Here is a 576,716-nt window from a genome sequence, read left to right on the forward strand (position 1 = left end):
ATGAAATGTCCATGGCCTGTAAATGACCTCTTCCATGTTGGAAGGTGAGGGTTGTAGCTGTGGCTGTCGGTTCTGCACTGCCATGTTGGAAGGTGAGGGTTGTAGCTGTGGCTGTCGGTTCTGCACTGCCATGTTGGAAGGTGAGGGTTGTAGCGCCGGCCGTGGGTTCTGCACCGCCGTGTTGGACAGTGAGGGTTGCAGCACTGGTGACCTTTGTGGCTCATCTCCTTGCTGCTGTCTTTTTGGCGTGGCCGAGTCCATATCAGGATCTAGTTTGACGTGCTGAGATTCAGGTTTTAGCAAGGCTCTCCCTTTCTGTTGTTTTCTGTCCCTGATCTGTGCTTCTTGTAACCAGCATGAGTAAGCACTCCAGTCTGCCTCAAACACTTCTCTGTTTTTGTTTTTTTGCCTCTCTCTGCTTTGTTTCTCCTTTTCTTCTAATGCAGTTTGTAAGGCTTGTAGCTTTCTTATGCTAAAGCTGCCAGTGCTTGGAAAACCACACTCATTAATCCATATGTCAAGTTGGCTAGTACTCTGCTTCCCATATTTGGTGATCATAATTTGGATTTTGTGAGAAACTGGTACAGGCGGATTATCGCGGTCTTTTAGGTCTCGTGTCTTACTTTGCTTTGCACCCATTTTCTCTTCAAAATGTCACAAGCGTTATTCTGTATTCTCAAAAACACTTGTATCGCTTTTAGATTTTTTCTTTAGAAACAATCAGCTAGTATTCAAAAATACAGCCAAAGTTCCCGCAACTGTTTTAATAACGGGCCCATAGAAACTGCAATTACAATCAAAACCCTGCCCTGTGGAAAATATCTTTTGCTCTCTTTCACACTTACCAGAAAGACAGAATTTGCAAGGTTTTTTTGATCACTGTGCTGAGTGGTCGCTGGTTCCCAGGCTTTTAGGCCCCCACTTCTCTACCCTCTTTAACGAGGAGGTTGAGATCTGTCTTTACCTTCAGCGCTGAGTTCCAGACGTCCCTCTCACACAAGTGATCCAGCCAACAACGGCAAGTTTGTGGAGACAATTTTTGTTAAATGAAGCTTGAAATCCAAAAACTTGTCTTTCTGGAAGTTTAGTTCCGCATCTGCAGACTCACACACAGTCGAATGAACTGTGAACTGAGCAAAAAAAGAAAGATAAAGCAAAGTCGGTTGAAAAACAAATATCCACCAAGGCCAGTACAAGCGAGAGTCTGTTAGGTTCAAACCTGACAGCAAAGGAAGGAAGAGACAGTACTCGAGCTCTGCATGGAAAGACAGACAGACAACGCCCTGCTGCAACAGCCGTCCAACTCCAGAGAGCCTGCGTCTCCCCTGCTTCTATTTGTTTGCTTCAAACAGTCATGTAACACAGAGGGTGGTGCCATGCGTCAGCACAAGATAACAACAGAAAGACCTTCTGCATGAGCAGTCATGTGATATCTGTGTCTGCTTTCTTATTATCTCATCACCTAGAAGGTCTAGTTCTGTTCGCCTCTCGATATGTGCCTTTTCTTCATGTTTCTGCCATAAAGTACACGTAGAATCATGGTTTAAATACATACGGTCATCAGTCACTCAATGATAATCTAATGAAAATCTAAAAATAAGTATTCTATTCTAAGTTTCCTAAATATATTTCTTCTAACATAAGCACTCTAAGTATTCTAAGCATAATTCTTCTAGCAGAGTTACACAGTATGCTCAGCTGATAACAAAAGCAGCATCTCTGCAGACAACACAGCTCCTCGGTGTCTCTGCTCAGACCCCCTCATCTCTCTCCTGTCCTTGTACAAAGTCACACAGAAGTAAAAACAAAAAAAAACCAAAAAACTTTCCGTTATACATTTTGTCTACTTCCTCAAGACCATACATGGAGTGGATGATCCAGCAGCATTATAGGTAACTTTCCTCTACTCTGAAACTAGACCAGCTTTGTTTGTCATGTTCCTGCAGCTGCATCTCACCCTGAAACCACAGTGTAGGCTGACTAACTGCTACTGAACTGTTTCTTTTCAGTTACTGACAGACTCTGCTCTGCATGATTGAACCCTTTTGCAAAAGATTAATAAAGAACTCATGAAGAAACATCAGTTTTAAAAATTTGCATTTCATATATCTACCACAGCAGTTAAAAACAAAGTAGTTTTTTTTTTTAAACATCGCCTGTGACAAGGTGACAGAGGTCATAAAGGTTACACATAGTCCATGCATGATCAGCTGGGTTTATCAGCATTAACCCTTTGATGCACAACATAGGTCAAGAGATACCCATTTTCCACTGAATATGGGTCACTTTTTACCCATGTTGCATCAAATGCTTAACCTAAAGTCCTGAAGTCTAACACCAGTTACAAAGTTAAGTGAACTGCAGACTCGAGCCCAAAGAAGCGACAGACTCTTCACCTCCAGTGGCGGAGTATCCTATGAAGCGTTGTTTAGATGCTGGACTTTGGACAAGCACAGGGAGGTGGACAAAGGACGACAACACAGAGAAAGATGACATGCACATGATGGAAACATCTTAAGGAATGCTGGATCGGCACCTGCTTTTCTTCCGTCTCCATCGTCTCACCGTTTTAGGAATAACATTAATTTTAAATTTCATCTGTTGGAAATGGGCTGCTCAGTGGTGTAGTGGTTAGCACTTTCGCCTTGCAGCAAGAAGATCCCTGGTTTGAATCCCGGGGTGAGCCTGGGAGTTTGCATGTTCTCCCTGAGCATGCGTGGGTTTTCTCCGGGTACTCCGGCTTCCTCCCACAGTCCAAAAATATGCTGAGGTTAATTGGTTACTCTAAATTGTCCGTAGGTGTGAATGTGAGTGTGATTGTTTGTCTGTATATGTAGCCCTGTGACAGACTGGCGACCTGTCCAGGGTGTCCCCTGCCTTCGCCCGAGTCAGCTGGGATAGGCTCCAGCACCCCCGCGACCCTGGTGAGGATAAAGCGGTATATAGAGGATGGATGGATGGATCTGTTGGAAATTTAATATGCCTTTGTCCAGTGGAGTGCTAACCTCTGAAATAGTAAAGGATTGTCAAAGGCAAGTGACAAAAATGAAAACAGAACCTTTCAAAAAATAAGGGAGGATAAAAGGAAAGGGGAAGAGTGGGTTGAAGACAAGAGTACGTATTTCTGTGAGCTGGGGTTCTTTGTCATCGTCCCTATCTCCTCAAAACTATTCATTCCCCGAAACTACTCCCCAAGACTACACAGTAGTAACTATAGTTACATCCTTGAGCAGTGTAGATAAAAGATTAAAGGCATTTTGGTTACGTCTGCAAAACCCTGTTATTATGCAGGGCGAACTGTACTGTTCAGTAATTTTTCATTACACATTTTTTTGGGAAATTTCTATCACACCAGGAGAGAAAGAACAGGCCTCAGCGAGCCTCCAGAATAGAGAACAGTGTCGCTGCCGAGCTGAAAAGGAGCTCCAGCCCCAAGTCGTCCACCTCTGTCAGCTAACAGGCAGTGTTTTTATGCAGAAACTCAAATTTATGGAAAACTGGCCACCCTCTGTGGTTGACAAAGTGATGGAAGTTGACAGGTAGGAAGCCTGGGCCCAGTAGGTGTAATACATTTACATTTCTTAATCTTTTCCTTCAATTCTTTCCTTTCCCTTTTCCCTCTGAATATATTTAGAATAGCGGAAACGAGCAAGTTGAGTCATTTCTACCCAATACTGCTTTCACTGAAGATGCATGCTATAAGATTTACTGTTTAAAGTTACAACAAATTTAGACCAGAAACTCAACCCAAACCTGCATACTAGGCCTTCAAAATTGCGCTCCAAAGAGGCACAACTTACTCTGCTAATGGGGCAGGTTGAACCACTATCCTGCAGACCGAAAATTTTCTCTCCTGAGATGAATATTCAACTTATATCTTGCTGTATGCAAAACATACACCTGATACTGGGTGTATGTCCAAAAAAAAGACTAAAATTGCTACTTCATGAAGCTCTGTGAACTTGGTGTCTGTAGTCTTACAATGGGTAGCAACAAAGAAAACATTATGCAAAAAACAGTTTATTAAAGGCGACATTAAATGTGGTAATGCATGAAAAAATTGAATTAGTTTAACTGTTAATTGTTCAGTTTGCTCAAAGAAGACGTGAGAAAAAACAAATGTAATGACAATGACCTGAAATTAAGTATCAAAGGTTGTTTCTTACAGTTTTAGTTAAAATAAAACATAAGCCTACATCGCAAAAAATAACTTGCTACCCAAACTTGGTCCAGTCTTGCAAACAGTGGTTCTATTTTCACAATAAAATGTCAGGCTGCCTATTATGCTTGGTTTATACGTTTCCCCCCTCCAAGGATTATGCTTGTAAATCATTAGAGGACGGCTGTTGTAGAGATTATACTTACTGAGAATCTGAAATAAACTAATAGAGACCAGAATGTCTGTATCTTAGTCTTTACAAAAACGTCAGACAATCCTACAGAGTGCAGAGCAATCCGCAGAGTGTGACAAAAACAGGAAGAAACGCTTCCATTTATAGTACAGAGTGAGCGAGTCTATTAAAAACATCGGTTGAGCCACGGTGGGTCAGCGCAGTTCTGTGCAGACAGAAGTGCAAAAGGTTACAGATATACTAAAAGATACAGAGAGGCCAAATGTGATCACAGGTACAAAAGGTTACTGAAAGGCTAGAATGAAATAATAAGACTAGAGTACCTAGCTACACTTTTTTTCCCCCATTATAATGACCAATCTGAATAATGGGTGAGTTAAAACATGGTTGAACATAATCCACCTACACTTGCACATCATGTTCAGTGGTTCAATGTTTTGAGAACAATCCTTCATAACCTAATTTTCAGCAGCACGCTTTAAATACTGTCTGGATACAGACTTACAGTGCCTTGTGAAAGTATTCGGCCCCCTTGAACTTTTCAACCTTTCGCCACATTTCAGGCTTCAAACACAAAGACATAAAATTTTAATTTTTTGTCAAGAATCAACAACAATTGGGACACAATCGTGAAGTGGAATGAAATTTATTGGATATTTTATGCTTTTTTAACAAATAAACTGAAAAGTGAGGTGTGCAATATTATTCGGCCCCTTTACTTTCAGTGCAGCAAACTCACTCCAGAAGTTCAGTGAGGATCTCTGAATGATCCAATGTTGTCCTAAATGACTGATGATGATAAATAGAATCCACCTGTGTGTAATCAAGTCTCCGTATAAATGCACCTGCTCTGTGATAGTCTCAGGGTTCTGTTTAAAGTGCAGAGAGCATCATGAAGACCAAGGAACACACCAGGCAGGTCCCAGATACTGTTGAGAAGTTTGAATATTGGATACCAAAATCAATATCTGGATACCGCCGTAGCGAACGAATATTTGGATACCAGCCCTACTCCTAAATGATGATTTTTGCAATTGTCCAATCCAAGTGCTTCAGAAAAGAAATCACACACGAAGTAGGTCAAGGGCCAAAGTTAGGAGGCCCCAGTGTCCCACTTTCTCTTAGAAGGATGAAGCCAGCAGGCATTGCTCATCTGCTCGATGGTTCAACTTCCCTCGGTCTCCCCTATATAGTTTAAAGTTTAGGTCAAAAAAATCAAATATCCAGTCACCAGATCCATCCTTTACAATATTAAACGGTGTCAGAGAAAGAAGGGACTTTCCAGGTTCTTTTTGGTCTGTCAAAAATCAGCTGGAACTTACTCGAAACTAGATGCCATAGCAACTGAGAGCTTATTCAACTCAACAGTATAAACCACATTTTTGTTTTGCTTCTGAAAGTTTGTTTTTGAAAGTTTAGTTTGAACACGTAGAACCAACAATGCTAGTCGACTCAGTTGTTTTAGAGTCCACTGGTTTAGCAGCTCAGCCCACAAGTTAGATGCTTTAGTGTTTTCAGCAGCACCCCGCCAATCACAGCAACACACACTTTGCTTTTTCTCCTCATTTTCATCTTTCTTAACTGCCTCAACACAATGAAAGTTATTGCCCAAGAAAGGTATCATTTTACAAATTGCCCAAATAAATATAAATTTAGGACATCTTCAGTACAGTAAAAAATTTAAAGAGGGTCTACTGTCAGTATGTTATCCAAACTATTTTTTCCTATATTTCATGTCTCTGATCATATAATTTTCTGATGTGACTGTCCAATGACTACTTTAGCCACAAGATGTCAGGAGTGTACTGGTCTAAATTGTTTGCATTATCTGACAGTTTCTTCAAATTGCTGAAACATAAACATCAGTCTCTGGACCAAACTGACCTGAACCCATTTACTTAATCCATCACTCTTCAGTAAAACAGTTTTGACCTTGTTAGACACAATTTGGAGATTTCATTTACTCCTTCAGGTTATGTTTTGCAGTGTGATGCACAAAGGTCTGGGCAGCTGGAACGTCCTGGGTTTGGATCTCAGATCTCTGAGAGTTTGCATGTTCTCCCTGTCCATGCATGGGTTTTCACTGGGTTCTCCGGCTTCTTCCCACAGTCCAAAAATACGTCGTAGTTAATTGGCGTTTCTAGATTGTCTGTAGGTGTGCTTGGTTGTTTGTTTCTCTATGTGGCCCTATGATAGACTGGTGACCTTTCCAGGGTGTCCCCTGCTTTCAAAGTCAGCTGGGATAGACTCCAGCCCCCCCCCCAACCCTACAGAGGATTAGGTGGTGTGTAGATGATAGATGGATGCACCATGGTTACAACAGATCTCAGAAGTTTTAACACATGATCACTCAAAACACATATAGAACAAAGAACATTTTCTTACATTCTGGTCTTAGGGATTTCTGTTTGGAACATGAGCAGCAGGATCATGAGCAGACAGAACATCCTGTTTAGTTCAGGACATTGTCAGTTTTCTCTGCAGTGGTTTAGCATTAATCAGTGATTCATAAATGTTTACCTTCTACCAAACCCTCTTCTTCTCAACCCAACAGAAGAGTTTTACTCTGCATAGCAGCCACTTGGCCTGGTCACAGATGTGGAGTTTTTCCAGCACTGGATCCAAAACCCCAGATCACAGAATGTTGCCTGTAATGTAGATGAAGTCCTCCGCCCTGTCTGACTCAGCACAAACACTTCTTGACTTTATTTTAACAGTGTACATAATAATCACATTTTTCCTTTGGCAGCGCTGTATTTTTATTCTCTTTTATTCTCTACATTTAAAACTGTTTTTCATTACTCTTTCATCACTCACAGTTTTCTGATGGTCATTCTTCCCATTAGTGAGAGAAGATTTTAGAAGAATCTGTCTAATGATGAGGAAATACAAGCTGCCACACTACAACTACTGTAGAACTCTAAAAATACAAACATATGAAATCAATGAAAACTTTCCATACTGGAACATTGGCTTAAACTGGAAACTTAGTCAAAGAAAACTCAGGGTCAGGGCAGGAACTAGTGCAGCTCACAAAAAAAACAGCTTGTCGGACAGCTCAATGGCCGGCTCAGAGTGCAGGTACTGGCCAGACAGGAAGGCCAGTTTGTGGGCGTACTTGCATGGCGCTGGAACACGGATGGTGCCTGGCCAGTTCCAGTACAAATGGCACATCTTGAACGTCAGCCTAGCATGGGATCAAATCAGCAGTGTCACTGGTGCTTTGGAACTGACTATGCATTTACATTTTTCATGGCCTGAAGGCATGCAGAGAAAACTAAATGAAATAAGAGCAACACTGAGCAAAACATGAGCCCTGAAGTAAAAACCCGCAGCAGGAACGTTAGAGAGGTTTAACTTTTTACTACCAACATGCATTTTGTACAAAATTCTGATCAAATATTCTAGGTCTACTTACAAAAATGCTTAATTCACCCAGTCCTCACTAGTGCAACGGATAAGCTTAGCAATTCTGCAATTTATGACTAGAGCATGAACATTTCAGCATGTTAACTACATACTGCAAAGTATTATTTCATACATGGATGTGATTTGTATCTGACCTCTGGTAAGAGCTTGTCATGAACCAACCATTGACCAATCATCCACCAAGTCAATCATGTCCCTGCCATGAACATATGCCAGCGCGCCTCCAGTTGCAGCCGTTAAACTGCTGGGCTCCAGAATGACTTTTACACTGCTCCACTTAAAGCTGGTATTCATTTATCTTGCAAGTAGACTAATAGTTGTCTGTGTATACCCAGTTTCACACTGTAAATTTCCAATTGTTTGCAAAATATTTTAACCCGAATACACAGGGTGTCCCAAAAAGTTTGACATAATTTCGCAGGCCAATAATTTTGGCAATTCTTGTTGAAATAACCTAAAATTTTCACAGACTGTATAGAAACAGATCAAGATTTTATATTTAATGGTTTATTTTTGTTCTGTGTTCAGGTTAAGCCATGCCTTTCACTCCCAAAGAGAAGTCATATTGAAACATGCTCGCACACAGTCACCCAAGACTGCACAGCGTGGCGTGTGCCGTGTAACAGGCGGTGCACATATTAAACATTTATGAAATGATGTTTAACACCTAAACTGCTCAATTTCATTTAGACAGACTTAGTTTTCAAGATGATTACTTTTAAAATTATGTCAATTTTTTGGGACACCTTGTATATTCATTTTGTCACCAGTCTTTTCTCGGAGGCAGGGTGATGTCACTGCTATAAATCTGGCACAAGCTGAACTCCTCACGCTCAACATCTGCATATTGACAGACACCCCGATTTACAGATGTCAATGCTGGCCAACTGGTTGGTTGTTTACAAAAAAGCTTCTTGTTGTCACTCACACACAACACAGACAGGTGTATGGCCAAAACCACTTTGAAAAGAGTGAAATATGCCTTAAGTCAGACTTACCCAAGTTGATACAAAGTGATTTGAGCTACATGGGCCGAGTGTGGACCGTTTAATGAGCGAAGCATTGTAAACAATTTTGGAGTTGATCACGTTCATTGATAAGTAGGAGGTCAAACTCTGATTATGATTAACCATAGTTAATTTTGCAGCTTTAGTACTGTTGTGATTGGTTCAGTCGGTATCTCCCTGCCTGCACCGTGACCTAAGGTGTGTGTGAGCTAGGATCTCTCCTCCGTCAGCATCCTCTTCTTGGGCTCGATTTTTCTGTTTTTTTAGGACAATGTCCTATGAACCAGTTAATCTGTGGAACACAAGATTATCTGTATAAATAGTTTCACATATCGGTGAGCTCCATAAAAAATGGCTGTTTTAACTGAAAGAATCAATAGTTAAGTATAAAGGTATCAAACTGTCAGACAAATGTCAGTATGTGCATTTGAGCTTAAAATGGTGACTAAAGACTACAATAAATATGATCAGTAAGTGTACAGAAGAGCCAAGGAGTCTATGTCACTTTGACAGAAATCTGTTGGTGTATCACAAATTTTGATGCTTACAGCTCATGAAACTCACCCCAAAAATCAATCTCAAGATATCAGAATATTTCACAGAGGTCCACAGAAATGTCAGCCAAGGACCTGTAGACACTCCCACACAGTCTTGAGAATAGCTCTAATTGGCTAATCAACTCAAAGCACCTGCAAAGAGACTTTCATTTCTCAGTCTGGTTCAGTGTGCACAACCACAGTCATGGACAAGACTGCTGACTTGACAGCTGTCCAGAAGACAATCACTGACACCTTCCACAAGGAGGATAAGACTCAGAAGTACATTGCTGAAAGGGATGGTTGTTCAGGGTGCGATATCAAAGCATATTAATGGAAAACTAATTGTAAGGAAGAAGCCTGGTAGGAACAGGTGCAGAAACAAAAGAGATGACTGACGACTTCAGAGAATGGTCAAGAAAAGCAGATTCAAGGATGTGGGGGAGATTCACAGGCAGTGGACTGAGGCTGGAGTCAGTGCTTCCACCATGCACAGCTGTTTCAGGGAAATATGCTACAAGTATCAAACTCCTACTGCAATGCCACGCTTAAACACCCAACAAAGTCAGAAGTTGAGCATCAGAAGTGGTCCAAAGTGCTCTTCTCAGATGATTTCTTTTGGAAATCAAGGTGCCAGAGTCTGAAGGAAGAGCAGACAGCCACAAAACCAAAGTAGCTTCGAATCCAGCGTGAAGTTTCTGCAGTCAGTGGTGATTTGGGATGTCATGATAGCTGCTGGAGTTGGTTCACTATGTATAATTAAGACCAAAATCAACGCAGCCAGCTACCAGCAGATTTTTTGGCATTGTATGGTTCTGTCTGCTGAACAGCTTTTTGGAGATCCAGGATTTGTCTTCCAGTTGGACAAGGATTCTCCCCACACTGCCACAACCACTCAGAAATGGTTCACAGATCACAGGATTACAGACTGGCCAGCCAACTCACCTGATCACAACTCCACAGAAAATCTGTGGCATGCTGTAATGAATAGAAAGGGAAAAACCAGACCCAACAACTAGAAAAGCACTCAGAGCGCAGTACTCTGTCAAGGCTGCTCAGTTGACGTATTATTTCCAACGGATGAAATGTTTAATAAAAAATGACCTTGTGCTGAGTACAGGCATGTGCATGTTCTATATGAATACCAAACTGCATGTAAATTGCACTTATGAAGGTGTGTTGATCAGTTCATCACTTTTGGCAAGCCTTTGTATTGCTAGTGTCAAAAGAACAGTTCCCTCCATGTTTTTATTTTGAATGCGGATTTTTAATGTTTCGGGCTTTTTTGTAACCTTTCTGGCTGCACAGGAAGTGTTGTCTAAGAAGCGGTTACTTGACATGACGAAGACGCTGCCAAGAAGTCCGAAAATTCACATAAAAATGACAGAAAACGGTTGCATGCTGTTGCTGTCTTGTAAAGGATGTGTTTAAACTTATAAGCAGCTAGCCGTGACAAGATGTTACGGTGAAGAATTGAGGGAAGGACAGAAAGGTGACTTTGTCAGACCTGCCAACCTTGGCAAAATATTTTGCATACCACTTAATCTCACGCACACACACAGCTCGCACTCATGTCGATAGGAAAAAAAAACTCTCGGTGCTTATTTCCCCGATATGACATTGTATTTTCAACATGAAAGTAACGTTATTAACAGTATACATTTGCCAAAAGACACACACGTACACTCACGCATGCATGCACACACACACACAGAGAGAGAGAGACAGAGAGAGAGACAGAGAGAGAGACAGAGAGAGAGACAGAGAGAGAGACAGAGAGAGAGAGAGACACACACACACACACACACACACACACACACACACACACACACACACACACACACACACACACACACACACACACACACACACACACACACACACACACACACACACACACACACACACACACACACACACACACACACACACACACACACACACACACACACACACACACACACACACACACACACACACACACACACACACACACACACACACGACAGGAGAGAGCGGGCCAACAAGGGTTCGGCAGACTCGTTATTCTCCGCTACTCTATGATGATTGGTTGAAATTGCACCACTACACTGTTGTATCATGTTGTCAGGCATGAGTATTGCACGTCCACATTTCTAACAGCACTCACAGATATCTGCAGCTTTTTGCGTAGTTTAATGAGGCGGAGCGTACCAGCGTATTTTGATGTCAAATTGCGTACCTGCTACGCAAAATGAGTACAGGTTGGCAGGTCTGCTTTGTGTTCACATAAGGCTGATGGCTGAACTTAACGTGTCTGGCTGCGGTTTGCTAAATACGTGAGCTAAATATGTAGCAGTCGGCCGGAATTGATGAGAAACACCCGACAGTTTAATCGTTTGTTCCTTGTATGATTTCCAACTGATAAATCATGGTCAATTTGTAGGAGGATCGCAGTCGTGACGGTCAGCGGGTAGCAGACAGTGTTCACATCATGGTTACAGTGGCGCTGTGCAGGCTGCTGTATCTGGCAATGGGAAATCTTTAACAAAGCCGTGAATCCACATTATAAGCCGCATCAATGCCAAAATTTAATCACTTGGTCCTTGTGTCCTTTCTGACCTTCCCTGAAAATTTCATCCAAATCCGTTGGTCTGTTTTTCCGTAATGTTTCACACAGACAGATTCACGTACGCCGGCCGTCACATTACTCCACCATTTCCTTGGCGGAGTCATAAAGACGAGCTGAAAGCAGCTATCAAGGCAACCTGGGCATCCTCAATAGTTAGACCGTCCAGAAAAACGTGATTATGCGATCGCATGAATTCCCGCATTAATCACCAAAATGCCGCTGATTATGCGGGGGTCAATTATTTCCCAAAAAGGCCGCATAATCCCCGCAAAAAAGCGCATAATTCCCGCAAGAATCTCACATTTCCACGAAAAAGAGAGAAATATGCGGGTCCCCCTTGATTTCACAATTTCCGCATAAAATGAGAAAACTATAGCCAATAAAAATGGAGTTGTGAGTGAGTTTTTATGTGACGCCCGGCCTGACGTCATCAGTTCGCACATTCACACACACACACTAGAAGCACGAGCTGATGTGGAGTGTGGCGCCAGTGTTGCCAACTTAGTGACTTTCTCGCTAAATCTAGCGACTTTCCAAAGCATCCTAGCGACTTCTTTTTGTCAAAAGCGACTAGCGACAAATCTAGCGACTTCTTGTGCCGTTTTGGAGACCGACAGGAAAACTCGGATCATTCTGCAGTTACTGTCCTCAACAAGCAGCAGGTGCTGCTGTGAGCTTCTCCCCCTCCCAGAGCACAGGCTGTCAGTCCAGTAACCCCGCAGCAGTCCCAGTGTCTGATTAGAGGACACATCACTCCGTGGCCAGGCATATTTTTACATATTTCACAACTATTCACATACTTTGGAACTTTCCGCAATTTCCCCGCATAAAATGGCAGAAAAACCTCGCATATTTATTCGCATAATCAAGGATTTTAGCCCACATATTTAAGAATTTTAGCGCGCATAATCAAGGATTTTTGCCCGCGTTTTTCTGGAGGGTCTAAATAGTGCTACAGGCTGGTTGCCTTCATGCCAACCCACCTTTCTGCAGTAATTCGAGCAAAAGGAGCCGAGTAGTGACAGAGCACATGTGAACATACAGAGTTTGGATAGTTCCGCATTATAAATCATATCTTTAAATTGATCTTTTGAGATATTTGAATATTTTGAGACCGATTTTTGGGGATGATTTCTTGAGTTACAAGCATTATCAAAGTCAAAACAAATAAAGGCCTGACGCTTTAGTTTATGTGCAATGCGCCTAAAATATATATAACTTTCATTTTAAGTGATGTCTGATGAAGAATATTGAACTCTTTCCACAATATTCTACTTACATGAGATGCATCTATAAACTTTTTCTAGTTTTTTTCTGATAATTTGACAAACACAAATGAGTAGTGTGCTTAAGTAAATGAAACTCCAACTAACAAAACTAGCTACAAAAATTACTCTCAATTCTTTAATTTTGGTGAAGCGCGACTTTCCTTTAGCGCTGGTTAAAATCTCTGAAGGGGCATGGAAAATTTTGCTATGCAGAAAAAACCCTGCCAAGGGATCTGATGCAGCAGTTGGCCCAACCGGTTAGGTGCACTATTGTTTTTGTTTGTGTGATTCAGGATTTTCCCCAAAATTTGTACATTCTTTACTTCATTAAACTGAATTTACAGGAGTTTTCTGGAATTGAAGAGCACTAAAATTAAACATAATTGATGTGCACTGGCTTTAGTCCTGTGAGGAAGCGAGAAGAAAAAGAGGAGATATTTGACAGCCTGAAATTTGTTCGCCCTCTGCCTCGTCCCAGAGGTCAAATCTGAAATGCCTCCATGTCTGAAAATAAACTTCACAGTCTTTAGAAAACCTGGAAAATGCTTCATGCTCTGGTCACAAAATGTGGTTCTCTCCATATACAAGCTGACCTGCATCATAATACTGATTCAGGCAGCATTTACCACATCAATGTGCTGTAAAAATGTGTCGCAGCAGTAGTAGGTTTTTGAGATGATACATTGCAATTATGACTTTATAATTATGAAAAAACACAATTATGTGAGTCAGAGTGACTCTTAGTGCAAAAGTAAGCTGGTTTTCAATACCTTTGCAAATGGTCTGGTGTGAGGTTTGCTGTGTTGTACAAAGAGATGTAGTGAGTAGGGAGTCCACAGCCCTGGCGTATGTGATGTGCCATCAGATAGAAGTCTACCCTGAATAAAAGGACAAACAAGAAATCACGTTAGTTTGAAAAATTTAAAACAGCCAGCAGTAGATAAGAGTGTCTCTGATGGCTTTCTAATCAAAGTACACATATTTACCACTCTTGCGAGGACATGGTGCTGCAGCCATTTTGGTGAACACAGGTAAAATAAAAAGCTAAAGACAAGCTACCCTTGAACACTATCCTGTGATTTTGTCATCAACAAATTAAGTATTTCTTTGTGTAAGAAATATTTTCATGAAATGCTGTGTACTGTGTGTGGTTTCTTCGACAGCACCAGGGTTCGAAAACAACCTTCATATTTACATAATTTCAACTCAACTGCCAGTGAAAAGCCAATTAACGCAGAGAACGGGTCATCTGTGGCCTAAGGCTGGATTCAGACTGAAAAGAAATGCAGCCTTCTCCCTGACTTTAACAGGGCACATTTTGCATTTCCATATCGTTACTATTCAAAAAACCCGGTTACCTTTACCATTAGCAGTTTATTGACAGTTATTTGTTTGGACATACATGAAACGTGCTTTCCAGTGACAAACTATGCAAATTTATACTTTTTAACTCTGATCGAAAAGAAAAACATAGCAGTCATATTTTTTCGTTTTAAAATTGCGTAACAAAATAAACTGCCATCTCATAATGTCCTAAATGTATGCCGAGTGAGTAGATTATGCTAGCAACCCTTCTATCCACACATTTTCCTACACTGAATATCAAGTCTGTGTGAAAACCGACCTGTTGGCATTGTTAACAGTCACTTCACAGCTTGATTTCCAGGTGCAGTGAGGTGACAGACCAGCTGGTCATTGTACATCTCACCTATTTGCAACACTTTCCAAGTGAACAACCAATGTAGCACTGTCAATGTCTCTCAAGACTGTCTAGAAAATGTGTGCAGCTTTCTGTTTGCTCTTTTGTCTTTTCCAGTATGGCTGCTCAGAACAACTTTTGTCCTGATGAGTAAATCTGAGAGACCATAACTTGACAATAACACTTACCAGTCTTTCTGAGTAAGGGTGTGATCGAGGACAGTTCCAGGAGGAGGAGTGCCAAAGCTGTTTGCAGCCCAGGAGTAGAGAGTGGTGCTGATGCGCTTTTGGACCACGATGAAGGCCATCTTGGGCTCGTACTTTGGGAAAGTCTCAAAGCATTTGATCAACTGTGGAATCTCGTACTGCTCCACCATCTTCAGCTGGCCATCTGACACTCCATCACGATACACCACAATCTTCTCGGGCAAGTTGTGGTTCACCTGTGCGTGCGCAGATAAACTAACGTTACGTACTTTTCATGTACAATACAATGTGCTGTATGTGCATTCACACCTGGGATAACATGCATTTTTTTTCTTATCCTGACAATATCCAGACACAGATGGCATTCCTATTTTTAAGACCATCAACTTGTTGGGTTGGAAGGTCCCGGTCATCTGTGACTGTTAGGTGTGGTATACAGAACAGATTACGAAATCAGACGACATTTTTGTAACAAGTGAAAGTAGACATTTGCCTCGTAGTACTTCTGGAGTGCAGCCAGAAAGCAAACTCTGAAGCCATTGATCAGTTCCTCATTGGGTGCCTGGAAAGTTACTCTGGAGTACCAGCGGGTCAGTGAGCTGGAGAAAAACATCAAATACATATTTATGAAGCCATCATCCCTCAGAACACATATTTAGCCAATGCAAGAGAAATATTTTTTTGCAAGAAAATCATGATTAAATATACTCTCGCAAAAGAAATGCAAGTTTCTTTTACCCGATGAAAAATTAAATTTGGTTTCCCAAAACAAAAATGCATTTGGTACTTTGTGGTGCATGATGTGTTCTTAACATTTTCTGTTGCGTTTTGTAAGGCTGGTGTGAAAACGGAAAACGAATCGTCACAATACACCAATGCATTGATGATGTGGACATGATTCACACTTTGCACGTGCAATTGAATATGCACGCTTTATCGACACCTTCAGTGGGTATAAATTTCATTCAAGATCATAGGCATTCCACTTGCTCTTTAACTATGCCACGCTTAAACCAAATTGAGAGGAACCAAGCCGTCGGACGTCTGCAAGCTGGAGAGTCTGTCCGAGACGTCGCCCGTCACTTTAATGTCAACATCACCTCCATTTACCGTCTCCAGCGTCGATACAACGCCACACAGAGCACAGATGACCTTCCCCGAAGCGGACAGACTCTCCAGCTTGCAGACGTCCGACGGCTTGGTTCCTCTCAATTTGGTTTAAGCGTGGCATAGTTAAACAGCAAGTGGAATGCCTATGATCTTGAATGAAATTTATACCCACTGAAGGTGTCGATAAAGCGTGCATATTCAATTGCACGTGCAAAGTGTGAATCATGTCCACATCATCAATGCATTGGTGTATTGTGACGATTCGTTTTCCGTTTTCACACCAACCTTACAAAACGCAACAGAAAATGTTAAGAACACACCATGCACCACAAAGTACCAAATGCATTTTTGTTTTGGGAAACCAAATTTAATTTTTCATCGGGTAAAAGAAACTTGCGTTTCTTTTGCGTGTGAGTATAAATATACTGAGAGGAAGTTCTAAAGGAAAATGTGCAGACCTTATTAAAACCAACCAAGTTAAACACGTATGAAGTGAATCAAAGGATCAAATACTGTAATGTTGTGCTTTACGCTTTATCAATTCAGGAATTATTACAGCAACTACTCAGAAAATGTGAAATTCAAACAAGGACGGTAAGGAAACGGTTAATGACGGGTTTACCTGTTCACACTCGCAACAAACCCCATGACGGACTGATGCCTCTTGCTGGTGTCGTGGTGCACATCAACTCCAACAACCATCAAGTTTTTCTATTCAAGCAGAACATGTTCAACATTTCCCTATTTAGCCCATTTGATGTTTTGAACCACATTTAAAGTAACACTGTTTCAATAATATGGTCTTAAATACATTTTTCTCTCCTATAGAAACATAAAATCTAGTTTTTCGTCAGTGTTGACACTGTCGGCAACAATTTTCATTGCTGATTATTTGTACTCACCAGAGGAACATTGACAGTCCACAGCTCTCCGCCCAACTTGCTGTTCATCTGTAGGAGTATCTTCTGGGCAACACTCCTCAACTTCTGTGGCTGGGAAATTGTCCGGACATTGATGGCCTAATGACAAATAAGCATCAAGTTTTTTTCTTTGGAGAGAAAATTACTAAAATACATAATTTAGGCAGCAGTTCTTCATCCAAACCACACACTTATGCCCTTGAACTCTGAAACAGCAGCACAAACACATGAACAAACCTGGGATGGGATGGGACTTTTGACACAGCACAGCTTCTTGATGGCGCTGTAGAGGTCGTCTCTGTTGCCGACTATGATGCACACTACAAGCTGCATATTTGGCTGCACACAAATGTAAAACAAGAACTTACACAGAACTGACTAAATTAGCTTACTAGCTTTAGCTCAGTGGTACCAGACAGCGAACATTTGTTTATGGTCAGAAAAAACTGACACAGCTTTTGTATTCACCAGTAATGACAAGATAGGAATTGCAATAGGACACTGCATTTAGTTTTATTTTTCATTTTGCGTGGTTTTCTAGTAGCTGTCTGAGATACCACTCTGAATTTTAAAACATCTGGAGTATTGTCAGTACAGTGTGTACTAAATGGACTGAAACATGCAAAACCATTCATAGCTTGACAGTTTGCAGTTAGTCAGGTTGCCATAGGCAACCAGACAGGAAACACTGTCAGTCATTCTGAGGTCTCATTTCTGCAGCAACCACTGTTGTTGAGTGAAATGAGAGAAATTACAGTTTTTCAATGCCAGAATCTACCGTTCAACCACAGTAAATGCTGTCACAAAAGCCTCCCGTCTGCAATCTGCAATGCATTAAAGTGGATTTACGGAAACAAGTAGACCCAATAAGCTTTAGTTTTGGAGACGCTGTGTGTGGTACTCTCATTGTGTGTGACAAGCTTAGTGAACACAATTACAATTTACATTTCTTTTTGAAGTTATACCTCACTGGTGAGCTGAGAGTGGATGCTCTTCACGTAAGTCTCAGTCCGATCATCCCTCAGCTCCACACGAATGGGTCGGCCCAGTCTTAACCCAATAGGCCCAGTCACCTTGTTAAAGGTGGAAATCAGCTCTTGAGCCTGTTCTGCACAGCGGCGAGGGTAGAAGACGGCCCAGATGTTCAAAGGGATCTAAGAGTGACAGATTAGTTAATAACAACAAAAAGTAATGCACCAGACTTTCTTGCAGTCAAAGCAAAACCACACTGGTGGTTACACACATGCTGCTTGCTACACAGATCACTAGTACATCACCTGTGGACAACATTGCTGCCTGGCCTCCACAACTTTGCAGTTACAAACTTTGATGTGCTGCTTTACAACCACATTAAAGTCGTGAACATATCCCTAACACGTACAGAGCTGATTGAAGCATCCCTCACAACCTCTCTGGACCAGGACAAATCAGCACCAGTAGCAAAAGACGAAGACTGCAGACAAATGGTTTCAACGGGAAGAGTTCTACCCTGCATCTGTAAAAGCAGAACAAATACTCAACATGCTACCAAAATAAAGTGTACAAACAAGAATAAAATGACATCAGGAAGGAGGAAGGGAAAAGTTAGAGCAGAACAAAGAAAAACACACATTAGCACTATATTCTCTCATCTAATCTACCTGCCTGACCACTGTGAACCTACTAGACAGTCAAGCAGCGTATGCATTTTCTACAGATAAACTTGAACTTCATGTTTTCTAACTCTGTTCCTCAGGGCCAGAGTGATCAGACTGGGTTCTGGCTCTGACAAAGATTGTTTACCACTTTGAAATAACATGATTTATAGTCATTTCAAAAGAAATTACTGTGTGTCACATATACTGATATACAAAACTGTAACATGGACTGAAGTCACGGAGTGCGATATTGGAAAAATACTGCAGTTTTCACAGCATTTGAGAAGCACGGAAATCCATCCACCTAGTCTACTCTAGTACTAGAGTAGAAGAAGTTTGCCATTGCTTACAACACTTACAATATGGCATTTTACCGAATAATTGCACTTCAGCAGTTAGTTTTAATTTCACACTATGAACTGTTCATAACCCGGTTGTCACGGTGATCTGTGTGACGAATCGCATAAATGCCTGTATTTCTGGACTTCAGCAACAAGTAGGTCCTGGTCCTCTGCGTGTCTCTATTTGCGTAGTTAGAAGATTGTGGAGGTGCCCAATGCGGAAATTTTCCGTGTGAGAAGGGCTGCTCTAGGGGACGTGGCTGCTAAAATGACAATTTGCCCGCACGGACCACGCGGACATGGCAAGCATGAAACAGGCTTTATCCTGTAAGAAAACTGAAACGTTTCTGTAAAATGAGGCATCTCCTTACCACCAGTACTTCTTTGTCAACCTCCAGTCCCCATCGGCTGATCTCCTTCAGACTCTCAGGGTTAGCACTGATGTTCTTCAGCAGCTGCATTATGGACTGGCTGTGCTGCTCACCGCTCACATTGATGTGCATGGTCAAGTCCTATGATATATAAAAAGACATCCTTTGAGTGTGCAGTCACACTTTCCACAAGTTTTATTAAGTATTTTCCTACAAATATTTTCATGACTTATGTGAATCTGCTCTTGACAAATGTAATTTAAGATCACCATCTCTGTCAGTCTTCCTGACCAGCTGAACATAGAAGTAAATTTTGCAGCTTATTTAGCTTTGTCAGCCACTGGATAAAATAGTTGAGAATCTCTCTCTGGTGTGCAGCTTTTACACTATTGCACTGAATATTAAAATGAGTGACGATCACTAGAAACCTATTCTACAGATATCCAGTCTTTATATGGCTTAATGTAGGTCTTTTCCTCAGTTTCAAGTTCTGAGAGGTAGAACACTGTGATGCCAAATCAAACTTACCTTCACACACCAGGAAGAGCTGAAGCTACATTTAAAATCTGTGTTTCTAAAGGTTTTGAAGAGAGCAAAGATCTGAATCCAAGTTCAGATATTAAGAGGCCTTCTGAACAGGCAACTGACATTTCATGTGAACAGAAAACACTTTTTTAAAATTCCTTTGCTTTGTAAAAGCAAATCAAAATTAAAGCTGCAAGCAGCGATGGACGGGTCCTCGCATCCACGCTGGTCGGCGAATCCATGCACGTTCACCAGGTGGCACTGTGACTGAGTGTGTGTGTCGGCCTCTGAATCACATCTGGACCAGAGTTTAATCACACGTAAAATTTCAGCCAGATTGGAGCATGTTCAGACTAGTTATACAGCATTTCCTGCCCATCCACCACCAGGTGGCGCTGTAACTCAGAGTGTATTTCAAACAGTGGATGTGATGAGGGCTGGACTCTGATCACTCATGAAAAGTTTCAGGCTGATTTGATCATGTAGAGGCCAGTTATACAGCATTTATTGTCCCTCCAACAGGTGGCGCTGCAACTGAGAGTGTCTGTTGGCCTGTAGATGTGATCAGGATTGGATTGTGATCACACATGGAAAGTTTGAGGCAGATTGGAGCATGCAGAGGAGAGTTATACAGCAGTTGTTGTTTCATGGCGAAGCATCAAAACTCTAATGGTCGCCATGGCCACGCCATTTGGCTTCTGGTTAAACTTTTGATAACTTTTCCAAACCAAGTCCTGCTGTGTGGACTGACAAAATTTCAGGTCTCCTGGAATTATCCCCTAGGAGGTATTAACTCTCAAAAATGAGAAAAATCATCAAAAATCTCACAATTAATCCAAGATGGCCGACTTCCTGTTGGGTTTAGGACATGGCTCCAAGAGGCTTTTTTGTGCGTCCTGATGTGCTCTATAAGCCTCCCAAATTTCATGGATGTAGGTGAAACGTGCTGGGGGGGCTGTTTGTTAAAAATACTGTAGGGGGCGCTATAGCATGTGCAGTGCCGAGATGCATACAGTGTTGTTCCTTGGGTCAATGGTGATGTGTGTGGTAATTTTTGTGAGCATTGGAGTATTCCTAACCTGTCAGAAAGGGCTTTGTTTTTCATGGCGATATTTGGTTGCCACGGCAACAGCGTTGCATGAAATGTCACACCCTTCACAGTGTGTGATTGTCAAGAGGTGAAGACTCGACTGACCAATTTCCAGCATGATATCACCAAGTTTGGGGCCATTGTACCTGAAAATATAAGGCCTTAAACTTACTATTACCAACAGGTGGCGCTATGACTTTTTCAAAATTTATGAGTGTGGATGTGTTCAGACTGGACCTGGTATCCAGCATGTGAAGTCTGAGGCAGATAGGATGTTGTTCAGCTGAGATATGAATCGTTAAATTTTCATGGCGAAACATCGAAATTGGTTTGGCCGTCACAGACACGCCCTTTGATGACAAGTCACCATTTTCACTGGGATGCATCATCAATGTGTTTAGGCTGTTGTCACTGCATTTGAAGTGAATATGATCAACCGGGTAACAATAGGGCATGAAAGTGTAAAAGATGTCTATTTCCTGAAACCACAAGGTGGCGCTATGACTGTCAATGAATATCCCTATGTGGATGACATCAGGACAGGACTGTCATCATACATGTAAAGTTTCAGGCAGATTGGAGCATGTTGAGAAGAATTAGACACCAATTCCTGTTTCATGGCGAAGGATCAGTTGTTTGAGGCTCCGCCATGGCCACACCTTTTGGCTTCTGGTTGAGTTTTTGATAACTTTTCATCAGAAAGGTCTGGTGCATGTACTGGCCAAATTTCAGTTCTCTCAGACTTATCCACTAAGAGCTATAAATTTTGACAAATGTACAGCAAATTCAAGATGGCCGACTTCCTGTTGGGTTTAGGGTGTGGCTGTGATTGACTTTTTGGTGTGTCCTGATGTGGTGCATATGCCCACCAAATATTGTAGCTGTAAATAAAACATTGTGGAAGTTGGCCTAATGACCACTTTTTCAATTTTGCAGGTGGAGCTATAGAGCCATTTTTCCACACATATGCGCAACTCCCATAAAATATCAAATTTTTCGCCAGTCCTGATGTGCACGCCAAATTTCACGCGTTTTGGTTCATGATAAGGCCGCCAAAAAGGCAAGTCATTTCCCGAGGAGCGATTAAGTTTGAAAAATTTACAGCAAATTGAAGATGGCCGACTTCCTGTTGGGTTTAGGGCGTGGCTGTAATTGACTTTTTGGTGTGTCCAGATGTTCTGCATATGCCCACCAAATATTGTAGCTGTACATGAAACACTGTGGCAGTTGGCCTAATGACTACTTTTTCAAGTTTGCAGGTGGCGCTATAGAGCCATTTTGCCACGCACATGCGCAACTCCCATAAAATATCAAATTTTTCGCCAGTCCTGATGTGCATGCCAAATTTCACGCGTTTTGGAGTATGATAAGGCCGTCAAAAAGCCAATTTACTTTACGGGAGAAAAAAAAAAATATATATATATAATAATAATAATAATAATAATAATAATAATAAACCCTAGGGTTTCAATAGGGTCCTTGGCACCGCTGGTGCCTTGGACAGTCGGTGCCCTGGCACCGCCTGTCCTTCGCACCCTCGGTGCTCGGACCCTAATAATATAGACACTAAACCCCCAAATTCACTTGTTAAAACACTGATAACAAAGGACAGTTTAAAAAGGGGCATCATATCTGAATTCTATAATGTGCTTACACCTCACTTATCTGAGAGAAGTGCTCGGAAGAAAGATCTGGAAACTAAAATTTCAGCAGAGGAGTGAAAATCCAACTCAGTCACCCAATAAACACATCTCTCAGACTAATTCATTATAACTGGCAAATGTGAACATACATAACTCCTGCAAAGCTATACAAGTCCAATAAAAACATATAAGACGTGCATTAAATACACAGAAGTTAGAGGAACACAGTTTCACTGTCTCTGGCAATGCAGAAAGATCATGATATTTTGGGAAGAGGTCAGAGCTACATGTGAGAGGATCATTTCAAAAAGAATTTCATTGGATCCTAAATTGTTTCTTTGTTGAAATGTTTTATTTTCCATTGCAATTATTTTTTGTGAAAAAATGTGATTGTTAAAATAAAATCACTGTGGGGAAAAAACAACTTACCTTCATAGCTCTGAAATCCTTCCTCATTTTCTCAGGGATTCCTGTCATGAAGGAAAGCTCTGGCACTAAAAGGATCTCTCCAGTAATGATTTGCTAAAACAAATCAGATGAATTGTTATAAGATCATCTCAATGATTAAGCATTGACATATTATTTTGGGTATCATTTTCTCTGTGCATCATTATGCTTCTAATATACCAATAAAACACAACTGCGTGAGTAGGTCGTTCAAGCAAAAGCAGCATATCCTGACGTCTTTCAAACAATCTAGACTATAAGACTTTTGTAGCCACTAGGGGGTATTCTGAGGCAAGAATTAATATGTTGCACTGTGTGTTGTTTGAGTAGAGTCCTCTACTATATTCTCAACAACCCTGCTATAAATCTTATGCACCAATCAATAAAGTGACTAATGCTCATAAAAGATTTTACCTTGCCTCCTGGCTTGGACCTCTCTTTTGGCCGATGCATAAGTAAAGGTTGGCTCAGCTCTTTGATTGTAATTCCATAGTTCTTGCTGTTAAAATGTCAAAATCCATGTGAGGCAATTACAACAAACAAACATTAAAAAAACATAATGCTCACAGTCAGATATAACTGAGCCATTCGTTGCTAATCTAAACTGAATATTAACTTGCCAATACTTCAACAAACACACTCACAAAAACGCCTGTAATAACTTCCTGTGCAGTTTTGATGGTCTCACCTGTAGTACTCCATAAAAGTGGTCTGTGTGCCGTTCATCAAAGTGAAGGTGTCTTTAGGGGACTTGTCCCACTCAATGGCATCGATGCGGTAGGTGCGGTTGTTGTAGCGAGTGATAACAATGCTGCCGACAAGTTCTTTGGTGCACTCATCTTGGAAGTTTTCTTTGCTCTGTTGGTACAAGATGTTCCTGGTAGACAGGAGGACAAGTTCAGTGTTACCCTTTTCCATTTAAAACCCAACGACCCTGCGCCACAGTTCGGCATTTTCTGTTTATATAGAAGGGGAAAGCTAGAATCTGATCATAAATAATCTCGAGGCATCGCATCAGACAGGTTGTTCCCCTTTGACTCAACTTGTAATTCAACCACATTCCCAGTGGAAAAATGTGAGGGTATTTACAGTTCTGTCTCAGGGGACAGATACAAGAACATGGCATCTTGAAATATGGTGTTTAAATATGTATGACTATATAATCAAATAAGTAGTTTTTATAGCTCTATGTGACGAGGTCATGTAACAGTCAATGTTTAACTTGTATGAGAATGTCTGAGTACCCATATGATGGCATGTATGGGGATGCAGGCTTCAAAAAATTGGAATCTAACAAATACAGTAATGGAAAAACTATGCAGTTTTGATGTAAGATATATGCTTACAAAAGATCTGCTTAAAAGAAATAACCAAAAAAAAAAAACCTTGATCCAGAAATGTAAATGCATTTCATTTTCCAGTTTGTATACTTCTTTAATTTGCTGTGTAAACTCACATGACATCCAGCACAGAGTCATTCCGCAAGACTTTGTGAGACACATCCACAGACAGGTACAGACCTCCATCTGTGCGCTTGATACAGGTTGAATAGCCCGGCCACACCTGAAGCCTGCAAACACAAACAGCAAAATGATTGCATTAGGGTTGCCATGCCGTTAGCTTGGGTCTGTCCTCTTATTTTTAAATACAACTCACTACTAACCGATGCTTTCCAAGAATGACTGCGCTCTCTGGATCATAATGATTTCGGCCCACTGGCTTCAGGCCAATGATCCTCATGACTCTTGAACAACAAGAACACTGGGTCATATCCTGTTCGACTCTCTTTAGTAATATATGACGACATGTTAAACCTATTTCACTAAAGGGCTTGAATGAACACAAACAAAGTAGAAGCAGCAGGGTTTCATTTTCTTAAATAGAGACTGTCAGTGAAAGAAATACAAAATTTAAGACAATTTAAGAAATTAAACTTTCAAGGTTACGCAGTGGTCTTGCATTACACAAAAGAAAAATAGGACACTTGTAATTAAAAACTAACAGCTTAGAAGCTTAACAGAAAGCAATTAACAAAATTTGTAATATTTTTTAAGAAATGAAAAACAGGGTCTGAAGGTAATAGTACCCAAAATGTACTTAAAATGCTTACATTGTGACTGGATGAAATGCATTTTTTTCATTTTAAATTCTTAACCTCTCAAAGTAAACAGATGATTACAATCATCTTTTGCATCTATGATTTATATCTATCAGCATGGTAACTCAGATGAGTTTACAGTTTTTTAATCATGTACAATCTAAAACAAAAGTGCAGAAATATTACTTTAAAGAAATACCTTCTTAACACCACGTTGTAGAACGGGATGCAAAGATCTGAGTTCGGTGGCAAAATCTTTGTCATCTGGATTTTGATCTGTATCTCCTCGTCATCGGTCCGTCTCAAACTCTTGAGAATAACCACCTGCATGTCATCAACACATTCGAAACAGATATTCAATAGTGATACGTTTTGTATTGTGACCAATTCAGCATTGTGCAGTTCTGTACAACAAAATTAGAATGCACTAAAACTGTAGTTGGCTGAGTTCAAAATTGTGATAAACAATTAAAATTGACTAAAAATTGTAAATCCTGTTTCACTGTAAGACAATTTGCAAATGTCTGGGCAATTATTAGAAAATTACATATGTTTCTGATTTTTTTTTTTTTTAGATGAAGTACAGGAAGATATTGCAGGCTATGGTCAGAACGGGGAAAAAAGGAAATATGATCTGCGGAAGCACATGGGAAGAGCAGAAAATGGTCTAACAACATAAAAAGTAAAACGTAATAAAGTCAAGAAAATGCAGACACATTCCAGGCATTTACAGGGAGGACAACAGACCAGTGTCACTAAAAGTGGTGTGTCAACCAATGAGAACTTATTTCCTTTTAATGACTGAATAGCATTCATCTACAAAGGAGTGAATATCAAGTACAGAGAGACCAAATCAAGTATATGATGACAGTAAGGTGTACATATGTCATTTTTCAGTTGTTTAATGTGCTCACATTATTACAATGTGAAAACAAAACCAACTGGATGAAATGCAAACATTGTAACTAAAGCAGGAACCTTGGTTCCAACTTTAAGGTGTGAAAAGACCCTCAGTCAATCAGCAACTCAAATAAATACTGTGATACGTACGTCGCTCAGTTTAATAGGCAGGTACAGTATGGAGCCATCAAAAGCCATTACTTCCCCTGTGGTTGAGCGGTGATCCTTCATCATGCCAAAACGCATCGCCATTGATTCAACATTTGGGCTGAAAAATAATATTGGAAATACACAAACACTGAGGAAACATACAATACTTTCATAGCTACTGCAAATGACTGGAGAGTGGCGTTTCAGTGTGATTTTAGCTGGTTCAACAGAGCCGCCTTTGGTTAAAAAGGTAAAATCACTCCGTAGGAGCTCAGCTGACGGGGACTTGAGAAGTGGCTTAAACTTTACACTAAAATCCACAACTACTTTTTGTGGAAATGCTGTTCAGGAGAGAAAACAAAGCGAATGATAGAAGACACTTACGTGAACACGACATGGTACTGATACACAGCTTCATTCTTGCACCTGACTGGGATATGGTTTGACCCAATGGTAATCGGAGCTCCTTTTGTTCCAGTTTTATTCAGTGGTCCACTGACAAGAGGACAGCACACATTAGAAAGTTGGATTTCTCAGCCAACTCATACACAGAAGAATCTTTACAGGCATCCTCTTGCACCAACTGAATAAGGTGCTGTAGATGTGGGAAAGACTGTGTTGAGCGTGGGGAAAATGCAACTGTCCATAATCCATCCTATCAGCAATCATTTCAGATTAGAGAGACTTTCAAAAGGAATTTATTAAACTCTGTACAACAGTAGAGAAGTCTGGCATTGAACCTAGATTTTCAGCTCATATATTAATAAAAAGGAATCAGAAACTTCTGCAAATACAGTATTAGCTTTTCCACAAAATGTCACTTAATGCATTTTATGATAGTGAAATTGCTCATACATTGAGATTGTTTATTAACTCATTAAGATCACACATCAGGAAATTGGTCAGAGTAGACAGACTCAGACTTCAAAACTGATTTATTTACAACATAAATCTTGTCGAAATCCATTAGTTTTCACTATTTAATGTCGGTTCTTTTGGGTCCTACTAGTTATTTCTTGAATTACACTGCACCTAAACTACTCTGTCACATGTGCGTAACAATCTGGGTTTTATCATTTGCTTGGATAATTATGCTGTGAGCGCTTTAGCATTTTCTTTGTTATGCTGTTTTCTGCACGGGTGTGTCTAGTTCGACAATTCAACTCCTTGTATATGTGTATGCAAAAATACATTTTTAAAATATTAGATAATAAAAGAAACCAGGTTTGATCAGGTACCTTAAATCTGTAGGTTACAACTGACTACAGGGTTAGGGTTAAATTCCTTGGTCAAAGGCCTGCTAATATCCAACGTGTTCTGAGCAACAGTGAAGATCCCTAAGCAATCTATACGTATAAAATCGATAAAACGGCACATTACACAACATTATTAGTCCATGTGTGCAGCAGGAAGAAGTGAATCAGTAATTTGCATACTAAGCTACTGATTTGTCCGATACAACTCACTAACTGCTATTATGTTTAATGGCCAAACAAAAAGGTGAACATGAGCCAGAAGAGCCAGAATACTGGAAAAGTAAAGAGGATAGATGCCTAATAGACTCTCATACGGAATGTCACCACTATAAGAGGTGAAAGAAAAAAACATCCTCACCAGACTGCCTCCATCTTCAGCTCCGTCTTTGCTGGTGCAACAGTAGAGAGCTCAGTGACATCCTGAGTGGCAGGCACCAGGGGCACGGTCCCTTTACAGTATGTGCATTTCATTAGCCATAATGTAGATTGAATTTCATACAAGTACTTTTATTAAGATTGAAATTTACTGTATTGAACAAGTGGAGAGGCTGCACACTATCAAAGGCTCACTCATTAGTTTCAATAAATTTCTAAAGGCAAACTATTTCAAAAATGTTTCAAGGTAAACTGTCATTAATAAAGCCAAAATTTATACTTTAACAAAGCTGAGGCTAATATTTAATCTTTTCCAGTGTTTCACAAATTGACAATTTTTTTACATTTCACTACCTGTAAAGGAAGGCAAAGACTGTGGAGCGGTTTGTGGCTCAGGTGTTGGAGCAACGGACTTGATGCCACCTGGAGGAAAAGAAGGAAGCAAAGGACGTCCTCTTCCTATGCCAAGCTGTGGCACTGCTGTTCTGCCAATTCCAGCCATCATTGGCGGGGATAAACCTTGGCCATGGAAACTGCAGCAGGTCAAATGCCACAGTAACCAGGGTTGCATATCAGATCTTGGATATTGATAATGGTAGTAATAATCCTATAAAAACTATTGTTCGATCTATGACTATCGTCATTTTAACAATGAAGAATGTCTTTGCACACTCTTTGTACCAGCTGTAGGCCTCTAAAGACTGAACACATCAATTTTATCGTATCAACAAGAAACCTGCAATCCAAACTAAAGTAAAAAAAAAAAAAAAAAATCACCTTTCCTATGGGAATCTCCACAATGCACACCTATACATTAATAAAGTTAAATCTCTCATACATTACTGAAAATAAGGAAATTACTTCAGTTAGAATCACAACTTGCTGCTAAAGCTACAAGCTAAGTGACATCAGTTCTTCACAATTCAGTCTACAATGCATGCACTGTGTGTAAACCTGAAGATAACACATGTAGAACATCGCACACTTCCAGTCCCACTAGCTGACAACTGTAGGATTAAAATTGATGCAGAAAGCATGAATTGGCCTCAATGTAACAGTCCTGTAATAAATTATAATTTCAAAGAGGCTATAACGGTAAGTTTTTTTCCAAGTGTTTTCAGACTTGGTCCAAGTGATTCAACTTTATGGCAACTTAAGGTGATGTACTTAGTGTGGTGTCATACTTTAGTCGACAAAACTCGGAACAAGAACATCTGAGATACACTGTTAGTCCAAACACTGATCTCCTCTGCAGCCTACCTGCTGCCTCGGCCCACCATGTCTCCAGACTCTCTGATACTCTCCAGGCTGCTGATGACACCTTGTGGGGCACCGAGCAGTTTCATCTCTCCCATATCTCCAGCTGCTCCTTTACCTGCAACACAATTTAAATATGTAATTCTCATAGTTCTAAATCTTTAAGTAGAAGGGGTCAACATATGTCCACCCGCTGAAGTTTTCAGAAGGAAAGTCTGACATCTTTCTTCTTACAATTCACTTCTCAGTGCCAGTCACTCAGCAACTCACTGGTTAGCTATAGCAAACAGAGGACGTTTCTTAACCCTTTAAGCTTCAGTCAATTCCAGCCGTTTTCAGTACAAAAAAATCGCTAATATTCTATTTTTAAATAAAAAAATTACGAAAAATACGGGGAATATTGGACGCGCATCGGGAGGTGCATTTCCTTGAAAACGACCGATTCGGGGATTTTATACCGACTTCAGGACATGTTTTGGACAAAATAGTTTCCTGGCTTGTGTCATCTGATGTAAAAGGTTGGATTATGGCCGTTTTTTGTGGAATCTTTTTTTTTGTGTGTAATAATAAACCCGGAAATGTGAGTCGCGCTGTGTGCTTTGAAGCCGTGTATAGAGAACGGATGGATGAATATTTGTTTTTGTCGGACAAATGTGTTTTTCTCACCCGCTGTGGTAATCGCATCTGAAAGTGGTTTATACCGGCGGATTCATGAGAATCTAAGCTTTCCATCGGTGTATAGTGTTTGTATAATCGCGTTTGCACCCGTCGGACATTCCTGAAATTCCTATGCAAATTAGTAGGTGTACCGCCGGCGGTACACTGAAGCTTAAAGGGTTAAATCTAAAGTTGTCGCTGTTAAGTGACTCAAAGCCCAAATCAGCCAAAATAATGAAGTTTGATGATAGCTATCCTGAATGATGGGTCTTTTTGTTTTTAAATGTTGTACAGCACTGTGCATTACATTCTTTGCCTGGAAAATCCAGACTGACTTTATTTATGTATTAATATAAATACAAATAAAGGCAGTCTGGCATTGTGATGATAGGAGACGATTTCAAAAAGGAGGGGCTAACGAATGCAGCTTGAACGAGAAAGAACCAATCAGCGGAACACGGACGTGACGCACAAACAAATCGACCTTGAAGTCCATGTAGTCCAAACAACAATGGCATGCAGCCGAGAAAGCGTCGCGGTGAATGATTACTGCCGTTTTTGTCACAAAATCTGCGAATACATGGGGTACTCTCAAGTACAACATTTATTTTGGAAAAGGCTACGCAACAAAAGACTCCTTCCGAACGATTAGCGGTGTTAGGAATAACTTTGTTAACGTTTGTGTTTGGTTACGGGAGGTGCGCAGGTGTTTTATGGGTAATCCAGGCACTGAAGATGACGCAGCATTAACTCCCACCTCCTGTGCTATGATTGGTCGTACCAAACTTTCCCGGGAGGGAAACGCGATTCAATTCGCCCAATGCCAAACTGATTCTCCTGTATCTCCTAACATGGAGATAGGAGATTACATGGAGATTCAGTTTGGATTTTCCAAGCTATTACATTCTTTGTATGAAAAGTGCTCTATAAATAAAGTTTGATTTGATATGACTTCATTAAGCACTCAAATGGGAAACGATAACATGTTATCTCTCTTCAGCAGTAAGCAAACAAAGCCAGGAAGAAAGTCGGGCTAAAGCACCATCTGACTCAACATCCTGAGTGTTTGAATGAATCCAAAGATCATTTTTGACAGAAGGGCAAAGTACTGACATGCCAAAAAAGCAAAAGACCAACATTTCAATGTTATATAAAAAGAGGAGGGTTGAACAGCTGCAGTTATTTCTTTAATAGTATTTCTGATACATGTGTGATGTGTTGAGGTTTGAAGTTGGCCCTTTAAAACAAAAATTTCCCCTTTTTGAACTACAGGAATTGTTAATTCGCAGTACTTAGAAGTCAAAGAACATATAAAGTTTGCTTTACTTTTATTAATATACCAGATAATGTTTCAAATACAGACCTACTGACAAAGTTCCTCTTCCCCATGAAGTCACTGATGTCTCAATGCCCATTCCTCTAAACAATGAAACCAGGGATGATCCTTGGCCATGGGTGGGCATGTCACCCTGTAAGAATACAAAAACCTTAGCAGCGCTCAATGCAAATTAATATTTAGAAACATGGAAATGGTACATATATATAGGCACATTTTTGGTTCACACCTTTTCTGTTGTCAGAGTACTGGTGTTTCTTATTGGGTCTGGTACCGCTGGTTGACATGGAGGTGCATCTCTTTGCTGTGGGTCCATCATTGGTATAACTGCACCTCTTGCCACCCCAACCTTCGGTTCAGCTGCTGAAAACAGCAGCCCCCTGGCTCGGCCAACTCCTAAATCATCAGGTTGTATCAGTAGCCCTCTAGCTCGTCCAACTGCAGGTTCACCAACTGATCGAGGAACTCCTTGTCCTTGGGGGTCATCGCCAGGAGCGGGGAAAAATCTGGCTCGTCCTACACCAGGCCCCTCTGTAGAGAGCAGCAACCCTCTACTGCGTCCTACAGCCACATCCTCGGGCTGTAGTCCTCTTCCGCGTCCCAGGTAATGGACGCCGGTCGTGTCGCCGAGGTCAGGAGGCTTGCGTGGATCCATTGAAGCAACTATTGATATTACCAAATGACACAGCAATAACTGTAAGCAAAAAGTCAAATAATACAGACAGCAGTACAGCTCAATCATCAAATACTAATAAAGAAAATATACTATTAATATAAAGCAGCTATACACCAACCACCCACTCTTGCTACATGGATCCTAAAACAAAAGTGCCCTTCCTAGAATAGAGCACAACTCAGAATTCAGAGGGTAGACTTGTAGCATCTATATCAAATTTTTCAGTACAATGTAGAAAGTAAGTAGTTAGTTATGAGCGATTAAGGGACTGTTTGCTGCAAACAAAAGCCACTGAGGTGCTGCTGTAGAGGAACTGAAGCTGCCCTGATGAATATTATTAATCTCATCATCTTTAAACTTGTGCACCATGCCGCATGTGTTAATCTAGGACTCATATAATTCAAGGACAACAACTGAAGGGCTGAACTTAAAACCCTTTTTGTTTTGACTCACACCACTGTGACTCAACTGATTATTCTCTTGTGGTAACAAGTATAAATAGCCTGATGTCTCAAAATCCAAATAGCACAGACCAATGTGGCATTGACGTTAGCTTTTGCTGTGCAGCTTTCACTTCGGCGGCACAGGGGAAAGTTATGAAAAACTTAAATGGCAATACAAACAACAATAGGGCCTTCGATTCTCCATCTTTTTGGCCACTAATTGAGATTGACAGGCACTGTAACTTAAACCTTCATGTTTAAAACCCTCTTTACAGAAAAATTATTCTGACAACAATGAGACCAGTTTCATCTTAAAATCCTCACATGTGCACTAGTCAAGTGAGGATCTGGTTAGGAAGTAGAAACTACTACTATAGTACGAATACAGTTTCAGATTTTTGAAATTGTTATTCTATTTATTACAACACAAAAACAGACAGTTTTAATTCACCTTTCCCTGCCCAAACCATGGTAAGCCAGATGTACAAAAAAGAACTCCTCAAATCTGTGAACCTCTTAGAAACCAGCAGCTTAATCAAAACCTGATATGTTGCTGTCTGAATATTTTTTTTTAAATCATAAGTGAATAAAACTATGGATTTTAACTGGGGCTAAACCTTTAACTAGGGTGTCTAGCAAATGGAATAAAAAATTAGTTTAGAAAAATGAAATTGGGGGCTCACTTAATGTGTTCTATTTCAACCCCTTATCTATAATAGAAACGGATAGATATATGTTTTCAGTAGCTGAGGTAACATAGATTTCACCCTTTATTTTACTACTACTACTAGTAGTCCTGGCTACTTCAGTCACACTTAATAAGGGGCAGAAATTTTGCTGTAACTTCAGATTCAAAACTACCATCAGTGTAGCTTCATTAAACACACTACACAGCAGAGGTTGAAAAAGTATTCAGATACTGTACTTTATTAAAATATCATTTTCACTTTGGAGCTAAGAACAAATTAATTTCCTGATGGTTCTGTACAAGCAAAATATCATCAGTTCAGAGAATAAATTATATCTGAAAACCCGTTGAGCTGTATGTTAATCCCACTGAACAGAGCGGTGCAGTTGTAGTATCACACACTGTAACCCTAAACTGCCACGGGAACCTATACAGATTTAGTCAGTGATGCAGAGAATGCATAAATATTTTTTTAATGTTTGGTCCTGATTTGTTATCAAGTCCTTTGTACACTGCTGGTACTGCGGCTAATAAGATAAGATAAATTTTACTGATCCCTCACTGGGGAAATTTATAAGGAACTCAGATTAGAAACTGATAGGTGTATCTGTACTACAAAGAATTATTGTTCAGTATCGTTCACTTCACTTTAATTTGACTAAAACCAAAATTTCACATGTTCTTCATTATGGGACAAAGTGGTAAGTGAATGATTTTTTTTTAAACCATAATTCCTCTCTTGCCAAATTTGCAGCAACAGTGGTCTCTACTGTAATTTTTTGTGTGATCTTCATAGCTTTCCTTCATAGAAACCTGATTAAAATAAGGCACCCATCAGTCCATTTTGGCAAATAAAGAGTCAAATGATGCATTAAGCCCTCTTTTTATGGAAGCACGAACAATGTCTGATTACAAAAAGTTGATTGACGAAGACAATTTGCTACCACTATAGTGAAACCCATTACACCTGACTGGAGTTTAGGTTTTGTTGAGCCAAGTAACACACAAAAAAAGCCTGGATATGTCAAACGTGTTTCACAGTGCAGCTCTGTGATTTAAGAACAATTGTTTGGTACTTGTTGATCATTTTTTGTGGTTAATTTCGGTGGAAAAGAAATGTAAAAATGACCATGTCCACCAAAATTGTGAAACATATCTTAATATCAGTCAGAAAAACAATCACATAATTTAGCTCTATAGTGAACGGTACTATATTTGACACCAACCGTTAACCATTAGTTTGCAATTCACCCACTCACTTTTTAGCTACATGAAGGTTGATTTTCACCTGAAAACAGTTTGACTATAATTTTTAAATAGGCTTATCGATACCTAGGACCTTATTCTAATCTCTGTAATGGAGGAAACGGAGAAAAAAACCGCAAAAAAATTGACGCAAAAAAACGTGGATATGAGCGCATAGCATGTAAGCTAGCTGCATTAGCAGCTACTGCTATTAGCTTTAATTAGCCTGACATAACGGCGCCTTACTTAACGAACAAGTTGTGGTTGAAAAAAAATACACAAATCTAATTCGCTTTATTAAACCGTTGCTAGCTTTCCGACACTGGAAATAAACAATTAACTAATACTTTATTTAATCAAATATTATATTCCCGGCTTTTATGTCAGCGCAGTGCTACCGTTAGCCCAAATGTGCAGCTACTAGCTAGCTAAGTAAAACGTGCTAAAAGAAATTAAACAGCGGAGCCGCCGACCTCTAAAAATGAGACACACCACAAAAACTATCAGAAAATTCAACGATGTGTTTCAAGCTTTTACAAAAGAACAATGTCAACTCTTAAAATTACAGCATGAGGACTCACATTTAACCGACAGACACGGTCCAGGTGTCGCTCCAAGTGTCGTCAGGACTAAATTAGCCTCACAGACCTATTCGGTCAAATCGGCCTCCGATATTCTTATTGGACAATCAATATGTTCTACAGCAAGGCATTGGTTTACTGAACCTGTCAATCTTTCATCTTTACTCTGAATGATGATTATTGTTGGGTTGCCCTCTGGTGGTCACCATGTGTGATCCTCAGATGTACCTGCTGACCACGAGCTGGAAATTTGGCTTTAATGGAATAAAATAACACAGAAGCAATGCAGTCAGGATGATGTGATGAACAGAAAATACAATTGCAAAGGACTTGAAGGAAGGAGGGAAACTCACACCTTACAGGCTGTGTTTTGTATTTTTTGTATTTAACTACCTCTCCTCCTCTCACACACTTCAACCCTTTGTTTTCTGGAATAGCTTTATTCTTCTTCTTTAATTAATCTTGATGTGTATATTTAGTGTGCATTGTTGTTCTATATCTAAAGCTCATCTATTAATTACCACCATTTGTTTACTACGTTGACTCTGAGAGTGCACCTCTGCAAATTAATTTAATCTAAAAGAATCACAGAGATTCATTAATTTAATGTCAGCTGTTAAATTAATCAACAACTTTTTTTAAAAGAAAAATAAAGGCATGATTCTCTTATGCCAATCTCTTAAATTTCCTAATTTTCTTAAGTCTTTGCTCCTTTGTTACAGTGAAATGAAAATTAGATTGTGAACAAAGCAAAAAATTTGAGTACATTATGTTGGGCTTTAGGAAAGGCTGATTAGAATTTTTTCCCCCACCATTTTCTGACATTTTCTGGGGCGAACAACTATTGAATAATCTGAAAATAGTTAACAGATTAATGAAGATAATTGTTAATTACAGCCTCCAAATCGAATCTAATCTTATCCAATTTAATCTAATCTAATCTAATCAAAAAATATACTGAAAGGCTTAAAATAAATTAAATTTTTATTGCAAAAGCATACTCTCACACTGAAAATTGTAGAAAAATGTATTGTAGGAGAATATTAGGTGCTGTTTTGTTGGCAAAAGGGGGTTGTACAAAGTATTAACATCATGGGTGCTAATAATTGTAGCACACATGATTTGATGTAAAAGAATTATTTCTTAATGTGTGATTTTTTCCCCCCACTGAATAAATGCACTTGAATTAAAGGTTGGGTTTTCCTCTGTTTTTCATTGTAGTCCTATACTATTTTGAAAAAAAAATTGAAATTATTAGAAGCTAAAGAACACATCTTAACCAGGGGTGCCAATAATTATGGAGGGCACTGTATTCCTGGAAGTGCCACAACTGATAAGAATCACAGATTTCCTTCCACTAATGAAAGCTTGGGTAAGTAATACAAATAGTGTAATTTCTTAAAAAAATATAAATGGTAACTTAAAATTTAAAATGGAATGTTATCAAAAGTGTGTTTTTTTGTGGAATGCCTGTAATATGAAATGATAAAAACTGTTCATTACGAAGACATTGCAAGACAACGACCTCAGCGGGCCATTTTTGACCCACTTATGCATGTAAAGGTAAGAAAACTTAACATCATGGAACCATTAAATCCAACCTGATGATGTTCTATAGGCATTGAAAATCATTTATATATATATAATATATTTAGTGGGCTGATAACAGGTGATTATATGTTATTCTGTAGAGAACTACTTATGGATGACGACTTTTTCCAACTTTCAAACTTCACAACTGTAGACATTTATCATAGACTTGAAGAGGCACAGCTAAAAAGAAAAGACGCCTCGCCACCTACACAAGGTCAGCTGCTGACATGCTCGCAGTTTTGTGTCTCCTTGTTATGTGAAAAACCAACAAAGTCTAATGAGGAATGCCAGTGGAGGCAGTCTAACAATCTTAAATGTAGAAAAGCCAACAGAGCTTTGGTTTTCAGGTCACCAGTCAGGCATATTGGCAATTACTCTTAGACTCATTTGAAACGCTCCCAGAGGTTTTGAGGTGATGACTTTTTGCTCGCACCTGGTTTTGCACGAATAAATTAGACTCATAAAATAAATGTTGATCTGCTTCTTCTATTTGCAAAAGTTTTCCCATCTTGGAGGAGGACATCACAAAAACAATAGAAACTCAGTGAACCTGATGAGTCTTCTAAGTTTTAAGGGATGTAATGCCATCTACTGACACTTATAGGTAACTACAGCAGAGAAGAGCCTCAAATTGACTTTAAATAATAAACACCATCACTTTATTCTTCACTCCAAACCGGTAGTATATTCTGGCAAATTTGACAGCAGCAATGATCAAATTAGGTGTGATGTTGCAGATATTGTATATTTGGAACATTTATTTATGTCGTACAATGACTCACCACTAGCTGGATGCAACTTTAAGAAGGTACCTCAGCAAATTAGCAGTATGGACATTTGTAGGAACAGTAGGAAGCTTTTATTCTATTCTAATTAGAGCAGATTCATGTGAGGCAATAGTAGTTGTTTACCTGTTGAGACTTTACATCTGTGAATTGAGTTTTAATAGGCTTGTACTTCCCTGACTCCCTGTAGCTGGAATTATCTGAAAAAAGTATCAGTTATGTGCCTTTGAGAAACACTTTCACCTTGATTGTATCAGAAGTAGAAACATGTGGTGGGCTGTGGTGAGAGAATTCAGCACAGACAGAGAACAGGAGGAACAAAGCTTAAGAACAATTTGAAAATCCCCGTCGCCTGCAGTGATTGATAAGGGAGACTTCCCCACATCTCAGGAATGGACAAACTGGCATGTTTGCCTTTTTGCTTAAGTACATTTTTCTACTTTTTTGTTGCACTTTTTTGACTCATTTTTCACAGAGCTTCTCAGTTCATTTTACAAAATCAAAACTACCAAATACTGTTTGAAATGAACATAGATGGCAAAGAAGTATAGTTTTTTTGTTTTTTGAAGTAGAAATTTATTTGAAATGAAGACTTTTTGAAATGCAACGACAGTAAACATGGGGTTCAGTCCTCCAATACTGAATGGGGGTCAAACTACTATAATCCATCCATTCTCTATCCACCGCTTTATCCTCACTAGGGTCGCAGAGGGTGCTGGAGCCTATCTCAGCTGACTCAGGCGAAGGCAGGGGACACCCTGGACAGGTCGCCAGTCTGTCACAGGGCTACATATACAGACAAACAATCACACTCGCATTCACACCTACGGGCAATTCAGAATAGTCAATTAACCTCAGCATATTTTTGGACTGGAGGAGGAAGCCGGAGTACCCGGAGAACTCCCATGCATGCTCAGGGAGAACATGCAAACTCCATGCAGAAAGATCCCAGGCTCACCCCGGGATTCGAACCGGGATCTTCTTGCTGCAAGGCGAAAGTGCTAAAACAAACAATATCTTGATTTAAAGACCACATAAATGAAATTTCCAAAAAAATCACCCACAAACTAGAAGGTTGCACATTTACTATTCATTTGCATTCAGGGGATGGCACAGTGGAGCTGTATTTTGTATATAAATAGTGCTTTTTGTCATATAAATTTTAATTATTTTATTTTGTTCTATATTGTTAATGCACAATTTATTGTTTTTAAAAGCTAATTTTCACCCTTGGCAACTGGACAGTGGACAAAACGATCAACAAAAGAAAAGACTGTGACGCGGTACATGACATTCTGTAGTTTTTAAAAAAAAATGTCACATACTATAAGGTGTTTGGGAAGCTTTTTCAGTTTTCTATTTTGTTCATGAACAACTCCATCTACTCTGGCAGTACAGTTATGGCGGAATTAATCAGGTATTTAACTTTCCTTTGTTGACATGAGTGTATATCAAGCAATGATTTGGCTTATTTGGATGTCAGCATTTGTTGTACTGCAATATGTCTTTTAAATACCTTTTCTTACACTCTAGGACTTTGTTTTTCTGCGCTGATGAAAAAGACACAAAGACCACAAGGACATTTGGCTACACTGACGCAGAGTTTGATTTTAAAGTGTGGCCTTGTTACAAAAATAGTATATCTTATCCAGTTGTGATCGTTTTTTATGGTTTGATGTTGAACTCATTCAGATGTAACTCTGAGTCAACAGTGGTCGATAAAAACATGTATGGAGAGAAGTCGTCATGGAGATAAATGGGGTTTAAGATAACGCTATTAACTATACAACATTTTCAGTAAAAATCAGAACACTCCTTGTTGTTCAGTGCTAATTTCTGTGGCTATGTTCTTCTATAACAAATGTGTTTTCACTCTCTGCCCCTCATTTACATTTTGTTGTCATAATGAAATTACTCGTTTGTTACCCGGTGTCTGCTCAGTGCTTCATTGTGTCACTTAATTTAGGCCAAATCCTCAATTTGATGCTGAGAAAACAAGATAAACGTTGTCCATCTCCCTCCTGACCTCTGAAGAGGGTCCTTCTCCACCTGTCTGCCTTCAGCCGTCATGCTCATCTTAAGAACGAACATTTGACTTCAACTGACTATAATTGGCTGATGACATTATGCTAGCATGCTGGTGCATGTCCACGAGGATTCGTGAAACTGTCACGTAAATTTTTGTTTTGGTTTCGTGCGCACCAACACGATTTCGTCATGTTTTTCGTGCCGCTCACAACGAAATGTTTTTCGTGTTGCTCACAACGAAACCCGCTGTGGTAATCACATCTGAAAGTGGTTTATACCAGCGGATTCATGACAATCTAAGCTGTCCATCGGCGTATACTGTTTGTGTAATTGCGTTTGCAGCCGTCGGACATTCTTAGAATCGCGTTTGCAGCCTTTGGACATTCTTTAAATTCCTATGCAAATTGGTAAGTGTGCCACCGGGTTATGGTTAGGTTATGGTTAGGGTTATGGTTAGGGATGATGTAATGCAAAATATAGCGTTGGATTCGCAACGCTTTTACATTAAAAATATAATATACCCATTCGTTTGAAATACGTTCTGAGTGGCACGAAAAGTCCGCCGTTTAAAATACATTGGTGTGCATTTCGTTGTGAGTGGCACGAAAAACATGATGAAATCGTGTTGGTGCGCACGAAACCGAAACAAAAATTTACGTGACAGTTTCACGAATCCTCGTGAGATCGGGCTGGCATGTCAGAGTCACAGACAGGCCCCAAATCAATCGATAACATGTCTAATGCAGCATGCCTGCATGAGACCAGATGGGCTGCTTTGGGCAGTGGGATTTGAACGTCCAAACACAACTGATATGTTGGTGAAATTGCAGGTGAAAATGCAAAACTTGATGGCAGCTTGCATAAATAATGGGAGAGCTCATGCTTTCCTAATGTTTTGGTTTCATTAAGGTTCTTACCGTCCAATTAGCAAAAGTCAAATGCACTCACATGGGGTTTGTTTATTGGACGGCGTCTTAGTAGCCTGACAAACACGCCACAGGGGGATTTACCAACACCATGGCTCAAAACAAGTTTTCCATTTTGAGGCCATTTCCTGTGACAGGTTTAAGTGAGACTTTCATGTCTGACAACCAATTCAATGAAGGATCTGCATTTTCAGCAGTTTTAATGTAGTAACCCGGACGCACTAAAGTTAGACTGTGAAATGACAAATTAAAAATAATACAAGTTACAGCGGACTCCTCAGTACATGCTGGATGCCTGGATTCTAAAACAAAAATTATGAAAATCTGGCAGCAAGGGTGCCACACAAGCAGCATAATAAAGTAATGAAACGGTAAAATTAATGCCAAACATCTGTAAAATAGTCATGCTTTTAGCTGATTTAGATGCAGTGAAACAAGTGCCACAAACTGTAAAGGAACTAATTACTATTTGGAAAAAACACAGATTTTTGATGTGGACATTATGTACATTTTTGGCCTGTGTAAATTTATATGTTCTCTAAATATTTTAACCAGATATTATCTGAACAAAAAAGGGGAAAATCTGCAGAATAACAGTTTAAAAAATTTTGTTATTATTTTTCAGTCATCAACACACACAATCAATGTTCTTTCAAATAATGGCCAATATCTGTAAAACAAGGATTTAATTATTTTTTTTATTACATAGAGTTTGGAGACATTGTAATTTTATGGTCAAATGTTGTAAAAAAAAAAAGCAACAAGAAAAGCATTCAGAGAGCGCAGTACTTAACCAAGGCTGTTCATTCCTCCATATGGCATTGCCAGAAATGCAGCATTTATTTATTAGTTATTGATGATCAGAAATCATGGCAACATAGAATGTGGCCATTTAATATAGAATGACCTTGATCTGAGCACAGGACTGTGTTATGCATGTGTAAATTCCATGACCTAAATATGTAGCGGATGGCGGGAATTGATGGAACTTGGAAAGTCCGCAGCGGTCGATTTGTAGTAGGATCGCAATATGATCGACAACAGGCAGCTGACGTAGCATTTACTTGTTGTCGTAGTTACGGTGACGCCGTGGCCCGTGACGCTATCTCGCAATGATAGAGAAATCTTTAACAAACTTGTGGATTGAGACTATAAGCTGTATCGCTGCCAAAATCTAATCAGGTGGTCATTGTGCTATTTCTGACCTTCCCTGAAAATTTCATCCAAATCTGTTTGTTTGTTTTTCTGTATTGTTGTACACAGACGGAATAACAGACAGACAGACAAACATGTTCCTTGGTGGAGTAATTATCATTTGTGAGAATGCAGATTTTTGATGTGGTTATTATTAACAGTTTTGCCCAGTTTTCTTTATGGTTATGTGTAAATTCCTGTTTTTTTAAAATGTGATTTTATTACTTTTTTGTAATATATGTATTTAGCAAAATAGGGATAAACTGTAATATAACTGATGCAAAAAAATTGAGGGTAAAAACTGTTTCAAACAATGCAGAAGCAGCACAGGCTCATCCACACAGCTGAGTGTATGGATGGATGACTGCACTTGTCCTCCAAACTATCTTTAGTGACTGTTGATGTTTCCACAAAAGTGACCCCAACGTTACGAAACAAGTAACTACACAGAGATGACTACAACAACAACCACAAACAGGTATTTCAGTTTTATTATAATCCACTGTATGTTGAAAGTGGTGCGCTCTGATATCTCTCATTATCAGGTGTAATCCACACCAGTTTACCCCTCTCATTACGAGACCCTCAGAGGGGCTGAGGGAGACACTGACATGCTGGCAGGTTGCTTTGCATAAGCCCCGAGTGCTCGCCTCAGAGGCTTTCCATCCTGGAAACCTGACCCATCTCTTCTGACATCTACACATCGGTAATATCCTCAGTGTAAATGGGCCAACTTTCCATGACAGTAAGAGGTCTAACTGCCACTGGTCGCTGACATTAATCTGATGTGACAATCATTACTGACCCATCAGTCAGACAGGCTACTAGGTAATGGTGAGTAAAAGGCCAAGGCTGTGGTGGTGTGAATCAGATGACTGGCTGCTGGTGGTGGGGCGGCTGTGACAGGCTGTAGGGGAATTGTGGGAAACAGCACCGGCCTGCCGGAGGGGACAAACACACCACAGCTGTTACTGCCTGGACATGGATGTAAGCAGCCAAAGTCCTGGGAAGCTTTCCCCTATGTCTCCCAGCATCGTCAGTGGTGGTGGACTTTCTCTTTTGATTTGTCTTCAGTGCTTAAATTTGAGGAACCATGGCAACCAAGTAAAGCCTCGGCACATAGCAGTAAGAAAGCTTACTGTCCACACAAGATTGAATTGTACTTCTTGTCAAGGGGTTTTGCCTCTCAATGTTTGAGATCTTCTATTTATAAACAGGTGATTTCTGCTTGTTGGAGGCACTGCCAAATGCCATGAGGTCCATTTCCTGTCTCTTTTTCAAATTCAAGAGGCATGTGGGAAAAGCAGGGATCTTTTAAAACAAACTTTGCTGCATGTCTGTTTTTTCTCCTTAAAAGGCTGGTCTGTGTTTGAGGGCTTTATAAAGGGCCACAGGGGGCTCCAGACAGCTCATTCTGAATATAATAGAACTGACAAGAAAGTGTGACATTATTTTTGTAATATTAACATTAGACTATATTGTGCTTTCCCATTTGGAGAGAGAGTCATGTGCCACAGATATTAACTCGTGTATTCGTGTTTTGTGCACTTGGAGTTCCCAGAATCCACTCTGAAGCTACATCCCTCATGTTGTGAATATTTTCAGTTATTAGACTGTCTCTGCGTCCTGAGTGATGCGTCACATTGATAGGTGCGGTTTGCGCAGCGCAACTCCTCAAACAGTCCATATTTGTCGGGCTGATGCGCCGAGAAACAAGCACTTCTGGAGCAGCTATATTTAGATTCTCTTACTTTTTTTTTGTTGTATTCATAGTTTAGGAGCACAAGTTACATTTCTCTCTCGGGATGGGCCACGCATCCAGCACTCCTTCAGACGGATCATTCACCAACAGAAAGCAGTCAAGAACCCCACTGAGTTGTTGGCAGAGCTGATGCTGTGCAGCTGCAACGCGCTCATTCTGAAACCGCTGGACAGGACCCGAGAGCAGGTTACACATATCCAAATATGCGCGTAATTGGAGCGCACTGGCGAGGCGTCCCTTGCACCTCTATCGGGATAAGATTGTCGTGATGTTCAATACTTCGGGGATTGAGCTCGCTTTTAACAAAAAAGAGGATATTTCCGAAGGTATCAATGGCACTCTGCAGCTTCTCTATGTCCTCGTCACCACCAGCCCCACAACCATGTGGAACAAGTCGTGGAACGAGTCGTGCGGGGAGCAGCTGCAGGACTTCGAGCGCCCGGAGAAGATCATCATCGGGGTGATGTTGGCGATTATCACGGCGGTCACGGTGATGGGAAACACGCTGGTGGTGATCGCGGTGTGCGTGGTGAAGAAACTCAGACAGCCTTCAAACTACCTTCTGGTATCTTTAGCGGTGGCGGACCTGTCAGTGGCCATAGTTGTGATGCCGTTTGTGATAGTGACAGACCTCACCGGGGGCAAGTGGCTTTTTGGAGAGGTGTTCTGCAACATTTTCATCGGCATGGATGTAATGTGCTGCACTGCCTCCATCATGACCCTGTGTGTGATCAGCGTGGACAGGTGAGTTTCCAAAGTTAGCAGCTGCACCGGAGCTGCTTTGACAGCGAAGGCATTCGTTTTTGCGATGGCACCGAAATTACGCATACAGTGCGCCATGCGTTAAAAACGACGGGCACGACAAGTATATGGCCTTTACGCAGCTCCGAACCACTGAAACCCACTGAAGGCACAGAGAGAGAGAGGGAGAGAGAGCGAGAGAGAGATTGAGAGAGAGAGAGAGAGAGAGAGAGAGAGAGAGAGAGAGAGAGAGAGAGAGAGAGAGAGAGAGATCAAGTTATAAATTAAGCAATGAACTATAAGTTAAGCCCACGAAACAATGGGCTAGAAAAATGTAATTTAAGTTCCTAATTCCAGATCAACCTTCCCCTTGATTATCTGCGCAGTGGAAGGCACTGAACCAAGAAATTAATACACAGACTGTGAATAATTCATAGCAGGCTTAATTAATTTGCTTGACCGGACCATGGGACATAGATTCCTGTAATTAGGCATTTAGGATGAGCGCCCGCTGACTTTTATAGATGATTTACCATTGTACATGTTTGTTTGGGTCACACAGGTCACACCTAAACCATAAAACAAAGCAGAAGCTGGTGGAATCCACTTTACACTACAATGAGTAAAGTTAAATTAGGAAAACTGACTTGTTTTCTGGTCTCATTAGGTGCATAAATATGAGATTTATCACACTGGTACTTTGCATCAACACATTGTTCCAAAAATTATTCATGAAATGAGTTCCCAAATGCCTTACAGCCAACTGCTTTAAATTCCACTTTCAAAATGGGAAGAGTAAAACCTGAGCAATCATCCCCACCCATCCAGATCCCAATCTGCATCTCAGCACAGTTCCTTGGAGCCACTGCTCATAAAGGCAGAGCAGAGTCTGATAGCTTGAGACAAATTAAATACTCCCAGTGCTCCCCCTACAACTCACAATGAAATAAATGTCAAACGATTGGTGTAACTGTTCTGCTTTAGTAACCGTAATGAAGACAAAAGCTCAATCTAGTATTGATGATCTGATTATTTCCTCCTGCTTGCCAATCAGATATTATTACCTCAGAGTATTACACCCAGAATTGTGCATGTTTTCTGCTCATGGATGAGCCAAGCTATCTGGATCACAGATAACATGCTGTGATAGTGAAATTGTTCCAGTGGGCTGAGATAAAGCTAACGTAAGTATACGTGTGTTTTGGAGAGATCGGACAGAATGGTGAATCAAACAGAGGTCTCAGCGGTTAGATGAGTGAACAGTGTGTGTCATCAGGTCACATACCGGCCCTGTCAGTCAGAATAGACCCAGACACATATCAACCTGAGTAGAAATTTAAAAAAAAAACACATGAAAACAGGTTTAGCCTTGCTATCCAGTGAAGGATGAGAAGGAGTGTAACAAACCAGCTTGACTGAATCTTAGTGACTGTATCTGATTGGAGGTGTGAACAGCTGACAGTATACACTCAGAAAGTAGAGGTGGACCTGTGACTGAATATGTCTGCAAAGACAGAGTAGCTGATTGAATCTGTTGCTATGAAATCATAGTGTGGACACCCTCCAAACCATTTTGTCTGTGTCTATCTGCCTTTTGCTTGGCACAAGACAAACCTAGAATTTAAACTAATGCTGTGTTAGTTTGGGTTTGTTTTCATCCCCACACAGGCTTACAGACAGCTCTGTAAACAGTTTGTGCTCATCTCCATGAATACAAACTCATTTTAATTAAACAATGCAGACTGTGCTTGGTATATGATTCACAATGGGAATCACAGGGATAATTCATTAGGATGAGAATTGCCAATTAGTCGCATGATTAGCTGTAATTAAGGGTCTGTCACTGCCATTCACGCTTCCCAAGGACGTGCGCTGTAAAATTAAGCTGAAGACAAGGGAGCGCAACGAAACAGGACTGACCAGTGGTGTTTGTGATATCGCCCATGAAGCCTGGGTGCTCGGCTGCCGAGAGGGGTATCGATTTACTCTCAGAGCTGCTTTAGGTTAACAGGGGAGAAGGTGCACTGTACTGTATATGCCAACACAGAGAATGTGGTGCTGGAGCGGTGGTCCCCAGTGTGTGTGGGTATTCATTTATGATCCTGCAGGAGGCTGACAGGGTTCGACGGGTGCAGAAAGACTGCTGTCATTCAAGTGGAATACAGTATCTGTGACAAGTTTATTCATTAGCCCACTTGGGGCAAAAATAAGGGGCAAAAATAAGTTGCAAACCACGGCGTAAACTTAGACAATAAAGATTTCAAATTACAGGATTCTTCTTCTGTTTTACAATTAAAGGTCTCACGTTGACATTGGAGGGCTGCACAGTGGTTCGGTGGTCAGCATTTTCGCCTTGCAGCTGGAAGTTATTGTTTCGGTTTTGGAACAGATGCACAATGCATTTCACTGCGCATTATACTATGTGCGATTGTGTTTGTGGTAAATAAACGTCTTGAATCTTGAATCTTGAATCTTGAAGATCCCTGGTTCGTGTCCCAGCCTTCCCGGGAACTCGCCACATGGAGTTTGCATGTTCTCCCTGTGCATGCGTGGGTTTTCTTCAGGTACTGTGGCTTCCTCCCACATGCTGAGGTTAATTGGTAACTCTAAATTGCCTATAAGTGTGAGTGCGAGTGTGATTGTCTGTCTCTGTATGTGGACCTACGACAGACTGGTGACCTGTCCAGGTTGTCCCCTACCTTTGCCCTAAGTCAGCTAGGATAGACTCCAGCCTCCCTGTAACCCTAATGAGGACTAAGTGGGATATAGATCATGGATGGATGGAAGTTGACATAGGACTGCTCCTATAAAAAGACAAAAGCAGGATTTGGCCTTAAAACACAGAATCCTACATTTCCCATATTGCAGCTCAGTAGCATCCTTAATTGCCCTCCTAGACTGATAAATGTCAGCATCTCTAAAGCCTCCAAAAAGTGCTCTAAGAGCTAAAGAAGACTTTTCCCTCCACAGACTAAGTAAGTACTCACTGTAGAGTAAACTAAACATGATGTGTAAAAACAGTGGAGCGCCCCTTCAGTAATTCAGAGCCTCATTAAAGGCTGATTTCATTATATTTTTAGTTGATAGAGCAATTCAGTAGTGCATACTTATAAAGGAATGTGTAATTAACCCAATGACTAGAGGCCACACACTCAGGTCTGTGGCCCTGATGCAGCTACTTGCTTTGTGCAGTTGCTAATTCAGTGTTTTTCAGTGTGTTGTGGCTAAATTTGCACATGCAGTTGTTTTGTGGTTAGACTGTGCTTTTTAAATATGGAAGTGTTTAAACACAGTTCAAAACACTCTTGACACCTGCACAGTGTTTCTAAACAGGTGACAGTGGTTTAGCAAGACAAGGCGTATTTCCTGTCTCAGCAAACAATGTGGGAAAATGACACTCTCACTGTGGCTTAAAGCATTTTTAATCTTCTCACATTAGCATAGCAATTGAGAAATTGTTGGTGTTAATAACCAGATAGGAACATTTTGTGTGGGTGCTTTTGATCTAATCCAGCAGGTTAAATACATGGCAAATTAAAGTACTACTGAAAAAAAAACAGATGAAAATTAAATATTACCATGAAATGGGCCCACTTGTGGATTTTGCAGTATCTAAAATACTAAAAATATATCAAAGCAAAGGATAAAGTGGCATTTATTTTGTCCAAACCTACTTAATGTGAGTGTGATGGAGGTCCTCATTCATTTTTAAAATAACATTTCTCAAAGCCTCCTCCTGCGAAAACAAGGTTTTATTTTGTTTGATTCTCCATAGGGTGTTTTTTAGTTACTAGAACCATGGCTGAGCATTTATATCTTGAATGCAGTCTACCAGTAATAGTATCAATAATAGCTGCTTCCTGTTTCACTCTTCTTCTTCAGAATTGGCTTCTGGCTTAGATATGTATGGCTGAAGTACTAAAATATGACAAGTTGCCATTCTGTAGAGCAGAGCAGTTTCACAGTGAAGTCGCGGCGAGCTGATGAGCTTGACTGGCAGTGAGTGTGGGAGAACAAAGTGGAGCGAGAGGCACAGACTTCCATAGACTGAATATGGAAGATGGACGTGGGAAATCTGTTGCACCTGCATTCTGTCTAACAGCCAGCAGGGGGCGACTCCTCTGGTTGTAAAAGGATGTCAGATTGTATAGACGTCTAACAGAAATGAACCTACTTCTCACTTGGTTTGTTGTCTCAGGAAGCATTTTTGTAATAAAGTTATGGTTTCAATTGTGAGTTTCAGCACTTTTGTGTTAATTTAGTAAATGGTACCCTCAGTGATGGTAAAGCAGGGTGTATCCTTGTAATTATCAGCGTGCTGCCATAGCAAAATGTCTGGAGTCCTCTAGCTGACACTCAACAACCAAGATGATGATGATGATGATGATGATGATGACTACATTTCAAACTCAAATCTTCAAAACCGTGGTCCACCAACCACAGAGTGATTTCAAGGTCGCTAGCCAACTTTTAAATGTAGTTTTATTCATTCTTGGTAAAATAGCAGATAGAAGTTACCGGTACATCTAAGCCATTTTAGGGTTGGAAGGGATTCATTTCACTGAAAAAACACCAAACATATGGCTTTGATACACAGAACAGAGTTTTTTTTTAAAGGATTTAATCAAAGAACAGAGAGGGACTTTAAATAATATACAGAAACATCCTATTAATTTAAAATCAAAAAGCCCAACCTGCCACTTCTTTTATCTCTGTAGTATGCTTGAAAAATCCTTTAATATAGTGATAACTTACTCTATAAAACTCAGCTTAAATGTGTTTCTCACTCAATAGTGGTAGGCAACTGGCAGACATAAGTTACCCTTCCTGTAGCCCAGGTTCCGTCAAAATAATCACAGAATACTCTTCAGTGCTATTGATTTTGTACTGTATGTGCAAATGCTGTCTTATGGCTGTGAAAGCCAAGCTTATGGATGAGTTCATTGTTCGTCACCTTCACCCTCTTTAAGTGGAGTTTCAATACTGAAATTGAAGTTAACACACCAAAGCGCTGACCCAGTCATGGCACAAGAGGCCAATGTGAGTGTTGTGAAGTAAACAGAAGAAAGGTTATATATCCAAGGCTTCCTATCTGATCTAATATAGGTCTGCTCTTTCACAGGATATCCCTGCATGAACTTTGAGCCACAGCTTAGCAGCTTTGTGCTCACTTCCCTAAAAAGTTAGGATCTCTTTTGGCTACATTCAGTTTTTACCTTCGCTGAGAGTAATATGTTGTATGTTCAATAATTTAGAAGTCAAATATGAATGATTTATTCACAACAGTGGGAAGTGAGGATAGACCTTTTCTGCAGCTCGTCAGACGTCTAAGAAAAGACGATGCCAAAGGAATGGGGGAGCTCCATATGGCAGGAGAGCGACGCTGGCTCAATTTGCAAATCCAGTGCAGCCTGGCTTTACTGTCGGTGAACTTGTGCAAGAAGGATGGGATGTAGGTCAAGAAAAAAAAAATCACATAACTGCAGTAAAGTAAACTTTCCCACCAAGGCTCAGCCTAAAGAAAGTACAGTGTGGGTGTGATCACACCTGTAAGCTCCTGCAGGGGATTTGAAGGAGGAAATCACTCTTGCTGGGGCCCTTAGATGGCAGCTAGGATTATCCGCTGCCTTTGCATCCGTTCTGCCAACTGGTGTGTCACCGATGAGCCGAGTTCACACGCGGCTCCCACATCGACCTGCCCTCCGCTGTGATAATATTTTGTGGGGTCGGTGTGTACATTTGTCCCAGGAGAGACGGCCCTTTGCTTAATGCAGCCGGGAAACATCCAGCCGCAGCAGCAGACACAGATGACTTGACCTAGGTGACGCATCCTCTGGTAATGTGATGTGACGCCTCAGCTCCACTCTCTCAGGCACTATTCACTTCCCACTTGTCGGCCATCTCCGCCAAAATGTGGAGGATTGGACATCTCCTGTGAGGCCAGTGAGATCAGATCAAAGGCAGTTCATGCTTATAAAGGAATGCTTAATCGGGACAGAAAGTGTGTTTCGGTTGTAAATGGGATGTTACGCTGAATTCTTAAATCCTGTGATCACAACCAGTTTACAGAGACTGCAGCATTTTAGAGGCTTTAGAAACCACGAGAGACGCATTTCATGTTACAAGCCGCTACAGCTATTTTGCACTGAGAGGACAAACCACTTTTGTCTTTTAAGACGAAACAATATTTAAATGTAAAATCCTTCCCAGCTCATATCTTGTAAACAAGCTCTACTTCTAGAGCAAAACTGCTGTCAATGGGAATATTTCAGAGCACCATGAAATAAAAATGCTGGGAGCAGGCATTTCACAAGTTAATCATTGATAAGTGCTGCTTGTACTATCAACCGCAGTTCTGTTTCCATCCTGTCTGACTGTCTGTTTGACTTTTATTACAGAAGCACCTGAAGTGAGAGACAAATTACCCACTGATCACGTGATAATATAGGCCAGTGTGTGTGGGAATGGACCTGAAGGGGTTTGAGCTGATTGGGAGCAGAAAATCAAAGGAAAGAGAGCACAATGATAGCCATGGTGTGTTGTTTGTTTCATGACTTTGCCGTTGTCCTTAAGCGATTGCTATTTTTAGGTGATTGAGATTTAGAGCAATCTGTCTGTTGGCTTCACATTGGTTTTTTCCAAAAACAAAAACACTGAGCTCTGGCTTGTTTCAAAATCTGTGGTAGCTACAGAAGGTCCAGCGTACAGCAAAGAACAACTTTGTGTGATGTGTGACTATGCTCAGACAATAAGTAGAATATGTTAATATGCTGTTTTAGCTCTATTTTTTCACACTTTTTACACGAGAATGGACACAGTTACTTTTTAATGCTGTTTTCTCCTGATATCAGGTTAATTTATCTCATTATCTCAAGACAATGAAGCTTGTTTTCTTGTAATAGCACGTTAATTATTTTAGTACAGAAAAGGTTACTTCCTCTTTGTGTATCAGACATCATGAGTGCCACGCCAGCAGGATGCAATCTACAGCGGAGCCAGGGGCTGCTTGGCTCCTCTTAATAAGACATGAGCTCCCCTGAAAACATTCATCCATTTTCCTCTCATCCAGAGCTGCCTGCTGGTGGCAGCAAGCTAAGCAGGGCATTTCAGACGTCCATCCAACCAGCAATGTTTTCCTGTTCCTCATGGGGGGTCCCAAGGCATTCCTGGGCCACATGAGCTATATAATTCTTCCAGTGAGTTCTGGGTCGGCCCCCCAAAGTCTCTTCACATTTAGATGTGCCCGGAAATCCTCCAAAGGAAGGCAGCATCCTAGTCAGATGCATGAACCACTTCCACTCCAAGCTCCCCCTGAATGTGGGAGCGCCTTTGCTGATTTCTAAGGCTGAGTTCGGCCTCTCTATTAAGGAGACCACTTGCATCAAAAATCTCATTCCTTCTGTCACTAGAGCTCATAGCCACAGGTGAGGGTTAGCAGCCCAGACCCAACAGAAAACCATGGCCTTAGGGGGCTGAAATTGCATCTCAAACTAGAAAAGCACTCAGAGAGTGCAGACCTCCGCCAAGGATAGAGAGGAAAACAGGAAACCCATGCAGTAAAGGATCATGAGCTGGAATCAAACCTGCGTCTCTGACACAGTTCTGTTTATGAATCACCTTCTTAACCAGTTGAGCTATCTGGACACCTTGCTCCAATTTGTTGGACGACATACTGACCTATGATGTTTTTGTCATATTTTGGACCACATACTACAACATACTAAATAAAAAAAATCAAAGTGATCCAGAATCCAGGATCCTTTCCGGATTGCCACCAAAATTAAATCAGCTCTTCTTCTTACCATAGTCTACATCCCCTCAAAATTTCATGTGAATCTGCCCAGGCGTTTTTGAGTTATCTTGCTAACAGACAGACAGACAGACAGACAGACAGACAGACAGACGCCGGGTGTCACATAACCTCCTTGGTGGAGGTAAATATATTCAAATATCACAATAATTTAAATAGGAATTTTTCCATGCACAGAAGCCACATTTTTTACTGCCTTTTACATCTTTGTGGTGCTAAAAGATAGACAGTAATGGTTACTTTCATGTGTTTTCTTTCTTATTATTATTTATATTTTTATATTTATATTTTAATTCTACATAACTCGAGAGAGAAAAAGTAAATTTCTCATGAACAAATGTCTTAATTTCTTGAGAAATCAGACTTGTTTTCTCAAGACAAAATAATTTCATCAAGAGAAAACTAGCTTTGTTTCCTAGAGATAACAAATTACTTAACTTGTGATCTTGAGATATCAGTGTGTCCATTCTTGGCTTATTTCTTCTCAAGATAATTATTGTCAGATTTGTGTTGATAGTAAAAGCATTACACCTGTGTGGGCAGCTTTGGGGAGGAACGCTCCACTCTAATATAAAAGCACTCTTTATATACTCTTAAAAACAGCACAGAGACTTATGCTTCACTGACAGATCACATGGTCAGATAGATTTTTTTTGTTATTGTTGATTTAGTGGTTGTCTTTGTTGGAAATCACTTAAATCAGATTTTCCTATGTAGCTAATTAGTAAGCTGTTGAACCAACTAAGTAAATGAAAATATCCAGCCGAAGTGCTGTCACAAATAAAAGTATGAAGGAGGCTTTTTTGGGCTGATGTTCTGCTGATGTTTTGAATAATTTATGCGGCCCTCCTGTTGGACAAATACCATCTGACCCCAATTTGATATCTCACTTCCACTTTAACTGAAGCCATACAGAGTTGTTGATGTTTAAGGAAGTTTTATGAACCACAGAGTTAACAACCATTTTTCTGTGGAGGCAGCAGTTTTGGTATGTTGCAACTTCGTATGCAATTTGACATAAAGGATGATGGATTAGTAATCAGTCTGCACATATAGATCAGAGTTTTATTTTGCTATTCCTGGCTTGTCACCCTATTTACCCTGCAATCTCAGGGGACAGGAGGAAGAAAAGGGCAAAGTGCTGAGTGATTTTAGTGTGGCATAAATCATGCTTTGTGTTTGGCATAACAAAGGTGGGGTCCATTATTCATCAAGATTGAACAAAGCACCAACAAGCATTACAAAGTAGAAAGATAATAGGTTTCCTGTTGATGGAGCTGAGAGACCACACACACACACACACACACACACACACACACACACACACACACACACACACACACACACACACACACACACACACACACACACACACACACACACACTTGCTCTTATCATGCTGTGGATTGCTGATAATATGTTCCGAACATTTAGCATATTGCTGCTGTTGCAGAATAACTATGCAACTCAAGCTTTGGCATTCGGATCATCTTCGCTGAATATTTATACGGCCCATTAAAAGTAGCTGTATGAACGATCCTTTAAACTATTGCTGCAAAGTTAACTTTTTAAACCAGTGATCTTGCGCATTCATGTGATGTTGGATGCATAAACATTTATATAAAGTAAAACCTTGTGCAGTGGCACATAAAATGTAATGCCGCCAAAATCAACAGCTTTTAGCAGCAATCCCTTTAGACATGCAAACTTTAATTGCTTCATTTTGCTCTTAACGACACACCACTCTTCATATATGTTCTCTGCTGTGCAGCCGTCTTGTAGTTGTCAGTTAATTCTTAAACTATTCTCTGTGAGTATTATATAATGGACACTTTGACTGGATGTACTGTAGTTCAGTGTTACTTTACAGCAGATTTTTTCTGTGTTACTCAGGTCAGGTAGATCCTGAGAAGTTAGCGCTTTAACTCTCGGCACTGAACTGAGTTTGTATTCAAGCTGTGAAACAGCAAATTGAGTTATGGCACAGCCACCACTGCCAAACTGCTCCAGAGCAAGCCTCTGAACCCCAGAACTGACTACTAACTGGGTCAACGCACTGTGTGCAGCCCTGCACTCTTTGATGTGTTTGTGCATATGATATAGAAAGAGGAAAATTCCATTCACATGCAGCATCAAATTCTGTTCAGTGAAATAACATTTGAGATTAAAAGATAAAAACAAAACAGTAGCTTACAAAGACGACCGCACCGAAAAGGATTATCAGCAGGTGCTCAGTTATTTCACATTTTATCTCAGAAAAATACAAACCTCAACATGTATGAACAGATTATGAAGAACCAATATGCTGACAATAAAAAACCCCACAGATTTAGTGATACTGGCATGCTGGTCAGTTTGCAGGTCAAGTTACAAGAACACAGACAACCTTATCCCATCTGTCTCTAGATTTGAACTTCAGAGCTTTTACAAGAAGTCCTGTATGAGGAGACAACCTCTAATACTTGATTTATAAATGCTCAAATCACATTACCTGTGAGGAGCATACTATGAATTAGTCCCACTGAGACATAACATCTGATTTTTACAGTCGTATTCACTGCTTCTTTAGGCTATCCAACTCACAATTTTGCATACATTTCCTGTAATATCTTACAAAGTACCACTATACCAAGTATTGAACTTCATCCTTATGAGTTAAATGGTAAAGTTAAGGGTCACTGTCCTTTAGGGTTGCCAACTTACTCACAACTAAATAAGGGACAGGTGCACAGTGCCACTATGGTGTGAGCATGATGTGTGAGCACAGTGTATATTCATTTAGTGATTTAACAGGAAATAAAAAATGTGTATATTCCCTTTAATTTTTAACCAAAAATACACCGCAATTTGGCCCTTTACATAAAAACAGGCAAAAAAAATAAATGCAAAAATACTCACCAAGTTTACTTTTTCCATGGATACTTTTTGCTGCCCTTGACTGACTCAAGCAGTTTTTTGTCCTTTTGCACAGCCAGAGAGAAGTCCTTACATGGCATGTCACTGTTCACAGATATTTGAAGTTCATTTTTGATCAGCTCTGTGCTGCACCTGTTTCTTGAGTCTAACCATTTAATGGCCATCAGAGAGAAAATTCTCTCCACAAATGCATTTGAGCCTGGCACACTAAGGACAAATGAGATGATCCTGAACATGTTGATCAGGTTTGTTTTTCCAACATTCTGGAAAACTGCAGTCCACTTCTCATCTGTAGATTTTGTGTTATCCTGCCAGGCTTTCATGGCTTGCACAGAACTCTTCATAGAGTTGGTCTATATTGATTGTCTCTGTCAGTTTGAGGGCAGCCACCACGTACTCCAGGTCAGTGAAAGAGAGCTCCTCATAAAGGCCTATTGGCTTCAGTTTCACCATTACATTGTCTTGTGAGAAGTCAAATCACTTGTCATTGTATGCAATGACAGAGTCATAGAACTTCACAAAGTCCTATTGCTACTTGGACTTTTGTGCTGGCAACTGTTTGTCCATCAGTTGCTTGGTCTGATATTCAAAAAAGATGTCCTGTTTCTGCTGGAGCATCTTCCCTTTAACCTTCGGACTTCTTCATACACATATGTGATGCAGAGCTTTGTTTCTTCCAGTTTATTTACAAGTAGGTCAAAAACACACCCCACATTGTGAAAAAAGCACAGGTAAATCTCAACAGCTGCAGTGTTTTCCTCATCCTCAAAAATCCTCCTCAGTGCAACAGGACAGGTCTCCCCAAGCGACCTGAAGTATGACATCAGAGCAGGCCAGCTCTGGAGGAGACGATCAACAGCTGGATGAAGGGAGAGCCATCGTGTGCAAACATGTCGCAGAATTTCACGCCATTCAACATGAACAAAAGCAAAAAATGCACGCAGTTCCTCTCTTCGGGAAGCGGATACTGAGGAGTGACTGTAGATTTTAATAACAATATACTCAGTATCCACTGACAGCTGATCGCAGGCATGCTTGTGGGCGTTATGCGCTATGTGCGCTGGACAGTTAGCTTTGAGAATGCGATTGTTGGCGCTGCTCAGTAACTGGTAAACAGAGTGATGTTTTCCGAAGTTGACATTGGCGTTATCTGCTGCATAGGCTGTGATGTTTCTAATATCCAGCTCATGCTTTTCCAGACAGTTCAGCAGAGCTTGATGTATCGATGGATTATGCCTGGTAGTTCTTATTGACTGAATTCTGGAGTTTGGTCAGCTGCCAGAGTGTAGCGTGAGCTCTCGACCTATATATTTGGCAGTACTCTTGTGGTTCTGTAATGTTTTGATTACTAGCATATCTGCCGCTGTCTCAGCAGGCAACATTTGGGAGTAGACGCGCTGTTCCACCACAGTAATGGCGGCGCCCACAAATATGGGACAGTTGAGATCCTGTATGAGACAAATCAATTTAGCCCAATTTACGGGATGTCCCGGCTAATACGGGACAGTTGGCAACCCTTTGTGAATATGGAGCTCACAATCAAGCTGGCACAGTGAGGCTGGACTCTGAGCTACAGGCTAACACTGACATACAGAGAATCTCGATGCTAACATGCTGGTTTAGCAAGTCTAATTTATTTAATCACATCTTAGCATTTGCTAACAAACACTAAACTACTGCTGGAACTGAGGTTTGCTGCCATGGTTTGGGTCCACTTGTCGCAGACAGCTGAGGACAACCACAAACATGTATTTGTTGTTTTTGTACTATGGTAGTTTACTGGGAAGACTCCATTATAGACATGTGGAATAAGATAAGATAATCCTTTATTGATCCCCAGAGGGGAAATTCAGGTATTGCAGCAGCACAGGGCAAGTACAAGGAATACAAGGGTAATTACACATAGTTTTTAGGACAAACCAAGGGTGACATATAATAAACAAAACAAATGGGGAAACAATAAACTAACCAGTAGCAGCAAACAGTATGAGACTGACCAGTAGCAGCACACAGTATGAGTAGACAGCTGAGCTATGCAGTGGAGTGAGGTAAAGTGACAGTGATATTAAAGTGACAGTGTGAGAGTAACAAGAGTTAAATACAGTTAAATACAGAAAATCAAGTCATGGATGGATATCAATAAGCTTTCGATTAATCTAAATAAAACTAAAGTAATGATGTTTGGTAATTTTAGATATCGAGAGTGTTCAATTAAGATAAATGGTATTGAAATAGAAAAGGTGTCGGAAAACAAATTCTTGGGGATAATTATTGATGATAAGCTAAACTGGAAACCGCACATCAGACATATTCAAAATAAAATCTCCAAAAACATTGCAGTGATAAATCGAACCAAGTATGTGCTGGAAAACAAAGCTCTTCGCTTGTTGTACTGTTGTTTGGTCCTGTCATATCTGACATATGGGATTGAAATCTGGGGTAACAATTACAAAAGTTCTTTACATTCTCTGTTCATGCTCCAAAAACGAGCAATTAGAGTAATCAACAAGGCTGGATATTACGATCACTCGAATAAATTATTTATGCAATCGAATCTATTAAAACTTTTTGATTTAGTTGATTTGTATTCGGTACAACTATTATACAAAGCAAGTAGATCATTGTTACCAGCTAAATTACAAGAATTATTTACATTAAGGGAAACGGTATATAATTTGCGAGGATATCTTGGATTTAAAGTTCCGTTGGTGTGTTCAACCAGAAAATGTATGTGTGTGTCGGTGAAAGGGGTCTGGCTCTGGAATGGTATGAAGAAAGATTATAAGCAATGCCCTACTCTGCATAGTTTTAAAAAAAGTATAAAGAGAGAATTTTTCTGCAATATTGTGTTGAGGAGGGGCATTAAAAGTTGTTTAGTTATATAATAACGGGTCTGGTTGTTGCTAATTGTCACTGTTGTCATTGTTAATTTTAGTTATAAACTGCATTGTATTGCATTTCTTTTTTTTTCTTGTTTTTTCTGTTTTTTATATATGACTGCACTTTATAAAGCATCCTACACTGTATATGGGAAAAAGTGGATTAATGTATGTACACTAATCAAGGTCAAGTTATTGACTGATGTTACAAGTCATTTTCGTCATTTGTAGGTGTTGTTATTGATATTGATTGATGACTTCACCTCTGGACTTCTTTCTTTTTCAAAACTGGACTGGGAGGTGTTACGGGCAGCGGTTGGTTGTATGGGGGGTAGGCGTAAATAAGCTTTAGCTTCAGCCTACTCCTTTTTTTTTTGAGCTAGATATGTATTGAAATGTTGTAAATCTTTAAACTGGCTAATGTAAATTGCTCAAATGAAAATAAATCGCATAATAATAATAAACAGTAATCAGCAGGAGTTATGTACAGTAATTACAGGGGGGTCAGTCAGTGCAGTAATGTACTGTAGCCTCCGCTGTTGTTTAAGAGTCTGATGATGGTGGGCACAAAGGAGCGCCTGAAGCACTCAGTTCTGCTTCTGGGTGGGATGATGCACTGGCTGAATCAGCTGCCCATGTCCCACAGCAGGAGAGGGTGAGAGGAGTTGTCAGGATTGCCCTGATTTTGTCCATGATCCTCCTCTCTGCCACGGTCTCCAGGTTGTCCAATTGAAGGCCCACAACAGAACCTAGGCCTTCTTCACCAGTTTGTTAAGCTTGTTGACCTCACCAGTCTTGATGCCACCCCACCAGCACACCACGGCAAAGAAGAGTGCGCTGGCCACTACAGACTGGTAGAAGGTCTTCAGGAGCCTGCTGCAGACGCCAAACGACCTGAGTCTCCTCAGGAAGAACAACCTGCACTGTCCCTTCCTGAAGAGGGCATCCGTGTTGTGGGACCAGTCCAGGTTATTATTGATGTGGACCCCAAGGTACCGATATGAGTCCACCCTCTCCACTTCCTCCCCCTGGATGATGATGGGGGTAGGGGACCTCCTGCTCCTCCGGTAGTCCACAACCACCTCCTTGGTTTTGCTGATGTTGAGCTTCAGGTGGTTGCTGTCACACCATGTGACGAAGCTCTCAATCAGTCCTCTGTACTCCCCCTCGTCATCATCAGTAATGCATCCAACAATGGAGGAGTCATCAGAAAACTTCTGGAGGTAACAGAAACCCGAGTTGAACTGGAAATCAGAGGTGAAGAGGGTGAAGAGGAAGGGTGCCAGGACGGTTCCTTGGGGTACTCCTGTGCTGCTTGTAACCACCTCAGAGATGCAGCCGTCCACCCTGACATACTGCGGCTGGCTTGTGAGGTAGTCCAGGATCCAAGCTGTGGTGTCGGGATGCAGTTGCATCTCCAGCAGCTTGTCCCCCAGGAGGCAGGGCCTGATGGTGTTGAAGGCACTGGAGAAGTCAAAGAACATGACTCTCACAGTGCCCCCAGGCCTCTCCAGATGTGTCAGGGCCCTGTGGGTGAGGAAGATGATAGCATCCTCCACGCCGATGTGCTACTAGTATGCAAACTGCAGGGGGTCCAAGAAAGCAGAGAGCAGAGTCCTCAGGTGTTGAAGAACCAGCCTCTCAAAGGTCTTCATGACATGCGACGTCAGTGCCACAGGTCTGTAGTCAGTGAGAGCGCTGGGACGTCTTTTCTTAGATACCGGGATGATGCAGGAGGTCTTCCACAGGTTGGGCACCTTCTTCAACCTCAGGGAGAGGTTAAAGAGGTGCTGAAAGACTCCAGCAAGCTGCCCGGCACATGCTCTGAAGACCCTGGGGCTGATGTTGTCCGGCCCACTGGCTTTGTTGATGCGGAGTTTGGAGAGCTCCCTCTGTACCTGGCTGGACGTGAGTGTGAGGCATGGAGAGAGGGAGGGGGAAGGGTGCTGGGTGATGTCAGTATAGGTTATATTTATGTATTTTGTACATATTTAGTCGTTGCATGGACACAGATTTCAGGCTGCATGTAGAGACAAAATTTGCTTCTAGTCAACCCTTGCATACAACCTTTCTTATGCTTCCTTGGGGATGCTGCAGGCACCTATGGATATACATCCATAGGTGCCTGCACATCATGCTACATCTCCAGACCACTGGAGTCCATTTTGAGGACTCTGTTGCATACATGCACAGCAGGTTGTATCTACGTATTTTGCACATACGCACTACTGCTAAGCATGTACACTATTGCCCCTGTGTCACGCTAATTTTGGCTGAACACAGACATCATACGGACTCTTGCGGACTTGGAAGGAACATCATGGATTGTTGCATACTCAGAATGCATAAAACTCAACTTTGAAAGGATAACTCACTGCAAATCAATACAAAGTTAACACTAAGTGAACACTTTTATCATTTTTATTATGTAACGATCGCCGTTGGTTTGTCTGTCTGTCTGTCTATCTCTCTGTCAGCAACATTACTCAAAAACACATTAACGGATTTGGATGAAATTTTCAGGGAAGGTCAGAAATGACACAAGGACCAATTGATTAGATTTTGGCAGTGATGTGGCTTATAGTCTGGATCCAAGGATTTGTTAAGGATTTCTGGATCACTGGAAGATTGTGGCATGGCATCACTGTAACTATGACAACAAGTGAACACTTTATCAGCTGCCTGCTGACGATCACATGATTGTGATCCTACAACATATCGCCAACTTATCGGGTCTTATCCATCAGAAATCATACAGAAGGAACAATTGATTAAATTGTGGAGGTGTTTCCAAGTCCCATCTGTTCCTGCCGCCTGCAACAGTGCCCTCATCCATTTGGCACAAGATGTCACTGAATGGCTTGATTTTAGTATGAAAATGATGTGAATCATAAGGTCTGACTGTCAGAGTCACCAGATCTCAACACAACTGAACATCTGTAGGAGATTTTAGACCAACATGTCCCACAGCACTTGCTACTACTACCATCAAACCAACACATAAGGGACTGTCTTTATGGTGTTCATCCCTTCATTACAGTACCAGAGACTTTGAGAATCAATGAAAAAGTACACCAAAGCTGTTATAGTGGCACCTGTTGCCCAACACCTTACTGAGCCACTATTTTTTTCCCCATGAATTTGTTGCCCATCTATATGCTGTCATTGATCAATCCATAAAGTAAAAGCTGAGATATTTCCTTGGATAAGTGACTATTGCTGATGGTGCTATGGGCAAAGTCAGGGGTCCACCAAAGATTAATTCTCTGGGGACCACAAGTACCTGTACAAAATTTCATGGCAAACCTTCCAATAGTTTCGGAGATATTTTAGTCTGCACCAGGGATGTGGAAAGATCGTCCGCCCGATGCTGCCATCCCCAGAGCCATGAAGCTAGCATGGCTGAAAAATATGAGCTTGTAGCTACTCTGAACAGTTTGCCAATGTTGCTGGATTGTGTGGGTGTGCCTGTGAGGAGTACACAAAGGTGTAGCACCTGTGAGACAAGAGAGTGTCTACTATATTTACTGTTGCTCTCCATGCCACTGCATAGTGGAGAACTGCGTGCAGTTCTGTGTAAATTTGAGATACCACCTAAAAAGAAACATAAGTTGGCAGAGCTGATAAAATAGTATGCTTGACATACAGTAGGTGAATGATTTTAGCATCACATAATCTCCCTAAATGTGAGATGAACGATTTTGGGTTTTAAATGAACATTAAATTACTGACTAAAAATACTGTGGCAGAATTAAACACCCTTATTTGTCATTTACACATGATACTCAATGTACTGTTTAACATTATCCCTCGAGTGACTGTTTCTTACCCATCATTATGTGCACTGCTTTGGCAACACAACAGTGACCCTCATTTCACCAGATCACTATTATCAGTGTTATTACCTTGTCGTCACAGCCGTATTTGCTCACCTGTAATGACATTTCATGTGTTTGTCTTTCAATTAGGCTGCGCTGAGTTGTTACCTGGAAATGCACAGCTGCAATACTGTACATTTAAACATGCCCTTCTAGCAGAAAGCAGCTGAATGAGTGAGAATTATTTCCTCTTCCTCTCCACTCAGTGACAGCCAAACAGAAGTCAGATTGCTGCTGTAATGAATATTCCTGTTATCAGTCATAGTTTTGTCTCGTTTGTGTGCACCTCGCTCAGACAGGAACATAGATTCCACCTCCGTATCTGATGTTGTCATGTATGTCATCTGCTGTAAAATCATATTACAATTCATTTGCAATCCTGTCCTGAAAATATATTAACATAAGTCTGCTACTGTCCCCTTTTTGCTTGAATTATTCCTTCTGTCATATCTGAACATACTACTCTCATTTGTTTTATCGAAATGTCTCCTTTTAGAATACTGCTTAATCGATTTGTTTTTAGTTCAGTGCCCATTTTCCATGAAAGTGACATACCCAGCAAGACAGTAGGCATACAGTAGGTCCAATTAATCATTCAGAAGATCACAATTGTCCTCAGATCTCCCATGCTGTGCTGGTTGGGATGGGGAGGATGACAGAAATGATTGAGCAACACTGTCTTTGTCAGTGATGCAACTCCTGAACTGCAGTTAAAGCATGCACACCGGGCCACTGTTGCTCTGCATCGTGGGGATAAATCTGAAGGTTTTTTTGTATAGCATACAACAGTGAGGTAGTTCTTTTTTTGCACAAGACCAGATACAAGTGCAAGAAGATACAAATTAACATGCTTTGGTACAGATATCTCAAAATAAACTTTCCTTTTTGGGGCCCCTAGAATGAGGTTTTAGGAATTTTCATTTGGAAAAACACTCAGGAAGAATTAAAAGCATGCTGACAGATGGAAAAGATTTGCTTTAGGCTTCATTTGAAAATTTTGAGGGGGCACATCGAGGGTCTTTGGACATCGAACACCACGTTTTCTGCTCTCTTGTAAATTGTTATGTAACAGTTTGAGTCAATTGTCTTGAAATGTCTTTAAATATGTAAATCAAAACACAAAAATCAGGCACCAGATGAAAAGATGTATAATGGATCATCCATCCATTCTCTATACACCGCTTTATCCTCACTAGGGTCGCAGGGGGGCTGGAGCCTATCCCAGCTGACTCGGGCGAAGGCAGAGGACACCCTGGACAGGTCACCAGTCTGTCGCAGGACTACATATACAGACAAACAGTCACACACATTCACACCTACATGCAATTTAGAGTAATCAAATTGGACTGTAGGAGGAAGCCAGAGTGCCGGGAGAAAACCCACGCATGCACAGGGAGAACATGCAAACTCCATGCAGAAAGATCCCAGGCCCAGGCCGGGATTTGAACCGGGGATCTTCTTGCTGCAAGGAAAAAGTGCTAATCACTACACCACTGTGCAGCCCATAATGGATCATATATGGATTTAATTACATTTTTCCACAACAGATTCAGTTCTGGTATGAGTTTCTCATTTATATTTTAGTTTTCCACAGTTAAAAAAAGACCCAGTGCTTTAAAAATGAGGGGAAAATCCTCTGCCTGAGGCAAATACATCCCAACAGATATTTAACAATGCAGTGCAACTATGTGCACCACACAAGAATTTAGTGTGTTTTCATAATGCAATTTATTCATACAGCACTGTATAAAAACAAAGTTTACAAAATGCTATGAGTTCTGGATATCTAGAAGGCAGTATACCATGCTTTTATTTTTTGGTCACTTCTCAATGCACATTTTTGTTATCAAGTTTTCTCTGGACATGGGAGATATCTTTTAAATAATAGCAGTATCACAAAAATCATTTTGCTCTTAGCTGGACTTTTCAGTATCTCTTACATTTTCACATCCCCAAAATCAAAGGTCAGTGAGAGAATAGGAGGTAGAGAACAGCACAGCGCTCAGTGTGTGCCTTTATGTTACATGGTTGTGTCTAGTGACTCAGGAACAAGTCGGCTACAACTCCTCCTCACTGTCCCTTCCCATTTGCCGAGCCATGAAATGATGACATATAATGGGCTGCACAGCTACTTCAGCTATACTAACTGCTGGCTAGATGCCAAATTGGAAGAAAGTGAGTTGGCTCAAAAGAGGAGCTGTCTGTGGTATCCTTGGTAACTAAAACTGTTCAACATTTTTTCTAAAAGGTCAGGAGTAAAACGGGAAGAAGTGAAGAATTAGATTCCTCCCCCACATCTGAGACTTCCTCTGAGCTTATTTAGTTTTTCGAGGTGTCCTTTGAGAGGGGGAGTGCACTTGGTGACAGAACCAAAGGGAAGGTGACAAAGATGGAGGGGCTCTTCACCCTCGCTCTCTCTCATCGTCATGACAGGAAAAAGAAAGGAAGATGGACTTGCTGGCACATACTTACTCACCTTCCACTAACAGACTTTGGTCATTGTATAATAATGAAGACAGAGTGAGCGCTCTCATTAATATTTAAGGGACCGTTTTAGGATGTCACTAAATGAGTTTGCAGATTTGGAGCTATTAGTGAGATGCAACAGAAAATGGACATTTTGGTGGCTTGTAATAACACTCGAGATGCCATTTTACACACAAATACAAAATTATTTCTAAGCACAGACTGAGGAAAACATGCACATGTACAAATTTAATTTTCTTCAAAGAGAGAAAGCTTGTAGAGGCTTTGTTGCTGAATCACAGATCTGGTCACCATGGTTGCCACCATAAAGGAAGTCCATTAAATAATTGACAGGGAGCAGAAAATGGCTCAATGCATAACAAGCAGGCAAAAATCCATTCAGAAAGTACAAGAAAATGATGTGACGAGGTAGACTGTTATCCTAATGTGGACTCTGGGGACACTGAAAACTGTCTTCTCTCTAACTGAAAAAAGATTCTGACCCAAATTCAGCAGAAAGTGCACTCCTTGAGCCACAGAACTAAAGACGCAAGGTGACTGACAGAACCCTTTGGTTGACTGAGGAGTTCATAACGACGCTGGTCAAAAAAAATGAAGCCTCTTTGTTGTGGTGCGTATGTAAATCAGGTCTCAACCTCATTATTTTTGCTTGCATGATAGTTATTTATAGGTGAGGCTGGAAGAATTAAGGTTGTGACCAATTTGCTGTTGCTCCAGAATATTAACTACAAGACACAGGAAGACATATGACCAGATGGAAAAGCAAATAACAACTAATGGCTAAACAGCGACTAACTGGAGAATGAGCATCAGCAACCATTTAAATCTGAAGACCGGATATATCAGGTACCAGCTGGGACATTTTAAGTGAACCATCTGCAAACCATGACCCACCGACAGGTTTTTAAGGCATTTTATCTTTAAAAAATATCTTATTTATCAGAGCCAGAACCAGACAGTAAAAATGGAAAGCGATATGTGCTTCTGTACGGGAAATACTCCAAATCTAAGCTTAAAACTGTGTTATATTTAATCAGAATCATGTTATTCTACATGCCTTTTAAAACCATTTGACAAAACTAAACCCTACTTAATGTAACTGAGAAGCATTTCTTAAGGTAAAATATCTATGTAGAGTCACCATTTTTTAAAATATTGATAGGGCACTTGAAAGAATATTTTTGAAGGGTTTTTTTTAAATTAAAAAATAATGTATGATTCATGGCATTGTAACTGTGTCGTACTGCACAAAAGATATGTTTCAGTTCCCTCTACTTTTAGCCATGGTTGGGCTGTTTTCCATAGTCGAGGGCTATGAGTCATTGAGTGATCTGTCCCTCAGTGTGTGTGCATTTAGCCAACTAAAAATCATATAACACAAAATTTAAAAAAAGGAAATTTAACAATCTTCAAAAAACAGAAACAACAAATATAATATATATCCTAAAACTATTCCAGTTGTAGTCAGTTAATCCAAAATCATCTCTTCCAAAATGTCAAAAAGAAAAGGGCTCAGAGAGTGCAGTACACTGCCAAGGCTGCTCAGTCGTTGTCTGATTTATGACAGATAAGTCCCGGTAAGACCGATGGATTTGTAGTAGGATCACAATCATGTGGTTGTCAGCAGGCAACCGACATAGTGTTCAATTGTTGTCATAGTTACAGTGGTTCTGTGCCGCCATCTCTCAATGATACAGAAATCTTTAACAAATCAGTGGATCCAGAATATAAGCCACATCACTGCCGAAATCTAAGGAGGTGGTCCTTGTGTCATTCCCGACCTTCCCTGAAAATCTCATCCATATCCATCAGTCCATTTTTGAGTAATGTTGCGCACGGACAGACAGATGGACAAGTAAACCAACGACGATTGTCACGTAACTCTGCCGTGTTCCTTGGCGGAGTAATAGTACTATTAGACTTGTGGCAGATCTCAGGTTTTTATTGAGGTGGCTTCTTTGTGGTATCCTTCCAATTAGAAAATGTTAAAATATTTTATAGATTTTAATTTAAAAAATCTCAAAGCTGTACTGCACAAACCATGTGCCAGAATCATCCATTAAGGCTTCGGTACTTAAAAGTCACCATAATAATAATAATAATAATAATAAAATACATACAATGAGCTTCCCTCATTCAGTCATACAGCAATAGAAACGGGAAATAAGTCTTCACAAAATAGAGAATAAAGTTACATAAAGAATAAATATTCAGTCTTATTACCAAAATACCTACAGAAGAAGAAAATTATGTGCAAAGATGGTCCAAATATGGCTTCAAAACTTGACCAATAAAAGTCTATTTTTGTCATTAAACTAGTGTAACCAGCACAAAAGAATATATAGCGCCCAAGGCAATGACCGTTGATGTTTTAACCACAGTGACACCAAAGTCAGTTATTTGACCTTCAGCAAGCATTTACAGGCAGCCCCAACCTTCCCTCTGAAACCTTCTTGTCATGGTGTATTGTGTATTATGGAACATATAGCTGGGGGATTCTGTTTGACGCAAAGTAGTTTTCCTTCCCACCAACACAAAAACTGGTGATGGAATGAAGGGAGCCACGCGTACGGCTGTTGTCCACTGCATGACAGATTGACCAATAAGCCGAGGATCACAGAGAGATGTAAGCGCATGAGTGCCTTCGAAGTAGGACCAGAAGGGCCGAGGAAAGCTCTCTAAGGCTGCCATTATACGAAAGAATAGGTCAAGACACCGGTGAGAGATCAGGGCCAGATGATGTCAGCATCTGAGGGGACAGGGAGTCGGAGGAGCGGACCAAAAACAGAAGAGAACAGTGTTAAATAATATGTGTGATGGGAATTGCATGTGCTTCTTTTCCTTAAACTTGAAATGAACGGCACAGACAGCACTTACCTTTGCAGTGCAGTAGTGTATAGACAAAGTGGTGTGTTACAGCTTGTTCTACAGCAGTGACTGCTGACCAGAAACAGCAGCAGGCAGCGAAAAAAGAAATAGCAGCAGCAGTAGTTAAATCAGGTAACATGACATGACAGCTACAGGTCAGTGGAAAGCAGCAAGCAGCAGCTATGAGGAAGTTGTCAGGCTAAAGGGCATTTTAATGTGGAGAAACAAACTTCATTTTTGACCATGAAAATAAACTGAGAAATAACTAAAGGTAAAAACTGAAAAGTGGAGGCAGTTTGGAGTTTTGGTAAAGAGCACTTTGAGATATGGAGCTGGAGGTTGAAACAGACAATTCCATTTGAGTATATTTCTATGACCTGGCCAAGTCTGCAGTGGCAGTACTGAATTACAAAATTGTCTCTAAAGAAACAATTCAAGAAATAACTTGTTACATTTATCAAATGAATATGTTCTACTAAGCCATGGTGTTGAATGGGTCGTCTAGTACAACTGGATCATCCTGCAGCATTGATCTGGCTGCAGCTGTAATTTTGCAATTCTACAATTTCCTTTTGCAGATGCTTTTGTCCAAAATGATGTACATCTGAGAGCAGATACAACACAAATGAGGATCTAGTCAGGATAAAAAAAACCTGGATAAGTGCCATAAAACAAATTCAAGTTTGTTGTCATTCTGCTATAGAGGGAAAAAATGCTCTGACTTGTTTGTATTACGTTATGAAAGCAAAGTCATCGTGAGTGGAGTTAAGCCCAGAATGCAGCAGCAGTGTCCCTCATTGATGCCTCATCCTGGTGGCAAATTGTCCCATAGTGAAGGTGGTTATAAAAACAGTAACACATAGATAGTGGAAGGGAGCAGAAAGCTGGATGATTTGCTCAGCCAGTGGCAGGTTTGTGTTTCCATTCATCCATCCATCCATCCATCCATCCATCCATCCATCCATCCATCCATCCATCTATCCATCCATTTTCTTCCACTTATCCGGGGCTGGGTCGCGGAGGCAGCAGGCGAAGAAGGTTGTTCCAGACGTCCCTCCCCCCAGCAACGGTTTCCAGCTCTTCCTGGGAGATCCCGAGGCGTTCCCAGGCCAGACGAGATATATAATCCCTCCAGCGAGTTCTGGGTCTACCCCGGGTTCTCCTCCCAGACGGACGTGCTCGGAAAACCTCCAAAGGAAGTCTCCCTGCAGGCCTCCGAATCAGATGGCCAAACCACCTCAACTGGCTCCTTTCGATGCGAAGGGGCAGCGGCTCTACTCCGAGTTCCCTCCGGATGTCTGAGCTCCTCACCCTATCTCTAAGGCTGAGTCCAGCCACCCTACGGAGGAAACTCATTTCGGCCGCTTGTATCCGCGATCTTGTTCTTTCGGTCACTACCCAAAGCTCATGACCATAGGTGAGGGTTGGAACGTAGATGGACTGGTAAATCGAGAGTTTCGCTTTACGGCTCAGCTCCCTCTTCACCACGACGGTTTGGTACAACGCCCGCATTACTGCTGACGCCGCACCAATCCGCCTGTCCATCTCTCGCTCCATTTTCCCATCACTAGTCAACAAGATCCCGATATCGGGGAGGTTTATACTTGTAGTCTTCATTCAAGGAACCAGACTATTGGATAGGCAACAACAATATTACGTTACATTTGGGTGCAGTACAACACTGAATGCATCCTACGACACATTATCCAAAAGAGTGTTCCATCCTTTGACTATGAATGATTTTCACATCTTACCTTTCATAATTGAACCTTACGTCACAGTGAGAAGAATCACCGTGTCTGTGGCAGTAATATGTTGTCATCATCTGCAGTTCAGCTACATGACCTTCTTTTATGGTTATGCATGAGTTGTTAATTCCCCTCTATTCTACAACCATGTATGTGACCATGTACAGTATCTCGACCCTCTGTTCTGTGGAGCCTGTCGGTTATTTGCTGTTTGTTCAAAGACACTCAGCTCTCTGACACCGCTGGAGACAATGACTGTTGGAAGGGGAAGCCATGTATTACACTAATAGCTGCCCATCATCTCTATTGCTGTGAGAGCTAGTAAAAGTCCAATAGTGACAGGTGGTGAGTTGTGCTTCAACGGCCATAAAATATCCACTCTTCTGCTTTGCAACAATTAGGAGGAAGTAAAACAGACATCATAAAGGCGTCAGGACTTAAAGTCAAAGGAGGGGAAGCACCGTGTGAAGCTAGGTGTCTTTCAAGCGCACACAGTGATTCGGTAAATAGCCCACCATTTTGAAAAGCTTGTGATTGCAACATAATTAGCAAAGCATAATAGTTTCTTTTAAAAAAGCATAGTCAACAATGCCATCTGGGGGGGGATTAAACACCAGAATTATTTAGGGATCCCACAGCCAGCCAGAGGTCTTGAACCATGCTGAGGATTATAAATCATTTTGTGTCAGATGTGTTCTGGAGGTGGACTCAGTGGACTCACATTTTCTCAGTGTACCTCCAGGTGGTTAGAAGTCGCTACAGGACAATACAGCAAACATTAATCTTTGTAAAAACAAATCCTCCATGTTTTGAAGATTATTCCAAAATAGTATCTTGCAGTGCAACGGAGCGTGTGGAATAGGAACCGTTATGTCGTGCTGGCACTTCTGAGACATGCTGCCTTGACTCTTTGGAATAAACAAGCTTCTTCAGAAGGTGGGGTCTGCTAAACGGGAAGGTTACTGAGCTGCACTTACCTGCCTTGACACTGCTGACACACCCCTATATGTAGAATGATGTATATCTTTGTCTTTGCATTGCTGTTATTTCTGAGTTTGTACTGTAAAGTTGTGGAAATTTTTCTCTTTATTTCATCACTCTCTGCTTTTTGTGTTTCAAATTCAGGCCTAACACAGTTCTGTCAGGTTGTAGACAAAAGCATTGATTTTAAGGCAGGTCAGTTGTCAAGCTTTCATGTTGGCAACTCAAATAGCAACTTCAGGCACCAGATCAAAGTTAGGTGATCGCCAAAGTGTCATAATTCCGGATAATCAGTGTCTACGCAATCATCAGGTAGTTGCTTAAATGTTTCAGTTTGGACCAAGGCTTTGAACAAATATTGCAATCCTAAAAGCATGAGCAAAATACATAGAGCAAAACTGCAGTCACCTCCTCACCATCAGACATTTGGACAAATGATGGCCTCATTTGATCAGAAAGCTTTACTGAGTGTTGCATTTGTGCTCTAAAGTTTGCACAATTTGGACCTTTAAACTTCCTAGCAGACACTTCTTTTGTTTTATGTGACAATTCCCAAACACTTTCCTCGACATGTTGGCTAAAATAAGTACCAGCAGTTATTCACAGACTATCTGGCTGGAGGTTACATAGATTTCTGAGGGAAGGAGTATGTCTGTCCAGCGATGACTCAGTTTGGCTTATGTAAGAGTCTAAATGAGATTAAAAAAAACTCCTGCTGCTATTTTACTCACTCATTCTAACCTTAACCTTAGCAGAAGTCAGGGAACAAAACAGAACCTGACCCTAACAGGTAGAAGCATGTTTGAACTAAAAAGAGTGAGTCTGAGTTCTGCGTGAGGAATCAAACAGATGGGGAATTCTTCCTTGCTTCCTCGTTGAGAAGGAAATTACAGCTCCAGTGCACTCTGTGAGAGAAGCAGTTCAATTTCTGTTTTACGTCAGGCCCTTAAATAGTATAGGAAGAACTGAAGCAGTGCTGGAGGACTGAAGCTGTTGTCTGATGTCAAAGGATTCCCAGAACTCTCAATGGACAGATTTGGTGCTATTCATCGGGAGCAGGTCAGAATAAAAAAAAATGCAGTTGCTGAAATAAACACAGTTGCATGTTTGTAATGTCGTTGTTGGTTTTCATTCAAAGAATAGTTCCATGAGGGGTTAGTGATTTCAAAACCAGTTATAAAACTCTATACCTTAAAATCTATAAGAAAACAAGCTTTTCTGTCAAATGGTTTGGAAAAATACAACTATAGAGTGAACAATGAGTTATGTGTTTTCAGATGTTCCCTATTTTCAGCACTCTCGATCACTTCATATAAACAAACCGAGCATGAAAGCAGCAAATACCCACTACTGACTGCTGGATAAAAAAAAAAAAAATAAATAAAAAACGAGCTGCACTTCCTTCAACAGAAACCGTTTGATGTTAGCTGACGTTTGCATGTCTGCTGTGGCCACTTCCCTCCCTCACTGATAGACTGTAACAACAAAGATCTCCCTAAAATGTACAGCACTTGACTTTTCCACTGACTCCTTTTGGAGATCCCTCCAGTGCTAGGACATGGGAGTTATAAATGCCTCTGTGACATAGACGAGTGAGGATTCTCCAGTGGAAAGTTTCTCTGATAATCTGACAGGCTGCTTCACCACTGTGTTACTTTTTTTCTTTTAGGAGAACCAGATCTAAATTTACCACTCTGGCACCCAAACCAACTGCTGCTTGGTAAATATTTCACTATGTATCCCCTCTCAGATGTAAAAGGTTTGTGAGGTGCTCCGGAGATGACTGACGACTGTTGCACACCAGGGCCAGTTACAGTCTTTCAGTGCAGAAAATAGTTCACTTTGCTGTGCTCCAGTTGGAAGCCTGGCGGAAGTAATGGAATTCTCTATTAGCTTGGGCACACTGTTTTGTCTGTGGCTGGGTAATCCCAGAGGGCTGCTGTGGCTGTGGATATGCCCCAAATCCTCCAGAGATATGAAAAAACCCCTCTGAACTCCCATATGTGTGTCACTGTTTCTGCTTGGCTCATGCTGTTTATGTCAGCTGATTATAATCCGCTGTCACTGGTTTTTAGCTTGATTATGTGCTTCCGCTGCTGTGTCAGGTGTCCCATATGGTCTTAAATATGCTATGCATTTTACATAATGTCTGTAAATTTCCTATATTTTTTGTGCATCTGCATTAGCTACAGTTGTGGCCAGAGGCATCATGTTGTCAGGTTGGTCAGTGGAACTCAAGAATGAATTGATTTATTGGTCAAATGTCTCTGGGACCTCACAAGTCATGTTTTTGGCCAGAACTTGTGAAATTTCCTTGTAATTATGAGAATATTTTACACAAATGTCGTTTCTGGTCAATGTTAAACTTCATAACTCAGGAACAGAAGGGGAGATTGTGACCATTCTTCACATTTGCTGGAATACACAAATTCTGGTTGCCCTTCTTGAAACTGGTAGTTGCTTGGATCTATGCTGCCAAGTTGAAGGCGTGTGAAGCGCTTCAGCTTTTTTTGTGACAAAATCTATATTTGAAGCTTTGTCAGCCAGTGTCAGCACTAAAACTTTGTGTTCTATCAGAATCAGCTTTATTGTCCAAGCATGTGAGCTTATAAAAGGAATTTGTTGTTTATTGTTTCCCGTTGTGAACTTACACACTTCAAAGTCGTCACTATTTGTGTAAGTCTTGACAGACATGGATGTAAAGTGGAACTTGATTGGCCGGTGGAGGTGCTCTGTCGTAGGCTGAAATTCTGGTTGCAACATATTGTATTTACTTGCATACTGCAGATGCTATACTGAAGAATAAAGTTATTTAAAGCTGCTTTTCTCAATATTTCAATATTAACAGTGGATCGAATTACCTTACGTATTTGCAAGGTACCTTGTTGTGCTGCATTAGCAAGAATTATCACTTTATTTTGCGGGTCCTCCTTTTATTATCTTGAATTATCATTGGTGTGGCTTTATTACCCACAACTTTAGTGTTGTTCTTCACTCTTACAGCTCTCATTAGCATAGTTTTTAGAGTAAACAGCAGATAGAAAAAGCTAACTCAAAGCTAGCAACTATAAATATGTGATAAACTAAAGGTAGATCAACATCAAGTGTCTTAGTAAAATGGTGGGTCGCAGCGATCCTTGGCATTGAGTCTCCAAGTCTCTGGAACATTACTGGAGGAATGCAAACCATCCAAAAGATATTCTTTCATTTGCCGTTTTTATGACGCTGGTGGAGAGCGCTGTCCAACACGTCATCTAGAGTCTCTCATAGGCATTCGCTTGGGTTGAGATCTGGTCACTGTGAAAGCCATAACACATGATTCACTTTGTTTCCACATCCATCAAACCATCTAGTGACCCTTTGTGCCCTATGGATGGAGACACTGTCATCCTAGAAGAAAGTAGTAACATCAGGATAGAATTGTTTAATCACAGGATAAAGATGACCACTCAGAAAAAGTTTGGATTGATTTGCAGTGACTCTTTCCTCCAAAAGGACAAGTGGACCCAAACCATGGCAGCAAAAAGGCCTCTACTGTTGGGGTTTGCGCTTTTCCTTTAATTTGTCACCTGTCAGAAGATGGGAGCACAGTGGAGCATTTTGAAGCTAAAAGTCAGATATTACACTCAAGAGGTGGTGGAGGGAATAGCAGAGCTAGAAGACAATGAATATTGATTATATTCATGAGCTGGAAAGAAGCACAACTGTAAATGAATAATGATGCTGCTGTCTGTGTTCACAACTTTCTGTCATATTAGCTTTAAAGGGGATATTTAATTGCTGTGTTGTCAGGTGAAATATTCCTTATGACTGTATACACTTTACATCAAACCATCTATTTTGCCGAGCCAAAATGAAGAATATTAAACCAACCGGAGGTCTCACAGATGTGTGCATCAGCTCATCCTGCTGCAACACATGCAGGAAGCTGTGTAATGAAGTGTTAAAATGACTGCTATCTTATCCAAAATGTCATTTGTCTCTGTAAGGATGGTGAGAGGATTTTGTATACAATGAGAGTGAGTCTGAAAACAGCTCTGTCTTCTAAGGGGCTGAAGATGAGTCATAGTTGTGTAGGACTGCCCTCCACCCGCCTCCGACACACAAATATCCCCCCAAATAAACACCTTTTTCATTACTGAATAATTCAGGAGTGTTGCATTACTGGGTATCTATTACGTATTCCTGAGAATTCCCACTGCATGGTGTGTACCCATCTCAGGATCTGTCTTGCATCTATTTGACACTGCTCGCCTGGATGTGTTTAGTCCCCCCCCCCCCCGCTAGGCTTAAGTATGTTTTCAAGTGAGGGCTGTAAGCTAGTCAGAGCAGTAGTTGGAGGGATTGGAGGACTGAATAAACAGTAGTTGTTATATAAGATCCATTGAGCACAGCTAACCTGAGCCAAGGGAACTTCAGGATGGCACAGTGGTGGTGCATAATGGTCCATTGACATGGGAACCAAAAAGTCGTCTGTAGCTTAAGGCATGACGTTGTTGTGTTGTTCTTGATTAAAATGTGGCATGTGTATCTGAAATCGTGACTCTGCGCACCCTTTTAAGGCTGATTAAAAATCAGATCTGTGTCAGATGTGTGTGTGTGTTTCGAGGTGGGACAAGGGGGAGAGGGGATAATCAAGTGCTTTCTGTTGCAGTGCAGCCTCATAGCCCTATTGTCCTTTCTGAGTGATTGTGATCTAGATCAATACTTCTTGTGTTGTTGAGAAGCTACAGTGCCTTAACTAGTAATTTATAATAGCAAAGCCATAGTAACATTGGAATTAAGCATGTTGTTAGACAACCAAGTTGCTTAGTTTATGCATATAGAATAAAATGCAGATTCCACATGGTGACATGACATTTGTAATAAACTGTACTGTCGATGCATTAAAGCCAAAAGATAAAGTAACTTTTTAAGACTTGACCTGACTTCTTCAAGCTGAACATTTACAACCCAGCTGATAAAGTGAAGAATCCTGTCCAAGCTGACTGAGCTGAATTTGATTTGATGATAGCATCACTGGTGGAGGATGAGGCGAATTGGCCAGTGCTCCCTAAAGCTTTTTATCTTATGATTAACAATAGAGTGGAATAAAGAAAAACAGCCTGGCGACTCAAATATACAGCTTTCATCAATGACGCATTTTGTGCTGATGACAGCTGTGGGCATAAAGCCAAAACATGCTGAGATGTACACACAGATTTATCATTTTGTGAGAATAGTGGCTATTTTCCCAGTCTTGTACAAATCCAAGCCTTTCACACCTCTTTTTATCTTTATTTTTCTGACACCTCCAGCTGCTATTTGAAACCACTGAGCCGCCTATTTGATTGATAGCTCCTTCTCCACCTGCTAAGCTCAAAGAGCCAAAGAAAAGCAGCAAATAACCCTGCAGGCAATGATAGATCTTACGACCTCTCATTGAAATGTCTGTCTTTGAAATGAGTGGACATTCATTTGGTCGTGCTGCATTACAAGATTTCAAGTGTTTGTGTGCCTTGTGACTGATGAATGAATAAACATTCTTGTTTCTGAGATGATGAAGCAGCTATATTAGAAGAGATGTTAAACAGCTTTAAAGGAAATGTCAAGGTAACTTCAACTGCTTTCAGACCTTTTCAGAAAAACTGCCTGGAAGTTAACACTGATGTTTCTTCTGTCTCCTTTTTCTGCAGGTATCTGGGGATTACACGACCTCTCACCTACCCAGCCCGGCAGAATGGTGAGCTGATGGCAAAGATGATCCTGGGAGTGTGGCTGGTGTCAGCATCCATCACCCTGCCACCTTTCTGTGGCTGGGCCAAAAACGTCCACAAAGACGGTGTGTGCCTCATTAGCCAAGATTTTGGCTACACCATCTATTCCACAGCTGTAGCCTTTTACATCCCTATGCTGGTCATGCTGGTCATGTACTACAAGATCTTCAGGGCAGCTCGCAAGAGTGGCGCCAAGCACCGCTTCACCGACCTTTCGCGCCGTGAGCGTCTCGAAACGGTGGCTAATGAGGCGCTGAGAATGCAGGGCCTGAAGCCGCCTGGTGTGGCGGAGGAGTGCGCTGCTCTGTCCCGCCTGCTGAACCGTGAGCGCAGAAACATCTCCATCTTCAAGCGAGAGCAGAAAGCAGCCACGACACTCGGGGTGATTGTGGGGGTCTTCGCTGTGTGCTGGCTGCCGTTCTTCATCCTGTCCACTGCCCGGCCCTTTATCTGCGGAGTGGAGTGTAGTTGCGTGCCCATCTGGCTGGAGCGCACACTGCTCTGGTTGGGCTACGCCAACTCCCTAATGAACCCCTTCATATACGCCTTCTTCAATCGAGATCTGCGCTCCACTTATCGCGATCTTCTCCGCTGCCGTTATCGCAACATCAACCGTCGGCTCTCTGCTGTGGGCGTCCATGAGGCTCTCAAGGTGTAAAGCGGGGCTGTTCAGCAGCATATATTGTGGGGTTTGGTGGCCCTGTGCTTGTACGCTTGGTGCTCAAAGGGCGACACGCTCACAGGAGGCCTGTAGATAAGACACAGACTGACAGAAAGGGAGTCACTGTTGGTGGCTCTGTGGCCCCTCCGCAAAGGCAAAGAGACTGCACCATCACTTCAGTGTGTATGTGACTCAGTCATTCTATTTTTGGAAAGAAAATCATAGAGCGTACTTGATGGACTATTCAAGTCGACACTGCTTTTGTGCATATGCCACAATTTCATCCTGGCTGCGGATTTATGGTGGGATAATGCAAAGACAAAGGAAATGACATGTAAACACGATCAATCATCCGAGGGCTTTCAAAGAGAACAGAAAGCAAACAGATTTCTGTATATTACCAAAATTGATGTGTGATAAGGAAATACATTTGTTTTGTGGCACAGTGTCTTTTGAGCATCTTCATCTCGACACGTATTTGAGCAGATCCCAGATTCTTGCTTCAAACAGGAGGAGAACAGTATGAGGTATTTTGTGCTTTGTGCCAGCATTTCATATTATTTCTGTCACTTTATCACGAGTTATTAGTGCTTTCAATTTGGTCCTCTCACTAAATTTAACAGGAGCACCTTCGATGTTTAACAAATGTTTAAAATTTAAAGATGCCAAATGTAACAGAGATGAGTGGGAATAGGTGTTAAAAAGCAACATGACGGGAACCTTTTTCCATTCATGATATCTCAGTGTTTGTTCTTATAAAAGAAAGTAGTTTGTTTAGTGTCTGCATGAAACATATTTGTGTAACATGCCACTGTATACATGAATCAAAAGAGAACTTGGCAAGTGACAGTTTAGCAGAAGTGTTTTCATGGTTTACGCAAGCACCATATCGCACAACTCGAATCCAACATGAACTCGTCACTGTACGTGTCAGAAACCATGATACTGTGGACTTTTTCCACACTCAGTATTTTGCCTTGATCGTTTTCATTCCACATTTGACTTCTGACCATCTTGGCAAACTAAACCTTTTCACTTTAAGAAGTTACATGTTCTTGAGAGTATTTCTCTCCACTTGTCAACGCTGTTTCTATCTCCCTTTTCAAACAGGATGTGGTCGCTTCCCTCCCGACTACACTCGCATTTGAACTCTTCGTTGACCTCTAAGAATCTGTGTCAAATATCATCAGTCGAGCAGTGTGTGCTTTTTCTACCTCGATTTTTTGAAAAAACTGTACATTTTCTCCAAACAGATGTACCGCTGTATCTTTTTGTAATTAACTGCTATTTTTTATTGTGTAAAATCGATCTGTGTACAACTGCGTGTGGGTGCTCTGTGTGGCCGCTTTGTCATTACCTTGATAAACAAGCTGGGGAAGTGGCAAAGCATTTCATCACTTTGTAAATAAAGAAACACTCAAAATGTCACTGTGGTCTGAATTGGTCACGTAGGCTGATATGCATTCATGACAGCTCAGTAGAGGCAAGGTAAGGCAAGGCAATTTTATTCGTATTGCACATTTCATGTAACAGTGACAGCCCAATGTGCATTACAGTAAAGGCATATATACATTCAAAAACAAAATAAAAACAAGTCGATAAAAGTTGCATTAAAACAGATTAAAATACATAAATAATTCAATTTCCATAAGCACAAGAGAATAAAAAAGTTTTCAGTTTAGACTTAAAAATTGCCAAAGTTGAGGCTTGTTTAATTTCAATGGGAAGACTATTCCACATATAGACCACGTGATCCTGAAATGGACCCTTACCACACTCAGAATTTGTTTTGGGAACCTCCAAAAGACCCTTTCCTGAGGATCTCAGGGTGCGGGATGGTTCATAGGGTACTAACATATCAGAAATGTACTTTGGGGCAAGACCATGGAGAGATTTATAGGCTAATAAAGCTGCCTTGAAGTCTATTCTCTGGGTAACAGGAAGCCAGTGCAGTGATCTAAGCACTGGACTAATGTGGTCATATTTCCTGGTTCCAGTCAGAACCCTTGTAGCTGCATTTTGGATGCTTTGCAATTGTTGTATGGCTTCTTTTGTAAGGCCAGTGAACAAGCCATTGCAATAATCCAATCGACTTGAAACAAATCAATATCTCCAAATCATGTTTTGAAACTATTGATTTAATCTTTAAGTTTTTTAAGTGGTAGAAAGCTGAAGATATCATGGATTTAATTTGACAGCTAAATTTTAAATCCGAGTCCAGGATCACGCCTAGATTTCTAACCTGATCTTTAGGTTGTAATGAGCGAGCTTCTAAGTGACTAATAATCCTTTCTCTTTGAATTCGTGGGCCAAAAACTATAACCTCAGTTTTGTCAGCATTTAGCTGGGGAAAGTTATTCTGCATCCACGTGGTAATTTGCTCAATACAGTGATAAAGGGAGTTCACTGGACTGAGTTCATCTGCTGTTAGTGACACATAAATCTGTGTGTCATCTGCATAATTATGATAAGTAACATTGTTTTCCCGTATTAGTTGCCATAATGGCAACATGTACAAGTGAAACAAGAGCGGTCCCAGAATTGACCCTTGGGGGACCCCACAGGCCATAGTCATGTGATCTGAGACAAAGTTTCCAATCTCAACAAAGTATTTTCTGTTCTCAAAATACGATGCAAACCAATCAAAGACCTTACCATGGATTCCCATAGAATATTTCAATCTCTGTAATAAGATCTGTGGTCCACCGTATCAAATGCGGCACTCAAATCCAGCAACACCAATATAGAGACCTTGCCTGCATCCCAATTTGCCCTGATGTCATTTGTTACCTTAATTAAAGCTGTTTCGGTGCTGTGGCAGGGTCTCAAGCCTGATTGGAAAACATCAAAGCTTTTATTAAGTAAGATGAAGTCAGTAAGTTGTTTGTAGACAACTTTTTCCAGGACCTTGGCTATAAAAGGTATGTTCGATTTGGGCCGACAATTATTTAATACTGAAGGGTCGAGCCCGTTTTTTTTTCAAAAGAGGCTTTATCACAGCGGTTTTTAAAACGTCTGGAAATACTCCTGTCTGCAATGACATGTTGACTAGATGAGTGAGCTGTGGTAACAAACTGCCCAACACAGACTTTAAAAAGCTTGTGGGCAGCTCATCAAGAGAACAACTGCTTGAGCTCAAACTAAAAACATCTTCAATTCTTTTTTCATTTACCATTGAAAAATGTGTAAGTTGTAAGAGTCCAACTGGTTGGAAAGCTATCGTTTGGGACATAGGGGTTATTGAATTTTTTTATAGATTGGACTTTATTTTTAAAAAATAATGCAGAATCATTACATTTTTCTGTGGTCATTAGGTCATGGGTTGATGTGGTTTGGGGGTTTGTTAATTTGGCCACAGTTGCAAATAAAACTCGAGAATTGTTGTTACAATTTGAAATTAATTTAGAAAAATAGCTCTCTCTTGCTTGTCGCACAGCTTGATTGAACATAACTAGCTTTGATTTGTATATCTCGTAGTCACCCTGAAGCCTTGACTTGTGCCATTTACGTTCAACACACCGGCACTCTCTCCTTTGCATTCTGACTGAATCCTCATTATGCCATGGAGCCTTTTGTTTCTTTTTGACAACTTTGGTCTTCACAGGAGCAATAAAGTTCAAAGTATTGAGAACACTACTTGAATAGGAAGTCAGCAGCAAATTGACATCTAAACACTGAGCATCCTCAAAATGAACCTTCTCCACAAATTGTGCCCTCGTATTATCATTTATAAATCTTAGTAGAGTTCTTCACACTCGAGAGTCTTTTCATTTAAGAGACAATCGACGCAGATCCTCTCGCGTTCCTTTCCTTCATCAAATGTCCGATGCGCACAGATTTCTGTACAAAATTCATCATCCTCTCTGACTTGACTGATAGGTCTGCCATGAGAAATAAAGACACACCTTAAGACCTGCTAGCAGCCTTTGAAACATTCATTTCTTAAAGAATTAGCACCAAGGCTGTTGTGCTACTTCAAGGACTCTGGAGACATGTTTGATGATGCTGACCCAAAAAAGACGCCTTTATTCTTTGTCTGCTTGAAGCGAAATATTTTATTCAGAGTCAGGGTGACAGCTGTCTGCTTGCTTTCATAACCGAAACTGTCCTGTGAAACAAGGATGAGGTAGAGTTTGACGTGATGTGTTGTGTTTCGTGGTCAGACCCTTAAAACAGTGGAGAATCAGTTCCACTTGCTTGTAACAATTGGATGAATCATGAGTAACAGGATGCTAATTTGAGTGCTCAGAAGTATGAGGATAATATGAGGGTAAATAAACAACAAATCACAATATGGCAGTGTTGTTGCAAACCAAACAAGTACTAAAGTCCCCTGAGGGCCAACTCATGGTTTCCACATCTGCATGAGTGGGTAATGAGATCTATTCATACTATAATATACGTAACCTACTATATAAAAAAGTACCCATCTGATGGTCACATTGCCCCTCACATTGAAAAATGGCTGAAAGACTGGCTTTGATTTTCTGCGTTTTACAGGATATAGCAGTGATTTACAGACTGGGCTGTAGCAGCATGCCAGTGATTATTCCTGAAGTGTGCCAAACGGTATAAACTGCCTGAAGCCCGAGTTTGCTGCCTTTCTGTCCCAAGCACAGTGGGCGGATAAAGCACAGGATTTCTGGAGAATCTGGAACTTTCCACAGTGTTTGGGAACTGTCAGTGAAATTGTGCACAAATCACAGCACCTCCAAAGTCTGACAGTGACTGATTCAGTTACAACTCTTTCACTGATGAATTTAAAAGTTGTGGACAGCAGCGAATGTCCTTACACAATCAGCACATCTACAGTACATACAATTTGGAATGGGCTCCAGTCAGATGTTTGCAAAAGAGTCCACACAGACCTTCGGTGACTTGGGCACATGAGGGCCCGAGCGAGTCCTTGTGGATGCAAGAAATCATGATTTGGCATTAAGTGATTAGTTTTTGTCTTGGCCAACATACGAGTGAACATAACAACGACATTTTTAAGTCAGCAGGTGACTGCTAACTTTGACTGTCATTTGGTGCTGGACAGCTAGCATGTAGTGGGTTTATCAGTATCAGCTACCTGCTATGGCTGGAAACTACACTAACCAGTGCTTAAGAGTCAACCACAGATGTTATAATGGAGAGACTCGTCACAAAAAGAATCCTGAATTGAAATTTATGAAATAATTCTGTTGTGTTCTGTGGTACTACACATGTCCCAGCCTTTTCCCCAAAGAGCTAAACGTTGCTTTAAAGCAATTGAAACATGGAACTGATTGTGTTGGTGTCGTAAACATGCACTCTTTTTAAACCTTCTTTAAACCTGATTTTGAGGCAAACTCACTAAACATTTAAGGCAACTTTTATGAGATTTGACTGGTAATTCTGTGCATGTAGTTTTATGTCCCAGTTTAGTTTAGTTTAGTTTATTGATAGGATCCCCATTAGCACAGCTTAAGCTGTCGCTATTCTTCCTGGGGTCCAACAGTAAATACAAATTAAAACAATAACATATATAAAAACCAATACAAATCAAACAAAACACATAAAATACATAACAAGCCACTTCAATTCGTTTTACAGCTAAGTCAACATCCGATTTCTTTGGTCCCATTTTCAATCCTAGTTCGATATTTAATCCACATCTAGTGTTTCCTCCCGATTCACCTTCACTGACACCCAATTACACCAACTGACTGCATTCTACACAATTTTCTCTTATCCTATGAACTTCCCTTCTGTTCTTTCAATAGGAATGTCTTTAGTTGTTGTTTGAATTTATTTGTTTTCTCTTCTAACGTTATCCTTTCTGGCAATTTATTCCATTCTGACATTACCCTGCAAAGGAAAGTTCTTTCCATAGTATGTGATTTTACTTTAGGAAGACAAAATTTTTTTGCACACGCATGTCTAGTATTGTAACTGTGTTTGTCACAACTGAATGAAAGATTGTTGTAAAGTATTTTAGGATTTTTATGAGTTATAATATTTATTAAAAGTGATAACGATGAATATAGTATCCTCCCCTGCACTGCTAACCAGTTTAATTTATTTAGCATTGATTTAGAGCTACTTTCCAATTTGTAGCCCAAAACCATACGAGCTGCTCTATTTTGTAAGATCTGTAACCTTTTTAACACTGTTTTTGTTGCATTTGACAAAAACACTGAAATTTCCCTAATAGCTCACTCTTCATTCATTTGGATAGGTGTCTGGCCTTGAGATTTGCTTATAAAGACTTTAAGTGAATTGAGAGAATTGAGATACTTCAATCTGGACCACAGCGATGGACAGTGACACCCCTACAGTGGCTTGCAAGGCTCAAAACAACAAAGGTTGTTGATGTTCCTGGTTTTCCCAAACAAACATTAGCAAATTTTATTGTACTTCAGTAGAAACCTGCCATTTTGGCATATCTCTCTGAAATCAGTTCAAATTTAAAAGCTCTTTTATTATTATTTGCTGTCACATTCCAAAACTCATTTTCCTGTTTGGGTTGGCGGTACACTTGGCCATTTCATGCATATTACCGTCTGTCAAATGATTTAATGGGACAGCTCCCAAATGAAGCATACGGACTTTTCTAATTATACTTTTCATTCTCACAAGGAGCAGCTCTCCAGATCAAGTGATCACTGTTATGCAATTCAGTACTGATTCTACAATAATAAAAACTCTTCTGAGAGTCCTGGGGACATTATTGAGTTAAAGAGGGGCTTTGTGGACTAATGCACATCTATTTCGGGCACAGAGACATAAAAATATTTGAAACTCTCTGAAGTAAAGTCAAGCTCAGCCAGCATGTTGACATTTTGCTTTAGCACATGAAATAGCATGCAGCCCTAGCGGACCTTGTGCATCGCCTCTAAGATGTCCAGTCTCGTAGCAGCCATGTCAGCAGACGTTACTCTCGGGGAATGAGCACCACTGTGCCTGGGAGGAGTGCCTGCTCTCTCAGTCAGCGTGGCTCGCCTCCTGCCCTGGTGCCTGATGTGTGTCATCGCTTTCAGTGAACGGGAGAAGCGAGTCAAATGTTTACGTGTGAAGTAGTATATTCATCAAATGGATAAGGGTAGTAGCAGATGAGTCTTTCACATATGCTGCCCACAGGCTCAGTTGCCAATTCTGACAGGCTGTGGGAGCTGATGGGGAAATATACACTCTCGCTCTGCTATTTTTAATCTGCCCCAGTAATTAAGTGGGGAAGCTTTGATTAAGCATGGGAAAAGAGATCTAAGGCTCTATGATTGCACTCATCTCTCAATGTGTCCCTTACACCCCCGCATATAAACACTGTGATTGGGACACAGCCTATGTGTGATGCTGCATACAGCGATAAGTGACCAGTAAGTGATAAAGGTAAAAATTGTCTACATTTCCATACCAAGGACTACTATCCATTTTACCTGACTCTACTGCTGACTCCATACATAGCGACAAATCACATCTATCACAGAATATTTGTGTTTGTTTTTGATGTATGACACAGATTCATTCAGTTTTCTAATTATACATAGACAATATGTTTTATATCTGATGACAAAAAATTGAAAACATAACATATTCAGTCACCTTAACAAATTGTTTTGCATAGAGTAAGTCTGATCTTCTGTGAAATTTTAAACAAAGAGTGCATTTGAGGTTCAGTATGTGATATTTAGAACCACTGGATGCTGGTAGAACATCTGCATCTCAGACCAAAACAAACGAGCTGTCGGCCACATCTGTCCCCTCCTTGCATATTCAAGGAGAGGATGGTTGGTTGCATATTCATCTGCATCCAGAATGGTTTCATATACGATAGCCAACAAAAAGAAACAAACTTTTTGCATTTTTGATTTTCCAGTTCAGTGTACGAACTCACTCGTGATATCTTTATACGTGCAGGGAGAGAAAAGAGTTTCAACGGGAGGGATTCACATGCAATAACAGAAGAAGTTTGATTTTAATCTTTGCTACGACCACCATTACTCCACTCTATCTTTGCATAGCAGATAGTTGTCTGCTGCTATATTAATGCTACATTTTTCTTCAAAATATTGCACATTACCCCTTCACCTTTAACATTAACAGCGTGGTCAAAATGCGCAAACTATGGTATAAGATGAAGCGGGTCAACTGAAACGTTAGATACTGGCCAGGGAAGAGGATGGAACAAGGAGGAAACAAATTCTAGTAAAGAATCTCTAAAAATGATTTAAATTAAAATGTCTGAGAGGAGAACAACATTTGTAACACACAGACTGGGACAAGGAGTTGCAGTAAAATGTTAATTCCCGTTAACAAGAAGTCAGGAGCATGCACTTTGTACATACCTTGTTAGTCCTTATCTGGTCATTGATTAGACCTCTAAAAACTCACCTCCATGGATCATTAAAGTTTTCCATGAAAACAATCCCTTCCTGCCTTGAAATGGCTTAGATATGACAAGACAGTGTTGCTGTAGAAAGTGCAGCTTTATGGAGTTTATTTCCCGCCACCCTTCTGTTCGTCTCTGTGACTCCACTGATAACTCTGTTCAAACACTGTAAAACCACTAGACGCAACACAATGACAAATTGTAATACCGGGGTGATTGAGGCATACATGTTTAAACCAGAAATCTATTCTAAAGAAGAATAATGACATGGAGAAACTCTTTGACGGGACTGGCTCCTTAGATTTGTAACACATGAAACCCTGGAAGTCTGAATCCAGGATTTTGTCGCAGTTTCAAGATGGAATTGTTCAGCAATTACATAAGCAGCTTATTTCACTCAGGATGTGTCTCTTAGATTTTCACTGAAGGAGGTCTGTCAGGTGCCATGTAATATTTTCTATCCAGTGAACAAAAGCAAACTGTAAAGATGCAACCAAACATTGATGCTCTGATTCTGTAAAATGCATTATTTTCTTGAATTTCCTGCATTATCATGATTGCATTTAACTGAATCAATAATCAGTTGAAAAGTATGAAACCAGTGACCAGTATTGCTTCACCATGTGTATTGCTTCTTGCATGGCAGAGTGTGTACATAAAAACTAAATCAGTACATGCTCATAAAACACAAACTCATCAAGGAAACTTGAAGATATTTTGCAATAATGTAAAGCTTTTGCATTCAGTTGTGCAACACAAAGTGAGCTCTGATTGTTACAGTAGAACCTCCAGCAGCACAGTCAAATATAGACAATCTACAAACTCAGTCAGAGTTCAGTCTTTGACTTATACCTCCTGTGGGCACAACAATTTAAATTCAGGAGCACCAACAGTGTCTCATTTGCAATAAATGCTCTTCTCTTGTGCCCCCATTCTGTGACTAAAAGACTACAAGGTTTTATAGTTTCATAATCTTGAATATATTATTTAACTATTTTTACATTTAACATAGACAAGATCATTCATTTTACCACAGCTGCCAGAGATGCTTCAATTGCCCAGTTGCACGTCTTATCAAGATCACCCTCAATTAATTTCAAGCACACAGCGATGTAAATCTGATTTGTAAGGTAGTGCGGGCACATGTGTACCCAGCACTTCTATCCCCAAATGCAATTGGACCGCAAATGTAGCCTTGTTCCCCACTTTCCAATCAAATGGAGGCTATAAATACACCAGTAAACATGTCAATTATGTGCTAATCCGATTTATGTGGTGTGTCCTGAAATATCAGCTCCCTCCTACGGTCATCACCGGCGGCCAATCACAGCACAAGACGCTGCTATTAGTCTGTGCCACTTCCTGCGGGGTTGGGCCTGTAGCAAATGAACACGCAGAGAAGTTATCTGCAAAGTGTCAAAGTGACAGCCAAAATAGTTTTCCTTCCCCTCATTTTATTCTCTGGAGGCAGCGTTCTGTAATTAGGTTCTGTCATACTGCTGGGAGGTAAACGCATGCTTTTTAAGGTTGCCAGCATCAAAGGAACTGTACAGGAGGGCACCCGCCCCCGTGCACTTCAAAGTGAACACAGTACATATCTCTCTGCTTAAGTTGTATAGATTTTGCTGCCATGTATGTTGCGTTTTTACTCGAGCGGTGGCTTCTCTGAGTGTTGACTCACCGCCTTGTATTTGCACACATGTTCACAGTGCTGACTGCCAAGAAGCCCTCCTACACAGCGTGCATCCGACGAGTCTGTCCATTGTTGTACACTGCATCTGTGATACCAATCTATGTGTGTGAGTCTAAGGGCCCCCATATGTTCTAATACCCCATGTTCAATTAGTATATCAAAGTAAATGCACTTGCTAAATCCTCTGTTGTTTTCAGGGATCTCTTCCACTGTAATTAATACACAACTTCATGAACACACATAGAATAATAGGGTGCTGTCACAGCTCTGTTTTTGCATGTTTTCCATTTAAAGTTGAAATGTTCTTTAAGTGGAGAATTTAAAGAAGCACATCTCTTTTTAAAAAAACGTGCTGCTGTCAGGAAACGTGGTGTTTAAAGCATCTTGTGAACCGCATTTGTCAGACAGACCTATAATAAGCTCCTGCTGTTAGATTTTCCAGAAATTAAAACTCCCACTTGATGGAACCGCCTGGCTAAAATAATAAAAAGGAATAATGCTTTAAATATGATCTGCCACATATTATGACAAAAATATCGTCAGTTGTGTAATCCACTGAAATACTCCTGATGAAAACTGAAAATTATTTTAGGATGCACATGATGCAAAATGACTAATTAACTGATGAGATTTGCTGTTTTTTTTTGTGTTTTTTTTTTTAAATCAAACTGATTTAACCCTCCTGTCGTCCTTCGGGTCAAATTGACCCGTTTTAAAGTTTTAAAAATGTGGAAAAAATATATATTTTCACAGTGAAAACTTCCACATTTTCAAAAAAAAATTTCAGGAAATTTTTTAAACATTTTTTAGTGGAAAAAATTTTTAAAAAAAATGTTTAAGAACATTCAGAAATTTTTTTACCAAAATCCAGTGGATTTCGCTGTCAAATTTGGGGATTTTTTATTTAAAAAAATAAAACTTTTGAAGGAAACTTTTCAGGAATTTTCTTCCTGAAGATTTTGCAATTTTTTTAAATAAATTTGGGGAAATTTTTTCTGAATTTTTGGACTTTTTTCAAACAAGGCAACAACATTTTTTGGTAAGGACAACACGAGGGTTAAACCTACTTAGCAGACATCGGTTGTCCATCATGTTGTTTGCACACCTTGCACACAGCAGCCATGACGAGTCAGCTACTTGTTAGCTGCTTAACTACCTTGATAGCATTCTGTCTGCCTTCTGAGAACAGTGAGAAAAGAACAGTAGTTTGGTGAGATTGAGGATAATGGGTTGCCTTTTGCACCCAGCAGCCGCTGTGCGCTGCTTATGAAACAACAGTAAATGCCTCAACCTGTACAGAACATCATTTGCTGTCACTTAATTCTTTGTCAGTAATTGTCTGCTCGACAAGATTTAAAATGCAGAGCCATTGTCATGCTGAGGCACATTAAGTTGCAGGCTTTTATGTAATGCACATAACAGATTAGAGCCACTATATGTGGGTTATTATGTGTTTAATCTTTCAAACTAATTTGAAATTCAAACTTTCATATGCTGCGGCTTTGACATTTAGTTAACTTGATTGCTTAGTGTACTAAACTTCTAATGTAGTCTGGTGTTTCTTTGCAGTAGACAGCTTCACAACAGAGGACAAAGGAAATCATTTGGATAATAACCTCCAAAAGGCTCACAGCACTTGAGAGGACAGCAGGCTTTTCTCAAGTTTTGATCAAATTTTGGTGTGATCAGTGCCTTTAACCCCAAGTACTTTCAGGTTGTTCTTTTTTTGTGTGTGTGTCACATTGTTACTTACAGTGGGTGCATTTTTCGCTGTAGTATAAAGTCCTGCGCCTTTGTGGAAACAACACAACAATGACTAGAAGTCGACTGCGCAGCGTGACACGGTTGAATGCCATGTAAAAATTTAAACACTTAGAATCAACACATACAACATTTCTCCAAATACCCCCAAGTATTGCCAACACTGGAAAAGTAGTGTTTATATTTTTTTAGATATTAAAGTATTTACATATTTACAACCTCTACAGACCAGTTTTTTTGTACTCCTCTGCACATCAACTCTAAAAAGATATTTGACCACGTTCAGTGTAACTTCAAACGAGACGCCGACAACTTGCTCTTCTGTACACAGTTTTTGAGTCTGTTCCATTTATTTTTCTATTGATCCAGCATCTTTTCATTTTCCTCTCAGGCTCTCCGGTTTGTTTCCGTACTTGTGTCCTCTCTGCTCTGTGTGGGCACAGCTTGCAGTTCAGTCTAATAGTCTCACATCAGCCATGGTTTCTCAGTTGTGCTGAATAGTGAAAATTTTACTTTACAGTCTGTTTCTTGGCAAATCTTTAAAAAGTGATTGTAACGATTTAAAAGTAATTTAAACCTTTGCTTCATTTTCCTGCTGGAATTGCTTGTGACACATGATTAGTTCCAGGACTGTTAAAAAAGTTTGAAATCTGCTGATTGTCTTTTTTTTTTTTTTTTTTTACAGTTTCTGGCCTGGATAATTAATAATGTCATTGTGGCAGATTTCAACCAGTCTTTCAAACCCGCCACTGGGTTTTGAGGTTCAGAGAGCTAACCTAATTTGTATTCGCTTTTTGGTAGCCAAACAAACATTCACCTGCTTTTGCATAAAATGAGAGAAATTCTTTGAAGGTTCATTAATGTGAACATAATTTGTTGAACACTGATTCAAATTACAACATAAAACATTTTTTATCATATAAAGGTGAATAAATGAATTAAGTCGAATTCCACTCCAGTTTTGTGAAATGTGACTACTGCCATCCATTAAAAATCATTAGTTTGTAATGAAATAATTGCATCTTCGATTCAGGAACGAAGTCTACACCTAAAGCCATTCAATTTCCCGTGCCTATACATGTGTCTAACCCCTCACTCTTCATTAGCCTGCCAAGGAACGGCCAAGTTATGTGATGATCGACATTCATTTGTCTGTCTGTCCGTCTGTCTGTTAACAACATTACTCAAAAACAGACTTGGATAAAATTTTCAGGGAAGGTCAGAAATGACACAAGAACCAACTCATTTGAATTTGGCAGTGATGCGATTTATAGTCTGGATTAATGGATATCTTAAAGGTTTCTGTCTCATTGTGAGATAGCAGCATAGTGTCACTGTAACTATGACAACAAGTGAACTTTATATCAGCTGCCTGTTGACGATCACATGACTACGAACCTACCGCTAATCCATCGCTGCTGATTTACCAGGACTGATCCATTGGAAATTCTACAACGAACAACTGGTTAAATTGTGGGGATGTTTCTGAGTCCCATCAATTACCGCCGTCCGCTGCATATTTAGGTCACACGATTCAGTATCCATACATAATGTACACATGTATAACACACGCCCATGCTTAGGCAAGGTCATTTTGTTGATGGGTACATCCATTTTAAATAGCCACATTCTATAGAGCCATGATTTCTACCACAATTTTTTTCAAGATTTTAGCCGTTGGAAATGATACAACGACTGATCAGACTTTGCAGAACACTGTGCTCTCTGAATGCTTATCTAGTTTGTTCTCAAATTCACCCCAACCATCTTTTTTTTTTTCCGATTTCTCTTCTATCTTTTATTACAGAGACTGTGAAATAGAGAGCCAGAGCTTCAAGAGATGAAACTTGATGAGACGTGACTCTGAGTCTCACTCCTTGGGTTTCTCCATGCCTGTAGATCTTCACCTGTCTCCATATTTGACCGCCTCTCATCCCATCTCTTTAACCTGCCTCATCTCATTCCCTCAACCCGCTCATCTCTCTGCTTCCCTTGCAACTTGCCAATTAATAAACCACTTTATGTCTTTTTGGAAAATTTAACTGCAGGGCAAGTTTAATCTGGATCCTGCCAGTAACTCCTCCAAAGTTGCTCTGTTTGAGTGAATGTGAAAGCAGCCTGAGACTTGAGTGATATCCCATAGTGTGGGTGAGGTGGGAACTAAATTGCACAGCTTGCCTATGTCAGTTTGTTAGGGCTCTGGCAGTGCAGCAGGGTGCCAAGTGAGGACTGACAGCAGTTGGTCTGTGAGTGTAGACTCAAGCACACTCAGGTGTTCCTGTGCTGTCAAAGCCGGTTACAGCAGCAGTCAGTCTGCACCTGCCTCTTGTCGCTGCACATTGTTGCTGATCTGTGGGGTCGAGCCGATGCAAGGATTTCTCAGCCTGACACGTTGTCTGACGGCTCTCAAATCTCAGCTCTGTTTGCTCTTGTCGACTCCCACAGTGGCCTGCCCCACAGTCGCTCAGATTTGCTGTCAGGGATGAGTAGCACGAACAAGGCGAGATGAAGGCCTTTCTCAAGGGACTTTCACTCCATCATATCACTGGTCGTGTTCTGGACAGTAAAATCAAAACCTGAGGAGATAATCTCATAATTGCCATGCTTTCTTTTCTCTTGATTGATTTTATCAAGCAGTTCACAGCTATTAATCTAGTATTGTGTTTTTGCTTGTGATTGCTTCTGTATATTTCCAGGACACACTTAGCGCTTCCTTTGATAAAATGTTCTGTTGCATAGAAAAATGCATTACATTTTTCTAGGTTGCTTTAGAAAATACGTCTGCAGTCACACTACTGACCCTGCGAGGCCGTATATACACACTACCGTTCAAAAGTTTGGGGTCACCCAGGCAATTTTATGTTTTCCATGAAAACTCACACTTTTGTTCATGTGCTAACATAATTGAACAAGGGTTTTCTAATCATCAATAAGCCTTTCAACACAATTAGCTAACAAAATGTAGCATTAGAGCACAGGAGTGATGGTTGCTGGAAATGTTCCTCTGTACCCCTATGGAGATATTCTGTTAAACATCAGCTAGAACAGTCATTTACCACATTAGCATTGTCTGGACTGTATTTCACATTAATTTAATGTTATCTTCATTGGAAAAAATGGTTTTCTTTCAAAAATAGGGGCATTTCTAAGTGACCCCAAACTTTTGAATGGTAGTCTATGTCTAAACAGACACTGTACAGTGAAAGCAGGAAGTTAGCAGAGCATCAGCAACTTCATTCCTTCAACCCTGCAAGATGCATTTAGGCCATAGACTGTACATAAAAGATGGATGGAGTCTCCAGGTATGAAAAGTGAAGAATGCAGTAGTGCCTTAAATCTGCGTTATTTACGGCCACCAGAGGGCGACTCTTCTGGTTGCACAAAAAAAGTCAGAGTATGTAGATGTCTATGAGAAAATGACTCTCCTACTCACTTGACTTACTATCTCAGCACACATTTTCCTAATGAGTTTATGGTCTCAGTCATTGGTCTCGAGTCTTGTTCAGTAAAGCATGGTGTTGTTTTGTGAATCATGTTCCCATTTAGAGTGAAATAGATGATAAAGGAGGGTATATTTGGGGAATGGCTATCTTTTGAGTGACACAGCATGCCTAGTATCCTTGGATTTTCAGACAGATGCACCCCTCACTTGTCACCTCTGGCTCAAAAACAAAATGGTGACTTGAAGCTACAAAACATGACTCGATAAACCACGGGTGGCTACATCCATGTTTTATATACAGTCTATAATTCAAGCACAGTCCAGTGTTTAGGCAGCGTTCAGAACTAGGCCGGAAAATTGTATGATAGAGTGATTGCTATAATTTCAGTTAAATGCATTAAATGCAGCTCGTCAGGAAAGCACATATGAGGAAGATGCAAAGTTTGATTGGAGACAGGTGAGCCTGCCCCCTGCATAGGTGTCTTCAGGCAGCGAACCAAACACACCAATGCTCACACCTGATCACAAGCATGAGAAACTACCCGCTAAGCAGAGGTAGAGACAGGGGCCCTGACAAGAAGTACTGACATGAGAGATAACTGAGAGATAACAGGAAATGCCAGTGGATTTGTCCTCTGGATGCCATGAATGTTTCTCCAAAAATTCACGGAAATCCACAGTAATCGTTGTTTGAAATATAACTGCCAGACTCACTCAACCTGAGCACTGACAGACAACGACTATCCAACACTGAATCAAAATAATGCAGAGTATTTGGTGCTTTAAAATTGTCTCTCCGTCATCAGATGTTTAATTTAATGCACACATTTGCCTCTTTTCATCTGTGTGGTCCTACTCCATGCTTAGATACCACTGATGACACACTGGCTTTGTGGTATTTGTATAGCATTCATGACCTTTACGTGGGAAGCAGAGCTTTGCAGAGGCTGAATGCAACTCATGCAGCCCAAATGACCTTCAAGACACAAGCTTCAAAGGACAGCATTGGTTTCTGCTTCCATCTGGAGATTTCAATGCTCACTGACACAAGACGCTGGTCCTCCTGGCTTCAGCCTTCATGTGGCATCTCACACAGTCGACTGGTCTGTGCTTATTGATTTGGAAGCATGGAGGAGCAGATCCAATCAGGATAATGAGCAGGACTGATGGTTCCAGAAGCGACTGCTTTGTCTGAAAGGTAATTAACAGCTCCTATAACTCGATACACACAGCTCAAATTGAGAGCCATTTAAAAAAAATAATAATAATTTTCAGGTAAAATAACTCGGACGCTTATTGATTCCCAGCCATAACTGAAAATAACCGCCCACCTCTTCATTTGAGCACAGCATACAACCTGTGAGGTGACAGCGGTTTTTGCAGGTCTGGTCTTTCTCAAAGTCAATACAACTGTAGCCAATTATAGTAATAGAGGCTGAATCATTTTCACTGTGAAGCATTTCTTCTCTGCAGTTTCCTCAAACCAGATTCCTTTACAAGAAGTCAGACATACATAAAATATCTTCATGGTACCACACTATTGGTCCCAATTAGTTTTTTGGAAATATGCACCCAAATAATTTTTCTTAAAGCATGTCTTTTTTGTGGACGAGTCTGTTACATTGTAGTTTGAATCAGAGCTTTAGCTGGAGATCTAAATTTATTGATATACCTCTACCAAGCTGTGTATTTGACTTTGCCGTTTGGGAGTCAAGATTTAAAGATACACATGTATAGAGTGGTGGAAAAAAGTTTTCAGACACCCCCATACATTTGTATGTATATTGCATTAAGAATCAATCTTCAAGTGCAGTTTCTTTTAGCACAATCACAGCCATAATACTAAACAAATCCTTAAAAAGCCATTAAGAACCTAAAATTGATTGGTTCCATAAAAATAAGAACATTTGAGTACTGAGTCATTTTGGTAGAATTTAGTTTAGTTTTTCTTGTAAACAGTAAACAAAAAAATACCATTTGTGTCTGTCTGATGCAGCCACACCTTTAGAAATGCATAAAAAATTTCCCACAAGTATTTCAAGATAATACTTGAGAGTGTGTAAAACTTTAAGGGTGTCCGAAAACGTCTTTCCACCGCTGTCACCATGAAGCATACACCTGTCCAGCTGTTGGTTTGGTACACCCTCAAACAAAGAATGAGCAGCTGTCTCACAGTCTGACAATTGGTCCTCACTAGAATCACCTTGTCTCTGTTTACATCTCCTGCTGTCTTTCTAATCAGAGAATAAGTACATTTCCAATCACATATTGTTTTTCTTTCAGTACATATTACAGCCGTAGTATGGTACGTAACCATCACTGCCTCGCGTTGAGCTGACCAATCAGAGAAGACTGAACTTTTACGAATGGGTCTTCAAGAGATTTTTTTATTTTTTGTTTCCGAAACAGGGTGTGACATGATGATCTATCAATGCAGTATGAAGGAAATGGTGTGTGTGTATTTTTACATCAATTCCTGTAAACATATTCTAGTTGTACCTGAAACTACAATTCTAAACATGCACATGTGAAAAAAATGGGTCCTTAAAAAACATGAGGTACTAATGCTATAAAAGCAAATATTTGTTGGATTGAGTATTTTTTTTTTTCTGTCTTGTTCTGTTTTTATCTTCTGGAAGATGCTGAAAAAATTAAAACCCCCTTAGAGATGGACATTTTTGCTCTGAGTATTTGGATAGTGTATGTCCCTTAAAAATCATGTAATCGTGTTTCTTTTCTGTTTGCTTCTGGGAAACCATTTTTTACCATTGGTCTTTACTTACATATGATGTTCAACACAGAAATGCGAAAAACACATCCTTTTTGGGTATAAACAGCTTTGCTAATGTTCATAGTGCATGACAGTATGTTCAACCCTACTGCAGAAGTGCACTGGCTACTATTGTTGCATTTCCATTCATTCACACAAAAACATCTTAAAACCCAAAACACGCATCATTCCCTTCTTTCAAAAGCCGTGAACAAAACAAACTCTCTTTGCTAATGAATCATGGACTCCATCTGGGCCGAGGACTTGCAGTCTATTCATTCAAAGATGTTCCGCATCTTTTCCATTTTCCCAAACCTGGTAATTGCAAGCGGGAATTGTCTCCATCCATTATCCTTGATATCATCAGAAGTGAGGGCTCCCTGCCTCGGTCAGCAGTGGCGACTCCCACTTTGGTCAAGGTTAAGAAGTCAAAAAGCCTCGCTGAGCCGTGCACAGTGGTGTGATTTGCAATCCGGATTTATTTAGGTCGGAGACGCTTCCGTTTGTGACCCTGCATGCTGAAGGCGAGGGTGGAGAGCAGATTAAGTTGTTGAGATGTTTTCTGCTGATAGCTCAGCTTGTATTACTCATCCTCCAAAGGACAGCATAGCAGCCCTCGTATGGGTCAACCGACTTGTGCATAATGCATATTTGATAGACATCAGTGCTCTAAAATCAGCTAATGTGCATGTTGCTGTGTGGGAGGAACTCAGCATAAGATACCACAGACACCACCATCCATCACTTTTATTTCATGTCATGTATTCATCTGTTTTTCCTCTTACAAAACATGTTAATTTTATTATATTATTGTGATTAGCTTCCAAACTAAAGATGAACCAGCATGCGATGAAATCCTGTCTTTCTACTTCATTTACTGCATTTTTAGTATGGAATCTAAAAATTTAGTCATCCTGTTACCACGAGTAATATTTTACTCCCAAACACTTCAGGATTTTGAATTATGACATTTATGAAGAAAAATAACAAATAAAACCGCTACTGAATTTTGATGGAGACTTGACTCAGCCAGATACCACACATGCCCTAATTATTTCAGTAATTATTTCACCATTTAAAGATTTCGACAGTGCTCCTGCCGCTACACACCTACTGACAAATTTATATTTAAAAACGTCTATGCTCATAACTTGATTAAATAACATAGCTTACATGTTGGGTGCCCCTATAGATCAGTGGTTAGGGTGCATAGCCAACCACTTGGATGCAAATACTCTGAACAGTAAACCCCCGATTTGAATCTGGCGGACCACTAATGTTTGACCTTGCTCTGCGGTCTTTCATCACGTTTCCTCGATCTCCACTGTAAATGCCCCCAAAACATCTTAAAATGACTAAAGTATCCTATCTCTCTAAGAATATTAGCCTAGCCGCGCTAGACAACCCACGGCAACGAATTTAATTCTCTGCCAGGGTGGGTCTAGTTACCCTCCAAAAGGCTTGAGGCTGGATTCTCCTAAAACTGGCCGGACCAATCACCATAAGTGTAGAGTCAGAAGGCGGGCGTAACGAAGTGACGACAGAGGTGCGACGATTCTGACAGAAACAACCAGCGCACAATAAACAGTTATCTTTCGACTCGGCTTTGGCCACAGCCCTTAAAGATTTGAAGCTAAAATTCAACTTGAAAGATAAACAAAGGACGGCCCTGAAGTGTTTCATTGAGAAGAAAGACGTATTTGGACTTATGCCGACGGGATATGGCAAATCCTTAATATACCAGTTGGCTCCGCTGGTTGGGAAGCTAATGGGATTTAGCCCCAATCCGCCGGCTCTCTAGGAACTACGTCAGCCTATTCGTTGCGCTGATTGGTTGTATACTTACCCAATTGCTGCAGAGTGATTTGAAAGACAACCTTTTAGCCCGCCTCCCTCCCTGTCCAGCGGTCCTAGATCCTTGTCCCTTCAGAACATGGGTCTAGCGCGGCTAGGCTATAAGAATATGGCTCTGCTCAAACACTAACACAAACTACTCCATGCCACACAGTGACAACTTGTGATAGTGGAGTGATTCTGTCGCCTTTGGGCTTGCTCTGGGGGTCAGACATATGGGTTCTGTAAAGCAATTGAGACAATTTCACTGTAATTGGCGCTATATAAATATAACTGAATTGAAATGAATTGAATTGATTCGGCCGCTGATTTTTAAAAGAATGATACTGAACATCTCACCCTTCTTATGTTTGTTATGCATGACTCAGTGTTTCTGAAATTGTCACTGATTTCAAAATGGCAGAGCTCAGACATGGTGTTGATCAATACAGTGGGGAAAATAAGTATTGAACACGTCAACTTTTTTCTCATCACATTTATTTCCAAAGATGCAATTCAAACCAAATTTCTACCAGACATTGGTATTAACTCAAATAATCCACACATGAAAAGAAATCACAACGTTCAGGTCCATAAATAATGATTATGTGGAATTAAGTGAGATAACACAGGAAAAAAGTATTGAACACGCTAACTGAGACTCATCTAATACTTGGTGGAGAAGCCTTTGTTTGCAATGACAGCTTCCAGACGCTTCTTGTGTGTTTTAACTAATCGCCCAAACTGCTCAGGTGTGATTTTAGCCCATTCCTTTGCACAGATTGTCTTTAAATCTTGAATATTCTTTGGTGCCCTCTGGTGAACCCTTTGCTTTAGTTCTTTCCACAAATGTTCAATTGGATTCAAGTCAGGTGATTGACTAGGCCATTCTAACAGATTGATTTTCTTTTTTGAAACCATTTGAGAGTCAACTTTGCCGTGTGCTTTGGATCGTTGTTCTGCTGGAAGGTCCAGCCACATCTCATCCTGGTGGATGGCAGCAGATTCATATCAAGAATTTCCCGATACATGGCTCCATTAATTGCTCTGTCAATTATATGAAGTTTGCCAGTACCATGAGATGAGAAACAACCCCATGCCATGATGCTTCCACCTCCAAACTTCACTGTTGGTATAGTGTTTTTTGGGTGATGTGCAGTGCCATTTCTCCTCCAAACATGGTATGTAGTATGACAGCCGAAAAGTTCAATTTTGGTCTCATCTGACCAGACACATTCTCCCAGTATTCTACAGGCTTGTCAAGATCCTGTTTAGCAAACTTTAAACGAGCTTCAACATGTCTTTTCTTGAGGAATGGAGTCTTGCGGGCTGAGCGTCCATAGAGGCCATGGCGGTGGAGTGCATTGTCTATCATTTTCTCTGTAACAATTGTACCTGCTGCCTCCAAGTCTTTCTGGAGCACTTTCAGGGTGGTCTTTGGCTCGTTGAGTACTAGTCTGACTATCTTTCTGACTCACTGGTCAGAAATCTTGCAAGGAGCTCCTGTGCGTAGCCTGTTGATGGTAAGGTGGTGCTTCTTCCACTTGCGAATAATGGCCCCAACGGTGCTGACTGGAATATTCAGGTGCTTTCATATAAGTCTGTAACCAGTTCCATTCTGATGCTGAGCAACAATCAGGTTGTGAATGTCTTCAGAGAACTCTTTGCCTTTACCCATCATGAGGTGTGTCGTATTTAACTGCTTGGTGAAAAAACGACCTTTGTTATAGGACCATCAATTTGCTCTAGCCCAGTTGATGTTGGTTTGCACTAACTGGAAGTTCAAGTAATAATTATTGACAGATTTCAGGTGGTATGGTGCATTTCCTTGCCAAAGTATACAGCCTTTCCATGGTGTGTTCAATACTTTTTTCCTGTGTTATTGTACTTAATTCCACATAATCATTATTCATGGACTTGAATGTCATGATTTCTTTTCATGTGTGGAGTATTTGAGTTAATATCAATGTCTGGTAGAAATTTTGTTTGAACTGCATCTTTGGAAATAAATGTGATGAGAAAAAAGTTGACGCGTTCAATACTTATTTTCCCCACTGTATATCCCAGTGTCCAGTGAACAGAGATATATGTTTATGGGTGTGTGAAGTGGTTTTATTTTTTGTCTTGTGACTACAACTGTGTACATCATAGTCTGTATCACCAGTGTTTTTCCAAAGTTTTCTTCCCTACAGAATACAGTTAGAAATGTTGTTGTTGCACGAAAGCACAAAAGTCAATATAGCTCTTTAAGTTTGGTCTCCGTTGTGTTTTAGTTCTGGAGGATCGTTGATGATAGTAAAATAATAATCTTAGTAAATTAGATTTTTTCCTTTAATGGGTTGAATATTATCTGTTTCTTACTGTATTCCACTGCTAGGGTTTTTCTGTAGCAACAACCAGACCTACCAGCTTGTTTCTGCATCCAGAGGTGTTGGACAGAGTTCATGCTCTGTTACCTCGCGCTTGTCCGCAATGTTACTATGACAACCAGTCTCTAATGTCCACAATGTCTAAAAGAACAAATTTGATTTGGTCACTTATAAATTATAATGAGGGTGGCAGTTGGGTGTCCTCGTTATAATCCTTTCCTGAACATGCACTGACGCCAGCTGTCTGCACAGACTGACCAGCGATTAGCTTCACAAGGCTGAAGAACCGCTCCATGTTCTATGTTAAGTAGCAGCGGCACCGAGAAAGGGTGGGATGGGCTCATTCAGCTCAGAGGACATTTCATCTCTTAGTGATGATAGAAAAGGTGCTCCTGGCCCTCCTTTGCCTCTCTGTATCTGAATTCCTGTGAAGGTCTCCTCCTGATGCTAACACAGAACAACTTGTTAAATATCACAACAGAGAAAGCAATGCCTCACATTCCCAGGCCACAAGGGACACTGAAAGCCTCTGTGGGGTTTGAAAATGACTTTGCAGCATCTTTCCAACAGCTGTAAGCATGCTATATTTGGCACCTAAGTGAAATCAAGAATTAAGAAAGCACTCCAGGTCCTAAAATAAAGAGTCCCAGTTCCAGCAATTGTTATTGTTCCAGGACTAAATTAACTTCAGTCACATCAACAGCTGATGCTGCACATCCAGCTGTGTTTCATGGGGTTATACAACATCTGTACTTGTCTGTTTCTCAACAGTAAAGAGGTGCCATGAGAGAACTCTGCATATTTTATACTTATATGTCTTCAAGAACAAGTAAAACAGAAAAAAACACTGTCTAAAACCTCTTGCTTCTGCAGCCAACACACTCTGTTTGGCTGGTTTTAGAATCATTAAGCAAATATTTCATTGTGTAAACTAGAGTTAAGAGACTGAGAAGTTTCTGGCCAGTTTAGAAGCTTGTTGTTCTATCAGATGTCATTCACCTCAGATCCTGGATGCTCAAGATTTGAAATGCTATACTATAACGCTTTACTAACATTGTTTGCTCACAGTTGATAAGTTTTGCAATAACACTGAGGGTATCTGTTGTAGTTTTGTATTGCAAATATAGCCTGCATCATTCTTAATTTAGTTACACCCCTAGTCAACAGTGTTGGACATTTTATACACAGTCCATCAATGCCATGACATTCAAATAAATCTCTAGCCAAAGTCTACAAAGTATTTCTTTCAGAAACTAAACCATAGCGTGTTTGTGACTGGCCAAGTCAGTCACATCACCTCAGTCCCACTGTTACGCACACTCAAAGGCAAGAGCGAATGCACAAGGCTCTATATGAGTGAAAATGGGTTCCGGTACATTCACAGCATTGTTTTGGATTCAACTCTCCACTGAGACACTTGACTACAGCTCAGCAGCAAAACACCAATAGCAGCTCAGTGAAGAGATCATCATCTCTTAATGGAACGACACAACTGAGCTCAAATGTTTGGGTTACATCATGAAGAGATGGTTCAAGTTCAAGTGTGTTTTGCAAGACGGGTGGATTTTAATATGTGTGTGTGATCAAATAAATCAAATCACAATATAAATAACCTTGTCATTGCATTGTGATAACCAGATATCAGAGCTAATTCAACTATTTAAAAAGGCTTTAAACCTCAGTGTTTTATTGTAATTCACTTGTGTATCCTGTGCTTGTCAGCATGAGCCACACATCCAATCGCTTTAAGTGAATTTCAAGTGAGGTAAACCTACAGTGCTTGTACTAGTTGCAGGGTACTTGTGTTGGATGGAGTGTCACTAAAAACGAAGTTTTATGCTTTTTGAATTGTCATTGCTGACAATGCCCACAACATGTTGACATCAAATAGCAGTGGGTGATTTCAAGTGTGTTTGTTGGAAACAGACATCCGCTGAATCAACTCAGTAGTGATATAAGTGACTTCCTCTGTTCTAACTCCTGCAGTAACTCTGTCTGGAGGTTAACCAACACTTTGTCCTACTGTGGATAGCTTTTCGTCTCTGTTTATAAACTTCATAGACTACAAAAGAGCATTTCCTAATCTGGACAGAGAAGCACTGCGGAAACTAATGAGTCACTATGGCATTCCAGCTAAACTAATAAATCTTGTGCAATGACTGTATGAAGGTACAACATGCAAAGTGGTGCAAAACACGAAAACAGGAGTACATTAAGGATACTTGCTATCTCCTTTCCTCTTCCTGCTGGCCATTGACTGGATACTTAGAAAGACAATGGGCAGCAAAAGAAACAGAATCCAGTGGACACTTTCCCTATAACTGGATGATCTAGATTTTGTGGATGATATTGCTCTCTGGACACAGAATGGCTCCCAGATATAGCACAAAATTCTATATTTAGTATCCAGACAAGTTGGGCTAAACATCCACAGCGGCAAAACAAAAATTTTGACAATAAATGCACTAAGTGAGCAGCCAATTACAGTAAACAACACAACACTTGAAGAAGCATCATCATTTACCTATTCAAGAAGCAACCTTAAAAAAAAAAAAATGGATGCACTGAGAATCCAAAAATAAACCCAAAAATAATATGCTTAAAAATACTTGGAAGTCAAAGGCTGTCACAACTAAAACTTAGAAATTCAAAGCTTTAATTCAAATGTCAAGACAGTGCTGCTATATGGGTCAGAAAGCTGGATGTTAACATTTTAAATAGTGCAAAAAAATCCAGGTATTCATCAACAAGTGCTTACAACAAACCCTTGACATGAATTGGTTTGACCACATCACAAACCTTGAAGCCTGTGAAAGAACAAATCAAAAACCTGTGGCTGAAGAAAAAGAAAGTGGAGGCATATAGGCCACATTTTAAGAGAAGACCAAGAAAATATAGCTAGAACAGCTTTAAAATGGAACCCACAACAGAAAACATCCAGAAGAAAACCAAAAACATCATGGCGCAGATACAGTCCAATACAATACAACATACTTTATTGTCCTACTTGGGGAAATTTGTCTTGGACTCAGCAACTGTGCCATAAATGCCATCTCAATAACAATACCACCTACACCCCTCAGCTGTTCTTGAAAAGTGTCCTGATATGTGTGCAGGGCTGCAGGTCTTACAGACACAAATGAGTTTACGGCTACATATTAGCACAACAAAACAACGTGTAGTAACACGATGAGGATAAAAAGTTTGTATATCGGGTGACACATTAGCAGATAGGCTACCCGTTGCTACAAAGTATCAAACACAGGCATAAATAAATAACTTTCTAAATGCAGGATAACAAGATATGGACTAGAACAGCTAAGAAAAGACACTCATTTTAGGAACATCACGTAGCTACAGCCCGTACACATATTATTGCAGGTTGTAGAGAGGGTGCGCTCGATTTGTTTACCCAGCTGTCCAGGAATGATATTAATAGTATTAGTTAGTATTTCGTGGGCACGTTATACCTATTTCGTGACCACAAATTAATATTTCGAGCGCACGTTGGACCTACTTCGTGGGAACGAAGTAGCATTTCGTGCGAACAAATTAGTATTTCATGGAAACGAAGTAGTATTTCGTGAGCATGTTATAGCTATGTTGTGGCCACAATTTATTTATTTTTTACCATGTCATCAGAGGGGCTCCGTAAGTTTTCACTGTGATTTTTTTTTTCCCCACATTTTTAAAACTTTAAAACGGTTCAATCTGACCCAAAGGACGACAGGAATAGTTAAATTCTAAGTGCTTCAGTAGAAGTCAACTGGAATTTTCTCTTTGTATCTTGAAAATGTTCCACTTATCATCCAAGAGGCTTCTTCAGCTCTTCCTGGTTGATGGGGAGTCCCAGGTATTTATTCTCAAACACAAAACACATAGCTAATGGGCCGTTAACAACATAAGACTCTCATGCCATGAGGTGTGGTGGTTGTAAAACTGCCAGGTGAGGTCAAGGCGTGGTGAAATTGTTTATGTTGTCTGCATCTCATGTTGGAATGTAGCCTTTGGACAAGAGGCGAAACAACTTGAAGAACCAAATGAGAAGTCCAGCTACCTCCTCCTCGTAGAAGTGATAATCTTCAAGAATTTTGCTAACCTAGACATTTTGACACAATTTGTTATCAGTATTTCTCAGCAAAATAGCTATTTAATGTCTTTCATTTCCGTAATTGCCTTTGTGAATGTGTTCGTTATTAGTGGCACAGATCACTACTTTCTGTGGTGGATTCAGAATGTCCTCTCACACATGGGGAACTCACAGGAAGCAAAGCAGCATGTAGGGCAGCATGACTATTTTTAATTTTGTCTTAACCTTGTTGATGGACCACCAGTAGTGCTGGAGTGTGTTAATTGGTGGCATCAATGGTAAAACTGTGAATACAAGAGAGCTTTTGTATTGTGCAGCAACCAAACTAAACCCCAAAAGCAAAACATAGAGATGGAGAGACACTGCAGAGAGGGCTGGGCCTTTCATACCCTCATGCTCCGGACAGACAGGTCCACCGACCCTGGCTGTAGCACCTCAGTAAGCTAAAAAACCGACCAATGTACCACCAATATACTCAAACCAACCTACTGGACAAGGCTGTCACAGTTTTATTTCATTTAAACTGCTGCAGCTTTGTCTGTTAAATTAAGATATACAGACTGTTAAAATATCAGGAGGCTTTCGTTGTGAAGCAGTCATGCACCTTATTTATCAGCATGGTTAGCAGACAGGCTCTGGAACAAAGAGCAGCCACAGTGAGCTTCCTCAGCTTCCAGCTTTACTGCGTCCAGCTAAGGGAAACTAACTTCTAACTACTTGCACCATTATTTTGACTGCCTTCTTCATTAAAACAACACAAACAGATACACTTGTTTCTCATCTGCTGTGTTGCCAGATCCTTGCCAAATGAACTGAACCTTAAGAATCTGGTCCAAATCGACTGAAACCAGGATAGTAACTTTAAAGAAGTTCTTTCTCCATTCAAAACAACTAGCAGAAGTCATGAGTGGTTTGATCCCTCCCAGCTTCCCACAGCTGCATTGTGGCCACATTAAACCTACTGCTTTACACCCCACAATGATTAGCAAATATGAATTAAATGAACTCTAATAGCTCAGAAGCTGGTATTGCCCTTTAGGATAAATAACTTCTTGCCAGTGTTTTGCATAATTCTTACATCAACTCGCTGAATTTTCTGACCACTTTCTATGCAAAATTCGTTTGAGTTGCAAGACATCCCTGACCCTCCATTCCCTCTTCCTGAGACATTCCTTGCTGGTCATGATCAAGTTCAAAGATAAATCTCCCTTTCAACATTAATTTTTAGACAGATGGCCCCACATCATTAAAAGCGCTCCTTAATGTGATGCAGAATTCATAGTTATTAATGGCTGCAAACCGCCAAGTCCCCGAGGCACCGAAGAAGCCCCAAAGCAGATAATCTCCCCCACCATGCTCCACAGTTGGTAGTTTTGCTCTCATGTTCTTTTTAGTGAGTCAAGGCTTTTATCTGGCATGAGTCCCACGCAGGTCAGCTTTGTGCAACCTCTCTCTGATTGTAGACACATGCACTTTGACACCAACAGCTGCAGCATTTGGCTGCAGATGCTGCCATGAAGTTCTGGGATTCTTGGAGATTTGTTTTTGCATCAGATGGTCTGCTCATGTATTGAATTTTCTGGAGTAGCCCGTCCTTGACAAACTGACAGTCGGCTGAATGCTAAGGCACTTGTAGATGATTTTCCTCACAGTGGAGTGATTTATTTCAAATAATTTGGAGATCTTTTTAAAATCCCTCTCCAGACTTGTTGGCATGCACAGCCTTTTTCTGAAGCACTCTTTAAATGTTGGCATGATGACACCACACACTTCAACTGCAAAGACAACAGCAGACACATAAAAAGTGAACATTTTCTACAAGATGTACTGATGTTATCATTTAACTGTGCCCTACCAAAACCAGACTGTGTCTTAGTCTACAGATTGCAAACACGTGCAGCTTTTGACTTTATAAATAAAACATGCGTCATTTCTTGTGCATATACTCTGATAAACTGGGCCGCTGACGCAGATAAAGCTGTTAAAGAACGATGCAGCTTGAATTACTACTTCTTAATATCAAGAGGTGAAACACAGGAGCAAAATTAACTTTTATTAATAAAAGAAAAAAAGGCATATTATCACTTTCAAGAAAGGTGCTACAAACCTTGATCTTTCATTACTAACTGACTGATCCTGGTTCCACTGATATGGAGCAGTGTTGAAATGCTAAACAGGATGAATCACACAATTGCATGAAAAAAAAACAACACCTCTCTGTTTGACACCCTCAGCTTTCACACTTTGTTGTTGCAAGATTTGAGAGTAGCACAAAATCCTCACAGTTTGCTTTCTGGTACATGTGCATGAAAATGCTGCTCCCTCTCAGGTCCAACAGCTCCGGTAAGTGAAATTCGACAAAGAATTTCGAGGCAGATGGAAGCCATCAGCAAGGAAAGAGAGAGTGGAGGACCAAACTAAATGTTTTTTTCTCTCAAGACTGGAAAATGGACAAGTAACTGAAGAGGAAAAGACAATGGAAAACAAGAATGACACAACTTATGTCCCTCCATGGTAAAAGAAAAGAAGAAACTTAGCATAAATGCAAACTGACAGACTGACTACATACTAATGAAAATGTAGCAATGTAAATATATTGCTCTGGATTTTAAAATAGAATGCATTGATTTGTTTCTTTCAAAACCTCCTTTACAATTCCTTCCTCCAAATAATGGAAGATTGGCTCAGCGATGGTGAATAAACACTTTTTTTTTCATTCAGTCCTTCACTATTACAGAAAGCCTCTCCGGCATTACAAAGAAACATAATAGACATTGGTTTTAAAGCCTCTGCACAACCACTGCTTCACCAAGCAAATCAACGATTACAGTTGTAGTTCTCGCTACTTTCCACACAATTTCAATGCTGTGCTATCACATCCTCAGTGCTCCAAAACTCAGCTGGACTTTGAATATTTGGCAGTTCAATGGTAGAGGAGTGCATAATGTGGCCAAAGTGGTCTGAAAATGAAATAAAATAATACTTTGTGCGCAATTACTCTAATTATTCAACCATGCAGGACATTCTAGTGATGCAAATCAAATGTGTAAAGGCCCTGTCACACTCTAGCGTATAGAGCCAGTGTATGAGGAACGTATGAACTTTTTGGGAATACGCTGACAAACGCTGAAACACGCTAGGGGTACGCTGGAATACGTTTCGACTATGCCGGGGTACGTCGCTGTACGCTGAAACATTTTTTGAACACGCACAAAAAATTTTCAGCGTATGCCGACGTATGAATTGCACGCTCCTCATACGCTGAACACGCTAGAGGTACGCTGAAGGTACGTTACTCATACGTCGAGAACGATTCTCATACGTTGAAATTGAGTGGGTCACGAAACCTAGCGTCAAGGCCCTGTCACACTCGACATCACCAAGATTTGTTACAGTTGACAGTTGAGTATGCTAGACACAGAAGAAGAAGGCGTAGAATGAGACGTTAGGCTGACGTTCCGCATACGTTTCTCATACGTCGGAGGTACGCTGATATACGTTACTCATACGTCGGTGTACGTCCAACTCAAAAACACATCACATCACATACGCTCACATACGCTGACATACGCTATGCGTACGCTACTCATACGCTACTCATACGCTGATGGTACGCTAGGCTCACGTTACTCTAACAGTCATTAACCGAAAATCGCCCTCATACACTGAAAAGTTGTGCGTATAAACAATTTTTTGAAATATTCGATATGTTCCTCAGACGCTGGCTCTATACGCTAGAGTGTGACAGGGCCTTAAGATGTAGTTGATCAAAGCCTCTGGTATTTCCAAGAATCCATGATGCCAGTCACAACAGGACAGACCTGCTTCCATCGCTGACTGTTGGGACAGTGTTCCTCTGTTTGTCTTATTGACCTTGTCCTCCTTACCCAAGCACACCGCTGATCTATGAGTACAAATGGGTCCAGTTTAGTCTCGTTACTCTATAAACCAGATTCCTTGGACTCTACAGGTTTTCTTCTTTATTGTAAATTGACTTTTAAGTGCTGTCTGGGCAAGAGCGGAGTGCTGTGATGTTTCCAGTCCTGAAGATATTTCTTGTCTAGTGTTTTTCTTCGGCCAAATCTCTCAACTGACAACTCAGCTGTTTCAAGGGTCTTAAACTTGTGTTTGTGGCAGAAACAGAGACAGAGATATATATGAGTGCCCTTTCCTGATTTGTCACATCTTTATCAGTTTTCCAGAAAAAAGTAAATACATCAACCTGTCTTGCTTCGTTTCAGTAACAGTTCCACCTCGTCACTGATTTCAGCAAAGACATCTGTGGTCTTACTTTTTGTCAATGACACCATTGATGGAATATTTTCTACGTCTAAACAACCAACCCCTCATGTCTTCTTTGCAGTGACATGCACATAACTAGTGTATGTAAATAGTCATGTGATGTGCATTTTCAGGTTTGTTTGTATGGACGAAGATTATTTGTGAAACAGTGCTGAAATGACTGTCTGGATGGAAATGGGGGTGAGGCAGGGTGAGGGGTTGGGGTGATGGATGGTGATGCACTCTTTACCCTCCACAGGATAAAGACTGTCTCCACATCCTCAACATCTTTGAGAAAGTCCGACCAGCTGCCACATTTGCTGATGCACTCTTCAGGCTCAGAAAGTATACAGTGTTTCACATACAGACACCAGGCAATCCTAAACATACAGCAGCCTTCACAAAGTCGAAAATCTCTCTCATGGAGATGCTTCTCTCATGCATCATGGGGGGCGATGATCCTCACAATGTGCCGACAGATTGCTCGAGGATTACAATAAACGGTGTTTGACTGAGGTCAACATTTCTGTGGGTGGAAGAGCAAACCCCAAACTTCATGTCTATGAATAGAACTAGACACTGACCCCACTTACTTCAACATCATATTTTCATTGGCCAGCACAGCAAAACATTTTTATGTACACTGTGGAGATGAACCTCTTGACAAGATAAACAAAGCATACCATAATACCAGTTAACCTCTGAACCCTCTTCTTCACTGAGAAAAGCTAAAAGCCTGAACTCATTTTGTTTGTCAGACTCTCAGCACAAAGTGATTTAACATTTTCCTCTAGAAAAGACAAGAAACTGCTGTTTTTCAGTGTCAGCACTCTCAAACTATTTTTGCCATTATGTTGGGATCTTAAAACGGTTATGCTCCCCTGTCAAACTCAATATATGGTTGGTCAAATTTAATTCAGAATGGATTGATGCCATTGAAAATACACTGGCAGAACTTTCAGTCGGCCCATATTTTGGCCAGTGAGAGATATGGAGTTAAGAAGACAAATAAAATCGTGGTGGTTGGGATAACTCTGACTATAGTTAGCTGCTGGTGCCACTGCTCTAAGTCACCAGTTTTCTAGTGATTTTGCTTAAACTCCTTCTGGGACCGTCTAAGGAGCAGTGTGAGGAAGGAGACTGATGCAGTTGTCAATCTGAAGGGAAATAAACCAAAGAGTTTCATAAAGAAAAGACTGTTTCAGTTCATACAAATAGTGCATCGTCATCAGGACATTTTGTGGTGTTTTTCCTGCTATTTCAAAATATGAGGATGTTTCTGCACCATTTTGTAAGGACTGGGGTTTATGTTTCTCAGTTTTGAATTATTTTTTGACTACTTTGTCCGTGTAGGTGAAAAAAAAAGGGTTTGGGTTAAAATACATTAAACATGGTTTACCAGATTAATGTCCCAAGACATCTAAAGAAGGTAACAACACTAGTGCAGAGTTTATATACTTTTCTTAACACAACCACGAGAGACACTATGTTCACAATTTTTGCCTAATCTCGATCACCTGTAATTAGTGGAGAAATAAAACTATGACAAAGCTAGTTGCTACAAGTGGATATTGCATTGCAAGCCATTTTGTCTATACTTTGGAATTTAATGCAGATCAAGCCAGTAAGTATACTTTAATTTGATCAATTTGCAAGGTGAAATTGGCACATGTCTTGTCTACACCAAAAGGTCTCAGTCCCAACTCGTCACTCATATGGCTGCTCTGCTAGAACTGCTTGGTAATAATTAGTAATTTGAACAGAGTAGGGTTCCTTTAGCATCATTTTTGAACTTGCAGTGGTTCAGCCGTCCTATTAAAATTCCCGATTGTCAAAAAGAGACGCCATGAGTCTGTAGCTAAATGTTCTCTGCTGGCGTCGTCTTTGCTTCTCCTTTTGAGGCACTGAGACATTTACTTTCTAACATTGCACAGTGGTGTAATTTTGGTGAAGAAGAAGTGAATGAAATGCAAACTTAATAGGACATAAACCTGAGCCTCGGCGATGACAGTCCTGTAACTTACACCACCACCATCCCAACAACGTCCTAATGAAGCTCTGCTGAACTCACAAAACGTCTAGACTTTAATCACTATCAAATACTGAAGTCTATGACACTGAGACAAAAGGACAGCTTGTAAGCATCTCTGAAATGCAAATGACTTTGCGAAAACAGCAGTATTTGCTGCCCTGGGAATGAAAACTGGTGGGTTTTTCACTTGACTTTGGTGCTCGGAGAAAAGTCAAAGGATTGCTAAAAACTTCATAATCTGGGGACCAATAATGTCCAGAGCAATTAGTGAGAGATCAACAAACTAATCGAACAACCAACAGTGCTATCCCTGGGCCCTGACACTGAAGAAGAGTTTGCCAGCTGAACCTCTGCATGCATTTAACACTTACGAAGCTTGCACTGTTGACACTGTGTTGACAAAAAATGTGGGATTTAGACACTTGTTGTGGGTTGATTCTGTGAGGGAGCAGCCAACTCAGTCCACTTTACACATTATGACACATTTAATACACAGCAGTGAGCAGGTGAAGAGTTCTGATCTATAATGGGGCGTCCTTTGTACGGGAAAAAGTGACACCTATACTTAAAATACTTCTACTAGATAGAAAACACTGAACATTGAACTTCAAATGCCAAAATAGATATGCAGGAAAATATATTGGACAGAAAATGTCAGTTAAATTTGTGGGGAGCGGCTTTCTCAGTGGCTTTGGTCCCTCTCGTCTGCATCCTTAGCGCTGAGCGAACGCTAATTCACATTTACATCTTAGTCATTTTGCAAGGCTCTTATGCAAAGCGACTTATAATCAGTGCTACTCAACGAGGAGAGCAGCTGTAATCGCAATCACTGTAAGCCTTCATTAAAAGATGGGGCCAGGAAAATAATAAAATAACAACATGGTTGCCAGTTATGACACTCAATTTGCAGTACCAGCTGATAGGACACACATGTCACAATGCAAAGCAGGAGCACGTATTAAACAGATACTTTTCCTTTGGGTCCATGTGGCTTTTGTTGAAATAATTCATGTTATTTTCTGACTTGATAAGGGTTAACATCTGAGAGGCAAGATATGCAAATCCTTCTCCCAATTGTCCTATTTATTTCCCAGGCACGATTATATTCAACTTACACATGAATATTCCGCTGAAGTCCCAAAGCCTAATAGGAAAACATGATTGAGGTGCCCATGCAAGGTGGCATAAGTGACTGGAGGAATAGATTTCCTGTCACCACTTCCATCCTCTAATCACCGCTGGATGCTGCATTTCAATACTGCAGGTATGAGCTGGTGTAGACAGAGAATGTCAAAAGGTGTGTGCCCAATCCAGTCACGGATTAGGTTTCATTTTGTGAAGCACAAATATTAATGCAGTAGATCTCTGTATGTTTTAGAAAGTCAGCCAATTTGTATTCAGTCAGTGAACTCCGATCAAGATAGCAGCTGAAGGATTTTCATATCAGATTTAGCTATTTTCTCAAAATGGAGGAAATTTTAATTACTCCACCAAGGAACGGCGAAGTTATATGACGATCACCGTATGTTTGTCTGTCTGTCTGTCTGTCTGTTAGGAACATTACTCAAAAACGGACAAATTAATTTGGATGTAATTTTTCGGGGAAGGTCAGAAATGACACAAGGAACAACTGATTAGATTTTGGCAGCGATGCAGCTTATAGTCTCGATCCAGGGAGTTGCTAAAGATTTGTATATCATTGCGAGATATCAAGTGAACACTACGTCAGCTGCCTTTTACTACAAATCAACCGTTCTGGACTTATTAGGACTTCTCCATCGGAAATTATACAAGGAACAGTTTATTAAATTGTGGGGGTGTTTCCCAGCCCCATCAATTCCTGCTACATATTTAGGTCACGCAGTTCGGTATCTGTAAAAAATGTACACATGCATAACACACGCTTGTGCTCAGTGCAAGGTAATTTTGTTTCTCTGTACATCTATATTTAATGGTCTCATGCTGTAAAGCCATGATTTCTGCCATAAATTTTTTTTTCAAGATTTCAGTCGCTGGAAATGATACAGTGAGTGCTTTTCTTGTTATATGTGTGATTTTTGAAAAGGGAGAGTGGATGTAACCAGGTGACATCAGTCATACATGCTACAAAATAGTTTTGCCTAATGCATACACCACTGCAGCAAGAACATTAAAACCATTGCAAGATCCGATCACCAAAGGCCCCGCTCTGCAACCGAGAGAGCCCAAAGGATCCACTGTCAATGTCTCCGGGCCAGACAGCCCAGGACATCCCCAGAAGTTGGACTGTCCATGACCAAAAGGTATTACTACACAGATATTAATGTTATTGCCGGTTGGTGTACATTACAATGCATTTTGCTGCATGGAATATGCTATTGTACCAAATACATCTCAGGGAGGTTGTTGGGGTGGATGGTGGGTGGACAAAAATCAGGGTTCATGTTCTGTAAGTTCTGCATGTAGTCAGATTTAAGCTGAGAGTGATGTGAAAAAAGTAAAGGTGTTTATAGCTGTTGCAATTGGCCAGGTGGGGTGAAAAATTGTCTGTCATTAGTTGCATTTCCATCCAGTTGCTTTAATTAATTCACCAGAGTGGAAAAGATGAAAATTATGAAAATGTTTTTTTTTTAATTAACTTACTGTGGTGGTTAAAGGTATAATAATGAGTGAAAAGACTCCATTCACCAATAATCTTCTCAGAGCACACAGTTGTAGCATTAGTTGTTCAAAATTCAACATTTCTATTGTTCAGCATGCTCCATGTCACCAAGCTTTCCAGCTTGTTCATACATTGTTTTTTGCTCTTTCAAAGTGAGTGGTGCTCTTTTATTTTCATTTTTACTTTTTACCATCTTTGTCTGCAGTGGTATGATGGAACCTGATTGGAAAATAAGTTCAACCTAGAGCCAAGGTGCAAATAACTGCGCATACTTTTGAACAGTTTATCCTTGAAGGCCTTCATGGTCGTGCCCTTTCTGGTTTTATATGATGCTCGACAAAGTACTTCTATGTCAGAGCTATGTTATTATTGCGGAACACTGCAATAATAACATAGCTCAAGGTGTCCTTGTACTTAGATATGTGCAAAACACCTACACAACGAAGAATCTAGCTGACTGCCTTGCATTTTATAGAGCTATTTCAAGTAGTGCATCCATTTCCATTTGAGCTCATTTCAGGGTGTGGTATTCCTGACCTGTTATTTTGGTCAGCACCCAAAGTTCAAGACCTCTGGTGACAACTGAAACAGATATTAATATGGGTCCCATACATTACCTGCACTGCTGTCAATGCCTCACCACTGTCCTTGTAAATCCTCCTGCATGGAATTGGGTTCTTTCATGCAAGAACCCAAGAAACCAGAAACACTTCACTTGAAACCAAAACTTGCTCTTCATCTAAACCATTTCCTGTGCAGTACTATGGCCTCAGACATCGATATACTGATTCCAATTTTTTAAATTGCTCCGTTTAGAAATGGGCTCTTCCAGCACATTTCAGACACTGTTAACCTCAATCTCTGACTAGATACTGCAGGGTGGAGAGCTCATAAGAATCAGTGGCAAGTGTTGAAACATTAGGGGCATAATGTAGGTTTAAAATGAAAAGAAATCTTCCTTTGGCTTGTAAAGACGACATCACAACATTTACTGCAACATTCTCAGTGACTGTGTGGCACAAACACAGTGTATAAAATGTAAAACTTTGGGATTTACACTTCATATCTGCATATAATATACAGTGCCTTGTGAAAGTATTCGGCCCCCTTGAACTTTTCAACCTTTCGCCACATTTCAGGCTTTAAACATAAAGATATAAAATTTTAATTTTTTGTCAAGAATCAACAACAAGTGGGACACAATCGTGAAGTGGAATGAAATTTATTGGATATTTTATACTTTTTTAACAAATAAAAACCTGAAAAGTGAGGTGTGCAATATTATTCGGCCCCTTTACTTTCAGTGCAGCAAATTCACTCCAGAAGTTCAGTGAGGATCTCTGAATGATCCAATGTTGTCCTAAATGACTGATGATGATAAATAGAATCCACCTGTGTGTAATCAAGTCTCCGTATAAATGCACCTGCTCTGTGATAGTCTCAGGGTTCTGTTTAAAGTGCAGACAGCATCATGAAGACCAAGGAACACACCAGGCAGGTCTGAGATACTGTTGTGGAGAAGTTTAAAGCCAGATTTGGATACAAAAAGATTTTCCAAGCTTTAAACATCTCAAGGAGCACTGTGCAAGCAATCATATTGAAATGGAAGGAGTATCAGACCACTGCAAATCTACCAAGACCCGGCCGTCCCTCTAAACTTTCACCTGGAACAAGGAGAAGACTGATCAGATATGCAGCCAAGAGGCCCATGATCACTCTGGATGAACTGCAGAGATCTACAGCTGAGGTGGGAGAGTCTGTCCATAGGACAACAATCAGTCGTACACTGCACAAATCTGGCCTTTATGGAAGAGTGGCAAGAAGAAAGCCATTTCTCAAAGATATCCATAAAAAGTCTCGTTTGAAGTTTGCCACAAGCCACTTGGGAGACACACCAAACATGTGGAAGAAGGTGCTCTGGTCAGATGAAACCAAAATCCAACTTTTTGGCCACAATGCAAAACGATATGTTTGGCATAAAAGCAACACAGCTCATCACCCTGAATACACCATCCCCACTGTCAAACATGGTGGTGGCAGCCTCATGGTTTGGGCCTGCTTTTCTTCAGCAGGGACAGGGAAGAGGGTTAAAATTGATGGGAAGATGAATGGAGCCAAATACAGGAGCATTCTGGAAGAAAACCTGTTGGAGTCTGCAAAAGACCTGAGACTGGGATGGAGATTTATCTTCCAACAGGACAATGATCCAAAACATAAAGCCAAATCTACAACGGAATGGTTCACAAATAAACGTATCCAGGTGTTAGAATGGCCAAGTCAAAGTCCAGACCTGAATCCAATGGAGAATCTGTGGGCAGAGCTGAAGACTGCTGTTCACAAACGCTCTCCATCCAACCTCACTGAGCTGGAGCTGTTTTGCAAGGAACAATGGGCAAGAATTTCAGTCTCTCGATGTACAAAACTGATAGAGACATACCCCAAGCGACTTGCAGCTGTAATTGCAGCAAAAGGTGGCGCTACAAAGTATTAATGCAAGGGGGCCGAATAATATTGCACGCCCCACTTTTCAGGTTTTTATTTGTTAAAAAAGTTAAAAATATCCAGTAAATTTCGTTCCACTTCACGATTGTGTCCCACTTGTTGTTTATTCTTGACAAAAAATTAAAATTTTATATCTTTATGTTTGAAGCCTGAAACGTGGCGAAAGGTTGAAAAGTTCAAGGGGGCCGAATACTTTCACAAGGCACTGTATATTAGTAGTGGGACGCAATTAAAAAATAATGTAATTAATTAGAGTCTTTGTCATTAATTACACAATTAGTCACATTATTTTCAAATAACAATATTTTACACAATAAGCAAAGTTTTTCTCAAGTTTTGGTTGAAAATCAACATTATTGTGAGCAACTGACCAATACATCAAATGTGATACAAAAAATACATATGAAGCAAAATTATATGGCAATTTATTTATTTATTGAGTGGATTTTGTTAAAGAAGTATATCTATATCTATATACTGTATATACTGTATACACAACAATGACATTTTTTGTAAAGTCATTTGTTAAAATTAGCAAATAAATTAAAAAAATTTTGATCTTTAATTAAACAGCTTCAGCTTTGCTTCCTGTACACTATATCATCTGGGTAATCCCCGGAGGCGAAGTTTAAATACACCTCGCAGCAACTAAATTCACACACACATTAGCTTTCAAATGTGCACGAGTAAACACGTTCACAGACAGTGTGGAGGATCCACCGAGCTGTGAGAACTGATTAAAAGCACAGTCCCATTCTGGAGACGCTACATGTAACGAATGTCTCAGAGGCATGTGAGTGTTTGATTTGTAACCTCCTCGCCGTCCTCAAGGAGAAACAAGTGGAGGCGTGTTGGAGGAGAACAGAGGGAGTCGGGATCCAGGGACATAAAGGATTTATTGCAGTGTGCAGATCACTAGCTCCATCTGACCATGAGAAAAAAATAAATCACATGCAGAAAGAGGCTAGCAACGGGAGGATAAATTCAAAGCTCTTGTGTTACAGTAGTTCAGATTTATGTATTGATATCTTTCCTGGATATAAATTCTGTAATGGTATCTTACATTAAACACCAATCCCACTTGACAGTATAGCTTTACTGCTACGTACTGCGTTAATCACACATTGTGTTCTCTGCCAGCTGCTGTTTTTCTCCGTCTACACTCAGAGTTTCCCATCGGTTGTATCTACTGCTTCTTGTGGCGACTGAACAGTGGCATTGGAGAGGTTGGCGGTGAACTGTGCTGTGTCAGGAGTTGCTGAGGGAGTGGAGAGTCTTACTCACACAATTTTCCCACGCAGATTTTCTCAGCTGGTCTTACAATTAAATGGTGCACTTTGTTGGAGTTGGAATTGTTTTAAGTGCTTCGTATGAACAGCAAGTCATGCATAACGGTGGGCTAATACAGTAGATGTGTCAGGGTTTGGATGAAAAATGGTTGAAATTACACAAACAACGCTTAGTTTATTGAAGCTGAAAGCCACAAAGAAAAAAATGTTTTTTTGCACCTGTGTGAATGCTTAGGTTCATCTATGCAGTCTCAGCATGTGTTGTCATGTTTAATATATAGTAGTTTGTCATTTGTGTGTCCCCTGCGCCTTCCACTGACTGTGTGTATTCTGGAAATAACACTGTGAACCAAGAGGTTGGCTGAACTTCCATTGAACCTGCATAAATTCACACAATTAGACAAGGCAGTGCCACCACTGAAAAAACCAACTGGATAAGCACTTATCATAGCTTGCATACAAGCACATGATTGGACAAGCATTAACTGTGCACCCAGCAGGTATGAGCGAATAGGAGACGGCAATTTATAACCGAAAGCCCAGGGTTGCAGAATGCTGAACTGTGGGAAAACGATGATAAAAAGTGTCTTCAAATAGTTTTCTGAATTAGTTTGAATTCTTAGGTACATAAACGGAGCAGGTAAGCATAATATAGACAACACTTGTTAGTACAGAGTTCACCGATGCTATGACATCAGCACCAACATATTAATTCTTGTGTGTATGGTGAAATTTTCCGCCTATTGGATGCAAGAAAGCTTTTAATACAGGGGTGAATAAAATCAGTAAATGCATAATAAATCTTTAAAGCGCCTCTCTGTGGAGTCAGTCTACAGTAAAGTGAGGAAAGAAAACAATTTCTATAGTGGGAATGAGAAGAATGCATTTGCATTTTAAGTTTCTTTTTAGGAAAACGTAATTGTGTGCTCACCTGGACTCCTCACAGGGAAGTGGCTTTTATTCAAAAGGTCGTCTCAGCAGTGGCACGACACTCCACCCACACCTCTCTCCAAGGGGCTTCGCCTCAGGCTTTATCTGGGCTGCCAGCCCCACTCTCTACACACTTACTGTACAAACAAGCACATACACACTCAGTCAGAGCTGTAATTACCATCAGGGCAGGCTGTGCAGAGAATCCGGGCAGCAGCCAAGTTGCTCTAAAGTCCCTCCAGCTGGCCCGGCATCCATGTAGATTCACTTTATTCTCAGTATTCTGAGAACAACAGGAGTCTGACTGATCAGGGAGAGGCTCAGGGACTGGATGGTAATTGCAGGACAACCTGTTATGACGTTAATGCCCCCATTTATGTGCGCCATTTCCTTTTCTATTATTAACAGCTGTTGTTTTGTGATATCCATATTATTATCACATTCCCAACCTCTGCAGTGACCACACTTCAGTTCATTTTCACTGCATGCCGAATAGGTGTGCACAGGGGAAAAGTCCCACAACACTGAACCTCAATGAATTTTTTAAACTCCACATGATCTGCTGACATGAAAGCAAATAATAGAATAGAATCACTTTATTCATCCCCGAAAGGAAATTCAGTATAGTATATATACAGTATGTATATATACAGTAAATAACATTAGTGTAAAAGAATTAAGAGAGATTTCACTTTGTGTGTGTTTGTTTTAAGTTGACATTTCATCGCATAGTAACAGATTAATACACTCTGCATGATCTAAAATGTTTTCTTCCCTTACAGTAATTCCTGGTCAGACCTTGTCAATACACTATTTTCTTTTAAGAATTGGAGAGATGAATGTGGGCGGTACATTTGTGTGACAGCATTACCGGCAGCACACAGACAATGTGGCTGTCGTAACTCTGTTTATCTTCAAATGTCAGCCGGTGGTCATTTAGCCTCTATGAGCCACAAAAACGCCGTCTCTCTGTCATTCTGTCTATTTCAGTATGTGTGAGTGATTATTTAATTCAGTATGCAACTTAATCAGGTAGTCCCCAAAAGCCTGAATATTTAGGTCGGTCACAAGCTATTTTCCAGGAAAGGTTTGCATATTGCTTAGAAAGCTGTCATTCAGCTTGCCAAGTCAGGCCTAACAGCTGTGCCATTATGGCACTCCCACATATAGTTTGATTTACATCCATCAATCCATTTTCTTCCGCTTATGAGGGATGAAGTCACTTATCAGTAGGTGTGGCAGGCCTTTCCAGATGTCCCTCTCTCCAGCCATGCTTTCCAGTTCCTCCTGAGGGAAACCAAGGTGGTCCCTGGCCAGGTGAGGAATATAATCCTGAGAGCAAATTCTGGGTCTATCTTGAGGTCTCTCCCACCTGATTTGGGTGCCCATGAAGCACCCAAATCAGGAGCCCGATTCACCTCAACTTGCTCCTTTTGATGCAAAGGTGGCGTGAAGGAGCAGCAACTCTACTCTGAGCTCACTCTGTATGTCCAAGCTTCTCACCCTATCTGTAAAGTGGAGTCAAGCCACTCTACAGATGAAACTAATTTGACCGCTTGTAGCTGTGATCTCATTTTTTTCTGCCACTACCCAGAGCTCATGACCATAGATGAAGATTGGAGCGTAAATCAGTGTTAAACTGAGAGCTTTGCCTTCAGACTTAGCTCCCTCTTCCCAATACTCACATGTGCTGATGCTGCATCAAGCCACCTGTCCATCTCATGCTCTATTTCCGTCACTCATGAGCAGGCCCGGACTGGCAATCGGGAGAGGCGGGACATTTCCCGGTGGCCTGCCTCCTTATTGGCCTGCCTGGACAGACCAGCCTGGCAGGCCAATGAAAAAAAGTTGATCGGCTTTTTGGCAGACAGGCCAGAGACAGCAGCGCTAGAAGCCTTACAGAGTACACGCCCACCCTCCTGTCACTCACACAAAGCAAGTGCTCTGAGCTCTAAATCAGAAGGATAGGGATTGGTCAAAGTGACATTTTTTTAGAAGAAACGTGCCATGATTGGTTTGTTGCTTTATGGCCCGCCCCTTCATAGCGAGAACGGGGAAGCATGCACTGCAGAGATATGAGAGTGAGACCAGAGAGTGGAAGGAGCGAAGATTATGGAGCACCCTCAAGTAAGTTTACAAACGGTCGGTTCTTCTCACAAATGCATCATCAGACTTCAAAGGCCAAAATATAATAAAAAATGTCTGGCCCAAATAAGCTCCACAGGTGTCAGGTGGGGTGCAGGAAGCCTGAAAACGTTTCAGACCCCCTCTTCAGGTAGAATAGGCAGTTGACTTACAATTTTCAGTTATAAAATGAACATTGGTGTTTGCATATAGTATCAACTATGACCAGCTGACATCTAAATGATTTGCTGACAAAATAATATATTTTTAATTCCACATGTTATATAAATAATAGGAAAAGGAAAACATTGGAAAAATTGGTGAGGGCAGTGAAGAGATTACAGAAGAGAAAAGTACTGGACTGTATGGAGCTGTCGTTATGGTTGTGTTTAATAGATGTACTGTCTGTTTAGTAGTGTTGTAATTGCTATAACATAACTGTAAAAGGCATATTTTTGGAAGGAAAAAAAAAAAATTTTGGTGCATTATCCCACGTGACACAACCCTTGCAGTGGCGGAAGTGGCCTGACTGATTGGAAATCTCCCGGCCTGAATTTCTTTCCCAGTCCGGCCCTGCTCATGAGCAAGACCCTGAGATTCTTAAGTTCTTTTACTTGGGCAGCAACTCCCCCCACACAATAGGAGCAATACACCAATTTCCAGCAGAGAAAAATAAACTCGGACTTGGAGATGCTGACTTGCATCCCTGCCACTCCACACTCGACTGCAAACTGCCCCAGTGCGCACTGAAGGTCACATTCGGATGAAGCCAAGAGAATAAATGTTGTCTGCGAAAAGGAAAGATGTGATCCTGAGGTCTCTACAACAGACCCCCATCACCCCGGCTGCACCTTGTCAGGAACGTGTAAATTTCAAAAACATAATTTCAGACAAGGGACAACCCTCGTAGAGTCCAATACCCAACCGGAAACATGTTTGAGTTTCTCGTAAGAGTTCAAATGCAGCTCTCACTTTGATTGTACAAAGACCTAAAGGCTATTTCGAATGACGCTGGTCATGTAAGCAGGCTGATTAAACTCCCATTCAGTAGCACTGCACGGGTAAAGAGCTGGTCCACTGTTCCACGACCAGGACAGAAGCCACATTGCTCCTCATGAATTCGAAGTTCGATCATCAGTTGGAGCCTCCCTTCAAGCACCTTGGAGCAAATTTTCCCGGGAAGGCTGAGCAGTGTGAAAACCTCATAGTTGTACCACACATTACAGTTTCCTTTTATAAAAATCGGAGCTACCACTCTTGTCTGACTCCACAGATACGTAACCGATGCCCACGTGACACTGCAGAGTTGTGCCAGCCAAGACAGTCTGACAATGTTTTGATTCTTCAACATCTCAAAACAAATCCCATGCACACCTGGCGACTTTGCCACCAAGGAGTTTCTTGGCTACTTTGGCAACCCTTGGGCGAGGCTTCCCCTGTGTCTTCAGGTTTAACCTCCTCAGCAGAGGAAGTTAATTCTTCTGCAACTTGATGGCAACACCTTTGACCAATCGCACTTTTTGCACTTTTTGCACTTTTTGCACTTACTACAGGTTTGTCCTTATGTCTGAATTCTTGCTTGTGTTGTACGTCGCTTTGGACAAAAGCGTCTGCTAAATGAAATTGTAGAATTGTAGAATTGTAGGAAGTGTTAAACAGGTTGAAGAGTCCTTCAAAGCGACATCACTGCTCCTCTCTTTACCTGAGAGTCCAAGACTCGGGTACTCCAACTTCTGCAGGCCTCATGACATGACTACAAAGTCTGTCATCGACATTTGGCCTCAGCTAGTATGGTATCACGAACACTTATGAGCCACCTTATAGTTAAGCATAATTTTCATCATGGCCAATCTATGATTAGCACAGAAGTCCAATGACAGAGCACCACTTGGGCTCAGATCAGACAGACTGTTCCTTCCAGTCACTCCCTCCAGGTTTTCTCGATCATCGCCGAGATGAGCGTCAAAGTCACCCAGGAGAATTGTGGAGTATCCAGGTGGCACCCCATCCAAGACACAACCCAGAGACTCCAGGAAGGCTGGGGACTCTGAGCAGCTGTTTGGTGCATAAGCACAGACAGAGGTGTCCTCTCCACAACACGTGGTCGCAGAGAGGTGACTCGTTCTCCAGGAAAAAACTCAGCACTCGGCTAGAGCTTTGTAAGTATCCCTATACTTGCCCAGTGCCTCTCATCCCGGGCAACTCTGGAAAAGGAGAGAGTCTAAACCCATGCAGGAGACCGGCTCCAGAACGTTTAGTCTGGTCCCTCCTCAAGGACCAATTTGCCTTGGAAGACTCTATCAGGGAGTATTGCCCCTAAGAATATAGCTCCCAGTGTCACAGGGATAAACAAATCCCTCCCCCACAATAAGGTTACAGTTCAAGGGCAGTTTGACTTTTGCACTGTACATTTATTGTTTATATGTTACAATATTTTTCATTATCAAAAATAATGTAAGATGTTCAAACAAACACATTTATATTACATTCAAAAATGAAATAAATCAGAAATAAACTGAAGCTCAAACGCTTGAAGTTGTCGGTTGTCATGGAAACATCATGCAAGTTTCATAGTAATTTTAACTAGCGACTGACAACATTTACATGCAAACCTATATTTCACTTATATTTCAGATATGACATCCTTCTGAATTGTATTCTAGTAAATTCGATTTTAATTTTCAAATGTGTCATTTGGAAGGAGCGTGTTCCAACTAGGATATGTAGGACATGCCAATGTTGTTCAGGTTTTAAAAAGCATTGTACTGTATATATGGTGTATCTGGAATATGTGTCTCAGCTCAGGTTTTCACTATAGTTATTTTCTTTATACACACAAATACAACTAGCCAACACTTTGCAAGTCTGAAGTCATAAATTAGATAAACTAAGGTAACCAAATCAAGATAGCTGGAGAATACAGTGAAAGTTTAAAAATGCCGAAAGTAATCCAAAGAAACAAAAACCCCAAAACCCAAAAAGGCACAAAAACACAAAGAGCACAAAGAAGTAGTCAGCCAAGGAATGCAGGCAGGTGAATAAGAGGTATACAAACTGAGCTGACAAGGAGACGGTAAACAGGCAGGTATTCCAAGAGGCAAAACACACAAACTGGCCAAGAAAGAAGGAAAGACATGAGGATTTACACACACAGAACCAACTGGTGACACAAAACACAGTTGAAAAAAGGGAAGCCAAAGAAAAGGAGGGCAAACTGACGAAGGGAAGAAGCACAACAGCTCGAGACACACAAGGACAGTGATTGTTTCAAATCAAAACAGGAACTAAACTTACAACAGAATGAAAACCATGACTTCTATAATTTCATTTTTGGTGTTTACAAGATTATCCTTTGCATTGCTGCATCACACTTCCTCACTCGCTGTCTCTTGTTTCTTTAAAGCCACCCTCCTGAAAAGCCCAGTCTGCTCTGACTGTTCATCAAACGAAGACAATGATGGTTATGATGATGCTACAACTACAGATCTACGGGTTTATCTGTACTCCTAGCAGAAGCAACCCTTACAAGGAAATAATGCTGGATTGCAACAAAGCTGCAAAAAAAACAACCAAAAACAGTCACCAGGCAGGTGCAAATGTGTTACAATGTGACACAAGCGATTTCAGACAAAGTGTTTCAGGCAGGCATGGAGCAGTGTTTTCTGTGGGAGAAAATAACTCCTTTTGTGGAGGACTTTGGACTCTGTAAGCTTACAGACCTTTTACATGCACAGAAAAGCGGCTATACAGCACACTTAAAGAAAGGGAAAACCCAAGAAGAACAATGTGGGCTCTTCAAACATTCTGAAAGACTTGGATATAAACATGTTTTTGGATGTGGGCAAATGTCACAACCCTGACATCTTTAAGTAGAGGGTAGAAGGAGTGACAACAGGAAACTGTGTTTACCCAGTTGGACAAGTCCAAAACTGGTGTAAAACCCTGTAGAGAGTGCACACAGCTGCATATAAACAGGACTAGAACCCTGAAGAGAGTCAACCGAAAGAAATTTCAGGACTTTTCATGGAGAGGGAAGGCTAGTCATTCCACACCAAAATGCTGAGTCTGCAGGAAAATCTAGGGCTTCGTCTGAAGCCATGCCTTTAGTCCATGTGCTCATTCACATTTCTCTTTAGATTAGACATGGAATATGGAAAAGGAGCAGTGAATCAATATGTCTGACACATCATTGTCATTTTGAGTCATCACTGACAGATGTAGTGGTGCATAAATGCTTATTTTTGCATCTATAAGATGTGGCATATTGCACTGTGGGATTGGTAGCAGAAGGTAGTTTATGTGAACGCTATACTCTTTATGATGCAGTGTGGGAATTTATGAAGGCATTACATAGATCATGGGTTACACTTCGAAAATTAGGACTAACATAAGTTGTGTAACAGTAAGTGTAGCGCTTTGTAGAGAACAGAAAATATTAGCAAATGTCACATAAGTTTGGTGAAATGAATGCATGAAGTCATCTGTTGTCACACAGCAACAATCTTAAAATACACATAAATCATGTGACTATGACAGTTGAAGGAGGGATATATGAATCAGCTGTTTTAGCGTGCACCCCAAACTTATATCTATTTATGTTATAGTGATAAAGCTCTCTTGTGGATGTAGTAAAATGATTGTAGTAAATTAGGGAGTGATTACGTGGAGCTATTATGGAGCAAGTTCCATGTAAAAAGGATTCTGAGGTGATGGATGAGTCACCAAAACACTGGATTAACATGGGAGGCTGCTATTGAAAGCATAGCTAATCAAAGGCTTCTTAGAGCTTAAACAGTAATTTATTTTTTAATCTGCCCATAATGCACCCATAGAGTTGTTGCCTGATAAAATGGACAGTGTATGATCTGAAATCCTAAATTCATTTTACTAAAGTCCTCTTTAACTGGTGCTCAGAAGAGCTGCTTCCCCTTGTGTGAAAGAAAAAGGAGCTGTGGTTTCATATGAAAACACAAGCGCAGGTAGATTTTTTTTTAATGTTGCCATTAAACTGACAGTGATAAGACACTTCTCCGCAAGTTATTTGAAATTATTTCAATCATATTTTCCCTTTTTGCCACTATGAAGAAACAGGAATTGACAACTTCATTAGTTTACGATACGAGATAAGTGCATTTAAAATATTATTGTTTAATTTACCACATTGGTTAAAGACCGCATGTTATCTAAGGCCTGACCTGATTCAGCAAACGCAGTTCATTGGTGATTTTATGGCTACATGCTTCATGTATCTAATATCCGACTGTGCACTGTAGCATAAGTTATATCAGCACTAAGCTAAATAACCTTGCCTTGGCAGCTGTGTAGAACTGCAGAGCAGCAGACCAAACCAATATAAGTAATAACAAGGAAAAAAGCGAGGCTGCATGAGGGAGGCAAGAAAAGAGATAGATACAAACAGCTTTTGCTGATGAGGGTGAACCAGTGGGCTGCTGGCTGTTTCTTCTACATCAAAATGTCAAACAGGCCAGCAGCAGCCTGCGCTGAGTAACAGAGGTGAAAGTAATGTCAGGCAGTGGAGAAGTTGGAGTCACCAGACTCCCAGGACTTAAAAGTCATCCACAACTCAAAGCGTTGTAGACAATCTGAAGACTGCCCACACTCCACAGTCACAGGCTTGAATTTCCTCCTCCAGCAGACATGTGTGAGCATACTTGAAATATACCTCAAGAAAACGTGACTTCTTTTTCTTTGATACATGCAGTTGCTGCTTTGTTGTAAGCGCAGCACATTTTGCTGTGAACAAGGGGCTGTGGTAAGGCTTCGATGTCTTCACACCACAAACCACAAGAGGAACCAGCTGCCAAAGGTCATTTCAGCGAGCAGAGACACAGCCACTGATGTGAGATGTTCACCTGGGTTCTGTAGTTAGCAGTGTGGGAAAGTTGTAAAAGTGAAGTTGTGAGTGAGCTGAGCAGCCGAGAGCAGTGTTTACAGCATGTCCTGGCCATCGCTTCTCCACCACTGGCAGTACAGCTGGCTCATATCAGCCATCCAACAGCATGCAGCGTTGTGGCTGTGGGTGGTGTGAATGTTGTCACTCCTCAAAGAGCCTAGAGACCTGAGGCTTCCTTTTATTTCTCTATTTTGTTCCTCCTCCTCTCCTCTCTCTTCTGTCCTCCTGCATGTGACACAGAAACTGATCTCAGACCAACATCTAGAAAGACGTCTTAATTCCTAAAATCCACTTCCTTGAGGCAAGAGGAGGCTTGCTGGAGGAGCTATGAGCAAGGATGGTTTATAAAGCGATTTTTTTGGGCCTTAGTTATATAGTAGCTGTTATAATATAAAATATTATATACAGTAGGACAGTGTGAGGGAATAACATGCAGTAAACAGCAACAGGTTGGATTTGAACCCATGACCTGCTGTGTCTGGAATCATAGCCTCAGTGTATGAGTTGCCCGCTCAGCCAGCTGACCTAGCTAGGTGCCCCATGCTGTTCTTTAATGTTGCTTACGAAACTTGATGTAAAGGTAAAGGTATGGGTCCTTCTAAAATGTTGTTTTGAGAGGATAGACCAAGGCTTCACAAGCTCCAGAAGACAGCAAAAATCCATGTTCTGGACATTGATGTCAGAGAATGTATTGTAGAGTAGCTGTTGTACCTAGTTGCACCACCAGGTTGAGACTAATGCTGTTTGACACTAAAACTCACTCAAACTACTGGCACATCTGTGGCAAATAGAGTATTGTGGGGGTTTAGCAAACAACAGGCACTATGATAAAGACTTCTGTGATGCTTAATAGCTTCCAACCAGGGCTCATATGTTTAAGACAAGTTACTTATTAGCTATGCTTAAATTAAGTGTCGGCTGACAAAAACAGCAATTGCAACACAGGACAAATAACCGCTGTGCTTGATTTGTCTTACCAAGGAGTGTGGCAGAGTTATGTGGCAATCAGCATATGTGAATCTGTCTGTCTGTCCTTGTACAACATAACTCAAAAACAGAATAACGGATTTGGAGGATCACCTCATTAGATTTTGGCAGTGATGTGGTCTGTAGTCTAGATCTACGGATTTGTTAAGGATTCCCCTATCACTGCGAGATAGCGGCACAGCTTCACTGTAACTATGACAACAAGTGAAGGCCAAGTCAGCTGCCTGCTGCGATCACATGATTGCGATCCTACTACAATTCCACTGCTGTGGATTTATCAGAAATGATACAAGGGACAAGTGATTAATTGGGGGGGTATTTCCAAGTCCCATCAATTCCTGCCATCTGCAGCATATTTAGGTCACATGATTCGGTAACCGTACATAACGTACACACACCTGTGCTCAGCGCAAGGTCATTTTGTTAGTGGGTACATCTATATTAAATGGCCACATTCTTTAGGCCGGAGATTTCTGATCATCAATAACAAAGAAAAAAATGCTGCATTTCTACGAAAATATGCTGCATTTCTGACAATGCCATGTGTTGGAATGGACAGCCTTGGTGGAGTACTGTTCTCTCCAAGTGCTTTACTTGTTTTTTTTTAATGCTATCAATTACTGATTTAGAAAATGAATCAATATGTGCATCTCTAGCACGTCGACATAATTTCTGCTCTCCCTTTTGACATTTGTGTGACGCAGAAAAAAAGGACCAGCCTAAAAAAAATGCCTTGTGATAGGATTGGGATACCTCTGACCCATAACCTGGAAATCAATCACAAAGGTTTCAGTTTCTTAAGCACATCTGGAGGAGAGAGAATGCAGCTGGAGCTATGAGGGAGGATGGATAGGTGCATCCTTGCTGTATCGCTGATGAAATCTTTTCTGCACTTATGACTTAAAAGAGGCAACACAGCAAACCATGTTGCGAGGAGGACTGACAATGTCTGTATGTTACATACTGTATATCGCTCCATCATAATATGTATCACTCTTTTTTTGTATAGTGCTATTTTGCTTCCTTTTTGATACATTACTGCACATGTGCAACATATCCACTCTCTTCATATTCTGCCTCATTGTGAATTGAATTGTAAGTTAATATCTATTGTGAGTTATCATGAACACTGCTCTGTTCATCTGACAGAGGTGACGATGTCTCATTTTGTTAATTGCCTGTGGCCTCAACTCTTCTCTCCTTATGTCTATCCCTAGAACCTCAGATGAAGGACTAAGATGTGAGGCGAGGATGCAAGGAAAGGAATCAAGGATGCACAAACTGCAAAATGAGAAAAGGGTCTGTACTGGATAATATTTTTTTGTGCAACTTCTTCCCCAGTGTGACCGCAGAGAGTCTTTCTTCTATTGATGGCGAGAGAGCTTCATCAACCAGTCTCAGTTTGTATTGATCGCGCTTTTGTAATGTAGCTCACAAAAACAATGAGTGGAATGGTGGGCGACAAGGTGCAGCAGTCTAAATTTGTTGACACCGCTGCTGAGATGTGAGTGCAGTGTCAAGGTCCTGCTGGTGGCTCCCACAGGGCCAGATCAATGACAAGCTAAATCAGTATCTGTCTCTTGACACGAGGCCAGAGGAGAAATCAGATCTCCGATGGTCTGCCCTCTAGGAAATAACAGGCTTTACATGCCAAGTTTCTGTATAAATAGCTGTCATTTATGCTGTAACAGGGATTAATAATATGTTTCAGAAATATATATACACTACTGTTGAAAAGTTTGGGGTCACTAAAATGTTTTGAAAGAAAAGCATCTAAAAAAAATTGAAGATAGCATTAATCAGAAATACGGTCTAGACATTGTTCATGTGGCAAATGATTATTCTCGCTGGAAACGGCTGATTTTTAATGAATATTTATATTTATTTAACCTTTATTTAAACAGATAAAACCAATTGATCTCTTACAAAGGGGGTACAGAGGAACATTTCCAGCAACCATCACTCCTGTGTTCCAATGCTACATTGTGTTAGCTAATGGTGTTGAAAGGCTAATTGATGATTAGAAAACCCTTGTGCAATTATGTTAGCACATGAATAGAAGTATGTGTTTTCATGGAAAACATCAAATTGTCTGACCCCAAACCTTTGAATGGCTATATATATATGTGTGTGTGTGTGTGTGTGTGTGTGTGTGTGTGTGTGTGTGTACATACACCATACCAGAAACAGAACTGTACTAAAAATGAGTAGCAAATAAGATTCAAATAGTTGCACACAATTCTGGAAATCATAGGGAGACAGTTATTTTTGTGGTTGATCAGGCATAACTATGCATTTACTTTACCCCAAAATGTATTACTGCTTAGCTTCTTTAATCCTCAGATAGGGGTTTGAAAGGATGAGTGTGATTATTTTACTGACAGGAAATTAATTGTGAGGGTGTTATGCTCGCTGCTCGTCACGTACATGGCATCTAAAGTGCGAGTGCTTGGCCCAAATCTTCTCAAGGATAGCTTTTGGTTTTCATTTGCTTTTCCAGCCTTGAGCTTAGTATTTGACAAAATGCCACCTCAGCATGATTAATTCTAATATGACTTGAAGAATCCCTCTCCCTGCACTGTGATTAAGTTACTTCAAAGGACAGGTTTCCATTTGGAAGGCAACGTGTGGCCCTTTTTCAAAGTAAAACGTAGACAACTGTGCATGCTTCACCTTTAAGGATATCCCTGCTACTTATATTGTATGTGCCCATGCAACCTTAAACATTAAATACAAATCTGTAAATGCACACTCAGGTTCTTGCAATAAGTTACTAAGTCCGCTTCATGTTTTCATGCATTAAAATAGTGGAACAGCATCAGGATCACATTATCATGATGTGATGAAGAATTGAATCAGACTGCATAACCTGGTTTACATTTGGGAATATTTGGATCACTGAACTGACAGGGGGGCTGCTCAGTGGAGTGGTGGTTAGCACTTTTGCCTTGCTGCAAGAAGATCCCTGGTTCGAATCCCGGGGTGGGCCTGGGATCTTTCTACATGGAGTTTGCATGTTCTCCCTGTGCATGCGTGGGTTTTCTCCAGGTACTCCGGCTTCCTCCCACAGTCCAAAAACATGCTGAGGTTACTTGATCACTCTAAATTGGCCGTAGGTGTGAATGTGAGAGTGATTGTTTGTCTGTATATGTAGCCCTGTGACAGACTGGCGACCTCTCCAGGGTGTCCCCTGCCTTCGCCTGAGTCAGCTGGGATAGACTCCAGCACCCCCTGTGACCCTAGTGAGGATAAAGCGGTGTATAGAGAATGGATAGATGGATGGATCACTGAACTGACAGGACTAAGGAATCAGTGCCAAAGCAGGTCCCACACTAATTTAAGACTTGTTGAGGCTGGGAGAAAGCAAAGAAAGTTTGGACCCAAGATTGTACAGCGCTACTGTTATTATTATTATTATTATTACTCCTAAAAAGAAATATCAATAATTGATGTAGCACAGTAGTTATTTAGTTTAACTCAGTTCATGAAAGCTTTGTCTGTTGCTATTTTTAGCCTTTCTTTGGGAAACCCTCTCTTGGATGTATTTTATGTTTCTTTTATATCCAGAATAAATAATAGAAGAAAATCATGTGTTAGTGGGGCAATGGGGAACATGCAGAATCAAGCAGAACATAACAGAACATAGCAGAACATAGCAGAAGGTCAGGTGTGCAGTTGGTGAAAATCTTACTTTCCTCATGTAGAAAAAAGGTTCTTTTGAACCTTCACACACCTTTTAATTTAGTGGAGATGAGGATACTCTGTGGTTGACAATGATGGTGTGTAGAAGCACCACTTTGGTCCTTGAAACATCTTAAGAACTATGAAACGCCATGCTGTTAGCTGGGGTGAATGATGTTCGTCATTTCTTGATTTATTTTTCTTTGCACAGCAGATCAAATTTAGACTTAGTCTCAGTAACTCTCAACATCTACAAGACATTTTTCTACAAAAGTGTGTGCAGACTTGTTGGTGCAGACAAATTCATTTTTCCCAGTTGAGGAATCCTGATAACTTAATGATCCCCTTACTTGTGTACAGTGCAAGCGGCAACCTTTGGTGCCAAAAATGAAGCCATTGCAGAAGTACAAAAACTACAGTTTCTTGAATGGCCAGTTGAGGCTGGCATCAAAAGTGAGCAAACCCCGTAGACCCTAATGTTAAAAGACATGACCTTGTGGTAGGAATTAACAGGTTTACAAGCTGGTAGAAAAAGTATTTTTGTCTCTATAGGTCAGGGCTGTCAACCATAAGGCTCGTGGGCCAAAAGCAGCCCGCCAGAGTGTCCAAACCGGCCCTTGGGATGACTTTACAAAGTCTAAAATTTACAGAAAAGACATTGTAAATTTGTAAAACTACAAATTTTAAATAATTTCTGGATCTTGACCAGTTGTTTTGATCATAATGTAAAATACTACAGTGTTCAGTTCCAGATGCCTGTGACTAAATGTGTGCTTTTGTAGATACGCTCTGATCTGTAAGTTTTGTGTGAATGAAAAACTGAGGCACTTATTTTACTGAAAAAAATTCAAGATTGTTTATGATGTTTTGCAAAAAGACAGTTCTTTAAATGTGATCATTTGGGGAAACACTTGGAGTTGTTATTTCTAGGTCATCATGCTGTGATGTAACTGGTCTGGCCCACTTGACATCAAACTGGGTTGAATGTGGCCCCTAAACTGAGTTTGACACCCCTACTATAGATAATTTCTCCTCTCCCTGCAATGTACAAAGTGGGGAATTTGATATAACTCAATTGTTACAAATATACAAAGGCTTAAAGTTATGCATATTTAAGGGTGTGGCTGCTTTGAATGACAGGTGTTTACTATCACTGGACCGACAATGTCCCACTTCAGCTTCACACATGTTCCACCTCCGCTCAGTTTCGAATTTTTGGAGTTAGGAGGCGTTAGGAACTGATAGATGATTACAGATGAAGTCACTGAAATGAACTTCTAAACTGCTGCTTAGGAAACATGTGGGTGAGTTCATGGAGGGTCGTCCACCTTTACAGCATTTACAATCAGTATGTGCAGCCTCACAGAGCTGTGGCTGTACATTCTTAGCCTTGTTTTATCTTTCAACAAAGCTTATTTCTCTCCATATTCACAATTATTACTAGCCTACTGTTTTGGGCTACTGTGATGTTGCAGACAAGATAGAAAAAGGATGTGGATGTTAAGAATTTTAATTCATAAATCACTGTTATTACCTCTGAGGGGCAGCAGTCTGTTGCATTTATAATCATCAAGGAAAGTTAATGAAGCATAGTACCAGATGTTGTGGTTGCATCTACAAAAAAACATTTTTTTACCTTAATAACCCACAAATGTACATTTTGTAAAAGTCTATTTCAAATAATCTACAAGTACAAATATATGTAAATCAGACTGCCTCTCTCTGCATCCACACATACCCAACGACCGATTACAAAACTTCCTTCAATCCATTAGCATGATTTCATATTTGCAGCTGTATAATAGCAAACATTACCTAATGATTGAGAATGCATATTCACCAACCAGGGCCATAAACAACTGGAGTTCCCTTTTCAGCTCCTTCCTCTAAAATCCCTTTCAAGTGCCTACTTGAATATTCATTAGTGAACCTTCCTACTTGAAGTTGCTCTAGAAATCTCCTTCTTATGCAGCACAGTCGTACTCATCTGATTAAATAACTGCGTAGAAGAGTAATCAACCACATGCTTGAATGTTAACACTGAAGATGGGAGACATTACAAAGCAGCTTTGATATGTATGATGGGATCCAGCGCATCTTCTTACATCTCATTCATATGTTCTGGACACCAGGTCTTGTTTACTAGACGCTGCTGAGGATCCCAACTCAGCTTGTTGTCATTACATAAAGCTTTTGCTATAATTTATCTTTCAGCACAGCGCCATGAAGTCAAAACGTTGTGATATTCCAAGCCAACCAGTCCTGTCAAGTCTATTTCTATCCCACTATTGTCTGTTGCAGTCTTGCTGTTTCACTGGTGAAGGTGTAGACCAGTCAGCCAACCACAGAGCCTGTCAAACTGTCAGTAGTTATGAAAGCAACTCACAGCAATCAAGTGTCAGGCTACTAGCCGGGTAGCAGAGAGGGAGTGGAAAACAAAAAGGCAAAGAGAAGGTAATTACAGTGCTGAGCCATACAAAATAAGTTTTATACATATGTCAAGAGAAAAACTTTTTTAGCTTGGTTGTTATTTTGAGCAGCAAAAAAAGGCAGAAGTCCTTTCAAGATGTTCAGTTTTGTTCAGGTTAACAAAAAATGGAAGCGCGAATAAACATCCCAGCGTTACTCACCAAACAGAATCACTCATGCAGAACTTTTTTTAAAAACAAAAGTTATAAATTCAAGAGGACACTCAAAGTGAGGCGAATAATATTTTAGTATTAAAGGGCACTGGAAGCCAGTTTAGACTCTTTGTAGGTGTTGTAGATCTACCTATCTGAAATGAAGTTAATTTAAACATAAGGCACTTGTGCTCCAAACACGAAAGATGCACACTACAACGAAGGACCTAATATCCCTGACCTATCACTATACACACCAGTGAGCAGTGATTCCTAACACATCTCTGGAGATCATCAGGAGGAAACCTCCCTTCAATGGTATTTCACCTATTTAGTCCCACAACAGCCTCCAGGAGGCTGGTGGTGAACTCTGGTGCCCCAGATTCACCCTCACTAGAGCCAGTTCACACTGCTCCTACACAATCCAAACAGCTCTGCCACGTTCAACTGACCCAGGCCCGTTTAGGAGAAGCTCCAGGTAACAACCAGTGCTGATGCTACCAGTAAGTTAGTGCAAGATGCCGAATGCCTAGTGCCAACTGCTAAAAAAATGACAAAAAAAACCCCCTTTAAATATAGACCCTCTAAACCTGCAGTGATTTCAAAACACTCTCTATCCCCAAGGGCCACACTGCCTTTGGCCGGTATTCCTTTCGCTTTGCTGCAGTGACCGATTGAAATTCCCTCCAAAAATCTCTGAAACTGTCATCGCTTCCATCACTTTGCATTTTTAAGCAGAAGCTGCAGCAGACGCTTGTTGACCACTGCACATGCTGAATTTTTTCATTGAATTTCTAGCATTAATTTAGAAGTTTTGTTTTTTTTTTAATCTCTGTTTAAACAATTGTGTGTAATTTGTATATGTACTTGTTTATTTGTTATATTTCTTCCTGCTGGGGCCTCTTGCCAGGTCATCATTGTAAATGAGAAATTGTTCTCAACTGATCTTACCTGGTAAAATAAAAAAAAATAAATAATAAAAAACTCTAAATGCAAATGGTACCTGCAAAACCACCACATGTCCAAAGCAAACTTACTACTGACAAAGAAACTAGACCAGCCAGCTCACCAAATTTGCTAGTGCTATATGCTAATGCTAACTGCTAATTGCTAAAATACTGCACTGCTTCAGCCAAGCTCACCACAGAGACTATACAAGCAGACTTCATCTAAGATGCAAGTACCAATTGCTAATTGCTAATTGCTAAAATACTGCACTGCTTCAACCAAGCTCACCACAGAGACTATACAAGCAGACTTCATCTAAGATGCAAGTACCAATTGCTAACTGCTAATTGCTAATGCTATCTAAAAAGAAAAAAACAAAGCAAAGACACAGCCACTACCTTACAGCACAAACTTACCTGAGATGGCCGCATGGCCCCAAGAGACTCTAACAGACCACTCCCCCACCGTATCTACACTTCCTCTTCCTGGATCTCTGCTTAAGGTCAATCACTAGTTATATCGATCATTTTAAAGCACTGTGTAAGATGTACTATTTGTAGGTAGGCAGTAGAACCATACTGTCTTCAGAAATGTAAGAGGCTTTTTAACTTTTACAATGTAGATGATTATCTTCATTACACCCAGGGGACAAATTGTACAACCAACAATAATTTTAAACATCAGACACACTAATGAAATAATAAATAGGAAGTAAATCTTAAATAGCAATCACATGCAGTTATTCAACAGCCCATAGCAGCAGAGACCAAACAGTTTTTAGATCTACTGTCCTGAGTTTTGGCAGATTCTGAGTGGCCATATGGGAGCAACTTGAACAAAGATCATTCAGGACTGATGGACTCCTGACTCCTCAATGAGTGTTATTCAAGGTTTGCCTGCATTTTTGTTGCACACTTAGACTGTACCCTGCAATCTGTTTCTATTATTGAGCTTGAGTGACTCATAGCAGCTGACAAAGAAGACTGTGAGAGCAGATTCAATAAAACAGGAATAAAACATTATTTCTATGGGGGAAGCTTCATGAAAACTAATACGTGATATGAGGTCATGTGCTGATGGGCTTTTCAATACACAGCATCTACATTAGTCAAAGACGTGTACATCTGCAGAAACTAAACAGCATCATCATCAATAGCCAAAGCAACAATAACTGTTGGCCTTCTTAAAAATACATTTTTACCTTTTCAGTTTTGGATACATTATCTTTAAGAAGGGCAAATTTAAACTGCTATTTTACACAGTTTTGGATACATTATCTTTAAGAAGGGCAAATTTAAACTGTTATTTTACACTTTCAGATCACTTCAGAAACAAACAAACAAAAAAACACGAGTTCTCGGTTTCTAATTTGATCCATTTTGTTTAAAAATTAGGAGTTGAATGATGGAGTGGATGAAAGTTCACTGAACTGATGAATAACATTATTAGGAAACAAAACTATCAGATAAGCAAAGAGTTAAAACTCTCCAGAGATTTGTCTTTTCATGAGTGTCTTAAATATCTGTTAGTCATGAATATTTCTTTTCATAATAATTAAACTATTACAACCATGATGAAGGTTATGTGTAGACTTATGATGTATCTGACCTTCACTAAGAGCAGCTCCACAGGTTGTCTTTGTTCTTACTCCACTACCAAACAAATGCAACAGCTTCACCTCTAAATTCTCAATATTAAATCAAAAACATACTCTTTCATCTAAAAACATCAGAGGGTCATTCCAGAAATGGAGGACATTTTATGTCCCACCCATCAAGTTTCAAATAATCCATGAATAAAATACTAAAACATGCAGTTACTGTGTTAATTTTACTTATCCTGAGATATTATAAGTCTGGAGCTCCCCCTAAAATGCCATTTTTCTCTTGTCCCACCCGCCTGATGACCAAATTGAGTCTAAAATAAAATTGCCAAAATGAAAATTAAATCTGCTTTTTTGGTGTTATTTTTTCATTGATGTCTCTTGTAATTGTGGGAATATTTTTTGATCAACATAATATTTTAAATAATAATAATCATGCTTCGAACGTGTACACCCACAACAACCCTGTTAGCATACCCTTTTTAGCTGGTAGAAGAAGAAGAAAACAGTGAATCACATGAAACGACAGAATTAACATCATCAAACAGTTTTCTAAAAGAATGGGTATCGCAAAGTTATGTCCTCTCACTCCCTGGTATGCATATTATCAGGAGCAGGCGTAAACTAACCGTGACGTCACCTGTTGGTTTCAATGCCGAGAAAATGAAGCCTGATTTTGCTACTTCCTGGTCGCCGTTTTGGATTTTTTGGAGCCAGTGACGTAAAAAGCGTCATCAAACAGGCTGGACTGGAGAGCAACTAGGGGCAGGATTGGCTGAAGACTCTGTTATCCCGCCCACGTTTTACCGCAGAGGCTTCTGTTGCTGTCTATCAAGTATAGCCACGCCCCCTGGCTCCGCCAACTTTAACGATTTATTTAAAATTCAGTATTGATTTATTTTAAGATCGGCCACCTGATCTCTCATTTTGACCATGAAAACTAACGGGGAAAAAATCCTGAGCCGTAGAAAATCAGTCTATCACATTTTATTTTTTCCAAAAATGAATTGGGGTCTATGGAGAAAAAGCTTTTTGGAGCCAACCCTAGCGGACGGCGTGATATTGCAAGTTTTTGACACTTCCGGGTTGGCTTCAATTCTGGAGCCAGATGCTACGTCCACTATATATACAGTCTATGATCAGGAGAAGACAAGTTCTTTTTACTTTTTTCCATCAGTAAGTTTGTTCTCTTGGTCAGCAGTAACAGCTAAATATATAGCTTCTACTCTAGCTGAATATAAAAATGGTACCACTGATGTGTAAGCTGAGCCAATCAAGCCTTCTTAAATTCATCTTAAATTCAGTAAACTTAACTCAGCTACTTTTTCAATTTTAAAAGAATGTCTTTGAACTAATAATTTATCATAAGCGCAGTGTGCAACTCACATTTTAAGGCAGCAGATGAATTTAGACCTCTAGGTTGAATCAGCTGAGCATAATTTACAATTCAAAGTCAGTAAATTTTAAGATCATCCTTAGATGTTGTAACTGGTTGACGTGGAATTAAATGCAAACAATTTTATGCCATGCTGGGCAGCTTAATGTATATTAATGCACTGATAGTATGCTTTATAGGTAACATCTTTATCCGACAACCAGTAATATTTAGGGAACATTCCCTTAGAGCTTCTTGAAGGTTGCAGAAACAGTACAAAAAAAACAACAACAAAAAACTGTGGTTATTTTTGTAGAACCTTTAGGGAACATTCCCTGAACCTTTAGAGAACATTCGCTGAATACTGCCTGAAGGTTATTTCGCAAAACCTTCAGATGATCTTCAGGGAATGTTCCCTGGAGCTTCTTTGGAGGTTATTTAGGGAAACATTCGGAGGAGAGGACCTTTTGAAACATTTAGGGAAAGTTCCTTAAAGGTTCCCTGAAGGTTATTTTGACAAAATGACAGCCGCTGTGGCTCCTTGGTGAACATTCCCCTGACCCCCAGCAGATGTTGGCTGATTGTTCCCTGAACATTACATTGTTTGCTTGAAATAAATTTGGCTGGCAGATCAAAGTATAATAATTTCCAATGAAAAGTCCTCAAGTTGAATAGAAGTACAATTTAAGGAAGAATAAATTGGACACATTACTGGAGTTAATGTGGTTACACTCCACCGCTAATTATCAAATTGTAACGTTAAAAAGTCAAATTATGTGCAATTAAGCAAATATACTATTGTTGAAATTGTTCTTGTATTAATATTATTTGCATGACTGCTGCATAAGCCAATTAGCCCTTTGGGGGACAATAAAGCTTGTCTAGAATTACAAATATAGTCAAAAGCCTTAAACTACCAAGAGTAAAAACAATAGTTTGTTGCTTCTGCTGTTTAGAGGTCAGAGTCTGTTTTTCTGCTTCATGTGTTCAACATTCTGTTTTATGTAAACTCCTGCAACAGCAAGAACAGACATTGATCAGATGCACATGTGGATTACTTAATTCAAGAGTGGACTTGTATAAATATCCTCCTTTCTTCCCAAATCGGCTTCCACATTTGCATCTCTGGCTGAGACTAATAAAAGGCATCTAGCTGAGATACCTCCCTTCACTCAGCTGCCTGCTCTGTGGAGCCTTCAGCAGGAAGTCAGCCGTTCCCTCCCTCTCGTGTGTCGTCGGTGAAGAGATGAGCTGCGTGACCCCGGTGCGTGATTAATTAGTGATCATTATCCCATCTCCGCTCCTCTCAGTGGGAGCTGTGCTTTTGTCCTTGCCTTTATTACCCCAGCTAGCTGCACTACCAGCCGCCTTTTGACTCCGGAACACGGGGATGCGAGAGTCGTAGAGGTCTGGCAGAAGCTGTCCGATATGCTCCGCTATTATTCTAGCATTTCTTTCTTCGCTGCGTGATGAGGGTGAAGAGAAGGAGGGAAGGAGGGAAGGAAGGAAACTTTCAATGGGTAACAGCAAGGGTGTCATTAGGCCTCTTTCACGAGGCAGGAGCTCTAGTTTCATTGTGCCCTGGTTAAAAATGAGCCCATTCATGGAAAAACGCAGCTAGAAAAATTCACAGTCATTCATTAAAAACACACAACTCTTGCTAATCTGTGGCTTGGTTGGATATTTGGAGGAAACAGTAGAGCGCCATGATGCCACTGCAGAATGTTTTCAGCTGCAGATTTCTGATGAGTCAGTGAAGCTACAGGATACATGTGTGTGCTGAATATAACAACAGTGTAATCCAGGCTGCCGATGTCATGTGAGGATTGTAATGATATTTCACCCATTTTGCTTCTTGGAGCACAGGATTAATCCTGGATGGTGTGCTGCTTTTTTGAAAAAATGTAATCAGGATATAAATGATTGGCTGTCCCGGGTACTGTGACCTAAAAACACAAAAGCTTGTAATTAGCTGAGCAGGGCCTCATTTAAAACTATTAGGAGCGTCATCTGAAAATAAAAGCCTGAACTGAAATGAGAGATTAAAGTGAAGCAGACCAGTCTCGATTGGATCTGCAGCACATGATGATTAAAAATAGATTTTTTTTTGTTTGTATAAGGGTTACAGTGTTTCAGTTTTGTTCCTAAATGACTCATCAGATTTGCTGCTGTTCGGTGTATCTCCTCCGCTGCAAACTGTGAGTTCATTGATGGAGTAAGTTCTCAGTGAAGGGAGGGCTGGTCATGATTCAGCAAACTTTGAGCAAGCTTCTGCAGGTTTGATTCAGAAGATTCTCTTAGCTCTTAGACTCAGGACGGCATAAGAGGAAATGATGAATGAGTGGAGAATGATCAATAGCAGCAGTTAAAAAAATGAAATCAGTTGGAGGAGTGACATAACTGGGGCAGGTGGTTGGCAGAGTGGAGTCTTACCTTCACACATCCATACAGCATGCACACAGATTATAGTATACAGAATCTTGCACTGAATATGCAAATGTTTCAGAGATTGTGATATAAATGTCCTTTACTGCCAACTGTGGAAATAGACTTGTATTCAAAACAGGTATTTGGTAAGAGATTTTCAGAAATCTAATAGAAAATGGATAAACGTATTAGAGTTGTCGTGATATATCAGGGGCAAATTTGCTGTCAAGTGGCTCCAGTTTGATAGATCCAATTCTGACACCACATGACTGTACAAATGTACAAAACAACATTTAACAAAAAAAGCTCAATCTGTTCATTTTCATTGTTTCTGTGAGGCGTCTCTGAGTGTGCGCAAATTGAAAGTGAAATTATTAACATTTAGAAATGAACTTTTAGCTGGATCTGTGCTGATTTCTGCTCTCCCTCATCCTTTCCCTTTTAGGTTGAACAGTGACGTAGCTGGGATGTATTCCTCATGGGTTTTCATATGTGTCGAAGGGGCCCGCATGTTTGGCATGCCGCATTGCACACAAGAGTAGAGGACAGAAAAAAGCCAAAAAGTGCATCACCATGACCATGACAGAATTGTAATAACCACCTTGTTTTATTGCCAACAACAAAATAAAGATAATAAGAATTTGTCACAAAATCTGAAAAGTTATCTTTTAACCCAGGTTGGCATGGACCATGTTGAACAAGGGCTCTGACTTTTGCTGTGCTCAGAGTCTCATCTTTAAAAAGAAATGGATCTGAGGGATATTCTTGGCTGTAGTCCAGTAGTGGCTTGTCTGTGGCTGCCTCATCCTCAGTTGCCATATCCTGCACAAAAATATGCAGAGATATATTATTTAATTGTTTGCTTTCTTTTTTGCGGGTACTGTTTCAACATGTTTTTGACCCAGCTACAAAGTTTTTTTAAAAAAAGAATGACCTCTTCCATGTGCTTGTGTTGGCCATCATCCTCATCGCAAAGTCATCCCAATGAAATCCCTCTTCATCCTTGCCGACCGCCACCTCCTCTTTATCCAGCACTGCCTCACTTTCTTGCTCTTCCTCAATATTTCCTTAATAATAAATGTAAAAATAAAGCCTATGGATTTTATTTTATTGACAAAGAAAATTAATGATTTATAATGTATGGCTTTTCTGTCTGTACCCTGAACAATTATTTGGACTACACATATATGGATTATTTTATGGATGTATTTTTTGTGTGGTTCAATTGGACAGAAAATGTGCATTTTGGAATATGTCGTATTTGTGTAGTCCAGACTGAGATGATGTAGCACCATGTCGCTGCAGTAGACAGTGCATGTTTATCTGCATGTCTACCTGCTGTAGCCGTGGTCGCCGTCCTCGGACCCGCACCGTCACTGTCCTGGCCTGTTTCCGGAAGTTTGGAGCATTTGGCTGCATCTTCTCTTAGTATTTTTTTCTTTTTAGCCATGTGTTTTTCCGCTCCACTAGCGGCTTTTTCTCATTTTTTCATCTCTCGTCTTTGGTCTGGCTCACTACGCGGCTGAGCCAATCACGTTTCAATGGACCAATGGATCAGCTGAAATTGGCAAGGGTATCCCCCCCTTAATATGCAACATAATACAGTGACCCAGTCTGACGTCACGTTACGCTCTGCGCTAACCTGCTGCTGGAGAGAAGGCAGCTGCTGCGCTCATTCCGCCTCGGATTTAAACAAACAAACAAACAAAAATCCTTGGCAGTGTGGTAGTTTTCAGGATTTCACCACAAGAGGGCCCGTGGGTTTTCATAACCCACCAACCCTACCTAAATTACGCCACTGAGGTTGAAAGACATGTCTAACTGTTTTGCACAGTGTTTGTCCAAAAAAAAAAAAAAAAAATCACCACAATGATTTAGCTAAGTATATAAGTAAGAGCCTTCCATTGAATAATTACTGCAGTGGTGAATATGTTCCAGCTGCAACAACTTATTTCTTAAACAACCGTGTTGGAAGACATATCCTGTGATCATGGAAAGGATGTCAATCTGTTTCAGAAGGGTGAAATTATCGGCCTGCATCAAGCAAAGAAAACAACAAAGCAGATTTCTGAAACTACTAAAATAAGGTTATACTTGTCCAACGAATTATTAAAACATGGAAGGATAGTGGTGGACCGTCATCTTTGAGGGACAAATGTAGTTGGAACAAACTCTTAGATGATTGCAAGAAATCAACAGGTAAATTTACGGTGATGTTTAACAGTGAAAGTAGGAGCATTTTCACATGCACAGTGCAAAGAGAACTCAAAGGATTGGGAATAAACAGTTGTGTTGCTCTAAGAAACCCACTGATCAGGGAGGCTAATCAGAAAAAAAGGCTTCAATGTGCCATTGAGCATAAAGATTGGACTCTGGAGCAATGGAAGAAGGTCATGAGGTCTGATGAGTCCAGATTTACCCTGTTCCAAAGTGATGGGGGCATCAGGGCAAGAAGAGAGGCAGATGAAGTGATGAACTCATCATGTCTGGCGCCAGCCACAAGGCTGTCGGGGTTAGGGTTTAATCTTGGGTTGGTCAGGTTCACCAGCATTATGTTCCCAAAGAATGAGGTCAGCTGACTACCTGAATATACTGAATGAGCAGGGCTTTATATCAATGGAGTTTTTCTTCCCTGATGGCATGAGCATGTTCCAAAATGAAGATGCCATGATTGTGGATTCACATTGTGAATGAGTGGATCAGGGATCATGAGACATCATTTTCACACCTGGATTGGCCTCCAGAGAGTCCAGACCTCAGCTCCACTGAGAATCTTTGGGATGTTCTGGAGAAGACTTTGAACAGCGGTCTGACTCTCCCATCACCAATGTAAGATCTTGGCAGAAAATGCAACTCTAGGCAGAAATAAATGCTGTGACATTGCAGAAGCTTATCAAAACGATGCCACAGTGAATGTGTGCAGTTTTGAAAGCTAAAGGTAGTCCAACAAAATATTAGTGTGTGACTCTTTTTGGACGGGCAGTGTATCGTACACCTTATAGGCTATGATGCAAAAAAAAGTGATGAGCAGTCCAGAAGAGAATTGTGATATATGACCCATTTACAGCCCCAGTTGACCACCATTTTACAACCAAATGAAAGAAATTTAGTGTAAATGCCTATCAACGTTTCTGCATTGAGTCTGACAGTCTGCAGAGGGATTCTAGCACCGAAACCCGAAGCTTAACAAAAACATTTTGTTCTTTAGTCAGTTCATTTAGCCAATTCCCAGCCCAGTAAGCACGACAAAGCACCTGCTCCCTGCTTTCTCCTCTTTCATGCTTCCATCTCCTCACTTTACCATCACCTGTAGACAGCTAAAATAAATCCATTACATCGTAGCAAAGTTGTGCCATCAGTCAGCAAAGCCTTTTTGTCTTTTTACCACTGACTGTAGGTTTTGTTTCTCTATCCAGTTTTCGGTAATGAGTGCTGACCTTTTTAATATGTGGTAGATAATAACTCTGATTGCTGGTTACTGTCAGTTGTGATGGCAACTGCTACCTGCTACTGTGGATTTCATCAACTATGTCACTGCCGCTAAGATGACGCACTGAGTATCTTCATATCAGCTATAAAACCCCTCACGAGACTGATCCACCTGGAAAATTCCCAAACTCTCTACATGTTGTCGATAACTGTGACATGTTAATATTAAAATATCATGTTAATAATATGCATAACATAATATCATGAATAATCCAACTTCAGTAATTATCTGGTATGCCTGTTTGTGTTTTGAGTGTAATTCATTTGCCAGAGATGAATTTAACTGCCGTGTTTATCGTTATCTTATTTTTTTTTCATAATTTCTACAAATATTGTGACAATATGATTACCATGATATTTTTTCGTCGCTATAATTTTAATCATCACAGCCCCACCACATATAAAAAATGAAGACATCTAGGGCTTTTAGTGAAGCTTTAAAATTCATACCTGAGTGACACTTGCATATGTGATACTCCCATCAATTTCACACATAGGAAAGATGACCCGCTTCTCTGATTTTGGAGTGTTCTTGGTCTCGGGAGGGATTCTCAGCAGCAGCAGCGTCACGAAGCCGTAACAGCTGACCTCTTCTCTTAACACCTACCCCAACAGACCACACACCTTCTGATTACCTTTCATTCGGTGTGCTGCGGCCATCAGACACTCCAATTACATCTGCTAATGGAGCAACCTCCTCTCCAACCTGGCCTTCCATCTAGTTAGGTGTGAGGCAGCACATTTGAAAGAAAAAGCTGGATGGCCAGAGCTTAGGAGATCAGTACTTGCTGCGTTGTGACTCTCGTACGGCAACAATAAGGAGGAAAAAGGAATATATATTGTTTTTAAAAATCTCATGCAAAGACTCAGTTTAGGCCCACAAAGCCAGAGGTTTCACTACAGGCTAAGTTATGAAATCTGCTGCTGTACTCAGCTGACCTCTTAGACCTGTTGCAGATTTGGCCACACCCCAATCAGGGATGCCACAGCTGGTGTTTATCAGCTAGAAACACCTGCGGTCATTACAAACTTAAAACGCTTCAAAGTTACAGCACACAGAGAGCTGTCCAACAAAAGGTTGCAGCTGCCATGACATGCAACACACAGCTCATAGAGCTACTGAGCTGCACATTTACCAAGCTAAACTTCACTTCCAGTCCAATCAAATGCTTTTTTCACATGGGTTTTAATACCGCCCCTGAGATAGATGTTCGTTTTCACCAATTTTCATTTATGAACAGAAATTAATTTTGCTCTCTGATAGTTTCAATGATTAGAGAAACGTTCATGAATAATGTAAGCTACATTAAGTTAGAGTCCCCTTCATAAACTGAGACATCCAGTGTTGCAGATGGTTGTGCACGAACATGACAAATGCGAAACAAGAAAAGCACTCAAACAGCGCAGTACTCTGCCAAGGCTGTTCATTCCTCCATATGGCACTGTCAGACATGCAGCATTTGTTTATTAGAAATTGATGATCAGAAATCACAGCAACATAGAATGTGACCATTTAATATGGATGTACAGACCAACAAAATGACCTTGTGCTGAGCACAGGCGTGTTACACATGTGTACATTATGTACGGATACACAATCACATGACCTAAATATGTAGCGGGCAGCGGGAATTGATGGGACTCGGAAACACCCCCACAATTTAGTCAGTTGTTCCTTGTATCATTTCTGATAACTCCACAGCACTGGATTTGTAGTAAGATCGCAATCATGTGATCGTCAGCAGGCAGCTCACGTAAGATTCACTTTTTGTCATGGTTACAGTGCCACTATCTCGCAATGATAAGGAAATCTGTAACAAATCCGTGGATCCAGACTACAAGCCACATCTAATGAGGTGGTCCTTGTGTCATTTCTAAGCTTCTCTGAAAATTTCATCCGAATTAGTCATTCAGTTTTTGAGTAATGTTGTGCACAGACGGAATAACAGATGGACAGACAAACATACACCAATTGTCCCTTGTCTTGAATGCTAGTTTTTGGCATACTGCGTGAGTAAACTTCTAGCTATAAACCTATTTGATTAGATTTATTTCAATCTCAATATTTGGTTCTCTCTTTGCCTTTATTGCATTTAAGGACATTTACATTAACAGCCCTACCCTAAATAATATTTCCAGGCCAAGACAACCAAAAGTAAAGCATGCAACAACATCGTCACAACATGAGGAAAGCAAGTGAATTACTTTCACCAAACAGCTCTTTCATGAAAGCTACAACTCTTGCACCAAAAAAAAAACATAACCTTTGCATTATGGTCACTCCATCCAAGCTGCAGTGGCTAAATTTTGCCACAGATGGCCGAGAAATGAATTGAGCATGTCTGCAGGTGAGCCAGTGACAGAAAACTAACTCTGGGCCTCTGGGTCTTATCAAGCATCATTATGCCTGGGAGCTTGTTACACTGCCTGCAGCCTGAGCAAACATCAAGTTAGAGTCATTGTAATAGTATCAATATAAATTCAAGAGCTGTAACAACATGAAGCATGGTGGAGCATGAAGAACATTCTGATGAAATTTTCGTTCACCCAAGCTGGACAGCTGCGTCATCCAAGTGTCCCTTATCTGATGATGCCAGTAGTACATGTATGTCCAAATACAGCGAGGAGAGGAAGACACATTTGGCACTAAGACCAATGGAAACACTGATATAGGCTGTGAGGAAGATGACTCCTTTGTATTGTATTCTTTTGTTGCTTTCAGGACGACATAAATATCCTGTTTTGCTTTTCTTGCTGTTACGGCACTTAAAGTATATGTATGGGATCGCTCGGTAAGGAGAAACATATGTTTAAATTTCAATCTAAATACAACATGGAAGCAACTCCCGACTTTGCACGTACAATTGCAATACACAGAACCCTATGAACAACATTATTTTATTCTTATGAAAGCACAAATGAGTCCACATCACCAATTTGACATGTCAAAATAATAAAACACTAGAACGTATGATTGTCCAAATATATTTACACTACCATTCAAAAGTTTGGGGTCGTCCAGGCAATTTCATGCTTTCTATGAAAACATAACTGCACAAGGGTTTCTAATCATTAATTAGCCTTTCAACACCATTAGCTAACACAATGTAGCATCAGAACACAGGAGTGATGGTTGCTGGAAACGTTCCTCTGTACCCCTATGGAGATGTTTCTTTAAAAATCAGCCGTTTCCAGCAAGAATAGTCATTTACCACGTTAGCAATGTCTACACCGTATTTCTGATTAATTTGATGTTATCTTCACAAAAAATCTTTGTCTTTCAAAAACAAGAACATTTCTGTGATATATGTATACACACACATTTGCAAGAACTTTCTGGGGCTGCAATATTGGCATCATTTAACCCCTTGATGCCTGCTTTTGTTTACAATTATATAAAATTATTAGTTTTTTTGTTTTCCAGCTGATGCTAAATTAAGTAGATATTGTAAATTTGTCTAATACACAGAGAACAGATATATAATAATAACAGATACACAATAATTTAAGTCTCACTCTGACCGAGAAACCAGTGCTTGCTAAAGGTTCTGAGCTATGTACTGAATATGCACAAACCGGCGTTGGGGGAATGGATACGCTATCTCGCGGCTTGAATGAAAGCAGTATGATGTGAATTTGCCGTGATCTGCATCAAGGGGTTAAAATATTGCTCTTTTTATCCATTTTAAAGTGCCAATAATTAAAGGTCTGCTCCCTGCCGCCATTCAATTCATTTGATGTGCTGGAAATGATTTTGTCTGTGTCCTCACCAAACTTCATTTCATTTCTGCAGATACTGGAACCTTAAAATGGCCTGAAAGTCTGAGAACATACAGAATTTTCAAAATCTAGAAAAATACTTTTATGTCCCAATTAACAAAAAAAGTAAAATCTGAAACAGTGGAGCAATGCCAGTATCTAAAATAACACACACTGACACATTTGCCACCTAACCATATAGAGTTTTCACAGTCAGATATGTGTGTTTTCATTGCTGTGACTTCTTTTTTATCTTCACTAAAACCATACTGCTGTTGAGTCTGCAATGATAACAAAACCTCACATTATTTATAAAGACACGCTAACACACAAGCTACAACATTTGCTACCAATGCTTGAGTAAGGTTCTTCCAGATAATGTTAGGGCTTTTACCACGATACTGTAGTAGCACTCGCACAAATTATGAACCACAAGCTTCTTCAGCATGTTCCTTCAAGACCCAGCTCCTGCAGAGATCACTCTGGGAGGTTACAGTAGGGTCAGACCTCTCAACCAAGCACAAAGTCGACATGCAGTGTAAGAGTTTGAGACCTACACAGCATCTTCTGAAGACCCCGTGGATGCATGATCTCTACATGGGGATGGGAAACAGTGTCCAGATGGTTTACCAGTGTAAATGTTACAAGCTGCATTATTCAACCGCATTATTATAATTACACGTGACAACGAAAACTACATGTGACAGTTTGCATTTTCCCATGAATTGTGCGGTTTCTAAAAAATGCATAACATATTTTTGAACTTGAAAACATCCAATCGATGTTTTTGTAAAATTATATATAAAACAAGATGCCTGACATATCCAGCCAAGTCATTCACTACCTCAAACTAAAGGACAAAAATACGATACAAGTTTTAGAATATTGTCCTTCAAAAACATCAATTTCAACAAAGTAGTTTCCTTTTTGTAATCTTGTGTTAACAAATGTGTCAGGCAGAAAACATCTGCAATCCAGTGGGGCTTCACAATATTCTTTGCATTATTCTTTACAATACCATCACTATAAAAGCACTACTGTCAGTTCTGGGTCTCTTATTTGGTCAACTATAGTTTCCGAAACCCCAGACGACCAGAAACCCTACTGGCCTTGCAAAAAAGTCAGTGGGAACATTTTTGGATATCTGCCAAAACACAGGAAGCCAAGTGAAACGGAAACCACTTAGCTCCTGAATAGCTGACATTTTCTGGATATGGAAAACTTTCCATATCTTTATGATTTATTTCTACAGCTGCAACTATGGTAAAGGAGAGCATGCTACCATAAAACAATGACATCCTGAGTGAATAGTTTGATAAATGGGTGTAGATTTCAGAGGGATGCAGGGGACTGTACATTGAACATGTGCAATTTGTCTCCCTTAATAAGAACACCAAGAAAGACCACTATATCATTAATGTTACATAACCAGACCCGCATCTCCACTGCACTATTAGCGATGGAGAATTGTTTTGCTGCACCTCATTATCATTGTATAATCGGGGGAAAATGCTTGTTTGTACATACTGTATCACTTTAAACACAGTAGTTTTGGGCGGTGCTAAGCCCAGGATGCAGCAACAGTGCCCCTGCAACATGGTGACTGGGGAATTATTTTGGTGGAACGTTTACATGCAGGGAGGACAGGACTCACCAAAGAATAATGCAGGCCTGATGTGCTGTGCCATCAAAATTCAGGAGGACTGCAAACAGGATCATGTACCTCTATTCATCGACGGGACTACTATGAAGAAGGTCAGCAGTGGGAAGTAGTTGGAGGTTCACATTGATGATGACCTCACTTCAACCACCAACACCTCAACGGTCCTCAAAAAAGCTCAGCAGCGGCTCTACTCCCTCCGTTGACTCAGGAAGACAGACTTCCCCACCACACATCTCCCCACCTTCTACAGGGACACCACTGAAAGCATCCTGACCTATGGCTTCACCACCTGGTTCGGGCGCTGCAAGACAAAAAGCACCTTAACAGACTGGTCAAGACAGCCAGCAAAATCCTTGGTGCCCCACTCCCCTGCCTGATGGAGCTATACCAGCAGCATCAGTAGAACCCCCTCCAGCATCATGGACCTGCTCCACCCCTCCCACCACATCTTCTCCCTTTTGCCATCAGGGAGGAGACACACCAGCATAAGCTGCAGAACCAGCAGGAAGCTGAATAGCTTCTTTCCCCAGGCTGTAAGACTTATTAATGAACTCTCCCCCATTCCCACAAACACACCCACACTCACCCTTGACAACTAGTCACCTGTCAAGTCAAGAGACTTAATGCACTTTAGAGAGATTGGATTGTTTGAGATTGGATTGTTTTTTTGTACGATTTTATTGCTATCTATTAGTTTATTATGACGCTTTTATTTTAATATGATGTATACTATTTATCAGTGTTTCTATTGCACTGCAGTCACTGATCGAGAAACGAAATTCCGTTCTCTTGTGTATGAAAATGCACAGTGAAAATGACAATGAAAATCTCTGACCTTTGATTCTCAGCATTTCAGTGTGTCGGTTGCTTTTGTTTCCTGTAACAAAGGGGATTTTGAGCAGCAACACACAGATAGCAGAAGGGGAGGAGAAAGCCATGTGAAAGGTGAGGTGTAAATGGCAGACTCATACCTGAGGTTTCATCCTATGAGTCAGATTACTATGATGTTTACTGATAAACACAACAAAACGCCTGACAGGTGGTTATTTTCTTCACAGAGATATGTCCTGAATGTTCTGAAAGATTTGAACATGAATAGAAATCTTGTTGAATCCCACAGGAGCATTTAAAGTCCAGGATTCCATAAACTGATGAAGAAAGGGCACAATTTAGTGCAAAAACAGACCCCTGCTGAATGTTCAGCCCAGTGTTCAAACATAATCTACACCCATGGTTTGAGATGTTGGGAAACACACAGAATTTCTTTCTGGCACAGAGTTACTTGATACAATTCATACCTGCTATCTGTAAAACCTCAGCGAGCAGAGGGCAAATTTAACTTTGCATAAAATCTGAACAGGTGGCCTGATTTTCATTTCGAACCAGCGAATCAGTAAAAGACCATTTTGTTAATTTTGGACAAATCCACGTGCGTTATTTCCAATTTTTATGCTTGCAGGCATATTTACCGAACAAACATTAGAACAGTGTTAATCTTCTCATCTAAGCCTTAAAAAAGTAAATAAGCTTGACATGTCACAGAAATGCCAAACTATTTCTTCAAAAACCACACAGCGTACAACAAATTGCACTCACAGCGACCTGGCACTCTCTGCTTTTTGTTTTGTTTTGTTTTTTGACCAATGCACTGTAAATATCAGATACTGTACAAAACCAATTTTAAAAAATATCGTTCTAAGTCTGTTTACAGATGCATGAATAGGCATGTATGTAATGTGACATCTAAATGAGTGAGAGGCAGAATTAAACGTTTTGATTAGCTGTTGAAGCCTCAGCTTGAAGCACTTTAAAGTCTTTGACACAGAAGGTCTGGTGTAAATTACGCCCCTGTTTTGATGTAACTACCCAATTACATTAAAAAATAAAGTAAAATCTGCACTGGCCTTTCACTCGGCTTCTCTCTAGGATCCCTTGAACCCTATTTGCTAGTGTGGAGCTGCTCTGCTCTTCACATGCTTTTGCAATATGGCTTTGTGAGTTATCTACTCCAGCTATAAAACCCTGAGCATCAGCAGGAAACAGGATATCATGCTGAGAAATGTGGCGGGGATAACAGCTACCGCTGATTTCTCTGGGCTTGCTTGATTATGTTCGACGGTAGTGAAGCTTTCAGAGGACTGTCACAGAGCAGAGTGGGGCCATTATACACTCTCTCCACCACTGCTATCTGATGGAAAAAAGGTTGAGACCATCAGACCAGCGCTGAGAGCTGCTGCACCGACAGACCGTGGCCAGACAAAAGTGAATCTATCTGCTCCTGAGCTCTCCTCTCCATGGGAAGTCTTTGACGTCTCCAGCCAGCTGTGCTGTGGGGGAGAGCTTCTTCCATCATGTTTATCAACTGGGAGCTGTCCTCTAATTGAAAAGAGCCAGAATGGAGACTTTCACTTTAACTCCCGCTTCATGAATAACTCATCGATAGCTTTATGAATAACTAATCAATGATTCCGAGTCAAAGATCAGACACACATCCTTGCAGAAGTTGGAGGAAAACACTCCTGCCTCATTAAAGACTGTAAACATCCTCACCATCTGTCCGTGCTACACACAGCAACAATTACATACACTTAAACAACATTTATTTACACTTCTGAGCATTTCTTTCTTTAAATACATCAACTGACTTGCCTGTGTGGGGAATTCCCAAACCACAGTCAGGCTTTAAGTCTTAGACGAGGTGCACGGGCTGAGAGTGCCTGAAACGCTTCGTCATCATACAAGCTGGTGAGTGATCCTGCTGTTAGTATGAGCCGAGCAGAAAACGGTCAGCACAGCGTTCAGACAGGCTTCATGGCAAGGAGAGTGGACTGCTTCTTGGAGAGTAAGTGGTTGCTTCACCCACCACATATACTATACATACACACAAAGAGAATGACTAGTTCAGCTTCACTGTACTTTTTATACAGAGTGCTGCTCCGGTGGGAATGTCATGTCATGAATGTTAGCAGGAATGGAGCTGCAGAAACATGAGCCTATACCATAAACCCCATCAAACTCTTCATCCATAAATAAACAATATTTGCTATTTGCTCTTCCCAGGCTCCATTCTAAAGGTTGCCCACCTGCATTACAAAACTAACAAAATATTCTACAGCCTTTGATTTATTTAGCAGATGATGTCTGTATTTGTATTCACATTTATATAACTTAGATTTCTGTGGAAGCTGTGAAATAGAGGTTCTAGTGGGGGGACAGCAGGAAAAGGACACCACAATCCATCCATCCATCGATCCATCTTCATTTATTTTATTTATTCATTTATTTGATCAGGGACCAATTGTCATAGAACACATAGAACTGATGCATTACATATAGAGTGTATAGCATTCAGCTAATTTTCAACTCCTGTCCCTGGTTGGGCTTTTAAGTAAAAGTAGTCAAAGGACCAACAACACAAATGAAAACAGCACAGACAACATTAAAAACCTATAACCCCCGTCCACCCACACACACAAACACGCACAATGACATGATCCACAGTCAGTCAGACCTTATAGATGTCATAGTTGGGTACATTCTTGTTTTTCTTTCAGCCAATACTTCACTTTTTGCTGTAAAAGTTTTGAAATCAGCTATCTGATTAATTTCGTTTGGTAATGTGTTCCAGATGTGACAGCCTTTGATTGAAAAGGCTGCCTCTGTCTAAATGTAGTTCTGCGGTACGGTATTTAGCGGTTGTTGTTGGTGGAGCTTCTGGTGACTCTTCTGCTGTCATGTCTTTGGATGAATCCACAGAGTGGCTGTGGCGCTGATTTACTGAGGCATTTAAAGATGAATTTGATGAAACAAAGATCTATGAAGCTTTCAACACTCAAAAAATTGTATTTAAAAAAAATGAGACGATGATGCCATCGAATTGTTTTTTTATCCATAATTTTCAGAGCTTGATTGTATGATGATCTTATGTGTTTTATTGTAGATGGGGCTGCTTGAGCCCAAACTGTCAGACAGGATGAGATATGGGAGAAGATCAGAGCATGCATATACAGTAGGGTATACAGTAGTACACAACAGGGAGAACATGCAAACTATATGTGGAAGGGACCTGACCTGGGGATCTTGTAGCTACGAGGCCATTGTACTAACCACCAACCCAGTGTACAGCCATCCATCCATCCATCCATCCATCCATTCTCTGTACACCACTTTATCCTCACTAGGGTCGCGGGGGGTGCTGGAGCCTATCCCAGGTGAATCGGGCGAAGGCAGGGGACACCCTGGACAGGTCACCAGTCTGTCACAGGGCTACATATACAGACGAACAATCACACTCACATTCACACCTACGGACAATTTAGAGTAACCAATTAACCTCAGCATGTTTTTGGACTGTGGGAGGAAGCTGGAGTGCCCGGAGAAAACCCATGCATGTACAGGGAGAACATGCAAACTCCATGCAGAAAGATCCCAGGCCGGGATTTGAACCGGGGGTCTTCTTGCTGCAAGGCAAAGTGCTAACCACCACTCCACTGTGCAGCCCAGTGTACAGCCAATGACACCAAAATCCACAATTTAAAACGTGCATAAGTAAGACAAAACATTAAGAAATGATTCATTTACATGACTATGAGTCCACTTTTGACACTTGCTCTGTGGCTTCAAGGCTTTGAACATCCACATGCTCACAATGCCAATGCTAAAGTTCCACTACAGTCACTAATTTAACCCGTGAACCTTCAAATTGCCCATAGGTGTGAATGTGATGCGATTGTTTCTGTATGTAGCCCTATGATAGACCTGTCCAGGGCGTCCTCTGCCTTCACCCTAAGTCAGCTGGCATAGACTCCTTATGAGGATTAAGTGGTGTACAGATAACACTGGGCAACAATTTTTTACTTTTTGAATGTTGTCTAGATTTCTACAATTGATTTAGGGTATTTTTGCACTGCTGAATCAGGAAATGGCATCCGTTTCTCTCCATCAGGTCAGATGGAGATCCCTTTTCGACATAATCCCCAGACATAATCACCCATAACTATCGGACTTGAATATTTCTTGTCCTTAAAATAATAATTTCCAATTAAACAATTATTCGACATGGCATTTTACCCCCACCAAATTCTACTAAAATGCTCCACACATGCATACATGTGAACAAAAACGTAAAAAACGACATGTGGCCATAGCTCAAAAACTTGACCTGCTTGAGCAAAACCAATGTAATTTTTGGATTCAGCGCATCAGATTCGTCCTAAATCAGCTGAAAAAACGCAGACAACAAATTTGTTGTTGACCAGTGTAATGGATGGACAGATGGATATTTCACTCAAGATAAAAAATGTCAGCCTCATGGAGGCACTGCAGAGAAGGCAAGGCTTAGAGCAAGAGTTATGACCAGGATTCATCCCCTGTAAACATGAATGCCTGCACAAATGCTCATAGTAGTTATTTAACTACTTCACTGTGGGCTACCATCCGTATCATTACGCTGCTAACATGGCTGAAAAACGATGGAGTACTTAGTCTTTGTTTAAATTATAAATTCTTTCTGAGACATGTGTTGAATGAGGCTACTGCAGTCAGACCTGGATGTGGTCTAGTCTAAAAATAACCAATCCAACTGAGATTAGCAGTGTAGTCTGAGCTAGGACGGCAGCCAGGAGCAGCTTAAACAAGAGGATGAGCCACTATCATTATCAAATAGTTTCTTTCGTATGAAAACCGTGTAACCGTTGTGTTATTTTTTTAGTCATTTAACATGACGTTTCATAGTACTTCTGAATGGGTAATTCAGATTTAATGATCTTTAGGAACTCGGCTACACATCCATTAAAAACTCAGACCGCAAATTTAACTGTTTTAACTGTCAGCAAGCTGAGAAAAGTGGATGTATTGGAGATGCAAAGCTTTTGTTAGACAGCAGCAATAGGGCTGGAGCAAACGGCAACACAGTGGAGAGAGTAAAAGCCTGATTACAGCCAACAATGGCTTATTAATGCATGCCTAAAGGGTACAGGATCTGACTGCAACAGCTGCAGAATTTACAAACAGTTCATGATTCAGACTTCCAGTGAAGTAGCTCACTGTCACCGCTTTGCTTTATGGGGTTCAAAACAATGTAAGAGAAACTGTCAACAGCCTCACTTGGCCTCACTTGTCACTGATATAATAAAACTGGGGGCACAAACGCCAATACACTAGACTATGGTGAGGAATCTGTAAACTCATTTGTTCATTTAGTTCATCTTTTGGATACTTTGAGGTTTATTACATTTAACACAGTCAAGAAAAGCTACAAACAGGTTGAACTTCATGCTGATGATGTTCTGCCTAGTAAAAAAAAAAAAAGATAAATAGTTTGCTCAGTGTAACTTAATAAATACACTTTACAGTACACGTTTAATATTTGACATTCAGCACACACATACAGTTGACAGTATAATTATAGTAACATGGTGGCACTGTGTATTGCTTAAATGAGTGTCTGACCCATAACTGATGAAGGATTTAGATGGATCTTAGGTGGGATTGCAAGGAGAAGCATTTAAACTGGTCTTATGCAAGACCTGCAAGCAACAGTGACACAATTATTGGTTTACATGGCAACATTTTGACCTTTAACTGTCACCTGAGGTACTCCAATGAAGAGCAACAGATGTCTAAATATCACCGGATAAACCAATAAGGGAGAAACAACCCAGTATGCAGGTTTCTCTATTTCATTGTCTCACCATAATGCTATAAAAGTGCTCTAAAGAAAAGCAGTCGGTAACAACTGCGTCAGTAACAGGACAGTGAGGCTACAGTGCCACCATGTGGTCATGTCTGGAATACAAACAGGCTTTGTCTTGTTCAGGTTGCGTGGGAGAAAGGTCTGCATGAGACCTACCAGCAGATCTATGAACACATGCTGCGACCATACGGCAAATAAAGTGGCTTTTAATACAAGGGAGAGGCGGAGATATATGCCTGACTGAGAACTGATCGAAAGCGTCAGGGTCTGAAAGTCATTCTCTTCTTAAAATGACAATTACGAGACAGAGAAAACCCTGATATGTTTTGCAGCATCTGATGTCAGTCTTTAGATGACATGAAAAGTCCATTACAAAAACAAAACAAAACAATGTGGTGTCCCTGATAATGAGAAAGACCTGATAAATGACATTAAAAAAATAATTGGTGACAAACACAGGCGAGATTTTAAGACGAGGAAGGATCAGCTATTGTCTTCGTGAATAAAACAAAAAACAAAAACAGGTCTTGCTTTTTTCTTGTGCGTCAAAATACACTGAAGACAATTAATCATCTTTAGCTGCATTCAAAGTCTTGGCCTTAAATCTAACCCAAGATTTTGCTTCAGTGCTATACACTGCACACAGCAGCACAGTCGTACTAACAATAACGCTAACAACAAACGCTGATTAGTGAGGCAATAGTATATTTTTACAGCCACTTAGTAGTAGAATAACGATTATTGAGATAACAGAATGTTACCGTCTGTTTATTGCTGCCACAGGCTCGTATCACTACAGCTATAGTTTCCATTCAAGTGTTTAAGTAGTGACCCTCTTTCTGTACTTGGACATATGAACAACTGTGGGAAATAAATGCTTACAGGGTGCATCGCTATTGAAGCTTTAATATTCAATGTGAACTCATATTGTGACTTATTTTAACTAAAACAATCCTGTCACAATGACTCCAGTCTCACAAATTTCCATCAGAATGACAGGCGCCGATACGACCTTAGCTAATGTTACCTCCCTCTCTTGCTCTTATCTGTCATATATGTATTGTGATTTTATGGCATCTATATCAGTGTTGATTTCATGACAAAAAACACACATTTAACTGTTACGTGTTACTGTAATTTCAGAAGAAATATTCTGAACTAATGCTCCTTGGGAGCTGAAGCTCTACATGAGTATCACATATCCTCAACATATCCTGTACGTAATTTAAAAAGCAAAAATGCAACCAAACAAATTAAAAAAAAAAAAAAGTAGCTCAAACATGGAACACAAATAGTGATGAAATTAAACAGTTTCTAAAAGTCCAAGCAGTATCAATACGTCTGACAGATGGGAGCAACCGTCACTTCAGGTTCAATTCAAGCAGATTCAGGGGAAGAAGACAAGGGCTGAAAATGGAAGAGGTGTTCACTTTCAATATTTAAGCTTAAAACTGACATTTGAAGAGAGTAAAACATACACAATGTCTGTTTTTTCATTAGATTATGACATTCCTGAAACTAAAAATTATGAGCCATTTCTTTTTATTCTACCACGTTGCTTGCAAAGTGTGTAGCGTGACCTAAAAGCACCAGGATGAGCTGAACCACTTCTTCCATAGTGCCTGAATAACATTATGTTATTTATTTATCAAGTTATTTAGGTGTTTTTAATCCATAAAACACACCTGAACTGGAGTGAAAGCTGATTTGGAAATCAATCAGCAAAGAAAATGACTACACTGGTGAGTCTGGAGTCCCAATAGGTTATAATCATGTGTAAGTCAGTGATGGACTGGCTTTATGCAGAGTGAGAAGGTTTAGGATAACTGCTTTGTACTTCTCTAGACAAACCGTCACAGTGCCTTTGAGCAAGACACTGACTGTTTTCCAGTGGAGCAGGTCAGCGGACAGTATGCAGGAAGGGTAGATTTCGAAATGTAACTGTACACATGTGGTGGGTCTGTGCTGGAATGAGCATGCTCTGAAGAACCCCCTGCCTGGGTAAACAAAGTTTAAAAAAGTATGGCTGTCTGCTGGCATTTCCAACTGCACCTCTGACATTTTGGCGGCGTCTCTGCTAGGTGAGCTGAAACACTCTGTGGACAAAGGCGAGGAGAAAACACTTCCCCTCGGTGGTGCTTGGATGGCATTCAGTCCAGAGGAACCTCTGACACGCCGGGTAACATGAAGGCTGTGGCCCGCTTAGATTCCTTCATCTTGTCCAGGCCAAAGAGGAGGTCAAGCTGGGTGACTGGCCGCAAGCGCTCCTCATCGACAGGTCTGTAACCAAGGACACAAGAGGTCAGAGTTCAGGCACAGAGGTCTAATAACAAGCCCCAGATTTCCACTGCACAGCATGTCCTCAACACTAACTCGCATGTTGTTTTTGCTGTCGTATGTAAAACATCAATATCTGTTCTTCACAAACACTAATCAATGCAACTTTTAAGTTTTCTGATGGTCCTTGAACTATGACAGTCACACAAGATTAGTTTCTTCAGAACAAAAAAAACCACCAAATTCAAGCTAAAAATCATATACTTCATTAAAATCACTTTATTCTACGTCTCATTTATCTGCGCTGCTCAACACAACTCTGAAGCTGTTAGAGAGTCTGTTGTAGCCAGCTGTAACATGACAAATATTCAACAACTATTCAACTGAACTGGGCTGAACTGCAGGCTGTGTTTACACAGAGCACATAGGAGACAAGTAGGGACACAAATTAAAGATCTGAGTTGTAAAGATCGATAGTATATAGAGTCACCATTTCCTCTAATATTAATTTAATAACACTTGCAGGCACTTTAGTCTCCCTACTGAGTTCTCTCTACCTCTAGCCATGGTTGTGCCGTTTCCATAGAGGCGCAAGAATTTTTCTTGCAGCGAAATATTGGGCTGCAGTGAGCTTGGGGTGTCAGAGGGTTGAACAAATGCTTTTGCAAAAACTAAGTACATTTTTAGTTTTCTGAGTTGGAGCCGTTTCACCACAATCTACAGTTTTTACAGCTGTGAGCATCTCATTCTTTTCCTGCGTATTAAAGTAATTGTATCACCTTTGTAGTGTAAAGACACTATATATTTTACCTGCTCAAAATCAGAAGAGACGCACCTAAGATCTGAAAATATACAATACCGCTCAAAGGTTTGGGGTCACTCAGAAATGTCCTTCATTTTTGAAAGAAAAGCAGTTTTTGTTCAATGAAGATAACATTAAATGAATCAGAAATCCAGTCTAGACATTATTTAAGCGGTAAATATCTATCCTAACTGGAAACGGCTGAGTTCTAATGGAATATCTCCATAGGGGTACAGAGGAACATTTCCAGCAACCATCACTCCTGTGTTCTAATGCTACATTGTGTTAGCTAATGGTGTTGAAAGGGTAATTGATGATTAGAAAACCCTTGTACAGTTATGTTCGTGCATAAATAAAAGTGTGAGTTTGTCTGGGTGACCCCATATTTTTGAACGGCAGTGCATTTCTATAAACTTACTTACATTAAAACATATGACTTCATGATCCTCATGCAAGTTAGCTACAATCTGTCTGATACACTTTCCTGTTGGCTCTGTGTACTACATCTTCTTGTGCTTATTTGAATTCTTCTGTTGGAGCACACTCTTTCCTCAAGGGGCATTTATAAAAAGACCACATAATCAACTCACCGCATTGATTACCGAGAATTACAGTAAATCTTTCGAGAGCCTTCAGCAGTCGTTTCACCTCCTCGTGCTCATTTGACACCTCAAGCTGCTGCATGGCATCATAATTGAGTTTTTCTTTTTCTTTTTTGCTTTGGAGTTCAGAAAAGTAAAAGTTAAAAATATTTCGCCTTTCAGCAATAATGCCTTGCTCCGACAGGGGTTTCAACAGTCGCTTAGCAACAGCTGAAGGATGGGTTACACAGATCAGATATTTTTATAAACCTTTTCTATAAGGTTTTTATATGCTATCAGGTGTGTTTAAAATCAACTACATCTACCTCTGATGGTGTCTAGTTTAGTGACATACAGCAATGTTTGATGTTGAAAGCTGTGTATTGGCCTAAAATGATTTTAATTAGTACCACTATTGCCTTTGGTTGTATTCTGATCACTAATACTTTTAACATTCTGTGGTCTAAACATTGTTTCAAAAACTTGAGTATTTGTAAAGAAATGAAAGAATGGTTGTTTTGTGGGAATATTAAATGTAAAGTACTGTAATTATCCACTTTAAAAACCCCACACTGGTGTAATCAGAGACTGTTTAGGACAGGTAAGAATAAGAGGTTCAGCGGACTCAAGGGCAATGGAATCTAGTGGGTGTTTGAATGACTCATACTTTTCTTCCTCCTCCTCCTGGCAGTCCTGAAGCTGCTGAGCGATCAGCCTCATCTGCTCCTTGCGGACGTAGTCCCGGACTCGGTACATGGCAGCATCGCGACACAGCTCCCGGAGGTCGCTGCCGGAGTAGCCGTCCGTCTTCTCTGCGATCTCCTTCAGGTTAATGGCGTTGCTCAGCTGACCAGAAAAGTCGCACAAGCAAAGTGAGACGATTACACAGAATTGGGTCATCACTGGTCTTAGTGCTGTTGTTGTTGCTGCCGGTCAAATGGCAGCTGCTCACGGGTGATGCGATTAATTTGAATGTGGTTTGACAGTGAAAATACAGGTGTCAAACGGGTCTCTGAGAATGACACAAGAGAGCAGTAAGTTGACAAGAATGAAAAAAATAAAGGGCATCTTACGTTTTCTCCTGCTAGAATCAGCCTCAGGATGTCTTGTCTCTGCTTTATGTTCTGGAAAAAAAGAAGGACACAAGCATCTTACTGCACAGCCTGGGAGTTAAAGTTAACCACTAATTACCAGTGTACAGAATTTCTCATCATCAGATCTTGTCTTGTTGCCATTTCAAATGCTTGGACACATTATACATCACTAATTAGGGAGGACTTGTGGAACAGCAAAGCCCAGAATTAATGATCTGTAAATAAAGCTCATTTCCAATTTCTCATTCATGTTTACTCATATTTTACATGCAGAAAGCTGTCTTGTATAATTGAAAAATAAAAATGATCAAGAAGATATAAAACACAGTGACAACTGATATAGTTATTCCAAAATATTATTCACTGTATGTATTCTGTGTAACTATTTAGAATATACAGAAGGAATTCATGCTGCTGGTGTAAGTGCACACATCTTACAGGCAGGCTAACGTGAAAAGTAGTGGGCATCCGGCGCAGAATGGCTGGATCCACATCATGTGGCCTGTTTGTGGCTCCCATCACCATCACCTGCAATTACAAGAACGAGCATGCATTATTCTAAAATAACCACCTGATATACTGACAGTGTTACATCACGTAGGTACATCACAGTAGGGCTGTAGCTATCGATTAATAATATCGATTAATTCTATCGATTTATTCTGGTGATTAATTGAGTAATTGGATTCCGTGCTCGGCATGCACGTTACAGTATCAAAAGCGGAAGGGAGCGCGCTGTGCAACAGAAATAACCGTCCTGGTAGAACATGGACAGACATTTGCATGTATTGTACACATACAGTATAGTACAGGGGTATTCAATTATAACTCAAAGCCAACATGTGCTTACTTATATTTATTGATTGATTTATTAGTAATAATTACGGAGAATATTCAATCAGTAGTATTAGTTTCACTTTGATTTGGCCACAAATTGAAGTGATTTCCTTCATTATGTGTCAGTGTCAGAGCTAAATGCACTTAAACACAATATCATGTTTAAATATATGAAGTTTAAAAGCTTTATTGTGCAGCTGTCTGTTAATCAGCGGCATGGACTGCTAAAACAAATACGTTACACACTTTCAACAGCTTTCTACCAGCATTCCTGTCTTACATAATTGAAATAATAATTACATAATTTCCAGGCGCAGCTTTTTTGCGTCATAGATTTTTATGTTCCTCGTTGGTCTCCATTAGAACAACCTGCCCACGATCGGTTCATTTTGTGCAGAAAACGAGTCAAACGATGCGTTAAACGGTTCTGTTTGTGTGGACGAGTTTGAAGCAGAAAGTCTGAGTTAACAAAGAAAGCTGAAAACCACCTTCAGGTTTAGTTTTTGTTGAGCTGACTTACACAAAGAAAGGCTGACTGTCAAACTGTCATGGTAGTTCAGCACAAGAAAAGCTGCGCCGGTTAAAATAGAAGCATCCCATCAAATTTAAAATCCCCTCATAACTCTTTGATCACAGGTCCGGGTCCGTATAGAATAAAGTCTGGGTCCGAACTCAGACCGTGGTCCACCAGTTAGGGACCTGGGGTCTACTATATAGTGGATTAAACAAAGCCTCAATTCAGAGAATTTTGCCTTAAAGAATTTTAGTAATCAAATTACTTGAACAACTCCAGGAATCGTCTCAGCCCTACATCACAGTATGACAAAGCGCTTCAGCTGTGTTACCTGAGTGGTTGAGGAGGTGTCCAGGCCGTCCCACAGGCTCATGAACTGGGCCTTCATCATGGCCGTGGCCTCGTGGTCCAGGCTGGAGCGATTCCTCAGAAATGACTCTAACACACGAGAGACAAGGAACCCAATCAAAGCATGAAGACAGTGTTTGCGTGACACTCATCCTGGCTGATTTGGCCAGCTTACCAACCCGGTCAGCAGTTGGAGCTGCAGCAGTTTCACAGCTTGTGGAGCCAATGAGTGGCCCTCTGAGCGCAATTACAGCAAATTGCATCGAAATAGCAGGAGTTACAACTCAGGCAAATCTAAACACACACATACATACACATCCTTTCAGATTCAGTGTTTTTAGAGGATATTCACCTGCAGTGGCCAGAAGAAACAAAAGTCAATAAATCCACTTAGAAATCAAAGGAAGAATATTACACAGCGCCCTCCATAATTATTAGCACCCCTGGTTAAAATGAGTGGAAATCTTAAAATAAATTCAATTTTTATTGCAGAAGCATACTCTCACACTGAAAATTGTAGAAAATGTATTATAGGAGAAGATTAGGTGCTGTTTTGTTGGCAAAAGGGGGTTGTACAAAGTATTAACATCAGGGGTGTTAGTAATTGTGGCACACATGATTTGATGTAAAAGAATTATTTCTTAATGTGTGATTTCCCCCCCCCCCACTGAATAAATGCACTTTAATTAAAGGTTGGATTTTCCTCTTTTTTTCATTGTGGTCCTATATTATTAAAAAAAAATGAATTTATTAGAAGCTAAAGAACACATCTTAACCAGGGGTGCCAATAATTATGGAGGGCGTTGTATATTGAAGAATTTTCAGAGAATCATTCCATTTAGAAATATTCTGGCTTGAATATTTTTAAAAATACAAATTTGCCAAGGCAGACAGCTATGATGTTCACCACGTCCAACTTTGAACCCTCCTGTCCTCCACTGATATAACACAAGGCACAGCATGATTGAACTTAACAGATTCAATGATGTCAGTCTGTAAAAAAGGTGCTAAGAAGTGCACTGCCTACTGTAAGGGTTATTACTCTGGTTTTGAAGCCGTTTTAAATGCATTTCTGCAATTAAATTCATTCAGAAGATCAGTAGATTTTTTTTCCATGAAACTAAACCAAAACGTGTCAGATTTTTTTTAAAACAATCCCTTCTTGAAACAAGAGCAGAACATGTCTAATACAGCAACAGATTAACATTTCATAAGAAATCATTCTTGGCATGTGTCCTGTTATTAAAACTCACCAATCTCATCAATGAAGATGATGCAGGGCTGAATTTTGACAGCTAATGAGAAGACTGCAGCAGTCAGCTTCTGTGATTCGCCGTACCACATGTCTGTCAGCGTGGAGGCCTGGAGGTTGATAAACTTGCATCCTGAGGCTTTGGCTGTTGCCTTGGCAATCATGGTTTTCCCACATCCCGGAGGACCGAACAATAATACACCTGAAAGCACAAAAGACGACCTGGAATCACTTTCTTTCAACCCCATCGTCTTTGAACAAAACATCAAAACACATCTTTTCTAGACGTTCTAATTTGAGTACATCTAATATTAACCTTTACTGGCAACGGCTGTAAGATTTTTTTCCTTCTCTAACACACAAACCAGTGGAAAATTTGGCCAACACAACTGATCTGTTCCCAGAGGGATGACGTTACATTATACAGATAAAGCCTGAAGTCTAGGAATGGAACTGTAATCCCAAAGCAGCTAATTTTGGAGGTTGACTCATCCTGATGCTCCGTGTAAAGCTTTGTGCCAAGCGGTAAAAACTCCCTACAGGAAGTAAAGTGTTCCTCTAACTGATCCACTGCTGTCACGCCGCCAAGTGGATAAATCTTGTCAGATGTTTCCTGGCACGTTGTTCTAGATGGATGTATAATGTATCAGGTGGCTTTGGAAGAGTAAAGAGGAAGAAGGTGGCTAAAAGACAAACTAAGAATTACAATAAGTTCTGATATATTTCGCTGGTCAGTCACAAACCTTAAAACTCTAATTCATGCTGGATAGCTTTTGACTCAATCCAATGATTGGTCTTTGTGAAAAACTTAAAAAAAAAAACCTGTCAAATTGCAACTTAGCACGTCCTTCTCATTCTTTTGATTTAGAAACATTTTGACCATGAGGTTAAATGGTACCCCTGAAAGTACACATTAACAGTGACCTTCACAGGTCAGTCCACTGATCTCAAACCAACCTAATATTTGTTTCTCTAAAAACCAAGATGAATTCAAAAATACCCGTGAAATAAACAAGAAACAAAGCTGGCCATCAGGTAAGACACAGGCTATCTGCTGATAGCATTAGCACACCAACTATTTAAGACCAATTTTGTTACATTTATTATGAGAAAAGGCTCATATAAGATTTTTTCATTACGCATGCTCTATGTCCTTCATTAAAAGTGTATAATTCTGTGCCCATCCATCAGCCACAACATTAACCTTTTCCAGAGCAACCTGTACAGTTTCAGAACGGTTTCCGTACGTTCCATAGCACAGAAACAGCACTCCTCAAAATCACTGACGACCTCCTTATGGCAGCTGTTTCTGGACTCTTCACCATCCTCATCCTCCTCGACCTGAGTGCGGCCTTTGACACCACCTGTCACACCACCCTCCTCAACAGATTGTTTTACATTGGCATCATCCACACTCTGTTAGACTGGTTCTCATCCTACCTCTCTGGCTGCACTCGGTTCACTCAACTCAAATCCTTTAAATCCATCCCTTCCTCCATCACCATTGGTGTGCCCCAGGGCTCTGTCCTGGGGCCCCTCCTCAGGGCATTATCTACCGTAAATTTAACATTCATTTCCACAGCTGCATGGATGACACCAAGCTCTGCCTCACCAGTAAACCCTCGTCCACTTTCCCGCTCACCTTTACTGACTGCATTGCTGAAATAAAAATTTGGTTCACCCTAGACTTCCTTAAATTAAACAGGAATAAAACTGAGGTTCTCCTCATCAGCACCAAGTACACTTTATCCAAAACCAACAGCTTTTCCATCAACAACAACTCCTCTGTTTCACTCTCTCCCGAGGTTAAATCACAAAGTAAGGGATAGCCTTCTTAAACAGTATTCCTTTTTGACAGTTTAATATTTTTGCAATACTTCTGTCACTGAAATAAGAAATGCTCTTTAAAGATACATACTTGATAGATTTTTGTTTGCACAAAGTTACACTTTTATATTGTTGAATACAATCTTATTTTTTCTTTATGGTTATTGTCTCTTGTGTATCATTTATGTTACTATGATCATGCATGTATCCCAGTGTGTGTTAAATGTTTCCTTATCCCCCACACCCCTCTTCTCCCACCCCTTGTTGTCTAGCGATAGGACACTGGCATCAAACCACTTTGCTGCTGTGGGTTCCAGGGTGCAGCCTCTGTAGATTGGACTTGTTACAGAGCACCCCACAGATGCTAACGGTGTCTTGGGGGTTGCCATGAGCGGTATGCTTGGTCTACGACAATATTTTAGTGAAAGTATGTGTCAAAGTAGCACCCACATGAATGTCAGGACCCAAAGTTTTTCCAGAACAACACCCGATTGCAACAACATAATCATTGGTCAGTGGTTTGAATGTTATGGCTGATTGGGGTGTGTATCTTATAATTTGTGAAAAATATTGTGTTGGCAGTAAGCACTGAAGTGAAATTATAAATAACAGTTCTCTTGGCTAAAATTGAGGGGAAAATGGGCTACAGTTCCTACACAGTTTACCTAATATGCATAAAAACACTCTAAAACTGAGTCTGAAAGTGAGTGCATTAGCCTTGTTTTATTTAATGATCTAATGTGTGTGTCAGAGAACAAAGTCACCAAAAATGTTGTCCTAATTCTTGCCACAAACTCTGACCTTTAGATAGTGCACAATGATGATCAAAAAGCTGATCAGATTACAAGCTGTGCTACCTTTAGGAGGCTGAAAGAGTCTGGATCCAGCTAACAGGTGTCTTTTCTGAAAGGGCAGGATGACTGTGTCTTGCAGCTCATTGATAACCTCATCCAGACCTGCTATATCTCTCCAGGACACCTGCAGGAAGGTAGAGCAAGTTAAAAATCTCTCAATGTCTGTTCTTGTCTAAAAAAGTACAATCATACAAAGGGGTAAAAATATACTGTAGCACTTAAGGATTACAACTGTTACCCTCATAGATTGCGGATCAACTAGTTGCGATGCAATGTTCATCTCATACTCTGTTAGCTTGACCCCCTCGACACCAATCCTCTTCATCAGCTGTTCTGCCTGGAGAGTTAAGACACACAACTCAGCTAAAGGCACAAGACGATAACAGACAGTGAGCAAAATGCTGCTCCAGGCATTTCTTACACCTCTTAATCGTGTCTGTCTCGCTGACAGCAGAGAACGTTTATCAGTAGCAGCATCCACCTTCACCTCACAGCATTCAGCAATTATGTGGTGGTTATGTTTTGGGCTTAAGCTGTACATACCCTCTTCTTGGCTTGGCTTTTCTGTTTGGAGGTAGGATCCATCGCTTCCACCACCCATTTGATGCTGTAATACGTGGCTGCACCAAAGATGGTCAACCTCACCAGCATGCCAACCACCTCATTCCTGGACAGCGGCCGCATCAGGGCCTCTCTGGGAAGATCTTTCAGCAGCATGTCTGCTGGCTGGTGTCAGTCCATTGGCTGCATTAAGGAAAGGGAAGCAAATGAATGAGACATACAAACACATGAAGACACTGATGTAGTTACAGTTGTGGTATCTCTGGCTCAAAATAGCCATTTAGGGGGTTACTCTTCATGACAGTACTCATTAGCAGTGCATGTGCAGTAGAGGCATTGAGTTTGTGTTTCTTTATTGGTCAGAAATCTCTGCATTTTTCCATTGTTTCATTTTCATTTGATAAGCAAAAATGTCAATTAAGCAAGAGTAACAGAAAGTGGTCAGCACTGGCTAAAATCTCTTTGAGGGGCTCCTTTAATTCCTCTGTGCCATAACAATACATGAAATTCAGAAATGGCAATTAAAGTTGTAGATAAATAAGCATCAGTCTGTCATGTGCTTAATTAAAAAAAAAAATCACATATTGATATTGCTCTCCAGTACTCATAAATGTGTATAGAACATTTTGCCCACACTAATTGCTCTGACTTTACCACTAAATGACAACACGAATAGCAGATATTTAGGTGAACCAATTTTTGACCTTTAATTTTATCAACATAACATATTGTTAGTTGCATAAGGTGTATGCCGAATAGTAAAGTGTTTTGGGGTGATTAGATATACATCGAAAATAAATGTATTTGACAAATGAACCTCGTGATATGAACAGTAGAGGTTTATTTTTTAGTTAAGTGGAAATAACAGTCCTGCTACTAAGAAGCTAAACAGCCTGTCAGTGGTTTTTAGTGTTTATTTCGCTATTTGAGCAGGAACTACGAACCATTTATATAAAAACACAACGTCGCTAAATCCCGATAGCAATTCCATCCGTGTTTTATGAACGTTTCCGAGTTAGAAATTATAACACTTCTGAAGTTAGCATCCGTTAGCAGGCTAAAGCTAACACAGAGAAGCCAGACATCCCCAAACTGTTTCTATAACACCTTTATCACAAAAAACTACAACGTCTTAACATCTACTCTGTGTTCTGGAAGAAACACGTGTCAAATTCTTTGTAAAATAAATTAAAAACATAGTCATACTTACTAAAACGGCAACCGGGGCAAAGAAACGAACATACATTGCAGGTGCCACACGTTTTGTGACTCGGGTAGGAACAAACGCCTTAGTTCCCCAAGGCATGTTTCACACAGTCAGCCACTGGATGGCAGAGCTTTCACATGGAATACACACACATCAGCACCATGGACAGCATCTACATCACTACAGCAGTTAACCAGTCTGTAAAGGAAAGAAAGAAAGGTTAAAAAAACGGGCTGAACAGATTAGGCTACAAACAATTTATTGTTTTCAAGCTGTTGAACGAATGGATTTGAAGGTTTAGGAGAATAATCTGTACAGTTTTTTTATTAATGAAATGGAAAAGGAATTTTAGAGGTATATATTTTTCTAATGCATACCAACACTACATGTGTATGCCACATTTTGAAATACGGCAGCTGCATAGCATAGAATCACATACATTCTTCATTAACTCATGATTTTAAAATCCTCCTAGAAGCTTCTTATAAAGCCTTATAATGGCTGAGATGTAACTCCAAACCATTGCTTCATTTTGAATTTGCAAATCTATGAATTTCCTGCCAATCTTTCCCCACTTACTGCATCTGAAGCACACCAGCTCACCCTGAAATGCATTTCATAGACTGTGAAACTGTTCTACTTTACATAGAGTTGTAATATTGGAGCAAATCAGCTGTGCATCTTCAAATCAGAGACTCATTCTGAAGAAAAACGGTGATACAGAAAGCCTCAGCCTGCACGTTGACAGAACTGGTTTCTCAGATTTGTTACATATGAAACCACAGATTTCTGCATCTGTAATATTTAATGGTGTGATTGGAACACTACAGGGTCAAGAAGGAAATTCTCAGACATGGTGCTGATAGCTTATTTTGTTCATGATAAGTCCTCCAGTATATATCTAAAAAAAATCCCACTACATACACATGTTAACAACAAAAATAAAAAGATTTTCACCTGAGCAGGTCTTTAAAATGTTCAAGCATGTATCAAAATCATGGCAAAAATACATTTAAATTTATGTTAATTTTGCCAATGATTCTATAAAGTGTAAGATACTACAGCATCTTTTGGAGCAGACTGTTTTTCTGGGGATGTCTGTGGATCTGTCAAAAAGACTGTGACTGGACACCAAACACCCAAGTGTATCCTGGGGTAGGCTACATGCAAATGTACCTCAGTCTAAGATAGCTCAAATCTGCAGCCATAATCTGTGTTTGGTTTCCACTCATTTTCAGCACTGTCCGATAATGGCTAATTCAGTCTTCTTAACAGCGGCCTCAGAGATAAGGCTGTAACAAATGGGTTCTCCCACAAGCAATTTATCACACATGGGCCAAAGGGATTGTTAATTGTCACAGATTGCAAGCTAAATCTGAAGATGCTGTTACAGCTTGTATCGACTCTGGTCTCTGCTTCAGGTTTTCACTCGTGCAACACTGCTGAGTAGAAAACTGTGCTGAGACTCAATAATTTGCAACATTTTACATCAGATGATTTAATGAATACACACATCTTCCCCTTGATATTTTTCCCCAAGACTCACAGCTCCTGCATCAAACTGAAGCCAGAATAAACAATAATTGTTTTCATTTTAATATTCACCTCGCAGTCCATTAGATGGAGCAAAATGTGGCCCGCTTTAGCACACTTCTATGACAGCATAATTAACTGGATTTTGAACAATGCACCAGAGAAAAGGGGGTTGTCTATTCTTTTTTCCCCCTGTTTTTTACTGTGTTGGGTAAAAATCTCCCCCCTTTGTCATCCAATTAGTTGTCCAAATTGGATGCAGAATTCCGTCCAGCACAGTTCCAGCTTTACCATCCAGTGAAGTTAAGTCCATCCTTGTTGCAGAAAATGGCACACAGGCTGCTACTGCGCACACCTTTGGCAGTGAAAATGCTTCATAAAAAGCTTTAATCCCTCTGTACTGCAGCAGCGAGTCCCAGGAGATAGCAGCCTGACGGGGCCATTTTGATGGGTCTGGGCATGAAAGCGCGGCTCGTGTATCTGCAAAGTGCAGCCGGGGTTCCACATTCCCATAACGCCTTGCACCTTGGCCAAACAACCACTCTCAAGCGGGTGGGAGGAAAATAAAACACGAACAAAAAAAAAAAAAACAGCACGTTTACGTCCCTGTCAGCCTCCACTAAGCTGAAATACAACTTAAAGCTCTCTGAAAACAGGTTGGCAACTGCTTGTTTAGGAGAAAGAGATATAAATCCCTGCTGACTGGTAATGGTGGTGCCATTATGCTGTATTGTGCTGCTTGATTTTTTTCCGACAGGGCACAGTTTTGCATTTTATCCTCTGTGTGACTACTGGACAGTGGGTGCAGTATATCAACCTTTTAATTGCACAAGCTAGGCTGTTTAAGTAAATGTTGGTCACACACAACAGTTAATTACCCGTTCAGTCTCCTAGGAAGAGATATTACCTCGAACAGGACAGGATAAGGAATCATTGGGGAGTGGATTATTCACTTGCCTGTTTTTCAGAGGAAGTGAATGGATTTAATTTTGAAAACACCAGCTGCCGAAACTGCCGACGACTCACCTGAGACTCCTCTTCTGACTTTTTTGGCATTCTGTGGTGGATGGCTTATCTAAGGCTTTAAAAAACAAAATCCAGCTTCTAATAAATCAGCAGTTATAAAAAGTTCTATTGATGTTGGCCTCAACAAAAAGCATAGAGTACATCCCCTTTTTGATAACATAAAAAAACATGTGGAATATCGTCTCACACTTCCTGAAGGAGTTGGTGAAGTTGGCAGACATCACGCCGTCTGACATAATCATCCAGAACATCACGTGGCAGACAGTCTGTCATGCTACGCTGTCTGAAACGATTTAGACAACAAATGGTGGAGCTGTGGACACTCAAGTGTCTAACTGACACACCAGCATCCAGCATGCCAGCAGCCACTTCTTGTCTTCCTCTTGTCATCTGTGGCAACGTGTCATTTGAATAAAGCTGCATTTTAAAGCAGCCTCTCATCGTCGCTGGTCACAGGAGTGTCTGTGATGTCGTCACGTTATCTGATCCATGCTTTGAAAACACCTGATGAAGGTGTGGATTAACTCCATGTTTGAGAACCAGTTAAACAGCACAAAAAACATTTTGTGCTAAATTGGCTAAACTGAGCCGTTTTCTAACCACAACAATATATACATACATACACACATGCGCAAACACGCACACTTCTTTCTTTTTTGGCACATACATCCGTGCCATAACCTGGGTGTCTGGATTGATGACTCCCTCACTTTCAAACCACATGTGGAGAATCTTGTGAAGAAGCTGAGGCTAAAACTGGGCTTTTATTTTCGAAACAAGCTATGTTATGTCGCTGCGACTTTTGTTTTTATGCTGGATTATAGCGACCTTTTGTACATGGATGCTTCTCTTCAATGTTTTTGAATGGTTGTCACTGTTTACTATGCTTCTTTGAGGATTATTACAAAATATAAAGTGTCCACACACCACTGCAAGTTATACTCTCTGCTTGGATGACCTGCTTTAGCCATCAGAAGGATCTGTCATTGGTATACTTTTATATATAAGGAAATACTTGGACTATTGTACACCTGCATTTGCTCCTTAACTGCATAGAAAAGTTCTGATCTTTACTCTTTCCGTTCACAAGATCATTTGTTGCTTTCATTTCCGTATGCCTGTAATAAATTGGGAAAAAAGGCTTTTGTTTACTGTTCACCTTTTGCATGGAATACATTGCAGAAAGATTGAAAATTAACCAAGTTAATCTCCTTGAGCCCTTTGAAATCCAAACTGCGAGTTCTTAAGGCCGACTCCACAGCATGCACGTGTTTTTCATAACTTGCTTGTAAATGTAATCTTTTTGTTTGTTATTTGCTAGTGTCTTCATTGTGTTTTAACTGCGTAACTTTGTAACTGCGTTTTCTATTTGCTGCTGCCTATCTTGGCCAGGACTCCCTTGATAATGAGGTTGTTAATCTCCGTGGGATTTCTCCTGGTTAAAAAAAGGTTAAAAAAAAAACAAAAAAAAAAAACAATGCATAATGGTGCATTATCATCAGTTAAAATAGATTTTATTCATTGTTTTCATTCGTGATGTATAACCCAAAAGCCATATAGTAGTAAAGGGTTTGTATCAGTAAAATGGGGACAAAACTATAAGTTGTGCAGTTATATTCACAAAGTAACACCATTAGCAGCAGGAATAGCGAGCACAGTGTACTGCGTTTCAGCCACTGCACCCTCTTTAACTCGAGTGCTACTCTGGCTTCTGTTTGCCCCTTTCGGCACCTGTCAGCCGCCAACTGTTCAGGGATGTAAAATAAATGATTCATGTCTGTTATATGACAAATAAGCCCATCATTGTCGTTTGGCAAAGATGAAAAGACAGAGGGATGAGCAGACGAGAGACGCATGAAAGAGCTAATGTCTGAGTGAGACTCAATTCAATACTGCTCAACAAAGGGATTTCACATGATGCTGAAGCTTCCTCGGGCATCCCGCACTCTTTGTTCATTCTGCCAAAGTAACTCACGCAAATCGACAACCCACTGACATTGCCAGAGAAAGATGATTACAGCTGCAGCTCCCGACTGACGACTTTCTTCAGTTTCCTCAACTATGCAGGCTTCGTCGTGGTTTCCGAAGCACCGGCAACACAGGCATGAATGCTAGGGAGAAAAAGAGTGATAATTTGTTTTCTCCTTCTCCTCCATCACCTAAGACAGGTGAGAAGACTATGCATTCCCAATGGAACATCAATCCCTGCATATAGATGAGGCTGATTTCCGACTTCTCGAAGAGGAAATTACTTTGCTTGGTGAACCAGTGGGGTGGAAATTCATGGTAAATATTCTGCAGATTTGATCTCTTCTTAAATATTTTAGACACGTGAGTTTTTTTCTTTTATACTGTTTGATTTTTTTTTGCTGTCAAGCAGAGTTTGACAGCTGGCTGATAATGATGGCAGCTGTAGATAGTCAGTATTTTGAGTCAGTAGTCAACATCTGTGAGGTCAACAGTGGGAACCCAATTATCCAGTGAAACAAAGGATTACGTTGCTCACAATGAAAAGAATGACAGGAGGAAGAGGACAAATTATAATACAGCAGTGTAGTATCATGAAACACATAACTGCATGTGTGAAAGCAAAACATAACGTCATGTTAGAAGCAGCTCAGGTTTCAAAGAGACGGCCAGCTGTCATTTACCCTCAAGCTTTATGACGATAAACAGAATCCAAGAATGAAAGTGCTAACTTCTTTAGCATGTAGGCACTGATAGCAGATATGTTAAATTTACATCGGATGGATTATGAACATTTTTCTTCTTTCTTTGCCTACATGCAGACTGGAAACATGTTATCACCTGTCATCTGTGACAGGCTGTTGGCTCTCCTTCTCATACACTTCTAAAATGAAATGCTCAGCCATAGTGTTTGTACAGACTAGTAGAATGTAGCTGTCACTCGCGAATTAAATGGATTACGTGTATTAGGCTTTCTTTTCTTTGTTGGTCATTTAATTGGCTCAGCTTGCATTGAACAGCTTCAGTGACTCTCATTACTAAAATGACTAACTTCATAGATTACTAAAGGTCAGTTATTCAATACATGGCCCCTTTCCGTGCATTAATTGTACACGTAACCATGGTAGAAAAAGCCTTTATTGTCCATGCCATCACTATTGTTACTTGACAGGCTGAGATAGATCAAAGTCCATGAAATAAAACCTGATATTGAGAAAATTCATTCCACTTCAGTTCAGTCTTCACACTCTGATCTCCACTCCTCGTTTCACCTTAAGAATTGTGATTTTCTAGTGTGGATGGCTTTTTTTATATTTGACTTTAGATGCAGTTAAAGAGATTGAAAGCCTCTTTGTAGTAAGAAGTGTCTCACATTGGTCCAATCTAAAAAACAATGTGAGACCGTTACAGCTTAAGGAATGCTATGCTGTGGAAATTTCTATAATGCTACATCCAGTGTATATATTTGATGATATGTTGTTGTTTTATAGTCAGTATAAATTCATTGTGATTGTTAAAGGCATTAGAGGAGATTTAATTTCCTACGACTTTGAACGTAGCATGCGCATGCGCACATAGAACCCCCACCCGCCTCTAACCTCCCCCCTCTTAACATTTACGAAGAAACGCCCCCCTCCAGAAACTTGCGTAGCACTCGTGAAGTTGTCTTTTACAGCTGGGTCCCCCTGGATCTTTATCTGCCATTATGTAAGAAGATGGGCAAAACAAGTCGCCAGCTAACTACGAAGCTATACCAAAGCAACACATACAGAAAACACGTAAGTCCAAGGTGGACGTAATCTACGTAACTAGGCCTGAGCCGGAAGATTTTTGATTGACAGGAAAGGGAGCAAACCAAACGCCTCGGTCCAAGCGCATTGATTGGCTGATGTTTTTCAGGTCCTGCCATGTCCACAGTTATTTTTTTTTATTCTTTTAGAGACCATACATACAAATCCACTAAAGGTCAGTATATTCATTTTATGTGAATCAGACAAATTAAACAAAAAAAAAAACATCCTCCATAATGCCTTTAATGCAGTTTAGTTTTGCAGTTTAAAGTATCAGGAGAATAAAATTACATGAAAAGATCAGCGAACACTCGAAGCTTGTGGAAAGTATTCAAATTTATTTAACCGTGAACAGTAGTAATTTCCACTCAGTACTCTGCTTGAAAAGCACTTAAGATGAAAAATGTTCTTTGCTTTGACCATATGCCCTTCACATACTCAAACCAGCTTCAGTTGGCTAACTAGCTCTCTCTGTCAAAAGGCCAACAGAGTCAGCAGCACTTAAACCTCACAGCAGCACCTCTGCATGTCCTCCGTGGTTACGTCTTCACCGCTCACGTGTAGAGCTGGACCTGACTCCACAACCTCCACCTGACAGGAAGCATTCTGAGCCGTGGGGACGAAATTGAGGTGAACAGCGGCGATTCTTCAGGTAGATTCTAATAAGAAAAGCCCTGGGGAAGTGAGGGATGGGGGCTGGTGTCTGTGCATGCGTGAGAACGACAGCAGGCGTTATGTGGGCTCCTAAAAAGCAGGGGAATGGCAGAGCTTCTCTGACAAGGAGGACGTTTAAGTTCAGAGCGTGTGAGACTTGTCCCGTCGAGTGAAAACAATTGGCCGGTTCTAGCTCCAATTCATCAAAGTGACAGTACTTGGCCACGTGGAAATGAATGAATAAATAAAGGAGAACGCATTCAGTGTGCAGATAAAGAGAAGCCTGCTGGGTAGACGCTGTCAGAGACGACTGTCACTATGTATATTATTCAGCCCTTGTTGGCAAAATGACATCCCCCAGAACTGATACACTTGCATATAGTTCTCCCCACTTCACCGTATAATACATCACATAGAAAAGATGTGTGACAGTGGAAATTTCATCTTTGCAATCCCCCCTTTCACCTCCTATCTGCTGGTGCTGTAGCCCCTACTGGGCTGCTGTCATGGCTGCACTCTGTTGTCTGCCCATGAAAAAATGTGACCGTTTGACTCTGGGAAACATATACATTGTTTCTTTGACTTTGACTGTGAAAAGAAAAGAATTTGTATGCACCCCATGTGGATACAGAAGAAGTATGCTTCACCCCTCACTACCCTGCTTTTGAGCTATGACCTGCCACATATCCATTATTGATCATCACTTTCTGTGCAGCTGAGTTTCCTCGGTTACCTTGAAGTATCCATGCTGACTTACAAGGCTGCTTCCATGTGCAATTCACAAGAAATAAGAAGGTATTTGATGAGGAGGCAGTGTGTGGTGCTGAGTTTGGACTGTGGACACATTGGGGTCATCTCATTCAATTCTTTGCCTCTTTTATCTTCAGACTGAGGGAAGTTGAGGAAATCACAGGGAATGTTTTCTGCCATCCATCAGGTCAAGTAAAGTCACTGTTTTTTGTATAACCCATTTACAACAACAGGTGTGAATCGAAGAGTTTTTCAATGAAGAAACTAGATTAACAAATTGACCCAGCTGGTTTAAATATTAAGATTAAGACACTATAAAACCATTAATTATACAAATGTACCTGGCTAATTAAAAAAAATAAGGTTTAGACCCTATAAAATGGAAAACTCTACAAATCTAATGACTCCCTATAAGCAATTGGTGACAGTGAAGAGGAAGAACTATTTTGACAGAAGGAGACCTTCGGCAGAACCAGCATCAGGAAGGGCAGTCTTCTGCCTTGACCAGTTGGGGTGGACGTTAATGGCAGAGAGAAAAAGATAGCAGCAATAAATAAAAAACAAACGCTCGATAGGATGGTGGAACCAGTGACTCCAGATCAGACACGTGCAGCTCCAGAGACAGTATTACCTAAGAGACGTACAGGGAGCGACAGGATAAAACAGAAACAACTAGAGAGAAAAAACTTCAAGTCAACAACATGAAACAAGCCATATAAATCCATAGAGGAAAGGAAGAGAGCAACACACAAAAAACAACCTGAGCACAAGCACATGTTTTGATTGACCATATGGTCTGGATCACTAAGGATAGAGAATACTGATTACAGCATAAAGTGGTAGAACCATGAAAGCAATGTAAAAAGAAATGAAAAAGACTAACTTGACAGAAATCAGGCAACTGAACAATTCAAAAAAGTGGGACCCAAAAAATAGAAATTCAGAGCTGCAGGTGTGGTATAGACATTGTGCTGATATTTTGATTTCAGCCTATTCAAGATGAAAGCTAAATAAATGGAGCAACATTTCAGGACATAAATGTATTGACTTTGATGAGAACACTAATGAACTAAATATGAGACTAAGGCTAAAAAATTAGCTTAGCCCAGAGAGAGAAGACATCCAGAGGGAAATAGCATGACTGGATCCAAAGATAAAGAATCTACTTACTAGCACCCAGTTAACAAGTTATATTTCATTTGGTTTAGTTAAAGAATATAATGTGTTAAAAATGTTACTCATTTATTTCTTTGTACAGGAGGCTGTGTGCCAGCTTATGTTAGGCTGTTGTAGTCTTTAAGTTAAATGAAGCTAACTACCCACTAGATGTAACTTTAAACTTGGTTTACAGGTGACAAACGACATTAATATCAATCTTCTCATCAACTTCATATCTCTTTAAAGGTCCAGTTTGTATGACTTAGAGGGATGTTTTAGAAAAAATACAATGAATTATTCACAGTTCAGTTTTCGTTAGTGTACAATCACCGTTACTGTGAGTTGTTGCGTATTCATTTGCTTAGAATTAGCTCTTTATATCATAGGAGCCGGACCTCTTACACGAAGCCCACTATGCTGAGTCCAGAACAAACAAACCAAAGGGAGACAGGGTCTTTCATGTTTTTACACTGAAATTACAGCCATGATGCTTGGAAAGGGTGGGGTAAGTGTGGTGCTGCAGTCTGTAACCTCACCACTAGATGGCACTAAGTCCCACACACTGGTCCTTTAAGTAAATGCTGTAAGTTTGCATGAAAACTCTGCAACAGAGGCCTGAAAACATTTCATCCGTATCATTTGTCATTCAAAACCACTTTAAATGCATCTCTCAGTTCTAACTTTTGATGGGATACCTCGGATCAATCCATCATCACATGAATGAAACAGAATTGAACAGCACAAGCAACTTCTTTTTTTCCTCTGTGTGGACAAAAGGCTCTTATTTTCTTTATGAGCTGGGCTCCCTCAGCTGTGGCATATCACTCTGAGAGTGACACCTTCATCATAAATTACATACAGGCAGCATGATGGCACCCAACTTTAGCCTGGGGTAGGCAGTGGGTGGTGCAGGGAGTCTTACGTTGCTTGGCTGCACAGGGAACCATATTGATTACCACTCATGTTTCTCTTGAATCAATCTCCATCACCCATTGGCCATTTTTTCCATTATATTTCATTTGGGAAGACGGATGATGGAGATGCTTGGCTGCGTACAGATAGCCTATCTGGCTATCACTGCAGAGATTCCATCAGGAGATATGGCATTGTCTCCATCACCACCAGGATTGGCTAATGGAAGGAGGCACATCCCTGTCATAACCTGCAGTCCCTCCTCCATCCCATCCTCCCCCCAGTACACCCCCCTGGGGCTGCAGAGACAACATTTACTTTGGCTGATTAAAACCCCTGTCAAATCACACCAAGGGTCCAGACTTGACAGGATATGTGCAGTTTGTGTACACATATCTATAACCATACATACTGGAGATGTTACATTATATATGTAGTGAAAGAACAATTTCTGGCTTGATGTTCCTGTCTCAGTGAAGCATAAATGAAATGCCTGCTGTTGACGCTTGGCTGTGCATTTTTCAGTCGATGCATCAAGTCTTTCCCGAGGCAGATCTGAAATAATAGTGCATTTTTTCGTGTCAATCAAAGTCTAAAGATAATGAATATCTTTCCATAGTTCTTTATTTATGCTATGACAGGATATTAACTCAGAAGCCATATTTTACACCCCCCCCACAACACTCCTCCTCAGCCCATCCCCACGTGGCATATTTATCCTCAAACACAATCTAACTTTTGATTGTTCCTCGATAAGCCCAGAGTTGCTGGATGGAGGCTCTGTGTGGAGCGGATCTCGCTCAGCTGGTGTCAGCCAGATTTATTTTTCCTCCCAGCACTGGAGCTCGGTCAGCGCTCAGCTCAGCCCAAACCCCCTGGCACCCTCACCAATCTATCAAGTCCATCAGTGTTTCATGTAGCCTGGGGGACACTGGCTGGCAGCCTGAATGAGCTCAGTCTTCCTCCTCCTCTTCCTCCTCCTGCCATCGCCTCCTCTCCCTGTTCAACATGTCTGAGATGTAGAGGCCGGCCGATGCATGCTGCCTGTCTGGATTTCTCTCTTCAGCCAGACTGCAGAATGTTGTTTAAGCTCAAACGCTCGATATCATTGCATCTTTTTGGTAAAGTAAACCACAACACTTCTTGGATTTGCAATCAAAACATGCACAGTATCAAATAACTACAATGTTCCCGATGCTCCGTTGCAGTTCCAGCTGTTGAATATGTGGCATGTTACCGGTTTAACTGATTGTTTACATACTGGAAGTGAATTCATAGGCCAAAATATCACCACCCTAACTTTTGCAACTGAGCCTTAAACAAAAATCCCAGAAGTACAAACACATTTTCTGTTTTTCACTTTGTTTTCAACTCGCTTCCTCACTTCTTACAAAACACTACACGCTGTTTCTTACAGTTTCTTCAAGAAAAAAACATTTCCTGCGATCACTGGGAAAACACATTTCTTCAAAATGCAAAACATACCTGAAATTGGCAACGCTCACCTACACACACACACATGAAAAGACTTCTGTGCTAATTGAACACCAGTCAGTGTGAGCATTAGCACTACAAATGGACCCCAGGCAAGCTTACTGCTGTTGTGAGAACGTTGCAAACATAGAGGCAGTGAGAGAAAGAAGAAGAGGAGTAGAGAGATGTAGAAGGAGAATGAGGACAAGAGCATAAAGGGGAATCACGCAATAGATTAAGACATATTTCCAATGACATTAGGGCCACCAGGGTGAACCATTTCATAAATCAAGGCTTTGCAATGAGGAAGAGGAAAGGAGGCAGAGAATCCACACCAACCTGACTCTCTGTACAACAGCATCCACAAAATGGAATTTTAGACTGGAGGACACGTGTTTCTTTAATGTTCTCCATCAGGCTGTCATGCATTACAGTATCCTTCACAGTAAACTAAAACATTAGGTATCTTTCGGTTCATGTAATACCGTGATGTGCAGTTTTACAGTATATTACATAAAAAAGAACCTAACCAATGATGTTTCTTATACAACTGCTAAATGACCTTCTGAGGGTGGAAGGTAAAGTTTGTTCACCCCTGACCTGGAGCAGGCTGTTGTTAATGTAGTGTTGTTACAATTCACACATTTCATGAATTCAGTCTTATCAGTTTACCAACACCCAGGTTACAATGAATCATCTGTTCAGGAGTCCATTTGAGAGGAACATGTGGTATGATTGTGTCTAAATATTACATACATTTACCCAAAGCCTTTAGCTTTGATTTCTAATTACTCTGACTAACCGGATGTGCTCACTCAAACCAACATTCTCCTCTTCCGCTATCTGTGTTACCACTTTCTTTGCAATGGAAAATAACAATAACAACCGCCGGGCAGCAGCCTACCACACTGACAATTTAAAATTTTGTAAAAGAATTTGGGTCGTGCTGTAGGCAGTCCTGCTGGGTTTTACCCTTTTAATGACTGCGCTCTGTGCACGCAAATGTTCCACCAAAACAACTCCACTGGTCACTATTTTGAGTGAACACTGAAGCTGCAGTCTTTGCTTTGCTCTATCCACGATGACTTGACTGATTGATTTAAAGACCTACAAGCAAGACAGACAGTTTTTTTTCCTCGTATAGCAAAATGATAGTGAGGTGGAGCCATAGTGTTACGTTCTACAGAATGGGCTGACAAAAACAGACAACTTTCGGCATCTTGAAGTGTTTGACCTAGCATACACTCCGGCCCATCCTTGTGTAAAAATACAGACATTGTAGTCATTGTGTTACACCATGTTCACCATACAGTGTGTGTGTTTTCTACTACAGAGAGCTGTACAACCTCGTGAGTTCATTTTCAGTGATGACCCTGGATTCAATCGAGCTAAAACCGGGTGCTAGGTCCGAAATGTCATAGGACAAGGAGTCAGATGTCCCTGGAAAATGTGGGGAAAACTTCACCTTGTGTGCCACCATTAGTTTGGAGTTCTAAATCACCACACTGCCCTTAGTTCACACGATAGCGCACACATAATCACATTTCTGGACACACTACATAATGCAATTGTACAGGGTGGATGAGAGCAAACAAAATTTGTTGTCATCTCGGATAACGTTAGCTTCCACCAGGCTGCTGCTGGTGAGACTGGATCACCAACTACAATACCTTCACAGTTGCATGCTTTCCCCTTTATTCTTGGTGTTGTAAAATGTATGACTGTCAACCAAATGCCTATCTTTTCCTTCTGCAAGCAATGGAAGAGGCATGCAGAGAGAGTGAGGTGGCATCAGTCCAGCCTTGAATACTGCATGCAGTTTTCATTGTTGCCCAGCCAACTGTGATATTGGTCATGATGTGGATGAGGCGAAGAGGCCAGATCCCTATAGAGGGCAGATTCCAAAAATCATCCCCCCTTTCCTCACAATCCCTTACCGTACTGTTTTATTTGATTAAAATTGCACTTTCATTTTTTCTGTGCTTAATTTTCTTCTCATGAATTTATAGTAACATATTGTACTCCAGTTTTTGTTATTTTCTTTTGTTTGTTTTCTTCTAAATTTACCTCCCTTACTCAAAACTCTAACCAGAAAATGACAAGCACAAAATGCAAATATCTACAAATCTCTAGCAGATGCCAATACTGCACTGTTTTTATCTGAATAACATGCTGGTGTGTCAGACTGTACATCTATGACATACTAGATAGGAGGTAACTCAGTGGCTATCATTTCTGCATATATGGACCTTGCATCACCTCCTTTGTGTCCCATCCATGGTTGAGCACCTGGACAGCCAATGCGACCCTGATCTCATCTGAGACAACAGTCCTTCCTCATCCTCCTCTAATCTCTATTTGACTTCTATCTTTTTCTTGCTTTTGACCGTCTTGTTTTGACTCCAAAACAGGGGAGCTCATTTGCTGCCTTGTCTACAGTGCAAAAGCACTATTTCCTAAATGAGTAAATAAGCAGCTTATGTTTACGACCGAGTAGTGGATGTTAGTGTATCAAGACAGCCATTGTATTCAGTCTTGCTTTACTAAATATATTGGTTGTCTACATTTCATTCTATGAACAAAGCAGGGACAACAGTTTTGATTTTTCATTGGGCACATCCCTGGCAATGGTTCGTTGTTTCTTTTGTGTACTACTATCTGCAGTGTCCTTGGGCATGTTTAAACTCTGTTTCAAAGGAGGAGAGAGGAGATCAAAACTGTAGACTGATTTTTAACAAAGGACATTCCAATGTTGTCATTCTTGAGGTGTTTTCAAAAGCTGATGACGCAAAAATGTTCCTTCAAAACCCGAAAGCATATTTGAAAGAATTAGGACTGAGGAGACGTGGAGGCAGCTTTACAGATGAAGGCCATCTTATCAGAGCTGCATGGATCTGAGCAACTGTGTGGATACAGAAGTATGTGGTTTACTTTGTTAAAGGAAAGACGGTAAAGCAAATCTTGATGAACTGAAGTTATGTGGAACTCCGTCTCAGACATGTTGTAGTTTTATTTGATGGCATTGTGATATCTGGCACGGACGACTTCCCCTGCAGATTCATGTGACTCGAATGTGGACCAACAACCCTGAAGTAATAAATAACACCTTTATTGACTGTGTTAGAAGCATTAGTGTTATTCCCCTGAGACTGCATGCAGAGTGTGAGACAGAGAACGCAACAGTAGCTGCTGTCCAGTACATTCCTTACTATTAACCAATCAGTGCCAGAAGCCATACATTTGGGTCTAACAGTGTATATTTCATCTTGTGTCAGAATGTTTTATAAAAGGCTGGATTTTGTCTCATGATGTTGTGTTTTGCTCCCTCAAGCCACTGGACATTTACCGTGTTTTAGAACTGTGTAGCTGAAAACAGCAGCCTCCTGCAGAACAACCCTGTGACAATCACCAAAACAGCCCTTATTATTTACAGTATATACACATCTAATACAGAGAAACAACAACAACAGTAAAAGTAGGGCAAGACGACTCCCTGATAATATGCTGGAGTAACAGAAGTTGAATGTTTGGTGAGAGTTTATTCTAAGGTGGATTCTGCAATTCTGGGGAAAGAAAGATGATTTTTAATCTGCCAGTTATCTCTGTGCATGTCATGTCATTCTCCTTCCCTGAAACTGTTTTTAAAATCTGTTTTGCTACAGAATGAAAATGCCAGCCTCTGAGCTTGCAGCAGTTAGTTGAAGATTTGGATTCAGCAAGAACAGACAGATAGATAGATAGATGGATAGGTGGATGGATGGATGGATGGATAGATAGATAACAATGCAGCCTACTGTGTTTTTCTTTTCTTTGGTGAATTAATCATTTTAATAACTGTTTGTGCATCCACTTGCATACAAAAGTTCTGTTTGAAATATTCACTCTGACACCATTTCGCCAGACCACGATTGCTGCATCCTGAGCTTGGCACACCAAACATGATTGTGATTGGTTTAAAGACATAAACAAGCCAGAGCATTATCTCCCTGTACAGGATGATAATAAGGTGCAGACAGATCATTCTTCAGTGCTGACAGTGCTGTGGACATAGCATGGGCCTGATTTATTGTCCTTAGTGCTCCCATCTCCCCCTGTCCTCCATCTTCCCTCCCCCACATTTTGCACAAGTATGAACACGTAAGAGCATGTTTGGACTGAACTGAGCCACTGAGGACACTAACACAGATATTTTTTGAGGCAGATATCTTCTTGTCAAATCAACTGTAAACCTGGTAAGAAGCACGGTGAGTCTACATCAACAATATGTCTTTTTCTTTACCTGCAGAAGCCTTTGCCTGATGGTGAACGAGTGCTAAACAAATGTAAAGAATCCAATATATATGTATATATATCTGCTAGGGTTGTTGTTTAAGGTGCATGCTCATTCCTGAAAGCAGCAATGGCTTTGGTAAATTGAGGTGTGGTATTATTGTTTCCAAACATTTTCATTGTGAATGTCCACATGGATACAATTAATTTTAAAAATAGAAAATCTGTCATTTTAAACATGTACTAAAGAAGCTCCTGTTTGAGTGGTTAAAAACACTGTTTTCATGCAGATGAGATGCCAAAACATAGAAAAAAATGCAAATTTTGCTAAACATTACAATTAGTGTGGACACCAACCCAGGAAACAAACAAGCTTTGTATCAGTTTGTTACAGAGTCAGGGTTGTGAACAAGCACAAGACTTTTTTTTTCATCACACACATAGAATGGGCAGTTTAGAGATTGTAAGGGCATACTGGAAAATTGTATTGCATTAAAATCGCATATTCCATCTTTAAAACAGAAACATCCATAACAAATGAGCAGGGAACATATAAAGTGGTTCACTTTCAGTGTGATTAAGAGGCAGATAAATCAAGCTGGTTTTCTGTTGAGTTATAATAAAAGCTGAGAGCAGTCCAATAAAGTTAAGGATTAAATTTGAGCCATATTATGACCTCTTCAGAGTCTCAACTAATCATCGGGTGTTAGTTGGAAATTTACAGTGACAACAATTTATATCATCCCTTGAAGTAGTCTATAACTAACAGTAGCTATGCTGCAGTTTATGAGGCTGTAAAGGGCACTTCTTAGAGCTGTGATATACTACAACTGTAGCACATCAGCTTGTGAACATTGTTAGTGTTAAAACATGTAGAAGCTGCTACATTGTTAACATGCAACATGTTTGTTTTAATTATAGAGACCAGTGTGGGGTATAATGACAGCAGACCACACGTTAATGGCTTTTCTGGCCTCAAAAGATAGAAATGTTTAATGCTAGTGCAGTTGGTGCTGTATTGTACCTCTGCAGGGAAGGAAAAGAAGAGAGCTTTTACTCCAAATTCTCTGTACTATGAACCTCCACATGCAGTATGATCTGTCAGGTCAAAATGAAAATACATATGTAGTAAAAGACATCTCATTTTATAGCATTTGGACCAGGTTTTGGTTTTGCATGATTCAGGATGGAGAGAGGCCCCCTTTTTTAATCTTCCAAGGGTTGTGATCTTTGGCCAACTACTGAGCTCCAAAGAAACACATTTACACAGACTGTGATTACACTCTCAAAGGTCACCACAGTGAGAAGTGCTTATAATCATGTATCTAGTTTAAAATCAGTGAGAAGTGGATTAGGGCTTCTTTTTTTTATGAGGTGCTAGCTCTCTCTTTCATTTTCTTGTTGCCTAGTGACAGGGTTGTTGTGGAGTTTTGCAAGGAAGGCTGACCTCTCACACTGTCATCCCAGAAATACATTTATGATTCCCAGATGGGACGTAAAATCTCCTCACAGCCACTGGCGACCTATTTATGCTAGTTTTAATCGCACGCTAAACAAGCATATTTTCAGAAACTACAAGATATTACTTTTAAAATGAAGTCTCATGCGTGCATTTTTGCTTCATAGTTCTTCTCCTTGAAGCTTTTCAGTTTGCCAGTTACAAAAACGCCATATAGAGGGGTGAATATTAAGAAGTTTATAAATGATTTGCTCAGAATAAAGGGCTGCAAATCAAACCACTTTGTGCTGTATGCCCTCAGTTTACTTCAAGATTAATTATTTTGTTGCTACATTGAAGACTAGACTAATGCAGCTTGTTCATTTCCACAAACCCACGGAGCTCTCAGTCCCTGAGGGTGCATAAACTTTAGATACATGACTAACGAGTTTGAAGTACTTCAGTAGAATTCAGCTGAAGAAAAAACAAAAAAACCAAATGAATGAATTGAACCAGGAGGGCAGCTGAATAAATTCACACACAAACTGATGCTGTTTGGGCTCAGCATTAGAATTACAAGGATGCCCAAGGCTACTTCACTACCTTCAGATGCCTGCAGCACATCTTCAAACGGAAACCATCAAGGGACTTATTTAACAGTATTTCATTTTCAGTAAAACGCTTGAGAGATCCTGAGAAATTTTGACAGACCTTCTATTGATATTGTTAGTAAATGCCGAGTTAGGAACAATATTTATTCTGATAAACTACTGGATGAAGCGCTGTGCTGTAGACTGCTATTCTGGTTTTTTTTATTCAGTTATTTAAAAACAGGGCACATTTTCTCAAAGCACTGCATTCAAAGCATCTATCAAAGTCAGACTTTTGCAGCAAATGATGTACACTTCACTCACATTACCAGATCTCAGTCCAAACAACATTGTTGTGCTCAGTCAAAAAACATTTTCATCTTTAGTGGGCTCTGTCATAATACCACTTCTGTATTTCCAGAATCCCGCAGAGAGAGATTGTTCAAGTCTACAGAAATATGTGCAGGAACACACATCTACGGCTGAAACAAACTTTTTTATTTTCCTCCACAACAAATCCGTGGATCAAATGCACAGCACATACTGCATGCATTACAGCTGTGTGCATAAAAATGTATTCTGAATCAAATACAGAAAATGAAACTTTAAGGATGGAACACAGAAAGAAAAAACAGAGGGAAGGAAAATACCAAGGCTGCCTCTCGCTGCCTAACTGGGTCTGGCCACAGCACGTTATCAACATAACAGGCAATATCTTCCCTGGCTAGACATCAAATTAAGAAGCACCTTGAGCACCGTATCCAGCCTTGGACAGCACCCACGTCAATATGCCTCTTCCATTTCCTGCAGAAGAGGAATGTGCACATAGGGATGACATTAATTCCTGCACTTTTTTTTTTTTTTTTTTTTTTTTTAGCTTTGCTTAATGTTGTTTTTGTGTGATATGGCCATGTATTCTTTTGTGGATTCTAAATGCATTCATTGTATGAACTTTGGATACATTGAAAAGGAAGTTTGAGGGACAAACTTCCTTTTGTCCCTCATTCCTTCATTGTATGAATGAATGAATGATCATAGGCCTTCAACCACCATGCTGAAAAGAACTCTTCAGATCGACTGAGAGATGCAGCGTGGGCGGCTGTGGCTCAGCTGGTAGAGTGGGTTGTCCACTAATCACAAGATCCAACTAGTGTGGTCCCTCTGCATGCCAAGCGTCCTTGGCGAGACACTGAACCCTAAGTTGGTTACTGTGGCAGGCACATATTGTAAAGCACTTTGAGTACCAGTAAGGATAGAGAGTGCAGACCATTTAGCATTTACCATACAAGATATCAAACAAAAAATGAATAAACTAGTTACACAATGAAAGCTAACAGTGTCCTATAACACTACCTATCTGCACAGCTTTGTGTCCTCCATAGGTTCATCAGGTTGGGTTGTGTGGTATGAAACAAGGTTGGCATGGTGGCAGGGGACACACTGTAACGGTACTGCCATGTTGGCCAGGAATATCTGCGATGGCTCTGTGACCAATGATGTTCCTTTCCCTTCTCTGGGTCTCTGGTTCAAGTTCTCAGCGAAAACAACAACACTTAAAAAAGACAAACAATTGTATGGTGTATCTGTACCCAGTGTTGCTCCCCTCTCATCACTCTTCTTCTTCATTTCCTTTCGGCTTTTCCCTTCAGGGGTCGCCACAGCCAATCAATTGCCTCCATCTAACCCTGTCTTCTGCATCCTCTTCTCTCACACCAACTACCTTCATGTCCTCTTTAACCACATACTCATCACATACTGCTGTATTGTCGGTACCAATTGGTAGGCTCCGGGGTTAAAATATGAAGCCAACACTGAGGTGCCAAAATCTTGGCGGATTTCACAATCAATTCCCAAAGCACCCCATGTTCAAATGTCCAATTTAACAGCAGCAGTAACATGTTTTCAGCGAGGTACAAAAATTAATTTTGTTCTATATACATCCCCTTTCATTACAACTATATATCTACTAAACATATTTAATTATTAATTGAGAATACTTGATAAAAATTAAGCATTCACTTTGACATGAAATAGTCTTTTTTCAATCTTGCCAAAAACAACAACAAACAAACAAACAAACAAAACCCCAAAGAAACTAAAGAAATAAACAAAAACCAAAAGCCACATTGAGTAGGCCATGTACAAGTGTTGAAAAGCAAAGCAAAACTAGAAAAGGGCAAAACTTCCAAAGAGGATGAATAATCTTCTAGACACTATCTTAAGATGCCAGTTGGTTTGACAGACAGCAGTTTTTGATTCCCTGGGAATGAGAAAAGGTTGGGGATCCAGAACAGTGGGAAAAAACATTGTATGATGTGAAGTGTACTGTAATCAATGTTGTACTTACATCCACATATTGGGGTATTGGATTGTTTCAGAATCTGTCTCAGACAGACCTTCTAAAGCTCCTTCGTGTGCACTTAGCTTCGGTGGAGACTACAAGCTCTCGTGGACGAATTCTCTTCCAGGATGTTGTAAAAAATGGATTTATCTGTGCTTTACTCACCAGAACCAAGTTGATTTTTGCTGACTGTTTCTCTATAGAGATTCACATCCTTTGACAATTATGTATTTGTGTGTCAAAAAACAGAAATAGAAACAGAAAAACTGGTCAGTGTAACCGAAAGATTTTCTTTTGAAGAATTCATGTTCAGTTATAGCACGAAGGACATGGCAACCATGACTGATTTGAACAGCAATCAGTGATGGTCACACACAAATTTATGTATACAGTATGATTTGTGGAGCTCTGAATTAAGTAGAATGAATAAAACTGTTATTTTGAATGACAGAAGCAGCAGGAAATCAGCTCAACTTGGGCTGTACTTTCTGTCTCGCCTTTCTAATCGTCAAACAGTGTTTGATACCATGGTTAACAATTAAATCTGAAACAATTCAGTGGATAGACTATAAGCTGCATCACTGCCAACATCTAATCACTTGGTCCCTGTGTCATTTCTGACCTTCCCTGAAAATTTCATCTGAATCCGTTTGTCTGTTTTTGAGTAATGCTGCAAACAGACAGACAAACCAACGCAGATTGTCACATAACTCTGCCATGATCCTTGGCGGAGTAACTGAAATTTCACAGATTTCAAGTTGTATTCTTCTTTATCTTCTTGTTCATCCTCCTCCTCAGCTCTACCCCTACCTTTCACTCTCACCCTCCTTCTATGTCTACCTCTCACTGCTATGTTGCCATCCATTGTTGTTGTCAAAAGGTGCTCACCTGTGGTCTTTTAATGCGCTTACATCTCGATTGATGGGTTGACAGGTAAGCCATTAGGTTTTTGGCCAAGTGGCACCTGTAGTGACCAATTCCTCCAAAGCTGCGACATTTTAAATGGCAGCATTTTAAAATGACAAACAAGTGACTTTATGTCAGATTATTGTGTCTTATTTGCAGCGTGTTGTGAAAAGCGTCACATTGAATTGCAAATTGAGAGCAAAGCAGAAAGGGTGAGGATTTGGAGAGTGAGGTTTAACACTGTCAGTTTGAACAATTGTGCTTCTTGTGTTCTTGTTGTAAAAAAAATGCTACCATAATTGTTTGTGCTTACTGAATATATTTAGTATTTTTAAAAATCATCCTTTAATGTTTTATACTCAACCTACCTCATGTTCAACATCCAAATGTGAATTTAGCTCTCGTTTACTGACATGCTTTTACTGCAAAAGCTTCCCTTAACCCTTAACTTCTTTGTGTACTTTTTTTAATGTGCTTTTATTGTGACCTATTGTCCTGTGTTTCACTGTTATGTTTTTGTTTTTTTCCTGCCTAGGGACTGTGGATGTAAATTAGCATTGTTGCTCTACTTCGGCATATTTATGTCTATTGTTGTCTAAATAGATGTTCATTAATGTGCACTGTCCCTATCGAATAAATCAATCAGTGAATAAATGTTGTGAATATAAAGTTCTGATATGTGCTGTAAAAACAGTGGCCTGAGATCACTGACTAGTTGCACCTATAAACTAACCCACATATAGGGTGACTCACCACACACGCCTTATTCTGCACCGAGAAAAGGAAAACATGGACTGAAACATTCGCAGTCTTGCACTCTATTCACTTTTTGTACATTTCTTCTCTCTCCATACACCCCCATAATGTATCAAATATAAGAAAGATCCAGACTTTAGTCTGAACTTTTCTTCCCTCTGTGTGCCTTCTGTGCTGCACTGCGAAAACAGTGAACATGGATTTTTAAAGAGACAGTTGGACATGTTGGGTTACATGAAGTCGATGAAGAAAAGACATCAGGACTGAACCCAGCCAAAAAATAGTCTCTTATATAACTCCAAACAATCACATGGGTATTCATTATCACACTTTGTTTAATGCTTAGGTAAAACTAACTAAATAGAGTGTATTAGTGTTTTAGAGGCCGATTTTTAATCACTGTACTGTGGCCTTGGTGATGAAACAATAGGTATATGCCACGACTCTAGGGGGTTGGACCCGAGCATAGAACCACACTACCAAGGCAGGGTGAAAGGAAAATGAGTTTTATTGCTGGTGAATGAGTAGTGGAGGGGGTGAGAGGAGCCGGAGTACGTGAGGGAGGAGTGAGTCCAGGTTGGGGGTTCCGGAGCCGGGGATCGGCGGTCGCCGTCGGTTCTGGGGGGACCAGAGTGCGGCGGGTGCTGGTGGACGGATTCCTGGGGGCCGGAGGCAAGCGGGGAACGGAGAACCGGTGGGGAGGCAGACGCAGGAGGAGTGGGGGACGTCAGATGCTGACGATCCGGGGGAGGCCGAGGTGGAGGATGGCCCAGGAGGCGACTGACGACTCCACAACCTCGAGAGGGATGCCGAGGAGGGAAGCCGGAGGTGGGAGAGGAACCGGTGGGGAGCTAGGGGAGGGACGGAGCCGGGGAGTGGCAGGTAGATCCGGTGAATGCAGGTGGGGAGCCGGGTGGGGATCAGGAGTGGGAACTTGGTACCGGAGGGATCCAGGAGGGGAAGACTTGGTGCCGAAGAGGTCCAGGAGGGGAGTCGGGGAGACACGGAGGGAGGGAACCCAGACAACTGGATCTGGATGAGGCAGAAGAGACAAAACATTAAACAGTGTTCACAAGCAGGGAGATTCAGAGAGGCTAGAGCGTGACTGACTGGTGAGTCGAGTACACCAATCTGGCAGGGTGTGGAGGGATGAGCCGGTTCTTATTGCTGAAGAGTAATCATGATGACGAGGTGCAGCTGTCCGGATCCCGTGGGGATGGCTAATTACCTGAGTGGAGGCAGCTGTGAGACTGCACTCCACTCAGGTGCAGCGCTGGGAAGGGAAAACAGAGGCAGAGGGAAAAAAGAGAAGCAGAGGGAGAATAAAATGGGGCAGACAGATAGGAAAAGGGTATTTGGGATGCCAGGTGGGGAGGACGGGGGTGAGGAGGGAGGCCTGACAGTATATGTACCTACGGTGGACAACTAGTGAGCAATACAAATAAGGAAACTGTCTGATAAAATGCTGTGTAGCTTCACTTACATGCATCAGATGGGAACTGACTTGAAATAACACTACTAAAATGCAAAGTTTGTTTTCACTGACAAACCCAAAGTGTCCTCATTTCTTGGCTCCAATAATATGCCTTAATAATGAAACCCTACACCCTCTGTCGTTCTTCCAGTGGCTGCAGTACAGTTCCTCTTATTATATAAAATGTCAATATTACTTATATATATTTGTATGCTTTTTATTGTTGTGTCAACACTAAAATTATTGAAATGAATGATTACCTGTCTGCCTTGATGAAAAGGTTTAGGTATCTAAATTACAAATATGCCTTTCCATCCTGGTCCATATTAAAAGCCTTGGCACAGTACTCTGCCAAGGCTGCTCAGTCATTCTATCAGTTCTGACAGCTGAAATCTTGAAAAAAATTGTGGCAGAAATCACGGCACTATAGAACGCGGCCATTTATTATAGATGCACCGACTGACAAAATGACCTTGTGCTGAGCACAGGTTATGCATATGTACGTCATGTACGGATACTGAATCACGTGACCTAAATATGTAGCGGGCAGCGGGAATTGGTGGAACTCAGAAACACCCCCACAATTTAATCAATTGTTTCTTGGATGATTTCCAATGGATAAGTCCAGATAAGTCCGCAGTGGTTGATTTTTAGTAGGATCGCAATCATGTGACTTGTCATAGTTACAGTGACACCATGCCGCTATCTGGCAATGATACAGGAATATTTCACAAATCCGTGGATCCAGACTATAAGCCGCATCACTGGCAAAATGCAATCACTTGGTCCATGTGTCATTTCTGACCTTCCCTGAAAATTTCATCCAAATCCATTAGTCCGTTTTTGAGTAATGCTGCGAACCGACAAACAGACGGAAGGACAAACGTACGCCGATTGTCACATAACTCCACTGCATTCCTTGGCAGAGTAATTATTCATGCTTATTTGAAGCAACCCTCTGCTGCTTTAGGTTTGATATCTCACAGACACACACGTCACATCAAGAAAGACTTTATTTCTCAGTTCTGTTGAACTTCTCCTTTAAATCTTCCTGTATTGCATCACACAACAAGGTGCCGACTTTGTTCCAAACTCACTATGTTGTCATTATAAACACTAACGGGCTTCCGCGTCATTAAATTCGTAGCATCGTGAAAGATATTAAAACTCCATAAGTAGGAACTAAATGGTTCTCCCTCTGGGTTACTTTGACAATACCCAACCCTCCCTGGAATTAAACAAAAGCATTAATCTCTCATAAATAGAAACACAAGCTGCATGCTGGGGCTTGATAGTTATGGGAACGTTGTGTGCAACAGTGGTATGGGGTATGCTGGCATGAAAACCTAAAGGAGTAATTTGAAGGGAGGCTCAGGAGGAAAGGTACGAGGAAAAAGTTGATAACACAGTTCATTTACAACGTAGTTTATTCAAAGATGTGCCAGTGGACTGAGAAACCAAGATACCATGTGTTGTAGTCTATGTTTCTAAAACACAGAATATTTATGGGTAAAGAGTGAAATGAGACATTTTGTTCTCCAAAATAAATACAATTTTAATCACTTTTAACTGTTTTCATTTGTAGAAAGAAGCTGTAAACACGATGATACAATAATATGACAAATGTGAAACTTTGAGCTCAGTTTTTGGTCTCCACCAACTGTTGAGTGAAGCATCTGGCTTTTTAGCTGCTATCTTCTTCTGTCGCCTGTGAGATTACCCTCCCCTTTTTCACTGCAGTCACAACCTGCAAATATCTGATGGCGTGATGCACGTCAGAGAAGCACCGTTGTGTATCCGAAGCAACACATTCCTGCACCTATCTTCCAGAAGATGATCTCGGTTTAATGGATCAGAGAGCAGAGACGGGGTGCGAGCTTAAAATGGCACAGACATTCCTCTCCTCAGGCAGCTATTTTCCAAACAGCAGCATGTTGCTCTCTCTCCTTTTAAGCGGTAAATGTTCACTCCATCCATCAAGAGCTTCTTTTTAGAGCCAAACATTTATCAGCCCAGACAGTTACACAGCCAGGCAGGAGTGGACTTAACATCCCCAAAGCTTAGTGTCCATCACCAGGTATTGTTTACTGTACAAACATGAGTACGTTTAGCACAGGAGGAAAAGCTGCAATGTCACAGTGACAGTGGCCACAGTACTGACTGATAAATAGTATTGACGAGTGCAAAGTTTAAAAAAAAATCCCCATCATGGTAATTTTAGGAGGACAAACAATTACTGCATACTGCATCAGTAAGAAAAAGCAATCATGGAGCTTTATTTTTAATAAATTACCGTGCTGCTGCCTCCTCTGAAAAACACAACTGTGTAGGTTCGCCTGTCTTTAATAAATAGCCGCTTTTCTCTCTGCCTCATCTTTTTCAATGATATGATTTATATAATTCTTATTATAGCAAGAAATATATCAAGCAAAGCTGCAAGAAAATAACTAAATGTGCAATGAGTTCCCCTCTAATTTAACCTCCTATTCATTTATTTCGTGTGTTCTGAACAACTGTAAGAATTACAGACGATTGCCTGCTCTGAGGCCTTTGAGATGTGTTTCTGTAGAGTATAGAGATGGGTCATTCCAGAATTGGAAGACATTTGGGCTTCAAAATTTTTGACAAAAATAAACCTTCTCTTTTACAATTTTCTTCTACAAATTCATCAATAATTGGTAACATACCATCAAAGACTTTCTTGGTTCAGTTTACACATCAATGGTACCATTTTTATTCCATGTTTTATTTGTTGTTTGCTAACCCTACTCTAATCACAGTAACAGAGTTGCTAATCCATGCTAATGTTAGCTTTTTGTCAGGAATAGAAGATATTTATCTAGCGGTTACTGCTGATCAAGAGGACAAAGTTACCATTGTATAAGAAAAGAGAGAAAAAAGCAAAAAAAATTTGTCTTCTTCTGGTAACAGGGTTGCATAAGGTAGAGTCTGACAATGGCTCAAGGCAACAATGTTATGAAAGTATGAAAAATAGAAGAGAGGACATGCTTTTGCTCTACCCATTCTTTAGGAATACTGATGATGTTAATTCCAGCGTATCATGTGATTCACTGTTTTCTTCTTCTTCTACCAGCTAAAAAGGGTATGCTAACAGGATTGTTGTGGGACACACGTTACACGCATGATAATTATTATTTAAAATACTATGCTGATTAAAAAATGTTTCCACAATTACCAGAGACATCAATAGAAATAAATCATGCCAAAAAGCTAGATTTAAATTGCATTTTAACTGTTTTATTTGAGAATGAATTTGGTCATTAGGGAGGTGAGACAAGAGAAAAATGTCACTTTAGGGGGAACTCCAGACTTATTTGGTATTTTAAAAATATTTTCAAACATTCTTTTCTCCTAGTTGTTTTTAATTCGGTGTCAGGACAAGTACGTTTGAAGGGTTCATTTGCAAAAACAGGCAACTCCGTTTTCGGAAAACTAATTTTTTTTGTTGTTTACTTGAGCTAATAATAATAATAATAATAATAATAACACTAATAATTTATTTTTTCTCTATTTTGTCATGTATTCTTCTACTGAGTCAAATCCACTCAACTTCAGTTTGATTGATATTATCTCAAGTAAACAGTAAAGAAAAGGTTTTCAGAAAATTTATCAAAACAGAGTTATATGTTTTTGCAAATGAACTCTTCATTTACACAACAGCTGCATGTTTTAGTATTTTTTACATGGATTATTTGAAATTTGATTGGTGGGATGCAAAATGTTATTCAATTCTGGAATGACCCAGATATCAGCATATTTACTGGAATAATCAGTGAAATCGAACAACCCAAGCCTTAAAATTTCTATGTTTTTAGATGTTATGCGCACTATGTGCTTAAAAAGTGTGCTTTCTTCAGGCTGCAACCAGCAGATAAGCCGCTGCACTGCTACAGCAGGAACAATATCTTCTCCTCATGTGAATGTTACTCACCTGCCGAAGTAAGAATGAAAACTGTGCTTTCTTCATGAATTGATTCAAACAAGGAGAAGATTTTCACTAAGTCACACGGAGTAAGGCATCAGTGAAAACATTTTCTGCTATGAGTTTGCATTGCAGCTGCAGTGAAATGCCAATATTACTTCCATTTACATTTCTAGGGTTTGATTGGACACGAAAAGAAGAAACTGAAGTTCGTGACCAATTCAAACACATTCAGAAACATCAAGTGCAGCATTTTGTTCTCGCATTTTAGAGCAGATTTTACCACTCAGCTATGTGCCCGTGTCTGATCCAAACCAGTTATGTTTATTTTAATTAGTTCCAATCAACACAATTGTCCAGTCAACACTTGTCATGTCTGAATAATTATCACTGAACAATCAATGCTGATAAACACTGAGAAATTAGCACATTGAGAGAGGAAAATGGAATCACTTATTACAGAGTCTGACTATTGGAGCCTGATTACTTTTTTTAAAAGAAACAAGTGAAAATGATATTCAGCTAAAACACACATCTGCAGAACTGGCTGTACTGTATCTCCTTGAGTAAAGTGCAATCAAGTTTTTGTGCTTCACAAAACAAACCTGATGAACTCCGCCTGTCTCTCCACTAATTAAACAGTAAGTGGACTCTTCTCATCCTCTGGCACTGAAGACAGCTTTTCCATTCCAACTGTATTTGACCTGTGACTCCCAGTCGGAGAAGGAGGACAGACTGAGCGGCGCACTTTAAGGACTGCTCTCCTTGCAGCACTGACGAACCACTCGTTCTTTTTCTCTTTTATTACCCCTTTCATCATCCTTCAGAAGGCAGCTTTGCCTTCACCATTTAAACTGCTGCAGACTGATTACTGACTGATTGCTGACTGGCTTTCACCAGCAGAATTTCCTCTCCAGTGGCCATACTTCACATCGTTGGATATTTTGTGTCTTATATCTACAGTACAGTGTTAGAAATGCAAGAAACATCAACACAGACATCTTATACAGTTTAAAGAATGCAATTTAAAACTCCATCGTCATCATCATTGCCATCATTGCAGTATGTGAGGAAAAATGCTTTAAAACGTCTCTGCTGCTTACAGTAACTATGAACAGCACAAAGGAACCATTTCAACGGAGTCATGTGTATGGATGTATGACATACCATTATTACTTTATTATAAGACTTGTGTGTCTGCTCTCACCTGGAATCTTTGAAAAACATATACACATTTTCTCTTCACGTTCAAACACTACAGTGTATGTTGATGATGCTGACCCATTGCAGACTTGGTTATATAATCAGAGCACCTCTTGCTGAGGAATCCTCCTGTCCTCACATACAGCAAAGCAGCAGTATAGTGTGACTGCATGCGGGTATCACTCACGTCTCACTGTGACGCTTCCCTCAGCGTTAAGCTGACCCAGGCAGACTCAATAACAGCTCCAGTCCACTTGTTTATGGACGAAGTACTAGTGGGACAACAGTAGTTTCATTCTGGCATTCAAACACATTCTTATTGGCATAATTTACATCCATCCATCCATTATCTCTACACCGCTTAATCCTCATGAAGGTCATGGCTTGGGCTGGAGTCTATTTCAGCTGACTAGTGGTAAAGGAAGGGGACACTTCGGACAGGTCACCAGTCTATCATAGAGCTACATATACAAACAAACAGTCACTCTCACATTCACACCTCGGGACAAGTTATCAGTTAACCTCAGCATGCTTTTCGACTGTAGGAGGAAGCCGGAGAAAACCCAGCATGCACAGGGAGAGGATGCAAACTCCATGCAGAAAGATCCCAGGCCCAAGGTAGGGACACAAACTGGAGATCTTCTATCTGCAAGGCGACAGTGCTAACCACCGAACCAATGTGCAGCACAGCATTACTTACAGCTGAAAGAAATAAAACAGAAAGAAAAAAACCGATTCATAACTATCTGATTACAGCCTGCTGAATGTGACTGAGTTTAATGTTAAAAGTTTAAACTGACTGAGATTTGATTGGCTAATTGTTGAATTTGGACATAGTTAAGTGTAGATGGATGCTAGTTGTGAGCTTTGAGTCATGGACTTAATATAAGAGATGATTGAGTGTCACATCAGTAGCTGTGACTACTGCAATACAGAGAACTTGACATATGAGATTGAACTCAAGATGGCGGGTATTTAAAACCTCTGTTTAGTAAATAAAATGCCACATTTTGAATATAAACATATCGACCTACAGTTGTTTCCTCTCTTAGCCACTCAAAGCTAAAAGTTGGCATTTATTTGTTAAGATAAGTCAGGAGAAGGTTTCTTTTAGACCACTTGTTTGTAACAAATTGATATTCACACTCTGCCAGCCCATTCTGTAATACATTATGGTACACTATCACTCTGCTAGAGGGGAGAAAACATTCTAAATTGTTTGTATTTTTTCTTTACAGTTGTCGTGGGTGGGGCAAGGCGAAGGAAGTTCCCCTTTAAAACGTGATGGGTGGAATAGTTCTTCCATGCAGGGAGATGGAAAGTGGGATTAAAGTGGATAATCCATTGAAAAGAAAAAACTAACACAGATGCCTGACTGCACAATCCAAATTCTCGGCAAAACTTTCAGTTTCAGTCTCATCATCTGTACTGTAGGTTCCAGCCCGGAGCGTCTTGTTGTTTCCTCAGGCGCAGAAACTCTAACATGCAGATGGTAGAAGGGGTAGAAAATGTTGACTGAGATTATCTGCAGGCTTATACCTGCAACCTATATCCGGTGAGCCAGACTGAGCTGCCAAAGAAAAACTTCCTACCACCACAGCTTAAATCTACATCTTGGTTCATCATATTCTATGAGATCACCAATGTTGACTGCAGCATTTATACTCAGCTAAGAAAAGAGTCCTGATTCAGTTTTGTGATATTACATTCTCCGGAAAACCATTTTTTTTCTCAATAGTTGATTTTCTTTAAGGATTAGGAGAATTTTCTTACCCCATAACCACGACATAGTCTTGTAACAAGGGTTTATGTTGCAGCCATGCTTCTTTTTGTGAAAATCTAGCAGTAAAAACAAGAAAAGCACTCAGAGAACGCAGTACTCGGCCAAGGCTGTTCATTCCCCTATATGGTATTGTCAGAAATGCAGCATTTTTTTATTAGTTATTGACGATCAGGTGGCCATTTGATATAGATGTACCCACAAACAAAATGACCTTGCACTTTGCACAGGTGTGTGTTATGCACATGTACCTTAATTATGTAGCAACAACCCCACAATTTAATCAATTGTTCCTTGTATCATTTCCAATGGATAAGTCCTGAAAAGTCTGCAATGGTGGATTTGTAGTAGGATCGCAATCATGTGATTGTCACTGTTCACTTGTTGTCATAGTTACAGTGACCACGTGCAGCTATCTCGCAACGATACAGAAAGCTTTACCTCATCCATGGATCCAGACTTAAAGGTCACATCACAGCCAAAATCTAATGAGGTGGCCCTTCTGTCATTTCCAACTGTCCCTGAAAGTTTTACCCAAATCTGTGATTCCGTTTTTGAGTGATGTTGCGCACAGATGGGATAACAGATGGACAGACAAATGTATGCCAATCATCACATAATGACTGGAGGCCAATTGAAGGTGAATAGCAACATTGCTAGCCGAGTAATTTAACCTTAAAGGTCTTTTCACTTTTAAACCTATGTTGTTTAATCCCAACCAGTTCCAAGTACAAAACTAATCAAATTCAGCTTTAGCTTCACCAGATTTGACGTTTAAACCAATCAAAACATGGGTTTTGACACAGGCATTACTTGTTATAACCTGGAATTCAGCACTAAAATGTAATAGTATTTTTTCTGTGTTTGCTTACACATTTGGGAAGGAATTATGGCCATTCTGTTAAAACTTCACAGACAAGCCAGATCAGACACACACTTGGAGACAGGCATCTCACTTCTATGCCAAAATGAAACCCTGCGATCAAAACCTGCCAATCCTTTATCAAAATGGCATTTCTCCAACAGATTGATGTTCACATAAACTGTTTGAATTTCCTGTTCAGAGCAGCAAAAACATGCTGTTGTGCTCTACAGAACAGTGCTGTCTCCGGTACTTTGTATACCTTTTTAATTTTCTCATACACACCTTTGTGAAAGATTGTTCCAGTACAGTACACCTACTCACATTTCAAAGAGCACAGAAATAGAAAAGCTTCAGAAAGCAGGATAACAGTAATCAATGCAATATGTACCCATGAACTCACAGAAGCAAAAGAAATGACAGTAAAATTAAAGGGCAATGGTTAACAAAAATTGTATAGTAAGAAAGTGTAAGAAAATGCATGCCTTCTGATAGGGTCTGACCACATCCTGTTACACACATTACAAGCATTGTCATCCCTGGAAAGGTAGCATGAAAAACATCACCTTGTGTGCCGTGTCGAACCCCAGACTGACCCCACCTCAGTGCTTCCGCTGCTTGCAGAAGAAGCAGGCGGACACGTGGCCGGCGGTCATCCACTTTCCAACGCCAAGCTGATAAGAATTCCTCAGTCTACCTTTTCCTCTCACTCTCTCTGCTCCATGTTTGCAAAGTTTTTCACACAAGAGGTGAGTTTGCCTCAGGTCTATTTGTAGTGCTAATGTTCAGACTGACTGCTGTTCAATCAGTGAATGAGTCGTCTCGTGTGTGTGTGTGTGTGTGTATGTATGTGTGTGTGTGTGTGGCAGTTGCCAGTTTCAGGTTTGTTATGCATTTTGAATAGAAGTGTTTTCCCAATGATTGCAAGAGATTTGATTCTTGAATGAAGTGTATAATGTAAGAAGCAGCGTGTGGTGCTGAAGAATTGCAAAGTGCAAAGCAGAAAATGTTTCTACTTTTGATGCTTTTGTTTAAGGCATGGTTACAAAAGTTCATATTTTGATGCTTTGCCTGAGAATTGACTTTCAGGGTGAAAGCAATCCAGAAAAACTGTAAGCCGATGGAAATATTTCAGTCTGGATTTAACGATTTACTGACCACTGCACAGAATGACATTGGTACCTTGGTCCGAAATGTGCTTGCAAGGTAAAAGACAAAAGTCCTTTCAAGTGCTCTTTCTTTGGCCAAAGGAACATTTTATTCTTTCAAACTGGAGCTAATTTTTTAGCATCAGTTCTGCCGTCAGCAGGTATTTGAAGGTGCAATGATCCTTTAAATTAACCTTGATGAAACTGCTGTGCTGACACTTGTAGCTGTCAAAAACCAGCATCAATAAAACATTTCATTACAGGATGTGGTCTAATGGAAATTATTATTCCTAACCGGCCCTGACAAAGGAGATACACAGTAATGAAATCAAATCTCCTTTTCCACTGAAACAATTGCATAAGAAGCAACACAACAGAGCCTTGGTGCCTTGGCCTTGTCTGGAATGGTTAGAGTGAATCGGGGCCACACGGGAGGCACAGTGAAATGCTCTTGTTCCTCCCTGACACTGCATACAGCCCTGCGCATTGTGTTTGTCGACGTGTAGAGGTCTGGGGAATGTTGGACTGATGTTTGGAAGGAGAACATTTCGACTCACGCCTCAGAGCGGTGGCTGATGCTCGGTCCCTGGGGCTCTGCAGCGCTGTCGCTGTCAAACCCCGGGGCCTTGCCTCTTCTTCTTGGAGCCCATGGATCAAACGCTAGGCAGAGGACTGTCAAAACCCATCTCATCATGGAAAGGAGAGCAGACTGAGTGGCTGTGATACAGTTTACTGGCGAGAACGGGGGAGACGAAAAAGCACTTTGCTCTCTCTCACTTTCAGGACCAATGTGTTCAGTCAGCAGATTCCTGTGTCTTACTTGCATCTCAGCACGTTTAGAAACGTGTCCTACTTACTGACCATACATGTGCCGCAATAGGGAGGCTTGTTACAGAACAATGAATTTCATGCCCCTACATGCTTCTCCAGGCCTGAGAGGGTGTCCTATATGTGTTTCTTTTTAAATCAAAGACGAAAAACATGAAAATGTGGAATAAAAGATGACAACAATGCACTGTGATACAGGGACAAATAAACAGGAAACAACATGGCCTCAGGCATCCAGCACTATCTTGGAAAGATTAATGAGTGTTCCCGAGGACCCTAAATTAAAATAGCATCGCTTTACGTATCATCTTGACAAGGGATAATTAATTACCAGCAAACTTACAATTGTTTTCAGAAACATTGTGATTACTGTACATGCACAAAAAGTCACAGCTTCCATTAATGAAATTCACTACTTCTCTAATAAATGTCTTCATTGGTGGGGCGCCAGCAGGTCAAGAGAGCATAATTTGGCATCCACAGAACTGCTGGCTCACTTAGTCACTCCTCAAACTGGAACATGGAAAATAGGACTTGTGATCCCATTTTTAAAAGGCAGAGCAGCACCTAGAGGGAGAAAATACACTCAAGAGTGCAACAAGGACATGACTGCAGCTATTTAAGTCATGGGGACTTATGGAACAGCACAGTTTCTGTAGAGCAACCTAAATAAATTATGGGCAGTCTCACGCAAGAGATAGAGCTCACTAAGAGAGTGGACAGAACGCACTTGTTCCACCTCGTCATCAATCACCCATGGAAAACAATCTAAAGGCTGTCGATACAGGACGATGAATAACATTGAGAGGTCTTTGGTAAAAGGGAATAGAAGGTGAATGTAGGCACATAGCCAAAATGTAGGCAGGCGTCAAGACAGAGCTACACATCAGCTGCCCGACGGCATCCTAAATCTTGCTTCACCAACTGGCAAGACTTCTTGTAGAAATATGGCTGATGTACCATCCAAGATAAGAAAGAAGTAGGGCTGCCAGAGGAAAAGACTGCCCCATTCCCATTATTTTAGAAGCTTGATTTTGCTCTCGATGCAACAAAGAAGTTGGCTTAATCCTTCATCGGGCAAGTGATCATATTACTTTCGCACACATTAAATATGGCGTTGCTCCTGCCACTCAGTGAGGTCGAGAAGCATATGGTTTTTACCCGACCAATCAGCGAAGATCACAGCACCCTACATCATGGCATTTGACCAAACAGCAGAGGCATGGAACACATCAGACTTTCTCTTTTCTCAGAAGTTGGAAAAAGACGTACTGGCTCGGTCTTCTTTCATGTTTCAAAACGTCAAAACTAATCATGGTTAGTTGATGAAACGCACACATTTCATGGTTGAGTTGTGCTAAGTGGTGATATATACATTTGTTGCAATGTTTTTTTTTGCACCACCATCTTATGTCCTCCAATCACACTCTCGGGTTGAATTTTTGAATTTCAAAGTGTTTCAATGAGTGCCCTTTAAAAACTTAAAATCTAAAAATACAACTCGTGGTCTATACGGCAAAACTGTCAGCTTGAGACCTTTAACCTGTTTCCATGCAATATCTTATTAGCACTAAACACAGTTCAGCATACCTGACTGCAAAGAAGTGTCTTTGCCACCACATTAAAGGCCCTGTCACACTCTAGCGTATAGAGCCAGCGTATGAGGAACGTATGGACTTTTTGGGCATACGCTGACATACGCTGAAACACGTTAGGGGTACGCTAGAATACGTTTCTAGTACGCCGAGGTACGTCGGTGTACGTTGATGTACGCTGACGGCCAAAATTTTTTTGAACATGCACAAAAATTTTCAGCGTATGCCGACGTATGAATTTTATGCTCCTCATACGTTCCTCATACGCTGAACACGCTAGAGGTACGTTACTCATACGTCGAGTACGCTTCTCATGCGTTGAAATTGAGTGGGTCAGGAAACCTAGCGTTAGAGGAGCGTATAATGAACGTGTGTCTGACGTGTGTCTAACGAATGGCTAACATTATGATGGTAGTTCTAACGACAGTCTATCGCACTCAACTTATGCCTAACGTGTTCTGAGCGTACAGCCAGCTTATCCCATGCGTATTACATGCGTATTTCCAGCGTATGGGGGGTATATAAAGTCTGACATTTCCAAATCTGTATCAGTTTGTACCAGCAGTTCAGAGATGGAGGTTGCTGTGCTGCAACGTCACCAAGATTTGTTACAGTTGGCAGTTGAGTATGCTAGACACAGAAGAAGAAGGCGTAGAATGAGACGTGCAATCTGGGTGAAACCTTGGATTGGAAGGCGGCGTCAATTTGGCCTTTATGACCAGCTTATGGTTGAATTGAGAAATGAAGATCAGAGAGCCTTCAGGAACTTCCTACGCATGCCTCCAGAAATGTATGATGAACTGCTGGACAGGGTTGGTCCCAACATCACCAGCTGTGTACGCTGTGAACGTTAGGCTGACATTCCGAATACGTTTCTCATACGTCGGAGGTACGCTGATATACGTTACTCATACGTCGGTGTACGTCCAACTCAAATCCACATCACATCACATACGCTCACATACGCTGACATACGCTATACGGACGCTACTCATACGGTACATACGCTGACGGTATGCTAGGCTCACGTTACTCTAACGGTCATTAACCGAAAATTGACCTCATATGCTGAAAAGTTGTGTGTATAAACAATTTTTCGAAATATTCGATACGTTCCTCAGACGCTGGCTCTATACGCTAGAGTGTGACAGGGTCTTTAGCAACACAATCAAGCAGTAGAACATATCATTGTCAGTGATTTCAACGAAAAGCCCCAAATGTTGTGTTGAATACCACAATCCAAGAGGCTTGTGTGAAGATTCTTAAACCTGTGATTGGTCTTCTGTACCAGCTGTGTTCTCTCCCTTATATATTTCCAGTGGTTTCACTTGTTCATTAAAATAACTAATAACCTCATAAACACAATTCTTGTCTTATATTGTCTCGAATCAAAGCAAACTAAAGTCAAAGTCCTCTGAAAAAGGAGGTCATAAAATAATTTAATAATCATTACCCAGTTTTGCATTTTGTGACAGAGCAGAGCTGTTCCCAAGGCAAACCTTCTTCTTACATTTTTAAACTGTCTATAAAAGCAAAGTTCCTTTTGTATCAGGAGCAGCAGAAACTTTTCTTCAACCCCTCCCAGGTTTTTACACCATAGTTGCTGTGACCTTCTCTATCTCTCTCATGACGATTGCCTCTCTGCAGCTCTGGCAAACTAATCATTGCTGGTTAAAATGCACCAATGGTGAACCAGTGTGGGATTGCCACCACAGACACCAGATGTAAAACTCTAGTCCACTGTGACATCCATGAGATTTACTTGCTGCTACGACACTGAAGAGTCTCAAAATGTGCCTAAAGTATCACAATGGACACATATGCTGATACAGTGGGTCCTGTCTGTGCTCCACTGTCATGTTACTGCAAAAAATCACTGTTGATTAAACATGTAAACAGTCATTAGATTAGCTGCTCAGTGATGTGGACTTAAGTGGAACAGTTTCCGGTACCTATGAGTAATCTCATCAGGAAACAAGGGATCTTTTTGGAAGAAATGAGCAAATGTGTTTCATGAAACACTTCATTTAAAACGTCTCCATATTCCTCACACGAATATGATGGAATAGAAAGTGTAATATTTCCTTCTACATTGTAGTGGAGGAGGATAAAGTAGCTGGACATTGCTGAGGAATACACTTCAAAGTTGTACTGGAGTACATTAGTACAGAGTACATAACAGAAGACAGTTATTTAGGTTTCTGTTTTAGATTTCTTTTCAAGGCACATGTCCATTGATAGTTTGTAAAACTGATGAAGAATTTTCCCCAAAATATCTATTGAATTTGATAATGTAAAGTTTCACATAATAGCTTTTTCTGTCAGTCAAAATAAGCACACCAGTGTTGTTATGTGATTGCTTATTGTGCTTGTGTGAAATTATATGAAGTTCCACATATTTGTGGTCATTGCTGAGTTTGTAAACTTGAAGTTAGAATTAGGATTAGAAGTTACTGAGGGTTTCCTGGAATCACTTGTTTCAAATAAAATCTGACAAGTGGAACTGTGTCTTATAAAAAGAGTTCATTTGTTATTTTTTTTCATTAAAGTTTATAAAGTTGAATACATTTTGCTATATCTCTAATTAATTTTCAGATATCCATACCCTGACAACAAATGAATGAATCAAACTTCTTTAAGAAAATGCTACATATAATCTGTTTTATTAAAGTACTACTGAAACTACAACTCAACTGCCACTTCTACAGTTCATAGGACCGCTGTTCCTTCTACGGCTGTGATCACTGCTGATACTCTGACTGCTTTCCAACTGACAGTCAGACCCGAGGACATTTCATTCAGTTGATATTTTTGTTTATTTTGCAAGAAAATAAAAAAATAAATGAAATGAAAAAGAAATTGTAAAGAAAAAAGAAAGAAATAATATCCAAACAAAGGAAAAAGTAAATAATATATGAAATGGAAAATAACAAACTGGACAGAACACAAGAAATGAACTGTGAAACAATAAATGAAATAACAAACAAACAATGGAATATAAACAATAAATGAAATAATAAACAAGAAAAGGCAAAAATAAACACTAAATGAAACAGTAAACAATAAGCAAAATGGTAAACAATAAACAAAAGAAACAATAAATTAAAATAAATGAAATAATAAACAGTAACAATGAATTACTCCATAACTTGTACAGAGCAGCAACAGCACAGAGTTCTGAACGCTCTGCCAAAAAATCTCCTGATTCTGCTCCGAGGCCTCCTCAGAGCCTTTCTGGTGTCAGGAGCTTCGGTCATCACTTCAGCAGGAAGTTCAGCAGCAGTGGGAGATTCTGCTGGACCTTGATCAGATGAAGCAGTGTCATACAGGTCAGTCTGAACCGTTATGGGTGAAGCAGAGGTGAGCGGAGCCTCACTAACATCTGCTTTTGGAGACTGTTGGATTTTCTTCTGCAGAAGTTGTCTCAGTGTCCAGTATGGCTGAGCTCTCTGAGGCCTCATCAGCAGGTGGAACGGTGTCTTCTGAAGAGGTGGTGTCAAAATCAGCTGAAACAGCAGCTTCATCTGAGGCTTCATCTTCACAGAAAACAGCAGGTGCATTTTCAGCACCTGAGCAGCTGTCAGCTGACTCTGTGTTTGTGGAGGCGTCGCCTTCCTCTGATGGTGTTTCCACCGGAGGGACAAAACTTGTACAACTTAACTGCTTTCTCAATTGCATTTTAAAAGAAATATTATCTCTGTCGGTATGGAATCGTCTCAGGAAGAGTCACAATAGGAGAGATGGAGGTGTTAGTCTGACTGGCCTATCACCCAGGAAATTGGGGTTGTGTCTCATCTGGGACTATTATTACTTTAGGCACCAAAACTGTTTGGTTAGGTTTAAGAAAACAGCGCTCCATCCAATATATTATTGGTTGGTTGAAAACAAGCAACAGCAAAGCAAGAAAATAGATGGCAGGGATATTTCTATAATAAACACATTTGTCATATGTCTCAAAAAAAAGGTTTCTACATATAACTGACAGGGCTTTTTAGTTGTATAGGAACGTATTTCAGGGAGAGTGGCAAGAGTAATGTTGTCAGGATGCCTGCTGTGGTAAGAGGGCAACAGTTCAGCTACAAATGGCTGTGAATGCATCTCTTCTACTGAAGTTACTTTTTACTTTTCCCTTTCTTTGTCAACGTTTGTTCAAGTGATGTTTGTATCTGGGCACTGATAAGTCTGAGCAACAACTCTGATTCTTTGCACACTCAAAATATTGTACATATACACTGCCTGTCCAAAGAAAAGCACACTAACATTTTATTGGAATGCCTTTAGCCTTGAGTGTGGCATGCATTCACTGTGGCATTATTTCAATAAGTTTTTGCAATATCACAGCATTTATTTCTGCCTAGAGTTGGATTCAGTTTCTGCCAAGATCTTGTACTGACAATGGGAGTCGGACCACTGCACAAAGTCTCCTCCAGCACATCATGCTCCCTGAACCACTTATTCACAATGTGAGCCCCATGAATCCTGGCATTGTCATCTTGGAACATGCCCATGCCATCAGGGAAGAAAAACTCCATTAATATAAAGACCTGCTCAGTCAGTATATTCAGGTAGTCAGCTGACCTCATTCTTTGGGAACATAGTGCTGCTGAACCTGACCAACCCCAGATCATAACCCTAACCCCCACAGGCTTGTAGACACAAGCCATGATGAGTGCATCACTTCATCCATCTCTCTTCTAACCCTGATGCCCCCATCACTCTGGAACAGAGTAAATCTGGATTCAACAGATCACATGACCTTTGTTCATTGCTCTAGAGTCTAGTCTTTATGCTACCTAGCAAATTGAAGCCTTTTTTTCTAATTAGTCTCACTGATCAGTGGTTTTGTTGAGGCTACACAGCAGTTTAGTCCCAATCCTTGAGTTCCCTTGGCATTGTGGAAATGCTCTTATTTTTACTACTAAACATAGCCGTGAGTTCTACTGTTGATTTCCTACGATAGTCAAAGAGTTTGTTCCGATCAGATTTGTTCCTCTGAGATGATGGTTCACCACTATCCTTTAGGTTTTTATAATGCTTTGAATGGCTCTTACCCTGGTTTTAGTAGTTTCAGAAATCTCCTTAGTTCTTTTCTTTGCTTGATGCAGGCTAATAATTTGACCCTTCTGAGACAGAAAAACATCCTTTCCATGACCACAGGATATGTCTTCCAATATGGTTATTTAAGAAATGAAAAGCTCCTCACTGCATCAGCTAGGGTTAAATCAGTTGTTGCAGGTGACTGCAGTAATTATCAGTGAAGGGCTCTTACCTATTTGCTTAGTTAATTCCAGGTGGTGACTTATTTTTGGACAGGCAGTGTATAATATGTAATGCCAGGAAAACAGGCAAGAGTGTAAGTGATCAGTGTGTGCACAGTAGCACGCTCTTCATGACTGCATTCCGTTTTATATGAGTTGTCCAAAACTCTTGTGTGTAGTTAGAATTATTTAGTTGTTTCCAAGCTTACCTTAAAAGCTCTGAACAATCAGACTGTGTTACCTGTTTTCTTCTACATCATTTTCTGTACCTTTCTGTGTGTATTCCTCTGTGGAGTTAAGCCATTTCTAAATGCCAGTGCTGCTGTACGGATGCAGTGTTTTTTGTGGATGGTTTCACAAAAGACTCAATTCAAATCTGAGATAATGTTTTAAACCAGGGCGATTCTTGTTCAGTGTGCATCTCTAATTGCCTTCTGACAAATGCTTCACCTTTGCTGAGACAAATGTTTGTGCGTTTGGTGAATGCTGAGACGAGCCTTCTAAATGTTCCCTCCTTCTGTATTCGATAGCTCTGCAGTTTCTGGGATCAATGCGTCCGTGCGTCAGGCCCTGCTGCCATCAGTGTGTCACTGTGCATGCATGGGTGAATGGGAGCTATTGTGAAGCACTTTGCTCTGCTCTCAGGTTAAGGGCTCTGTCTACAGAAAGAGTTGTACATTTCTGAACGGATTTCAGAGAATTTTTGACGGAAATCAACCTCATTTTCTTTCCTGTGTAGCACACAGACCACCACTGTAGCTCCTGAAGTATGAAAAATACAATTATCATCTCCTTTGGTATCTCCTGGTATTCAGTGTATAGTTTGCCATTTTGCATTACTATTTTGAATGTTGTGTTTGTATATGAAATAAATGAACAAATAGGATTTTTTTTTATGTTTCTGGGTGTGTGCTGTCAGATGCAAATGATCATGTCTAGTTGGCCTGTTTTCATCCTTCGGGTAGCTCCTGTTTTATATAAGGTTGCACACATAAGAACAAGGCTGCTGCTAGAAATATGATTCAGTATGTACTGTTGTGGCTGTAATTGTTTTTTGTTTTTTTTACCCACACATTCTTTTCATTCCATTTTTGTCTGAAGACCATAAGGCGGAAAAGCAATTGATCTTTGAGGTCGAGCAAGTGCATTTTCCAAAGCAGATACAGAAGAGAATCAATTTGAGGCAAGAGCACCCGGCGCCACAATTGTTTGTGGGTATCAAAGGCTACCCTTTTCTGTCTCATGAAGCAAACAAACCATAAATCACCACTGATTGGACAGCGTGGCTGACGCTGGCTTCACCACAGCTGGAACGAGAAAACCGAGATTCCCATTAGTGAGGTAAATATGAAAGTAAATAAAGCTTTGGAATGTAAATGCCTGAGTGAAGCAGATTCATTATTTCAAGCCATTAAGTGATCATCTGGAAGATCAGAATCTGATTTAATTATCGAAAGGGACCGCATTTAATGAGTGAATGCTCTTTATTGAGTTGTGCATGCATGAATTACAACTCAGACCTCAGCTCCTGTAGACTCGAGTGTTTAAAACCTTCTCAAGCAACAATTCTCCAAATGTAGTTTAGCAACCGTAACTGGGTATGACAAGCTTCAGGTATCTCCACAAACTGAAGTGATCAGCGTGGAGCTGGAAGAAGTCAGATACTGAGGATGTGAAATGTTTTGAGGATGGTGCTTTAAGTCAAGCGTCTTCAAAACTAAATACTAGGGCTGGAAGATGAATGCGTTAATTTCAAGTAAATAATTACAGAAAAATTGTGTTAAAAAAATAAATAAATTTAATGGCACCTTTCTCAGTTCCCTAATTTCTGGCACACCAGTAACGCTGATGAACACTCCAGCCCAGTAGGTGGCGGTAATGCACCTAAAGTCTGTTTGCCAGCTTCAAATCAGATGCAGAAACGTCGGACCAACATGGCGGGTTCGTCACAAACTTTCTCTTTTATTTTGAAAACTGTTCAGCAAAAAGTATTTCTGAAAGCATTGGAAGCGAAAAATAAGCTTCTGAATCTGTCCTTCTTTTAGTTCAACGACGGCCAGTTTAAATGTTTTATGAAAGTTTTGTGATGCGTCGGACCTCCGCTCCCTGCTCTGCATTTGCATAAATAAAACTACTTCATGCAAATGAGCTCCTGTATGAAGCACCATATGTTAGCTACGACAGTCCTGGTAGCAGCAAACAGTGTAGCCATCCCATAGCAGACTACTTTTCAAGACATTGAAAATGCTTGAGTTTACAAAAAAATCTTAAAATGTTGAGTATTTGCACTTTATGTTTCCAGTCATCTGTGAATGTAATAGACAGATGAAAAATGCAGATAAATATAAATGAAACATGAACATTTTTGTTGATTAGGTTCACATATATTTCTGTTCATTGATTCAACCAAAATTTATTTAAATTGAAAAACTTTGCTTGTTGTGTCAAATCTCGCAATTTGACAAAAATGCAGTTAATCACAATTAATTACAAAGCCTGTAATTAATCAGATACATTTTGAATTGCTTTCCACCACTAGTGAATACACAATTGAAGAATAAAAGCACTGAATAAACTTTTTTTATTATTATAATATACATAAGATGCAGTTGGTAGGATGTCTGGCTCATGAAAGTAGTGACCAAAAAACAAAGAGCATGTTATCAACAGTTTGTGGATGCACAAAATTGAACTTTTGGGACTTTCAGTTTGACTGAAGATCTTTTTGTGGTTTTAAAATGTTTTTCTTTTTGTGGTTTTAAAAGGTTTATCTTCTTTTACTTGACTGTATTGTTCCGAAACCTATTCATATTTGTAAGAGTAAGTCTAAATGGCAGCACATGAAAATGTCTTTTCCATGTTGTCGAAGTTGATTATTAACTGTGAGGATTTCTGACATTTTGTCTGGGACAGGCAGCTTCAGTCTCAGTTATTTTTTAAACAATATCATACATCATTCATAGCCATCAACTGCATATATAATACCTCCTTTTAAAAGATTGTTCTTTCAAATGCAGATAGCTGGACACTTGAAAGTCAAATGAAGATGGTTTTTTCAACTCGCCAACGTTAGCTGAATAAGCTATAGCTGCAGATAATAAAATTTTTATCATTACTTTCGTACCTTTACATTAGGTTTAGATAGCCTTGTAAGAACATCTGAAAAAGTTTTGCAAGTCATACTTTATGTCAAACCATAAGTCATATTCCATATAAAGACTTGATGAACTGAATAAAGTTAAATAAAAACAGTTGCATATTATGCTCAAAAAAGCAATGAGAGAAGCCAAGCCCTCCACACCATCACAGCTCCTCCTCCATGCCTCACAGTGACCCAGCAGTTGGAACCTAAAACCTCAAATTTGGGCTCATCAGACCGAAATACAGATTTCCACTGCACTAATGTCCAATCCTTGTGGTTCATGGCTGTTCATGCATTTATCTTCTTCTCCTTGGTCTCCCTCACTAGTGGTTTCTTGGCAGCACTTCGACCATGAAGGCCCTGATTCTAATCTGAGGTGCTGTTAAATGATGATTTCTGGGGCTGGTAGCTCTAAAGAACTTTTTTGCACTTCAACTTTCCTGAGCATGGCCCACATAAAGGAAAGTTTTATCACAGGGCATGATTCTTTCTGCAACTGAACTTTAAGGAACTTTGACAGTTCTTGAATGTTTTTGAATTGATTGACCTCCTTGTCTGAAAGTAATGTGGCCGACCATTTGTTGTGTATGAACACCAACTTAGCACAACAAACTGATGGTCTCATTGAAATAATAAATATGAAACAATAATTTTTAAAACTATTTTATTTCACAATTTTAATACTTATAGTGTTCTTTTACAGCATAGAAGCTAGCAGAAATACAGAAAAACCCTTTAGTAAGTGGATGCGTTCAAAACTCTGCCTGGTACTCATTATTACTCCGAGGAAAGCGGCAGAATTATGTGACGATTGCCGTATGTTTGTCTGTCTGTCTGTTTTTCCAACTGTGTGCAACACAATTCAAAAATGGAATCATGGATCTGGATGAAATTTTCAGGGAAGGTCAGAAATGACCCAAGAACTACCTCATTAGAATTTGGCAGTGATGCAGCTTATAGTCTGGATCCATGGATTTGTTAAAGATTTCTGTATCATTGTCAGATAGCATCACGGCGTAACTGTAACTATGACAAGAAGTGAACACTACATCAGCTGCATGCTGATGATCACATGATTGCGATCCTACTACAAGTCCATCGCTGCAGACTTATCCGTCAGAAGTGATACAAGGAGCAATTGACTAAATTGTGCGGGTGTTTCTGAGTCCCATCCATTCCTGCTGCCTGCTGCATATTTATGTCATTCAAGTTGATATCCGTACTTAAGGTACACATGCATAACACATGCCTGTGCTCAGCGCAAGGACATTTTCTTTGTGGGTACATCTGTAATAAACAGCCACATTCTATGGTGCCATGATTTCTGATCATCAACAACTAATAAAAAAAATGCTGCATTTCTGACAATATGGGGAGTGAACAGCCTTGGTGGAGTACTCTGAGTGCTTTTCTTGTTAACCATTGGGCACAAGCAGGGCAGCCCAGAATCTTAGAACCAGATGTAGAGAATTTCTGAATCAAGAATAAAAACACTCTTTGCAGTGCCCAAACCACACACCAAAACTGTTTCCTTTAGTCTACTTATAAGTCTATGAAATAAAAAACGATTAGCAGTGAATTAACCATTGAAAAAAAAGCTTATTCTTAACCTCTGCTTGTTGCAGGGGTTACACTTTATTTCACTTCAGTGTAGAAATCAACAACTTCTTTAATTTGCCCAACCTTTGGCCACTGGAAGGACATGTTTAGTTGTTTTTTAATTATGACTTATGTTAGTTAGTCATAATTAGTGTGGGCGGTTAACAAATGACTGACAACCTTGCTCTGGGCCTAAATTAATTACACACATGAATCAAGGATTTAAAATGATAAAGATTAGAAGATTAATTAAAAAGATCCACCTAAAAATGATTTCTCTCAGAGCTTCAAGACATTTCTGCCACATCGTTTGACCTTGATAATGAAATTGAAGAAAACATATTAACAAGCAAATTGTAAATGGTGTTCACTTACAGTATACAGTGCTTTTCTACCTCAGTGGTACTCAAAGTGCTTCACAATGTTTCCTTTTCAACCATTCACATATTAGTGGCAACAGGGCTGCTATTCAAGGTGCCCACCTGCAACTCCTGCCATTGGGAGCAACTTCAGGTTCAATGTCTTCTTAGTGAGATTTTGTTGTGCTGAGGAGGCTGGGATCAGACCATCTACCTTGGGATTAGTGGACAATAGACTCCACTAATTAAGCCACAGCGACTCAAATATATAATAAACTGAAAAACAAAACAATAATAAAATTGTGTGTGAAAAGTGTCATATGTCATTAACATGTCAGTAAACATCTTTGCTATTTTCAGAATCAGAACTTTTCTGAAGTGTTAAGGTCTGACATACTCAAATTACTGTCTTTGATCATCATACATTTTTCATAAGCTAGCAGGCTAACAATTGTGGAACTGTCTGATTTTCCTGGGTGTCCTTGGCATATTTTCTCAAGAGAGCAGAGGTAATAAATTGGTACGTTTTTTGTCCTGGGCTCTGCTTAGATGGCGATACGCGTCCCATTGATGATAATCATCTGGAGCAGAGCATAGAAAAGGTGATTAATTGTTGATTTTCCATCAGAGAAGTGGCAAGTGATGTATTTTACCCCACTGTTCCCGATTACAACGATTCACCGGCTGATTGCAAAGGTTATCAAGGAGTAAGATAAAAGCTCTCCTTTCTTCTGAGAATAACCTTGGACGGATTGCTGCTCAATTTGCAAGACTCCTCTTTGAAATGTTCCATGCAAGTCTGAAACTGAGCTGGTTTTCAGAAGGACTCCAGATATAACGTCCTTCTCGGCACAGGTAAGGACTAGTGTTGTCACGTATGTTTGTTGTGCAAATGTCCCCTTTAAGAACTACATCAAGGGCATCAGCGGTTGCCTACATTTAAACAGACACAGCTGATTATTTAGATAGATAAAAGGAGAAGGCTCATTTGTATTCAGAGATGAGTAAAGAGGGAGAAGTGAGTACATGGCGCCCGGGCAGGACTGATACTTGCAAATGAAAGCAACCCACAGGTCAAATCAATACTCCGTCTGCGATAATACTGTAAAGTGACATACCAAGGCCATTTATATCTTTAATAACACCTACTACCACTTCAGCAATCTGGTGAATGACCACAGCAGAGAAGTTGTACGACTCACAAATGCACAAACGTGTGCACCACTCATCTGTTCCCCGCTGTTCTACGAGCTAAAAATAAAAATCGATGCAAAAGGGAACCTGTAAGAATGAAGATTTGAATAAACATTCTAAATTCGCTTCTGAGATGAGTCAAATCTGCTGAGAATTGTTCTCTAAGCTTTCATTTCCATTTTCTGCTCAGCCAATCTCTGATTGGCATTTAAACAAAGCTTCTAGTATCCTGGAGAGGATTGACATTTGCGGTGCTATTCTTTTTCCTCGCTCCTCTGCATATTTGGAATGATAAACTATTCCTAGATGAACTCCACACCTTTGTTCCTTGCATTTTTTTTTTTTTTGTGTGTGTATAATAAGAGCGGACATGTAATGAAAGTAAACAAGTTTCAATTTCCTGCATAGACTTTACTGGACTGTGTGTCATGTTGTAAGTCTGTGATATTTGGTTTGTGCGACTGATATTTTCAAAACCTGGGCTTGAAACATGCTCATACTGACCTGTGCATGGCCTCAGGTAGAATTATTACTGCACAGTCATGTAACAAAGTAAACACGCATGGAAATGGACGACCTTTTTGGACTGAATTGGACAAACAAACATTGAATCGTCTTTGACAGTGCAGCAAGAAAACAATATGCTTTCAATCATTTATTCACTACAATGACTGTAATGTTCTTCTGTGGAAAAAGTAAGTACACCCAAAGCCCCAGATGGTAGTATTGCTTCCTTTAGCAGAAATATCTTCTTGTAGGCGTTTTGCTTTATTGTTCTGCCGTCTGTGACATCAGCTGTCTGAAATGCTGGACCGCTCTTCCAAGCAAAATTCCTTCAGTTGCAGGATATTGGAGGTTGCTCTTGTGAGTACTGCCTGCTTCAAATCCCCCCACATTTCACTGGGATTCAAATCTTGGCTTTAGGCTGTTCCATAACCCTCAGAGTCTTCTTTCTGAGTCATTCTTTAGTGGCTCAAGCGTTTGCAAGTGTTCTTAGGATTCTGATCCTGCTGAAAGGTTCGCTTCTGGTTCATCTTTAACTTTGGGACAGATGGAATCGTTATCTTCAAGCATACTGTCCACATGAAACTTCACATTTGAAGTTCTTTCCCTGAAAAGCTGGTTTGGTCTGCACCAAACATGTCTACTGTTACTGTGGCCAGACAACTGTATGTGCTTCATCTGTCCACATCACATTATTCCAGAGGTCCTGGTGTTTGCTTACATGTTCATTAGCTATTGTTGTTTGGCTTTTTGAACAGCAAAGGCTTTGTCTTAACACGCCTCCCACGCAGGTCAAATTTGTACCGTTTCTTTCTGCTTGTAGATGCAGCACTTTGACACTAACAGCCGTACGAGTTACTTTCACTTCCTGTGACGCATTTTTTAAACGGTTCTTAAAGACTGTTTCTTTCCATCAAACAGTCTGCTCTTGGGCAAACTTTGCTGGGTTCACCAGTGTTTGACAAAGGACCAATTCTTAGAAGTAGACAACATTTGTGAATAATTTTCCTTAAGGTGGAATGCTTTTTTTCAAATATTGTGGTTTAAAAAAATCCATCTTTTCAGATGATTGCCAACATTTTTTTTTATTTATTTCTGAAGGCCTAAGAGAGCTCTGTTGATTTTGGCATGATTTCCACTGCAACATGAAGATGCTCTGACAATTGGCCCCTGATCTGGAACTTTTCAATCTAATTTTCTGAATTTGAAAATTTCATAAATGCACTTACTTTTGCACTGTGAAGTTATTTAAATTATGAAAGAGGCTACATGCATGTTTTAATATGCCAGTTGCTTGAGTGTAACCCCTATATTGTTATTATAGACATTATTTTAAAGAAAGTCAAATGTGCTTATCCAAATATGTCAAAAACCCAATGGTTTTTAATCAGATGTAGTTTTTTTTATTTTAATTGTTTGTGCTGCTGTGTATTAGTATTATTATTATAATAAATGGTTCGTCCTTATATCTTTGCAGCAGAAACTGTCCGGATAAAGTGGTTGTACAGCTCACTTATATAAGCATACTGAAAATATAACACAACTATTCATAAGAATGACAATAATGTCTCTTTACACAGCACAACTCAAACAACAGTGAGAAAGTTAAAAGTGCTCACAAAAAGCAGGTTAAAAGCAGCAAAACAGCTTAAATAAGAGAAGGTGAATGAATTTTTTATTTTTTATAAAGCAAATCCATTGGCACTTGCAATCCAGTCAAAATATATGAAATTAAGGATGTTGATAAGCTCTAAATCACTAACTTAATCCAAAAGTAAGTAAGAGCCAGTGATCAAATGCTAAATGAAATAAATGTATTTGTTCAATGATGAAACTGCAAATGAAAAATAGTTTGCATTAAAATGAATAATTAAGTAATTTGCAGAAAGGCAAGCTTGCATGTTAGACCATCACTAAAAACTTCATTAATCTGCAATACACTCATGTTCAAAAGTTTGCAGTCACCCAGACAATTTCATGTTTTCCATGAAAACAACAGTTTGGACTTACAACACAAGCAATGCCAAAATATTAACAGATACAAACTGTATTATAAACATCAGATCTGGTCTAATTATAGGCACAGCATGTTGTAATTCACCTTGTCATTTACAGTTACTGATCAATGTGTCCCTATTGTCCCTATTGTGGTGTTTGTCCATTACCATCGCTGGTATTTTGTCAATTTCCGGTATTTTGTCCATTTCTAGTATCTGTCCATTTCTGCTATTAGTCCATTACCATTGCTGGTATTTGTCCATTCCAGTATTTTGTCCATTACCATTGCTGGTATTTGTCCATTCCGGTATTTTGTCCATTACAATTGCTGGTATTTGTCCATTCCGGTATTTTGTCCATTACCATTGCTAGTATTTGTCCAATTGTTTATTGTCTTTTGTGTATTATATTGTATTTGTCATTGTAACATAACCTTGTTATGATGAGTCACAGCTCATAGTGTTTCCGTAGATGAGCTTGGGGGTAGGATTAAATAAGTTTTCTTCCTCCTACTCCCTTTTCAAGCATTCTATGCATGTGTTACCATATTGGAATGTTTATTTTTGAGAAAAAAAAAACTCACATTTTTATTCATGTGCTAACATAACTGCACAAGCGTTTTCTAATCATCAATTCACCTTTCAACACCATTAGCTAACACAATGTAGCATTAGAACACAGGAGTGATGGTTGCTGGAAATATTCCTCTGTACCTCTATGTAGATATTCCATTAAAAATCAGCTGTTTCCAGCTAGAATAGTCATTTATCACATGACCTAATGTGCAAAGGCTTATTGCACTCTTCCCCCAGTCGCCAAAAAATCAACTGATGCGGGTGAAGCTGTCAAGATTTCCTTGTGGATTCACCAGCAACTCTTTTCACTCAACACATTTTAGATATTTTCCTCATTAATACAAAGCATACTGACGTGTGAAGATTTTTATAGTAAGACCAAAAGGTACTTCAAAAGTTTTGGCAGGTTCCATGACATTCTTGGCTAACTAATTCACACAAACAGCAGCCTAAATAATCTACTTTAGGCTTGTCTTCAGTCAGATGAAGACAGACTGCAGACAGCCACTTTCTTATGTGAACCAGGCAATTCTGAAAACAGCAGCAACCACAACAGAGCAGCGCCTCAAATGTTCTTATGTATCAAGTGTATCTGAGGAAATACTCCGCTGAAGGGGGAATGTGTGAGCTCAGCAAAAGCCTTCCTTTGGAAAAGAAACATTTCAAGTCTCAAATGTCAGAACTACACAAGCAAAGTTCAACATCAAACTCCTGCACTACTCCTCTTTGTACTCAGTGGTGCATTGCACAATAGGAGAGTCATCAGAGAGCATCTGGAGGTGGTATGACCCCGAGGTGAATCAGGTAGAGAACGTTGCTTTGAGCCTTCCAGATAAATAGGGGCTTTGCAATGTCGAACAGCGCTGGAAAAGTCAGGAAACATGATTTTCACCATGTTTCCACGCCTCTCCAGATGGATGGAAACCCTGCGGACAGATACGGTCGAGAACAACATGTGATCACACCAGCTTTCCTGTGTGGGCTGATATGTTGACTTGAGACGCACCGTGGAGGCTTCAACCAAGAGTCTGCAGTCAAACAAGTTCAAGCAGAAAATGCAGAAGGATGAAGAAAAGAAAAATAACTACAGTTGCTTCATTCAGGAAATAACACATGACCAGACAGATCTCCTGGTCAGTTGCATCTACACCGCTGGGTGACCTTTTAACTACTCTCAACCCGCCGCACACCCACATGCAAGAATGTCTGAATGTCCCATTACAACTTCTCTGTATGGTGAGATTGATTCCATTCATCCATGTTATTAGAGGCCTGGAGGGCAGCCAATGAAGAGGCAGTACAGTATGGCACAGCAGAGCGCTAGTGACAATTCAATTAGCTCCCTCCATTTTTTGCACCACCTCCACATGACCTGCATCAGTAAGTTTTGCTGACGATCAACCTATGTAAAGTGATGGCATCCTTGGGTTGTGCCGCGAATGCAAGCGGCGTGCTGATTGGCTGAAAGGGCTTCAGGTTAATGGGGTGGGTGGGGGAGGGGGGGGGTTCCTGCTATTTCCAGCTCAGAGATTGGTTTCCGTGTAATAGCTGTAGAAAATCAGCGATGGTTCCATTTCAGAAAACACAAAAGCACATGGAAATTGCAGCTCTCGCCTCTTTTCTCTCGGTAAAACGTCTGGTGTGCCATCAATGAATATATTAATTTATCTTGCAGCTGCAGAACTTCACTTATAACCTGCAATTTTGTTTATGGATTTGCGTGTTATGCGATTAGTTACAAGCTTATATCTGCTGAATACTGTAGAGCAGCTTACATTGTGCTGCTTTCAGGTACGCTGACTGACCTTGGCTCTGCTGTGCACATTTAGTAGCTGTGATTGAAATCTTGTGAGCAGGTTAACTCGGGCAGGAGACCCAGATGTCTCAAGAAAGAGCATTTATTGAAACTTGATATCCAGAAGAACAGAGAAAAGCAATACAAGTTCAGACAGTGTAATGCCATTCAATTCTTATCTCCCCCAGCAGAGCGTTTTTCATCACCTTCAAGGTTGATGGTATATGTTCAAAGAAGGAAATTCTATACCTCTCCATGCATGTGTGGATGTTTTATTGGATACTAAACAGTAGTCCATGTTTACTTTGCAGTATTCTTTCAAGGCTACCTTCCCTAAAGACATCCTATAACACACGTACACGCTCCAGTTTTACAACTGTTAACTCTCTCGCCCAGTGGTTCTGCACATCTTATCTGCACAACGCCCTTGGCTGAGATAAATGAAAGGTTGTTTGCTTGTAGGTGACCTGTGGAGGAAAATTTCCCTCACAGAAACCTACATATAGTCTGTCACTTAACATATTCATGGGAAATTAATCTGTAAAATATTGAAATGTATTTAAATCGCTGTGACTGCTGAGCACGGAACACTCATTATTTGTCGTCTGTTTTCATTTCCAGGAAGACCCATTTCTGTCTAATCCATGCTGTGACACATATACCTCTGCTAATAGAAAAGCAAACAAACACAGGTGAATATTCAAGGTAATAAATGTAATGTTGATTTTGTGTTATTTATCTTATTTATCTTCTCCTTGTGCATGCATGGGGCCTATCACAGTCCAACAATATCTATCCATTCATTCTCTATACACCGCTTTATCCTCACTAGGGTCGCGAGGGGTGCTGGAGCCTATCCCAGCTGACTTGGGCGAAGGAAGGGGACACCCTGGACAGGTCGCCAGTCTGTCACAGGGCTACATATACAGACAAACAATCACTAATCTCCTAATAAAAACACAGTTGTTGTTCCATGTGCATAAATGGGTGCAGCTCTCTCCTAGACCCTGTTGCAGGCGATTAATAGACTCAGAGGAATAACTCCTACAAATAACTGGAAACAACAAACTAAATGTGAGTTCCTGGTTACATTTTGTGTAAACCTGACTTACTGAGTTTCATTAATCTGAGCTGTTCCGTTTAACTTTATTTTAATTTATTGGATGACCTTCGTAATTTTGGCAGCGAGGTGTGTCTTTTGCGCTCTCTGTGAAAATTCTGAACCAGTATTGGTGCTGAAAGGCGGAAAAACCTTCTCCAAATCACTTGACACAACTCAAGCCTGTCTTGAGTGCCAATCCTTCATCGTAATGACATGCAGTTCAGGCCGCTTTGAAAGTGATGCAGAAATGTTGCCAGGTCTGACCTATTAAGACTGCAGTTGTGACTTTTGTGGAAAGGTGAGCAGAGCAACATGAAGGTGACATTTAGGGGTGGCATTAAATAAGTTGTACCTTCTTCCCACTCCCTTTCCAAAATGTTGAAGTTTTTTGTTTTCCTCTCATTCTCCATGTTGTGTGGGTGTGTGAGTCTGTGTGTGTGTGTGTGTGTGTGTGTGTTTGCGTGGGTGTATGGCTGTTTATATGTAGGGAGGGTGGAGAGTTGGGTTTTTTATTTTTATTTCTATTTTTAATTGTATTTATTTATTGTCTTCTTTGTTTTTAATTCTTGTGAAGCACTTTGTGTTGTTCTGCATGAAAAGTGCGATACAAATAAATAAAGTTTGAAGTTTGAAATATGAGAAGCATGATGGACTATTTTAGTCATCATTTGTTGAATGTTATTAAGTTACATGTTCGAAATAAATAAATGAACAGAAATGAAAAACATATTCTGTGGTCGACAGGTAGCAGTGTAGTCTGAAAGGAGCTTACCTCTAGCAAAGGTTAATGAGTCCTGATGCCTTCAGTCTTGATAAGCAAAAATGAATTATGATCAACAGAAATTATGTAGTGATATATATGATGTTGGCCAAATATATCCAGCTGATAATTACACTGTACAGGAGTTAAAATTCTCCATGAGGCCTCCTCTTTGCAAATTTGAGGAAAGTTGCAATTCAGACTATGATAAAGTGGTTCTAATTCAACAGTCTTTTTCATCACATTTCATCCTCAGAGTCATCAGTAAGGGAAGTATCCTAACTAGTAAATGTAACTCTATCGTGCTCTACAACTCTGTAAAGTCAAAAGGACTTTGCAGATGGCTGCTTTATTTCTTTGAGTTTTCTCCATTTCTCTATTTCTGGAGTGTACACGCTCACAGGGCATTTTGACAGATTTTTGTCAAATTAAATGACCACATTCACAGCTGTAAACAGAGTCGTGTGAGAGGAATAAATTTGAATCAAATATCAGATCATCTCTGTCCTTCCAGCTCTGTAGATCTCTGAAAATCCTGTCATGGAGAGAAAATAAGTCCAGTGCATTTGACACAAAATCTTACCCAAAACAATGTGTATGCCCTTGAGGTGTAGAAAAAAAATTACACCAGTAAATATGGCAGCACATAATTAGCTTGGAAGGAGATGCACTGGACTAGCGAGGAGCTAGTTTAGTGATGTTTGGCAAAGAGCCACAAAAAGCAGCAGGGATTCATCCACCAGCAGGTCTCTACTATCTATAGAGGACATGGCTGCCTGTATAATGACAACCAAGGTTCTATTTTGGGTGACAAACACCCACACATGGAGTCACATGTGCATGTACTGTACTTAGAAGGACATGATGCATTCACTCTTTTCTGCTTGAGGGAATTATATCAAAGTCAGATTGGCCAGTATCCACAGGAAGCTGTACTAAGCCTCTGAACTGGATCTGTTCATGTATACATTACTTGGTAAAAGCAGAGAAGCAGCACTGAGCAGCCCTCTGCCTCGCACCATGAGCCTTTGATGGAGTTTTTAGGCAAGTGACATAAGCACCAATCCCAGTAATCCCCCCACACCAAAATTGGACTGCGTGTCTTGATCATTACTGACTCTTACTGTGCTTCTCCTCCCACCTCGGTGTGCAATTCCCAGCAAAAATCCAACACGCGACAGGAATTTATCACCCAGTACGCGACTTGAAACTGTCCTAAGCTTTCCTTAATCACAAATAGTATTTCAACTTTCATCACTGTACAGCTGAGAGAACCCGTGGCTGGTAATGGCTTTAACTCACTTTCTCATTTTTAGGACAGACTCAACGTGGCTTTACTTCATGAGCTGCTTCTTTAAGACAGATTGATCATAATGCATTGAGCCATTTTTTGCGAGGCCGGCATGTAACTAGAAGGTGTGCTGAGCAGAGCAGGAAACACACTATGAGAGATCTCTGGTGGAAGGAAGCTGCAGAAAGAGTTGAGGGGCTGAGGGAACCTTGCTGTGGCAAATAACCTCAAATGCTGCTGTGGGTAATGCATTTCCCCCTCAAGTCATTGTGCTGTTTTTGGGAAATAGCGCCATTAAAGTCATCACTGTCTACGATGTGGAAAGAACACAGGGATAAGGGAGCAGCGAAAAAGACTGGCTGACCTTGATGGAGCGTATTAGCATAAAACAGCCCTTTGGGCCCCACATACTGGGTGGTGAAGGTGGGCGTGTGTCGGTAAATGCAGTCAGCTCTGCAAGCTGTTTCACATAACCTTGTATTATACGAACCCAAAGAATGAAAAGAGGATTATATCGCAGTTGTGGTTACTGTTTACTGTATCTGCAATCTTGAAACAGAATAATGGGCATCATATAATGGAAATTCTGTAATCTAGCAGTTAAAACAAAAGACTGTAACTGTAAACAACTTGCAGTGAGCTCTTTCCATGGTACTTGGATTTGTACTTTTGTCAGAAGCTAGAAATTATTCTTATCATTTTACTCTTTGAAAGTCTGTTGGGTTTACTCACTGCATATTCTGTGGATATTTGGAGGCAAAGTAATCCCGCAATAATGAGATTGCAGTATTGATTTTAGCATTTAAAGCTGCAGCAATTGATTTTCAAACCACCTCCTATCAACAGAAACAGCCCAAAAACACATTAACTTTTCATTATTGTTGATGCATTATGGAGTAAAAACTGACATGACCATTAATTCCGAGTTGTGTTTTTGTCCAAAAGATAAGTTTAAGAATACTATTTGCCTTATTTTAAGCTCTTTTTTTGGTCTCCACCAGCTTCAGTAAAAGAAACATTCTGCTTCTTAGAGCAGTTGATACAAAGTTCTATAGTGTTTACTGGCTTATTGTTCAGTGTGTTTGTCTGTCTTTTGGTTTGAAGGTAACGTACAGGGGTTTTATTTGACATTTGCTGAAAAAAAGGGAAGCAGCAAGGCAGAAAACGAAAACAATGAGCTGGAAGACACCAAGGCTGCATCCACACTAACATGCGGAAGTAACATTTTAAAAGGAAAATGATCTCCATCCGGTCGTGTTTTAGAACAGTTTCAGGAATAATGTCTGACAAGACTAATATGCACATCAAATGGTCATTGATGTACACTGAACTTGCATGTGTTAGTGTAAACCGGACATTTTTTGTCATTGGTTTTACACTGCCTGGCCAAATAAAAGAGTCGCCATCTGGATTTAGCTCAGCAAATAGGTAAGAGCCTTCCATTGGATAATTGCTGCAGTGATGAATATGCTTCAGATGCAACAACTTATTTAACCCTAGCTGATGCAGTGAGGAGCTTCTTATTTCATAAACAACCATGTTGGAAGACATATCCTGTGGTCATGGAAAAGATGCTAATCTGTTTCAGAAGGGTCAAATTGTTGACCTGCATCAAGCAAAGAAAACAACTAAGGAGATTTCTGAAACTACTAAAATCAGGTTTAGAACCATCCCATGCATCATTAAAACCTGTAAGGACAGTGAAGAACCATCATCTTAGAGGAGCCAATGTGGTCGGTCGTGGTCTGATGAGTCCACATTTATCCTGTTCCAAAGTAATGGGGGCGTCAGGGTAAGAAGAGAGGCAGAAGAAGTGATGCACTCATCATGGCTAGTGCCTACAAGCCTGTGGGGGTTAGGGTTATGATCTGGGGTTGGTCAGGTTCAGCAACATTATGTTGCCAAAGAATGAGGTCAACTACCTGAATATACTGAATGACCAGGTCTTTATATCAAGGGAGTTTTTCTTCCCTGATGGCACGAGCATATTCCAAGATGATGATGTCAGGATTCATGGGGCTCACATTGAGAATGATTGGATCAGGGCGCATGAGACGTCATTTTCACACATGGATTGGCTCCACAGAGTCCAGATCTCAGCCCCATTGAGAATCTTTGGGATGTGCTGGTGAAGACTTTGTGCAGTGGTCTGACTCTCCCATCATCAATATAAGATCTTGGTGAAAAAAATAATGCATCTCTGGACATGAATAAATGCTGTGACATTGCAGAAGCTTAATAAAACGATGAATGAGTGCCATACTCAAAGCTAAAGGCAGTCCAACAAAATATTAGAGTATGTAACTTTTTTTGGCCAGGCAGTGCATATTGAAATGAGCAAAGGACATGCAGCCATTGAGAAGATCCAATCAGAAAGTGAACTCGGGTCATCATTTTAAAAAGTTAACACTTCAACCTTGCAAGTTGAGTTCCTGAAAATCTTCCCACTCGTAGGAGTTTTCCAAAAGTCCAGCTTACAGTGACCTTACTCTGTGCTTGTATGTGGATGAAAGGCCAAAACACACTGAAAAAGCAACGTTTTAAAAAATACATGTGTACAAACGCAAACACGCTGTGGAGCTGAAAAGACTGCTGAATGAGGTGATAATCCTCCGTGGGTTTGGCTCTAAAAGCAACCATATACCCTCAGTCATTTCATCTATTGATACCTTGTTTTATTATGAATGTAATCCTCCAAAACAGATTTTATTTCGCTTTCAGAAGCATATTTTATTACTCACTTCATTTATATTAACAAGTTTACAATTTACAAGAGCTGTTGAACATTTATTCTTCGTTGTGAGTCTCCTCGTGATTTATGTTGCTGCTTTATCCCCAGTATAAATACAGACCAGGATTATGTTGGGCCTGCCTGGGTTGTAAATGTGTGAAACTGTGAGTATGTTTGCTGTTAGAATCAGGAGAGAGTTGCTGATCAATACCATATTATTTATTTGACCAGATGCTTCTGACTTTCCAACTCGAACTTGCGGTGGAATATAACTCCCCACGGATCAAACTTATATACCGAGGACCTGTGTAGGAGAAGAACAATTTTTATTTATGTTGATGTAACTTTTTGTGGTCTTGTAAGGATGATTGAGTGTGGGCTGTTGCCACTGAATGTAACTTATTCTCTTTTTATGATCCAGTTAATGGCTGGAACATGATTATAAAAGTGGTTCTTCTACTACTAGACAGTTTTTGAAATCCTCTATCGTATTTAGTGCAATCCCACCAAACAGATCAGACCTGTGTCTCACTCCGATTCCCAAATCAAGGCCGAAAGGCATCTTCACATGTTATTGGTTTACCGCAGTGATGCTGAACCCTGGAGCGATTTCTTCCTCAGTTGGGTTTGTTTGATCATTAGGGATTGCTGCAGTCCAAACTAATGGACCAGAGACCCTGTTGAGGGACTGGTTCCTCTCTACGTGTACAAACCAGCCTGGAGCTTTGTCTGCTGAAATAATGTGAAGTGACTAGCTACAGAGAGTCCAATCATCGGCATACAAATTCACAGCTTATAGATACAACTACATACAACTGGCTTGTGAAACGTAACCAAATGAACACGAAGCACTAAAAGCAAGTCTGAAATTATGTAACAGGTCACTGTGTGTGGATGTTAGCCCTCAATGAGTGATCTGCTATTTATTACTTTGCTGAAATATCAAACATGCTAGAAAGTGATTCTACGCCACACATACATGCACCTACACCCACATTCACACACACCACCTCAGCGCTTCCTATATGCTTCTATCTTGGAGGGAGAGCAATGCTGGGCCTAATTGTGTCTTGGAGCTACTGTGCTGCTCATCTCTGGAGATCTCATTATAAGATCCACAAGCTGTTCAAGCACGTAGCCGCTCTCCTCGCTCTCTCATCCAATCAGCTTGTACAGCATAACTGTCTGAAATCTCCATCGCCCCTTCACAGTATTGACTGGATAAAGCAATTATTGTTGATTAGGAAATTGCACCTTGCACCTGAAGAGAGACGCATAGAGACAAAGAGATAAACTGCTCGGTAAGCTGTTTGATCCTGCTTTTGGCTGTCAATAGTCAGTGTCTGGTTATTTTGTCTGATCCATGAGAGCAGCTGGTTTCAAAGTTTTCTGAAAGTTTTGTCCATTTGACAGCCGATACAACCGTTGAAGCGCCCAAAGCATCACTTGTTCTCATGTTATTCTTCAGATGCAGGGTCCTCAGACGCTTTTTTTTTACCTCTTGGCTAGTTTTAGTCCACAAATATATCTGAATGATTTATTACATGCATAGTGGATATAGAATAGTGTAAATGCACACTATAAAAAGCACATTTTTTCCTGTGTCTTTGTCCCTTTTATTTTGTCTATATTCTGAAATTTTTGTTTTATTTGAACACTTTTCTATTATTAGGATAATTTGTATACATATGATCGCAACCAGCTGTTTTGTGTGTACTCAAGTAACATCAGCCCCAGCATGTACAACTTTTCACATTATAGTTCTGCATTCAAATAACCGCTGAGATCTTTCTCTTAACCGAAGGTGCTCAGGTCCTGATTTCCCAAAACATGCAGGTATACCTATAGAAATGTTTATGCATGCCAATCTGTTCAAGGAATAGTTTAGGGAAATCAAGATATTTGCTTTCTTTCTGGGAGCGAGATGAAAAGACAGTGTTTCGCTCTTGGACCTGGAGCTGCAAGGCAATTAGCTTAACTTGGCGTAAATAGTGGAAGCAGGGGAAACAGATACTTCAACAGTCTCCAAGGTCCAAAAATGTATCCACCTTAAAGGGTCACATGGTTTTCTCATGAGAAATTTAGTTTAGAAAGTTTGGATTATGAGGATTTATCATCAGAAATGGAGCATGAGTTGTTGTGTTCTTGTCAGCTTAGAATGAGGCTTTAAAATAAAATCTACATAAGGAGGTGGATTATTCAAAGTATATTTTACACTTTAGAGTGCATTTTGTCTCTTAGTATATTTACTCCACCAAGCAATGCGTTGGTTTGTCTGCCTGTCTGTCAGTTTGCAACATTACTCAAAAACAGACTAATTTCGGTGACATTTTCAGGGAAGGTCAGAAATGACACAAGGAACAAATGATTACATTTTGGCAGTGATGCTGCTTGTAGTCTGAATACATGGATTTGTTAAAAAGTGTTTATCATTGTGAGATAGTGACACGGTGTCACTGTAACTGTGACACAAAGGGAACACTACATTAGCTGCCTAATGATGATCACATGATTGCGATCCTACTACAAACCAGCCGCTGCAGACCACTAATTGTTTCAAGATTTCACCCGCTGGAAATCATACGACTAAGCAGCCTTGGTGAAGTACTGCACATTCTGAGTGCTTTTCTTGTTTTCTATTAAATTTATATCTACACTACTGTTCACAAGTTTGGGGTGACTTCGAAATGTTTTTATTTTTGGAAGAAAAGCAGTTTTTTTCAATGTAGATAACATTAAATGAATCAGAAATACAGTCTAGACATTGTTAATGTCCTAAATGACTATTCTAGCTGGAAACGGCTGATTTTTAATGGAATATCTCCATAGGAGTACAGAGGAACATTTCCAGCAACCATCACTTCTGTGTTCTAATGCTACATTGTGTTAGCTAATGGTGTTGAAAGGCTACTTGATGATCAGAAAACCCTTGTGTAATTATGTTAGAACATGAATAAAGGTGTGAGTTTTAATGGAAAACATGAAATTGTCTGGGTGACCCCAAACTTTCCAACGGTAGTGTATAGTATATTTTAGAGTCAACTTTGCTCTTTCTTCTTGCTACTGTAATGACACAATTTCCTCTTGGGGACCAATAAAGTATTTGTATTGTATTGCATTGTATATATCATGGAGCCCGTTTAGTTGTGCTACACTGCCATGCAGTCCAGAATGAACAAACCGTGTTGCAGAGCCTTTCGCATTTTAACCCTCTGGTGCACAACATGGGTCAACAGTGACCTATATTCAATGGACCGTGGGTATCTGTTGAGCCATGTTGTGCATCAAAGAGTTAAGGTTGATATAGCAGCCTCTTACAGGTTCTCTTACATGCTTGCGAGGGGGATGTGTATTCAGTTGGTTGCAGTGTGCAACAGCACTACGAGAAGCTGCTATATCTCACTGGCCCTTAAAATTTTTCCGATTCACTAAGCATTAAATGACAATGTTGAAGAAAAGCAGGTCATCTTGGTAGCTCAACTGGTTGAGCGGGTCACCCACAAACAGGCTGTAGTCCCAGAAGCAGTGGTCATTGGTTTGAATCCTGTCCATGGCCCTTTGCTGCAGGTCTTCCCCCTAATCTTCTCCACTCTTTCCTGTCTCTTTCCACTGTCCTATAACGTATAGTAAAGGCTAAAAGGCCAAAAATATTATTAAAAAAGCAAATAAATATTGAACAAAAGCATGTTTTTGAAAAGGTGTTCTTCGGGCAGGGTAGGCAGATTGGTTAGTCAACATGGTAGTAACTAATTCATTAAAAAAAAGGTCATAAAATCAGAAACTTCAACTAAAATGTTGACTATTCGTGCATACACATAGCTTAGCAAATAGCACCAAAAGACATCAAACTGTCACTAATGTTCATTATTTGTGGGTTAACCACAAGGCTAAAGTGAGCGCGACCCCTTCCAGCCTGGAGGTCCCTACATCTTGACCAGGCTGTATCTGGTATTAAACCTTTTTGAAGCGTGGTTCTTTCATTGACTGCATCCTGCATCCTTTCCAGTCACTGGTATGACTGAAATGGAAGTAGCATTGTTTTATTTCATCTGTTGTATCACATTTGGGAGAGCTGTATTTGAAGGTTTTGAAAACAGGTTCGATAACATAAGAATTTACTGAGTCATTGTTGTAAAGCTGTTATTGACTCTCCAGTTTCCAGTTTTGATTAGATGGAAATATAAATGCCAGTTTTTCAAATCTCACTCTTGCCTGGTGATAAGGATAATGAGACTTACTGTATTTCAAAACCTCCCATGTGTCTCTTAAACACAGAGCCCAGGTTGTTCATTTTGGCCTTTCAGTTTTGCAGCTGTTCCTGATTAAATCTGAGGACGCTTTCAGGTGGAAGTGTCAAAACATCGTCTGGGGGTGATGGTAACCTAATTAGGGAATTCTGACTGTCTGGGTCGCTTACACAAAGTTAGCGATCTGCAACTTTTTTTTAATACATATATTCTGTTTGCTGAGTTTGGTTTTAATGATTCACTAAGATGTTTTTTTAACAAAATTTAACTTAATGATAATGTAAACATACAGAAAAGTTTTTAAAAAATCAGATTACATTAAGTAGTATTAAATCCAGCACTGGATTCTTCAGAATATGTGCTCCCTTAAGTTTTCATTTGCACCAAATTATAATGGCACGGCAACATGTTGAAATTATTTCTTGACTTGTGACTTTTTCATCTTATTGTCACTGTGTGGTTGTTAGAAAGCTATGCTGTGAGATGCAGTGTGTTAATTCTGTCACGTACGATGTGTGAATTCCATCTTCCGTAGCTTCTGGGGTGTTGGTAGGTGTATTTTTGAACCTTGGAAGGAACCAAACTGCTTCTACAAATTGTTATGTGAGGATCAACTAATTGTTTCCCAGCTTTAGCTTGAGTTCTTAAAGCACAGACATGAGAGTATAATGAATTTAACTTTCTAACTCTTCTTCAGGAAGAATTCAAATATCCCCCGAAGGTGCTAGAATTATGCATTCTTTGAACATCTTATGAGCATCAAATGTTTTCCTGCTACAGGACATATATTTACAGAATAGATTGTTCTTTTATAATCCAACTTCCTTTAAATGATTCAATATCAAGCAGGCTATAATATGAGAAGGGGTTTAATATGACAAGTGTTTCCTGTTATGTGAGCCCAGAGCAGGGTGAACATCGGCTCGCTGAGATGAGGACTAATAAAGAGGTGAAATACTGTACAGAAAAATTATCATTTTATCTTAAGAAGGGCTCATAAACTGTGTGACATTAATCTGTGCAGAAATGACCCACTGACAGTAACCATAAAGTCTGGCTGTTATCCAGACCACAGGGAAAAAAATGAGTTGTTTTTTTTTAAATAATGGATTCAAGTAGACGGAGCCTAAAGGTCATTTAGATTCTAGGTTTTTAAGCAGGCGTACACAGGGGAAGTTGACACAGTGGTGCCAGGACACAAACCTGATCCTGAACATCAGCAAAACCAAGGAGCTGATTGTGGACTTTGGGAGGAGACAGCAGAGGAATTACAACCCACTGAGGATCAACGGGACACTTGCTGAGAGGGTGTGCAGTTTTAAATACCTGGGAGTGAATATCTCTGAGGATCTATCATGGACACCACACATTGACACTTTGGTGAAAAAGGTGAGGCAGTGTCTCTATCACCTCAGACAGCTGAGGAAGTTCAGAGTCTCTCTGAACATCATGAGGACTTCATACTCTGGAGTGGCAGAGAGTGTAGTGACTGGAAACATCACCCAGTGGTACAGGAACAGCACTGCTCGTGACTGACAAGCCCTGCAGAGAGTACCATGGGTACAACTGTTACAGTGCCGAGGCGGAGGCTCACGCACAGACAACGAAGACACGACAGACAGAATAATATTCACAAGTGAATAAAGATAAAAGAACACTGAGCAGAGAACAGAACTGTTCAAGACTAGGTGGACCTCTAGGGGTGAGGCGGAGTGACAATGGTCTACCAGACTACAATGAAAACGGGTGAATTTATAAACTAATCCGAACCAAGTAACGCCAGGGTTCAGGAAAGCTAAACAAGAACTACACTAAAGCTACTAAACAAGCTCGAAGCCAAAATGGCTTTACTGGAATAAGCAAGAGCATACAAGAACTGATAACACAATATGGAAAGCCTAAGGGTAAGATGCCGATAACGACTGATGCTACATGAAGCCAAACGCCAGACAAAAAAAACTAGAAAAATGCTAAACTAACAACTGAACTGGGTGTGGAGATTCAGCTGGGAACTTAACTGGAGAGTGACTGGGAAAGCGTAGTTGGGGAGGCAGGCGGAGGTAGTGTGCAGCAGGAATGTAGATGAAAGGTGGACTTAGGGTGTGTGGGGATCCGGGTGACACAGACGATGGAATGGCAGATGGATGATCCAGAAGAATGGTGGCAGACAGGTTAAGGTCCAGGACTAAAGGGTAGAAGAACAACTGTTAGTAAAGCAGAGTTTCTATGGAGCTGGATGGAACAGTGATCAGAGTACTGACTGAGGTAGTTCGACATTCTAGCAAAGTGTAGTGAACATCATTGGGCTGATATGGTATGGGAGAGTAGTGACAGTTGATCATCTCCACCTGGTCGTAATGGACTGGCCGCGCCTGTTCAGCATCCCATACAACCCGCTCACGCCCACCTGAGAGAGGGAGAGAGATAGAGGGAGGAACATACTGCCGCTAACTGACGTTAGATGCAGAGAACTTTACAACAACACTCCCCACTCTTAAGGATATCCACACCAGGAGGAGTGTGGCCAGGGCGAACAGGATCATGAAGGATCCTCAACACCCTCACAACGAACTGTTCCAGTTGACGCCTTCGCCTCATCAAGGCAAAAACAAAGAGACTCAGGAGGAGCTTTTTCCCTGCAGCTGTCAGGACTGTTGCACATCACACAGACTGCACATTCCCTCTGTGAATGCACATCTTCACTTTTGCACATCCGCTACCTTTTGCAGTGTGTACATTCCATAAATAATGTCATTTTACCTATTTGTATTTTTTTGTACTACTCATATTTTCTTTTTGCATTTTATATTTTCACCAATTTTAACATTTTGTATTTATAAAGTCCGGTGGACAGTCACTGCATTTCACTGCCATACTGTATGTGCATGTGACGAACAAAGAATTCTAATCTAATCTAAAAAAAGATGCTCATTTTCTTCTTTATCTGAAGTGAATGATTGTGATGAATATAGCTGCATCTCCACCTTCAGTGATAACATCTGCTCAGCACTGATGCACACAGTCTTTCATAAGATAAATCCACATGGTGATTATATACAGGTTTGTGTACTTGCCCCTCAAACTTTGCTCATTAAAACTTCTGCCCTTTTTCACTTATTGAGCGGGCTATCTGTCCAGATCTCTGTGCTTTCCAAACACAGCAGTAATTGCCGTCAGTTTCTCTGCAGATAAATAAACTGATTGCTCTCCTGGCTCACTCACCGTTATGAATATATGTGCATACACTATCCATTCCTGGCGGTCCGGGGAATTAGCATCGGTTTGGTCTCACAATGGAATTGCTTCTATCAGACGCTGTTGAAAGAAAGCCCCAGCACCCCGCAGCTGTTTGAATAATGAAGTCACCTATCCCTCTTGGCTGCAGCCCAGGCATAAAAAAAGTATTGTCAGCATCGCAATGAGAACGAATAGGGGTCCTCGGCTCGGGAGACGGATGTGGTGTCCTTGTCCATCTAACACCCTCTGAGCCCCGCCTGCAGCCCCCTGTCACCCACACCCCCCTATCCTCCCCCAACACATCACTCACTGTCACTCTGCCTTCCACTCTGAGGGAAAATGAAACCTTTAATCCAGGCTAACCTTCCTTTTCACCTGCTGCAAAATGCTCAGGAGCTGTTGTCTAACGCTCAAGCACGCAGCATCAATACACACACGCACACAAACTGTCACACTACAGATGCTGCAAGACCTTTGGTTGGCCACGCACACGAACGTTAATCACGAACTTAAATTCACAACCCTAATTTGAAATGATAATCCATTTAAAATGTATTCTGTTAATATGAAACTCTCACCCATGCTTGGCTTTTTCACACATAGTTGAGGTTCGGATTCAAAGAACGACTTTGACTGTGAATCCAAGATGATCACAGTCTGTATGCTCTGTAAACATGCAAACTACTAAACCAGAAAAAAGTGATTTTTTTATACCTAAAATGTAGACTTTTAGATGCAGTTCCACTAATCCAATTTCAATTTCAGAAATCCAAAAAGTTATATGTATTCATTTTACATTAGGACATTCGTTCCTTTGGCAAATCACTTAACCACATAAATACAGCTCAGTCACATACAGTACTGTAGCTCTGAATTTCTGCTCTGTTCACCTTTGTTCCTTGGAGTCTTGTAAGAATCGACTTGGCAGAGAAGCCTCTGTGGCACAGAGCTGTAACCCACTGCATCCATTCATTCTATCAGGTGTGGTAGCATTATTTTGCAGGTGTTAAGTCCAAGGAAGCCCATATTGCCAGAATAATAATTTCCCGGTTCAGGCTATTTCCTGACATAGGGGGCTATGAGACATTGCACCGGCAGTGTGTTTGTAAACCTTGTCGGAGACCAGAATAAGATATTACCTTGGGAGGGCTGGAGCGGTCTTCGTTTAGAGGACACACAGATGATGCATTGCTTATATGAAATGATTAGAGGCAAAGAAGCATGACATGGTGGCAAGTGCAGGCAATCTCTCAGGGTAAACCAGCTGGAAACCAAATTAAAATAGGCCTTTGGAACATGCGGGTTGGATAGCATGGCTAACCTCAGTAAAAAGGACTTTTCACTTCCCATTGCGTCCTAAAATGCACACTATATCTGGGCTGGAGGATAGTGAAGGAATAGATTGGACACACAAGGAAGCCTCTTGTGAATGCTGCAAATGTATTCAGCTTTTGGGATAGACAGCACTTTCTTTTAGCTCACATCCTGCTGTCCAGTGTATGATATCTATGTTAAAAAGAAGGAAAGTCAGGTTTTTCATTCTCATTATAGTCATTTTACCACTACCAATGAGGAAATTGATGTCATTATTGCTACTTTAGCTCACTGGAAAAAGGATATTTTATTCAGTAGTCAGGAGACCTTTTTCCCCCATTGGCATTTTGGCTTTTCATTGCAGACAAAGTGCTGATGTGATTCATACATTTTAAAAATGATTGCATTCCACGTAGGTGAGTCAGTTCCAGGGTCCAAGTCCTGTACATGCCGGGTCACTATTGTAGTTAAAGGTGCAGTAGGCAGAAATCAGGACAAAGAGGAAACAAAAACCTACTACGATTTTAAAACATACAATCCACCTCATGTTGCACCTTCCACTCTGCTCTAAGCTCGTCCCATCAGGTGAGCACACATCGATCACACAAAAATATTCAGGCCACAAGTCAGTCGTCATTTATGGCATCACCCAGGAGTCAAACATCCCAAGTGAAAGTTCTTTGTGCAACCCAACACACCACTACTGATTTTACTTTATACTGTCTCACCTGATCTGGGTGAAAAGTCTTGTGATTGGCTAAAAGAGCTAAATTTAGTAAATCCTGAAAACTGAGCCAGGAAGAGACCTATTTCAAGTCTGCTGTCCTCTCAGACCTATTGAATTACAAAATGCTGAGATGCTAGGGTGGAATCTTTGCTAAATGATGCAAAAACAACACTGCCTACTCCAGCTTAGCTCACATCCTGAGTCTTCAGTCTTCAGTCCGACTTCTTGTTGCCTGACTTTTTGCGTCGCTGTGACGACGTTGCGATCAGCGCCACGTCATCATCGTCATCATCATCATCATCCGCACAGTTCCGGGCCTTACAGCAGAGATGGCACAGACCGACTCCAATGGACAGAGGGAGGCCGAACAGGAAGCAGCCAAACAGAGGAGCCTTGGTAAAGATCGATGTCAGCGTAACTTTGGTGTCATAGACGAAGCGTCTGATCCGCTGAGTGACGGCGTCACATTTGATGACTCTGACCCAGCACTGATAATATTTGGAACACTTGAGGTTTTCTTTCTCTGAGAAATCAAAATACACTCAAGAATATAAACACAACACTTTTGTTTTTGCTCCCATTTTTTTATGAGATGAACTCAAAGATCTAAAACTTTTTCCACATACACAATATCACCATTTCTCTCAAATATTGTTCACAAATCTGTCTAAATCTGTGACAGTGAGCACTTCTCCTTTGCTGAGATAATCCATCCCACCTCACAGGTGTGCCATATCAAGATGCTGATTAGACACCATGATTAGTGCACAGGTGTGCCTTAGACTGCCCACAATAAAAGGACACTCTGAAAGGTGCAGTTTTATCACACAGCACAATGCCACAGATGTGGCAAGATTTGAGGGAGCGTGCAATTGTCATGCTGACAGCAGGAATGTCAACCAGAGCTGTTTCTCGTGTATTGAATGTTCATTTCTCTACCATAAGCCGTCTCCAAAGGCGTTTCAGAGAATTTAGCAGTGCATCCAACCGGCCTCACAACTACAGACCACATGTAACCACACCAACCCAGGACCTTCACATCCAGTATGTTCACCTCCAAGATGGTCTGAGACCAGCCACTCTCACAGCTGCTGAAACAATGGGTTTGCATAACCAAAGAATTTCTGCACAAACTGTCAGAAACTGTCTCAGGGAAGCTCGTCTGCATGCTAGTCGTCCTCATCGGGGCCTCGACCTGACTTCAGTTCGTCGTCGTAACCGACTTGAGTGGGCAAATGCTCACATTCGATGGTGTCTGGCACGTTGGGGCGGCATAGCACAGTGGGTAGAGTGGCCATCTTGCAACCGGAAGGTTGCTGGTTCGATCCTTGGCCCGTCGTGAGCAAGACACCTAATCCCTAATTGCTCCTGATGGGTCATGGTTAGCGCCTTGCATGGCAGCTTCTGCCATCAGTGTGTGAATGAATGAATGTGATGTTTCTTGTAAAGTGTTTTGGGTACCTTGCAGGTATAAAGCGCTATATAAATACAGACCATTTACGTTGGAGAGGTGTTCTCTTCACGGATGAATCCTGTGAAGAGATTCTAACTAACTACTAAAGTGTTTGTAAAGATCTGTTCTGTAATTTATCTGAATTTATCTTCAAATTGGGGTTACTTTTAACGAGAAGATCATTGTATTACCAAGAAATCTGCACTCCAAAACACACTTTGCTTTGGATGTTGGTGTTTTTTTGAGCACCCAGAAGAAATGTGGGATGTGGGTGAGCAGTTTTCTGATGCCAATGTTGTGGATGGGGTGGCCCATAGGGCGAGGTTATGGTATGGGCAGGCGTCTGTTATGGACCAAGAACACAGGTGCATTGTATTGATGGCATTTTGAATGCACAGAGAAACCGTGACGAGATCCTGAGGCCCATTGTTGTGCCATACATCCAAGAACATCACCTCATGTTGCAGCAGGATAATGCACGGCCTCATGTTGCAAGGATCTGTACACAATTCTTGGAAGCTGAAAACGTCCCAGTTCTTGCATGGCCAGCATACTCACCGGACATGTCACCCATTGAGCAGCATGTTTGGGATGCTCTGGATCGGCGTATATGACAGCGTGTACCAGTACCCGCCAATATACAGCAACTTCGCACAGCCATTGAAGAGGAGTGGACAATAATATAATGAGCTTATTCAAAAATTGTTTTGATTGTGTTCTTTTTGTTAAGTTGAGATAATCGTGACAGATATTTATTTTTGGCTATATATCAAATTTTATATGAAATAAACGAATTGTATCTGTGTCTGAGAAATCACTTTCAACTAAGTTACCCATTACAAAAACACCTCTCAAGGAAGTGTGTTAATTCCAGATCACATGACCTGCTCCACATGATGTCATTTCCTCCTGAAGAAAAGACTGGCAAGACTCCAAGGCTTTCTTAGTAATTAAATATAAAGTAGTGTGTGAGTCAAGTGTGGATTTATCACATGTCAACAGGTTTAATACAATATCTTTATAAATAACTTTCAATTTCAACTTTACTCAGTTGTACATATAATATTTCGAAAAATCTTTCTGTGAAAAGGCCATGTGGTGTTTGGTTACAGGCAGCCGTGTTGATTTTAAGCCTGGAAACAGCAAAAATGTCAACTATGATACCTGTCAACTTTCTGACAAAAAGTCCCGCACTCATATTGACCCAAATGATAAGTGTCGTGAGATTTTAGCTGATCAAACAGCAGTTACATGAACTAAGTGAAAACTCTGCATGTAGTTTAAGTTTGTGATGATTCCACTTTGATCATTTGAGGATGGGAATCCAGAAAACAAGACCAAAATATGTATTTGATGGCTACATACATGATATTGCCCTGAGACTGAGGTGAAGGCTGTCACATACACACGTGGACAAAATTGTTGGTACCCCTCAGTTAAAGAAGGAAAAACCCATAATTCTCACTGAAATCACTTGAAACTCACAAAAGTAACAATAAATAAAATTTATTGAAATTAAATAATCAAAACAGCCATTACTTTTGAATTGTTGATTAACATAATTATTTAAAAAAACAAACTAATGAAATAGGGCTGGACAAAAATGATGGTACCTCTATAAAAGATTGAAAACTATTTGACCAGAGTGACATGATTAACTCAGGTGTGTCATTTAATTGACATCACAGGTGTTTCCAAACTCATAATCAGTCAGTCTGCCTATTTAAAGGGAGACAAGTAGTCACCCTGCTGTTTGGTGAAAAGGTGTGTACCACACTGAACATGGACAACAGAAAGCGAAGGAGAGAATTGTCCCAGGACATCCGAAAAAAAATTATAGACAAACATCTTAAAGGTAAAGGCTATAAGACCATCTCTAAACAGCTTGAAGTTCCTGTGACAACAGTGGCTCATATTATTCAGAAGTTCAAGACCCACGGGACAGTAGCCAACCTCCCTGGACGTGGCCGCAAGAGGAAAATTGATGACAAATTGAAGAGACGGATCGTTGGAATTGTATCCAAAGAGCCCAGAGCAACCTCCAAAGAAATTAAAGGTGAACTCCAAGGCCAAGGTACATCAGTGTCAGATCGCACCATTCGTCGTTGTTTGAGCCAAAGTGGACTTCATGGGAGACGACCAAGGAGGACACCACTGCTGAAAAAAACTCATAAAAAGCCAGACTGGAATTTGCAAAAATGCATGTTGACAAGCCACAAAGCTTCTGGGAGAATGTCCTTTGGACAGATGAGACCAAACTGGAGCTTTTTGGTAAGGCACATCAACTCTATGTTCATAGACTCAAAAACCAAGCATACGAAGAAAAGAACACTGTCCCTACGGTGAAACATGGAGGAGGCTCAGTAATGTTTGGGGCTGCTTTGCTGCATCTGGCACAGGGGTGTCTTGAAAGTGTGCAAGGTACGATGAAATCTGAAGACTATCAAGCATTCTGGAGAGAAATGTGCTGCCTAGTGTCAGAAAGCTTGGTCTCAGTCGCAGTCATGGGTCTTCAACAGGACAACGATCCAACACAGCCAACACCCAAGAATGGCTGAGAGAAAAGCGTTGGGACTATTCTAAAGTGGCCTTCTATGAGCCCAGATTGAATCCATTGAACATATGTGGAAGGAGCTGAAACATGCCATTTGGGAAGACACCATCAAACCTGAAACAACTGGAGGCCTGTTTGCTCATGAGGAGTGTGGCCAAAATACCTGTTTGACAGATGCAGAACGCTCATTGACCAAATACAGAAATCGTTTTAATTGCAAGTGCATTGCCTCAAAAGGTTGTGCAACAAATATTAGTTATGGGTACCATCATTTTTGTCCAGCCCTATTTCATTAGTTTTGTTTTTTAAATAATTATGTTAATCAACAATTCAAAGTGATGGCTGATTTTGATTATTGAATTTTCAATAAATTTTTATTTATTGTTACTTTTGTGAGTTTCAGTGATTTCAGTGGAGAATTGTGGGTTTTTCCTTCTTTAACTGAGAGGGTACCAACAATCTTTGTCCACGTGTGTAGATCCTCCCATAACTGAGGATGTAGAGACCAGTACAGAATGCCAGTTCTGATAAAATCAGTATGTTATATCCTTCATCCAACCATTAGCCAGGCCACAGGGGGATGGAGCCTATCCCAGCTGATACAGAGAGAGGGGCAGGCTACACCCTGGAGAGGTCGTCAGCCCATTGCATATTGCCTGCACTCAGACAGCCATGCACACACACACCTATGACCAATTTAGAATTGCCAATTAATTCTTCGGACTCTGGGAGAAACCCGGACATCTGATGCAAACTCTGCACAGGAAGGCCCCAGCTGACCAGCAGGATCAATCCCACAACATTATTTAGGCGATCCGTCATATCATTAAAAACATATGCTGCAAAAAACCCTATAAAAAATAAATCACTGATGCTGTCTTTGGAAGTATTTTGACGTTCAGAGTTAAAGATAAATTATACATAAATTGATACCGTATGCCAACAGCACATCAAGACACACATACTGAAATCGTCTTTCCAAATGTGTCACATTCCTGGCATCAAATCATAAAAAAAGATGAAAAAAGTATTGTTGTTTTTTTTTTTTTTCTGAGCACAATCACTGGAAAGCTTTCGGTGTTTTCTGAAGACCTGCTATCCAGTGGGTGGGTTGGAACAATCACAGTGCACATGGCCAAGAAACCTGATGGAGGCTTGAGGTGGTTGTAAGAGCAGGCACAATGAAAGGCAGGCAATTGTGCTGCTGTTGTTAGCACCTGGCTTTACAATACTACAGAAGAAAAGGTGCATTTCTGTGTAACACACGGGCAAGTACAACAGAGGAGCAAATGTTGACATCAAATTCACTGAACTGATAGAGGAAAGAGACACAGAGAGGCGGCTCATCATAAAAATGATTTTATTATCCTAATTGTTATCAGAGGACAGATATCAATTTTCCATTTTTTTTTAACAATATATTACTATCAGTAGACTGTTTTATACATTGTTTTATATATTAATAACTTTCAAATAATTTTGTACATGCTTGTGGGACTGACATTCCCTGGTCAGATGAAGCAGAAAAATGAGGAAAAAAGGCACATGATTGCTCCTGTCCACAGTGAGCAATACAGTCCAAAGAAACAAAGAACTGTAGTGGTTTGTGTGAGTGCAGGTGAAGTGTTTCCTGACCTGATGATGGGCAGCCTGGTTGAAGCCTATTACACGTCTTTCCACGGCGGCGCGATATGTCCAAAGCAATTTTCCAAATCACAGCCCAAAATAATCACTTGAATGTTGCTGTTGACGGCAATTATATCTTCTGAGTTGCTCAGATGCAGTCAGAAAGAAAAAAAAAAATCAAAAAACCACATTCACCCACGCTCTTGATCACCTCCAAACATCTGACAGTTTTACAGTCGAAACAACATAATTACTGGGATGTCAAACCTCCTTCGGGGCTGCACCCAGGTGACTTGTTCTATACATGTAGCTGAACGCCAGAAATGTGGGCCATTTCAAACAGTGCAGCTTCCCGTAAGGTCGGGTGTGAACGCGCAGCTCAGTGGGACGCATGAATTGATCATATTCTTCTTGAAGACTCAGTGTTGGAAAGCTCTGAGGCCTGAGGGAGGCTCGGTGTGCTGTGCAGTCTGTAGTGTGAAATACCACACACTAGCACCACCATCCCTGCTCCTATTTGAACTGTCCACAGTTTGAGATCCAACTGCGTCTTGAAACATTGCCCAAAATGTCTCAGATTGTTCGCTGGCTTCAGTGCCTGGGATGCTTAATCCAGTTTCGTATCATCCACTTCTGACCAGAGCATCTCTGGACCACCAGGCGAAGGCCAAAGTTGGCATCTTTGGACATTTCTACCTCCAAGCATCGACCAGTGTCCCTGCTAATGATTGGACCGTTCTGCAAAAAACAAAACACAGGAACATGAGTGTAAATTTGCCCAGTAAGTGTTAAGAAAAACATATGGTTGGTTGTAATGCACATCATGGTGTCATTCCTGTATGTAATGCATTACTGTCTTATTTGAAGTGGTGAAGATCAATGTCAAAACATCTGATCAAGCCTTGAATTTTACCTGTGTGAAGTCCCAAAGCCTCTGGGAAATCCTTGAGACAACGTCACATTTTTTCAGGCTGGGAGTCCGTCCTCTGCCATCATCAATGAGGCATTTTGTGTCAGGCAGGAAGGTGGTCGACCCCAGGGGTCCGAGCTGGAGAAGCCCCTCCGTAGAGTAGCGGGCGAGCTGCAACACAGAGTTAAATGATGCGTTACGCCGCCAGACTCAAGCGCTGTAATAGCTTCAAAAAGCAAACACTCCACTTTTCAGAGGGCATCTGTGGAAAGCATGAGCCCTGAAATGTGCTTCAGTGAGAAAATGTGATTGAATGTTGCTTGCTGTGATGCTGTTTAGCAGTTCTGTGCAACAAAGACAGACTGTAGAAAATACAAAGGAGGTGAAGCTGGGGGAAAAAAAGGAGTTTGAAGTTTCCATTCTGGTTGGCAGAATGTGTACCAGATATGAATGATGGTTATGCTTCCATTGTTGTTTGAACTATCTGCATTTAAACCCCCAAAATAACTGACATGAAAGCAACCTGACAGCTGAGTGGTTTGGACACATACTATAGCATATGAGCTAAAATGCTTGAAATAGCTGCATCCCGGCGGGCTGCGCGTCTCTCTTTGCTCCATAGCTGTCTACTCTTCTTTTGTATAGGAATAAGGCAAATTCCAAATGGGGAATGATGAACGTGTCATAGAAGCAACACAATACCTAAAAAAACTCCAGATGCTGCCTCTGCTTTTGGAGCCGTAAAACATATTTCTTCTGGCAGTCTTTGTTACTTATTCACAACACATTGTAAAGGATTCAATGAATCTTCAATGTAAAATTATTATTAGGCAAACTCACTGTATCATTAGCACTAAATTATATAGAAGATTTAAAGACATCAAAACTGCCAACATGTAACAAAAATTTGGCTACCATAAAGACTAAATGACAAATATATATGTGCTAAGTAGAGTTAACGGCAGTTTTCCTCTCCACTGAAACTGTATTTAAGTGTGTCATGGTTGCTTTGGTAAATAAAAACTATTACAGAATATTAAGATGGGAACTATGATCAAAATGTTTACAATTTTAGTTAAAAAAGAAAAAGAAAAAAGAAAAAAACATCAACAACAAAAAGTAAGGATAATTTTCCAAGATGGATGAATGGAAAATCAACAGATCCCTGTTTTTAGCTTTTGTGGAATGTGGAAGTTTCTATAATTGTCCAGCATTTCTCTTGGTCAGTAGATCAATCTGTTGATCTGTTGTCCTGCTGTTAAATAAGAAGCTCCTTACAATCAGAAGCTGTAATGTGTCAAGCTGTAAATGTCAACTTGAATTTATGCATGAAAGCTGCAACAAAACTGGAGCAGCGACATTCATGAAAAGGGAAGCTAAATTTAATGCAACACTGTTAATGTAGCAGGTGATTTCGATTTCGATTGGTTCAGAGTGTGGAAATGAAAACGTCGACTGGATTTACTGAGGAGAACCTGTCTGTTGTGTCACCGTAGAGCGGAGACGCAGATGAGAATCAACACTGGTAACCATGGTAACAGTACACAAACATGGCAACAAATGCACACCCAAAGTGATTGTATGATATATATTAAAAACAAAAACAAATGAGACTAAAATGTTATGGGTTTTTTGGATTTTGGTTGCAGAATAATTTTATATTAAAAAAGCCAGAGTGAGGTCCAATTTTTAACAGAATACTTTGCTTGACCTTTCTTAGAGATCTCCAAGATTAAAAAAAAATACAATACTGTGTGTCCTTGTTTCACTGTATTTTGTAGAAAGGATGAGTGTACAGCACTGCACAGAGCACACAGCTCATTAATGCGCACAATATTTCCCCAAACCAAAACTTGATCCCTCACTGTTTAATCCCTCACATGAAAGGCTCTGTAACGATACGTATCCGTTACGTAAGGATACAGTAGAGAGAGCATTTATTATTTATGGGAGTGATCCTCCCTGAAAAATGAGATGCCAAAGATAGGGAGGTCTTCGGTATGACAACGGCCCTGCTTGACTGTCCTGAACCGCACGCACATGCTGTCTCCTGTTAAGTACAGAGCAGGCAGCTTTAGGCTGCTCAGATCATGCAAGCCAGTGAATTCAGCCTGCTGGAAATAAAAGTGATGCAAACACGCCACATATTTTTATGTAATGTATTTTTTTTGTTTGTTTAAGGAAATCTATAAGAACAACTGATCTGACGGTGTGATTAACCCTTAGATGCACAAGTGATTGAACCCAACACGCTCCAATAAGTGGCGTCAAAGTGACCCATATAAAAATCAGTGTGTTTTATGCAATTTTTTGCTGTTTGGGTTAAGAACAACAATTTGTATTGTTGTTTGTCCTATATTTTTGTCCACATAAGAATGATTTCATGTTTGAAATGTTTATTTTTCACTTCATAATAGATTTTGAACATTTTGATGATTGAAAAAGGAGAATTTTACACAGAACAGCAATAGAAGAATGTCATCACCTTTTTCAACTCTTTTCCCTCAGCTGTTGTTAATTTCCGTCTTTCCAGGTTTAATAAAGAGCTTGTGGTAGCCGATACAAATATTACAATTTCTTTAAAAGTATGAAAGATAACTTATGCATCTAAGGGTTAAGAAATTTACATTGAAGAAGGCACAGTTCTGACCCTATACTGCAAAAGTATCTCTACAAACATGCAAATGAATCCCATAAGACTCACATTTAATGGTATACAAACCTATTATTCTGGTCATATGCTGATTGTCCACAAAGTACTTTCATCAAACAATTCTAGCATGTAAAAATCTCTCTGTCTCACATAACTTGGTGTGAGTGGAGAAGCTGCAGTAAGTGGTCTGTGTGGGTGTTTCACCTTGTGAGAAGAGAGAAGGCACGCGGGGGTTTTAATCCAATGTTCTGCCCTAAAGAGCCACTCAGAACAAATAGGAAAACAATGAAGAGCCACTTCACGTGTCACTCAAGGTTCACCGGAGCTCGGTGGGCAGCTCACAAGGATGCTGATAAATATAATTCTTTGGATGAAGGAATGACAGAAATTTACATAAACATATTTCAAACTCAGTCTAAAAGCGACACACATAACAGGGCTATTTTTCACAAGGTGCCAGCCTAAAGGTCATTATTCACTGTGAATTCGTCATGGAATTTTGCCGGGCTGCTTTGGGTCTTTCGAGGTTATAACTCTCTGAGCTGGTTTAACCAAGGTGCAAACTGTGACTGGGCACAAGGAAAAACTCATATAATCCACCACTAATACCTGTTTAAAGCGCACTGTGGCAGCCTTCAATACGCTAATACATTTAAAATGAGACCATAACAAATAATTAGCACAAGGAAATGATTCTGCCAAGCCAATTAACCTGCGCCTCGTGCAGCAGCGTTAGACGCTCCATTGCTTCCAGCAGTCATAAAAAGGGGTTTTCTAGAGGTCAAGCTAATTTCAGGTTTCCTAATTAACTCTAAATTATCTTCATGATGGTGTAAATATATGAATGAGTGTTTGTGCATTAGGTTGTTAATCTCTGCATTTCTACCTTTCCTGTACCATGCTCTGACAGGAAGCTACGCCACAGATTAAGGCAAACGTCTTATAGCTTGACTTGGGTCTGAGCTCTGCAGCTACAACATGCGACTACAGTGTGGTGTCGAATGGAGTCTGAGTGAGCTTCTTTTACAAACTTTATGAGAGACTTAAGAAGCTCTTTAGCATAAGTGGTGCAGCAGACATTCATCAGCACCATGCACACCCGAGTGTGCCACACATTGCTGGGATTGTTTGTGAGAAAGGAAAATACTGGACATTTTCTTTATAGTTCAGTGAGCAGGTCGTCTCAGGAATACATGGTTTGAACTATTCACTTGAAGCAAATGCACAGAAATAATGCAACAGTGCTTAATATTTAACCCCTCGTGTTGCATTAACCCTTTGATGCACACGTGGGTTAAAAGTGACCCCATATTCAATGGGCTATGGCTATCTTTGATCCATGTTGCGCATCAAAGGGCTAAAATCCTGTACATTCCCCTTGTTCTAAGGGTCAAAATTACCTGTCTTCACTGAGCCTCTAAAACAGAGCAGCTTAATTGAATTTTCAACCCAAAATCTGTTTTACATGAAGAACCAACCTGTCATGCATTACACACTTTGTGAATGTCTGGGTTTTCTGCTCTTCAGAGGGAAAGACTGTATTTAATCCATGGACACCACTCGTTTTTATTACATCACACATGTTTCAATGGTTTTCTTTTCTAAAGTAGAGGTTTATTATCACTACTATTGCTGCAAAGGTGTAATTATTATTTGTTTAGCAAGAGATAGTACTTCTATATCCAAAGAAAGTACTGAAAATGTACAAAAAGCAGCTTGAAATACATTTTTTGAAGGAAAGTGCACAGCGTACTGTACAATGGAATGGAAAACTACAAAACTGTGTGTGTGTGTGTGTGCGCATGTGTGTGATGTGGGTGTGTGTGTTAGTCCACTGCACTGTGATTTTTAACTGCTGGGCCAAAATGATCCAAAGACAATCTTTGTACACTGTTGGTGTACAGCTTTGATGAAAATGTGAACAAAGACAATGTTTCACCTTTCCTAATGTTGGGGTCACTTTAGGAAAAGTCATTGAATTTCACGTTGAAAAAGGTAATTTAGGGGTTTTTCTATGCTATTAAATTAGTAATTTTTTATCCTAAAACAAGACAAGGGTTAAAAAAACAATTTATATCAAACATTCTTTAAAATGGTCAATGCAGAAACAGGGTAAATGGTTCTTTGTTCATCTTTAAATGAATATGGGTCATTCTCACACTTGTACACAGCTGCTTTATACAGGATGAAAAGCTTCTCCCTCAGTTCATGAACTCCCTGCAGTCATTTGAAGGCAGCAGGACAGATGTGTTGATAAATCTGCAGCCTCCTCTATGAGAAATGCTACTCCAAAGTGCATCGTTATTACGCAGAGCTGTCCAGTGTCTTTACTTTGATTAAAATCTCATGTAAATGACGTCAGGCTGCTACAAAATAACCACACACACCTCTGCACACATCCAGCCGGTTACAGCTCCATATTCTTACTGTTTTTGTGGGAGATGTCAGATTACCAGGGCTCATTAATCCTGCCTCCTCCTTTGAAACTTGCATCACAGTTTGCCGCTGTGCATTCTCATCATCCAGACAAAAAATATGAGCTCCCAGAGAAACGTCTTGTTATTTCTTGAGCTGCTGTTCTCATGTGCGTATTAGTGGTTACCATGAAGATTAATGGCCAGTGTGGCAGAACAGACAAAGAATAAAGCTGCATTCACATGGTATCAAAAGAAAAATCCAAAGGAAAAAAATGCATCATTTGCTTTAATAGACTACATCTAGGTGTGTTTGTATGAGAGTAGAGCAAGGTGCAGGCTTTGTAGCTCCTCCACTGGGCTTTCACTGCATTGTACTGCTGGACAAAGGTGAGACATTAGCCATGATTTAGATTTCCGCAGGGAGAGCTGGCAGAGAGAGAGACTCATTGCTCAGAAGCAAAAGGTTTATTCTGTCCAATTACATTTTTTTCATAAGTAAAAGCAGCGATGGTAAAAAGGAATGCAAAATCACAGTGTCCCATGAAATTGAATTCGGGCCGCCCACAGTAATGTCAGTCATCACTGTAATCTAATGACACAAAGACACAAAATTCATCTCCATTTGTTTATTTCCCCCGGGCTTCAGGATTAAAGAGTCAGTGGAGCCTTACTCTACTGGACCCCAAGGAGCTCTCTGGAGTGGAGGCCGGTGAGCTGCTTTCCTCCCTCTAATGCTCCCTCCAATGACAGATAATGAACATGTCAGTCACAAGCAAGAGCAGTGGTTAGGAAGGTTGGGGGAGAAAAAAATGATGCATGAACAGCATTTGCATGATTTGCCTTTAGGATTAGTTTTGGTTTCACTGCGCAAAGGAAAAGAAAAAAAAAGCACAAAAACAGGACAGCGTCCTCCCACCCACCCACAGTGCCATTTGTTCTGGTATCTTCAAATAAAGGTTGCGCTAAGCACACGTGTTCTCATTTCAGCTGCAACACACTGCATATTCATATAATTACATACACTCTCACCTGGGAGTGCCCTAGTTTTCCAGTGTTGCCTTCATATCCTAACCATATTTAAAATGATCATGACGCAGTGTGATTTGGTTTAGTTTAGTACCAAACCCCCAAGAGCCTTACACTGTGCACTCCTTTACTGTTAATGGAAAACAAATGCATTGTTTTCTCTGGCTTTACTTTCCTTTTAAAAATAACATAAACAAACCAAACAGTCCTCTACGTCTACGCTCTTCTTATTAATTGCTATAGAACCCTGAACTCTTTTATCGATTTGGAAGACTATTGTTCTGTTGTTTGCTCTTCAAATTAAGTTGTTTAAGTTGTTAGCTTGAATTTTGTTCATTTTCATTGACTACAATCAACAAACGACATGACAAAGAATGCGCAACAAGATGGAAAAAGCCTATAAATGCCTATTGATTACTTTTATTGAAATAATGTGAAACAAATTCACATAGTGCAAAATCAAAATAAGCATTAACAATAGAGTGGTCTTTTTTTAAATGTACTTTATGAGACTTTGACGACAATGTAATTTTAACAGAACGAAACAACCATCAAACTTAATACTCGTCGTACTTCGGAAAATAAAAGCAGAGTTTAAACTTGTGGGTCCCACATTTATACCCGTCTATTTGATCCTCTGAGCTGAACGCCGTATATTTGAATGTATTCCATAATTTGTCATTTTATGCATTTAACTCTGAATGCAGATAGGCCGTGTTTGACAGCGCTGTAAATGAGCCTGTTGACTGATGTTCTGACTTTTTAAATCAGTCTTCACTTGTCATCTGTGTGCATTTCCATCTCATTTAATACTCTCCAACTGTAATACCCAGAATCTGTTTAGAATTTTTTATCAACTCTGCAGGAGATTCAAATGGTAATTAAATAAGACGGGAGGCAAAGACAAGCCTTGTCATTCATTTAGTGTGACTGCTACACATGGATGCATATCACACTGTCTATAGTGGGAAGAAGTCTCAAGCCCTGTAGAATCTCATTCTTATCGTGCAGTGAAATCAGGGAAGGCATCTGTTCGGTCGCAAATTGATTCTAGAGCAGGACAAAGCACCTAAACACACCGCAGAGTCATAAAGAAGTGTGTTCAGCAACAACAAGAACAAGGAGTTGTGCAGCAGATGGCGTGGCCCCCGCAGAGCCCTGATCTCAACATCATGCAGTCTGTGTGGGATGAAGAAGACCCGAGCAATCGAGACAGTCTCAATCCACAGATGAACCGTGGAAAGTTCTCTAAGATGCTCCGAACACCCAAACTGCCAAGCAGCTTGCACGCAAGTGTGCCTGGGAGAATTGGTGCTGAGAAGGGAGGTCACGCTAAATATCGATTTGATTTAGGATACAAATATTCATGGCAGAAACCTGAAAAAATCTGCAAAATCCAGTAGTAGAAATATTTCATACAGCAGGATTTTTTATTTACATATCTTTTTACATGTATTTTTTTCCCCCCCGAGACCTTACATGCAGGTCAAACCCACACAAGCTTAGAGGACATATCATATAGATGCGAGTAAAAGCCATGCTGGGCAATATTACGTGTGGCTCTGGGTTTTAGGATTGTTGCAAGATTTTCTTTTAACTTTAGGAGGCATGCTGGTTACACTGAGTAAAGCACTCAGAGAGCGCAGTACTCTGCCAAGCGTGCTATCAATACTGACGGATGAAAAACTTGAAAAAAAATCATTGCAGAAATCACGGCAACATAGAATATTGCCATCTAATATAGATGTAACCACAAACAAAATACTCTTGCGCTGAGCACAGGCGTGTATTATGCATGTCTACGTTTTGTATGGATACCGAATCGCGTGACCTAAATATGTGGTGGGAATTGATGGGACTCGGAAACACCCCCACAATTTCCTTGTGTCATTTCCGACAGATAAGTCCTATCAGTCCCAATCAACAGTCGATTTGTAGCAGGATGGCAATCATGTGCAACAAAATGTTCACTTGTTGTCATAGTTACAGTGATGCCGTGCCGCTATATCGCAATGGGAAATCCTTAATAAATCCTTGGATTCAGACTACAAGTCACATCACTGCCAAAATCTAAACACTTGGCCCTTGTGTCATTTCTGACCTTCCCGAAAGATTTGATCAAAATCCGTTAGTCCGTTTTTGAGTAATGTTGCTAACAGACAGACAGACGGACAAACTCAAATATCATTACTCCACTGCATTCCTTGGTGATGATAATGGACTTAACATGGTAGCTGAAGACGACTGTTTAGTTGTTGCTTGGTGGGTTGATCAGGCTGCTGGTTGTTATTAGGGAGCATACTGATAGCTGCAGGCAAAAATGAGTAAAGGTTGCTTCAGAGGTCAGTGTTGAGCACTCAAGAGGGTGAACGATGACCCTGTAGAGTTGCTTGCAGTCTTTTACACAAATTTATATTGACCCATTTTATCATGGCAGCGGCTTTGCTAACGCTTCTTCTTTGCTGGAACAAGAAAAACAGTGATGGTGTCTGACAAACGGAGCAGGTCATGGCATTAAGATGACGTTGCCAAGTCAGCAGGAGCAGTCGAGGTAGTTTAACCTAAGCAGATACACTGTAGCAATAGTTTCAGTCCAGGTTGCCTATAAGTACACGCAGCCAACGTGAATATAAGATTCAAGGTATGTGCTCTAAGCAGATTCCAGAACTTAATGATTTGCAAAAACATCATGAACACTGGACTTACACAGCATGCTTTCCCAACCAATGGCCATTTCAGCCTGTACTGGTAGCAACCTACACTTCACACCATCTTTTGTATGTGGAGTTTGAATATCTTTATGAATTCTGTGCCCTGTTTAACCCAAGCTCAGCTATTGAAAGTGAGAACACCAAGTGGGTGTGTGTGGGCCTATTAAAGTGTCATCCACATCTTGTTAGTTCTTCGGCCATGAGTATTCTCATGTACACCTTAATGTACAACTACTGACCAAAAATAGGACTTGTTAAAGAACGATCACTTAAAAGCTTCAGCCGAGGCGTGTGTGGGCGTCTATAGTCCTGTTAAATGGGAAGTAGGCAGACATATCTCTCTTGAACATGTCTGCTAAACGAGGAGATTAATTGCACCACATCATCTTGAGGCAAGTCTTCCAGAGTTAAAATGCAGAATATGTCGATTGAACAACCCGGGAGTAGTTATGAGTATTTAGTTTTTTCAGTGAGCAACACAAGGAAGTCAAATATAAAACAGAACACTTGTAATAACGGTTGTCTCTGGAACAATCAATACAATACGCTGACTGACAGCTTCACTAATTGCAGTATTGACTGATGAACATGGCTGCTTAATGAACACAGCAGTCAACGTAGGCGCGCAAACGGCTGATAAGTGAGGTCTGACCTGGGAGGACATGCCGTGGCAGGGGTAGAGGATGGCTTTGTCATCGTCCTCCGAGCCCTGGTCCAGACAGTAGCCACTGGCCTTGCTGTTTCTTACCTGAAAGAAAAGCGCAGGAGAGTTTGTTCAGAGATCATTGTGAGACACTGTAGGAGCCCAGAGAACACAGCTTCACTGTTTTGGTTCATCCTTGTCACCTCTTTATCAGTTTTATTTCCACACACAGCAGGCAGATTTTCTACAACAAAAAGCTTTAATAACCCCTCGTACGTGCTACCTCCCTTGCACCAAACAGCAGATAGACAAAGTTAGCAGCTAACTTGTCAACATAGTGGCACATTTAGCAGCTTTAGTGTCACACAGTTCCGTTAGGAGTTGGTGCAGCCAGAATTAACATGAAAGTGAAGAATGGACAACTGCCATTTGTTGAATGAACAGAAACACCAGTCCTAATAAATGCTAATGTTGCTCTGCATCTGCTGGATGCATATTAGTTTGCAGTTTACAGCTTGTTTCTGCTCTAAGTGGCAAAAATCTATTAGTACAGGTCTGATTTTGAATTGTTCTTACAGCAAAAACCGTGAAATGAAGAAAAGACTGCAGGTTCTGTCAGAATAGTATACGGCCATGAGAACATCACTAATGGCTGGTTTTTAGGAAGCATTTTAAATTCCCTGTTGGAGAGTTATTGTTGCACAAGTTATTTCAGTCTTCACATTCAGCTGTGGTACATTGAAAAGAGAGCGGCTAACCCGGGGAAAACAATTCTTTAGCACTGAGAAAAGCAGCAGAGAAAACAGGCTGAAACTGATAATGGTATGATAATGGCCAAGGTTTGCTTGAACTCAAAAAATAGAAGTATCAATACACAGTTTGTATCATTTGTGCATATTAACATGCTGTTGGAAATGTTTTCTGACGCCAAATGAACTGTTGGTTATTTATCAAGGATTCATCAAGTGAATCTGACCCATCAAGTCTTTCTTGGTAGCTTGTTACGCTGCCTCCTGTCTGCTCACACAGCAGTCCTCACACAGTTTTATACTATCTCAAAGTGATGCCTGGGCCATGACACGATATCATCTTGCAGCGACCAATCCCAGTTCGTTCTCTCTCTCTCTCTCTCTCTCTCTCTCTCTCTCTCTCTCTCTCTCTCTCTCTCTCTCTCTCTCTCTCTCTCTCTCTCTCTCTCTCTCTCTCTCTCTCTCTCTCTCTCTCTCTCTCTCTCTCTCTCCTCCAGGCCTCCAGATGATGGTGCATTGAGCATGAGCTTTGCTTCTGTTTGATCTGAATGCATACAGCTTCATTTCCAGGTTGTGACATATCTATCATGTGCTGTTGTCAGGGAACGTTCCACTCAGCTGGTCTGGTCAGCATGGCCGAGCGCGGTGCTGATGCTCAGTGACAGATGAGACTCACTTCTGCTGCAGTGGCTGTGTGGCAACACAAGGTAACTGTTTCCCAGCTTGTCGACAGATCTGAAATAGTGCCACTTAAGTGGATGTCGCTCTGAGGAATCCATTAGCTGGGAGCCAGAGCCAAAGCAGACGGCAGCGGAAACAAAGGAGGGAGTGAATTCACACAGCTTTGATGAGTCTAGAGGTTAATTCTGATGTATTCTGACATGCAGAGCATATTGATTTTCCATTGTTGAAACTGATATAAGGAAAAAGGGTGAGTTGCGAAGCTCCAAGTGGCATCTGACTCAGGAGAGTGTTCAATTCTTCAACCTGTCATAATCCTGTTTTCTTCCCCCTGCTGTGCTGAGTGTGCAGCCAAGCCCAAAACAATCAAGTTGGAATGGAAAACTAATAAGTGCTTAATTAAAACTCATTATGAGGAAAATTGCATCTAATCCTGTTCTTTGATGCTGCATCGCTATAGCAACGAGATACGTTTACCTTCAAATGGCTGTTTTGTACAAACTAAAGCAGATATCCACTCACTGCTGACACCTTTTCAAAAAGGGTTTTATCAGGGTTATCTTACTCAGAAAGACGGTCGCAATAAAAGATCCTGATAATGGCCAGCTCACTCTGATAAGTTCTCACCAAATCATTTTTTGTATTTATCTTTGTGGAATCACATTAGCTGCCTCAGTGTTTGCATCCTCTTTGAATCACAGCTCTATTCTATAGCATCGTCTGTAATTCTATTACAGATGATGATATGGCAAAATTAACATGCAGTTTATTTCCAGTAATCCTGTTAAGACGTATTGTTCTCACCTCGCCGTATGTGATGGTGTTGTTGTAGATCCGCATCTCCGGGTAGACGTGTTCAAGGTACCAGCGGAAGCTCCGACACTGCAGCCTTTTCCTTAAGGCCAGGCGCTCCGAGACATCCCCGAAATCAACCCCAGGGTTCTATCAACAAATGGTGCAAAACAAAGAAAACTACTAGTCAGCAGGCACTTTACTTACTAGAGTGCGAGCTCCTGGAGAGATGGGAGATGCTAGAGTGTTGAGGTGCTGAGAGGAGGCAATGAGCGTTTAGTTAAGAGATGGATAGATGCACCTGTCTTGTGGGACCTTCATTGTTCTTTCATTAGACATGATCTGTGCTGAGCAAATTCTAATCAGCTGCTTAATTATGAGCCCTCACGGCCATGTCTGCATTATGGAGGTGGCTTCCCAGATTGATTGGGGGAATGCCTAATAGCTGCACCGCCTGGCACTCCGGCCTGATTCTGATGCAAACACACACAAAGCCCAGATCAGTATGTGCATATACAGTGCACTGCTTAAACGTACATGAATATGTAAATGAACACACATTCTCTATAGTCACAGCAAATATACAGTGCATGCATAGAAAGGACGATGGTTTCCCATAGAAATTAGACACACAAAGACAGACACACACACAGCTGTGCTATTACCAGACAATGCTTCCAGGCAAATACTTTTCATCAGCCTCCATCTCTGCTGGAGTCTATAGTCAGCTGCTGAACTTGCCTCCAACATCTGTTGATAATGAATTCGATTTGGAAGAATCCACCTTTTTTTGGCCACCATAAAGTGACACTAACAAATGTATTAAATTTCAGAGAGATGTTGTTGGACTCGGTGCCGGCCACTGTGGTGAATCATAAAGCTTTCGCCAACCAATGTAATTGTGCTCTCAGCAGGTACCGTCGACAATAACAAGAATCTGTTATTGTGCGTACGAGCAGGTTGGGAGATGGGGGAGGGAGGTGGGTGGGGTTGGTGGGGATAATCGTAGCATTAGGTCTTTGTACTGTACACAAAATAACTCTGCGCCACAGGACAGCGGAGGTAATAACATGCCTTACCACTGTGTGTGTAATTACACTCAAGAAGGGATGCGGACTGATTGGCTAGTTTGTCAAAGTTTCTGCATCCCTGTATCCCATCTAATTCAAACCTCACGACTTCTTTATGGTTCACACACATAACCTTTCCCCAGTTGGCACTTCTCACTTGCACCTACTGAGTTCTCTCATAATGATTTTTGGGCCTCGTTGCTAGACGACATGCAGGCATCAGCAGCCGACGACCACGCAGCCGGTTATTATTTAGTTAGGAGCGTCGGTGTATTGTTTTGGCCAGCGTTTGGAGGCCTTCGTTGATGTCCTTCACTGACACTCATCTCATTCTGCATGCCTGAAGAGGCAATTAGGATTCAATATTAAACTCTTTATTAATGAAAGTAGCTGTTTATTATTTTGCAGCCCATCTCAAAAGACCCTTGAAAGCAATTAAGCTAAACTGATGTGTATGAAAATAGACTGATTAGACATGAGGCACTTCACTTGGTACACCTCTCTCATCTGTTTGGAGTAAGACTCCACTGCTTTCTTGCTTTGCCTTTGCTCTGCTGCCAATGTGAAGGTCAAGTGGGATGAAATCTGAATTTTGAATTTCTATTGACTGGTGTCTCCGGAGACCTGGGCTGCATGTCTGAATGAGCAAGTGAGATGGTAGGAGGACGAGCAAAAGGGAGCTCTGGGATTAAAGGAGGGAGTGATCTAAGATTGAGCAAAACTTACGTTCATGGGAATGTTCCAGGCCATGTAGACGTGGGATTTGTATTCATCCATCCACACCTCAGCGGCCCGCAGGGCATTGCGCTTAGCATAGTAATCTATGTCATTGTTGTAGGGTTTCTTGGTTCGCTCAATGTGGGCCACTCTGGCACATGGCAGGACTTCCATGCTCCCTCCACACTGCCACACCTAGACAGCACAAAGACAGAGTTAGTGTTTCAATCAAAGGTGGCTTTACACAGAAACATCTTTATAGAGCATTTTAAATATAGATAACCATAATATAAACTCAGGAGGATGTTCAGTGTCTGGCTGGAAATTAAACTCAGCCATTTCTTTGTAGAAGCTTGGAGTTGAATCAGACTAAAGGTGCAGGGTTTGAAGGAAAATTTCACTTTATTATAATTTGATTATTATGTTAATAGTTTGACTGTTATTGTTTTTGCTCATGATATCTTTGAACACAGTAAAATTGCCTGTAATGAGAAATATCACAACTACAGTGAGCAATGAAGGTTAATGTTTTGTTTATTATTTTACTTTCCATCGTCATGTGTGCTTTCATACAACTATGTCTCACAAAAATTACATTCCTATATGTACAACTAAGCTGCATTAACCGTTTGATGCACAACATGGGTCAAAAGTGACCCGTATTCAATGGAAAATGGGTATCTCTTGACTCATATTGTGCATCAAAGGGTTAAAAAACAAAACAGGATGCAGTTTGGCTGCATAGGAACATCATTTTCAAGAGAGAGGCTGTCCATACGTTGCTCAATCTGACTGTTTTTATAGCAGTGTAACCACACTTCCAGATCTTAGCAATTTACTCATTGACTAGAATCTATTGCCAATTTGATGGATGACCAGAACTAACAAAATGACAATAATTTACTGCTGCTGCTAATGAAAGCCGCATTTTGCAGAGGCATTCATTCCGCTTCGTAGCATACATCCATTTAAATATCAACTTCTGTGAGAGGAAGCCGTATGCAAGTACATTCTGTGGGTTATTTCGCATTTTTAACTTCATAAAGACTTGCACAAAATAGTAGTTGAGCAAATATATCTGACATTTTAATGACTGCAGCTCTGATGTCCAGGACTTTGAGGATGAAAAGACACATATTTATATCTTGCTACAACTAAGAGCACATTTAACTGCTGCCAGAGTAAAAAGGTCTAGCAGGTGTCTTCATTAATGCATTGGTTGCATCATCTTGATAAGTTGATTTGCTGTAGCAAGTTATCTGATCTTGAGTATTTATCTGCTTCAAACAGAAGCTACTGTATATTCATGGACCCACTGAAATCTGCTACTACATACAGTATTCTAGCTCACGAAAAACTTTAACTAAATATACAGACGTGAGAGATGAGCGTAGCATGCATAATGACTAACAGACTAAGTGGAATAGCTAATATCATTTACTTTTAGTCTGCCTTGTGTCACTAAACTCTTCTTTTCAAGATGACTCGTGCTAGATGGTGCATTTAGGCGTTACTGTTCATTATTTTCTGCTCAAGCAAGTGAGAAAGTGTATGATAAATGGATTGGTAAGCCTCTAGGTCATTAATACAGTCCTTAGAGTGTTACCTATGACAACCAAGAAAACCCTGGAACCATGGGCGCTGCGCTTATAGCATGGGGAGTGATATATAAAGTCAGCCAGTAAATAAATGTCATCTTTAAAAGCATCAATCACAGCAGAAAGTACTGATTGATTGTACACTGAGGGATGTTGTGACCCCTACTCAAGGTAAGGAAATAGTGGCAGGCAGTCGCATGGCCATAAAACAGTCATTTCTCAGAGTGCAGCAAAAGATTTAAATTTTTAAACTCTCTGCAAAATAACCTTCTCCCTGTACCGTCTGCATATCTGCAAATCCGGGCCATGCTGTGGGAATGTGGCCCAGCAGTTCCATCCGAATGCCACAGCATATGGTAATGTCCTTTCAACCATACAAACTGCCACCTCCCTCCACCCCCCGCTGTCTCCTAATGGCGATCGCCACAATGCATAACAGATGTTCCCATCCATTAACTTCTCTCTGACCCTAAAACGATACCCCCCACATGGTGTTTACGGAGAATACTGCTGCAAAACTATTTTCTCAATTAGGCGCAGACCAGGGGTGAAGTCTGTGTTTAGCTGACCATGTTTATTTAATGGCATGGAAGGAAATGCAGTTGCAGGTTTAGGGCGTATTCAAAATGATCACATTTAGATTCCAAGTCTGGAGCTCTCTAGCCTCCTATGGAAAGATTAAAACACTGATGCTGAACTTTGAGAGTGCCTAATATTACATTCAATCCCTTACCAAATTAGTTCCAGGATGCTGACTAAAGCTATCAGAGCCAAATCTCTTAGAATTGTAAAGTACACTGGAGCTTTAGATCTGTGTAGTAGTCTGGTAGCAACACATTTTCTGTCAACCAGCAATGATTGTTTTGCCAGAGGTGAAGATGGGAGCAACTATAGCAATGGACTAAACTACTGCTGATGATGTAGATACTCTGAGTATGTTAGGTAGAGTGATTGAAAGGAATTTCAGAATTTCCATCACTGAGAAGCTTAGACGTGATAACTTTAACAGGTATTTACACTACGGTTCAAAAGTTTGGGGTCACCCAGACAACTTCATGTTTCCCATGAAAACTCACACTTTTATTCATGTGCTAACATAATTGCACAAGGGTTTTATAATCACCAATTAGCCTTTCAAAACCATTAGCTAACACAATGTAGCATTAGAACACAGGCGTGACGGTTGCTGGAAATGTTCCTCTGTACTCCTATGGAGATATTCCATTTAAAATCTGGCATTTCCAACTAGAATAGCCATTTTCCCCACTAACAATGTCTAGACTGTATCTCTGATTAGTTTAATGTAATCTTTCTTTCAAAACCAAGGACATTTCTAAGTGACCCCACCCTTTTGAACGGTAGTGTATGTGATCAAAAATTGTAAATAATGGTGAGGTAGTGACTTATGTACTGTTAATAGAAATAGATGATTAGTTAATATTATTGTGTCTGTCACTGTGCAGGTTTAAAGTTAACTAGGATGTGCCGCAGACTGTGTATAAAACATAGATATAGTGTCCGAGTCTGTAAAGTGAAGCAACTGTTGAAGTGACTTAACCTGCATTCTTTCTAATGGCCACTGAAGGGGACTTTTCTTGATGCAGAATTAAGTCTGACCTAAGAATGACCGCACTTCTCAACTGATTTGTTACTTCACTAAACATTTTCCTAATGAATTTATGATCTCAATTGCTAGTTTCAAGTCTCCTTCAATACGGCATGATGTTCTTTCATCATTTGTGACTACAAGTAGCTACAATGCAGTAGCAGTAACTTCCAACCTCAAGGCTGTAAAAGGATAGTCCACAAACCAATGGCTGACATCACTGTGGATAGCTCCATCCTTTACAGAAATGGAATCTGCTTATTAACAAGTTGGTTAAATAATCTATGCAATACTGTAGGTTTTGTCAACAAAAGCTATGGAGTTTGTCCTTAAAAAACAACTGAGTTCCTAAAACAGCAAACAGCAGGGCACTGTAGTTTTTCCAGCAAATATTAGCAAAGCAGAAGTAAATAGTGCATCATTTTGGGACTATTTTTAGCTGTGGTTTAATACACATTTGGTGCTCTAAAATACACACTTGGTGAGTATTCCTGGCAGCAAGACAATGTACGTGGGACTGACTAGTAATAAAGTACAGTTCCCATGCTCATTGTAATGAAGGAACATGTCACCCAGGGAAACAGTATGACTCACTGATGTGTTCATAATAGTACACAGCTAACAGCTTAATGGAAACAAGCTCCATCTGATGTTGGATACAAAAATATTTGCTCATTTTATTGGCGGTTTTAGTGTTCTTTAAGGGGTTTGATGACAATAGAAAAATGTGTTTTATGAAAGAGGCGACATGTCAGTTCACAATTATCTAGGAACAAATCATTACATGTTGTTTCATATCTATTTGCAAGTAAATTTTCATTATCTACTCTGGAATCTTTCATTCAGAGACATTATTCATATTCTTGGTCGCTATTCTGTACACCTTGTAGTAAAGTGTTATCTAATACCTAGGCCAAGATTACTGCACAATAACATTTGAAGCATAATTTGGCTTTATTCAGTTTTGTTTCCTGCAGTGTTGAGATAAGCCAGGCACTTAGAATTATAAAAAAATCAAATCAGCAGAGTAAGTTGTATTAACGTATGCTCCTGTGGGCAGGTGAGATGTCTGAGTCAGTGAGCCGGGAGCCACATGGCCAAGTGAGCAGCATTCATGGAAATGAGACACTATCAAACATTTACATAGTCCCACTTAATTTGCATGTTTCTGTAATGCTCAAGGGGATATGAGAGCTCGTGTTTAATTGTACATTAATAAAGCCATTTCAGGCATCTGTCCTCTGTTGCTGTCACCCTGGAACCTTTTGTTGGTTCGGGTGTATCACCGGTGAAGTAGTTCGCCGTTGCTGATCTGAGCTTAAACACCTCCATTGACTGGTTGACCCTTCATCTTCACTGCTGATGATCCACAATGACCTTGGCCTAAAAAATCCATAAGTACTTTGGAGTAGGCTTTACCTGCTTTGCTGCTGCTCATGACAAGTGCAGTTTTTTTTCCCCCCGAAACAGCCTTCATGGTTGCCGCGTTTGTGTGGGTGTAAGTGCAATACCAATTTAACGGTAAGTCTTAAGTCCCTGCAGATCCAACCCATCACCTCTGGAAACGTAGTAAGCTCTGTATAATGCTGTCTTTCCTTGGTTCCTTCATCCAGGTTTCCTGTTTAAAATCGATATTGTGTGTGTGAGTGGAAGTATCTGTGTGCGCTAACTGCTTTTGGATATGTGCGTAGAGCACTCATGGATAATTGAAAATGTGTATATGTGTAATTGCAGTTAGCAGCTAACTTGGCACTAAAAGCAAATTGCAAATCAATATTTTCTCAACCATTTTCAAAGGGTCAGAAACCTAACAGCTAACTAGGCTTGTGAAACAGGCTATAGCTCCTTTGCATTGCATTGAAGTTCTTGTAGTATCGCTGGACAGAAACAACATAGGCTTTTTTTGGCAGTAAGGATGGGGAGATTTTCTTATATATAGCCATGTATTGTTAAAAAACACACCATAAGGCTGTCTGGATTGCCAAATGTTTCTTTTTTATTTTCCCTCTTTCACATGGCATCAGTGCTACATTCACAGCTCGTTATTGTCATTGTACCAGCAAGACTTCTCATACCATCTCATCTCAATAAGCATAATTTCATTTTAATTATATATTACAACATGGTGTGTTGCAAATCACAGGGAAACTAAACTACTAGAAACTATTAAATACATGAAGCAAAGTGAAATGCTTTATTGTCTTCCAGTTTTAGCTCTTGTAGGCGTTTCTGATACTTTTCGGGCAGAAAAAGAAGAATTACAAGAGTCCTCCAGCAGTAAAAAAAAGAAAGAAAAAAAGCACGGCTCATTAAATAAACCTGCAGCACGTTGTTACAGTAGATGCTGAGCTCCATTTACCTCTCTGAGCAGGACAGAATCTGACAGACTGTCTGTGTTATCTGGATGTGTTTCATCCTTTGTGGTTTACCTTGATCGTCAGTATCCCCTATGTAATTAGTGTGACTGATTGCGTATGTTGGTACAATGTGCAAGCACATTTGAAGGTGACAGAAAGATTACATCAGAAGAAATGGATGAAAAGGGAAGATTCTTGCTGCCCCAGTTTAGGAGTTCACATGCATAGGAACATCTTATCATCCATGATGGCAATCGCAAGGCCACTTATAATGCTGCATCTGCTTGCTTACAGTGTTTTTCATTCAGTGGAGACTATAACCTGAAAGATATTTGGAAGCAGCAACAATCAAATCACTATTATGTTTTTTTGTTGTTGTTTGTTTTTACCCCTGATGACATCTCTTTATCGACAGCATGGTCAAAGTGCCTTTCCTCTTCATTTCAACCGCTACTTCTTACTTTTCTCGTTAGATAACACTTAACACATTCCAATGAAATGACAAAGTACAATTTTGAAGGCAGCAACTAAAATAATATTTCTAATAGTTATACCACTATGTCCAGGATTTTACAACCCTGAAAAGTTATTCAGGCAACAATTCTTTTATCATCTGCCTCCACAATTGAGCGGCGGGCAGTAATTTTGCCTTTCACAATGTCTAGGACGAGTTTGACTCACCAATGCAGCTCCTTTCCAGATGATGTACCATTAGGCGTTGACAAAGGCTGAGGTAAGTTCCACTTTTTTGGTGATGACATTGTATTTCTTTTTCAACTGGCACTCCTTTTTTAAGACTATTCCGAACAAGTCTGTCTGCCTGGATGGGGATTTCATGTATAAGCCCTTCTGCCTTCTGCCTTTCCTGCATTTACGAGGCTTTTTTCCCCCCATTCTACTGATTTCAAATGACCTCTGAGCAGCAACCTACATGCTGAAAATGGCAACTTGAAGATTGGAGTAAGACAGGCGTTCTAGGTTCTTTGGGTGAATCATACATTTTAATGACAGTGCTTGGCCTCCTGTGTAGAAATGCTCAACCAAAACAATCCCTGTTACTATTTTATCAGGGCCTCATTGTCCTGGAACAATTGTGAAATCTGTGAAATAAATACGAACAAATTAGACAGTTTTTGTTCCCTCATAGAAAAATGGTGAATCCATTTTCCAGTGAAGATCTTGGCACTGCAAGACAAACCTTGAACCAACGTAATGTCCTCATTGTAATAAACAAAGAAGATAGTTTAAAGCAGCAGTAATAACAATGGTACTACAACTAAATCCTTCATCCCTAACAATCAATCCATTAGGTTTTGGTTGTGTATCAGCCACGCTTTATCACAGGGTGTAGGTCTCACATCTTTGCAGGCGTATGGGCTGCTGGCTATACAAACTATGTGCATCTGTGCATAGTTTGCTGCTTTGGGCTTGGCTTCTACTCTGCACACACTTCACTTGATTGCAACATCCTCTACAATTGGTTTCACCATTTCCCTGTACATGAAAAATGTGTAACGAGGTGGAAATACAATTTCAATGCAGTGGAGAAACATCTGGTTACAGTGTAACCTTTATTCTCTAATTCTCTAAGTTAAGAGAGTGTCTGGTGATGTGAAAAGCTAATCACCAACCACTAACTATACAACAGGGGAAGAAGATATAGGAGGCTTGGGTACATTTCTTCCGTGATTTAACAGCGAACAACCTGGTACAAGACATCTGCAGGGAGTCAACTCTGCCTTTGAGGATCATCAATGCTGATGTGACCTTTTTCAACGCATGAGAGAATCACCAATCGGATGATTTGGAGGAAAAACAGGTGGTGCCCAGCAGATTGCTGGCTCAGACAGTGTGTGTTACATTCCAGGAGTGCTCATGACTCCATCCTGCGGTCTGTATGTTCATAAAAAGGGTTTTAGTCAAAGCATTAGCAAAACAAATCAAACCAAATGGTAGTTTTTTCTTCCCTTCAACATTAAAGACGTAATAAGGATGCTTGCGGTCTTGTGTTCACGCTAGAAAAACATGAACACCATGCTGAGAGAATGTCTGCTAATGACAGGCTCTCACACTTTATCTTGCTGTATTCATTCATTATTGTAATTATTTATGCAAACTACACAGAGTTTTTCTATATTAAACTCTGATTATCTGCTGCTGTACTTAATTAATAAAATTGTAGTAAGTAACAAAAAAGAATGCATGCAGTAATTTCCTCCAAGCGCATAGAAAATAGATGTTTGGCTTCATAAAAGACCAGACAATTAATCTTTGAAAAACTCAAAGGGACACTTCTGCACAGAGGAAACAGCTTCAAAGAGAGGCAACATGCTGATGTTAAAGATTGTCCTTTGAAAGATTTTAATATTATGGAAATATTATAAAATCTAAATACCAAAGAAGGTTATTTTAATCTAGCAGCTCTTACGACCTCCCACACGCAGGTTCTCAGGACTGCATTTCTGTGAAGTCCGTTTGGAGGTGACCCTTAATTGCAGCCTGCATCATTAAGTGGAAGCACTTAACATAGAGTACTTTGATGTAGTGGTAATGTAATTGCTAATTTAATTTAATTGTCTCTGAACATGCAGTTAGTTAATTGCAGCTGGACCATTTGCGTGATAAGCTCCACGAGGCTACAGAAAACATCGGCCATAAAAAGCACAGAAGCTATTAACAGCCGTATACGGGCCTTCATCAGCACCATTACACAATGCAGCCAATAAACTGGGAAAATGCAGCATGTCGAGGCTTATGACGGACAAACTGGCCGGTTTTGGATTTAATTGTTTACGTTAATTACATTTTTATGGCCAAGTGTTCTAATGTAGGGGGAAAAAACAGCAACATTGGGCTCAAACTATAAAAACAGTCATCATCAGTGATTGAAAGACTGAAAAGGCTTGTTTAAAAGATTTGAAGTAACCAACCGTTAATGACAAACTGAACATTGCTATTAAAATTCAAAGTAGAGTCCAGTGCTGGTTATGGACATGCCCAAACCATTTCCTGCCTCAGTGATGTGGCTTTACACTAGCTCAATCATATTCTGCGAGACTAGACAGAAAAGAAAATACAAATGTGACTAAACATGCTGAGATAATAATAAACAACCATTTAAAATGAAACCGGAGATATCTGTTGAAAATATGGATGATGAATACTGCTCCTAAAACCAAACATTTAATTTGCCTCCCAGTGCTCCCTGATGGCCTGGGCATTCTCCACAAGAACGAGGTTGTACAAAATGTTGTTTGACCTCTAAAGTGTTATTCAGAATGGAAGTCTGTTTCCCCTGTGACTCAAGCTTCTCTCATTTATGATGATGCATCACAGAAATACCGAGACACATGCATATGTTCAAAATGTTCTCACCCCAAAGGTGTCAAATACTACCATTTCATCAAAATTGCTGGTATATGAGAGATATGCACAAGATGTCCTTTGGTTCTGGTGTCAGTTACCTCAGTTTTCAGTGCTGAAAGACATCCATCCATCCATCCATCCATTCTCTATACACCGCTTTATCCTCACTAGGGTCGTGGGAGGTGCTGGAGTCTATCCCAGCTGACTCGGGTGAAGGCAGGGGACACCCTGGACAGGTCACCAATCTGTCGCAGGGCCACATATACAGACAAACAATCACACTCACATTCACACCTACGGGCAATTTAGAATAGCCAATTCTCGGCATATTTTTGGACTGTGGGAGGAAGCTGGAGTGCCCGGAGAAAACCCACGCATGCACAGGGAGAACATGCAAACTCCATGCAGAAAGATCCCAGGCCCACCCTGGGATTTGAACCAGCGATCTTCTTGCTGCAAGGCAAAAGTGCTAACCACTACTTCACTGTGCAGCCCTGCACTGACAGACATATAAGAATTTTTTTCTAGTGTAAAAGAGCCTCATGAGGAGCTTGGAGGTAAAAAAAAAAAAAAAAAAACCCTGAGGATTGTGTACTATTCTTGTCTCGTTTTCACTCATGGATTGGTTGACTTTAAGTACCAAACTCTTAATTTGCATTGAAGATAATGGTTTGAATTAAAGTACATCCTTTCACAATGTTGACTGTATTTTACAAGGCAAATGTTTAATTACTAAGAAAAAAGTGACAGTGACAACACACCTATTTCAGATGCCATGAGCTCATTAAATTCATCACATTTCATTTCCATACATATTGGTCAGTAGGGACCTCCTCCATCAGAAGAATGCTATCACTCTATTTATTGGTTGTCACCTCATATAATGGTGGTGGAGCCATGATTTTGCACAGACAAGAGAAGCAAAGTTCATATATGGACAGTGGAAGGGCTGGTGGATGCCACCCAGAAGAACTGACTATGTGTCCTCTCTATGACCATTTTTATGGTAATGTTGTTCTGACTTTTGTTTTCTCTCAGTGTTTATTAGCATATTTGGTTAAGTTTAGGCACCAAAACTATTGGTTCGGTTTAGGAAGGATCATGTTTTGAGTTAAAATATATCTTTGAAAAGCTACGTTTGATTTTTTACATATACTTTCTCAGGGGATAGTTAATTTTTTTTTAAAGATCAAAATTGATGATAACCTACCAGAGTCTACTAGATGGAGGAGGAGGTTCCACTGGTCCATATGTATGGCACTGATATGCAATGAAATATTCATTTAATGGGCTGACAACGTCTGAATTGGGTGGACAACACCAGAACATTTAGATTTAAACACATGGTGTTATTTCCAAAGTTAATGGATTTTCATAAATTTTTTGGACTGACTTGCTGGTTAAAATGTTATTCAGCGAGGTACACTGTTCATTAAAATGCAACACTATGGGGCCCTTTGAAATCAGTCCTATGAGAACAGCTGGAAGTGAGACTGGACTCATATTTGTGCTCATGGAGAGCAACAAGATGTTTGTGTTGACAGAGGTTTAAACATGAAGATAACTACGCACACTTTAGACAATCTCTCTTGGAAGATTGTCATGGTTGCTTGCAGAGAGAGAAGAATATGCCACTGTATAAAGAATGAATGAAGGTGGAGAGAGAGGGTCAAACTCTGCTTTATTACTCAACTCCCCATATCTGCACAATCAGCCCGATCTCACGAGGATTCGTGAAACTGTTACGTAAATTTTTGTTTCGGTTTCGTGCGCACCAACACGATTTCGTCATGTTTTTCGTGCCGCTCACCACGAAATGCGCACCAATGTATTTTAAACGGCGGACTTTTCGTGCCACCCAGAACGTATTTCAAACGAATGTGTGTATTATATTTTTAATGTAAAACCATGGCGAATCCAACGCTATATTTTGCATGACATCGTCCCTAACCATAACCCTAACCATAACCATAACCATAACCTAACCATAACCTAACCATAACCCGGTGGTACACTTACCAATTTGCATAGGAATTTAAAGAATGTCCGGCGGCCGGCGGCCGCAAACGCGATCACACAAGCAGTATACGCCGATGGACAGCTTAGATCGTCATGAATCCGCTGGTATAAACCACTTTCAGCTGTGATTACCACAGCGGGTTTCGTTGTGAGCAACACGATAAACATTTCGTGGTGAGCGGCACGAAAAACATGACGAAATCGTGTTGGTGCGCACGAAAAAGAAACAAAAAATTTACGTAACAGTTTCACGAATCCCCGTGAGACCGTGTTGGCACAATCGCAGTGTGAAATGAATGTGAATGGTGATGGTGGTGGGATTTCAGACACAGTTGGACACTGATCAAACACACACACATCTGTTGGAACATAGTTTTGCCTCTAAATCTCTTGAAAATACCCCCCTGATTTTCCGTCCCACCAGTGCAACCTTTACATTACCCATTACCCCATCAATGGTCCAAACGGGCAGCAAACCAGAGGTGAGGGAGCCATTGAGCAGCCAAAACCCAGACTGAGATGATGAAAGGGTTTGCTGAGGTCACGCCGACTTCATATTCTGCCTCATCTAGCTGGACAGCTGACACATTTGACAGACGGGGAGCGAAATTATTCTGCACTTACGAACAGAAGCCTAAGGTTTGCCCGGATGAGTGTAGCTATAGCCTGAGGTCAACAAGAGTTCATCCCCTCTTTCCTCAGCTATTCTCTGTGCTTGACTGAAACAGTTCAGCCTCAAACAGACTCACACTGTGTGTGAAGAAATGTGGGAATATCATGTGATTTTGAACATAATTGGGAAAAAGATTACCTCTGGAGCTACCAATTGATCCACTGGGTGTATTGATGCTTTTCAAAAGAAGATGACACAGCGTTACACCGCTTTCAGCAACACAAACCTACAAAACTGCGTCCTGACGTTTCCGTTTCTTCTTCCATTGCAACACTTTTCATCTGTTTTGATATTAACCTCTTGATATTACTGACATTACTTTTAATGCTCTATATTTGCACATATTTTTGTTTAGAAATATATTGCAAGTTCAAAAATGTTAGCTATTGTTGTCTTGCCATTACACACCTGTTCTACAATTCTACAGTTTCATTTAGCAGACTCTTTTTTTCCAAAGCGACGTACATCTGAGAGTAGATACAACCCAAGCAAGAATCTCGTCAGAAGAAAACAGCCTGGATAAATGCCATGAAACAAGTTGAAGTGTGACAATAGGACTATGGCGTCGACAGGCAGTGCAGACGTAATCCGTTTTTTTGTTTGTTTGTTTTGCTTTGTTTCGTTTTGTTTCGCAGTCTGTCAAGTGCAAAGATGTTCAGTGAAGAGCTGCGTTTTTACTCTTTTCTTAAAGACTGACAGGGACTCTGCAGATTGAACAGAGTTTGGTGACTCGTTCCACCACCGGGAACCACAGAGGAAAAGACTTTAGCTCTCAACCGACCCTGTTCTGGCTGCTGGATCAAATGTCTTTTCACACTTGCATCACTTTTAGCAGGAGGTCCTGTACACTCAACATGTACACAGTCACATCCACGACATTCGACATGCTGCTCTTAAAAGCAGTGCTTTAACTAATGGCCTCTTCTTATGGACGATCACACATATCAGATTATTGACATTTTTGAGCCATGTTGCTGGAGGCACTATCGAAATGAACTTTGACAGCTATTCATAAATTCAGAAAAGAACGAGACTCCGAGGCTAAGTGAAATATCGTGGCCTCTGTGGTTCACTCGCTGGCATTAAATGACTAATCTACCTGCTTGCCTTGAAGTTTCCTCACAGAACATCATGAAAATGCATTAATTTCTACTGTCATTTGTTCCTCTCCATATGGAGTCGAAGATAATTACTACTGTGTCATTACTGCACTGTTGGCGCAGCATTGGGAATTAACTCTATATAACTCATCCCTTTACTTTCAGACAGCGACATATATTTAGTATTCCTCTCAGCTAGTGTGGCGACTTATGATTACTGAAACTTAATGGAACTTTATGCAGTCTCTGTTTCTGTTAGAAAGACTTTATATAATAACGTCGGTATAACTACATAAAACCTGAAAATCTATTACTTTGTACTTTGTGATTTTCAATAATAGGCTAATTTTGCAGCCAAATAACATTGGAAAACCTGAACAGATTGTCATCCTGCAGTGTGGCTGCTGCATTCACAATGGATTGTGCACTGGCGTTATTCCAGCAGCTCCACTTGAATACACATCCAAGCTGAGTTAGCTGTCCTATCAGCTGCTCAACAGCATTCATCTAAAATCCCAGGTGTCAGTCCATCGGCAAGAAAACCAGAAGGGCCGTGTCACTTTAGGATTAAGAATCACTGCACAAAACAATTTAAAAAAATAAATAAATCTACATGTATATTTGCTCTAGTGTTGAAAGAAAACTACAACTGTAGTGTTTATTTTTTCATTTTTCACTGGTTAAATTGAAATCTTACACCGTGACTGTGTGTTTTTCGGGTAGCTGTGGCTCAGATGTTCGAGTGGGCTGTCCACTAATAGAAGGGGTTGGCGGCTCGGTGCTCTGCTCTTCTTATCCACATATGTTTAAGAGCCATGCAGTAGCTCTATCAGCTGCTTGGTCCTGAGCAGACATGAAACAGTGGCTCACGCTTATGAGCCACAACATTAATACCAATGGCTACCAAAGTTGTAGAAGTCTCCCTCGTGTTGCCAAAAAACCTGTAGGACCTCCAGGATGCTCTTTGGTGTCTGGCACCAGGATGCTAGCAGCCAATCCAGTGAGCCCCGTGACTGGGGAGTCAGGAGGTTTGATCAACGCCTTGAGCTCACTGTCATGTTCTTGAGCAGCTTTTGTGGTTTGACAATGTGCATTGTCCAACTGAGGGAGGCTGCTGGTATTAGAGGGTCCCACTGACATGCAGGGGCATGTGGTTGGTCTAACATTGTTTAAATCAGTGGTATGTATAAAAGTAACATCCATGTGAATGTTAGAACCAAATGTTTTTCAGCAGAACACAGCAGTGTCACGACATCATCAGTGTCATTCACTGCACCTGTCAGTGGTTTTAATGTTGTGGCTGATTGGTGTATTTAGTGTTGAAATGACCAACATATGGGTCATTCCAGAACTGGAGAACATTTTACATCCCACCATCAATTTTCAAATAATCCATGAACAAAATACTAAAACATACAGTTGTTGTGTAAATGTACTTGTCCTGAGACCAAATCTAAAAAAACTAGGAGAAAAGAATGTTTGAAGTTTTTTTTGAAACACCAAGTAAGTCTGCAGCTCCTCCTAAAATGACATTTTTCTTTTCTACCACCCCCCTGATGACCAAATTGAATCTCAAGTAAAACAGTTGAAATTATATTTAAATCTATTTTTTTTGCTATTATTTTTCATTGATGTCTCTTGTAATTGAAAGAACATTTTTGAATCAACATCATATTTAAATAATAATTATCATGCATGGAACATGTGTCCCACAACGATCCGGTTAGCTTAACCTTTTTAACTGATAGAAGAAGAAGAAAACAGTGAATTACGTGAAACGCCAGAATTAACATCATGAAACAGTTTTCTAAAAGAATGAGCAGAGCAAAGCTATGTCCTCTCTTTTATTTTTCATATTTTCATACCATTGTCAGCCTTGACTGAATGTCTCACTCTACCTCATATTATCAGGAATAGACAAATTCTTTTTACTTTTTTCTTTACTTTTTTAAAGTTTGTCCTCTTGGTCAGCTGTAACAGCTCGCTGAATATCTAGCTTCTAATCCTGAGAAAAAGCAAACAGTAGCAACCCTGCTACTGTGATTAGAGTAGGGTTACAAAACAACAAATAAAACATGGAATAAAAATTTTACCATTGATGTGTAAGCTGAACCAATCAAGTCTTTGATTGTTAATTACCTATTATTGATGAATATGGAGCAAAAAATAGTTTTTAAAAAAGTGTGTTTTTCTAATATTTTGAAGCCCAAATGTCCTCTAATTTTGAGTGACCCATATATCAAGTATTTCCTATTTAAGTTCAGTATAAAAGCAAAGCACAGGGGCTAAATAAGTCCACTTGTGACTCTAATTTGGCTGTAGAATGCCAATCATCTGCCTGTTTGTGTTAACTCTGTGATTGAGTGGCGACCTGTCCAGGGTATATCTCTGCGTTTCACCTAGAATCCTCTGGGATAGGCTCCAGCACCTTCCGAAAGATAAGTGTGTCTAGCTAATGGTGTGGTTAAAAAAAAAAAAAGAAAAAAGATTAACAGGCTCTTAATTCCCACAGTGTTCACAAGTCTCCAGTGCCAGTGGACTCCAACTGGAAAGCATTTATGCATGCTGCGTTAAGTCAGTCGAGTTCCTACGCAGACCTGTGTCATAGGGCTTCTTTCAAGTTCACATGGAAATTTTCACAATTAACTTGGAAGGAAGCCATCCACAGACTTGCCGTAGCCACTTGAGATAATAAGTTGTGTGCGTTCAGTTGCATCTGGGGAATTTTACACGTTCCTGTTTTTAATTGAAAAGCTCTCCACTCTGCAATCTCTTTACCCAAGGGACGTCTTTTTGCAGGATAATATCACAAAAAAGTCTCACCCGTTCTGCGAAATGCCAGGAAATGCAGATTGAGGGTGCAAGCTAACCAGACTGTGGGTTTACAACTTCTCTCATCATGGTTAAGGGAAGAAGGACATTAAGACATAATGACAAATATCAAGGGATTTTCTGGGGTACAGTGGACGCTGTCTGTGATGTGCACAACCACTCTATGCTGGCAAAACAGTTATGAAACACAGAGAAGGCAGCATTTATTGAAACAGACATGGAGATAACCTTTTCCTTATTTAGAATTAGCTGTGGTGTCACTATCTATGCGATGTTTATTCACACTAATATGAATTTCGAGATCTGAAAGCTGTTAATATCACATGGTAGCAAGTCATTTTTCAAAGCTGTCGTGTGAGTGAGAAGAATATCAACAGGAAACACAGTGGCAGCACTGTAAGTATAACACCCTGTGTTCATTTAGTAACCGAAATCTGTCAGTCATCATAGAACACACTGCAGTACATACTTTTACTGTCATGACAACAATCCATTTCGAACAGAAACTTCGGTGGCATTTTTTTAATCTCACAAATTATAATTCATGAGGATCTCACATGAGATAATGCAAGATGTTTCAGTTTCACATTAGCATTTGAAAAGTTTAATTAACTAATTTATGACTGATCAAACTCCAACAGCAAAGCAGGAAATGCAACATTGACAGGTCTCTGCCACAGTTGGTACAAGTGAAGTCAATTAGCATAAATAATAAATTCACATCTGTCACAAAAGATAATTAGGAAAGCTAGTTAAGAGGTTAACAACTATTCAGCATAAATATGAGTATTAATAAGAGTTTTTCTCTTGCAACACAGGATAGAAAACAACTTTTGAGAGGCTGAAATCTGAGCTCTAAGCTAAATATAACCTGAGTCTCTGAGTCACTTTGTGTTTCCTGGCAATGGAGTCTCATCTAGAACTTTTATTTAATGTGCTTTAAAGTTAACTGAAGTGTTATGATTTGAAAAGGCCTTCGCCTACATTAGTTTACACTGTTAAAATATAGTTTGACATTTCTGGAAATGTCCTTATTTGCTTTCTGGCATAGAGCTACACAAGAAGATTGATTCCTGTCTCTGGTGTGAAACTCTCACCTACAGCTGTTAGCTTAGCTGTTAGCTTAGCACAAAGGCTGGAAAACAGTGGAAACAACTGATTTGGTTCCATCTAAAGATCACACAATCTATTTACCAGCATTTCAGTTGCTCACTAAGGAGCACATTAGATTTTGGATGTCCAAGAGGTCAGTGCACCCTGCCAAAGAAAGAGTCCAGCACATACGTCATCCATAAACTTTAGTTGTAGATTATAGTGTAAGTGCAAAACAAAGCTAATGCACCTGCTCTCTTTACTTACATATTTAACATATAAACTTAAAACTGTAATCAATCTTCTCATCTAACACAAATAAACCTATATATATTAAACCTATAATATTTCCCTAAATGTCAGCCAGCTCTTTCACAGTTTTGCTGCCCATGCCAGATCACACTGAGCGCTCGAGGCTTCCATCCACTTTTGGCTGTTGATGAACTGTTGATGACTTGCAACCAAAAACACAAGAAATGTGGTAGATATGTCACATTGGACAGAAATACTGCCATGTTCACCTCATCCACTCCTTTCAAAGTCTGGTGTGAAGATGAGTGATGCTTCAAAGCACTGAGAACTGAGGGCTCCTTCCTCCATCAAGAGCTTGGCTAAGAGCCACTCCCCATGGACCCTCACTTCATTTCACACCTTCTTTTCCTGCCTCTCCTGCTCATACATCCATAAAATGAAGGATGTTGATGGAAAGATTGATAGATGCAGAGAGATCCTTTTAACCGTGCCTGTCAAAAACTAATTCCACCCAGTCGCTGCCTTTCGTCTTTGATATGCCTACCGATTTGCTGGTACAGCCGAATCAGTGTGTGCTAGTATTCTTCAAATACTTTGGCCTTGTCAGATCATTTCAAGTTTCCAGCCAGAGCCTAAGACATCCAACAGAGGCAATTACGTGAATAGATTAACTAATGCTCAGATAATGAGTGGGATAAGCCAATCAGCTTGAGGAGTGTTGCTGTATTTCCTAGTGATGATGCTGTCCACAGAGAGAACGTGTTGATGCCTCTCAATATAATTCAATTGCTTTCAACAGAAGGATGGACGTGAAAAGGACAATTCAGGTACAACGATCTTAATTACCTTCTCAAAATGTGTTCAGATTAAGGTGGGAGTATCTGCAGTCACTCTTGAAAGAGATTTTTAATGAAGTTTATGATTCACATGGATAATAAGTAAGCTGACAGGGTCTGTCTAATTACTTATCCCTCTGGCCCTGAACGCCAAAGTGGCAACTCTCTGAAGTGTGCTCATGCTCAGGAAGTCATGTCATCTTTCCAAAGCCATTTCAGGCACAATATGCTACATGTCAATGTTAAATGGTAAACATAAAGCAGGCTTCCCAAATGCACAGTCTGTTGTGGTGTAAATTATGTATATACTCTGGATCAGCAGGATTTGAGGAGGCAACGAGACAACAGGAGTCTTGAATTATCTATGCATGGATCACATGGATGCATAAATGCAAATCATGCACATGTTTTATAGTGTCAACTGATTCAATGCAAACCCAAACATAAATTTAACATCATCACAAAGTATATGCAGAGCTGCTCCAATTTGTCATATGCTGGCAGTAATTCTTTCAAGAGCTGCAGTAATTCCTACGAAACAATACCTGATCTGAGTCTCACATCTTTTACAGCTGCATCTATTCTCACTTGTCCTTTCTCCTGAAAGACGGATTCAGGCTGGGAAATACAGTAATGAAGCATGGAGTAAGTAAACCTGAGTCCATTAAGCCCTAACGGATTGATTCAGCCACTAAATAATGCAGCCGTTGAAAAAGACGAATGCTCAATCAATATCCAACGCTACTGTTACCTTTACATAGGCTGTATTGATGGAGAGCAGATGGTCCTTCACATGTTGCAGCTTAACAGTGTGGTGAGAGAATGAGTTTGTCCTTTCCCAAGGGTTGGTTAAGCAAACAGAGCTACCCAAACCACGTCCAAAGCAAGTGTGACTAACCACAAGTTTTCAACCAAGTCAAGACCAAGACTGATAAGTCTCTAAAACATCAAACTGGAACTTTCATTTTCACAGCAAAGCTTACATTGTGCTACTTTTTATGAAATGGAAGAAGCGCCACCATATGGAACTATCAGATTTGCTGTGAAATGGTGCTCCGGCCAATATCGCTTCCACGATTGTGGCATTTATCCAGTAATTCTCCACATTTATCTACTTACATTTGCTAAAGTGTAACATGAGAGTTCCTCGGAGGCTGAAGATTTGTTCTAATCTTTGGAATGACTCAGTTTGTTGGAAAGGGCTCACATATGGCGAGCGCCCGCTGTCATTTGCTGTTTGATGGACATGGGCACGCTGTTGATTTTGAAGCTGCCAGAATGGCTGGTGTCCACAGATGGCTGCAGCTCATAACGACATTTCTGTCCTTTTCAAGGTGACTGCTTTCGCTGTGGAGGACTGCCGCCCGGGAGGAGGAGTCCAAGTCAAGCACCGCTGAGATTCAGTCGACTGTGGTACGACAGACATTTTCAAGGTAAAATCCGTGTGATCTGAATGTCTCAGTGTGATGAATACACCAGACAACCTTCTAAAACACAGAAAAACTCTCTTCATAAGACAATTCTTGGTGTGATGTGTGAGAAATGGCCAGAGAGAGTGCTGCTGTTCCCCTAAATTTTCAGAAGGTAACCTGCTTTGTGTTTGTCAGTCTTGTAACACAGATAACATTTGTATAAACTGTATTAATCCTGGTACAGGATAGGCGTGAAGATCTTTGCTACCCTCACACAACTAGATTCATTCAGAAGGTTGGCAGCAAACAACATCATCAATACAGACATCCAGCAGAGCAACCTGAGGAATCTAACAGCCTTGTACTCATCACCAGCAAAATAAAACAAATTGAACATTTTTTTTGTTGTTCTAGTATAGATCTTGTTTTTGAAAAGAAGCACAACTTTTCATTCTGGGATGTGTGTGACTTTGTATTACCATACCATCTATTATGAGTCTGCCAGTCACTGTTATAACCAGCAAATTGGATCCAAACACAAAACATGACATTGAATGAAAGCTACTGTTTTCCAAGATTACAGACTACATTTTTACCCACTGTACTTTCATCAGAACTGAAGACACATCGTATTTTCTTCAAAACAGTCATGTTTCCAATCTCAGAATGTTATGTTTAGTTCTGGTATAATATTGTCCACATATTTCAGTGTCAAAAGCGAAATATTACATCTTCATGTAACCGAATATTGAGATATTTTCTTATCAGTGAACCCTACTGAGCAGTAACAGGAACATAGGGGTTTGTGTGATGATAATACTTCCATACAGTAATCCTACCTTTGACAAATTAACACATCTGGAGAGTTTCAGCTCCCTTTGAATCCATTTGTATCTACAATTCCAGATGGCTTGTGAGGTTAATCAGCTGTATTAAAGTGTCCACGTTTCCTATTTGTATCAGTGGGCAGATGTTAGAAAGAACTAAAAGCAACATCTGACAGCACCCACCAACTGCTCTGAAGCAGCACCTGTTATTGTAGCACCTGAAATAATGCTCAGTGGCTCATCTCTTTTTGTTTTCATTGAGCAAAGTCACCATCTGGAAAAATAGATTGACTGTGATGTGAAAGTAGTGGGTGGCATAAGATGCATACTGTTAGATGAGCTGCTGTTTTTTTTTCCTTTCCCTGGTAATTGATGCATCACAGTTGGTGGAAAATCAAGCTTTTAGGTAAATGTTCAGTTTAAACAATAGGCTTAAATATAATAAATGTTCTTCACTACAAAGGAACATATTGTTTCACAAAGTGATTAGTGTGATTCGCACAAAGTGATTTGAATGTATCTGGAACAAATCAGAAGTGTGTAAGCAGTAACAGCCACAATGGCTCACTGGAAGGAAGTCAGAAAGTTTAACACGCTGATTAAACCAACTTAAACTTCAGCAACAACTGATGTTGCAAAGTGAGGTACTATGAGCCTGCAGCAGTGGCTGTATAATATACCCATTTAAAGTCCTGCCTTGGACTGTTTCCTTAATCACACTCTCACCCATTCATGCATTGTGTGTGACCACTCTGGTCCACACCCGTACACATTCTGACCATCCACACCTGCACAACTGACTGATTTTGTGCAAGGAAAGAACACTGTTTTACTGTGTAAGATTCTATTAATAAAGACACTCATATCTGTTGGTAATGATATATTGAAGCAAGAAAAGCACTCAGAGAGCTTAGCCAAGGCTGTTCATTGCCCCATATGCAGAATCTATTTGTAGAAATGCAGCATTTTTTTATTAGTTATTGATGATCAGAAATCACAGCAACATAAAATGTGGCCATTTAATATAGATGTATCCACAAACAAAATGACCTTGCGCTGAGTACAGGTGTGTGTTATGTATGTATATGTTATGTACAGATACCGAATTGAGTGACCTAAATATGTAACGGGCGGCAGGAATTGGTGGGACTCAGAAACACCCCCACAATTTAATTAATTGTTTGTTGCATCATTTCTGAAAAGTCCGCAGCAGTCGATTTGTAGTTGGATCGCAATCATGTGATCACCAGCAGGCAGTTGACATAGTGTTCATTTGTAGCCACAGTAACAGTGATGTCGTGCTGCTATCTGGCTACGGTACAGAAATCCTTAACAAATCTGTGGATCCAGACTATAAGCCGCATCTCTAATGGGCTGGTCTTTGCGTCATTTTTGACCATCCCTGAAAATTTCATCCAAATCCGTTTGTCTGTTTTTGAGTGATGTTGTGCATGGACAGACAGATTCATGTATGCCAATCATCACATAACTCCGCTGAACAGTTTGATTACAGCTTTTCTGGTGCAGTAATTGCACATTTTGTGTATTTTTGAAAAGTATCTTGTCTGATATATGCAAAAACAAGAGCTCTGGCTTTACAGGAGAGCTTACTTTAACTGGGCTGAGTAGAGCAGGTTTGTTGCTTCAATGTAGAGGTGCTAGAATTGTACTCACGCTAGCTTATTTCAGTTCTTGTATCAGATAACAAAGCTTAATTGTTTTCCATTTGTGCAAATTTCAGATTTTTCTCGCCTTACCTTTGTATTTTAAAAGCCCACTTTAATCTTCTCAACTTCATTTGTTGAACTCCGTCCTTCTAGTTTTGTGCCAGAAGGTTGGAGTCCACAGTATAATATTTGACCGCCCACTCTGGCCTGCAGCAAAGCTAAGGCGCTGCTGGGAGATTTGCATTGAGTCCCACAGGACTGGTAAGATCCCAAGCTCAGTGCAGTCCACTTCATCCACTGCCTCACCGTATGAATTACAAAATCGGCAAGTGTAAATACATGCTTCTGTAGTTATTATTAGTGTTGTCAGTGATGAAGTGCTTTAAATGCAGTCAAGAAAGTCTGCACAATCTGAAATCTCAGCGTATTTCAGTCTCTTTTCTCAACAAATGCAAGCTAAGCCTGCAAAGTGGAAGCACAGTCAAACTTAAGAGGCCTAAAGGCACCATGCATAGATATACAAAACAGTCAGGCCAAGTATTCAAGCTGACAACTCCAGATTGGACTCTGCTGTCACTCTCAAACAGACATGTCTGTCAGCAGTGGCAGGTCTTAATACAGGGAGTCATGTTAAGTAATAATTCATTCTATAAATAAGCAGGTTATAAAACATATTGGATGCTGCTAAAGGCAGTAAAAGACTCCAGTAAATCTAGTTATTACGTGACAACTTTCTAACATACAATGAGACAGATGTAAAGTTCTTGAAATGACTTTTAGTAACACCTTTCAGCTCATGCAACATCCTTTGTGGAGGATGGACCTGCAGCTGTGACTGTTTCTCAAACCAAAGCCAGTGCTGCATCATTTATCAGGATGCTAACTATCACAATATTCACTTTTTAGCAATGTTACATTACAATATGAAACCATTCTGAAACAAAGCACGACTGCAGATTTCACCATCAGCGTTTTCACAATTAAAATTTTCATGATTGTTTAGCCGTCTGTACGACAGAACTAAACCATCTGTCATTTTTGGATAGCAGGGTTTTTCTAAGTCTGACGCTGTGGGGTCTCCTCAGCAAAAACTGGGAGAACTGGAGGGTTTGAGAGAAATTTGAAGAGAAAGCATTTGCCAATTAGTTTACTGTGGGCTTAAATATGAGTCTGATTTTCTCTGATGTGTAAGTGATTTTCTGGACTTTTCTTCATGATGGATATCTGAGATGAGGACACGTGTGGGTACTGTGCGGGTATGTGCATCCAAATTTGACAGAGTTATGACTCCGAGCAAGACTATGATATTGCAAACTGTGGCAATTGTGCAAGAGGTGTTACTCTAAAAATGAATTTGTGAATAATGCATAGCGGTACATTTTCTGTTAAATGTTTAATACACAACAGTGATGAAAAATCCAGTCCAAACACAAAATCATAAATATCTACGGACACTGTTACACTGTAAACTGTCATCACACTGTAATAAGTCCACTTGGGATGCAGAGGGGACCAAGTGAGGTGTAATTACGTCCCACTCCTGTCTAGCCGCTGGTACGGCTAGACTTTAATTAGCTCCGTTCTCCTCACTACAGAGAGATTATGACCACATGCTGCAGGGCCCAGCCCAGGTGGTTATGGAGACAGGGCTTCAAAGAAGGAAAAAAAAAGAATTATTTTTTGCTTCATTACTCCTGAAAGGAGTTCCTGGTGAGTTTAATAAATGTCATCAAGACAAGCAGGCCACCCCACACTTGAGTTTCTTGGACTGATTGATTGGACGGTTATGAAAATGGGACAGATTTCATAAAGCAGCTTGGATGGTTTCCTGATGGCAAAGTGAGCTCATGGGCATATTGTGCGGGTAAACCCATCTACACTCAGATTAGTCTTCTCTGGCAGGAAAGTGGTTACCATCATGTTTTGGCCAGCAAAAATGTGCAAGTCATAAAAAGTTATGCCAGACTGAATTACCTTAAATTGGGATTTAAGGAAAAGGGCAAGATTGAATGTAGTAATTTCAGTTTTTATCAGTGGGTAATGAGGCTTTTTGTAGCTACATTTGCACCATGTCAGACAGTAAATATACAGTATATATTCAGGCCTTTATTAAAAATCCATTGCTATAGTGCTGGCAACAATGTATGCAAACTATATGCAGCTACATTAGATTCCAGTCTGTAGTTTGGATTTTACATGCATTAATCCAATTAACTTCCTATTTATGCTGCTATCATGACAGAAAATAATCAGCAGAATTTTGTTTACTTACTGGAAAAAGCATGTGCACGACTTAACAGAGCAATATGCATCATTTTGAACATAAACATATCATTAGCATAGCAGCACACAATTATTTGCTTTGTAAACATGAAGTGGAGAAATGGCATTCATAGCAGAGAATGAAGTCACGTTTTCTGTGTGTGTGTTGTAAACTGAATTTCTCTTCTCTGCATATATTGGCAGTCAGTCCAGCCGTTAATACATGTTAGTGCATGTTAACACATGTGGCTTGACTCTATCTGCACTTAACCAACCAAGAGTGATTTCCTACACTGCAGTGACAAAAGGGAAAGTGCGATCCAGTGTAAAGATGACGTCAAAGCCAAAGAATTACAAAACAAAATGGGTCATTTCTGAAATGTAGTTAATTTATGTGCATTTGTTTAATTTCAGTTCAGTGTGAGAGTTGTGCGACTCTCTTCTGCAGCTCCTTCTCTGGTCATGTGTCTATGTGCTCCAGTTTTTGTGTGTCTGTTTCCACATGCCCAGTCTACTCCGGTCCAACAGACCGCGGATGTAAACATATTGCAAACTAATGGAGAGGAGAGACAGCTGAAGTGAAGATAACAACTTGCTACAGTTGGTGCAGTTTTGCAATGATTTACTGCATGTGACCAAATTACACTGCCCAGCAAAAAGAAAAGTTGCACCCTAATATTTTGTTGGACTGCCTTTAGCTTTGAGTATAGCACTCATTGGATGTGGCATGGTTTTTATAAGCTTCTGCAATGTCATGTTATTTCTGTCCGGAGATGCATTCATTTTTCACCAAGATCTTATATTGATGATGGGAGAGTCAGACCGCTGCGCAAAGTCTTCTCCAGAACATCCCAAAGATTCTCAATGGGGCTGAGATCTGGACTCTGTGGACGACAATCCATGTGTGAAAATGATGTCTCATGGTCCTTGAATCACTCAGTCACAATGTGAGCCCCAGGAATCCTGGCATCGTCATCGTGGAACATGCCATCAGGGAAGAAAAACTCAATTGATGGTAAAACTTGATCATTCAGTATATTCAGGTAGTCAGCTGACCTCATTCTTTGGGAACATAACATTGCTGAACCTGACCAACCTCAGATCATAACTCTAATTCACAAAGGCTTGTAGGCACTAGCCGTGATGAGTGCATCACTTCATCTGCCTCTCTTCTTACTGTGAATCGTCCATCACTTTGGAACAGAGTAAATCTGGACTCATCACACCACACGACCGACCATATTTGTTCCTTGTTTTGTTTTAATTCAATGTTTTTAATGTTGTAAAGCACTTTGTGATGCATTTTCATTGTATGAAAATTGCTATACAAATAAAGTTTGTTTGATTGATTGATTGATTGATTGAAGATGATAGTTCTCCAGAAATCTCTTCGTTGTTTTGTTTGCATGATACAGGCCAGTAATTTCACCCTTCTGAAACAGATTAACATCCTTTCCATGACCACACGATATGTCCTCGGACTCTGAATTCAGGTCTACTTTTTAATTTTCTATTTTTTTCTTTGGCCAGGCAGTGTATTTTTGCTGGCTTTGTAGTTAGTGAAACTGAAAAGGGGTGGTGAAAATGCTTTGGTCTGAGATGCTGACGCTCCAGAACCTTTGTGTTGACTACAATTTCATATTTTAAAACAATAATTAGGCTGAAATTGCTTTTCTTCCAGCAAAAACAAGCACATGCAGTTAGCATTCCCTGCATCTTTATGACACAAAGGCAATGTAACACTCAAACTTCCCGACTCTTAGATGCTGGTCAGTCATGTCATGCTCCACTGATTTCTTAAACATGTCATAAACCAGGTTCAATTCTTTACACATTGTCCATCTTTTTTCCTCAATATTTCTAAAGATTACTTTGCTAAACATGATATGTATCTCTATTTTACCTGAGAATGTCTTTATAATAGTCTAGATGTCTTTTGAAGCCGGGGGAATTTGTTTAATTTAGACATAAAATGAAAATGAAAGTATATTCAACTCATTGACAACCTTCATCTGATTATAGCAATAGTGTCTATTTAAAAACACAATCAGTAAAACCCCAGTGGACAATGTCTCACACTCAGCTGATTCTCGTAGCTTCATTTATATGTGTGTTAAATTTGCAAAAGAATTGAGAAACAATGATCACATACAGAGATGTTTTCCTTCACTTCAGCAGCAGCAGGAGTGACCCCTGCTAGATTTGATGTGGTATTATATTTGCAGGCAGAGTTACCACAGAATTACACCCACACCCAAAGGAACTTTGAAATGAAAGGCAATGTCCAGGTCTCCCGAGATGCTATATCAGCAAAGACTCAGCAAAGCAGAAGGGTTGGGAGACACATTACAAGATAAACTCATATTGACACTTCTGGCAGAATTCATCATTTCTGTCCCAAACCATTTTTGCTCTGTTTGCAGAAGGAGCCACGTGGTGAGCAGACAAGCCATTTATAATCGCTTACAAAGGTGAAGATATCAAGTTCCTGCTGTAAGTTGCTAGTAGATGGTGCAAAAGGAGACGCTTTAAAATGTTAAGCAGCATCAGTTACAGATTCAAAAACAATCCATCCACCTGATTCCACTCTTTTTTTTTCTCACTTAAACTTGCAACATAGCTACACGGAGGAAGTGTCTGCGGATGTGCCTGTCCTTTCGTTTCCTGATGCTGGGAGCATTTTTTAAACATTTCCTTTGTGTCTGCACTTTCATCCCCAATTCTTTTCATTTCCAGGTCCTACCCCATAAATTATTTCACATCTGAACAAACAGAAAACTTTATTGAGATCTTTGATTTCCTTCCCTTGGTTTCATTCTATTCTCTTCCTCACGGAAACAACACCACACGCAGTGCAATGTGCTGCATAATCATCCAGCCCTCGCACATCTCAGTCTGCTTTCTGCTTACAAAAGAGGCCGGTTCTTTGCATCCACGGAGCCTTTTTACCCAGAGAAAGTCAGCAGAAGCCGCACCTCACAGTAAATGATAAATACGGCATAACCTTTCAATGCGAGCCCTGGCTTTCATCAGTCCCCTGCAGTCAGATGATACCGGGCAGGCTCGGCTATTGTGAGCTGCCCTGGCTAATTGTTAAACATGTTCTTGTCAATCAAACATATCCCAAATGGCAACTCCTCAGCTGGCACTACAATGAGCTGCCTGAGCCGCAGTAGCCTTAGAGGAGTAATTGCAGTCCACTCGCCAGAAGCCTGACTCCATTCCATTAGCGGCCGTACATTATGAATGGTTGAAGCCGCTTGTTGACTGTAGACCCATTCAGGCTTGTGTATATGTGCTGAATGGCCCCTTTTTTCCTTGCCGTGTGTTTCATTTCCACGCAGACAGGCCAAACAGGAGGAGAGGTAATTGCATTTGTGATGGCATTGTGTTTGCAGACAGAGAGGGATATTCTCTTCACTTCATGACTCAAAAAGCCACCGTAAATATTCATGGTGACAAAAGACAGAGTCAATGAGGAGCTCGTGTGCGCGAGAGCCAGAAGAAGTTCACTGTTACACTATATCACGCGGTTCAATAGAGTCGTTCTAACTTTATTTAGCTGCTGTAGCTGAATTGATCTCCCCCATGAACCTCGTCTAACACAGTTGCACGGTTTGTTAGGTACATATAAGCGGCTTTGCTGAATGAGAAAACACTGTGCAACCTTGGGGGAGGCCACTGGCACATAATAGGAAACGCTGAGGTATCGCTCTATGATAATGGAAAAACAACTATCTGCTAAAGACACAAGAGGCCAGATGATTGTGTTGTTATTGTAGATGGCAGCCAAAACATGCTATTTATATAGGGGATAACCCGGTCTGTGTGGAATAATGCGAGGCTCTGAAATGGTCATCAACAACTATAAATGTCACTGGCATCAATAATGCACTGCAGCAATCAGTAAACCAAGATCCATTCTCCAGCCTCCGTTCAAGTGCTTTTTCAAAGGCGGCCGACACTTCAGAGGTGTCATTGAAGCCATCTCGAGATTTTGAAATGGATGTGGGAACGACGTTAAATGAAGAGTGGGATCTTTCAAGCATTTCTCATTCCAATAAGCCCAAGGAGTGCGTCTAGATTCAGAAAGGTTCCACTCGACTGGAGAGAAACATTTTCTGAATTTAAACGCTAACCAATTCTTCAGCAAGCCCCTCGCTCACATCAAGCGTTAAATTCAACTCAAAGCAGCAGCAAAAGAGATTTACATTTTCCGTATACAGGCTTTAGAGCCTTTGGGTTGGCTGAAGATTTGCATTAAGGGGATTTTTTTTTTTCTCCTCCACTCCCATCTAAGAAACTTTGCAAAGTTTAATCATGGCTTCTGTTGACGCCCCTGGGTTTTGTATCTTAAGCTGTATCCCCTCCGGCTGGGAAAACATAAGAAAACTTCATCATAAGCTGTTCCAGAGTCTGAATATAGATTTCACAAATCATTCCAACGAGGACTGTTCATCTAAGTATTACCCCCTCAAATATTGGATTTGTAATTATGGCTTTTTGTGTGGCCTTCCTGGTACGACTTCACACGCAAAACCTTCCAGCTTTGAAGGAATGCCTCATTAAAACAAAACTTTACTTGCAGCAATTCTCACAGCAATTTCATTTTCCTCTTAACACAGTGACTTTTAATTTAATTTTTTCAAAAAAGAGAGAGAGAAAAGTCAATGTCACAAGTTATTCACCAAATTCTCCCTCTAATTTGAATACATTTTAGCAGCAGCTTGGGTAATAATCAGTGGTTCTTACCCGCATGCCCAGCTCGATGTTTTCGCCTCCATAGACCTCCATGCCAGGATCCAGCAGGCCGATATCACCAAAGTATTCCCGGTCTACCACAAAGGAGCAGCCAATCATAGCTGGAGTTCTAAATGAGCAGAGGGAGACAGCATTTTTAAAATGTTAAATAGAAATAAGTGAAATACTAAACTTTTATACACCCACAAAACCTCCAAAACCCATAAGTGTTTTTTATTTCCTCAATCAACGTAAAAATCTGCCTTCTTTTCATTTATTTTAATTCATCCACAGGGTTGATGATAGGACGCGGTTGTGGTTTAGCTTCCTGATTTATATCTATGCGCTGAGAAATTAGGCTTTAATATGGAGAATCTTCAAACAATTCATCAAGACTAAAAAGCTCATTAACTGCTGCTATGTGCATGTGTGTAAAATAGAAACTCTCGTCTGTTTATGTTGCTCTAGAATGGACTGCACAGTTTTATATCTCAACCTTACAGTAATGAACATTTCATAATTCTGACTGAGGGACAGTGTGGAAATAACAGAAGGATGAATGAATGAAAAAAAGTCTTATTAGCTCAATCTAGTTCACAGCACATAGAGAGCAAAATGTTATGTAATCACTTCATTGGTCTGATTAATGTATTTTTTTTTTTTTTACTCCACTTGTAATCTTGTTTCAAGTAGCTGCAGTTAATCCAGGGTCCTAACCACCATGAAGAAACTGGACCGGTCCTCAGATCACCACACTGGCTTCCTGCTAATCAAAGGAAGGAGTTCAGAATCCTACTCTTGGTCTATAAAGTACTGAATGGACCAAAGTACATCCTGGACTTCTTATCTCCATGTGAAGCATCCAGAGCCTTCAGGTCATCAGGGACAGGTTTACTGTGTGTTCCCAGAACCAGAACCAAGACTAGTGAAGCAGCATTCAGCTATGATGCTCCTCACCTGTGGAACAAACTTCCTGAACACCTGAGGTCTGCTCAAACTGTCAGCTGTTTAAAATCAGGCCTGAAAACCATACTGCTTACAGCAGCTTTTTCTTAGAGGCTCGATCTATTTTCTTGTCTTTTAATGCACTTTTATGATCTTAATGAGAATCCGTTCTCAACTAACTTACCTGTTTAAATCAAGGTGAAATGCGTTTGTTTAATTTCTTTGATTTTAATATATGTCTACTTTTCAATAATTTTTATGAATGTATTTCTTTGTCACTGTAAAGCCACTTAAATTGCCTTATGTATGAATTGTGCTATACAAATAAACTTGCCTGGCCTACCAAAACAGCTACGTTTCAAGCTACACAATTGAAACGCAAAGCTTAAAGACACTAAACTGCTCATTATCAATAAGGAGAACTTCAGATTTGGAAATGTATTTTCTGTGGGTTTGTCTCCTGGGCAAACTGCTAATATTACAACAGTAATTTGGTACATAGTTATGAGAAGAATATTGATTGGGGCACCTGTAATATTCAGATAAAATGAAAAGCATAGAATAAAATGAAACAAAACACTGAGGAGGAAAATGAAACATGACACCATCTGACAACTCAGAATGGTACTTTAGCTGAAGAAAAAGCAAACAAAACCTAGCACAACTTAAAAGCTACCTAAATTTAGCTGGTGGAACATGAGTTACAAGAGTAGACGAGTGGTTTTTTTTTCCTTCAAAAGCCCCCAGGCTGCTTTTCAGTACTATTATCCGTCAGGTCTTAAGTGCTCAGGACAAAACCCCACAAAAAGCATCGCATTCACGCGGGGTCATGAGCTGCGTTATTTTTCCTGTGAAGTAACCAATGAGCAGCTTGATTCTTCTTTCTGGAATGATGCCCGGGGTAAGTTCACCGTATACTGTTACACACTCAAAGACACACACAGACAGAGGGAAAATGTGTGTGTGCTGCTTCAGTTTGAGAGACATAGCAGTAGGAAGTTCTGTAAAGTGCTTCAGGAGCTGCACCGTGATTCATTGACTTTGTATTAAAAGAGTGCACTGAGCCGTAGAGCGTGTGAGCCAAAAGGAAAGGTGCTTTTAGGTCCGAAACCCATATAAAACTCTGTCTGCACCACCGCCACTGAGTGTTACTTCGGAAATCTTAGATTGGTAGATAAATAAAGCTCTCATGTAGGGCTGCAAATCCCCTTAAACTATTATATTTCTAAGGAAAGCTTTTTTCATTTTTGCTCTTATAAATGACTCTAAAGCTTGACATTCATTGTGTGTGTTATACGAGCTGTGTCAAATTGATTAAGGTCGCTAAAAAGAGAACATTTTAAAGAAACCACAGTGTAAAAGGATAACTAATTTCTCTGCACTTTTAATAATACTAGCATTCTGACTTCATGATTATTACTGATAGTGGTGGACAGTGTGTAGTTAAACTCTCCTAATGGTAACAATTTAATGGTGCTCTCTATTATTATTCATGCTCGCTATCTTATATAGTTCCTGACGTAGCTTCACACAGTCTTGTTTAAATTATAAGGCGGTGACAGGGAAGCTTTCAAGTGCCATTATTTGCTCTGGCTGTGTAGATAAAAAAGACAGACACAGCGCACACTCAGCCCCGTTCACCTCATCCTTTCTCTTCTCCTGACAAGTGACCTACCCTGCCTGTCTGTACTGCACAAACTTTGTGCAGGTCTCTTTGAGTGTTCGCTGTAGAATAAGCCTCCTGGCAATGTAAACACTGTTTCTGTGTTTAGGTACAAACTCAGCAGCCTTAAGTCGGACGCATGTGACAGTGAAGCTAAGACCTCAGCCTGAACGGCTCTGGTTTGTTTGTGATGTCTTTCCACACCACAAAAGGTGTAATGTTGCATATCCTCACGTTGATACCAGTGTCCCAGCCCAGATCAAGGCTGGGCACAGGAGAGGAGACCACACAGCTGCAGTACAAATAAGTGTATTTTACCAAACTAAAAGGGAAATTAACCAAAGTACAAATAGAACTAAAGCAAACAAGGCAGAAGCCCAAGGAGAGAAAGGTCCTGGCTGACTGCCAATACTCTGTATAGAGGAGTCTGACCAGGTGAGCTGAATCACCATGACGGCACAAGTCAGTCCCCCGTCAGACCCATGCAGGGAAAACCTGCCCACGGTTGTCACACGTCCTCTAAGAGGCCAAAAACATATTCTAGAAAATATTGACTAAATATCACAGTTTTAGGTCCACTCCACAGGGTTTTTCCTCCCCAAAAAAATCTCCATTTGTATGACCAAGCAAAAACACAATGTCAAGAGGATGCTTCATCCACCAGGCCATCGGGTTTCCCAACTCCCTCCCTGGGTCAATGTATTATTACTACTTTTGTATCATAGTTGACATTTTTGCTGTTTTCAGGCATAAAATCAATATGGCAGCCTATAGCCGAACACCACATGGCATCTTTACAGAATGATTCTTTGAAATATTATATATACAATTGAGTGAAAGTGAAATTGAAAGTTAATTACAAAGATTTTGAAGTAAACTTGTCGACATGCAATTAATCCACACTTGATTCACACACTACTTTATATTAAATAACTCAGAAAGATTTGGAGTCTGGCCAGTCTTTTCTTCATGAGGAAATGACATCATGTGGAGCAGGTCATGTGATCTGGAATTAACGCACTTCTTTGAGAGGGGTTTTTGTCATGGATAACTTAGTTGAAAGTGATTTCTCAGACACAGACACAATTTGTTATTTTCCATATAAATTTTGATATATCGCCAAAAATGAAATATCTGTCAAGATTATCTCAACTTAATAAAAAGAACACAATGAAAACTATTTTTGAACCAGCTTATTTTATTATTGTTTAGCAAATTAAAGGTTGGTTGTTATTGAATTTGGAAGGTTATTTAGTTGACATTTTAGTGATATCCAATCATTTTTTATAAATAAGTGATTGTTTCCATAATAAATACTTCTGGAATTCGTACAGACAAGATCATAAAGAACAAAAAAACATTTGTTTTTGCTTTTAATGAAAATATATGCAAGATATATCCCACAGACTTCAAAAGTCAAGCATGTTAAGCATATTTGGACTGTTGTTCCTCATTTGCACTGTTTAGAATATTCTGCACTATTTCTATCACTTTATCTCATGGTCATGTTTACATTTCACTCAGTTCAACTTTTCTTAGTTATTAGTTGTTGCTTAGTTTTGCTCTCTTTGCTCTTAGTTTACCTGATTTTTGTTTTCGAGTTCTTAATTCATTTAGTTTTTCCCTCTTTAAATCTTTTTTTTTGCTTTTTATACCTTTTATATTATATTTCTAAATTAATTTTATATGTTTATCTCAGAACCTGTTTTGTGCAGTGTTTATGTCTACTGCTACACGAAGAGAGAGTAAGGTCATTTCGATCCTTAGTGTGTCATGTACATATTGAGGAATTGACAATAAATCAGTCTTTGACTTTGACACCATCAGCAATTTAATCCCAGATTTAAAACAAAGCTGACCGGTCAGATGCCTGGAAACATGGTTACCACTGATCCTACAGGTTGCCAACAATGATGGATTGAGAAAGAGACGAATCATAGTACATACGGACTGATTCAGACATCTCTGTTCCACGGCAAAGTAACCAGACGTTTCTGCGTAAACATGCTGAAAAAATCCTTTTAGCAAGATTAGCACAAACACTATTTTGCCTCATGCCAATAATGGAGATAAAGGCACACATTCTGACGTCACAAGTCAAAACTGCGAATACAGCAAATGTAGTTTTTAAAAACTCCTTCTAGGGTGAGGATATTAAAAAGATTCATGATCAGTGAGCTAAAGCTGCACATGGATGAAAAGCCAAAACGCATAGAAAAGTAAAATGTTTTAAATAACACCCATGTACAGGGGTTTAAATCTTGCAAAATTCTTCCATTAATCTCTACAAAAAGGCACAACTCAAGCACTTAGTACATTTTACTGTCTTGGGAGACTGACAAACTGACATTAATCATCTGCTTTTGGACTATTCAAAAATCTGAATACCTTACACCCGGCCCTCTAAGTGCTCTGCCTCACCCAGTCAGAACATTAGTGTGTTCTGTTCTAGTAATATTAAGTGGGAAAAGAAAAGAGTAGATTGCAGCAAAGTTTGGTCCCGGTCTCATTTGTGTGCTGTGTGAGGCGATCAGAGAAGAAATATTAAGGCATGAACTAAAGCCTTAAATCACACCTTGATTACTGCATACTGGAGCCAATGAACGGAATCCAATGAAATAAAAAATGAGAGGCAGACATTTCTCTTAGAATGCCAACTATAGAATCTGAATGCTACACGTCTAATTTTAGTTTCAAGTATCAACTAATAACTGCTTTTTTTTTTACTCCCAATTAGCAATTTTAGAGCAACATTCAATATAATCATAAACAGAGAAACCAAGAGAGAAACACAGCAGTTGTCTCCATCAAGAAAAACTTTCTATTTAGATGAAATCCAGCCACAGTTTCTACTGTCTGACCTAAAGGTCACAAAATAACTTCTGGACTCCATCAGACATCACAGATTGATGGTGGAATCTTCCAGGAGATTTCTCATTTAATGCCATGAGGTTTGGTTATTTTTAGTGTGCAGATGGTCAGCCTGCAGGGCTCATTCGCCCCTAACACCCCTTATCTTTGGCAGCCTGCTTGCAGTGTGAACATCAGACGCATGTATGCACGATATGGCAAGATAAACACTTTCATTTAAGACTGCTTACTTCTCTCCCAGATGAAGACAGTGCTGTTAAAACAGTTTTTTTTAACCAGACATCTGGCTTGTTTTGACCTACTGTTTAAAAATCTGACAGCTCCGTTGCTCCAGAAGTATTAAATGTATGAGAGAAAACAAAAAAGTTGGTAAAGGAAAGTAATTTTGGTCTTTTATAAAGTAATCTCATCCAGACTTATGCTCCCTAATAAGGAAGGTATTGTCTTTAAGGGGATCTGCACGTAATCCTCCAGTTCGGCCTTGCGTAGCGTTAGCGTTAGCTGCTTGTCCCACTGCAGCGACTTGGAAGTTTGCAGGTCTGAAAAGTTGTCTCATCTCACTTTCCACAGTGCTGTGAGTAAAGTTTGGTGCAGATAAACCTGTCGCCTGCTGCTCAAGCGATGACGATAATATGTGACCGTTTCTGGGGATGACAAAATGTTTCTTAAAACCCCAATGGCTTGCTGAAGCGCTCGGGACTCCTCTCCACCTGCCATGGTAACCGTTACCTGAACATCACCGCCCACTTGAGCTTTTCAGCCAATCACAGCGCAAGAAACGATGGACTTCCTTTTCCACTATACTTACTTCCTTTTCCACTATTCTCTCTCGCACATACATACATTCTCCTCTTACATACATACATTCTTCTCTTTCATGCATATATTTTCTTTGTACATATACATATATGTCTATTTATTTCGGAGAATGTATGAATGTGAAAGGAGAATGTATGTACGTGCAAGTGTGACAATATATGCATGTGAGAGGAGAATGTATGTGTGTGCATGAGTGAAAATGTATGTATGTGAAAGCAGAATGTGTGTGTGCGTGAATATTAAAATATATGTATGTGAAAGAAGAATGTATGCGTGTGCAAGGAAAATATATGTGTGTGAAAGGAGAATGTACGTGTGTGAGAGGAGAATGTATGCGTGTAAGAGAGTGAAAATATATGTGTGTGAAAGGAGAATGTACGTGTGTGAGAGGAGAATGTATGCGTGTAAGAGAGTGAAAATATATGTGTGTGAAAGGAGAATGTATGTATGTGAAAGGAGAATGTATGTGTGTCACAGGAGAATGTATGTGAGTATGAGAGAAAATATATGTGTGTGAGAGGACGAGAATGAATTAAGTCTTGTACGGCCCCTCATACTTTTACCTATCTTTTACTATTTATGTCTGAGCCTTACATTTTCTTTGCCTAAAAGTGATTTAATGTGTCATTTATGCCCCACTATATGATAAAAACAGATTTGGTCCATCATTTAAAACATTATTCTTCAGCTGAAGGTTTCAGGTTTCCATCCACACATCAAAACCATTTAGGGACCATTTCCATTTGCTTATTCCGTCCAGTCAATAATTTCAACAGCTGTCAAAGAACACCCTTTGTTTTTTTTGCTATATCTGCAACATGACTGCCATACTGTACTCTCAGATTGGGACAATTCTTTGCTATCATGTACCCTTTTATTCTCTTTGTTGGTGAATATATCCAAACAACCAGAGTAAGCTCTGAGACTGAGCTCTGAGGGGTCACAGAGCTTCTGTTGTTGATGGGCAGAAACCTTGAGGAAACAAGCGGGAGAATGATTTCCAATAGAAATCCACACAGCCGACACACTTTAGCTGACCCTTGAGACGATCTGTCCATTTGCAGCAAAACCCTCAATAAGGGAAACGAAGCAGCTCTGCCCATGTCTGAAACTCTTCTTGTCTTTCTCCCATCTCCAGTCTTGAGCAATGTTGTTGAGCAATGCATGATTTTCATGGACGTTTGACGAGACGTTAAATATTTAGAATTGCAGTACACACTGTCAACACACTGTTTGTTTGTAGGAGACACTCTGTATCAAATTAAAATATTACTGCTTTGCCTGCACTGGATGAAGTGAAGTAATGAAGCTCTGGTTTGGAAATCAATGTTTCTTGCTCTTGGTCTTGTGAATGCGGAAGTGTTTCTGGTTAGTGTTTGTAGATTGCTTAAAAAAGGTGACATTCAGTGACACAAATCAACCCAACTCAGGTTATTTAACTGACAAGAATCACTGATCAAGGTTAAAGCATCACAAGGTCAGCCTTGACATTCTGCCGGACTTTGAACTCCCCATAACCCAGCATGCCGCCTCAAATCCTCAGGCAGGCTCCTTAAATCCTTGCTGATCAGGCTTTCAGCTTAGTCAAATTTAGCTACTGTATGTGATGAGTTCTATTTTGATTTTGCTCAGTGTTGAAGCTGTGTGCTTGTCCTTGATCTAGCAGTACTACAAGTAGTTTTGTGGTTCTAATTTAAGGGAGTTTAAAAATGTGATTGAGAGGGTTGCACAAATAAAGTTTCTATGAGATGTAACCTTGTTGGCATATTCCACATTTCATTTGTCTCAAATTCATAAAAACAGTGTCTCTTACCTCAATTACCTGCTTCTCCACATCAACAGAGACTCTACTGTGACTCATGCATACAGTAGTAGGGTGGATACTCTTTCCTTTAACTATTTGACCTGTGTTCAGAATGCATCGCTGCTGTTTCCACCTCACTGAAGTGTCCTTGAACCCAGCTATTCAGGCAGATCAAAGCTGCTGTTGTACTGCTGACCCCGACCCTTCATCTCCCTGTAAAGGATGCCCGACTTTATTTTCGTTCCTTTCATATGCCAGAATGTGTTATCTCTGGTTTGAAAGTCATAGTTTTTCATTTGATGCTGTAGCAGTAAAGTTGTAGTGGCAACGCACCAAGTACAAAGCAACATGTGCATTCCAGAAGCCCCATGAATATTGAAAAGATGAAAACCAAAAGCTAAGCTGCCTCATGCTGGCTCCGGGCTGACCTCATATGCTTGGCTCCAGCACTGCTTCTGACTTCAATACATTAAAAAAAACTGCTACATAGTTGCAATTCCTCCATGTGAAGCAGTATATGAAATGTTAAAGGTGCCTGTAAAGAGTTTATAAACTTGTCCATGCACAAAGAATATTGACAAGTTCACTAAAGTGATAAAGGTGTCCAAAAGGCTTTGAAAAACTATATAAATGGACTTCAAGTCATTATTAAAGGTGGAATTTGCTATGCTGGAGAACTACTTACTTACCTTTCACTCTTGTTCTACCCCCCTGCACCTGGACAGGATACACTGGAATTGTGATCTACTTTGTTTCTTTCCCATTTAAAGAGCCAGAGCTGTGTAAGAACACCGGATGTTATTTTTAAAGTACACGCAAAATGGGCAGCTAGTGGACTGCGAGAAGATTTTCACTGAAATTGACAAAAAGTGTATTGTATTAGAATCAATGACTCTACCTTCAAGACTACAAACAACCCACAATCTAAGATCCTCTGTAGACAGAGAAGAACTGTGAGAGGTGAAGTAAACTCCTCCAACAGTCTCAGCTTATAAAACATTCAGTTCAACTTTGGACTTTGTAGTTAGTGATGCTGTAGCTTAAGTTGTCCAAACAGGTGAGAGCACTTCATAATAAACTCTGCTCTTTCTCAGTGTATTGCATTCCAGTATAATTCTACTAAGGACGCACATAACCATTTCTGGAATTGTACAGAATGAAACAAGAATGTGTTGCCATCCAATCAGTGGTGGATTAATAGAATACCAAGTTCATATTCAAAACACAATTACGTTAATGACACCACATCACCACGGCCTCGTGATCCTGCATCAAAATGATGACATTCATCATGCTAATTAGACTGCTCTCTACAAGCAGGCTTTATTTGTGTGTCTGGGTGGCACACCGGACTACAGAGCACCTCAGTTTGGTGGCACCACACATGAATAAGTCATATCCCAAGGCTATCCATATTTCATCAAACATCCTCATCTATAATGGACGCTGTTCACCAGCTGAGGCCCTCACCTGATAGGGGCTGTCTCATCGCCCTTGTCCAGCCACTCCTGCGGGGGGATGATGTACATGCACCACAGACCCCAGTTGTAGCCATGGGCAGCATTAGCGTACTGCTGCACCTCAAACGTGTTGTACTTGATGTTGTCTATGGCAGGCAGGATGATGCGAGTGTGATCCTCCTTCATCCGGGTTAGAATAGGTTCAGCCCTTTGGACGAGAAAAGGAACAGGAGTTAAGAGCTGACTTTCTGAATTAGGTATGCAGAGGCTTCATTGCACAGTTTCAGAAGGTGAATAAAGAGAGTGAGAGGAGAACAGTGTGCTACAGGGCAAATAATAGAGCTGTGCGTATTTTCATTCTGCCCTGTAGAGGCTCAAAGTATTAATATTGCAACAATGTTGGTGAAGATTGACCTGATGGATAATGTAACTGAATGTAGAGTGAAACCTGTGGATGTGTATGTGGAGGAAATCAGCCCAAATATTTTTAAACAAATCGAATAGAAAGATATTTAGTCAACATGTACCAGACACTGCCAGGAGCAGCTATGGATTACTGCAGATGCCATCTCAACTTACACTCTATTGCTACATTTACATGGGTCTCACTGGCAATGCAATCCGTCAAATCAGCATTTATTCAACAACAATTTCCAGGATCCACTTCCCTGCACTGTTCATGATGTGAATGTCTTGCAAAATGAATTTTCCACGGAACAACAAATGATATCATATCGTAGTTTATATCTCCGCCTAGTGAAAACGAAATGTCAAAATGTGACACTTGTGCCAGCGAGAGCCTTGATAAGAAGTAGAACCTGATAAAGCAAAGCACATCAGGTGAAAAGACAGGGTTAGTTTTCTCCAGGGAAAACCATCCACTCTCTTTCTTTACTCTGTGCAAAGAGTGGGCAAGAAAGCTTCCAAAACAGTCTTGTTCCATGCATACTTCATCCCATGGCTTTTGCTCCGGGGCTGCTGTGGCTGGTACGCATTAATTGGAGAACACGTATTCACAAAAAATGTTGAAAGTGGTTCTTAATGGGTCACTTACAACTAAGTTACAGCTGAGTGGTTTTATGGCAGGTTAGGATCTGTCACTGAGACTCCAGGATGACACTGACACTACAACATGAACCCAAAACTTGTCATTTTTAACCTTTTTGTGCCAGGGTTGAACAAACAGGAAAGACCATTTTAGAGCTTACAGAAGCTGGAAGACAGGTTTTTGAAATCTGGGCAAAGTAGACCTAGGCGTTTCCGTAAAGACATGAGTGTATTAGGCTATCAAGCTTCTCATCTACAGTCGAATTTAGAAATTTGTACTTTAATTCCAGGAATAACTTACAAAAGCATATGCACAGAAAATCAAGTTCTATATTGACAAATCCTGAAAAGATGCTCGGTAAGGAAGAAGCCACTGTGAAAAAGACACCAGCAAAAAGAAAACAAGATACAGTCTGCAATTGCACATAAGGAAAACAATGTCATCTTGTTTGACGAAATAAAATCCACCTGTTTGACCTTTGTTATGTTTAGAGAAAGAAGAGTAAGGCTTGCAAGTTAAAGAACACCATGGCAACCGTAAAGCATGGTGGTGGCGGCATCATGTTGTGAGAGTTTTTTGCTGCAAGACAGACAAGTGAACTCACAAAAAAGATGGTAGGATCAGGAAAGAAAACTACATTGATTCATTGAAGTAATACCACATGATATAATCCAGGAAGTTTAAGACCAGATTTTCATATTCACAATGACTCCAAGCAGACTTCCATTGTTGTAGTCTTAAGGCTTAAGGACCACAAAATCAAGGTATGTGGCCTTCACAAAGCTTTGACCTTAATTCAGCTGGAAAGACATGGACAGGACTGAAAACCTTGTGTGAACAAGAAAACCTAACAACCTGCCTCATACAGATTACTCCTGAAAAATTAAAAATGGGCCAAAATTTCTGCAACATTTTGTCAGAAGGTTTTTGTGCTTGATCCAAGGTAGTCCTTCATCAGGCCAGTGATCATATTTGGTAACTTCAGCACACATTAAATATGGCGTTGCTCTCATTGAGGTCGAGAAGTATGTGGTTTTCACCCTGCCAATCAGCAAAGATCACTCTACATTACAGCATACTACATTTTGGTATTTGACCAATCAGCAGAGGCCTGGAACAATCAAATTTTCTTGGAAGTTGGAAAAAGACGGTCTTGCGACTTGGTCCTCTTCCATATTTGCGGTTGAAACGTCAAAACTAACCATGGTTAGTTGATGAAAGTCACACATTTTACGGTTAAAGAGTTGTGCTAAGTGATGACACATACATTTATTGGAATGTTTTTTTTTCTACCACTAACAGGTAACCATATATGGTAACTTCACTGACCAATAACCAATAACACTCTAGGGTTGAAATTTTGAATTTCAAAGTATTTCAATGAGTGCTCCTTAATTCAACCCTACAAACAAAGTGTGAAAATAAAACTAAGCAACAAAACGCTGAAATAAATCGTTCTCTCAATAATTATTCTGACCTATTATATTCTTAAACGAAAGTTGTGATCAAACTGATCCATGACTAGGAATGTTATTGGATTAGGACATTTGAAAGCCCGAGTGGAAAATATATTTAGCCAATGTATACATCAATTCCAGCTTCAGCTACAAGGAAAGAGAATATGTCCAAATGTCAAATAATACCTTGATCACTGAGTGTAGGCACTAATGATGACAACACCTACAAACCTCTTCACTGTTCATAAGACTTAACATTGTTCAAAGTACAAGTATCATCTCAGCTTTTTTCTTTGATGTTTCAATTCTGTACAATAAAATCAATTTTGTTAAGATCTTAAAATTCAACTTTTAGTTACTGCAGGCAATTTATTGTGAGTGAGGATGATTACTGACTTCTAAGGTCTGCGTCATTTGGTCACAGATACGATTATTTCAATCAATGCCACATACTGTAAGGTAACCTCCCTCAGTTAAAACCTTGGCCAAGGGCAACATGGTCTTCAGATCCATATGGTGCGGAACGACACTCCAGTGCTTCTGGCAGCAGCTACATTTCTATAATCTTCTCATGCTGAGAGAATATCTTCAGCATATCTTCAAAGTAGCTCTTCATACCATCATTTCTTCATATAATTCTAAATTTAAAAAAAAGAGGCTGCAATTATAACATGATAAATGCATCTCTGAAGAATTCCACCACACTCCAACTTTCTCGCTATCTCCCCACCCACTGACTTTCTTTCTGTGTGTCTTCGCCCTGATTCTCCCCCTACTCCCTCTCTCCCCATCTACTTCTCTTCAAAAAGTGAAACCCATTTATCTTCCAGAGGCAAAATGACTTCTTATCACATGAAGGTAGGGGACAGAAAGTACAAAGGGAATGGATCCAAATGGAACTGTTTGGGGTGACGTCAGTAATACATGAGGTAGTGCTTAGAAGAAGCCTTCATTTAGTAACTAAAGCGAGGTTAGTAGAAGTTTTACGGCTACCTGTCTGAGATGATGATGAATGGCTCATCTTGTTCTTACTCTCAAGTCATATTAACTGTTTCAGAAACATGGGTTCTCTGATTTATTTTGTGGTTTTGTTGGTGGTTATGATGAAAAATAAGGTAGGCAACTATGACCTCAAGTCAGTTTCAATGATCAGACAAACAGTAAAAAACGAGGCAATCCTAGTTACTGTGGATAGCAGGGTGTTTTAGAGATTTTTTTATATATACAAAAAACCACAAATAACATGTTACTCTGTGAACTTCCTTCACACACACATAGAGAGTTGCCACAGATGTGTAGTTGTTATTATACTATTTTCAAGTCCTTTGGACGTCCCTGGAGAACTTCATTTTTTATGTGTGGGGTAGACACACATTATGGCTGAACAGGCGCACTGTTGTCCCTCTGCAGAGGTCCGCATGCAGCCCAAAATTTGTGTCCAAGTAGTCTTATGGACTCAGACAGATTTGAAAATTTTTGATATGGAGACTTTGGCCGATGCCTGTAGACCTTCATGGACAACTGTGTATGTACAGCAAAGAAGCGACTTTCCATAAAATGTGAAAAAGCTCCCAAAATGCTAAACTAATTTTTTCACTCTGCACATTAACATGGTTTTACATGAAAGGTTGTTGCTTTTGAACAATGTTTGAACAGCTTTTTTTAAAGAAGTATGATTATGAGATCGTATAGAACCTGTTACATGTTAAAAATCTAATCATTAAAATGTTGTTGACTTCAAGGATACAAGATGAAAAACTATAAAAGTATAAAAGTATTCCAGTCTGGATAAATGAGTTGATGTCATAACCTGTAATCAGAGCCACACTGACTGTTCACTGCAGCTGCACCAGCAATAAACTTTAAGTGTTCTCTGCTCTACCAAATCAATTTCACCTTCACGTAAATCGAACAGGCCCTTATATTTGCATTCTGAATGTCAGTGGCAACGATGAGCCAACCTTAGAACATTAAAGACTGAAAAGGTATTTGCAGTCTGCAGCTTAACTCTCTCTAGCCGGAGGTATAGTAGTTCCTGCATGTTTCAAAGGCTACTTTTTTTTCCGAAACTTATGTGATTTTAATACAATTTTTATTTTCAAATGCACATGAAATGCAAACGTATTCATTTATGCACGGGCATGTCATAATGCCTATAGGGTAACAACAGTCAATGGAAAAGCAGTCACACTTTAAACAAGAAAAGCACTCAGAGTGCAGTACTCCGCCAAGGCTGCTCAGTAGTATCATTTCTAACGGATAAGTCCTGATAAGTCCACAGTGGTAGATTTGTAGAAGGATCGCAATCATGTGATCATCAGCAGGCAGCTGATGTAGTGTTCACTTGTTGTCATAGTTACAGTGACTCTGTGCCGCTATCACGCAATGATACAGAAATCTTTAACAAATCTGTGGATCCAGACTATAAGCCACATTACTGCCAAAATCCAATCACTTGATCATTATGTTATTTCTGACCTTCCCTGAAAATTTCATGCAAATCCTTTAGTCTGTTTTTGAGTAATGTTGCACACAGAAAAAAAGATGGACGGACAAACGGACACCAATCGTCACGTAACTCTGCCGGTTTCTTTGGCGGAGTAAAAAGCACTCATTCATTTCAATAAAAAATGATTCTGCAAGTGAAAAGGCTAATCTACAGTCTCACAGACTCCAAGACAGATCTGCTTTGTAAAACGACCAAATCACTTCACTCCGCAACACTGCCCCTAACTCTGACCTTAAAAACATGTCTTCACCTTAAAACATTGGCTGATGAGTTACGTAAATGACAAAAAATAGAACAAGTTATTAAACTATGGCATGTCCCTGTCACTTTATGCCATGTTGTGAACTGAATTAAAAGCAAGTTGTCACGAACACTTTTCTGCCCATCTGACAGAGATCACAAAATACAGCAGTAGGCTGGAACAAAACAATGTGCCACACGTCATATTTAATTGACGTCGCTTTGAAACAATGGCTCTAAAGCAAGGATGTCTCATTTGGTTTAATGCCTGTTGCCTCCACTCCTGTCTCCTCATGGCCCTCACTAACCTCCTCTGCTTGTATCTCGGATGGAAGGGAATAAGACGTGAGAAGGTGGGTCGAGGAAAAGATTCAAGGATGTCCAAAGTGGGAAATTAGATGAGGGGCTACCTGCTTCAAGTGTACAATTAAGTTCCCTGTTTGCTTCTGCCCTATGCAGCCCACTGCATTTGCACACTATTGTTTGTACTGTTGAGCCCCCGCACAGTCCACAAACTTAAAACCAGCTTGTCAGTGCTCTGTTTTTATGTTTTACAAATATAAAGCCATTGCAGAATGAAAAATCTTCAGTCATTGACCTTGTTTGCAGCTAGAGGTGTCCTGTCAGCAGTTTTATAGATGTGTCTTCCATAATAGCAATTTATTTGGAGAAAAAAAGGCTTTCTGGGCTACATGGGACTTTGACAAAGTGGCAGTAAGTCTAAGTGGCATCAGCCTGTCCAGCTCTCTTAATAGATTCAAGGTTAAAACAGCACTTTCACATTTTTTTATTTCCCCACAGCCTTTGTCATAACTGATTTTAGTGTTTTGAAACTGACACATTCACACAGGCTTCCTTCATCTGGCAAAAGGAGGAGACGACCAGTTGTTACTGTTCAGTCATACAGTGACTGTCACTGAAAACACAGCCATTTCTACAGTTGAGCCATATTTGCAAGGGAGCGCAATGTATAAATCAGCTTGTGGTACATGTACAAATATATATTTAAACTAAACAAAGCAGAGACTATGTGAATTTACACTGAACTACATCCTCGTATTGATGATATACAGATGTGTTTATGTCCCCTGGACATTCTCTTTGAAGCAAAACCACAAAATAGATCTGACAGCTAAACTTCAAAAATAACTTGACCCTGAAGATAAATGGCCTGGATAATTTTCCAGTTTTCACTGCTGCATGTTGCAATATAGTGAATTCTTTTTGAAATCTTTTGATGTGTCAGAGCCATCTGGATTTAACACATTGTCTTTAAGTTGAAAAAGACAGAATGAGCAAATGTTGCTGACTGAAAGTCTGCATATCATGTACAGTATGCAGGAGCGTGCTGGAACAAAGGCTTTGCTTTAAGTTTACCGACAGTATGTGGCAGTTTTCCTGACGTGGTTACTTTGACATGATTAGCTGAAAGGTGTTGCTTCTTCTGAAGATCTTTCTGTCATCACAGCATTTTCCATTCCTCTCCTTGCGTCCTTCAGCATCCAAACACCGTCAGCCAGCCAGCAGCTTCTCTATCTCTGGAATCCGTGAGGCTGATGAGATAAGAGGCACTCTGGAAATGAGGACACATCTGGTTCTGACAGACGAGCCTGTGTCGTCCCTCTTCCTGTATCTGCCATTTCATCTGCATAACACTGGGAGAGTTATTCATCCGCATCGGGCCGAATCTTACTCAGTTCCATGCAACAATAGGATTTCCCCTTCTTTCAGTGATGACTCATGCAATATTTTGAATACATGTTGACAACCTCCATCGCCGGTTGCTCCAAAACGCCAGTTCCTGCATTCATACTGCAGCAGAACCCCTTTTGATTTATTAACTCCTGCTAACAGAGCGTTTGTCTTTCAAAATACCTTGGTGGAGTCTCACATCCGGTTCCACACACATTTTTAAACAAACACAATGATGTGTCACGAGGCAGGATAAATATCACTAAATTTATATCTGCCTGATTCAACATGGCAGCCTCGAAGGATGTGTCACTATCTGTCCTACCCTTGTCCAGAGCTGACAGAAAAACCCCTGCAGGTCTCTCTTTTGAGACTGCATTTTTTATTTAAATTTTCCAGATTAATGGATCTCAAATTGGGAATGAATCTCAAGCAGGGAATTATCAGATAATGGGATCTAACTGCGCTCTGAATTATGCCCCAAGAGCAGCAGAGCCCTCAGTGCCTAAAATAAGATCTTTTGCATTGGACTTAACGCAGCAGAACATGTGAGGCAGCTACCCATGCAGGAAAGAAGGAATTTCAGTGCATTGTAGCTTTCACAAATGACCCAAATTTATGTGCAGGGAGGAGTAGAACAGCAAATTGAGTTAAATTGTTGGTGCTTCTGAGAATCTTCACAAATTTCACTTTATGGAGAGTTATTTTAACTCTGTTCTGGGTGAGAAAAATTCCCTCTCTCGTTGTTCATTTAATCCCTGCAAAATCATCTCTGTGTAAAGTATTTTATTCCTGAAATCTATGACTATGATGAAGTAGGAATCACTTCAAACAGTCACAAAGTCTGCAACAGGACTTTCAAATCAGGAGACTGGGGTTCACATCCCAAGTGAGACCATTATTCTTAAACCTTAAGGGGAACTTCGTTTTTTTTCGACCTGGGATCTGTTTTCATATGTCATTTCATACATGTGAGTGATGGAGAAATGAGTTTTCGACATAGCTCCAGTATTTAGCCAGGCTGGCAGCTTAGCAGCTCAGCTAGCAGCTCAGCTAGCGAAAAGTATGGGGCAACTTGCCCTCCTGCGTCAAAGCCCTAACGTGCTTTTTTTCCCACGCTGACCGGCTCGAATAGTCTCAACGAGTGTCCCACAACATACCAGAGATGAGAAGTGAACGAAAACCTCCACATTACTTGGCGATTGCTATTTGTTGTGGTCTGTATCCAAATCTCAGGATGCTAGAAAGCAAATCTCGTTTTGAAATCACGCGATAGCTCGCGCCAAAACCGGTGTTTTGGCGCGAGCTATCGCGTGATTTCGGAGCGGGAGGGCAAGGTGCCCCATACTTTTCGCTAACTGAGCTGCTAAGCTGCCTGCCTGGCTAAATACTGGGCTATGTCGAATATTCATTTCTCCATCACTCACATCTATGAAATGACATATGAAAACAGACCCCAGGTCGAAAAAAAACCTAAGTTCCCCTTTAAGTTTTGTTTTCTTTGGATGCTTGGTTACATTTAGGCATCAAAATTACTTGGTCAAGCTTCAGAAAATATCATACTTCGGGGTAAAATCGAGTGCAAACCTCAGGGGCTGAAAAATGAAGCCAATGAGGAAGTAATAAAAACTTTAGCTCCTCTGGATCCAAAAGCATCTCAATCCCCATGGACGTTACCACAGAAATAAACATGTTTACAGCCTGCTGCACAAAATGGTTTTCATCTCTGGAGCTTATTTCCCCACTCACGACAACTCTACAGGGGGTACATTTCGACATAATTCATTGGTTTAAATTCTATTAGGGCTCAAAGTTATGCACAGTTAAGGGTGTGGCTGGTTTGAAGGACATGTTGGGACCATCACAAGACCATGGCCCAACTCACCTCCACTTACGCTTTATTTATTATCTTTATAGCTATGTGGTGATCGGCGTACGTCTGTCTGTCTGTTAGCAACATTACTCAAAAACGGTAATGTTTTTGAGTGATGTTGAGTCCTGTGGGACTCAGTGCAAATCTCACACCACTTTTCTGCAGGCCAGAGTGGGTGGTCAAATATTATATTGTGGACTCCAACCATCTGACACAAAACTAGAAGGATGTAGTTCAACAAATGAAGCTGAAGAAGATTAAAGTGGGCTTTTATATTACAAAGGTAATGCAAGACAAATCTTGAAATTTGGGCAAATGGGAAAGAATTGAGCTTTGTTATCTGATAAAAAAAATGACGTAAGCTACCACGAGTACAATTCTAGCACCTCGGTTGAAGCAACATACAGTGCCTTGTGAAAGTATTCGGCCCCCTTGAACTTTTCAACCTTTCGCCACATTTCAGGCTTCAAACATAAAGATATAAAATTTTAATTTTTTGTCAAGAATCAACAGCAATTGGGACACAATCGTGAAGGGGAATGAAATTTATTCGATATTTTATACTTTTTTTAACAAATAATAAACTGAAAAGTGGGGTGTGCAATATTATTCGGCCCCTTTACTTTCAGTGCAGCAAACTCACTCCAGAAGTTCAGTGAGGATCTCTGAATGATCCATTGTTGTCCGAAATGACTGATGATGACAAATAGAATCCACCTGTGTGTAATCAAGTCTCCGTATAAATGCACCTCCTCTGTGATAGGAGAAGGAGAAGACTGATCAGAGATGCAGCCAAGAGGCCCATGATCACTCTGGATGAACTGCAGAGATCTACAGCTGAGGTGGGAGAGTCTGTCCATAGGACAACAATCAGTCGTACACTGCACAAATCAGGCCTTTATGGAAGAGTGGCAAGAAGAAAGCCATTTCTCAAAGATATCCATAAAAAGTCTCGTTTGAAGTTTGCCACAAGCCACCTGGGAGACACACCAAACATGTGGAAGAAGGTGCTCTGGTCAGATGAAACCAAAATCCAACTTTTTGACCACAATGCAAAATGATATGTTTGGCGTAAAAGCAACACAGCTCATCACCCTGAACACACCATCCCCACTGTCAAACATGGTGGTGGCAGCCTCATGGTTTGGGCCTGCTTTTCTTCAGCAGGGACAGGGAAGATGGTTAAAATTGATGGGAAGATGAATGGAGCCAAATACAGGACCATTCTGGAAGAAAACCTGTTGGAGTCTGCAAAAGACCTGAGACTGGGACGGAGATTATCCTCCAACAGGACAATGATCCAAAGCATAAAGCACATATACTTCAATAGAAAAGCTGTAATCCACATGAATCAAAGAGTTTGGTGGAGTTATGTGACGATCAGCATACATGAGTCTGTCAATCTGTATGTCTGTCAATGCACAACGGATTTGGACAAAATTTTCAGGGAAGATCAGAAATGACACAACTGATTATATTTGGGCAGTGATGCGGTTTACAGTTTGGATGCATGGATTTGTTAAAGATTTCTGTATCATTGTGAGATGGTCACTGTTACTATGACAACAAGTGAACACTACGTTAGCTGCCTACTGATGATTACATGATTGCGATCCTACTACAAATGGACTGTTGCAGACTTATCGTGATTTATCCATCCGAAATGATACAAGGAACAACTTATAAAATTGTGGGGGTGTTTCCGAGTCCCATCAATTCAAATCAAATCAAATCAAACTTTATTTATATAGCACTTTTTATACAAGAAATTGCAATACAAAGTGCTTTACAGATTAAAAACGATTAAAAACAATGCCTCACCTTCTACCCGTTCCCGGCGCCTGCTACATATTTAGGTCACATGATTCGGTATCTATACATAACGTATACATGCATAACACACGCCTGTGCTTGGCGCAAGGTCATTTTGTTTGTGGGTACATTTCTATTAAATGGAAACATTCTATAGTGCCGGGGCTTTTTTCAAGATTTCAGCCGTCGGAAGTGACACAACACCTCAGTAGCCTTGGTGAAGTACTGCACTCTCTGAGTGCTTTTCTTGTTTACAGTGTGATTAAAATTTCTATGAGCTCAGCCCCATTCAATACAGGATTGGTTGGCTGAAAAGAAATAATACAAAAGCACTTAAATAAATAGCAAAGATATGTCAATTTGAAAAATATTTGTGAAACGTTACAAGCAAAAGTAGTCCAGGAGAAAATAAGTTCCCTTCCACTCTTTATTATGCAGTTAAGCTTACATTACTTTTAGAAGACAGGACTGTAACTCAGAGGTGTAGTATACAGTAATATACAGTGATTTTTATGCTGATGATGAGAATTAGCTTTCATTAAAGTCTAACAGCATTACACAGTTGGTTCTATCACATTCTATTATATCTTATTATATCTTATATGCAATATTTATTTAAGTTGAGTTAATATGGAAACAACACTTCTAGCAATGCCCAGCAGCTCTGAGAACAGCTGACACTGTTTAGTTTTGAGTAATTTTAACATTTTGGTATTTACCCTAAAAAGTGCTAATTAATTCTAACACTTTACAGTAAGTTGAACTGACATTGTGTTGTGGATTCATTTCGACAGTTTGAAAGTGTTAAAAAGAACGATGACAGTCCTCATTTGTGTTTGCTGCCTATGCATGATGCTGAATCTAAGCCTGCAGTGCCTGTAGCAATCTTTAAACGCATTAAATCTTTAAGTGCGCGGCTGTCTGCAGTGTTTTTGCCTGACTGTTTCACAGAACAGCTCAGACATGTACCATATATGTAGATCACATATTAATATTGGCTAGTCTCCCGTTTCCCATAAAAGATGCAGAATTCAAAGAAGGCAAAGGTATCCGCACAGAATTTCAATTCATTATGGCGTCAGGGATTTTTTTTTGAAGTCGATAGTTGGATGCAGAAGCATGAACTGGAAAAGATTCCTACGTTGCGATGTTAGATTCCACACTACTTCTAAATGCATTTGCTCAGGACGTGGTTGATATGATACAAACGTAAAGGTGGCATAAATCCCCGTCTTTTCTGTGGTTTTGGAGGTCTGTCTGGCCTGTGCTCTGTGAAGCAATCAGTATGGCTGCAGCCTTCTTTCTCATCTCCAGACAGATATAAACACTGAGCCACTGCCAGACGCTGTGAGCGAGAGGAAAAACATGATTTACTTTCGCTAAAAAAAAATAAAACATTTCCTCAGCCTTCAAGAACTCTGGAATTTATGTCCGACTGAATTTAATATAATGCCACTGAACCTGCATGGCATAATAAACAGACAGAGCACCATGATGTTAACAAAGGGACCAATATCTGCTGTAAATGTGACAAATATTACAGATTTCATTATTACAGGAGGCAGAACGATGGTTTTATCCATTTCTTACTTTTATGGATTCCACCTGTTTGTTTCATTCGCAGATAGATACACTCGGCAGGTCATATAGCAGCCGAGCATTCAACATTCATCAAAGTGTAGCTTTCTGAAGCATGTATTTCATTACAACCTCCCTGCAATGACAATCTTATCTTATCTTATCCACACTCAGCATGGAGCAGCTGCTGCGCTGCTAATCATTAATCGTTAATAACCTGAGATTACAACTGTGCAAGGGTTTCAAAAAACAAATAAATATCAATTTTCCTGCGCCTCCTCTCTGTAACTGCAAGGCTGAAGTGTGGCATACAGTAAATTCCTAATTCCAACACACTCTCATTTCCTGCTATGAGTCCTGATTATTTACACAGTCACAGAGGGAAACGGGTCCTGTTTGGACCACAATGGACAGCTGCTGTCTCCAGGATGGATGGTTACAAGTGTTGGAGGAGATGGACTGTGAACATTTAGGTGATGCAACATCGCATTAAAGATAGGCAACGATTTCATATCCTCGTATTAAAGCGGAGCAAAGCCGTGAAAATCAGACTCCATCGCTCCGTGTGGAATCCTCTCGCCTCTTAACTCGTCATAAACCAACATGGTGTGAGGGAAACGGGAAACGGCTATCAAGTGCACTATACAGCATGATACAATTATGTTTGCTTTAACAGTAATGCGAAGTAGAAATGCATTTCAGCTGCAAATGTAGAGCACCCCAGGGGGAACACGATGCCAATGAATCACGGCGCTGCAGCTGAGTGCTGGCAGCGCTGTCTGTGGCTCAGTATGCACAGGCAGTGTATACAAGGTCATTGAGGGAGATTCACCACAACGTCTACAGGAACCATCCATCTCACTTATCACTGTATGTGCCATGGTGAATAATCATATTATGATAAATAGCGTCTTTTCCCCATTCTAACAAATAGAAAAAGTGCAGATACCACCAGTGAATCTGTCTAAACAGAGGAGTGCAGAACGTTTGCAGGCATACAGTAGATAAAGGCGCACACACTCCAACACACAAAGAAATCTAAGCAGAACCAACAAGCTTCTGTAAGATGCCTGTCATCTCCGACGCTATATCCCTTTACCCCGCAACTACTTGTGGAAAAAAAATCACAGGGATTCTGCTCTACTTTTCATTGACTCCTGTAAATAAAACCTTTCGCAAAAGCAAATCTGAAGAGGCAAAACAAAGCAAAAAAATGGAGGAAAAATAAATAAAACTACAGCTGCAGGTTGTCAAAGGAAGATGGAGGTGAAACGTGGGCGAGGGTGTGTGTCGGGTTTGGAAGCGGAAGAGAGAGTTGTGCAAAATTCTCATAATGGCAGCAGGAGAGCTAACTCAAAGGAAATGTGCCGACAAGAAGGGCGAGCAGGATGACTGCAGCCTATACGGAGGTGAGTGGGTTATGTGGGGGCATGAAAGGCATGTCTATTTCAGAACAAGAACAGATGGGGAAACAGATGAGGGAAACACCGGGGTATCAATTATCATCAGTGATGCACCTAAGCAATGATATAACTCCGTCCCTGAGTGCTGCTTGTTGGCTGGGTGACCTGTCTGCACGGCCTCTGGGCCTGCAGCTCCCATTCATGCCATGAACAGCCTGCCGAGAGGCAATAATCAAGCTTCATTAAATCACCCCTTGTAAAGGTTAGAGGGTGACTGTTTGGTTGCTGACTAATCACTGGTAGTATGTTTATGCTTTTTTTTCTGTTATTTAGGTCTCACATCCTGACCTTTACTGCTTATATGTCATCAAAACAAACCAAAGCAGAACAGCGAGCATCTGATATACTGAACTACATAACAGGGTCAGTCCAGGTTACTTTGAAATGTAGTGAAGAAACTGCATGGTATTTTTGGTAACTCTGTCAAGAAACAGCGGAGTTACATGATGATCAGTTTATGTTTGTCTGTTCGTCCGTTTGTCAGTCTGCTAGCAACATTAATCAAAGACTGACCATCGGATTTGGATTAAATTTTCAGGAAAGGTCAGAAATGACACAAAACCACTTCATTAGATTTTGGCAGTGATGTGGCTCATAGTTTGGATCCACGTTGTTAAAGATTCCTGTATCATTGTGAGACAGCGGCACAGCATCAATGTAACTATGACAACAGGTAAACACTACGTCAGCTGCCTGCTGACGTTACGGATTTATTGGGACTTATTCGTTGGAAATTATTCAAGGAACAATTGATTAAATTGTGGGGGTGTTTCCGAGTCCCATCAATTCCTGCCGCCTGTGAAATAATTAGGTCATGTGATTTGGTATCTATACATAACATTCACATGCATAACACATGCCTGTGCTCAGTGTAAAGTCATTTTCTTTGTGGGTACATCTATATTAAACGGCCACGTTCTATCGTGCCGTGATTTCTGCCACAAATTGTTTTCAAGATTTCAGCCGTCGGAAATGATAAAACAACTAAGCAGCTTGGGCGGATCACTGCGCTCTCTGAGTGCTTTGTTGTTGCAATTAGCAATGCATTGCATCACAAAAAAAGGAATTCTGCATCTTATAATAAAACAACAGATTCAGCCGTAAATATTTCTGTGCAAATACATTTGTATATTCTGCATTTATATTTTTAAAACCACTTCACCATTATGGTTGCACAGTGGATCAGTGTTAGTAGGCACTGTCACCCTGCAGGTGGAAGTTCCCCGCCTGGATGTGGGATCTTTCTGCATGGAGTTTGCATGTTCTCTCTGTGCGTGCACATGTACTCTGGCTTCCTCCCACAGTACGGCTCATTGGTGATTCTAAATTGTCCATTGGTGAGAATGTGAGTGTGGCTGTTTGTCTCTATATGTAATCCTGTATAGACTGGTGACCTGTCCAGGGTGTCCCCTGCCTTCACCCTAAGTCAGCTGGGATAGGCTCCAGCTACTCAAATGAGGATTAAGCGGTGTATAGATAATGGATGGATGTACTTCACCCTTATAAAAACAGTATTGTCACACAGTAAACTCCATGTGTACTGTATGTATTATACAAAATGCAAAATTTTGCTTCTTTTTTCTAAATTTTAGCTGCTATTTCTCAATGAAAGGCCACATGGAGGACTTCGTAATGCCAGAGAAACACCAACTCGAGTTAGTCAACCTATTATTTGTTCATATTCCATTTCTGATGTAGAAAATAAATGAATATCCATAAATCATTACTAAAAAATAATATTAGTTAAGTTACAATTAACAAACTGTCAACCAGAGAGGAGTGCTCTGATACACAGTAAAACCAGCTTCATATTTTAAAACTGCCATTTTTCAAAGTTGTATTTAAAATGTAATCAAGTTCTCTTTAACAATGTAACTACAATGCAGCTGCACATTTGTTCAACTTTAATTTTAAATTATTGTAATCTTTTTGTAAACAACAACTTAATCTGTTGCCATCCTAGCTCACCGGTCAATATGACAAACGTACTTGCATCTGGACCTTCTTCTATGTCCTCAAATTGTCAGTGCTGATCTGTGAGCACTGCAGCATTTAGTGGGAGTACAAAGCCGAGCTGCTATCTGTGTTTGTTTAATTCATGAAAATATTTGTATTCATACTGTATTTGTATTTACGCCTACACCAAAAAAAAAAAAAAAAATCCAAATCTGCTTCATTTTCTGTGTTAGATTGTTTTCTTCTTTCATTTCTCCTCACTTATGCATGTATAAGTTAGCACTGAATACCATACTGTAACTGAATTAATCAGATAATAAGTGATGATTTATACATTTATCTCACCGTCAAAAGACAAAAGAGTAAAGAAATAAACAGAAGTCGTGTAGCTGTTAATGTGCAGACAGTAAGAACCGCAGTGGAAGATAAAGCAGAGGTTTTATGCGAGTCTGAAGGCCTCCACCACAACTTAGTCTGAAGTGTCTAAAATGAAACCTATTCAAATGAGCTGTATTGCATCAGTTTCAAAAGAAGTCATGTACACAATATATGAATGTGAAGTGGAAGTGTTGACGAATAAAATGAGATCGCTAATTTGATGAAATCTTTAGTTTTGCAAGGAGTGCTTCAGATTTATAAATATTTCCATCGTGCCACCTCATTAAAGGATTTCTGTTGTCTGCAGAGGCATTCAAGATGTCTGCGGGTTTCCATTTGACTGATGTCTATGTCACTCAAGTTATCAGAATCGTTCATATTTGTTTACATTTCTCACATCTATTTAGCTAGAAAGGTTACCTGTCTGCACTGTAAGCAATTTGTATTTGCAATTTACAATTCAGACACAAACTGTGTCTCTCTGCTCTCCTCCTCCAGCCCTCTTCCTTCATCCCTCCTTGTCACCTTGCCGCCTCCCAGGCAGCTTCCCAGGGAACAAAAGCTACACTTCATCTTCAAACACTGACAGCATGACAGGCTCAAATTAGGTGCCAATTACATCTATTTGAGTGACTTGTTTGCTGGCAAACTTAAGCAGCAGGCAGACATTGGACTGAGACCCCCAGAAGTAATTTCATATCGCAAAATGAGCCCAGAGCCCGCAAGTAAAATAATGTCGAAATGCTCAACATTTTTGAGCTCCCTCTTTAATTACACTCACTCTCGCCTTTCACAGCGTTTGGCTCGCTCACTTGTCATAAGTAAGTGTGTGTGTGTACTGGACAGGTAGTGTCATTTTAATTGGGATGTCTTTTTATCCAGCTCTAAACAAAGCCCATTACTCAGAGTTTAAGAGGAAATGTGAGAGAGAAAAGCTTACTGGTGATAAACCCCTTCCTAATAATAAGGGTCGCTCTGCTGAAAAGTGCTGCCTCAGTTGGAACTTGCCTGACATGATAGCAAAAACGCTTAGATCAGACCAAACTGCATATTTCAATTAGAATAATCTTACTCGACATCCCTCTGTTCTAAAAAAAACATGAAAAGCAAAGCACAAAGGCAAAGGTGAGCGAGGACAGAGGAGCAGCTTAGACCTCCTTGTGTTAAACATGACCTTTCCTTACCAGCCGGTGTTGAACTCGACGTGAGCATCAAAGAAGCCGACGACAGGAGCCGTGGCTGCGTTCCAGCCGTGTATTCTTGCTCGGATCAGTCCCTCCCGCTTGCTGTTCCTCACAATCTTCACCAGGCCCGGGTAGCGTTTGTTCACATACTGATCCAAGTTGAATTTCAGCTCCACTGAAAGAGAGAACATTAAAAAGAATCCTCCTTTAAATGACACCCAAATGACAGTGTGAGAACATCAACCAGGTAGCTGTAGCAAATGATCATGCATTTCCAAGGTAACGCAGCACAAAAATAAATGACTTTGGCCCTCGTTTCCATTTAAATTTCAAGACAACAGCAAAAAGGAGTGTTCAGTTGATCTTTTCGTATTATTTTAAACCCTTTGGCCTTAAAGTGTACAAACAACAACAAGTAGAGGACACATTATTTACAAGGATAATCACTTTTCAAAATGGCTACTTTCATGAAATCGTCCATGCACGTTTTTCAGGAAAATCAACGCTAATTTTCAAAAAGGAATGGCAGCAATAGCGCCTAAATTGTTACTAATTTTTTAAAATAAGAAGTTTCTGCATTGAAAGAATGCATATTTACTAAGTAATCCATTGTTTATATTTCAGTTAAAGCATGTCAAAATGTCTGTCTCATATATGATACAACAGGATTATAACGCATTTTTTTCCTGAATTGTCATATTCCATTTTTGTAATGTAATCTACATTATACCTATGAAAATACAAACACATGCTATTTTAATTATTTAATTAATTTAATGAAGGAATGAAATGCCATCTTCAAATGCATTTTCCTCTGAAATCAGAATCGCTGTATTTTATTGACTTATTTTTGTATGTCAAAAAGACCAGAGGAAGAACAGAGAAAAAGAAATTACAGTGAAAATGTTATCAACACACTACTTTGGTTACTTAATTCACTTAATTAATGAATAAAATGCCATCTTCAAATGCATTTTGAGTATTTGTACAATAACAATTGCTCTGAAATCATAATGGCTGTACTATAGTGACCAATTTTTAGATTTCAAAATGACTAGACAAAGAAGAGAGAAAAATTAAGTACACTGAAAATGTCATGAAGGAGATACTGGATGGAAACACAAGTGACATGGAGCAGTTTGTGGAAAATGAGGATGACGAGGGGATAGAGCAGGTTGTAGGCTGTAAATACATGGGGGATTAGTACATATGTTCAGTGTGAGAATCTACTGGGAGATGGAGACAAAGCTTCCTGAAGTTTGTTGTTTTGTTCTTTCTTTTAATTTCATCTATTATTATATTATTTTTTTGTTATGAAGTGTGTCAGCTCACTCAATGCTAACAGTAGACTGGAGCAAGTGGAGTTTTACTGTATATTGTTGTGAGCAAAAAGTTACCCCAAACGCCTAATGTATCATATATGATACAAACAATATATCACAAACAAAATGATATGGCAATTTATTTTTGGGATTTTGTTAAAAGGAGTGATAAACATGTCAATTCCAAAAAATTAGAATATTCTGGATATTTTTTTGAGATAGCGGCACAATCTCACTGTAGCTATGACTACAAGTGAACAGTGCATCCGCTGCCTGCTGATGATCACATGATTGCGATCCGACTACAAATCTACTGCGGAACTATTGGGATTTCATCAGAAATCATGCAAGGAACAATTGATTAAATTGTGGGGGTGTTTCCGAGTCCTATCAATTCCCACCGCCCATTATATATTTAGCTCACGCCATTCAGTATCCGTACATAATGTACACATGCATAACACGTCTGTGATCAGCCAAGGTCACATTCTACAGTGCTGTGATTTCTGATCATCAATAACTAATAAAAAATTATATATTTCTAAACAAGAAAAGCACTCAGAGAGCACAGTACTCCTCCAAGGCAAGCATTTATTATTTTTAGATGTAAACCTAGAAATCCCAACAACTTTGAGGATTCATTTCAAAACAGAAAAAAATATTATTCGGAAATTTTTCAGATTTGATTGATTTCTACACTTAACAAAAATATGCTGCCACTAATGTGCTTCATTGTGATCCCTGAACTACAATCAACAAAAATATAAATGCAACACTTTTGTTTTTGCTCCCATTTTTATGAGATGAACTCAAAGATCTAAAACCTTTTCCACATACACAATATCACCATTTCTCTTAAATACTGTTCACAAATCTGTCTAAATCTGTGATAGTGAGCACTTCTCCTTTGCTGAGATAATCCATCCCACCTCACAGGTGTGCCATATCAAGATGCTGATTAGACACCATGATTAGTGCACAGGTGTGCCTTAGACTGCCCACAATAAAAGGCCACTCTGAAAGGTGCAGTTTTGTTTTATTGGGGGGGTCCACTCCTCTTCAATGGCTGTGCGAAGTTGCTGGATATTGACGGGAACTGGTACACGCTGTCATATAAGCCGATCCAGAGCATCCCAAACATGCTCAATGGGTGACATGTCCGGTGAATATGCTGGCCATGCAAGAACTGGGACGTTTTCAGCTTCCAACAATTGTGTACAGATCCTTGCAACATGGGGCCGTGCATTATCCTGCTGCAACATGAGGTGATGTTCTTGGATGTATGGCACAATAATGGGCCTCAGGATCTCGTCACGGTATCTCTGTGCATTCAAAATGCCATCAATAAAATGCACCTGTGTTCTTGGTCCATAACAGATGCCGGCCCATACCATAACCCCACCACTCCACTCCATCCACAACACTGACATCAGAAAACCGCTCACCCACACGATGCCACACTCGCTGTCTGCCATCTGCCCTGAACAGTGTAAACCGGGATTCATCCGTGAAGAGAACACCTCTCCAACGTGCCAGACGCCATCCAATGTGAGCATTTGCCCACTCAAGTCGGTTACGACAACGAACTGGAGTCAGGTGGAGACCCCGATGAGGACGACGAGCATGCAGATGAGCTTCCCTGAGATGGTTTCTGACTGGTCTCAGACCATCTTGGAGGTGAACATGCTGGATGTGGAAGTCCTGTGCTGGTGTGGTTACACCTGGTCTGCGGTTGTGAGGCTGGTTGGATGCACTGCCAAATTCTCTGAAACGCCTTTGGAGGCTTATGGTAGAGAAATGAACATTCAATACATGAGAAACAGCTCTGGTTGACATTCCTGCTGTCAGCATGACAATTGCACGCTCCCTCAAATCTTGCCACATCTGGGGCATTGTGCTGTGATAAAACTGCACCTTTCAGAGTGACCTTTTATTGTGGGCAGTCTAAGGCACACCTGTGCACTAATCATGGTGTCTAATCAGCATCTTGATATGGCACACCTGTGAGGTGGGATGGATTATCTCAGCAAAGGAGAAGTGCTCACTATCACAGATTTAGACAGATTTGTCAACAATATTTGAGAGAAATGGTGATATTGTGTATGTGGAAAAAGTTTTAGATCTTTGAGTTCATCTCATAAAAAATGGGAGCAAAAACAAAAGTGTTGCATTTATATGTTTATTGAGTGTAGTTCAGGGATCACAATGAAGCACATTAGCAGTTACCATGCTACCTCCTTTGTACAAAGGTCAGATTTCCCTGAGGTGTTTCCTTCCCATGGAACATGAATTTTTCAAGTAAATCAACATGCAGATATAGTCCATCCATTAGAAAGCTTGCTGTGCCTCAAGTTTCCTGCAGAACATTGCTCAATAAGCAGCACTGTGATAGCAGGAAACATGGCAAAACTAAGCCAAAGTGTGGGAAATCAGTTTGTTATTCTGAGCAAAAAGGGACTTTCTCAGGGGGCAGCGCCTGGCACTCCAAAACACTCGGCATCGGTTATATGCAAAGCACGATCGGGCAGCCCAAAGGGGACCACACCATCGCAAGATCAATACATCAAGCTTTGCTCACTTGGAGATACAAAAGCAACTTCAATTTCAGATGCCGAATTTTCCAAATAAGGTCCACAAGACTCTAATCAGCAAAAGTGTTGTCAAAACAGTGCTGTCTGGTAGCGTCTCAGAGGACGGATACTGCCTCTAACCCACTTCTCAGGAGGGGAAACAAGGTCAAACACTTGGACTGGGCTGAGACATAGCAGCATTTCACAGTGGACGGTGGAAAAAAGTCCTGTTTACTGATGAAGCTTGGTTGGAGTTGTGAGACAGTAATAGACGGTGTATGTAAGGAGACTAAGGGGATAGAGAACAATATGATAGTAGATGATCAAACCAACAGTGTAGCATGGTGCTTGGACTATTCATGTCTAGAAGGGAAATTGGACAGTTGACTCAGAATGCTGAATTGGTGAATGAAATCCACCCTGACATGCTTCACCTTCTGGTTTGTATCTTTTTTGAGAAGGACTTGTACTGCAGCAGGATAGTGACCCCAAACACGTCTTCAAGCTTTGACTTAAAGAGAGAGAAGTGCTGACTGTCATGAACTTTCCTGTCATGAACCCCACTGCACATTTATACGACCCTTGGAGACTGAGAAAGCCAAACACTCAGCATCACAAGAATATCTTTGGAACACTGCCTGTCCATGCTGGGATAAAATGGGTTATTAGGAATCCATGCTAGGTGACGTGTATGTGATTTCTAATGTACATAAAATCAAAAATTCATGTACTTTTTTTTTACAGAGATTCAACTTCTTATTCAGATTTAGCTGATATTATTGTTTTTAATGAAGAATTCCAAATTAAATTAGAAGCTAATGCAAAACAGTAGTATCTTCTCTAGTGGCCTCAGACATTCGGACCCAGCTCCATACAGTATTTATTAACATATTTAAATATATTCAATATGTTATTACAGCACATTTCCACATGAAATGAAAAACACCATAAAACAGTTAACTGAGATGCTGTAGAGCACATCTGGATGTAAATAATCAATTTCCTTTCTCTAACACGGTATCCTTATCCTCTCTGATATTCTTGCCTGTGTTGAGATATATTATTTAAATCCCAGTAGACTCCCTCAGAAGAGTTGCAGAACCTTGAGAAAAGTAGGTTTTTCCTTCATTCTTATCTACAGTAAAACACTTGGGTCCACAACATCTCCACCCTGCCAACAGCACAATCCCATGTTCAGGAGATGAACATATTTGGGGTCAAAATTTGCTGCAGTGTACCTTGCTATGAAAAACGGGCCTGCTGCTCCACCATTAAAAATAATGGTGTTGGTCTCAACAGCTTCCACCAGTGCATTTGGTGTCAAAGCCTGAGCATGAGACCAGCGTGTGTCTTAAACTCGGAGAACAGTAATCGCATTACATCGACAGCCCAACACTGATGGCAACGTTGCACAGACAATGGCAACGAGTATGAGGGGGGGAAAAAAATGAGAAGAAGCTGTTGTTGGCAACCAGCTTCAGAAAATGGAAACCAAACTGAGCAGAGAGGAAAGATTAAAGGTTTGGACCTTTGGCAGCTCTACATGAACAACATTAAATCAACAGGAGCCAAGAAAGACGGTGTTTCGTTGATTAGACTAATTGAGAGCATGTTAAAGGTTACTGTACAGGTTGCTGTGCAGTCTCCCTATCTAATCTTCCTGTGCTGATGTCTTCATTCCAGCTGGATTCTAACATCTTCTCTCTCTACCGCACTCACAGATGAGGCTGGCTGTCATCACAGGAAAAAACAAAGTTTGCCGGGTAAACAGCGAGTTGCGCAAATTGCTGTCTGTGTTTTGTTGGAGGATAGATGGCTGTTTGAGCTTCTCCTCCGGGTTAGTGCTGAGCGTTCCACTTTCTGAGGGAGAGATTAATATGGACGCTTGTGGCACACTGGCTCTGAACAGCATCCACACCTAGCCTCTGACTCTGGCTCACAACATAAATCAGCCGGTGAAAGTAGAAAAAAAAAACACGGCAGTCTAATCCCCTGTCTGTGTGATTGAGGAGACGCAGTGAGTGGAAGGATTGTCAGGAGCCTTTTTCTGACTGAAGGTCTTCACACAGAGTGGTGGCTGCTGCAGGGACAGAGGGGGAATTTCGAAGCACTGACCCTTGAAGCAAACAGGCGTTAGCATTTGACTAAATGAAAGCAACCACCAAATCAGTGGGCCTTTTTTTCCGTCTGAGGAAATGGTATTTTCTATTTCAGTTGTACTCTTGTGTTTAACACGAACAAATGAGCACCAGGGTGGTTTGATGGTTAACAAGGTGTAGATTTAAATTAGCATGTTTTCCTTGAACTGTACAAAAGACACTCTGCCTGCAGCCGTAGCTCTTTATCTGATATCGGTGGTTGAATTGTTGACTTCGGATTTTATTCCACTACATTTCAGGGAATCTTTAGTTACGAGTCCCTTCGTAGATTAACTATCTAACATTTAAAAACATCCATCCATCCATCCATCCATTATCTTTACACCGCTTAATCCGTCATGGGGAGGCTAGAGTCTATCCCAGCTGACTTAAGACCACTGCACACTGCGATTTTCATCTGTCCCTGATGAAAGATAACAATCGTGAGAGGATCATGGTGATATCTTTGGTCTTGGCCCTAAATCGGTGGTCCTTTATCGCACTGTGAGAGAGATTCATGATCTTGTGACCAAAGACAACCTGCAACAACATTCTGACAGTGTCAGAAATTTGGAGTGATCATCTCAGAGTGTGACTGCTGCTGCAACCTACGACAACAAACTAGCCCATAGAAATGCAGTATGAAATGGCGTACTGATCAGCGTCACACTGGTGCTAAACCCAAGTAGATGATTGGCAATGGCAATGGCAAAACGCATCAAAACAAGTGTGTGGGATTTAAACAAAGAAGACAGCCTAGTAGAGTTGTGGCAACAGAAGCCCTGCCTTTTTGACGTGTCCTTCAGCTCGTATCACAACCAGAACAAGGTTGAAGAAGAGAAGAAGAAGAAGAAGAAGAATAGCCACTTTATTGTCAACCAGAACATACACTAATTGGTGCACATTATAGGCTGAAATTTCGGTGCAACAAGCTCACCATCGGAGTGATAGACACAAAACCAGACAAACAAAAATGTTCTAAATAAAAACAATTTCAATGTATACATGTAATCAACTATATAAATATACATACAAATATGTATATATAAATATATACACACACAAATAAACATATATATATATACACACCTGTAATCATACACACCCGCACATATTTATTTTACAGTGAGGGTGTGGCAGCAGTATTGCACGCACATTGGAAAAAAAAAGAAAAAGTAGCAGCAGTTATGTTTTCACAGTGACCGGTGCCCAGAAGGATTATTGTGAGTTCAAGAGTCTGATGGCGTGGGGGATGAAACCGTTACAGAACCTGACTGAAGTATAATACATAAATGTCACAAGGGCGAGGACTCCATTCATGTTTCGCTAGTTTCCCTGATTGTAGGTACTCCATTTATGCTTTGGTTGTTTATTTTTCATGGATGGATGGCGCACACTAATGACGTTTTATTCTTGCGCATTCACGTCGACTCACATACGTCGTAAGCTGCAAATCAGCTTGTGTCTTCATTGTGCAACCTGCACAGAGCAAACTTTATGTTGTGGCCAAAAATTATTAGATTCATGCTGTACAGTGCAGCAAGCTATGAACTTATAAGATTGTTAAAATCGTACAGGGTGTCGAAGCTTTTAGGGTGAAGGCAGGGGACACCTGGACAAGTCGCCAGTCTATCACAGGGCTGCATAGAGACAAACAATCACACCCATATTCATACCTACAGACAATCTAGAGTCACCAATTAACCTCAGCATGTTTTTGGACTGTGGGAGGAAGTTGGAGTACCCATAGAAAGCCCACGCATGCACAAGGAGAACATGCAAACTCCATGTAGGAAGGAAGGCCAGGATACAAAGGGGATCTTCTAGCTGCAAGGCAAAAGTGCTAACCACCGAGTCACTGTGCAGCCCCATTTAAAAACATGAGGTTACAAAATACAATGCAGTGTTACAGAAAACAAATCTTTCTCTTTTTCACACCCACACAATGTCACTTTTTATTTGCCATTTTTCATGTCAGTTGTAAGCAGTTCCACCCCTCTAAACTTCTCAGATGATTTCATTTAAATTGCTGCTGGAGGCCCGACGAGGATAAATTACACATTATGCTACAGCAGTAAAATACAGCTTGCACACTGATGTATCTGTATCTAATGATACATCTGTATCAGCACACACTGGATAGGTCACAGGGCTGACACAAAGAGACAGACCGCCATGCAAAATCACACCTCCTGCCAATTTAGCATCTCCGGTTAACAGTAGCAGGCACAGCTTTGGACTGTGGGAGGAAACCTGAGCACTCTGAGAGAACCCACCCTTGCAAACTCCACACAGAACCCTCCTGTACAATCTTATTGTGAGGTGACAGAGCTAACCACTGCACCACTGTGTGACCTGCAACTATACATTACATAATAATAATCTATCTAATAATATATTAGATTAACAGCAATCAATTGGACTATTCTGTGAAATAGTTCCTTTTACATGTATCGCAATAGTGGCTCTTCTGTAGTTTTACTTTGTAGAGGATTCGAGAACTTGTGGTGGTTTTATAGAAGTTCTTCCTCACAAACTGGAATGATGAGGGTTTATTTTAATCTAAAGCAACCTCTGGTCTTGGGCACCCTGTTCCACCCACAAAAAATGGCATATTGAAAGAAAAGTAATAATATAGCAGAAAAATTAAAACCAGAAAGGCACTCCGAGAACACAGACTGCCACAGAGGGCAAAAGTTGACTCTTTTGTGATATTTGATTTTGCAATCCAAAGCAGATCTGCGCTAAACTTTATTGGATTCCTCCGTTGCCCATTGCTCCACCTTTCTGAAAAGTTTCGTGAAAACTGGCAATTGATAAGCCTGCTGGCAGACAGACAAACAAACAGGAATGAAAGCCTAAACTTTCTGGCACAGGAAACTAAGGTTCAAGATACGAGACACCTCCTGAAGGGTAGTTAGCGCTCCAACCAAAGAGAGCTGGACTCATTAAAGTTAGACCTTTCCTCTTTCATATCTTTTGTATCCATTGTTCAAAAGAACCACAAAGTGAAGGGTATGAATGATCAGGTTGTGTGTATTTGATAATAATGTCACGTAAAGTCATTTATGAATAAGATTAATCTTTACTGCACTCCCTTGTGTATCAGTCACTGTTAGAAGCTACGCCGTGGTGTTTGAAGCAGCGAGGGCCTCAGAGGCTAGCTCTGTTTGCACTCGTTTCAGAGATTTTTCGAACTTGTGCACTGAGGCTCCTTCATCATCAGCCTACCCTCCAGCTACAATACAATAAAAGCTATTAGCGTGTAATAATTACTGGGCAGGAGAAAAGTTATGGGACTCCCTCTGATCCAGGCAAATAAAACGTTGGGCTGCATCCATAGGAGGAGAGTTATGGAGCAGGGAATACATTTTAAAGAACTGGCAGGGCAACACAGCAGAGGATAAATAACTATCTATCATACTAAGAATTTAAATGAATACACAGTAGACTGAGGCCTGCACAGTGATTTGGTGGTTTTGCACTAAGAGCAGCTAGAAGATTTCTGCTTCGTGTCTCGGCCTGGGCCTGGGATCTTTCTGCATGGAGTTTGCATGTTCTCTCTGGGCATGCGTGGGCTTTCTCTGGGTACTCCGACTTCCTAATTCTAAATTGTCTGTCGGTGTGAATGTTTGTTTGTCTCTATGTGTAGCCCTGTGATGGACTGGATTAAGCGCAGTACAGATGATGGATGGATGGTCGACTGAACAAGGAGCAGTATGAATTCCTCTGGAAACATGGAGCGTCATGGATGCTGCTGTGTTCAGGATAGATGGTATTCTTTTGATTACAGGCCTTAATACTTACTTACATATATAATGAAAAAAGTTTTCAATGTGCAATATAACCAGACTCTTTCCTAGTAGACTCAAGTGCAATACAATGGTGCAATAGATCTGTTAACTCTACTTCAGTTCTTTTTTGTTAATCTTTCTAGTTTTTACACACTTAAGACTCTTGACACACTGTGACACTTTACACAAACACTTTTAGAAACTTACATTTTCTAGTTTGCATTTGAATTTAGTTTTTTTGCGTTTTGTACTTTATTTGTTATGTGCTATTTCTATTCTACTACTAAACTCTGCGTAATTGTGTACATTCCACTAACCTTTGTGTAATTTTATTGTACTCTGGAAAAATAATTTCCTCTAGAATGAATAAAGTAGTTCCTATCTTATCTTATCTTATCTTATCTTATCTTATCTTATCTTATCTTATCTTATCTTATCTTATCTTATATGCTGCAAAGCCACCTGCTGCTGTGTTCAGTTACTGGCAGTGCACCTTTGTTAAAATTAATCCACAGCACGTCTGATCCAGTAAGATCAGCCTCAGAGCACCACCTCATTTGTGTTTTTGTCTGGTGGAGTAAAATGATCACACTCAGAGAAAAGATATTCACTTCTGCTATATAAACCACAGGCCACATTCATCCAACTTTGGATTTATTGACTTCTCTTGAACACTGAAATGTGTCAGAAATCAATCACTTTCATTGATCACAAGCAGACTAGTAAAGTTACCAAACGGGTAAATTGGCTCACCACAAGTACTGTGAGGAAACTGATACTCCTCATCCTTGCAGAAGAGCTTCACAGGAATATCACTGAAACACTGTTACGGTGCAGTGCAGCTCTTCACTGGAAGTGGGAAACGTTTTGGCAGCAGACCTGCGGAAATGCTGTGGGCAGTGGGATGTCAGCAATATGAGGGCTGTCCACCTCTCGTGGCGTTATTGGAAGCAGCGCAATGGTAAATTGGTTGATGTTTTTTGACTCCTCCACTCTTAACCTCCTCTTAACATCAATACTGTATTTCATATTGGACTCCATCAACATTATGCTTGATTTTCTTTGAATAACCGGCAGAAAAATTATGAAAACAACCGTCAGGGATACACACTCTAACCTGAAATAAATACTTTTTTTTTCTTGGTTCTAGATCTTTTCATGACCTCTTCTAATTTCTTTTAATATGTTAATTCCAGTGCAGTCTAGGTAGTGATGTTACCTGCTCTCATTGCTTTCTGACTGCAAGTGGTGACTGAATACTGCATGTGAAATCTACGGAGTGATTTGTTAAGTGCCTTAATCGACCAAAATCACCTATTTTTGATGCTATCATCCTGGATCATTCCTGTACATACAGTAGGGACCTCCTCCACCTTTTCACTTTCTGAGTAGACCATTCACTCCATTTACTGGTGCTCCATTATACCCTTATTTCAGTGGTGGAGGAACCACAATTTTGCACTAACAAGGAGGAAAAATCATCTATATTTGGAGGCTGAAGGGGTTGGTGGTGGTGGAAGTCAGTGGATTTTCAGCTAGGAGACTTGAGTCTCAAAACCATTATAGCATTATTTTTCCTCATTCTAACTTTTGTTTTCTCTCACTGCTTATTTGACGTCGGTGTTTTCTTATCAGGCACCAAAACTAATTGGGTTTAGAAAAGGATAATTATTTTAGGTAGACTAGGCCCTGTTGCTATGTGTTCATCATGCTACAAAGGCTCCATTTTGTACAAAGTTGCCTTTGTTATTGGGGTTACTTTCTGTTTATCAGTGATCAAAATGGATAATGCAACTTCTACCCTACTACAACAACCCTGTCTTGACAAAATTAGACACCTTTATTTGGTGGAGTTTTTGTTTTTTTCGGACACCCCAGCTTGTTACGAAGATGAGATCAGAGAAGATGATTTGCCACACTATAGTGGATCAGGTTAAAGGCATTAGAGGAGATTTAATTTCCTACGACTTTGAACGTATCATGCGCATGCGCACATACAACTTCTCCCTCACCCCCCCCCCCCAACCTCCCCCCTCTTAACATTTACAAAGAAACACTCCCCTCCAGAAATGTGCGTAGCACTCGTGAAGTTGTCTTTTACAGCTGGGTCCCCCTGGATCTTTATCTGCCATTATGTAAAAAAAGATGAGCAAAACAAGTCGCCAGCTAACTACGAAGCTATACCAAAGCAACACATACAGAAAACACGTAAGTCCAAGGCGTACGTAATCTACGTAACTAGGCCTGAGCCGGAAGATTTTTGATTGACAGGAAAGGGAGCAAACCAAACGCCTCGGTCCGAGCGCATTGATTGGCTGATGTTTTTCAGGTCCTGCCATGTCCACAGTTAATTTTTTTTATTTTTTTATTCTTTTAGAGACCATACATACAAGTCCACTAAAGGTCAGTATATTCACTTTATGTGAATCAGACAAATTAAACAACAAAAACATCCTCCATAATGCCTTTAAGGGCCTTGGTCAGGGGCCCAACAGTTGCTGGGGCTTGAACCACCAACCATCCAATCAGTAGCCAAAATCCTTACTTTCCTCGACAACTAAACTTAATTTTTAATTATATTTTGAGGGGAATGCATTTCCTGTTGTATTGCATTTGTTTGTGATATCTTTCAAATATGTTTCTAATCAACATTTCATTTATTTTATTGCTTTACTGTCACTTATTTTCAGCTTGTTAATCATATGGGGCTTGTCACCACGGTAACCCAGAAAATGCAGGAGAAGTTTTAAACATGTTGTGAAAGTGTACATTATACTAAATTGTGCAATTTTTCTAAATGTAACCAAGTAGTTTTGGTGCCTAAGCCTGTCCAAACAGCAAACACAAATAAGAAAAGAAGTTAAAACAGTCAAAGAATAGTATGCCCCCCCCGCGACCCTAATGAGGATAAAGCGGTGTATAGAGGATGGATGGATGGATAGTATGCCCTCATAAGACACAAGCCCCAGTCTCCGGAGTGAATGTTCCTGCATTGACTTTACCTCCCCTCCTGTCTCCTTACATGGACTTTGTGACACTTTTGAACTGCAAAGCTTTGTATGATGTCCCGACTGAGAAACTGTGTTTGTTTCAAAATGAAACTGATAATAGAGTTTAGGATGAGTTGATCAGAAGGAGGAGGAGGTTGGTCCCTACTGGGAATGTCAGTAACGATTATTTAATGGGCTGATAACATCTGAATCACACACTAAAACAAACTCTCGGCCATTGATTGTTTCTCGTAATTGAACAGCGAGCCCCAGTAAAAACAAAACTAAGATGAACGAATAATAAATGCAGATCAATGTGTGGCAAATAAGTGCATGTTTTTAATATTATTTCTTGTGTCATCTTGTGCTCGACAAATTTCCTGCTCTGTGTTAATGAGCAAATCCTCCATTCAGAAGCTTTGATTAGATTTAATGTATGCAATATTTAAAGTGCTTCATCTCAACTTCAAATTAATATTACAAGCTGTTACTCAACTGGTCTTCTGCTTATATCCTGTTTTCATTATATGAATCATTAAGTTATCAATTTGGTGATGGTATTTCCTGGGATTGAATCCTGTAGGGCTCATTAAGCCTTTCCTAGCTGCTAACATTATGAACAACAATGAACCAGAGTCATCCTGGCGGACACACTGAGCCGAAGCTCATCAGCGAGAATGGGAATCCCAGTTCAGTCTGCTGGAGGCCGTGCTGTGAATAAACCCTTCAGCCACCAATAAATGTCAGCGGCTGTCCCAGCAAAGGAAATGTGTCGCGGCGACAAGACAAACATGCTTCCTGTGTGTGATTCATTACGCCAGGAGGGAGTGTGGCTGCACCTCCACTCGTCTCACTGAGCCTTGTTTAAATTACGGGGGACAGACACAGACGACGAGGAAAGGTCAAGCAGTGCAGCTCGCATGTTAATTATCTACTGTCACAGCAGACACAGCTCACACATCTGCATGAATTACCATCAGTGTTGGTAAACATACAGTAAGAGCAGCTGACCGGTGCGGTAACGACCTGACCTTTCATTAAAGATGCACATGGCAGTTGGACAATGAAAACACCTCAGGGTCATGTACTGCGAGGTCAGTGAACTGCCCGCTCATGTTAATTGCTTGTACATCAGTTTCAATTTGTCGTCTTTTCTCGAGGGGGGAAACAACTTTATTTTGACAGTCGTGATGAGTTTTCAACCCCGGGAGTGTTATTGTGACAATTTAAATGAATCTTCAGGGTTTAATTAGTGGGAATGGGATGTCAACGTTATGATTTAAGTATCAGGTGTTACTAAGCATCACATCAGTGGTGAGGATGGTGGCTACTTGTCATGAAAGACAGGACAACAGAAAAAGTAGTTGCAATAAAAATAGTTATTTCATGCAGCTGATTTAATCATTGTGTCTGTGTTTTTCTCCTAAGAGAATTGTTTAAACCTGTATTTATTAACAAGCTGTGAGACTGAACAGAAAAGAAGACGCCAGAAAGGAGTTATGTGACAATCGGTGTACGTTTGTTTGTCTGTCTTTCTGTGCGCAACGTTGCCCAAAAACGGATTAACAGATTTGGATGAATTTTCAGGGAAGGTCATAAATGACACAAGGATCAACTGATGAGATTGTGGCAGTGATGTAGCTTATAGTCTGGATCCACAGATTTATTAAAGATTTGTGTATCACTGCGAGATAGCATCACGGCATCACTGTAACCATGACAACAAGTGAATGCTACATCAGCTGCCTGCTGACATCACATGATTGTGATCCCACTACAAATCAACTCCTGCGAACTTATTGGGACTTAAATGTAGGAAATCATGCAAGGAACAATTGATTAAATTGTAGGGGTGTTTCCGAGTCCCATCAATTCCTGCTGCCCGCTACATATTTAGGTCACGGGATTCGGTATCCGTACATAATGTACACATGCATCACACACGTCTGTGCTCAGTGCACGGTCATTTGGTTTGTTTTGTACATCTATGTTACATGGCCACATTCTGTGAAGCTGTGATTTCTGCCACAATTTTTTTCAAGATTTCAGTCATAGGAAATGATACGACTGATCAGCCTTGGCAGAGTTCTGCGCTCTCTGAGTGCTTTTCTTGTTCTTTATGGGATGTCACTACAGAGAACAACATTCACATCACACACTAAGTCAACTAATCCTTTGTTGATGTAAAACTATTTAATTATAGCAGCTTTAAAGGATCTGTGTGACTTTTTACCAATAAATAGTCACAGTAGTTCTAAAATTATTTCATTAAGGATTTCATTTTGGACTTTTGGTCTCCCTGAGTCTCAATCATGTTTTAGAGTCTCAGGCACAACAATAAAATTTTATGGGACGTAGGGGAACTAAAATATAATGAAATTGAATACTGAACATATTATAGCCTTCACAGTGAAAATAAGGTTGTTCTTCAAAAATCTATTACAGAAAATCCCAGCAAGAGTGGAAATGTGTGGAGCAGACTGGTATAATGAGAGGAGGGGTCGGCTGCCATCCCTGTCTGTTCCCAGCTTTTAAAGGCTCGCTCTGTAATAGCAGGCAGTTAGAGCCTCAGTGGGGAGCGCAGACGTGCCAGTGGTGACTCCGGCTCGGCCTTCTTTCAGTATGTTATTTATGAGCCGTTTTCCTCTGACAGCCTGAAGGAGGCAGGCTTGTTACTCTGTGCCAAGTGAAGGAGGGCCAAGTGTGGTCTGCAATCTAGTTCATTGTCCCTCCCTCTCCAAACAGGAATGCTTTTGGGATGTGGAGCCGAGCATCATCAGCTGCTGTGGGTGTCGCAGTGTGGAAGCAACTGAAGGATTTGCCCACATCACCATGGAGACAGTAGTACGCAGCAGTTTAGAAAGCGACGAGACAAATCCCATCCCTTCTCTTTCCTCTTTTTTTTTAAGCTATTTTAAAACCTGGTGCTCAAGTGTCCCCCCTCAGGGGTTCTCCATCCCTTGAACTGTTACTCACAAAACCAAACACACAGACAGCTCAGAAAACTGTGGCACATATTTCAAAACACACACACATGTGAAAGTGTGTACAGAAACTACAGCATGAAAACACTGACGATTCAGAAAGGACGTCACACTAGCTTATTTGTGTATGATCCCTGAGCTGAGTTTCTCCAAGGCAACGACAAAATGAACAGGGTTTATTTCAACCAAAAAAGAAAATCTGCAGCAATAGCCAGTGATAAAGCACAGGTTTCATGCTTTAGTCTGGAGAGCTACACTGAGAGACTTGATCAGAAGGCTATTTGATCAGTTACTTGTCAGTTAATGTCCAGCAGAGCGTATCAAAGGCAAGAAGTTAAAGCTGCAGTAGGCAGAAATCATGCTTTAAATGTGCGGATGACAGATAGGTAAGATAAAAGCTGATAGCTATGTAGGGCATTCTCCTGAGTGAAAGTCCATCCAACACCCTGCACTTTCACATCCTATTATAGCTGCTATTTGACCTGCTCTGGGTAAAAAGACCCGAGATTGTGAAATCTCCTGTCATGGCTTGGTTTGCAAAAAGCCTGAAAACTGAGCTAGGAGGAGGAGCAGAAGCGTAATCTTCTCAGACCAATATGTTGAGAACTTAGTATGGCATTTTCTATGCCAAACAAATAATGCTTACTTCATCTTTAAAATCTGGCCATAGTACTGTCACTGATGTTTCTTTTAACCCTTTCATGCATGAGTGGGTCAGAAATGACCATGTGATGTTTTTTTTGCAATCTTCTATGTAAAAGGCCGTGGGTCTTTTGACTTGTGAACTCTGAGCAGTTCTCTTGCTGTTTCAATGACCCTGCACATCACAGCTTAAGTGACTGAAAATATCTTTGAAATGAAAAGCTTTTATCATTTCATTTTCCAGCTATTCATCAAAAAACACGTTTTCATATCATTCTATTTAAACTTTTAAGTTACCTTTCATACCTTCAAAGAAATTGTGATATTTGTATTACTAAATTAAGCTCTTTATCTCAGAGCATATCATACAAGAGGGGATGGAGGAAAGGAGAGCAGCAACAGCTGGAGGAAAAGAGTAGAAAAATGTCAACAAAATGGATACTGACATTTTTCTGTTGCTGTCCTGTGTAATAATCTTTTTTTAAATCATCAAAATCTGTTATAAAGTTAAAAAAAAAAATCATTCTTGTGTGGACACAAATGTAATACAAACAATAATACAAATGATTATTCTTAACCAAAATGACAAAAATGGTATAAAAGCACACTGACTCTTATGCGGGTTATTTTTGACCCACTTATGGAAAAGTGTAGGGTTCAATCACTCATGCATCTAAGGGTTAAAAACACTGCATCCTAATAATAAAGCTGTGAAAGATCGTACCGCTGTCACTGTTGTCGTCCACCAGGATGATCTCTTTGAGCAGATGAGCCGGTGTGTGATTGACCACACTGTGGACGGAGCGCAGGATCACTGACAGCGCCTCGTTCACAAAGATGAAGACCACAGAGATCTGAGGAAGGTCCTCCGGGTACGTCAGCTGCTTACACCTGAGAAGATAAAATCAAGATCAGTTCTCAAACCACCAAAACTTCTGTCAACTGCAATTTTGCTTCGTAGCATTTCACGTGAGCAGCTAGCGGACACAGATTACTAGTCTGGAAAAACATGTTGTCTGCCTTCATGCTGAGAGTTAAATGAAAAGATTAATACAGCTCTTTTATCTGTATGATACATTTAAGGCTACAGCCATGAGACAGTTAGCTGAAGATTTACAGACTTCAAACTCCTTCTAATACCTCCTCAAGGGCTCCTGGAGCCACCTCAAACACCTCTGTGTGACCCTGAACCCAGCTCGACAGCAGCAGTATAAACCTTAGTCACAGGCGTTTTGACTTGTCATAGCAGGATAATCTCAGGTGGAACGAATGACATTAATGGTAGCTCTGTTCCATTTAGTTGTGCCGGTGGGCGTGTGCAAAAGCAGGGCCTTAAAACTGGCACACCTGCTGTAATTGGGACACAGTCATAGTTAATGTGATTATCTGCACGTGTCTGAAAAGTTAGAACGTTCACATGGAAAGTTTTCTGAGATGGACGTGTTGAGAAATCAGCCTCATAGTTTCTTTCTGCTGGTTGGAGTTTAAAACATGCTTTCTTTGACTTGGTAAGACGTTCAGTGAAACATTCCCAGCGTATTCCCATGGTGCAAACTGCCTTATATTTCTCTTCAAAAACAGGGATATATATCCTGTATTGCTTTTTCCTCAGTGCACCAAACCAGCAAGGCAAAAAATAATACTGTGTAGTACACTGAGACTGCTGCTGCTGCGGTATAGAAAAGCATGTGTTGAGGAAAAGGTCAAGAAGAATGTATCTTTGCTTGGGTTTGACACGTTCATGACCTGGCAACCTCCACGGAACCCATCGTACATGCTCTTATATAGCAGGAGGATATACTCGTGTTGTCTTATTATTTTCAATGCTGGCACAAGAACGTTTCATTTGGAGACAGACGTTTACGGGTGCAGCGCTGAAAAACATTCTATTATCAGTGAAAACTGAGCATTAAGTGTTTAAAGAATGTTTAAGTCCACTTTTGGGTATATTTACATCCTCTGCAGTTCAACTATGATTTGATCTTCAGAGCTCCAGCTCCCAAGGTGGTGGTTATGAGATGATCTTCAGAAAACAAAGTTTTTAAAAAGCCACAAAAGGTAGGAAATACACTAATGTTCAAAAATTTGGGGTCACCCAGACAATTTCATGTTTTCCATAAAAACACACACTTTTATTCATGTGCTAACATAATTGCACAATGGTTTTCTAATCACCAATTAGCCTTTCAACACCATTAGCTAACACAATGTAGCATTAGAACACAGGAGTGATGGTTGCTGGAAATGTTCCTCTGTACTCCTATGGAGATATTCCATTAAATATCAGCTGTGTCCAGCTAGAATAGTCATTTACCACATTAACAATGTCTAAACTGTATTTCCGATTAATTTATTGTTATGTCATTGAAAAAAAATGCTTTTCTTTCAAAAATAAGGACATCTCTAAGTGACCTCAAACTTTTAAACAGTAGTACATATATATATATATATACATATACTCAACAAAAATATAAATGCAACACTTTTGTTTTTGCTCCCATTTTTTATGAGATGAACTCAAAGATCTAAAACTTTTTCCACATACACAATATCACCATTTCTCTCAAATATTGTTCACAAATCTGAGATAATCCATCCCACCTCACAGGTGTGCCATATCAAGTTGCTGATTAGACACCATGATTAGTGCACAGGTGTGCCTTAGAGTGCCCACAATAAAAGGACACTCTGAAAGGTGCAGTTTTGTTTTTTGTTTTGTTTTTTTGGGGGGGTCCACTCCTCTTCAATGGCTGTGCGAAGTTGCTGTATATTGGCGGGAACTGGTACACGCTGTCGTATACGCCGATCCAGAGCATCCCAAACATGCTCAATGGGTGACATGTCCGGTGAGTATGCTGGCCATGCAAGAACTGGGACGTTTTCAGCTTCCAACAATTGTGTACAGAGCCTTGCAACATGGGGCCGTGCATTATCCTGCTGCAACATGAGGTGATGTTCTTGGATGTATGGCACAACAATGGGCCACAGGATCTCGTCACGGTATCTCTGTGCATTCAAAATGCCATCAATAAAATGCACCTCTGTTCTTCATCCATAACAGACGCCTGCCCATACCATAACCCCACCCCATGGGCCACCCCATCCACAACACTGACATCAGAAAACCGCTCACCCACACGATGCCACACACGCTGTCTGCCATCTGCCCTGAACAGTGTAAACTGGGATTCATCCGTGAAGAGAACACCTCTCCAACGCGCCAGACGCCATCCAATGTGAGCATTTGCCCACTCAAGTCGGTTACGACAACGAACTGGAGTCAGGTGGAGACCCCGATGAGGACGACGAGCATGCAGATGAGCTTCCCTGAGATGGTTTCTGACTGGTCTCAGACCATCTTGGAGGTGAACATGCTGGATGTGGAAGTCCTGTGCTGGTGTGGTTACACCTGGTCTGCGGTTGTGAGGCTGGTTGGATGCACTGCCAAATTCTCTGAAACGCCTTTGGAGGCTTATGGTAGAGAAATGAACATTCAATACATGAGAAACAGCTCTGGTTGACATTCCTGCTGTCAGCATGACAATTGCACGCTCCCACAAATCTTGCCACATCTGTGGCATTGTGTTGTGTGACAAAACTGCACCTTTCAGAGTGACCTTTTATTGTGGGCAGTCTATGGCACACCTGTGCACTAATCGGGGATCTTCTAGCTGTAACATGAAAGTGCTAACCACCAAGCCACTGTGCAGACCGGGCCAATACCTCTTCTGCATATTCTGTGTTTATACTTCATATTCTGATCAGCACAATTTGCACATTTTCTCTTTTTTATATACCTGTAAAATGTGTTATGTGAGCTGCTGTATACCTGAATTTCCCCAAGCAGTTGAATATTGTATCTATTACGTGTTTGCATATGAACAGATTCTGAGGCTGATTCCCTCCTGAATATTATGATTCTGTGTAATGGAAATCTATTGTCCAGGTCTCTGATCTCTGCCTGCTTTGTTTATAACTGTGAAAGATCTAGAAATATTTCACATTCCGTTACCAAGGCTACAAGCCATAGCCATGCTATCAGCTTGGCGAGGCTGTTATTAGTGCTTTGGGCTAAATGGTTGTTGCCAGCATGCAAATGGACGCAAAGCACGGCTGAGACACATGAAAATGTCATTAGTTTGGCAGGTATTTGGCCATAAAGCAAAGCAGTAACAAAGTACAATGTTTGGAATTGAAATTTTAACCCAATGACATGATGATGGGAACGGATCATTGACTTCCTGCTGTGGATAAAACCAAGAAATGATTAAAGTAATGATGATCTACAAGCAGAATTAAAGTCTGATTATGGGGCTGTAGAAGGTGAAAGCGATTGCTGCCTTTGTTTTCAATTTTTATTATGAGATGGAGACTCCATATTCTTTCAGAATGGTGAATGCAGCAGATAAACAGCCAAATGGTGTCACTTTCAACTTCTGGGAACTCATTCAGTACAGAAAGAGCAGACAGTGGCTAGACATGATGTAGACACATGACTCTGCCAAAAAACAGAAACCTGAATAATCCTAGAATCATACAAACATTGATATGAACTCCCAATAATAACTTCATTTATATACAGTGGATACGAAAAGTATTCAGACCCCTTGAAATTTTTCACTCTCTGTGTCATTGCAGCCATTTGCCAAAATCAAAAAAGTTCATTTTATTTCTCATTAACGTACACTCAGCACCCCATCTTGACAGAATAAAACAGAAATGTAGAAATTTTTGCAAATTTATTAAAAAAGAAAAACTGAAATATCACGTGGTCAGAAGTATTCAGACCCTTTGCAGCGACATTCATATTTAACTCACATGCTGTCCATTTCTTCTGATCCTCCTCGAGATGGTTCTGCTTCTTTATTGGAGTCCAGCTGTGTTTAATTAAACTGACTGGACTTGATTGGGAAAGACACACACCTGTCTATGTAAGACCTTACAGCTCACAGTGCATGTCAGAGCAAATGAGAATCACAAGGTCGAAGGAACTGCCCAAGGAGCTCAGAGACAGAATTGTGGCAAGGCACAGATCTGGACAAGGTTACAAAAGAATTTCTGCAGCACTCAAGGTTCCTAAGAGCACAGTGGCCTCCAGAATCCTCAAATGGAAGAAGTTTGGGATGACCACAACCCTTCCTAGACCTGGCCGTCCAGCCAAACTGAGCAATGGTGGGAGAAGAGCCTTGGTGAGAGAGGTAAAGAAGAACCCAAAGATCACTGTGGCTGAGCTCCAGAGATGCAGTCGGGAGATAGGAGAAAGTTCCACAAAGTCAACTATCACTGCAGCCCTCCACCAGTCGGGGCTTTATGGCAGAGTGGCCCGACGGAAGCCTCTCCTCAGTGCAAGACACATGAAAGCCCGCATAGAGTTTGCCAAAAAACACATGAAGGACTCCCAGACTATGAGAAATAAGATTCTCTGGTCTGATGAGACCAAGATTGAACTTTTTGGTGTTAATTCTAAGCGGTATGTGTGGAGAAAACCAGGCACTGCTCATCACCTGCCCAATACAATCCCTACAGTGAAACATGGTGGTGGGAGCATCATGTTGTGGGGGTGTTTTTCAGCTGCAGGGACAGGACGACTGGTTGCAATTGAAGGAAGGATGAATGCGGCCAAGTACAGAGATATTCTGGAGGAAAACCTCTTCCAGAGTGCTCAGGACCTCAGACTGGGCCAAAGGTTCATCTTTCAACAGGACAATGACCTTAAGCACACAGCTAAAGTAACAAAGGAGTGGCTTCAGAACAACTCTGTGACTGTTCTTGACTGGCCCAGCCAGAGCCCTGACCTAAACCCAATTGAGCATCTCTGGAGAGACCTCAAAATGTCTGTCCACCAACGTTCACCATCCAACCTGACAGAACTGGAGAGGATCTGCAAGGAAGAATGGCAGAGGATCCCCAAATCCAGGTGTGAAAAACTTGTTGCGTCATTCCCAAGAAGACTCATGGCTGTACTAGCTGAAAAGGGTGCTTCTACTCAATACTGAGCACAGGGTCTGAATACTTATGACCATGTGATATTTCAGTTTTTCTTTTTTAATAAATTTGCAAAAAATTCTACATTTCTGTTTTTTTCTGTCAAGATGGGGTGCTGAGTGTACATTAATGAGAAATAAAATGAACTTTTTTGATTTTGGCAAATGGCTGCAATGACACAGAGAGTGAAAAATTTCAAGGGGTCTGAATACTATCCATACCCACTGTAGCAACCTTAAAACCCGTTGCGATTCAGCGTTTTGATATCTGCATAAGCATTTTTCGAAACAGAACGACACTGCCAACTCGTTGATGGAAACATGATACACCGATGGAAAGCTTAGATTCTCACAAATCCGCCGGTATAAACCACTTTCAGATGTGATTACCACCGCGGGTAATATAAACACATTTGTCCGACAAACAACGAATATCCATCCATCCGTTCTCTATACACGGCTTTAATGTACACAGCGCAACTCACATTTGCGGGTTCATTATTACACACAGACGAAAATATTCTACAAAAAACGGCCATAATCCAATCTTGGACATCCAGACAAAACAAGCCAGTAAAATATCTTGTCCAAAACATGTCTTGAAGTCGGTATATGATCCACGAATAGGTTGTTTTCGAGGAAATGCACCTCACGATGTGTGTCCAATATTCCCTGTATTTCTCGTCATATTTTTATTTACAAAAAATATTAGCGATTTTTTGTACTGAAAATGGCTGGAATTGACTGTACCTTACAGGGCTACGAACAGTGTTCACAAAGTGCTTGGCAGTCAAAACATGCAAGATATAGGAGACAAGTCATGACAGTCAATTAAAATAAATAGTAAAAAATAGCAAATTAAATGAATAATTAGCTAGATTAGCACTCATATCAAACAAGAGAACTAGACAGTTTGAAAATTAAAGAATAAGATTGAAGGTTAAAATTAAAAATCAAGAAATTTGGAGAATTAAAGAATTAGAGTGACAACATTACACCTAGGAACCAGACAGCTAAAAGAAAAAAAAAAAACAGGAGAGAACATATAAAATCAGAGGTGCAAGCAACGTTGAACGGGTCCTCGCATCCTTGCTGGTCAGCAAATCAAAGCATGTCCACCCGGTGGCACTGCGACTGAAAGTGTAGTTCGGCCTATGGCTTTTTTGATGGTGACCTGTCAAAACCGCTGCCACTATGAATGAATATCGGCCTAGGTATGTTATCAGGGTTGGAATCTAATCCCACATGTAAAGTTTGAGGCAGATTGCAGCATGTACAGACTACTAATTCAGCATTTCCTGTTTCATGGCGAAATGCCAAAATTTCACCAGTCGCCATTTCCACTCCCTCAGACATCTCCAGAGCATTTTGATAACTTTTGATCACCTATGCCTGCTGAACATCCCCGCCAAATTTCAGCTGTGTTGGGGATACCCTGTTTGAGTTTATAGCTTTTGAAAATATCCTAAAATTACCCCAAATCGTCCAAAACATGACATATAATTCAAAATGGTCGACTTCCTGCTGTTTTGGACATGAGTATCAATTACACTTTTCTGTGTCTTGACAAGTTACATATGCCTACCAAGTTTTAGAACTCTGGCATGGCATGTACTGGCTGTAGTAAATGTTTGAAATTTTCCAGGTGGCGCTATGGAGTCAGTTTGGCACACACATGTCCCATAAAATATAAAATTTTTCACCATTCCTGATGTGTGTACAAATTTTCATGCATTTCCAAGTAGTTTTAGGCCCCCAAATTGCAATTTTAAATGTGACAGAAAAATGATGAAAAATAATAAACCCATGGGTTTTAATAGGGTGTACGCCCTCGGACCCTAATAAATAGGACATAACACAAAATAGAACCCTAAAACTAAATAAAGCTACAAGTAAACTTAACATGAAAGCATGTCTATAACAGTGGGTTTTCATAAGTGATTTACAAGACGTTACTGCCTCTGCAAGCTCCTCAGAGAGGTCGTTCCAAAGTCGAGGGGCCCTGACGGAGAAAGCTCCCTCACATTTAAGCCTGGACTTTGGAATGACCAGAAGGGATCCACCTGAGGATCTAAAGCTGTGAGCAGGCTCATAAGGGGTCAACAAATGTTCCATGTCCCATGCTCAGAAGTAACAGTAATACATATAAGTGTGCTAGAAATGTGTCCAGTCCCTCTGCTCCTCTTCAGCCTCCTTTCCTCCTTCATTACCTGTGAGCTCTCTCTCTGCCTCCCTCCTGTGCTCTCATACATGGACTCGATGGTAACCTCTTTGGTGCATCTGTGCCTGTTTTCCTACTTTATGTTGCCATGTACAGTGACCCCGTTAATGAAATGAGCAGAGCACTACTCCAGTGAAAAACGGGGCATTCACTTGGCCCGAGCTCCACACATCCAGTCACAACGTAGCCGCTCTCCTCTGGTGATAATCTGTGCTCTAAAGTCTGTCAAACTTGGCTGTCATTTCCCGAAAAATACAGTATTTTCTCCCAGACACACTGCGACTTTGAAGTTTGAAATAACACCATTGACTGGACAGAGGCACTTAGTTGATTCCTATGGCAACTGTGAACACACACACAGCCAGCATCTTGTAAATCTTTCCACGCTGCCCTAATTAGGCCCCGAACGCAACAGCTGAAAAACACATTTCACTCGCTTCTGCCTTTGTTTCTTCGTGTTTTCATGTACCTTATTCAATAGTCCGAGTCATTATGGAGGGATAATGAGTTAGCTATTGTAATTGTTGTGGCTGAATTATTTACAAGAGATTGAAACACTAGTAGCACCGTTCTGTATCTGGATGTGAGACTGATATAAATAAAATACAGTGTAAACAAATCAATGAGTTCAATTTAGCTTCAGTAAATCCTGTTAAGCCTTTTAAGTCTTTTGCTGAACATGAAGATAGAATGGTTTAAAAGGCAATGACATCAACTCCACCGAAACATTAAAGTATGATTTAAAATAATCACTACAGAGTCACATTTTCATATATAATCTGGCAGCGTTACAGTCAAAAATCCTGTGCTGCAACACTATCTTGGACATGGTTTGTATAAAAACAGCACGTTAGCTGCTCTTCCACTCTCGCTGTGAGCCATCTGAACTCTTCTGGTGCTCGGTGCCCTGATACCCCTGTGAACTGGGATGTCAGCTTGAGTCAGCAGCATCGGTGGGGTCAGGCCGCGGGGGGACGGCCACGCAGCAGATGGATCCCAGCATGGTGCTTAAGTTACATCCCCCCTCTCTTCAACCGTCGGAAGCGTCCTCATGCTCCACAGCCACCGCTTCATGTGCAAGTGTGTGTGTGTGTGTCTGTGTGTGTGGCGGGCATGTGTTAGGAGTTTCTCACCTCTCAACAATGAGAATTGGCAGAGGAGGAACTAGTAATTATGTAGGATGACACAACAGATGGCATCTTATTTACTTGTGAAATTATATAGTAAATGCTTTGCATATCTTATAAAAAAGTGAAGTAATGTCATTTCTGTGACTATTTCACATTTTTGCTTCTCTTTACATTTTTTTTTTTACTTTGTACAACTCCCTCAAGCACCACTTCTCACCAGGACACACTTGTCACATTAACTCCCATTGTACCGTCTGCAGGGGTTGGGTTTAATTTGAGGTGTCTTCGGATTTATTCTATTCATGCATGCTATTGCACTCAACTCTAAATTGCCTGTTAAAGGTCTGACCTTTAAAGGCAAATAGGATGTGGGTGTGACGGGACTGAGAGCCATTTCCAAGTTCATGCAAACTTTTAATAATCCTATAAAAATGAAAGAAATGTAAAGAAGGAATATAGCATTGGGAAAATAATAACCTACTGAAAGGTATTAGCCAGTGACTTTGCATTTTGTTGATGAGAATAATAAAGTGTGAATTTTTTTAAATCGTTATTACTGACTGTTACCAAAAATATGATTATTTTTTAATGTTGGTAAAGAAAATTTAACTGAAGATGTGATATCTGTCAGTCAGAGATAAGTCAAAACATTTCCTTCAACCAAACCACGTTTGATGAGATGTATACAGTCGTCCCTCGTCATACTGCGGTTCATTTTTCGTGGTCTCACTGTATCACAGATTTATAAATATAAATTCATAAATCTAAAATGTAGTGTCACAGATTTTGCGGTGTAAAAGTATTTTTCTATATTTATTAAATTTATTTTTTTGCGGTAAAAATAAGCATTTTCGAGCCTAAACAATTGAAAACAATGTAAGAAAAATGACAAAAATAATAATTACAACATATTCAAAGAATACGATGAGGAATAAAATGTGTTGTGTACAGTGCTGTGAGCTGATTGGCTCAGCAACCGTAGCATAAGTCCTCTCCATCTCCTGTGTATAGCAGCATTTAGCATCTTGCCTTGTCCATTTCACATCAATGTCTGATCGCTGCACATAGTGTTGCTCTGTGGTGTTGTGTTTTTGTGTGTAAAGTCTTAAAATACATATAAATAATAAATAAATATAAGGTTGCTACTTTGCGGATTGTCGCCTATCATGGGGGTTTAGGTTCCAGAATCCCCCGGGATAGACGAGGGACCACTGTAGTGAAGACAGCAACCAGACAACTTCAAAGATTTCCCTTTTTACTCCACCAAAGAGATGGAGCCTTGGCAGAGTTATGTGATGATTGGCATCGGTTGGTCTGTGTGTCTGTTTGTCTGTCTGCTAGCAACATTTCTCAAAAATGAACAAATAGATTTGGATGAAATTTTCAGGGAAGGTCAGAAATGACACAAGGACCACCTGGTTAGATTTTGACAGTGATGCTGCTTATAGTCTGAATCTATGGATTTGTTCAAAATTTCTGTGTCATTGCCAAATGGCGTCACGGCGTCACTGTAACTGTGACTACAGGTGAACACTACATCAGCTCCCTGCTAACGATTACATGATTGCGATTCTACAACAAATCCACTGGAACTTATCTATCCGAAATGATACAAGGAACAACTGATTAAATTGTGGGGGTGTTTCCAAGTCCCATCGCTGCCCGCTACATATTTAGGTCATGTAATTTGGTATCTGTACATAACATAAGCTTGAGGTCTGTGCTCACCGCAAGATCATTTTCTTTGTGGGTACATCTATATTAAACATTCTATGGTGCCGTGATTTCTGCCACAAATATTTCCAAGATTTCATCTGTCGGACATGATATGACTGAGCAGCAGGCAGAGTACTGCGCTCTCTGGGTGCTTTTCTTGTGTTATATCTCCAACTAACTGACATAATTTGCAACCTTTCTTAGCTAGTCCCCACACTAACTGACTTTGACACAATACCTGCCTAAATAAACGGATTCTGGAGTAAAACAGCAAAAATCTAAAGCATCGGAAAAAATAACAGATGACAGAAATTGTAACGTAAAACTTGCAGTTTTTTCAAATATGATGTCAAAGCAAAGCAGTGAAGGAAAGGAAGCCGTAAAACAACAGGAGTGAATTAATGTACCACAGTGTGTTAAAGAGTTTCATTATTTAACCTGAACTGGAGGAACTCTTAATTACGATAGCTCTGCAGGTTCACGTCTCTCCACTTTCACATGTCACACTGCTGCTTCGAAAAGGTTTAATCCTTGCAGGGATAAGTGCAGCAGTACTTTAGTGCACATTTTAACTACCCACCTTCACTCATTCTGCAGGAATCCAGTTGATCGTATATAACTGATGTTTTACTGCTTTTGATGTGATGTGCAGATTTGTGAATGCCTGATTTTCATCTGCTAGTGGTAACATGAGTTAACGCTGCGTTTGAAAGTAGAAATGTTTGCCATGTCGGTAAGTTTAAAGAAAAAGATAAACCTAAGTTAAACGGTAATTACTGTATCATCAAACATCAGTGGTGAAAAGAGTTCACTCGTCACAAAATAAATCACACTTGCGTACCTGTCAACTGAAGATGCATGCATGTTTTTCCCCCTCAGTCTCGGTTTAAATCATCTTTTACACATGGCCTTTATGGCGTCTATAATCTTCCGCTGACTGTCAGCTTTAAGCGAAAGGCCATATTTTGCTCTGTGTGTCACGAGCACTTGTTTTTGCAGCCACATCTCCTGTTTTGTCACCATGAAAATAGCAGTTTGCTTATAAAAGAAGAAAAAAGTGGCAGAACGGAGCGATGCACACACATTGCCCCGCTGTCACTCCCTGATGCAACTCAGAAAATACAGTTTCTATTAAAACAATGCCATTCTCTAAATACCAATGCGAATAAAACTGAACTGTCATTTTAACTTTAGGCATAGTGTGATACCTTTCTGGACTCAGATATATAGATATATATGGATATATGGTGCAACACTGTTAGCCCGTGAAAACCAAGAGTTTATATTGTTTTTTTTACTATTGCAACAACACATCATCAGTAGGGTAAAACTAACCTGTTTCACGACGGTCTAAACCCAGCTCACGTTCCCCAACACTTTGTGAATTCTGCTTCACAATGATAGAAAAAGTCTACGTTGAAGGATCAAAAAGTGCCGTCACTATCAACGCTTGGCCGCCACAAGCCAGTTATCCCAGAGGCAACTTTGCTGACACTTCCTGCCTAAAACCCCAAAAGTCAGAAGGATCGAGATGCACCGCTGTCACGGTCTGTATTTATACTGAAAATCAAGATCAAGCGAGCTTTTGTCCTTCCGCTGTGTGGCGTAAGGCACAATAAAAGAATTTTGATGACACAACATACACTCTTACTGTTCTCACTAATCAGGAACGTGAGCTGGGTTTAGACACTTATTGAAAATGAAAACTAGCGCTCAACTAACTTACCTGGTTAAATAAAGGTTAAATAAAATAAATAAAATAAAACTACCAGTCAATAGTTTTGGACACACATTCTCATTCAAAGGTTTTTATTTAATTATATTGTTCATTTTAGATTAATAATAGACATCAAAACTATAAAACAATACATATGGAATTATGCTGTAAACAAAAATTGTTAATCTTCAGTATTAATCTACAATGTAGAAAATAGTACAAATAAATAAAAAGTATTGAAAGAAAAGGTGTGTCCAAACCTTTGACTGGTAGTGAACACTATCACCTTTCATTCCATATATCAAACTTGGGTGAAAGTAGTTGGCTGTTTAAACAATCAGCAGATGCAGAACAGCATCAGCATTTATTTAGAGCGGAGTTTCTGTCTGTTCAAAACTCATTTCACACATCCGTTGTCAACAGCTGCTGCAGCTTGCAGTCTCAACTAAAATCACATCTCATGGGATTTGAAAATTGCACCTCTCTATTTAAAGATTTTTTTTTATAATTAAAACAATTCATCATTTTGCTCTACATTAAGTCACCTTTAGTGATCCAGGTGTCCACACTTCATTTTTTGCGACCAGTAAGCTAAAAATCAGCCAAATTGCAGCAATGCAAAATTCCTCCTCAGGTTTTTCCACAGTGAAGATGGTTGGAGTGAGATACAGATAACTTAGAGAGAAGGACTCAACTTCATTTATGTAATTTCTTGTGACACGCTGTAGCTAAATATTGACTATTTATGCATGCATCTCGCGTTTCTCACTGGCTACTATTTGCTGTTCCAGACTGGGAAAGCTTAATTTCACGTGCTGTTATCAATCACTTCCATTAGCGCAGCCCACATGCATTTGACAGCGGAGCTAATAAAAGGAAAACGAAACCACAGAGAGTGTTTGTGATGGGGCATGCTGTGTGTGTCTATCTATACTTTAAGTCCTGCTCTCTTGTTCTATTCGTAAGAGTAAATGCACAAGTGTTTTGATTGATAACCCCTCCACTGTATCATTTCAGCCCTTCCCCGTACATTTATGCTCTCCCTCAGCAACTCCTTTGTTCCCCTCACAGCTTTCTCTATTGCCTCTCTCAATCAGCCTTGCCAGGTCTATAAATACAATGACAAATCTGGCAGTGAGTTTGAAGAGGGATTTTTTTGCACCACAGCTCTGCTTTTCAGAGACACAGCCACGACATGGCAAGTATGCAAAACAAAGTAACATATATTTCACTCTTGTTCAGTTATAGGACTAGTGGAGAGGCTGTGTGTTATGAATATTACTCGAGGAATATCTTGAAAATGTCACATGGGGCAAGGCAGCCTCATGGCTTCTAGCTGAGATGTGGTGTGGGGCTGGATTTCAGTGTCGAGATCGTAAAGTGATATTGTAGTTCCATTGCCCTAGTTACTGGATCCAATTTGGGGCATCGCTCAACCTTAAATTTGTACCTGTCTACAGTATCGGGGAAGCCTTGTAAAGCCGTAACAGGATGAGCGATCGACTCATCTGTTAGTAATGGGACTGAGCTCACTGGCCAGCTCTCATAATTTGACCCGGAACAAGCTTTGACAGAAACAGAGCGCCAGATTAAGATGTATTCCTATCACACCTCCCCCTTTCTCCTCCTCTGGCAGACTGCAGCCTCGGCCACTCCGGCTGACTTTTTCCCCACTGGCCGCTCTTATTTGCTGTGAAATTTCACATTAACCTCCCGTAACCCGCGCAATGCAGGCAACTCCAAAGCAACTTTCCAATCCACGAGCACTCCTCCCTGAAAGATAATCGTTTGCCTTGTCATTTCTCCGCCTGCCCCCCCCCCCCCCCCCCACACACACACACACACACTCCTCACCCACCCACCCTCATCCTGGAGATAAACTCTGCCACTGGAAAGAGCAACAATTTGCAGCAGGAGCTTCTGCACCGCGGAGACCTTATGATCCCATTCTGCAGTATCAGACGCTTAGGAGATGAGGTAAGCCTGTTTCTTCAGCCTCCCTTTCTGGTTATCACCCTCCCACAGGCAGACAAACACAAGACGAGTGGTCCTCGGGGAAACAGAGTATGTGTTGTGCTTCAATATAGTATTGGGTTTAACAGCTATTTTGACAAAACAGAAATCAAATCTTCAGCAAAGTGACAATGGAGATAGAGGTGAGATCAGGAGTAATTGAATAAGAATCCTCTAGGAGGAGGAGAACCGAAGGTGAAAAGCAGGTTTGATGCCTCGAATTGCATTTTTCTATTTATGAGTGAGACAAGTTGCATTTAAAGCATTTGTTTGTTTCGTGGACATCAGTAATCTCGCCAGCTTGTCTGCCTTTATTGTTTTTCTCTCCACGGCCCAATGAGCTGTTATTGTACCTATAAGCCTCCCAAGGACAATGAATGGCAGCCTCAGAGTCGCCATAATATAGAGCCTATTTAAGTCTTGTGGTATCTCTCTTAAGAATGTCACCTGCAGTAGTGAAGGACAGAAGAGAGAAATATGGGCTAGCAGACAGTGAATGGGGATTACGGGTTTTTGTGCAGGACACAATTGCGGCTATAATTTTTATGAATTGGTTTGGCTGCAGAAAGCACTGCTTTAAAAAGGGAGGCTTGAGAATGTGTAGATTATTCCATCATTGCTGTGGACTTTGCTCCCCTGTAGTCATCAAAGTCCTCTCTGCTCAATGACTCCTGTTCAATTAAAAGCCCATTAGATAGGAAGTGCCTGATTCCTGCATTTAACCTCACTTCTGCAGTGCTGCAGTCACCTTTTGCCTGCAGGACATAATTACGGAATTAGAAATCAGAACATAAGTAACTGCCTTCCATACTGTAAAAGGCTGAGCACTGCAGGTATACATTAGGCCTCACAAAAGAACATTTCTATACTCCAGAAAACCTCCTATTATTTTCTTTGACATTTCCTGATACAGTATCCCAATCAGATTAAATAAACTGGACAAACATGGTAGAAATTTTGAATTTATTTATTCTGATTGTTATCTACTTGTTTCAGTCTAATAAATACATTACCGTTCAAAAGTTTAGGGTCACCCAGACAATTTCATGTTTTCCATGAAAACTCACACTTTTAATTATGTGCTAACATAATTTCACAAGCATTTTCTGATCATCAATAAGCCTTTAGCCAACACCATTAGCTAACACAATGTAGCATTAGAACACAGGAGTGATGGTTGCTGGAAATGTTCCTCTGTACCCCTATGGAGATATTCCATTAAATCAGCCGTTTACCAACTTAACTATGTCTAGACTGTATTTCTGATTCATTTAATGTTATTTTCACAGAAGAAAACTGCTTTTCTTTTCAAAAAAAAGTACAATTCCAAGTAATCCTGAACTTTTGAATGAGGAATTTAACCATTTGCATGACCAACATCTCTTAAATGCCAATAAGCCTTGTTTTCTAGAAAGTTTCTTTCAAAAAAAAAATGTCACAGTAAAACAAATGAGTTTGGTACTGTTGAGTGCTGCTGTCTGAAATCTAAAAAAGGTTTAGCAGTGTCAGTCATCATATTAGTGAACCCAAAACAACTACTAGCCCATTAATATTAAAGCTGTCTACAGAACAGTGCACTGTGTAGAAACTGTAGTCTGATGCAACGCTAAACAAGAAACCAAGGCTGTTCAGTCATTGTATGATTTCCAACGGATATGTCCCGATAAGTCCGCAGCGGTGGATTTGTAGTAGGATCGCAATCATGTGATCATCAGCAGGTAGCTGATGTAGTGTTCACTTGTCATATTTACAGTGACGCAGTGTTGCTATCTCACTGACATAGAAATCTTTAACAAATCTGTGGATCCAGACTACAAGCCACATTATTGCCAAAATCTAATGAGATGGTCCTTGTGTCATTTCTGCCCTTCCCTGAAAATTTCATCAAAATCTATTAATCCGTTTTGGAGTAATGTTGCACCCAGACAAACAGACGGACAAAAAAACGTGCACCGATCGTCACAGAACTCCACTGCATTCCTTGGAGAAGTAAAATTAACTTACCACAGCAAAGCAGTCCATAATGATGTGAAAGTGGATGTAAGAGTAATCAGAAAATGCTACAATTACACTGTACATGTGCGGTAGACGACGATACTGCACATGTGATGAAGAGTTTGACTTCATCACAGAACTAGAAAAGCACTCGGAGAGCGCAGACCTCCGCCAGGCCATCTGTTTGTCTGTCTGTCTGTTTGTCTGGCGGCCATCTCTCAATTGTACAGAGTCCTTCAAAAAAAATCCTGGATCCAGACGGTGATCCGGATCACCTCAAAAATCTAATCGATTGTTACTTTTGCTCTTCCGGACATTCTGTAAAAATTTGGTGAAAATCCGTCCATGACTTTTTGAGTTATGCTGTTAACAGACAAACAGACAAACTCCGATGATTACATAACCTCCTGGCGGAGGTAATTATATGCAGTTTAATAGCTGCAGAGAAAGATAACTCATTCCATCAGCTTCCTCAAGTCAAACTCTTGAAATCTAAAAAACCTTGTCTTACTAAACTGGCAAAGCATCATCATGATTACATGGTGGATTTAATGTTAACTTTGTAATAAGTTTGTCTTAGTCCCATGTTTTATTGTATCAGATTTATACAGCATATAGCAGTTAATTGAGATCAAGGCAGATTGTCATGGGCAGACTAAGGATTTTTGTTTATACCTAGGGGGCACTTTTAAGTGTGAAAAATTCCAGAAAGCTGCAAATTCTCTTCCACCATATGTGCTTCTTAGGAATACATTTCATGGCAGAAGTAGTTCTTGGAAGAGACCCAGCTGACAATGATGCTTTCACACCTGTAGTTCAGTTAATTTGGTCCTGACAATGAAAAAAAAAAAAAAAATCACAAAACACATCTTTAGTTTCTATTTGTATCTAAATTATCTCTGTAGATTCTCAGGCATCCAGGTCATGGTAATCCTAAGTGTTTCATTAAGTAGGTGGCTTTCTGTTCAGAACTAAGAAAGTTTCTTGGATGAGTGGGGAAATGCTTTCAAGAACAACAAAGAATATGCTTGTTGCTCTTCTAATGAAACTGTTAGGTTTATTTTTAGGTTCTGGTACTGCTCATGTTCACACTGTCTTTTTACAAACAATCCCTGTAAGGGACAAGAAATTTATTAAAAACCATAGTTTCACTTTATCTAGACCAGGGGTGTCAAACATATTTTAGTTCAGAGGCCACATGAAGTCCAATTTGACCAAGTGAGCCGCACCAGTAAAATAACAAGAGAATAATCTATAAATTATGACAACTCAAAGTTTAGTTCCCTTAGTTTTAGTGCAAAAAAGAACATTCTGAAAGTGTTCACATTTAATGAACTATCTTCATACAAAACATTATAGACAACCTGACATTTCCTCTGGCAAATACAGTGGGTACGGAAAGTATTCAGATCCATTAAAACTTTTCACTCTGTGTCATTGCAGCCATTTGCCAAAATCTAAAAAGTTCATTTTATTTCTCATTAATGTACACTCAGCACCCCATCTTGTCAGGGATGTGGGATGTAGTGAACCCAAGTGCAGACATAGTTGACAAAACGCCGGGAATAATGGTAAAAGGTTTATTACTCAAACTACAACAAACTGAAAATGAGACTGAGGTGGCAAGACTACGGAGCAGTAACAAACAACAGGGCTAAGGACAAAATACTCACACATGAGGAAACTAAATGGAAGGTGAAAACAAACTGAAATCCAGGTCCAAAACAACTGAGTCCAAAAGGAGTAATCCATAAACTGGGAAGCAGTGTAATCCAGTGAACGGGCGCAGTCCAGAGGAAAGGAGGGGACTGAGACAGAAACAGGGTGAGTCCAACTCAGTCTAAGGCGGCACCAAGGCACGCAAAAAAAAATAAGCAAATCCAAAAAACAATGTCACTGGTAAGTCCAAACAAAACCAAAGAAAATAATCCAAAAAGGTCTCAAAAACCGTCAGATGACGGCAGCGAAGGCGCTCTGGACCACTCTGGCGAAGGCGCTCTGGACCACTCTGGCGAAGGCGCTCTGGAGGCCGGCAGCGAAACCACTCCGGAGACCGGGCTGCGGGCCGCAGGCCGCAGGCGGCGGGCGAGACGAGGACACTCCGGAGACCGGGCTGCGGGCCGCAGGCCGCAGGCGGCGGGTGAGACGAGGACACTCCGGAGACCGGGCCGCGGGCCGCATGCGGCGGGCGAGACGAGGACACTCCGGAGGCCGGGCCGCGGGCTGTTGGCGGCGAAACCCCTGTGTTATCACAGGAACTGAGGGTGCCACTGGAGGATCGTCAGTGGCTGACACACTCTGAAGGCCGTCTGGAGGGACGGCGTAGACGCTCTGGACTGCGGCTGCTGCGGCGTAGACACTCTGGACTGCGGCTGCTGCGGCGGAGTCATCCACGACCCGCTCGGGAGCTGCTGCTGTGGGGTCGGAATCCACGACCCGCTCAGGAACGAAGGCTGAAGTGGCGGCGTCGAGCCGTTCTGGAACGAAGGCTGAAGTGGCGGCGTCGAGCCGTTCTGGAACGAAGGCTGAAGTGGCGGCGGCGTCGTGCCGTTCTGGAGCGAACGTGTCAATCTGGCCGAGAGCTGCAGCTGAAGCGGAAGCGTCGTCCTGCTCGGGAACTGCGACGGCGGCGTCCGTGGATGCGACACTTGACGGCAGAACCTCCGCGACGCTGGGAAGCGGCAAAGTCTGGGCGCTGGAAAGCGGCGAGGTCAGAAGTTTCTTAGAGCCCCGCTTCTGTCTGGGTCTCCTTAGGGAAGGGGGCTCATAAGAGATCTGAAATTCGGGTTCCAGCGGAGCACTGACCTGGCTAGAGTGGCTACTGTCGAGTCCTAGAACCTTGTCCTTTATAAGGTCACACAGCTCTCTGGAAGTTATGGTGGCTGGGGGAGGAATCTCGTAGCTCGTAGGTGAGTTCAGGAACGCCAAGATGTAATCCAGTAAGTGTTTTATCAGCTCAGGTCCTTTGGCGGCAGCCCTACGTCCCAACACCACCAGTTCATTGGAATATTCCGGAACCAAACTATTTGCCCACTCTGACCATAATTTCAGCAGGAATTCAAAATACTGACGGTAATCGTCGCAAGAAAAGAAAAAGGCTTCTTGGGGGTCAACTGAGGACTCTAAGTCTGCTGGGTTCTCTTGTGGCTGGCTCATACTGTCAGGGATGTGGGATGTAGTGAACCCAAGTGCAGACATAGTTGACAAAACACCGGGAATAATGGTAAAAGGTTTATTACTCAAACTACAACAAACTGAAAACGAGACTCAGGTGGCAAGACTACGGATCAGTAACAAACAACAGGGCTAAGGACAAAATACTCACACATGAGGAAACTAAATGGAAGGTGAAAACAAACTGAAATCCAGGTCCAAAACAACTGAGTCCAAAAGGAGTAATCCATAAACTGGGAAGCAGTGTAATCCAGTGAACGGGCGCAGTCCAGAGGAAAGGAGGGGACTGAGACAGAAACAGGGTGAGTCCAAGACGATGAGCCAGCAATGACTGAAGGAAAAGACAGGGCTTAAATATTACCAAGGGGAACCAGGTGGAATGAATTGGCTTGATTGCATCAGCTGAAAACAATCAGAGGCCAGGTGCAGAATGGGTAGGGAGCAGCAGACAGAGGGAGACAGAGAGACTAGACAATACAAGAGGGAAACAGAAACAGGAACAAAAGGCAGAATCCTGACACATCTTGACAGAAAAAAACAGAAATGTAGAAATTTTTGCAAATTTATTAAAAAAGAAAAACTGAAATATCACATGGTCATAAGTATTCAGACCCTTTGCAGCGACATTCATATTTAACTCACATGCTGTCCATTTCTTCTGATCCTCCTCAAGATGGTTCTGCTTCTTTATTGGAGTCCAGCTGTGTTTAATTAAACTGATTGGACTTGATTAGGAAAGGCGCACACCTGTCTATGTAAGACCTTACAGCTCACAGTGCATGTCAGAGCAAATGACAATCATGAGGTCCAAGGAACTGCCCAAGGAGCTCAGAGACAGAATTGTGGCAAGGCACAGATCTGGCCAAGGTTACAAAAGAATTTCTGCAGCACTCAAGGTTCCTCAGAGCACAGTGGCCTCCAGAATCCTCAAATGGAAGAAGTTTGGGACGACCACAACCCTTCCTAGACCTGGCCGGCCAGCCAAACTGAGCAATGGTGGGAGAAGAGCCTTGGTGAGAGAGGTAAAGAAGAACCCAAAGATCACTGTGGCTGAGCTCCAGAGATGCAGTCGGGAGATAGGAGAAAGTTCCACAAAGTCAACTATCACTGCAGCCCTCCACCAGTCGGGGCTTTATGGCAGAGTGGCCCGACGGAAACCTCTCCTCAGTGCAAGACACATGAAAGCCCGCATAGAGTTTGCCAAAAAACACATGAAGGACTCCCAGACTATGAGAAATAAGATTCTCTGGTCTGATGAGACCAAGATTGAACTTTTTGGTGTCAATTCTAAGCGGTATGTGTGGAGAAAACCAGGCACTGCTCATCACCTGCCCAATACAATCCCTACAGTGAAACATGGTGGGAGCATCATGTTGTGGGGGTGTTTTTCAGCTGCAGGGACAGGACGACTGGTTGCAATTGAAGGAAGGATGAATGCGGCCAAGTACAGAGATATCCTGGAGGAAAACTTCTTCCAGAGTGCTCAGGACCTCAGATTGGGCCGAAGATTCACCTTTCAACAGGACAATGACCCTAAGCACACAGCTAAAATAACAAAGGAGTGGCTTCAGAACAACTCTGTGACTGTTCTTGACTGGCCCAACCAGAGCTCTGACCTAAACCCAATTGAGCATCTCTGGAGAAACCTCAAAATGTCTGTCCACCAACGTTCACCATCCAACCTGACAGAACTGGAGAGGATCTGCAAGGAAGAATGGCAGAGGATCCCCAAATCCAGGTGTGAAAAACTTGTTGCGTCATTCCCAAGAAGACTCATGGCTGTACTAGCTGAAAAGGGTGCTTCTACTCAATACTGAGCACAGGGTCTCAATACTTCTGACCATGTGATATTTCAGTTTTACTTTTTGAATAAATTTGCAAAAATTTCTATATTTCTGCTTTTTTTTCTGTCAAGATGGGGTGCTGAGTGTACATTAATGAGAAATAAAATGAACTTTTTTTGATTTTGGCAAATGGCTGCAATGACAGAGTGTGAAAAATCTCAAAGGGTCTGAATACTTTCCATACACACTGTAAGTGCAATTTCAACATTATGACTTAGTTTATCATTTACACATTACAACTTACAGATTACAGTGGATCTACAAAGGCACAAAACATTTAGTTACAGGTATCTAGTATTTTACTTTATGATCAAAACAACTTGCCAAGATCTAGATTATTTTTTTTTAATTATGCAAATTTACAGTTTGCGGTTGATGTCTTCTCTGCAATTTTTACACTTTGCAAAGTTGTCCCACAGGTCAGATTGGACCCTCTGATGGGCCGGTTTTGGAGGGCTGCATTTTTTGACACCCCTGATCTAGACTTTACGCTTTATCAGCCATAATAATTATGGTGAGACCAAAGGAGGTACAGTGGATATACATGCACAAAACAGAAGATGTCTTGGTGGATGGATGGGTAGACAAAGCACTATACATTAACAAAGAGAGCGTTTCCCTTTTCAAACCAAGAGTCATAGTTTCTTTTAACCTTTCCTGTTTTATATCTTTAATTATTGCAACCATAATGATGACAGAAGGTCTATTTTAACCCTAGAAATATGTCATATTTCCTAGTTTTTGTGCTATACTTTCTAAGATCTGTGTTATATTTCTCACCACTGTAATTAATGTTCTTGTGTGTTGTATTCCAATGGAAGAGAGAGGTGGCTTCTAGTTTCATGCTGGAGTTCTTTTCTTATGTCCTCATATAGAGTGATACAGTAAGATTGCAGGGACAGTTTTGATCATGTTGAGTTAAGAGATTAGAAATCAAATAACCAAGGGCAAATTATACTGAACTCTACGCTTCATCCACTGTGAGTGGATCTATGTTCACCATGACTTCAAGAAATCACAGATAGAGGCATTATTAAATGCAACTCGAAACTTCTTTGTCAGAATATAATGAGATGATAGTTGCTGTGGTCATTACATTTCACTCTATAATGAGGGGATGCTGAAGCACACATCTGTTACACCTTATCTTTCTGTAGTTAATCAGGTGACACTCCGGCACTCTCACTCTGATGTATTACCATGGTTACCACATGATTCTCATAATACACAGTGTTTAAGTTACACAGACAGATGTTAAAGAACTTATATTATCATTTTTTTATGTCTCCCCTTTCTTTTAGGGTGTTATAGCTTTTTGTGCAGAAAAAAATAAAGCTGTATGTGAAGAGGAAGCTCTTCTCTACCTATGGAAACACTGCTATATGCCGTCCTGAACACCTCGTTTGAAGTTCATGCTTTCCTTCCATTACGCATGTACCTCACCATGTAAGGCATTTGCATGGTACCTGCCTAGCAGCTAGTTTGGCACAACGTCAAACAAAGAATGTGCAGCTTCTTCACAGCGCACCATAATTCGAGGGCTGCATCTCTTTTCTCATAGATCTGGGTTTAGCATGCATAACCACCATTGACTTGCTTTTGTTGGGCCACCTGACCAATCAGAACAGACTGGACTTTTTGGGGAGGGAGGCCTTAAAGAGAGGACATGAAAAGAATGACTTAGGAAAGGTGAGAAGATGTACTGCAGCAGTGCAGAGTGAGACAAAAAAAAAAAAATCGATCAATGTATGATTGCAGGACTTGTAACATAATTTACATTTTTGCTGTTTTCAGGCCTAAAATCAACATGGCCGCCTCTAATCACATGGCATTTTTAGAGAAAGATTCTTCTAAATATTATGTATACAATTGAGTAAAATTGAAAGCTATTTATAAAGCTATTTTAGTAAACCTGTTGACATGCGATAAATCCACACTTGACTCACACACTACTTTATATTAAATAACTCAGAAAGCCTTGGAATCTTCCAGTCTTTTCTTCAGGAGAAAATGACATCATGTCGAGCAGGTCATGTGATCTGGAATTAACACACTTCTTTGAGAGGTGTTTTTGTAATGACTAACTTAGTGCAGATGACACAGTCCTCCTGTCTCTGCTGTCAGGACCTCCTCAGTGCCACAGCTCAGTCCTCCAGGAGTTTGTGGCACTGGTGTGTCAACTCTTGTCTGGAGCTGAATGTTAAAACAAAACAAGAAGATGGTGGTGACCTTTTCCAGCAAGCAGATGGCACTGGCTACAGCTGTCACCACCACCATCCATGGAATGGATGAGTACAGATATCTGGGTACCATCTTTGACAGTCAGCTGAAATTCTCCTCGAATACAGAGGAGATTATCAGAAAATGTCACCAGAGGCAGTATCTCCTGAGGAAGCTCAACTCTTTTGGAGTAAATAAAAACATTCTCCAGCAATTCTATTACTCCTTCTGAGAGAAAACCATCACCTTCACCATCACCTGCTAGTTCTACTCCAAAAGCCTCCAGAACAGAAACTGCCTGCAGAGGACTGTCACTGTATGCTCAAAAATTAAAGGACTGCCTCTCAGGACTCTGTCTGCAGTGTGTGAACAGTAAACATGTAAACTAACAAACCGGATCATCCGTGACCCCTCGCATGCTCTCTTCTCAGCATTTGACTGGCTTCCTTCTGGTCGACGGCTTCCCTGCCCTGCATGCAGGACACAGAGTAGAAGGGCTACATTTGTACCTAGGTCGGTCCAACTCCTCAACTCATAACCATAACACCCCCTCTACCACACATGGACTTTAATGTGTATCTTCTGTGAACTCTGTCATTTTGCACTCTGCAATTTATATCTACCATGATACATTGTACCTACCTCAGTGCCATATTGTGTCACACCCTCTTCCTCTCCAGTGCTCTGGCTCCGCTGATTACAGGCAGCTGTGGACAAGCCCAGCTGCTCATAATTAGCAATCAGCGGCTGATAAAAGCCTGGCTCTGCCACAGCTCAGACGCTGGGCCATTGAATGACACATTACGTTCCATACACGCTGCACTCTGCCACGAGCACACCGCTCTCTGGATTCACGGATTACCTTGCCTGCTCGTCACCCCTGATAAACGCTGCACCTCGTCATACGCACCTCAGTGTCTGAACTCAGTTCCCTCTGGATTATCTTGCCGGCTCCGTCTTCCCTCTTCACCCTGGAATCCCTCGCCCACTCTGCACCCCTCCTCCATCTACTCCCAGTCTGCCTGCTGCTCAGTTCTCACCATGGCTGTGTCCGAAATCGCATACTAACGTACTACTCATACTAAATGTGACGTCAAAATAAGTATGTAGTGCGTTCACATTGGATAGTATGAATAGATTGAGTACGCGAGAAATACCCGGATGTATACTATATCCGGAAAAATTTTAAGTATGCGCGGTGACCACACTAGTCATACTCAACCGCCCCATAATGCTTTGCGCGCTACCCACCGAAATGCAAGCCTCCGCGGGATATGTGGCCGGACTGCGGCGATTTTTATTTTATTTTATGTGGTTAAGTAGTCATCCTAATCACCCCACAGATTTGAGAAATAGGCGTTTTCTGACCAACGTTTTAAATTTGTCAGACGCCTCACAACGTGCTACTGAATGCTAGCAGCTAGTTATAGCAGCTCGCTTTGCATACAGAACAAGTAGCAGCTACCTCGAGTAGCCTGCAGCTACAACTGAAACGATTCGCATAATCTGGCTAATAACTGCATGAGGAGTGCCGGCTTGAAATTGCCACATTAATTATGCGACTGTTTGTTAGCGTAAAATCGACCTGAAGCCGGCATTCAGCCGAGATATTTGATAGCCGTACTTCCGGTTTTTGTCATCGGAGGTTTGAAATGCATTATGGGAAACGGAGTAGTATACTACAGTGTGAACGGTCGGCATTCTAATCATACTTATAGTACATACTATACAGTATATACTCATTGAGAATGTAGTATGTAGTACGTTAGTATGCCATTTCGGACACAGCCCATGTCTCCCTCAGCTCTGCTCCCCACCTCGTCTCCCGATTCCCCTCACGGACACTATGTGAGTTCCTCTCCCTCTTAGTTAGTTCTGTTTAGTTTTCCCCATTCTGTTTATTCCCAGTACCTCCCTTAAGGAGTGTCTCCCTCTGTTATTTTCTGTTTAATAAATTCTTTTGTAATTCACCTGCCTGTCTGCCCCTGCTGCTTGGGTTCACACCGCCCGTTCTCAACATATTGCACCCACTTTTCATTTGTATTTGAACTAGTATGTTACCAAGAGTGTTTTGTCTTTTTTCTTTTTCTTTTATATTAAATGGTAGTATTTATATAGCGCTTTTGTCCAAAGCGCTTTACATGATATGTCACATTTACCCATTCACACACTCATTCACACACTCATTCACACACTGATGGCGGAAGCAGCAATGCAAGGCGCTAACCACGACCCACCAGGAGCAATTAGGGGTTAGGTGTCTTGCTCAGGGACACCTCGACATGAGCACGACGGGCCGACGATCGAACCAGCAACCTTCCAGTTACAAGACGGCCACTCTACCCACTGAGCCATGTCCCCCCACCCCCGATATTACTTGCTCTAGATTTATATATATATATTTATCCCTATTTCTTCATTATGTTGTTGTTACACTGCCTGCTCTACGTGCCTTTTTAATTGCCCCCCTGAGGACAAATAAAGTTTTCTGAATCTGAATAGATATAACTTGCTATTTTCCATATACAATTTGATTTACTGCCAAAAAAGAGTCTGTCATGATTATCTCAACTTTACAAAAAGAACACAATCAAAACAATTTTTGCAATAAGCTTATTTTACTATTGTTTAACTAACTAGAAAATGGTTGTTACTAAATTTTTTAATTTAAAATTATTTAGTTGACATTTTAGTGATATTCAGTCATTTTTTGATTAATAAGTGATTGTTTCCATAATAAATAATTAAGGAATTTGTAAAGACATGATCATAAGATACATAAGATAAAATGATAAGATTATCATGAGATAGAAATCATTTGTTTTTTTTACTTTTAATAAAAATGCATGAAAGGTATATCCCATGAATTTCAAAAGTCCCACAATTATATATTTATAATGTGTCTCTTGAAAATTAAGGCATGTAAAGGTATTTAGGTATACCCCAAAAACAAAACTATAAGGCTATAAATGTCCACAATATGGGCTCTTTAACAGGTAATAACCAGACGATTTTGTAGTTTGGCTTTTGAGGACATGTTTTAATATCCTGGTTGGTTCATTTTGGTTTCATAGGGTCAAATATAGGCTGGAAGTGGAACTGTCTTTCTTTTAAAGATTTCTCTTTCACTCTGCACCAGAATTCTACTGGAAGCCGTCTCACCAGCCTCACCAAACAAAAACTCCTGCACAAACACACCAGAGTTAAAGTTAGGAGTGAGAGCACCCTGAAAGTGGACAGATAGTGGTGCCACAACAATGCTGACAGTTCCAGCATTTTGTTGGCTGGACACACATCAGACTTTTTTCCTCTTTCACTTGCTAAAAGCAGCACTTTGATGCTTCTCTTTTTCTTTAAAGTGCTGCTTCAGTGACGTAAACAGAAAAAAAGCAAAGAAAAAACTGTTGTTCACTCTTTCCACTGTATTGATTTCCACTGAGCTTCACAACAAAGTCTTTATCATATAGTACCTATTGAATAGCTGTCATGGACTCCAGCTTTATCTTGTTTGACACAATGAGTTTTGTTTGCGCTCGGAGACTCTGCGCTTGTTTTTTGCGAGCACAAAAACATTTTATGTATCAAAAAATGACAAATGGTGCATTAATGCCCAGATACACAGACACAGATCAAGGCCGAGGAGGGATTCTGCTGTGTGTGAACACAAGCCCGCAGGATCTAGATGCAAACCATAAAAAAAGCACAAACCAATACTTCAGCAACTTTAAACACTTTCTTGCTCCTGTCCCTTTTTAAAAATTGGCTGATTGAAAAAGGAATTTCCGATAACCCTTCCATTCCAGAGGCACTCTCAGATGGCTTTATTAATTAGCAAGCTCCTTTTTACTCACTCTCCTCCCCCTGTTCCACTCTCCTCTAATTTTTCTGGGCGTGAAAAAGAGCTCGGAACAAAGCAGCATGGATGAAATGAATTGTTATCCCCACTAAAGCCCCCAGAAACCCCTCTTGGCCGTCAGATTTCCTCTCAGTGTCTCTGCCTGTCGCCATTGTTCTTTGACACTGTGTGATATAAACGCCACTGGCAGCCCTGATTATCCCCCACCACCCAGTCCATCTCCGGCAGCACTCACTGTATCACAGCTGCAGTTCACTTTCTAAATATAAAATTCATTACAAAAAAGGAACATTAAGGCTGCTCACTGGGTGTCTGCTGGGTCTCTTTCATAAAAAATAAAGTAATTCCACATTCCTTTTATTGCAACATTAAAACAGCTCAACTATCACCATCATCTTGTCCGTGTCCTTTCATGTTGGGATTAAGCGTGTCTGAAGTCATTTGCTTTTGTCTGATTCCTATGACTGAGGCCCCAAGATGCCCTGTGGCCAAACCGCCTGAGCTACACTGACAGAAAGGAGGAGGAAGGCTTAAGTGGAGTTAGACGGTGAGACAGATGAGCGAGATGACAAGCATCGAAAAAGGGGGTGAGGATGGTCTGTCAGGAGGGAGATTCTTGAGGGACTTTTAAAACGTGCAAAGCAACAAATCACCAGATGATTGGCAGCATCAGTAGGCACCCTTTGTAGCTTTTTCTATCTTGGTTGTAGGTTAAGAAGGCTGCTAGTAAAGACGCACAGAACACACGCGTCCTTGAAAGGCAGAACAGTCTCTTTACAGCAAAGATAAAACTACACCTACATATATTCTTTGTTACTTCAGGTTTATTCAGTTTTTACAAAGCATGACCTTGTCAGTGTGACTCAGATGTAATCCATGCAAAATGTTATCATTTAAAAACCTAGTTATGGGAGAGAAAAAGACATTTTAAGCTTGAGTGCAGGATTTTTACATATAAATGAACATCCATCACCATCAAGCCCTCGCCAAACACGTTTACACAATGCCGATTAACACTATGACCCTGAAGCTATTTTCAAGGTAATTTCACTACCTTTACATTCAAGCGTTTATCTTAGTGAGTCATACATGCTGCATCTTGGTTTTTTCAGAACTGTTTCATCATTTTATGCGACAACACTAGCAAATTTTTCAGATGAGGTTTTATATGAAGGAAAAATGCACTGCCTGTTAAAAAAAAAAAAAAAGTTGCCTCTTGGATTTAACCAAGCAAATAGGTAAGATCCTTCAAATGGATAATTACTGCAGTGATGAATATGTTTCAGCTGTAACAACTTATTTAACCCTAGATGATGCAGTGAGGAGCTTCTCATTCCAGAAACCTTCTCTGAAGACATATCCTGTGATCATGGAAAGGATGTTTTTATGTCTCAGAAGGGTCAAATTATTGGCCTGCATCAAGCAGAGAAAACAACTAAGGAGATTTTTGAAACTACTAAAATCAGGTTAAAAACCGTCCAAAGCATTATGAAAACCTGAAGACTAGTGGTAAACCATCATTTGAGGAATAAATGTGGTCAGAACAAACTCTAAGATGTTCGTAGGAAATCCGCAGTAGAACTCACGGCTATGTTTAATAGTGAAAGTAAGAGCATTTCCACAATGTGAAGAGAACTCAAGGGATTGTGACTGGACAGCTGTGTAGCTCAAAGAAAAGCACTGATCAGTGAGGTTAATCAAACAAAAAAGGTTTTAATTTGCAAGGCAGTATCAAGATTGGGCTCTGAAGCAATGAAAGAAGGTCATGAGGTCTGATGAGTCCAGATTTACCCTGTTCTAAAGTGATGGGGGCATCAGGGTAAGAAGAGAGGTGGATGAAGTGATGCACTCATCATGACAAGTACCTACAAGCCTGTGGGGGTTAGGGTTATGATCTGGGGTTGGTTAGGTTCAGCAGCATTATGTTCCCAAAGAATGAGGTCAGCTGACTACCTGAATATACTGAATGAACAGGTCTTTACATCAATGGAGTTTTTCTTCCCTGATAAAATGAGCGTGTTCCTAGATGACGATGTCAGGATTCATGGGGCTCACATTGAGAATGAGTGGATCAGGGAGCATGAGACGTCATTTTCACACATGGATTGTCCTCCACAGAGTCCAGACCTCAGCCCCATTGTGAATCTTTGAGATGTTCTGGAGAATACTTTGCACAGTGGTCCGACTCTCCCGTCATCAGTACAAGATCTTGGTGAAAAATAATTGCATCTCTGGACAGAAATGAATGCTGTGACATTGCAGAAGCTTATCGAAACAGAGCCACAGCGAATGTATGCTAAACTCAAGGCTAAAGGCAGTCCAATGCAATATTAGAGTGTGCAACTTTTTTTTGGATGGACAGTGTATATTTCATATCATGAAAATATTTTTTTACATGCACCTCACCATAATATGGTGGCAGCAGAGACATCTTTTTATATATGTGTAGCGGAGATTGTCTAGGATCTGTCATTATCAGAACCATGATGGGGGGATACTGTATGATTTAGAAAATGGGAAAAATATGTGCTTACAAAAACAGAAATAACATCATTTATTAATTATTTAATGTGTTCACACACAGTAGTCTATGGGTAACAAACTAGGCACATGATTGGTCCATACCCCACCATATCTGCGATGCCTTCTTGTACACAACAGACCTGCTCTCGACTTATGGTCACAACTTTTGAATCATTGGAATGGAAAGAGAATCCTTTATTTTGTGCCTATTGTACCTGTTTTGTGGGGATGTAATATCAGGTCTAAGCTGGAAAAAAGGCAGAAATTTGATGGAATTTCAAAACTGGATAATTATATAGTACACAGAGAAATAAGTAAGAGCATCTGCTGTTTGTCTTGACATACAATTGAACTGCATTATAAAGCAATGGAGACCTTGTGAGTTCTGAAACAGAGAAACACGACTGTGAGAGCAGGTGAAAATAATGGTCGAGTTATTACTTCATGATGATATTATGCTTGGTTTGTACAAATATGGAAGAAGCATATAAAGTTTAGTTCTTTCTTGTGATATATTAACATGCAGTGATTGTATTACGTGGAGTTCATGACTAATTCATTCAAAGACGTGTCATTGATGTGGAGATGGATGCAGAAGCTAACTATTATTAAATCTGATGTAAATTCAAGGTTAGTTTTTATCACCAACACCAAGACAAGAAATTAACTTTGTTGGAAAGTCAAGTCATGCAGTTTCTTTTGCTATGCTCTACACCTCACTATGATAAATACTGTCGACAAAAAGGGATGTGAATTTTAGTCAATTAGTGCCAGATACGCCTTTACATCTGCTTTCTGTGGCAACATTCCCGCAGTGCCGCCCCGTTAGTGATGCATTTTGCACCAGTTAGCAATGACTGGTTTGTCAGAGCCTGTCGAAAAAGCCTTAGGTAGAAAAAAAACAAGAAAGAGTCAAACAAAGGTCTCTAATGCTCCAGATAAAGAAAGAAACACTGTGTTCAGAGGAAGGATTACAGAAACCTATCAGTGAATAGAATGTCATTAGTACACATTGACAGCGTAGGTGTAATTATTCTCACTGCCAGAAGAAAAAGACCAAAGTTTCACACTGCAGGTTTATTAACTTCACTTGTGTGTAGTTTTTATGTTGTGGCTGATCGATGGAAGCCAACCAGCAATAAACAGGGTAGCAGAAAGGCTTGCTAGCGATAGTGCTGGCTCACCATCCTCATCAGTCATGTGATCCGTTATCTGCAGGTCAAAGCAATCCCCTGAGAGCTTTCATAATGAGGAGGCACGGAGGAGCAGCAACGTCTGAGAAGTGGAGGGAAAGTTGACAAATTTGCATAACTCCCACACATGCACATTTTGAGGCTGACTATAAGATCTCTCGGTGTCCTGTTGAACACCAATGGGGCCGCAAACAACTTTCTCACAGTTATCAACCACTGAAAGTGCTGAGGTTGCCTGCTAGTGATGCAGAACACTGTGAAACGGATCGTAACCATGACACGAGTGTACTTCTTGAGACTATCTCAGAACAAATGCATCCATTCTTCTAGAGTGCGTTGTTCAGTGACTCGTGTCATTTAAATTTGGGCCAAGTTTACTACTCGCCATGTGCCAACAAGACACTGAGGGTAGCAAGTGCAAAAGCATAAAAAGGCATGAGTGTTCTGTGCACTTTTGACCTGGTTTGAGCTTGAAGGGAGTTCTTGCAAATTCCAGTAATCCTCAACCCCAAAAGTTAACTGCTCAGCTTATCAATCCTCACACACCTTGCACAGCACTCTGCTTCTACTTTGGCACAATAAATGTCCTGGAGATTTACCAAAATAGCAAATATAAAACTAAAAGAAGAGGCTGGGGAAAAACACAGTACGCTTGATGAAAATGCCGACTTGCTGGCAAAAAGTCTTACCTTACATTGTGTGCCTTCACAAAAATAGAACCTATCAACTGCAGCAGGGATTAAACTGGCAAAACCTTCCACTTACAAGTCTTTCGAACATTACACAGCCCTGCCTGGGGGAGAAACAGGTGTAGGGCTGTAGTTGGAAGGAGAATGTACATGACAGAAAATGAGAAGAAACAGGAGGCAGACATACTTTTTAGGCCTGTAGTCGGGGATGCTCCTGTCCAGGGAGATGCGATCACTGAGCTGTGCGTTGTAGCCGTACTCTTCGTACTTCCCCTCAGCATCGCGGCTGTCCTCTCCCAGAGTAGCAGCAGCTCCCCCCTGGCCGAGGCCTCCAGGTCCCTCCACGAGCCCCATGGGCTTCGCTAAACCTGCCAAAGAAATGACACACCAGAGAGAGAGACGATCATACAAATGTTCACGGACATGGGTTCAGGCAGACGCACGCACTCACACTGACAGAGAATAAGGAGAGACAGGTGAGAAGAGAGGCCATGCAGAGGGGCAGCTGATTGACATTCTCTTGCAGTGAGAGGAGACTGGTGTATGGCAGCTCTGAGACCCGGCGGGGCTCATCCATAGGGCATCATTACACTGTCTGTCAATGAAAAAGCTGCAAAACGCCCACACAGACACAGACGTCATGGAGATGTGCAGAGCAGAGGAGAAGCTGAGAGACGCAGTGGTGGAAGGGTCAAAGTCACAACAGAGACAAGACAGAATTCATAGAGCACAGCTGTAAGTCACATCCAGACTAGCAGGCTTGAAACTGCCTGTGGTTAATCAGATCTGAAAGACAAATTCTCTGAAATCCACACAGAGAGGGATTAGGATTATAGTTGCACCTGGGTTATGAATTCTTTTAGGTTTGACTACCATTCTATTAATGCATAATAATGCAATGTCAACAAATAATACATACATACATACATACACACACACACACACACACACACACACACACACACACACACACACACACACACACACACACACACACACACACACACACACACATATATATATATGATGTCAAAACGTGTCATCTTTGACAGAGTTGCATTTTAAATCTGTAATGGTTACAAATAGTCTGACACAAATGTCCTCCATAACAACACACACGTGGAGTTGCTGTTCCAGTCTGGGTCACGCTGTCGTATTTTCTGACAAAGTGAAACTAAGAGCGACATCATGACGACTGCTGTTCATCATTTGAACTTTAACTTTTTCTCTTAACTGAAATGGGAGACATGTTGAGTCACTGTTAATTTCACGACGTTGTTATGAACTTATGTCTCGACTCAGCTCACTCCTGCAATGTTGCCTGCCTGTAGCTTATTCCTGTACGTTACTGAGGATTGTCAGAGCTCCACGTATTGGACAAACAGTGCAAGGACATAATTCTGCGAAACTCTGACACTTAACAGCATTTACAGTTTTATGAGAAACTAAAAATATATCGGCAAAGCCGATTATTATTTTGAAAAGGGTACAATCAGCCAGTTTAATCGGCCGACCGATAAATCAGTCGGGCCCTACTGTTTACCGTCGTCCACGTGGAGTTGCTTTACATATAAATAATGCTTCATTTTAAGGATGCGCCACAGGATTTCCACTCAGGTTGGCATAAATAGATGATAGTGACCATTTCATTGTTGTTTCTCCTTTTCTTCTCATAGCATCCAAGGAGCCAGTGGTGTTTTTGCAGCATGGGATGGTGCATTGTCTTTTACAAACATCATTTTCAGTTGTGCCCCTTATAACACGGGAGCAAATGATGAGTCAGGAACTCCTGAGGGGTCATTTTGGCACCCTTAGGAACCCTACAGAGGCCCACCATCTCACTTCACAGTATTAGATGAAATGACATTAAATAATATTGAAGCCTCACCACTCTGCCACATCCTTGCTGACATCGCAGCTTTGTTGGGACAGATTGGAAATTCACCAACTGTCAGGAACTCTACAGCTTTCAGTGGGGAGTAAAATAGTTTGGAAAGAAAAGAGTCTTTATGTATTTCAGAGTTCTCTGCAAATGTCGCTTTTCATGGCCTTGACCAAAAAACAAGTTTAAACAAAATGCCCGGCTATAAAGTTCCTGTCTTAAGAGATTCTCCAGAGACACCAGCAGCTTCAGTTACCTGTGTGCTGCTCAGTATTTATTAATTTGACTAAATTTGTCTGTGTTCTGACTTTCTCACAAGTCCTTTCACAGTACTGTAATTTCTTTCAGTTTTTGCAAAATACCAGTGATTTCATGCCTCTAGAAATATGTTGCCGTGCTTTTTTTTATCTTCAGAAGAGACTTTTGTCTTCAGCATATGCACAAGTACTCTGACTTGTTTGATATGAAACAACTTCTTTAAGTACATTTCCTTATTTAAGATCACAAAAATGGCCAAGTAATTAACATCTCTGCCAAAGACATAAAATGTCGGTGAAAAATTAGATCTTTATTTCACTGAAATCCCACTGAAACTCCTAATAAAATAATTTTGAACACTGTGCAACTGTCTATTCAAATCTGAGAGGATCTCTGTGGAGTTTTTGACCTCTGGTTGCGCTGTAGAGCAGAGCTTTCACAAGCGGGACTCGACTTTGTTTGCATCAGTTGTACAGCTGAGGCCTCTTCTGTGAAGCAGGGTTTGAGGTAAGTGAGGTGACATCAGGTTTAACTGTGGGCTTCCAGGTCTATGACAAAGGTTCACTTCCTCCTGGGGTACATCGCCATGGTAACTTATACTGCTCACCTAACCCGCTGTAGAGCAGACTATGTTCAAGATGACAATTCAGAGCATATTAAAACATGATTTCTGGAAGATCCTGAGGAGCCACTGACGGGGAGAAAGTCTTTAAGGAGACCATCAAGGACTAAACCCTTTTCATTTCCTGACTAGGAGAGTAATGACAGACACATTACTAATCTTCCTGATTTTATTTTTTTTGTTGACTGCAAGAAATTTCAAAGCAATTTTTTTTTCTATGTCTTTGTAGAGCGATATAATCCTCAGACAAAGATAAAGCACTAAATCCTTGTACTAGTTGACCTTAAGAGAAGAGGATTGAACAATGGTCTATAATAATTGTTATATGCTATACTTACTCCCAAGACAGTTGGAGCTGAAAGAATAAGGCTACAATTGTCTTTAACACCATAAGAATCGACTATATCTAAGCAGCCGATTTTATGGGAAATAGAAATGTAATTTGTTAGATCTTCTTGTACCTTGATGATGAAGTCTTCATCCTAATAAATTATATATTCACCCAATCGCCATCTTTTACTTTTTTGTCAGCTTTCCTGCTGGCTTTGGCTGCAATAACAGCGTTGCTTTTAGCCGCTATCATATTTTTCAGTTCCTTAAATTGGTTTGGGATTATAGTTGGTTCTTCTTATGACTTCTTATGTCCATGTCTATGTTTGCTATTGGCCATCTGCTTCCAACACCACTTGTTTTATAAAGAAATCTTGACTTAAATTATTGAGTTGATTACCAGCTTTGTTGTTCATAGCTGGGCTTAGTGAAGCCAGATAACTATAAGATATCCTGGTATGATGAACTTGCCTTGTATTGTAGTACAGGTACGGTGAATGAATCTGAAGCCTTTTTTGTTTTAGCCATGTCTTCTGGTTTTCCTTCACCTGTGTTTCCTTTATGTAGCCCAATGCCAGTCTCCAACCTAAACTTGCAGCACTAAACCTTCACAGATTTAACTGACGTCACAGCATATTACTTGAGTGTGGAAGCTTGCAACTGCTTACTGGAATTAGGACATATAATAGCACATAATGGCTTGGAAACAACACATAACTATTTAAAAAAAAATCATTTCAGTGCCCTTAGCACACTACCAAAAGCTAGGAAATGCAAGAATACTATGTGGACGTTTGATTTGTTGAAATCAAAAAATAATTTAGCAAATATGCAATAAGAACTACAACAGCACCCATGTTTTCAGCTAAAGAAAAACATCATTGCACAGTAATTCGGCAGTTAGCACTGTCACCTTGCAGTCAGTAGATCCCTGATTCACATCCCGGCCTGGGAACTTTTGGTGGGGCATTTGCATGTTCTCCCTGTGCATGTGTGAGTTTTCTCCGAGTACTCCATAGCCCTGTAGATAGATTGGTGACCTATTCAGAGTGTCTCCTACCTTTGCCCTAAGTCAGCCGCGATAGGCTTCAGCACCCCACGGCCCTAATGAGGATAAAGTGGTGTATTGATAATGGATGGACGGACTATGGGAAAGTTCCTCAGCAGAGTCAGCTGATATGCAGACATATAATAGCATTAAAAAGTCCTCATCTAAGACCTTACGCACTTGATGATTTGACAGTGGGACCACCCTGAGCTCTGATGCCCTTAGTGCATGCTTAGTCTGTGAGTCAGTATTTTTCTTTTTCTCTTTCAGTACTTTCTACAGCTGTTCCATGCAGTGTGCATACAACTGTGACATGCAACATCATAATATTAAGCCCTGTGCTGTAAAGATCTTGTTCATGTTTTGCATAGTCTGCAGTATAAAATTTCCTGTTCAAGCTTGTTGCTCAAGTGAGACACCATCGACTTTGTGACACATCTTCTGGCAGGACATCCTGATTATGTACTGGGACATACTAAATCTTTTTCTGGCATACTATATAGTGGGCTATTATGTTTGGTAAGAAGCACCCTTTGTCTCTCCCTGTGGGTTCGTGCATGTTTCCCATCATCTCATCATCACTGCAGTATTTCAGCTGTAGTTCAGAATCCACTCAAGGACAGTGTGGTACCGATGCTACGGCCTCTTAGCTTTGTTCAGTTTTCGTCTTCTAATGTTTTTATCTTTTGGTTTAATCCTGCTTTTTCTCTGCTCCAGGTTCACTGCTCGCTCTGTTTTCCTGCCTGCTCTGCTTTGCTCTGCTCCACTCCACCCTGTTTCCCTGCCACTGGCTCACCCCTACCCATCCAGCCTGCCATGCTCTGTCCCCTGCCAGCTTCCTGCCTGCTCTCCACTCACTCAGCAGCCCTGCTCCCTCTCCAGGCTGCCACTTGCCTCAGCCCTTTGCCTTCACCTGCCATTACCTCCATTCTAACTGACCACCGTAACCTCCTCTGAGACGTGCAATTAAACTGTTCCTAACCTTTGTGAGTCTGAGTCAGGTGCCTGCATTGGATTTTGTCAGTTTATTGTAGTACTTTCTTGAACAAAATCCAAAATTGTTTGTGTTAAAAATGTTCTGATCTGAGTGCAACTGAACTATTTCTGGCAAGAATGCTTACAGAACTTCAGTGTCTTGTAGATTTGAGACTCTATTAAGAAGACACAGATTTTTCAGACCTTTGTTCCAACAAAGAGCCACCAGATGTTCCACTGACCCCCTGATGACTCTAGATGGCTAATTATAAGAGCGATGTAGAAGCAGTGTGTGGCACCCCCATGACCATGAAGCCATTACTCAAACAGTGCTTGTTTCATGCACGTACTTTCATCTTACAAAGACTGCCTGAAGAGTGGCCAGATTGGCGATCTGTGAGCTTGGTGGTGAATGAGAGCCGCTTCTTGGTTTTTAAGCCCAATCATGTTACGTCTCTTTGGTCTATCACAACTAAATTCAATGCTGGGTTTAATGTGTTGGACTTAAAATACCCCTGTGCTCTCATTAAAATGACTCATGACTGTGATTTAACAAGCCGTCACTTTGATGCTACAACAGTGACATTTTCAAGAAGGGAAGGAAGAAAATGAGGTGGGGTGTCAAAAATAAAGTCGTAGCTGTTAGAAAGAAGCATGTTCAGATCTCCAAGGGGCTGTAAAAAAAATTACTGTGGTGGGAGGGGGGTTGGAGTGGATGCTTAACTTTTTATAAAAGTGCAGACACTCTTAGGGCAAAGGCAGCAACAATATTTTAGTTTCCATTACCAGAAAAGCTCGGACTGTTCTGTACACATTTACCTTTACTAAGGTGACACCATGATGATATGGAGTACAGATAGGGGACTTTCGGCTTGTGAAAACCTACAGTCACCATTAAGAAAGATTCACAACTATTATTTCTCAGCATATCAATCATTTTATTTTGATTTGTTTTGGTTGGACAACCATGAAAAACTTGAGCTATGTTGAAGAAGTGGAACCCTTTTCATGGCAGAATTTCTTGTGTGTACTGGATGTATTTCTGCAATGCTAATATATTGTTGTCTTGTAAACCCATGGGGGTTTGGTCACGCTTGAATGCATGACATGAAAATAAAGAAATCAATTATAACTACTGTTAGAAAATAAAGTCTCAATACAGAGACAATATTGCTGTCTTCTGCATATGGTAAATGAACCGTTATGTTACATGTTTGACATGAAAGAGGAATGAATACTGGGTATTAGGACGGCACCTCGTTCACTCATTGACTGAAAGTTGCTCAATGTTGGACATGAGAAGAGAAAGAAAATGTTTTCTAGGCGTCTGTTATGTGGAAGTTCCCAGTCCTATCTCTGAAAAAAAATATTACTATACCAGTAAACTTCCACATTGAATGTTTTGAGGAAAACTCATTTTTTGGTGAATTATGTTAGTGGCATAACCCTATTTTCCTCAAACAAACAATTCAACAAATACCAAAGAACCAATTAACTTAACATAACCAAACTATAAGTACAATCTGAAAATAAGCAACGGATAAAAATGAAATTCAAGTTTCAGAATATAACCCTGAGATGCAAACCCTAGTCTTGGGTAAAAGTCCTGATGCCGCCTAGTCTGACAGACCAATACCTATCTACATGGCACTGTCTCAGCACTGGAGATGATCTAACTGCACCTTATTATTGTTCTGCAACAGGGGATTTTTCTAAAAAGCTCTGGCGTGTTTTTATGTTTTTAAAGTAATCATAATCATCTTGGGTGGTTCTAAGCCCAGGTTGCACTGACAGTGCCCCTACAAAAGCGAGAAGAGGAATTGTTTTGGTGTGAACATTTGTATGCAAAAAAAAAGTCATTAATGGATAATTCACCAAAAGATCCAAGCAGGTGCGTCTTACTGCACAATCCAAATCTTTGAAACTATTCAAAATTGTAAGCACTGCATTGTTTTTTTTGAGGTTGTTGTTTCTCCTCGCCAACTAATTAAAAAATGGTTTAAATGAAGTCGTTATGCAGCTCTTCTTTCTAAATATTATTTTACTCTGAGGATCTGGTTATGAAAAATATTCTCATGAGAAATTATTCACTATTTGCAAGTCATTTTTTCTACAGTGAACATACATGGAGAAAGTGCTTTTTGGCCCAGTGCGCAGTCTGTGATGATGGCAAAAGCTGTAGGAATAAGGTTTGAGCCATAGACTGTGTATATATAGTGGACGTAGCATCTGGCTCCAGAATTGAAGCCAACCCGGAAGTGTCAAAAACTTGCAATATCACGCTGTCCGCTATGGCTGGCTCCAAAAAGCTTTTTCTCCATAGACCCCAATTCATTTTTGGAAAAAAGTAAAATGTGATAGACTGATTTTCTACAGCTCAGAATTTTTTTCCCGTTAGTTTTCATGGTCAAAATGAGAGATCAGGTGGCCGATCTTAAAATAAATCAATACTGAATTTTAAATAAATCGTTAAAGTTGGCAGAGCAAAGGGGCGTGGCGATACTTGATGGACAGCAACAGAAGCCTCTGCGGGATAAGAGAGTCCTCAGCCAATCCTGCCCCTAGTTGCTCTCCGGTCCAGCCTGTTTGATGACGGCTCCAAAAAATCCAAAACGGCGACCAGGAAGTAGCAAAATCCGGGCTTCATTTTCTCAGCATTGAAACCAACGGGTGACGTCACGGTTAGTTTACGCCTGGTTTGACCACGACGCTGCACAGCCCAGCACTGTTCCTTGTGTTCTGTGGCCCACACCACAACATTAATATTCTTTTTTTTTGGTGTAAATCTAGCAAGAAATGGGAAAAATAAAATATAAATCTGGGACATGGAAAGACAAAAACTGCCCCTTACTGAATTCCCTTTAGCAGCACCCACTTTGCAAAATGATTTTTGTACAGTAGGCTACCTAAACTTTGAAGTTTGCTGCAACGAGAGCATGGTGTCATGTTTCTCTGCCAGCCTTCACAATTGTTTGACTATTTAAAATTCCGTGAAACTGCAGGATAATGTCAGATAATTGTTATGCGAGCCAAGCTTCCAGTGTGGCCTCCACAGAATAATCGAGCTGCGTCTGTTCTCCATATCAACAGATGGACACACAGACAGTAAGTAAACAGCGCATACCAATGAAGAGCTCAGCTCTCAGCTTCACCCCTCCAGGAACTGCAGAGTAATCACCATATTTGGATGGCCTCAAATCCTCGGGTGCTACTGAAGATTTGTAATTGGAGCTGAATGGTTGCAAACTGGCTTCTCCCGCGAGGGGGATTTAGCATGCCCCCCACCAGCCAATGCGGTGGCATTTTGACAAGTATGGGTGGGGTTCACGTCATGGACTAGCCATCTGGCATAGCTGTGCATGTCACACAATAACACAGATACCCTCTAGAGCCGGAGACTTGAGTCTTGAGGGCCTCTCTATCGCCGCGTGAGTCTTGGAAGCAGGACAGTTTCTGCCAGCTTTGTTTTCTGGTCGCTGCGTTATTTTGCTTCCCCCTGCCTTTGACTGCTGCTGTCTGACTGAAGAAAATTCCATTATGAGATGAGACCTCATAATGGACTTGAGCATAGGTTTACAGGTTCCAGAGAAGCAATTTGATAATGGAGGCTACGTAATTCTGACATGTAAACAGCACTGCGTTAAACCGATGCTGTTTGCAGGCTCTAACTGCAAGGTTTTAGGGATTTTTTTTTAAGCAGGCTTCTGTTTTAATGTAGCTGTTGATAAAAACCTGCTTTGATAATGCTTGGTGGGCCACTTGAGGTGGTAAAATTGCTTTTGCTTACTTTGATTCATCTTTCTTGCTTTCTCCAAATTGTCTTTCATTCTTGTGAGATTAGATTGGAGGAAAGAAGAAATTCATACAAAACAAAGAGAAGAACAATCAGCAACATACAAATACTTTCCAAAATTGGATTGCCATAATCTAAAATAGAAGCTTTTAAAAGATATCTTGAAAAGAAGAAGTGGACTGTGGTTGTCTTTGGGTAGAGCATCGCATCAACACTGTCAGGATTAAGAGCTCTATTCCCACAGCAGCTGCACAAGTTAAAAATGTATGTACACATGATCCTGCGAGGCACTTTGTTTGAAAGCATTCAGCAAGTAGGCTGTTATGTTCTGGTCAAAAAAAAGATGACAATGACTAAAGTCCCACGCTGCTCACTGCAGTGATGTGACCGGCGCAAAGTGAAAAGATGGTTCCAAATGCAAAGACACGATGCACGCTGGTTTCTAAGCTTAAACTGTCGTAATGTCGCACCTGTAGCATTCGACTGCACGACTTCAAGTTTCCATGTGTTCCCTGTGAAGTGTTCTTTCATTCCCTGTTTCGGATGTGGAAGTAACACTTCAAGCTGCACTGTGGCACTTTCATCATTCCACTACAAGGCAATTACAGCCCAACATCTGCTTCTTCCACTCTGGCTTCGTTCCCACCCAAAGTGTCAGCTGGATGTGGATCCTCGCCAGGCGTCAATTTGGATCTCCTTGTGCCCGAGTATACATCTGTCTCTGCGCTTGTTGCTCGATCCATTTGTCTGCATCCCACTGACAGGATACAGTAAAACCTCTAATGGCCGTAAATTATACAGCAATCTTCAAAATGTGTCATTTTTGGCCTTTATAAGATCCAGTCTCAAATTCAAAGATGACCCCATTTTTGATGAATGATTTAAGAGCAGGAGTGGATTTATGCGTGTCCAAAGTGATGCAGTGGAGTTCTAAATATTGATGTTGAGGGGAAGTGGGGGATTCAGCGATCTCTTGAAGAAGAGGAAAATAACTCGTTCTAGAGAGGTTTAAAGCCTTCAAAGGCCAAAACAAATCTATGAAATATTGAGAGCTGTGAGGAGAGCGGCATTAAATCCAGCGCTGCCACTCACAAGCGCAGCCGGCATGTCAAGAGGATGACAACTCAGATTTGGAAATCAGTGGCACTAGACCTACACACTAGACTCTAAACAATGAAATGTTGTCCTTTCAAGCATTTAAAACATAGAAGAGCTTGCATGGTGATGCAACTACAACAACTTTGATGCAAAAAGCTAGAGAGCAGGACGATGAATACATTTTTTACCCTTATAACTCATTCATAATCCGTCTGTATTGATTTGTTTTTCATACAAAACCCACATTCTGCACGGGGTTAAAACTGTAGCCAGGCAGTGAAATGAAACTGAATCTATTAAAGACTCCATTCATAGTTTCCTTGTCAACCATTGACTTTAATTAAATACTTCCTTACTGAAGTGGAAATGCATTTTCTGAATCAATGTGTGCATCAAATGAGCAAGAACACAGCAGCATGAGCTTTGTGTACATTGTTAACACTGAATAAAAGTCATGCTCATCTGAATATTTGTGAATTCTAAGCTAACAAGTTAATGCACACTATGTATGTATATATGTCTTCATTAAAACAAATCTGTGTTCTGATTGACACCAAAAGTTACAGGGGATTTTTACTGACTCCCAATTATTTTCTCATGCTACTTAAGCTCTGCATACTGTATAATGTGTATGAGCTGTTTACACAGGCACATTGCTCAGTTAAAAACTGACTGAGCATGCAATGGAAGGAGGCTAAAAAAATAAATTTATACTGGGTTGTCAGTCATAAAAATTAGACCACTGTAAACAACCTCTGAAATGTTATCTTGACTATTTGTGTGCACTTTTAAGACAGTAACTAATTGCAGCTTGTTGAGATTTCATCTAATGCCAAGCGACAGAAAGTGTTTTCAAAGTGTCAGGCTTCAATATTCCATCACAGTTCTAAACAGGAAAATCACTCAGAGTGCACAGTACTACACCAGTGCTGCGCAGTTGTATCATTTTCCACTGATGAAATCTTTAAAAAATTCATGGTACACAGTGGTAGATTTGTAATAGGATTGCAATCATGTGATCATCAGCAGGCAGGTGACGTAGTGTTCACTTGTTATGTACAGATATCAAATTGCGTGACCTAAATATGTAGCGAGTGGTGGGAATTGATGGGACTCGGAAACACCTGATTATTTAATCAAGGGTTCATTGTATCATTCCTGAGAATGATGAGTGTGCAAAGTTTTTTTTTTTTTGTAGGGTCGCAATCTTGCGATCATCAGCAGGCAGCTGACATAGTGTTCATTTGTTGTCATAGTTACAGTGACGCCGTGCCGCTATCTCACAATGATGCAGAAACCTTTAACAAATCCATGGATCCAGACTACGTATAAGCCGCATCACTGCAAAAATCTAATCATTTTGTTCTTGTGACATTTCTGACCCTCCCTGAAAATTTCATCCAAATCCGTTAGCCAATTTCTGAGTACTGTTGCTAACAGGCAGACAAGCAGACAAAGGTACGCCGATTGTCACAAAATTCCACTGTGTTCTTTGGTGGAAGAATAAACTTATGTGCCTATATTTGGTTTACATTTTAGCTAATCTGCACAATGGAAAGTCATGCAGCCTTAACTGTTGGAGTTTCTGTTCCCTCTGTAACTATGCATGTGCAGACAACTACCACCTACCCCTTAAAAGAAAAAAAAAACAGCTGTAGCAGGCAAAATTACAAAAATAAAGTGAGAATTTACATGCCTAATGTAAAACAGCTTAAACATTTTCAACCCTGACTAAATGTCCTTCATTAAACAATGAAAATCAAAAAAAAAAAAGTACACATGATGTCATGTACAATTAAGGCTAAACCTGTATTTTAATAATAGAAATTACTTTATTTTTATAAGATTGATATTTTTGGTTTCTTTTTTATCTTGATGTATTTTCCATTGCAAGTATTGCAGTTTTTTTTTTTGCTTATTGTCTTTTTTAAATATAAATATATAGTCATATTTTGGGCTGCACATTGTCTCAGTGATTAGCTCAGTACGCATCCCCGCCTGAGATCTTTCTGCATGGAGTTTGCATGTTTTGCCTGTGCATTCGTGGGTTTTCTCCAGGTACTCCAGCTTTGCCACCCTAATGAGGATTAAGTGGTGTATAGATGATGGATGGATGGAGGTCACATTTCAAATTAAAAATTCTCTGCATCTTAGAACTCTGAGGCAACATCCAGTTCGATGAAACTCCGTGTTTATTTCTAAGCTGAGTGATGTCAATCAGGGGTGAGAGGTCAGCTTAGTAGTGAAAAAACATCCTGCACACAGCACAAACCACATCTTGTCAGAGCACATTCACTTTTCATGACTAAATAGTGCATTTTTATCCTAAGCAACACAGTACTGCAAGACACTGCAAAACTTTCAAACCATTTTGTCTAAATCCATAAACATATTTAATTGAACAGACAAAGTGCAGCCGTCCAATAAAAATCCATTTACATCATCAGTTACCAGTCTGGCATGCTGGCAATGCCCCTCTATTGTTGGATGTTCCCATTAAATGTTGGTAATGTAATCACTGCATGACTCTAGGCCAACAGTATAAAGAAGAGGAATACTGGTTCCATTTGAAATTGACATCATTGTCTTCAGACGCCTGCTGATTGTCAGGTGAGCCTCTGAATCCATTACTGTGATTCCTCAAGGCTGCGCAGAATTGATTCTTATCTGTTCCTGAAACTGTGTTATCAACCAGCGCCCCATCTGCATATCATTACTGGAATACATTTCATTTCATCAGGGCCTCACTGTGCCGAGCGTCCCTGCAGCCGCCACCGCTGCCATTACACACTGCACCACAACATGCATGCACACGCCGATGTGTATCGCTGAGATACAGTCCGAGCATCAAACGTGTGTCAGCATGGAGGAGAGTGAGTGTGACATTTCTCCTTTCTCATCAAGTCTTTGCCCGAGCGGGCTTAGCATATAAACAGCGTTACTTTCTTTGCCATAATTGGGCATTATAGATAAGAAGCATATCTGGAGCTGCAGCTGGGCCTGTGAGGCTGCCATTCCATCAGCACCTACACACCGGGAGACGGCCGGGAGTGACATGCATGGCTGATGACAACAGCCTCGGTGTGACCGTGAGCTGTGTGACAACAGGCGAGCTCAAACAATGACGCATCCAGCGCTGGTCGAGGAGTAAACTGAATAGCAGCACAATCGCTCGCTAAAAGCAATATCTTTTTTTTTAAGAGGCTTATTTTTAGAGCGTTTCTGCTTCGAGTGACACAACACTAGAAGAAAGGCAGCCAATGAAATGAAAGGCAGGTAGCTGAGTCTAATCCAATTGAAGTTTGACTGTAAATCCATCAGAATGAAAATGATTGAATTTTTCTATTCATTAGATTTTCATTTTTATTGACCTATTTTAACATATTTGTTTATTTTTTTACATTTGCTACGCTCCTCTCCATTACACTTTATTTTCATTTTTTAAAATTTATTTCGAACATGTCATTTAATAACATTCAACAAATGATTCACAAAACAACTAAAATAGTCCATTATGCTTTTTCGTGCAGTAATGCATTTCAGCTCATACCACATTTAAGAATTGTTGCTTTAGTTTAAGGACTTTCAGGCAAGTATGTTCTGAAGTTTTTGTATAGTATAAGCCTATATAGGGAATATTACCTGGCAGGTAAGAAAGTGTGTAACACATTGCTATAATTATTAAGGTAGTTTAGGCTTTAGCTGCTTAAATATAATACCAATGCAAGCACCTTTGCAAAGAAAAGTATCAGGATAAGTAACAAACCGTTCTTGTTTGAGGCAAATGGGTTCATGGTGTGATAAGTAAATTTACCAGTATTTGAATTTGCCACAGATTTAGTTATCACAAATTTGCAATGGGGTCATCAACAATGACCATTTACTGATTTATCCTTTTTCAGTTTTGAAAGTACTATATCACTTTTGGAAAGATATATGTGAAGTATTACCTGAATTTTTCTTAGAGAAATGTGATAAATCTGCAGTGTGATATACCAAAATCGAAAAATTCAATTTTTGCAACATTTTGCAAACCGATGATTTAGATCTTGGGCTCAAATTGAAGTCAAGAACATATACTAGAAGACTGCATTGACAGAATTTGTGGGCATTTTTTAAACCCTGGACTTCATTCAAGGACACTGTGTGCAGCTTTGGGCATCTCTGCATGTAGACACAGTATGTACAAGGTTGTAGTAAGAGTGACACTGCATTTAAAGAGTTTGGAGGGCCTTTACAAAACAATAGGGAATGGTTTCAAACTGTGTGATTGTGTTCTAAATGTAACTGTTAAATAAAGAGCCATCCTCTTTACCAGATATACTGTCATATTTGCCACACTACAACCCTTACTGAAGGTTTTAATTCATTTTGCAAAATCCTTTCACTAAAACAAGCCACCTGCGCTGTGATAATATGGACTAAATAGGAGAGATCAAAATCTCGCTCATGTTCAACTATGAAGGTTTTATCATCATTGAATTTTATTTCTGTGCTCCGTACCATGCCAAAGTTTTGAAAAAAAATAAAACTACTTTCACAAAGGAAAAAAAAAAATAGGATGGTGTCTTGGTCCATAATGCTTTGCTGTTCTTTGTTATTGTCATCAAAATCAATCGAATGAAAAATGGGCTTAAAGCTTTCATTGTCCTTTATCTGATTATTTCACAACACTTCTCATATTTTTCATGTCTGGATTTTTGATGCTTCAGAACTAGATTTTCGAACAAATTAAGATAACAATACTCTAATTATCCCTTTGTGTGTTTTGTGCTTAAACTGTGCCATGAGCAGCCCGGGGCCCAGTTGTCCAATCACACTGTGTATTCTATGGTGCAGCAACCCTTCAGCCACACTATATATTTCTTGTTAATAGAAGGTACAGTATATTGTGAGTAACATTAAATGTATGTAAATCAAAAAATGTTACCTTTATGTTCATTCAATCAATAATTCATTCAGTTATCTAGCCATTTATTTATTCATTAATCCATTCATTCATTCATTCATTTATGAGCCAACAGACTATGCATGAGGATTTATATCAATATACACACAAACACACACACTCACCCTGAGGGGTTGCGTGGGAGAGGCGCACTCACAAAGGTTGCCTGTGTGAAGGCTGCTCTCCCGTGTTTAGCCTGAACAACAACAACAACAACAACAACACGCTGGCGGACGGCTTCAGTCTGACTAATGTTCACGTGTCTCCAAACGCATCCAAATTATGGATGCCAATAAATTAGCCTATTGCATGTGACGCACTGCTGTGTTGGCTGATTGCAGATGTCCCAGGGTGATAATGATACAGTCCAACAAGGGCAAGAGACAGAAAAACAGGTTCCTTTGTGCATCTTCCAGCAAAGCGTTGCTGGATCAGGTGCATCCAAAGTCAAGGACAGCAAATTTCCAAAAGGGCAAAAAGAGAGCAAACTGATTCACAGACTTTTCTGTTCGCCCAATTAAGGGCTGTGAATTTGTCAGTGTGCTCCATGGAAATGGAAAATGTTACTTTTGAGTCGTTTTTAATTTTAGTTCAAAAATCTAATTCCAAAACCACAGCCCAAATCTGAGCAATTAAAAATGAAACAGAGAGACAATTATCCATTTGTGAAGTAACTGAGAAAAATATCTGATGGAAGTTTCAAAACCATTTTTCAGTCAATTCTTTTATTGTGAATTGAACAAAGAACTGCGGAGCATTACACAGACCACAGTATCTACCAACTCACGGAGCTAAGATGAGCTTAATTACCTACGCCTGATACAACCTGCACGCAACAGTTGTTATTTCAACCAATTAAATTGCAGGCTGCCAGCCAAAACCATGGGCGTATTTTGAGAGTTGGATGTAGGTAGATTTGTTTAAGGCGTTTGTGTATGATTTCCTTGGACTCCTCTGTTTAAAGATGATGTCACACATTATGATTGGCTCTATGCAGAAAGTGTACAGTGGCTGTTTGTGATTACCACTTAAATGAGCAAATTTTGATTGTGCGAGTGTTGGTGTAGAGAGAGAAACCTACGCTGAAAACAATGTAAATGCCAAATTTTAGAATTACAAAAAAATATTTCTCTGATGAATTCAGAGTTACACAACTCAGTACATTTCTTTGTTTTTTTATTCTGCTCTGCTGCACTGTGGGACACGGGCTGCTTCATTATTTATTAGAAAATGTACAACAATGAATTCCGTCTTCAACTCACGAATGGAAGTCAGTAAAAAAATGTTGTAAAACTGTCACAAATCAGTAGTTTGCTCTGTCTTGACAGAGGAAATCTCAGCTATGTCTCCAGCATTCAAAACAAACGCCAGCTCTGTCTTCATATAGTCGCCTAATTCAGTCTCTTCGAGAGGCATTTTCCCCTCCTGCTTTGAACGTGACACTCAATTAAATATACACTACAGTATCCGATTCACAGAGCTCTCTACAGGACAGGCATTGTTTCAAATGTACACATGACAACTCCCCTGTAGAGACTGAGGGTCCAATGAGTGACATGGAGGCATTTATCAAACCTGAAGAGCCACAAATGCAAATTTTCTAGTGGATTCAGACTAGTCATTAGTGATAGAACAGTCTGAGGTGCAAATCATATTCAGTAAGAGCAGAAAGACGTCAGTGATGTGATTTAGTCTAATAGATCTATTGAGAAGAAAGAAGTAGTTTTATTTCCATATTTTCACTTATAACTTTTGAAGAAATGCAGCAGCGGTTAAGAGATTGCCTGGGGACCAGACAGCCTTTATATTGTGTATTACAAATACACATAAAGTCAGTCTGGAACTGCTCCATTGAACCAAATCTAGCCCAGAGGCGGGACTACCGATCACAGCTTGAATTGGAGAGAGCCAATCAGCGTAACACATGTGTGACGCAATCACTAAGCGACCTAACAATTGCCTTTCCGCCATGATGTTTTGTAGTTTTAACAGCTTCCTTCGCCGTACAGGGGTCCTGAGGAAAATCTAAGCTCTCCCTTTCAACAGTGGAGGGCAGCATTACGCATTCTATCGTACAGCCTGCCGGAATTAAAAATACATCCTTTTTAAAAAGAAAAGCTCTAAGAGCTGCTTCTTGTTGAGGTTTTAAGGACAAATTCGGCCCGTGCAAAACAGAGGAAAGCGCACGAGAGAAACCTGGCTCTGTTGCGGTCGCCAACTCGGCCCTGAAGATGACGCATCGTTAACTCCCACCTCTGGTGCTCTGATTGGTTCGGTCTGATCTGCTCGGAGCTTGAAAACCTGTCAAAATGTGTCAATGGAGGAGGGCTAGACCGTATTCCCGTATATCCCTTATAATGGGAATACAGTCTAGCTAAGCTAGGCTAGATAAGAGAGACCTAGTCAGGTCCATAAATATTTGGACATTAACATAATTTTCAGCATTTTGGCCCTTAAGAAGGTGGTGTGTACACCGTTCACCTGATTTGGATGTAAATACCTTCAAATTAAAGATGAAGGTCTGCACTTAAAACACATCATGATTGTTTCATTTCATAACCATTGTGGTGTACAGAGCTGAAATGCTGAAAATTGTGTCAATGTCCAAACTGACCATATAGACATGCATGAAAACTCAGTGTCACAAGTTATTTGTGGTGTTCTGGGAGGAATATTCATAAAAAAAAAATTTCCACAGTGTAACAATTTTTTTAAAACCAAATACAGCAAAGCTCAGCTCTTATTTCAATGTAAAATTCACCATCAAAAACTGAATTTAACTTATTTTCAGCTTTATTTATATGGTGCTAATTCACATCACGTCATCTCATTGCACTTGGCATCGTAAGGTGATGATCTTAAAATTTTTCAACAGAGAATCTAAGAAATCTATAGTTTTCTTTGCATACTCTTTGAACAAACACATAGTGACAGGACACCTCCCCTTTACTGGGAAGGACAAAAATAAAAACTCTGACAGAATAAATCTGTGGAGTACGGCATCATCCGGAGCAGACGAGGAAAGCGAAATGTAGGAGCTGAACCTTTAAAGCAATCTTAACTAACAAACAAACATCCTATGGGAGTGTGTGGCATATATGCTGGTCATAATATGACACACGACCATGAGCACATCTACTACATATTGTACACTACCATACAGCCTTGCTGCCATTTTTCCAACTGATCACTTGTGAAATTAAAGCAAAATCAATCCCCTTCTGCCCAAATAGCCACATAAACCTCAGAGAAATTGGTAAAACTGCACTCAAACTGTATTATTATTCTGAAATGCTAATCCCTGGAGGTTTCAAATTTGTAAAACCTCCTCCTCCTAGAGAAGTGAGGTTAATTCTGTGGCATCTTTCCAGCATAAGTTACATGAGGTGACTGGGAAACGTGGGTGGAGCCAGCTAATGAAACACTACTGCTCATGTGCTGTGGGTGGAACTAAACCTGGAAGCTGTGAACTTTTTTGGCTCATGCATCAGGCGCACAATTTCTATTCAAGACAGCGAAACACCGTCTCTGAGCTCAGAATCAATGGTCAGGAATAATAAACTTGTCTCCTGCTGTCTGATCCATTGTTTCAAAAATGAAAGAAAACTTTGAGTGATTAAAGTGGTCATCTGAAAGATTTTCATTTAATGAAATGTCTGATATGTCGCTATCTGTCATCCACTGAGGTAACACAGCAGTGACTGGGCTAATATTTAAATACTTGCAGCGTTGTGAACTGTGTGTCTGTGGCTGATGCAAACTGGCCATTCACTGCTGCAGCTTTACATTAAAAGAATTAAACTGACAAAACAGGATTTAACTTACATTACTAAACAGTCTCAACAAATGTTTGTCAGTTTAGCACTTAATGCTGTCATTATTCAAAACTGCATCCACAAAACAAGACAATGGTCATTTTCAGCATTTTTCAGCGGCAGGCCGGGTTGAAATACAGCAGGCAGTAATGGAACAAGGAGCAGCTACAGTGAACAGGATGCACTCCTCCGACTTCTCAGCAAGGTAACCAACTTCCACATTTGCTTTTACTGTGCCCTGCTGTTCACAGAGTCATGCCGTGTGCAGCACAAAATCAGATAGCTGCTCACACGCTGATGGAAAAAAGCCAAAGATTCCCAGATGTTTTTAACAAAACGGCGATGATTTGTTTTGCTGACCCCAGAATTTCAATGACCTGTTGTATTAAACTGCATTTACTGTTGCAACAAGTAACAGGCGTGACACAATCAACCAGAACTGAAATCGTTGACAGTGACACTTTAGTGGACCAGTGTTACTATTCTAGACTATGTTTTGTGTCCTGTGTAAATAGCTTAAAAGACACAAGCTACATCCAAAATTACAACCTCTTTTCTATACACACACCTAGATCATCAACATGTCAAAGTCAAAATGTCAGAATTCCAATTTTATCCACTAGGCAGAACTTCAGCAATGGAATACAAAAAGTAAGGCTTTTCGTTTGCAGTCCCAGAACACAATGTGTTGCAGCTCAACTGGAAGGGTTGTTTCAGTTGTTAACAGGCTCATTCAAAATGAACAGACAAACACAGGCAGCAGCAGCAGCAGCAGCAGCACAGGGTGGTGTGAAAAGTCAGCAGGCATGACAGACATTTTCCAGCAGCCTGAAGTTTGCACAGCAAGTTGCAGAAACAACACAATTTATTAATGTCATCAGTTTGTACGTAGTGTTAAATGACATGGAAGATTATAAAAATACTTTGCAGGCAATCTGTGATCTCTATTCATGGTTCAACCTACATTTCACATGACTTTTTATGTGAAACAGCACCAGATTAGTTTGTAAGTAAATCAGATGAGAAGACCTGTCCCTCTCAAACTACAAAAACAAAGTGAAGACGCAGAAAAATAGCCGCAGTACCGAGTAACAGAAGATAATAGCTGTAATTACTGATCCGTCAGATCTGCCGAGGGCTGAAACATCTGCATAGATGATATTTTAGGAACCCTCACATCATTAAAATAAGTTTTGGTGTTGCTAAATACTTTAAATGAAATGAGTCTGAGGACAACAGAAAACAAAGTATAATTATACACCGATCAGCCACAACATTATGACCACTGACAGGTGAAGTGAATAACACTGATCGTCTTGTTATAATGCAACGTTCTGCTGGGAACCTTGAGTCCTGACATTCATGCAGATGTTTGACGTGTACCACCCACCTAAACACTGCAAGGCAAGCAACCCCTCAACCCCCCATGGCGACAGCAGTCCTTAATGCCAGCCTCAGCAGGACAATGCACCCCGACACACCACAAAAACTGCTCAGAGCTAACCCAGGTTCCACACTCCCCAGATCCAAATCTTACTCAGCATCTGTCCCACCCTGAAACCCACAGGACCCACAGGATTCACTGCCACCATCCCAGTGCCACAGGACATCCCCAGAGGTCCTGTGTCCATGTCCCACTGGATCAGAGTTTTAGCAGAAAAAAGGAGACCAATACAATATTAGGACGGTGGTCATAATGTTCTGCCTGATCGGTGTATGTTGCTTGTAGCTTATGATGTAGAATCATAAAGTCTGTCTGACTGATAAATGTCACCATCCGCCAAACAACATGTATTCTGGAAACACAATAAACCGTCAGAACCAGACGAATAAAATCAAAATCTCTCCAGCACAACTAAAATGAAAATGTCATACTGTTTGAGTCAACATCTGAACCAATAAGCTGCCAGATGAGAGCCAGGCATTTCCCATCATGCCCTGAGGCCTTGCAGTCGCTGGAGAGCACCGGGCTCCAAAAACTGCAGCCGCCCTGATCTGACGATGTAATCACGGCCAGCGTCATCAGACATCAGGAATCTAATCAATGTCATTTCCTGGTGATCGATTCAGCACAACTCTGGCTCATTTCAAATGGACCTAACAAAATGTGACGCCACAATTATGTTAAAACAAACACTGAATTTCAAGACCGGTGATCGGATGTTTCTCTCTGAAAGGCATCTTTTAAGTTGTGGTTGGTTTACTTCACTCTCTGAAGATTTTATGAGGCGCAAGTGGTTGGCAAAGCGAGAATTAATTCCTCAATCATGTTTTCTCAGCAAAATTAAACACATTATGCTGGATGTCTGCACTTCTAAAGTTCAAAATTTCCATATGAAAATTGACTTACAACGTCCTTATCAGTGTTAATAATGGACATTTCTATCTCTCACCCAATGATGGCAGCTAATCGTATTTGGGTTTATTGTTCACTTACGTCAGTCAGACTCACAGGGCTTCAGCAGGTAAGTACCAGCAAGGAGGTATTCTCCAGTCCTAATGCAGTACTTAAGGTCAAAATACGGCTTCATAAGCTTGTTAACAAGCTTAAAACCTGCTCATCTGATTACGCGGCACTGGTGGCATCCACAGCAGAGCAGAGCTGCTGATAACCCTCATGTTGCTCATTTCTGCACAGAATGGGCCGCTGATAAAGCTTGACCGTTGTTTTCTTGTTGGGAGTCCGGTGACCGTCCATCAGACAACCATAAAAGAGGAATTCTCTGACTTGTTTATGTCCTTCAAATCTAATTGGACCCTGCTGCAGCTCCCATGGCATGCCATTGGTAGGCAATAAACAACAGAGGGAATGGGCAATTACTTCATATCGCTGCTGGACATGGTAATAGTTATTGGCGCGCTGAGTCCTCCTCTCACCATAGTTATTCCCACTGGCCATAGAACACAATTTGTGGTCTGTGCACCATTTAGAAAAAAGGCCAGTGACCTGGGATATGAGGCTATGATTAAGTATGCCATTAAAGAGCTCAAGACAAATCATGGAGGGATTGTGACAGGCAGCAAATGTTTCCAGGCCGTGTGCTCCTCTGTCAAAGAAAAAAATGGTGTAACTGCAACAGATTGCAATTTCTGTTTCTGACTTTGAGTGTTGAGAGCGAGACTGTTTGGAAATTGTGAATGTGAATTTGTCAGAACCACACTGAACATCTGGAATTGTCAAATGAATGATATCTGCAGCGTGCAATGTGAAGGTCCAATTTAAAATTCAGTGTAACAGTCTGACGCTAAATGTAATTATTACAATCTAATTCATCAAACGTATTTTATAGCTTCATAAACAGCTTCCTGGGACCCAAAATTCTTTTCCTCCATATCTGTGTGATAACTGGAGAGCAGGCAGCTGTGCCGGCTTTGCACTTAATTTATGACTTGTTTCTCTCTTCGCTCCCTAACTGACTGTTTCTGTCTGCACTTGTGAAAGACCTGCAAATTGTGTCCCAGCTCCTTGGACTCAACTGTGCTGCTCAGGAGAGTCAGTTCTGAGCGTAATTTTGGAATCTGATATAACTCTTTCTGCTGTGTATGTCTAGCCGGAGATGAAACGAATGCCTTCCAGGCAATACTCAGGAGAAAAAAAAGTCAAAAATGCATCACACATATGGAATGAGACAATGTTTCATATACATTTTCAACTGGGACAACCCCACTGAATAATCCCACAGATAAATATAAAGGAAGTATCTTTCCCTTTCAGAACTGTGCAGACTCTGTGTGCTTCTGTCCCACAATAGGAATACTGTGCGGGGTTGACTGGCCCACTTGCATTGTCTGTATATGAAGCTAAGAGACTGAGAGGATGTATTGTACTTTTTGAGAGGCACTGCCTTGGCTGGGTGCCAGATGCCAAGCATAACTCAAAGTGACAGAGTGACCCTCAAATAGCTGCCGAAGCTCCAGCATAATAACAAGATCATGCAGAAACAGTCCAGAGCCGCACTGCTCTGAGGCCATGCAGCTGTGAAACGACTGTCAAGGCTTCTCTTCTGCATCGCTCTCCATTGAGTCTCAGCGAGATACCGGAACTTCAGCAGTGACAGAGACATACTTGCATTTTCCATATATTTTCTATGTCCTTACTGTATGAATTCAGGCTTTCATTTGACGGAATTCTTAAAGGAATGTTGCCAAATGTCTGACCTCTGCTGGTGAATGAAATACAACACCACAATTAGAAACTGCCTCCTCCTGCACAGCCAACACCCTCATCTACCTTTTAGCCGGAGCTTATAGCAAGCTGCAGTTTTCACAGATGATAAAGCTTCAATTTCCCATGAGAGAACAGTGAACTAGTAAATAAACTGACTTTGCTGATTGACTAAAAACCAATCAGTAGCACCACGCAGAGCAGCACAATCCACCACGCTGCCTTCTCATTACTCGACTCAGGAACAAGGTGTTTAAGCTTTCGTAGATGAAACAGAACTGAAAATACAAGCTGCTGACATGTCAGTGATTTAGGATTTCCAAAACTAAATTTGTGCAGCAAATATCTTTCAGTCAGTGCTATCAATCAGTCAACCCCTGCAGGTGCATTAAATCTGTCCGTGATGTAAGGGAGTAACGCCTTTCTGTGGCAATCAGAAAAGTGAGAGACGATTTTAGCTGTGATCCCGTTTAGCCTCCTGTGAGTGAGCACAACGGAGTGGAAATAAAAATTTGCTTTTATTCAAGGAAGGTATTTCTTTCATTCCAACAGGGATCTGAGCAGGAATCATTGAAAGCCGGGAAAATAATTAGCAATCCAACTTTCCCCCGTTGTTTCATAAATGACTTAGTACTCAAAGATTTTTTTTTAAATGCAGTTAGGAGTCACTAACAAAATAGAAGCTTTTGTAGTAACATTTTCATGAAAGCTGAAACAAATAATCAGTTGATCAGTTAGTCAAGTCAGTTATACACAAAAATGAATCTAAAACATTTTCTACAAATGTGAGGATTATTCGATTTTATTTAAAAATCGATTTTCTTGGCATTTAATGACATTGCTTTAGGCTCAAGGAAATTATGACCTAAATAATTAACCGATTCATTGAGAGAATAATTGGCAGATGAATTAATAATTAGAATAAATTACGCAGTCTGGTTTAAAGCCAACTGACTCACCATTAACTTTGATGGCTTAATATGATAAATACATTGCTTGCATTTACACTGCCGAACAGTTTGATTTTCCCTCTTGGCACTGAAAAGTATAAATGTGTCTGTGGACTTGAAATTAAAGCAAATAAATAGGAATGATTTAATCATGAAAAAATCTAAAATCTACCAACATTTTTTAAGTCATTCAGCAGCTGAACACACTCAGACTTTCTTTCTACAGAAGAAATCAAACAACTTCCCCTTTCTGTCCAGTGCAATCCAAACATGCTGGGTTAAAGTCTGAGGACTGTTCACGTCTTCCATCATGTGAAGTCTATAAACTAGCTCTGTTCCTTCAATGTTTTGAGTCAGTATCTTGCTGCCTTCCATTGTAACTAGATTTTCTTCTGGAGTTTTGTCCTAATAAAGCATCAGTGTGCAGCAACACAGTGTTCCAACACAGACAGAGGCTTTGAAAGTGAGAGTGTCGCTGATGCTGTTGTTGTGAAACACTTTACAGTTTATTGTCTGTAACTGTATTTTCTGTTGTGGTTCAATTGACCAGACAGTCTCTACAGACACAAAGACAATTTGTGAAAAAGCAATAAAGGAAACTAACTAAAATCGGGGCTCCAAACATTTGCATTAAATTCCAAGGCTGGTTTTATATCTATTGCTGCAGGAAAGATGTAACTTTAGCAGTGCAAGAACTCCTGAAAAGGCCCATTTTTTTTTCATCTAATCAGTTTACCACATGACTTTGTACCATTTAAAGTTATTCACCGAAGTCGAAACTGCTTAAATGTGAGTTAAAACCGTAAAAAAACAAACAAACAAACAAAAAACTGAGATGCTTTAAAACTTTTGACTGGTTGTATATATGTGAATTCTGTAGTTGTAAAATCACTTTAGATGATGTAAAAGTTTAGTTTAAATCATTATTTTAAAAACAACAAGAAGAAGATGTAACTCATTTCCTTCTATCCATTATGAAGAGTTATAAGCTTCAAGCATCTGTGTGAATAAATACCAAATGGTGCTTTTATGATCAGTTATGAGGATTTCCCACTGGAGAATAAAGCCACGAGTGAAGCAGAATCAGATGTAACCTGATTTTAAAGATTGCTGCTGCTGCTGCTGAGGAGACCAAATCTGCCTCAGACTAATGGCCATGTAATGAAATACAAGTCTGTCATTCCGTTATAGAGCCATTACATTAGATTCTCCTTCAGAACTCAGACTGCTTGTTAAATCTGATATGTTTCAGCAGCGGTGCCTGCAGTGGAATGACAGGAGCTGCTGCTGACATACAGACTTCCTCTGAGCAAGAATCTATACACAGCTACAGGCGGCAATAGGTGAAGCATAAGTTTATGTGAAGTTTACAGCAAGTCAATTATAGGATGTGGATGTCAGGGTGCGATAGGCTGTTAAAGGATACGGCCCAGTAAAGTCTGTCAACACATAAGCATACACAAGGCATTGCACTGTAATGCATCACCCTGCTTCATTAGGCTCTTAACAAGGACGGTTGGAGCTGCAGGCAGCAGACCTTCACTCACCAACACGTTTGGCATTGTTTTGTGAGAGAACTGAGGTTGATTTTTCACCCCAAATAGGGCTACAGGCTAAAAGAGAAATATGCATGAGTCATGGTCCAGGTTTATGGACAAACTCACCTGAGAGCATCTTCTGCAAATGATTCTACATAGTGCAAGAGCTGCCTGTTTACACAGATGTCAAAAGTCCTACCGTTTAATTGGTTGTAGACCACATCCTCCAGCCTCTCCAGCCTCTGGAGGATAGACTGTCTGTCCACCAAGTTGGAAACTTTGCCATTCCTTGCTCTCAGCCTCTGGTCAGAAATACGCCCAATCTGGATGAGTTCCTCGGACCGGTCCTGGATCCTGCAGTACACCGAGAACAGGATAATCCCCACGAACACCAGGATGTTGACGGTCAGCAAAGTTTTGATTTTGCGTGCCACAGCCATGAAAGAGGAAGATTGTCCGGCTGACTCAGTCAACCCCGGCAGCTGTTCATGTGTGGTGGCTCTGCTCTGTCACCTCACTGTGCTGGTGTTGCAGGAGGGCTGATTTTGTTGTTGTTGTTGTTGTTGTTGTTGTTGTTGTCTGTGTTGGTAGAAGGTCAACTGCGTGGAGACCCGAGGAGCCGTTCAGCACCACGGACAGTTCAGGACGCTGCGCTCACTTCGTGGCGGGGCATCACATGGGGAAGTTCAAGGTGGGGAAAAGGTTGTCCACGGAGCTGGGATGCTTTTTTAAGGGGCTTCTGAAGCCGAAGACAACAGCCTGCACACGCTCCCCTCCGTCTGTCAAGCCCAGCTACATATTACCAGCGAGAAAAAAAAAGCAAGGGAAGGCATTCGTCCTGCCGAGCACACTCTCTCTCTCTCTCTCTCTCTCTCTCTCTCTCTCTCTCTCTCTCTCCTGCGCAACGTGGTAAGTCGCCAGTTTCCTTTTAGCCCCAATATGTCTCGTCCATCTTACAAGGGATGCACTGCAATAACTGCTCGTATCGAGGCATCCTGCAGCGATCACTGCTTGCCTGTCTCATCTCTCTCTTCTGTTTTTATGTGTCTTTCAAATGCGTCCTGGTCGCTCGATGCGTCCCGCGCTGCAAATATGAAGCCGAGGGACCTTATGTCCAGAGAATATGTGCACGCTTCAAAAACAAGGCGGCGTTTCTCTCTCTCTCTCTCTCTCTTTCTGTGTGTGTGTTTGTTGTGTCCCGTCAGTCCATTGTTGCCTCCCTCGTCGGCGGTGCAGCGTAGGATGAGTAGAGAGCAGATTTGCCCTCAAACGCAGTGAAACGGTGCCGTTGCTCGGTGTCGGTGGGATGAGATGCGGTCGGGCTCTGGCATGCTGTCTCTCTCCTCCTCCTCCTCCTCCTCCTCCTCCTCCTCCCAGCCTCTCCTCTCTCTCTGTCAGGGAGGAAGAGCCGCCGCTGCGTCCTGACGTTCAGAGGCACAATCATGAATATTCACGAGCTGTGTGTTGTGCTGCTGGATAAAATAAACACGACGACTATATGAAAGCAGCTAATACTTCCACTTGGCAGAGCAGCCTTCTCGCCGTATCAGTTAATGAGCTGTGAAGATGTGTTAACAGATGTTTTTGTTGCTGTTGTTGTGGAGATTAACAGTTTCAATCTCACCTCTGATGCCACTGCCAGGGGCGACTCAAAGTTTTCACGTCCCCTTTTTTTTTTTTTTTTTTGGAAAAATACGTTTTCTAATTTGCATGTTGCGCAACTGCCCTTGCATGCATGCATGGTCAGCATCAGAAGTATGACGATCATTTCACCAATCACATGCTTGGCTGGAGTTTAAACTCCATATCAAATTAGAACAAACACACTTTGCAGAGTAATTGACCTGTTTTTAATCAGCGGAGGACAGGTAGGATTCATTTGTTAGTGTATCTGAACCACTAGATTAACTTTTTTAAAACCACTGTAGCTCCCACTGTATGCTGATCTGTGCAAAGCCCTGTGCAGAAAAAGATATTTAAAGACATTTGTTAAATAGCAATGCTGATTCCAGCCACCAGCCAGTTCAAATGACTTCCTACTCCATACTGTAACCAGTCTCCTGCCAGTGCCAGCTCCTCATCTCCAATTCCGAATGAATTATGGCTCAGGTAAAGCACATACAAAGAGATCCGGTCTCACTGTGTACTTTTACTTGATTATGCAAACCCGGACATGGCTGTGAAGCCCCGAGCACCTTGATCCCACTTCACGCCCACAAGAGCATCTCAGATTTATGCTCGTTGCTTTGTTTGCTGCTTCACTACAATCAGATGGTGACTGGAACTGTAAAACCTTTATAGTCTGCCCAGTGCTTTGTCAGAGGACATCTGGTACAAATGTGATCTTCTGAGTGCTCTCGTACCTCTCCGAACGCCTTGATGGTATTTCTGGTTTGGGTGGTTTTCTGGGAGCTGTTTCAAAAGCTTTTATTTTTAATGTTCTCAGAGATCAGCTTCAAAGAGCATGACCTCATCGTTCTGTCAAGGCACAAACTTACTCAGGAGAGGTTCAGTGGTTCCCATGCTTCACAAAATAAATCCATTCATCCCTCTGTCCATTTATTTTCTGCTGCTTTTCCAGGTTTGGCTGCTTGTGCAGCAGGTTAAGGAGGGCCATCCAGATGTCCCTCTCCCCAGTAATGCTTTCCAGTTTCTCCTTAGGGGTCCCAATGTTTTCCCAGGCCAGATGAGACGTGTAATCCCTCCAGTGCCTACCCCGGGGTCTCCTACCAGTTGAACGTGCCTGGAAAACCTCCAAAGGGATGCACCCAGGAGGCTTCAGATGTGCAAACCACCTCAACTGGCTCCTTTAGACGCAAAAGACTTCACACCAAGCTCCCTCCAGATGTCCAGGCTCCTCAGCCTATCTCTAAAATTAAGCCCTGCCACCCTGCAGAGGAAATTCATTTTGGCTGCTTATATCTGCAGTTTCATTCCTTCAATTATTACACAGGCCTTGTGACTGTGGGTAAGAACTGTAACGCAGATCCACTCGTAAATCAGGAGCTTCGCGTTCCCTACAATCCAACATGTGTTCTTATTAGGGCTGGGACTTTACCGCATTAATCACAATTAATTAATGACAGAAAAAATAACATGTTAAAAAATAATGCATTTAATCGCACCTTTCTCAGTTCCCTAATTTCTGGCACACCAGTAACGCTGATGAACACTCCACCCAGTAGGTGGCGGCAACGAAGATGCACAGGACTCACTGAGTGAATCAGCGCAGAAACATCGGACCAACATGACGGCTCTGTCACAAACTTTCTATTTAAATGCGAAAATTGTTCAGCAAAAAGTATTTCTTAAAGCATTTGAGGTGAGAAATAAGTTGCTGAATCTGTTCTCATTTTACTTCAACAGCGACTAGTTTAGACATTTCATGAAAGTTTGACTATGACCTCCATTCCACAACTGCATTTGCATAAATGAAACTTTATGTAAATGAGCTCCGGGCGACACACCATAGGTTAGCTACGACTGACCTGTACCAGCAAGTGTGTAGCAATCCCATAGTAGACCACTTTTCAAGACTGCCTGAGTTTACAAAAAGTCGTAGAATGTTGAATGTAATCGCTATAATTGCACTTTCAGTTTGCAGTAATCTATGAATGTAGTAGACAGATGAAAAATGCAGATAAACATAAAAGAGACATAATTAATTTTGTTGTTTAAGTTCACAGATATGTCTATTTATTGATTCCAACCAAAATTTATTTGAATGTAGAAACTTTGCTTATTGAGCCAAATATTGCTTTCTGAGAAAAATTTGATTATTGCGATTAAATATTACAAAGCCTGTAATTAAAAAGATTAATTTTTTAATCTCATCCACCATTAGGTTTTCTCTAAAGCCCCTCACCAGTCCTTGATTAAACCCCTGAGAACCCATCTCTTTGTATCAAAATTACACATTTACAGAGGTTTCTCATAAAAATTATCCATCCACGCCCATCTCCATTCATCCTACTTGCTGTAGCTCAGACACACCAGCTCACCTATGCCTCTCTACAAACACTGCAAAACGTCTCTACACAATGGCAGGTTGTAGCATTGGAGTAACTCGGGTAAATGTGTTTGAATTGGAAGCTGATGTTGAAGAATAATGACACAAAACCTCCACCCTAGAGGGTTCTTTAAATGTATTCAGTGTGAAACCCCACAAGTCTAAATCCCTGTTTCTAAGACTGCCATCTGTACACTGCAGTATAAAGGTAGAAGGTGTCAGCCATGGCACTGACAGCTAATTTCCCTTATATGTGTCTGGTAACATATATTTAAAAAAAACATCGGACATGTTACCAAGAGAGAACTTGATATTCACCACAGTGAGTCTTGAAGGCGATAAAATAACAGCTTAACCAAGGATCACACTGTTCTCTGAGTGGTGATTATACTGTGCTGTTACCGTTATCACCCTTTGGTATTTTAATGACAATGCAACACATACTTCCTCTCCTGCTCTGCCAGTCTTGTGCTCCCTCGCTCTGTATGACAGGTACATTGAAAATAGCTCGTTTTGTATGGAGCGTTTAATTAGGATTCCTGCTGCACATGAGTCCCATCACAAAAGGTGCTGATTTGATTCAAAGTCTGCAGAAACAGACTGTGGGGAAATCACAGTTAGAGCCACCTCAGCCACCATTCAGGCCTCGGCACAGCTGCTTATACAGCAGCTATACTTTCACTGCCCCCGACGCTCCTCTGTAAGACTCTCTGTAGACTTCTGCTGGGTTTTCTGCATTCAGCACCCAGCATGCCTCTGTGACTGTAGACACTGGCACTTGAGTGTTTTAACCATATTAACCTGGGTCACTGCCAGCTGCACCTTAGTCATCCCACTCAGTGCTTCTGCATAAGCCACTTGAACATATTCAGTGGGAGGACACAGGCCAGATAGAAGTGTGTGGATCTAGTACTGCTATAAGACAGCCAGAAATAACTACAGCTACATATTCACATGATCTGTGCTCACCGGAAACATACAGTAGTAGGTTCATAGTAGTTACTATAAGTAACTACAGTGCAGAGAGGAGAACTCCGTAAAGACACCCTCGGGTAAAAATCAAGCTGTTTTCATCTATTTAGCCTCGGCAAATGGTGTTTTTATGTGCTAGAAAACATATCATGAGGGTAATAAGCAGTCAACATCATGGCTGAGTATTTCCATCTTGCAACCCAAGTTTGCCAATGACAGTCTCGAAAATATGGATTCAGATTCCTAGGGTTTCATATGTTAACAAGAAAAGCACTCAGAGAGAAAAGTACTCCATTTGCTCAGTCATCGTTTCATTTCCAAAACAAAATATACATAAAAATGACCTTGTGATGAGCACATGTGTGTGTTATGCATGTGTGCATTATGTATTGATACCGAATTGCTTGACTTAATTATGTAGTGGGCGACGGGAATTGATGGGACTCAGAAACACCCCTACATTTTAATCAACTGTTCATTGTATCATTCCCAACGAACAAGTCCCAATGGTCGATTTGTAGTAGGATTGCAATCATGTGATCATCAGCAGGCAGCTGACATAGTGTTCACTTGTTGTCATGGTTACAGTGATGCCGTGCCACTATCTCACAATGATACTGAAATCTTTAACAAATCTGTGGATCCAGACTATAAGCTGCATCACTGCTAAAATCATTCTGACTTTACCTGAAAATTTTATCTAGATCCATTAGTCCGTTTTTGAGTAATGTTGCGCACAGACAGACAAACGGATGGACAAATGGACGCCGATCGTCACATAACTGCTCCGTGTTCCTTGGAGGAGTAAGAATGTCAGCATGTAGGTTCGGGCTTTCTGTATCATTATTTTAATTTTGGTTCCTCAAACATGCATGGCTGTATCACTCCGATATTAAAGCTTGCCATTGTGTAGCATAGAGTAGTTTTACAATCAGTTGCAGGTGAGCTGGTGTGCTGAGATGCAGTGAGTGGAGATGGATGAGTGGAGACAGGCAGTCGCTTAGATCAGCACAGTCCAGAGGAAGTGATGGTGTACAGTTACATCTAAGCCATTTTTTAACTGGAAAGGATTGTTTTGACTTTAAAAATGAGCAAATAATCCATATTAATAGATGTCCTTGACAAAGCCACATTAGTAGTCATAATAACTAAAAAAAAAAATAACTAAAAAATGAATGAAAAGCTATTTTCCAAAGTGATTTTCAATTTTAGATATTTATTTTTTGGTATTGAAGTCATCCCTGGGTAAATTCTAAACACTTGTTTAGTCCACACTCTCCTGATTAATGTGACACATCATACATTAACTAACACAGGAAACTCCATCATGACATTCACTGATAGGTTTTTAACTTATTTGCTATGTATTCTTAAAATGTAATGCTTTCGTAAACTTTTCCAATGGTGGATATTTGCTACAACAAACTGTCCGCACGACAGAGAGAGATATTAACCAGAAAGCATAAAATTTTTATTTTAATATAATCCACAATGTAAAAAGCATTAGTGACGCCATGCTGCTATCTCGCAATGATACAGAAATCTTTAGTAAATTTGTGGATCCAGACTATAAGCTGCATCACAGCCAAAATCTAATCACTTGGTTCTTGTGTCATTTCTGACCTTCCCTGAAAATTTCATCCAAATCCGTTTTTCTATTTATGGGTAATGCTGCGCACAGACGGAATAACAGACGGACAGACAAACGTACACCGATCATCACATAACTCCGCTGCATTCCTTGGCGGAGCAAATATGTTTACTCGCATTTTAGTTCTGCTTTGATCTCCACCAGCTCCTGAGAAAAATGTCGGGCCATGTAGCAGTTCAATTCTGCATCATGTTCAGAGGGTTGCTCACTTTCTGCGTTGTTTGAAAGTAGATGGTGACAGCTGGAAAAGAAGCAGGAGTGCACAAGTTGTGCAGCATCAAAACAACGAAAAGAAGCATGGTAAAACAATTAGATGCACAGAGGAATGGCACAGTCTGGTCATAAATCTCTGTGGGTTCATCTCTAGAGTGACACCTTTTAATTAAACATTTGATCTCCCGGAAACATAAAAACACAGAGCAGTGCAGCTTTAAGAAGGCAACATGCAAACACACACAGATTCATGCAGTAAATACAGATGGGTAGGAGCCCAGAAGAGCTCTGTTTGGAGGGTAGTAACTACTGTAAAACACAAGGTAGTAAGTGCTTTGTTGGGGGCCATTTAGTTTGCTACACTCCAGTGATTTTAGTACACCGAGCTGAAGCTCCTCTTCACTATTTGTTTCACAAGAGGCCGACTTGGCCCAGCAGAGTGATCAGACAAGATGCTATAAAGTAAGGACAACCACAAGTCGACAGATCACACATATCGACAACTAACATCAAATAACTTTATCAGATTTTTTATTTTACCGTCTTTGGTACTGGAGTAGTGTTTATTTAACATTTCCTCCAGGCTTCAGTGAACCACATGCCAATCTGTGTCCTTCTGATTCTAACAGAATACCAAACGTACTCCTGGGCGTCTCGATACAATTTAATGAAGGAAAAACCTTGTAGTTTCTTTAAAAGTAAATCAGTTTGGATTCAGTGTAATGCAAGCTAAGAATGATTGGTCAGAATAGGGCTGATCACAACAGAAAAAATGAAATATTCAAAAAGTAAATGATTAAAGCCTCATTTAAATGAATACTCTTGCCAAAAATACAAATTGTGTTTTCCTAAGAGAAAATAAATGCCCTCCATTTGTATTCGCGGTGCTTAATATGCAGAACATTTTGGCATAAACACAAACAATCTAATTCTCTGCGAGCTACATCAAGGTCAGTGTGACCACTGTGGAAAACTGGGGGAAAATGCAACTGACACAAATCTAATGCGGCGGGAACAGGGGTGCTCATGTAGCAGGGCAAATAATCCTTGTTTGTCCCTGATCAGTTGACATGTGGACTTGCTGTGTGGCTTTCAGAATAAAGCACCCACTCTAAGACACTCATTGGTCACTAATGTAGTGCTGTCTGCTCGGCTGCCAGAGCTAAGTTCATACATTATCACTTTGACCCTGAGGCTAACAGCTAAGCCCCAGTTCTGTCTGCCTTAACTTAGCTCATTCACATTCCACCTCTAGCCACTTCTCCCCACTGCACTGCTGTGGGAGCTGTTGATTTGCCTAATGCCTTAACTAAATTAGAATGATAACCCTACGGACGAGAATATGTGCTATTCAGCTCGGGGCAAGTTTTTACATGTTTTTGGTTTTTGTGTGACAGAAACGAGGCGGCATTGGAGGCCAGCAGCTGAATGTTTATCAGAGTCGAGGCCTCATTAAGACACAATGTGCTTGTTAAGAATTCTTCAACTTACTGTTTCGTATTCATGCTTTTATTTTGGAAGAGACGCTCTTATTGTTTGATTGTGTAGCCAGTTCCTTCCTGTGTCACAAGTGCAGTTGTCAACGTGTTCACAGCATTGTAGCAGTCACTGACGATGTAAGTCCTGTTCATAATTACCTGAATCAAATGTGTAAATGCTACTTACCTCTTCTGTTAGTGCTGTTTAGTTACAGATGTGTGTTTGAACCTGTTAGAATGTCCGTTTTTCATTATTAGCATGATCGCTAATTAGCATCAGTTATGCTAATGGAGTTGACTTACAGTACTGTTCGCCTCGGTGTGCTCTGTTTACATGCGTATGATATATGTATTTGATATATGCGTTGATATGAATGAGCGTATTTTATCAGTTACTGTGTTTATTGCTGCATTAGATTACAGTAGGACACAATAATGATGTAGTATTTGTTTATTTAGCATTTTATTTGTTCATTTGTACATTGTAGACACTGCTGCTCATGCTGCTGCTGCTGCTGATGCGAATGCTGCTGCTGCTCTGCATACAGTAAACAGTATGTTTACTGTATGCTGTCTGACCGGAGCCCTGCAGTGGTCAGTTAGATTAGAAATCAGCGTTCAGAGGTCAGAACTCTTAAACAAAGGTCCTTTGAGCCGGATAACTGACTACTGCAGAAAATCATCAGAGGAATACACAACGTTGCTCCCTCATATGGACACACGAGAGTGACAAGTGAGGTAGCGCCGCACACTTAAGCACTTAGAAGAGTACATCCTTGCCTACAACCCTCAGCGGCCTGCTCCTTCTTCTCACCCTGATAACGTAGAGCGTGAGGAGCAGAGGCGATAATCGGCCATGGCAGACAGTGGACAAGCGGATGCAGCCCCTCATCCTTGTATGAGCGGAGCCCCACGTAGCGCTAACTCAGGTAGCCCACAGGAAGAGGAGGAAGCACACAAGGGCAAGAAGCATGTTATGAAGAGAGCCAGAGTGCAGAGTGACAGTCAAGTGGTAACAAGGAAGGACACAGCACAGGCCAAACGAAGGAAGATGTCAATGAGGCGTTTACAAGACAGTGACAGTGAGCACACAGAAAGCAGTGACAGCAAAAGCTCAGACGGAGAGGGTGATGGAGATGAGGAGCATGTGCAGCAGGAAAGTGAAATGCAAGTCAGTCGGGTCACTGTAGAGGAGAAAAAGAAGACAGGCAATCAGGAAGAAGTTTGGGAGTGTGGAACAGGAAAGAGTGATAAAAGGGTGACACAAGACAAAGATAATGACACAGAGAGACTGACTGAGATGATCTCATCTTCTGAAGAGATAGAAAATTTGAAAAAGACAACAGGAGAACAAGTGCAACAGACAGTGAAACGTGACAAGGCCAAAATACGTCCCAGGTCGTCCTGCAACCCACTGAGGTCTGAATGGACGATGAATAATTTGAGCAAAAGCCGCAGGGCAAAGTACAATTATCTCCAAAGGAAGGGAAACGGATGTTCTTCTACGACACCAATAATCCCCAGGCAGTTACACTTACAAAACTGCAAGGTAGTGCTGCAGAGGGTGAATACCACGGCTCTGAAGGAACCGGAGAGACAGGGAAAGGGAATGGCAAAAGAAGGTCTGTCTCTCCGGGAACCTCAGTGTTTGACTGGATGGCCTGAAAACGCAAGATGAAAAACAAGATGGTGATCCAGAAGACTGTGTAAAAAAGCAGGAGACCAAGCAGGTGAACAAGAAGGAGACCTCAACAACAGTAAATTAGAGAACACAGATGCAGAAGACAGTGCGGCACAGGGAGACAAAGACAATGAGCTAGAAAATGGTGTTGCACAAGGACAAGGCCAAGAGGGAGATCATAGGATAGTACAGTACAGACAGAAGACAGTAAAGGAGACTCAGAGGATAGTACAGTACAGACAGAAGACAGTAAAGGAGACTCAGAAGATGGTGCAGCAAAGACAAGAGAGACAGAGACACTGAAGCCTCGTTTTCGGGGGCCAAGACAGTTTCGTCCCCTCAATGCAGAAACCAAGAGAAGTTCCCCGGTGACCAAAGAGAGTCTCTCTGTCACCAAAAGGAAACAAAAGGTTCAGCAGAACTTCAGCCCTCCACAGCTAAGGGTGAAAAAGGAAAAAGGACAGCTGAAAGAGACTTGACTTTAGAAATTTATACTAAAACGTTGACAGTCCAAACAATCCAGCTGACGACATAACCAGAGGAAAGTCACTGCTGGATCTGGCAGAACCTGGTCGCTGGGGTCAAGGCCCCCTATACCTCAAGCAAGGCACAGAACATTGGCCAAAGAAGACTGAGCGAACAACGACAGCAGGCTCATCTGAACTTAAAGGTATCACATTTTGTTGCTTCACGACTGTGGAGCCCAATAACAGCATTCCTGGTGCTAGTCAGTATAGCCCATGGGAGATGCTGGTGGAAGCAACCCAACGAGCTCACGGGGCAGCCACAAACCAAGAACATGATCAGCCCCTTAGTCGTAGAGATGCAGAGGTCCTGCTTCTAAGAGGGTGTCAAGCTCATAGTTTCTCTGAAGAAGTTGCAGCACTTAAGGCACAGAAACCTGTTCCAACTCACAGTCGTCTCCTCAGCCTTGCTCCAGAGTGGGATGATGAAACTGGTCTCATTCGTGTGGGGTAAGGCTGCGGAGGCTGCAAAACCCAAGCATCGGTGAGATTCATCCAGTTGTGCTGGATCCAAAGCACCCTGCAGTGAAACTAGGCACAGAACGAGTCTATGCGGAGCTGAGGAGACAGTATTGGATAATACTTGGACGCCAGGCCATCCGACATCACCAACTCAATTGTTCAACCTGTCAGTGCTGGAGAGCGCAGCTAAAGATGCCACAGATAGCAGACCTTCCCCCACAACGTCTCAGACTGCTTTGTCCGGCCTTCTATTCAACTGGTGTCGATTGCTTCGGGCCTTACCTGGTGAAGATGGGTAGGCGGACAGAGAAGCGTTGGGGTGTTATTTTCAAGTGTCTCACTACATGTGGAGTACACATTGAGCTTCTGAATTCTATGGATGTTGATGTCTTCCTCCTCGCTCTGCGCCGATTTATCGCCCGGCGGGGTCGTCCAAGGGAGGTGCTGTCAGACTGTGGCACTAACTCCCGTGGGGCAGGATGGGAACTTCAGGAGTCCTTCGCTGCAATGGAACCACAACTGAAAGAACAGCTGGCTGCATATCAGATTGACTTCAAGTTCAACCCACCAAATGCTCCACACTTTGACGGAGCATGGGAAAGAGAGGTGAGGTCAGTCAAATCTGGCCTGCAAGTTGCAGTAGGTAGTCTCTCTGTCTCAGAAGACGTTCTGTACACAGTTTTGGTGGAGGTGGAAGGGATCTTAAATTCAAAGCCGCTGCGATATGTGTCAGCTGACGTAGCTGACTTAGACCCCATCACTCCAAACGTTCTCCTAATGGGGCGGAGGGATGCGGCTCTGCCTCAGGTGGTCTCTGCTCCAGTCGGCCTGGGGCGGCGAAGATGGTGACACTGTCAAGCACTGGTGGATCAGTTCTGGCTTCAGTTCACCAGGAACTACTTACCGAACCTCCAGACTCGCCAGAAGTGGCATCATCACAGAACATCGCTGTGGACTCTGTCGTCCTAATCGTGGACCCATCACTTCCAAGAGCCCAATGGCCCATCGGGAGAGTCATCAAGGCTATTGTCAGCCAGGATGGATGTGTCAGAACGGCATAGGTCAAAGTCAAGGATAAACCCTACATCAGACCAGTGGCTCGACTTGTTGAGCTTCCTGCCCTCCAGGCAGTGTTGTACCCGAACGTGTTCAAAGAACGTTCGTTCATGAACTAACTCATATTTTGGGTGAACGTGAACGGGACGTTCATGCTTGCTTGATGAACACTAAATTGTGAATGCACTCAAGTGTTTCCCCTCCTATATACCGCCTCGCTGGTATAGGCCACCGCCTCATTACAATTTTGCTGACATTGCCCCCTCACTGGTCCGCGCCAAAAAAAAAAAAGTAATGCTAAATATTAGAAAGCGTTGACACATAAGTCTGGTATATTCGCCGCTGAAATCAACAAGCCAGAATGGCAGCCTTCTCTTGCCGTGGCTGAAGACAGCAAGGCACATCCCCATTGCGGACAAGAAGCGGCAGCGCTCCATGGTTTCATTTTTCGGGGCTAAAAGCAGGTGTGTATCACAGACATATGTCAAATTAAGTATCAAAACTATCGGATGTCATCAAAATAAAGTGAGCAACGCAGTGTAGGCATCGATCTCGCTTCCTTTACTGAGTTTGCTTACCGTTTTGTTGTCCACGGCGATACGAATTGACAGTGACTGCAAAAATGGCTCCCGTTAAAACATTTAGGCACGACAAAACCCGTTCTCATGAACGAGACAAATGATTTGAACGGAATATAAAGTTCCTAGTTTCTTTTGATAAAATGATTTATAGAGTGCCCGAAATTATATACTGCCAAATTGCTGCCATACTGCGAAATTACTGCCAGTCAGGCAGACAGAGTGAGGCTCAACTCAGAATCAAAATCAGAATCAGCGCCACGACCATTCGGTCGAAAACATGAAAACATGAAAATTTTATTTAATTTAGTTTTTGGAAATGGCGACAAATACAACAAAATGTGCTCCAAATTTTGCCAGACCTCAATGGCAAAACAAATTCTGTAATTGCAACGGTTCAGCGGCCCGCAGGCGGGCCGTTTTGATATCTGCATAAGCATTTTTCAGAATAGAACGATACTGCCAACGCGATTATAGAAACACTATACACCCATGGAAAGCTTAGATTGATCAACATTAATCCCCACTTATATTTGATTTGCCTCATGTAATAAAGAGAGCATGTGTTCAAATTTGGTGTTTGTGTTTTCAAGAATGTTTACTTAAAGTCTTTACTTCAGCTGCCTGACACATATCACAGTGCAAAATTATGTATTCTAACTCAAGGTTAACAACTGGTATTCTAAAAAAGTTATTTCTTTGTTCAAAAAGGTAACAGTTTTGAAAACAGAACTAACTCCTTCAGAAAACCAGTTGTTAACCCAGAGTTGAAGTTTTCTTTCACATTTTTAAGTAAAATGAAGGTCATGACATAACCTTTTTATTATAAATAAAAATGAAGTGGGAATTTGGTACCTAACATGTAGTTGTTTTTAGAAAAAAAGTAAAAGTCACCACTTGATTCCAGATTTAAGTCCTTTGTCATCTTTTTCAAATTTGTAATAAGAACTGATGTGGCACTTTGGAATGGCTTTTGGAAATCTGACCAGAATATAATAGACTGGACGAGTTGACATGTTTTGATCGCAACGACAAGTGGGTTTATATTTGTCATATTTTCTCCCTATCACTCATTTTTAGAAAAGAAACATGAAAATTTTATTTAATTTAGTTTTTGGAAATGGCTACAAATACAACAAAATGTGCTCCAAATTGTGCCAGAATGCCCCATTTTGCATCTTGATTTTCAAAATTTTTCCGGGGGGGCATGCCCCCGGACCCCCCTAGTTGCCTTTGGCCCTTGCCTACACCCCACCACCTCACAGCCATTTCAACCCAGGGGAAACAGTGCACTCACTCTGTTGTTTCTTGAACGGAGCTTGGATTCGTTCAGATTACATTTGTGCCAGATTGCATGAGCCTTCCAGGCGAAAAACACAGCTAAAACAGTAAAACAAACATGGTAAACGACCATTGAAATGTCGTGGATATTCACCCAATCTGGCAACCGCAAGTCCTGCCTGTCGCTCTACCGACGTCATCAGCGGTCGCCAGTCTTATCACAATTCACATGTGTGCAAGGAAGGAGGATGCGTTTACTATCACACACACAAACAGTCAGACAGCATGGACAAGGAAGCCAGCACGAGTAGCAACTCGGACCACTCGCGCTCAGACCCATTTGACCATTTGAAGGACTTCTACATAAGTCAGTACTGACGCTGATGGTAAAAATCTTACCTACCATTGTAAACTCTGTCCGCCTGGATTAAAAAAAACAAGTCTGTACATCATTGACGTCGGCAGCCAATCTTAAACGGCACATAGCAAAAAAGCATACGAGTAGCCTTGCACGGTATGAGTGAGTAGTTTGTACATATAAAAAGGACACAACGTCAACAACGGTGAGCCAAACAAACAGCTCCTCTACCATCCAGACCCAAGTAACATCATACCGGAGTCCCCTCGGTCTCTCTATCTCCCAAACACAGGTAGAAAACCTGGTTTTGAATTACATCATTGCAAACCTGCAGCCTTTAAGTAAAGTCGAAAGGCCAGCGTTTATAAACCTAATTAAGGGGTTGCAGCCGTCCAAAAAGGTGCCATCAAGAAAAAAAGTACAGTCACTGCTAAACAAGAAGTTTAAGGAAAACACATGTGAACTTAAGACTGCACTCTCTGAGGTGGATGCTGTGTGCAGAACAGCAGATTGCTGGTCAACTGTGAATAAGTCATTTATAGGCATCACTATCCACTGGCTAAACAAAAATTATGTTTCTGAGAGACACTCTGCAGTACTGGCATGCAGGCGGATTAAAGGAGCACATACACATGATGTATTAGCAAAAGTATTGTCTGATATTAACAAAGAATTCAAAATCCACAACAAGGTTGTGTGCAGAGTAGCAGACAATGCTTCAAACTTTATCAAGGCATTCAACTGTTTTGGGATGGAGGTTGCTATTGATGATGGTGAAGAGCCAGAGAGTGAGACAGTGTTTGATGCTGATGATGAAAATGAAGAAGACAATGATCCAGGCTCAACCGTTGCTGCTGCCGCCGGCAGTGAGAGCTCAGATGAAGAGGACCAGATGGAGCCTGAGCCTCTTTCAGATCTGGATCATCCCTCTCTCCCCCCTCACAGAAAGTGTATGGCTCACACCTTGAATCTAGTAGCCAAGGACACAGAAAAGGTAACTGATAAACGCTACAAATCAATGTCGATGGCTGTTTTTGCAAAAGCATGTGCTCTTTGGAACAAGGTTAAATGCAGTCCAAAGGCTTCTGATACTGTCCAGGAAAAGCTTGGAATTAGCTTTGTTTCACCCAATGACACAAGATGGAACTCTGTATTTCTTGCCATGGAGCGACTATCTCAATTCAATTCAATTTTATTTATATAGCGTCAATTACAATCAAATTGTCTTAAGACGCTTTACAGAACCCATATGCCTGACCCCCAGACCAAGCCCAAAGGCGACAGTGGCAAGGAAAACACTCTTTTAACAGGGAAGAAACCTTGAGCAGAACCCGGCTCTATATAGGGGGGACCCATCTGCCTGCTGGCCGGGCGGGTTGAGAGGGACAGAGGAGGGCAAGGGGGAGGGAAGATATGTGACTCAAACAAAGTATAAGCTGACATTGAAAACTGACTCATAGTTTACTCTTATGATGTACGGCTCTGACATTAAACATACTACATATATACACACGTGGACAAAATTGTTGGTACCCCTCAGTTAAAGAAGGAAAAACCCACAATTCTCACTGAAATCACTTGAAACTCACAAAAGTAACAATAAATAAAAATTTATTGAAAATTAAATAATCAAAAACAGCCATTACTTTTGAATTGTTGATTAACATAATTATTTAAAAAAACAAACTAATGAAACAGGCCTGGACAAAAATGATGGTACCTCTATAAAAGATTGAAAACTATTTGACCAGAGTGACATGATTAACTCAGGTGTGTCATTTAATTGACATCACAGGTGTTTCCAAACTCATAATCAGTCAGTCTGCCTATTTAAAGGGAGACAAGTAGTCACCCTGCTGTTTGGTGAAAAGGTGTGTACCACACTGAACATGGACAACAGAAAGCGAAGGAGAGAATTGTCCCAGGACATCCGAAAAAAAATTATAGACAAACATCTTAAAGGTAAAGGCTATAAGACCATCTCTAAACAGCTTGAAGTTCCTGTGACAACAGTGGCTCATATTATTCAGAAGTTCAAGACCCACGGGACAGTAGCCAACCTCCCTGGACGTGGCCGCAAGAGGAAAATTGATGACAAATTGAAGAGACGGATCGTTGGAATTGTATCCAAAGAGCCCAGAGCAACCTCCAAAGAAATTAAAGGTGAACTCCAAGGCCAAGGTACATCAGTGTCAGATCGCACCATTCGTCGTTGTTTGAGCCAAAGTGGACTTCATGGGAGACGACCAAGGAGGACACCACTGCTGAAAAAAACTCATAAAAAAGCCAGACTGGAATTTGCAAAAATGCATGTTGACAAGCCACAAAGCTTCTGGGAGAATGTCCTTTGGACAGATGAGACCAAACTGGAGCTTTTTGGTAAGGCACATCAACTCTATGTTCATAGACTCAAAAACCAAGCATATGAAGAAAAGAACACTGTCCCTACGGTGAAACATGGAGGAGGCTCAGTAATGTTTTGGGGCTGCTTTGCTGCATCTGGCACAGGGTGTCTTGAAAGTGTGCAAGGTACGATGAAATCTGAAGACTATCAAGGCATTCTGGAGAGAAATGTGCTGCCTAGTGTCAGAAAGCTTGGTCTCAGTCGCAGGTCATGGGTCTTCCAACAGGACAACGATCCAAAACACACAGCCAAAAACACCCAAGAATGGCTGAGAGAAAAGCGTTGGACTATTCTAAAGTGGCCTTCTATGAGCCCAGATCTGAATCCCATTGAACATATGTGGAAGGAGCTGAAACATGCCATTTGGAGAAGACACCCATCAAACCTGAGACAACTGGAGCTGTTTGCTCATGAGGAGTGGGCCAAAATACCTGTTGACAGCTGCAGAACGCTCATTGACAAATACAGAAATCGTTTAATTGCAGTGATTGCCTCAAAAGGTTGTGCAACAAAATATTAAGTTATGGGTACCATCATTTTTGTCCAGCCCTATTTCATTAGTTTGTTTTTTTTAAATAATTATGTTAATCAACAATTCAAAAGTGATGGCTGATTTTGATTATTTAATTTTCAATAAATTTTTATTTATTGTTACTTTTGTGAGTTTCAAGTGATTTCAGTGAGAATTGTGGGTTTTTCCTTCTTTAACTGAGGGGTACCAACAATTTTGTCCACGTGTGTAGCAAGCAGTAAAATTCAAACAGTATGTAGATTAGCATAACAAGTATAGTGAGGGCGATGCAGAGTTGACTGGTGGAAAAGGGGAGCTGGAAGTGGAGGGCTGGAGGAAGGTCAGCAGCAGCATCCCACAGTGGACATGGTGGAGACTAGACCAGTTGGTGGAACATCAACCGCAGATCTGAAGCATCCAGCTCTGGGACCAGGGACACTCGGAGAAATAGCACAGGGGGAAACAGAGTGAATGTAATGCAATAACGGTATACATATTAAATGTAAAGGTAGATAGAGAAGGGCTCAGTGCGTCAAGAGAAGTCCCCCAGCAGCCTATAGGCCTATAGCAGCATGACTAGGGGCAGAACGAAGGGACGTCCAAGAGGGAGTCAGCTGTGTAATGAAGACACAAGCCGAACCCCTGTGGGTCACCCAGTCAGCCCTAACTATAAGATTTGTCAAAAAGGAACGTTTTAAGCCTGGTCTTAAAAATAGAGAGGGTATCTGTCTCCCGAACCCAAACTGGGAGCAGGTTCCACAGGAGAGGCGCCTGATAACTGAAGGCTCTGCCTCCCATTCTACTTTTAGAAATTCTAGGAACAACAAGTAAGCCTGCAGTTTGAGAGCGAAGAGTTCTACTAGGAAAATATGGTACTAACAGATCTTTAAGATATGATGGAGATTGGTTATTAAGAGCTTTATATGTCAGAAGAAGGATTTTAAATTCTATTCTGGATTTAACAGGAAGCCAGTGAAGAGAAGCAAGTATAGGGGAAATATGATCTCTTTTGCTAACTCCTGTCCATACTCTCGCAGCAGCATTTTGGATCAACTGTAGATGTTTGAGAGAGCTATTTGGACAACCCGATAATAAGGAATTGCAATAGTCAAGCCTGGAAGTAACAAAAGCATGAACTAGGCGCATTGCAACACTAACTACCAAGGCAGAAATGAATGAGGATGAGGTCAGCTCTGCAAATGATGCCACACCCCTCCATGATGAACTGATCCTGCACAGTGTGAGTGATGAGTTTGGCTTTCGTCGATTCTCGGCAGATGAAGTTGACTTCATACACAATTTTGTGGATGTGATGCGACCTTTGGCACAAGCCCTGAACATCCTCAAAGCAGAGAAGAACATCTTCCGTGGGTACCTGGCGCCAACCATTGTACAACTGCAATGTCATATGAATGACCTGTTGGATGAGAGCACAAAAGCCACGTCTGCAGAGGGTCTCATCACATGCCCCCCTCATAAAGAGCATCTTGCAGTCACTGAGCACAAGGCTAGCAGGTCTTCTGGAGGAGAATGTACTGTCTGCTATACTGGTGCCAAGATTCAAGCTAGACTGGGTTGAAGATGATGTGAAACGTCTCCAGTACAGATTGATGCTTAAAAGAGAATGTCAAAGCCACTCTGATGACTCAGATGCAAGAGAGTCAGGTCAAACCCAGTCCAATGGTGAAAGTGAGAAGAAAGATTCTGCAGCTTCATTCTTCAAATTTAACAGGAACCCTCAGGTTTCTCAAAAAACTGAAGTGGACACTTACCTGGATGCCCCAACCACAGATGGGTTTGAGGAATACAAGCAGTTTCCTAAACTCAAAAGGCTGTTCATAAAATACAACACTGCACTGCCCTCAAGCGCTCCGGTAGAGAGGCTCTTCAGCATCGGTGGTCAAATATTCAGGTAGGGATGAATTGTGATTGTATTCCATATTAAGTATTAACCATATGCTTTAGCAATAAGTACAATGTTGTCACTCAGTAAATTTGCAGCCTCAGTCATCGATTTGTCTTGGTGATATTATCCCAACACTTACACAGCAAATAGTAATTGTGGTTTCAATATATAAAGTCTTATTCTTTCAGTGATTGCCTCAATAATTATAATGTTAAAAGTTCTCCTCTTCTTTCCTCTTCTTTCCTCTTCTTCTTTCATCTCATTCAGGCCCAGGAGAAACCGGCTGGGGGATGGCAACTTCGAGAAGCAGCTTGTCTTGAATGCCAACAAAAATATTGGAAGGTAATTTGTTTATTTAGATGGGACAATGCATATTAATGAACATTACATGAAGCAATGTAAATACCAGATTAAGCAAAGATACTAATTTCAATCCACCGTCCCCACACAAAAGCAAAAATGAAACAGGCAAACAGACACAGTACAAGACATATATTACGATAATAACACATAAGGTGTTAAGTGCAGAGTTTGGAAAATGAGATGAGTATGGTGTGCAGAGGGTAGCTGCATTAAAATAAAAGCATATCTTTTTGTTTTTACAGGAAGTAAGAAACCAGGGGTCCAGCAGGATCTACCAGGGAGAGACCACAGTGACCCCTGACCAGTGACAGAGGATCTTCATACAGATAAGGCTTTGTCAGGCAGGACAGAAAGGCTTGGCCCTACACACTTTTGGACATTTTAATTTTACTAATTATGATTATTTTGGTTATTTATTTGACACACACACAGAAAGCAATAGCAGCACTGTCCATGGGCCTTGGACTCTGACTGTCTCTTTAAGTTGTTGTTTTTTTCTACCTCATTTTTACCTTTTTACCAAATTCTTACCTCATTTGGACTAATATTGCACTTTACATTTGTATTAGTTTGAGCAAACAAGTCAGGGGGTGAGAAAAAAAAACCCAATGCGACTGTGTGGAAATAATTGTTAAAATGTTTTGCACTTTGATAAGTGTTCTTTATAGTTTTTGAGCAAACAAGTCAGGAATAAAAGAATAAGGCTTACTGGAAAGAAAAGTTAAATATTTTGCACTTTGAAAAGAATTTTATAAATATGTTTGAGAAAACAAGTCAGGAAAAAAGGCATGTGACTGACTGGAAAGAAATGTTAAATGTTTTGCACTTTTATAAGAGCTCTTTATTGGTGTCTGCCAATAAAAAGTGGAAATGTGAGTACCGTACTTTGTCCTGCATTAATTTTGAAGTTTTGGAGGTGCTACTGTTTTGGGGATTGTGGCGATGGGCGGAGAGCTCAGCTGCAGGGGAGAGAGGTGTGGAGGAGAGTGTATGGAAGCAGCGTCAGGTTAATTGACACAGGTGGTGACAATTAGGCTGACCTGATTACCTCCACGGTAGCAGGCTGGAGCAGAGAACAAAAAGACGCACAGAGAGGAAGGACACAGAGAGACGGGCGGAGGACAGCGGACAGGACGAGGTCCGGTGGAGTGGGCAGCTTACCGGATGAGAACCTGTGGAGAGTCAGGCTTACACTGAGACTGTTTACCAGATGAGGTCCGGTGTAGCGCCGGGCAAGGAAGACTGTGTATGTATGGTGGCTGGTGGCAAATAAAAACCTGTGTTGCATTGACGAGCTGCCATGGTTATTGCACTGAGAGGACCCACAGACAGGTGATCTGTCACAGGGACATTTAGCAATTCCTATATTATATGTATACTAGACTTTAGGTCTTGCACTCCACTGAGAAAACCCATTGCTGATGTGCAACTTCTCTTTCTTATTTACTTTGAATATTGTGGTTTTAGGTTGAGGTGAAACATAGTTTCCTACCTCAGCCTGGTTCCTACCTCAAATTGTATTGTGCTACAGTCATGTCGGCATAAAATTAGATAAGAAGATGAATATAGTTTAGCATTAACACAGTTTGGTTCTACACAGGCTCTGTCAATAATGTTGACAAATTAGCTCATAGCAACATAAAAAAAAGAACTAAAAAGAACAAAATAGTTCATTTTGGGGAAGCATGAACTTTAGTTCAAAATGTTGAATTGTGAATGATGAACTGAACTAGTTCATTTTAAAAGGTTTGAACTGAACTTTGAACTAGTTCATATAGAAAGTGAACTTCCAGGATGACACCAAAGACACTTGAAGAATCCCTGGTTACGCATTTACAGGCAAATGTGTCATAACTCCTCAACAGTGCTCCTTGACCTTGGCAGACAAACTGTGGCTGAACCTGCCATGTATCACTCAGTGGCATCCCACTCACTAATGCAAACTGCTATTTATTTTTCTCCTCAAGTGGGGACATGGCAAATCTTGACCCAACTAATAAAACAAAGAAACAAGCAGGCACTGCTTCTGTACACACGCCGTCAAGCAGAACAGCGACAGGAATTGTCCATGTAAGAACTACTAAAACATTCAGCTGGAGACTGAGCTCGTCAAATATCAAAATGTCAAAAAGAGTGATTGGATTTACCAACATGAACAAAAGCCCTGCTTCTCAATGTGTTTGTATTAATGCAGCAGGAGCTCTCCAGACGTCCCCAAATGTTTCTTGATTTATGGCAGAAGCAATTACATCTTGCCAGTGTACCGATGCTTGATGGGCGAATCGGTGCAGGTAATTAGAAAGAATAATGAAACAGGGAGTCGAGGGAATGAATCCCTGCATCAAAAAAACTAATCAAAGATAAATGGACTATCCATATTACCCAGTCATTATGCCGGAAAGATTATTGTTTTAAATCCCTGTGTGCAGCAGCTATGGACTCTTTCTCAAACAAAAGCCATTACTCTGCTGACACCTCCGACTTGTTTGCAGACTGATTGATATTCCATGGCTTGTGAGCATTCCTTCAGTTTATGTTTTCAATTTCTGAGTGAGACAATGGAAGAGGGAGAATTTGTACCGAGAGAAACAACTATTGATGGATTTACAAAAATATAGACAAATATTGCTAAAATGCAGCCTAAAGCACACAGAGGAGCTCAGACACACAAACACATAAAGCTCCATGTTGACTAATTCAATCACCACATTAAAGTGCAATGATGGAACTGTTGGGAGGATTTTAATACAATCAACAGTAAGGCTTTTGAAGCAGTCTCAGCTGTAATTACAAACACATCATCTGCTTACCTCTAGTACTATTAACATTGCATCTTAAGGTACTTCCATACACTTATATATTCTTATGACCCAACCGTGAGGGTAAGTTGGGTGTAACAAATTTAACCAGATGAAATTAGTGAGGTAAAGCTGCGATCTGGTGTGTTTCCTCAGAGCTCATTTGCATAGACTTGACTTCTACTTTATGTAAATTTGTAAATTTGATGCGGCGTTCCAATGCATCACAAAACTTTGGTCAAACGTCTAAACTAGCCATTGGTGAACTAAAGCGAGGACAGATTCAGCTACTACAGAGGTTATTTCTTGCTTCAAAGTCTTTCAGAAATACTTTTGACTGATGTGTTTTAAAAATAAAAGTGAAAGTTTGTGACCAGCCGTCATGTTGGTCCGACGCATCTGCCGGACTGTCAAGCTGAAAGAGCTGTCATGTGGGTCACGTTATAGCCCACTGAAACTCAAATGCTGTCACGTGACAATGTAGTGACCACCTACCATGCAGGCAATTTTCAGATGTGGTGCTTTTACATGCAGGGAAAACGCATCTAGTGGACACGTACCTTAACAGAGTCATCAGCCTAACTAAACAAGAACAAAGCAGCTAAACTCCTTAGCCAAACCTGAACATAGTAGCAACACCCACCACAAACAACAGAATCTAATACAAACAAGTGGTAAGTGCTCATAATTTGCTAAATAAAACTGGTGCCTAAAAACAGATGTCGTATCTGATCTCAGACATATGTTACTTAATATACTGAGTAGAATGGAATGCCCTTCATCTGCTTTTGACTGTCTAGAATGGTTCGATGCTGTGTTTAAATAAGGGTCCCAATCTACAGGAGGTTGATCGATGGGGCTCTTTGGGGCCTCTGTGTCTAGGAGGATGATTGAAGGGGCCCTCTGTTTCCTATTTTGATCTTTTAGCAGAAACCATTTGTTGTGACCTCATACTTGACCTTCTTGTCCAAAGCATATAAAAGTGACCTCCGGTAGCTCTTAGGGGAGGTTCATTTGGCTGAATCCTCCCAGACAGTCTCTGTATGACCAATGCTGTTTTTCCTTATAATAAACATATTATTAAGCAAGTCAGTGTCGACGGACATTTTCTTCAATATCTGCACATCCCCGATGTCTAAAAGACACTACGACACACACATTTCCCATAGACATGGTCACCACCTCTCAGTGGCTACGAAACATGTACAAGACACAAGTAGCTTCTCATCAAATTAGTCGGCTGCTAACAGGTGCCACAGTCTTCACCAAGACTGGTAGCTCCTCACTGAAATGCCAGCTGCTAACAGAAGCTGTGCTCTGGGTAGTCAATCCTCTGTGGCTATGGAATCTATGGACCACACAGAACACACGCAAAACACAAAGACTCAAGAAGAACCAGGGCGAAATGGTCACATTAGATGAGTCAAAATCTGCTAAGGAGTAGTAACAAATCATCTAGAAATTCAAATTCTTTTATTGATTAATCAAAGGCCATTTTATTACACTTTGATGATTGCCTTAACAATAGAAACATATGAAAAGATAGTAAACTAGGCACGTTTTTGACAAATGGCCTATCAAGTTTCCAAAATTACGCTTATGTATGTTACTTTTTGACGGAAAAAATCTAAGTTTTTTATGAGTTTTTCCCTCTATTTGGTGAAGTTATATGCATGTAAGAGTGATATGATGATGTTTTCACCAACCAAGATTAAATTTGACAAAAAGTTCATCAGAAGATGGAAATATAATGAGCTTATGAACTGCCGACATCATCTATGTCTGCCATGCCAATAATAATGATTAAGATTTCCCTTTTAAACAGAGAAAGGAAAACAGTTTCTATGGAGAATTCCTCAAAACACAACAGAAATAACTTCCAATTCATGATCAATACCCAGAATTTGTCCATGCTCAGTAAGCAGAAAGTTAAACATCTATGCTGAGTATTCTTACGCGTGTTATGTTTGACAGACACAATTTATTAAGACAGAAAATTCTTAAATCAGAGAGACCTGACAAGGAAAATGAGAAAGAACAGTGTACATGTACTTCTCTTAATACAGCCATGGACTTCTGGGCTACCAGTTTCTTCATTTTTTCCAGCCACTCCACTTGAAGCTCTCCGACTCCAGAAGGGGACCATGATGTGTTTTTTTGCCATAAAGATTGTCCGACTATTTATGTTGCTGTAGTATATTTTACTATAAAGCAAAGGAAATCTTCAAAGTAAATAACAGTCAAGAGTCTTAATGTTTATTAGCACATTTCTATGATACATATTGGTGTAAGGTCTTAACCATTAAATTAAACTATATAGAATCTATATTAAGGTTAATAACAGTATATACAGTCTATTTAAAAAAAAGGCATCTTTTTGGGCCTCTTTCTTTTGTTCAAATCTAGAGCAATGCAATATAAGAATAAAATTTTTAAAAAAAAGAATGAAAAAAGACAAAAAACACAACTTGGTAACATACCAGTGCAAATATGTCGTACTAGTGCAAATATGGTTAAAGTTAATGTTGTACTAACTGTTACTAAACCATGTGCAGAACCAAACCAAATGAATGTCTCGAGTAACTCCTCATACAAGAATTATCTTAACATGCTTTTTTTTCTAATAGTTTTGTTTTTCTCATTGGTAGCCCTAAACTCCTCTTCATCAACAGTGAATGAATGGTGTCCGTTCAAGTTGACAGGTCCATGAAAGACATAGAGCGGGTCCACAAATTCCACATCAGAAGTCTTCGGCCAGGAAAAGGAATTGCTGATGCCTCTCTGCTCCAGAAACTTATTCCGAACTCCTTTATCAGTCGGAACTTCCAAGACTCGTCCTAAGTACCACTTAGGGGGGCGAGTATAGCCCTATAAGGTGCAGTCAATTCCACCCATTTTCAGTTGAAAAAAATCACTATATTTTATTTGTAAATAAAAATATGACGAGAAATACAGGGAATATTGGACGCGCATCACGAGGTGCATGTCCTCGAAAACGACCTATTCGTGGATTATATACTGACTTCAAGACATGTTTTGGACAAAATATTTTACTGGCTTGTTTCTTCTGGATGTTCAAGGTTGGATTATGGCCGTTGTTTGTGGAATATTTTCATCTGTGTGTAATAATGAACCCGCAAATGTGAGTCGCGCTGTGTACGTTAAAGCCGTGTACAGAGAACGGATGGATGGATATTCGTTATTTGTCGGACAAATGTGTTTATATTACCTGCTGTGGTAATCACATCTGAAAGCGGTTTATACCGGCGGATTCATGAAAATCTAAGCTTTCCATCGATGTATAGTGTTTGTATAATCACGTTTGCAGCTTCAGACATTTAAGGAAATGCTTATGCAGATCTCAAAGTGTTCCGCGGGTGGAACACTGAAGCTTAACGGGATAAAAGACTGCATAATCCCTGAGGACTTCTAACTGAAGTTGCTCCTGAAATAACATGAAAATGACACTGTTGCACGAAGAAGTAAATCTTAGGACCAGGAAATGACAGACAACTTGTCGGGACATCTACAAGTGTTCAACCATTCAAAATAGGTTTTTCTTTACTCACCTGCTCTTTTTCAGACTGTTCATCAGTCATTTCTTGTCCCTGATCTACTCCAAGTAAATCTGCCATCAACTCATTAGTTGGGAGTTCTGAAAAGACATTATTTAAATCACAGTAATTAGTATTAATCTCTATTTTGAATGCAGACTTTTCCTAATGAATGATAAAATTACATTATGAAAAGAATAAACAAGAGTTATTTTCTGACTGACAAAACTGACAGTTTTCATACTGCACAACAATAACAACATACATGTAGTTCACTGAAATAAGAAAAGAAAATTCTGACTTAAACTATTTGAACATACCTGTATCTCCTAGAACAAGTTTATCAGCGATGTCTTCATCATTGATTTCCATCTCCAATTGGCCCACATCCTTGTTAGACGAATCCTGTACAGCTGTAATAGTAAACAAAAAATAATAATCACTCAAGTCAGGACTATAGTACATGTATATCTGTTCATAAATTATACAATCATATCTGAGTTAGTTCATTTCTTCCAAAGATCTTCAATTTTTTCACCAGGTGCTGGTAGTTGTTCAACATCACTTCTGGCCTCATCAGGTAAGGTGTTAGGTTTTGTAGGTTTGTATAGGTTGATCACTTCAGCATCCATATTCAGTGTTCTTCTTTGCCAGGGATGGACATAACTCGAGTTGGAACAGTGGCTTCCATCGCTGACAGTCATACAGCCATCGCAAAAGCAGGAATATAGGCGAGTATCCAGGACACCAGGAGAAACACACCGTACTGAATGGAAGACACGGGTTCCAGCAAGGGCTGACTTCACTTTTGTAATAGGACGGTCTCTCTGAATTTCTCCATGTTTCACGAGATAAAATGACAGAAGTTGACCATCACAGCCATCTTTTGTCAGATTCGTAGTGCAAAAGTTATACATCTCTTCTGCACTTGTAACAGAGATCCCACGTGAGAGAACTGCTCGCCGGACAGAAGACTTAACAGCCCCAGAAACGCCATCACTGGGGCCTTTGCCATGTCGTGACCCAAAGTAACACCTTTCCAGGGACAAACCATGAGAGGCCTTGGAATTGCTGATGTCAGCAAATGGTGCTTTTGACTTGTATTGAGAGCCACAGCCGTCAGTAAATTCAACTATATGCTCTAACTTGAGTCCTCACTTGTCTTTCAGATGATTTATTGCCACTGTTTCAAAGTGATGGACTGCATTGGCATCATGGGTGAGGTCATCTGAGAGAAAAACTAAGGCTTCCTGTACTGTGTGATCATGACCTTCTGTGGGACACTTGTAGTAGCAAACAATTGGGTGGACTGTCACTTGCTGGATGGACCAATGAACTGACTGAATTTCATCTTGGGATATGCAAGAATAATTTTCAGCAAAATCCAAAACGAACAGAGACCAGGTGTTGGGCAACTTTTCCCGGATGAGGGTGAACTGGTCATGCTGCCAATTGGCAGCAAAGAGATGCTTTGCCAAAAAGTCAGTTTCGGCCAACAACTCCTCGAACATATTCCTAAATGTGTCAGCTTTAGTTGATGGAACCTTCTTGGTCTTTTGCTTGCCATCATGGTCGTAAACTCTACTCTCCCACTTTTGCCAGGACACTACTTGTTCACCATAGGAATCAAGGGCAACACTGAATCTTTCCTTCAGGATTGATATGCCACAATCTGAGCAGGTTCTATCTAGGCACTTTAGGTCATGGTACTTGTTGTCACCATTTTTGGACATAGTGACAAACCAATAAGTTCATATTTGTCCTTGACTTTGAGCTTGATACACTCATCATTGTTGGTGCCAGAGAGAAATCTGTTCAGGTTCTGACACTTCAGTAGAACTCCAGTACAGTATTCACAGAGACACTGGTTCATGGCTGTTTTACGCTGAAGAAGAACACATGATGGTCGAAGCTTTGAGAATACTGAAAAGGATACAATGTTGTTGTCAGGATTTTCCAGCTTCCACAGTTCATATGCCTTCTGAACAGAGACCTCCATGAGATATGTCTGTTCTTGCTTCCTCACCATTCTCATGAGAGGGAGCTCACGAGATACCTTGGAATTACGAAAGAAAGATGTTATGTTGTTCACAACATCCATGCAAGTGGCATCCGATCTACGTTTTCTTTGTAAACCATCTCTAGTCAAGGACTTCGCTAAGTTACTTACACACGTGGACAAAATTGTTGGTACCCCTCAGTTAAAGAAGGAAAAACCCACAATTCTCACTGAAATCACTTGAAACTCACAAAAGTAACAATAAATAAAAATTTATTGAAAATTAAATAATCAAAATCAGCCATCACTTTTGAATTGTTGATTAACATAATTATTTAAAAAAAACAAACTAATGAAATAGGGCTGGACAAAAATGATGGTACCCATAACTTAATATTTTGTTGCACAACCTTTTGAGGCAATCACTGCAATTAAACGATTTCTGTATTTGTCAATGAGCGTTCTGCAGCTGTCAACAGGTATTTTGGCCCACTCCTCATGAGCAAACAGCTCCAGTTGTCTCAGGTTTGATGGGTGTCTTCTCCAAATGGCATGTTTCAGCTCCTTCCACATATGTTCAATGGGATTCAGATCTGGGCTCATAGAAGGCCACTTTAGAATAGTCCAACGCTTTTCTCTCAGCCATTCTTGGGTGTTTTTGGCTGTGTGTTTTGGATCGTTGTCCTGTTGGAAGACCCATGACCTGCGACTGAGACCAAGCTTTCTGACACTAGGCAGCACATTTCTCTCCAGAATGCCTTGATAGTCTTCAGATTTCATCGTACCTTGCACACTTTCAAGACACCCTGTGCCAGATGCAGCAAAGCAGCCCCAAAACATTACTGAGCCTCCTCCATGTTTCACCGTAGGGACAGTGTTCTTTTCTTCGTATGCTTGGTTTTTGAGTCTATGAACATAGAGTTGATGTGCCTTACCAAAAAGCTCCAGTTTGGTCTCATCTGTCCAAAGGACATTCTCCCAGAAGCTTTGTGGCTTGTCAACATGCATTTTTGCAAATTCCAGTCTCGCTTTTTTTATGAGTTTTTTTTCAGCAGTGGTGTCCTCCTTGGTCGTCTCCCATGAAGTCCACTTTGGCTCAAACAACGACGAATGGTGCGATCTGACACTGATGTACCTTGGCCTTGGAGTTCACCTTTAATTTCTTTGGAGGTTGCTCTGGGCTCTTTGGATACAATTCCAACGATCCGTCTCTTCAATTTGTCATCAATTTTCCTCTTGCGGCCACGTCCAGGGAGGTTGGCTACTGTCCCGTGGGTCTTGAACTTCTGAATAATATGAGCCACTGTTGTCACAGGAACTTCAAGCTGTTTAGAGATGGTCTTATAGCCTTTACCTTTAAGATGTTTGTCTATAATTTTTTTTCGGATGTCCTGGGACAATTCTCTCCTTCGCTTTCTGTTGTCCATGTTCAGTGTGGTACACACCTTTTCACCAAACAGCAGGGTGACTACTTGTCTCCCTTTAAATAGGCAGACTGACTGATTATGAGTTTGGAAACACCTGTGATGTCAATTAAATGACACACCTGAGTTAATCATGTCACTCTGGTCAAATAGTTTTCAATCTTTTATAGAGGTACCATCATTTTTGTCCAGGCCTGTTTCATTAGTTTGTTTTTTTAAATAATTATGTTAATCAACAATTCAAAAGTAATGGCTGTTTTTGATTATTTAATTTTCAATAATTTTTTATTTATTGTTACTTTTGTGAGTTTCAAGTGATTTCAGTGAGAATTGTGGGTTTTTCCTTCTTTAACTGAGGGGTACCAACAATTTTGTCCACGTGTGTAGATATGCAGGGTGAAGATTAAAGCGCCTAGCCAGAATGTGTTGAATTCGATACTTTTTGGACACCACCATACTGGTAACAATGAGCCGCTTTGGTAAGGATGCAGTCGGCAAACTTCTCTGGATCTTTTTTCAAACGGTCCCACCAAACTTGAGCATATCTTGCACTGTTGGTTTTCTGTTGACCAGCATTTGGTTCATCATCTTGCGAGGGTTCACTCTTTCTTTGCTTACGGTCATAATTACGGAGTCATATTCTCAGTGACATTCTGAAATACATATAAAAGTGAAATACAGCATTAAAGTGTTGTATTCAAGAATTAATATGGGAATCCAAACAATTAACAATTATTTAATAGGCCTATTTATTCCCTCTAAGGCTTTTTATTTAGGACCCTACCATTTTCCATCAAAAGTAACATCCAAAAGTGAAAAGTGGAATATTACCAAAAATCACCTATACCAAAGCTATTTCCCCAAAAGCAGTATGTTCATTTTGTTTCATGATGTGGAAAGAATTCAGATAAAAAATGAATAATTGTCAATGATATTTCCAATTGAGTGTTTGTCTAAAACTTTCTAATATCGTCCGTCAAACCCTTTAGGCGCCCGAGTTTTTTCAATAAAATATTCAGTTTTGATATCATTTTTTCAAAAGGTTGTACCTTGAAGATGGTTAGACATAAAGGCAAACTGTAAATGAGAAAAATCATCAGTATGACCCAAAGTTTGTGATGGGAGTAAATTCACTCATCTGATTTGCATATTATGATGTCACCAGGCGGCGAACATATGGATTACATAACTTTATTGATGTTTATCGATCAAAATGGCATTGTTTGGCTCAGAATTTGTCAGATCCCTGTCTCCACGATACCCAACAGGCTCATCAAAATGTTTGATCCACTTGTGATACTCTTCCTCATCTGTCAAGCAAACCCAGCCGTCATCATCGTCATTTACGACGGGGCCGTGAACACCACTGCAGCCTCCACCGTTATTATCGGTGCATTTTCGCCCGTGTCTGCTGCTATTTCCACGTTTTTTTGCATCCCCGCTATCCCCCCACCCCTCCTACACCCACCACGTCCCCTCCTGCCACCCCGGATCCGGTGAAGCAAACCATCCGCTCCAGTATGTGCTGCTTGTGGAATGTCATGGCCAGCCCGGTCTCACGGGGATTCGTGAAACTGTCACGTCAGTTTTTGTTTCGGTTTCGTGCGCACCAACACGATGTCGTCATGTTTTTTGTGCCGCTCACCACGAGCGAAACCCGCTGTGGTAATCACATCTGAAAGTGGTTTATACCGGCGGATTCATGACGATTTAAGCTGTCCATCGGCGTTTGCGGCCGCCGCCGCGGCCACCGCCGCAGCTGTGGCTGTGGCCGGATGTCTGGCGGCCGCGATGGCGGCCGCGGTGGCGGCCGCAAACGCCGATGGACAACTTAAATCGTCATGAATCCGCCGGTATAAACCACTTTCAGATGTGATTACCACAGCGGGTTTCGCTCGTGGTGAGCGGCACGAAAAACATGACGACATCGTGTTGGTGCGCATGAAACCGAAACAAAAACTGACGTGACAGTTTCACGAATCCCCGTGAGACCGTGTTGTCATGGCGCACCAACCTGCTGCCGTTACGCACAGACGCAGCGTCACTTTCTGTCTCACTGGACGACTGAACATCTTTATCAGAGGGTGAATATTCCTCTTCAGAATCTGTGTCAGCCATTATTTGACAAAGTCCTTTGTCAGCATTGACCAGACCTCTCGGTATGGCGAGTTTTCGTGCTCTAAAATGCGCCGTCTTGTGTTCTGTTACTCTCCGACTACAAGTCTCATCTCCTCGGTTTTCAAACTCTATAAACTCCAAAATTTTGAATGAAAACACAAATGATGCTTAGATTGAAGTTTCAGATGTCCGCCATCTCCTGGTATAAAGTAGTAACTATATGAGGCACTATATCTGAAGCTATGGCTTGTTATGTTCAGCAATGTTGCTTGTCGCAATATTGCGACTTTGGCGTTGTATGTATGTGAAAGCACACATCTGTCAGTATTTTTAGCCACAACATCGACTGGAGGAAGCAACTTGACAATCGGAACAAATCAGCCCATTCACAAAAAATATTTAAGAAAAAAACCACCCAGGAATCGAAGAATCGAAAATCCATACATATTTTCAAATCATGTATGTCAACACATAAGAAATGTCCGTCAAAGTGTAACGTACGACTTTCTGTTTCCGTCAAAGTTCAACACAAAATGCACAATCGTTCAACATACCGGCAAAGTTATTCCATCATATCTACGCTAATTCTCAATGACATGCTATGTGGACTATTTCATTCGGTCCCTCAATCATTTCGACTAAATTCTATTGAGTTGAGATCAATTATGCACTTAGGTGCGTTATGTATTCCGTACGTTATGTAGTTTGACAGACAACACCACAACGCCGCTCAGGCAGCCATTTCCCTTTCTTCACGGAAAGCGGTGACGTAGTCAAAACATCCGGTAGTGTGGGTTTTCCAGGAAATGTGTGTACGACGTGGACCCATACATCTAGCAGATACAACCACGTCTTGTGTACGTTATTTTTTGACAGACAACGATCTAGTTATCATATGATCGATATATTTTGATCACAGACAGGCTGTTAACCACAAATGTTTTATTTTTCAGTCGGAAATATTTCAGTGGGTTGATTGATTGCAGAGAATGTTTCGTTGTACTGTTTTTTGTTGAGATATCCGGACTGACAGCCGACTTGACGCAATAACGTGCGTAAGGGCTGTAATTTCCTTTTGTTTTTTATTAAATAAATATGCTCTTGAATCTAGTTAGACTTGTTTTTAGTAGGTCAATATCTATGTTTTTCAGAATAAAGTTTGTTTTGTGGCAAATATAAATTGTAAAGCAGCAGGTGAACCCCAAATGTGGCTCATCGGAATTGTTACACTCAGCACCATCGTATTCATTGATTATGAAAATAAAACCTTATTTTTCTCGAGAAATCATTAGAACTGACACATGGAATTGTTTCTATTATCTCTTAAAACTGTATTATTTTGTCTAAACTATTTTTTAGGCACATTTTCTGAAGAATAGTCTTAAGAAATGACTTTTTGAAATACTAAATCTAATTTTACCCTTTAGCAGATAGTGACCCAGATCCCAGCCACCCTACCTGACTGAGTGTTTGGTTGTACATTTATATCACAGGTGCGGTGATGGTTGGGATCTTATGATAGGAGGAGTTGTGGTGGTGGACCAATCTACTGAGAGCAGGTCTGGAGCTTCACTCCAATCACTCCTGATGAGTGCCAGGTGGGATCTGGAGCTCAACCTTCAGCCAGCTGTAAACAGTATAGTCTCTACAAGCCTTTCCAACATAGAGAGTCTCTACAAAGTCTATTACCATCCACATGGCTAGCCGAAGACGTAACACACATACTTAATTTTTATGGAATAGCTTTTTTTTTAAATAATTTGTGTGAAATAGAAATTGGTAAAAAAATTTTACTGTTCTTTAAAATATATTTGGACGAGCAGTGTTTAGAAGTTTTAGAGGGCAGGAGTCATCCTGTTTTATCCTGTGGAGGGTTACAGGATGCTGGAACCTGTTGCAGGAAGCAGGATACAGCCTGGACAGGTGGTCAGTCTATCACAGAGCCAGCAAAGAGGTAAGCTCCAGTAGGTCCAAACCTCCTTCCTGGGAGGTGACAGTACAAACCACTGCACCGCTCATGCAGGAAGACAGATACAAGCCAGAGGGTGCAAAGTTTGCCAGAAGTTTTTTTTTTTGTTGTTGTTGTTGTTGTTGTTGTTAGATTTGCTGAAAATGTCTTCACATCCCAATAGCAATCAGATCAAGTCATCTGATAATAAAAAGGGAAAAAAATCCACTATTCAACTAATTATGTATCTGCCTGCTTGAGCACACTCAGCCCATGCTGTCCTTGGACATCAAAGGACTCTGCTACAAGGCTTGTCACACATCGCCAGAGCGAGTTTAGTTCCACCTCAAACTGCGACACTTTGCATTGCTACAAGAAACAATAACGGTAGAAGAAAAGGCAGAGACCAAAAGAAATTTCTACAAAGCAAGAGGTTAAACATTTTTGCTTTATGTAAAAGTTTGTGGGTCTTTTCACTTGTGTACTCTGAGCAGTTCTCATGTTCTTGCTTTTTCTATGGTCCTGCACACCGTAGCTTTAACCTTGAAGTGATTCAAAATGAACGTTTTCTTAAAATATCTTTGTCATGAAAAGTTTGTATTGTTCCATATTCCAGCTATTCCTCAAAAATATCACTCCATTTGTATTTTTAGTGACCTTTTATACTTTTTAAGAAATTGTAATATTTGTACTACGACCCCGAGGGCTCTTTATCAGTGATAATATCATACAAGAGGTGATGCACAAACTTGGAGGGACAGAGAGTAGCAACAGCTGGAGGGAAAGAGTGGGAAAATGTCTACAAAATGGATGTCGACATTCATTTATTGCTGTTCTGTGTAATATTCTTCTTTATCAATTATCAAAATGTTCAACATCTGTTATAAAGTGACAATATAAACATATTTTAAACATGAAATCATTCTTGTGTGAACAAAAATAGAATAGAAGTAGTAATACATTCTTAGCAGTAATATATTTGGAACTAGCATGACAAAAATAGCATAAAAACACTTTGAGTCTTATGCAGGTCATTTTTGACCCACTAATGGAAGAGTGTTAGGTCCAATCACTCATGTATGTAAGGGTTAACATTTATAGTTTAATATTTGTGTCATTTCCATTCTTAGATGGGAGGATTGGCACACTAATGTTGTATATTTAGTATATATTGATTATACTCCCTTATAGGCAGATGGAAAAAAAAAGTAATGGCTGTTTTTGATTATTTAATTTTCAATAAATTTTTATTTATTGTTACTTTTGTGAGTTTCAAGTGATTTCAGTGAGAATTGTGGGTATTTCCTTCTTTAACTGAGGGGTACCAACAATTTTGTCCACGTGTGTATTCTTCCTAACAAAAACACTGTTCTTTAGTTCCACGCTTTCCTTTAATGACCTTCTTACATCACCATGAAACGCCTGCCTAGCAACTAGTCTGGCACACCTTTGGGCAAAGAGCGAGCAGCTTCCTCACAGTCCGCCACTATGTCCTTGTTTGAGCTGCTTGTGTTAGAAATACATCGCTATACTCAAAAATCCAAGATTATGCTATCAATCAGAGGAGACTAGACTTTTTATGGGGTGGAGCCTGAAACTGACAACAGCTAAAACAGTGTTTTAGATGGAAAGTAAGAAAAGGTGCAGGAGCAATGTGCAATAGGAGAAAAATAACATTTTTAAAACATTAAAGCATCTAAATATATTCTAGTAGACCCCAAATATACACATATTAACCTGTACATGCTCATAATACAGGCTCTTTAAACTGTTGAAACACGAAAATCTGAGAAACATCGTGTATGGATCATTCCAGAATTGGAGGACATTTGGACTTCAAAATTTTTGAAAAATAGTTCTTCTCTTTTACAATTTTCTTCTATATTTTCCATCAGCAAACGGTAATAAACTGCCAAAGACTGGATTGGTTCAGCTTTCACCTTACTGGTACCATTTTTATTCCATGTTTTATTTGTTGTTTGCTAACCCTACTCCAATCACAGTAACAGGGTTGCTAATCCATGCTAATGTTAGCTTTTTCTCAGGAGGAGAAGCTAGATATTTAGCTAGCTGTTACTGCTGATCAAGAGAACAAACTTACTGATGGAAAAAGTCATGAAAAAAGTAAAAAAGACTGTGTCTCACCCTGATAATATGCATAACAGGGTTACATAAGGCAGACTGAGACATTCAATCAATGCTGACAATGTTATGAAAATATGAAAAAAATAGAAGAAAAGACATAGCTTTGCTCTACCCATTCTTTTGGAAAACTGTTTGATGGTGTTAACTCCAGTGTATCATGTGATTCTCTGTTTTCTTCTTCTTCTACCAGCTAAAATAGTTTTGCTAACATTGTTATTGTGCACACATTTCATGTATAATAGTTATATTATGTTGATTAAAAAATCCCATAATTACAAGAGACATCAATGAAAAAATAATACCAAAAAAAGGAGATTTAAATTTCATTTCAACAGTTTGATTTGAGATTCAATTTGGTCATCAGGGGAGAGAGACAAGAGAAAAATGGCATTTTAGGGGGAACTCCACACTTATTTTGTATTTTAAAAACATTTTCAAACATTCTTTTCTCCCGTTTTCTTTTTTTTTTTTTACATTTGGTCAGGAAAAGTATATTTATACAACAACTGCATGCTTTTGTACATGGATTATTTTAAATTTGATGGGTGGGACGTAAAATGTTCTCCAATTCTGGAATGACCCATATGTGTTCTGTTGCAGCGCCTTATTGAGATTTTCAGTGATCTTGCCTAATTGCTTCATAATGATGAGAAAAAATGTAATACGTTAATTAGTGAGACTTAGAGATGCTGTTTTTTATTGTTTTTTTAATTATCCAGGCTAGCTGTTTTTCTCTGTTTCCGGTCTATATGGTGTTGTAAAATAAGCTAATTACCCGCTGGCTACATATTAAACATAAGCATATGAGATTTATCTAACGATTGGCAGAAAAAAACAATGTGAATGAGCACGTTTATAATGTTGAACTGTTACTTCAGAGGCTCATTTAGTTGAATCTGAACCTGGAATCTTTTTCATGCAACAACTAAAAAAATAACACTATGAAGAATATCTTTCAAAGTTTCACTGTTTGTGCGGTTGGAACTGACACCAGGAGGACGCTGGGATCCAATTTTCACGAAATTACTCACATAATAGCTATAGATGCTGTTTCAACTTTCATTTTTGATGCTTTATTTACACAACAAAGAGGAGGCTGGGATGAGTTCAGGATATCATCGACAGAAAGCCGTCGGTCTCTGGGAGGTGGCAGACTCACAGCCGCTGATTCAGTCCAGTTTCTTGTCCGTTTGTGGCCAAAATAATCAGCAGCCAACGCTCTAATCGCGGACTCACAGCAGCAATCACAGACAGAGTCGCTAATCAGCCAGCAACAACAGGCACACACAAATAAGTCTACATGCACGGCACAAATACTCCTGTACAGACTCTTAAATGAATTGAATATATGTGGCCAATCTTTTGATTGTTATCACTCTAAAGATTTCTGATTGCTACATGTTTTACATGCTACCGGGAACACACCATCAAGGAATAAATGTTTAACCTATATATTTTGCATTTAAGTACACAGATCTAAAGTTGGTCTAAAATGCTGTTTGTTTCTACACTGTTCACGCATAAAGGAAGCAGTAAATAAAGACATTCCGCAAAGTCTATTGTACAACTGATGCCCACACTCTCTTCACACAAAGTCCCTGCCGCCTGTGTTTCCTCCAAAAGAACAAAGTCGTCATTGGCAGCAGAGATCAAAACGTGCAGATGGCCAGACTGGAATTTTCTTTCGAAGCAGAGCAACACTCTGGCCTTTGTTAAGCTAGCATCGCCGCCCGAAAACCGGCCCGCCATCCAAGCTTTCACAATCTGCTTTGGACAAAGAGACCATGCTTTACATCACATCACTGCCAGAGAACATGACAATGTGTGGTCAGAACGAGGCTGATATGTAAGCATGCTGTTATTTGCCAGCAAAAAGGGGAAAAAAAGGAAGAGAAAAAAAGAAAAAAGTTGAGGGCCACAAGCACACATCATCAAAGCGGTGTGTCTGGTCCCTCCTGTTAAAGCCCCCTTTTGCTTGATTGTAATTAAAGATAGAGACGCACGCAAGCAGTATGTCTCCCAGAGAAGATAATTATGTGGCTCTGCCCGTGAAGAGGGCATGTGGGTGGTGTGGAGGCGAGGGGATGGGGGAGGCGGTGGTGAATGGATGTTTGGCCGTGCAGTGGTTGAGGTGTGTGCAGAGGGAGGGGAGGCCACAGGGGGACTGCAGCGGCTGAGGTCAAAGAGGGTGCAGAGGATCGCACGTCATCACTCCTCATCGCACCGCTCTCCATTCAAAATCCCTTAACACACACACACATGCACACACACACACACACACTCCCTGATGGCTGATTAGAGGGCAGAATGAGAGAAAGAGATAGAGAAAAAAGAGGCAGGGAGTAGAGGATGTGTGCGGTAGGGGTGGGGGGGTCTTTTAAACAACTCTCCCACCAGAGGCAAGTCAGAGTGTAACATTTGAGGGAGAGGTAGGATGAAATTATAGTGCGCCTGTGAAAGCTGCATTTATTAGCACATCATGCAGCTGTGAGTAAGGATTCCGTGTATTTAATTTTCCGAGAACAGTCAGCGAGAGGAAATTTGTCTCTCTCGGCACTGCACCAGATTAATATCATGCATACTGTAAAATCACAGCACACACTGGAGCTAATTTCATGTGCTTGTGGCCTTTGATTTGTCACTGATGTTTCGCATCATAACAAGATCGTGGTCCATGACAGTAGCCATAATGAAAGTGCAGTCAGATAGTGATCCATGATGGTAAACAGCGAGCCAGTGGAGCAGGATGGTGATCCATCAGGCACGCCTCCTCCAGCCAGGATCAGGAGAGATTAGAGCTTGTGCACTTCATTTTGCATACTGCAAGCATAAATAAGGCATCATAAACACACACAGAGTTGTTGTAAAGCGGCCGTGTTGACAGCACATTCTACTGCTAATTAGATGTTATTTGCAGCTACGAATTGCTTAGTATGAATAGTTACAGGACTTCAACTGTAATGTTTTGATGCTCAAAGCTGAGACTTTCTGAAAGGTTGATATAGACTCCGGTGGAAGCTGGAGATTATTTAACGTAGCTGTCGAAGCTTGATACACCTGCTTTGACTTTAACTAAACAGGACTATTACATTTACTCAACAATTAAAAAGAAAACAAACTTCATCCAACAGCTCAGATTGTGTCCTTAAAATAACTGTTCCTTTTTCACAGGGATAATAGGATATTGTTATGACATTTTTACCACTTTCTGCTTTTTCTTTTGTAATTAAAGGCCCATAGTGATCTACAGGATTAGAGAAGGGGATAATTACTGATTTCTGATTTATGTGTGTAAAAATAGTTACTCCGCCAAGGAACATGGCAGAGTTATGTAATTATTGACGTACATTTGTCTGTCTGTCTGTCTGTTTGTCTGTTGGCAACATTACTCAAAAACGGACAAACAGATTTGTATGAAATTTTCAGGTAAGGTCAGAAATGACACAAAGGCCAAATGATTTTGACAGTGATGTGGCTTCTAGTCTGGATCCACGGATTTGTTAAAGATTTCTGTATCATTCTGAGATAGCTGCACGGTGTCACTGTAACTATGACTACGAAGTCAACACTACGTCAGCTGCCTGCTGATGCTCACATGACTTCGATCCTACTAAAAATCGACCGCTGGACTTGAAATGATACAAGTAACACTTTATTAAATTGTGAGGGTGTTTCCGAGTTCCATCAATTCCCATCGCTCGCTGCATATTTCGGTGACATGATTTGGTATCTGTACAGAATGTACACACACAAAACACATACCTGTGCTCACCGCAAGGGAATTTTTCTAATTAAAGATTTCATCCATTGGAAATAATACATCAATCACCTTGTTGCAGTGTGATGTTCTGCTGGGAAACCTGGGGTCCTGGTATTCATGTGGATATTACTTTGACATGTACCACTGACTGTTGCAGACCATGTACCACCATGTCCCATGGCAATAGCACTCCCCCAGTAGGAAATGTGCCCTAATTTCAAAAGCTGTTCAAGAGCAACTTGAAGAACACAACAAGGAGCCCACGTTGTTCACATGGCCTCCAAGTTTCTAATCTAATTGAGCATCTGTGGAATTTGCCTGAAAAAAAGCCTGATACATGGAGAACCCACAGAACCCAAGGGATTCACTGACAGCAGCTCAGTGCCAGACACCACATGATACATTCAGGGGTCTCATATCCATACCCACTGGGCCTCATGGTTTTAATGCTGTAGCCGATACGCATATATCAAACTTAATATAATAGCTAATTTCCCTAAAAGAGTGGACTCCAGTGACTAAATGGTCTCTTCTCCCTGAATGTGCTGCAGTTATTGATATTACAAGTGATGTATGCTCCTGATTGCCTACTCCGCCAGTCACTTAAATCCATTGTTTTGGTTTTAGGGTCCTAGCTTCTGTGCCCTTTTATATCCATTGAGATTAGATGACAGGACCAGGAGAAACCAGTACTGAATTAGCATGCATGTCAGGGTTGGGATTGCATCCATTAGGTGAGAAATTACAAAATAGACTCATTTTGTGGTTAATTTAATTCAGTACAACTTAATTTTAATTTGTGTCAAAATTGTGTCAAAAGTGTCAAAATTAATGCATTTGCTCTATAAAAATATCTTACAATGATTTCTTAGGTTCACTGACTGAATTAAGCTTTGTAGCTAATGGGGCACTGCACGGCAACCCTTTATTGGCTGAGTGGATAATCTGTATCACTCTGCACTCTAGGTTCCATTCAAAGGTGTTGTGTGGCAACTTAGGAAATAAATATATTAGATTTATACAACTCTAAACCAGTTGGCAGTTAGCTTAGCTTAGCATAAAAAACTGAAAATAGGAACCATCTGGTCTGGTTCTATCCACATTTTGCAAAGACACAGATGAATTTTGTGTCACTGTCCTTTGTGTTAGAGTAACAAAACAAAAAGAAACTACAACTCACAGTTGTTCATGGGTTAAATGTGTAAATGTGACGTAAATCAAAGCTGGTAAAGGCATAGAGTGGATGTAGGTTTAAATTTAGGACAAAGACAGGTTTTCTGTTTCTCCATGCTCTGAGCTCTCATGTTAAGCTAAGCTATCCAGCTACAGGCTAACCTTATATTTAATGGAAATATATGAGAGTGATATTTATCTTGATCCTCCTATTTAAGTCTCAGCAAGAAAGTAAGACTAAGTTCCCAAAATGTTAAACTACCGCCTTAAATGCCTCTTTGGCTATTCTGCCGTGCGAATAAAATGGCAAATCAAGGCTATAAAAGAAGAACAAAAGCGTTGCAGGTAAAAATCTGTCAGAATCAATAACAGAATCATCAGATGAACACTGCTTTTGGTCACTGACGGCTGCACTAAAGTGAATGACAATGTCCATTAAAGAATTTCAGTGAGTTATAGTTTTAGTCTTTTTCTGAAATACATACTCCTAAAAGGGATATTAAAGCAGGGCTTAAACAAAAAGTAAAAACAAAGGAGCATAATGGATCTTCAGAACTTACAAAAATCACCAATCATCCTCCCTGGTACTGAATCATTTGATATGCTGCCCATTGTTATGGAGAGCACTCATGAAATGAAAGAGCCGCTGGGCCTTCAGATTGTCTTTTATCACTGTGAAACCCAAATGAAAATTGAAGATCCTCTGTTGTTTCTTTCTTTCGACTGGCGTGACAAACCGTGTTTGAACTAGAGATTGCTTGCTTACTCCATTTTTCAGCCATGGCATCTATTTTATGCGCAAGGGTAAGAAAGTCAATTGAAAGTTAATTCCAATGTGTTTGATTAATGGGCACTGGAGGATGCACTCTAATCTGTGCACTGCTCAACTGTTCCATTCCAAGCCACACACAGGTAATTATTCCCTGCTTTCTCCTGGAGTAAATGTTTTTATTGCACATTCCCCTCCTCTGACACCAGTTGTCTTGTTTTCAGGCATTCTCCAAAGAATATTGGGTGAGTAATATACTGGTAGTCTAATGTGTTTTTATTCCATCATGATTATAAAATGGGGTAAAACTTGGTACTAAAAGATTAAAATTAATTTTTAGCAGTCAGTGCATGCTGCAGGTGATGCTGGAGCCTTGCTTGTTCCACAGTGAATACGAGTGGAATTTTAAAATAATGTGTGATCAGTACCTTGTACCCTCTGTAGTCCACTGGTTAGTAGACAGTAAACACATTTTTTATCGATAAGCCACAATTTACATTGCAAGTACTGGCAGGTGAAGTGAATAAAACTGATCTCCTTGTAATGATACATTGTTCTTCTCAAACCTTGGTTCCTTGCATTAACAGTCAGGTCCATAAATATTTGAACATTGACATAATTTTCAGCATTTGTGCTCTGTACACCACCACAAAGAATTTTAAATAAAGCAAAATCAAGATGTGCTTAAAATGCAGTCTTTCAGCTTTAAATTTGAAGGTATTTACATCCAAATCAGGTAAATGGTGTAGGAATTACAACACGTTTTATATGTAACCTCCAATTTTTTAAGAGACCAAAAGTAATCGGACAATTGACTGTTTAGCTGTTCCATGGCCAGGTGTGTGTTATTCCCTCATTTCATTTTATTTACAAGGAGCAGATGAAAGGTCTTGAGTTCATTTCAATTGTGGTATTTGCATTTGAAATCTGGTGAGGTCAACTCTCAATATGAAGGTCAAAAAGCTGTCATTTGGCTGAAAAAAATCAGAACAAACCCATCAGAGAGATAGCAAAAACATTAGGTGTGGCCAAATCAACTGTTTGGTACATTCGTAAAATGAAAGAACTGGTGAGCTTAGCAACACCATAAGAATGTGGAAACAAGTGTGGTGGATGACATAAGAAACCGTCCCCTGTCCAATAAAAATCCTTTCACAACAGTTGGTCAGATCAAGAACTCTCCCCAGGAAATCGGCGTATCTATACCTAAGTCAATTAGTAAGAGAAGACCTAAGAGTGAATACAGAAGGTTCACCACAAAGTGTAAACTATTGGTGAAACTCAAAAACAGCAAAGCCAGATTAGAATTTGCCAAAAAAAATCTAAAAGATCCTGTGCATCCTATGGACAGATGAGACAAAGATCAACTTGTACCAGAATGATGGGAAGAGAAGAGTCTGGAGAAGGGAAGGAACTGCTCAAGAGTTAAAGCATACCACCTCATTGGTGAAGCATGCTGGTGGTAGTAACATGACATGGGCATGTATGGCTGCTAATGGAACTGGTTCTCTTATATCTATTATATTCTAAAGTGTTTCGGGCAATATTTTTTACTCATATTCAGCCAGATGCTTCAGAGCTCATTGCACGATGCTTCACAGTGCAGATGGATGATGAACTGAGACGTACTGCAAAAGAAACCAAAGAGCTTTTTTAAAGCAAAGAAGTGGAATGTTCTGCAATATCAAAGTCAATCACCTGACCTGAATCTAGTTGAGCATACTTTTAACTTGCTGAAGACACAACTGAAAGGACAATGCCCCAAGGACAGCAGCAGTAGAGGCCAATTACTTTTGGTCCCTTAAAAAAAGTTGGTAGCACACATAAAATGCGTTGTAATTCCTCCACCTGATTTGTATGTAAATACCCTCAAACTAAAGCTGACAGTCTGCACTTAAAGCACATCTTGATTGTTTCATTTCAAATCCATGGTGTGCAGAGCTGAAATGCTGAAAATTGTGTCAATGTTGAATTATTTATGGACCTGACTGTCTGTGGATGCTACCACCCACCTTAAACATTGCTGTAAACCAGACACAAAAATGAGGAACACAATGCGAAACTCAAGGTGCTGAAACTTCCCAGATACCAGTCTGGTAAAGCATCAGTCCCTCCCTTTCAAAGTGTTGGCCATTACCTTCAAAATCTTTGAAAAAAGTCAAATTGAATGACAGATAATAATCTGATTTGTCATTTAGTTTTGCTGATTCTATCTCTGTTATCCCATCATGCTTCTTGACGTAATGAAGTAAAATTAATCAAACCCTGTAGGGGCTGATGGTATATCTCACTGCTGTTAGCTGTGCTGATGTTCCAACCTGCAAACAGATAATCACTAAAAAAAGCAGCAACAGAAAATGTCACAGAAGGATTAAATATTGAAAATACTTAACCAGTAATTGAATAGTGAGTACATGAGCATTCAGGTAAATACTACTACTGAGTGATGGTATCTGTGGAACATTATGTCACACTACTGAAAGCAGATGTGTCCTTTACCTGTACATATGCACTTTTTTTCTGAATAAGATATGATATCCTATGAGCATACAACTGAGTGTGTTTCCAGAAACTTGATGAATGAAGAAGAAAATAAGACGTATCCATATACTGTGAATGTGACAGATGTCGGGACTGTAGAAGCAAATCCATGGTTTTACCAACTGTGCCTGCTGTGTAAATGTGCATCTTATGTTGTCTAGGAGGGAGTTCTGCTCAGTTCACATCCTCCAGGGTGTCCTGGCTCAGCTCTCCAACAGAGTCTTGTCTTTTTCACCAGTTTGCTAATCCTGTCTGCATCCTTGCCCTTGATGTTTCCACCCCAGCACTCTACTGCAAAGAACAGAAAGCTGGCCAACACTGATTGGTGGAGCGTGTTGATGTGTGTGTGTGTGTGTGTGTGTGTGTGTGTGTGTGTGTGTGTGTGTGTGTGTGTGTGTGTGTGTGTGTGTGTGTGTGTGTGTGTGTGTGTGTGTGTGTGTGTGTGTGTGTGTTCACGGGCGTCCTGAAGGAGTGTTTGTATGGACGACTGCAGCGGCTTGGTGGTCACAGGAGTGAGTGATTGACCTCAGTTCTATTTAATTCAATCCATATTTTAGTCCAAATTTGGTTTGCAAATGTGATTTGAAATGATAATAAAACACATCAACCAATCTTTTTAATGCATACTAAGCCATCTACTTGAAGTGGAGATAAATGAGATAAGTCCAAACTGTCCTCTATTGGAAGGATCAGGTCAGATTGGCTCAGACTCTCTAAACATCTCTCCGGAAATCTCTATTACTCTGCCTTTGCCTGGCTCACACCACTCGCCTTACTGGCTCTTTTCATCATAAGCCACTGGCTGCTTTTATTGCTCAAAGCTTGAGTGGCCAGAGCGAGTGCATAAATGATTTAATAACCCTGATTAAATAAGGTTTTCATTTTGTCACAGACATATGGGAGTTCATTCACCATTTGGCCAAAATCATATAATGCTATCAACAATGTTACAAGATATTTATAGCTTTTGGCTAATTTAATTTCCTTCAGTTGTTACCCTGTAAATGCTGCCGCGCTGCGTGCTGATAACATTCATCCTGTAGTTCATCACAGCAGGACACGAAAACATCAAAAACACATTTGTAATAAGCTTATCCTCCCACAATAAAGCCATATGAGCCACTGTGACGCATGTCTAAAACATGACAAGTGGATTAATTAGCAGTGTGGCCGATATATTATGCATATGCAGCCTCTCTCCGGTTTTTTACTAAATTCAGAAAATGTGGAAAAACCTTACATGACCTTCTGGCATGAAGGATAGCTGACTGCTGAGGCACTGCTACCTCTTTGTTGAACATATTTAGAGGTAATTGTTTGCTGCTACCGCTGCGAGCAAACGGAACACTTTAAAGGCAGCAGCAGTAAATAATGTAGGCTTTCAGACCCCTAAGAAAGGCAACTTAATCTGTGATATTTTTCCTTTCAGTAAATGTACCATTTATCTCAGCATGAATAGCTTAGCTTGAATTAGATTACCTTAAAATGTTTCTCCAGAATTAAAGCTTGATTAATTTTGATGTGTAGCACTGTGGGTAAGAGATTCATGCATCATGGGGAGATAACCACTATTTGGAAATAATTAGATCTTCTCTCAGGATGATTGCTCACATGAAAAAAGAAAGCGAAAAAAATAACATTGCGGGGAAGCAGAGGTGGAGCAAGATGGGCGGCCAGCTGAGGACTGATTGGCCCCACTGATGTCACCGTCCCTCAGTAATATAGATAGGTGGTTGTTTGTTAGTATCAGAACCTGTGTGTCTATATGAACGACTGAGCAGCATTTTAGAAGGTGCAAGTAGTGCTGAGAAACAATGATGGCTGCCAAACAATTACAAACTGACCCACAGTGACCATAGATGCGACATTAAAGAGACACAAAAGACCTTTTTTGCTCCTTTTTTGGTCTGGGTTATTTACTCCCATGTAGAAAGGGGTTGTGGGATTTCTACAGTGTTTTAAAGAGTACACTTACTGGAGTACAGTATTTAAGAACAATTTTGAGTTACTGTAAATTACTTTCCATTATTTGCAACTTTGTCCATCAACCCCAGAGTCAAATATTACACTTGTTATTCCACTACAATTATTTGATAATTTTGTGAATTTAGTTTATCCATCTCTCATCTCTACACCGCTTAATCCTCATACAGACTGGATCTTATCCCAACTGACTTAGAGTGAAGGCAGGGGACACCCTGGACAGGTCATCAGTCTGTCGCAGGACTACACATACAGACAATCACACTCACACCTACTGACAATTTAGAATTACCGGTTAACCTCAGTATGTTTTTGGGCTGTGGGAGGAAGTTGGAGTACCTGGAGAAAACCCATGCATGAACAGGGAGAACATGCAAACTCCAGGCGGAACGATCCTGGGAAGGCCGGAACTTGACCCGGGGATCTTCCATCTGCAAGGCAAAAGTGCCAACCATCAATCCACTGTGCAGCTCCAGATTTAGTTCAGTAATACAAATTGAAGAGTTCATTAGCAAAACAGACAACTCCGTTTTGATAAATTTTCAGAAAACTTTTTTTATTGTTTACTTGAGATAATATCAATTAAACTGAAGTTCAGTGGATTTGACTCAGTAGAAAAATACATGACAAAATAGAGAAAAAATAAATTATCTCATGTAAACAATAACAAAATGAGTTTTCTGAAAATGGAGTTACCTGTTTTTGCAAATGAACTCTTCAAATATAATCAACACATACGTACATCACAGTGTAATATTCTAAACAAGAAAAGCCCTCAGAGAGCACAGTACTCTGTCAAGACTGTTAATCCCCCATATAGCATCATCAGAAATGCAGCATTTGTTTATTAGCTGTTGATGATCAGAAATCACGGCAACATTTCTCAGCAAGGACTGCACTTGATACATCTATATTAAATGGCCACTAGTGGCCATTTAATATAGATGTACCCACAAACAAAATAACCTTGCGCTGAGCACAGCCGTGTGTTATGCATGCATTTGGGGGCGGCTGTGGCTCAGGTGGTAGAGCGGGTCGTCCAATGATTGAAGGGGCAGTGGTTCGATTCCCGCTCTCGCCTAGTCATGTGCTGCATGCCGAAGTTTCCTTGGGCAAGATTCTGAACCCTGAATTGCCTACCAGTGACTGCTCCACTGGTGTATGAATGTATACTGACTGATGTTGATTAGTAACCTGCACATTAGTGTGTGAATGGGAGTAATTGTTGTTGTTTTTTTTTGACTGATTAGTCTGCGGCGGTGGATTTGTAGTAGGATCGCAATCATGTGATCATCAGCAGGCAGATGTAGTGTTCACTTGTCATAGTTTCAGCGATGTCGTTCTGCTATCTTGAAATGATAAAGAAATCTTTAACAAATCCATGGATCCAGACTATAAGCCACATCACCACCAAAATCTAATCAGGTGGTCCTTTTGTCATTTCTAACATTCCCTGAAAATTTCATCCAAATCTGTTTGTCCATTTTTGAGTGATGTTGTGCACAGATGGAATAACAGACAGACCAACGTATGCAGATCGTCACATAACTCCACCGCTTTCTTTGGCTGAGTAATTAAAATAAAACTTCTCAAGCTGCAGCAGATAAACTAAATAAAGATGTTAAATCATTTTTATCAGCTGAAACCTTACACATTAATATACGAAAAGTAATAATCCAGTAATCATATTACTATGAAGCATGGCATTCTGCATCATCAATACTTTTACTGTTGATACTGTAAGACTCAGATGCATGACTGTAAAAAAATATTTCTACATTGTGGTATCAGTCTTTAGTACTTCCTTCATCTCCGCCCTCTTACATATCTACGTCCAGTGGTTCATTGCTACATTATCTGTCAGTAGGCTATATGGAGTCACAAACAGAAGCTGGTTATTGATATAATATTTATAGTAGCATCTTTAAAATTGTTCATTTGTCATTTGTTTATAACGCCAAACTGTTGCTGCTATGAATAATGTAACATTTACTCTTTCCAAGAAGCAATACTTTCAGCATGACGCTCGTTTTTACTAATTTATGAAATGTGGCCCCTCTGCTGCCTGTGAAGGTGAACAAAAAGTGCAATAATAGCAGTCATTAAATGGCATACTGTCGGATCACCATGGCTTTGTGCTTTCGTCTCTTCCTGCTCAGACCAGGTCAGACGTGCAAGGTGCAGTTGTGCTCTGTGCTATTTTTGTTGTCCTGCCAACTGAGGCATTATGAACAATTTGACTTTGATATCAGGCCCTCAAGCAGAAAAGATATGTAAAGCCGACCACATTTTTCATGCTAACTAGATACAGATAAATGTGAACGTGTGCTTTGATAGTGATTGTCTGGAAATGTCAGGGATGGTGGGCCATCCATTGTTCGAGCAAAACTGCACCTGTGGTCTGAAAGCAGTTCGATCATCGGCTCATCTCATTAAGTCGTTCCTTTCTATGGAAAGTGGACCAGAAAAATACGGTAACTAAATGTGTTGCCTCCTCCCAGGCTAATTTAAGGTGCTGTATAGTGCTTTCACTCAGGGTGATGCTGCACCTCCCACACAAGGAAATCAGTTTCTTTTTTGGAGAAGCTTTTGTGACAGATCTGTTCTGCACTGTGTTTGTTATAGGTAAATTGCCACACCACTGTGGTGCAGGGACATTTTGACAAGTATTGTATTTGCTGCTAATCCTGTGCACCCACCCTGTAAACCGCAGAATGAATTTTGCACCGTACACAAACGTGTGTGTCCTAAATATTGGTATTAACTGTACATTATTTAAATTGAATGATTTAAAAGGCCTATAAATGGATTGCGTTGTTATTGCTGTGTCCCAAATAATTTCACCTTTTTGTGTGAAAATGCCTAAAGTACAAAATGTATCTTTTCATTAATGTAATATTGGACAAATCATCCTGACGTTTTGCTGTGTTGCAAAAAAAAAAAAGAGCAATACTGAGCAGACTATTGCTGAATAATCTGCTTCTAAATCCTTTGAAGGTTGAAAAATGACAATGTTAACATTAACTGACTGCTTCACAGATTACTCATAATTCTAGCATCACAAACCTTCCAAGACAGCAGAAAATGGTGCAGGAGTGAAATTGCCAGGGTTGACAGGAGATTGAACTAATAAACCTTTGGCCAAAGAATAATTTATGCTCAGAAAATTGGGGGAAAAAAACTATAGAGAGTTATTCAAAAGCACTAGAGGTGCTGCTTTGTTAAAATTTATTGAACAGGACTGAAATGACCGGAGAAAAATATTCAATTCCGGTAAAGTAAATGTGCGGCTGAGTGATACGGCAAAATGTAATATTCCTTCGGTCACATGACTGATGATTCTGTAGCCTGCCCTCTGAAATATAGCAAGCAAGACCGGAATTAGCATAAGCTATCAATATTGATGCTGGAAGGTATTTTGGCTTTGGTTGTAAAGTACAGTGGAGTGAAAACTTTAGCTGCTTGGTCAAGAATGCATAATGTCAACTTCCCGCACCTGCAGAGTCCTAATGTTCAAAATTTTGGGCTCACTTAAAAATGTCCTCATTTTTGAAAGAAAAACATTTTTTCCAATTAAGAATACATTAAATGAATGATAAATCCAGTCTAGACTTTGTTAATGTGGTAAATGACTATTCTAGCTGGAAACGGCTGATTTTTAATGGAATATCTCCATAGGGGTACAGAGGAACATTCCCAGCAACCATCAATCCTGTGTTTTAATGCTACATTGCTAATGGTACTGAAAGCCTAACTGATGATTAGAAACCCCTTGTGAAATTGTTTTAGCACATGAATAAAAGTGGGAAACATGAAATTGTGTGGATGAGCCCAAACAGTAGTGTATATATAGAGTGACGGGAACATGTGCATACACACAATATAGTGTTTATTATCAAATATTTTACTGTAAGGCTCTGAAACAAAACAAAAAAATTCTCCATAATATAACATGATATGACAGAAAAACACCTGCCTTTAGTTTTAGGTAAGTGAAATAGTACTCGATCTGAGGACAAACGCTATCTAACGGAAAATTCAACTTCATCATATAAACAGGGACTCTATTTGTGACATTTCACATATTTGAAGTGAAGAAAAGCACACAGTGTGATTTGCCATTAGATGAAGAGATTCTGCCTGATCCTGTTCTACATATGGATGAGGTTGCTCTTAGTTTAGTTCTAGTCTTTTGTTTTTTCACAGATCATTGCATCTTGATGTTCTGTCCAGTCTTGTGTGTAGACACAATCAGACACAACATTATGACCACCTGCCTAATATTGTGTTGGTCTCCTTTATGCAGCTGAAACTCCTCTGACCAAGTGGGGCATGGATTCATGCCCTGCTGAGGGTGGCAACTGGCATCAATCGCTGTTGTTGCAATGGGGAGTTGAGGGGTTGCTTGACCTTCAGTGTTTAGGTGGGTGGTACAAGTCAAATATCCACATGAATGTCAGGACTCAAGGTTTCCCAGCAGAACGTTGCATTATGGCAAGATGATTATTGTTTTTCACTTCACCTGTCAGTGGTCATAATGTTGTGGCTGATCAGTGTATATTGCGCGTATTGTGGTTGCCTCTGTCATTGTCTTGAACATGGCTAAATTAAAAAGCTGTGAGGAACATTAGAGTGACTGATGTCCGAATGGCAGAATGTCGTCACTTCTACAGACTGATGAAGCCACTAATGTTACATATCCCATGTTTGAAAGGGCTAATCATTCCTATTGTCATTTATTCAGGCCTACATGATTTCTTTAACGATGAATTACTTTCATTAGTTTCTCATGATGTCATAGTATTTAAAGATCCTACCTAATTTATGTAGAGCTGAGAATGTTAGCAATCAGGCTGACAGGTTTTCACTGAACATTGTGGATGCACACTATTACATGTAATATGTTTGTGTCAGAATCTGAGCTGGCGAGATTGTTTTTGTTTGTCTCTTTTTTGTGTTCATGGGTATGATCACTGTTGTTAGAATGCCTTTTGTTGTTACGGTAAGGGGATGGTAGAACCCAAGCGCAGACTTAACAGACAGGCAACAGGTGTTAAAGGGAAAAAAAGGGGTTTTATTGTCAAAAATCAAAACTACTACAACCAAGAACTATACTAATGAGGCAGCGTGAAAACCAAACAGTCAAACACAACAGAACTACGGGGGCGTACTCACACTCAGGTAAACTAAGACTGTAGGCAAAAACAGGCGGAGGTCCATCAACACTACTGAGTCCAAGGGAAAAGCAAAAGAGTCCAAAAAACTAACGTAATCCAGAAGGGTTTGTCGGGGATGGCATGTGGGTTTGTCAGACAATGATCCAGCAACAACTGAGGGAAGCAGAGGGCTTATGTGGCCGAGGAGGGGAGTAGGTGAGTGGAATTGGGTGATTAAGCTGCAGCTGATTCTCATGCCACAATCAGCTGGCAGAGCCAGAGGGCAAGCAACTGGGAGGGAGAGAGAGGAGGAGAGGATGGCAGACAGAGGGAGACAGAGGTACGGATAGGCACTGGAGTGGGACCATGACATTTGTCATCTGCTATATGGTTAAAACCAACAAATACATGTTTGTTAGTTACCAAACTATTGATATTTATGCTACCCATGAAAAATATCCAACTGTAGCTGATAAATACTAGTCTCTAACTGTGTTCTATTTGGTGCTGGGCAGGTATTAGGTGTATATCTAGAGCTTTTAACTAAAAACTGCCTGTTACTGTTGAAAAAGGGGCTGAGAACAGAAGCGAGGGACAATAAAAAACAATAAAGTCGTGGGCCGTAAAAGCAAAACAGAGCTGAATATGCGAAAAAGCCTTGTAGAGCTGAGGGGGATTGCAGAGTTGGGTGATAATTTGCCTCTTTTTTGTGGGTTTGTCTCTTGCAAAACTACACCTGGAAAGTGTGAACACAACTGCAGTATCAAATCGTCCCGTTGGGGAGCTGAACAGCGGGAGCCGGGTTAGGTCTCTGCAGACCACAGCTGGACAGCAGCACTCTGTCTGTCTGTGCTGTGTGTCCCCGACGGACCCCCCACAGCGAACGAAGTAGCAATTGAAACGGCAGTCGGATGGCCTCTCAAGCTGATTGTGTAAAGCTCATTATCTGCAGCCGTCACAATGAATCCATTTCATCAGCGCAGCAGCTCTCTATATCAACTGTCGCAACTCATCTCATCCAATTGAATTTCACACAGGCCCTTTTTCACGCTGACAACCTTGATGTTGCCGCAGTCTCTTTTAAGCAGATTAACTTAACATTCTCATGAAACCTGTTTTGTCATCCCTATTGTGGAGAGACTTAATCAACTGACCGTATAGGAAAAAAACAGCCGATGGGACGTGACCTTTGAGGTAACAGTATTCATGGCATAAATAAAACTGAAGGACTCAATTGTTGTAAGAGCTAAGCTTAACCTTGCACTCATGTCATGGAGAGAAGCTGCAGGAATACAGCTAATTTCCCCACATGCTCAGTGATATATTGGACAGACTCTTGGATTGTTGTTTTACCCTGATAAGTGACATGCATCCAACCATCCATCCATGGCAGGGGACCAAGCAAAAGAGTGCTGGCACTTTTTCATCTCTCTCCAGGGCGTCCCATGGTGTTTCCAACTGCTGCTAGAGATAATATAATAAGCCCCACGTGAGATTCAGGTCCTCCCTGAGGTCTCCTCCCAATTTGAGAATGTCTCCAGAATAATGCATCATGTCTGAACCACCTCAGCTGAGCAGCTCTACAGTGAAACATTTCTCGCCAGCTGCACTTCCCTCCCATACCTAATGACAGAACACGACATCTAGAACAGAAACACGTTTAGATGCTCGTATCCTTGAGGTGTCCTTGCGGTCAACATACCCAAAGCTTATGACCATATGGAGAGTAGAAATGTAGAGTGTATCAACGCGAGTTCAGCACAAAATCTACATAATGGCAGTGACTGTGCCCATCTGCCTGTGAATAAGACTGTAAGATCCTTCAGCTCAACTCCCACAACTGGGGAAACAACCCATTCCCAACACAGTCCTGGGGGAAACTGTAATTATAGCGTTAAGTATACACATTTCTAGGACCGACTCTTCTTATAGTTCACAAGCTCTTCGAGCTGCCAACTGATTTACATTACACATTCAGCAAAAGCTGGAAAATGTCATCTGCCATCAAACTGAATACTTTAGTTCATGACAAACAATACAGACAGACGCTGAGAATATGCTTGACTCCATGAAAACCACAGTTTTCATCCGCAACAGCAGCATACTGTAAAGGCCCAGTCACAGCAGACATTGCACAGTGAAGGTTTTCACACGTCTTTATGAAATAGGCTGGAAGATAACGGAGACAAAGACTCTTGTGGCCCTTTCAGACATGTCCTCCTTTCCATTAATCTGATGGAATCCTAATGTGCCGGCTTCATGTTTGAATGAACACCCTGCTCATTTCTCTGTAAAATTCACAATGACAATCTTACCGGGTCGGAAATAGTAACACTTTCAACACGGCACAAGTCTGAAATACATGGATTCACATTAACAGATAACACATGCACAAGATTGCTGATGTTAGATGTTGTGTCATATAGCTGGCTACATGACAGTGAGGGTCTAAAAGCTGCAGCCTAAAGCTGCAGATTTGACTGCAACAAAGGATTGTTCTGTTTTGCATGCATATATGGCATAAGATCCAATCTCACTGTCATGAATAGAAGAACACTAACATAACACTGATCTGTACTTAAATGACAGAATTCTGTCACTTTAACAGACTGGTGAAGCCAACAATGTTGCAAAGCTCATGTCTGAACAGGGCTGTAGTCCATAAAGCACTGTTCTTGATAAGCTATTAGATATTAACACGTGAGCCACTGGGAGCATGCTCACACTAGACAGTCATGAAAAGCTCTCTGAACCTTTTTCTATGTTCCCTCCACCCCAGGTCCCTTTTGGCAGTTTTGTTCAGGACTGCACATCAATTCAGAGTACAATATTAAAGCAAATGGTGCAACACAGCAAAAAAGCTAATTAGCATCCGCTCTTCTCGACTCTCCAGCTCGAAGTATTGTCAGGCCCATCGGATTTTGGTCGCCACAGCGAATTTGCATGTCAAAGTGCAACTTAACTGAACAGCAAATCTACTAATTGCGGCCATTTCAATGAAATGAGCTGATTTTGCCATTTTAAACCTGGGTGAAACAAGGTTGTGGTTGAATTGTCATTTCCTAAACGCTTTTCCTGAACCTTTATATGAGGCTAAGGATCGATGTCAAGGAAATTTCAAAAGGAAATAGGGAACAAATGGCTAATGGAATGTGACTGTACCTACAGTAGGTTACATAATTATACAGCAGTGACTGTTTTTAATAGAGTTCTATCACATTATCTCTTTTATCTTCATAAAAGATGGAGTAGTGTATCCTATGCTAAATAAGATAAGAAAGGAAGCACTGAAGCACCTTTCCCTAGCATTGAAAAAAGTTCACCAGCTCTTATCATGCCTGTCACTTCTATACTCCAAGTTATTTCACTGAGTTAGGAACCTTCATAAGCAAGAAAGACTATTAGACTGCAACCTTGTTTTAAGTGCACTCCGAGTCTCTGTGAACATGAAGTAACAAGTGTGGGCATTGTGATAGAATCTTCTATTTTTTCTTCTATCTTTACTTTTATTGCTTTGTTACTTCTATTATGGAAATGTTTGGCAATTAGACCCGTACGGACAAACTGCATTAAACCTTCTTCATCAACATACAGTGAACTAGAAGCTAAACATTCAGACAGCTGCCTACATGTAATCTGATTTGTATAAGTGAATGTAAGTGCTAAAATGGATGAACTGTGTCGTTGGCCACAGGAACCACAAAGTTGAAATGCTGTTTTCAAAGCATCATAAACAGATAAATATTGATCTGTGGATGCGGGTGCCGCCAAAACCAAATGCAGGCAGTATTGCCCTTGATCGATCCCTTGCGTATCACAGGCTGCAAAGAGGTGGTTGTCTTTCGCTGTCACTTTGCCTTTTCTCACTCTGACATTGTCCTTACAGGAATGTGTTGGGAACATGTGGGTTCTCCCTGCCAAGGCATTTGTCAAGCTGAATCCAAGATCCCTTTACCCTTTGATATAGATATACCTCTGCAGTCCTCAGGGTGATGCAGCGTGATACAGAGAGGCATCTCAGGTCTCCACGAAACTCGTGTATCATCATTATGAGTAGGTGAGAAAAGAACAGCTCTCAAACTTTATTTCATGCAATGCTTGTGTTCAATGGCGTTCTTCCACCGAGTTCAAAGAAAGTTCAAAGAAAGTAAACTCATGGGTGCAATTGAAGGTGTGACTAATTCTTTAGTGAGTCCCAAGTTGTCGAATCACTACGGCATGAATCACAAGGCCTTGAGAAAAGCTGAATAAAGGAAAAGGATTTTAAAATACTCACAGTGTCATCATACAGTAGCTGTGATCAGATGACTTTTAAAAATTACCAAATTCATTACCAATTTTCCAATTACAGCTCGGAATCATTTCCTCTGGTCCAGAAAAACAAAGCACACTTTATGAAAAATGTGCCAGACACTTAAAGCATGTTGCTCAGAGGCAGTGTCATTTCTTTCTACATTGTCCCCATCTCTTTATCCAACCAAATAGAGACTGGATGCATTAAGGAGGGAATGCATCATGAAAAGCAGCCTAGGATTCCTTGATAGCTGGGGAACAAACGCCCCTGCTGGGCTTGCTAATGAGTTTAACTTCAGTGCTCAGCCATTTTCTTTCCCCATCCACATATTAATTTCATGCAAATGGGTATTTGCCACAGAGACCCCTGTGAATAAGAACACAACATGCTTTCTGCAACTCCAATTTGCTGCTATCACATGGAAACACTGGCTGTCCATATGTCACTTGGCATGTGGTGCAGTAAACCCAGTATGAATAAGTCATAGATGGACAGCCAGCTGATTTTCTGCGGTCTGGCTGAATTCTGCCTCATCTGTGAACTGAGCCAGTGACATGTTTTGAATCTCACAGCCAAGCTTTGCTTTCTTTTGACATCAGAGTCTCAAACTGGCCAAATCCAGATAGTTCCAGGCTGAGACAGAACTGCATGACCCTTTGTTGGATTATAATGACAGGGTAATTTACGCCTCTTTAAGCGGTAAGTAGCCCTATTCAAATCAGTGTAGTTTTTTTTACCAGTATAGATGTGTGTCTATCTCAGTGATAAAGCCTCTGAGCTATAGAAAGGCTTTGGCTCTGGAGGGTAAGATCAATAGCCCAGGAAAGCCAATGGATTTCTCTAAGCCTCAGTGTTGTGCTGGGCCTTTGATTGGTTTGTTTTATGGGTTTAGCTGGATGAGGGGTTGTAAACTAATAGCTCCAAGCCGCTAAATATTACAGGGAAAGACAGAGATAAAGACTTTAAGCTTCAGAATGCAGATTCAGCTGTGGATGGCAGGTGTCCACTCAGCACACCGGGGCATTAACACCATCATTCACGGGTGGGTGAAATGGAAACCATCAGCAACAATCTACAGGAAATTATATCCAGCAAAAGATGCGCTGTAATTGTTAGCCAAGGAACCATCTATCAAACATGAGTTCTTACAACGTTGCCTGAGGCATAAAAACACCTCTACCCAGTGGAGACTGTTTACTTCAGAAGGTATACAGCACTAGGCTTTAGTAAATGACTCAATTTGCTGTAAAGATGTAAAGAGAAGGCTGTGTTCATGGGCTTGACGACGGTCTTGTTTTTTTCTTGAGGCATGAAAACATTCAGTTTCTTCTGTCACACAGTATTTATGCATATAATGATATATAATGACAATGATCCTCTCATTACAATGCAATGTCCTGCTGAGAAACCTTGAGTTTTGGCATTTATGTGGCTGTTATTTTGACATGTTACCACCCACCTTCATATTTTTCCAGACCCAGCGTAACCCATCATGGCAGTAGCCACTTCTAGCACGACCCTCGCTTACAGCAAAAGACTGTTGAACAGCCTTCAAAACTTCCAAGACATCAAGCATCTGGGGGATGATTTAGAATGAGTCCCATCCATGGAGGCCCCAACCCACTACACATAGGACCTAAAGGATCCACTGCCAACATTTCAGAGCCACAAGACACCCCCAGAGGTATCATGTCCTTGACAGAGCAGAGCTGTTGTTGTGTCATGAGAGGAACCTACAATATAACCAAGGTGATGTTAATAATGTGACTGATCCTCCATCTAGAAACCCAGAAATCGAGACAGGCTGTTTTTCATTACTCACTGAATAAATGAAAAGTCATTTTCTTGCTTGAACCAAACCATAAAGGGAATGACAGCAAAACTGAAAATGAAGGTCCCACAGATGACTGAAACCCCAGCCTACCTGGTATGAGTCTTGTCAGAATATGCCACAACTCCTCCAGCCTTATTTTGTGAACTTTGTGGCTCTTTGAAATTAGAAACATTTGCTACAATGCCAGACTATTACCAGTCCAGGAGAAGACCATTTCTTTTTGGAAACCTAATTGATGATGCAGTTTAGTTGTAGGAATGTAATTTCTGGGAGACAGTGTTGCACCATTTATAGAGCTGTAAAAAAAAAAACTGGCTACTACTTCCATTTCACTGTACAGTCATTTACTTTCACATTTAAGAAATGTATGACTTTGAGTCTTGGAACAAATAATAAAATAAAAAGTTTCAGAAAGTGTCTTGGAAACACATTTTTACAAAAGTTTTTCACTTGTATCCTATACTATTCAGTGCATAATACATTTATCAGCATGGTTAATAAAATATACTCCATTATATTACTTCATTTGGATCTGAAATGGAAAACTGAAAGTGGACTATTGCCATCAGGGTGACTGATCCATTTTTTTATTTAGGTGTGTTAACTTTCTTAATTTCCTCATCAACTGTGATGTTTAAAGAACTACACTATCATTCAAAAGCTTGGAGTCACCCAGACAATTTCATGCTTTCCATGGAAACTCACACTTTTATTCTTGTGCTAACATAATTGCACAAGGGTTTTCTAATCATCTGTTAACCTTTCAACACCATTAGCTAACACAGTGTAGCATTAGAGCACAGGAATGATGGTTGCTGGAAATGGGCCTCTGTACCTCTACGTAGGTATTTCATCAAAAAATCAGCTGTTTCGAGCTACAGTAATCATTTACCACATTAACAATGTCTAGACTGTATTTCTGATTAATTTTATGCTATCTTCATTGAGAAAAAAGATTTTCTTTCAAAAATAAAGACATTTCTAAGTGACCCCAAACATTTGAGGAGTATCCAAAGTAGTTTAAATAAATCCACTGGACTTTAAGAAAGTTACTTGAAGATGTTTCACCTCTCATCCAAGAGGCTTCTTCAGTTCTGGTGGTGATGGTGTTGCCTCAGCTTTTAAACCTCTGTGAGGTGTGTCCAGGGCTATTATTCCAACGACCGATACCAAAACTCATCTGACTACTCAACGATGGTCGTTGTGAGTATCGGTGGGGGTTGTTGAAATGCACATGTGATAGGAGGATGTTTTCCTCCTGGCCACTGTGAGGCACTGTGCCAGCAGTGTGGGTACCTTAATTGCTGGGCGGTACCATGCGCTGTTTATATTCAGTGGAGTTCACTGTCTTCCACTCTGGTTGCTGTTGTGGTGGCTGTGGTTTGGCCTGGCGGTGTTCTGGATGTAGCCACATTCTTTGTGTCCTGAACATTGGCGTCCTGAAACGAGTGTCCTTCTTCCTTAAGGTGAAGGAAGACTGTCGGAATCCTGTCCTGAGGAATTGGCTCTCCTGTGTTGAGCCATGCTGTGTTAAGTTGCTGTTTGCTTTCCCCTATGTAGAGATCTGAGCATTCCTTGCTGCATTTAACTGCATACACCAGGTTGGTCTTCTGGCTGTGTGGTGTGGGGTCTTTTGGGTGGACCAGTCTTTGCCTGAGGGTGTTATTTGGCTTAAAAAAGACAGGAATCTGGTGTTTGTTGAAAATCCTCCTCAGTTTTTCAGACACACCAGACACATATGGGATCACTATATTGTTGCACCTGCTCTCCCTGTCTTCCGTCTTCACTGGATTGTTCTCCTTTCTGGATCTTGTGTGAGCCTTCACAAAGGTCCAGTCAGGGTATCCACAAGTTTTCAGTGCCCCTTTCAGGTATTTGTGTTATTTTTCCTGGCCTTGGGTACTTGTGGGTAACTTGTCAGCCCTGTGTTGCAGGGTCCTGATGACTCCTAGCTTGTGCTCCAGTGGATGGTGTTTCCGTGTGTGTTGGTTTCCTGTATGCCCCAACACTGTGTTGGGGTATACAGGAAACAAACACACGGACCAGTACCTGATTTTTGACTCTCACCATCCACTGCATGCAGCGTGACATGCTAACATGTTAACTGAGGAAGTGGAGAAATGCCAGGTAGAATTCTCCTTGATGAATTCTCTCTGAATGTCTCTTTTATAAAGTCTTGACATGTCCTCACAGGCAGGCACTTAGTAATATAAGGTAATTTTACCTTCACCAAGTCACTGGGAACTGGAGCTACACTGCAGAATGTTCAACTCCCACTACAACATGAAAAGCACCATCATTTATTCAGCTTTTCATGGGCTGCTATCACAGCCAGTTCACAGCAGGCAGTCGCTGAGTGCAGCACTCTGCTGCTGAAGATGACAAGAGCTTCCCTGTCTACCTGATTTTAACATTTTTTACAGCCAGAGAGGAAGAAACTAAAGCGAGCCTACACTTATACGTCCTGATCTTGTATTTTTACAGACAGATAAATAAGAAATTGCTTGTGATGTGTCATTTTTACTTTACATATTAGAAAGATGAAACACACGTTACTGTATATGTGTGTCTGTTTTGACTCAAAATATCAAATCTTTTTAAATGATTAGTTGTGGATAAGACAATCAAACACTGAGATTAGATGAGAATGGTACCTCTCTCATGTCTGTGTACTAAACATGAAGCTACAGCTCAGAGATCATTAGATTAGCATAAATAAATTAGTAATTATAAACAGTATGAAGAGATGCTGAAAGCATGGCAAACAGCTTGTTCAACTATGCAACAAATAGAACAAATTTTTTTCTAATGTTAGCTAAATTTAATTTCCATATTTAATTTTCTAACATGGTAATGTTATCATGTGGGTGCAAAAAAGAAGATGAACGTTTCCCAGAATATCTTTAACCAGCTGTATCTTACAAAAATTATGTTCCTATACATATAAACCGCATTGTCATTCTGCAACTAATTTATACTCAAGAAGTATGAATGTGATGTTGTAGGAAAACCTTATGGTGTGGAAGAGTCACAAACTCCACATTAGGAGGGCATCTGGTAGGTGGAGGCTTACATTTATTAAAACAGACGTAAATTTTCTTGTTACTCGCTGTTTGGTTTGGCTTAGCCACCCGCTAGGGTCAGCTGGGTGCAATAAAAATAACCCGATGTGATGAGTTTTAGGCAAAGCAATTTATTGCTCAGTGACATATTAACATGAAAGAACAGTGATATTCCAAAAAAAAAAAAATAGGGCCGGTGGATGCTCCTAAATCAAAGAACCAAACGAAGGCTAACAGTTTGAAACTATCTAAACACAAACACCTAAACTCCTTAGTCAAACTTAAACACAGTAACAACACCAACCACGAACAACAGAAACTAATACAAACAAGTGCTGAGTGCACATAATTACTAAAATAAAACTGGTGCTTCAAAGTCCATAGTCACCCCTCACCGGAGTGAATTGGTCACATTTAACCCCAGCCACCCCAACTGCGAGTTTGGTTGTAGATTTATCTCACAGGTGTGGTGATGGTTGGGATCTTGTGGGAGGAGGAGTTGTGGTGATGGACCAATCCAGTGGGTCAGGAAGTGTGGAGGACCAGGGGTGAGAGCAGGTCTGGAGCTCCAGACTAATCACTCCTGATGAATGCCAGGTGGGAACTGGCACTCAATCTTCAGCCAGCTGTAAACTATGCAAGTTCCAAAAGCCATCCAGACACACAGAGGCTGAATCCCAAACCGCCCCCTACACACTCCCCCTACACTACCGAGTGTCACTCCAAAAGAAGTCACACTCGCAGCTGTGGAGGGCACCTATTATTGAAGGGGGAGGGTATAAATACGATCGGCAGGAATGGGATGCCCTGTCGCCTCACCGGAAAACGGAAGACGTCATCGCCATGGTAACACAAAGACGCCTACTGTGCATGGCTGTAGCGCTGTGGCACAGGTTGCAACTAACAAGGATCGCTGCTGCTTCCAGAAGACGAAAGCATCCCACTTTCTTTTCACTCACATGTTTTCCAATCCTATTATCTGGCATTTCAAATCCAACAAATGAATGAATGAATAAATGAATTCTGTCAGTTGTGTTCAAATTTTAAGGTGTCAGGAGGTGCACAATTAAATCAAACGTCAGCAGAGAAGAAGATTTGTTTCTTTTGATTTATCTTTTTACACCACTCTTTTTGTGATGTTCTGTCAGTGTGAAAAGGTGTGGGAGAAATAATGGACGCATGTGGAACTTGCATCGATATGTTGTTTCCTCCTCCATTTCGACGTTGCACTTCCTGAAAAAGTTGTCCAGAGTGAGCATCGATGCAGACTCGCTATTTAAGGGCTGAACAGTCCACTCTCCCTCCGCACTACACGGTTTGGGACGGCCCTTAATATGGAAGACCCTCAGCGCGAACGCGCAAATGGAGGGGTAGTGTGTAGGGATAGTGTGTAGGGGGCGGTTTGGGATTCAGCCAGAGACTCTACAAAGTCCATTACCCTCCATATGGCTAGCAGAGGATGTTACATCACCAAACCTACTTGGTTTGGCTCAGAAAAATATCATGGTTTGGGTAAAAGATGACCATTTCACAGCATGTTTAGGATGATGAGTCCCACCCATATCTAATATATGATTGGCTGGCTGCAAATAAAACAAATCCAAAGATATCCATCCATTAGCTATAGACCACTTAATTCTCACTTAAGTCGCAGGGGGGCTGGAGTCTATTTCACCTGACTTAGGGTGAAGACAGGACAGGTCACTAGTCTGTCACAGGGCTACATATGAAGACAAACAATCACACTCACATTCACGTCTATGAACAATTTCGGATTATCAATTAACCTCAGCATGTTTTTGGACTGTGGGAGGAAGCCGGAGTACCCGGAGTAAACTCACGCATGAACAGTGAGAACATGCAGAAAGATCCCACGTCCAGGTCGGGACACAAACCGGGATCTTCCAGCTACAAAGTGACTACTACTAACTACTGAACCACCATGCAGCCAAAGCAAACAATTTGATGATTTGAAATGTTTTTGTAAAATGTCACAAACTAATGTATTTCAGGATAAAATATGTTTCCCTCAGAACATAATTTCGAATGCAGAGTTTCACAGAAATGCCATTTTTAGAAGACAGGCCTCTTTAGGAGTAAAAGTTTTAAGCAACAAATTTGCCTATGTGACTTGATGACCTGTTTATGCATTGCAATTTTTTTTTAATTCACAGTGAACTTCTCCATCTCTTCCCTTACCTATTATCTTCAATTATTACAATGTTCCAATACCGTAAACTACACTTAAAACCTAAATGGACACATAAAGCAGTGAAATCAGTGATGGAAGTGAATCAAATGCTGAGCAAAATGCTGTCTGACCTGATTTAATTCGTTGATGGGATTTTAGTTCACTTTAACTGTCTCTCAGGTATTTTGCTGCTTTATCATCATGTTTTGCTCTTGGATAAATTATGCATTTCGTCCAACAGCATAGTGTGAAACTGCATTTATATGTTGTATTCCTCCACTGCAGATGATCGACAGCAGAAGATCCTTGTACAAATATCCTCCCACAGGACCAATGGACAGCCTGGGACCTGCTGCTATAGACTTTGTTCGGTGGTGCAAGAATTCATTTTTGAAACTTAGCATCAGGATGCGTTGATCGATTTCAGATACCGATGTTGTCAAAGGCCGAGCTGTGGAGTGGCTTGACAGATACAAATACCTGGGCATGTTTATTGATGAAAAATTGAGTTTTGACCACAAGACAGAGGATCCGCAGTAAGGGACATCACATATTTTTTGTATTACATGGACTCAGTCACTCTTCAGTCGATATCAGCTTTGTGATTCATGTTTTGCACAACTTTTATCGAATCCAATTCTTTTCAGCTGGATGTGAACTGCACACGAAAACAGGCTAAATAAGCACATCAAAGTTGGCACTTATCTGTCTGGCTAGACAGAAAACTATTTCATGCACTTTGTGTGTCATTTATATAATCACTTGTCAATTCTTTTAACCTCCAATTAACACAAACAACAATAGCATGACAAACACAACCTGCTGAATGTTATGTGGAAAGGAAAAAGTCGGCAATTGTTAGGTATGGATCACAAGATTATACAGAGGTGATAATAGTTACACATTGTGAAGTTGTTTTGCATTAAAAATCCATCAGATATGCAGCTGACAGATATATCTGCATATTCAAATCGATATTTTTCCATCCTTTAGTTAGTAGAGGTGACTTTTAGCAAAGAAATTGCTTTGCTTTGGTGTTTTATTCTGAACAAAATAAATGCTCAAATCAATCACTTGTCGTTTCTTGTGCCTGTGATTTGGTAAACATAATGTATCATGTGAAATGAATAATAAATAAAGCTTGTGATAGTGTACAAAATGCCTTTAAGCCATTGTCCTGTCAATTCTTTTGTAAAAAGAACAACAATGCGCTTTTAAATAAACACAAAATGGATACATACATAACAAAAATACATTTCCCTGTGTATAACAGCAGTGGTATAATATGGCTGCAGCTGAATAAAGCATTTTCACTGACAGGAATGTAGTTTTAGCTACTGACTTTAACATAGCTGGTAAGATGCTGAATAAAACCAGTTGTGACCTTCACCAGTGAAAAAGTGTAGGCTGCAGGTCACAGAGGTTTTCAATTGTTAATAAACACATCTGGATATATATTATAGCATGTCCAGGATTCAAGGTCCCAATATTCTGGTGTTTCTTCCAATTCCTAGATAAAACAGGCTGTAGTCTTGTAGCTTGGAAATTAAAATACTTGTTTAAGGTTAAGGAAAGACTGCGGTCACAATCAGTAATTGCTTGAGTGTTAATTGTAATCCTGTGGAGGAAGAAGGCCAAACAGCATGAAAGATTCACACACCACATGTCCTCCACACCTTTACTTTCCATTTGATCAGATAAAGGATTTGCTTTTTGCTGCACTGACATTAGACTTGTAAAATGTGGAGCTGTTGTGGAAGAAATTTCACTCTTAGTCCTTCGAAGTTTGTTGTAGTGGGGTGTTCATTGGCATTCCGGTATACGCTGGGCTGACCAACACAGAGCATGAGTCTGTGAGTGCACATTTTATAGGGATGGTCAGAGAGTAGGGAGGCGGGCTGTATGTAAATACAAGGGTGAATAGTGGTTAATTTGCATATGGTTAGGGTTAGTCAGTAACAAAGGGTAAGGCGAAAGAACAAATAGTAATCAAATCAAGGGGTCTAGCAAACATTTGCAAATAGCAAAGGTGTGACAACACAAGGTAAGAAGGGAGGTCTGACAGACTGGAACAAAAAACTAAATATGAAAGAATCGTGGATAACCATGGGAAATGGAATGAAGGGGTGACACGTGGCACTAGAAGGTATCTGTACTAAAAGGTGTGCTATTTTTTATCATCACTGTCCACAAAGAATGATTTTTTTTGCAGTACTGGGCTACTATTCCTGGCATTTCAGGAGTCATTATTGGTCTAATATAAGTTAAAGGTTCAATTAAATTTTATCTATATAGCACAGATTCCCAACATATGTTAACTCAAAGCACTTAGCATAGTAAGATACAGACCTTACAAATTACAAACAGAGAAAACCCGACAATCCAGTGTTGGCATTGGATTCCCTATGAGCGATGCTGTTAAGGAACGAAAAAATCAAACCCGGGATAGGGAAAAAAAAATTCACACAGAACCAGGTTCAGGGACCAGTTGGTGAGAATGGGTTTGAGGAGGGTAGGGATAGCAGGCTCTGTATTAGACATTCAGAACCACTAGAACACCAGTGTCTCAGACCAAAACAGGTGGGGTGTTATCTTCATCTTTCATTTAGAACCGGAGAGGTTGCATACACAGGGCCAACAAACAAATTTCAAGCCATAACCATTAGTAGATAGATGATGTTCATTATGTCATCTTATTCCGTCAGATTATCTTTTCTTTTTTCCCGACAAATTCGTATTGGTAAGTATTTACCTTGCTGACATGTTTCAACTGCTGTCTGCACTCTTCTTCAGAAGCGTCATCTGACGTCATCTTACTCGTACATCCCAAAGACAAAAATAAAACCGGACAAAAATGTAACACAATTTACAAAATACCATACAAATCATGTTAAAAAACATATATCTGCACAAATAAAAAGGAACATCAGACAGAATGTGAAAAAGAAACAGCTAGATGCCTCACAAGAACGCTAAAAGGAAAAAGCGAACAAGAAACTTCAAATCAGCCATCACAGAACCCTGCAAAAGAAATAACCACATTATGGACTGAGACAAGGGCAGATTTATAATGTCGGAGGCCAGCAAACAAAAACAGTGGATAAAGATGAGGAAGCAGGCCAACAATTCCATGAACCATGATGGTGTCAGAGCCCCCTCCCCTTTCTCTGCATCTGCCCCTACTTGACCTCCTTTTACCTTCCTCTTCCACTCTTTCTTTTATTCTCCCACTTTTTCTCTCTCATTTTGTTCTCCCTCTCTCTCCCCTCACCACCCTGCACTCTGCTGTTACTAATCAGATAAATCATCAGAGTTAGAAGGGACATGTATGGGGTAATTATATACAATGTAGACGGGGATACGTGCAATAGTGATAAAGTGAAACGTGCAATATTATGTGCAATAGTGGCAATGGGAAATGTGCAATACAATTAAATGTGACAGTATCGGAGAGACACAAATGTAGTGGACTGTCATGTTATAGTGACAGAGGGATAAGTGAAGTATGGTAATGGGCAATAATGATAGTGGGATGTGTACAATAGCAACAAAGAGATATTTACAATATAATCATGTTGCGAGCATTCACACCTACGGACAATTTAGAGTACTCAATTAACCTCAGCATGTTTTTGGACTGTGGGAGGAAGCCGGAGTGCCCGGAGAAAACCCACGCATGCTCAGGGAGAACATGCAAACTCCATGCAGAAAGATCCCAGGCCCAGACCGGGATTCGAACCAGGGATCTTCTTGCTGCAAGGTGAAAGTGCTAATCACTACGCCACTGAGCAGCCCACATATATATATATTTTTTTCAATTATGGTTTTATGTTATTTGTTTAGTTATGGTTTTATGTTATTCCATCTTTGATCTGCCAGTGGGACTTGAGATGGAAATTAGCCGCATGGCAATAATCTCTCGTATTTACATGAAAATGTACATTAATAGGAACTGTCCCATTTTAAAAATAAATGAATGAAATGAAAATGGAATTCTAGACAGCTGTGGATCTGCACACCTTTCTCATCATGAGCTCCATAAAACCTGGCTCATGACTCCACTCCTGGCCAGATCATAGCATCAGCTTCAATGTCAAGTCGGTCAGGTCGCTTTTGCATGTTTTGCAAATTCTGATACAATCTGTATTAACTCGTCTGTTCTGTCCAACTCTGCCTGACCCGTTCAGTAAACCTGACCACTTGTCTGCTCCATTCGACCCGGTCATCTGCCGGTAATCTGGACCTCCCTTTCAAAGAGGACCTGGACCCCTGACTGTTCCGGCCCTGATGAGGACCAGCTTCATCCCTGGCTATTACCTCTGTCTGCCGCTGATCTCTGCCACACATTCTGCAGTGCTGGTGTGTGCCCTCTGAACCATCAGTCCTCAGGAGCCTGCCTTCCCCACTTCCTCTCCATAGTGAGTCTAGCCTTAGTTGAACTTAAATTAATTACTAGTTCGTATCCTGGCATTAGTATGCCTTGTTATAGTTTGCTTAGTTTAGTTTTAGTTGACAGATTTCACCTTAGTTTTATTACTCACCTCCAGCTTTGTTTGCATAGTTATTATTTTGTAATAAAACTTGTTTAATTTTGACCTGTCTCTGCCTGCACTGTGGGCTCTAGCTTCGGATTCACCACCTGTGTCGTGACAGAGGGGTACTACACCCTCTTGCAGATCTGGGATTCCCTCCTCCTGAGACAATCGGATGGTGGGGAGCATGATTGGGCTGACAGATTCTGACTGATCTGTCAGGCTGGTCACCTAATAAGACATGTCATCAACACGTCAGATGACGCTTCTGCAGACAGCAACATGCTTCTGAAACATGTCAGCAGGGTAAAAACTCACCCTTACTAATTTTTCGGCGAAAAAGAAATGCTAATCTGACACAACCATTAGCCAACACTTTGTAAAATACACTGAATTCCCATAATAAGTTGTCAATATGATAATATTAACTTTATTTGTATCTGCTTTCCCCTACTGTCTGCTCCAGTCTGAGTGTGTGTTTCCAGAATTTATCATATTCGAGTGGAAAAGACAATAGGAGAATCAGATTACATTTTATTACTCCGCCAAGGAACGACGGAGTTCTGTGACGAGTGGTGTACGTTTGTCTGTCTGTCTGTCTGTCTGTCTGTCTGTTAGCAACATTACTCAAAAACAGACCAACGGATTTGGATGAAATTTTCAGGGAAGGTCAGAAATGGCACAAGAACCAAGTAATTAGATTTTGGCAGTGATGTGGCTTATAGTCTGGATCCACGGATTTGTTAAAGATTTCTGTGTCGTTGCGAGATAGCATCATGGTGTCAATTGAAACTTTGAAAACAAGTGAACACTACGTCAGCTGCCTGCTGAGGATCACATGATTGCGATCCTACTACAAATCTGCCGTAGACATACCGCAACTTATCTGTCGGAAATGATACAAGGAACAGTTGATTAAGTTGCGGGGGTGTTTCAGAGTCCCATCAATTCCCACCAGCCGCTACATATTTAGGTCACACATGCATAACACATAACGTACTTATGCATAACACATCCCTGTGCTCAGCACAAGGTCATTGTTTTTGTGGGTACATCTATATTAAATGGCCACATTCTATGATGCAATGATTTCTACCACAAATTTTTCAAGATTTTCGCTGTCAGCAATGATATAACAATTGAACAGTGCTTGAGTGCTTTCTTGTTATTACATTTTTGTTTTTTTAAGGCACTGACTCAGCATTCGTCACTGCACTTTTACTCTTACATTGTGATGTGGGAGGGCACTGTCAGTCTGTCTCTTTAAATGCGGGGAGGGTGTCGGTTTCAAAGGGAGGAACTCATATGCACTGACACATATGCATGCCCAGACCAGCTACCACAACATGAAACATTGCAGCTCATATGACAACACTTATAGATAGAGTGTGGCTTCTCTGCTGGCACCATTACTTCTCTATATTTTTACATAGCAGATAATTGCTTGCTGTTATATTAACGCAATATTTTTTGTTCAAAATCGTAAATTTTGAACCATGAAAGATTTTAAACTACCATAGCATGTTTAACTCCTTGAAATGAAAGCACAGAACTTAGAAATGTATCTTAATAATTTCTTTGCATTAATGTGCTGATTTGCATACCTTCATCTCATTTCATCTCATCTTTCCCTTTCCATCTCTCTCAGTAGGTGTAGGTACCAGTACCAGGCTGTCATTCCTCTTGTGTTCCTGCCGCTCCAGTTAAATACATGGTTATGCTAAGACGCTATAAATCACTAAGGTAATCATAGAAAGTGATGAAATGGGGAAATCCAGGTATATCTAATCGATACCAACTCCAAAGCTCGGCTTTCCTGCCTTAGCGTTTGGTGGGCGACATATCATTGTGGTTCATGGGATCTATTATGTGTGTGACGTGAAAAATAGAAATGATTTACCCCCCATGGCCTCTGTGGGTGTATTATTAATGACAGTGCACAATTTGGTGTGTGCATGGTTGTGAATATACAGTATGTGTGAAAGCTCTACAGAGCTCTGTGCAATACCAACCACACATAACATGATTCTCATGGAGCGTGTGACAGTTTTTGAATCTATCCTACTTTTACCCTGCTGCATCCTCCTCTTCACCAAGTTACATAAAGCAAAACTGAACGGGAATATTGAATAACAAGTTTTTTTTCAATCACCTGGCTGCCAGATCTCACCTTGTATCATCTGACAAATAAAACAAAAACAAAATGCGCTCCCCCCCCCCCCCAATCATTTCCTCTTGGTTAGGGAGAGAAAATTCTGCATTCAGTCTTTTTAAACTACAGTAATACCACAACGTCTACAAAATCAGCATTTCAATAAACTTAATTTATCAATTTATTTCCACTTCCTCTGCATTCTACTTTTCTGTTCTCCTGCAGGGGCTGTTGTCTTTTTTGGATTGAAATCTTGGTTACAGAAAATGACATGTGCTTCACACTTTACTCTCTGGGGACCTAATAGTTAGGGACCGCCATCAACAGCAGCAGACATCAGTGGGGGTGTGAATGGCTGCCTGTCTGCTCGCTGTATCACAGAGACTGAGGAATCCAAAACCCAGACACATTTCTTTCAGACAGTATCTGGGATTGATGGGTCACTGTTATGGCGAAAACATGTCTCTCTCTGTGTGTGTGTGTGTGTGTAGGTGTGTGTATAGACCTAGAATCGCACACATGAATACTCCCATTTTGACACACATAGGTGGACATGCACACACAGACCTGATGCCAGGACTTTGAAATGAAAGACAACACGTGTGACAGGTGTAGACGGATGGTGACAAACACAATGGACCCTTCACAGCGGCCTGGCAGTGTGAGACAGGATGTTTGGCCACTAGGCCGCTGCTCTGCAAAGAAGTGGGAAATGAGGTCGACATTTCAGCCAGTGTGACTCTGGCTGACTCCGTAATTCACCTGCTATCCTAAAAGCTGTAAAAATAGATGTCATAATGTAACTTAGGCCCTAATGCTATTCAAATACTCCACCTAAAATGAACAATGACTTGTATGTTCAGCTTTTAATGAAGTTGTGTCAGTTCTTCCTCTCCATTGTTGCCAAGTAATTGCTCAAAGGACATCTTTGGATTCATTGGGTGTCTATGTATAATTTTGTAGTGTGTTAACCTTAATTTTTAAATCAAATAATTATATAATATATGATACTGTGGGTACTTTTTGAATTTAAATTAATCTGGTAAATTTGTAGTATACATGCACAATATTAAATCTAAATATTAAGCTAAATATTTAAACTTGTTCAGTGAACTTGTAGTATTAATCTTATTTTTCATTTGGAAAGAACTTTGGGTGAACCTCTGTGCTTTTATAGTGTTCTCTATAAATAACAGTGAGTTGAACTAACTAATAAATATTGTATGATTTCTTTTGAAACACCACATAAGATTCTGTCTTCATCTACATATTACATAGTACTGTGCATACCACATCTTTTCCTATGCATGTCATTGTGCCATTTTTCTATTCCCCGTTCTTATGCTTCCCGTTGTCTCCCTCTGCCTGTTGTCTGTGTTTCTGTCCCTGGGCGCTGCCACTTCTTCCTCTTTGCAGTCAATCACCTGAAAATCATCCACTAATCGCCAGCTGCTGTGCTTAAACCTCAGCTCATCATTCCGCTTCCCCCCAGACTGCTGGTGGCCAAAACTGTCCTTTCAGCGTTTGCTTCCTTGTGTTTGCTGCAGTCTAACTTGCAACTTCAGATTTAACAGCCTTCAGGCACCGTGCACTTCAACACTCCCATGCCAGCTGTTCACCTGCTACATCTTCAGCTTCCCTCCCCTGGTTTCCCTCTCCATCACAATGACTGTTTTGCAATAAACCTTTTAAAACTGTCCAACTGACTCTGTGTTCTGCATTTAGGTCCAGAATAATCAGATAAAACATTGTAAGTCAATTGGGTTGTTAGAGTCACAGATGACAGTCAAAGAAATGCTCATACTCTTTACTTAACCAGAAGTATCTTCTGTGTGAATTTTAAATGTTCTGTAAAAACACAGCTCAGGAAGTTTGTACACTGATCAGGCAGAACATCATGACCACTGACAAGCGAAGTGAATAACACTGATTATCTCTTCATCATGGCACCTGTCAGTGGGTTGGATACATTATTAGGCATCAACCGAACATTTTGTCCTCAAAGTTGATGCATTAGAAGCGGGCGTAAGGATTTGACAATGGCCAGATCGTGATGGCTGGAGGACTGGGTCAGAGCATTTCCAGAAACTGCAGCTCTTGTTGGGTGTTACAACCCTGGCTCGTGTAGTGGGTGAGGGAAGTAACATAAGAGCCAGTTGTTTATGGCTTTAGAAATATTTATTATAAAGAAATAAAAAAGAGGTACAAAATAAAAGTAAAACGGAGGACACTAGTACGACGTGAAAATAAATATAAATGTAAACAAAAAGAGACTCTAAACTAGAGCTATAAATTTAACACAAAAGATCCAAAATGTACCCAAATAATCCTAAACGCAAACACAGCATGTGTAACAAACGATAACAAAAAAGACTAGTGCCTCCACAATGACAGAACGAACGAATGGCTGACAGAGTTTCTAAATCGATGAGGCACATGGGCAAGACTGGAGTACAGTGACAAGCCGTCGTCTCTCAGGTCCACCGGCTCCTTATGCTGGGCCGTGGCTGCACCGGATTGGCCGACGAGGGATAGCAGCTGATTCCAATTAGCTCAGCACCGGTGGAATGGATTGGCAGCAGCCTGAGAAGAGTGACAGGCACACACCACACGCACACACGAGCACTCACGCACACACACACAAAGCACAGGGGAGGAGCGCACACACAAAGCACAGGGGAGGAGCCAGAATACGGCTGTGGCCGTAACATTGGGTGTTCCTGGTCTGCAGTGGTCAGTATCTAAAGTTGTCCAAGGAAGGAATGGTGGCGAACTGGCTTCAGGAGGCTGACTCATGTGGTTTGATCCAGCAGACAAGCTACTATTGTTCAGCATATGGAACAAGTTAATGCTGGTTGTGATGAAAAGGTCTGAGAATACACTACGTTATTTTGTTGTGTACAGGGCTGCATAGCTGCAGACCAGTCAAGGTACCCATCCTGACCTTGACAATGGGCATGTGAGCATCAGAACTGGACCACGGAACAATGGATGAAGGTGGCATGGTCTGATGAATCACATTTTATTTTACATCAAGTGGATGGCAGATGTGTGCTCATCTCTTACCTGGGAACACATGGCATCAGGATGCACTATGGGAGGAAGGCAAGCCGGCGGAGGCAGCGTGGTGCTTTGAGCAATGTTGTTTTGGGAAACGTTGGGTCCTGATGTCTATGTGGATGTTACTTTGACACGTACCACCTACCTAAGCATTGTTGCAGACCATGTACACCCTTTCATGGAAATGGTATTCAGTGACGACTGTGGCCTCTTTCTGCAGGACAATGTGCCATGCCACCAAGCAAAAATGGTTCAGGAACAACACAACATGAGTTTGAGGTGTTGACTTGGCCTCCAAATTCCTCAGATCTCAATCCAATTGAACATCAGTGGGATGTGCTGGACAAACAAGTCCAACCCATTGAGGCCTCACCTCGCAACTTCCATTCTTGAAGGATCTGCTGCCAAGATGTTAATCTTGGTGCCAGATTACCACAGCACATTCAGAAGTCTAGTGGAGTCCATGCCTCAACAGGCCAGGGCCGTTTTGACAGCAAAAAGGGGTCCAACACAATATTTGGTAGGTGGTCATAACGTTATACCTGATCAGTGTATGTTCAGGAGGTCAAGAGCAAGACATGACTCGTACTCTAAAAAAATAAAAATAAACTCAAATGAGACAAAATTGCAGGTTAAGGTCAATAAAAACAACCAAAAAAAAGCTTAAAAAGTAAGAATGTTAGCAAAGTTGACATGTATGTTTACAACTATTCATTACTTATACTTTAATGTACGTTTAAGTTTGAATACAAATGTTCGGTTTAGTTAATGTGGTGTCGGTATTCTTGTTGCATGTTGTTAAATATTCATATTATTACTGTGTTGTCATGCTTGATTAGTAAATAAACATACAGATATGGAAACCTCACATTGCTTTGCATTAGAATTTATGTTGTATCTCTCCCTGACATAAACAGTATGTGAAAAACTGATCTATGCTCGTGTTTCCAGCAGGGCAACATCATTTTTCTGCAGTTTCTGTGATCGTAAACATGACAGTTGTGTTCACTGTAAAATCGACATCTTATAAATGCAGCATGCTTAATCAAACAAGATTGGCACATTTCCACCACAGACATACTGTGAAAAATGTTGGAAAAGCATGACGCTGTAAAATGTGTAATCCTTTGTTACACTGAGCTCATCAGATGCAGGTATAGCTCATAATATTTAATTAGGTGTGGTGCGCTTTAGGAACACCTGGGGAAACAACCAAGCTACTGTATCTGCAGTATCGCCAGGTCTGTTCAATGAGCCTATTAAAATACTGGCTGTAACTGCATTATGTGAATTGGTAATTCCTTTATTGGTCCAAAGGGGGTAACTTTATGTGACAGATTTTATAAAATAAATAACTAAACTGGAGTTTATTGGGGATACGTGTGATTTCAAAGGAAAGGCATAAGATGTTGCATAGAATTGTCTATTGCAGAGTTATTTTTATTAGACCAGGTTCGAGCACCTTTTTTTTAAACTTCTTTTTTGGCAGTGATTGTGGTCACATGCTTATTAACAGTCCTTCTGTGACTACCCATGAACGTGAGAAAGTGAACACTGCTGGAACCATTGTCCTTTCTGTGTGCACCAGTGTGTCAGGCATGTTTTGTAGATTTTAAAGTACAGTGCCTATCATAAGTATTCACCCCCATTGATGTTTTACCCTTTTATTGCTTTCATAAATCAATCATGGTCAATAAAATTTAGCTTTAACAAAAAAAATTATTGGAAAAACTCTTTAATGTCAAAGTGAAAACAGATTTCTATAAAGCAATGTTAATGAAAGAAAATTATATAAATGAAAATAATTGTTTGCATAATTATTCACCCCCTTCAAGTCAGTATTTAGTAGATGCATCTTTGGCTGCAATCACAGCAGTGAGTCTGTGTGGATAGGTCTCAGTCAGTCTTGCACATCTGCCCACTGCAATTTTGCTCCATTCTTCTTTGCAAAACTGCTCAAGCTCTGTCAGTTTGCGTGGGTATCGGGCATGAACAGCCCTTTTCAAGTTCAGCCACAAATTCTCTATAGGATTGAGGTCTGGGCTTTGACTCGGCCACTCCAGAACATTTACCTGGTTCTTTTTAACCATCCCTGTGTAGCTTTTCAGTATGTTTTGGATCATTGTCTTGCTGGAAAATAAATCTTCTCCCAAGACGTAGTTCTCTTGCAGACTGAAAAAGATTGTCCCCCAGGATTTCAGTGTATTTTGCAGCATTCATTCTGCCCTCTATCTTTACAAGCCTTCCAGGTCCAGTTGCTGAGAAACATCCCCACAGCATGATGCTGCCACCACCATGCTTCACAGTGGGGATGGTGTGTTTTTGGTGATGTGCAGTGTTTGGTTTCCGCCAAACATGACGTCTTGTCTGATGGCCAAAAAGCTCAATTTTGGTCTCATCAGACCAAAGAATCTTCTTCCACTTGACCATGGAGTCTTCCACGTGCTTTTTGGCAAACTAGTCGAGATCTAATATGACTTTTCTTCAAAAGTGGCTTTCTCATTGCCACTCTCCCATAAAGCTTTGACCGCTGAAGAACCCAGGCAGCAGTTGCTACATGCACAGTCTCTCCCATCTCAGCAGCTGAAGCTTGTAACTCCTTCAGAGTAGTTGTAGGGGTCTTGGTGGCTTCTCTCACTTGTCTCCTACTTGTAGGTCACTCAGTTCACGAGGGCGGCCTGATCTAGACAGATTCACACAAGTGTCATATTCCTTCCATTTCTTGATAATTGATTTCACTGAACTCCGGGGGATGTTCAGTGCCTTGGAAATTTTTTTGTAACCATCCCCTGAATTGTATTTCTCAATAACTCTTTCCCTGAGTTGCTTAGAGTGTTCTTCTGTCTTCATGGTGTAATGTAGCCAGGAATACTGATCAACCACTCTCTGGACCCTTCAGACACAGGTGTTTTACAACTCAATCACTTGAAACACACCCACACCACTCAGGTGATCTTCATTTCACTCATTGTGAGACTATTGGCAACAATTTGATGGACCTCTATTGAATTAGACCATTAATTTAAAAAGGGGGTGAATAATTATGCAAACAATTATTTTCATTTATATAATTTTCTTTCATTAACATTACTTTATAGAAATCTGTTTTCGCTTTGACATTAAAGAGTTTTTTCCAATAAATTTTTTTTGTTCAAAAAGCTAAATTTTATTGACCATGATTGATTTATGAAAGCAATAAAAGGGTAAAACATCAAAGGGGGTGAATACTTATGATAGACACTGTATATGTGCAATTTATCTGATGATCTGATCTTATTATTACGTATGACTTTAAGCCATTGATAAAAATCTGTCATAGATAATTACATTCATCATGGCGCTTTATGAGTAAAACAGTCTTCAACAGCTGCTGCCTGCATATTCATGACATCCATGTTGTATTAGTACTTTCAGTACTAATACTGTACTCCACCAAAACTGTTCGTTCCCTCGTATGGCATGGTCAGAAATGCAACATTTTTTTTCAGAAATGCAGCACTTGTTTATTAGTTACTGATGATCAGAAATAACAGCACTATAGAATGTGGTCATTTAATATAGATGTTAACCTTGCCAGCAAGTTGATTTCTTGCGAGATTTGTACAAATCTCTCAAGAAACCATCTTGCACCGCTCCCGCATTCACTGTTCGTACAGAGCCAAATTGGCACGGGCCAATCACGCAGCAGTATTCGTGTGTGGGGCGGGATATCCGGGTGTGAAGACGACACCAAGCGCCAGTAGATCCAAACAAACATGGCAACGGAGGACAACGATCGTGTAGATGCTGCTATTAAGTCAGTTTTAGCTGAATCTCCTATCGCTTCTTTGAAGGAAGAACAACGACAGGCGCTTTGCGCATTTCTGGATGGTAAAGATGTTTGTGCTTTTTTACCTACGGGTTTTGGTAAGAGTTTAATCTACCAATTGGCTCCGCTAGTTGTGAAGATCCCGCGATTGGCTAAAAACAAACCTGTCAGAGGCGGGACATACTGTTGCATTGTCCAATCCGTGCTTCTTTGCTCCGAACAGATTTACATGGAGCGGTCCCAGATTGATATTGTGGAGTACTATCAAGTACTACACAATTATTAATCTGGCTATTGCCAGGTTATATAGATGTACCCACAAAGAAAATGACCTTGGGGTGAGCACAGGCATGTGTACGTTATGTACGGATACCGAATCGTGTGTCGTAAACATGTAGTGGTTGGAGGGAATTGATGGGATTGGGAAACACCCCCACAATTTAATCAGCTGTTGTATCATTTTCGAAGCATAAGTCCCAATAAGTCCACAGCGGTCGATTTATATTAGGATCACCATCACATGATCGTCAGCAGGCAGCTGATGTAGTGTTGACTTGTAGTCATACTTACAGTGACATCGTGCCGCTATCTCGCAGTGATACAGAACTCTTTAAAAAAATCTATTTATCCAGACCATAAGCTGCATCACTGCCATAATCTAATCACTTGGTCCTTGTGTCATTTCTGACCTTTGAAAATGTCATCCAAATCTGTTTGTCCATTTTTGATTGATGTTGCCAACAGACAGACAGACAAATGGACAAACCAAAGCTGATCGTCAGATAACTATTTTTTGTCATCATGAAAATGTACATAAATCAGCTAATATCTCATTACCCTGTTAATAGTAGTCTGTGTACATTATGTTCGACTTACTTCACATTGACAAGGACTTGCCTTTCACTGAGGCTTTCTTTTCTTTACAATTTGAGACTAATTGTTTAAATTGGACACATATTTAATCAACCATCAGTTCCAGTTTAACAGAAGAGGCATTAGTACTGCTTTAGTTCTTGCTTTTCTCACTGGGAATATTTCAAACATTGTAAATAACATAGCATAGCTGGTGGGCAATGCCCAGAAAAAATATTCCTAATGAAAATATTGTAAGCAGAAGATTGCATTTTTCTTTTTTGTTAAGTAAGAAACATCTATGCTATGCAGTATTCACATTGATGTTTGACTATCTTCAGTTTTTTTTCTAGCCATAAATTTTGAAAAAAATGGGAGCTGTGACTTTTTAGAGAATAAGGCGCATCATCAGATATTGTTTTTGAATAGAGAGAACCAGTCTAACACCGTTTTGCATTATGCATCAGGACTTGTTTATACTTTTAATGTTGTTCTGCTAGTAAGTCTTTTCAGTCCATTTATTGTGAGTCTGTCAGAATCAGTCAGCTTTTTCAGCGTTTGGCTGTGGAAGTGTAAGCTGCAGGGGGCTTGTATAATGTGGTTTGCTCCCACTGAGGAAATATACCTGAAACAATGTGGAAAAAGTGACTCTGACAGGAGAGAGTGTGAGTACGTTACTCAAAGACAGTAACACAAAAGAGAAGTTCTTTTGGTGTCAGAATAAAAACTCAATTTTCTGACAATTTGAAAATGAAAATGCAATCTGACATTCCATTTTGGAAGACTTGCTGTGCTGTAAAGTGAACAATATTCAAATGCAATGATCAAGGCAGTGTCCCCAATCTATCTGTACATGTACATGTAGCCACACTTATTTGGTGTCAAAATGAAAATACAACCTGTCAGCCTGCTTCTAAAGGCCTGCTCATAAGACATCAGTTCCTCATACAGCGTTTAGTTTTTAACATTTACAAATTGTATCTTAAAAGTAGGGCCTCATGGAAAAAAGCAGGATTCCTATATTTAGTTTTTCAATAGTATATACTGCAATGTTACAAAATACAGGAAGTTTGACCATCCATGAAAGATGATTTGCATAGATAATTAGAAAGAATTATTTCTTACTACTCCGCCAAGAAATGCGGTGGAGTTATATGATGATCGGCGTACGTCTGTCTGTCCGTCCGTCCGTCCGTCCGTCCGTCCGTTAGCAACATTACTCAAAAATGGACAAATGGATTTGGATGAAATTTTCAAGGAAGGTCAGAAATGATACAAGGACCAAGTGATTAGATTTTGGTGGTGATGCAACTTATAGTCTTCATCCACAGATGTTTTTTTTTTTAAAGATTTCTGTATTGCGAGATAGTGTCACAGTGTCACTGTAACTATGACAACAAATGAACGCTATGTCAGCTGCCTGCTGATGATCACATGATTGCTGTTCTACTACATATCGACCGTCAACTGGACTTCTCAAGATTTATCCGTCTTAAATCATACAAGAAACAATTGATTAAACAGAGGGGGTGTTTCCGAGTCCCATCAATTCCCGCCGCCTGCCACATATTTAGATCACACGATTCGGTATCCACACATAACAAACACATACATAGCGCACGCCTGTGCTCAGCACAAGTTCATTTTGTCTGTGGACACATCTATATTAAAGTGCCGCATTCTCTCGTGCTGTGATTACCACCACAAACTTTTTCAAGATTTCAGCTGTTGGAAATGATACAACACTTTCTGAGTGCTTTTCTTGTTACAAATGTATCCAAAATACTTTTTTGCTTTGAATGAATTTCAAAACTGTCTTTGTCATACCAAGCCGCGTGGTGCTGATTTAATGATCCAATAAATTAGCTGTTTTGTCTTGTGTGGTGGTAACAGTTGCCAGATCCTGCTGACAGAGTGCCTGTTTTTGGTCAACATCACCCTTTCTGTTCCTGAAATATTTTCATGTATCTTACATTGCCAGTGACGGTGCCTGGGCCTGTGCTAGAAATAAAAACTTTAGCTGATCAACTTGACACCAGCCTCCTGCCAACAGAGGCTCATGACAGAGGTAAACAGTATACCACATAATACTCTGACATTTCTGACACCAATGTGGCCGAGGCGGTGTTCTCAAATGTGAGGTAACTGAGAGATTGTCTGGCACACCCTGTTACTGCTGAAAACCAGCTTTTCATATCCCTGTAGATGTTAACAGACGTAACTCTTTACAGGAATTTAATTCCAGGGAAACAGAAAATCATTCATCAAAAGATGCAGCAAGTACTGAGATAAGCATGTTGATCTTCACATGTCAAACAATATTTCAAAAAGTGAGCTGCAGATATCAGAGTGAGATGATTCTTCATATCCAGTGGACCTCAGCAAATACTAGTTTTACCTTAATGTAAACTATTTTGTGTAGCTGAGATGCCATCAGTAACATTACGTAAGGTTATTTCACATTCTTGTATATACTGTAGGAAAACCAAACCAAACAAAATTTGGTTAGGTTATTTTTTAATGAGCATCATGTATAACAGATTCTGCCATGTATCACAGACCGCTAGATTCTGTCTTCCGTGTGTTGTTCTCTTATTTTGATGGCGTATAACTGTAGCCATTTTTAACTTGGTCACTAATGTGAGGCTTATCGTAATACTAGTATTACTATTATCTTATTCTAACAAACCAGTGAAGCTCATCCTCTGCCTCTCTGCTCAGTTAGAGGCTGAGGTGTTAACAGGAGATGGGTGAATTTGTATTTGAATCGGATGTGTACAGCCAGCTGTGTCGCCAGACAGATTATAGATGGACTGCATTCTGCACTGTATTGTCAGGTCTGTGGTGACCGGTGATAACGTGGGTACACAATACTGTCACCAAGTTAAGGAGGAGGTATGCATTACTGAAGCAAGCACACCAATTATCTATCAATTAAATTAGAAATAGCCCATTGTCCTTTTTATTTTTTAACTAATGATTTGTAATTCATGGTCCAAATAACTGCTACTTATGCATCAGACTGTAGACACCGACAAGCGACCAGCAACACTACTGGACCCTTTCCTTGCTGCTTTTAACCAGTTTGGTTTACCATCTCATGTTCTGTCATGTAAAGGTTTAGAAAGCATTGAGGTGGTGCATTTCATGGTAAAACAAAATCCTAAAGAGAAATCTCACATCAACAGGAGATATCAGGTAATTACTTAATTTGCTTGCTCATTTTTCTTGATTTAGTGGAAGTTAAATTGTTTTACCAGCCAACAAACAGCGTTCTTAAGGTATAAAAAATTGACTAGGTTAAGATGATCTATTTAAGGAATAATTTTTGAATATACAACCCAAAGGTAGTCATATATCACATAATCGCTGCTGCATGACACTGCTTAATTGGCACTACGTGCCACGATTTTTCTTGTAGATCTTTCCTCTCGTCACTGTGGATGTTGCTGCTTTTCTTTATCTTTTTCCAACCGGTGTGATTATCTGCTCTGCCCTTACAGCTCCTGTGTGTGTGTCTCATCTTTTACCCTTTTAGTCAACAGTTTCACTGCTCGTTTTCCGCCTGTTTTTCCTGCATCCCTCTGTGATTTTAGCCTATGTGCCATCATCATTTTTGGATTGATTTTTTTGGATTTGGGTCCCAAACACCACTCGTGAGTAGGTATCTCTTAATTTTTTTTTTTAGCATTTTTAGCAAGCCCCCATGGCCTGCAGAGTGTAGGGAAACACCTGAGGATGTTTGTGGGGCACTAGCTACATGCAGAGGCCTTGTTTACCAACTCACAGCTCTCTGATATGTCTAGAGGCTGAGAAATAACCACTTAAAGATGCAAAAAATGCTGGCGAGGCTTTAGCCCAAATTCTGAAAATTTCAGACCCCCACAACTCAGAAACTATTTGAGCTACAATTTTGCATAGAAAATACTTTTGTGACTATCTAATGGCATACAAATTTAGGACTAATTTGAAAATGGTGCAGCAACACCCCCAAGGAATATCTGGTCATTTCACCTGGAATGACCCTAACTGGAAGTTAATGCCACCGCTAAAGTCACGTGTTTGCAAGCCACCTATTCCAGCTAGAACTGTGGTTGATGTGGACATTTAATTGTGAGCCATTAAACTGAGTTTAAGCTGTTAAAGTAGTTGTTTGATTGTTGAGGAAAATCTCAGGCGATGGGTCCTCTGGTTGGAGATCTGCCAGCCCAGCTTGGAAAGAAGACCGCATCAGCAAACGGAGCCAAGTGACAAAAAAGCCAAAATCTTTTCAATAACTTGTCAGTATCAACTTATCTATAGTTGAAGAAAAGTGGTATTAGAAGACACAAGTGCCTGTGTGCAGCCAGAACGGTGAAATGGTATGAGGGCTCAGTGCATTTTGCTACTTTTCACTTTCTTGTTTGTGTTGGAAACGCTTGTCTATTAACTATTTTTCTCATTGGTGCTGTTGTCCTTCCATGCTGAACTGTGTGGCAGATCCTGAGAGAACCAACTGCCTGAGATATGTTCCAAATTGACAGTAGTAAACCCCAACAGATGGTGGGACACATCCCACAAATCACCATCAATCAATAACACTTACAACTATACTTCACAAAATCCAAACAATTTCCTTAGGAGCTTAGGGATATTTCTTTTAATATACACTACCACTCAAAAGTATGAACACAACTTCTCATTCACTGGTTTTTATTCAGTCATTTACTACATTGCAGATTAATACTGAAGACATCAAAATTATAAATGCACACATATGGAATTATACTGCAAACAAACAAGTGTTAATCTTCAGCATTAATCTACCATGTAGAAAATAATACAAATTAATTAAAAGGATTGAATGGGAAGGTGTGTCCAAACTTATTACTGGTAGTGTACATACCTCTTCCAGTATGCATTCATAAGCATCCATAAGCATTAGAAAATGTATTAACCTTTTGTTACCTTTTAAGTTTTTACTATCCTGGAATTCGGGCAGGGCTGCACAGTGGTGTAGCACATAGGCGTTTCTAGCCCATTTTTTGGGGGTGCTGAAGCACGTATCTACCAAGTACTGTATGGTTTTTTACACTTTTCTGGTTTGTTAAAAGGAGGACATGCGATACAAAAAAGAAAAAAGAAAAAGACACCAATTCCTTTCAGTATAGCACATATACTGGGGCAATAGCTCAGGTGACTGAATAGGAGATCTATAAACAAGAAGATAAACTCGACGCAGCGGCCCGGGTTCAACTCCAGCTCGCAGCTTTTTGCTGTAGGTTTTGTCCCGTTTTCTAAAACCTACAGCAAAAAGCTGCGAGCTGGAGTTGAGCCCGGGCCGCTGCGTCGGGTTTATCTTCTTGTTTATAGATCTCCTATTCAGTCACCTGAGCTATTGCCCCAGTATATGTGCTATACTGAAAGGAATTGGTGTCTTTTCTCAGTAAACGGTATTAGAACTTCTCTTGGTGTTTTTGTCGGACTGAGGTCACAGACTGTCACCAGTTAATGTGATGGAGATCGTCACACTGCCGCAGTGAAGCGATATTTCCACTCCGTTAGCTGGAAGTCCTCATTAAACCGAGTATATTACTGGTAGACTCAACAGCCGTGAGTCCAAACAGAGCAATAACGACAATGTTAAAGCTGACAACAAGAACATTTCGGAACAGTTTATTGACGTCTGTGTGTTTTGAACAGGCATCGGTACAGTCACCTATGCTATGTGTTGCTCACTGAATATCACCAGTTGATGGGAACACCAGTTAATCTTGAACACCGGACTACTCGTCGCCATCTGCTTGCACGTCGAGTCTCCAATGGTCTCCAGTCAAATCTAGTTGTAGTTGGGGTCCGTGACGTCACTTACCTGCGCCACTTGAGATTGCTTTTGCGTTTGAATTTTGAGACACATTTTGCGGGGTGAGCACGAAAACGAAAAAGCATTTCTGAGTTTGCTTTTGCTTTTTCATTTAGTCACAAAATGAGCAGTCTTGAAGAAGAAAATGAAATTGCATTTTGGAATATTGATTTTTAATTTCATTTTTGAGTCAAATAGTGCAGCCATGACTTTGAAATGCAAAAGCATTTCTGCTAATGCTTTTGCATTTTCGAATTTGACATTTCAAATTGAATTTTGTTACCTTTTTGCTGGTGAACGTTTTGAAAATTAAATGTCCAATGTGATTTGCTTTTGCTTTTTCATTTAGTCACAGAATGAGCAGTGTTGAAGAAGAAAATGAAATTGCATTTTGGAATATTGCTTTTTAATTTCATTTTTGAGTCAAAAAGTGCAGCCATGACTTTGAAATGCAAAAGCATTTCTGCTAATGCTTTTGAATTTGAGTTTTGAGTCACATTCGCTTCCATACTGCTCAGCACAGCAGTACGTCTCCTGTGGAACACCTGCGTTAGCATGCACTCATGGTGCATTCAAAGGCGGCTCGGGAAAACACGTTACTGGATGCTAATAACGTGTTTAGCTGTTGTAACGGCTGAAAAAAGTGCGGGGGACAGAGGAGACAGATGTGGAAAGTGCGGGGGACATGTCCCATGCGTACCCCGCGTCCGTTACGCCCATGCTTCAATTGCAACCAGTCGTCCTGTCCCTGCAGCTGAAAAACACCCCCACAACATGATGCTCCCACCATGTTTCACTGAAGGGATTGTATTGGGCAGGTGATGAGCAGTGCCTGGTTTTCTCCACGCATACCGCTTAGAATTAATACCAAAAAGTTCAATCTTGGTCTCATCAGACCAGAGAATCTTATTTCTCATAGTCTGGGAGTCCTTCATGTGTTTTTTGGCAAACTCTATGCGGGCTTTCATGTGTCTTGGACTGAGGAGAGGCTTCCGTCGGGCCACTCTGCCATAAAGCCCCGACTGGTGGAGGGCTGCAGTGATAGTTGACTTTGTGGAACTTTCTCCTATCTCCTGACTGCATCTCTGGAGCTCAGCCACAGTGATCTTTGGGTTCTTCTTTACCTCTCTCACCAAGGCTCTTCTCCCACCATTGCTCAGTTTGGCTGGACGACCAGGTCTAGGAAGGGTTGTGGTCGTCCCAAACTTCTTCCATTTGAGGATTCTGGAGGCCACTGTGCTCTTAGGAACCTTGAGTGCTGCAGAAATTCTTTTGTAACCTTGGCCAGATCTGTGCCTTGCCACAATTCTGTCTCTGAGCTCCTTGGGCAGTTCCTTGGACCTCATGATTGTCATTTGCTCTGACATGCACTGTGAGCTGTAAGGTCTTATATAGACAGGTGTGTGCCTTTCCTAATCAAGTCCAATCAGTTTAATTAAACACAGCTGGACTCCAATAAAGAAGCAGAACCATCTCGAGGAGGATCAGAAGAAATGCAGGGATGTGATTTTTCCGCAAATTCGCGGAATTCCGCTTTTTTTTCAGGGATGGGAATTTACCGCGGATCCGCTGATTTCCGCCGATTTCATTTCAAGTTTGAACACTTTATTGTTGCTGATACTGCCGCGGGATGGTAACGACGTTAACGATAGCTTGTTAACGACGATTGTAAACGCCCCCCCGTCAACAACTTTCCGCTGGAATCAGAACTTGCTCATCTCATCCCTGGAAATGGACAGCATGTGAGTTAAATATGAATGTCGCTGCAAAGGGTCTGAATACTTATGACCACGTGATATTTCAGTGTTTCTTTTTTCATAAATTTGCAAAAAAAAAATTCTACATTTCTGTTTTTTTCTGTCAAGATGGGGTGCTGAGTGTACATTAATGAGAAATAAAATGAACTTTTTTGATTTCGGCAAATGGCTGCAATGACACAGAGAGTGAAAAATTTCAAGGGGTCTGAATACTTTCCATACCGACTGTATATTTTGACATTCTGCCATATTTTTTTCTTTTCCAGATTTCTGCTCGCTGCAGATTTAACAAGTCTGATCTCCAGCACAGTGGTTCCCAAATGTGGTATTCATAAAGGAATGTATTTTTCCCCCAAAAGATAGATAATTAAGTGAAAAAATATACAACTGAATATTTAATTCATAAAAATAATTTTAAAATAATAATTTTATTTCAAAATCACAGTGCTACAGCGCCTAATGCAAACCCCCATGGTAAAACTGTGATGACAACATGGGAAACCAAGGTAGCTAAAATGAAGAGTGGTTTAAAGACACTAAAATCATGGCCCCAAGGGGGAATTATTTGGAAGAAAAGTGCAGATCAGGAGGAGCATATTCAGGAAACAGACAACACAAGTGTTAATGGCTACTTCAGAAGCATCAGTGAAATGTCTGCAATTCGGCTTCTGGAAGCAAACAGCACGAAGCAGTCAGGAAATCTGACCAGAATTACATCAGATTAGGATTTAGCTGAAACAGGATGCAGGAAGAACTCAGGGCATCATGTGTAGTAGGTAGAATGGTAAATGATAAATGGTCTGTATTTATATAGCGCTTTACTATACCTCCAAGGTACCCAAAGCGCTTTACACGATACGTCACTTCCACCCATTCACACACACATTCACACACTGTGAATGTGTGTGTGAATGTAGAGATTTTCTAATCAATGAATGTATGAAACCGTCACACTTAAAACAGAATCTTACAACCAAAAACACCATAATGAAGCAGTGATTAACTAAAGCAAATGTACTGTGATATTTTTTGGGTGCAATATACTAAAAGTAAAAGATAATATAATTATGGAAAATGCTATTAAACTAAGGCATAGAGTTAAGACACGTGTATGAGCTATGATAATGGAGGTTCTAGTAATCATTGATGTTTTGATGGTGTTGTGTGTGTTTGTGGAGGACACACACACAGCTGGAAGATCATAAAGGAAAACATGCATTTTTGGTGTAAAGACAAAATATATGCTTTTCAGAAAATGAAATGTGGAGTGCTCAAAACATAATGGTAGGGTGACCATATTCTGTTTCTCTGAAAAGAGGACGCACTTCCAGCTCGAGCATGAAAAATTTTCAGTCCCCCCCTCCCCATTTTTAGGGGTTTTCTGTGGGTCAGGGGGCTTTCTGTGCTTCAAACTCAGTTAAACAGATATTCTGAATTCCCCAGAAAAGAACGCTTTACCTGGATATACAGAAAAATAGCCCAAACACTCACAAACAGTTGCTTTATAAATAATATATTTATTAATTTAAAGCAATTCTCCTCAACAATATAATCAGTCACATACAAATATGGCATGCTCTAGTCTTTAATAGTTATTGACTCAAGTTGTGTAGGAACACATGTATTCAGATGTTTAAGAAAATAAGAAATAATCATCTCTCTTAAGTCTGACACTTACACCTTAGTTAGGAAAAGTGAGGTAGAGTACCATTCTTCAAAATAACCTCCCAATTATCAATTATGTAAAAATAGAAATAATGCCTCAAAATATTAAACAAAAAGAAAAAAGAGAGGTAGCCTATTCTTCAATGTTCAGTTAGGCCATTCTTCAAAATAATGTGTCTAATGGCAAATGAAAAAAATGTAGAAATAATGCCTCAAGTCAACAGTCCTTTTTTCCTTCTTTTTCCTTCTCTTATTAGCTACAGAGACATAAGTCCCAGCTTTGCAGACTGTACATTCTGCCTCCCATTGGACACGACCCGGACGAAAACAGGGGTACTTTTTTCGCATTTCATCAGTGAAATGACATTTGCGTTTCGGTATTTTCTTTCGGTTCGAGTGCTCTCTCGCAGTGTGCCTACCTGCCTGTCAGCCTGCGAGGAGTGAGTGAGTGTGGAGCGTTCCGGGGTTCGGCTCAAACTCCGCCTCTCAGAGCGTGTTTCCAAAGGAACCATTCAACGTGAATAATAAATACACTGGTCTGTGACGCGCTCAAGCTGGGCAAGATCAAAAACCCGGACATTTGAAGGACTTTATAAACGCCGGCCGGACAGGCCGGACAGCCTCTCAAAAGAGGACATGTCCGGGCAAAAGAGGACGTATGGTCACCCTAATAATGGTGTATGCTTAAGGGGTCCGTGTATATTTTGGTAATTGGATTTTCCATTCTGAAACGGGTATTGAAAAACAAAAAACGAGTGGTCATTTGATTTTCGTTTTAAAATACAAAAATAAAACTGAAATACAAGGCGTTTTTCCTTTTCATGATCAAAAAGTGATATAGGTATATGAAATTTTTTAAATGCGCTGATTTTCATTTTATATTCAGAGTAACAAAAAATAAAATCAAGAAGAGACAAAAACGAAAAAGGTCCGTTTATTCATTTTCTGAAGTCGGAAGTGGTCATCAGCAAGTGTGGAGCCAAAGGACAACTAGATTCTCAGAGGAGCGAGCCAGAGAGCAATGATTGGTCAGACCATAGATATGTGGAGAAGACAGGTGAGCGTGTTAGCTATCTAGTCTCCTATCTTTGTATTGTTGGCACGTCTGGTAGCATCTCTGGCTGCTGTTGACCTTGTTTTTGGAGTAAAACACGGTAAGAAGATAAATACTTCTAACCTGTAGCGTTGTTTTGTTGTAGGTTAAGTCAGCGACTTGTGAAGAGTTTTGTTTTGTCGTGTTTAAGCAGTTGGTCCAGACGTGTTAACTAGCTAAGCGGCTAAGTTAGCTAGCGGGCTAAGTAACACAGGTGGCTAACTTACCGCTGAACACCTGTGTTTGTTGCTGCCACAGCTGCCTGTCATTATTAGAATGAACTTCTTAACCTGTATTTCTCTGCTGTGTATTTTAGCTTTTAAAAAAGTTATTTTACTTTCAGGTTAACTGAAACCCGTTCAGCTGCACTGAAGTTTAACATTCAGCTGGTTTGAATTAAACCGCGCTTAACATTGCGCAACATTACCTCTCTGAATCTCAATAATTTCATTAAATTCCATCTCTCTTCCACTGCTCAAGTTCAATCCAGTATATAAAGTTACATTAATAGTGAATAAATGAACAACCAGCCATTGTATTTATTTATTATTGCATGGATTTGTAGTAAAACATGAGTTGAAACATCCTACTTTTGGATCTAGAACTGCACAGGCCACAGTCACCTGATGAGTTAAACTCCTGTTTTTATGTGAGGTTGAAGCAGAAAGTCTGAGTTAACAAAGAAGGTTGTTTATACTTTACGATACCTGTTATCTCTGACTGAGGCTTTAGTTTTTGTTGAGCTGATTTACACGTAGAAACTTTGTTCAGGAAGATTTCTCAGTAGCTCAGAGGACAGGCTGCTTTTTACACAACCTTGTAAGAGAATGTCTGCCAATGCTTTCAGCAGAATTTAGAAACACAACACTTCCTAAACAGATATTTTGAGGCTGTGAGGGTGAATGAGAGTCTATCAGTGTGTTTGTTTGCGGTCTTTCTGTTTCTAGGTGGAAGCTGAATTAGTGAGGATGGCTCCTGTCATCTCTAAGCTCCTCACACATCTTTACCTGCACATGAGGAAATCACTCCTTTAGAACACAGGCATGTTTGTCATTATTATAAAAAGATGTTGCCTGGTGACCTGTCAGAAACCTGTTATACGGAGTCAGCCAAAATACACACATCAGGAAAAGAAAAACTTGCATTTTAGCAATACCAAATGTATTAAGACATCACCAAATTAAAGAAGTTTTTTTAAACATTTGAACACGGTCCCGGCTTAGACTCTGGTCTGTGATTTGGGACTGAGTCTACACCTGACAATCCAAATTCTCACTTCAAACATGTTACACCAGTTTCCAGACGACAGGGGAAGGCATAACATGTCAACTTCTACATCGGGCAAATCCTGTAAACCAATAAAAGTTAATAATACTTTTATGCACCTTAGGTAGGTCAACACTACCTGTCAAAGCCACTTTTAATCACTAAATTCACTTTAATTTTTATTCTTCCGTGCCTTCAAATGTGTAAATACTATATATTGAATTTTAATTTCACTGAGCACCCCATTGTTCTTAAAATTAGAATGGTTTTGTATACTAACTTCTTTGGTAATGTCACTAACCTGTCTTTTGCTATTTTATGTTGTTGTATGTAAGCTGCTGAACATTTAAATTTCCCTCGGGATTAACTATCTATCTATCTATCTATCTATCTATCTATCTATCTATCTATCTATCTATCTATCTATCTATCTATCTATCTATCTATCTATCTATCTTTGCCTCTTGCATGAACTGTGCATAGCTGAACAGGCATTTTAACATTGGTGGTAGTTGGAGAGATAAATAGTTTCTGAGGTGCTACCTGGTGTACAAAGTTTAATAGGAAAAGTCACTATTTCTGAGCAAAATGCAAACATATTTTAGGAGATACAGGACCAGTGTGCAACTTTCAGAATGTCTATGTTAAAGAAAAGGTTGCAGGGTCATTAAAATTCTAAGGTTTTATCCCCAAGGCAGTCGAATGTTGGCAGTGGTGGTTATAAGAGGTCATGCCTTAGAAACAGCAAGAATGTTTTTTTGTTGCTCTCATGGCTTATGAATCCGTATAAAAATATTTCTTAGTCTAGAATCAGGGCCACAGGATGGACTTGTAGCAGCTTTGCACGCTTGTGAATGTTTTTGTGTTTGGTTGCTAAGTGTGCTCTGCCAGGGGGGGTTTCTATTTGTCTACCGACAGCAGAAGGGCTCTTGAGGTCTAAGTACATACAGTACATCTGTGCACAGTATTGGGCAGCAGATATATCTATCTACTGTACATATGGAATGTCTCAGAAGTATAGTCTTTCTACAATTATTGACATTTATTGAACAAAAAATATATTCTATCAACAACAACCTGTATACAGAATCACTGAACACAAATACAGAATTCCAAAGCAGTCCTCATCACCACAGGCAACACTTCTCTTTCTTCTTTTGATCAGCCAATCTTTTCAACTTATCTGGCACTGCAATTATTACAGTGATAAGGTCACGACTGAATCCAAACTGAAGCTTCTCCATCAAAAGTGAAAAGAAATAGCAATTTCCCTTCCACCGATTGCAGCATCGTCTGAAGTATTGCGAGAGTTTATGATAAAATCAATACGTTTCAACATGTATGTCGAAAGCTTAAATGGATTAAGTTAACGTGTGGTTTTGTATTGAACAGATCTTTGTACCGATTAGCATCATTTTAATTAAAAGTCAAGCGATTTTCACAACAAAACTGATGTTTTTATTTGTCTCTGTCTTCTTTCATATACACTACCGTTCAAAAGTTTGGGGTCACCCAGACAATTTCATGTTTTCCATCAGAACTCACATTTTTATTCATGTGCTAACATAATTGCACAACGCTTTTCTAATAATCAATCAGCCTTTCAACACCATTAACTAACACAATGTAGCATCTGAACACAGGAGTGATGGTTGCTGGAAATGTTCCTCTGTACCCCTATGGAGATATTCCATTAAAAATCAGCCGTTTCCAGCTAGAATAGTCATTTACCACATTAGCAATGTCTAGACTGTAATTCTGATTCATTTAATGTCATTTTGGTTAAAAAAATAAGAACATTTCTAAGTGACCCCAAACTTTTGAACGATAGTGTATTGTCATATTTCCTTGACAGCCAGATGTCAACTAAACATGTAAAAATAGAAATGCCCGATGCTCTGCTTTTTCCCAAAGTGGATGCATCAGAAACAAAGCCAGCGGTGTGCTCTGGACTACTCAGATGCTGTATTTCCCCAGCTGAGCCAAGGCTCTGAGGATCAGCTGCTCTCCACTGAAGCACCACACACTCAAGTAGCCGTACTCCTCTGCCATTTGCGAGCACACACTGTGTGGGCTTGTAATATGCCGAGATGATGGCACCAATTATGAAATCAAATATGTGCACAAAAAGAAGGAGTGCTACTAAGCCTTGAAAGGGCAGTGTAATATTAGCATTGATTTTAAGTTAAAGTACATATAAAGACTCAGCCATAAGAAGAGACAAGCAGTTGCTTACAATAACTCACCCTCCCGCCGAACGGCTTCTTACTGTTGAATGTTTTCCTTTCATTGTCCTCTTCAGAGCTTGTTGGAATACAACAATGTCATGCTTGATGGTGGCAATTTTTTATAATATTTCTTCATTATGTGTTTACTGCTATCACAAGGTGAGGCTCAATCATCCATTCTGCTGTACAAGAAAAGAGCATTCCATAATGCAAGTCTAATGTCTCATTCATAGGTAACTGTAAACATGAAAATGGATAAATACACACAAGTATACCTTGTAGCACTGAGAAAGGACGCACAAGTGGGAACAACACCTTTGATCTCAGGTAATTGTTGAGACTAATGAAGGCTTGAAGAACTAGCAATGCTCTCCATAGCTCTGGTCTGTCTCAGTACTTTTCCTCATCTGTCCCTGGTGTGGTGTTCAGTCTGTTATCTTCAAATTTACACACCTAGAGGCTGTTATGAACTCAAACTGTGGCTTTCCCTAGACATCCTCAAACTTTCCAACAGTACAATGGTTCAAAACAGTTCAAAACATTGGAGACACGCTCATAAAGCTATTTTAAACGATATTAAATATCTATTAGATATTTAATAAAGATATTTAACATCATTACATATTTAATAGATCTAATTTCTGTTTATTTTACCATGTTTACTGTTGTACTGATGTTGCATTGACTACTAAGGTAAAACAGTCTGATCCTTGATGCTCGACTTCTCTGTTCAGAAGTTTGTAGTTGCATGAAGTTATGGCCCTGGGTGGCTGCACTCCTCCTCCTTCTGTTGTAATCTGTCCGTCCCCTGTTGTCTGGTCCTGCCTACAATCTGTAACCTTGCCAGGAAGTTGATTTCTCGCGATATTTGTGAGTTCACAAATCTCTCAAGAAAGCATCTTGTACCGCTCCTGCTTTCACTGTTCGGACAGAGCCAAGTTGGCACGGGCCAATCACGCAGCAGTATTCGTGTGTGGGGCGGGATATCCGGGTGTGAAGACGACAGCACTCTAGATGACACCAAGCGCCAGTAGATCAAAACAAACATGGCAACGGAGGACAACGATCGTGTAGATGCTGCTACTAAGTCAGTTTTAGCTGACTCTCGTATCGCTTCTTTGAAGGAAGAACAACGAGAGGCTCTTTGCGCATTTCTGGATGGTAAAGATGTTTGTGCTTTTTTACCTACGGGTTTTGGTAAGAGTTTAATCTACCAATTGGCTCCGCTCGTTGTGAAGATCCCGCAATTGGCTAAAAACAAACCTGTCAGAGGCGGGACATACTGTTGCATTGTCCAATCCGTGCCTCTTTCCTCCGAACAGATTTACATGGAGCGGTCCCAGATTGATATTGTGGAGTACTATCAAGTACTACACAATTATTAATCTGGCTATTGCCAGGTTATACAATCTGTGGAGCTGACGCTGAATTGGAACAGGACAAACTACCGCCTCCAATCACTGTGCCAGTTGGCTTTAAAAAGGTCCGTTCATTTGGCATTCGGCGGCAGTTCCTTTTTGGAGAAGCTGAGCTGCCCGGTGAACTTTTGGAAAATTTAAGCCACTGGTTGATGTACGTGTGAGGCAAAAGGCTAGCCAGGGACCTTTGAATTATTAAGCAATGAAAATAGCACTGTTAGTTCTAGTTTAGGGGTGCTACTGCGATGTATTTTGGTTTTGAGAAGTGGACAGTCAGGATTTTTTGGAATTGATTATCTGTTACTTTGGTTCGAATCACATCAACTTGCCCTTTTGATTAAATCACTACTAACTATTATTAACCCTTGGTAATCGCATTTTGAAGACAGCTCAAATTCCTGCAAAATGACCGAATATCTGATTTCTTGACTTTTTTTTTTTGGCAATTGCTGAATAAGTTGCAAATTCTGTATTATTTTACAGTGTACCACACATCTAAATAAACAGTATGGCTTAGCCTTTCTGAAGACACTAGTTGTTTCTCTGAGTGACAAAGCATTGGCCAGTAATCCAATTTTGAAATGACAAGACATTTCTTCATTCTGGAACACAGCAGGGGACATTACATTCCACTTTGTATAGAAGGTAAACATAAAATAATGGAGTTACTTTAAATTACAACCATTACATGAGAAGAAATTTTAAAAAGTTCTTTCGGAATTGTTTTCAAATGAGAAGTCGTAATTACTTTTGATGTCAGCTGGTATTAGACACGTTTCATGCTGTCCAGAAATTGAGGCAATAAGAAAGAACAGAAACAAATTGTATGTTAAATGTTCTCTACGTCAGAACTTAATCAAAAATGTGTTTCTGGCTGTCCTCCCATTTTTATGAAAAAGTCAAAACTCACCTTAAGCAACTGTAAATTTGACTGCTTGCTAAATTTTATTTAATTGTGTTCATGAAATTGTTCTAATGCTGTTCTTTAAAGTGTGCATAAAATTACCTTACAGTACCATTAAGACTGTACTACTGCAGCTATGAAAAGATATCTGTGAGATACATGACATATGCAATTTCATGATACCAATTATTTCTCCCTTGATATGAAGGCTAAATGCAGGTATTATGCCAAATGATGGACGATCTGGAGAGCCTAGACTGTTCTAAGACAGACAAGATAAGGCGTGTACAGCTAGTAATGATAAAGAGAAGAGCTTGAAAGTAAAGGTAGTGGGAAAAAAGCCTTGACTTCATACATTACACATGTTCTCTACATTCAGCATGAGGGATGAATTTACATGAAATCTTGTTTGCAGATATATTCCCCAGAGAGCGCTGACAGAGATATGATGAGAAGAACCCCTCAGCTGCTTGTTACATCAGTCTGTACATCTCAGTATGTTGTTAAAGGTCATTTTCACTTCCCATCCCTGTGATGAGAAAGCTGGCAAAGGTGTTTATTAAAGCAAAATGTCACTAAACTATAGAGGTTATTGTTATTGTTGGTAAATGCCACAGGCAATAATTACACTAATCACTCACTTTTCACAGAGGTCAGTGTGGCCTTCTGTCTACATCAAGATCTTTTTTTTTTCCCTCTCTTTGCAGCACAGCCATTTAATTAGTGGCTCAACAGCAGATGACATTGCTTCACAGAGAACTTAAAATTGCAGTGAAGATGTAAATAAGTGAGAGCAATTAGAGAAATCTGTGAACCGAACCACCATGTATGTGTGAAATTACCGACTGATCTTCAATGAAGCATGTTAATATGTACACGTCAACGTAAAGTTATCTTTAAGTTTATGCCTTTATGAAGCACACTTAGAGAAATGATTGCTTTCCCCTCCATAGCTGTGGCCACATATTCAGAGAACAGAGAACCCTTGGCACTTGTCTGCATCAAGAGTCATGTAACAGTTTATCTCAAAATGTATCTGATGAGCAGTGCCTGCTTAAAGCACATAAAATGAAGAATGTGGTTAAAAAAGAAATACACAACACTATTTCAAGAACAATTGTAATTTTAAATGCTCAATTCTTAATGAAGACTAGGAGAGAAAACGTGAAACTACTTTATTTTCCATTACATTTTCTTTGTCAAGGCTGACAGGTAATAGCTTTAACGGTAACAAAAGACTAAAAACACACCTTAAAATATATTTGTAAAAAGAGAAGAAATGAATGAAAAAAATGCCTATCACCCAGGTAGACCTTTCACTCTGCTGAAACACTGTAGAAGGATTCTACATTATATATGGCAAGCTGTAATATTGGGAGTGATTCAGCCACGTGTGCACGCCATTCTTATGGTCACCACCAGGATTTAACTCAAAAATAAAAAAATACTGCAGTGGTGAATATGTTTCAGCTACAACAACTTATTTAACCCTAGCTGATGCAGTGAGGAGCTTCTCATTTCTTAAACAACCATGTTGGAAGTCATATCCTGTGGTCATGGAAAGGATGTTAATCTGTCTCAGAAAGGTCAAATTATTGACCTGCAACAAGCAAAGAAAACAACTTAGGAGATTTCTGAAACTACTGAAGTCGGGTTAGGAACCATCCAACACATTGTTAAAACTCGAAGGACAGTGGTGAACCATCATTTGAGGAACAAATGTGGTCATAACAATCTCTTAGATGACCATAGGAAATCAACAGTAGAACTCACAGCTATGTTTAATAGTAAAAGCAAGAGCATTTCCACACGCACAATGTGAACGGAACTCAAGGGATTGGAAATAAACAACTGTAGTTCTAAGAAAACCACTGATCAGTGAGGCTAACCTGAAAAAAAGGCTTCAATTCGCTAGGTAGCATAAAGATCTGGAGCAGTGAAAGAAGGTCATGTGGTCTGATGAGTCCAGATTTACCCTGTTCCAAAGCTATGGGCGCATCAGGGTAAGAAGAGAGGCAGATGAAGTGATGCACTCATCATGGTTAGTGCCTACAGGCTTGTTGAGGTTAGGGTTATGATCTGGAGTTATTCAGGTTCATCGGCGTTATGTTCCCAAAGAGGTCAGCTGACTACCTGAATATACTGAATGACCAGGGCTTTATATCAATGGAGTTTTTCTTCCCTGATGACATGTTCCAAGATGACGATTGCCAGGATTTATGGGGCTCACATTGTGAATGAGTGGATCAGGGAGCATGAGACATCATTTTCACACAAGGATCGGCCTCCACAGAGTCCAGACCTCAGCCCCATTGAGATGTGCTGGAGAAGACTTTGTCCGACTCTCCCATCATCAATATAAGATCTTGGTTGAAAATGAATGCAAATCTGGACAGAAATAAATTCTGTGACACCGCAGAAGCTTAACGAAACGATGCCACGGCAAATGTGTCATTCTCAGAGCTAAAGGCAGTCCAATGAAATATTGGTGTGCAACTTTTTTTTGACAGTGTACATGAGTCAGTATGGTTGTCTTCCAGCTTCTAGGGGGTCGAAAGGTGCATTATCTGCTCATTGACAAAGTAGTGTACATGACCTCTCATGATCATGTGAATCAATCACATAAAATCTTTGAAGTGTAAAAATAAATGTAACGAGCCTTAAGTCACCCTCAACAAGTCACTCAAATTCAAAGTCTCCAGCCTAAAAGCCTGCTGGCTTATACTCCCACATAAAACTTCAGCCAAATGTCAATTTTTGTTCCTCTTTCTAAGCGTAAAATCGTGGCGCTACTGCAAATTTATATAGCAGATAGCAGAGCATCAATAAATGGGGTTAAAATAACTTTCTGAGCCTATTACAAAGTGGAGACTGTCCCTAGTAGACCACATGTGTGGGAATGATATGTGATAATGTCTGAAACTTCTGTGTTCGAACAAGAAACAAATTCAGAAGAATAGTGATCACATACAGCTCCAGAGGTTTAAAAACCCTGAAAGTCTGAATGTGTTTACATTTAGAATTTTATGTGCTTTCACTGCATTTTGCATCGAGTAAAATTGCCCAACGTTCTATCAAACTATTTACTTACCGCCCATAGAGATTGCTATTGTATTACCAGCCAGGCCTGGTGCTGACCTTTACATACGAGCATAAATTGTGAGGTGAAATAGGGATCAAGCATCCATCTGTCGCTGTCACTTGCAGCCACTGTATAATATAAATAATCACTCATGCAGAGTTCTCTATTTTGCTATGAATTTACAACCTGCTCTTTTGTTCCATTTTCCTACCATGAGAAACCTCATCTGTCTCCACGAAAGGTCATAAGAATCCTAAATTTAGGTCCAATTTTTTTTTAGTTTCTCCAGTGTCATGGTTTATGTGAGGGTGAACATCAGCATGTGATTTAATTCTCCTGGTAACAGGGGATCCAGATATACGACAGGTAGCCAGGAATGTTTTTAATTCAGTCTGACATAGTAGCACTTAAAATCAGTAAAAGTCTGCAAGTTTTTACTGACACTTTTGTAAGTTTAAAGCTGCAACCAGCCTTTATTGTCTTGATCAATAATTCTTTTTCAATCATGCAATAATCTCTCTGAAAACAGAAAATATGTCCATCATACTGTGACACAATGTGTGATAATTGAATAAAATAACTAGTTGTGTCCATCCAACAAGGCAGAACCCAAATAAATTCAGTTCATACTGACATAAAACAGAGGAAGTCGGGAATCTGCAATTAATTTCAGCCTTTCTTTGAAAATGACTGAAGCTGTCATCAGTTTGTTGCAAATTACTGTTCTGCCAATTACTTCAGGTCTCTAACAATATTTTGCTCGGGTTTTAAACACCCAAGGCTCATTCAGTTCCTTTAAACAAATGTGTCTATTTGGAGTCAACAGAGAAAAAAATATCAAAACGACAACAAGGTAGTTTTTCTGTTGCAGCAACAATAATCTGATGCTACTTTTCATCCTCCTGGCAGCATCTATCTCCTTGTCTCAGCACGCCTCACCATCCCTTCGCACTAATAAAAGTCTGTCAGAGGCAGGGCAGCCAGCCAGTCCACACGGACCACCATGCTGCTGAATAAACCCCGCTTATTGATGTGGTGGGGGAAATTGTGTTTTTCTAGGCCTGCTGTGGTGGGGGGATGACTGTGGAGGCCGCCACTGGATTAGAGGTGGCAGAGGGTTCTGTGAGTGAGAAATGAAATCGGATTTCCTGCACTGTTCAGGGGCTGACTATCAGGAATATTTCAAGCCAGGAGAAACAATCTATCAGTCTGGTGAGTCTGAGGGCAGGAGAGCCATGCCGGATTCTTTTTCAAGATAAAAACAAGGTGTTCTCACGTGATTTCCTACCTATCAATAGCATAATTCAAGGTTCAAGCCTTGCTGGCTGAGAGGTTAAGGAATCAATTTGTGTAAAGGTTAAGATGCTATTTGATTTGGAATCTCAAGGGCATACTACAGGGCTTGTTCCATCTTCTCTGTGCATTACCCAGAGTGCATTGGTGTGTCATTATCCCTCACAGGAATAGGAAAAGGGAAAAGAAAAAAACAAACGAGACAAAGAAAGAAGGGGAAACAGAGGTCTACAACAGGCTTCAACAAAGGCAGCAGGCTTTCAATTGTAAATCCATTCGCGTTGGAATTCAATCACCACAAAACTCGGTGCTCATAGTGAGAATAGGAAGGAGAGAGAAGAGTTTTCCATCTCCATCTCTCCATCACCGGACCATTAAATTCTAACAGGAGCTTCTCTGCTGTGGGCTCAGCTTCAGACGTACAGATGATGATCAGCTGAGGTGGGTTGGTGGGAGGTATGTGGGTGGTGGGTGGGGTTGATCCGGGGCAGAGGGCAAGGCACAGGGTGAGAGAACGCTGGTTGCATTGCAGAAAAATTTGTTTACACCTGACTGCTTCAGCCTACACCACCTTGATCCCACCCAGCTTGATGTGCCCTTCATGGAATCACACATGAGTGAGCAGTGCACCATGGGAGGCCAGTATTGTGGCAGGTGGCGGGCTCAGGCATCCTTGGTTTCCAAGGACAGATAAATATGACCTGTTTCCCAAGTGTCAGCAGAAGGGGAGCTCTGTGTGTGCATATATATATATGTATATATAGTAGTTTTTTAATCGAAGATACAGTGCCTTGCGAAAGTATTCGGCCCCCTTGAACTTTTCAACCTTTCGCCACATTTCAGGCTTCAAACATAAAGATATAAAATTGTAATTTTTTGTCAAGAATCAACAACAATTGGGACACAATCGTGAAGTGGAATGAAATTTATTGGATATTTTATACTTTTTTAACAAATAAAAAACTGAAAAGTGGGGTGTGCAATATTATTCGGCCCCTTTACTGTCAGTGCAGCAAACTCACTCCAGAAGTTCAGTGAGGATCTCTGAATGATCCAATGTTGTCCTAAATGACTGATGATGATAAATAGAATCCACCTGTGTGTAATCAAGTCTCCGTATAAATGCACCTGCTCTGTGATAGTCTCAGGGTTCTGTTTAAAGTGCAGAGAGCATCACGAAGACCAAGGAACACACCAGGCAGGTCCGAGATACTGTTGTGGAGAAGTTTAAAGCTGGATTTGGATACAAAAAGATTTCCCAAGCTTTAAACATCTCAAGGAGCACTGTGCAAGCAATCATATTGAAATGGAAGGAGTATCAGACCACTGCAAATCTACCAAGACCCGGCCGTCCCTCTAAACTTTCACCTGGAACAAGGAGAAGACTGATCAGAGATGCAGCCAAGAGGCCCATGATCACTCTGGATGAACTGCAGAGATCTACAGCTGAGGTGGGAGAGTTTGTCCATAGGACAACAATCAGTCGTACACTGCACAAATTTAGCCTTTATGGAAGAGTGGCAAGAAGAAAGCCATTTCTCAAAGATATCCATAAAAAGTCTCGTTTGAAGTTTGCCACAAGCCACCTGGGAGACACACCAAACATGTGGAAGAAGGTGCTCTGGTCAGATGGAACCAAAATGGAACTTTTTGGCCACAATGCAAAACTATATGTTTGGCGTAAAAGCAACACAGCTCATCACCCTGAACACACCATCCCCACTGTCAAACATGGTGGTGGCAGCCTCATGGTTTGGGCCTGCTTTTCTTCAGCAGGGACAGGGAAGATGGTTAAAATTGATGGGAAGATGAATGGAGCCAAATACAGGAGCATTCTGGAAGAAAACCTGTTGGAGTCTGCAAAAGACCTGAGACTGGGACGGAGATTTATCTTCCAACAGGACAATGATCCAAAACATAAAGCCAAATCTACAATGGAATGGTTCACAAATAAATGTATCCAGGTGTTAGAATGGCCAAGTCAAAGTCCAGACCTGAATCCAATGGAGAATCTGTGGGCAGAGCTGAAGACTGCTGTTCACAAACGCTCTCCATCCAACCTCACTGAGCTCGAGCTGTTTTGCAAGGAAGAATGGGCAAGAATTTCAGTCTCTCGATGTACAAAACTGATAGAGACATACCCCAAGCGACTTGCAGCTGTAATTGCAGCAAAAGGTGGCGCTACAAAGTATTAATGCAAGGGGGCCGAATAATATTGCACGCCCCACTTTTCAGGTTTTTATTTGTTAAAAAAGTTTAAAATATCCAATAAATTTAGTTCCACTTCACGATTGTGTCCCACTTGTTGTTGATTCTTGACAAAAGATTAAAATTTTATATCTTTATGTTTGAAGCCTGAAATGTGGTGAAAGGTTGAAAAGTTCAAGGGGGCTGAATACTTTCACAAGGCACTGTAAGTACTTACACACGTGGACAAAATTGTTGGTACCCCTCAGTTAAAGAAGGAAAAACCCACAATTCTCACTGAAATCACTTGAAACTCACAAAAGTAACAATAAATAAAAATTTATTGAAAATTAAATAATCAAAAACAGCCATTACTTTTGAATTGTTGATTAACATAATTATTTAAAAAAACAAACTAATGAAACAGGCCTGGACAAAAATGATGGTACCTCTATAAAAGATTGAAAAGTATTTGACCAGAGTGACATGATTAACTCAGGTGTGTCATTTAATTGACATCACAGGTGTTTCCAAACTCATAATCAGTCAGTCTGCCTATTTAAAGGGAGACAAGTAGTCACCCTGCTGTTTGGTGAAAAGGTGTGTACCACACTGAACATGGACAACAGAAAGCGAAGGAGAGAATTGTCCCAGGACATCCGAAAAAAAATTATAGACAAACATCTTAAAGGTAAAGGCTATAAGACCATCTCTAAACAGCTTGAAGTTCCTGTGACAACAGTGGCTCATATTATTCAGAAGTTCAAGACCCACGGGACAGTAGCCAACCTCCCTGGACGTGGCCGCAAGAGGAAAATTGATGACAAATTGAAGAGACGGATCGTTGGAATTGTATCCAAAGAGCCCAGAGCAACCTCCAAAGAAATTAAAGGTGAACTCCAAGGCCAAGGTACATCAGTGTCAGATGGCACAATTCGTCGTTGTTTGAGCCAAAGTGGACTTCATGGGAGACGACCAAGGAGGACACCACTGCTGAAAAAAACTCATAAAAAAGTCAGACTGGAATTTGCAAAAATGCATGTTGACAAGCCACAAAGCTTCTGGGAGAATGTCCTTTGGACAGATGAGACCAAACTGGAGCTTTTTGGTAAGGCACATCAACTCTATGTTCATAGACTCAAAAACCAAGCATACGAAGAAAAGAACACTGTCCCTACGGTGAAACATGGAGGAGGCTCAGTAATGTTTTGGGGCTGCTTTGCTGCATCTGGCACAGGGTGTCTTGAAAGTGTGCAAGGTACGATGAAATCTGAAGACTATCAAGGCATTCTGGAGAGAAATGTGCTGCCTAGTGTCAGAAAGCTTGGTCTCAGTCGCAGGTCATGGGTCTTCCAACAGGACAACCATCCAAAACACACAGCCAAAAACACCCAAGAATGGCTGAGAGAAAAGCGTTGGACTATTCTAAAGTGGCCTTCTATGAGCCCAGATCTGAATCCCATTGAACATATGTGGAAGGAGCTGAAACACGCCATTTGGAGAAGACACCCATCAAACCTGAGACAACTGGAGCGGTTTGCTCATGAGGAGTAGGCCAAAATACCTGTTGACAGCTGCAGAACGCTCACTGACAAATACAGAAATCGTTTAATTGCAGTGATTGCCTCAAAAGGCTGTGCAACAAAATATTAAGTTATGGGTACCATCATTTTTGTCCAGCCCTATTTCATTAGTTTGTTTTTTTTAAATAATTATGTTAATCAACAATTCAAAAGTGATGGCTGATTTTGATTATTTAATTTTCAATAAATTTTTATTTATTGTTACTTTTGTGAGTTTCAAGTGATTTCAGTGAGAATTGTGGGTTTTTCCTTCTTTAACTGAGGGGTACCAACAATTTTGTCCACGTGTGTATGTCACCGGGGAATGTAAACAAGGCCGTCTTCCGTATGTAGCACCACATTACAATGTGTTCTTCCGCTCTACTCAGCAACTAGTTCCCGCACGCAATTTGTTTAAATGTTGCAAACGCCATACAAATGATGGAACTTTTGAACAGTAGTCTATGTACACACAGAAGATTATGTAAATTCCTTTTTTCCTCTTATTTTCACAATCTGATTTATTAGTTTATGTCCAGCATTCAGTTTCAGGCGAAATATGACATGTTAATGTAACACAAGCGAAGACAACCACAATGGTAAGTTTGTGACACTAGCATCTGATATATTACTCTGTACGGTGCAGCCAATGTCATACAGAGTTGGAGTTGCCCTGTCAACAGCTGCACAAATGATTTTTGGAGGCTGACTTTTGCATTCTTGACTGCTCCCATATGCAGCTGTGCAGTTAGAAATGAGTTTCATTTTTGGGATTTGGACTTATTTGGCTTATTTATTAATTTTCTGCTAAATGATGGCCATCAGTAAAGCCAGTCTGCAAAATGCATTGTGTCTGCACAGGTTTTGTACTATATTTCTATTGTCTTATTGCTCTGCTAAAATGTACAAATATTTACTGCGCAGTCTCAACACCAGACTTCCTCGTCACCAACAATGAACACCACACTTCAGTTGACAGTAAAAAAGAATGACAAATTGCCGAAAACCTTAGCTGGTTGGGAAGGCTTTAAATTTAGTGATGACAAGACAAAAGCACTGCACCAAATATGTTACTCGAAACTGGCTTACCAGGGTGGATACATACCCTATAAGTAATAGGCTATTGCTTTAAGGTATAAAAACCATATCAGCTTATGAACTTAGGTAATGTCTGTTGTCCAGTCACAGAATGAAGCTGCCATTTAGCCCATAATGTTTCACATACTGAAACATGCATTTATTTTACTTGGCAAGTAGTTTCAACTGACCTGAATAGCTGAAAACAGGGTGAAAAAAGCTACTGGCACACAAAACACAGAGTAGCCCAGTCTGCTCCAAACTACACCCCAGCCCGACAGTTCCAAAAACCCTTAACAGGGAAAAGAAACAGAGACAGAGCTAATGCCATGGAAAGAGTTCATCACAGTAGACATCAGATTCAATAACATAGTTGAAGGCAAAGGCTTTAAAAATGAAAGAAGAAAAATCACTGTACCCACATGCTCTGTCTTTGAATTACAGTAAGACAGATGTGGTCCAAGACCAAATTTTACCTCTCAATTACTGGACTACCTTTAATGTCATAAATAAAATGGAACAACAAAAGTTGAAATTCTTTGATAATTTATTTTAAAAATATTACTAATGACTGTATAGAAAAGTTCAGAATGTTTTGTTTATGACAGGAACTGGTGCAAATGTTTTACTTATGGAAAATTTTGAGATGAGCTATGTAGAATAAAGTGATTTCGATGAAGCATATCACAGCTTCAAATTAGTAATTTTTTTAATAAAACCACACATCACACCTGATACTTTCAAGGAAGATCAGAAAGTAAAAAAATCTGAGGATTCATTCTGTTTTTATAGTTCCTGACTCTTATAAATAGTGTAGTTTTGACATTTTTTAAAAGACAACATGTCTTCCAAACCCATTGGTGGGTTTTGGGATTCAGGGGATTAACAGACTTGACAGACCTGGAACTGCTAGTTACAGTTGCTAAACTATGATTGGACAATCATTGTTGAAGGGTTCTGCTAGCAGTCATTCAACAAATTTCCTTGTATAATTTTTTCTGTAACATTTCTTTTTGGCAGGATTAAAAGAAAGATTGCCGAGCTCTGTTTCCACCGCTACCTCATTACTTTATATTCAATGTATTATTGACCTGTTCTAAGCCCCAAAAAATCCCAAACAGATGTGAAGTGTTCAGTTGTTAAAGAGAATGACGAACACAAAATTACACACAGATAGGTAACTGTGTAACAAACAATTAGTGATATGTATATTTTTTATATTTGTTTAAAATGACACACTGTCTTTGTGTTTATAGCATCCAGGTGTATTGGAAGGGTTAGCCTCCAGCTCAGCTTTCAGTCTGTGGGTTTGAACAACTTATCATATCTCAGGTTGTGTGCAGCTGGAAGAATGTCTCTCAGTTGCATCAGTACTCTTTGTACTGTGGCTCCCAAAGCCTGTGGAGAAGAAGAAGCATTTCTCAGATGAGCTGAGGATTCAGTTGAGCTATATGATAATAACAATAAAAACACTAGCTTTCTCCAGATACTGTTACAGTAGAAGGTGCTTTGCAACAGGCTAAGAAAGAAATCCTCTGTGAAAGCTGTTAAATCAAAGTAAGAGGTATAAAAACAAGGCCAGAAACATGAAAGCAAACCATCAAAGCAAGGTTAGAAATGATTGGTACATAAAAGGAAATCTGCTTAAGGATGTGTACTTCTGTAGCTGAGGTAGACAATAAGTCTACTAAACTCACTTTACTCACTTCTTTTTTAGAAATTAATAATTTACTGCCTTTTTCTGAAGGCAGATATGAACCTTGATTGCTTGAGAGCATAGCTGATACAATATAAAGGATTTGTGTGGCTGGTTGGTTGTTTTATGCTAGTTTGTCCTCTTTGGAAATGACCACAGTATCTCTGGACATAAAGGTAAGGCGATACCAAAATCATTACCTATCCAATATTCTAACTTCATTTAATCATATTACAGATAAATGTTGGATTTGAATGTTCAGTTTTACTGTATTGTGTGAAACACTTAGATCAGCCCCTGTGCAACAGTGAGTCAATCCCCCTTGAGCTTTGACTCATAGCAGCATGGATACTGGATCTCGGAGGATGTCTTGTGTTTTTTTTTTTTTACTCCGCCAAGGAACAGCAGTGAGTTATGTTTGTTCATCTTTGTCTGTTGGCAACATTACTCAAAAACAGACAAACAGATTTTTATGAAATTTTCAGAGAAGGTCAGAAATGACACAAGGACAAAGTGATTAGATTTTGGCAGTGATGTAGCTTATAGTCTGGATCCATGGATTGGTTAAAGATTTCTGTATCATTGCCAGATAGCAGTACAGTGTCACTGTAACTATGACAACAAGTGAACACTACATCAGCTGCCTGCTGACGATCACATGCTTGTAATCCTACCAAAAATCGACCACTGCTGACTTACCAGGACTTATCTGTTGGAAATGATACAAGGAACAACTGATTAAATTGTGGGGGTCTTTCTGAGTCCCATCAATTCCAGCCACAATTCAGTATCTGTACATAACGTACACATGCATAACACATGCCTGTGCTCAGCACAAGGTCATTTTGTTTATGATTACACCTATATTAAATGGCCACATTCTACAGCATTGTGATTACCACCACAAAATTTTTCAAGATTTCAGTCATCGGAAATGATACGACTGAGCAGTCTTGGCGCAGTATTGTGCTCTGTCAGTGCTTTTCTTGTTAACACTGTGATGCTGGCAAGGGGCCTCTGGGTTGCAGCGTGGGTCCTCCATGAACCAAACTTGTTCCGACACAATCTGCGGATGCTCAGCTGGAGTTTAGAGGCCTAGTCTACCAGTTGTCTATGCACTGATTAGACATTCTCTACCATCATTGATTACCCCACAAAACCTCACTTCTGTGTGTCAAAATGACATATTTACTTTTTTTTTTTTTTTTTTAATTTCCTGAACTAGAATGGATGCAGATTTACAAAATTCCTGCATATCTCGACCCATCCCTCGGGCGCTAGCTGCAGTTTGAGCACGCCAGCTCATCCACAACTGCTGAAACACTGCAAAACTGCATGTTACACATGTGTTGACTGCTTTCTTCGCTCAGAATATGTCTTCTAGCATAAAAAAAACACCATATGGACATGTTAACATGGTTGATGTTTAAGCTATTTTCTCTTGCAATTTCAATGTGAAGGGGCAGCACAGTGACTCGGTGGTTAGCACTGTTGTCTAGCTAGAAGATCTCACTTCACATCCTGGTCTGGGCCTGGGACTTTTCTGCATGAAGTTTGCATGTTCTCTTTGTGCATGCGTGGGTTTTCTCTGTGTTCTCCGGCTTCCTCCTACAGTCTCAAAACATGTTTAGGTTAACTAATGATTCTAAATTGCCCATAGGTGTGAATGCGAGTGTGATTGTTTGTTTCTGTGTAGTCTAGTGATAGAGTGGTGACCTGTCCAGGGTGTCCCCTGCCTTCACCCTAAGTCAGCTGGGATAGGCTCCAGTGTATGGATAATGGATGGATGGAATTTCGATGTGTTAAAATGCTTCATCAAAGGAAAGAAAGATGTCTGATTATTCTTGTTGAGGTCCATAACCAGGTAGGGACAGTTTTAGACATAGGGAGGGACGTAAAAGTTCTTAAATATGCTCTGAAGGGTTCAAGGAAAAGAGCATTTTCTGGTTCAGTATTATGTAATGTTTATGGGGCTTTACTGCTAAATTTTTTTGTTCTTACTGTCTGTGTGATCAAATATTTCTGTGAGGTAATTGTTTAGCATTACTCATTCTCAAATGTTGCAAATGCCCTCAAATTAGACAAGGAGACAGGGCAGACAGGAGTAGTGGAGTGGAGATAAGTGTTGCAGGAGATTGAAAACTAAGATTAACTCTATCAGGCTGACCACCCATATCTCTACCACATGGATCATGGTGAGTATCCAGCATTACCCCAAATCATTAAATGTAGCATACTCCGGGGTAATATTGTATGAACAATAATGGATACTCTGGCTTTGCTCTTTTCCTTCATGTTTTTTTGAACTGCTGGTGTACTGTGCACGCACCAGCCATGTAAAACAAAATGTTTTCTACCCAGTGCTGATAAAAATACTAGATAAAACACTGACCTTATTTGATATTTATTTAAAAAATGCCCTTGAATGCCTGCAATTTGATGTGTGGCCTTCAGAGCTCTTCAGAATGCATGCAGTAAAACCCTATGGGCATTTTCTTTTCACTCTACGTTAAGTTGCCCAGCTGCTGACACCACATACCAAAAGATATGTGTTTTATTCCCAACAAGAGGCTGGAATTTTTCTTACTGCTAAGCATTTTATTTTCACCTGGAGAGCAAATAACAGCAGGCTTTTTCAATTTGCTGGTATTATTCTACTTGTGTTGCACTCTTCTGCTGTCAAAAAAATGTCTATTGATGAGATTTCATGCTTACTAAATGGAATATCAACTGGAATGTGCTAAAACTTTAGGTCATTATCTATTCTGAAAAACTTTTCAGAGTGTTGCTTTTGGCAAGGATGCTCATTACTGTTTCAAGAAGTAGCAGTGAGAACTAAAGTCTTCTTTTCATTAATACAAAGTGTGGCACTTGGGATAATATTATGCCTCCTAATGTAACCACAGATCAATAACATGAAGGGCTAGCATTTACCATAGCATTAAGTGTCTCCAGAGATTAACAGAATCTTCCTGTCATCTTGTTCATGACCATTCATGATCAGTCTCAGCAGTTTTTATTATCCTGTCACTGCTGATCAGCTCTGTAAATTATATCCCTGCAGGTCCTCAGAGGCCACCTTTCAGCAATTTATTTGTTAAGTTGAAATTAAAACTTATAGCGATATTTTGTTATGGCATTTCCCCTTCTTTGGTTTCATTTGCGTCAATCTCATTTACTTCAGAGATCGCATGAGAAGGAAAATCCAAAGTACAAGCTGCAACACATCCAATTATCAGAGAAGTGGCAAAGATCATTGAAGTCATTGTAAAGTCAAGACCACCGTAATATAGTTGGTCTTTACAAGTGTGTGGAACATTTTGTCCACAACTGCAATGGTTCAGCACAAATAAAATGAAAATCAACAGGTTTCGCGAAGACAGGTCCAACGAATAATCAGCATATCCAACAAAAATCAAGGACCAAATTAGTTGCTAAAGAATTTAATTGTCATTACTTGTTTTTCAGTCCCCAGAAGTCATCAGGCCAAAGGACTGGGGAAGATTATTTTTAAAACTACAATTACAGTGTGGCGGCTCAGCTGGAAACATATGATGGTTGAAAGGATACCGGTGACAGGTTGACGAAGCACACCCTGTTTCCTGTAAATCATCACAGAAATGATGGAAGTCACCATAATGCTGACATCAGTTTGTCATCTTCTACTCGCCACTGAATCGGTGGGCTGGTGGACTGCCAGAGTCAGTATAAACTTTATGGATGTTCTGTCTCTCTCTTTCTTTTGGGTTGCACAGGGGATTTTTTTGGTCCCAACTGTCGGGTTTAACAACTTTTCAACATAATGTAATCGTGTGCTGTGGCAACAATTCACGCAAATACACTAATTTTCTAAAAGCACATATCTAGCATCTTTATTGTCATTATTAATGCGTGTGTTAGTACGTGTCTAAGATAATTTCAAGGTGAATGTAAAAGCTAGTGACTAAATATGTAATTGCCCCACCCCCACCCCCGGTGTTTTTGATTTTTCATTTTTAAAATAAATATTTTTAAAAATAAACAATAATCAGTTATTTTTTAGCACCATGCGTGTTTAAATTCGTCATGTACAAAATATTAATTAGAATTTTCCGGGAAAATAGTTTCCTGCTCATCTCTGCTGAGCTGCTGGGGCGCTGGAGAAACCACCCTTCCAGTGCGGCAAAGCAGCCAATGACCAACAAGAGATTTGACATAGCAACAGAAATTTATCCAATCAGCGTCGTCGAATCTGATGCCCAGAGGGGCGATATCGCCCCAAGCCAAGTGAGCATGCGTGAGTAAGGTGGATAAGTGTGACAGTGACAATGATGGGCGACGCCGATGGTGAAAGTGTACGATCTCTTCTCCTAAATCCATTTGAAAGGAGAACATTGGTGGAAAAATTCAAAATAAAACAGCGAGTCCCAGATCAACCTAATATCAAAATAAGTCAACAAACCAGAGAGAAAGTTAAATTTTATACAAGAGGCTTCTCTCATAATTGGTACAAGCGGAAGGCTTGGCAAGCTGGATGCAGTCATGCAAATGCTTTATATTGCTTCCCGTGTTTGCTAGATGAAGAGATGAAGAGTGACACACAGTTACACACTGAACTGTTCTGAAGTGGCCTCCAATGAGCCCTGATATGAATTCTACTGAACATCTGTGGAAGGAGCTGACACATGCAGTCTGGAGAAGGACAGCCTTCACACCTGAGACAGCTGGAGCAGTTTGCTCACCAGGAGTCGACACGTGCAGAAGTCTCACTGAGAGTTACAGAAATCACCAGACTGCAGTGACTGGTTTAAAAGGTTGTGCAACAAAATATTAAGTTAAGGGTACCATCATTTTTGTACAGGCCTGTTTCATATTCATGCAAAGTAATCTTCAAAAGAAGAGTACTGTCTGTCTGTATACACACACACATTTATTCCCTTGACCAGATTTTTCTTTGTATAAAGTTGACTTTAGCACATCATCCAGCAATGTATTGCATTGAGTAATTTTTGGGATATTTTGTCTAATTATATGTGTTTGCTTATGTAATCTGCTCATCATTTTCTGGCTTGTTCACTGAACTGTTGAAATCATCAAAATTGTTGCAGATTGTATTTTTCTTTGTCTGCTAATTGAAAAATCACTTAATTGTTGCAGTTCTGATCAGTTAGTAACATTTAGCTTTATCATAAATTACTGTACAGTATTTTTCTGTTCTAGTATTAATTTCTTAATATACTTAACACTTAACATAATACTTGAGTCATGAATTCAACACTAATGCACTGTTCCATGTGCTCAGCTGTATATATAATTTATTGCCAAAATTTTGGTTACGCAAAATGTTGTTAATGTCTTGTGCAAAAATGCCTCAAGTTATTATTATTGCCATTAAATAATTATTATTTCACAGAGCACTGATATCCTGCTGTTTCTGTTCAGTTGTATCGGGATGGTTACTGAAACTGACTCGATATGGCACAGCCCCACCTAGAATCTTTTTCACCAGCCGCCACTGCCTGGAGAGTAATGTCAGTGTCAGTCATTGTTTGACAGAAGCTACTTTAATACTCCACCAATGGTAATTTGATGCTGATCCAAGTCAGTTAGCCTGATTGTGGTTTTCTGCCTCATTGTACCATGACAAAGTTTCATTATTTAACCAGCACGCTCGTCTCCTTCCTAACCAAGTTCTGATTAAGAAAATAAATGATACTCTTTAATTTTCCTTTGTGGATTCTCAGTCATCTCAGTTATTGCTGGCAACTGGAGTGAAGCGTGTCCCTACTTAGGATTACTCTATTAGTTAGACTTTCAGAGAAGAAAGATATATTTGTAAATGCATGCAGAGGACAGGGAAGGAAATTGATGCAAATTGTTCATTGACATGGGGTGCAAGTTGTATGGACACAGAACCTAATGGCATCTGGATTCTCCGTGCTTCACACTCCATATCTGGCAATTAATGTAGGAAACTGCAAGATTTCAGGCCACTGCTCATCAATGTCACAAAGAGGCCAACACTGAAACAGTGATGGCTGGCACATTTGGAGAAAGGGATGTTATCACTTTATGTTTTTTTTTTCATGAACACACAAAAAAGGACATTTACTTAAAAAAAAAAAAAAAATCAGAATTCCACAAAGACAATAATGACACTACACCTGCAGGTTGCATGAGTCACAGGCAAAAGAAGATGGTGAACTGTCATGTTGGGATTGCTGTGTCTTCAGTTTTTGGGCCCCAGCACAGTGCTGTAAAGCATGTTTTCCACCGTGTTTGTGTATCTTCAAGTTAACGTCTGCAGACTACAGCAGAATATATAGCAAAGAGTTATTAAACAGCAACCACCGAGTAATTTTTAACCTAATGGGTTTTTTATGTTGTAAAGCACTTTGTGTTGCATTTTTATTGTAGGAAATGTGCTCTACAAATAAAATTTGATTGATCGATTGAGGGACTGCACAGTGCGTAGTGGTTAGCACTTTCACCTTGAAGCGAGAAGATCCCTGGTTCGCGTCCCTGCCTTCCCAGGATCTTTCTGCATGGAGTTTGCATGTTCTCCCTGTGCATGCGTGGGTTTTCTCCGGGTACTCCGGCTTCCTCCCACAGTCCAAAAATATGCTGAGGTTAATTGATGATTCTAAGTTGTACGTTGGTGTGAATGTGTCACGATCTCGGAGGGTGGACCCGAACAGAGAGCCACACTACCAAGGCCGGTGGAACTGAGAAGGAGTTTTATTGTAAAGGGGTGAAAAGTGGCTCGATGGGGGGAAACCAGGATGCAGGAGCGGGGAGCGGCTGATGTAGTGGGGGCTTGGCCAGGTGGGTCTGGAGCCGGGGTTCCCTGGCGGCCAGACGTTGGTGGGGGCAAGGTGTCCAGCGGGTGGCGAGGGGTTCGGAGGAGACGGAATGTCAGGCTCTGATGAACCGGGGGGCCGAGGTGTTAGGTTGGCCGGGCAGAGGAGGACGTCTCACCGGTGGGGTTCTGGGGGGCTCCAGGAGGTAAGGAGCAGCCGGTTGTGTTGCGGGTTCCAGCGATCGGGGAGGGAAGCAGGTCGGGGTTCCAGGGAGGGGTCCAGGCAGAAGAGGGGACCCAGATGGGGGGAAACTGGTGCCGAATGGGTTGGGGAAGGTGGATGAGGGTTCTGGGCGGCAGAGATCCCGGACAGCTGGGTCTGGGTGAAGGCGGGAGAGAAACAAAGTTAAAAAGGTGTCAAAAACTAGTGATGCTACGCTCGAGCCAGTTTGCTCGACACAGTGCCGAGCTTTTGAAGCGAAAGTGTTCCGAGACGGTGTTTCGATCCCTGCTTCAACATGCCCACAATCACGTGACTATCGAGAACGAGGTCTCGTTACGTCACATCGCGGGTCGCGGTGCTTCGTGCGAACTTTGAAGGGGTTGGACATTTCAATCTGTCCAGGTCTTAAAAGGCAAAGGGGTCTGATTCACTCCTAAAATTGTGGGTTTTTGAGAGGAGGAGATCACGCTAGTGCATTTGCCATTTGTCATTTCGAGAGAAGTTAGGGAGAGTATACATTTAGTTAGAATTTAGTTTAGATATATCTAGTTGCATTAAATACATTAAATAACACACAGATACATACGCATAGATTCACTCATACACAACACACATTCATTCATAGAAACACACTACACATATATGCACACAAACATACATATATAACATTTTAAAACATTTATTGCAAGTACAAAACAGTGTGAGACAAGCAGTCCTCAGGCTTTTTCATTTTTTTCCACTTAGATGCAGTTCTGACACAGGCCCAGCAGATGTCACTCTTCTGGTAGTGTCAAATGCTTCGAAGCAATGTGTCAAAGTGGTTCATTGCTTCATGAAGCTTCAATTTCACCATCACTATCAAAAACTTAACAGACTTACTGGAGGCTAGAGAGCAAACTAACTGTGAAGTCTTGTTCAACAATCTGGCAGGGAGTGGAAGGATGAGCCGGTTCTTATTGCTGTTTGTGTAATCAGAGTGATGTCCGTCAGCTGTCCGGGAGCAACGGGCAAGGCTGATTACCTGAGTGGAGGCAGGTGTGAGCCCGCACTCCACTCAGGTGTCGCACTGGGGAAGGAGGCAGAGGCAGTGGAGAGGATGGGAGACCAGAAGGAGACAGAGGGAGAGACAGGGGTAGAGGAGCGGATGGGAGACTGAAGGGAGACACAGAGACAGAAACCGAGGGACAGAGAGAGAGAGAGAGGGGAGCAGGAGAGGGAGAGGAAGAGAGGAAAGAGATGGGGAAAAGGGGAATTTAGGATGTCAGGTGGGAAAGACGGGGGTGAGGAGGGAGCCCTGACAGAATGTGAGTGTGGTTGTTTGTATATGTGGTCCTGCGATGGATTGGTGACATGTCCAGGGTGTCCCCTGCCTTCCCCCCAAGTTAGCTGGGATAGGCTAACAAACGACGATCAAGCAGTGCATAGATGAAGGATGATTGATTGAGTACTGGCAAAATGAATGTAGACAGCGTGATTAAGCATTTCTGATGGAAACTACCTGTATTGCACAGAATAATAATTTTAAAAAAAAAACTATAGGCACTTTTTGACGCATTTCTGTGTGACAAGGAGCACCTTGTGCAACTATTTTTCCAGTTGCACAGTTTATCTCTGTGGCCTGATGTTGCAAGTTTCATAGACTGTATTTTAAAGCACGGTGATATGGTAGCTGGGTCATGAATGATCCACATATGCCATGTGCCTGATGGTGAAAGAGTGACTGTGGTTACAATTTGAAAACACAACTGTACATATTGCAGTGACAACACATTTAACAAAGTCTACCAACAGCCCAAAGGTCCTTCCTGAGCCTCCCTATCTCCGTCTGCATCATGCACCAGGTGTAGTAGGTCCCTGTTTCAAGTTACTTCATTTACGACTACTTGAGGAGATTGGAGAGAGCAACACTCCTGCGAAAAGCTCCTTGACAACTTCCGCCATAGCACGGACACTAGATTGACACAAGGCCTGTACAATAAATGCTGTGTAATAGCAACAGACATTTCATCAATAGCAATAGGAAATTGTTTGCTAGACTGTATGATGAGTTCACTTCAATGCATGAAGTGTAAACTGCCATGAAAGCAAATGACAAAAGCAAAGTTTTGTTGCTTGAGAAAGGTTACACATGCTCTCTCCCTGCCTCATAACATACTATCATATCCCTTCATGCTCTGTAAGGCTTCAGTGCAGGTCTCCCAAGGGTTGCTAGTCTGTGGTTGTCTATGTCTCTTGTCACTTTGTACACCTTTAGGCTTTACTCAGTTCAATCATTTAATGTGTATGAAGGTGAGAGCATTCCTTATGATCATTCTCTGTGAGTAAACTGATTTATTTGTATGTGCCATTATGGTGTTTACATTAAAATTCATACTTGTGGAAACTTTTCTTTGCTAATGTTGATGAATATGATCAATAATCAATACTATTTATCAAAATGAAACACTTTATCATCAAATATGGTGGTTGATATGTATCACTAAGACTTATTTGATATTTTAATGTTTAAATACTTACTGTTTACTGTTAAGTATCTTATTTAACTGTGAGCTTTAAGATAAATACATTCTTCATTAATAGTGTTTTGTTGTATGTTTGCCTAAAATGTTTCACATTATTTAGATATAATACTATTGTTTGTTACTGATACGTCTGGCAAAGACAGCTGCAAATTTAATCTCACCAAAGATGATAAAGGAATCCTGAGTGTTCCTTCAGTTCTTGCTCCTATCCTGCATCTGACATCGGTGGCAATACCTTGACAGCTTCTTCTTTTTCCCCTGTCTTTGGCTACTGGAAATGTGCTCAGAGTGCAGCCTCAGGGGCTGAGACAAGGAAGTGTAGTGCAGAAACTCACCTGGGAAGACATTTTGTGTGTTTGTGTGTGTCACAGTGGGAGCCACAGACAGCCTCTGGTCAGATGCCACCGAAGTCAACACACATCTTCTCTCTGGAGACAGCAGGATAAAAAGAGACGGGGAGAGAATGCAAGAGACTGAGAAAGGAAAGTGTGATCTGGCATTTGCCGCCCTCAGATCAAAGTCTGTGATCGTCCTCCCACACACGCACTTCAAAGAAAGAGACCTGTGCCTCATAACCAAATGCAGATCCACTCAAACATACAAAAACTTACATGAATGCGCCAACACATAATTACAAGCATCACTGTATAAATGGCACATGCTGTACATAAACCTAACAATAATCACTTTACTTATGCTGATCTTCCTGTCCTTTCCTGCTGACTTGGTTGTTGCATTGCTTTTGCAAATGTAATGATGACATTTAAGTTATTAATCTCACTGATCAATGATGAACATTTCCATCCATTACTCCTCTAGAAAGACTTAAATCAGTCCATTTCACTTTCTTGGAGTCTCTCCACTGATTTATTGAACTTTACTAATTGCACTTTAACTTTGCTCACTTTAGCCATTAGCTAAAGGTAGGACTTTCCTGATTAAGATACAACTGAAATTGCCTTGAGAAAATCCTTTTTAAAATGTCAATGTGTTCTTTTAAATATAGAGTAGATTCCAAAATTATTCAGAATTCTTTACTTTTTGCTCACTTGTGTTCATTTTTGCCATTGCCACATAGCCCACCAGTCTACACGCAGTAGTCCATAATGTGACAGAAACCTGTTTTTAGAACCTTTTCCAAATTTATTACAGAACTTCATATTCTTACTCTCAGTACCAGCATCAGGTTTGTTAACAATGTACCTACCTCTCCACAAAAACTGCTCAGGAATAGTTTCAGAAACACATTAATAAAGAGCCCAAGTTAATGACCCGACCTCCAAAACTCCTCAGATCCAAATCTGATTGAGCATCTTTGATATATACTGGATTATTCCCGATTCATGGAAGCCTCACCCTGTAACCCATAGCACCCAAAGGGGTGCTGAGGCAATGTACTGGTACCAGGCCTCACAGAGGTCCCTTGTCCGTGGCCCAATGGGTCAGAATTGTTTTGGGGCCACATGGGAAACTTGCACAATGTAAAGCAGGTGGTTTTAATGTTGAGGCTACTACTGTATACAGAAGCTCCCACTACAACAGTTACAGCTTTGGGTGCCCTTTGGTAAACCACTACTAACTTTGCACATCAGGATGCCTTTGGGATAGTTGATCACTGTAGCCTTGTTGTGAATGTATTCCTCAGGTTGGTGTTGTTCTCATCAGTGTCCGTCACCCTAGTCTTAGGTTGTATCCACTGGGGAACAGATTTTCCTCAAACACATCTCTTGGTTGCATTTACCCTTACTTCAGTTCTGGTCAGTGTTCCTGTCACCGCCACTGAGAAGTACCCCTACAGAATGATGCTGATGCTGCTACCACCATGCCTAATCATAGTGATGGTATATGCAGTGCCTCGTGTTCACGAGACATGATGCAGAAAGTTTTGTCCAAATGATTCAATTCTTTTTAATTACACAAGGGAAACATTTTTGTCATAGAATCCTGTGTCTTGTGTCTTCACCTCAGAGTTTCTTCCATCTAGTCATTCTACAATAAAGGTCTGATGTATGGAACTCTGCTGAGATGGGCATCCTTTCAGCAATGTTTCCTATCTTCACAGAGGTCCTATGGATCTGTGTTAAAGTGATTGCTGGCTACTTGGTCACCTCCCTGACCAAGGACCTTTTTGCTTGGTTACTCAGTGTTAGCGGATGACATACTGCATGAATATTCCTGGTAGTTTTAAAGTTGTTCCATTTCACAATCATTGAGGCCACTGGGCTCCTGGGAACACTCAAAGCTTTAGACCAGGGGTGTCAAACTCAGTTCCTGGAGGGCCACTATCCTGCATGTTTTAGAGGTTTCCCTCTTCCAACACACCTGATTCAAATGATCAGCTTATCATTAAGCTCAGCAGAAGCCTGATAACGAGCCTGATCATTTGAATCAGGTGTGTTGGAGCAGGGAAACATGTAAAACATGCAGGATAGTGGCCCTCCAGGAACGGAGTTTGACACCCCTGCTTTAGACAATGTTTTTATACCCTTGTCCTGATCTTTGCCTCAATCCAATTTTATCAGAGTTCTACAGAGAATTCCTAGGACTTTATGGCTTGGTTTTGTCACAACTTGCAATGTTGATTGTGGGACCTTTATATACACAGATGTGTACCTTCCTTAATTATGTTCGGTACTTTCAGTTTTTCAAAGGTCGACTCCAATCAAGTTCTTGTCTTATCTAATTGTCACTTCACTTTGTAGATGACAGGAACTGGCAATTTGGTGCCGATAGAGTGAGAGAGGGAGAGAGAGGTTGCTGGAAAAATGGGATGAATGAAGAAGGAGCTGGCAGTCCGGTGCTGGGCGAGAAAGAAAAAGGTTGTTCATAGAGGATAGAAAGTGGCAACCCGGTGCCAATAGCATGAGACAGAGAGAGAGAGAGGTTGGTGGAGGGTGGGGATGATGAAGGGAGGGGTTGGCAGCTTGTTGCCAGGTGAGAAGGAAAAGGTTGTTGGGAAGTAAGTTGCTGGTGGATGGGTTGAATCATACCTGGCAACCTGGGCAGAGCTTTGGAGAGCTTGGTGATGTCATGTTCGGGTACATAGCTGTGACTTCTGTACAAGAAGATTGTTGTGGTTTGTTAAGTGTTGAAAGCGGTGAAAGTTTGTCAGAAGTTGAAGTAGTTTGACTTTGCTGTCAGCGGGGTGGCAGGTGAAGACTTTCTCTTAAGCTATCTGAACGCCAGTGGTGATCGGGTTGGAGATCTCGTGTATAGGGACATCGCCAGGAGAATTGTCAGGAATGTGGGACTGTGTTGAGTGTTTCTTGGTGTATTGAGAGAGTGATTCAGCCTCTCCGGAGGCTTGCTTGCTTCAGACATCGGTGGTGTCTTGTTTTTTTAACTGGACAAAGCAACGTTTACACTCTGGTTACGCAGCATCAGCGTCTGCCGGCTGGAGGAATGCTGTGGAGTTTGTCAGAAATTGATGTCATTTAACATTGTTTGCAACTAGGTGGCAGGTAAAGCCTTTCTCTTTGCTTGTTGAAGACCTGTAGTGGTCTAGTTTCCCTTTTTGTGTGGAGTGACGTCAGAGCATCTGTCAGGACTGTAGGAGAGTAAAAAATTCTTCAACACTACATAAATAAGTATTTACTATGCATAGTGTACCACATGAAGTATCTGAAATGAAACCTGATCTTAGTCTTGTTTAAATGTAGAAAACTTTAAGCGTAATGCTTGAAACTGTACAGGGTGTCCCCAATAAAAAAATGTGTACACACGTTAAATAATTGTAAATTAGGTGTTTATTATAGTTCATTTAATTTTCAACATGTAAAAGAATTTACAAACATCATTCTATTGTGGACCGCCTGTTCTCAAACTGATGTCCGTTCTGGTCCAGACACTGCCGACAACGCGAAGCGATGGAATAGCACACATCATGAAACAATTCCCTTGGTATTTGCGTCCATTCATGTTCAATGGTTGCTCTCAATTCAGTGACTGTTGCAGGTCTCATTGCGTAGACTTTGTCTTTTAGGTATCCCCATAAAAAGAAGTCTAGTAGTGTGAGGTTAGTTAGTTATCAGCTGCTAAAAGGTGTATACATTTTTTGGGACAGCCTGTATATTTACCAAACCAAAATATAATCAAGACCATGCAGAAGGCCCTTAGAACCAACATTGTACTAGAAGACAGTGGCTTGTCAGGAATTGGTCCTCATAGGTATACATAAGCCAGACACCAACAGCACACAATCTGGGTTTTTAGTGTTTTTTTTTTTTTGTTCCCAGCTGCCTCCCCTTTCCCTCCCCTCTCCTCTTGCCTCTCTCCCAAAACCCATCAGCTCAGTGTAAGCCCTTCTCCAGCATGGAGCCAAAGAGTTCAGTGATGCCAAGCTGAGTCCCTTAATAACCCCACAGCTCTCTTGCCTGTTCCCAGTGCCAGCCCTGCTGTGAATGACAACTAATATGATAGTGGGCCCCGCCGAGACATGTGGTCCACTTCCTGTTTGACTGGAGAAGGTGGGATGGTCAGATGTTTGCTATCAGTCCTACATGTGGAGAGGAAAGTCACATGGAAAAGACTGTGGAGTCCATTAGAACCTGACTGGTATATCTCTGAATGGGAAATAGGTATAATTTTTCTCACTCCATGCTACAAAATGACCGTATTATTACTGTGTATTTTAAACTATTCAGGAGTACAGAGAGCCAGGCTTTTAAGGAGCAGGCAGCAGCATATTGTATGCTGTTCTTAAGCCAGGAAAGCTAAAAGCACAGCACTAATACCTTCCATTTGTTTGCAATGGGAAATGTTACTTCAGCACAAGACATTCCTGTCACATTTTTGCTGTAATTAACTAGCTTTTTCATTCATATTTTAATAACATGAGCTTATATAGTATGTGCGTCAGCTGCATTGTACAGTGAAATGATATACAAACTGGTAAAGCAGACTGCATATGCCTGGCACCTGAATATGTCTGCAATAATTAAAAAAAAACAAACATATATACAGTGCATCCAGAAAGTATTCACAGCGTTTCACTTTTTCCACATTTTATTATGTTACAGCCTTATTCCAAATCGGATTCAATTATTTTTTTCCCTTAAAATTCTACACATAACACCCCATAATGACAAAATGAAAAAAGTTTTTTTGAGAGTCTTGCAAATTTATTAAAAATAAAAAACAAAGAAATTACATGTACATAAGTATTCACAGCCTTTGCCATGAAGCTCTAAATTGAGCTCATGTGCATCCTGTTTCCACTGATCATCCTTGAGACGCTTCTACTGCTTAATTGGAGTCCACCTGTGGCAAATTCAGTTGATTGGACATGATTTGGAAAGGCACACACCTGTCTATATAAGGTTCCACAGTTGGCAGTGCATGTCAGAGCATAAACCAAGCATGAAGTCAAAGGAATTGTCTGTAGACCTCCGAAACAGGATTGTGACGAGGCACAAGTCTGGGGAAGGGTACAGAAAAATTTCTGCTGCTTTGAAGGTCCCAATGAGCACGGTGGCCTCCATCATCCGTAAATGGAAGACATTTGGAACCACCAGGACTCTTCCTAGAGCCGGCCGGCCATCTAAACTGAGCAATCGGGGGAGAAGGGCCTTAGTCAGAGAGGTGACTAAGAACCCCATGGTCACTTTGTCAGAGCTCCAGCGTTCCTCTGTGGAGAGAGGAGAACCTTCCAGAAGGACAACCATCTCTGCAGCAATCCACAAATCAGGCCTGTTTGGTAGAGTGGCCAGACGGAAGCCACTTCTTAGTAAAAGGCACATGGCAGCCCGCCTGGAGTTTGCCAAAAGGCACCTGAAGGACTCTCAGACCATCAGCAAAAAAAATTCTCTGGTCTGATGAGACAAAGATTGAACTCTTTGGTGTGAATGCTAGGCGTTTTGTTTGGAGGAAACCAGGCACTGCTCATCACCAGGCCAATACCATCCCTACAGTGAAGCATGGTGGCGGTAGCATCATGCTGTGGGGATGTTTTTCAGCAGCAGGAACTGGGAAACTAGTCAAGATAGAGGGGAAGATGAATGCAGCAATGTACAGAGACATCCTGGATGAAAACCTGCTCCAGAGCGCTCTTGACCTCAAACTGGGGCGGCGGTTCATCTTACAGCAGGACAACGACCCTAAGCACACAGCCAAGATAGCAAAGAAGTGGCTTCAGGACAACTCTGTGAATGTCCTTGAGTGGCCCAGCCAGAGCCCGGACTTGAATCCAATTGAGCATCTCTGGAGAGATCTGAAAATGGCTGTGCACCGGCGCTCCCCATCCAACTTGATGGAGCTTGAGAGGTGTTGCAAAGAGGAATGGGCAAAACTGCCCAAAGATAGGTGTGCCAAGCTTGTGGCATCATATTCAAAAAGACTTGAGGCTGTAATTGCTGCCAAAGGTGCATCAACAAAGTATTAAGCAAAGGCTGTGAATACTTATGTACATGTGGTCTCTTAGTTTTTTATTTTTAATAAATTTTCAAGAATCTCAAAAAAACTTTTTTCATGTTGTCATTATGGGGTGTTGTGTGTAGAATTTTAAGGGAAAAAATGAATTGAATCCGATTTGGTATAAGACTGTAACATAACAAAATGTGGAAAAGGTAACGCGCTGTGAATACTTTCCGGATGCACTGTAGCATTCCAGCTTGTCTTTTGATAGATAGAAGCTAGCATTCATTAAAAAGATTTAGGCTGCTGTGTAAACACAATGTGAAAGAGTTGGGCTTGAGGCATACGCTCCTCTTGTTTTGCAGAAATCCATGAGTACAGTAACTGAAATTTTTTGCGCTTGTTATTGAGAACACCATCAGTTCATTCAAATTTAAAAGGTTTATCCCTTTTGAAGCAAGAATCTACTGATCAATAACCACAGTAGTCAACCTGTTTCATGTTTCATATTTTGTAAAGCTGGGATTTTGACCCAAACATGACTGGTAAAGTGTCTGAAATAGGAAGGGTGCATCCTTTTGGGAGCACGAATGTGATAAAATTATTTATTTTGTGAGGAATTCTGGCCTGTAGTGACACGAGAGGAAAAAAAACCCATCAGGAAACAGAACAGCAGTACTTCAAATGGGCATTTAAGGCTGGCTCTAAAAGCAAGCCAGTTCCCACAGACCCCTAGCCTAGCCGCGCTAGACAACCCACGGCAACGGATTTAATTCTCTGCCAGGGTCGACAACAAAAACGACAACAGTCGTTGAGCTCCATTAGCACCGACTCTGAATAATCTTTCTGTTAACATGTCTGTAATATACTTGAGCTTCACCCATTGACTGTATAAATAAGGCTTCACCGAACTACCGCATCCTCTGATTTCCGGCGCTCTAGGAACTACGTCAGCCTATTCGTTGCGCTGATTGGTTGTATACCTACCCAATTGCTGCAGAGTGATTTGAAAGACAACCTTTTAGCCCGCCTCCCTCCCTGTCGAGTTCCTAGACCCTTGTGTCTTCAGACCTGGGTCTAGCGCAGCTAGGCTAACAGACCCCAGTTTTAAAATGCTGAAACTTACAGCAGAAGTAAGCATGTTTACATCCTGATACAAAAATAGTTTTCATCTCTCCAGTTACTCATTCATGACTAATGTATGGGGGTAGATTTTTTTTGTGTGGCTCACCAGATTAAATTGTATTAAGGCTTAAAGTCATGTATGATCAAGGGGATCACCACTTTGAGTAAAAGATAGGCACCATGATAGGACAGTCCATTACCCAGAGATGTTTGTATGCCAGTTTCTGGATTACCTGAGCGTTCGTGACTGCCTGATGAAGTTACAGGTATAAGCCTGCCATGTGCAAATAATCTCTGCTGGTATTCTCACCCTCTTCTGCTTCTTTGGCATGGGAAACACCAAAAACAAGCTCTGGACTGCGACATACTGCACTGAAAATGAAACTGTAACTGCTGGAGCCACCACACCGAGCTTCAAAACTATGCCCACTTTTATGTACAGTCAATGGGGAACATTACATTTCACAGAATCTCTAGCGGAATAAGATCATCTGGCAGACAAAAGGGCAAGAGGTCGATAGTATTTGGACCTTGTAGGGTCCATGAATACAAAGGAGCACCACCAATGATAATTTTGGTGGTGGTAATAATAATTCTGGTCTCTGGCTTTGCTGCCCTACATGCAGGACACAGAAAAGGGCTACTTTTGTACCCAGGGCAGTCTAGCTCCTCAACTCATAAATCTCAGCCTCTCACATGCACACTGACTTTTAGCGTGGAGCTACTGTGAACTGCCATTTTGCACACTGTAATTTATTTAATGTACCTACATCTTTGCAAATTTGCACCTGTGTACTTTGTTCATCCATATTTGCACTGGGATGTTACTAAGTTGTGTTTTTTTCTTTTCTATTCATTCTACTTTTTATTCTTATTATCTTACTTGTTCTACATTTGTATATATATTTATCCCTATTTGCTTTTTCATGTTAGTTATGTTTAATTTCTTTGTTTTCTACTCAATTTCGTACGTTATCGTTGCACTGCCTGCTCTATGTGCCTTATTAATTGCCCCATGGGGACAACAAAAGTTTCCTTAATTTGAATAGAAACTCCGGTCTTATCATTAACAATCCAATATAAAAGCTGATTCATTATGGGACAGACTGGCAGGAAGGCCACACAGCACTGATCATTCACCAGTAAAGATGTCACAAAGATAGAAAAAGGCCTGAACTCAAGGTTCAATCATAACCAGCAGTCAGCACTGTGCCCCACTGGTATGACAGCTGTTATTCCTACCACAGCTTGAAAATCTGCTTTTATCTTATAGCAAATTGTACATCTGACAGGCATGGAGGTGGATTTTACTTGTCAGCTTCAGGGTCAGTTGCAGTGAGTAAAACCCAGAATATAACCCGCCTGAGGAACTTCTAATGCACCAGAGAGAATGTTATTAGCCCGTCTCTCCATAGAGAAGCTTACCATCTTCTGATGCTCAATATGTGAAGCTCTTTATGTGCTAGTAGGAATAAAAACGCCTTTTATAGAGGTTTGAGAATGTCTGGGAAGACTTTAGGGCACTACCTATTGTTGCTAAATCGTTACTATGGGGAACTAGAACAGTTTAAAAATACAAACCAAATGCTCTGTGAAGTTGAAGTTCTGTCCTCTATGTTCTCCTGCTCTCTCTCTCTCTCTCTCTCTCCTTGCCCTCCATCTTCCAGTAAAGCAGCAGGCCTGTATGGTGATGGATAAGGCTGGAATACCTTGCAGGCTCTGCGGGGGCTGATGAATTCACCTCTCCTCCTCTGAGTCTGATCCGATCCCAGGCTCAGCATGAACTACCGCATCTCCACAGCCCAGAGCGGTACAGCCCTCCACGCAGGAACACGTACTGTAGCCCTGTGGCCAGAACACATGCACCTCCTGAGGCACGCAGACACACAGTTGTTTAAATGGAGCAGCGTTTTAAACCCTTCATTTAACCTTCAGGCAGTCACTCTGAGATTAAAACTGTACATGTCGGGCCATGCAAAACTTGAGAGCCATGTACTGGGTTGTTCATTGTGCTTGGACTTTTGCAGATGAGTGATGATAGTTATTTGTGGCTTCTCTCTTGCTTTTGATTCCTATCATTGAGATAAATGGCAAACTAGCGTGCAAACACACCTTATACACTGCAAAAAAAGTCTGTCTTATTTTTAGTCAAAATGTCTCATCCCATTTGATTTAGGATAAATTCACTTAACAAGTGACATTTCAGCAAGAAGGAGGGACTTGTTTTAAGACAATGCATCTTAAATATCTTAAAGCTTGTGTCCGGAGTTTGAATCGCAGCGTCTCCCAAAACACTGTTGGTCCCTCCCTCTGATTTCGCCCCTTTATTTGTGCACGCACGCTGTACCTGAGAGGAGTGCCCGGAGTGCTGCAGCATCTCGCCTGTTTTGCTGTTTTCCACTCTTCTACATTTAGTACATTTAGTAAATAATAAAGGAATTACGTTAGAATGCTGTATTGAGTCTAACTTGTCCTAATACCAAAATAACATGAATCTGCTAGGACGAACGAGTAAAGTTTCAATATGTGATTACACTCGTGTATCCCTCTCGATGACGTTGTTTATCAAACTTAGTGCATTTACGCGTGTATATGTGTTACATTGTTTATTTATTTCTATCTAGAGTTCAGAATTGCATGACTCCTCTGACGAAGAGTATGTCCCAGACGCCCCAACATCTTCCTCCAGAGGTCGGGCATCTAAACGAAGCCGTCAGGCGGGCTATGGAGGCCGTGGTCGGAGAGCGACGCGAGCACCCCGAGCCAAAAAAACCTCCTGCAGTCTCTTGGCCTGACAAGCCGTGGGATTGGTAACTTTTCTGGAAGTTGCTGATCCCTGATGCTCTCTTCTCCACAAGCAAAACAAATGTGCTCGCGGTTGCGTAGTGCGTAGCTCGCCCACCTCTGCATGGGCTTGCTTGCTGTGCGCGTAACCGTTGATTGACAGCATGACAAAGCGGAAGCTCGAACTTGATTGGTCGCCAGCAACCGGCGCTTTTTGGAATAACATGGGGGTCTATGAGAGGAAGGCGGAGCTCATGAATAAATTTTCATATTCTATATTATAGTATCGAACTAGACTAAGACATTTAAGCTTTGTTAAACAATGATACATAAATTGAAAACAAACGGAAACTCCGGACACGAGCTTTAAGTCAAACAATCTTAAAATTATCTTGTTTTCACCCTCGTGTCGTCCTGTGGGTCAAATTGACCTTTTTTAAGGTTTAAAAATGTGGGGAAAAATATATTTTCACAGTGAAAACTTCCACATTTTCAAAATTTTTTGGTACATTTTTGAAATTTTTTGGTGGAAAAAAACAAATGTTAAAAAAATGTTTCTTTAAGAACATTGATTTTTTTTCACTGAATGTTCTTAAAGAAAATATTAGAACTTTTACTGATATATATGGAATCACTTTAGATATTTTTAGGATATTTTTAGAAGATTTTTATTCATTTTTTGAAAATGTTTACATTTTTAGATTTTTTTTATTTTTTAAATTTTTATTTCTTGCCAAATTGGGGGATTTAAAAAAAAATAAAACCTTTAAGGGAAACTTTTAAGGAATTTTCTTCCTGAAGATTTTCCAAATTTTTATAAATTTAGGGAATTTTTAAATTTGGATTTTTTTCAGACAAGGCAACAACATATTTTGCCATGAGGACAACCTAAGCTTGATAATCCTGGTAAAGTATAGCTTAAAATAAGTTTTCCCAGCTAATTTTAAGATCTCAGTATTCTAAATATATCTTATTTCAAGAAATTTTACCAAGCCATTTTTCACTTGTTCAGTTGGCAAATTTTTTCACTTATGTCAAGGTAAAAATTCTTTGAAAAAAGATATTTTTTCTTGTTTTGAGAGGGGCGTTTTTTCCAGTGTAAAGTTAAACTGTGCTGTGTTTTCGAAAGCACAAATTTAATTATCAACTCAAGCTGCAGTGGCTTCAGAAAAGTGTAATGCCTAGTTTTAGCGCTGCCAAAATCATTTAATTAAAGTAGATTAAAAGGACCTATGTCAGCATTTTGTTTACTTCACTTAAGAACGTGCTAAAAAGGGTTTCAGTTAAACTGAACACTGACATACTTTTGGTTGACCAAGACTTATGTTCTTTACATATACCAGTAATTTTTGTTTTTTTATATTCTAATATTTTGGTATTTTTCCCCATCTTTACAATCCCAGCCTCGTCTCAACAGGCAGTAAACAGCTCCTTTCTTCAGGGGCTACAGAGTAGTCCCACTGATTTTATAGGTATCTTTTAATTAGCCATTAATGAAGACAGAGCGGAAATGGTTCCACTGATCAACTGGGCACATAATTAGATCACAGGGATTTTACAGTGGAAGGAATAGGAGAGAGAAAAAAATGACCACAGGTGCTGGAAGCCCATTAGCCATCACATTGTGCATTCAGCCGCAGCTCTGACTGACAGATTCAGCAAGCAGAAATTCAGTTTGTATTTTGTCCCATACCCTACAACAGAACAGTCTTTTTTTGGTTGTTTTTTATTTTGTCTGTCTTTCTGGCCCGGCTCCCATGCTCACTACCACCTCGACATAATGTCTCGGCAAGTCAGCTATCACAAGGAATCCAGATTTTCTCAGTTATCCCTTGTTTGGTCATTCATGTGGAGCCTAAGTCATAATGCAATATTTCAGACAGTGCCTGGAGGCAGCCACGCTCAGGAGTCTGCTCACTGTTGCATGATGATGGGAGAGCTCCAACAGCAGCAGAGAACAATGAAGTGGCTAATGTTGGGATGACTGATGCACAGGATGGAGAGATGCTGCCCCCTGCTGCCCCCTAGTGATTCGTTTTCCTTCTTTTCCACGTGCTTTTAGTCTTCCACATGTGACAACACTTGTCCTGAAGATACACTTATATCAGTGACATTTCATGGGGCAGAGACTAAATGACTTACACACAATGTAACATGCAATTTGATTAGTTTAATGAATTATGAAGCTGGTTGTTATGCAGTGTGTTGCCCTAATTTTACCTGTATCTGATGACATGAAGCCAAACTGATTGTGCTTTCAGTTTATTCTGTAAGCATTTGGACAGTGACGCATTTTTCATCATTTAGTACTTTAGGATTGCAGATGTAACGATGATAAATGGAGGCAAAGTGCCTTCAGCTTTAATTTGGTGATATTTGCATCCATATCCCTCTAATTCTGCGACGAATGAATAAAGAAACAGTCAAAGTAAATAAGGATGACTGATATTCATACATCACAAACAATGAGAAATTGCACAATTTCTCCATTTTCAGATTATGTTAACGTGTTGCTGATACAGTATCATCCGAAGGCACCTGCACAATTATTTGGAAGTTTCTTGCAGTATTTGAAATTGCACAGAAACACCTTTAGCGGTTTGTTTGCCCAAGAAACCTCACCATCTTTATAAAAATGAAGATCTTCTATCAGAGTTAGAAATCATTCTAGCAGATCGTCAGTGCTACCACCACCGCTCATGAAAGTGAATGCTGTGCTGTGTAACCAAACTACCACTTGAGGTCAGTGTTTCCTCAAAAAACTGTTAGACTTGATGAGGACTAACCCAAAAGTGCAATTTGCTATATAAACTAGGTTTATCCCTCAAGGCTTTTCTTCTATTTTCTCGTATTTTAGCTGCATATATTTGGGTTTTGCATGGTTACTTGGACAAAGCAAGCTGTTTGGTGATGTGACTTTAGACTGTTGACAAATGTGACTATTTTCAGTCATTTTACATTCGTTACTGCACTAATTGCATTATTTCCCACCCTTTCCATAAGAAATATAGTCAAAAATCTGTACACACCTTCTCATTCAATGCTTTTTATTTATTTGTGTTATTTTATACATTGTAGATTAATACTGAAGATTAACACTTTTTTTGTTTACAATATAATTCCATATGTATTCTTTTATAGTTTTGATGTCTTCAATATTAATGTACAATGTATAAAATAATGAAATAAAAAAACACTGAATGAGAAGGTGTGTCCAAAACGTTTGACTGGTAGTATATGAGTCAAACCTGCAAGTTTAGGGCTCTTATTTTGAAAACACATTGACAAAACCTACACACTCAGATTTGCTCAATGCTGGAATCTGAAATATATCTACAAATATATTTATATTCAGTTATGTTTTATAATATAAGTGGCTTTGGGCCAAAAAAAAAAAAAAAGTAAACTCAACAAAAAAGAAACTTTGTGTGCTTGTTGAGTCTCACAGAGTTCCATAAATTCCACAAAGATTGAAATTCTAACAGATGGAGCTGAGAATCACCAAATGCTGCTTTTCTTCAGAACAAAACAAATAAATAGGCAGCGAGGAAATGATCTCTCCCCTTCTTTATGTTTGTCTGCATGCGAGCCTTGCAGATGACAGACAGCAAGGTTGTGCATGAGTCATTTTCATTCCCAGCCTTGCTAAATTGCCCTGGAAGTATATGCTGCAGCCCTATAATGCACCTCCACCTTGGAGCTCACTCGCCCCCCCCTGTTCCTTCCACCCACAGTCAAGTATTCTGCTGCTGCTACAGAAATGTTTTATTCAGTGTCATGTACTACAGTGGCAAGATCTGCCTGCATGTCTGATGTTGAATTTGAATACATTTGACACTGCCATCTGAATGATTTAGGTTTAAATGAGATTACATTTGTGATGCTGTGCTTCCCTCTCTGTGTTACGTTTAATAGCTGTTTGCTTAACTCGCTGGAAGAAAAAAGTGTTATTTCACAATTGATTTACATGCCAGCGAGGTGTGAGGATGTTTTCATTTTGCCTTCTGAGGTGGCCAGTAATGGCTCGCTCGCAATGCAAATACGACCTGGCTCATCCTGGGCTGTAACTGCTGAGATCATGTGCTTTTGTCAAGCTTTTGCTGTGTTGTGCATGTGCCAACACGGGCCCAGATTAACATTTTGGGATGGTGGAAATTCCCCCGTGTGCATTTTCTGCTGTACATGCGCGCCTGCCAGAAAAGCCCACTTGCACAGAATCACATCAGCGTCCAAAAACCGGGAACTCTCGGCAGCGATGCGAGGCTGCAGAGGGACCATCTGGTGCTCAGAGGCTTCCCCTTGATATTTTAAATTAGAGGGTTTTTAGTTACATTACCATGACACCACAGTGTACTCTTGCGGCCTGTGACTGCGGTGTGTCCTCACATCCACGCTTCATGCTTGGCTCACATTAGCCTCTACTAACACATAGCGACACATACATAGCATTGGCAACCACACTGACACAGGGAGAGGCTCACCCAGACCCACAGGATGTTGTCCTTCCCAGCCACTGATGATTTCCTGGAAGCCAAAGCGCCTGCACAGCATCTGTGCAGTGGAACAAGACTTTATTGGACATTAGGGAGAAGGGGAGAGACATGCTCGGCTTGTTTTTCCTGACGTTACTTTTGCCTCAGCTCAGCTGCAGTCACGACCGCGGGGTGATGGCACGGAAACACAAAAAAAGCGGCCACTCATGACTGGCTCCTATGATGATGTCGGCCACACAATGGAGTCAGCAGCTTCTGTTTGGTTAGTGTTCAGCAGCACGGGTAACGGTGGATGCAGCCAAATAAGTGAATGGAGAGGTGAAGCATGAAACCCTGAACTGCTCTTTCTTTCCAGCAACCATATTTTACATTTGCATTTAAAGTGCTTGGACGAGGATTTTATTTAGACCCTGAAGGCCCCAAAGCAACTTGATCAACATCATCAGAAACAAACAGTGGGAAGAAGAGCAAAGATCAGGGGCACAGTGCACAGAGTGTAAGCAGATGTTACTAAGTAGTATGTTCGTGCCCCTGAAATTATCATGTAGTTTTCAGCCTCTTGTTCGTACAACCTACTGCTTATTGTTGTGCATTTACTCTGTTAACTCTGAATCGACAAACAGTCACCCAGCCACAGTGTCAGTCTCACACCGGAAACCACATTCATCATAGAATCAGGATGTGGAAAGCAGCTTCCAGCATCCCTCTCTGTCTCAGAGAGGAAGTGGTCCAGACATTCAGCACAATATGATCACAGACTGTTGTGGCTGCTGCATGGGGCCTAAACACACTGATACAACTATTTCTCTAAGTGAGAGGAACACTGTTATTTTTAGCATATTTGGACGAGTTACAGGTAAAATGTGTAGCAGCCTAGTCTGAAAAAGGTAATTATTTGACTTGCAGTCAATGTCACTTGCTTTGCAATGATTAGAAACTGCATCATCGTTTTGTAACTACAAAATGAAATGCATGTGTGCTGAAGATCCACCTCACAGTTAATGTGCTTCTGCAGTAGAACTTTTCAGGGTTTTTTTCATACAATTAAACTTGCTGAAAGGAGAGCCAGTTTAAAGAGTAAATAGGTGTAAAGGTGAAAAGAAAAATAACACTGAGTGCCATTCACAATTTCAAATGCTTCTTTAATGCTTGCTGAATGTGTGTGATTAGTTGAGTATTCTCACTCCTAGGCACCAGTAGTATGAGTAAGTTAAACAAATTATTCATATTTTATTAATTTACAACTATAAACTGTATATAAAATATGGATCACTCTTTGGTTTCTCGACTCTCATTCTGACGCCTCAGTCGTGGCATTTGACTGTTGCCATCTTGGTCTTTTGAAACAAGACAAAATGAGCAAGAGCTGAATCAGATTGAGAACCTGAGAACTTCAAGACGTTGCGGTGCCATAGCAACATTTTAATCACAAGGCAGCTGTGCTCTAAAACATACCATGTTTATTGTGTATTTGACCCTAAATGGAACCATCCATTATCTATACACAGCTTAATCTTCATTACGGTTGCACTCACATTCACACCTATGAACCGTTTAGAATGATGAATTAACCTCAGCATGTTTTTAGACTGTGTGAGGAAGCCGGAGTACCTGGAGAACTCCCACGCATGCACAGGGAGAACATGCAAACTCCATGTAGAAAGATCCCAGGCCCCAGGCCGGGACGGGAACCTCAGATCATCGAGCTGCAAGGCAACAATGCTAACCACTACCCCACTGTGCAGCCCCTAAACGGAACCATCTTTTACTAAACTGACACAAGACTGTATTTAAAAAAATAAACTAACAATTGAGGCCATACACCTATTTGGCAAACAGATCAAGGTAGAAGTAGGGTAATTTTCTCATAGGCCTCTCTGCAATCGAAAGCAAAGCAGTCGCCTCCTGCTGTCCAATAGAAAGAATTCTGGTTAAGTTACTTCATCATTGGCTTCACTTTTCAGATCCGGGGGCTACACCCATCTTTTATGTACAAGATATAAGATCCCACACAATGGGAGCACAGTCAGTGAAGTAAGAATAGTTGACTAGTCTAAATTTACACAACCTACACTAACAGTCAGCTGTTTCCAGCTATAATAGTCATTTATCACATTAACAATGTCTAGACTGTACACTACCAGTCAAAAATTTGGACACACTTTCTCATTTAATGTTTTTTCTTTATTTTCATGACTGTTTACATTGTAGATTCTCACTGAAGACATCAAAGCCATGAATGAACCCATATGGAATTACGTAGTAAATGGAAAAAGTGTGAAATAAGTCAAACCATGTTTTTATATTTTAGATTCTTCAAAATAGCCACCCTTTGCTTTGATCACTGCTTTGAACACTCTTGGCATTCTCTCCTTGAGCTTTATGCTGTAGCCACCTGAAATGGTTTTCCAACAGTCTTGAAGGAGTTCCCAGAGCTGCTGAGCATTTGTTGACCCTTTTTGCCTTCACTTTGCGGTCCACCTCATCCCAAACCATCTGTGTTGGGTTTAGCTCAGGTGACTGCAGAGACCAGGTCATCTGACACAGAAGTGTGAAGCATCTAAAATGTAAAACATACGTTGACTTATTTCACACTTTTTGTTTACTACATAATTCTACATGCGTTCATTCATGGTCTGCCAATTAGCTGTTAGCTACTGACCTACGAACATGGCATTGGTTTTTGTAACAATGCCTCTTGTTCTGTCCCGATTAAATAAACGTATAAATTAAAAATAGTTTTGATGCATTCAGTGAAAATCTACAATATAAATAGTCATGAAAATAAAGAAAAACATTAAACAAGAAGGTATGTCCAAACTTTTGACTGGTAGTGTATTTCTGAATAATTTACTGTTATCTTCATTGAGAAAAAAAAAGGCTTTCTTTCAAAAAGAAACACATTTCTAAGTGACCCCAAATGTTTGAACAGTAGTGTATACTTCAGAACATTCCTCAAAACAACTCAAGGTAGTGGATTATGGCTTACATGTTTTGGTAATTTAAATATCACCCCATGCACATAAGGATTTGTAAATCTACTCAATTCTGTTGCATTTTGTTGCATTATACGACTTCACCCCACCATATTTATTACCTTGTATTACATTCATTGTATTCTGTTCTCTCATAGTGAACATATACCATTGCACAATGTTGCTCTTTTCTCCTCTCCACATCTCTGTCATGGAGCAAAGAGAGGTGAACAGCAGCAATTTGAGTTTAAAGGGACCACAGCAAAGCAGGGCATATAGAGTCATCACCGTACCAATGAATCTCTCTGCTCCGCTGGCCCTCGCAGACGGGGAGCGGCAGAGTGGAAAGGACAGCTCTTTTCTCAGCGACTGGAATACACCACTGTGCAGAGAGATGCACGGCCTCCCACAATCCACTACAGCTCCATTACTTAGCCGAGAGATCGCCGGGACACGACGTCTCCACACAGCATGCAGACACTCTCATTCCAACCCTATAAACCTGCGGAGAGGAGTCATCAGCACACAGAGAGATTTACAGTGGCCGAGCCCAGAGCCCCAGACAGTTATAGATCCCTTTACCTTTCAGGAGCAATTTCACCGCAAATAGGATTAAAACTAATGGCGTTTGACACCACCAGGTCCAGCACATTGAATCCATCGGGTTTTATCGCGCTGACATTTCAAAAGGTTGGCCTGTGTGTGCGGCAGAGCGCTCAGAGATGCAGAGCTGGGTGACATATAGAGGACCCTCGGGACCCGGGCTTTTACAGCCAGCTTTGGAGATGCTGACCGCCCCCCTCCTTCTGCCATGCCTGCCACCCAACCGGTTCCATTACAGCAACTTTTATGGACACTAAAACCCAAAGACTACAAATCATAACACTCCAGTGCACGCTTTCCACCGGTTTGCAGATGGGAGATGTTGTTTTTCTTCTTTGTTTCACAGGTCAGGGCCCTTTGGTGTTAGCATGCAGCGAATATGTAAGCAGTCCTGTCAGTGGAATAGCGCTCATTATCTCAGTTGTGGGTAAAGTAATATTCTCCCTGTGCGATCTGTTTACTTCATGAAGGTAAATTAAACCGGGGAATGATTCTCTTCCTCTTTGGCGTTTAATTTCAATTTGTATAAACAAGACTCTTCAAGGTCAGTAAATGAAAGAGCCGTGTTTGGAATGTGAATGGAGCTCGTTGCCTCAGGGATCCCGCGCTATTAAAATGTGCTCATTCAGTAGCATAGTACAGTACTTGACCTGAATAACAATTTTAGCATTGCCTCCCTTCATGTTATGAGTGTACTCTTCTCTTTGCACTATCCAGTTTGTTTGCTTTTTAACCACAGCAAAGGAAATCAAACCATCTCAGCTGTGATGTTGCATCAGCTTTTTAAATACAGTTTAGCTATGCCTCGAAAGTAGCTCCACATTTACCCTCTGTTATTGAAATTTTGGCTCTCTCATTCATGTGAAAAATATTAATTCTGCGAGTTTTTATTTCATAAACCCATGCTATCCTAAGGGCAGATAGATACGGATGTCTCACTGGAGGCTGTAAGTGAATGAAGAGCGTGAGTCACTCTTTTATTTAGAGCAAATTCTACAGAACATGGTAAATATGATACAAATGATTCCCTTAATTTGTAGCTTTGTCTCCTGTAGAACATAAATTGCACGGCAGTCAACTTTATTAGGATGTCCAGACTGAGAAGGGGGCAAAAATCAACAGCGGAGATTGAAAACCTAATTAAATTTACATACAGCTTCAAGGCCTCCCTCATTCTGCTTTCGGCGCTCCCATTCAAGCCTGTAAACACCACTTTTTAAAAATCATTACTTTGGCACACTAAACACTTTCTACCCGGAGAACAAAGCGGGTCGGAAAAACGGGAATACATTAGCACCCGAAATGAGATCATAAGCAGCATTTGCAAGGCGGCTGTGAAATCACAAAGCAAGGATGAAATATCTCAGCCTGCGGAGTGTTCAGAGCTGGCAGTTAGCCGCTGTGAATGATTGAACTAATATTTGGAGTTATTAGTTCTGCTACATTTTCTTTGAGAGTGAGCGGTGTGGCAGGTCCAGGATGACATAGTTTATGCTGCTGCTGGGATCTCTCAACCAGCAAGTGCTTCAAAAACTCAAAAGTGATGAAAATCACTTCCAGACCACTCTTGTGCATTAAAAAGACAATTTTGCTTTTACATTTCAGACAGGGCTCGGTGCAGAGCCATGCACTCGCTGAAATTAAACGTTACCGGTCTAAGTATTGCTGCAGGTTCAGTGCGCTAAATATGACTGCACACCAAATTCATATTATCGCTCCAAGTAGCCCGTTTACTCTCACACTGGTGCACGTTATAACAGTAAAAGACCATTTTACCCAAAATGGAAAACAAAACATTTGATGTAATTCTGTGTTAACTCAGGATTTTAAGTATCTGCCAAAAAATGGTGGATTGCTCCCTCTGGTTTGGGGGTGAAGTGCTGTATCAAGTAAAAGAGTTCAAGTGTCCTCAGGTTCAGTGTTCTGGAGTGACTGGAAATGGAGTGTGAGATGAACAGATGGACTGGTGTAGCATCAAAAGTCTATTGTACCGGACCGTCATTGTGAAGAGGGAGCTCAGCCAGAAGCCAATGCTCTTGATTTACCAGTCGATCTGTGTTCCAGCCCTCCCCTATGGTCATGAGCTCTGGCTAGTGACCGAAAGAATTGCTGGTTTAATCGGCCGAAATGGGTTTCCTCAGTAGGGTGGCTGGAGCCATAGAAATAGACTGAGGAGCACTGACAGCCGGAGGAGCTTGGTTTGGGCATCTGATCATGATGCCTCCTGGGTGTCTTTCGCTGGAGGTTTTCTGGGCAGGAGACCCAGAACCCACTGAAGGGATTACATATCTCATCTGACCTGGGAATGTCTGGGATCCCCCAGGGGGAACTGGAGGGATAACATCTGGAATGTCCTACCTAGCCTGCTGATATGATCCTAACTGTGGATTTATGCCTCCACTCAAATACTAAAGAAATTTTGTGGTGCTTACGGCAATGAAAAATGACAATTGAAAAAATGTACTGAAACAAGAGGCAAGGCTGCTTGCTCTAGATAATTCTCAGACCTCTCAGTAGGAAGTACTTTCGATGCAAACTGTTCTTCACATAAAGGTCTGTGGAGTATTCAGAACAAGCTGTGCAGTAAAAGAACTTTTTGTTCAATTTATTTAACAAATTTCACTTCTCACTGCTCTAACCAATGCAACCAAAATGAACTGCCGTTTTATTTCAATCCTAGCAACAGATACTAAGAGGTAACAATAGATAAGTCAAAACTACCTTCCTAAATCAATGCTACCAGGATAACCAAGTGCCTTCATTTAGGCAGAACTGACTCTGTGAAAGTACAAAACCTGTTCTGCCAGTTTAGAAGGTTGTGGTAACCCGTTAAATGTTAGTGAACCACAATGACCGTAAAACTATTGAGGTGCCTGTAAGAAGGGTGTTTGTCTAACCTGGCAATAGCCAGATTAATAATTGTGTAGTACTTGATAGTACTCCACAATATCAATCTGGGACCGCTCCATGTAAATCCGTTCGGAGGAAAGAGGCACGGATTGGACAATGCAACAGTGTGTCCCGCCTCTGACAGGTTTGTTTTTAGCCAATTGCGGGATCTTCACAACGAGCGGAGCCAATTGGTAGATTAAACTCTTACCAAAACCCGTAGGTAAAAAAGCACAAACATCTTTACCATCCAGAAATGCGCAAAGCGCCTCTCGTTGTTCTTCCTTCAAAGAAGCGATAGGAGATTCGGCTAAAACTGACTTAATAGCAGCATCTACACGATCGTTGTCCTCCGTTGCCATGTTTGTTTTGATCTACTGGCGCTTGGTGTCGTCTTCACACCCGGATATCCCGCCCCACACACGAATACTGCTGCGTGATTGGCCCGTGCCAACTTGGCTCTGTACGAACAATGAAGGCTGGAGTGGTGCAAGATGCTTTCTTGAGAGATTTGTGAACTCACAAATATCGCGAGAAATCAACTTGCTGGCAAGGTTAGTGTTTGTCATCTATTAGTTGAGATTTCTCTGTATACAGAGGATAGGATTGATATCATAAGGTGCAAATGTACAAAGGAGTGTGAATGTGCCCCGAGAGCCAAACTCGCCCAAAACTGAGTAATGAGATAATAAAGCCAAGTCATTTGAAGATCAACAAGTGTTTCATGGTGTTTGTACACAGCTGCGATTTTCAGTCACTAGCATAAAATAAGCCTCTAAATAATGATGTGTAATTCATCCAGTATACCTTTCATGTTTTTCTTTGAGATAAGTGAAAATCTGAATTACCACAGGAGCCAAATAATTAGTAGGTAGGAGAGAAACAGCCCTCATGCTGCTATGGCAGAGTGCCTCTCGCAGACTCACACGAGTAGCAGCAGAGGCTTTTAAGCTATTTTGCTATTAGTTTGTAAGTGCCATTAAGAAGCTCTTCTGAGATTTGCTCCCAATTTGGCTGCAAACAAACACAAACACGCTGCTGGAAATATGTGAGAACATGTTGCAGTCTCATCGCCAGACAAGGCCCGATGGCTCCCTCGTGGCTGCACGATGCAGGCTCTTCAGGGATGCATCGACTTGAAAGAGGAGTCCTAATCCCCAAGTAATGACAAGCACTAAACGCAGCGCTCTGCGTCAGTATGCTGCAGCTCTGCAAATACCACACAGCTGTCTAATGGCATCTTGGCAATGGGAACACTTCAGCCACAGCGACGATGTATGGATGCTGGGTAAGCGCCATTTACCATGCTCTCACATGGAAAACTATGGCTGCCACTCTTCCCCTGTGCATGGACACTTTGCTGTTTCATCCAGGGTAGAGCAGCGGTGCTGCTGGTAATTCATGCAGTACGTCTGGGAGAACAAATGTTCTCATTCAGCAGCACCCACAGGGAGCTTTGTTTCAGCTTGGTTGGTTAGAGATCAGAGGATGGTGTAGTTGGTGAAACGGACACCAGGTGGCAGTCCAAGTCTTCTCTCTCCAGCCCCCCCACCTACATCCCAAACGATGATGTAATCCTTTTCAGACCATTATATCACATGGCACAAACAGGCTCCTTTGCTCCTCTCCATGTGGGTACACTTTGATTTCCAGTGATTGCTGATACCATTGTTGCGGTTATCTGCTGCTCCTGCGTGGTTATCTCATATTCATAAGAAGCCTCACAGTGTCTCTTTAATGAAATCAAAGTCAGAGCTGATTCTGCAGCACGGCGCTGAGACAAGCTCTCCCAGCTGGCCACATATCCACCGACGCTGCTCTCTCATGGATTTTAAATATGGCTGTGACCTTAACAGTAATAAAAAGCAATTCTCACAGCACTAATCCTCTCCTCCGGTCTCACTAGCTCTTAACCTTTTCTGCCACCGAATAAGTGAACTGAGCTGCGAAGATGTGAATATGCAACACCCCTCACCCCACCCCATCCCACCCCACCCCCTTCACGACCTCCCCACCCCACCCCCTGTAAAAATCAGCACCTAATAATATTGGCTCAGCAGCAGATAGATTACGGCAGGAGGAGAGCATCTGCTGGAGGGAGAAACAATATGACGACTTCCTCCCTGGGGAGCAGTGGCTGTAAAAGACAATCAGAAATAGACAGAGGGATGGAAACAACCAGGCTTTCTTGAAGAAACATGTAAGCATCATAACCACGAGTCCCGTGGGAGACAGAGGGGACGGATGTTTTTTTTTCCACATGATTGTCAGCCTGTGTACTCATTTAATATGTATGCCACTTATTTACCTCACAATGCCACTAGAACAATGCTGCTTCAGTCCATGCTAATTTGATATGAAAGAGACAATGAGAAGAAGATCAAATGTGACAACAGCAGCAACTGTTTCATAAAAGTAATGTTTAGTTTGCGGGAAATACATGTCAGTACATTGTGTACACAACCTAATGAGCATATTTTTCCTTTAAACTTGAAAAGCTGCAGTAGATGCTTTATAGAAAAGGAAGAGAACTAAGTCAGGCTGCTTCATCAGAGGTCAGAGGTCACAAGTAGAGAGAGGTTCCTATTTCTGCTTGGCTTGGTGTGGTGGGAGGCTGCTGTGAGGCTCTACAACAGGGCATAATGCCAGCTGCTAATGGAGCATGTGATGTCAGAGCTGCAGCTAATGCACTTCACATGCTTTTTACTACTATTGTGTGTGCGTGTGTGTGTCTGTGTGTGTGTGTGCACAGAGATAATCTGCTAGTGGAAGTGTCTGTACGAATGTGTTTGTGCAAAGTCTTAAAGAGAGAGCATGACACGGAGAAAGTGAGCTGAAAATCAAGATGTGTAAGCTCGTTTGTTGTGCAAAATGACTAAACAGAGCAAACTGAAAACTAAAGCTGCTGTCTGATCCTAGGTTGTAGAAGTAAGTGCTTTCATGTGTGTATCTGTAGAGCTGACTCGCTGTGCATGTTTGGTGTATGTGTGTGTATACACTTGTTTACTTATCTAATAGTGGACCTTGGCATGACTACACATTCATCAATAATGGACCAGTAAGTCAACAGGGCTTATATTGGAGGCCCGTTTTGGGTCATGCTAAAAATGATCATGTTATGTAATCCACCTATGGCTATTTTTGACACTACCTGTCTTACAAAAATAAAACATATTGCCTCATTTGATAGCTGAGTGCCTTTTTACTGTGATGATTATTGCTATTATTACACATTAAATCAGGCTTCACTTCAACCTTTGTTCGAAACTCTGCCCTGCGTGTTCACTCACCCACTCCCCAAACAGCAATTGTCCATTTATAGTTAAGCAGCAAACCTGTCAACCTTTGGATTTTCACATGGCAGGATTGGTGCTGTGGTAAGGGCAACACTTATCCATGAGTTTGGAGCACGGTGCCCTTTATTGTCTGGCCTTTCCAAAACCCAAAAGCCTAGGAGCAGAAGTGTACAGGATTGATTAGTGTGTTTATCTAGCTAGCTAGATAGCACGGCGCAAACACCATGCTATCCAGCTGACCTGCCTACAGTGTTGTTACTTCCAAGGAAATGGACTTCATCATTTACTAATCATGTCATGTGTGGGGTCACAGGTTATGTTTTAAAAAGCATATTTACAGCACGGTATTTCCCACTGCATGGAACCCACTCCTGGATGCTATCAGAGGTTATTGGCAATGCATTGCATTCGATTTGGGAAAGTTTACACCCCAACAACCTCATGCAAACTCCTTTTCCAAAATAGTGTAATGTTTGCCAGACATGGCTCTTTCTCATCCATAAAACTCTTTCTTCTGTAAAAGTGAAAACATGCTGTAACAAATATGAACAAAGTGAGCAAGCAAAATAGCAGTCTGGTTTCATGTTTTTCTTTATCATGGTAAGACTAACTTCTCTTCTGTATTTTGGCAGATTGTAACATTAATGCTGCTCTTTATTTCCATTTACAATCTCCTTTCCTGAACAGCTTTAACCTCAGTCCTAAGGATTCGTCATGTTCATTTTGGGCAACCAAAGAAAATCTTGTGAACTCATGCTGCCTACTGCCTACTCTTCAAGCATTTGATTAGTCATGGGGCAAAACAAGATCTGTAGGTTTTCTGCAGATAACTAAATCAGCCACAGTACGTTGAATGCTCTCTACCTGCTCGCTTTCATATCCTAAATGTATTATAAAAAAAAAGGAAAAACTATTTTTTAAGCACAACAAATTATTTAACTTTGCTATTTTACACTGAAATGAAGTGTGTTCCTGGCCATATTCATATGATCTCTGAAAATAGAACTATATCAACTGATGATCCCAGCACAAGAACAATTAAGGATTAGGATTCAGACAAGTTAATCTGCCATTTTAGATCACATGTATGTTAGCTATTAAGCTCTGATGTGCAAATTTGCAAAGTTTACTTATTGTTAATGTGCTTTAATTAAATGTGGCCACACTGATGACTTGACATGGTGTCAAATGGAGTAATTTTGTTAATTTTTGGAGTATTGTTCAGTAAACCTAAATGTTTAATAAGTTAGACCCTGCAGTCTCCATTTGGTTGGGACAGATTGAAGTTGTGAAAACTTCTAAACGTGACAGCAGTGGTGTTTACAGGTAGTCTGTTGCAACTGCTGCCGAAAATAATGGAATAATTCTGAAAGGTTACACTGGGGATTGTCAAACCAATTTGGTTGGATGAGAACATACTTTTGCAGAACTGAAAAATTGCTCTTGACGCTACAGCCCAGATGTTTGTATTTGTCCCTTTTGACTGTGAAATAAAGCTGCAGAAAACAAAAAACACAAAAAGCAGGGGCAATTTCTTATTCTTTTTACACATAGAACTATCATTAGCTAAATTAGAAAGCTAGCTACTGTTGATGTACCTGTTGGCAATGGTTGTCATCTGAGTGCTTATAATCAATGGCCAGGTAATGGAACAAGCTAGTATTTGCCCCCCTCTTTCAGAAAACCAAAGGCCCATTGTTTCAGAAACTAGTAAAACTTTCTAGCTAGTAAATCTGCTATCACATTGTAAACTGCATGTGTCATATGAGACCAGCTCGGCTGCCAGGCGTAGCAACTGTATATACAAACGTTCCGTGAGAAGATGTATGTTCAACAACATTTACATTTTCACAGGAGTTAACCCCCAGAGTCAGAAAAACACTCTATATTCACATCCCTTCTTCTCAGTTTAATTTCTCTTGAAGTCTTCCTTGCAGAAATGTGTAGTGCATAATAAACTTCACAATGTGACCTTTCAAACAAAGCAAATTGTTCGTCTGTGTGATGAAGTGTTGGTGGGAAAAAAAGACTTTACATCAAATTTAATTATAGTTACAACTGCTTACTGCTGTGCATCCGCCTCCACTACTATCAGTCTTGTTCGAATTACTTATGAAATTGTAACTGCATATATGTCAATCTGCACATATGTTAATGTCGATGCAATGCAAAGACTGCACAGACGTTTACATATGGGGGCTCTGCAACCTCTGCAAGAACTTTGACAATACTGTAGTGAAAAAAATAGTCAATACTTTCAGGCGCTAAGAATATAATCACATCTGACATTCTGATGTTTTAAGATTCCAGACAACCTCCACACCATCATTATGGAAATCTCTACTGTCAGCAGTTCATGGTAAAATACATGTAAAAATTAGGGCTGAAACTTTAACGCGTTCATTTCGATTATTACGGAAAAAACAACACGTTAAAATAATTAACGTATTTAATCACGTTTCTCAGTTCCATAAATTCTGGCACATTGGTAACACTGATGAAGACTTCAGCCTGGTAGGTGGCAGTAATGAACCTAAAGTCTGTTTGCCAACTGCGAAGAAGATTCAGAGGACGTACTGAGTGATGTCAGTGCGCAAGAAAGTTTGGTGAACAGTGAAGGAGGACGAGACCACATTCAGCTTGTTGGACATAAAGTTTTCTTTTAAAAAAAACGTCTCGATTACAGCTTGGATATAAGCATGGTTGTGTGCAAATTGTACAAAGAAAGAGTTTTCTGATCACCGCAGCACTTCAAGCCGACGGTATCACCTCAATGCAAAACATGTTGCTGTTAGCACCAGAGCTAACGTTAGCTACAACAGTCCTGGTACCGGCAAACTGTGTAGCCATCCCGTAATATAGAAAAAGTCTTAAAATGTTGAATATAATTGCTATAAATACACTTTGAGTTTCCAGTAATCTGTGAATGTAGTAGACGGATGAAAAACCAGTGCACGGTGCAAACGACCAATGCGGTCGTATGAATTGGAGGACTTGTTGGGTTAATTAATATAAATCTGTAGGTATTATCATTTCACTTTGGAAGATGTGAACAGCACATACTGTTCTAAAAAAAAAAAAAAAGAGACACCACTCTTAAAATCACTAAGACAAGAGCTCAAAAGTAAAGGCAATAAAAATTACTCTGAAAATAGCAAAGTGCTCACAGAGCTAAAACCTAAAAGAAAACATAAGGGAAAAGTTAGTCTTTCAGCAAAGCATAGGGTGGTAAGAAGTAAGGAATTTATTAGATAATATCAGTCCCTTCCACTCCCAAAAAACGGAATTAATTTTTTATTCAAAAAATTATGAAGCCTTTTAAATTCTTGTTTTATTGTTAGCAGTGAAGAATTCCATATCTTTCTAAGCTGCCAAGCCATTTTAACTGTAATTTGCAGAGTGTTAATAAGTTTAAATCTCTGTGTGTTTGAAGTGTAAAAGAATCTCACACTCTACATCTGTGTCTGTGTATCAATGGCTTTCCCTCTCAGTGGGACTCACCACCCACAAAGGTTAATGAGCTTAAACACAGCTCAGAGTGAGCTCATTAAACAGACCACAGAGACTGGAGAGGGGAGAGGAGAGGGAGGACGGCTGAGGAGGGAATAGGAAGAACTGCGAAGGTGGACTGTTCTCTGCCGCTGAGGGTAATCAGGAAGATGCTATTTTGTTGATTAAAGTTCACTACAATAGCGTTTTACAATAATCCATAGTTTGTTTTGGACATGATTAACTAGCAGTTGTTTGTGAGGCCTTGAGAGTGTTGTTTGCGAGGACAAATTATTAATAAGTAGGCATGTTGGAGCAAAACAAGAATGGAGTGACTCAGATAAGACGGATGCCAGCCTACACTTCTACTCCGACGCTTCTGGCACCTCTGTCATTGGAGCAGTGGTAGAGCCAGGAAGTGGGGGAGGAAGAAGTTCAGACTTTGTCTCCTATGTCAACATTCACCAACAGAACTATTGCTGACAATAAAAACGATGGATGACATCAGATGGAGTAATTAGTATTTCTTAACAGGATTTGATAGAAAAATGGAAAAAAAGGTGTGAGGCGTATGAGTTGTCATGCATTAAAGCTAAGGGATGTTATCGTACTCTGTTCAATCAGGTCCTCTCCTCTGTTATTCATATGCTTATCAATTTACGCTACCGTTCAAAAGTTTGGGCTCACCCAGGCAGTTCTCATGTTTTCCATGAAAACTCACACTTTCATTCATGTGCTAACATAACACAAGGGTTTTCTGATCATCAGTTAGCCTTTCAACACCATTAGCTAACACAATGTAGCATTAGAACACAGGAGTGATGGCTGCTGGAAATGTTCCTCTGTACCCCTATGGAGATATTCCATTAAAAACCAGCTGTTTGCAGCTAGAATAGTCATTTAGCACACTAACAATGTCTACTTTAGATTTCTGATTAATTTAATGTTACCTTCATTGAAAAAAATGCTTTTCTTTCAAAAATAATAACATTTCCAAGTGACCCCAAACTTTTAAATGATGGTGTGTGCCCCAGTTTCATTGCATTTGATTTGCTGACCGACAAACAGAGACTGTTGACATGTATAGATGCCAGGAGAACACAGTGAAGGAAAAAAATGGAACTTTGAAAATACTTTGTGCCATTTTGATGATCACTAACCTTGGAAGAAACACTGAAGGGCTTATGGCTGACTTTAATTAGTACAGAGGCATGTGATACTATAAATGTGGAACTTGCTTCTGATTCAGGTTGTGGCATACATTACACAGTCGCAAGTAAAACCTGTGGCTGCTCTCGTCTCTCCTGCCTGGCAGTGAGAGTAATTACTGAAGAAGTGTTGACACATGCTTGTGATGTACGTCATCGCTGTTGATCTTTTATCTAAGCAACAACTTTTGTTTGTTTTTTTTGTTATCTGGAGAATCAGAAACTCTTTTTGAGTGTTTCTCAGAGTTTCCACCTTTAGCTCCACCATACTCGTTGTTGTTGTGGGATAGTCTGTTCTGACAAACCAGCCATTGCTGGTTCATGTAAAATGTATTGCTAGAGCACCATCACAGAAAGCAAATTTAAAACTCTGGTATTCTGCAAAATACACAGAGATTTAACTGGTGGTGATATACTTAAACAGCATTTGATGAACTCACTTGGCAAGGACTGGAATGTAATAGATGTTCATTTATATGTAAAAGTCCCACACTCAAGTTTTAAACTGAGTGAACACTTTAGAATTATCTTTACAAATTACAATCAAGGATTGCTAATTTGCATAAAGCTGGAAAAGGTTACAAAGTAAGCTCAAAGAGTTTAGATTTTTATCATTCTACACTTAAACAGACTGTCCATAAATTAGACCATTTAGAATCTAACTCTCCCTAGAGGAGGGAATTCATCTAAATGACTCCAAAGCCTCAATGCAGAATCTTTAGCCATCCATCTATCCCTAACCGCCTCATCCCCACTCGAACCCAACTAGTCGCCTTCCCTGAGCCTGGTTCTGTCTGAGTGTTTTTCCCCTCCCTATTCCTTTTTTTGTTCCTTCATACCGTTGCTCAAAGGGAATCCAAAGGTAATTTGGATTGTTGGATTTTCTGTTTTCTGTTTATAATTCGTAAGGTCTGTGCCTTACTGTGCTAAGCGCTATGAGATGACATATGTTGTGAATCTGTGCTATATAAATAAATCTGAATTGAATTAAATTGGGATTTAAGGCTGTTTTGCTGCCTCTGAACCTTGAAATCTTGAAGAGCAGGAAAATTAATTCACAAGTTTCTAAACAAATCTTCTGGGATAATGTGAGAGATTCTACCAGCCAAAGCTGACTAGGACAAAGACCATAAACACTGAAATAAATCTATTGCAAAATGTTTTGATGGTCTGATCCACAACTACCAGAAACATGTGTTTGAGATTACCTCTGCCAAAGGAGATTCAGTATTAATTTATTAAATCCAAGGGCTCACTGCTTTTCTAATGGAGGTTTGCTGAAGACATGGAAGACGGGAACTGTTCGAGTGTTGTTGGCTTGAGCACAGTGTGCTTTTAATTGTGTCTTAGATGAAGATCAGATCACGCTCTATGACCAGTTACTACAGAGAAGCACATGGTTCCAAAGGGTTCATGTGTTTTTTTTTTCTTCAACTATAGCTAGCTTTCTTTGCACTTGACAGTGAAAATTGTTGTTTTGGCACTTTTCCAGGTTGTTTTCTCCTGACTAGATCCTTGCTTGTGTTGTATTCACTGTCAAATGTATGTCACTTTGGATAAAAGCATCTGCTAAAGGAAATTGTAGAACTAGAGTTTAAACACACCTAGTTTAAACACACATAATATAAATCCACTTGGCACAACTGACAGTGGCGTAAACTAAAGCAAATTATTGTTCCAGCATATGACAGGCAGATCAAACCAAATAATAGCAGGCTTAGTCAGTCATGCATCCGTTTGCTTCTGTCTTCTTGTGCAGTGTCCTTTTTCTTTTGTGTAACTGAGAAATAGTAGCTTCCATTCAAACTGTCTTGCAAAACAGCTGTTTTGTAAAACATATTACACAAGCTGGGAGAATGTTTGTACTGAGTGCAAACCTCATTAGCATGTTAAAGAACACTGAACTAACTGAAATCTCTATTACCATTTAAATTATGGATCGAACTCTTTCTTCTTTGGACCTCAATGCACATCAATAATGAGTTTACTTCCACAGCGACAGCAGTGCATGCTGAATCTAAAAGACTGAAGAAAAAGCAACTGTGATTCAGGTCACACGAGGTAACTCTAGTGGAGCAGCTTGAGACACGAGTACACGGTGTCTCCAAGGTGCTTCTGAGGAAAGCTGTATGGATCAGATCCAGGGATTAGCTGAAAAGTGCATACATCACAGCTGATTCCCTCTGGCTAAATGAAAGTCTCCTAAATGCCAATTAGCCCAGTGACCTCTGTCAGGCATTAATGAGAAACACACACCGATCCCGCCGTTTAAAACACCCACATGTGAGGCAGCTGTGAGCATTCTTGTCCCACGACCACACCGAGATAAAAGTGTTTGCGGAGACAAATTTCTATTGACAAAAAGGGCTTGATCATTAGGAGTGTTCTTTTCAAGATCATGCTGAGCTGCAAATGAGATATTCTCTCTGCCTGATACTTTGTCAGGATGAAGTTAATTAATAGGATCATTGCTGCTCTAATTTGTATTCTAATTCGATAGCGCGATTCAAACCAAACGAGTTCAAAGTCGAAAACGCTGAGAAGAGAGAAGACTTTAGTTCACACATACAATCATTTGTGTAAAGCGGGCATAATTCCATATAGGTTTTCAGACAGTCATAATGGATTCATGTAATTCATATAATGTGTATTCATTTGTGCTGGTGTCATGCAAACAAATAAACACAAATGAATTAACCTTCTACAAAAGCATTCACCGAAACCAGAGTAAAATTCACACAAATATGTAGAAGCTATGACAGGCTGCGACTTTCCACATGGATGGCCCAGCAGTGCAGCAGGTGAAGAATGTCGGAGCTGGCGGGCGGCAGTCTGCCAGAGGTCAAGAGGTCGTAGTGTTTACGAGTGTGTCACATACACAGCCTGTGACGTGATGGCAGCTGAGGGGACCTGGCTGACACAACAAAAACAAAAGTAAACACTAATGGCATGTGTCAAGCACTTTCCACTTGTCTGAATGTTCACCGTGGTGAAGTTTCCTGTGGGTTTCCTGCCGAGGCTTTACTGTGAAAACACGCAAACACACAATAAGCACAGCAAGACAGAGCGAACATGTTTAATTATAATACATGCATTACCTTTCATGAGTTTGAAATGTCCTTATTTTTGAAAGAAAAGCATTTTTCCCCCAATGAAGATAACATTAAATTGATCAGAAATCCAGTCTAGACATTGCTAATGTGGTAAATGACTATTCTAGGTGGAAACAGCTGATTTTTAATGGAATATCTACATAGGAGTACAGACGAATATTTCCAGCAACCATCACTCCTGTGTTCTAATGCTACATTGTGTTAGCTAATGGTGTTGAAAGGCTACTTGATGATTAGAAAACCCTTGTGCAAAAGTATGTATTTTCATGGAAAACATGAAGTTGTCTGGGGGACAGAACACTTTTGAATGGTAGTGTCTATTTTTTAGCTTATAGCTTATTGACTTCAATAAACATATTTTTCATAAATTCAAACTAAAGCGACATCAGGGGGTTATGAGGACCAAAAAGAGAGAAAATAGGTTGAAATAAACTGAATCGTGATTGGCTGTGACACAATTAGGCAGCACTCATTGGATCCATGGAAAGAAGCATTGCTCTGAATTCTTTTTATCAAAGGCTGTGAATGTACATGTTGGTGTTTAGTTGTCTTGTTACACAGTTTCTGGTGACATGCTGGTACTATATCTAATCCATTAGTTGGTTTATCTCACAGCAGTTGCCTTTGCAAAATCCATAAACAATGTGCTCTCCCCTTTTAAGCAACTTTTCTGGTTAACATTGAGCTACTTAAGTTGTCCTGTGTTTTGCATTTTTTTGCTGTCATTATTGCAAAGTGTGGGGTTACTTTACTAAAGTCTGTTAGTCTTATGTTTTTTTTCATAAATGCTGTAACTTACAAGGAGGCAGTTCTAATGCTTTCTGAGTGTCTTCATTTCTGAAACTATTACTTACATGTATCTGTGCAGCAAACAAGCACTTGGAATCGTTCTCCTCAGCAAATAATTTGAACATCATGAGCTGATTTTGTGTTCTCTGTAGTGGTCAGTACTGATGATCCAGACAGTCTGACAGGGTGGAAACTCAACAAGCATCAAAGAGGTAGAAACACAAATCGCTACCTTTGGTCAGAACTTTCAGAATAATAAAGTCAGAGCAAAACAGAATGCAGAGAATAGCTGTGAGTTGTAGTGATAGGCTTTGTATCCATGCAGTTAAATGCAGAACTAATCATATGATCATGATTTCAATTAAATCTGTAGCAACAATAGTCATCCAGATTGTGGATTGTGACTCTAATCCAAAAGAACATCATGCGATCTTATGGGCAGATCGCCTACCCCTAGGAGAGAAAGCCGAAAAGTTAAAGTGAACCTAAATGGATTGTATGAAGCCTGATTTTTGCCAAATTTTCTATGCAGTTTTTTTTCACACGATTAAAATAACCACCCATTAGCTATACCTGCTTGACTGTTACATGGTCTGGGCTGACACTGAGCCAGAGGTGGGGTACATCCAGGACAGGCTGCTAAGCCTTCACAGGACTGACACATAGAAACAAAAAAAAAGTAACTCACACCTACAGGCAGTTTGAAACCACCAATTAACCCAACCTGCATGTGTTTGGACTGTGGGAGGATACTGAGCACCCAGCAAAAATGTAAGAAGAGAAGATGTGTATTTAAAATTTAGGTTATTAGCTACAAGACATAAAAAAATTAAAAGCACAAACAACCAGGTATCAGTAGCTTTTGCAACACATCTGGGTATAGTGTGTAATTATGGGTTCTGTTGAAGATAAAAGTACAACAGAAGATCATTTTAGTGGATAGCAAATACTAATTTTGAGTTTTTATGTGACAAACTATGCAGAAAATTAACATTATAGTAGATTTAACACTGGATGGTGCAGGCCATAACACATTGTTCCCACACTCCTGCTGTTCTTCAGTTTGCTATGCCCCTCCCATGTGTACAGCAGCTCATACAGATAGCAAACATCACAGACATCAAAGTGGGACCAGAGGTGACATGAGAAAATGGCCAGGTGGAAAACCTTAAGTTGAGTGAAACCTCTGCAGAAAAAGAAAAACAAAACTTACACATGTATTAGTGATCATTCCAACATGAGCACAAAGGGCTTTTCATGACTCCATATTCCAGGCATGCTTCAGTGGGTGGAAAACAAGGAGGAATCCAACCAGGGTGCAATCAATACTGGAGCTTTTATACGTTGAGGGTTTTGGTAGAGAGGTAATCTCTTTATGGATTCATCAGCTGTTGCCGCAGAACAAGTCTCCAGTTGGTCTGGTGTCCACAATGTGACCACAGTGGAGCAAAGACAAAGATGAGCTGATAAAGGAGAGAAAGAGGAGGAGGAGGAAGAACAAGAGCGTGGTGCTACGAATGAAACAAAAGCTGCAGCGCTCCCCTGCTGCAACACAAACATCAGCACTTATTCTGGGTTCAGCTCCTAGGTGGTCCGAGGAGAGCCATATTTCAAGTCTCCTTCGACAGACTTACGACATCGACAGCGGAGGTATTTCACTCTCAAACTGAAGCTGGATGTTGACTTTGCAATAGAGGGAGCCGTTAACAACCATCGACATAAGGACCACAGACTCAAGGAATCGCTCCCTGGAAAGCCGCACTTAACTCTGCTTGGCCATTTTTCAAGCGCAGACTGAATTCTGTCATCTATAAATTTCCCCATAAAGAAGCTGTTGTGTGTGTGTGTGTGTGTGTGTGTGTGTGTGTGTGTGTTTGGCATTTCCAGCTCCCACACAAAGCATGCCTTCAACATACAGGATAATATATTCATAGCTCTATTTTACTCTCATGCATAACACAATACAGATCCTCGGGGCTTTCATTAATGAAGACCTGCTGAATACACAGTTGCACACACATGGTAGCATGTTCTGTAAACTGCCCGGAGAGCTGCACTAGCGTTCATGTATCGCCCAAAGAAACTGGATGCTTTTGTTACTGTTAGCACAGTTAAAGCGGCGGGTAGAGGGGAGTTCAAAGTTCTCCAGTCTCTGTGGGGATGAAAGAGGCTGTCATGAAAGCACCAGGAGGACCTCATCCATAATGAATGCAGGGAGGAGGTGAATCATCAATGCAAGGAAGGTTGCATCTGCAAGCATAAAGGCAATACTTTACATTTTATCTTAGAAGTCCATTTTCCTGACATCATCCACTATGCTGATTGAATCTGGTCAAAAAGTCAGTTGCAGTTTCCTGTACGAGGCTTCTTTCTGCTGCCAGTTCTACAGGGTGTCCCTTTAGTCTGGACACAGGCAATCTCATTAACTATAATTTTTTCCCTCCACAGATTAAATATGGCTTTGTCACAAGAAAGAGTTGAACTGGTACTTCTCAGTGGGCTTGAAGGATGGACATATCGAAAGATAAGGTTAGGGTTACGTTTGGGTTCGGGTTAGGGAGGTGATGTTTTGGGGCTAGCATGAATTTTAGGCATGACCAGTTCTTTAGTTTCGTCTGATACATCTTCTTCAAACTTTTTAACCACCTTCTCCACTGTGGAAAAAGGCAAATGGAGTCCTCCTTGGATGATGTGCATTAAATGCATCTGCTCTCTTTCGAAGTACCAGTTCAACTCTTTCGTATTTCAACAAAGCATTATTTAATCTGTGGAGGCAAAAAAAAAATTCTATTATTGAGATTTCATGTGTGTCCAGATTTTAGGTACACCCTGTATGTGAACACTTAGTCTTCTGATTTGGCCATTTTTACCCCACCTAGGAACACGGCAGAGTTATGTGCCGTTGTTTTGACTGTTTGTCTGTCTGTCCGTCTGTCTGTTCGCAACATTACTCAAAAGCGGACAAACGGATTTGGATGAAATTTTCAGGGAAGGTCGGAAATGACACCAAGGACCAACTGATTAGATTTTGACAGTGATGCAGCTTATAGTCTGGATCTACAGATTTGTTAAAAATTTTTGTATCATTGTGAGATAGTGGCACGGTGTCACCGTAGCTATGACAACAACTAAACACTACATCAGCTGCCTGCTGATGATCACATGATTGCGATCCCACTACAAATCCACCACTGTGAACTTTTCGGGCTTGCCCATCGGAAATCATACAAGGAACAATTGATTAAATGGTGGGATGTTTCTGAGTCCCATCAATTCCTGCCATCCACTACATATTTAGGTCACGCGATTCAGTATTTGTACATAACGTACACATGCAAAACACATGCCTGTGCACAGCGCGAGGTCATTTTGTTTGTGGGTACATCTATATTCAATGGCCACATTCTATGTTGCCATGATTTCTGCCACAAAATTTTTCAAGATTTCAGCCATTCAAAATGATACAGCGACTGAGCAGCCTTGGCGGAGTACTGTGCTCTTGCTGTGCTTTTTTTTGTTTCTGTGCATGCTGACTTTACGTGAAGCTTTTGTATCAATTTATATTCTCTATCTGTAGTAGTTTATTACTTAGCTGACTGAATGCTGCACCGGCTCTGCTGCTCAATAATTCTTTTCAGCAGCCGTGATTTTAACCTGTCATTGTGGGAGAAGCACTCTAATAAAGCTCTACTAAAGTGTCCCTCTCAGCCACAATAAAGAGACAAAAGCCAGGTTTTGATTCAGATGGTGCAAAAAAATTAACTGAATCTTGAGAAAATTTTATAAAGAAATTACTGTTTTGTCAATATCAGGAGTTACATTGTTTAGAGAAACATGCGGTTTTGCTAATTTTCCAGTTGAATGCCATTAAACCACTGAACAGAGAACAGAGCGCAACAAGATGACAATTAAAATACTACCAGTCAAACTTTAAATAGTGCAAAAATAGTGTTGAAAAGATGATGGAAGTTTGGCATTTGTGTTTCTCATCACTCCTCACATAACTGATGTTTTCACCTGTCACAGTCTCTTCAATAGAGCAGAAGGTTCAGTAGGTGTTCAGTCCACGTGGCTTGTGCATTTTATCTCATTTTACTTTTATCTGAGCACAGACGTTTCCACGTCAACCAAGCAGATGTTTTTTATTTTCACTTCTTTTTGCACAAAATGAAAATGTACAGAAAAATAGGTGTATGAACACCTGCTAAGTTTGACAGCAAGATGCAACAGTAGGGCTGTAACAAACATTTGTTTTTATTGCCAGTTAATCTACCAGGTGTTTTTACATATAACCAATTGTTATTTGCATGTAAAATGCCATAAAATGGTCAAAAATTCAAGTATTGTCTTGCAAAATCAAAGATGACATCCTCAGATATCTTGTTTTGTTCACATAGAAAAAAAATTCAAACCAGTTCATCAATCATCAAAACTGTTGATCAATAGTTGGCAACCAATCGATTAACTGATCTTTTTTTTTTGCAATTCTAATACACAATATTAGCCACCTTCCTGAATGTAATTCAGCCATCATGAATTGTAATATTTTGACATGCTGAAAGGCTTGTGGCCAACCATTTCCAGTTAGAATAGTCATTTACCACATTAACAATGTCTAAACGGTACTTCCAGGGACAGCTGGTATAAATGGGCTAACAGGGCTAAGCCCGCCCAAGAAAACCCAAAAAAGATGAGAAAATTATTTTTTAAATAACTTACAACAGATTGTTTTAAGTTTAGGTAAAAAAAAAAGGTAGCAACAGCACCAATCAGTCAAAAGAAAAACATAGAATATCTCTAAATGGGCTTATTTTTTACAGCCCCAGCAGATACAGTCCGCTTTGATTCATTTCGTTCTTGTAAGTGATTGACAGGTGTCATGTCCCGCCCCCGTGATTTACTGATCATTTGGGCTAACTTCGGTCAGCCCACAGGCCTTTGACGCAGCGAGAAAAGGTTAAGCTATGGTGGGCGTTAGCATGAACGAGGTGGATTATTTGCTTTCATGTCCATTTTCCTCAATGTCTTTGGAGGAAAAGCTGGAAGATAAGTGACTGGGATCACATCGGCCGTTGATGTGAGCTTCTATTCAAATAAGGTAGGCCCATGTTGACCTGTTAAAGGACTGTGACACCTTGTTTTTGCTGAGGTCATCTGCTGTACTGAAGGCGTGTTTTGCAGTACATGTCGCCAAACAGTTGTAATAAGACAGTTGCAGCAGGCTATCTGTGGGCAGTCGTTGCAGTTGGAACACGTTTTGTAGTGGTGTGTGTGTGTGTGTGTGTGTTCTTGTACTTGCTACATGGTGAGTACCATTTTCTGCATTTAACTATCAAAGTGAGGACATTTTTACAAAGTGAGGACATTTTGGCCGGTCCTCACTTTGAAACAGCCATGTTTGAGGGTGAAGACTTGTTTTTAGAGAACAGGTATGAATTGAGGTTTGGTTAAGGTTAGGGTAAGGATTAAGTTTAGGCAATCAGTTGTGATGGTTAAGGTTAGGGTAAGGCTCTAGGAAATGCATTACACCTATGGATGTCCTCACTAAGATAGAAGTACAAACATGTGTGTGTGTGTGTGTGTGTGTGTGTGTGTGTGTGTGTGTGTGTGTGTGTGTGTGTGTGTGTGTGTGTGTGTGTGTGTGTGTGTGAGTGAGACAGTGACTGAGTGAGAGAGAGAGAGGGTTGATGTAGAGCACTAAAAAAGTATAGTGTACCTGTAATTGATGTAACTGTGTGTATCATAGGTGATGTTGCTTTTGCCGCTGTGTTAACCATTTAATCGGTATTATGCCTTTATTAGCCCACCCAACAAATTTCACCACCAGCTGCCACTGGGTACTTCTGCTTAAATGAATATTATTTTCATTGAAAAAAAAACTGCTTTTCTTTCAAAAATAGTGACATTTCTAAGTCGCCCCAAACTTTTCAGAAGTAGTATACACCCAACCCAAAAGTAGTTCACAGAGGAAAATTATTTAATTAAATGCATTAGTCAACAATGTCTACTTCAGTTTAAGGAACAAAACAGGAAATAAACTGTCACAGCAGTTCTGAATGCAAATGTATAAAGATGCTCAACATAGTGATAAATAAAGTTATGCTTCTGCCTTACTTAGTTCTAATCTGCCTCACTTAACCTCCTCTATCCTGGCCACACTGCTAGTCCATAAGAAGAGTTATTCGCATATCTGATATGAGAATCAGACAACAGTTGAAGAACAACTCAACACTGACCTTCCCAGCCAGCTGTTTATTAATCTGACTTATCATTCCACCAAGGAACGCGGCAGAGTTTTGTGACGATCGGCGTTGGTCTGTCTGTCTGTCTTTCTGTCCGTCTGTCTGTTAGCAACATTACCCAAAAACGGACAAACAGATTTGGATGAAATTTTCAGGGAAGGTCAGAAATGACACAAGAACCAAGTGATTAGATTTTGGCAGTGATGCGGCTTACAGTCTGGATTTGTTTTAGATTTCTGTATTATTGCAAGATATTGGCACAGCATCACTGTAACTGTGACAACAACTGAACACTACCTTAGCTGTCTGCTGACAATCACAAGATTGCGATCCTACGACAATGGACTATGATTTTTTTGTAAAGATTCGATCTGTGGGAGATCATACAACGACTGAGCAGCCTTGGCGCAGTACTGCACACTCTGAGTGCTTTTCTTGTTTTCTTTGTGCATGGAAGATTGTGTTGAAATAATACAGAAATATTATCTGGGCTGACCTCGCCTTAGCTGTTAATATATGTGTCCATGGATCGTATTTAGATACAAGACCAGCAGGATAAATCGCCATTACATAAATCCAGGTGGGGGTCAGAAAGTTGGGGGGTTCAGTCAGTCAAAATCAGGTTTGGATGTGTGAATAAAAATCTGTGTGGTGATTGTTTGGTTTATTGGAGCTCATGTAAGGTTGGACTCAGTTTAATGCCTAATCCTCCAAAACAACCACAATATCTGGCACAGCTCGTAAACAGGGGCTGGCCTAATAAATCCCAACATGCATTTGAAGAATGGATTTTGACTGCTCAATTACAGCCTATTGTAGCTCTGTCAGCTGGCCATTTTTCATTTAAAAGCTTGGAGTTCAGTGTTTTTAAAAACAGACTGGATGACTGCTTTAGTGTGGAGGAATTGTGCTCTCTTGCCCTCATTTTGACTTGAAGTGTCAAAAATAACTACATTTTTATATATTTTTAAAAAAGCTTTTGTTTCTTGCCCTTCAGAAAAAAAAATAGAGCAGTACCACAAGTGCTGTTTTGAATGGATAACATGTTAACGTGGATATGTTTAACATTTATTAAAGCAAGCGAGGATAAGGGGTTTGATTTGCCCGCAGCTTTCTAATTCAATGTTTCCATTTACAACTTCAAGGCCTCTGCCAACCAGACTCTCCAAGCAGAGGCGTTGAGGTGCATTTGCTACCCTCATTATTTAGCCGCAATTCCCCCAAAAGGTTATTATTAGCCGCAAGAAGGATGATTATGAAAATATGTTATTGTAGGGCAGGAAAGCCCTTAGGTCCTGTCAGTCAGTGGCAGACTTGATGCTGTGCTGGCTGGAGAGCTGCTCTGGGCCCCACAGCTGTGTCTTGTCTGTTGGCAGGATGCTTGTGTGCGTGTTTTCTGGTCTGTGTATTCTTAGTGCGTGTGAATACGTCAACAGCTTCTTCTGCTCATGCTTGTCTTTGGGATTTTCTGAATTGCACTCATGTGAAACACTCAGTTCGGTGGATTACGTGCGGGTTGCATGTACATGTGAATATCATATTGTAGGAATGTGTCTGAGCTCTAATTCAGGTTGGAGTTATTTCAGAGGGTCCGGCTGATTGGCTGCTGCTGTGCTGACATCATCGCAGGCTCGGAGGGGCAGCAAGCTTGCCAGGATTTGTCCATGACTCACGCTCGGTCTACACTCTGTAATGTGCCAGTTTACAGCACACAGTCAACAAACAGTGGGCTTATACTATATGGCACAATGAGGGAACACATGGTGGAAGCTACAAAGAGCCTGTATGCCCATCTGCACATTGAACTTTTAGTTATTCAAATATTTCTTGGCGCAGAGCTGCTCACGAAGCAGAGACTATTTCATTGATTAAGATGAACTTCTGTGGGAGGAGCTATAAAGTATGTGATTTACAGACAGAGCTGGCAGTACTATATTACAACTATGACCAAAATTTTATATCCCGATATAGCTTATTTTATATCCTGATACGATATACATAGCGAAATGGCATATTTTTGGTAAATTCAATGAATGAATGGGACCGGGCAGCGGCATACCTTACAAAGTACGATAGTCTGATCCTTGTCGGTCTTTTTAAATCCAAACTACCGCCATATGACAGAAGTTCCCCCTCTTTTAGGTACAAGCTCGTCGGTTTCAGCTGGTTGTTCGTGTGCATATTTCCCAGTTTGCATGTAATTGTAATCAACGTTGTAGGAGAGAGGAATAACGTTGTGGAAGAGACCAAAAAGTGAGTATAAAACACCCAAAATATGTTTTTGAACTAGAGGCTAAATGCTGTGGTTTATTTTAGTATGACAGTGAAGAAACATTTTCATTTATGTCCTGCTCCGTAAGTCTGGATGGGATCTGTAGTGACTTTGTGCATGCGCAATTCATCTGCCGTCTGGCAGATGAAGTGATGTGGGAGTGATGTGGGTCTCCCCCTGCCCTCACTGGGACTGCTGTGGGGTTACTGGACTGACAGTCTATGCTTTGGGAGGGGGAGGGAGAACCTCACAGCAGCACCTGCTGCTTGTTGAGGACAGTAACTGCAGAATGATCCGAATTTTCCTGTCAGAGTCTCCAAAATGGCACAAAAAGTTGCTAGATTTGTCGCTAGTCACTTTTGACAAAAAAAAGTCGCTAGGACGCTTTGGAAAGTCGCTAGATTTAGCGAGAAAGTCGCTAAGTTGGCAACACTGCCGTGTGCCTGGGCTTGCCGTAAGGCATGTCGGTGACGTAAAATACTGCCGTAAAGCGTGTTTTGTGTCACTGCGATATAAACGATAGGATCTTCACGTAAAACGATAGACATTTTCTATCGTCCAAACGATATCTATCGTCATATCGCCCAGCCCTAATTACAACTACACTATATTTTTGCATAGTCTGAAAATACAGTCCAAATATAAGACCTAGTCCAAATCTGACCTGTGGACAATAATCTCAATACTGACACGCATAAATTCACATTCAAAAAAGAGAGATCCAATCTGAAGAGGACCCGAGGAAAATTAGACCCAATCCAAAGTGCAGTCAACCTGAATTGACCATAATGAAGAGGGAACAGCGACAGTAGCAGTATCATGATGCGCTATGAATTAACAAGCAGTCACAGTGGGAAAGAGCAACAATATAATAATATAGCTCCAAGAGCAAATGTAAATTCTTAGAAACTAATTCCACAATTAATTGCTTTGTATGCTTCAGAGATTAATTTTCATAAATATAATTGAAAGCCTTGTTTTCACCTCCTGCACCAACAATAAAGCATTCTGTAGCCATCTGGGTAACAGATAGACAGAAGATAGCAATGTGTTCCACATGATCAGAGCTGATTACTTTGGTATTTAGGCAGGTCTTAGTGCTGAGAACTGTATTGACCCATGAAAATCTCCAGCCTGTTGCTGCATAGAATACACTGTATCAGGCTTTGACTAAACAGACAATAGCGGTTGAGATGTTAACATTTTCCACCCATCCACCGTCTGTCCAAGAGCTGCCAACTGCTGATGTATTCACAGATGTGACTGACACTATTTGAAAAGAGTCCACAGACATGTTTCCCATAAATTGATTCATTTGTGGTGACCTGCCAACATATCAGCACATATTGATTTGTATTTATGAGGCTATCTGACTCATAAATACATAGACAATAGACCCATCTGTTAACAGCCCCTCCTCTGTGCACACTAATTCAAAACATGTGCATGAGCAACAATTGCTGCTGCCTCGTCTCTGCAGAACAGAGTCAATCTGGATTTCATGAAGAGTTAGGTAGTTATTTAGGGCAGCCATTGCTCATGTAGTAGAGTAAGGCTGACGGTTGTGCCAAAGTGTTCCCAGGTTTTTCCCAATGGCAGGTGAGTACATAGCACGGCAGCTCTGACACCACTGGAATGTGAATTGGCGAATGAGAAATAAAACACTTTGTAGAACTAACTCAGATTAAAAGATGCTATATGCAATACATACAGGGTGTCCCTAAAGTCTGGACACATAGGAAATCTCATTAACTTTTTTATTTTTTTGCCCCCACAGATTAAATATGGCTTTGTCGAAAGAAGAAAGAGTTGAACTGGTACTTCTCAGCAGACATGAATGATGGACATATCGAAAGATAGGGCTAGTGGTTGGAGGTTAGGGTTATGGAAGTGATTTTTATGGGGCTAGTATGAATTTTAGCCATGAACAATTTTTTAGTTTTGTCGGATACATTTGGTCATTCAGAATGGGGCTTGACCGTGACATTGCCCGTTGCTTTAAACTTTTTAACCACCTTTGCAACTATATAAGTTCTAATATACAGTACCAGTCAAAAGTTTGGACACGTCTTCTCATTTAATGTTTTTTTTTTCTCTTGACTATTTGCATTGTAGATTCTCACTGAAGGCATCAAAACTATGAATGAACACATATGGAATTATGTAGTAAACAAATCATCATCAACAAAACCATCCGTTCACTTTTTCTGTGGAACCAAAGATCAGATTTGGACTCATCAGACCAAAACCCAGATTTCTACTGGTCTAATGTCCATTCGTTGTGTTTCTTGGCCCAAACAAATGTCTTCTGCTTGTTGCTTTTCGTCAGTAGAGGTTTTTTTTTTTTTTAGCAGCTATTTTACTATAAAGGCCTGATTAGTCAGTCTCCACTGAACAGAGATGTGTCTGCTACTTGAACTCTGTGTGGCATTTATCTGGGCTCTAATCTGAGGTGTTGTTAACTTGTCATTTCTGAGGCTGGTGACTCGGATGAACTTATCCTCAGCAGCAGAGGTGACTCTCGGTTTTCCTTTGCTGGGGCGGTTCTCATGTGAGCCAGTTTCGTCGTTGTGCTTGATGGTTTTTGCGACTGCACTTGGGGATACAATCAAAGTTTTTGCAATTTTCCAGACTGACTGACCTCCAGTTGTTAAAGTAATGATGAACTGTCATTTCCCTTTACTTTGCTGATTGGTTCTTGCCATAATATGGACTTTAACAGTTGTCAAACAGGGCTGTCAATTGTGTACCAACCCCACAACACAACTGATGGTTGTAAACAGTCACGAAAATAAAGAAAAATCAATAAATGAGAAGGTGTGTCCAAACTTTTGACTGGTAGTGTGCATTTAATCCAGGCTTCCTGCTAGATTTTCAGAGGGTTATTTAATGTTTTTGTCATATTGTTTTCAATCATTATGCCTACCATACATGTGAAAGAAAACCGGAAACACTTGTTATGCATATAGCCATCATTCACTTTTTTGAGAATGACCCCATCGATGGGTTGCAACTTGCTTTTCTGAGCTGGTAGTTGAGAATTTCCAATCAGCCGTTTGATCTGAATAGTGATGAGCATCTGTCACACACCAATCACACAAATGCTCATCCAAACAGATTGTTGACGGGCAGGTCATTCCTCTTGCCAGCTTATCTTTCTGTTTGATGTCACCTAAAATCCCTTTTACTATCATTCAGCTTAAGGGACTCCACATAAACACTTATGCATCACGACTAAGCCTTTCTATAGCAGGGTAAACCCGACATTCATTACTATAAAAGTCAATCTCAAGCTGTTTACTTAATGTATAGTAGCTTGATCTTTGATCTTGCTGGCTGAAATTCTTCCACTGTGATTCCTTTTCTCTGGTATTTAGAGTTTAACTCAACCAGTGGAACAACGTCAGTCTCAGAAATTGCTTTTTCTGCCTCTGAGAAATCTTTGAGAATTACAACTCAGCTCTGAAAAACATTTTGTGATATGAAATTAATTCGAGCTTTTCAGGCCTTTCAATCCGTCTCCGAATGTGTGTTTGTGCTTGTACTCCCTATTGTTTGCACTGCACCATCTGTTTGCATTACATCAGGCTCCTGTCATCTCTCGGAAACTTGAGAAGTCGGTTGTATGTCTTTGCACTAACACAGATACAGACTACATCTGTTTTGTGCAGTGATACAAATGGAAATCTGGAAGGGAGCAAATTGTGCGCAATAATTGTATGATGTGCATCTCCTTCTTCTTTCCACTCTACAAGTGATTTCTATCTTCATCCTGTCCTGATAACGAGAACACTCTGGCTTAAAATCAGGCATTGACAGATTGTTAATGCGGATACATCTTCATCCAGCAAAATACAGGAATTATCGTAGTTCAGTAATTATATGCACAAGGCCAGCTCATTTCCATGCAGAAAGTGTTTCTGCTGATATTTTGACAAAGTAAGATGTAAACAGAAAGAGCCAAGATGACATTAAAACCCTTAGATGCTCACTCAAAAATAATTTGTACAGATGGGTTGCAAGTGTTTTAACTGAACGTCAAGCCTCATAGCTTCTCCTCCCAGCTCTAATTTGCTACATAAGTAATCTGCTACTGTGCTTCAGTGCCAAGTGAGATGATTGAGCGTCTGTAGCGATTTGTTCGCATTCCACAGCTAGAAATCTAAAGCTGCAAAGGCTTGTTAAATAACGTCACTGAAAACACATCCAGAGATGCAAAGAGCAGATTAGCTTTTTGCTTCTCTTATTTCAGTCTTATTTAATGTTGTTTGTGTTCATTATTCCTGGTACATGTCATAACATGTCAAGTCTGTTTGTTAAGTCTGTTTCATGTGTATGAGTAAATGCTGGTGATGATGTCGCACTTGTTTCACTATGTCAATATCTTGTACCTCTTATTCCTCTGGAAAACAAGTTGACGTTGCAGAGAATAATAAGATTCTTATTGCAGATTTTGATGGTTACATTCTTAACAAGAAAGGCACTCAGAGAACACAGTACTCTGCCAGGGCTGTTCATTCCCCCATATGGCATTGTCACAAATGTAGCAATTTTGTTTTTTTGTTTTTTTAGAAATGTAGTATTTGTTTATTAGTTATTGATGATCAGAAATTATGGCAACACAGAATTTGGCTATTTCATATAAATGTACCCACAAACAAAATGACTGTGCACTGAGCACAGGTGTGTGTTATGCATGTGTATGTTATGTATGGATACCGAATCGTGTGACCTAAATATGTAGTGGGTGGCAGTAATTTAATCAATTGTTCCTTGTTTCCATTTCCGATGGATACGTCCCAATAAGTCCGTAGCAATGGATTTGTAGTACCATCACAATCATGTGGTCATCAGCAGGCAGCTGATGTAGTGTTCACTTGTCATAGTTGCAGTGACGTTGTGCCGCTATCTCGCAATGATACAGAAATCTTTAACAAATCCGTGGATCCAGACTATAAGCTGCATCACTGCCAAAATCTAATCACTTGGTCCTTGTGTCATTTCTGACCTTCCCTGAAAATTTCATCCAAATCTGCTAGTCCGTTTTTGAGTGATGTTGCCAACAGACAGACAGACAGACAGACAGACAGACAGGCAAACCAACGGGCGATCGTCACAAAACTTCGTCACGTTCTTTGGCAGAGTTAAAATTCCCAGTTCATCCCATTGACCACTCATGTTTATTCATTTTCGATTGAAATTTTCATATCCCTCACAGCTGACTAGAGAAAAAGGGCTGCTTTACCACTTACCATTTACTAAAGGCATGGAGTGGTTACAGATGGGTTTGTGTTGTTTGTGGTCAGCTGCACGTAGCCGTCTGGAGGCTGCATGGCCATTGTTGCCGTCGCTGTTGCTGTGGCTGCTGCACGATAATGAGCCTCTGGCACTGAGCTGCTGTCAGTCTGGCAGACAGACAGGCCTTCGCCCCGGTCACTGCCGCCTCATGCCATCTGGGTCCCTGCACTGAGAGGGGAGGACAGGGACATGCCAATGGGAGGGCAGGGGGTAAGGTCACACACACACTAGTGTACTGACTAGCTTACTGTTTGATTGAATGACTGACTTAAGTTAACAATTTTGTGTCTCAATACTGGAGTGCCCATGTTTAATCCTGTCTGAGCGTTTTCAAAGAAGCAGTGATGACTAGGAAGTCAGAAGTGGTGTCTGAGGCGTTGCTCGTGATACATACAAACAAGTAATCAGCAAGACGAAGCAACTGCAGTCCTGCTGTGAACCTACATTTAATGCACAGAGGTGCTTTGAACTTGGTGCTTGTATCAATTTGACATGAGTTCAATAACAATGCAAAAATTAGCATTTTTGCATTGCAACTATCAGGTTTAATATGTTAGCCATCATTGTATAGCATGATCACAGCTTTTGCTAATGAGACTGAAACACAAAGTACACTAAGAGGCTGATGGAGGCTGACGATTAATGTTGCAAGGATTTAGTCATAAACCAAAGTTTTACATCCATCCATCCATCCATCCATCCATCCATCCATCCATCCATCCATCCATTCTCTATACACCGCTTTATCCTCACGAGGGTCACGGGGGGTGCTGGAGCCTATCCCAGCTGACTCGGGCGAAGGCAGGGGACACCCTGGACAGGTCGCCAAAGTTTTACAGAATGACCAAAACCTGCTTTGAGATGCACAGCTTTCATTGTGTCACTGGTGCTGCACTCTAAAGGGGTCAAGCTCATTTAAGCTTCCATAGCTGAAGCTCAGTTAAAAAAGCAACATTTCAACAGTTGTAGTAACTGATGAGTTTCATGACAGACAATGTCAAACAGAGTCTAGCATCCTTAAAGTGAAAATTTACTGTATAGTTTGTAAATTATATCACAAATAACATCATGTCCTTCATCAAACTATCAGTCCTGGTGCCTTTTTCTAGTGCTCATACCAACAAGGCATGAATAATGCATTCAACTGAGAGTATAAGTAGAAATATGACTTGCAGGGTCCACTAAATATCCCAAAATTTCTATTACAGGGGGTCCTTCACTTACGTTGGAGTTCCGTTCCTACAGATTGATGTAAGTCGATTTTCACTGTAAGTCGGATCTCCAGCAAAAATGTAGTCAAAGCCACTACATGCATCATGATATTGATCACTTCTTAGGAAAAATCATGAGTACCAATGACTTTCATGCATGTGTGAGCCATTTTACAAGAAGATAACAGAATGTGTTGCACTGTTTTTACAACTTGAATATTTTATTATATCTAATTTAATTTCCTTGGAGATGGCCTCCTTTTCTTTGAAGCACTGCCATCAGAAGAGTTGGACTTAGGCTTGGGAGCCATAATATAGGGCAAAAAGTTAGCGAATGTAGCACAATCCAAGGTGGCGTACAACTGGCAAATGTAAACAAAGCCGTCTTACAGCACTGCGTGATGACGTATTTGTCCGCTCCACTCACCAACTAGTTCCATGGACTCACCCATAACCAGTTCCAACATAACAACAAAACGCTGTAGGTCGAGGACGTCATATACCGAGGACCCCCTGTACTGTGAACAGTTAAGTGAGTAGAAACTGATCTGATCTGCATAAGGCATAAAGATGAAACATTTGTTTAACGTTTAATTTTATGAGGAAAAAAAAGAAAATGCCCCCGATGCAAAAAAAAATGAGCTCTCAGATAACTTCTCAGACTTTAATTAACTTGTGAGAGCTGTGGTTTGTTCATGGTCGTCGTTAGCAAAGGTCAGATGTTGGAAATCTCAAAGGTTTATGAATAACTTGACTCCTCAAACTTTGTCCCAACAATCAGCAGCTATGGGCTCATGTGTGCAGCTTCCCAGCACTCTGAAATTACTGATTACTGATGACCACAAACCAGGAGGAGGCTATAAGAAGAGAGCAAGATGTTTTCAGGGAGCCATTTAATCAGTTTAGCATTCTCAGTAGTAGTTAACAGGAATGATGGAGGTGAAGTTAAGGTCTGGAAGATGAAGAAAACTTTTCAAGAGAAGTGCTGTAGGATTTCTACAAAGGCAAGCCTGCAGGTCTTTTGGCTGCAGGGAAAATTCAACAGTCCCTGGAGTAGTAGTGCATAAATATGACCAAGTTGTCAGAAGTTCGCAAATTTCCAAGCCTGATGCATTTTGAAAACATGTCATATGAAAAGTACTGTGTTGGTCACAATGGGCCACTTTATATTTGTAGAAAAAAGTATACGCAGGATTTCTGAGAAGAAACTCCTCTCCTACTGTGAAGCACAGGAGTGAATCGATCAGGCTGGTGTTACAGCCAGTGGCAGAGGGAACATTTCACTGGTAGAGATAAAAATAGGTTCAGTTAAATAGCAGGAAATCCTGACATCAAATATCACACTGTAAAAGTAGATGGCTCTTCTACAACCGATAATGACCCTAAACACACCTCAGAATCCACAATGGACTACCCGAGGAGGTGTAAACTGAAGGTGTTGCTGCAGCATTAGTAGTCCCTCTACCTACATCTCATTAAAAATCTGTGGATAGACCTCAAAAGAACAGTGCATGTAAGGGTGCTTTCACACCTACGTCTTCTGGTCCGCTTAAAGCGGACTGGAGTCCGCAACACCTGCAAGTACGGTTTGTTTGGAAGGTGGTCTCGGTCCGCTTCTATGTGAACTCCAGTTCGGTTCGCTCCTGGTGAGAACACAAACCTGTCTCCATTCGGACCGGCTTGATGGCGCAGCAGACTTTTTGGTGTACGGGAGCTTCCGTAGCAACCTGCACAGGGAATTTTGGGATAACGATAACGTCTTGCAATGCATCTTCTCCGTGCCAAAAACGACTGTGTAATGTTCTCGTACCGAATGCGAGCTTCATGCTGGAACAACAGCAGTATTTGTGCTTGCTGCATAAAGCAATGATACGAATATATGGCAACAAGAACGAACAGGAGAGCATAGTTCATTGTTTACGAATAAACCTCGATCCATGGAATAAACGCAGCCTGTTGTTTTCTTCCAGGATTTTTCCTTCTTCACATGCTGTGCCAATCAGCGTTCACCTACATCATCTAAAACACCTTATTTTGTGAACAGCGCTGCCAAACGACTGGGGGGAGATATAACATTCATCGTAGTTGGTTCAACTGCGAAAACACTGGTGTGAATGCGAACCGAACCAGTTGAAAATAGCAACATTGTAACAACTTTTGGGTCCAAACGAACCAAACGAACAGGTGCGAAAGCACCCTTAGACAATCCAAGATTCTCACAGAACTAAAAGCCTTTTGCAGGAGAAATCCCAGAACCAAGAACTGAAAGACTCTTTGCTGCTACAAAAAGTGTTTACAAGCTGTGATTCTTGTCAGAAGTAGTGTTACTAAGTACTGACTATACAGAATGCTCAACCTTTTACTTTTAACCCTTTTCCTTTTTGCTATTTTGAAACTGTAAAAGATGGAAATAAAATATAATATCGCTTCAAAATAAAATAAAAGGTTCATCTTTCACTTATATATTAGTATATATTGATAATAATCCAAAAAAAAATCCACACCTTTATCAAACTTTACCTCAGTGAAAAATATGGCTGCAGCTATCCACTATTTTGATCTTAAATAATCCTTGAATTATTTATATACATGCTTTATTCTAATTACAAAATAGCTTTAATTGAGCTGAAAGCTTGAAATCTTGCAAGAAACTGTTTTAAGCATGTGTTAACTAACAATGCAGACAGTAAAGATGCTCTTTGTGCACTTTTATAACAAAACCTGTGTGTGTGTTTTTTTTTGTGATTTTTGTCAGTTGATGCTATGAATCCTGAATAACGGAGACTCAGTTGTGTTGAAAAATTGTTAAACCCGGCGGCTCTTCACACAATTTATTCTCATAAGCCTACATGAATGGCAGGCATATTGGCAGGTCAGTAAAATCTTTATGCATGTGTTTACGTCTGAAGGCTAGTACACTAATGCGGCTTTGGACTGCAATAGACTAATGGCACCATAAAGATAGAGTCCTATAGTTTCTGGGACAAAGATGTGCTAGCCAGCTGCGCTACATCAGCCTTTTGTTGATTCAGTAGAATGTTAAATGATGCCAGTGAGCTTTCCGAGCATTACATTTGTTCAAGCCATTCCATTGCAGCTGTAGTTCCCCCCATGATTAGGCCTGGTGGGGGGCAACTTAAGCCTGATGGGGCACTCTTCTTGCAGCACACTGGTGGAAACCCTGGTTATATTTATAGTTTATCCAGTTCTGCTGCACTGAGATCAGCAGTAAACTTGCTCCGTATGACCTCAGACTGTGAGAAGGTTGTCCAGCTTTTATATAATTACATCGGACAGCAGCTCACATCAGGTAGTGACACAGATCAGTCCAGTAGGCAGTAATGTCTACATCAGAGCAGTCCAAATAATGTTACCAACTACACCGTAAAAAAAGAATAGCTGAGAAAAAAATTTCAACGCAACCTTTTGCAGCAAAATTTTTGAATTTCTCAATGATTTGTTAGTTCATTGTCCTTAGTCATATTTCATTGTTGCACCAGTTACATTTACAGTGTTCTGTGCATAGTCACTACTATGAATTCTTTATTTGGCCAATATAAACTTGTTTATTAGCTGAATCGTGTGATTCACAGAACTACCAAAAACGATTCAACCCCACAGTCATTTTTAACTACAGTCAAATATGCATTTTAATAAATACATAGTTCTCAGTTGCAATTTCTCCATACTTTATCAGTGTGGTTAAAGCCTATTATGCATTCGGTACAAATTGGAGACACAAGGTCAGATGAGGTAGAATTCTTTTCACCAGCACAGCAAACGTTAAAGACACATGACCTGAAGCACAGCCACCAACATCAGAACTAGAGGTCGTACAGGATCATTTTGACGATGCCAACACTGCCAAAAATGAGAACACCTCTTCTCAAACACAGAGAATACCACCATAAGTATGATTCGTTGTTTAAAACCCAATTTCAAACCACAGTTGTCAAGCATCTGTTCAAAACAATAGAAACAAGTTGTCCATACAGCTAGTTACATAGGCTTAAAGAGTTTGTTCTTCAGTGACCGCACAGGCTGTGTGCAATCACAGCCAATTTCCATGAAGATGTGTTGAAATGTCTCAAAAGTATACGTGTCCTCTGTCGTAGCTGAGTTGTTGTAAGTCAAAGGAAAGAAAGCATGAGGGCTTGCCCTTGCTGCGTATTCTGGGAAACCCTGCGGCTTTTTCCAGTTTTGTTGTACCAACAACAAATTACAATTTCAGCTTATTCACAGTTGCAAATTTCGACATAATGAGGTACACACGGTTGGTCTGATGTGTATTTTCAAGTCAAATATAGCTATTTAAATTTTCACGTTCAAACAAATCAGAATACCAACTCCGCTGAATAGACTGTACTTTTTTACAGTGTGATCAATCATTTAATTCATTGGCTGCTGATTTTGTGATAGATTTATGTCAACTGCTTTAAATATTCGTTGCACGACAAGTGAGAAAATTGGGTCACGGGATCAGAAGAAAGGCCGACAGCGTGTGGGCTATAGGAGGACGAAGCAATAAACTGCAGAATGAGAGCAGTAAGGGCCAATACAGTAAGCCGTGTCCTATTGACTAATAGGGCTTTAAACAACTCCATCTGTGATAATCGACTGAGTTTCCGCTAATGCGAACCATATGGAGCCATAAATCCTGACTGAGACGCTCGGCCTTGTTTGGGACTGCATATTTGCTGACAACATACTACACCACTGACAAGACAGTGCACAGTAGACCGCCTCCACGTCCTCACTTCCCAGATCATTATGCAGCCGGTCATGGAAACAGGCTGGTCCATGTAGAAATAGTGCGAGCTGACCTCAGATCTGTCATTAAACGGAGCTCTCCCTCCAAAGTCTAACCCCCACCTCTGCTTAATTATGCATGTGGGCTGAGCAATCAGTCTCCCTGTATGCTACTGTACACTCTATCGTGCTGCTTCCTTGAGCTCGCAAGCTGATTATGGAGCTTTGGCAGTCCAAGCACTTTGAATTATTTAAATCTCCGTTAAGCCTGCCGTACATATATCAATGGAAGAAATGGATTAGGGGTTGACATGTTTTTCCTCTGGCTTTGCCCTCCACTTGCCTCCTCCTGCGAACCTGACAAACACTCCACGCGAATCATGGCGCTGTGCCTTTCAAGGAAATGGCAATTTTTCTAATTCCCCATTGAAACATGTTTCACAGTGGATGTTGCTTTTAGCTGTATTGGGGTTGAGATTATGCAGCAGGATTAGGGATTGTTGTTTTTTGTGCAGAGTTCTCAGGCGGTAAAAAGGTCCAAGAGAGACATGGAGAGGGCTTTTGTTGTGTCCAGAAGGGCCCACCCTGGAGAACAGGGCTTGTCCAAGGGAGGCCTTCACGTGGGTGGGCTGCATAGAGGTGATGGATCCCCTCTTCACACAAACCCCTGGAAGAAAGCACACAATCAATATCCTGCTGTCTGCCTTCGGTGCCAATAAATGAAAACACGGCGGTGTGAAGAGATGAATAAATAAAAGAGGGGCACTCTTTTTTACATTAGGGGCGGGATTGTGCACAAAGCCGAGTAGATGCCGCATTTAGAAAGACTCTAATAGTCTCTCCGTCTCTCAGCGGGACGCCTGTTGCAAATTTATGTTAGCAGCTAACACATTTGTTCACAGGGCAGAAAACAAGGAGTATTTATTCAGCGCAACGCAAGCTGGCTCGGATTTGTGTAAATGTTTCAATTAAGCCTTGTGAAAATCGATGCCGGAGCATTTCCTCGCCGTTCTCTCTGTCTGCAGGTTCGCCGCGGTTGACAGCCGCAGCTTAGGTGTCAAGATCGGGTGTTAAATTTGTAAATAGGTCTTTTTCCTGTCAACTGACATGAAATTACAGCTGGGGGTAATAGAACAGAGGAGCTGTCTGTCAGGTGGGGAAGAGAGGGAGAAAGAGAGGCCAGAGGAGAGCGACGTGCCCATCAGGTTAGATGAGTGACAGGGGATGAGAGAAGCTCTTCAATCCACTCTCAGGCTGCCACAGAAATGAATTCACATCTCCTCAATTGCACCATTACTGCAGAGAGAGCAAAAGTGAAGGCTTTCTAGGCTTTTTATACCATCATGGCAAAGCAGAAGTGGGCCTTGCTGTGTTTTACTTATTCTTAAGTGCTTCATAATGATCATAATACTGCATGTCTCCTCAGTTGTATGTCTGCTAATCCTATAAGTGAGACATCCCTCGTGGCAAAGAAAGTCTGGCAATCCCCGAGTTCACACATTGACTTTCAGATCTGATTGCCAACAAAGAGACTGCAGACTCAGTATTAGCACTCCAGCTTTCAGCAGTTATAAGATGAGATATGTGTTGCTGTCAACAGCTAATGAAGAAAGAATTGGAGCACACAGATAATAGTTGATGGGATTTTCCAGCGTTTTGATGTAGAGACATTTTGCGCAAGAAATATAAGATTTGTTATTGCCAGGGGTCTACCCGACACCCACCCGCTAGCATCTAGGGGCAAACACAGTGTGAACATGCAGAAGTTATTTGGTTTCTGTCGCCTCCATTATGAGTCCCAATTCCTGCACATAAAATGAAGTCATTTCTCTGCCATCATTGGCAGACTGCCCAAAGCCAGCGACGGTTTTCTGTCCTTTTCTGCCACAGAGCTCTGACAAGTGACAGGTGATCTATGGCTGCTTGAAGTCTGGGATCTAAATCTGAAACGAGCTTAGCTGCGGCTCGCGAAATGAGAATTGATAATCGAATGATGCTGAATGAGGGGGCCTGTCAGTACATTGTAAGGGAGCTGACGGATTTAGTTAAGGGAGAAGGAAAGCATGGCAGATGAATTTTGGCAGGATAAAGAATTGCTCAGCGCGGGGAGAGAAGCTGATCCCCCTACAGCTATTTCTGATTTTCTTGGAGTGTTTACATACTGCTAGTGTCCTAGATGGGGAACAGAAGAGCCCGCAAAGCACATTATGACCAGGTCTTTGTAAAACACAACAAGGTAGGCTATTTCTTTGTACAGTTAACCTCAAGCCCTGTCTTGTTAATAACTTTAAGAACAGCAGAGTGACAGTGATGATAGGAGAGAGCGAGAAACCAGTAAACACAGAGAGGAGAGGATTTTATGTGGCTGAGGTCATGATTCAGGGTCAGCCCCATAATGATAAAATAAATGGTTTGTATTTCCACCTGCTGTACCAGAGACTCCCCACATCAACTCCTGTCTTTGTTTTCCTTTTACAAAGTCTTCAGTGAATGAGGGGTATTCGTATGTACTGTTCAGTGTGTGATAAAGACATAATATATCAATGAATACTCACACTTTTAGTCATGTGCTAACATAAGGGTTTATAATCATCAATTAGCCTTTCAACACTATTAGCTAACACAATGTAGCATTAGAACACAGGAGTGATGGTTGCTAGAAATGGGTCTGATGTTCCATTAAAAATCAGACGTTTCCAGCTAGAATAGTCATTTATCACATTAATAATGTCTTGACTGTATTTCTGATTAATTTAATGTTATCTTCATTGAAAAAATAACTGCTTTTCTTTAAAAAAAAAAAAAAAAAGGACATTTCTAAGTGATGCCAAACTTTTGAGGGTCTGTAAATTTTACAGATCTTCCTGCATTGGAATTGCTTATGGATGCATACATGCAATCTGACAAACTATAAAAGAATACATACCAACATCATCCACAGATATTGTGTACTGAAATTGACATAGACTGTATATTATAAATGGAAACACTGTATCTAAACAGTGTTACAGATCAAACACACACCCTCACCTCAATTGCATGCTAGCCGTGCGCCATGCCATATACCGGTAGCTTAAGTTGCTCAGGAACAACTCGAGGAGCACGACCAAGATCCCGATCTGATTGATCATCAGCGAGATGTGCTGGAGAAAGTTCAACCCAAGGATTCCACACCCTGCAACCCACAGGACCCAAAGAATCCACTCACAATGCTCCAGCACCAGGCACCACAGGAAACCCCTGGAGGTCTTGTATCCATGATCTGACAAAGCATATTTCATGGCATGAGGGGGACTTATACAATATTAGACAAGTGGTTTTAATGTTCCAGCGAATTAGTGTTTATCTGCTAATAATGTTAACCATTGTAATCAGTTCTTGGAAGGACAAATTAACACTGTAAAATAGGCTAGAAGGAGTATCAGAAAAGCTGAGACAAACTATGAAAGCATGCAGATGAACAGGCAGACATTTCCTTTGAAAAGACACAAGAGTATTCGAAGGATAACATGAACGGCTGTGAGTGTAAAAGATACTGCTGCTTTTCATCAGCTACATTTGAGTGCAAGGTCACTTTTTTTAAAATCTTCGTCGGAATGTTTGCTAAAGGAACAAGAAAAGCACTCAGAAAGTGCAGTCGTCCACCAAGGCTGCTCAGTCGTATCATTTCCGATGACTGAAATCTTGAAGAAATTTGTGGCAGAAATAATGGCAACATAGTATGTGGCCATTTAATATAGATTTACCCACAAACAAAATGACCTTGTGCTGAGCACAGGCGTGTGCTATTCATGTGTACTTGATGTACGGTTACCAAATCGTGTCACCTAAATATGTAGTGGGCAGCGGGAAATGATGGGACTCAGAAACACCTCGACAATTTAAGAAATTGCTCCTTGAATAATTTCTGATGGATAAGTCCTGATAAGTCCACTTTGGTCGATTATTAGTAGGATTGCAATCATCATTATCGTCAACAGGCAGCTGAAGTATTGTTCACTTGTCATAGTTACAGTGACGCTGTGCCACTATCTTGCAATGATGCAGAAATCTTCAACAAATCCATGGATTCAGACTATAAGCTGCACCACTACCGAAATCTAATCAGTCGATCCTGGTGTCATTTCTGACCTTCCCTGAAAATTTCATCCAACTCTGTTTGTCGGTTTTGAAGTGATGTTGTGAACAGACAGACAGACAGACAGACAGACAGACAAACATACACCGATCGTCACATAACTCCGCCATTCCTTGGCGGTGTAATAACAATGTGTGTTCATCTTTTATTCAGTGTGTTATTTTCTCATCTTGTGCTAATCTCAGGCCATGAAACTGAAAGTCCCAACCATGTGGGAAAATCAGCAGCACATTCAAACCACCCTCATGTCATTTTCCCTAAATAGAGGCTGTTTGTATTATGATGTCCTCCACTTCTCATTATTTACTGCTGGTTGTAATGTATGAGCAGGGCTGACGGCACCCACAACCAGCTCATGTTGCATTACAGCACTCAGAAGACACTCATGACTCATGACACACTGTGGATATTATGACTTCCAAGGTGATATGATATGACAGCTCTTAGTGCTACAGATAGTTCTGCTTTTCTTGGACCACATCTCACGGTGCCTTTTAGTGTCATACTAGCTCCACTGTAGAAAGTTTCGCAGCGGCCAGGGAATTAATTGGAATCTGTGTGCAGCTTTGTGAAATCACATTTGAACCCTGTAAAATCTCTCAAACTCCACTTGAGAATGGAAACTCACTTGAAATATTGCCAGTGATAGTTGTGGGAGTTTTTCCTCCCAAGTCCTGTCAGAGTGCTAACCCTTCAATATCACTTTACTGCTTTCCAAGCTCTTTTTTTTTGTTTTGGCAGGGAAGCCCTCATTGAGGTCAGAACATTCCCCATAAAACTGTTTATACTGTGTTTTAAAGTTGATGGTGGTTTACACAGTAATAATACAATGCTTCAGTTCTCAGCAGAGCAGAAATCATGGTCCTTTTTTAAGTTTGTTTAAAAACTTCTCTTGTAGAGGCAGGCAGGGTGCTGGTGGAGTCCAAAAGCTTCTGGAAGCAGTTATCCATTTCACTACATTGGTCAGGCATAATTATATTTATTTTGTTTGAAATGGACATATAAAAGGTTTACATCATTTTTTTTGTTTTAATTTATTGCATAGACCAAGATTTTTAAAGTTGCCCTGTTTTTTGTGTCAGGATATATAAAGTGGGTGTACAATCACAATACAGCCATTATATATTTTGCTTTTTTGGATGTTTTTCCAAAGACCATTCCTGGTTCAGCGCTTCCCATGGCAAAAGTTTACTGACATTTGATAGAGAGCAGGATGTTAGGATGCATATAGTCACGTTGGGGCCCAAACAACGGCTCCATGTTACAGAACCTGATTAAATAAATGTTTTATATAGTATCACACAAACGTGAGTACAAATATTTTTGTAAAGAAAAGCTATTAAATTGTAAGATGCTCATGTATTTTAGAGGCTATTCATCATCCTGGTAACATAGAAGTCAGCGTGAGCTCATTTAGCATTCTTAACCTAAGCCCATGCTAGTGCCAAAGCTTCACCACATAGTTTTGTAGTCTAAACAAAGGTCAATAGTGAATGAAAATGCCAGAAAACAGCAACTGAAAATGAATGCATACAGACAAACTCAAAAACATTTGCACAAATGTATTTTAACCCAAACTAAGACGTTTGTTCAAAATGTGACCAAGTATACTGACAGTCAATAGAAACTTTGAGGTAGAAATGTACGCAGAATTCTACTTGTAGGGGGGTTGTAATTATTCATTGTGGATTTACTGATGATCTAGTGCCCTGGTAGTTGAGATAATGATGAGTTGTCATTTTGTCATGATTCATTGCACATGGGTTGGTCACTTTGCAAAAGTGAACCAAATACACACCAAGCAATACTCAGTGAGTCTCTGCACAATGTGAGAATGGGTTTTGAAGGCCTATATAAAGGCCCAAAAAAGGCCACCATTGTTAGTCCAGTGAACAGCATCATGCCGCGTCTATCACACGAACAACGTCTGCGGGCACTGGGTATGGTGGAGGCCGGTTTGAGCTACAGTGATGTAGCCAGGCGTATGGGCTGTTCCCAACCCACAATCAGAAGCCTGGTCCAAAGCATGCGCCGATGGATTGCTGCCTGCATCGAAGCAAATGGAGGCCATACTCGGTATTGACTGTTGTGACTTTGTGTTTGGCAGGTGCCGTTTTCTTTTGTGAAATTCTTTATTTTGAAATCATTCTTGAAACTTTAGGTTTTTGTTTCTGTATGCCAAACAAATGATTCACACGAAGAAAATCCATTTTCGGGCTTCAAAATAAAAATGATGTTGAAAAATATGGTCTCGAAGTATTTAATGACTGTCAGTGTAGTTTTGGTGCTTGAAAAAAGGATAATTGTTTTGAGTAAATGAATGAAAACAGTGACAGAAAACCTAAAAAGAGAATTCCAATGTAATAACCACAGATGGGACTAAGCAACAACTAAGAGCATCCTCACCTCTGGATGGAGATACAATGACGATTCGATTAGACATCAACTATTAAATGATCACCAGCTATTTTGATAATGAATTTATTGGTACTGAGTGTTTTATTAAAGAAAAGGTATAAATTCTCTCATTTTAGCTTCTTACACTTGAATGTCTTCTGGTTTCTTCCTCTTTATCACAGTAAACCAAATATTTCTGGGGTTTTGGACAACAAAAGACATTTGAGCATGTAAGCATGGGCTTTGGCAAACACAGATCGACCGAGCAAACAGCTAAGCAATTAAATAAGAAAAGAGCAGATTAACTGACAAGGAAAATAGCTGTTAGTTGTAGCCCTACCATTAACAAACAAATGAACAAAAATTGAAATACCATTTTCTGGTAATTTGAATTTTGACCAAACAAGTCGACAGTTGAGTTATTTTTTTTTAATGTAAAATAGCCGGTGTACTTAGTTGCTGAAAGATCTCTTGTAAATTATCAGGAGAGAAAAAAACATTACAATTATTACAACTATTGAATGGGCAGAAATGTAAAACAGTTTTTTAATAGAAAGGAGGTTAAAAAAAAGGCAGCAGTTGTAAAGAACCTTTTTCCTGGGTAGGTACAATGAGGGTAAAATGATGGAAGAAGTCCTTATTAATGCCTGTAAGGCCATAGATTATATTATAGATATAATCTTAATATAAACTGCTGAGATAGTTATAATGTTCAGTGTAGTTCAGTGCCATTATCGTTGCCATCATTCCCCTTCCCTGAAGTAGCTGCCCTTATCAGGCGGCTGGCTACGGTCCTGTCCTCCTCTGCAGTGTCGTTAACAGCACCCCTGTGAGTGCCCGATCAATCCACCAGGGCTAGGAGGCTATCCCTGCTAATGGCTAATGAAAGGTGTAATTACAGCAGGTCAGCGGAGGCATTCAGACACGGAGCAGAGAGACAGTGACGAGTTCATTTAGATCATTAGAGCTGAAATGTGTCCGCCTCGTTAGACTGCAAGTCAGCCGCATTATCCTGATGATCTTCCTTTGTTTCTATTAGACCGGGTGGGTGGTGTTTGATGGTGTAGTCGATTGTAGAATTATGAGAGGAGGAAGGTGAGTTGATTTAATTAAAAGGAGTGAACAGAGGAGAATTGGAGTGAATTTAGGAGTCGTGATGAAACTGGGAGCATTTTTCAAAAGATTCTACATTACTGTAATTTCTCTTTTGCTCTACAGGTTGAAAATGAGCGTTTATCTCCAATTAATGTTTTTCACAGCTGAACCCGTGTTACAAATGGCATTCAAGCGCTCACATAATTGCTCATATTTGTCACTTCACACGATTCCTCCGATGCGGGTTGCACTTTCCAGCAATTTCCAACGGCACTAATTGCAGGAACACCTTGCCTCAGAGGGCCCCTGGAAATAGACCTGCAGCTGTATTTTTAGATGGCTATTAATACCTCCAGCTAATTCATTTCAGCTCTCCAGGCACCTAGCATGGCCTCTCAATTATGGATGAGGGGAAAGTCATTGGATTCTCGGTGCTGAGAGGAAGCTGACGTTAGTGACAGGGCACTCTCTGCAGACACATGACAAACAGGCAGACAGCTGAAGGACGGGCTGGAGGATAAGGGGACGTCTGCAGCATGCTTTAAAAGCCTGAGTTATGTTAAAAAAATAGTAATTACTATGTACAAAAACTTAAACAGATTGCTTTTAAAGGTTAGTACATGTACAGATTATACCAGTGAGGCAGCGTAAGACGGACAGTTGACAGTATTTGAGCTATGATTGCTGAAATTGGCTCATTAGTGCATTTCTACAAGATGACTGCTCCTTCCAAAGATTGAAAATGCAATGATAAATGTAATATATAAACTATATGATAGGACAAATATTTTAATTAATATTTTACTCGAATATAAAGTTGTCTGTAAAATGTGCAGTCTGTAAAATTGCTTTCTCATTATTACTCCCCAAACGAATGGCTGAGTTACGTGGCGATCAACGTACATTTATCTGTTTGTCTGTCTGTCTGTTGGCAGCATCACACAAAAATGGAATTATGGATTTGGATGAAATTTTCAGGAATGACACAAGGAATAACTGATTTGATTTCAGTAGTGATGCGGCTTATAGTCTGGATCCACGGATTTGTTAAAGATTTCTGTTTCATTGCTAGATAGCAGCACTGTAACTATGACTGCAAGTGAACACTACGTCAGCTGCCTGCTGACAATCACATGATTACAATTCTACTACAAATCCACCGCCGACTGACTTATTGGGACTTACTCGTCGGAAATCATACAACGACTGAGCAGCCTTGGCAGATTGCTGCACTCACTGAGTGCTTTTCTTGTTCACATTATGATATTTAAGACTAAAGATGCCAGTTTTAAACTGATCCTGCTAACAGGTGTCAGTCTCCTCTTTGGTGTTTTCCAGCTCAAAATGGACATTTGGTGGGGTGACTACACAAAGCACTGGGCATGATTAGTCTGTGTACAGTAAAGGTAGTGAGTCTGTATTATCATGTTTGACAAAAACCCATGCATTTGTCTTGTTCATTGCGCCAATATGATAAACGCTAATTACTATTATGCTTACATAAATGAAAACTCCACTTTCAGACCTGTTTTAAAATATTATATAATTATTTTTTAATCCTCAATTTTAAAAATTATGGCATTATTTATATTCCTTTGCCGCAGGCTAAGAGTCAGAGGCATTGGGAGGAAAAGCCTGAAGTTCATCTATACAGTAATAGGCCTTGAGTGCTAAGCTAACGTTACACTTTTACAGATAAGTAAAACTGAAACATTCTGGATACACTGTCTTAGAGGTGAAACAGTACATAAAATCCTTGGTTTTGTGCGCTCCTTAGTTCTTAGAACATAGTTTGATTCATTGTAGGTGCAGAAGAAAGAACAACATTCAGACACATTGCAAACATGCCATATTGACAACAGAAAATAAGCACATTTTATATGTATATATACACAAATTTTGGGGTCACCCAGACAATTTCATGTTTTCCATGAAAAGTTACACTTTTACTCATGTACTAACATAACTGCACAAGGGTTTTCTAATCATGAATGAGCCTTTCAGCACAATTAGCTAACACAACATAGCATTAGAACACAGGAGTGATGGTTGCTGGAAATGTTCCTCTGTACCTATGGAGATGTTCTATCAAAAATCCAGCTACAATTGCCATTTACCACAACAATGTCTGGACTGCATTTCTTATTAACTAATTTAAAAAACTGCCTTTCTTTCAAAAATAAGGGCATTTCTGAGTGACCCTAAACTTTTGAACGGTAGTGTATTAATATGAATATTTCCAATAAATACTCACCTTTAAGTTATGTACAACGTTCACATTAACTTCAGTTCATCATTAATGTTTGTAGTGCAGTTTATGCTTTTAAAGCAACATAAAGTAATGCCGTCTTTCTCTCTTTCTGTCAGCACTGAATAATCATTTGACAGAGGCTGGCGCTTTGTGCTTTGGGTTTGAGTGTGAGTTTCACATTGTAGGCGGTTGACTGACTTGTGCAATCTGAGCAAAGAAGTTGTGCAGAAGGGCTGATTAAAACAGCAACATTAAGACATCTTAACAAATCACAAGCATGCTAGAGACACCATCTGGTGCACTGCCAGAATGTTCAGGGTGGAGCTGCTGTAAATAAAAGTTTCCCAGGGTGTACCAGACAGAAAGTTCTGAACTGAATGTTGTGTGTACAGAACTGTTTGGAATAAATACAGTTACTGCAACACCCCCAACTGTTTATTATCTGCTCGGGTTAGGTATTAGCGAGTGCCTGAGGGCTATCTAGCTACATGCGCAGGCACCTAGCATGGGATTGTTTATTGACCGATCAGGCTGCTGGTCTGGCCTGCAATCAGCAAAAATACCCAATCCTTGCTACCTTTTCAAATATCAAAGCCTTAGAGAGTATCATTCCACCCTCTAAAATACCTTTGGCAGAGTGTACAGAAAATGGCTTGTAATGAGTGTTTACCAGGAAAGAACCCAAAGGTTTCCCTTTGTAGTGGAGCTAACAGCCAAATAACTGCCCTTGATTTTACAATTGGGTTCAATTGGAGAGGGAGGTTGTCGTGACAAGACGTGTTTTGTTTCAAGATGTCTTTGTCCCAGTGGCTCACTCTGAGTCAAACCTTTGTACCAAACACGGCATTTTGGACTTGGTACAGCAGTCTACAGTGATTTTCAGACAGTTTGTAACTGTAGAGGGAAGTGCTTGAAATTTTCAAAATTTGTGCATATATATATATATCTTATGTCAAATCATCTAATTTTGCAAAAAGCAGATACATACAATTAAACAAAATTTTATTTAAAAAATATTCTGTGTATAAATGATAAATATTACATTTTATTACAAAACCATTCAGAATTTTGGAGTCACCCAGCAATTTGATGTTTTCCATGAAAACTCACTGTTATTCATGTGCTAACATAACTGCTCAAGGGTTTTCTAATCATCATGTGACCCCAAACCTTTGAACGGTAGTGTATATTATTATTATTATTATTATTATTATCTGTGAGCAGCATAATGAAGCAGCTAATTTGAAGGTGAAATAAGAATCATGTCAAGTCAGTCAAAGTGTGATCTTCACACGCCTGTGGAAGTGCATCATGGCATGAACAGAGGAGATTTCTAAGGACCTCAGAAAGAAATAATGCTCATCAGACTGGAAAAGGCTAAAAAGCCATCTATAGACTCCTCAAATTCACAGCTGTGTGGCAGGAAATTCAAGAAAACTGTTACTCTCCCCAGATGTTTTCAACTAACGATTCCGACCAGACCAAGGTGTGTAAATCTGCTAAATCACAAAGAAATCCAGGGTAACTTTGAAGCAAGTGAATCCTTCTCACATTTACTAATGTTAATGTTGATGAGTCCACCATCAGGGTAACACTGAATAACAATGTTGTGCACGGCAAAGTTACAAGGAGAGAGACACTGCTCTCCAGAAAGAATGCTACTGCCTGTCTGCTGTTTGATCATATGGATGAAAAAAACTTGTAAAGTGTTTTGGGAACAGATGAGAACAAAATAGAACTCAGTAGTTTAAATGAGACACATTATGTAGAAAGGAAAATACTGCATTCCAGTATATGAATATGCTCTCATCAGTCAAGCACGGAGGTGGTAGTATCATGGTTTCGGCCCATTTGCTGCAGCCAGGCCAGGATGGAACTATGAATTCTGGTTAAACCAATGAAGTCTAACGGAAAACGTCCAGACATCTGTCCATGAACTTAATCTCAAGAAAATGTGGATCATGCAACAAGACAACAACTCCAGTGCTGTAGCTCAGGACCAGAGCTGACCCGTTATCCTCAATTACTGCCAAGTTCTTATGTACGACGTGACCTGTGATGATACACATAAACTAAACAGTCACTTACTTGAAAGTGCTTTATTTATGTTTGAGCAATTGGCTAAGAGCCTCATGCAAAACAAATATCTAATAATAGGCTTTTGCTTGAATTAATAACAACAGCATAGCTTTCTCACATTGACTGAAGAATTACTTTAATTACACAAAACGTACACTGTGGACCTATAGGGCCACATGAGAATCATTTAAAATAGGACAATTAAAGATACAGTTTTAATAACTAAATGACTACATTTCTCAACGGTTCTTTCAACTTATTTTAAAATTACTGTCAGTAAATGAGGTTTTATAAAGTCATTAGACTTTAACACCCCCATTTGATATGAGAAATTTTGTGAAAACATGGATTCAGAGCACAATATACTATATTTGGCAAATCAGTGATGTCCTGTTATGTGTAGTATTTGACGAAATTAAAATTCAATTAGAAATAAATAAATCCTGGTGTCTGACTATCTCTAATATCATTAACTGATTTATAACATGTAAATCAGTTTACATGTTATAAATGTCCTTTCCTCTTTTATCCACAAACTACAAACAAGCAAGCAAACAAACAAAAACTACTTTTTGTTCTTACTTGTGCCTGCACTTAATTATTTCCGCAACTTTTTGCTGGCTAACTGGAGGCTACCCGCAGGTACGCAACCCACTGTAGGACTGCCGAAGCACAGATAGTATTTAACAAAAAATTGATCAAAGTAGCCATATTATACCAAACTCAGTGTTTCAATGTTTTTGAACATAATGAACAAATGAGTAGAAAAGACCATCTGTCCAGTTCCTTCCTTTCTTCATAGATCTTCTTCAGCAAAGGTTCATAGTCTGTTGTGATGCCAAAACTAGATAAACTCATTCAGGGGGAGAATCCCAGTAACTTATTTTTTAAAAGGGGTATAATGTGGGACCTTTGGAATGACCAGACCTTAATACAATTGAAGTGGTGCTGAAGGATCTGAAGTGACCAGTTCATGTGCAGAATACTCACAAACATCAAACAGTGGAAGCTTTTTCTGGATGGAGAAATGGGCTAAAATTCCTGTAAGCTGATGTGCAGGAGTAGTCAGTAGTACTGGAAACACTGAGCTGCAGTTGTTGATGTACAAGGAGGTCACACGAGACACTCCAAGCAAAGATTTACATACTTTTGTCCCTCACAGATAGATAATATTTGATATTTGTCCCCAATAAATGTTTGGCCATTTAAAATGGTTTTGTCTATTTTGTTTAATTATATTCTCGATACCTACTTCCAGCACTCCGTCTGAAAATGTGATGATGTTTTGTGTCTTGTTAATGCAAAAATATAAAAAGATTCCAAAGATTTTCAGAACTTTTATGCACCTCTTTGTATCTCGCAACATCACTTAAAAGTAATATAAATTCATGTTAGGTTGGCCAGTTTCTTTTCCTGATAATATGTAGCAATAAAGCGAGCAGCGTGTTGTGTTCTGTCTGCTGTTGATGAATATTTAATCCTCCACACTTCACAGCACGTTTTTTTTTGTCTCTGTAACTTTAAACTGAACCAGAAGGGGGTTATGTTTACTCTAAATTTGCTTTCATCTCTTCTGCTTTATAAGGAATACAAAGGCAAAGAACAAGACTAACTAGAGAATAACACTGCCTCTCTCCCTGCTGGGAGAAACTCAGCCGCAGACGAAGCACGTTACATTTTTCAGAAAGACTAAATCCCTCTGAAGCGTTTCTCAGCTGGGCTCCTCCTGCTTCGCCACCAACATATTCATTACTCTTGTGAGCGACAAGGAGAGCGTACGGGTAAATTGGGTTTAGCTCCTGACCTTTGGGGTTTGATTAATGGGCCCTCTGTTCAGCGGCTCTAACAGAGGTCTAAGGAGCTGCTGGGCGCTGAAGGGGTGAAATGACAGGCTAAGAAACCCAGCACAGACCCATACATCCTGCGTCCAGTTATTCGTCTCAAACTGAAAGTGCTGGACCCAGTCAAGGGCTGCTGACCCAATCTGAAGGATCGTCACGGCCTTAAAAATTCATCAAACTCGGCCAACAAGGCTTTGCTAGTGTTTTTATACGCTTATCTCAGCGTGCAATGTATGACGACATGCTTCAAAATGATTACTTCCCTCCGAGATCCATTTGTTTGAATGACAAACCAAATGGCAGACCTCGGTGGCAGCGTTCCACCATTTTGATGGATGTACAGATTATTTTCACGTTACATATTGTCGGCTTGATCTCCATATAAAATGTGTCGTTTATTGTGTTGTTTTATTTTTTTCTCTAGGTGTTTGAGGACGCACGCACACACACACACACCAGAGCTTGACTGGCGCAAAAATGTGATTAGCAACGGTCCAATTTTCAAATCGAATCAAGCTGACAGCGTAAAACAGAAAAAGGCAGTGGGCCTCCTGAAATAACCCTGCTTGGCTTCAAACTGTATCTGCCACACATGAGGAATCAGAGACCGAGAGCCAGATAATCAGGTTTGCTTCCTCTGCCCTCCTATTATGACAAATTAAAGAGGTCTGGAAGCCATATTTTTCCGAGCAGCGGGTTCTTAGCTTGTTATTAGCTAACAGACTGACAAATTGATTAGTATTGATCGCAGCCAAAGCCTTGCAGCAGCCAGCCTCGTCTGTGGTATTCTACAAGGACCTGCAGGAAAGGTCATAACGTATTCAGAGCAGTCTAAAGGATTTCATGTGGCTTTGGGGCCAAGGGCGAGAATCTAATGAAAGATGTCATGGGCTGTTGGCTACAGCTGACGAAAAAAAGGAATTTAAGCATTGAGCACAACGCAAAATGGAAAATCCTTTATTAATATTTCTTCACTTCTTTTTACATACTAATGATTCTGCGTGTAGCTCTTGGATATTTTGTGAGTTTTACCCATTCTTGTATGTTAAATTGTGCATGTCAAAATGCAACTACACATTGGGTTGCAGACGTATGGTGGATGTTCCAGAAGATAGTTTAATATTAATCTTGTGTGGATGAGATGATTCTTGCAGACAAATTGTAGCTGCTACATTGCATTATGTGAAACGCATCATGTAAGGCACAAGAAAAGGAATGCATAATGAGAAGCTGCCATCCAGTCAGGTATACAAGTCTGATTTGCACACTGGAAAATATGTGTTAGAGCCGTGTACATTTCTATCAGCATCATGCGCTGTCCTTCAAGAGCCGGCAAGGTAGCAAAAAGCCTGAGAAAGGCCGAACTGCTTGTTCTTTAGCAAAAAAAAAAAGACTCTAGAGTGAAAGACTCAGCCTGACAAGACAGAGTAATTTTGTCCCTGTCTGTTACACTGATGTCTTTGTAGGAGGATACACTGTGGCTTCTATTTATATTCTCATTTTATACTACTTTATATGTCTACTTAGCAACATTTCAAACAGAAATTGTCTCATACTTATTACATTTATTTGACAGGGGTGTACAATATTGGATTTTTGGCAATGTCAGAAATATTATCCAACTCATTTTGCCGATACATAAACAAATTTTTCCCACCTAATTACAGAGAGGTCTCCTTTGTAGTGGAACTATCATATTATTATGCTTACACTTGGCTCCCTGGTCTATGCAGAAATACAAGTATTTTCACATGTGGACTACTCAAAATAAGAAAACTAGCTGAACTTAAATGTAAAACGTGGCATATTTATTTTTATTTAACACTTCCTAACAGATTTGTGCATTTTTATCTGTTCAAATTCGAGCCGCTCGGTCTCTTGATACTTTCAAGTGCCTACTGAAGACACATGTGTAGTCTCTGGCTTTTAATTGTTGGTGATTGCTGACACCGTGATATATGACATTGTTTATCTTGCTCTGTATATATCCTTACAGATTATGTCTTGTTTTCCTCTTTGAACTGTAAAATACTTGGGACAACCTTGGTTGTTTTTTAAATGTGCTATAGAGATAAAGTTGATTTGACTTTTAGCCTGATGGGTGTTTCTTGCCTCATAATGTTCACATTGGGCCGGTGCATACACTGATTAGGTATGTTGTAATGACAACCTGCATAATATCGTGCTGGTCTCCTTTATGCTGCTAAAACTCCTCTGACCCAGTGGGGCATGGAGACAGCACCTCTGGGGATGTCCTTTGGCACCAAGTGAATTCTGTGGGTCCTGTGGGTTGCAGGGTGGAACCTACCTAGTTCAGACTTATCCTGGTGCATCCCACAGATGCTCTATAAGATTTGGATCTGGGGAGTGTGGAGCCTGGATGAACATCTTAGCTCTGTCATGTTCTCCAGGCCACTCCTGAGCAGGATATTGGCGTCATCACGTCCGTCCGTCCGTACGTACGTATGTACGTACGCATTTCGTTTCCGGAGCATATCTCTGAAACTACTTGAGGGATTTCATTCATATTGCACCCAGGCCATCTCTATGTAGTATAGATGTGCCTTTTGGGGTGTATGACCTTGACCTCATTTTCAAGGTCATACTGAGGCACTTCAAATATTTTTGCGTTTCCGGAGCATATCTCAGGAACTACTTGAGGGATTTCATTCATATTGCACCCAGGCCATCTCTATATAGTATAGATGTGCCTTTTGGGCTGTATGACCTTGACCTGATTTTCAAGGTCATAGTGACGCACTTCAAAGACTTTTTTGTTTACGGATCATATCTCAGACACTACTTGACTAATTTCATTCATATTGCGCACACTAAGCCTGTTGGTAAAGTAGATCTGCCTTTTGGGGTGCATGACCTTGACCTGATTATTTTTATTGTAGTGACGATGTATCATTTTGTTGGTGTATTGTCCACTATAGATTATCTTGCACTTCGAGGCACTATATATACGGCGGGGGATGTTTTAAGCGGAGCGTGTTTATTCTGGTCTGTCGGGGTGCATTGTCCTGGTGAAGGAGGCAACTGGCATCAAGGACTGCTGTTGCCATGGAGAGGTATGGGGTTGGATGGTTGGTTGACCTGCAATGTTTAGGTGGGTGGTACATGTCAAACATCCACTTGACTGTCAGGACTCAAGGTTTCCCAGCAGGACATTGCATTATAACAAGATGATTGATGTTATTCACTTCACCTGTCAGTGGTCATAATGTTGTGGCTGATCGGTATATATTTTATTTGAAAGCATATATTAGACAGTACAGATGACATAGCAATGTCATTGTGCATCCCTGTAAATCTCATACGATGAGCTTTTCACATCTGTTAAAGGACAATCCACTAGTTTTTTTTTTTACCATGCCCATATGATGTTTGAAATTCTGAAAGACGTATTATGAGCACAATAAACTGTCAACACCATTGCTAAATATGTTGACCTTCAGATTTCTGGGGATTCATTTGTAACAAACCAGAAATCAAGAAATCAAACCAGTCAGTTTGCAAGGTGGAACTGGTTTCTGAGTCAAACATGTACAGCTGAATTACTCCAATACTGCAACTTGTCATTGTTCAGTTTCACTGCGTTTGAGTAGAGTTTTAGGTGAGCTGGTTTCTTGTTGACAAATGATGCAATGTGGTGTGTTAGCTTCATATTTGTTATTGTGTGCGTCTGACTGACTTGCTGCTATTGTATAGTCTTAACTGTACAGTATTCCTCCATTGTATCATGCTCTGCTTCAGGGGTATGTAACGGCAGGAAGGGAAGACACGTTTGTTCTCCGTGTTTATTAATTAAGACAGTGCTGGGTAATATTTTAAAGGCTATTTATGTTGCCTGAGAGGAGACACTGCCTTGAAAGATAAAGTCAGGGAACAAATGTTTGTTGTTGTTGGTTCATTGCCCCAAGTGAATTTCAGATTACAAACCAAATTGTGCTGCGAAAGATATCACAACTGCACATGGCAGTTTGTAGCGGGTATCAGTGTGCATTGTAGCGTGAAGACAAAACAACAGATACTGTAAACGCTCATATGCAGCCATTATCATGGTGAGTGTTGCTAGTGGTGTTATTCCGTCAGACTGAATTCTTAAGCACTAAGTTCTTGAACAGTGGAGCAGATTTATGGAGGAAAAAACCATCCTTCTGAAAGGATCCAGAACTCCAGCTCATATTGTCCAGGGGGAGATTGGCCGGTACATTCGAGCAACACATTCTGCAGTAAACAGCAAAAATAGCATCGCTGGCTTGTTGCAGGTGCAGCTTTCATCGAGCTGATGATGAGGTTCGCTGGGCAGGTTAAAAAAACAAGGGAGGCATTTTGGACCAGGTTTGGCTTCTTCTCTTTTTTTTTCTCCCCGGTTGTCATGGTAACAGCAGGGCTTTTTAGGACGCTGTCTCTGGCCAGAAAAGCATCTCCAGGGCTCAGTGTAATACAAGAGCCCTATAATGGGAATATAGAGACACACACACATACACAGACAGAGGAAAGGAGAAGCCTACATTGAGGCTAAACTACGAGTGAATGGGTATTTTCTGCCATCATTACCATTTATGAGACACACTTTGAGTTTTATGAGTGGGCAATCATAGACTGTGCTGCACTGTTTGTGTATTTGTGTCAGAGAGTCACAGAGAAACAGGCAGTAGAGGAAATAAAAACAAGAAAAAAGATAATTAAATTCTGAGCTAACACTGATACACAATGCTTTTATAACGTACTTACAGGCATGAAAACTCAAAAATTGGTGTAATTATGATCAATAATGTTTCTCAGTTCTTCTGTTTTTACTTAGGTTTAAACTTATGTTAAGATTACACAGCTAGCAAATACAATTATAGTTTCTGTCTCAAAAAGTGTAAGTGTGTTTCTCTTTGTATGTTTTATAATGTTTCATACATTTTCCGATAGTTCCCTCTGGGTCACTTTGAGGACTAATTAGCACGGCATCAAGGAACAAACACAGATTTAACATTTTGTTGCTCTTACACATTGTGTTTATTTTAACTTGACCAATAACAGCAATTAAATTACAGATAGAAGAACAATTTAGATGTGAGCTGTGTCTGAGAAACATAAGAAAAAAAGCCCTTACACAGTAATTAAAATGAATCAGTGAGAACCATGTACGTCACAAATTAAAGTCATTCTCTAAAGCAGCTTTCACATTTGTAGCCTCTTTTGCAGCAGAGATGTGAGGATAGTAATCAGTTAGTCAGTTTGATAGTTGGGTGGCTGTGGTCCAGACTAAAATATCACTGTAACTGTAAGATTTGTCCATGGTGTTCAGATGATTAGGGTTAAGCCTATTGTTTGGCTCAGACTATCAGAAAGTAAGACATTTTACTTAACCTCAATATTCACTGGATGTAGTCGTGAGCGATCTGGCCAAAAGATTTTTTCACCACGATGGAGTAGTGACTCATGATCTGAGTCACAGTTCCCCCCACAGATTTAGTTGAATTCATGTAATCACATGATTAACTGTGATTAGTTGTGTTGCTTGGATAGAAAGTCACTTCAACTCAAGGCTGAAGACCCAGCGCACAAATCTCTGCATCCTGTTTTTGATCTTATTTAGAAATTTTTTGAGATCCTTCCTTTGAAAGTTTAGCTGCTGTTAACTTTATAGACCAGTCTGGTTTGATTGCTGTTGTTGCTGATGTCTTTCAGCTGCTTCTTTAGTGAGTCTCTCATCCTTCCACCGTCTTCAACTGCAACTGCCAGTGGTAGTCAGTTATCTTATCTTGGTCGGATTTTATGGTGTCCTTGTCTTGCTCTGATCCCTCTGAGTTTGGCATAGTGGTACATGAACCAGTTGTCGACTTGCTGCAAGTACTGGCTGAAGGGACCCTCCAGAAAACTTCTGGTTGAGCTGGTGAACGAGTACAGTCACCAGCTGCAGTCCAAGAAGATGGAGTTGGGGTCCTTCCACAGAGTGAAAGACACACTTAAGAGTCAGAACAGTGACCTTTCTAACCTACAGGCAGGGAAATGCAAGAAGGGAACAGCCCCGAACTAGCCAGTGAGCAGTGACTAAACTTCCATCCATTATCTATAGACCGCTTAGTCCTCATTAGGGTCGCTGGGGGACTGAAGTCTATCCCAGCTGACTTAGTGTGAAGGCAGGGGACACCCTGGACAGGTCACCAGTCTATCGCAGGGTTACATGTATAGGCAAGCAATCATACTCACATTCACACCTATGGACAATTTAAAGTTACCAATTAACCTCAGCTTGTTTTCGGACTGTGGGAGGAAGTCAGAGAACCCAGAGAAAACCCCCACATGCACAGGGAGAACATGCAAACTCCATGCAGGCAGGGACACAAACCGAAGATCTTCTAGCTGCTAGGCGAAAGTGCTACCCACCAAGCCCCTGTGCAGCCCAGTGACTAAACATTCAAAATAAATCCATACGTAGTGTTTACAATAACACCTTCAGTGACTCCTCTGAAAAACAGATCCTGACAAATTAAGATGGTCCACAATAAAACACCATCAGTCCAACCCGTAACTAGATTGTAATCAAAGTGTGTACACATTCATAGTTCCCAGAGGATGAATCCCAGACATTAGTAATCTCCTCATTTTTGATCTAGTGCAATCATCAGGTTCTTTTTTCAGTTAACTAACTATTGGTTGATTCTTATTATTGAACAACAAACATTCTTTACATTTGTGATAGCGCTAAATTAATTACTGATGGACATGATAAACCATGTACCTACTGCACATTTGCCTGTTGTCTATGTGAGCATGTTAGCATGCTAAAGTTAGCATTTAGCATGACTTCACAGAACCACCAGCATGCCTTTGGACTGTTGCTGTTGCTTTTACAGAAACACAGCTTATCAGAATTATACTAAAAACAAATATATATGTAGCAAAAGCTGCAGCTATTCCCCAACAGTTCAGTGTTAAATAAAACTGTCGAAGGCTGTTTAACCCACATGCAGGCAGTGATTCATTTTCAGCCTCTTGAATTTATGACATTTGATGAAGCAGTAAGGTGCCAACGTGACAATTACCTCATGCAGCACACTTGTTTGGTGAATCACCATGAACCTGAATTCACTGAAGTAGGAGGAAAGGTGCTCAGAAAGGGAATGTCACCTGTGTTCAAGTGTTGCTGTGCAGTTTTGGTGTCAAGGGTTTCATTATGTGTGCTATGCCACGTGCACGTACTGCGTAAACCAGGTCAAAAACGTTCTTGGCTATAAGTGCCTGTTCTGTACTATTTGCATGATATGAGCAAATCCTAACCTCTACTTGGGAATGACACGTAGGCCAGCTTGACTTAAACTCAATTTTCCAATATATTTCATTCCAACTACAACATAATACACAGATGGCCATGCTGTCAGCGATTTTCAGCCCAACATAAAAGTCGTGGAAATGGCCATATCCACTTGAACTGGCTCTTTCTCATTGTCCAATTGATTTGCTGCCAAATTCCATTTGGCTCCAAGTCAGATGTTACTGAACGCTTTCCTACATTCACAAACTTTTCTCTTTGACCAGAGCAAGACTGCAACTAAAAGAGAAATCTCTCTCCTCGAGAAGGAAAGTAATGTGATTTGATAGGTCATGATTAAAGCCAACCCTCCCACACTGATGATGTGTTCCTTCTAGTTCTCAGCTGCACTTCAGATCTCAAAATAACCCCAAACCACACCACAACACTCTGTTTCCTCTCGCTATGCACCACTGATGATGGGAATGCAGTGGATTCCAGTGTCAGAAAATGACCACCAACAGAGGAAGATATCTTAACAGAATCTGAAATGGGAGCAGTTGTACCATACTGTCGAAAAAAAATAACATCTTCAAGTCTTTGCTTTTTATGTTTGCCTAAAGGATGATTATCAGGCTTTTAGTAACCACTCTAAAGTTCATCATCGCTGATCATCATCATCCATCATGTTGGCACTCTGTAATTCCTCCTATAGACTTTAATGCTATGGGATAAAGAGATAAGTCAGTCTACAAATTGTTGTTAAACCCTTTGAGGAGATTATCCTTGTAAATCTGTCACCCGTAATACCATCAGCATTCTAGGCTTGTTCTCCAACCACATCACAATAGCAAACACAAGTAATCCTAAAACAGAGGGGAAGAGTGTGTTAATCCTTATCGTCACAATATTTACTGAGAAATTATAGGCTGCTGAAATAGAATATCTGAAGTGCGTGCTGTTCTTCATTCAGTCTGTCTGCTGCGCATAACATACAATGATGGAATGTCTTTATCAGCATCTGCTAATTGGATACATGAAAGTGGAGCTGTAAATTAAGACACATAGCACATGTACTTTCTTACAGTTAGAGTCGTACTGAGGCACTGACCACAAAACGTGTTTCATAAGGAGAAGCTGCTTCAGAATTGTTGTTTTTTGTCTTCAAAATTGCAGTAACTTGAGTCGCTGAAGTAATGATGTCTTTTATAGAGTGATCTGAGAGCTTCAAGATGGAAAATCTTCAAGCAGACGTGACGATTTTACTGGGATGTGGGGACAGTTCCTGATTCACAGTTGAACGCCTGACATTCAAATAAAACTCCTTCGAGCGTTATACCTCGAACAAAAACTTTACAAGCTCACTGAGTCAGTTACTAATTCAGAACAGCTCTGAAAAAGCGTCATCTAAAGAACATCGTCAATCCAAACTGCTTAGTGAATGGAGATAATTAAAGATGATGATGGTTCATTAGAACAATGTAAATTTTGTCCAAGGGTGGATTTTGCTTTTAAACTCCATACATTGGTTTTGTGACACAGACTCAGAGGAAAAAAAAAAAACGTAAAAAGTGAGTCTAAAACAGTGAAGCAAAGGCAAATAGTTTACTGCAGCCCACAGAAAGGTCACAATAAACGGTGTGGAAAGAGGAAATAGGAGGATGTTATTATCACAGAGGTCAGCAGTGTGATCACACAGAGTGGGGGAAGCCTCTGCAGGGCAGATATGGAGGCAGACACACACTGTAGAAGCTGCAGAGCAAGTGTGTGTGGGTGTATACCTGTATACCCTGTAGGTCTGTGTATTTAAAAGTTAATTTCTTCTGACATTAGACAAGGGTGTATATTTTAACCTAATTACTGCTATAACCTCATCAGCTATGAAAATGTGTCCGGATAGTTTCCACTGTGATATTTAGGTTTAGAGATGCAGACTCAAGAATTTAATCAGCCCAGACGGCAAAGTAGTGGATCAATCAGCAAACATTATGGTGATGTGATATGCAGGCTCTCCTAACTCTCAGCATATTTAAACGAAGCATGGTGGATGTAAAAAGAAGCTTGATATCTGGAACTCCGTGTTCTATTTTTTGCTTCAAATTTATTCACTGGTCTTGTTGAAAATGTCGAATAGATTTATTTATTTTTTTATCTCAACAGCAGATACCATGTTTTTTTTCTGTTTAAAAGTCAAGACTAAACCCTCATGCCTGCTTTAATGGTGTGTTCTCTGCTCTTAGATAAATTTGTGTTGTTGTGTGAGTGACGCAGCAGACTGTCAATGAGCTGCTGCACAGTGGGCTTGAAAATAATTGCTCTTACCGTGATCCAGAACCCTGAAAAACAACAGTGGACAAAGCAACATGTGAGGTTGGTACAGATTCTGCATGTAAAGCAATAAATAAGATGATAGATAGTAACATCTAAATGTAGTGTAATTCAGGTCAAATTAGACACAAAATCATGGTCTGGCACAGTAAAGACAACATAAAATCTGCATGGTAGTAGAACACCAAAATGTACATTGAGTCCACTCTCGCTCCCGTCTTATCACATACAGCACAGCCCCAATGTCAGGTCCTCATGGCATCTCATTTGAACCACCGAGTGCAGGATAGTTTGCTATACCAACAAGAAAAGCACTCAGAGAGCACAGTAGTCTGCCAAGGCTGCTCAATTGTTGTATGATTTCCGACGGATAAGTCCTGATAAGTCCGCAGCGGTGGATTTGTAGTAGGATCGCAATCATGTGATCGTCAGCAGGCAGATGACTTGTTGTCATGGTTACTGTGATGCCGTGTCACTATGCCGCAATGATACAGAAATCTTTAACAAATCCGTGGATCCAGACTAAAATCTGCATCACTGACAAAATGTAATGAGGTGGTCCTTGTGTAATTTCTGACCTTCCCTGAATATTTTATACAAATCCGTTTATCCGTGTTTGATTAATGTTGCGCACAGACAGGCAAACGTACGCCAAACGTCACATAACTCTGCATTCCTTGGCGGAGTAACACCATCCTTGAACTTTAGAAATGGATGCATTGAGTTCATAGTCAAATTTTATCAGCTGGTGTCACCGCTGTTGCTCCTTTTCAAGCAACAAGAAGTTGGCCTTGAAGCATGTGGTTGATGGAATGAACCAAAGTAGACGCACAAAGCCAAATAGGGCATCATTTTGCTTCCAGCTGACAGTCAGGATGAACCCACAGACACTGGAGGCAGTGAAATTTGTTTAAACGTAAACTGACGAAGACAACGCAGCCAAAACAGCAAAGCATCTCGCTGGCAGACATGCTGTACGTGAAAGGACTCTAAGATCAACAGGTCGATGAATGTAGTACCAAAATAAAAGCCTGTTTTCTCATATATAAGTCAAATGAGTTACCTATGATGAGTTTTCACCACTAGAGTTTGATGAAGCTGTTAAGGACAATGATAACTGTCTAATTTGATGTTATCTTCTTTGTCAACATCTTTGTATGCAAATGCAGCATTCACACAGGTAGCATTAACCCACGTTACTGCAAGCTGCTGAAAGTCAGGCGTTCACAAGAATCAATAAGAAGAGTTATAATAGTGAACAAAATTCACACAGAAAATGTAAAAGTGGATGATTAAAATGTGCACTGAAATATTGCTCCCATTTGTCTCAGCAAGGATGTAACCTTTTCTAAGCAGCAGTGTGACGTGAAGATGGAGATGTGAACCTGTAAAGAGCTCATCTTCCTGTTTCTGTTCCTCCAGTCCTGGTTGGATATGAAAACGTATGAACACACTGTGGTGCAATAATTCTCTCTTCTAATAAGTAATGTTTTTTAATGGCTTCCTTTCACATCGATGTCTACTTTGTGGGTAAAATCTTTCACAACATTAACCACAGGCTACGAGGAGCCACAGTGGTTACATCTGCTGAGGAAATTTGGTTTTAGACTCAATGCATCTATTTGTAATGTTTCTTGTCAAATCCTCCACTGCCTTGCACTGGCATTGTGAAAATATTTTAGTTTTTCTTTTCTTTCTTCATTAAGGAAACAACAAATTGAAGTCACATGGTCTGTCTTACATTGTTACTCTTCCTGGTGTTTTAGGTTTGTTCTTGTGGTGTTGTTGTTGTTGTTTTGGTATCTTGGCAGCACTATGACCAAGTAGATTTGGTGGTTAAACACCAAACGAGTGAAAATAAATCTTACGTCACGATAAAATGAAACAAAAAGAAAATATAAGGGTCAAACATGGGACATAAACCTTAGTCTTCTGGGTAAAAATCCTGTGACTCACTGCCTCCAGGCCACCAACCTCCTTATGAGTCTCTTTTAAACTGAAGGCACTCCTACACATCTGTTGGTGTCAGATATTGACGTGGGTGGCACTGACGCCACAGGACACCTTATGCATATATGTCAGATGCTCGTGGCTTTGACAAAACGGTGCTATTTGACACTCTGGAACTGAGTATATGTTGGTCCATGAAGCACCCCATTAAAAGACGTGTTTATAGTTAGCTTGCATGTTTAATTTTAAAAAGCATTATCTATAATGTTACAAAACCATGACCTTCTCCATCTGTAGGACAGACTGCGGCCTTTAATGATGCTGTGAGCTGAACACTGTGGCACCTTGCTTTCCCCTCTTTGAGGCGACAGACGTGACAGTCAGCCAGAATGATTTAAGGACATTGATTGTATGCACTTCACGGACAGGCTGGCATTCTGCAACAGTATGAGACTCAATCACACCTGCAGCTCTCTACAAACACTGTTGTGCTGAAAGAGAGACACAATAGGCAGCAGTCAGTGAGAAAGGCAGGAAAATAGAAACACAAATTCACTGACAGACACGCCACCAAACTGAGGAACTGGATCTGAATTACAAATATGATACGGTCTAAGCAGAGTCATCTGCTGAATATGATGTAGAGTGTTTGGTTCCATGGCTGGTCGATACTGTATTGGCTCTCTATGCAAAGCACTTCATCTAAATTGACTTTTTGATCAAACTCTATGCAGGAATGCTTCTACTGGCGATGTAATCGTCTGGTTTTGTCAATTTTATTGCTTCATCATTGTCTGATTGCTCTTTCAGAGGCTCCTCTGCTCTGAAAATAACCAATGACAACATTGCAAGCTTGGATTGATTCTGGCATAAATTTAGTCGACTGTTTGTGTTGGTCATTGTTTGGATTTGGCAGTTCTGTAGCAGCAACAGAACACCAATTTACTTAGGAAACTTTCTGGCAATATAACATTTAGATGTTGAGGCGTATTGTTCGCGTCCCGACCTGGGCCTTGGATCTTTCTGTGTGGACCAGGTTCTCCGGCTTTGTCCCGCAGTCCAAAGACATGCTGAGGTTAATTGATGATTCTACAGTGTGAATGTGAGGGTACTTGCTTGTCTCTATGTGTAGACCTGTGATAGTCTGGTGACCTGTCCAGGTTGTGTCGTGCCTTCACCCTGAGTCAGCTGGGACAGACTCCAGCTCACCCTACTGAGGATTAAGCGGTGTATAGATAATGGCTGGTATCTTGCTGGTGAGACTGACATGTACTACTGGTGCCATTGCTTCTGGGAAAAAGCACTGAAGCTCAGCCTCAATGGCTACTTTTAGTGTTTGTTGTTAATGTTTTTGCCACCTATACCCTAGATGAGTTTCAGGATATAAAGGGAGAATCTTTTGCAGGAATGAACATGGATGGAGGATTTTGTTGTTGGAGTTTCCCAGGAGTTGCTGGTGTCAGTGGAGCCAAGACCAATGCTGATCCCGACCTTTTACCGACTGACTGGTCCATGGTCCATGAGTAGCCAGTGTAAATAATATACAGATTGTTACTGTTGAGTTGTTGCACTGCACTGAGAGACACTGTTTGAGTTGTTTAATATTTGATTTCTTGATTGTTTTGGTTTTGGCGTTAAAAGATCCTCAGTTTTGAACTGTGATTTGAGCTGTGTTTGGAACTGGACTGAATTGAACTGCATGGGGAAACCAGGGTGGACTTATACCTGACAGGATTGGTCTCAAAAGTGCAACATACATTCATTCATTCCCATTGCTAGTTGGTTTGTTTTTGAAAATACACTTTCTGAATGCTGACCTGAGTTGTGGCCTGTCTGTTTATTTGAGCGTTGTTGTCTGAATGTGTTTACTGTCAGGTCGCTTACCAAGTTACGTATGCTTTGACAATTTGACTATTTTGATCTAGTTTTCGTATTTTTCAGACTTGACACTGACTGACACCCTTCATTATGAATCAGTGCCAAACTCACTACTACATATCTGCAGGAGACAAAAACTGAGTGGTCACTAAATGAATTAGGAATCATTTTGTAGAATGAATATTCATTCCAGACACTGTGGTAATTAGACCAATGTTTGGTAAACTTCAATTGGAGTCAATGTAGGCTCTGGGCATGGAGTGAATCAAGAACAAAATGTGACCCATTTGATTCTCCAGTCATAGTTCGGTGCTTGTTTGTGTTGTTTGGTTAATGTAAAATAGGCCTTCATGACGCATGTGCAAAAGAAAAACTGTTGTGCTATTAATCCAGTGAACATTTTGGCACGGATGTGTTAAGTGCAGCAGTCCGTCAGGCTTAGAAATAGCAAGACACAGCACAGTTAGATGATCCGTCAGCTTCACTTCAATCTGCTACATGTGAGCACTACAAACAATGGAAGAAAAAAAAGGGATGGACTAAACATTTTCCATGTGCAAATATTATGCAACACTTCTACAACCTACCAAAATGAACCCAAAGAAAGAGCGATCAGAGTAGAATTTCCAACCAGAATTTCAATTCTGAGTCACCAGTTCAGAGCAGATACACTGAGCTCCTGTGACAGCCCTACAAGTGACATGGTTTACTTGTAAGACTCTTGTTTTCATGTCCTCCTGTGATGTTAGAACTTCACACAGTCAAAAAAAATAAAAAGTACATCTCCAGTTTGATCAAATAGCTAAGTGGTTAGGGTAAATACTATACAGCCAGAGCTGCAAGTCCACCGTTTGATACTCGGCTGGCTGGGCCATTTGCAGTGTGTCATTCTTCTGGTCTCTTTCCCCTCCGTTTCCCATCTCTCTGCACTGGCACAATCGAATAAAGGCTTCAAAAGTGTGGGTCGCTACCATTGTTCAGCGATAAAATCTCAGCGCATTACAGAGCATTTCTTCTGCCTGGGTGCTAACAGCGCTGTCAGCTCAATCACAATAGATGGCAGCAGAAAAAGGCTGTTTAACCAACTTCACTAACAGAGATATGAGCATCAGGGAACAGAGCAAAAATGAGTCGCATTGCCCTGCATAGTGCAAGTCAGTATTTTAAAGCCTCTAAAACAAGAAGTGAAGAAAAGACACACTATAGACATAATTAACATGTCATTTTGACACACGTACTGTAGACTGTATTTACACATAAATACAGATAACATGAGAGTGTCAGATAGTGTGATCAGCAGGTAGACGTCCCAGCCATCCAGCCAGAGCAGAGAAGCCTCACTGTGAATAGATAAATAAGTGAATGTCCCCGGAGACTTCCCAAGGTCACCCAGAAAACTCAGCCTGTGTCACAGCTTTAAACCGAGACCAGCTGCTGCTGCTCGGGCCATATCTGGACCAAACATTGCCTCGAATACAAGCTGCCAACCAGGCGCTCTATGTGTGAGTCTGTGTGTGTATGTGTGTGTGTGTGTGTGTGGCACTTCTTTCTTTTTCCACAGCTAAATAAACAAATCTGTCGAGTCAGTTCCCAGACTCATTACCTCCAATCCTGTTGGTCTCCATGGGTCAGCAGCTATTATCTCAGTGGCCCGTTGGTAACATATTTTTTATCGCATGCACTGTATGTGCCTAGTTTGAAAAAATATGGGCAAAGAAAGCAGTCGAGGGCACACTTACAAATTATTAACAAACACTGAACCAGCATTTTGCAAGTCATGCTTAAATTCCTGTGAACACTGACTCAGCAGTGCCCTTTGTATTTACTGGAGCTGGATGTGTGTGTGTGTGTGTGTGTGTGTGTGTGTGTGTGTGTGTGTGTGTGTGTGTGTGTGTGTGTGTGTGTGTGTGTGTGTGTGTGTGTGTGTGTGTGTGTGTGTGTGTGTGTGTGTGAGTGAAAAACACACTCTCCTCCTCACAGCTGCCTCCAGTGATTGTTTCTTTCAACCACCGGTGAAATCTGTTAAATGTGTTTGTTCTGAATTAAAGCACTTCTGAATGACTGAAAAGGAACAGTCAGCGGTGAATGAAGCATCTGCCATCCTTTATTTCTGCTTTTCATCCTAGATTTCCTATAATTATTTTTCAAAAAATTTAAAAGAAAGCACCATTTTAGCTCAATTAACCTTTATTGTTTGTTTTTTAATAATTAGCCCTCATTTCCATATGGGCCAGAGGCTGAAACAAAGGCTTTGAACAGACGCTTGGGGAAGGAAACTATCAAGGAGAGACACGTCACGGCCTCCAGCGATGAGAAAGAACCGATGTTCTGCTCTGGATGGGGATGTTATGACAGGCCTTGATGAGACATCG

At 40.5% G+C, this 576,716-nt stretch overlaps 4 protein-coding genes and 1 long non-coding RNA gene across 5 annotated transcripts; 1 reads left to right on the plus strand and 4 right to left on the minus strand.

The window, feature by feature from the left end:
* Nucleotides 1-4,982: 4,982 nt before the first annotated feature.
* piwil2 (piwi-like RNA-mediated gene silencing 2) lies at nucleotides 4,983-31,878 on the minus strand. Its single transcript, XM_051951260.1, has 23 exons — nucleotides 31,451-31,878; nucleotides 31,249-31,354; nucleotides 29,232-29,346; nucleotides 28,326-28,504; nucleotides 27,955-28,045; nucleotides 26,725-26,835; nucleotides 26,341-26,458; nucleotides 25,490-25,614; nucleotides 24,856-24,936; nucleotides 24,649-24,762; nucleotides 23,881-24,069; nucleotides 23,607-23,691; nucleotides 23,175-23,267; nucleotides 19,488-19,628; nucleotides 18,520-18,633; nucleotides 18,104-18,292; nucleotides 17,376-17,477; nucleotides 17,121-17,237; nucleotides 16,841-16,929; nucleotides 15,602-15,707; nucleotides 15,091-15,344; nucleotides 13,974-14,081; nucleotides 4,983-7,539 (listed from the first exon to the last, which is right to left on the minus strand). The coding sequence occupies exons 1-23, from the start codon at nucleotides 31,874-31,876 to the stop codon at nucleotides 7,383-7,385; spliced, it is 3,210 nt and encodes a 1,069-aa protein (XP_051807220.1). The 5' UTR covers nucleotides 31,877-31,878; the 3' UTR covers nucleotides 4,983-7,382.
* An 11,056-nt stretch (nucleotides 31,879-42,934) lies between these two features.
* htr7c (5-hydroxytryptamine (serotonin) receptor 7c) lies at nucleotides 42,935-77,295 on the plus strand. Its single transcript, XM_051951111.1, has 2 exons — nucleotides 42,935-43,886; nucleotides 75,126-77,295. The coding sequence occupies exons 1-2, from the start codon at nucleotides 43,411-43,413 to the stop codon at nucleotides 75,862-75,864; spliced, it is 1,215 nt and encodes a 404-aa protein (XP_051807071.1). The 5' UTR covers nucleotides 42,935-43,410; the 3' UTR covers nucleotides 75,865-77,295.
* Nucleotides 77,296-149,687: 72,392 nt separating this feature from the next.
* Nucleotides 149,688-447,025, minus strand: LOC127534634 (uncharacterized). Its single transcript, XR_007942862.1, has 2 exons — nucleotides 446,869-447,025; nucleotides 149,688-150,777 (listed from the first exon to the last, which is right to left on the minus strand). It is a non-coding gene; the product is annotated as an uncharacterized LOC127534634 (long non-coding RNA).
* Nucleotides 152,786-165,430, minus strand: atad1a (ATPase family AAA domain containing 1a). Its single transcript, XM_022213847.2, has 10 exons — nucleotides 165,296-165,430; nucleotides 164,068-164,268; nucleotides 163,763-163,861; nucleotides 163,528-163,648; nucleotides 160,845-161,045; nucleotides 159,575-159,681; nucleotides 158,331-158,420; nucleotides 157,872-157,922; nucleotides 157,466-157,644; nucleotides 152,786-155,418 (listed from the first exon to the last, which is right to left on the minus strand). Exons 2-10 carry the CDS (start codon nucleotides 164,239-164,241, stop codon nucleotides 155,289-155,291), a joined length of 1,152 nt encoding a protein of 383 aa, XP_022069539.1. The 5' UTR covers nucleotides 164,242-164,268; nucleotides 165,296-165,430; the 3' UTR covers nucleotides 152,786-155,288.
* galnt9 (polypeptide N-acetylgalactosaminyltransferase 9) lies at nucleotides 236,873-382,417 on the minus strand. The gene is made up of 11 exons (XM_022211094.2): nucleotides 381,252-382,417; nucleotides 355,818-355,998; nucleotides 324,080-324,246; nucleotides 306,916-307,090; nucleotides 289,736-289,933; nucleotides 280,176-280,293; nucleotides 251,534-251,719; nucleotides 249,750-249,887; nucleotides 247,525-247,620; nucleotides 238,069-238,236; nucleotides 236,873-237,893 (listed from the first exon to the last, which is right to left on the minus strand). The coding sequence occupies exons 1-11, from the start codon at nucleotides 381,490-381,492 to the stop codon at nucleotides 237,747-237,749; spliced, it is 1,815 nt and encodes a 604-aa protein (XP_022066786.1). The 5' UTR covers nucleotides 381,493-382,417; the 3' UTR covers nucleotides 236,873-237,746.
* Nucleotides 447,026-576,716: the final 129,691 nt, after the last annotated feature.

The sequence above is a fragment of the Acanthochromis polyacanthus genome, chromosome 7 (genome assembly GCF_021347895.1).
Source record: "Acanthochromis polyacanthus isolate Apoly-LR-REF ecotype Palm Island chromosome 7, KAUST_Apoly_ChrSc, whole genome shotgun sequence".
Taxonomy (NCBI): domain Eukaryota; kingdom Metazoa; phylum Chordata; class Actinopteri; family Pomacentridae; genus Acanthochromis; species Acanthochromis polyacanthus.

Excerpts from the sequence above, each read along its gene's own strand:
- piwil2 (XM_051951260.1), bottom strand. The coding sequence starts at position 31,876 with ATGGATCCACGCAAGCCTCCTGACCTCGGCGACACGACCGGCGTCCAT. Across the intron at positions 18,634-19,487 it reads TTGACAAAGAAGTACTGGTG|ATGCAGGGTAGAACTCTTCC; the intron begins GTAAGGAGATGC and ends CTGCTTTTACAG. Across the intron at positions 17,238-17,375 it reads AAAGTCCCATCCCATCCCAG|GCCATCAATGTCCGGACAAT; the intron begins GTTTGTTCATGT and ends ATTTGTCATTAG.
- htr7c (XM_051951111.1), top strand. The coding sequence starts at position 43,411 with ATGTTCAATACTTCGGGGATTGAGCTCGCTTTTAACAAAAAAGAGGAT. Across the intron at positions 43,887-75,125 it reads TGTGTGATCAGCGTGGACAG|GTATCTGGGGATTACACGAC; the intron begins GTGAGTTTCCAA and ends CTTTTTCTGCAG.
- atad1a (XM_022213847.2), bottom strand. The coding sequence starts at position 164,241 with ATGCTGCTGAAAGATCTTCCCAGAGAGGCCCTGATGCGGCCGCTGTCC. Across the intron at positions 159,682-160,844 it reads CATCTTCATTGATGAGATTG|AGTCATTTCTGAGGAATCGC; the intron begins GTGAGTTTTAAT and ends CTCGTGTGTTAG. Across the intron at positions 155,419-157,465 it reads CAGGAGGAGGAGGAAGAAAA|ACCTGTCGATGAGGAGCGCT; the intron begins GTATGAGTCATT and ends CCTTGGTTACAG.
- galnt9 (XM_022211094.2), bottom strand. The coding sequence starts at position 381,492 with ATGGCTGTGGCACGCAAAATCAAAACTTTGCTGACCGTCAACATCCTG. Across the intron at positions 247,621-249,749 it reads ACACCATCACATACGGCGAG|GTAAGAAACAGCAAGGCCAG; the intron begins GTGAGAACAATA and ends CTTTTCTTTCAG. Across the intron at positions 237,894-238,068 it reads GGCTTTGGGACTTCACACAG|AACGGTCCAATCATTAGCAG; the intron begins GTAAAATTCAAG and ends TGTTTTTTGCAG.